Source organism: Musa acuminata, chromosome BXJ2-7 (genome assembly GCF_036884655.1).
Source record: "Musa acuminata AAA Group cultivar baxijiao chromosome BXJ2-7, Cavendish_Baxijiao_AAA, whole genome shotgun sequence".
Lineage (NCBI taxonomy): Eukaryota > Viridiplantae > Streptophyta > Magnoliopsida > Zingiberales > Musaceae > Musa > Musa acuminata.
In genome coordinates, this window is record NC_088344.1 from 34922720 (window position 1) to 35471153 (window position 548434).

The 548434-nt window shown below is 40.5% G+C and overlaps 74 protein-coding genes, 6 long non-coding RNA genes and 2 other non-coding genes across 161 annotated transcripts in view; 31 read left to right on the forward strand and 51 right to left on the reverse strand.

Moving 5' to 3' along the window:
• Nucleotides 1-1407: 1407 nt before the first annotated feature.
• On the reverse strand, nt 1408-8758 carry LOC135585139 (uncharacterized). Of its 20 annotated transcripts, none has more exons than XR_010488856.1 (10): nt 7956-8758; nt 7303-7431; nt 6611-6702; nt 5763-6463; nt 4913-4983; nt 4588-4677; nt 4433-4517; nt 4154-4254; nt 2355-2716; nt 1408-1644 (listed from the first exon to the last, which is right to left on the reverse strand). XR_010488856.1 is itself a non-coding variant. In XM_065118430.1 (8 exons), exons 1-7 carry the CDS (start codon nt 8325-8327, stop codon nt 4181-4183), a joined length of 1485 nt encoding a protein of 494 aa, XP_064974502.1. In that variant the 5' UTR covers nt 8328-8737; the 3' UTR covers nt 2169-2719; nt 4154-4180. The 20 variants fall into 20 exon arrangements, 9 of the variants coding, with proteins under 9 accessions (XP_064974502.1, XP_064974501.1, XP_064974500.1 ...); XR_010488855.1 differs by having other exon boundaries at nt 2355-2719; XR_010488854.1 differs by having other exon boundaries at nt 4149-4254.
• A 1149-nt stretch (nt 8759-9907) lies between these two features.
• Nucleotides 9908-11818, reverse strand: LOC135616240 (uncharacterized). Its single transcript, XR_010488304.1, has 2 exons — nt 10273-11818; nt 9908-10089 (listed from the first exon to the last, which is right to left on the reverse strand). It is a non-coding gene; the product is annotated as an uncharacterized LOC135616240 (long non-coding RNA).
• Nucleotides 11819-13152: 1334 nt separating this feature from the next.
• LOC135616420 (B3 domain-containing protein VP1-like) lies at nt 13153-15636 on the forward strand. Its single transcript, XM_065115614.1, has 6 exons — nt 13153-14715; nt 14796-14888; nt 15004-15101; nt 15175-15221; nt 15309-15385; nt 15472-15636. Exons 1-6 carry the CDS (start codon nt 13153-13155, stop codon nt 15634-15636), a joined length of 2043 nt encoding a protein of 680 aa, XP_064971686.1.
• A 166-nt stretch (nt 15637-15802) lies between these two features.
• LOC103992598 (protein PLASTID TRANSCRIPTIONALLY ACTIVE 10) lies at nt 15803-21707 on the reverse strand. The gene is made up of 12 exons (XM_009412377.3): nt 20893-21707; nt 19802-19861; nt 19678-19707; nt 19443-19516; nt 18885-18966; nt 18506-18579; nt 18353-18419; nt 17657-17749; nt 17328-17501; nt 17170-17220; nt 16720-16871; nt 15803-16332 (listed from the first exon to the last, which is right to left on the reverse strand). The coding sequence occupies exons 1-12, from the start codon at nt 21664-21666 to the stop codon at nt 15900-15902; spliced, it is 2064 nt and encodes a 687-aa protein (XP_009410652.2). The 5' UTR covers nt 21667-21707; the 3' UTR covers nt 15803-15899.
• A 1164-nt stretch (nt 21708-22871) lies between these two features.
• On the forward strand, nt 22872-28019 carry LOC135617802 (probable carboxylesterase 11). Its single transcript, XM_065118434.1, has 2 exons — nt 22872-23987; nt 27285-28019. The coding sequence occupies exons 1-2, from the start codon at nt 23179-23181 to the stop codon at nt 27820-27822; spliced, it is 1347 nt and encodes a 448-aa protein (XP_064974506.1). The 5' UTR covers nt 22872-23178; the 3' UTR covers nt 27823-28019.
• Nucleotides 28020-29087: 1068 nt separating this feature from the next.
• On the forward strand, nt 29088-30588 carry LOC135617804 (E3 ubiquitin-protein ligase AIRP2-like). Of its 2 annotated transcripts, XM_065118437.1 has the most exons (6): nt 29088-29328; nt 29491-29653; nt 29749-29815; nt 29933-30167; nt 30280-30403; nt 30486-30588. In XM_065118437.1, exons 1-6 carry the CDS (start codon nt 29243-29245, stop codon nt 30501-30503), a joined length of 693 nt encoding a protein of 230 aa, XP_064974509.1. In that variant the 5' UTR covers nt 29088-29242; the 3' UTR covers nt 30504-30588. The 2 variants fall into 2 exon arrangements, with proteins under 2 accessions (XP_064974509.1, XP_064974508.1); XM_065118436.1 differs by having other exon boundaries at nt 29092-29328; nt 30280-30588.
• A 2448-nt stretch (nt 30589-33036) lies between these two features.
• Nucleotides 33037-40403, forward strand: LOC135617803 (MA3 DOMAIN-CONTAINING TRANSLATION REGULATORY FACTOR 1-like). Its single transcript, XM_065118435.1, has 4 exons — nt 33037-33201; nt 33284-33542; nt 37962-38056; nt 38245-40403. The coding sequence occupies exons 2-4, from the start codon at nt 33311-33313 to the stop codon at nt 40018-40020; spliced, it is 2103 nt and encodes a 700-aa protein (XP_064974507.1). The 5' UTR covers nt 33037-33201; nt 33284-33310; the 3' UTR covers nt 40021-40403.
• A 3185-nt stretch (nt 40404-43588) lies between these two features.
• LOC135617808 (uncharacterized) lies at nt 43589-45520 on the reverse strand. Its single transcript, XR_010488860.1, has 2 exons — nt 45190-45520; nt 43589-43954 (listed from the first exon to the last, which is right to left on the reverse strand). It is a non-coding gene; the product is annotated as an uncharacterized LOC135617808 (long non-coding RNA).
• On the reverse strand, nt 44002-44074 carry TRNAA-AGC (transfer RNA alanine (anticodon AGC)). The gene has a single exon. It is a non-coding gene; the product is annotated as a tRNA-Ala (tRNA).
• A 704-nt stretch (nt 45521-46224) lies between the features above and the next one.
• On the reverse strand, nt 46225-49222 carry LOC135617807 (V-type proton ATPase subunit c1). Its single transcript, XM_065118440.1, has 3 exons — nt 48943-49222; nt 48544-48829; nt 46225-46554 (listed from the first exon to the last, which is right to left on the reverse strand). Exons 1-3 carry the CDS (start codon nt 49016-49018, stop codon nt 46422-46424), a joined length of 495 nt encoding a protein of 164 aa, XP_064974512.1. The 5' UTR covers nt 49019-49222; the 3' UTR covers nt 46225-46421.
• A 292-nt stretch (nt 49223-49514) lies between these two features.
• On the reverse strand, nt 49515-52329 carry LOC135617806 (BTB/POZ domain-containing protein At1g21780-like). Its single transcript, XM_065118439.1, has 4 exons — nt 52115-52329; nt 51873-52018; nt 50459-50574; nt 49515-50254 (listed from the first exon to the last, which is right to left on the reverse strand). The coding sequence occupies exons 1-4, from the start codon at nt 52246-52248 to the stop codon at nt 49649-49651; spliced, it is 1002 nt and encodes a 333-aa protein (XP_064974511.1). The 5' UTR covers nt 52249-52329; the 3' UTR covers nt 49515-49648.
• Nucleotides 52330-52804: 475 nt separating this feature from the next.
• On the reverse strand, nt 52805-58124 carry LOC135617805 (filament-like plant protein). Its single transcript, XM_065118438.1, has 4 exons — nt 57706-58124; nt 56200-56398; nt 53399-55278; nt 52805-53314 (listed from the first exon to the last, which is right to left on the reverse strand). The coding sequence occupies exons 1-4, from the start codon at nt 57769-57771 to the stop codon at nt 53024-53026; spliced, it is 2436 nt and encodes an 811-aa protein (XP_064974510.1). The 5' UTR covers nt 57772-58124; the 3' UTR covers nt 52805-53023.
• Nucleotides 58125-59245: 1121 nt separating this feature from the next.
• LOC103992607 (photosystem II 22 kDa protein 1, chloroplastic-like) lies at nt 59246-60628 on the forward strand. Its single transcript, XM_009412387.3, has 4 exons — nt 59246-59542; nt 59623-59742; nt 59818-60061; nt 60139-60628. Exons 1-4 carry the CDS (start codon nt 59336-59338, stop codon nt 60384-60386), a joined length of 819 nt encoding a protein of 272 aa, XP_009410662.1. The 5' UTR covers nt 59246-59335; the 3' UTR covers nt 60387-60628.
• A 1736-nt stretch (nt 60629-62364) lies between these two features.
• On the reverse strand, nt 62365-70086 carry LOC135585165 (probable ion channel POLLUX). Of its 2 annotated transcripts, XM_065118442.1 has the most exons (12): nt 69363-70086; nt 69199-69258; nt 68445-69053; nt 67808-67990; nt 67633-67692; nt 67343-67546; nt 66637-66885; nt 65470-65568; nt 65056-65250; nt 64731-64823; nt 64149-64412; nt 62365-62916 (listed from the first exon to the last, which is right to left on the reverse strand). In XM_065118442.1, the coding sequence occupies exons 1-12, from the start codon at nt 69894-69896 to the stop codon at nt 62698-62700; spliced, it is 2769 nt and encodes a 922-aa protein (XP_064974514.1). In that variant the 5' UTR covers nt 69897-70086; the 3' UTR covers nt 62365-62697. The 2 variants fall into 2 exon arrangements, with proteins under 2 accessions (XP_064974514.1, XP_064974516.1); XM_065118444.1 differs by lacking the exon at nt 62365-62916 and having other exon boundaries at nt 64155-64412; nt 64731-64807.
• Nucleotides 70087-72941: 2855 nt separating this feature from the next.
• On the forward strand, nt 72942-74960 carry LOC103992610 (subtilisin-like protease SBT3.17). Its single transcript, XM_009412391.3, has 3 exons — nt 72942-73224; nt 73347-73444; nt 74701-74960. Exons 1-3 carry the CDS (start codon nt 72998-73000, stop codon nt 74787-74789), a joined length of 414 nt encoding a protein of 137 aa, XP_009410666.2. The 5' UTR covers nt 72942-72997; the 3' UTR covers nt 74790-74960.
• A 143-nt stretch (nt 74961-75103) lies between these two features.
• LOC135617810 (DDB1- and CUL4-associated factor homolog 1-like) lies at nt 75104-87053 on the reverse strand. The gene is made up of 14 exons (XM_065118441.1): nt 86701-87053; nt 84559-84640; nt 84354-84470; nt 84076-84251; nt 83066-83987; nt 82875-82972; nt 82358-82778; nt 81646-82239; nt 81370-81549; nt 80738-81253; nt 80193-80303; nt 79851-79969; nt 78146-79754; nt 75104-76026 (listed from the first exon to the last, which is right to left on the reverse strand). The coding sequence occupies exons 1-14, from the start codon at nt 86913-86915 to the stop codon at nt 75325-75327; spliced, it is 5862 nt and encodes a 1953-aa protein (XP_064974513.1). The 5' UTR covers nt 86916-87053; the 3' UTR covers nt 75104-75324.
• Nucleotides 87054-90857: 3804 nt separating this feature from the next.
• LOC135617811 (NAC domain-containing protein 30-like) lies at nt 90858-92853 on the reverse strand. 2 transcript variants are annotated; one of them, XM_065118445.1, is made up of 4 exons: nt 92734-92853; nt 91901-92077; nt 91553-91824; nt 90858-91484 (listed from the first exon to the last, which is right to left on the reverse strand). In XM_065118445.1, the coding sequence occupies exons 1-4, from the start codon at nt 92759-92761 to the stop codon at nt 91086-91088; spliced, it is 876 nt and encodes a 291-aa protein (XP_064974517.1). In that variant the 5' UTR covers nt 92762-92853; the 3' UTR covers nt 90858-91085. The 2 variants fall into 2 exon arrangements, with proteins under 2 accessions (XP_064974517.1, XP_064974518.1); XM_065118446.1 differs by having other exon boundaries at nt 91901-92086; nt 92734-92848.
• Nucleotides 92854-95653: 2800 nt separating this feature from the next.
• LOC135587076 (probable alkaline/neutral invertase D) lies at nt 95654-99433 on the reverse strand. Of its 2 annotated transcripts, none has more exons than XM_065118447.1 (5): nt 99293-99433; nt 98724-99093; nt 97782-98213; nt 96298-96856; nt 95654-96030 (listed from the first exon to the last, which is right to left on the reverse strand). In XM_065118447.1, exons 2-5 carry the CDS (start codon nt 99078-99080, stop codon nt 95735-95737), a joined length of 1644 nt encoding a protein of 547 aa, XP_064974519.1. In that variant the 5' UTR covers nt 99081-99093; nt 99293-99433; the 3' UTR covers nt 95654-95734. The 2 variants fall into 2 exon arrangements, with proteins under 2 accessions (XP_064974519.1, XP_064974520.1); XM_065118448.1 differs by having other exon boundaries at nt 98724-99194; nt 99293-99432.
• A 1093-nt stretch (nt 99434-100526) lies between these two features.
• Nucleotides 100527-106588, reverse strand: LOC103992613 (uncharacterized). Of its 4 annotated transcripts, none has more exons than XR_010488861.1 (6): nt 104799-105702; nt 104122-104321; nt 103620-103721; nt 101840-101891; nt 101551-101731; nt 100527-100665 (listed from the first exon to the last, which is right to left on the reverse strand). XR_010488861.1 is itself a non-coding variant. In XM_065118450.1 (6 exons), the coding sequence occupies exons 1-5, from the start codon at nt 104956-104958 to the stop codon at nt 101619-101621; spliced, it is 627 nt and encodes a 208-aa protein (XP_064974522.1). In that variant the 5' UTR covers nt 104959-105702; the 3' UTR covers nt 100528-100665; nt 101611-101618. The 4 variants fall into 4 exon arrangements, 3 of the variants coding, with proteins under 3 accessions (XP_064974522.1, XP_064974521.1, XP_009410671.1); XM_065118450.1 differs by having other exon boundaries at nt 100528-100665; nt 101611-101731; XM_065118449.1 differs by lacking the exon at nt 100527-100665 and having other exon boundaries at nt 101387-101731.
• A 427-nt stretch (nt 106589-107015) lies between these two features.
• LOC135617813 (cystathionine beta-lyase, chloroplastic-like) lies at nt 107016-111836 on the forward strand. Its single transcript, XM_065118451.1, has 13 exons — nt 107016-107196; nt 107300-107489; nt 107564-107676; nt 108163-108233; nt 108338-108429; nt 108502-108589; nt 108679-108790; nt 109109-109205; nt 109316-109397; nt 110244-110361; nt 110874-110981; nt 111050-111152; nt 111393-111836. The coding sequence occupies exons 1-13, from the start codon at nt 107116-107118 to the stop codon at nt 111566-111568; spliced, it is 1431 nt and encodes a 476-aa protein (XP_064974523.1). The 5' UTR covers nt 107016-107115; the 3' UTR covers nt 111569-111836.
• A 3832-nt stretch (nt 111837-115668) lies between these two features.
• LOC135617814 (patellin-3-like) lies at nt 115669-118265 on the forward strand. Its single transcript, XM_065118452.1, has 4 exons — nt 115669-116873; nt 117243-117367; nt 117456-117597; nt 117701-118265. The coding sequence occupies exons 1-4, from the start codon at nt 115710-115712 to the stop codon at nt 117959-117961; spliced, it is 1692 nt and encodes a 563-aa protein (XP_064974524.1). The 5' UTR covers nt 115669-115709; the 3' UTR covers nt 117962-118265.
• A 4256-nt stretch (nt 118266-122521) lies between these two features.
• LOC135617815 (protein DETOXIFICATION 54-like) lies at nt 122522-124982 on the forward strand. Its single transcript, XM_065118454.1, has 2 exons — nt 122522-123708; nt 124075-124982. Exons 1-2 carry the CDS (start codon nt 122770-122772, stop codon nt 124621-124623), a joined length of 1488 nt encoding a protein of 495 aa, XP_064974526.1. The 5' UTR covers nt 122522-122769; the 3' UTR covers nt 124624-124982.
• A 1486-nt stretch (nt 124983-126468) lies between these two features.
• Nucleotides 126469-128685, forward strand: LOC135617818 (uncharacterized). Its single transcript, XR_010488862.1, has 3 exons — nt 126469-126689; nt 127998-128043; nt 128464-128685. It is a non-coding gene; the product is annotated as an uncharacterized LOC135617818 (long non-coding RNA).
• A 2884-nt stretch (nt 128686-131569) lies between these two features.
• Nucleotides 131570-133086, forward strand: LOC135617817 (NAC domain-containing protein 48-like). Its single transcript, XM_065118456.1, has 3 exons — nt 131570-131764; nt 131846-132120; nt 132434-133086. Exons 1-3 carry the CDS (start codon nt 131575-131577, stop codon nt 132911-132913), a joined length of 945 nt encoding a protein of 314 aa, XP_064974528.1. The 5' UTR covers nt 131570-131574; the 3' UTR covers nt 132914-133086.
• A 1003-nt stretch (nt 133087-134089) lies between these two features.
• On the forward strand, nt 134090-140203 carry LOC135617816 (probable methyltransferase PMT26). Its single transcript, XM_065118455.1, has 9 exons — nt 134090-134248; nt 135162-136171; nt 136252-136401; nt 137037-137307; nt 137377-137487; nt 137848-138022; nt 138118-138390; nt 139184-139378; nt 139712-140203. Exons 2-9 carry the CDS (start codon nt 135182-135184, stop codon nt 139938-139940), a joined length of 2394 nt encoding a protein of 797 aa, XP_064974527.1. The 5' UTR covers nt 134090-134248; nt 135162-135181; the 3' UTR covers nt 139941-140203.
• A 1391-nt stretch (nt 140204-141594) lies between these two features.
• On the reverse strand, nt 141595-153204 carry LOC135617819 (SNF2 domain-containing protein ENL1-like). Of its 2 annotated transcripts, XM_065118457.1 has the most exons (20): nt 152963-153168; nt 152185-152885; nt 150966-151096; nt 150806-150860; nt 150352-150588; nt 150192-150247; nt 150017-150107; nt 149560-149697; nt 149369-149446; nt 148206-148415; nt 148049-148120; nt 146643-146723; nt 146439-146557; nt 144742-144853; nt 144005-144073; nt 143777-143871; nt 143475-143603; nt 142200-142250; nt 141987-142128; nt 141595-141908 (listed from the first exon to the last, which is right to left on the reverse strand). In XM_065118457.1, the coding sequence occupies exons 1-20, from the start codon at nt 153150-153152 to the stop codon at nt 141738-141740; spliced, it is 2928 nt and encodes a 975-aa protein (XP_064974529.1). In that variant the 5' UTR covers nt 153153-153168; the 3' UTR covers nt 141595-141737. The 2 variants fall into 2 exon arrangements, 1 of the variants encoding a protein (XP_064974529.1); XR_010488863.1 differs by lacking the exons at nt 141595-141908; nt 141987-142128; nt 142200-142250 and having other exon boundaries at nt 143777-143899; nt 152963-153204.
• Nucleotides 153205-153688: 484 nt separating this feature from the next.
• LOC135617820 (F-box protein At5g39450-like) lies at nt 153689-158892 on the reverse strand. Of its 4 annotated transcripts, none has more exons than XM_065118458.1 (2): nt 156395-158892; nt 153689-154081 (listed from the first exon to the last, which is right to left on the reverse strand). In XM_065118458.1, the coding sequence occupies exons 1-2, from the start codon at nt 158226-158228 to the stop codon at nt 153999-154001; spliced, it is 1917 nt and encodes a 638-aa protein (XP_064974530.1). In that variant the 5' UTR covers nt 158229-158892; the 3' UTR covers nt 153689-153998. The 4 variants fall into 4 exon arrangements, with proteins under 4 accessions (XP_064974530.1, XP_064974531.1, XP_064974533.1 ...); XM_065118459.1 differs by lacking the exon at nt 153689-154081 and adding an exon at nt 154438-154869; XM_065118461.1 differs by lacking the exon at nt 153689-154081 and adding an exon at nt 154897-156048 and having other exon boundaries at nt 156395-158891.
• Nucleotides 158893-160693: 1801 nt separating this feature from the next.
• LOC135617822 (protein kinase STUNTED-like) lies at nt 160694-164510 on the reverse strand. 2 transcript variants are annotated; one of them, XM_065118463.1, is made up of 10 exons: nt 163891-164510; nt 163695-163816; nt 163503-163609; nt 162727-163350; nt 162397-162645; nt 162129-162295; nt 161964-162040; nt 161728-161875; nt 161432-161581; nt 160694-161184 (listed from the first exon to the last, which is right to left on the reverse strand). In XM_065118463.1, the coding sequence occupies exons 1-10, from the start codon at nt 164248-164250 to the stop codon at nt 160924-160926; spliced, it is 2265 nt and encodes a 754-aa protein (XP_064974535.1). In that variant the 5' UTR covers nt 164251-164510; the 3' UTR covers nt 160694-160923. The 2 variants fall into 2 exon arrangements, with proteins under 2 accessions (XP_064974535.1, XP_064974534.1); XM_065118462.1 differs by having other exon boundaries at nt 162727-163437; nt 163891-164390.
• Nucleotides 164511-168557: 4047 nt separating this feature from the next.
• Nucleotides 168558-169482, reverse strand: LOC103992624 (protein DMP3). The gene has a single exon (XM_009412410.3). The coding sequence runs from the start codon at nt 169356-169358 to the stop codon at nt 168702-168704; it is 657 nt and encodes a 218-aa protein (XP_009410685.2). The 5' UTR covers nt 169359-169482; the 3' UTR covers nt 168558-168701.
• On the forward strand, nt 169479-171693 carry LOC135617823 (pentatricopeptide repeat-containing protein At1g52640, mitochondrial-like). The gene has a single exon (XM_065118464.1). It carries the CDS (start codon nt 169653-169655, stop codon nt 171162-171164), a length of 1512 nt encoding a protein of 503 aa, XP_064974536.1. The 5' UTR covers nt 169479-169652; the 3' UTR covers nt 171165-171693.
• Nucleotides 171694-171830: 137 nt separating this feature from the next.
• LOC135617824 (U-box domain-containing protein 26-like) lies at nt 171831-174986 on the forward strand. The gene is made up of 3 exons (XM_065118466.1): nt 171831-172954; nt 173112-173560; nt 173734-174986. The coding sequence occupies exon 3, from the start codon at nt 173744-173746 to the stop codon at nt 174938-174940; it is 1197 nt and encodes a 398-aa protein (XP_064974538.1). The 5' UTR covers nt 171831-172954; nt 173112-173560; nt 173734-173743; the 3' UTR covers nt 174941-174986.
• Nucleotides 174987-180081: 5095 nt separating this feature from the next.
• On the forward strand, nt 180082-184509 carry LOC135616421 (uncharacterized). Its single transcript, XM_065115615.1, has 3 exons — nt 180082-180627; nt 182668-183954; nt 184036-184509. The coding sequence occupies exons 1-3, from the start codon at nt 180082-180084 to the stop codon at nt 184507-184509; spliced, it is 2307 nt and encodes a 768-aa protein (XP_064971687.1).
• Nucleotides 184510-193058: 8549 nt separating this feature from the next.
• Nucleotides 193059-199118, reverse strand: LOC135617826 (chitinase 2-like). Of its 4 annotated transcripts, none has more exons than XM_065118470.1 (6): nt 196968-197121; nt 195811-196271; nt 195259-195536; nt 194438-194767; nt 193935-194345; nt 193059-193816 (listed from the first exon to the last, which is right to left on the reverse strand). In XM_065118470.1, the coding sequence occupies exons 2-6, from the start codon at nt 195965-195967 to the stop codon at nt 193778-193780; spliced, it is 1215 nt and encodes a 404-aa protein (XP_064974542.1). In that variant the 5' UTR covers nt 195968-196271; nt 196968-197121; the 3' UTR covers nt 193059-193777. The 4 variants fall into 4 exon arrangements, with proteins under 4 accessions (XP_064974542.1, XP_064974540.1, XP_064974541.1 ...); XM_065118468.1 differs by having other exon boundaries at nt 195229-195536; XM_065118469.1 differs by having other exon boundaries at nt 193059-193823; nt 195229-195536.
• A 137-nt stretch (nt 199119-199255) lies between these two features.
• Nucleotides 199256-201912, reverse strand: LOC135617825 (pentatricopeptide repeat-containing protein At3g29230-like). The gene has a single exon (XM_065118467.1). The coding sequence runs from the start codon at nt 201904-201906 to the stop codon at nt 199894-199896; it is 2013 nt and encodes a 670-aa protein (XP_064974539.1). The 5' UTR covers nt 201907-201912; the 3' UTR covers nt 199256-199893.
• LOC103992630 (pentatricopeptide repeat-containing protein At3g21470-like) lies at nt 201912-203674 on the forward strand. The gene has a single exon (XM_009412416.3). The coding sequence runs from the start codon at nt 201915-201917 to the stop codon at nt 203550-203552; it is 1638 nt and encodes a 545-aa protein (XP_009410691.2). The 5' UTR covers nt 201912-201914; the 3' UTR covers nt 203553-203674.
• An 83-nt stretch (nt 203675-203757) lies between these two features.
• LOC103992631 (probable glucuronosyltransferase GUT1) lies at nt 203758-209186 on the forward strand. Its single transcript, XM_009412417.3, has 8 exons — nt 203758-204239; nt 204436-204582; nt 204864-204928; nt 205028-205097; nt 206997-207218; nt 207805-207948; nt 208525-208660; nt 208738-209186. Exons 1-8 carry the CDS (start codon nt 203871-203873, stop codon nt 208965-208967), a joined length of 1383 nt encoding a protein of 460 aa, XP_009410692.2. The 5' UTR covers nt 203758-203870; the 3' UTR covers nt 208968-209186.
• Nucleotides 209187-209914: 728 nt separating this feature from the next.
• On the forward strand, nt 209915-216292 carry LOC103992633 (transcription factor HEC2-like). Of its 6 annotated transcripts, none has more exons than XM_065115433.1 (6): nt 209915-210260; nt 210337-210476; nt 211728-211799; nt 214299-214371; nt 215015-215330; nt 215439-216292. In XM_065115433.1, the coding sequence occupies exons 5-6, from the start codon at nt 215066-215068 to the stop codon at nt 216011-216013; spliced, it is 840 nt and encodes a 279-aa protein (XP_064971505.1). In that variant the 5' UTR covers nt 209915-210260; nt 210337-210476; nt 211728-211799; nt 214299-214371; nt 215015-215065; the 3' UTR covers nt 216014-216292. The 6 variants fall into 6 exon arrangements, with proteins under 6 accessions (XP_064971505.1, XP_064971503.1, XP_018684508.2 ...); XM_065115431.1 differs by adding an exon at nt 213344-213618 and having other exon boundaries at nt 215015-216290; XM_018828963.2 differs by having other exon boundaries at nt 215015-216290.
• Nucleotides 216293-216778: 486 nt separating this feature from the next.
• On the reverse strand, nt 216779-220248 carry LOC135616242 (putative UDP-glucuronate:xylan alpha-glucuronosyltransferase 3). Of its 2 annotated transcripts, XM_065115434.1 has the most exons (5): nt 220177-220248; nt 219880-220009; nt 218964-219164; nt 218254-218897; nt 216779-218152 (listed from the first exon to the last, which is right to left on the reverse strand). In XM_065115434.1, exons 2-5 carry the CDS (start codon nt 219999-220001, stop codon nt 217152-217154), a joined length of 1968 nt encoding a protein of 655 aa, XP_064971506.1. In that variant the 5' UTR covers nt 220002-220009; nt 220177-220248; the 3' UTR covers nt 216779-217151. The 2 variants fall into 2 exon arrangements, with proteins under 2 accessions (XP_064971506.1, XP_064971507.1); XM_065115435.1 differs by lacking the exons at nt 219880-220009; nt 220177-220248 and adding an exon at nt 219265-219371.
• Nucleotides 220249-228985: 8737 nt separating this feature from the next.
• LOC135616422 (dirigent protein 1-like) lies at nt 228986-229516 on the forward strand. Its single transcript, XM_065115616.1, has one exon. It carries the CDS (start codon nt 228986-228988, stop codon nt 229514-229516), a length of 531 nt encoding a protein of 176 aa, XP_064971688.1.
• Nucleotides 229517-231427: 1911 nt separating this feature from the next.
• On the reverse strand, nt 231428-235118 carry LOC135617828 (LRR receptor-like serine/threonine-protein kinase RGI1). 2 transcript variants are annotated; one of them, XM_065118473.1, is made up of 3 exons: nt 234633-235118; nt 232096-234536; nt 231428-231983 (listed from the first exon to the last, which is right to left on the reverse strand). In XM_065118473.1, the coding sequence occupies exons 1-3, from the start codon at nt 234908-234910 to the stop codon at nt 231523-231525; spliced, it is 3180 nt and encodes a 1059-aa protein (XP_064974545.1). In that variant the 5' UTR covers nt 234911-235118; the 3' UTR covers nt 231428-231522. The 2 variants fall into 2 exon arrangements, with proteins under 2 accessions (XP_064974545.1, XP_064974544.1); XM_065118472.1 differs by having other exon boundaries at nt 232096-235117.
• A 1285-nt stretch (nt 235119-236403) lies between these two features.
• Nucleotides 236404-245966, forward strand: LOC103992636 (TOM1-like protein 5). Of its 2 annotated transcripts, none has more exons than XM_009412420.3 (10): nt 236404-236563; nt 237096-237203; nt 237326-237404; nt 237513-237611; nt 237716-237829; nt 239064-239218; nt 241611-241686; nt 241962-242047; nt 244498-244659; nt 245310-245966. In XM_009412420.3, the coding sequence occupies exons 1-10, from the start codon at nt 236547-236549 to the stop codon at nt 245683-245685; spliced, it is 1272 nt and encodes a 423-aa protein (XP_009410695.2). In that variant the 5' UTR covers nt 236404-236546; the 3' UTR covers nt 245686-245966. The 2 variants fall into 2 exon arrangements, with proteins under 2 accessions (XP_009410695.2, XP_018684874.2); XM_018829329.2 differs by lacking the exon at nt 236404-236563 and adding an exon at nt 236570-236712.
• A 3413-nt stretch (nt 245967-249379) lies between these two features.
• On the reverse strand, nt 249380-262740 carry LOC103992637 (phospholipase D delta). 5 transcript variants are annotated; one of them, XM_065118475.1, is made up of 21 exons: nt 262392-262740; nt 262274-262319; nt 260305-260404; nt 260063-260205; nt 258628-258787; nt 258270-258341; nt 258067-258166; nt 257543-257823; nt 257368-257429; nt 256931-256993; nt 256663-256832; nt 255592-256573; nt 255128-255244; nt 253865-254059; nt 252450-252713; nt 252308-252376; nt 251983-252130; nt 250990-251138; nt 250608-250778; nt 250267-250464; nt 249380-249861 (listed from the first exon to the last, which is right to left on the reverse strand). In XM_065118475.1, the coding sequence occupies exons 12-21, from the start codon at nt 256507-256509 to the stop codon at nt 249568-249570; spliced, it is 2523 nt and encodes an 840-aa protein (XP_064974547.1). In that variant the 5' UTR covers nt 256510-256573; nt 256663-256832; nt 256931-256993; nt 257368-257429; nt 257543-257823; nt 258067-258166; nt 258270-258341; nt 258628-258787; nt 260063-260205; nt 260305-260404; nt 262274-262319; nt 262392-262740; the 3' UTR covers nt 249380-249567. The 5 variants fall into 5 exon arrangements, with proteins under 5 accessions (XP_064974547.1, XP_064974548.1, XP_009410698.2 ...); XM_065118476.1 differs by lacking the exons at nt 257543-257823; nt 258067-258166; nt 258270-258341; ... (3 more) ...; nt 262274-262319; nt 262392-262740 and having other exon boundaries at nt 256963-256993; nt 257368-257517; XM_009412423.3 differs by lacking the exons at nt 257368-257429; nt 257543-257823; nt 258067-258166; ... (4 more) ...; nt 262274-262319; nt 262392-262740 and adding an exon at nt 257475-257500.
• A 415-nt stretch (nt 262741-263155) lies between these two features.
• On the reverse strand, nt 263156-265609 carry LOC135617829 (MICOS complex subunit MIC10-like). Its single transcript, XM_065118481.1, has 3 exons — nt 265363-265609; nt 264522-264664; nt 263156-263333 (listed from the first exon to the last, which is right to left on the reverse strand). The coding sequence occupies exons 1-3, from the start codon at nt 265535-265537 to the stop codon at nt 263322-263324; spliced, it is 330 nt and encodes a 109-aa protein (XP_064974553.1). The 5' UTR covers nt 265538-265609; the 3' UTR covers nt 263156-263321.
• Nucleotides 265610-266317: 708 nt separating this feature from the next.
• LOC135585846 (adenylate kinase, chloroplastic-like) lies at nt 266318-270666 on the reverse strand. The gene is made up of 7 exons (XM_065118479.1): nt 270280-270666; nt 269869-269967; nt 269174-269302; nt 268953-269087; nt 268139-268285; nt 267891-267965; nt 266318-266623 (listed from the first exon to the last, which is right to left on the reverse strand). Exons 1-7 carry the CDS (start codon nt 270649-270651, stop codon nt 266504-266506), a joined length of 1077 nt encoding a protein of 358 aa, XP_064974551.1. The 5' UTR covers nt 270652-270666; the 3' UTR covers nt 266318-266503.
• A 4484-nt stretch (nt 270667-275150) lies between these two features.
• Nucleotides 275151-284748, forward strand: LOC135586582 (bromodomain-containing protein C631.02-like). Of its 3 annotated transcripts, none has more exons than XM_065118483.1 (8): nt 275151-275288; nt 277419-278313; nt 278422-278514; nt 279214-279445; nt 281489-281585; nt 282140-282269; nt 283803-284165; nt 284342-284748. In XM_065118483.1, exons 2-8 carry the CDS (start codon nt 277459-277461, stop codon nt 284525-284527), a joined length of 1956 nt encoding a protein of 651 aa, XP_064974555.1. In that variant the 5' UTR covers nt 275151-275288; nt 277419-277458; the 3' UTR covers nt 284528-284748. The 3 variants fall into 3 exon arrangements, with proteins under 3 accessions (XP_064974555.1, XP_064974558.1, XP_064974556.1); XM_065118486.1 differs by having other exon boundaries at nt 284357-284748; XM_065118484.1 differs by having other exon boundaries at nt 278422-278499.
• Nucleotides 284749-285107: 359 nt separating this feature from the next.
• On the reverse strand, nt 285108-287922 carry LOC135617830 (serine/threonine-protein kinase-like protein CCR4). The gene has a single exon (XM_065118482.1). It carries the CDS (start codon nt 287561-287563, stop codon nt 285248-285250), a length of 2316 nt encoding a protein of 771 aa, XP_064974554.1. The 5' UTR covers nt 287564-287922; the 3' UTR covers nt 285108-285247.
• A 10178-nt stretch (nt 287923-298100) lies between these two features.
• On the forward strand, nt 298101-300874 carry LOC135617831 (glycosyltransferase BC10-like). Its single transcript, XM_065118487.1, has 3 exons — nt 298101-298245; nt 298595-299198; nt 299902-300874. The coding sequence occupies exons 2-3, from the start codon at nt 298665-298667 to the stop codon at nt 300541-300543; spliced, it is 1176 nt and encodes a 391-aa protein (XP_064974559.1). The 5' UTR covers nt 298101-298245; nt 298595-298664; the 3' UTR covers nt 300544-300874.
• A 627-nt stretch (nt 300875-301501) lies between these two features.
• TRNAS-AGA (transfer RNA serine (anticodon AGA)) lies at nt 301502-301583 on the reverse strand. Its single transcript has one exon. It is a non-coding gene; the product is annotated as a tRNA-Ser (tRNA).
• A 543-nt stretch (nt 301584-302126) lies between these two features.
• On the reverse strand, nt 302127-305129 carry LOC135617832 (uncharacterized). The gene is made up of 2 exons (XM_065118488.1): nt 303966-305129; nt 302127-302410 (listed from the first exon to the last, which is right to left on the reverse strand). The coding sequence occupies exons 1-2, from the start codon at nt 304740-304742 to the stop codon at nt 302279-302281; spliced, it is 909 nt and encodes a 302-aa protein (XP_064974560.1). The 5' UTR covers nt 304743-305129; the 3' UTR covers nt 302127-302278.
• A 1059-nt stretch (nt 305130-306188) lies between these two features.
• LOC103992644 (cytochrome c-like) lies at nt 306189-308329 on the reverse strand. The gene is made up of 3 exons (XM_009412433.3): nt 308121-308329; nt 307618-307751; nt 306189-306509 (listed from the first exon to the last, which is right to left on the reverse strand). The coding sequence occupies exons 1-3, from the start codon at nt 308230-308232 to the stop codon at nt 306417-306419; spliced, it is 339 nt and encodes a 112-aa protein (XP_009410708.2). The 5' UTR covers nt 308233-308329; the 3' UTR covers nt 306189-306416.
• Nucleotides 308330-309349: 1020 nt separating this feature from the next.
• Nucleotides 309350-312220, reverse strand: LOC135585222 (uncharacterized). The gene is made up of 2 exons (XM_065118490.1): nt 311971-312220; nt 309350-310922 (listed from the first exon to the last, which is right to left on the reverse strand). Exon 2 carries the CDS (start codon nt 310607-310609, stop codon nt 309428-309430), a length of 1182 nt encoding a protein of 393 aa, XP_064974562.1. The 5' UTR covers nt 310610-310922; nt 311971-312220; the 3' UTR covers nt 309350-309427.
• Nucleotides 312221-312948: 728 nt separating this feature from the next.
• On the reverse strand, nt 312949-321414 carry LOC103992646 (protein WVD2-like 7). 9 transcript variants are annotated; one of them, XM_018829307.2, is made up of 10 exons: nt 320905-321354; nt 318041-318184; nt 316949-317686; nt 316165-316503; nt 315657-315754; nt 315493-315591; nt 315235-315325; nt 313656-313745; nt 313356-313441; nt 312949-313252 (listed from the first exon to the last, which is right to left on the reverse strand). In XM_018829307.2, the coding sequence occupies exons 2-10, from the start codon at nt 318110-318112 to the stop codon at nt 313228-313230; spliced, it is 1638 nt and encodes a 545-aa protein (XP_018684852.2). In that variant the 5' UTR covers nt 318113-318184; nt 320905-321354; the 3' UTR covers nt 312949-313227. The 9 variants fall into 9 exon arrangements, with proteins under 9 accessions (XP_018684852.2, XP_018684851.2, XP_018684854.2 ...); XM_018829306.2 differs by having other exon boundaries at nt 312949-313255; XM_018829309.2 differs by having other exon boundaries at nt 315693-315754; nt 320905-321351.
• A 4783-nt stretch (nt 321415-326197) lies between these two features.
• LOC103992647 (inorganic pyrophosphatase TTM1) lies at nt 326198-335971 on the forward strand. 2 transcript variants are annotated; one of them, XM_009412441.3, is made up of 12 exons: nt 326198-326384; nt 326943-327304; nt 328909-329023; nt 329152-329347; nt 329589-329702; nt 329838-330011; nt 332322-332516; nt 333790-333912; nt 334017-334138; nt 334641-334758; nt 334919-335182; nt 335578-335971. In XM_009412441.3, exons 2-12 carry the CDS (start codon nt 326968-326970, stop codon nt 335785-335787), a joined length of 1968 nt encoding a protein of 655 aa, XP_009410716.2. In that variant the 5' UTR covers nt 326198-326384; nt 326943-326967; the 3' UTR covers nt 335788-335971. The 2 variants fall into 2 exon arrangements, with proteins under 2 accessions (XP_009410716.2, XP_064974565.1); XM_065118493.1 differs by lacking the exons at nt 334641-334758; nt 335578-335971 and having other exon boundaries at nt 334919-335105.
• A 2342-nt stretch (nt 335972-338313) lies between these two features.
• LOC103992648 (leucine--tRNA ligase, cytoplasmic) lies at nt 338314-344389 on the reverse strand. 2 transcript variants are annotated; one of them, XM_009412442.3, is made up of 3 exons: nt 344275-344389; nt 339813-343161; nt 338314-338676 (listed from the first exon to the last, which is right to left on the reverse strand). In XM_009412442.3, exon 2 carries the CDS (start codon nt 343155-343157, stop codon nt 339855-339857), a length of 3303 nt encoding a protein of 1100 aa, XP_009410717.2. In that variant the 5' UTR covers nt 343158-343161; nt 344275-344389; the 3' UTR covers nt 338314-338676; nt 339813-339854. The 2 variants fall into 2 exon arrangements, with proteins under 2 accessions (XP_009410717.2, XP_064974566.1); XM_065118494.1 differs by lacking the exon at nt 344275-344389 and adding an exon at nt 344101-344138.
• Nucleotides 344390-348241: 3852 nt separating this feature from the next.
• On the reverse strand, nt 348242-351038 carry LOC135616243 (ras-related protein RABA2a-like). The gene is made up of 2 exons (XM_065115436.1): nt 350757-351038; nt 348242-348834 (listed from the first exon to the last, which is right to left on the reverse strand). Exons 1-2 carry the CDS (start codon nt 350925-350927, stop codon nt 348340-348342), a joined length of 666 nt encoding a protein of 221 aa, XP_064971508.1. The 5' UTR covers nt 350928-351038; the 3' UTR covers nt 348242-348339.
• A 1567-nt stretch (nt 351039-352605) lies between these two features.
• LOC135616423 (uncharacterized) lies at nt 352606-352923 on the reverse strand. The gene has a single exon (XM_065115617.1). It carries the CDS (start codon nt 352921-352923, stop codon nt 352606-352608), a length of 318 nt encoding a protein of 105 aa, XP_064971689.1.
• A 572-nt stretch (nt 352924-353495) lies between these two features.
• Nucleotides 353496-356415, forward strand: LOC135616244 (uncharacterized). The gene is made up of 2 exons (XR_010488305.1): nt 353496-354396; nt 355871-356415. It is a non-coding gene; the product is annotated as an uncharacterized LOC135616244 (long non-coding RNA).
• A 1575-nt stretch (nt 356416-357990) lies between these two features.
• LOC103992652 (guanosine nucleotide diphosphate dissociation inhibitor 2) lies at nt 357991-365830 on the forward strand. Its single transcript, XM_065118497.1, has 13 exons — nt 357991-358210; nt 360169-360231; nt 360609-360692; nt 361243-361350; nt 361462-361634; nt 363273-363384; nt 364093-364173; nt 364251-364313; nt 364464-364565; nt 364859-364983; nt 365115-365325; nt 365402-365476; nt 365555-365830. The coding sequence occupies exons 1-13, from the start codon at nt 358124-358126 to the stop codon at nt 365603-365605; spliced, it is 1335 nt and encodes a 444-aa protein (XP_064974569.1). The 5' UTR covers nt 357991-358123; the 3' UTR covers nt 365606-365830.
• Nucleotides 365831-366186: 356 nt separating this feature from the next.
• LOC135617833 (MLO-like protein 1) lies at nt 366187-373236 on the reverse strand. Of its 2 annotated transcripts, none has more exons than XM_065118496.1 (14): nt 372935-373236; nt 372808-372865; nt 372482-372711; nt 370897-371013; nt 370741-370795; nt 370533-370624; nt 369374-369448; nt 369119-369207; nt 368924-368973; nt 367988-368028; nt 367188-367397; nt 366949-367016; nt 366806-366866; nt 366187-366728 (listed from the first exon to the last, which is right to left on the reverse strand). In XM_065118496.1, exons 1-14 carry the CDS (start codon nt 373073-373075, stop codon nt 366507-366509), a joined length of 1509 nt encoding a protein of 502 aa, XP_064974568.1. In that variant the 5' UTR covers nt 373076-373236; the 3' UTR covers nt 366187-366506. The 2 variants fall into 2 exon arrangements, with proteins under 2 accessions (XP_064974568.1, XP_064974567.1); XM_065118495.1 differs by having other exon boundaries at nt 370533-370630.
• A 2971-nt stretch (nt 373237-376207) lies between these two features.
• Nucleotides 376208-378109, reverse strand: LOC103992654 (NAC domain-containing protein 35-like). 2 transcript variants are annotated; one of them, XM_009412450.3, is made up of 3 exons: nt 377770-378109; nt 377430-377698; nt 376208-376941 (listed from the first exon to the last, which is right to left on the reverse strand). In XM_009412450.3, exons 1-3 carry the CDS (start codon nt 377963-377965, stop codon nt 376372-376374), a joined length of 1035 nt encoding a protein of 344 aa, XP_009410725.2. In that variant the 5' UTR covers nt 377966-378109; the 3' UTR covers nt 376208-376371. The 2 variants fall into 2 exon arrangements, with proteins under 2 accessions (XP_009410725.2, XP_009410724.2); XM_009412449.3 differs by having other exon boundaries at nt 376208-376953; nt 377770-378106.
• Nucleotides 378110-386493: 8384 nt separating this feature from the next.
• LOC103992655 (probable methyltransferase At1g29790) lies at nt 386494-388596 on the forward strand. Its single transcript, XM_009412451.3, has one exon. It carries the CDS (start codon nt 387174-387176, stop codon nt 388485-388487), a length of 1314 nt encoding a protein of 437 aa, XP_009410726.2. The 5' UTR covers nt 386494-387173; the 3' UTR covers nt 388488-388596.
• A 149-nt stretch (nt 388597-388745) lies between these two features.
• On the reverse strand, nt 388746-394136 carry LOC135585691 (2-C-methyl-D-erythritol 4-phosphate cytidylyltransferase, chloroplastic-like). Of its 2 annotated transcripts, none has more exons than XM_065118500.1 (12): nt 393708-394136; nt 393543-393619; nt 393378-393446; nt 392657-392706; nt 392471-392550; nt 392274-392356; nt 391690-391767; nt 390594-390662; nt 390006-390074; nt 389887-389933; nt 389320-389410; nt 388746-389087 (listed from the first exon to the last, which is right to left on the reverse strand). In XM_065118500.1, the coding sequence occupies exons 1-12, from the start codon at nt 393982-393984 to the stop codon at nt 389019-389021; spliced, it is 1059 nt and encodes a 352-aa protein (XP_064974572.1). In that variant the 5' UTR covers nt 393985-394136; the 3' UTR covers nt 388746-389018. The 2 variants fall into 2 exon arrangements, with proteins under 2 accessions (XP_064974572.1, XP_064974571.1); XM_065118499.1 differs by having other exon boundaries at nt 392651-392706.
• A 76-nt stretch (nt 394137-394212) lies between these two features.
• LOC135617834 (peroxidase 47-like) lies at nt 394213-395739 on the reverse strand. Its single transcript, XM_065118501.1, has 4 exons — nt 395364-395739; nt 395090-395278; nt 394859-395021; nt 394213-394782 (listed from the first exon to the last, which is right to left on the reverse strand). The coding sequence occupies exons 1-4, from the start codon at nt 395577-395579 to the stop codon at nt 394385-394387; spliced, it is 966 nt and encodes a 321-aa protein (XP_064974573.1). The 5' UTR covers nt 395580-395739; the 3' UTR covers nt 394213-394384.
• Nucleotides 395740-396372: 633 nt separating this feature from the next.
• Nucleotides 396373-402024, reverse strand: LOC103992658 (agamous-like MADS-box protein AGL11). Of its 4 annotated transcripts, none has more exons than XM_065118503.1 (8): nt 401896-402024; nt 401158-401354; nt 397946-398027; nt 397266-397330; nt 397083-397182; nt 396969-397010; nt 396850-396891; nt 396373-396752 (listed from the first exon to the last, which is right to left on the reverse strand). In XM_065118503.1, the coding sequence occupies exons 2-8, from the start codon at nt 401337-401339 to the stop codon at nt 396546-396548; spliced, it is 720 nt and encodes a 239-aa protein (XP_064974575.1). In that variant the 5' UTR covers nt 401340-401354; nt 401896-402024; the 3' UTR covers nt 396373-396545. The 4 variants fall into 4 exon arrangements, with proteins under 4 accessions (XP_064974575.1, XP_018684797.2, XP_018684795.2 ...); XM_018829252.2 differs by adding an exon at nt 401542-401633 and having other exon boundaries at nt 396969-397182; nt 401896-401991; XM_018829250.2 differs by having other exon boundaries at nt 396969-397182.
• A 2681-nt stretch (nt 402025-404705) lies between these two features.
• On the reverse strand, nt 404706-409984 carry LOC135617835 (uncharacterized). 6 transcript variants are annotated; one of them, XR_010488865.1, is made up of 3 exons: nt 409817-409984; nt 405303-407611; nt 404706-405074 (listed from the first exon to the last, which is right to left on the reverse strand). It is a non-coding gene; the product is annotated as an uncharacterized LOC135617835 (long non-coding RNA). The 6 variants fall into 6 exon arrangements; XR_010488867.1 differs by having other exon boundaries at nt 409807-409984; XR_010488866.1 differs by having other exon boundaries at nt 409699-409984.
• Nucleotides 409985-410505: 521 nt separating this feature from the next.
• LOC103993003 (protein ASYMMETRIC LEAVES 2-like) lies at nt 410506-412152 on the forward strand. The gene is made up of 3 exons (XM_009412934.3): nt 410506-410529; nt 410777-411470; nt 411749-412152. The coding sequence occupies exons 2-3, from the start codon at nt 410803-410805 to the stop codon at nt 411765-411767; spliced, it is 687 nt and encodes a 228-aa protein (XP_009411209.3). The 5' UTR covers nt 410506-410529; nt 410777-410802; the 3' UTR covers nt 411768-412152.
• Nucleotides 412153-413082: 930 nt separating this feature from the next.
• On the reverse strand, nt 413083-417076 carry LOC135617836 (ankyrin repeat-containing protein At5g02620-like). Its single transcript, XM_065118504.1, has 4 exons — nt 416539-417076; nt 415939-416449; nt 414611-415020; nt 413083-414159 (listed from the first exon to the last, which is right to left on the reverse strand). Exons 2-4 carry the CDS (start codon nt 416381-416383, stop codon nt 413296-413298), a joined length of 1719 nt encoding a protein of 572 aa, XP_064974576.1. The 5' UTR covers nt 416384-416449; nt 416539-417076; the 3' UTR covers nt 413083-413295.
• Nucleotides 417077-421358: 4282 nt separating this feature from the next.
• LOC103992662 (crocetin glucosyltransferase 2) lies at nt 421359-425344 on the reverse strand. Its single transcript, XM_009412457.3, has 2 exons — nt 424601-425344; nt 421359-422248 (listed from the first exon to the last, which is right to left on the reverse strand). The coding sequence occupies exons 1-2, from the start codon at nt 425303-425305 to the stop codon at nt 421487-421489; spliced, it is 1467 nt and encodes a 488-aa protein (XP_009410732.2). The 5' UTR covers nt 425306-425344; the 3' UTR covers nt 421359-421486.
• A 372-nt stretch (nt 425345-425716) lies between these two features.
• On the reverse strand, nt 425717-431408 carry LOC135617837 (formin-like protein 1). Its single transcript, XM_065118506.1, has 4 exons — nt 429479-431408; nt 429203-429402; nt 427463-427707; nt 425717-426818 (listed from the first exon to the last, which is right to left on the reverse strand). Exons 1-4 carry the CDS (start codon nt 430996-430998, stop codon nt 426000-426002), a joined length of 2784 nt encoding a protein of 927 aa, XP_064974578.1. The 5' UTR covers nt 430999-431408; the 3' UTR covers nt 425717-425999.
• Nucleotides 431409-435305: 3897 nt separating this feature from the next.
• Nucleotides 435306-440652, forward strand: LOC103992665 (ribonuclease 2). The gene is made up of 9 exons (XM_009412463.3): nt 435306-435566; nt 435827-435855; nt 438143-438216; nt 438330-438431; nt 438541-438544; nt 439584-439675; nt 440041-440202; nt 440287-440386; nt 440474-440652. Exons 1-9 carry the CDS (start codon nt 435376-435378, stop codon nt 440530-440532), a joined length of 813 nt encoding a protein of 270 aa, XP_009410738.2. The 5' UTR covers nt 435306-435375; the 3' UTR covers nt 440533-440652.
• On the reverse strand, nt 440601-445948 carry LOC103992664 (uncharacterized). 4 transcript variants are annotated; one of them, XM_065118508.1, is made up of 6 exons: nt 445694-445948; nt 444881-445592; nt 443473-444590; nt 441356-441473; nt 441105-441240; nt 440601-441001 (listed from the first exon to the last, which is right to left on the reverse strand). In XM_065118508.1, exons 2-4 carry the CDS (start codon nt 445245-445247, stop codon nt 441402-441404), a joined length of 1557 nt encoding a protein of 518 aa, XP_064974580.1. In that variant the 5' UTR covers nt 445248-445592; nt 445694-445948; the 3' UTR covers nt 440601-441001; nt 441105-441240; nt 441356-441401. The 4 variants fall into 4 exon arrangements, with proteins under 4 accessions (XP_064974580.1, XP_064974581.1, XP_009410736.2 ...); XM_065118509.1 differs by adding an exon at nt 441561-441631 and having other exon boundaries at nt 444881-445948; XM_009412461.3 differs by having other exon boundaries at nt 441105-441185; nt 444881-445947.
• Nucleotides 445949-446285: 337 nt separating this feature from the next.
• Nucleotides 446286-450840, reverse strand: LOC135617838 (large ribosomal subunit protein uL18-like). 2 transcript variants are annotated; one of them, XM_065118510.1, is made up of 9 exons: nt 450691-450840; nt 449272-449341; nt 449103-449194; nt 448881-449007; nt 448727-448806; nt 448529-448645; nt 447200-447334; nt 446657-446826; nt 446286-446563 (listed from the first exon to the last, which is right to left on the reverse strand). In XM_065118510.1, the coding sequence occupies exons 1-9, from the start codon at nt 450691-450693 to the stop codon at nt 446449-446451; spliced, it is 909 nt and encodes a 302-aa protein (XP_064974582.1). In that variant the 5' UTR covers nt 450694-450840; the 3' UTR covers nt 446286-446448. The 2 variants fall into 2 exon arrangements, with proteins under 2 accessions (XP_064974582.1, XP_064974583.1); XM_065118511.1 differs by lacking the exon at nt 450691-450840 and adding an exon at nt 450297-450321.
• Nucleotides 450841-451852: 1012 nt separating this feature from the next.
• On the reverse strand, nt 451853-465467 carry LOC103992667 (probable ion channel CASTOR). The gene is made up of 12 exons (XM_009412465.3): nt 464885-465467; nt 463794-463865; nt 462491-463096; nt 459280-459462; nt 459036-459095; nt 458764-458967; nt 457668-457916; nt 456734-456832; nt 454697-454891; nt 454475-454567; nt 454118-454384; nt 451853-452462 (listed from the first exon to the last, which is right to left on the reverse strand). Exons 1-12 carry the CDS (start codon nt 465356-465358, stop codon nt 452244-452246), a joined length of 2721 nt encoding a protein of 906 aa, XP_009410740.2. The 5' UTR covers nt 465359-465467; the 3' UTR covers nt 451853-452243.
• Nucleotides 465468-472465: 6998 nt separating this feature from the next.
• Nucleotides 472466-485242, forward strand: LOC103992669 (3beta-hydroxysteroid-dehydrogenase/decarboxylase). Its single transcript, XM_009412467.3, has 10 exons — nt 472466-472987; nt 473099-473269; nt 477174-477290; nt 477392-477471; nt 481143-481341; nt 482166-482283; nt 482510-482684; nt 483007-483163; nt 484532-484598; nt 484685-485242. The coding sequence occupies exons 1-10, from the start codon at nt 472514-472516 to the stop codon at nt 484831-484833; spliced, it is 1707 nt and encodes a 568-aa protein (XP_009410742.2). The 5' UTR covers nt 472466-472513; the 3' UTR covers nt 484834-485242.
• An 8918-nt stretch (nt 485243-494160) lies between these two features.
• Nucleotides 494161-500244, reverse strand: LOC135585263 (tryptophan--tRNA ligase, cytoplasmic-like). Its single transcript, XM_065118513.1, has 12 exons — nt 499933-500244; nt 499719-499838; nt 498706-498891; nt 498124-498175; nt 497885-497950; nt 497491-497577; nt 497221-497313; nt 496923-497003; nt 495957-496028; nt 495252-495320; nt 494844-494954; nt 494161-494482 (listed from the first exon to the last, which is right to left on the reverse strand). The coding sequence occupies exons 1-12, from the start codon at nt 500169-500171 to the stop codon at nt 494432-494434; spliced, it is 1227 nt and encodes a 408-aa protein (XP_064974585.1). The 5' UTR covers nt 500172-500244; the 3' UTR covers nt 494161-494431.
• Nucleotides 500245-500691: 447 nt separating this feature from the next.
• Nucleotides 500692-506900, reverse strand: LOC135617839 (peptidyl-prolyl cis-trans isomerase FKBP16-3, chloroplastic-like). Of its 3 annotated transcripts, none has more exons than XM_065118515.1 (7): nt 506787-506900; nt 505763-506043; nt 504554-504637; nt 503935-503984; nt 502112-502160; nt 501292-501366; nt 500692-501028 (listed from the first exon to the last, which is right to left on the reverse strand). In XM_065118515.1, the coding sequence occupies exons 1-7, from the start codon at nt 506842-506844 to the stop codon at nt 500915-500917; spliced, it is 711 nt and encodes a 236-aa protein (XP_064974587.1). In that variant the 5' UTR covers nt 506845-506900; the 3' UTR covers nt 500692-500914. The 3 variants fall into 3 exon arrangements, 2 of the variants coding, with proteins under 2 accessions (XP_064974587.1, XP_064974586.1); XM_065118514.1 differs by lacking the exon at nt 506787-506900 and adding an exon at nt 506563-506768; XR_010488870.1 differs by lacking the exons at nt 500692-501028; nt 506787-506900 and adding exons at nt 501530-501828; nt 506563-506775 and having other exon boundaries at nt 501307-501366.
• Nucleotides 506901-510691: 3791 nt separating this feature from the next.
• Nucleotides 510692-515250, reverse strand: LOC135617840 (uncharacterized). 2 transcript variants are annotated; one of them, XM_065118518.1, is made up of 8 exons: nt 515145-515250; nt 514582-514688; nt 513904-513957; nt 513749-513831; nt 513443-513551; nt 512822-512835; nt 511311-511412; nt 510692-511144 (listed from the first exon to the last, which is right to left on the reverse strand). In XM_065118518.1, exons 2-8 carry the CDS (start codon nt 514604-514606, stop codon nt 511010-511012), a joined length of 522 nt encoding a protein of 173 aa, XP_064974590.1. In that variant the 5' UTR covers nt 514607-514688; nt 515145-515250; the 3' UTR covers nt 510692-511009. The 2 variants fall into 2 exon arrangements, with proteins under 2 accessions (XP_064974590.1, XP_064974588.1); XM_065118516.1 differs by having other exon boundaries at nt 510765-511144; nt 513904-513947.
• A 5016-nt stretch (nt 515251-520266) lies between these two features.
• On the forward strand, nt 520267-526552 carry LOC135617841 (uncharacterized). 2 transcript variants are annotated; one of them, XM_065118520.1, is made up of 7 exons: nt 520298-520736; nt 522529-522600; nt 523347-523414; nt 524404-524551; nt 524638-524721; nt 525283-525369; nt 526202-526552. In XM_065118520.1, the coding sequence occupies exons 1-7, from the start codon at nt 520491-520493 to the stop codon at nt 526205-526207; spliced, it is 711 nt and encodes a 236-aa protein (XP_064974592.1). In that variant the 5' UTR covers nt 520298-520490; the 3' UTR covers nt 526208-526552. The 2 variants fall into 2 exon arrangements, with proteins under 2 accessions (XP_064974591.1, XP_064974592.1); XM_065118519.1 differs by lacking the exons at nt 525283-525369; nt 526202-526552 and having other exon boundaries at nt 520267-520736; nt 524638-525268.
• A 1195-nt stretch (nt 526553-527747) lies between these two features.
• Nucleotides 527748-532381, reverse strand: LOC135617843 (uncharacterized). Its single transcript, XM_065118523.1, has 4 exons — nt 531638-532381; nt 530798-530856; nt 529417-529598; nt 527748-528046 (listed from the first exon to the last, which is right to left on the reverse strand). The coding sequence occupies exons 1-4, from the start codon at nt 531834-531836 to the stop codon at nt 527971-527973; spliced, it is 516 nt and encodes a 171-aa protein (XP_064974595.1). The 5' UTR covers nt 531837-532381; the 3' UTR covers nt 527748-527970.
• A 148-nt stretch (nt 532382-532529) lies between these two features.
• On the reverse strand, nt 532530-537856 carry LOC135617842 (putative metallophosphoesterase At3g03305). Of its 2 annotated transcripts, XM_065118522.1 has the most exons (5): nt 537361-537856; nt 535502-535743; nt 533787-535112; nt 533538-533683; nt 532530-533223 (listed from the first exon to the last, which is right to left on the reverse strand). In XM_065118522.1, exons 1-5 carry the CDS (start codon nt 537656-537658, stop codon nt 533190-533192), a joined length of 2046 nt encoding a protein of 681 aa, XP_064974594.1. In that variant the 5' UTR covers nt 537659-537856; the 3' UTR covers nt 532530-533189. The 2 variants fall into 2 exon arrangements, with proteins under 2 accessions (XP_064974594.1, XP_064974593.1); XM_065118521.1 differs by having other exon boundaries at nt 533538-535112.
• Nucleotides 537857-537983: 127 nt separating this feature from the next.
• On the forward strand, nt 537984-540557 carry LOC135617844 (uncharacterized). The gene is made up of 3 exons (XR_010488871.1): nt 537984-538114; nt 538875-538993; nt 540362-540557. It is a non-coding gene; the product is annotated as an uncharacterized LOC135617844 (long non-coding RNA).
• A 3291-nt stretch (nt 540558-543848) lies between these two features.
• LOC135617845 (ABC transporter A family member 2-like) overlaps nt 543849-548434 on the reverse strand; it is a 7614-nt gene continuing 3028 nt past the window's right edge. The window contains exons 5-16 of one of the 2 annotated variants that reach the window (XM_065118525.1): nt 548342-548434; nt 548053-548253; nt 547802-547961; nt 547482-547705; nt 547262-547379; nt 547096-547172; nt 546895-546984; nt 546443-546586; nt 545118-545429; nt 544960-545040; nt 544678-544854; nt 543849-544243 (exon numbers count right to left, since the gene is read on the reverse strand). The exon at nt 548342-548434 is cut by the window's right edge and continues 3 nt beyond it. In XM_065118525.1, the coding sequence (XP_064974597.1) occupies nt 544001-544243; nt 544678-544854; nt 544960-545040; nt 545118-545429; nt 546443-546586; nt 546895-546984; nt 547096-547172; nt 547262-547379; nt 547482-547705; nt 547802-547961; nt 548053-548253; nt 548342-548434 (1920 nt within the window). In that variant the 3' untranslated portion in view covers nt 543849-544000. Of the gene's footprint in view, nt 544244-544677; nt 544855-544959; nt 545041-545117; nt 545430-546442; nt 546587-546894; nt 546985-547095; nt 547173-547261; nt 547380-547481; nt 547709-547801; nt 547962-548052; nt 548254-548341 lie in introns of both variants that reach the window. The other variant, XM_065118524.1, reaches the window with a different exon arrangement.

Genomic DNA, 548434 nt, shown 5'->3' on the forward strand with positions numbered 1-548434 from the left:
AAACATTGGTTTATCTATCATAGTTGGACCAATAGGGAATCCTTCGTTGAGTTCGCTGACTGGGCCTTGGATTTAGATGGGGTAGATTACGGGTGGTGCGATCCATTGAATTATGTGATTTAAGACTGAAGTGCCCCCTCTACCAATGGTTTAATAAGCCTCAAGGATGTTGACACTACATTAGGTTAGGGAATCTCGGTAGGTGATAGTGGCAATAGAGCTGGAGACTATGGTGGAGACTATGGTTGAGCTAGTGGCACCATTTGTTGGGCCAATTGGGGCACGAGCGAAGTGATTACTTGTATCATGCTTATTAATGTTTATATTTGCTAAGTAAAATTTAAGAATATCTTGATAAGAACGAATAAGTGGTTGTCCTTAGGGGTGAGAGACTAGGGTCATTAAATAGACGTTGATATCTCATCAGTTTCTGTATCAAGATAGCTGTATCAATATGTGAAAAGGGTGGTTACTCCCCTCTTAAGTGAAAGCATTATGGGTTAAGAGCAAAGTCTCTTCGCTCAAACAAGCATTCTAGCAACATCTAGTCTTCTTTCTAAAGCCAAACATATTACATAAATATGTCATTAATGTCCTGATCATATGACTATGACCTGTGTGCGTAAAATTGTCTGAAGTAAAATGTCGAGCTCTCTAGAAAGATTGATGTCACAAGAGGTTTCTCGATTCAATCTCTTTGACACCTAAATTACTAATACTACGAGGAAGATGAGAAGTAAAAAATGATCATTCTATAACTATACTAAAAATATTTTTTTTGTTTTTTTGTTTTTTTTTTTTGTGAGTAGATAGTCCTTGTCTCCGTAATGACATAACTTTCCACCTCCTTGTCTCCGTAAAGGGATAAAGGTAGATCCTTTGTGCGGTTATGTCAACGCCACTAACACAGCTGCCACGCATGGACTTGCAATTTTCCTTCGGACTCGGGTGATTGCCGAATTGAACTGCCATTGTTCCAGGCAGAGATGTCTTAAACTAAACTGGTTGTATGAGTTAATGATCTTCCCTGACAAGAACATATGGCCACAAATCTGTTATTGTTTCTAACTTCGCTCCTCTCCCCTCTCCACCCTCTTTTTGTTTTCCTTCATCAGTATGCCCACACACACACACACACACACACACACACACACACACACACACACACACACACACACACACACATATATATATATAAAAGCATGTAAGGTCCCTCATGAATGCTCATTCTACATAATATAATTCACATCATCTAATAACTAAGTTGGTGCATGTGCATGTGCATGTGCTGAGCATAAACCAGGCACATGCGTTCTTGAAGAAATGAGTTCAAGCAATGGCCAAGAAAGGATCCATACACACAACATTTAACTCAAGATGTGAAGAAATGTTTTTTTTCTGGTTTATAATTCACAATTTTTTCATATGAATTTTTATTTGAATTAGAATGTCAGCATCAATCATAGCTGGAAACAAAAGGCTATTAATCTAATGTGAGCCTGCAAAATCCATAAACAATAATCCAAAGCCCTCATAAGAGGAGCATATACATAAATAAAACACAAATGAAACTTAAAACAATTTTGCTTACCTGGTAAAGATCTTACTGGATCCTTGGGATCAAATCCTGCCTTCATCACTTGCCTTTAAAATAAAAAAAGAATACTTTGTAACTATGAGAAATGGAGACCAAGGGATATCATTATTTACATATAACTTCAACTCATAAATATATGTAAATAGACATCCTTTCTTGAAGATTATCATTAGAAATGGCATTATTTATACCTAGGAGAAATATATACTGATAAGAAACCTTTTGAGTAGTGTCATGACAGCAGTAAAATGCATTCTTAAACAACTGAATTGCATGTAAAAAATTGACATCAAACCTCTACTTGTATATTTTCTGCTAGGGTCGCAAGTGAAAAAAAATCCATAAACGAAAGATAGATTAGACTAATTAAGATCAAGTTAGTGTCTTTTTGTTCATCAAATATTACACAAAGAATATACCTATAAGACAAGTTATCGAGTTCAAGTTGATCCTGCCTCATAAAACAAACATTCACAGCAAGGGCAATAATGGAGGTTCTCTCTCTTTTCAATTCTCTCTTGGAAAGTTTGGTCAGCATAGACATGGTATTCTGTACACTTAGTATGCACCTTTATGGCAAAAAGGGAGAATGTTGACCAGCTTAATAGCTTTCAATTTGTCCAATATACAATTTAATGATGGCCATGAAACAAAAAGTAATTTATACACATTCAGACTGCAACTCGACAAATACAACAAGTTAGAGTAATTTAAACAGTTTCCTGGCACGATAAATACAGAAATTTAGGTGACTCACCAACTGAGCAAGTTGTCATCACACAAGATGCCTCAAGATCCACCATCCAAGTAGTTAGCCAACTAAGCAAAATGTTTGACTACGTGGCATGAGTATCTTGAGATCAGAATTCTTTATTATTCTCCAGATGACAACACACTAGTCTTTTGATCTTCAAAGAATGAGGGAATATTCTCATCAGAACAGAACAGTAAGATATGTTCATGTCAACTAGACAGCCCCTTTTTTCTTTTCTCTCTGAGGCTTTCGTTGAGCAATGACACCATAATTCGATGATGTAAGAGTGCTGTGGTTCTTAGGCGAACAAAAAATTTGAGAATATCACTCTGATGAAGACATTGACTGCCACAACATGCCAATGGCTGCTGCAGTATGAAAGAAATGGATTACAGTGCATAGTAACTACCAGTCACTATAGACATTACTTTAAATTCCAAAAGAATGCATACTGATGTTATTTAGCAGCTAGTGAATCACTACAAATAGCAGGTATTGCTCAAGAATCATTCTAAGCATATTTTTTTAAGCAACAAAAATCATAAAAATGAGGTCATGATAATCATATTAAGCACTTCATTCAAAGTTTCCATGGATATGATAAGTTTGTTGTCTTGGACCTATCATGATTCATTACAGGCATAGGTTACCCAAAAATATTGCATTTGGGGCAAGGACCACAAGATTAGAAATATAACCAACAACTGAAACCACATGTCCTGCCTGTTGACAGCCACAATGATCAGGATAGCAAGTCAGCAATATATGGTCAAGATTCTATCTTTTGTAGGTCCAAGGACAAGGGACCGGATCAGATTGCTAACTCTAATGAATACACCCCACCGAAACCTCAATTCCTATATCCAGATCACTAAGGAGGATTAAGCTTCCACACAACTTGAACCAATCCATCTGGCTAAGTCTTCCAGAGATGAACCCAAGGGGCCCTAAGTGATTGTTAGAGAAGCAATGGCAGGCTGATCACTCTTCACAACCTCACAACCAATGACATCAACACTGACAACACAATCAAGTCCATAAACCATCTCTAACTTGGAGTTCACCTGAAGAGAAACTGAGTTGAATCACAAGGCACCAAAAGCACCTCTAAAAGCTTGAGTTGATCACCTGGAAAGCAACGGGCAAAAGCCAGACACTGGACTCTCATAGTCAGCCTGTCATGATCTGGTTCGATAAGATAACTAATCTACTAACTTGATAGGCATGAATCACTAACTCAAAATGTCTAAATCCAGGTTAATAGTAGTACATCCATCGAGCTCTTACAAGCCAATTCAAATCATTATCGACTTCTGATGTGAGACTATACTTTAGGGTCCTATGCAAACAACACGACAAGAAGAGACTTTACACCTAAGAAAAACTAATAACGTAATTGCAAGTCAAAGGTGATGAAACTAAACTACCAAGCAATAAGGTAACATCTTTCATGAATGTATTACCATCAACAGTATCAACCAGAAACAACAGGATATCATATTAAACAAGACTTTTCAAGGAATCCTCCGATGTAATTAATGATTGTTAGTCTAGGTCTTTTGATAGAAACCACAAAACAAAACATGCAATTCGTCATGCTACTGGATTTGTATGGTTTTAGTTTGACCTGCCTTAAAGGCTGCAACAAACAAAGATAAAAACCTCAAACTAAAGAATGCTAAAAGACCTCAAAATAAACAAACAATCTGAAAGACACTTGGAACAGAGCCTAACTAATCAAGAATGCTTTAAAGAAGTCAAAGATCAACTTCCACATCAACATAATGAAATTCATACTTAACAGGCTCATCAGTTGAACATGGAAATGTTTAAACAAAATTTCTTAAACTGCCTGCTAATCTTGACTTGTGCTTCCGATCAGGATAGACTCTGGAAAAACATTCTGCGCAAAAAAAAAAAATAGTTTCATGAAGCTCTTAGTCAAAAACTGCAGCTAACATATATGAGAAAAATTATATATACCATCTGATTAGAGCTTTTATATGTCTTCTGTGGACATGTAGAATCCATCCTACATATTTGCTTCCTTATATGGAGAGATCCAATTCCAGATAACATACCTATGATGGAATTTCTAACTGGCTTTGTTCTGCTTCTCATATTCAAGTTACTATGTCCCCATGTGTACCTGACATATATCCTCAACTACAAAAATTAAATTTAGTAAGGGAATTAGTCTATGAGAAAAAAATTGTCAGTTAGGATGGCTAACTACCTTATCCCAGTGCTGCTGAGCACGCCTGCGTCTTCTAATATCCCGCATCTCAGTATCATCCATCTGCAGCTTCTTGATTCTGGATTCACACTATGATATCACAGTCAATTACTTCACCAAGGATGGTTACGTGAAATTGCGTAGGTGAATGGTTCTTATGCTAATTATTTATAAAGAATGTTGCCAGTCTAACATAAGAACCTTTTGTTACGAAAAGATAAAGAAAAATATGCTACTCCAAGGTGTCATTAGAGGAAAAAAACTTCAGTTAAACTTCCATAAAACAAATGTTAAATATCAAATAGTAAGTACAACAAAGTCTTACCTGATGTAAAAAATACAAAGAAATTGCAAGGGTAATGGTACAAAGGCCACCAACATCCGAAAGCAAAGCCACTGCATTCATCAGAAATTAACAAGTTATATTTGCTTTCAAAAATAAAAATGTGAGCATCTCATAATACTCAATAAACTTGGGGTTCAGACACAAATTAAACACCCAAAATAATGTGTTTGGTAGCATGTTCTAACCAGCAAAAGAAACCCAAACAGGCCCAACATCATCTAGTTGTTGAACCCAAACAGCAAAAGGAACCCAAACAGGCCCAATAAAAATGTGAGCATCTCATGGCACATCATGAGTACATATGTGTAAACTCTTACTAACCAATCTGATCAATGAACCTAAAACTTGTTGAATCCGACCTGAATTCTAACTTGCTTCTGGAAGAACAAGATAAAATAAATGAGGCTTTCCTATGAAAGGAGCTAAAAAAAAAAGATCGCTGATGGCAGGTAGGTCTGTAGTTTGTTAATTGGCATGGTAAAAGCTAACTGGCATAAGTTTTGAGCAAAACATTGGCACAATGTTCCATTTTCCTTATAAAATTCTTATAACTCCAATACGGAAGTTAGACCAAAGTTTATTCTTCACTTGATCCACAGTTTTCCCAAGTCATTTGGCCAGAAAATGGCTAACCTTTTGTCTTATGACAGCATTGCTGTAAATCAAACAGGCTTATAGAGAATAACATAAAATGTAAACCATAAAGTGCTATTGTAAATTTTGTAGTAACCAACTGAAAAGTAGAGCCCAACACTGTAGCCTTTAAGTGGACCATGTAGCAAGCAGAGTACAATTACAATGGAGGGCTAGTAAAAGCAGCATTTCTTACCAATCCCTAATATGTTTTCTTTGTCAATCTCCACAATGTAATCGGAGAGATAGCTGATGCATAATGTAGTATTTACTAGTCCATCTTTGGAACTTCGAAGAGAGGCTCGAAGCTTGTCAATCTCATAAAAAAATGAACCAGGAAGAAAATCATGAACCAAAGGCTGAATCAACCACAGATTATCTTTTAGATAGTCAAATTTCTGAGGGAACAAATGAATCTTCATGATATTGAGGTCTGGCCCTCGAAAAGTTACTGCCCTATTGTGCAAATAGCTCCCTGAATTTAGTGTGCCACTGACATAGCTCACATGTCTGTTATCATTATGGGCTTTGGCTGAAAGATTGAACTGAAAACCAACAGCAGCTGCAGGATCATCAGGAAGGTCAACAAACTGCCATGAAATATAGTGGTCACCAGTTGGAATCTGACAATTGTTGCATTTTAGCGATACAGTGGGTCCCCAGGTTGTGTTGTAACAAGAATAGTTTGCATAATTTGATAAAGGGAAAACTTTGCAGTCGATAAAACCTGGAGTCCCAATCACCAATTTATCGAGGCCTCGCATATGTGAACAACTCATGCTAGAAACTGTAGTTATATTAAATTCAAAACTGATGAATGATTTCAGATCCATAGCATTGCTTGGTCTGACTCTGTGAACCTCAATGCTTCTTCTTGTGATAAGTTGATAAAGCAACCTGCAATGATACAATGTGAGTAACCATATTCTCTTCTTTTCCCTTCTCTTTTTCTTCTGAAAAAGAGAAACTAGATTTTTTTTTCCTAGGGGAGATAAAGAAAGCACATGAACGACAATCAGAGCATAGATCCTGTTGATCACTCACGCAGATAAAAGACCGATGAACAAAATCCAGCTCACTACAGACAATGTCCCACCCAGCTCGGATTTTCTCTTTCTCACAACCTTGTTATCATCCTACAAGCAAAAAAGATATATTAGTTGAAGTCACTCCTCCGAACTACTGAAGTGTTCCTGTTTTCCAAGAAAATGTCCAGATTTAACTACCATGCATGTCAAGAATGTAGAATGGTGAACACACAAAAGTTCGATATTTTCTAGAATGGAGAGCAGAAGCTATAACAAACTAGTACAAATATGCAATGTATGCTTACGAACTTAGTAGAGTTATCGCATGGCGAGAGTACATTACTGGAATTGACATCCCTTTCAATGACTGAAGATGCTGGGCATTTAGTCGCCCTATAGGCACATTATGATCCATGATACGTGAACGAATGGTCTATGTATAGAGCACAACGGATCTTGCATTCAACTATTGTACATTACAAGGGATTCCTCCAGTCTATGATAGGTCAAGCTTCACTGACGCCCCCAAGATTCAATTTTTCTTTGATCTGCAAAACCTAATTACGGATAAAACCTCATTTATCCATTCGAATTTCACGAAAACAATCATTTTAAGTTTTGAATATAGGGAAGAAAAATGGATAAATTTCAAGAAATCGTTCGAGAGAACAAAAAGTATGAAGGGCGAAGGAACGGACTCCTACCGACCCGCGCCGTGTGGGCCGACGCAGATCCACCACCGCGCGCCGGAGCAAGTCCACACTCGACGGAGTCGAATGATAGCCCGGATCGCGCGTGGCACGACGACGAGGATGAGGCGGCGCCTCCGATCCCTTCCTGGAAGAGGAAGCAAAGAGCGAACTAAGCATCGCTTCCCCCATCTCAAACGGAAGATGGAACTGTAACGAAACCGTTATAACGAAAAAGTTACAACAGAGTAACGGCGTTACCATCCTACAGCGTTAGAATAAATCGTTACGATTTATTGACGGGACGTGAGGGTTAAAGTCAAAATCGATGTGGCATTGGAGATCCAAAGTCAAGTCAAACGATATAAGCAGAGGACCAACACGACCGCTTTGATGCGGGAGCGACAGCCTGATCCAGCGGTGCACCACAACCGCACCATCCACGTGCCCTTCTTTCGTACAATAATCACCAGAGAATTGGAATCTTAAAGAAGACATTTGAGGATTTCCTGTCTTCAGACCAACAGATTACCGCTCAACTGTTCCTTATGATTGAGACATGTGGGACGGATCCCTGTAGTCTGTGCGTAGTCAATCCTATACCCTGTCCGGTCTCTCACAGTAAAACAAAAGGTTGGCAGGGAAGGAGGAGAAGGAAGCAGGGAAACGAACCCGGTCATGGTTAGTGGCGAACAAGTCCAGCTGAGCAATCGACCACCTAATCCGAAACCACACGGTCCGCCCGCCGTCGATTCTCCCGAGCCGGACCGCGACGCAGAAGGCCAGCCAGACGAGCGTCACCACCAGCACCGCCCTCAGCAGCGCGTCCTCAGACCGCACCATCCGCTCCAGCGACTCCAGCGGCAGCACCGTGTCGAGGAAGGGCCGCCCGGCCGGTCCCGCCCTGGTCCCCACCGTCCAGTCGCCGTCTCCCGGCTCGAACAACCTGCAGCCGCCGCTCCGGTCCCTGTAGTACCCGGGGTTGCACGCGCACAGCGTGGAGTCGTAGGCGAAGGAATTCTCCGGGCAGCGGATCGGATCCATCGCTCCGAAAACCCTCCTCCGGGTCGTGCTCCTTCTGCAGCGAAGGAGACGGAGGAAGAAGCGTCCGCTTTATGGAGGAGGCAAAGAAGAGTCTGTAAGGAATAAGGCGGTGTGATGGCGGTCTCTTTCCGAGACGGTAAAGACGGTGGGGGGGGGAGGAAAGAAGGGAAGCCGAGGTGGGAGGGAATCGAGAGATCCTCCTCCGGGAGAGGAGTGGGGCCGAGCAGAGAGCTTGCAATGATAGCTAAGCATGCGCTGGGCGGCGCTGGACGACGATGAGTGGCTTCATGAGAACGAGCGAGCTGGCGTTGGTTGTGCCCCGGTTTCGTGGCGGGCGTGCGACATTCGATCCCTTATCCGCCAAACCATAATACTCCATGTGTTCCTGTGGACGTGAAGTCGAGGCAACCCCACCTAATCTATAAGACAGGCACCGCGAAAAAACAGGCCGACGCGACGGGCTTCCATTGGTCCAACGCAGCGGGACCCACCCCTATCCCAAGCATTCTACTCCCTTTGATCTCTTTGCTTCTTTCCTCTTTTTTCCTTTCTCGGGGAGCAAGGCTTTGATATGGAATATGTGAAATTGAAATAATAAGGAAATTATGATTTTTTTTAATATTTATTTATAAATTCTAATATTTAATACTAAATTAGGATTAACGTTTTAGAAAATGTTTAAATTTTTATCATAAAATTATTTCATATAACTTGTTTTAAAAAATTAAAAAAATTATTACATCAAATGATATATATGACATTGACACGTATAATATTATACTAATCAACTCGGATATCCCAATAAAGACATTCAACAAAAATTTTAAAGATTCATAATTTGTCATAAAAACATACATAGTAAAAGAAAGGATATATATATATATATATGTGTGTGTGCGCGCATGCGTGTGTGTGCATAAATATGAATAAAAGTAATATCAATATAAAGTTTTGAATGATTTAAGATTAATAGTTATCAGTAAAAGATCATTAATAATTTCATTTAAAAATCAATTAGAAACTTTTTTTTTACACAAAATCAATTAAGTATTCTTTGAGACCTAATTAATGCTCTAAAATTAAAAAGGTACAACACAACAAGAAAAACAAATTTAAACAATTAAATGGAATTATAGATTTTGGATAAAAAAAGGTCTTTTTTTATTAATAAAATAAGTAACTATAATTATCCCTTTATTAGTCTTCTTTTCTTGATTTGAGTATTGAAGTTTGAAAAAGGCAAATAAATAGCTCAGCAAATTGATGCCTTGATTCTTGCAAATCATTTGGCAGCTTAGTTTAGTGTTTTAAGACCTTACTTACAAGTTTAAAAGCAATTAGTCAAAGAATTAAAGTTAACCCATGGTTTAGAGCAAAGAAATAAAGGTTAGACAAGTGTGCTTTACAGGCTATAAATATTCCACCAATTACCTCGACTTCCATATGCTTCAGTGCTGTCCTAGTAATTTGAGAATCCACCGAAAGATGTAGCAATGATGGGAAAGGAATATGAAAAGAGATGTCCCGTAATTTCTATGTGCAAAAGATAATGAAGCACCAAACCATCAACTCATGCAATCTAGAAAAAGGAAGGTGATATCAACATAAATATACAAAACCAGGCTATCCAACAACCAAAGGAATTAGAATCTAGCTAGTGAGGATCGACAGCACCACTCTCAAGTCACAAGCTGCAGTCCCAAAAGCTAAAAAGCAGGCTTCAAACTCTAAAAAGATTGATTCCCTCTCCTCCATTTGTAATCTGTGCAACACTAAACCATGCATCAAAGATGAAGATATGGAAAAGAGAGAGAGAGAGAGAGAGAGAGAGAGAGAGAGTCTGAATTCATATCAGCAACTTCATAATAGTTATGTACATATATATGTCTCACAAAGTCACTCTTCTCTATATGTTGAGATATCGTAGGATATATGAAGTCTTAACCTGTTCTTTCTCCTCAGATCATGGACCGTAAGAAGAGGAAGAATCCACGATGCCTTGCATGAGCTCTACCTGCATGCTAAGGCACTTTATGTAGTCCGCAGTCTCCTCGAGCAAGGTGCAGTAGTCCATGCCTGCTCCTCCCGGCACCAGCTGTCGGAGGCCTTCCGCCCGGTTTCCGGCGGTGGTGCTTAGTCTTCTTGGAGCAACAGCTCGGCGTCGAGCCCGGTGGTGGAGCCTGCGAAGCACAGCCCGGCTCCAACCACGACCGGTGCCGGCCGAGTAGGCCATGGACGCATAGGCGGCGCGCTCTATTCTACGGCCTCGACAGGTGCGAGAGGAGGCGGGCGTCGTTCGGTGCACGAGGGAGAGGGCTCTCAGGAAGCGGAAGGCCAGCATGAGCTTGGAAGGGCCAAGGGTTGGATTAGGGTTAGGGTTGCCGCAGGCGGAGTTCTCGCTGTCCATGGCGGAATATATATAGGAAGAGAGGATAACAAGGACAGGAAATCCAAGGTGATTTATGGTATGGGTTGCTGTTCTTCCTACTCACAAGAAACCTCTACACCCCATGAACCAACAGATGCGAGTAATAGAGAAGTAGCAACAACAACAACAACAACAACAAGTACAGGTCGAAGAGGATTAGGAAGAGAAGAGGAAGGGATTAAGGGAGACGAGAAAGAGATTAGAGATACGAGGAGGAGGCTTTGGGACAAAGCATAAAACTCTATCTAGTTTAAGGAGGAGGTGTAATTGCGTGTGAAGCAAAGCCACATGGGTTTGACAACCGCGGAACCTAATCGACATGGGGCCTTGTGGCCGATGGGGGGGATGATCAGAACAATTATTTTCCTCATATTTGACAAGAGCTTGAAGATTCTTCGACTACATGGAATCATGTTCTACGCATAATATAAAGATAAATAGACATCGAACAGAAGAAGAGTAGCAGTTCACATGGATGTCAATACCATACAGTCATCGGATCAATAACATATCAACCTAATGCGTGTCTCATGTCCGTCGCTTTTGGGTTGGTCTCATGTCCAAGCTCGAACGATCAACATCTCCCTCCCTCTAACGATGATGGGGAACCACCAACTACTCCTGCGTTAGTTGACCGGTTCATGTCACGGGCGACAAAGGAGAAGGAACAGCATCTCGTGGCTCTCGGTGCGTCGTTAACTGCTCACGGAGAAGGATTTGTTTGGTTCCCATGGAATTTGGGATCATCTATCTATCTATCTATCTACCTATCTGTCTGTGAAGATTATCGGGAATTGGGATTTGGATGGATTTAGATTTGGCTGCCCGTGACGGCGACGCCGATGATCAGCAAAGAACATCGGTCTGCTTGCGAGAGTCATCTTTGGTGATTCCAAGGAAAAGAGTCAAATCCCTCAGCAGTAAAACCTGTCATGCATGTTGTAGAGATGCTACTGTTCACCGAGCGACTTGGATCAGAAGGGATCAGAATGGGAGAGAACGATATATATGTCTCGTATCGAAGGTCAGGAGTTGTCCCCGGACAGACTCAGCAGCTGCCAAGAACAACAGACAAGCAGTGATGAACGAACCATGTAAGCTGAAGCTTCAAAAGCTTGCACATCTGCCGTATGAGATGATCGGCTGACACGCAACTAGATCGGGCCCTGAAGCCGTATGAGATGATGCGTAGAACACACCCAAGGAGATCAACCTCTCCAACAGTTTGTGTTGCTGCTAATGATGTGTAGCACAGATCCAAGGAGAACATGTTCTCTTCATGAATCTGCAGCTCAGCAGACTTCCATTGAAGGAGAAGACGGTGAACACAGCGGTACGGTGAATGGAAGAGGAGACGTCCATCACGCTTTGAGATGCGCACTCGTGTTCTTACCTATATATATATATATCATGTGCTTTGCTCGTGCTATTAAGTGGGACGGTTGAAGTGAGACGACTTCAAACGAAGGGCACGAGCGAACGGGTTAAGATTATTTACTTGGGTCCGACTCATGTAATTAGCGGATCGATTTGGGTCAAAGCGTTCACTCTTGAGCTGAGTTTTCAATACAAAACTGGGTCGGGCCGGGTTACATTGGATCCGCCAAGAAATGAGTTCTTAACTCGGATCCGACCCGCAACCCTTCGGCTCCGTCATCACATAGAAAGCGGAAGCATCCAGAAGGGCGTACAAGGGCTAAGAGGGGATGTGCCGACGTCACGATGCATAGACACGTAGACGCGACGGATTCGGACCCGCCGTTCGGTTCGGCCAATGGAGACGGAAGGCTACGAAGACGACTACTGCCGTTGCTGCCGGCGACAGGAACACGTGTCAGATTATAGGAGACCGGATCTCCATCTTACATCGAGTGGGTTGACACGTAATATCGAGCGCCGCCTCGATCACACACGTCGGCAGTTGCTTCGGGTGGTCGCATGCAACCACCGGGAGAGAGAGGTGGCCGGCTGACGCACCGCGGCTCGGTGCCACTGAGCTCCCAACGCCTGGCCGACGTTGTGTGGGCGCACAATTCGGAGCTTCGGCTCTCTTCTCTACCATACCACTCTCATGTGAGCAAAGCATTTAGTTCTCAGTTATCTTCTCCTCTCCTTTTTAAAGGGGCAAGCAGAGGTGGAAGTAACAGGAACAAACAAGCGAAAGCGATGTTATGGTGCTCTTCGTCACTTTTGCGTAAGGAGTAGTATGAGAAGGGAGAGGAGAGTGGGAGGAAGGGTCGTTTTCTGCCTCCTCGGAGAAGGCAGCAATTGCTGTTGCTGTCGCTACAAATCGATCTCCGGGCCCATGCCCGTGCACTCCTCCTCCACCTCCGCCGTCGGCTTCTAAGTGCGGTTCGCTTCATCCTGGTGCATGTAAGTTCTCTTCAGAGTACGATTATGGAGCGTAAGAGTAAGCGAAAACAGAGAGAGGAGCTGCGGGTTCCGAAGGAGGTAGATAAAACCATGGCAGATCATGAGGTCGAAGAGGAGGAGAAGATGTTGGCAGGGTTTGATGCTGCAGGAGATCACCCAGGAGTGGATGAGATCGTGTTGGATATGGACGGAGAGGATCTCATCTTCGCCGAGGATACCTTTCCTTCCTTGCCTGACTTCTCGTGCCTCTCTTCACCATCGCCTTCCACCTTGCATGCCAAGAACACAGTCCTGTCTCCCTGTTCTTCCACATCTTCCACCTCCTCCTGTTGGTCCTTCTTACAGGTTCCTTACGGCGGCAGGGTCGCCGATGTGCAGCAGCAGCCGGCGGAAGCTGCATCGGTCGACGACATGATGATGCTCGCACCGCCAACGTTAGAATTCCTCGAGTCGAGCGAGTTCAGCTCCGACGGGCTCGACATCCTCGGTGACATCGACCTCCTCGATCTGTCGATTGATCCCTGGGAGCCGTGTTCGCTTTTCCATGCCGGCGAGTCCAGTACGGCTGTCGGTAACGGCGGTGAGGCCATCGTTGATCGTGCGATGCAGCCGTGTCAAGTTGCGGAAGAAGCGAGCTCCGAGGGCCACGGCGAAGGAGTGCAGCAGCGGCAGCAGTTGGAGGACACTTCCTCGGATGAACTGGCGAGGGTTTTCTTGGACTGGCTGAGGAGCAACAAGGACTCTATCTCGGCGGAGGACCTTCGGAGCATCAAGCTGAAGCGCGCCACCATCGAGTGCGCCGATCGCCGCCTGGGCCGAACTAAGCATGGCCGGATGCAGCTGCTGAAGCTGATACTGACCTGGGTGCAGAACAGCCATCTCCAGAGGAAGCGGCACCGGCCGACATCTTCCGACGATCACCAGCCACGGCCGTTCCCCAACAATTGCAACTGCAGCACAGCCGATCAGAACCCTGCGGCATGGAACTCCAACTCCACGGATCCTGCCGCCGGCTCTACGCATCCGTCGCTACTCGCTGCTTACGGCATCGCCAACGGGGAGATGGCGTATCCTGGTGCAACAGCACCTTATCCTTACCCCCACAGCTGCGGCACCAGTAGCATCGTCGTCAACAGCCAACCCTTCTCTCCGACGCTGGACTTCGTCGACCCTAATGCGGGGCCATGGTCATCGCAGTTAGCTTCAGCCTTGCCGTCCATGGTGCCGCCGCAGTATTCCGGAGGGTACGCCAACCAGTTTCTCGGTCATCCGATGTACCACCAAGGTCAACACCTACCCGGTTTGGCTTCGGCGACGAAGGAGGCGAGGAAGAAGAGGATGGCGCGCCAGCGGCGACTCGCTTCTCTCCATCACCACCGAAATCATCATAACCAGAACCATCTGCAGCATGCTCATCCTCATCTGGGATCCACTGAAGGTGCTGCAGGGAACTGGGCTTTCTGGACCAATTCCTCTTCGTCGTCGCACAAAAGGAACCACATGGCCGAGACGCAGACACCGCCTCCTGCGGCTCAACCGCAGCGGAGGTCTCCGCACGGTGCAGCTTCGACCTCAGAGAAACGTCAGGTCCTTCCTTGGTTCGCTAATGGCTGCTGACTATGACTTTCGAGATCGAAGTGGATCCGAACGTGTTGATGCTGGTGCAGGGATGGAAGGGCGAGAAGAACTTGAAGTTCCTGCTGCAGAAGGTGCTGAAGCAGAGCGACGTGGGTAGCCTCGGCCGGATCGTGCTGCCCAAAGTGAGCCAACCTGGACATGGTTTGAGTAGCAGTCGATTCTTCCATCCTTCCATGAATCTTTTACATGTCATCATGATCAGTCCAACACCTGTCTTCTTCTTTGGATCAACAGAAGGAAGCGGAGACCCACCTGCCGGAGCTGGGCGCAAGGGACGGGATCTCCATCCCGATGGAGGACATCGGGACCTCCCAGGTGTGGAACATGCGCTACAGGTAGGTGACAACCTCGCTTCATCTTCGCAATGCATGCTCGTCTCTTTTGCTGACATGTCTGCTAATGCTGCAGGTTCTGGCCGAACAACAAGAGCAGGATGTATCTCCTGGAAAACACAGGTGAAACTAAGTGCTTTCTCTTCTTCTTCTTCTTCTTCTTCTTCTTCTTCTTCTTCTTCTGCCACTACTAATACGAGGAGGATGTAGGAGATTTTGTCAGGTCAAACGGGCTGCAAGAAGGGGACTTCATCGTGATTTACTCCGACGTCAAGTGCGGCAAATACGTAAGGCATACGCACATTTGCTCTCCAGATCTTAAGGCCTGTGCTGCTGCAACCCACATCCTCACCCGGACATTGTTTTGTGACAGATGATTCGGGGAGTGAAGGTTCGACAGCCGGCGGAGGCAGCAGGAGCACCGAGCGGCATGAACGCTGAGAAGAAGGCACATCGAAGAAGGAACGGCTTGGAGAAGACGGGTGGTGCAGATAAAATGAGAGGAAACAGCATCATCCATGGGGATGTTTCACCCTAGAGAGAGAGAGAGAGATGCTCGGACAGGAGAACAGTGAACCCGATCACACTGTGTAAGCCTGAACGCGTTCTAATGTGGTCGACGCTCGAGTTATGTAGTAATAGATCTAAGGAATGACATCAGTTGTAGAAGTAGTAATCTCATCATCATGGAACAGACACACGTATGAAGAAAAAGAATGACTCGATCTGGAAAACCTCGAATATGTTTTACATTGTACGTAAGAAACGGATCGAAGGAAATCAATGTCTTGTGGATTACTACTAGTCATCGAACATGCCTTCATCCGACATGCTAGGTGATTCAGTTCCATTTACAACCGGCTTGTTCTCTGCAGAGGACGAATTAGAATCTTCAAGAATTCTTGGGTCGATGTCTAAATCATCATCGTCATCGTCCTTGTCTTCTTTCTCGTCTACTTGCTTGGGCGCTGCCTTCATTTGGGCTTCACGATGCATTCGCTGCTTGATGGCTTCTTCATACGACATCTCATACCAGACAGCACCTCTCCCGACGATGGATCGGTTGTGATCCTCCGTCATCCTCTCCTGCTTGCTCTTCTCTGAGTTCTTGGGCTCTCCCCAGTAGTCGTAACGGTACATTGGGGTCGTCGGGTCGTACCGGTCCTTTCCCCAGACCTCTTTGTCGTCGACGTATCTCCCAGGTTCCTCTATGGGAAGGCCAAGAGTTCTTCGGCTGCCAATGAGTCGCATATAGAACAAAAGATTAGCAGGTATCACAGAGCCAGAACTTGAAATGTAAACAACAAAGATCAATGCCTGTTGGAGCAAACTGGATAAAGGACTTCAAAAATGGACGGTACAAAGAAAAAAACACATTCGGCTGCCAATGAGTCGCATATAGAACAAAAGATTAGCAGGTATCGCAGAGCCAGAACTTGAAATGTAAACAACAAAGATCAATGCCTGTTGGAGCAAACTGGATAAAGGACTTCAAAAACGGAAGGTACAAAGAAAAAACACATAGGATTACGCAAACTCATTTGAAGAACTATGAATATTTATCTCACAATTTCAATGCAACTACTCTGTGGAATTTCAGATAAAAGTATTAAAAGTATACCAGCTAATATCTCTGATCAGAGCTTCTCTTTCCTCTAATGAACGTTGCCAGTGCATCAAATCGTACTCATCCATCTCCACATTCCGTCTCAACATGGGAATTTTATACTCTTCTTCTCGATGTTCTGCTTCCTTCTTTAATTTGTTGTTGAGCTGCAAGCAACAGATCAGCATGAATCTTCGTTTTACTTCCATGTATATTCAAAACATATTCCCAGGCACATAACAAGAAAAAGAGGAACTGTCATCGCCAGAGGACATAGGGCAGCAATTCATTTTGACCAAGATAAAAATTCATCATTCATTTTGGAATATATGAATGATCTTTAACTTGGGCAGTAATTTTCATTTTGACGAAGAAAATTTAACATCCGTCTACCTTCATAGTCTAGGCACATATTGATTCGCGAGTATAACAAAGTAAAAATGGATCTTAGGTTTACTAAATTACCTGACGCTCTGCACGAGCAGAATCCATATCAAGTTCTTTGATATCGGTGTTCTAACAAAAAAGTACATCAAACAGAATATATTTCAGTTTTATCACTTAATCCAAAAATAATCTTAAACAATATCCGCCACAATCAGCATAGACCGGTCATCACTCACCAAAATTGTCTTTGGTAGCAAAGCCCCCTTGAAGTGAGCTTGTGTATATTCAACACTATTTTCTTCATCAAAATGCTCGTTAACGGTTGACTCATATGTCGTGGTCTTAAATTTATCAGGATTTTCCTCTTCATAATCCAGAATCATTTGCTCAGCATTGTGCAGCTGCCATAACTGCACACTCGACCAAAGTATTAAATTGATTATAACTAGATTGGTAAAATAAATATATAGCTCTAAGCTAAGGAATCAGCAAACTAGGAATTAAAGAACAAGAAATAGAACCAAAGAAAATATTAATCCTTTCGGTGATGTCAATCTAGACATGCCTTGTCTACATATGGATGATCTGATAACAGTGATTGATCTTCCATTCTGATTGAAGGCCTTTTTCTAGGAATGGGTGGCCTTCCAGACTCCCGCTGTGAAAAAACCAAAGATAAAGTAAGAGAAAAAAAAATCTTCACATGAAGACCATGACTTACACAGATCTAAGATCCAAGTAATATCGGAACATAAATATATGTTTCTGATGCCAATCTATATATGAACAGAAGCTTTGATGAGAGAAACACTGCAATAGGAGATTCTCCTTCCTGCTTGATTATATGAAGACATCTAAGCCTAAGACAAAGCACAACAAATATCTAATGTGATTTATAATAAAATTAAGCAGATAAATCTATGACTAAAGCGTAGCACCTTAACAAGAAAAGCAAAGGGCTAATCAACAAGTATGAGAAATGTTTAATTAACAGAACAACAACTATACTGTTGCACAGACTCTGATATCTATTAACGGAACCAAACATAATATTCTGAAATGTTTACACTTACATAATTGTCATATTTCCACTTATATCATCTAGTTTATGTACAGGTTCACCAGAGAATGGGGTCATAATGCTGGTTTCAATAAGACAGCCAAGGAGAATGATGCATTGTTTTTGCATATCGTCATCTTCTCAAAGATACGAATCAGAAGGCGTTTGGCAAGAAAATATACAGGTAAAGGCCAAGCTTACCCAAAGTTGTTCAGGATTTGTATCCTCCTCCCTGTGAAAAATTGGCGGATAGTCAAATCTGTTGAATCTGCAAATATGGAAGCAAAGAAAAGTTAGAAACTAGTCAAAAACAAGTTTTAGTTACTTGCCTAGGGCATGATGTCTGGTACATACATAAGGTGATCAATGTTGGGATTGACAAAGCGCATTTCAATAGGAAAACGGAAACGGTATGGATCTCTTTTTGCCTGCAAAAGAGCGAAAACAATTATCTTATGGAAGAAATCATGAGAAACATTGACTACATTAATGCAAAAAGGAGTATCTGACTGCGGAGATAAAGTACTAACAATATAACAAAGGACCAGGTTTTCATAGTTATTGATGTTACAAGTGCACAGCATAATTTAATATGTGTATGCTTAAATTCAGCATGTTAAGTTAAATGGAATATGCAGGAAAAAAAAAAACACACACACACACACACACACACACACACACACAATCAGTAGTTCTCACACGTATCAGCACAAGCAAAGTAAAAAGTACTCACCAAAACTTCCACAAAGACATGCATACCAACTTTAATATGATGACGGATCCAATACCAATCATTTCCTTTTATAGGAACCCACCTAAAAGATCGTAAAGGACAGGTGAGCAAGCAATGACCAAAAAATGGACTAATCTAATCTTTACCAACAGAATAATAGAACAACAATAATAACAATTGCCACACATGATCTGGGGTCAACCACATGGGTATTTTCCCAACTTCAGACTCTGTTCAGAACAATATTGCCAGTAAATATTTACCGATAATCAAATGAATACGGGAGAATCCATTATAATTCTGTACCAGGACATCCTGAACTGTGACAGAAAATTATTTAGCTTGTATACACATGGTCTGAGGCATCTAATTCCTAGACATTTGTTGTCTTTACACACACACATAAATCTATAAATACACACACAGAGACAACCACAACAAGAGAGTTTCTCTCTAACAAAACTAGTCCACCTATCCATTTGCAAGGAACTACGGATAATTTGCATGAACATAGGTTTGAAAAAATATCTCAAATGTTCATAACAAAGAAACACTTGCCCATCATGGACGCATCCAATGTCAACAAAGGCTCCTTGGTGAAGGTGTAGAGTTGTCACTTTACCTCGACAAATCTGTGGAAGATTTACATGTATCAAATAACCGAAAGAGTGAAGCGACCGATCAAGATAAAAGGGACCAAGAGAATATTTTTGTCCATTGATTGAAACAAGAACTCAACAGCCCACGAGCATATAAGATGAATAACCTTTCGCTACTCGGTTCAGGGTTCTACCTGTCCTGGGTATATAAATGGGAGTTCAAGCTGCAAAAACAATGATTTTTTATCAAAACATCGGTCCTTGACTGAGACTTTTTCAAAGATACACTATAGGGCACAACAAAAATTGTAAATATACCATGTCATCTTTGTAGTCTTTGCCTCTTTTTCTCCTACCAGGATAATAATCTTGGTCAAACTGCCAACAAAATGAACAAAGTTGACTTGTCACATACATAAAAGAAGAATGTAAGTGATCATAACATCATAACAAGTTTTGTCGGAATCATATAGGTACTGTACAAATTTCTACAAGACATCAAAGCATTAGCAATGGTAAGTTCTTTATAAGAAAAGCAGTCTAGGTTGATGTGTACTGTATATCTTAAATATTTTAAATCCTTATACTTATTGTCCTGAAAATCCTTCGAAGTTTTAAAATATGCAAGGCCTATGTTCAGTTCAGGAAAAGGTTGCTCTATGCCACCTGAGCTCTGGATCTTTCCCAATTTTGGTCCATCAATGACTATCATGCCAGCAGACAGACATTGTAAACTGATGTGCATGGAATAATCATTTGATTAAGTTGCTCGGCGATTATTTTTCGTTCATGGATTTTAAAATTTGGAACTAGGGAATGCTTGGCAAGTCCATGTCATACGCTTATAATACTCTTAGGTATCAGCAAGTGGCTTGGTGTTTCAGTTTTGGACTTGGAGCATCTTGGTGCAAATTAAAGGCCTGTTTCAGAATTTTGGTCAAGATCATCCTATGAAGCAAATAATGGTGAAAAAAATCTGGAATTGCCTCTTGATTTGTTCGTATTCCCATGATCATTCTTTAAGAGATAGCTTCAAGAGATGAAGGTGACTTTTATCCCATAAAATGTGATATGTGCTATTGTCATGCATAGGTTATCTGCAAACACAAACTGAGATTACTCTAACAATCTCAGTGGCGATCCATTAACTCTCAGAAAAAGAATTACTAGTTATGATCAGGAAGCAATGTATGAAATGAAAACAGAGCTACCATTATCCCAAGTCAGAAATGTATATGTAATTTCTAAGTGAACTACTGCCAATCTCTATCTTAAACTCGAAAGACACCAATTACTACTTCCGGGCAGTTCCCTCTCAGTACCAATTTCACTCCCCAAAACATTTGCAAACGGGACAGTGAAACCAAACCAATATAAGATCATAGGAAGCCAAAGTTCCGACGCATTACCTTGTAAGACTCCTCTTCAAGCCGGTCCCTGTTTGCCGCCACCCACTCCTTGTACTGCCTCAGGAAGACCTTGTACCTCTCCAGGCACATCCCATCGGTGTCGGTGCTGACCTCCTCCCCCGGATCCACCCTCTCCGCCTGCAGCTTGTGCGCCTCCCTGATGAACTCCAACTCCGCCTGGTCGACCTCCCAGCCCGGTGGCGGCCAGTCCCTCGGCGGCACCATTCGCACGGCAAGCGGGCCCTCCCAGAGTGTCTCGAGGGGGTCGGGGATCTCCCCCTTGAAGGCGAACTGCTGGTCGAGGTACTCATCCTCGGAAAGGCCGCTCTCCTCCAACTTCTTGCGGCGGTAGGAAGGGGTGAGCATCCGGAAGGCCTCGATGGCCTCGGGGGACTGAAGGGGGACCTCCTCGCCCTCATTAAGACTCTTTCGGGCGAAGTCGGCCTCCGGGGTGAGGATCTCCTCCCAGGGGGCCCAGCCCCGCTCCACCCAGTTCCGCCGGCGGGCCTCCTCCTCGGTCTCCTTCTCCCGGGGGCGGAAGGACTCGAGGAATGCCTCGTCGTCGTCACCTACGGGGACCTCGTCGGCGGCGTATGGGGAGGCGGAGGAGCGGACCGGTGGGAGGAGGCGGAGGGCAGGGAATACAGGGAGAGGACAAGGGAAAGGGAAGGGGGCTAGGGTTATGGAACGCAGGAGATGGAGGGGGCGGTGGCGGAAGGGCGGAGGGAGAAGGAGTGGGTGGCGATGGTGGCTGTGGAGTTTGAAGCAGTGCATCGCTCTTCCGGGGATCGTTACAGTTGGGGGTTTTTGCGGGGGTTCAAAGGAGGCGCTTCGGATAAGGAGGTGTGTGGTCACCGAGAAGGTACGATTACCTACCCTCTTTATTTCTAAACCGAACCCACGGCCCGGCTTTTTTTACTTGATCTAAATGGACCCGCTTCTTGGCCGGGCCGGATTCAATTTTGACCTTAATTTTGACTTTTAATTAAATTCAAATATAATTTAGATCTCCAAACACACGAAAAGCCACAGCTGAGGCTTACATAGAGTAAGATTTGGTGTGTCCGTCACCCAATCTATTCATGTAGATTTATTTAGGTGATGCCTTCTTTAAAGTTGCGAAGTAATCGTCATAGGCTTTTAAGGAAAGGTCGTATGTCTTCACAAATACTTCTTATGCAATCATAACGCTACTTTAATTAAAGGTTTAATTATCACTAGAATAAAATTAAAATTAATTTATAATAAATAATAAATAATTATTTAAGAAAATTGATTGAAGCAGTTTAATATGATCACTATAAAGATGTTCACAAATGACTCATCACATCTGACACGATCGATCATACTTTTCTAAGCGCAAGTTTTGGATGTCTTCCATCTCAAACCTGTTTCTTCTTTGTCGCACGTCTTTGATCAAGTCATGCCAAAAGCTTCCCCCCACGTGGCTTTCACAGCACTACTCCTATATAATAACGTTTTATTATTATTTCATATATTGATTTATATTCCGAACAACAACTGTTCATAATTATTTTCTTGTTGTCGTGTCGTGGATGATGGGTCGGATGGTAATTTAATGGATGGCTCGGTATGCCAGCGGCATTTACATGTGAAACATCAAGATGTAGTGATATGACGTGGGAACCTCGAGATGGTGATTTTGGATCAGTCACCTCGATGCGATGTGAAGCTTCAACCAAACATTTTTGTGACTTGAAAGGAAAATGCCATCCAAATATACGGATTTTGATTTGTAATCTCATGCTCGTATTATTACAATTTTGAATCTGATTAATTATTTAAAAATATTTGAAATTATTCCTTTCTTTTTTCCGCAACAACGAAGTTGGTGGCATGATGAGTCATGAACTCTTCACGTATGCTCATCATCATCATCAACATCATCATCGGATACGTGACAGCCAATGCGTACGCGATACGACGCTCGAGGGAAAAGATGCCAACCGCACCGACCGTGTTCTCTCTCTCTCTCGCTCTCTCTCACACGCACACGGGCCACATCACATGAAACAGCGTCCGAACCCAACCCGTTTTGTTTCGCCTCTTCCCCCCTTCTGCTGCCGCTGCTGCTGCTGCTGTCTCCGAACGTGTCCCTCGTCTCCGGTAGATCCCGGAGCATGCCCCTCATTTCGCAGCCTCCAACTCCCCGACACAAGCCCGGGACAGATCGCTATACGCCAGATCTGAATCGGCCAAAGAAACAAGGTAAGATTTGATCGAGGAGACATTGAGAGAAAGAGAGAGGAGGAGGAGGGAAAGAAGATGCCGAGCGTGGCGGTGAAGGTGTACAGTTTGTTCTTCAAGCTGTTGCTGAAGCACAAGCTGCAGCACCGGTCGCAGATGGAGGACGCGGAAAGCCCCTTCGGTGTCACCTCCCGCCCGGAGGAGTCCACCGCCCCGGCTAACCCTTCATTCGGTCCCGATGGAGTCGCTACCAAGGACATCCACATCGACCCCCTCACCGCCCTCTCCATCCGCATCTTCCTCCCGGACCCCTCACTCCACCGCGAGGGTGCCAGGCCCCGTTGGTCCCCCGATCTCGACCGCCGCAACAGCTACGGCGGTTCCCCCGCCACCCCTTCGCACGACCACGGCCGCCGCAGCAGCTACGACGGAGCCGGATCCGCGCACGAGAATGGTAATGGCGCCGATGCCGCCGCCGCAGGGAACTACAGAGGATATCTGCCGTCCGTCGTGGACGCGCGTCGTCGGACGGACAGATCGAAGAAGCTTCCGATCATCATCCAGTTTCACGGAGGCGGCTTCGTCGCCGGGAGCAATACGTCGGCCGCGAATGATTTCTTCTGCCGGCGGATGGCGAAGCTTTGCGATGCAATGGTGATTGCGGTCGGGTATAGGCTGGCGCCCGAGAGCCGGTATCCGGCTGCATTTGACGATGGGCTTAAAGTGCTGAATTGGTTGGGGAAGCAGGCAAAACTGGTGGAATGTAAAATATCGATGGGGACTGCGAGGGGAGGAGGGATTGGAGAGGTGAGGAGGTCCCAGATCGTTGATACATTTGGGGCGTCCACTGTGGAGCCATGGCTGGCAGCTCACGGCGATCCTTCCAGGTAAATCTTCTTCTTAGGGTTTGTACTGGTACCAGTAAAATCTCTTTTCGTTAGCCATTTTGTGATGCTTACAAGATTAAACTATAGAATTACATCTTAAAAAGATAACGCCTGAAATCAATTGGTTTGCTTGGATATGTGTTTATCTACCCAAGTAGAAAGATGCTCAAATGGAATGATGGCCAGGGTTCTGGCTTTACTAACACTTGGCTGCAAGATTAAGAGAACTTAGGGTATCACGGTAGAGTACAATTCAACAGTTAAAAATGGGTTCCATTTGTTGTCGTGATGAGATTTGGCTGTGCCTACATCTGGATTACTTTGGTGGAGTTGCCTTTAGAGTCAATGTTGTGGCACGAAGCGGTAATGGGGCTTAGAACTTTTGAGAAAGCTGTTGGATGCACTGCTAGAAGTATGATAAATTCATTGATTTAGTAGTGATGTTCACTCCCTTTTGACTGATGTGTGTTTTGTATTAGCAGTGCTTGGTGCATGAGAATATTATATGTCATAATAGTGGTTGATGTACGGATCAGCACTTATATGTTGTCGTGAAGTTCACATCCGTTGGCTTTAATACTGGAATTATGGCATTGATTGCTGGAGCTGAGTGCGATAAGAAATAATGTTTATGAAGTTGAAATTATTGAACTTATGTCCAATAAAGTGTTAATTTAGCTAATAATTATTAGATATTAAGGAAATATGTGTTAACCATTAACAAGGATTAAGTTCAGGACTTGAGTTATAAATTGTGTGGAAATTGTAACTCGTGCCAGAGGTAGCAATCAAATGAGCAAGGTGAAATTAAGAACTTGTAAATGAAAGTAGTAGGAACAGGTACAAAGTTATATATCATTGCGTAAGATCTTTTTGCAGATATGCTAGGAAACGGAAGATGCAAACAAGATTGTTTGGTAAAAGGTTTTTCACTCATCTGTTTCTGAAACGTGAGTTGCACAAGAACTGATTTAAAAGAAATATTTGCTTTCATTAATTTTGAGAGGGGAGCACACGGTGGTTTTCTGTTTTGTTGCCAATTTTAACTTAGAAGGGAAAGTGACATGATTTAGTGAGTATTTAACTGTTAGACTGTCAACTGATTGGATGGGCATGATGGTTTCATATTTTTGCCACGAACATGCAACTTGTCGGCTACAGTTCTTCTTGGATGGGCATGATGACATTTTGAGAAAGATCAAAATTATTTTATGTTTCACATGAAGAAATAAATGGAGGAGAAATTGACCAATATGCAGAGTCATTTATCATTGTAAATATACGGCATTTACATCTCACAGTATAAAGAGGATATAAGAAGTAAAGTATGTGAAGGAATATTGATGCTGCACTAAAGTCCAAAAAGATGTTTGGCTGAAGTTATTAACCGTACTCATAGCACCGAGTAAAATGTCAGATACCAGATTTTAGACAAGCAAAGGGTTCTTGTTGAGGGCAAGAATGTAAAAAAATCAGATTCTTTTAACATTTGCTCACTGCAATTTTGTGTTTCCTTTAGACATCTCGAGAGTAAAGTGATTTTTTTAGGTATACTGCTTGCATTCTGTATCATGTTATTCATTATTTTGATTCACATGTCTATAGTTGAAATGAGCAGAGCTTCGAGGTAAATGCCTGACAAGTGTTTTCGTAATGGATCTTAAAAATGTGAATATTTGTCAATAGTCTTCTATCGATGTAATTGATTGAGTTTGTGTTCTGTCATTCATTCATTCACTTATTTATTTTTGTAGCTTGCCACTTTTAAGGAATGTTAGAGCATTAGAGGAACTGTTTGGTATCAGTCCTGAGTCAATGTTTGGTCAATCATTCTTGGTAAAACTGACACATACTCTGTGCTATCAGTCCTGTTGTGTTGATATTGGATCCATACTTGGTTACCTAAACAACATGTGATGCCAAAGAAAAGTGGCAAGTTGAAATAATCGAAAAAGATTAGAAAGCCTTTCGAGGGATGATGGAGATGACAGATTGAATTCTGCACAAAGCACTCATGCTCCTAATGATTAGAAAGAGATACCTTTTACCTTAGATATTTTCATATAATTATAGCTGAACTGCTTGACTTATACTTATTTGTTTTTTTCGGATGTTTGTGGTATTCCTTGAGCACCAAATTGGTGATATTATTTGATGTTGTGTAATCAATTCAAGTGAGAACCTAGGACAAGAATAAGAATTTCAACTTTCAATCATGCTTTTCTCGTTGGAGGAGATGGTTGACATGTGAGAACCTTTTTGTAAAATAATCATGTTGATGAATTTGCATAGTTCTTGACCTAACTTCTTGCTAGAGCACGTGCAGCTTTAAATTGGTCTCTGATGAAGGTCTGGGTATAAATTGGTAGTAGGAGTGAGAATTTGACTTCTTAAAAGAAGTATGAGTAGGTGGGCCTTCAAGTTTGAACTTTTTGTAGACCGATAAGGGGCATTAGGTAATTTTTCTCATCTTCCCATGAAAATGCCAAGGTTTTTAGTATCAATTCCTGTTCCAATCTTCGGTCAATCGGAGAATGTCAGTTTCCTTGGTTTTGTAGTTGTGCTAATTATTGACCATTTACGTACAAGTTTTGCCTGTTTAGATTATCTATATTAGATTGTTGTTTTTTAAATTAAAATCAGTTCAGTAGGATAGATGGAATAATATAAATATTATTATTAACATCATCAGTTTCATTTGAAACACTATCAATCTGTAACTGATCCAGAAACCAGAAGAAATTTCGAGTTGGATCCGACTGATCCAGTTTTCGCCTTATAAAGTTGATTCTTCTTCGGTATGCCCATGGTTTTCCGGGCTGGTTTTGTCGGCCATTGCAATTGGCACTGGCACCTTGTTCATGTTCATGCTAGTGCTGTGCCCTTGTATGTGCAGTGAGTCACTTGACTATGGATGTGATTGACACGGCATGGTGGTGCACATGCAACCTGCATCCATGTGCTGTGGTTGCTGCTGTCACCATTTGTTTTGAATTTGCTCTGGTAGCCATCCAATTGTTGCCATCTTAGGTTAGTAATTGAGTTCTGTTAAACAACTCTGGTCATCCCCGAATCCTTCACCTGCAGGTGGTGGGAACTTCATACGCCGCCCTATCTGCTTTTTAAGCCTGTGGGTGTTTAATTCTCCATTCTGTAGTCTAATTCTTCAGATATTTTAACACGTATCCAATATTTTGATCTGCCAGTATTGGCTCTAATAACAATAGCTGTTATGTTTGCAACTATAGCATTTGACTTAGTGGATCTTGTTTTCTGCTTGCTGCCATGTCGAAACAGGTGTGTTCTACTCGGTGTAAGCTGCGGGGCTAATATTGCAGATTATGTTGCTCGAAAAGCAGTTGACGCTGGAAAACTGACAGAGCCAGTCAAGGTTGTCGCCCAAGTTCTGATGTATCCGTTCTTCGTTGGAAGCGTCCCCACTCATTCGGAAATAAAGCTAGCAAATTCCTACTTCTACGACAAATCTTTGTGTCTACTGGCTTGGAAGTTGTTCTTACCCGAGGACGAGTTCAGTCTAGACCATCCAGCTGCAAACCCGCTCGTGCCAGACAGGGGACCTCCATTGAGATGCATGCCTCCGACGCTCACAGTGATTGCGGAGCATGACTGGATGAGGGACCGTGCAATCGCGTACTCCGAGGAGCTTCGCAAGGTAAACGTTGACGCACCAGTCCTGGAATACAAAGATGCAGTTCATGAGTTTGCCACACTCGACATGCTCCTCAAGACTCCTCAGGCACAGGCCTGTGCTGAAGACATTGCAATATGGGTGAAGAAGTATATATCGATCCGCGGACACGAGTTCTCGTATTAGATGTCAAAGCTTTTGGTGTGTTAGATATCGGGTTTGGGGGGGGAGAAGAGCATAGTTGTCACTGAGGCTGCACCTACAGTCGCATCAGGTTTGATGTGTTGAATTCTTTCATGTTCTTCATTCTTGTCTGGGTGGGTGTAATATGTCAAGAACAGGCTCAGTTAAATATAATGCTGTTCCCTCTTGTTTCTCTCTCATTCGCTTCTTGTCCTTCACGTGTTTTGTGGAACACTACCAATCATCGAATGGGTGGCATCAGCTGGCTCTGAGGATTGAGATAATTTGGACAGCTTATTTGTTTATTCATTCTATCAGCATGCGAGTTCGTCACTCTATTATTGTCTGTCTATGTTTGTTCTCCTTGAACGGGAGATTAATGTATGCTTCAATACCAAGAGTGCACGCCATTCCAATCGTCTTCCCCAGGTCAGTGATGACGCAGGGAGATCCCCATCAACGCAGTCAAACGAGGGAATCGTAGATGGAAGAACAAAACCGGATGGCATCTCCGACACCCTCACATGTTAAACAATGGCCTCTCTCTCTCTCTCTCTCTCTCTCTCTCCACCTATCGCGTCTGGAGATGAGATTGGATGAGGAAGAAGATGCATGAGTCAAGACTTGGGTTTGACTGCTCGATCCATTTAAATTGGATGATTCTTATAAGGATTTATAGATGACCAAGCTTTTAGAGGATGAGGCGAAAGAAAGGCTGGACATCATGTGGAACTCTAGTCCAAAACTCCATGAATGCCCTTCCTCCATGCGGTCGCTGTCCCTGTTGACGAAGAGGCTGGTGGAGATGTGGGTGCCGTCGTCGGCCCAGCCGCCCAAGAAGCAACCAGAAGGCTGCAGCCCCACTCTCTCTCTCTCTCTCTCTCTCTTATTATTATTATTATTTGTAGCTTAAGATAATATCAAGACGGGAGTGGGTTCCACAGCACCGACCAATCAACGAACGTTCAGTAGTTCTGGGAGGCGACGAGCAGCTGCTATTATCATCTTCGGAGATTTTATTTTAATGTTATTTAATCACCAAATATCGAAGATTTAAATATATTAAATCAAATATAATCTTTATTCACTTATTTTTCTTATAGTGATAATATCTCTCTCCTGATTTCAATATCTTAAAGAGTCTATTAAGTCCTCCATATTTTAATTTTTAATTTTTTAATATTTAAATTAATAATGATGAGAGAGAGAGAGAGAGAGAGAGACAGAGAGAGTGGGGCTGCCTTATCCCACTGCGGTGAGGTTGTCCCCTTTCTCTCATTGTACTTGAAGGTTCTGCTATATGATCAACGCATAAGATGGCAGCTCAGAGGATCCTAATCTCATCTGCCCCATTTCTTCCCCCACTAGTCCCCTCTCCTCCTCCTCCTCCTCCTCATCGTCGTCGTCTTCCGAGATTGAAGCCATGCTTCAGAGCCAGCTTACAAGGCCACCATCATTCAGAGGTTCCCTTAAAAACCTCGAAGCTGACATCAACCACGCCAACACCCTGTAATCTCCCTCCCTCTCATATCTTGTATATTTGTGTATGTTGTTTCTGTCCACATAGTGTTGGTGATCCATGCGGTGGTGGATGCTTCTATTTATGGTCTGAATTCTGTGATTTCGTCATCGGATGACATGGTCTTCATGTCCTGGTGCTTTGGATCACAGGGCAGATGCTATTCGGAGAACCTACGGTGGTGCCTGTCTTCAGATGAGGGTGTCTTGTAGCCCGTTGGCCCCCGTCTTTCTCTTCCTGATGCAGTGGTTGGACTGCACTTGCTCTTATAGCCTGCTTCGTTATTTAGGGCTTTTCCAGATACTTGTCCACAAGGTACTCTTTGAACCGTTTCAGGTGTCGATCATCGAAGAAGGAATGCAATGCTTTGGTAGCTGTAAGACTGACAACTTACTTGCTGCATTATGCAGGTTTATGTTGATGGTATGAGAACTATATCCACCTTTGAAAGACGGGCTAGCATTAGAGAGTTCTATGGTGCATAATCTGAACTTTATATTCTTTTGTGTGTGTTCCAAGGGTCTTAAATTGCCTAAGTTTGATATATATGTTTATTATCCTCACACAGTTATTGCCATTAAACAAAATTTGCAGCTATCATATATCCTTCTCTTCAACAACTCGAGAGCAACTTGGCGGAAAGAGAACAATCTAACGAGAAAGGCCGAGCTAAAGAGATGGTTGGCAGGAAAAGGATGGAAGAGTGGAAGAAGCTCGCTGATAGGGATTTGGACAGGGACGACGAGTGTGGAATTTGTCTGGAAGTTTGCACCAAAATGGTCCTGCCAAGCTGCAACCATGCTTTGTGCATAAAATGCTATCGCGACTGGTGATTGCTTCCCCCTGTGTCATGTTGTTATGTTGTCGTTCACTTTCAAATTCCATTTGGCAGTACATCTTGTTTTCCTTTTTACTGAATTTGACATTTTTTTTACTTTCAGGAATGTGAGATCTCAGTCTTGCCCCTTCTGTAGGGGAAGCCTCAAAAGAGTTCAATCAAGAGACCTATGGGTTCTTACAAATAGGGACGATGTCATTGACACTGTGGCTTTAGAGATGGACAATGTAAGGCGTTTCTATCGCTATATAGATAGTTTGCCGCTGATCATTCCCGACACCCTTTTCTTTGTCTATTATGACTATGTAGTATAATCAGGAGACTTGAGGAGAATGGTGTAAGATTGTTTGAAAGCCGACCATCCCTGGTGGAATGGGTCTGGTAAGAGAAAGTTCTTCCAATCTCACACTTACTCAAATTGTGCAGTAGATGACCATTGTAACTCTCCTCAGAATAATTGCATATGAAATTTGTTCTTCTGAAACCTGATGTACATGTGTATTGCCAGGGTTGGCAGGAAACTTGTGAGAGAAAATGTAAAAAAAAAAAAAAGAGAGAGGGAAGCTCACTATCTGCTAATTAACTTTGTGATCATGTCATTGTGCCTTAAAGTTAGCTGAACACCTTGTTTTTTCTTTGATTTCGGTTAAGTTATGCTTGATACTTATGATTATGTTTGATGATAAATGTTGAGAATGCGATAAACTGAATTTAGATTTCTCTGTAACTTTCTTTTGTATATATAAACCTTATTCACCAGCCGCTAGGCCTAGTTATATGTTTCAACAGAGATTGTTTTTGTCGGTATAACTTGTCGAGTTATAGTGTTTTGTATGACGTGTTAATATTTACTTTGAACTTGGGCAACATAAGTTTATATTTGTTGTTCAGGGTTCATATGTCTCTGTTACTTATGCAGCCTTAGGTCAAGGTGTCAAACTAAGAATATGAAGGTACATTTAAGTGTTCAATTGTAGGCCAAAACTAACTGAGAATAAGAATTACAATACCTGAAGCAATTTATAGGTAGAACAATTGGAAGATGTCAAATTTGAATGCCTGGATGTTGTTTGCAATATCATGAAGCTAGTTTGTTGATGTGAACTCTTAGCTGCTACCCGGTGACTTGAATAACTTACAAGAATTTGGAAGATGCCTCTGAAGTTGTTATTTGTCGAGGCCTTTGAAATAAAAAAGGAGTTACATGAGCATACACTGAATCAGGTGGTTATCCAACCCAGGAGGACTTGATGATAAATTATTGATTATTCTGATCAAAATCTTGCTGATGATTGTTCTCTGGTAACAATTCATATCTAACTCATAAGAATCATTATGCACATGTGTTTGGTTCTAGTAACAATGTATTTATTTGTTCATGTAATTGGCAATGCGAAGATAGTAGAAGTTTACAGTATTTAGCTCCCGAACCACGATAAGCATTTTCATGGATTGGTGCAAAAAACCGGTGGAATGAAGTTATTTTGATAAATCATCATCAGAAATATGGGCATAATTTTTCTGCAAGTGAGGTTACACTTGTGCTGCTTTTTTAGCCATTTCTCTCATGCTTTCTGTAAAAATGTTGCCTGTGAACATCAAAAGAACATGGCAAGGCATGAGTTGCTATCTTCTATCATAGACTTACAATTGCTCTGATATATGAGAATTACATATGTAACCTCTGTTGTCAATCAATAGTTAGAGCTGGCCCTGTGAATCAGTTCTTGCATTGTTTAATCATTTCTTTGTGTTATTCCTTTGTCTCTTGTTCATGGACAAAACTGTATACAGCATATAGAGAGTTTACAGTAGACTTGACAGTCTCAGTTTGATTGGCTTTTATGGCTGTTTCAGGTTTGTAAACACAGGTTATGTGCAGTCGTCATGTAGACGTAAAATTGTCTAGAAACAGACCATCCAAACAGGCATTGTTTTATCATTTCTCTTCTTTATGAAAAGACAATAGGTAAAAGATTTTGGACAGACATGAGGTGCAATTCATTATTTGTTGCTGGATGAACCTGTTTTCGGCGACTCTGTTTCTTTGGTGTGTGAAAAATTAAATGGATTGAGCTTAGTAATTTGGTTTTGATAGACCAAAACCATTTATCAATCACAAAAGTCGCAAGTGATGACTAGAAAGTATGGCTTGGTTGACCCACTCCTCTTTTCTGCATGGTTCCTCCTGCTTGTGTTCTTAGTTCATTGTGGCAGGAAGATGGCAGTAATGAAATCAGTTGCAGTATATGGATGTGTGAGGCTGTGAACATTCGTTTCTTCTTGAATGCTTTTGCACCTTAATACTTGCATAGGAAAACTGTATTAGAGATTAATACTTCAGTCAATTAGGTTTATAAGGAACATATAAATTTCAATTAGGTTTATAAGGACGAGAATTAAAATATAAATTTTAATTTGTCAAAAATTAAATTGATTAGTCTGAATTATCTGTTCCATTCATTGAGTTATGACGTGCGTGAATATTTCAGTTCGGATCCGGTGAACTTTTCGGACCTCTGATACGCATTCGTCGATCCGACAGGCCCATTGCGGATCACGCCAGTATAAATCCGCCACGTCGCTCTCTAATTGACCAAAACTATTTTCTTCGAACATTCGGACCTACCCGGGAATCGACGTTTCTTGTGACGGGCCCCACCGCAGGCTCACACGCGTGATTGTCTGCGGGTAGGGAATGCGAGAAGCGACCTAAAATGGGGCGTGTCAAGTTCTCAAAGATGGAGCGGAATGGGCCACGTGTTAACAGGATAGGGATCCGCTCGACCCGACCCCTCTCTCTCATGACGTGTACACCGAACCGAGAGCGTCTCTCCGTATATAAACAGCGCAACTGTTGCTCAATCCCCTCTCCCCCCTTCAACCCCCTTCTCCGAAACGCCGAATCGAATTCGCCGGATCGATCGAAGACCTCCCTCGAGATCCAATTCTTCTTAGGGCTTCCGATCTTCTTCGCCCCCTCGCCCCTCTTGGCTCGAGATCCCCGAGCCAAAAGCCGATCGAGGTTCTCTTTCGATCTCGTTACGTTCTGCAGGCAATTTTCTGGTTTCTTGGACGAGTTTTGCTGAGATGCGTTTGATTCGTAGGTTGGTGGCGCGATTGGGGGAGAGGAGATGGCGTCGCCGAAGAAGGAGGGGTTCTTGACGGAGGAGCAGAGGGAGGTGCTGAAGATAGCGGCGCAGAAGGCCGAGGTGCTGTCCTCGTCGCCCAAATCGCCCACCAAGCTGGTGCTCTCCGAGATCCATACTAAGGGCGGGGGCGGGGGTGGCGGGGGGAGGTCTCCGTCTTCTGGGGTGAGGCACGTGCGGCGCTCACATTCCGGGAAGCTAGTGCGAGTGAAGAAGGGTGAGTGATGCTTTGTCTTGGTTTTCTCTCTCTTTTTTCGCTGGTAATCTTCAGATTATGCTATGGGGCGTTTGGAGATGATCTGAAACATGAACTGATGGACGTCCGACTTTAATATATTTGTTATCCCTTAATTTTAAGGTGAGTGAGTGGGATAAAGATACTTAGGTTAGAAGGCATGACGAGTCGATTTTATGTTTTTGTGCACAGTATGGCGTCTTTATCTGTATTTTTATTTCATAATATACTCTGTGGCAATAACGTCAGATTACAAAATTAAAAATGAAGAGAATAGGTCAGAATTTAAAATACAAAACACTGCAGACAGACAACGTTGTACTGCTGATGATCTGGACTTTTCATTAATCTGCCGGTGTATGTATTTTGTGCTAGTTTGTGTGAAAAATTTTGTGTAATTGTTTTGGTCATATGTAGTTTTAGATATGCTGAGTTGCCTACGGATGCATAAGAGCTCAATTTTGGAAAGGCAATTTAAAGGAGGGGGGATAATTAACTGGGGCAGGATTGAGAATCTTCTTGTCCCCAATTTTTCTGGGATTGTAATAACTCTTTGTCAAGATAGCTACCAGGAGATGAGGATAGGTTGCTGAGGGATATCAGAATTTATTTATTTTTCATTGTTCTGTAGTAAAACCATCTCTCTGGATTTCTTTTTTTTTCATTGTTTTTTTCATCCCTTCAGTTGACCAAATTTCCGTTGCCTTTTAGAGAAGTCTCATATAAATAGAAAACAAGAGCGTCAGCGTATATTTCGTAGATTAGGTTAGTAATCCTTGGATCAATCTGCCAACACTGACTGCAAACCATCTTAAAATTTGCAGTTTTGGCTGGTTTGCATAGGTTTTTGTCATATATATATTTGATATGATAATCTTGAATGGGTTTTATAATGAAATTGGAACATTAAATGATCTATAAATGTCATTGTAGGTTACTTGATCATGTACAACTTGAACTTTGAACATGAGTGAAGTAATGTTATGAACATGCCAGATTTGGATTGAAGGTTGATGAAATTGTCAAAAATTGTAAAATGATGAGCATGAATAAATATATTTTGTGTTTTATAAGTCCTGATACATTATAGCAAGTAACGAGAAGCATATACAACTAAAAAAATTACAAGTTTGTTATGTTCGAAAAACTGCTTTTTAGTCCTCAATAATTCATTTGGGGCGTGTTAAATGAATCACGTTTAGAAAAAATATTGATTTAACAATTTACTTTGGTTGCATAATATATCAGACTTTTGGTACTTTGTTGGAGTTGCATCTAGCCTAATACAATGTTACTTTTTTGGTCATGCTTCATTGAATTATTTCATTCATAATGGGTTTCGTCAAAGAAAGAAGCCAGGGGGAAAACCAAGGCATGTGATGGACCCTTTACTTTAATAAACGATGCTGATGCATGCCTTCTTTAGGTCTTTTGGCAGACTAAGCTACTTTATCCATTCATGTACATTGAGGTTGGCAGTGGTTTGAGCCCATCATGCCCAAGTTTTAGTGAAACAACCTTCTATATTCACTATGGTTTGTGGTCTGCATTTATGGCCGGTATATCTCAAATTAAGTTTTGAATTGTAGTAATAAGATGTGTTCTTAGATAAAACAACCTTATGCATCTCACTTTAGGTGCAGTAAGAATTGTCTGTTTTTATGTGCAGTTGTTACATATAAATCTGTAAATTTGGGGAGTTTTGCCTTTTTAAGCACCCAAGGTCATCTTAGTACTTCTATTGGCCCTCATATCTAATTATTATATTATGCAAAATTTATCAGATCCTACCATTGATTACACCTTTAGTGGTCTGCCATACAACACATGATTGTTTTCTTCAATTTTTTTGACCAAAAGAAGCCTGTATATGATGCCCAGCTTGCAACTTTCTCCTTGATACCCTTGATACTTCCTTGAAACTAAATTTCTTTGTGGTTTGCACATCTGAGTTCCTTCGTGAAATTTAGTAATTTGTTATATGGAGTGGATTAAATCTTCAATTCTTGGCTAAGCTATCATAAACTGGTTCCAAAGATCATATTTTGCAGACAAAAAGAAAATTAATGTGTTGAGTAACCACGTTGTTGGTAGCATCAAGTTCATTTTTAATTATACAAGCATCACTGATTCTCATGAGGAAGTTCTGCAACCTTAGACACAAGGATTGCGTGTTTCGAAACTGCAGTCGTACTTACCTTTTTTGATTTCTCATAAAGCTGATGCAAACGGTTTGTCACATTGCAGGTTTTAGAGAATTGATTGTTAGCTTTTTAGAATTATAGCTGTTGCATTATTTTACCTTCAGATGGTAACCTTGCCATATGTTTGTGCAAAATCCTCAGACTATTGCTTTCATTCTTTTGGCTTTTACATTTCTGATCATGTGTAAAGCTTTAATAGTTCTAGACGTCAATTGTTACTGCTAAAGTTTTAGATGAAACTAATGAACAGGCAACAGTAAAACTACCTGTTGAGTTTAAAAAAGAAATCAAGTGACAATATATCATTTGAATTAAAAAATTCTATGAAGACAAATCCTATAATAAAGATCTGTCGAGGTATTTATTATGTGGTTATGCAAAGTTGATGAAAGTCACACCCTTTTAAAAATAAGCTAATTGGAGTTTGAAATTTGATAACATGTACATGATTATAGAAACATGATTCCTAAGTTGATTTGCTTCAGCTGCTGCTTAACAGATGCTAAAGAGAATTCTACCAGCCTATTAGTGAAGACATACTGTCATCATTCTTCTCCATCTTGTTTGAGAATGTTTGTCTATCGATGGGACTTTTACTTTTTGTTGGGACCTTTTCTTTGGGGTGTTTGAGTGGGTAAGGGTGGGCCAGATATCCACCATCGACATTGGCAAATGTAATTAAGGTAGCTGTATATTCTATGGCACCAGTGTTGGTGTTCAAACTGGGCAACTTGTATTTACATTTAAGTTGAGAGATCAAGAGAAAATACTTTTGACCATGATACCCCACTATTCTTATTAGTTATATAACTATCAGTCAGGTCTTAGTTGAGATCATCTAACAAAGTTGGATTATGTATGGAGAGATTAACATATTCCTTTCTTGTAAAAGACCATAGAGTCACTACTCACTATTTTAGCATAATTTGTGAAAGCTAGTACTGCAATAGAAATTTTGAAGAAAAAAATATTTTGCTAGCTTTTGCTTCATCAAGAAATGCCATATTGTCAATTGTTGTTTTTTTTTTGGGCAATAACATTACAGTTTACATTCTGAAGCATTCTGGTTCTAGGTATTCATTCTAATGTCATTATAGGCCACCACTTTTTATACTTTACCAATTACATTAGTTGGATTTCCTGTTATTTTTATATTTTGCTGTCTTTTTCAAGAAGGTTGTCTTCATCTCTCTCTGTTGACAAAACCAAAGGAAGAAGAATATCAATTAGAATATATGCACTAGCTTACTTGATAACTTTTTCAATGTTTAGATATATGACTGGCAAGTCGGTTTCTTACTATTGCTTATTTTGTTTTTGCTCTATGAATTGTTGTTAATTATTTTTAATGCTTTGTTACCCAATATTAACTTTTTGTATTGCTTTGAAATTCTAGATATCCCCCCTTTCAGCATTTTATATATAGTGTAGAGGTCTACATGTTATTTTTATACATAATTTTTAGATAAGAAAAGAGAACTTATTAACTGGATGCTAATGCCCATGGAAGGCTTTTTAGATGAATCTCTCATGCTATTCTAGTTGTTCTATTGTTCGTAGCTGGATGTTAATGTTTTTGGAGGGTTTTTCAGATGAATTATAATTTATAGGGTATTTTCTCATGCTACTCTAGTTTCTCTATTGTTACTTGATTCCTATAAGAATTTTATTTATTTTAGCTTTGTCTAAACATGGATGTTCTTGGATATCTCCACCATTCCTAGTTAGGGTTAAAATTGATGTGGAGATCATCCATGAATATCCAGAATTAGAATTGTCACGCTGTTAGATTTGAGTTATTGTTGAAGTAAAAATTATGGAGTGGCAGTATCGATTGCATTTGGTGGTTGTAGGTTGTTCTGCATCTGTTCATGGACTAGTTAGATTTTGTTGGAGACAATCAGCATTTACTAATACCGTAATTATGACATTATAGAAACAATTGATTTCAAAAAAAAAAAATTCATGGACTCAATTTGATTTGTTTTCTAAGTAGTTTAAAGGACAAGCAGTTCTTAGTCTTGTTTATACTTATTATATACATTCTCAATGTCTACTGCATCATGTTGCTACTATACTATTTAGTTTCAATATTTCAGCTAAAAGTATAAATTTATTAATATTGTTGTCATTGGTTCTTTATTATTGTCTTTTTCTTAACAAATCGGAATGTTCCTTCACCGGGTATGTGATTCAGATGGTGCTGGTGGCAAAGGAACATGGGGCAAGCTCTTGGATGCTGATCCTGATTCACGTGTTGACCCAAATGATCCTAATTATGATAGTGGAGAGGTATGAGACTCTCACATTCACTCTTTTATATCTGGAGACATACATATGACTTCATATGCATATATGAAGGTGCTTGTGTATTTTTGTACAGTAGTTATATCCTTCTTTTGTTATCATGTATGATTAGGGAAAGCTCAAGAAACAGACACTTGATGAGGATTACACATTCATTGTGTTTGCAATTTCAGGAACCATATCAGCTCGTGGGTGCCACTCTTTCTAACCCTATAGATGACTATAAGAAATCTGTGGCAACAATCATAGAGGAGTATTTCAGCACTGGTGCGGTAGAAGTGGCAGCCACGGATCTTGGAGATATTGGGTCTGATCAGTATCATCACTTCTTTGTTAAGAAACTTGTTTCCATGGCGATGGACCGGCATGACAAAGAGAAAGAGATGGCATCTGTTTTGCTATCCTCCCTGTATGCCGATGTAATTACTTCGGCCCAGATCAGCCAAGGGTTTCTCATGTTACTCGAGGCTGTTGACGATTTGGCGCTTGACATACTTGATGCTGTTGATGTGCTGGCTTTGTTTATAGCCCGTGCAGTTGTTGATGACATCCTACCTCCTGCCTTTCTCACAAAAGCGAAGAAAACACTTTCTGAATCCTCTAAAGGTCTTCAGGTTGTTCAAACTGCTGAAAAAAGTTATCTCTCGGCTCCCCACCATGCAGAGTTAGTTGAGCGTCGATGGGGTGGCACCACTCATTTCACTGTCGAAGAGGTCAAAAGGAAGATCTCAGATTTGTTGAGAGAATATATAGAGAATGGAGACACAGCAGAGGCCTGTAGGTGCATAAGGGAGCTGGGAGTTTCGTTCTTCCATCACGAGGTTGTGAAGCGGGCACTGGTGCAGGCAATGGAAAATCAAACATCAGAGCCTCTTATATTGAAGCTTTTAAAAGAAGCAGCAGAAGAACTTTTAATCAGTCCTAGCCAGATGACCAAGGGTTTCTCACGGCTTGCTGAGAGCCTCGATGACCTGTCTCTTGATATTCCTGCTGCAAAATCCTTATTCCAGATGATAGTTCCTAAAGCGATTTCTGGTGGATGGCTTGACCCTTCTTTTCTCCAATCAAAAGAGGCAGAGGACGAAGACAGAGATGAAGGTTATGAGAAATTGAGGAAGTACAAAGAAGAAGCTGTTACGATAATACGGGAATACTTTCTCTCTGATGACATACCAGAGCTTATTAGAAGTCTCGAAGATTTAGGTGCTCCGGAGTACAATCCTGTTTTTATTAAGAGACTAATAACCCTTGCGATGGACCGCAAGTACAGGGAGAAGGAGATGGCATCTGTTCTGTTATCTGCGCTTAGCATGGAAATATTCTCAAGAGATGACATTGTTGATGGGTTCATAATGCTGCTCGAGTCAGCTGAGGATGCGGCATTGGACATATTGGATGCCTCAAATGAGCTAGCACTATTCCTGGCCAGGGCCGTAATTGATGATGTCTTAGCACCGCTCAACTTGGAGGAGATCAACAGCAAGCTCCCGCGCAATTGCAGCGGGAGTAAAACTGTTCACATGGCTCGCTCGCTAGCATCTGCTCGGCATGCTGGTGAGAGACTTCTGAGATGCTGGGGCGGTGGCACTGGTTGGGCGGTGGAGGATGCAAAGGACAAGATAATAAAGCTTCTGGAGGAATATGAGAGCGGAGGCGATGTGGGAGAAGCGTGCCAGTGTATCCGTGATTTGGGAATGCCTTTCTTCAATCATGAAGTGGTAAAGAAGGCATTGGTTATGGCGATGGAGAAGAAGAACGAGAGGCTGTTGGGTTTGCTGCAGGTGTGTTTCGATGAATGGTTGATCACCATGAATCAAATGACAAAAGGGTTCTCAAGAGTAAGGGATGGGCTCGATGACTTAGCTCTTGATATTCCCAATGTGGAGGAGAAGTTCCAGCAGTACATGGAGCACGCGAGAAAGCACGGCTGGCTTCTGGCGTCCTTTTAGGTTATAGCAGCTATGCCTCACTTCATTTCGTCCCTTGTCGGCTGGAGCGTTTGTTCAACCCGTGGCGGCGGTTTGATTCTCGTTTTCCGGTTCATGCAGTTTTCGGTTCGTATTGCTGGAAATGTGGGATTGAAATCACGCGTGCCTCCTTTTGACTTCACTGGGATCGTTCCTCTTTAGTTGGGTTGGGTTGGGTTTTTTTTAATTATTATTATTATAAATTTGCTTTTGGTAGTATTTTTATTGGTGATAGATTTCAGATATCAGGATTAGTGAGACATATTCTTATGGTATTGCCATGAAGAAGACGAATGGGTCCTTCATTATGTATATGTTGGTCCCGGCTTCTCATCAACCGAAGGTGTCTCTGCCTTTTATGGTTCTCTTGGAATGGATGACATTTCCATTTCTAACTTTTCCTTTCTGCTGAAAAAAATTCGAACTTTTCGTTTTGCTGACTCCCACTGCTACTCGGAAGGATCGTCTGATACTTCATATCGAAGACGGCTGGCTCAGGTGGTGTATTACTGCCGTGTACACAATCGCTATCGACATCGTAAGAACCGATGTCTTGTTTCTATATATCTTAGATTAACCAATGACAAGCCAGGTATAATAGACGGGTAACGGAATTAACGGGTGTAAATGTTATCGATCTTGGTCGTGACCGACTTAGCTTCTTACCCCATAACAAACTTTATCGTTTCTTTCGTTCCCTCTCGCTCGCAGTTGCTTCTCTTCTCGCCTCTGGTGGCCGCGACAGCGAGGGGTATCCTCCGCGCGCGGTCTCCCCCTCACCCACCCCGGCCATCGCTGCCGGTTCCTCTACGTCCTATCTCTCTCATCTCAGTCCGAATCCGCCAAGGCCAAGCGCATCGAGACCTTCTCCGCCGGACAAACCGCAAGATCGACCTCGGCGAATGCGGCTCCATGATCTTGGATGCCCTCATCAAGATCAGGAACGAGACGGACCCCTCCGTCTCTTTCCGCCGGTCCTTACGCGTGGGCGGACATCGATGGCTACAACGGCGTCGCCCGCCTCACCAAGATCCTGTACTCGGCGGCAGTTGGTGATCGTTGATCCGGTCGTGGACATATTACAAGTGCGTGAAGCTGTGGATCAAGATGAAGCCCCGGTGCCCGGCAAAGGAAGGGGATCTCGAAGGATGGCGCGGAGCTGGTCGGGATGTACGAGTGCGAGACCTACCTCGGGCCCGCATGCCCTCCAGGTATTGCTCATTCTTTTATTTGATTTCTTTTCTAAAGAAATCTTTCGCTCTGCTTTGTTCGCTTTCAAGATTTATATGTGTTTTTCTTGAATAATTTTCATGTGATACCTGATTTTTTCCTTGGTGCTTAATTGACTGACCCATGGCAGTAATTTCTCAATGTTGAGCGGATTTCTTTCTTTCTCTTTCCTTCTTTTGCCCGATGAAGCCCCACCGGCCACCCGCGGAAGGAGATCTCCCAGGGCACGAAGGAACCGCGAGACCTACTGCAGAACCTTCTGTCCTAGCTATGGAACCGTGAGACGTACCTCGGCCCCGCCGCTCTCCACGCCTGCAAGTATTACTCCTTTCGCCTGATTTCTTTTCTAAAATTGTCTATCTCAGCTTTGATTGCTTTCAAATAGCTTAAAGATTCCTTATCTTGAAAGTCTTATGTAATTTCTGATTGTTTCTTCGTGCTTAATGACTTATCTATAATGAAGTGAATGTATCTTTTTAGTACGATGTTGTCTACATGTGTGATGTTGATATGTATATATATATATGTATATACATGTAGACATCATCTATATATATATACATATCTATATATATGTATATATGTATGTATATATATATATATATATATATATATATATATATATATATATATATATATATATATATATATATATATATATATATATATATATATATATATATATATACATACATACATATACATATATATTTATAGACAATGGCACAATGTTTATAATTCCAATAGGTTGAACATGAGCTGGTGTAGGAAGGATTTGGAATTGGTTTACAATTTGTGCTGTATGTGCTGAGTTGGGTAGTCATCGTCTTCTTTGCTTCCACATTACTGCGAGATTTGGATTAGTGTTTTTATGTATTATGTTTGCGATGTTTGTTCACAGACAATTGTCTTTGAGAAATATTTTGTTGTGCTTGATGTAGAACTTCATTTGATTGTTGATCAGTCAATTTTTTGTGCTAGTATTCTTTCTTGTGGTTTATTTATTTCTCTGTTTGTCTCAGCTTCTGCACATTGTAGATTTTTCTTCTTTTTTTTTTATAGAAGGAGGGTCATCCTCTGTATTATCCTCTTTTGATGAAGTGAATGAGTTGAATTACGTTGTTGTTAGAATGTCTCTTACGGAATCTTCGTGTATGATTTATTACTGATAGGAATCAGGAACGGACACCAACTGGTGGTATAAAATTTCTATCGGGAAGTTGCTCTTTTAAGAGTTACATTTCAACCAAGGATCATGTACTTGGACAAATTTTACTGAATATTTTGAGGACTAAATTTCCTTTATGCTTACAGTTCAAAATTAGGAAAGACAGGAAAGTATGTGTTTAGATAAGGAGTATATTATACAGATTTTTGTTTGCATATTCAATGCTGTTGAAGAATGATGAGATGATATAGATTTCTTGGGCAGTCTTTACACTCCTAGCTGAGGTATATTATAGATCATCGTTTGCAGTACTGATATGGTAGTGGCATGTGCCAATTGATTGAAGTTGGATTAGCATTAGACCTCGTAATGGGAAATCTCCTTATGTATGTATAATATATCCTTTTGGAAATCACAAATTATGTTGGCTTTTATTGGTTTGTATTTCTACAATCATATGATGAGTTGCTGAGTGAGCGATGATCAAAAGGTTGATGAACCCCATGTTGTTTGTATAATACTTGGGAGTTGAAGAAATTGGATATAAGCTTCATTAGGTCGAGGTGGATGAGTAGCAAATATATGCAAATGTCTTAGAAGCTAGTGAACATTGGATTTATCTTTTATTAACTGTCGTAAACAAACTAAATTGTATAGAATGTTGTTATTGAATTATTAAATGTCTTGGGAATGCTTTATAGTGTGTTGATCACCCTGATTTATTAAAATTTGTTTCATATCATGGTTTTCTCTGTTGTACAGGTAGGTAGGTATCTACGATTTTTTATTTTTTTATTTTTTTTATTTTTAAATGAGCTAATAACAATCACCAGCTCAGTTAAGGAGAATCTGCAAGATGGTGGATGCAAAGCCCGACGAAACAGGAGCACCTCCGGGATCGAACGAGGAGGAACCTGTTTAACCCATGCAAGTTTGATACAAATAATAAAAAATAGTAGTAATAACAACAACAACAACAATAATAATAATAATAATAATAATAATAATAATAATAATAATCAAATATCGTCTAGAGAGAGTGAGGAGAAGTTGCTTGTAGTAGTATTTAGAGTGAGTGAGACGAACGAGTTAATTGCATGAAACGCGAACCCACAACCTTTCCACATTCACACCGCATTGACCCCAAAGCAGTAAACGTTTTGAAGAGAAATAATTAAAGCTCAGGGAACGGAAACTATAAGGATTCGTACAAGGATAAAAAGCAACGTTAAATTATTGCGCAACTCTCTCTCGGCCAACCGACCAAAGTGAAATCCTCGGATTGTCTCTTCCTTCCTCATGCCTGCCAATGGTCACGCTCAAACCCAAATGCCCAACATCCCCTCTGCAAGCTGCAGACGCATCTCCCACGCCGCGGCTGTCGCCGGACCCGTCTCCTCCACTTAAGCTACACTGACGCGGCCTTGTCGGGGCAGCAGATAGCGGAGCTAGCTAGCAGAGCGGTGTCGCCTGTCTCCTCCCAATAGTCCGGCCATCGATGGGGTCCTCTACAACATACTGCAGCCCAAATAATATTCAAATCAAACAAAAAAACAAATTAAAAATGGAGATGCGGGGTATCGATCCCCGTACCTCTCGCATGCTAAGCGAGCGCTCTACCATCTGAGCTACATCCCCGTGATGATAAATAAGCATAACAGAACTAGAACATATAAAATGAAACAGGGAAAAAGCCGCCGACACACCACATAACCTTAAATCCAACTTATCCAGAAGTAAAAATCGACATCTGCAACGAGTTCCACAATCAAATGGTGACGGAAACTCGTCTTTAGTAAAACGACAAGTCTGAGCATGCATGTCTTCTTGCAGATAAATAATGCATGTCCGAGTATTTTTGAATGATTAATCAGACATGCATGCTCGCATCTATGAAACATAGATCAAAAGCACAATTGCGTCCATCACCGAGAGAGAGAGAGAGAGGCACCTTAGCAGTAAAATCAAATCCTAAAGAAAACAAATAACCAATGCGCAATCAAACTGGTATGAACTTTACCTTACACGAAGCGGGTACCGAAACATGCCCACAAAGAACAAAGCGGAAAAGATCGAAGTAGAAAACCCAAGGAAATCCCAAGAACAGGAAGCTTCGACCAAAAGGAGTTGTAGACGAGACGAGGAGATGAAGACCCAAAATATTCAAGAACAAACCCAAAGAAATCTCAAGAACAAGAAGCTCCAATCAAGAGGAACAGTAGGAAAAAGAGGTGACATAGAGAGGAGGAGAGAAGATCGCAGAAGAGAAAGATGAACCTAAAGAATCCCCACCATTCAGAAGAAGACTGAATCGAGAACGAACCTAAAGAAATCTCAACAGCAATGAACAGTAGAAACGGGGACGAGAGGAGAGGAAGGACGAGTGAAGAAGGGGAACCGGAAGAAACCCCAAAAGAAATCAGGTGAAGACTGAAGAAAACACTGAAAAATTCAACAAGAGACGTAAATAAATCTAAAAACCAGAAGCTTCGATCAAGAGAAACAGCGGAAAGAGGGAAGTAGAGGCGAGCTGAAGAAAACCGTGAAACAACTTGCAAGATTCGTGAAGAAACCCAAAACAAGTCACAAGAACATGAAGAAAACTGAAGAAAGCCCAGAAACAAGGATTCACGAGGAAACCTAAAGAAAATCCCATGACCAAGAGGGATAGGGATAGGAACAGAAAAGAAACCTGATACGACGAGAGAGAGATGAGGGGGAGAATGTGCGGCTCTGTCCGCCGATCTTCTTACCGTCGGAGTCGTCTGGACGATCCCAATCCTCCTCATCTGTTGAAGGAAAACCAACCCAAATAAACCGTGAGGAGGAGGCCAAGAGAGGAGGTGACGGGGAGCGGCGGAAGAACAGAAGGGGGGTGGGGGGGGCGCGTGGTTGGGGTGGGCAACCGACTACTTATACGAGAAGAGGCCAATGCCATCACTTCTTGGATGCCTTTGTAGTTTGTTACCCCAAGTACTAACTACTACTACTGCTACTACTAAAGCCATAAAAAAGAGGAAACAGAACAAAAGAAAATAAAGAGTCTAATTAATAGAACGAGAGAAAGAAAGCGAATGCTTAGATCCGAACCCCGATCTTGGACGATGTGGTGGCTCGAGAGAATTGCTTTAGGAGGAAGCATGGGAGAGTGCCGCTGAGCTCTCGCCAGGTTCTCGTTCCGTGTATCCAGATCCTGTTGACGGAAGAGCCATTTTGGGGGTCCAAGAAAACCCTCAAGATTCAAAGGGAAGCAAAAAAGAACCTAAAGAGAAGAGAAGATGAAACAAAAACACAAAAAAAAATCTGTCGTAAAAGGACAAAAAAAGAGGGAGAGACGTCCAACAGAACCCGAAGGAAACCCATCGATAAGCTTTGATCTAAATTGGCACCAGAAACAGGGAAATGACGAAAACAACAGAAACAAGAAAGATCTTTCGCTCGCAGGAGTTCTTGAGGCCGGAATCGAGAAGGGAAATCCCAAGCGATGAAGAGGAAAGGCAAAGAAAAAGTGAAAAGGAAGACGAAGAGCAACTATGGCGGCTTGAGAGTTTGGTAAAGAGGAGGGAGACGAGGAATCGTTTGGAAGAGAGAGCCCCGCACACCTCGTCATTCACTTCGTACCGTCCGATTTCGAGCTGCTATCATCTTCCATTCACCTCGGACCGCTACTGCATGAGACGCTCTGACGGCCGTCTGATTTGGAGGAAGCTACATACATGCCTGCAAAGTTTGTCATCAACACAGTCGAATTTTTACAGGGCGGTACAGAAGGAAACGAGACGGCAGAGTGGACCAAAATTATATGAAGGTTGCACGTCTATAATCATTCGTACAAATAAAAGTGCAGTGACAAATTATTGAGGATGTCGTGTGAGTTAACAAACAACAAGACTCTCATCCGAGGAGAGTCATTTGAATAAATTACATTATGATAACAAAAAAGTTGCAGAAATATACTACGGCGAGCACACTCGTCGTGTGTTTCTTACTCCGCTCGAGATTGACCAGCCCGAGAAGAAAGAATAATGCCAACGATAAGACCATAGAGCGCGAGAGCTTCCGCGAAGATGAGAATAAGAATCATACCTACGAAGAGCTTTGGCTGCTGAGCGTTGGCCCTACGACAGATATAATAAATAAACCCACAACACTATTATTATCTTGCAAAATAAATGCAGCTTAAATATCGGAAGTGGATCAATTAACTAAATAATGTGTCAGAATGATTGCTATGCACAACCCATCAAATACTTCATGTAAGCATATAAAATAGATGAGCCCGAAGTGCAGATCAAGTAGTGGTAATTTGCTAAACAAGTTTCATGAAGGAGTTGGGGGGATCTGTTATTCCCACAAAATCTTTACACTCCTACTTCATTGACAACACTAATGTCGTCGGATGTGGAGGGTTAATAGCATCAACCAGGCTCATGTCAGAATAAGCAAGCATATAAAAATTAGCTTCAAAAGTTCATCCCAATGTTATCAAGATAACAGGAGTTACTAAGACTATAAATGACTGCACTGACCTTAATTATAAATCGTTCATGACCAAAACCAAAAACAAGCTCACTGGATATTTCGGTTCAACATCATAACTCTTACACCATTACATCCATGATCATAATGCTAAATCATGACTAAACAACATGCTAATATAACATTGGATTTACTTGTAAAGTCCTAGGTGCTTCCCAGAAATAAGGTAGGCAGGGACAAAGATCAAATATATATAAACCGATGCCTCTAGAGTGAGTCCATGACCATAACGACAATGAGTTAACCTTGGAGATATTTACGATTCATGGACCATGCTCTTAAGTCCAAATTCATCTTCAAAGTTCATAGTGGATTAAGCTATAACATATTTGCATGCCATCAGACCAACAAATCAAAAAAGAATGTAAAAAATACAAACACATCATATCATGGAAGCATTAAACATATATCATACGTATAAGCATTTCTAGAATATAATAACATCAAAATAAATTGCTAAGATATGCAAAAGTTGAATGTCCAAACCTATTAACTGCCTCAACTATTAAAGGACTGAAATGACAAATAAATACCAGGAACTTTACATAAAATCAAGCTATGATGTTCGTAATCCAGTCCAGAGAACAGCAGCATATGATTTATTTATGCATGTAAGTTTGGTGCTTCTCACACCGGAAGAACAGCTTGTTGATGTACCTCAAAACTGCGCATGCCATAGGAGACGTGAAAGTTACATCTAATTATATGATCTCCAAAAAGAGCTTAAAGCCAATCAACCGATCCATTTCTTTCTATCACCCTGCTTCTAAGTTGCCCTAGCTACAGGACATAGAATCTGCCTATGGGGAGCTTTTACCTTTATTTATACACTTCTTTAGCATTAGCATTGGGCCGACTGAGTCATCACTTCATGCTGAATGAGGTGGGTGCTTAGCACATAGAAATGTTGCTGTATACTTTAAAAAGAAGGAACAATATTCAAGGTAACTAGATCTGGTAAAGACAAACATCAAAATTTTTCACATATTCATCAGCTTTTTTTTTTCCCTTGAGTTACCTTTTTATGATCTTACTTGTTCATAAAATTGTTATATTTTTTTCCGAACTATTTGATCGAACCACCGGAACTGAACTCCATACTACTAAAATTACCAAAACTGTTTAAGGTTAGACCGGTAACGAAACCAAATGTTACTTTGAGCCTTGGGTTAACGAAAACAATTGAGTTGAAAGATAAACAAAGGTGGATGACAAAATGGTGATAATGAGCTAAAAATGTAGACTCTATGCGACCGACATAACATCATGTCTTTCCAAGATAAATAAACAGTCTCGAAATATGGCCATTTTTTGTTCTTCTTTTCATTAAGATACATTCTGGCAAAATACCACTAGGAAAACCTCTAGTAAACACTATATTACAATTTCAATTATACAATCAAGCATTAGATATTTCAGATACATCTTGAGTAATTAATGGCGACGATATATCTACACATAATTGAGAAACAAATGCCCAATATGCAAATCTGACACACAAACACACAGAGATAAATATAGATCAATCATACATCTAAAGAGATTGGATAGGGGGATCGAATAGCTACCTTACTCCAGCATCGCCCACGATGCCGATCGCCATCCCAGCCGAAAGTCCTGCAAGGCCACAAGCCAACCCAGACGAGAGGTGCGCGTACCCGTCAAAGAGATAGTACGACTTGGCCTTGGGGTTGATCCCAGTACTGATGATCACCGCAATGATGAGACCATAGATCCCAAGCACTCCAGCCATGACGACGGGCACGATCGACTTCATCACCAGCTCCGGGCGCATCACACCCATGGACGCCACACCGACGCCACTCTTCGCCGTCCCGTACGCCGCCCCCATGCCTGTCAAGACCAAGAACCAACCGAAACCATTCCAAAAAGCCGAGCTGCTACATCAAAGAATCTGGACGACGAAATCGAAACACACGATGTTCGAGGGAATTGCGGGAAATTACAGGAGAAAACGAGGGCCGCGGCAGCGCCGAGGAACCCGAAGAAGGGGGCAGTTTCGTCGCCGCTGAACGTCGACATCTTTGCGGAGGATTTGGGAAACCCTAGTTTCGTGGAAGGAGGCGAGTTGGAGAAGGCGGAGGAGAGGAAAGAGACGAATGGCTGGCTTCTATCATTGCGGTGATCGGAAGAGGTCTTTCTTGGGTCGGCGATCGATAGAGGCTTGTGAGACAATACACCCTTCGATTTGGTCAAAATTACAATTTAGACCGTGAGACAGAGCACGATCATTCTTATGGGTCTTTTGGTCATTAAGCATTATACAGTTTCGCCTTCTTTGGCACGGAGGACACGTGAAACGCCTGTCACGATGATGAACGGCGTAGATCGCGTCTGATGTTAAGACCAGTTCGACCGCCGATCCTCTCCAACTATCAGTTTAACTGGAATCGTCCAATTCCATTACAATTTCGACACCTGCACTCATCACTCTCGACGAGTTCAATCCAACCACGATCGGTTCCTCAATCACATAATAATAATGATATTATTATTATTTAGTAATGCATACCGAGACTAGTATTAAAGGAAGACTTAAATTACCTCAGAATGAGCTTGAAGAAACAACAATATTCATAGCTTGATCATGAAAGAACATTCATACCTCCTAATAACAAAGCATTAAGTTACTTCAGAACAGTAAGTCCATGGTCATGCAGGCTTCCAAGCAGTAAGGGCTTCTTGGAACATCTCCAACGTCAACTCCCTATCAGCATGGCGGAAAAAGGCATTTAATTCGTCTTTCACATCATATATCTTGCCAAAATCAAACAAGTATGTCAGACATTCCTTTTTCAGCTTGTTAAGTTGATAGAGCCATGCCTCGTGAAGCCTCTCGAGGACATTGTTGGAGTTGATGTCCTCCAAGAGGCTCTCCTCACAGCAGTCTTTGAGGTCGACAATGTCGTACTTGTCCGCCGCACCGAGCAATGCAAGTCTATGCTTCCAGAACTGATCCTGTACTATTGTGCCATACATGTAACAAAGAAGTGCCAAGCAAGCCTCCAGCGACATGTCCTCTATAACGATCATCGATGACTCTTTCTCCCTGAGATTGTGCAGGAACATGCTCTCGAAAACAGGAGAGCTTGCGGCAAGAACTGCTTTGTGGGCCTTCAGGAGACCGTTTGAAGTTTTGATGGTAACATCAGCATGGATACCCTCCTCGAGCATTCGAGAGAGGCATCGGATAGTGTTTTTGCTTGAAAGTGACTGCGGCATCCGTCCGTTAGACCAGATTGAAGAAGGATCTCCACCCTAAATTCCACAAGCATATGAACATATTGGTTCAGAACTTTTTTTCTTTAAAAAAAAGAGTCTGGAGATTTAAATCAATTTTGTTGCATCTTTTTATCATTCCTTTGAATATAATATCATGTCACAAAAGATTATGGAACTAGTTCTATATGAAAACATGAACAGTTCACAAGCCTTAAAAGTCCCAACTTCTTAAGCCCTTACATGCAATGGAGCTATCTTCAAGTCCAGAAACTCCACATCAACTATGAAGCATCCAGGAGAATTAAAATCAGTGACCCATACAAAGTCTTCACTGGTACGGAGAAGCTTCTCATAAACTGCAGTTGAGCCATGACCAGTCAGATAGCTGCGGAACAAAAGTACAAGCAAATACACTAATTTTTCACATTTTAAGTTTTAGTACCACAAACCCTAGTGTTCTACCATGAACTCTCGGTCAACCTATCTAGACCCATTGTGATAAAACTCAACCAATTGGACAAGCTTATTCAGGTTTTGGATCATTTGCCACACAAGAATAAAAGCACATTTTGATTCAGAATAAAAGGTTTAGTCTTTAGTCTAACTGAGTTAGGATCAAATCTAAAACGAACTAGTTTTAGTTGACTACCACAATTCTATATTCAGGAATTCCATGTATTTTTCCCATTATTTTTCATGTCATGTGTGCTTGGAAATCAAAGACAAATTGTACTTTGAATTGTAATCCAAGTGATATTAGTTGTTAAATTAAAAGGTATTTTGCTTGTTGCAGGACTCATATTTAGAGCGAAATCATGGCTGGGTATGAATAAGACGGAACCCGATGCGTTAGTGTTATAGTGGATGTGATGTGGCTGCCGCTAGCATCTCATACAATCGACGTGTCATCATCTTAGTCGCTAGTATCATGCACTACCCAGCAATGATTTCTATGAACACATATCGAAGTGCGGATTTTTATGAACGGCATGGCTAACTGACAAACGATCTAGTGTCTGTTATAAGCGATTGCAACCATCAGGCACAGCCACCCTAAACAGATGGTGTAATGGCCCCCCAGGCTCGACTATAAAAGGGGCCGCGTAGGTACGCTAAAGACACTAACAAAATAACAGGCCCGCTAGACTAGTCCGATTTGTTTGGCTTGTCCGAAACCATCATTGACTTAACCGTCGCAGAGGCATTATCGGGAACATCCACCGAGTTAGCTTTGCAGGGTCGAAAGACCAGCTTGGCGTGTTTTTCCGAAGACCGGCTTGAAAAAAAGATCAGGTTGGATCCAAGTTGGCTTCCAGCTCAGGCAACCTAGAATTGACTTTAACAGGTAGTATAACTCTACTTGTTACTATAGAGTGTCCAATAAAGCTACAGAAGAATTTAATTTGGATAGCATTCGAACCCTAATATAGTTTCTCAAATTAAAAGGGATTTTTTACCGTCTCTTGGAATCTAATGAGATGAAAACCATAGCTGGAACCCAATCAATCCGGATTTCATTCAAACCACTTCTTCCGTAGTTCAAACAGTCTTAAAAGAACTTAAATCCTCATATCTGTGCACTGAAACAAGCAAGAAATCCGAAATAGGAGTAAAACAAGTCAGCATAAATGAAGGGCGAGGCGATGAGGGATACCAGGCGACACATAGGATCGGCGGCCAGGACAAGGGGAGAAGACCCGAACCACAAATCGAGCGACGGGGAGCTGCTCCTTTGAGACCCGGCAGGGTTCCGGGAAGAGCCGGATGTGCATGTACCGATTCTTCTCGACCGAGAGGTACCTAAGAACCCGAACAACGGCGGTAAAGATCCAACTTCTGGCCCGAAAAGGTCAGCAAAGAGGGAAGTCGGTGAGAAAGAAGAGGACGAGACGGCACCAGTTCCAGATGCCGAGCCTGAAGGCATCCGAGCGGCGGTAGGAGCAAGGGCCAAAGCTCTCGATCCTCCACTGCGCCAGCCTCGCGATCGTTTCCACCTTCGAATCGTTAGGGTTTCCCACTCCGGAGCTCATCGCTCTCTCGCTCGCAGGGAAGTAAACCAGACGAAGCAACAAAGGCGCTTTGCACCGGTGATAAGGAAAGGCAGCAGTATCTCTTTCGATACTTTTGGATCAAAAAGGCATGACACGTACACCGGTTCTTCAATCGGTGTCCCCTGTCACGCCGAGACAGGCACCAGGTCCCGCGCGACCGTCGAACTCGTGGGCCCACCAGTTGAAGGTACTCTAATGCCCCAATTACCAAATAAGAAATCGTGTTTGGTCCTCCGGCAGAAACACCAGATCGGAGAGGAAGGGTTTCCAATGGGCTTCTTCGACGCAGGAGAAGACGAGGAGGTTTCTCGGTGCCGTAGCGTGTATGCCTCCAGATTAATTGGGAAGGCCGTCGACCCACAAATCAAACTAACTTTAATTTGAATTTAGATTTAGGTTCAGAATCGAAAGAAAGAATAAGGAATCCGATGAACGAAACCACTAAAAGAAAATTGAAATCAACATTTAATAAACAAGAGAACTAAGCTATCCATTTCAAAAGACATAATAAAAAGCAAATCAAATCGACGAGATGTTGGGAGGAGCAAAAAGATATCCTCATTATAATGCCGCAGACTAAATAAATGCAAAGTTTGTGTTTTTGATGCTAAGGCCACATGCATTACCATGAGAAATGGCTTCAAGTGTGTCCTCCGTTTGTTGCTTAAGCTACAGATTCGGCGGCACCGATGAACACTCATCTGTTGATCAACGAGTAATAGTGCATCCATCGAACAAATGTTACCTTTCTTTGTCAGTGACATATGTACTTGGTTTGTATGAGATCATTGCTTCTGATGGGGGACGAAATCAGTCGGCAATCGGCCGAGGGCAAGCTTTGTGCGCCGTTGCAGAGAGCTGAAGAGCCACCTGGTTTTTCTGAAGAATCCACCTTGAGTTCCACTGTCTTTCCACTTGATTCTGGCGTCTCTGTTTGGACCAAGAAATCATCCAGAGTTGCTAACGTTTTCAACTGCAGGTTGAGAGAGGCAATGGTCTTCTGGCACTTTGCAAGCCTTCCGGCTGCCTGAGCAACCTCTTTTTCCTGTATAGGAATAAATCACACGATAGGGTCGTGTTCGAGATACAAAGATCTGTTGCCTAAGCTTGAGGCGTTAAATACATTTACCTGTCTAATATTCAGAGATGCAGTTGAGTTTGCAGATTGTTGAGTCTCGGATTGCTGCTTCGTGGAAAGTTCATCTTCCAGTGTGTGGCACCGAGCTGCAAATTCTGCAGTCAATCTCTTCTCCTTTTCGATTTGTTTTTCTAATATCTGCACCTTCTCCTGAAGGCTCCGAACTTCCATGTGTTCCAGTTCAAGTTGCACCACCAGTTCCATTTTCTTCGCTTCCAGAGACTCTATATCGGATTCAAATTCTGCAGATGGTCGTACTTGCTCTTCAGCTTCTGCTTCTGATAAATCCACCTTCTCCTGTAGCTTGTGAACTTCCAAATTTGCTGAATTAGTTTGATATTCCAGTTGTGTTCCCTTTTCGTCAACAGCATCCATGCTTGGACAACTGTCAAAACAAAACATCTCAATTTTATTTTCAGTTCGATCAAACTTCTCATGTAGCTTGGAAAGTTCCAAGTTTGCTGATTCAATCTGAGACTCCAGATCCTTTCTCTTTTCCTCTAAGGTGCCTAAATTCTGGTACCTATATGTGCATTCTGCAGACAACCGCTTCTCTTCAAATTCCACTTTTAAGAAGTCTGTATTATCTTGTAAATTTGTATGATCCCCATATGCAGATTCAAGCTCAGATTCCATTTCCTTCCTTTCGGCATCCACCTCCATATTCTGACACCTGCCAGTGAATTTTTTGCTTAATGGCTTCTCTTCATCAACTCTCTTCTCTAATAAGTTTAATCTATGCTTCAAATCCCCAATTTCTTTATGTGCCGTATCAAGCTCAAGTCCCATCTTCTTTCTCTTTGCCTCTGCTATTTCTAGTTCTATTTCAAGAGTGTGCTTTTCCCCATTAACCAAATTAAGTTGTCTATGCAGTTCAACCAACTCACCTTCAGCTACTACTAGCTGATTGCAAGAGGTCTTCAGCTGGCAGTTGGTTTGAGCTATAGACGTCTCCATGTTCCCCTTTTCAATTGTCATTTTCTCAATCTTTTCCTCCAATACAGCCATCTGCTGGCGCATGGTTTCAGGACTACTTCTAGGAGACCTCTGCCTGGGTATGGCAACATCTAAATCAGCTTCATGCTCAAAACTAGAACTTCCATAGTCAATCTCTGTTAATGCAGCAAGCCTTTCCATCTCAAGAAAGTCATCCATCAGGTCAATTTCTACAGGACTGGTAAGATTTCTAGCACTTGACTTTTCATTTTTGAACTGGTCAAGCTCAGCAATCAATGCTGATGCCCATGAGTCAGGAACACTTAGCTCATTTTCCAGACCAAACAATCTTTCCCCGCTATCTGATTGACTATCAGTGAGAGACTCTCCATACAAAGAGTTGCAAATGAACCTGTGATCATTAGACAATGATGGCTTTTGTATTCTAGCACGCAGACTACGGCACTCAGCTTCGAGCTTGGCCATCTTTTTTATGCCCTCCAAATGTTGCTTACTGGCTGTTTCTGCAGCTCTGATACTGAGATCCATCTCTAGTGTTCGCACATGGAGATCCTCGGTTAAAGCAGTTAATTTAACTTTGAGTGAAGCATTTTCTTTTTCGAGAGTCTCAACTTTAGAGCAAAGCTCATGGTTCAAAGAGTTGTAACTTTCAGTTTTAGCTTCCAGCTGGGTTTGAAGCTCAGTGAAGCGGGCTTCAAGTTCAGACTCGAGAGACTCCCATTCACATGTTTTCTTGAAGATGGCATCCTGGACTTTCTCTGCTTGTTCTTCTTTTGATTGCCGTAGCTGTCTAACACACTCCTTGAGGGCATCATCAAGGTGGCCAAGTTTTTCTTCAAGGGAAGTATTCTTCTGCATTGCAGTTTTGAGTTGCTGCCTCAGATATGTGCTTTCCTTTTCCGACTTTTCCCAGCCTGGCAAGAAAAATGGAAATTTCACCAATTTAGCAACAAAGTTATAAATGTCTTTGAATATAAAACTAGTGAAAGACAGATGCTGACTGCAGAAGAAAAACCAATCGAAGAGCTTAAAATTGATGGTAATTGAGTTTTTTTAACTCCAAGTTTGTAGCCTTCTAAATATCCCATCATGTCATCCTGGACAAGTTGATCATTCAAGATGAGTAAAATTTTCTTCTGATGCCAATGGTAGTTAGCAATCATTTATCATACATGGTGGGATACTATATCTGCTAGAATGTTATGATGGTGGAATAAACTAATGCACTAAAACATGAAATTCTGAAGCTTATGACAGAAGATTATTAATCATTTTAATGTTATCAAAATTTGATGATGAAGACATAGTTCAGCTGCAACAGTACAACAATAAAATAGTGCAACCTTCAAAAGGTACGGCATTAGGTCTGAACTACAAAAGAAAACTAAGTCATCATGTTTGACTACTTCGTGCAAGATGCAAAGTACTAATCTATGCACCACACTGCACAATTGTAGAAATTTGATTCAGAATTACAAAGTCAAAAGCCAGAGCCAGATTACTTCATAAGGAATCAATGTTGAGCGACTCAACTAGTCAGGATCCACTTAGCCATAAGTTCTTGGTAGATGATTTTTGTTTTACAATATACATCCTGCCCTAAAATTCCACACCAACAAGCATGGTCACTATATTTAAGCAGGATGGCAGAGCATGGAATGAGATGAAATAGTTCTCATCTGAGCATAATCCTAATTTATTATTTGCAATATCAAAAAGACTTGATTGCACCGGCTGAGTTCTTTTGCATTCCAGATGATTCGTGCCAATACATTCACAGACTTGGGTTGAATTGTCTATATGTTTGCTTGAAGTATTTGTATCAGGAAGCTTACCTAAAAGAGCTTCTTCAGCAACTTTTGCATGTTGCTTCACCAAATCTTCTTTAGAACGTATACTCACAAGAGCAGCAGCTAATTTCTCGGTGATGCCATTTGTAGTGTCACCTACTTCAACATCAACATCTTTTAATGAATCATCCGCTGATTGTGCATCGCTTGGAGAAGAATTAGCAGCAGAAGCCCTCGATACCTCCTGCAATCAGTATTTCAGCTGTTCATACAACACCACCCATATTTGTTTGCCGTAAAATACATGTCTAGCACATATTGGGATGTAAGGCCATAAGGTTCTCTTCAACTCCAGAGTATATACATACATATATAAAGATATAGATATACTCTGCAAGATACTGCTTAACCCAGATAAGGCATGCCAACCAATCAGTAATAAGCATTCAATTTGCTAATAAAAAAACAAAAAATGCCAAACAAGTTTCCTAATTTTTACCTGATAATTAGTGGATGAGGCTTAAGGAAAGTGTTTTCAATTTTTGGCTAAAATGTCCACTGGTTCATCTATTCCTTCCAAATGTTTTCAATCGATATGGAGTTAATAATTTACACTAAATTGTAGACATAAATACAGGCATAATAAACTCAAATGTGTCTGGGATCATTTTGACATGATACAATGTGAAAAATCGGTCCAAGGTTGTGTGACTTATTATAATCATTTACAGGACTCCGAGTAACCAAACAGTAGACACACTATCATTCAGGTTGTCGTGACGTTGCTTCATGCATGCACAAACTGTGATATATGGTAAAAATATATATCTTTGAACTGAGGTTCAAGCAATTTAGTGTGCTTCATCCAAGGATTGCCAATTTAGACATCACACTGATATTGCCCCTTTATGGCCTCGGTGATGCGGGCTCAAGTCATGGAAACAAGATCTCTGCTTGTGGGCCTGTAAGGTCACATACATCAACTCTCCACACCTTGAACTCAAAAGGGCCTCTTTCCATGGTAAATGGAGAGGCTGATCAGCTAGTGTTATAAGGATCTTTCTATTGTTTTGTTTTGTGAATTTCTGGAGATGATGTACTTGCTAATACAACACAATACTGAACACCATCCAATATGACTAGCTAATATGGCAATAACACATCATTAACCAAAACAACATGACATTCAATCAGACATTACTTCCTTGAACTCCAAGAATCCCACATTTGCATTTACAAGCAAAATGGGGGGTCCTAGTTCCAAGAATCCCACATTTGCATCTACATTACTTCCTTGAACTCCAGGAAGAACACAAGCAAAATGGGGGTCCTTGCTTGTTAATATACCACAAAGGGAGAGTTTAAGCATAAAGATAGGAAGCTTAGGAATGACATGAAAGAAGGACCAAATGATGAGAAATTCAAACAGATTTCTGCGATTTGAAAGTTGAAGAGTTCCAAGAGAGCTTTATTTAGCGACAAACTACAAAGAAACAAGAAACTGAGACTTCAAAACGAGAATATGAACACGAAAAGAGAAGGGAAACGGACCGGCTCATCCCAGTACGCTTGGGAAGAAGATAACGACCCCGAGATCTCCGTCTCCCTAGGGCTCATCTCCGAGGACTGCTGCAGCCAGCACAGCCAACTCTGGCAGTCCAAATCACCACGCCGACCTCAACCCCTTCGACTTCACACCCTTAAAAATAGAAATTAGACGACGACCCCGAGCCCCCACTCACACAAACAGAACCCCGCATTGTCCAGAACCACCCCACAGAGGCGAACACCATCAAAGAACGGAAATCTTGGCCGCCAGCGTAGCAAGAACGTCTCATCGAATCACCATCGGAAGAAAGAAAGCAGTAGAAGTGGGGAAGAACAGCCGGATGACCGATGGCTTCGATTTGCGGAGCCTCGATAAGGTTAAAAGGGCGCAGAGAGAGAGAGAGAGAGAGAACCGACCAAAATAAAAACGAGCCTTTTTCTCTTATTTGAAGCACTGAGGGAGCGAGAGCGAGAGAGACATGTCAGCGGAGATGCAGGGGAGATGATTAGATGTCATTTCTGGATCAGGATGCAGGTACGCTCACTAACATCCCCATCGGATTCCTCCACGAGAATAGCATGAGAAGAGGCGAGAGCGACGTCACATTGGGCGTTTCCTCTGTTCCCTGTCGTGGCCTGGAGCGCAGATGGCGGAGAGGAAAGGAATTTTGAATTCAAGATGGAGAGTTCTTTTCTCTCGGAAAAGGTGGGATCTCCTCCAAATTTCCTGTTTTAGTTCCGCGCATCCAATTCCGATCGTGTCCGTCGGATGCTCTCCGGACGGCAAGGTGATAGATGAGTTGAGTTGGGCCGGATCTCCTCCAAATATCTTCTTTTCGTTCCGCGAACCCAGTTCAATCTCGTCCGTCAGATGCTACCCTGATCGGTGATAGAGGAGCGTGATCGAAGAGGTCAGTTGGATCTCCTCCAAATTTCGCGCTTTAGTTCCGCGCATCCAATTGCGATCGCGTCCGTCAGATGATTTACGTACGTCATGAGATCCGTGCTTTAAAAAACGAAGGCCGCCTTGGTTTGCGTGCGGGATCCGATCCCAAGTCGGCGGATCAAATTGAGGACGGACGGTGGAGGCTCACGGGATCGACATTTATCGGTCCCATCGATCGATATGATTTGATACCTTAAGATATTTTATAATTTATAAAAGAAAAAGAAAATAATTAATTGAAATTTTACGTAAGCAGCGAAGAATATACACGTGTCAAAACATTATTGCGAAGAGGAACACACGTACACGAAGGATGACGGAAAGAGATCAGCCGGCCGCTGGGACGAGGCAGACATGACTGGCTCAGAAACAGTCCCTCTTCGTATGAGAACAGAGGTTGAAGGCGACCTCCTTCCACCGGATGATAACGACGCTCCACCGTCGTGCTATGGTTCGGTGCAGGCGTGGAGGAGTTCGGATTCACAGATCCCAAGCACTCAACACCCACCTCTCTTCTACAATAGCAGCAATGCGACATTATCTCCATGCCCATCGACACGCAGACGTGGTCTCTCCACCGCCATGAGAGCTCCTGAAACCCTATCCAGGCGCCCATCTCGCCTTCTCATTTAATCCACACACACACCACGCGGTCACAGGCGAAGAGAAGAGTACCGCCACAAAGCCATGGCTCAATCCATGCTCGTCTCCAGCATCGGCGGCAAAGAGGCTGCATTGCTGCAGTCCCAGACTCACCGGCTCCGCCCCACGCCGTTCTCCCACCTCCTCCTTCCTCGAGTCCCTCACGGACGACAGCTTCCGCCGCCCGCTGCTTCCTTCTTCCCGACTCTCGCCATATTCAAGCCCAAAACCAAGGCTCCGGCCAAGAAGCAGGTCGTCAGCTTCGCGCTCTTGTTCTGCGGGACTACTCCGTGCACGAGTTCCCGGTTGACCGTGTGCGCTGCGTTGTACAGGTAGCGAAGCCGAAGCCGAAGCGGAAGGTGGAAGATGGCATCTTCGGCACGTCAGGGGGGATCGGCTTCACCAAGCAGAACGAGCTCTTCGTCGGCCGTGTCGCCATGATCGGGTTCGCGGTGAGTACGCATGCCATCGACTGCTTACACCACGACCGAAGCTTGAAGACGATCTGAGAGCGGCTCAAATTGCAGGCATCTATACTGGGAGAAGCGATCACAGGGAAAGGAATCCTAGCGCAGCTCAACTTGGAGACGGGAATACCGATCTATGAGGCGGAGCCGCTCCTGCTCTTCTTCATCCTCTTCACTCTTCTCGGAGCAATAGGCGCTCTCGGCGACCGCGGAAGCTTCGTCGACGATCCGCCCACGGGCCTGGAGGGGGCCGTCATCCCTCCGGGCAAGGGGTTCAGATCTGCTCTGGGACTGAAGGAAGGAGGTAATTGAACCCAACTGCCGATTTGATTTGACCCATGGAAGGCGATCGTGACGCCGTGTGTTGTACTTGAATGAAAGGTCCCCTCTTCGGATTCACCAAGGCGAACGAGCTCTTCGTGGGGAGATTGGCTCAGCTGGGGATCGCATTCTCCATTATCGGCGAGATCGTCACAGGAAAGGGAGCGCTGGCGCAGCTCAACATCGAAACCGGTGTGCCCATCAGCGACATCGAGCCACTGGTCCTGTTCAACGTTGTGTTCTTCTTCTTTGCAGCACTGAATCCAGGGACCGGGAAGTTCGTCACTGACGTAGAAGAAGAAGAGTGAGAGTGTTGTGATGGTTCATGTATCAGGGCAACCTCCATGTCCATTCTGTAGCTAAGTTTTGCATGTACCTTGTATAACAGGTGCATAGAAACCCTAAACCTTCTTATTTCTTTTCCTTTTGCCTTCTCCATGGAGGAAGAACAGTTGTTTGGGCAAGTGACAGCACTACATATGCTGATGACATGAATTGGATGGTAAAGGTATAACTACATATCACTTAAAAAAGTGCAGTAAATTTTACATCTGTAGCTCATAAACATCTGTGGTTTATCTGAATGCTTGTTACTACATGTAACATCTATATACAACATATGTGAAATGAAATCGTAAAATCCGAAAGATGTGAAGAAATATATGTTGAGGATTGAGGAGCAAGAAAACGATAAAAACAGAATAAAGATATTTTCAAGTGCACATACTCTATCTTGTTTCATGAATTATGATCCTATTTATAGGACCTAATGGTAACTACCCTATAATTTCTAAATCATGGATCACTACTTAGAACATGCTCTATAACTACGTAGATAAGTATTATGAATCAATTCTCAACAATATAAAACACATATGGGGAATATGAAAATGATTATGCACTTATATAGACATTAGAATCAGCAATACAAATCCTATAAAAATTGCCAATGGACCAGACATAGTAAACCCATGTTGTTGAGCTTATTAGAATCAACATATAATTCAAAGTATTTGTAAAGAATTTACCAACAAATTGATCCAAGCTTACATAAAGAAGCAGATGATATAAGCAATCTTCCCTAGACAGCTTAAGAAAAATCTGATGGCATTACAAAAATGACATTTATGAAGACTGGTAACTCGAGATAATTAAGCATTGATGATGAATAAAAGGATAAGAGCATTGCCGATGGTGTGGCTGAATAACATTACAAAAGTATAAAATTAGAATCATTTCTTATAGTGGGTCAATGCAAGGATTAAAATTTCGTATCGTACCGGTGTTTCGAGCTTGGCTCGATACAATACGATACCGTGTATTGAGCGGTATGCTAGGGCATACCAAGCGGTACACTTAATTTAGGTTAAAATCATCTGAAAATACCTAAAAAAATAAAAAAAACATACATCTAATTAAAGAAATAAATAGAATACATGCCTCTTGATTAAAAATTTTTTCCTCTTAATTTTTTTAAATTAACCTAATCTCGATTCAATTCACAAATCATTGTTTTGTAGAATTTAAGAGAGTGCAAATATGAAAAAAAAAAGTTTGAAATAATTTAAGAGAGTACGAGAGTGAAATGAAGTGAAATAGGAGAAAAGAAGAGTTTAAAAACCTATGAGAAAAGGCTCCAACGATCAATTTGACTAGAGCATTATTACATACCGATAACGTTCAATTTCGACCGTTATCAAACTGTGTCGGACGATAACGATCAAAATTTTGATCGTTATCGCTCGATATAACCCAATATCGTACGATATGATGCGATGTTAAGCGTTTTGCTCAATAACGAACAATCCACGTACCGATATACTATCGGACCGATATATAACGCTCATACCGAGCGATATTATTTAAAACTATATACCTTAGGTCTACGTATCTCTCACCGAATTCATTTTTTCTCCCCATGAGTACAATATAACAGTGGCTACTCTAAATATATCAGTTGCATCATTTTACATATTGAAAATTGATATAAGCAAAATTTAAAATTTAGCATCATGTAAGGAAAAGTAAAGAAACATCTCGTTCGTATGTAATACAAACCGATAAAACCTGTACATCAACCTGACTTGTCATGATCATGTGGCTCCTAAGGCACATGTCTGTAATGTCTAATACATTAAGAATGTAAGCACATCATCATAAACCAAAATAAGTTGGATATGGAAGAGGGAATGAAATCAATCACTACAATTGTCAGGAATTATGCTCGACATCATCAAAATTTCAGCTTACAGTGCAGCTATTGCCCTTTGTCATACTAACATAGTATGAAACTATTACTCCCGTCTGGAGAAGGCTAAAATTATTATCATATCTTGCAGTAAAGTTGAAAAAAAAATTATGTACATACTTCCAAGTTTATTGATCACTAATCAGATAGAAAGATACAACAATTAGCTCAAAGGTAAGCTGGTGCAAAATCATATTCATGGGTACAAGCATCAGGATGATGTAGCACAGACTCAGAAGTTAAAAGAGGCATGATTCTTAATGTATCAATCATGGTACCAAAATTCTCTCTCTTCTGTCAGCATGGTGGACTGTGACAATCATATAAGTGGAACTAGAGTGATGCAACTGACCACAAACTGCTTCGAGATATCAATCACCATTGGAGATGACAACAAAAACATCATCAAGAGACCACTTTCTAACCTCCGACTTGTTTTCCGGATTAATTATTGCTTGGTCTGTGTTGGCAAGGCGATATCCAATTACAATCTCCTTCCTTTGACGAGCCCTAACCATTATATCATAAAAGCACAATTCTTCTTGTTCATACAAATAATATTCAGCAGACTTGATGCACATTTCATTGCCCTGTAATATATACAAGTAAAAGTTTCAGTTGTATGGATGTCTTATGATTCATAATCTTGTCTAATAAAGTTGGTATTTTTGCTTCTAATGAATCTTATTGGTCTATTTACTCTTCTTGGATAGAAATAGGTTGAGTTTCCACCTATGCTAAAAAAGAAAAGAAAAGAAAAGAAAGTATAAATGACCTTCCATAGCCTTATCGTCTAGTGAGCTATTGCAAAAGGAGAAAAGCCCCATTATTGATAGTAAAGACTGAAAAATACTGCCATGTGATAGACAATGGTAAAGATGAGCACTGAGAAGATGAGCACTGAGATGTTCAACAAAATAAAGTTTTGGCTTTAACATGCATGATAAATGCTTTAAAATTAAACATAAATAATCGTGTAAAATCGTTCATTGACCTAATAATAAAAGGTATGACAATTCTGAAAATTACTGGTTTTATTTGCAATGGTATCTTGCAAGTTATTACTACATATCTAGAAGCTAACTGGAAAGATCCTGTCTTCAGGGTGCAACATGAATCGTTCTCTTGTGGTTCTATGAGGTATATATGGGTGCCCCAAGATAACATCAAATTATTAGTCTAAACAAGTTGCATAGGCATCATCCATAAACATAATATGCATAGTTAGACATGACAAATGCAATGGCTCAAAGGCAACTGCTGTTCCTTGCTGTTGCACCACTAATTTGCCGAAATATCAAGAGCATCATGACTAATGTGTGTACTTATAGTGTTGGACACCCTAATTAATTTAGCTCTCCTTTGTGGTTATTAATCCAACTAATTGGGCTCCATGGATTAGAAAAAGAAACATGAGAGGGTATTTTATACTCCTTTAGGCAGGTTTTCTTTTCCTGATTATGCGGATTAAACCATTTCATCTGGTTAACCTTTTAAACTCTACAACATTTTATGGGTCAAACCTCTAGCCACAAATTCCACTAAACCCTGAACCAAACAAAACCTTGGACATACTAGAACACTTGTGGCAGGTGAAATCAGATGTAGATAAGAATCCATAGTGAATATTATATATTCGCCATGTATTCACTAACTAAATTACTTGAAACATATCTGCCAAAAGTATTCCATACGAATACACCATGTCTAGGCAAATTATACGAAGCAGTAATTACTAACCAGCTTTAAAGAAAAAAGCTTGACATGCAGTTATATTGATGCTAAATAAGTTGTGCAACTGTGAAATAGCCAATAGAAGTACCTCCTCGGCAAACAGTTCCTCAAGAACACGATTGATTTGCTTGTCTTCAGCTACCATAGCTAATGCCATACTCACTAGTTCATTTGACAAGACATAATCACTAATCCTTGACACTGACACAAGATTTCTAGTCCTTGAATCCAATATCTCACTGATGATTATTGATTTGTCTGAAGCTTGCTGCATCTCACGGATCCAGGAGCTATGCGAGAAACCAGCATAGCGCAAAGGAGATTTTGCTTCCTTAGATGGAAGGCGCTTGGACTACAAAATAAAAAGATCAATAAACTGTTTGCACAGTGCAAAGCATGAGAAAGCACAAGAGATTATGGAATTACTGTCATCTTTATTATCAATTGGTATATATCTGTTCCTAATAGTGAAAGGCAAGTCAAGAATGAAGGAAGAACAAACACATCATAGAAACAGAAAACTGAATCTAAATTGTTCATCTGTGTCACTGTTCCAATTAAACATGAGACAGTTTAGAGGTTAATATATTATAACATTGCAGTTGAAAGTCAACAACAAATGGCTTTAATTCGAAATCAAATAGAGTTCCTACGACCAACCACCAAGTACCTGGATATCACGAATAAGGAGAAGGGTAGCCAGAGATCGTGAATCAGAATGCACAACAGAATCTTCCAGAGACTCGTCTGCAAGAATTAAGATCTGTTGGCTCAAAGTTAGCATTCAAATCATTTGCAAGATGGTATACAGAAAACCATCCGTTTGAAAATACATTACTTAATGACAAATAAATATTCTTGACAACAAAAATGGGATGCATGACAGAAGACATGACACTAGAAATTTTTTCTAGCCCCTCAAATGATGAATGTTTAATTGTAGAATGACGAGAAAAAACATGGGAGTTTATTGCTACAAAATTTTGCATACTCACTGAATCAAATGTTTCAAGAGGCAAGCTTTCCAAATGCCTCCGGATCACAGCATTTCCCTCTTTATGCACAAGTCTTATATTTGTTAATCCTGACAGATCAAGTCCACCGTCTGTTAGCTTTTTCTCCCTCTCCTTCTCAGGAACCTCATTAAACATCCACAGTTCAGACCCAGGGGCAAGAAAAGCCTCTAACACCTGGTAGTAAAAATAATTGCATCAAGTTTCTAATTAGATCACACATTGTCAAAACAGAAGTTAACTAATTAGCTTTTATGAAGCAACACAGCGAAAAAAAGATGGCGACTTATAGATTACACACGAATCCAGAGTTAGAGGCACTTCAAAGATAAATCAAGTCTGCAGTAAATCTACACTTTGAATTCATATCACGTTATACATTAGAAATCATATTACCATTATCATATCATCAATATCACGTCGCCAGCCGCAGAACAATATCTTTTCTGGATACTTAGGAGGGCTGGGAACATTAGGCAGGAAACCCCTCCGCACCTGAGGCAAGGAAGATTTTGGGTCAGAAGCATGTCAAATGTTAAAAAGTTCATGCATTGATGACATTACAAATTATCAAACCAACCAGGTCCAAACTATCTCATGATCCTCGTGGGAAACAAATACTGACAATCAATCCAGTGTATCAATCAATTTTTCATTTTTTTCACAATTTTTAATTCATGACATGAGAGTGCTTACTCAGCCTGAAAGCTTAACCAAGACTAGGTAACTAATCACATATGTCACTTTACAAGTTTAAAAATTCAAGGCATGCGCCATCTAGTTATTACAAGCAATGTGATTATAAAAGAAGAAACAGTTAAAGCAAATGCACCAAGAGTTATCATTGTTTTATCTTTTGTTTGCAAATTTCATTCATGAGATTTATACAAGTATACCAGATGAAGTCTGTTGGTGTATATATCACTATATTGTTTGTTGAATCATGATGACATTTCTAGTCAATTAAAGTCGTGTGAGGATTAAGTCAAAATTAGAGTTATGAAGACAAATTTAGGATGGTAAAGATTTGAGAGGAAGTACAATAAAGATCAAATAATTATATATACTTATATAGTACAACTTTCTTAATATAAATCCAACAGCCATCACCAAAACCAGTTCCTATAGAAATGAAAATTGATCTCTTAGCATTACCAGAAGGGATCGAATAAACATATTCGCACACATAAGAAACAGAATCATAGCAATCTCAAGAAAACAATAGAAAATTATATATGATAGTTTGACAAAGTTAAAAAACAAAAGAGAAGGGAGGAGAGAAAAACAGAACACAAACAAAAATGATCAAATAGTCCTTGATTAGTATAAACTTGATCTTATATATGATTCCAGTTTTAGTATGCATGGAAACCTGCACTATATATAGTATTCTATCTCATGTATGAGCAATATGATTACAGATGCAACACATATATATAACAACATCTCAATTCAGGGCTTCACTGGAAAATAGTCAAAGTGAAGTATAATCAGAACCACCAAGAAACGAGTTCTAGAATTTCAAGATACCAATCCCATGTTAAATAGAGTTTGATAGATCACCTCCGGTGGAGGACCTGGTGAATAAGTATCATCATCCTCAGCAAGAACAAGGATTTCATCACCTTCTTTTATAACATAGCTATCATCAGGATTGATTACGATTTGTCCACCATTTGCAGCAACCTTAACTCCGCATGGTACCGCATCAGCGAATGAGATCAGTACATCCTCAAAACACATACCATCCAACTGAGGCCATCTTTTTATATAAAACTCAGCATTTTCAAATCCTAATATATCTTCCCATATCTGCAAAATGTGAGAAGCACAACAAGTACCCAAAGATTTGCAGTTAGGTATGAAAAAAGCTTTTCAATTACCAACACTGTACTCAAGGTTCATCAGCCGGTTTATATTGTGACAAAGGATAACCTCATAAAGAATGAAGTGTACAAGAGATCTAAAGCATAGAAGTTTGGACATTATAGAAGCAGTATATATCTAACATATACAGCACAAAAATCAATCACCTACACATGCGAATCTCTTTAACAAGGTGTCTTTTATCTGATAGTTTTAATCGTCTTTAGCCGCAGTCTTTCCAAAAGCTTCAATTCAGAAATGAACTAAATAATAATATCAAAACTATGCCAAGAGGATAAGAAACAAACCAAGTGGATTAATATGTATGCAGATGGCTACTATATAATTCGGTGTGGGTCCAATACCCGCATTGATGGAAAGAAGGGAAAAGAAGGAACTTTACCTGAGCTAAGCCTGGTTGGAGTGCACATTGTATCATTAAGCGCCCTATCACATCATGAGCAACCACCGTCTCAATCAGCTCCCCACCGACAAGTTTTACCAAAGGTTCATTGTCAAGATCACTCAACTCTACAACAACATGACCCTTTAAACCTTCTTTTACTCCAGTAAGACTAAGCACCACTCGCAAGGCACGTGCATCGCTCTAAGCAAAATTAACACAAATCGAAGATTGAGATCTAACTCAGAAAGAAGAGTTAAGGATTCTTAGTTGGCAAAAGAATAACTAACTTGGTCGGCATTCTCATCAGCTGCCAAAACAATGATAGCACGTGCCTTTGAAACTGACACCTGTCAGCAGTTATTTAAGAGAAACATTTTCAAAATGCTATAATGGGAATTTTTTGATAGAACACATATGGTGAAGTACAAATCTTAAATAGCTCATGAGTTCACCAGGAAATGCCTTTTTCAAGTCAGCCAATATGAGAGGGCTTCCACTCCTACAAATAACAGAGGTGCCCATGAAGTCAAATTCAAGCTTTGCGATGTCCATTTCCATTTCCTCCTTGTCTCTTTCAGCTAGAACCACAATGACACCACCACCAATGCTCTTATTTGCAATTGCCAGCTGCTTGAGAAGGGATCCCTGTTATACAATGGTCAGAAAGTAACAGTTACTTGACCCGTAACAAAAATGGTAGTTCATAACAGTAGGCCAAACAAAAATTTACCATGTTGGGTACAGTCAGTCTGATGCAGAGCCCAAGATTTTGCATCTTGAGATGCTTTTATTGACCACACAAAATACAAAGTATAGTAGTTCGGTGGAGTATAGAGGGAATTGAAGTCTGGTGTAACAATAAAACAAGGCAAGGCACACAAACGCACGGTCTAAACTGTAAATTAATTCCTTCCCAAAGAAAAATCCGGTCGGAAGAGTAGACAGCATGTTTGAATTGGACATTCAATGTTTTTAAATATGTTGGGAGGGGTATGTGCCTACTGTATTGTTTCAATCATATATTTCCTTTTAAGGAAAAATAAAAAAACAAAAGAACTTACATAAGATCTTAATGCTAGACATTGTTAGAAAGCTTTACCAATTTGTCACTCCATCCGAGGATTAGTATGTGATCACTCTCGATCACTTCACTCTTTCCCTTGCGCCAAGAATCCACCTTCTCTGAGATGGCATCTGATACGAGCCCGAGCATCATGGCAAATATTAACATTCCCCCTGAACTGATTGACACTGAAACGATTCTTGGCCCTGAGCCAACTTGGTCCGCATGGTTTCCAGAGTCTGCCACAAAGGTCCACGAAAGCCAAAGAGCTTCAGAAAGGCTAGCATCACTGACTGCATACAGTGCCAACCCACCAATTCCAATAAGGAGTACCGTCGAGAAAAGGAGCGCAAGTAGTTTAGCATAAGGATGCACAGAGAAGAAGACATCCACTCTATATGCAATCCTCTTCTTCAGGGGAACCTCTTCATCGTTGCAATTCAAAGACTCAGGGCGTGCCTTTATTTGGGGAATATGGTCAAGGAATTTAAGCACCAAGAATGGCGTTGCTAGTGACAGAAAAACAATATACAGAGCAATACTCCTATTGCCAAGGCTATTTCTGCCGAACTGCAAAACCGCAACTTTTTCATGTCCATTAACACCATCAAAGTTGCAAAACCTATTTAGGTTGTTAATCTCTTCCTGTCAAAGTAAACCAAAAGAACAAAAATGAATTCAACAAATTGCACTAGAAATTAGAACGTAGCAGAACAAACATCCTTCTGTAATATTTCGATAGTTCGGATAAAACAGTAGAGAAAACACGAAATGAAACGGTGGGTAATACCTCGAGCTCTATAATTCTCTTTTGCTGAGAGATGGCTAAAAGGGCACACGCGACAATGAACTGCAAGAATTTAAGGAAGTGGAATCAGAATCGAGAAGCTAAATTGAATCTTTGCTAGAATATTCCTTGGGAATCAAGAAAGCGCGATGAAACGAGAAACTTACGAGTGAAAGAATCAAAGAATTGTTGTCAAACCGGGAGTTCCTTTTAGGAGGAGATCTCGAAGTGGAAGGGAATGGGCCTTGCTTTCTTTCTTCAAGAACCAGAGGCCGCTCCTCCACTACCTTCTCCTCCTCGTCCGAAAGAGCCGCAGAACTCCGATCGGTCGAGCTCTGCAGCGGCAGCGGCACGTCCAGCTTTTTTGGCCCGGAGGAGGACGCCCGGCCGGTGGCGCGGGGCCGCGCCGCGTAGGGCCCGAGGAAGGAGGGGTAGCACCAGTCCCGGTCGAAGACGCCGCCATTTGCCGGGGCGTCGGAGGGGTTATCGACGGCGACCGTGAGCCTCCGCGGGGACGGGAGGGGGCCGGTGGCAGCTCGCCGGACGGCAGCGGCTCCTCCGGAGGCCACGGTTGCAGTGATGGTCCGCGACCTCTTGAGCTGGGGCGGCGTCCCGCCGTTGCTAAGTTTTGGGACGGAGTTAGGATTAGGGTTAGGGTTAGGTCCCGAGCCGGAGCTGGAGTCGCCATCGTTCCTCGGCATCGTCGGGTCTGTCTCTCTGATTCCTTGCGTAGTTAGCTTCGGATTACTTGTAGACGATCTTCTGGACCTCGATCTCGACCAAGAAATTGCCCAAAAAGCATCGGCGTAGATCTCCGTTCGCTTTTATCCTTATTCTACTACCACTGTAGAGAGAGACAGAGGAGAGAGAGAGAGCGGCCGCTGAGCTCCGTTTTGGCTGGGTGGACTGAGGATGGCGACAGGGAGGTGACGGGATTCAATCAGGAAACGGCCCTGATTGGAGATGCAGCTTGGCTGTTAGAATCAAACAGCGAACAGTGTCGTCAACCTTGGGCCCCCCAGGTTATACGTGATTCGTTCTTTTGATGGAAACCTGTAGACGACGGGTTTGGGGATTTCCCTGTTTCGTAATCGAGATTGGACAGTCAGGCCTCCCGCTCTCCACCATACGCGAGACTGTCTGCGTCCACCGTTGCTTATTCTAACCCGCTGATGCGGGTCCCGCTAGATGAGCGGAGGGTTTTCCTGTACGATGTCGCTGTCTTAACTTACATCAGACTCGTCAACCAGTCACCCGAAACATTGATTGTGGGCCCTCGACGCGAACGACCAATAAGGAGATAGGTACTAAAGTAGGTAACTCAGTAACAGGTAGAAGAAGAATCTTTTGTTATTGCGGGCGTGTCGGTAGGGGAAGTGGGCCCGCATACGTCGTTGTTTTGTTTGCGGACGCCGCCACTGCTGGTAGGACGCACGCGTGAGTGTTGACAGATCGCCAATGGTTACTTGCCACGTAAGAGAGATCCGATAGATGGCCCCCACACGGTTCGATACACCCCTAACGTTTGTGGCAACATAAAGGAAATTTTTCATGCATTTCATATAATTACGTAATATTTCATTCATAATCATTTATATCATAAGATTAAAGGGATGAGTTAGCATCCATTTTTAAGCAATTACATGGGGCGTCTCTAAGATAAGTATGTTTGTATCATTTTCGAGACGATCTAAGTATCAAAGGAATCAATTGTTTTACTTCTCGTAGCTCTTTTTCACTTTCGTTGTCGCTTCTCATTATCATACTCATATTTTTCTTTTCACGATCATCATATTCTTATTCCTTGATAATCTCTGTAACTCATCCTTCATTAATCATCGACTAATATGTTAAATTAAATAAAAAAATATTTTAAATTATAAAAAAAATCTATGTATTCACTCTTTAGATTTTGTTGCTACGTATGTTACACGACGCGATGTGCAAGCGATCCCTATTTGAAAGTTATACTAACAAATAAATATCGTTATCCCGATCGATAGAGTCAACAAGTATACATGTCAAATTAGATTCTATGAGTCTATAAAACTCTTAAAAATTTAGATTTTATGATGTTTTTATCGTGAATCCATATGTTTTTCTAATTTATAATAATTCTAAGAAATTTTAACTCTAATTTAACAGAAGTGAAAGAGGGAGATGAGACAAACGTGTGCGAATGAAGAGAGAAGTGTGTTAGTAGTACGAACGAAAAGGGTTGAGTGTCAAAATAAGAAAACAAGTAGGAAAGAGAAGGATGAATAAAAAATAATAATAATAAAAAGAAGAAATAAGAGAATAGAAGGAAAGACAGAATAATATTGAGATGCACTAACGTAGCATTAGTTGTGTATTGAGGTACGCATGAATACAACCTAATCGATCCATGTCATGACACAAAGTTCATGCAAGTAAATTCGTATAAAGAATCACGTATCTTGATTTATAAAGAAAATATTTATTGTGAAAGATTCTCAACGTTGTAGCAAATCTCAATCATGATTTTTGAGTGTCGCAATACTATAAATTATGGTCGAGAAGGATGGATTGCTCAAGCAAAATAGAAATGCAAATTAATGAAGAGGGTACCGATCCCAATGGGAACAATGCTTCCGAAAGAGAAGATGACGATGACAACAATGATAGAGTATCATATTTCGAATTGAGGCTCAGAGTTCGATCCCTACATTCCTTCGTCAACCTTAAAAAGGTATACTTTTTTGTATCAATAAATTTATCGTTATTGTTTAAGCTAATTTAGATTCACGATAACTTTTTGTTTCTTTATATCGATATTGTTAGTCTTTCGATTAATATAAAAATTTTAATTTTTTTAAATAATGCATAAGGATTTAAAGTCACATTAATTTGAAAGATTTTTCATGAAATGATTCGGTGATAAATATAGAAATATATATTTTTATTTTATCGATACCATCGAAAAACTTATTCCACTTGTGGTTCGAGGAATTGATATTCTTAATTATTCAAGAAATTTCAATCTTGATCGGAAAATAATGGAATCCATTTTTTTCTAATTAATAATGATTAATATTAACGTTAATGGCATATATTTTTCTTCTTTTTGTTGATAATTTATAATCTTGAATCGAAGCTTCGCTAACAACACTTTATTTTGCTTGTTTTCTCGGAAATAGGAACGCGAGCGATCAGCACATCGCTAACGTAAGCGAAGAGAACAAATCTGATCACTCTACTCGATTAGGTCGGCGAAGAGATTGTGTGCCGAGGCAATCCTCGGCACATCCTTAAGTCATCTTCTTCCTTCAACAACTCCATCGTTTCAAGAAATCGATGGTGTGCGCCCTAAAAGCCCGGAATTAGATGAGTTCAGGAACTCCATCATTTGTTGTAATTGTTGGAAGATGATTTATGAGTGTAAAAATATATATGTATATTTTTAGAGTAATGGAGATGATAGATTCCCACAAAAATAGTTTCTCGCACGTGTATATATATATCAAATCATTCGGATCCAATCAGTAAGCGTATAAACGAGTCCGCATCCGAACCGTTCGAACCGACGCGGTCGAACCGGCCCGGTCGAACCGAGTCAAAAACCACATACTGCGCTTCCATCATTCGGATCCAATCAGTAAGCGTATAAACGAGTCCGCATCCGAACCGTTCGAACCGACGCGGTCGAACCGACCCGGTCGAACCGAGTCAAAAACCACGTTCTGCGCTTCCGACCGGATTCCCTCTTTAAACCTTGACTTCATCTCATATCGGGTTCTCTGTTGTCGAGGAAGTGAGAGAGAGAGAGAGAGGGATCGATTGAATGAAGGGGTCAATGCGGTCGTCGATTTCGTTCCTCGCCATCGCTTCCCTTGTTCTCGTTCTGTTCTCCACGGTCTCGATCGTATCGCCGATGGCGGAGGCGGCCACGAAGCTCCAGGAGGAGCCGCAGAAGGAGGAGGCGGCCGTCAACATCGTCTACGTCGCGAAGCCGGAGGGCGAGGAACCAGAGGCCTTTCATATCCGAACCCTGGCTGCTGTTCTCGGCAGGTCGATCCCGATCCGTGTGCCTTTCTAGGAGTAGGGTTTCGGGTCTGGCGGCGAAGATCAAGTTTTCTAGGTTTAGGGTTTCGGATGTTGTGGTTTGGGACTGATCTTGTTGCATTTTGCAGCGAGGAGGCCGCCAAGGATTCCCTGATTTATCATTACAAGCATGCGGCGAGTGGGTTCTCGGCTAAGCTGACCCGGTCGCAGGTCGAGGAACTGTCGAGTGAGTTCCCTTTTCCCTTGTATTCTTAGTTCTAAGCTATATCGATCAGATCGGACACTTTGCAAGAGTGAGTTCCCTTTTCCCTTCTATTCTCGGTCCTAAGCTATATTGATGAGTTCTGACACTTTGCAAGAGCATAAAGGTTGGATTTTTATTGTGCTCTTCGTTTTAGTTCTAAGCTAATCGGTGAACTTGGCGATCAAATCATCCGTTCTTTCCGGATCAGGGGAGAATTCCTTTCGATTACATGTCGGTGTGAAAAATATCCTTGTACAAGTTGAGCTGATTTGCGTTTGATGCCTTCGTGTTCATCACGTCCTTTGGTGTGGGATACCAAAACATGTTCACGATGTTGATTTTGACCCTGGAAATCTCTGCACTCTTGTCTCTCTTTCTTGAACTGCTTGGTAGACAATGCGTAGGATTAGAACAAACCAAAAATTCATCGACAAATAGACCTTGAGACAAAGTCTTATGCTTGTCGTGCAAACTTGCCTTTACATATGAAATGACTACTTGTCCAATGTCTTTGAATTGTCTAATTGGCGTGGTGAAGTTTCCAACAGTTTGACTAAGTCATGCATTAATTTTTTATTTGTATTTTTCATCACCTTTGTCTATGATTATCTTTTATTTTCTATCAACACCACATTGTATGATCTCAGCTGAAGTTATCTTAGTTTTCTGCTCCCTCCACATTGTTCTAGCTGGAGTTTATAATCAAATCAGGATAATCCATATCTCTTGGGTTAACTCTGTATCATCTGTCAATTGGGCTCTATTATATGGCTGTAAAGTTTGACTTCCATTAAGTCGATGATGGGTACATATTTGATGTCCTATAGGGGAGTTTAATATCTCTGTGTTTGTCAGCTTGAGCCCTATTTTGAAGCTGTTGTAGTAAGATAGTTTGACTTTCAATAAGTTGAGGTTAGGTTGAGTGATGCTCTTATAAATTATAGGATTTGTTTGAATGGATTTTTGCCGGTGTCACGGTTGCTTCTTCCTCGAGAGATCTATAAGAAAAGATCTCTTTTGGTTGCCTAAAAACAAGATTGGTGGCATCAATATTATATCAAAAACAAAAGAATTATCATATCTTGGTGGTTCCTGGATGAAAGGTTTTCGGATTGACGAGTGTGCCGTATGCATGATCTTCTTAACCTGAGATTATGTTAAGAGTATACAATCTTAACAAGTTTTTTTATCCTTTCCAAGCTGAAGCTAATCATCCTCCAATTGAAACGATCTTGCAGAGCAACCGGGTGTTCTTCGGGTTGTGCCGAGCAAGACCGTGAGCCTCCATGGATCCAGGGTCAGCGCTGTTACTAACTTGGGCATGTAGTTCCCAGACTGACTGTCTTCTCCCCTGGTGTGCGTTGCTGGTGAATGTTATGTGGCAGAATAAATAAGCGAAGCAATGTATCTATCTATCTTAGCTGCTTTCCAATGTGTTGAATCTTTCTTGTATTAGATTGCTTTTCGATCGTTATATCCTACTTGGGTTTGGTAATCAGCATTGCTTTCCTGCACTGCCACTACGTTTCCTGGATCTGCGTTCTGGCATGCGCTTGGATTAGTTTAGCAACAGGAAGTGTACAACAACGGGATCTCATCGAATACTCCAAAATGTAATGAAGGAAAGAAAAGAAAAACAAATGAAGAAAAACTTAATAGGCACTTATTTTTCTTTTAATATGATTGACAGAACAAAATGTAATGACCCTTTTCGTTGCACTCGCTGTTTACATTTCTTGAGTTGCTGATTCTTGCAAATTCTACCTTCCTCCAAGAAAATTCTAGATGATAATAATAGTTACATAGCCTCGTAGCCAAGCGGCGTTATCGGATGGCATGGCATGGCATGGCACAATAGAGATTTAGAATGTAAAATCCCCTTCCTCCCCGCTGCTCAAAGACTCCACCAGCTCACCCTCATCAGAGTCACCCTCCTCATCACCCTCGGCCATGATCTCCAACAGCCCTCGCCCCCCCTCAAAGTCTGCGCCCCCGAGGTTGAAGTCCCCGTCTTCGTCCAATTCATCTCCGCTGTCTACATCTTCATCGTCCTCATCATTGCTCATGTCATCCGAGTCGCTGTCTCCGTCACCATCCAACTCTGCCTCCAAGATCGCATCCACATCCGCCTCGGACTCCTCGTTTTCCTCGTCGTCCTCATCAGTCTCACCGCCATCGTCCGGGTCCGAGTCATCATCGGTTGGCCGTTTTCGACCGACCTCGTAGAGCCTGGCGGAGGAGAACATCTCATCGTGGTCATCCATGGCGATGATGCCCACAAAGGAGTCGGTGGGATCAACGGCCAAGTCTAGGACGCAACGATCAACCTGAACCGTCGCGATATCGGCATAGTTCACGGCATCAATCGTGCGGAAGGCAGGGAATAGCGGATGTCGAACGCGACGGGTGTTGACAGCCGACATCACGTCCTCAAGGTTGCGCCTCAGAATTGCATATATGACATCCCCACCACCATTGAACGTGATTACCGTCTGGTCCAGCGAAGGCACCGTCCTCAAAAGCTTGAACTTGCGAAGATCCCACACCTCAGAATTGATTATAATCTACACCCAATAAAACATAATGTCAACAGGTATAAAGAGCAAATTAAACATTTAGCATCTTATGTCAGAGCTTTAAACAGGGAAGAAAACAATGGAAATTGAAGAGAATCCTGAAAGAGCAGATCAGAGATCTTAAAGTGAAGCAGGCGCATGCCGCGGAAGTGCATAAACCAATCGTGATCGAGAGAGATGCACCTAATGCTCAACCTCAAATATACAAAGTTATTGCACGGATGGAAAAGATTAACAAATACAACAACAAGGTGGTATACCAAAAGAATGTGATGCAGACGCAATATAAACAGCAATTACAGAGTTTCAAACTTATGCCACCAATATAAGCTCAGAAAACTACAACAAAGCAGCTTGAGAATAGGCAACTAAATAGTCGCAGACAATTTTCGGTCAACTGATTTATAATTATCAACATTATGTCTTATATGGTTAAAGCATTACAAGAACTATTAGGCAGATTGCATTAGGAATCATGATATAGATGGGCCAAAGAATTGCAATCAAGTTTATTCAGTTAAAACCCTAATCTAGATAATTAGAGCACTACAAAACAAGTTTCAGGCTGTCAGAAATCTAGCAATAATGAGCAGGATTAACATATTAAGTCAGACACCAATTCAATCGAAAGGCTTAAGTTAATAGATTGTGGGCTAGACTCGGAAATATATCATCCGACTCTCTCGATATTTATCAATATGAAACTATTCTCTCAGTCATCTTTTTCAATCTCTCACACACATGAATATCTTCTAACACAGGCAATTCTATGAGAATCCCTGCGCTCCGACAAATAAGTTCCCCTGAATGAATGAGGTCGATGCAGTCCTTAAAATGGATAACTTGTCAGCTTCTGCGCCCTATACGAGATAGGAAAGACAAATGTCCTATTTAGCCCATGATTAAGTCTATACCTCCTAAGAGTAGCCAAACATAGAAGTCCTGTCGACTACCACCTGTCCATATGTTGCCCTATGACTGTCACAAACTTTGCCTACCAGAAATCTACTTGAATTATCTGCTCTTTTCAACCCTGAATGATTAATGGGTCACATCCACCTAAATACTTTAAGAAACCGGAAAAGTTCTTTGTTTGCAAAGAACTAACCTATGCATTTCATGAAAAAATAATTTCCTTCTTGTCCAATACCCTCTACTTAAAACTTTGTTCAATCCAAGAAGAATGAGTTTAAACCCTAACTGTCATCTGGGGGCTTCTACCACCATCTACAACATCTTGAGGCCTAAAGTATCAGATCTTTTAAGCTTAAACTCAAACGATGTGATCCAAAATTGTTTTAGTGGACTCCGGTGGCTGACCTTTTTTGGCACATCCAAAAGTCTCCCTCTTTGTGATGAATCTATAAAAATCACAGACAAAGGTTGTGTAGATTGTTAAACATAAAAGAGGATGCTACATCGCATGAAGCTTTCAGCTAATCTAAAATCTGGGGAGGATCAATATCACAAACTTACCCCAAAAGAACGGTTTCCTGATTCAAACCATGTATATATTAATTAACTATCCCACCAAGGAAAAAAATATGAATCCTAGGGAAATTGTTTAGAATTTCCTTTGTTTTTCTCATTAACTTCCACCTTAAAATTTTGATTTCACAAGGGAAAGAAAAGGAGATTCTTTTGTCAGTTCCTATTTTATGGATCAAGTCAATGCATATACATTTATAACATCCTAATCAAATCCTAAAAAATTAGAGGATGCGCAATATGAAAAGCAATATAAATCACACTTCTTGTTACAATTTTCTTCAATGTCCGGTCTTAAGTCTAATTAGAACAGCATAAGAGATTTGGAAGAACTGCATGACAAGATCCATAAATGACGTGGACTAAAAAAGTATATGATCACCGTAAATATTTTACTAGGCTTCGGAGAAAATGTCAACGGAGAACTTCCAGAAACAACTATAATTTTCTTTTGAAGCTCCATAATTTGTTATGCCAAATTGTTTTATGTTATTTATGAAATTGTGAGCGCACTAAAATTGACCAAGATGACACAATATAGATCCAGAAGTACACACCAACATAAAATAAATAGTGATAAATAATATGCAAAATAAAAGGTTAGAAGTGCAGTTTCTACCTCATTTCCAGCAGGATGAAACCCACCACCGCCATAATCTGTGAATTGATCGAAACGATGAACAGCACTTGAACTCCTCCTATCCCACAGGATTCCGTTCCATAATAGCAGTGTGTCCAATGGACTAAAGTGTATCAGGGATTGTGCATGTCCTCGAACAATGCCTGGATGGTTACTTGAGCTGTCAGGAAGTCTAAGCTCTACATTGTATGTTTGGACATCATAAAGGAGAACCTCACGACGAGAAGTGTCTGATGACAAGGCAGCAAAGTTGGTCCCTGAATGGCTAAAACGGGCAGCCTTACATCCTTCAAATGAATGCAAGGGCCCGGTTGAAATGGAGGAAGCATCCCATAACTTAACATCATACAAACCCGAAGAAAGAACAAATTGATTTCCACCACAAGAGGCTGATTGAACCAGTGTAACAGGAGTCTGGTGGCATGTCTGACTCTCTAAAACATTTCCACTGTTTGAATCAAACATTTTTAGCTCACCAGAATGACTTCCAGTTGCAATATGAGAAGAATCCCCGAGATAAGTAATGCATGTCAATAAAGCAGCATCATCTCGGCAGGTACGAAATGGCCTGAACCGACTATATACAAATTGACGATCTCTACGATGGGCATGGATTCCTCCATACTGTTTCATGAACTCCCTGGTACTGACCCGTGCAGTTACATTTGCAGGTGCATTCAGGCTCCGGCTAGGTTCTGGGCACACGTGTGGATGCAAAAGAGAAAGTGGCGGCAAGGTGGTAATAGGTGCTGGACACTGACGATGTTGATTCTTCAAATATTGCACAACTAATGAATCAAGAGTCATCCTCTCGGTATTTCCTGGCTGTTGGTCAGCTGGCAGACCAGATTGGGCTACAGGTGCTGTCGACGCTCCATAACTGTTAGGGTGGCGGATATCATCTATATTATTCCCAGACAAGCTGCCGCATGCTCCTCTGCTGAAACGATCCCGTGGTGTGGTGTTGGCATGAGGAGATAGACAATTTGGATTTGAAAGATGATTTCTCTGTCCAGAAGTTGACATCTGATTGGTTGCAGAATGTGAAGCAAGGTCTGACGTCAGAAGGCGCTTTGCTGGTGTTGCAGAAAAGAGATCCTTCAATTCATTTAACTTCCTTTTCACAGGTAATAAATTTGGTGTTTTCGATGGCGGCTCAATATCTGCAGTAGACTTGCAAGCAGATGGAGGAGTTGTTTCCAAGCCCTCGTGAGCTGTATGACCATTTACAACAGAAGATTTAACAACTGAAGAAGAATGTGATGGAAGATGACTTTTCCCCTGTGAGAAACTTGAAGAGAAGGTCAGTGTTTTCTTTTTGGAAGTCATCACAGTTGATTCAGGCTTTAGACCAGTGTCTTCATCTCGCGGAGACATCTTCATATCTGAACTAAACCCACAAGAAGCACGGCCTGATGGCCACTGGAGTTGCACAGATGAAGTATCTTGCACTGAAGTTTGGTGTAAGGGAGGAGATGATACTCCTAAAGATGGCAAAGGTGTCAAGTCAGCCTCTTTTTGTAGCAAGGCAGCTGTAGCCGTCAAGCCAGATCTCTGAAGATGTTCATGAATTAATAACAACAGCTCCCTGAGTGGTAAGTGCATGTGAAACCACATAAGAAGATAGCATTAAACTTCAAAATTTGTGAAAAAACTTGGTATGTGCAGAGCAAACAAAAAAAACCTGGAATGATAAGTAATACGAGTTGCTGCAGCTATTGCAGCTCTCTCAATACGTCTCAATGTAGGAGCTGCAGCATCAGTGGCTGCCAAGGTGCTTGCACGGCCAGAATTTGTTACAATCTACAAAACAAACTGATCACGTTACAGAAACTGTAACAGTTCAATGAAGGACCAGTGGGTCAGAAAAAAAAAAAAAAACTTAACAAATACTATCCACATGCATAGAAGCCAACACAACCATCTCGATCTAAGAATGCTAGCATAGTAGTAGCATGTTACCATCAGAACCGAACAACATTCATACTACATGCAGAAATAACAAGGTTTGCTCAACGTTACTTACTGCAATCAACTCGATGGCAACTTGTATTAGTTCAGCTTGCCAGCGTCCTTGTTCTGTTCCGCCTGCCTGGCAACCTGAATCTCGAATAAGTTCTGACAGCTTCTTACCCACCTGAATACAAATTCAGAGAGAGGTTTAGGTTGGGTGACTATCTTGTAAATTCTGAAAATTGCAATCAATCTAGGGAAAAAAGACACTGATCACAGATTAAACAAGAAATTGGACCATAAGTAGCTTGGTAGTTGCATTAAGGATTACATTCCCAATAGCCGAGTAAATATATTAGATTACTGCATATACACCTCTTCAAGAGTGTATCTGCATATACAAATAAAACAGGTGCACATGCTAAGAAAAACTCCCTTTTCATATACACCTTAAACAAGTGTCTATCCTAAAATCTACCCTTCCAAAGGGGCATAACTTCAAGTTCTGCAGCATTAGATGCTTCAGAAAGGCATCCAATGCAATTTTGGCATTATAAGCATTCAAACAGCTCTTATATTACCAGTAATGCAAAATATGCAAAGTCAATATCTGCACACCTGAAGTTTTGTAAGTATATGTGCTATGGTTTCATCTCTAGCCAGACCAAGCAAAACACGACATGCTAGAGCTCGAATGCAGTCCAGGGCTGCAGGAGGTGTAATCATCCGAGGGTGAAGAAGATGCAATAGAACTTTTATACCATTGTTGGCACGAACAGCCTCTCTTGCCTGATGATATCCTTGCTCCAACTGAGCTGCAAGACCAGCACACCCAAATCCAGGTCCTAAAGATATTCTGCGATCTCCAACCACTCCTGATGGAGTCAAAGGAACTGTTGTGTTACTCCTCTCCAAATTAGGTTCACTATTGATCTCCCTAGACTCATTTTGAGTGGGCAATGGAATACGATCAGAAATATGCCTTTCAGAGAACCTTTCTCTGCTTTCTGAGTGACCACTTGATGATTGGACCGAAGCAGGCTGCTGACCTTGTGCAGATAAAGAGGATTTGTTGCTGATAGAAGGAGGCGGACATACAAGATTTACTAAAACATTTAACGCTGGGTGGATTACCTGACACACAAGTACGCAAAGAAAAATAGAAATAAATAACCTAAAAAAAAAAGTATGCATTATAACTAGGAGAAAAGCCATTACTGGAATTGAAATCTTACTAAGTTCAACCATACCTCAGGATCAACAAATCCAGCACCATTAGCTGCATCTAAAATAACTGCCATGCCGACGCGATTATTGCTTAAAGTAGCATTTATAATCAATTTACGACTATGGGGTATGAAAGTGACTATATGGAGGACACCTAATGCATATTGGGCCAAATCATGCAGATACCGCTCAACAGGAGGAGCCTGCACAAATAGAGAAGTTTCCACTATTAGAGCAAAATAACTAAATATCTAAAAACTCGCCCCACAAAATAAACAACAGGCAAGAATTGCTTCTACCTGACACAGCTCCAACATTGTTATATGACCATTAGAGGCCAAAAACCTATCAACTGGAGACCAACGAACTCTAACAAATGCAGGTCCTATCTTCCTATCACGCTGTATCTGAAGGAACACTGCATCCATAGACTCATTGCTGATATCGAGCGGTTTATATGCAGCTCTTGCACTTGAAGTATTACGTGCTACAGTTCGACTACTTTTATTTGGACGAAGAGATTCTACAAGCAAAAGGAGATGGGCCCTGAAATACTGGCGTAATGCAACACAAGTATGATAAGCGATCTGCTTTTCAGATGCAGTCAGTATTTCTGATCGATCATTTCTAAGAGCTGCATCAGGCATGCCTAATGTTCCAGAATTTCCACCTGATCTAACTGATGCAGCACCATGCAAGAGATTTAACATTTTCTGTAGGCCATCATGTGCATCAAACGAGTCCAGAACTGCTCTGAACACAAAAGCAGCAGCAAAAAAGATAGCAGCATTTTTCCGAGCTTGGTCTTGGGGGCACACAAGAAGCTGAAGTGCCAGCTCAATCACCTTACTCACCACATCAGATGGAAGCGCACACACACGTTCCATAATACCCTGCAGACATGTTGCCCGCGAGATTTTATTAAGCAAGTGCAGATGGTACATTGAAATATGAACAGTAACAAAAAAAAAAGGCCAAAAACCTTGGCAAATTTACATGCTGTGTTATTACCTGAAGAGAACCAATGGTGAATAAGCATGACGAAAGACCAAAGAAGGTTTGTGGGACCCTACGAACAGAAAGAAGTTTCTGTATGCCACCACGATCAACAAATACAGCGGCAAACTTACGATGAGCAGCTAGGGCACATATCAGTTTGAGCACTTCTGGCAGCAATGACAGATTATCAAGTACTTCTTCCTTGAAACTCTGTTGCAACAATGCAAGGCAGACATCAACACCTTTTTCGTGCAGAATTGGTCCAAAAGCTTCAACGTATTCTCCCAAAATTTGAAGACACTGAATGCAGTATTTTTCTCTGAGCCTTGCAAGAGGCTCTTTATCCAAAATGCTGAAGTCTTCTGGCATTTCATCCCCTTCAACTTCCATAGCCTTGGTTTCCGTCAAATTTTCATTGACTTCATTCGCAGTCCTAGACCAGCAAAAATTCCAATATTAGCTAACAAACAAATGGATAACAAAAATTAGAAAGACCCTTCCATTTGGTGGATGGTCGCAGTCGAGTTACCGAGAAATCTCTGTTGCAATAGCAGCATCAACAACAGAACTTGCAGCTTTAGAAGCAGCTAAAATGACCTCTTCTTCAATCTTTGTATTATTCCAGGCCTATAAAATAAAACATTTAAAAGATCAGGACACTAGAACAGTTAAAAGAAAAGCAAAATAATGATCATATGAGCTTTGTATTCCAGTAGTTACCTCTAAAGCAGCAGTCTTCACAAGTTCAGCTGCCGCATCTCCAGCCGCTTTAATTGCTTCTGCAGGTGCATCAGCAGCTCTTGCTTCAGCTTCAGCAGCTCCTATTGCTTTCTTTACCATTTCAGATATATCTCTTGAGCCAATATAACAATCCAATAAACGGTCATCATTATCCTCTCCAATGACCAAACCTTCCCGATCAAGCTTGACTGAGTTGTTCGTAGTGTCAGTCACTTTTCTAGTGTCTTCATTCTTTAGTAAGTTTCTGTCCCTGGAAACCCTACCACTTCCTCCAAGTCTTAATCCAGAACTAGGGGATGTCAAAACCCTGTCACTGTCCGAGTTTCCTTCACTGATCCTTCCTTTGGTTCTACTTCTCTGTAATCCCCTGATAACCCTTCGCCTCGACGAGTCATCCCTCGTACTTTCATCAGGATCCTCATCTCGAGTCGATCTTGCAGCAAGAAGTCTTTCACCATATCTCAACTTCCCATCAAGCAAATTCCTATCTTGCCATTCATTACTAGCAAGATCAGCATTTCCCTCGACCATCTCATATGCACCATCAACTGCCGTAGATGAATCAGTTATCTCAGGTTTCAATGAGTCCCCCCAATACTCATCTGAACAAACTTGCCTAGTTACTCTATCACAATCCCGATGAACACATGAATCGTCTGATGACCCTTCATCTCCAGCCTTTAAACCTTCCAAACGAGGAGCATCTGAAACCTCGCGTGATCTTAATTTGTTTTCATCCCGACCCCTGAGATAGCTAGCAACTGAAGCATGCTTGACCTCTGCCGGGTACGTGCAATTTTTCTGACCAACATTGGCATCCCCAAGGATCCGTGTACGCAGATAACGCATGAGCTTTGCAGATAAGCCTGATGTCAAGATGTCTTCAACAACTGGACCAGGACTGATACAATCATCGAAAACCTTGTAAAACATTATGCAATAGAAGAGCAAAAAGAACATGCTGAACAGGCTAAAGAAAATTTTAATACCTAGCCAATGCTAAAGCAAGAAGTCCTGTAGCATAAGTTGTCAGCATTTCTGATTCTGTTGGCTTATCCTCACCAAATACATGTTTCCATATACAATCATCATTAGAATCTATATTTTCCTCCATTAACCAGGTTTTGATGTTGTCCAGCACATCATCGTCAAAAACATGCGGATACTTGAGAATTTTCACAGGCAAAATACCACAGGACAATAGAAGTCAGCAGAATCAACACATATACTAAAAGTAGCATAACTACCATAATGGAATTTAGCTTACCATCCAACTTGAGGAACAGCTAAGAATCAGTCTTGCAGCAGCTGCACGAACACCAGTTGAGTATCTGCTTTCTGATAAAAATTTTGATGAAATTGCCTCATAAAATTCATCATTTTCCTGGGGAAAAAACGCATAATATAATCAACCATGTGAATGTAAAATCTTAGGATTTAAATCCAACTCTAAGTAGAAGACTACAGCGTACCTGCAGTAGGTTAGCTAACCTTCCAATAGTATGAGAAGCCCGGACATTGTTAAAAGGTGAACTCACAGATTCCTGCAGGTATCTGAAGAATATTGAAGAAAAGGAACCAAAATGAGGCAACAAGAGAAATAACATGAAAGTTTTGCACTATAGTAAGAATCTTAAACAAGCAAGACATCAACCTATATGCACCAATTTACATAATTCTCTCTGCAAAATGAACTACACAAACCAACTAATTACAATAGACAAACTAAAAGAAAGAGCAAACAAAAGAACAGGACAATGAACCAGATTATGTAAAATGTAACATGTCATCCCCATTTTGGTCAATTCAGAAAGAGCAACAAGACACAATTGTAGCATGTATAGATATGTACAAATATGCTTTATGGATTTGAGTGTTGGACACTTGAATAACATATTCATAAAGTTTGTGCTGCTAAGATAGAATATTGAGGTTGACATGTGAAATTATAAGAAAAGAAAAAAAATATTTTCACTCGCAACCAATTAAGTGTAGCTTCGATATAGGATACAATGAAGAAAAACTATTTAAGATTGTATGAACATTTGTTAAGGAGATCTATATATGTTCTAGTTAGAATGAAATAATTATTATAAGCGGTAGGAGAAGAGGTAGAGAAAGGCCTAAAGAGACATCACTAAAAACTATAAACAAATATTCAAATAAAAAAAATTTAACTAAGGATACGGCCTTTTACAGAATAGCAAAAGATCCATGTAGTGACTAGCGAACCCCAACTAGTCACAACATTACAACTTTGTTGTTGCTGTTGTATTGTTGGTCCAAAGATTAACTAGTGACAAATACTTTTCTTTGGCTCATGTGACAGATAAAAGTTTATAATAGTATAGAAGATATATCAAAATAATTCAGAATTAATAAATTATGATCCGCTCGAAATGTTGCCATGGAGAGAGTAAAGAACGAAACGATATCAATGATATCATAATAAATGACTTAACAAGACCAATTATTACTGTGTCAACTGACACATGTCTGACACAATTTGAAGCTAGTGTGGAAGTCTTACAGCTAGAATTTTACTAGTAAACATCTAGGAACATCATACCTGACACATGTAGACACATGCTAGAATGTTACTAGCAAACATCATACCGTGCAGGAAATCTTACAGATCTCTTGCTGCTGTGGCTGGTAGAAACTTTTTGAACAGCAGTAGTCATGGCAAACTTCCAGCTAATTGCTTCAAAAGAGCTATACTATAAATTACAAGTCAATACAAACACCTCTTCAAAACAAAACTCAGTTACATTACTATTTAGTGCCTTCACTTTCTAAATTACGAGTCAATCCAAACACCTCCATAAAAAAGAACTCAGTTACATTACTATTTGGTGCCTTCACTTTCTAAATTACGAGTCAATACAAACACCTCATTAAAACAGAACTCAGTTACATTACTATTTAGTGCCTTCACTTTCTAGTGAGCAAGGGGAATTTTCATGTAGACACGCTGCAGCACAAGTTCTAAATTCTACGCTCTTTAATTCACAATAGCAGATATTTAATTTGATGGCCTGGAATGTCTCCCTCCATAACAATCCAGCTTAAACTTACAGGAATCTACATGCTAGGATTAAAGAGAGAAGAATTCTTCTATTGTTATCTTGACCACAACTAAATATATTGAATTTTGTCTTCACATAATTAAGATGCATGAGTTGCTAATTACACGTATCAATTAAATGCGAACGTAGGCAATTACAGATCCCGCTTCAGCGTGGATGCAATTGCATTGACGGAATTCAAGATACAAATGAAAGAAAAGGCACATATCATAGTCTCGAAAGCTCAAATTCGATGTCCTAAACGTAGCTTCAAAGCTCTGTACCAAGCGATGGGCCAAAAAAAAAAGGACCCACCCAAAAACTCACTCTTGTGCAACAAAAAAAAAGTACGAATAGCAATTTCTGGAGAGGATTGGATGTAAAAAGATGGGGAAAAAGCCATGTAAAAATGTGGTTAAATCCCACCATTTCCCTCCTAACTATTCAACCCAACGCCCGAGATGTTCCGAGCCCGGACCCACCCCATGAACCGAAACCCTAGGATCTCCAATTACAAGATAGAAGATAACGAAATATGGCACAAACCTTGATTCCTGAGCCTCGAGGATCGACGCGAGGGCGTGGAGGAGCCTAGGGTTAGGGTTCTCCTGGGTGTCGACGATCTTGCCGATCAGCTTCTGCGCCCTGGCGACCAGCGCCTCGTCATCCCCTTCCCCATTCACCTTCGCCTCCTCTGATCCGGCCGCCGACGACGTCCCCGGCGCCATCTCGTCCGCCGACGCCCCCGGCACCGCCTCCATCGGTGTCCCTGCCTCCACTACGGTTTCCCCTCCCTCGTCGATCGCGTCTCCTGATCGTTTCGCAAAACAGATTCCAAGAGACGGCGAACAACACGGAAGATTATAGCGGCACAAACCGAGAAAGAGAGAGAGAGAGAAGGAGACGTCGCCCAGGGCCTCTGCGTTGCTTAAACCTACCGTGCCGGTTATGGTGTTCCGCTGGATGCGTTTAAGCGCCGCTTCGCCGTTTCGAGCTCACGACACCTTCCCGACGCACCGATTCCAAGGCAACTTTTCCGTCTCTACCCACCTCGTCATTGGAGGGGATGGTGGCCCTGCATCGGGTCCCACCGAAAGCCCGGTAAGGCGTGACGGGTGATATGCCTCGACGCTGTTCCCGCGGAGTACCGCAACGGCGAATGGGAGGCGAGGTGAAGTCCGGAAGCATCTTCGGGCTCCGTTTGTAGCGTGCGGGCGCGTCCAACGATTTGAGTGAGCAACCAATTAGAAGCCTATTGGGCTTTGATGTGTTTGGGTCCGACCCATTCGCGTTGAGCCCAAGCGTGGTCCAATGTCCCCCAGAATAAACGTGCTCCATCGTTGTTACTATTCGTTCGTACTATTTCAGCACGATGGTCAAAGCAGCACGAACCGGTAGGGTAAAAAGTAGGGTTTAACGATTTTGATTGAGAAAAATAATAAGTGTTTGAAATAATAAATTAATATTTATAGAGACTAAAATATACATCTAGATTTATCTCGAAAGACTATGGATATTAATTATTGTTAAATAACTATGATAACTATCATATTTATTATTGTGAATATTAATTAATTTTATCAAAATTTATATACCTTATATTTTACCTCGATGGAATATCAATAAATCTCGGATCAAATACTAATAGATTATTTTTTGATTTATTAATTAAATTATTTATTATTTTAAATCAAATTCTCACGTGTACACCATGCCAAGTGGAGGGTACACATGTCAACTCATTCTTGGCTTATCTATCTCACATATCTTCCTTGTGATCAAAGGAGCATTATACACGGTGATGAAATCCATCAAAATGTAGAATGAGAAATTTTGAAAATTTGTAACGTCCAAGTTAAATCCAATTTCGTTTGTATCCATGTGCACATGAATGATGAGATGACCGTAAATGTGTCTTTATAACTCTCCTAAGAGCTAAGATGGATCCACTCATGTCCCAAAGTAGATGAGTAAAACTAGTAAAAAAACGTTTGATCTTGATTATAATACAAAATGTAACTTTTTATATTAGGTAAAAGGAAAATTATCCTATGGATATTCCTTCGGGAATAATCCCCCATCATCCCTTTTGGATTGATGTCCAAATCATGGGATAGGTCTTGCACCTATGTGTACAACCATGTGTCAAGTTGTCATTAGTCTAGAAGATTTCCTCTATCATTTGCAATCCCCTCCCTCTTAAAAGGTATGTTTCGGGAGCTCCATTGAAGATATTTAGAAATGCACTTATCGGGTAATTCGGCACGTAGACTACATAGAAGCAAAGGTGACCCTAGCTACTTGATTGACCCTAATGGGTTGGGAGTTGGCTAAGGAGGTCGGGAGCTTACCGAGCAGGTTGGGTTGGGAATTGGTCGACATGGTCGCCTTGGGCACTCGTTGAGAAAGTCAAGAGCTACCCCACCTAGTTGCCTAGGGGCTTGTTGAGGTGGATATCTCGGGCACTTACTAAGGGGGTCGTCTCACAAGTTGTGCCTTATGCAATTATTAGATACTCACCCCGATGGGGTAACATCAGACATTGCTTGGATCCTCACCCTAAGGTGGGCATGTTGGGTGCTGTTGAGATGCTTACCTTGAGAGTAGTCCATCGAGTATTTCTTAGATGCTCACCCTGAGGTGCACATTATATGCTATTGAGATGCTCACCTCAAGAGAGTTGCATCAAACATTTTTTGAATGCTCACTCAAGAGAAGCATGTCAGGTGTCATTGGGATGCTCATCCCGAGAGAGATGTATCAGACATTTCTTAGATACTCATCCTAAGGAAGTGCACTAGATGTCATTGAGATTATCACACTAAAAGAGGGGCATTGAGCATTTATTGGACGCTCAATCCGTGAGGGGTGCATCAAAATTTTCTTGGACGCTTATCCTAAGGGGAATGTCAAGTGCCATTGATATACTTATCCTAAGAGGGGCACATCAAGCCAACTACCAAAGGAACCGAAAGTGACTTCCGATGAGCATATCATTCTCGAGTCGAACCTCACAATATTATAGGAAAGGTGTGACACATCAAGGTGTTTGACATGCCGTATAAAAACATCTAAGCATGGAAGTTCACGATGTGCTCGATTGAGTTTGTACCATCGTCAAATGCCTTCAAGCTTGATTGTCGAAAGCTAATGAAGCTAGGCTCTTTTTGGATATTCTAAGTGAATCAGCATTGACTCGAGATGAGGTTGGCCAAATCCTCACTCTTGAGCAAGTGAAACTCTTGGTGCATATCTTCCGAGCATTAGTCTATCTGTTGCACCTAAAGATTCTCTTATGTGAAAGCAATCGATTGTGCCTCAGACTCCAATAAGGTGGACTGTGAGCGATAAGATTTGCTAAACTCCATGGTTTGGGATCGAAGCGCCCCTATCTATTGGGTGCTAGACAAGCCTTGGTCGCTCCTATAAGATTGATATCACGTTGGGTTAGAGGATCATGATGGGCGTTAGTAGTATCGTAGGCTACGGAGGTGCTGGAGCCACTTGTTGAGTGATAGGATTAGGGCGATGGTCTATATCATCCCTATTAACAACTGCACTTATTGAGTTAGGTTCAAGAAGACTTTGACTTTGACAAGCATATGAGTGGAGTCCTTACTAGATGATATAGGCTTGGATCATTGAATAAATGTCAATACTATATCGAAGTCTATGTTGAGATTTGGGAACATCAACTCCTATCCCCCGTGCATGAAATGTGTTGTGGGTCAGGGGTAGAGTGTCATCGATTAAGCGCTTGTTGAGTGGGTTGGTGGATTGACAAGGTTTATATGATATGAGTCCTCCTTCTGGCACCAAAATATTATGGGATAATTTGATGATGCCTATATTAGCCCGATATGATTCAGATCTGTATGTGCAAAAAGAATAAGATGGTCATCAAGATACCTCTAAAACTCTCTCGAGGGCTGACGTAAATTTTTCGATCCGATCTTTTAACTCTAAGTTAGTCTCAGATGAGTGAAAATAGTAAAAAATGACTAACCTGTCCAAAAGATAACTTTGTACAAAAGAATAACCCATAATATATTTGGTTTGTTTTGGACTGAAGTCCACATAGTCAGACCATTACGCGGGTCTTATCATCTTCTTACCAACTACGGCTATGTGTTAAGCTATCATTAGCCGAGAAGATTTCCCTATCAAGATGAATCTTAAGCACATTCTCTTAGACATTAATCCGAGATTACGTTACTTACTCACCATGCAGAGAGAGAGAGAGAGAGAGAGAGAGAGAGAGAACCTGCGTTTGCAGAATGGCAATAAGAATCGTGAACTGGGATAGCAGCTCAGTGGTTTCCCACAAGAGAGAGAGAGAGAGAGAGAGAGAGAGAACCTGCGTTTGCAGAATGGCAATAAGAATCGTGAACTGGGATAGCAGCTCAGTGGTTTCCCACAAGAGAGAGAGAGAGAGAGAGATCCTGTTCTCGAAGAATGGCAAGAGGAATCATGGACTGAGACAGCAACTCAGTGGTTTCCCACGAGAAAACGGAAGCTGCTTCTTCAGCCTGTCAGCATCAGACCACCCATCGATCACGACCGACTCTGATGACAGATTCGTCGATTATGATCATGATGTCGTACCGACAACTTCAAGTAATCCTTTCGCAGATGCTAATGGCAGCGGCGAAGCGATGGCCGAGAGAGATCAACCTATAACCAGCAACACAACCTCATCGTCCTTGCCCAAGATCTTGGAGATCAGCAGCTTTCAGACGTCGAAAGAGAAGACATAGTTATACAGCTTTCAGAGGTCGATGCAACACTTACAAGATATACGAACACTAAACCTATTACATCAGACTCAGAGATCAGCACCTGCTCACTACTTTCCTATCACCCCGGGATTGATTGCATAGTAGAAGAGAGAGAGTTAATGATCGTTAAAGAGCTCGTGTACCATCTCAGCATCATGAGCTATCAAAGAACGAAAGAAAATGTTCTGCTTGACTTTGACCAGCGCCCGCATCATAATCTGCGATCGCCATGTCGGAAGAAGTTGACTCGTTGATCTGCGATGAGAGCAACTTGTCCAAAACCTTCCAATCTATCAGCTGGCCGTCGCAGTTGCTTCTTCTCTTGTTAGCACCGTGCTCGTCACCATGTTGGACCGTCCATTCCTTCGTGGATAAGCTTGGACTGTCCATCTGCGGAATGTCAAACGCATGTTCTATGCCCCTCACGTAAGAATCCATGAGGAAGGCAGGCCTGGAAAAGTTCACCGGAGAGCGAGGTCCATCGATGGTGTAGCATGGCCTCGGACTAGGGCTTGGCTTTTGGAACGCTCTACAGACGACCCATCCTTCTTCCTGCACCTCAAGTTCAGTACGGCATGCATGCGAGGGTTGGGCTGAGTTCTTACACGGAGTTGACTTGCCTGAGGAGGTCCGTGTTGACTCGTCTGAAGACGGTACTCATGCATGATCCAATCGGTCTTCCTCCCGTTCGGGGCTCGTCCCTCGTAGAACACCAGAGTCTTCCTCATCCCTATGATTCGAGAGCTGGAAAGAACGGGCTTGTCGCGCCCCGTTGCTTTCCAGAATCCGGCAGCGGTGGCTCTGTTGGTGCGAGTTCCGCTGGGGTACTTCCTGTCCTTGAAGCTGAAGAAGTACCATTCGGTTTGCTCTTCATGGCCATACTTGCACCGATCTATCCACCAAGAACAGCAAGCATTAGTAGTACAGAGTAGATCGATGGTAAGAATCTTACCGTAACGACGACTAGCCTTGGAGATCCCATGGCTCCATTCGATAGAGATCGACATCCCGAATGACGTCCGGATCGATCTTCTGGCAGGCCACCTTTCTTGCAAGATAGTATCCGACGAGCTCTGCCTCCGTGGGGTGGAATCTGAAACCAGGTGGCACACAAGAATATTCCACCACCTCCATTGCCGATTCAGCTGTAAACCCTAACACGCACCCACGAGTCGTTCATGCATAGAGGAAGAAGATGGAAGAGAAGACACTACATACATATATCAGCTATCATGTAATGCAGCTTATTGTGATGTTTGATAGCGATCTTCTTCTTCTTCTCTTTGGAGCAAACGATGTCAACAACAACAACAACAACAACAACAACAACAACAACAACAACTGCTACTACGACAGAAAGCAGACGATAAAATTGACTTTTTTGAGGATGAAGCATGCCTGCCCTGTGTTGCTTTGAGTGCACTACATGGTTGGGTAGCTTTCAGCATCCACCACGCCCCCACAAACAAACAATCTTAAAGGCCGAAGGCACTAACGACGGCTGAAACTTTACAGTGACAATCCGCCGCAAAATCGACCGTTTACCCACTCACGGATGCTACACTTCTTCTCGCTACACACACGCATGCATGTAAAGCTTGTGAATGAGGAGAAAAGGATGAAGGGAATAAAACCATAGCATTCATCCATCGAATGCTATACGCATCTAAGAATAGAACCACTAGCTAGCCAGTTTGTACTTGCATATATATATATATATATATGCCTTCCATTGCACTCATGCATGCTACTTGACCTAGCAATAGAGGAGAGAGAATGAATCTATCTTCAGTCTTCTTACCCATGGAGGAGTTCATCTGGCAATTCATTATCGAGTTGCTTCCAGAGAGAGAGAGAGAGAGAGAGAGAGAGAGAGAGAGAGAGGAGAATAGAGTAAGAAGGTAGAGGCAGCAGAGGGTTTTATACAGGTGGGAAGGAGCTGGAAGGACATAAATAAATGAAGGAATTACTGTAGAGAGAGAGAGAGAGAGAGAGAGTAGTCATCGATTGCGCGTGGGGTGGGCAAAGGGGAACGGAAAGCATGGAAAGGGATAGAGGAAGTCGATTTGGGCGGCGGGGAGTGACAATAAGAAATCCTCACTCCACCACCACCACCACCACCACCACCACCAGCAACTCCAGCTCCCCCTCTCCCCTTGTGTTGGTAGCCTCCTTTACCGCCCTTGTATTGTGCTGCAAGACTTTCTTCTTGGAATAGACGTTAGATTCTGAATGCCACTTCTTCCTGTCCAAGAAATATCATGTGGTGGTCTTCCTCTCGCACCACAAACTAAGCCAATCATCTGTGTTCATTTCCGAGAAAGAAGCTTCCATTAACAAGAACTAAAGATTGTATACAATTCGGTAGTCTTGTAATGAAGAAGTATGACATCATGAATGGTATTTGCCATCTATCTCTATAAATCCAAGACTTGGAACGCAAGAAATACCATGACGACAAAGAAAAGCTAAACCCTTGTCGTTCAAGATGAAAGCACAGAAGACTTATGTGGGGAATGTGTCCCAAGAACAGCCATCTGAGTACCAAATGGCAGCTAGTTTAATCTGTGTATATTATTCCGGTGGCCTGCACTGCTTTTGATGGTGCTTGCTAGTACCATATTAGAACCAACAAAGGGAATCACAAGTGGAAATGCGTGCTCTATCCTTCTTAACTCGAGTTAGTCTCACATCCATCGTTCTTCAACAGTACCTGGTGGCCATTTGGTTACTTGATGAAGGGGTTTCTCATGCTCTACCTATGTATAATTCATTGTATACCACACCTTCACCTTGTTCGGGAGGAAGGATGATCCAGGAAGCTGACCCATCGTTATGCTCCGAGATCTTCACCATTGGTAGCTTCGGAAACATGGATTTCTCCTTCTCCCCTTAATTCTGGAATTGAAGGGTCTCACCTTATTCTTTTCGAAGTGACATCACGTCTGTAGCGTATGCAGCTTGTCCTCATGTTTAGAGAGAGTCGGATTAAGATGCTAATGGTTCATGAAAGAAGGATCTTTTTCTTTTGTGGCTAAGTGGATGATGACCAGAACTGCTGGATGCTAAGAAGAGATCAGTGAGGGAGACACAAGCAAGTAGTATATTGGGCATGAGGATGCCTTTCCGTGGCCGAGGCGTGACAAAAGTGATTCGTTCCAAGTTAATAGAGCCGATTTCCTGTGACACGCTTGCGCTTGTTCTTGGACAAAGCAACCTCCTTGGACTTGGACACCCACGGGCGGCCAGTCTCCCTCTTTATGTGTCTCGTCATACTTTGCTTGCTTGTAATGCCTTTCTAACATAACTATATTATGTCTTGCCTCTCTCTCTCTTTCTCTCTCTCTCTCTCTCTCTCTCTCTCTCTCTATCTACCTGTGTGTGTGAGAACACAAGCTTTCTCTTTGGCATGAGGGATCTTATAATCTTGCATGGTTAACACAGTTAGGCAAGGCCATGCTTATTGCTTGCATCACTTGGAGACTGAAATGAAGACTACATGAAGACTTTTGTTGAAGATATAAGACTCAGTAGTCCAAAGACTTTGTTGTGGAGAAACTAATCACAGAGGTCTCTCTCTCTCTGTGTCTTAGAACACAAAGCTCTCAGTCTTGAGACTTGACTAGCAAGCAGATAAGGACATGTCTCCTCCCACAAGTGGTAGCCTTTCACTTTGGCATGAGGTACGATTGAACTCTACTTTGGCTCATGAGCTAAAAGCCTTGAAGGGTAAGGATAATTAGACAAAGCCGTGTGAGTTGCTTGTGATGTGGTTGGATTTGAAGCATCATTTAAATACTAGTTGGTGGTGGAGTTGAGACTGAAGTGAAGAGTACCAACTGTTCCAACAACATGAAAACCACTTAATGAGTCCAAAGAATATGTTATTGAGAAGCTAATCACAGAGGACTCCTACTTCTTCTCTTCTCTTGGCTTGGCTACTGTTGCAAGACAAAGGAGTGAGACCAAGCTAATAATCTAACCCACTTTCCAAGTACCAAAAAAGCTTAACCCAATACTCCCCATGGGCTTATTATTTTGATCTGATGACCTGAACATGGTGGTCCTCCTTCTGTTTGTCATCATTGGAAATGGATGACTAGTTGGGACCAGTGTGGCACTGCTATTTTTTGGTATGTGTCTGACATGTGGCAGCCTTCATCATTGGGTGCAATGTATGAAGATTGCCTTCAGAAAAATAATCCAGCCTGTTGCTGCCAATGTTGATCAGACATGCTGTTCTCAGAGAGAGAGAGAGAGACAGAGAGAGATCTAATAACCAGTTGCAGAAGTTATGGTGCATGATTTAACTAGCTTTTCTTTTCCTGCAATTTTGTGGAAAAAGGAGCCATTGTAGTTCATGTTCTGATCCTCTACCTGTAACCTGAAATCTGTAATCCATCAATGTATGATCACCATCATGTTTGCTTGTGACTTTTCTCTGTTGTTGCTCCATTGTTTTGCACTCTCATGTTTATAGCATGCCTCACATAAATAGTGTTGGCATGTATAGCATGGAAGAAAATTGACATTCTAAATCAAAATTGAAGTGCTCTCTTTCCTTCACAAATCTACTTTGGTAGCCTTACTTCGCTTGGTTAGGAAAAATAATGATTCATGTCAACTCCATTTACTGGTAACCATAATATTTTGTGTCAGCAATTTCTTGGGGAAGTAGAGCTCTTTATGATAGTATTTTCAAGACAACATATGAGCTGATATGAACCGAGCAGGTGATAACCGAATGCTGCAGAAAAGAATGAGAAATGTTCTTACAACATGATTCTTTTCTGTCAAGATTCTTAACAAGTCCATGAGTTTGATCTCTTGATTAGAGGCTTCATCGCCTTGTCCTCTTCAAGAGAGACCATCCCCAGATGTGATGGATCTTCCAGCATCATCTTAGCCACCAAATAACCTGCAATTGACCATGTCTGGAACTTCCTTGCCTGTTTTCCTATGTACCTCCCCAGCTTGCCATCGTAGTATTCCGGCCAGCCGTCTTTCAAGAGCCGGTTCTCCGCAAGCTCAATCGCTCGTCGGGCAATCTGCGGTCGACCAGTCTTGATACAGGCTGCAGTGAGCAGCCAAAGAAGCACTGCAGTGACAGCAAAAGAAAGGAGGAAGAGTTGTATCGTGGTTAGAGACCTTTGTGCATGTCGATAGTCAACATCTAGAATAATTACACGCTAACAAGGTGGAAAAGAAAGAAAGCACAGTGATAGTGAGCACAAAGTAGCATCGATATCTTAAATAACCTGAAGCGGCAAAGTTTATGTAATGAAATCTCTAAGGCATCAGATTCTTTTGATTTATCATCCCCATAAATAAAAAAAAAGCGTCAAAAGGCCCCAAGTTGACTAACCTGGCCAAGATCCTCCATTGTGGTAGCTCCATCTTGTATTCTTAGGATCACAACCGGTGACGATTCGCCACTCATGGTTCTCGATGGCAGGATATGTTATTTTTAAAGGCATTTCTCCAACCAGTTCCTCCCAACGCTCTTCGATGAGATCCATAATAGCCATAGACTGCTCCGGGGTAGCAAGAGATGACAAAATGGCGACAAGGTTTCCCAATGCGAACCAGCGGAAGTCCATCCTTGCTGGACTGACATTCCCAATAAAATAACCTCCTCGCGTAGGCATGAAATCAAACACCCAATCTGGAATTGAGTCTGGGATCACATTGAACTTGTTGACTGCTGTGTGAGAATACTCCTCTGTTTTATAGCGATATATGTCATTTAATTGCTGAAAATCAAGCCAAAAGTAACTTCTCATGTGGTAACTTAGTGCATGCAATCGTTTCACGATTCTTTCTACAAATTCCTTCCCTTCCGCATCATGTTTAAGCATTGGCAGAGCACACCTCAAAGCCATAAAGAAAAGTGCCTGAATTTCGATAGGATAACCATATATACCCTGAAAATAAAGTACGTGACAGAACACATATAAGTGAATCAGAACAAATAGGAATATGTTTGCGAATAATATATACAAATTCATATAAAGTTTAAACATGTGGGACGTCGTGACCAAGTCCAAAACCATATGGTATGTTTAGAAAAGTACCAAATAAATGCTTGTTTGGGTGCATAACAACTTACGAGTCCAAAAAAATCTTTGCTCAAACCCCTTAAGTTCATGCCAGGCCCTAAATATATGGCAAAAACCCTTTCTTAATAAACCAGATGACATGACAAGACAGTGGTTGCTCCATCTGATATGTGCTCCCGGATTGTCCTACGAACAGGCCTTGCCTGCTAGGACCACTAGTTTTCACAAAGTTGTTTTCTTAGGTTAGTGCTGATAAAATATGTCATGATTCCAGACTGTAAAAAATACAGGTTTTAGGCCAAAAAGACCTTCGAGTTCTTAATGATGGACAATGACTCACCATTTCCGAGGGGTCTTAGAAAGTAACTTGGTCATGCTATCATGTGTTTATGATCAAGTGCTGATGTGGCCCTGTTAACCGTCATGCTTATGACCAGCTAGAAGAATTAAGTGGGGTATGTTATGGTCTTTAGTTCATACAAAACTACTTTTTTAGCCAAAATCAGTTGCATGTTACATTTGTTCCTATTGATAAAATGAAAATCCTATAGTAAAGTCCAGTAAGGAGATATTCCTGTTTTAACTTCAAGAAGAAAACTTTGGTGTGAACAGGAAAAATAATAGAGATCTTAGCAGTCAAAAGCAGAAAAGGACAGCAAAGGATCTGAAGGAAACAAAAAAACGGAACATTTTAGGAGAAGGATAAAAGGTTCAGAATAGTAAAATAGTGATCGAAGCATACGATATCTGAACAGATGACTGCATTGAAGAAAAATGCTTATGGTCTTACCATTCGTCGATCAATCATTGAACAACCATCAGCACATAGGAGCGTCGGAAATGTGTCAAAACCTTCTGATAGGCATAAAGCTAATATAAGCCGCATTCCCTTTTGGCATTCATGTGTTTCTGCAAGAGATAAGTCTCCAGTTGACTTTGCATAGGCACGGAGAAGTATAATCCACCAGAACCCAGAGTCAACAGGTGCAACTCTTCCAATTGCGCTTTCACCAAAATCTGCAATCAGTGTATCCGTTTTTCGACCAGGATCATGGAGCACTTTGAAGCTCGCTGGCATGACACCTTCACCAAGTGTGAAACGGTCTATCTTCTTTTCCCACCCTTGAAGATGGAGGGTTTTCAGGAGAAAGTTTTTAACTATCTCCGGTTCCCCATTCATTAAAAACGCGAGTGCACTCGGTACAAAATCACGAACAAACACCTATATAGAAGTAAATCAGTGATCAGCTTGCGACACCAGTAGTGATCTTATCAAGCGTGCATATTGAAATATTTTCCCCTTGCTATATTGCCATAAACACATCCATCAGAGCGAGCCATCAGAAGATAGGATGAAGCAGCAAAGTGAGCAGCTGCACGGTGCATCACATCATTAAGAAAATTTACATAACTAAAAAGGTGGGTAGCAGTGTTATCTCCGTGGCATCATAATAGGTTGAATGCACTGAAAGATCAAAAGTAAGTGCTTGGATTTGCAGAGTGACCCTTCAGGCATGCATGATAAATCACAACACCATTAAATCTATAGAAAAACATGGCAATCCAACCAGCAAAACACTAGAGAAAGGAGGAGGGTGCATTCTAGTATAATGTCATCGAGCATAATCCAAATGGTTTTGGATATCTACAGTACGTTACTAATGAAACACCAAACACAGCAGAATTAACTGAAGAAAAAGATCCACTCATACAATACAAACTTTATAACTACCTGATCATAGTTGAGGATCTCCTCCGACCCGTGATCATTGGCAGCGATCGTCCCCACCGGCTGCCCTCTGAAGTGCACCAACGATCTCCGGAGCGAATCCCATGCCTCGGCAACCATCGGATGCGGCTCGAAGGAGTTCCGAGCTGTCGAAGGCGTGTCAAATCCAGACCTATACCCTGCGGGCGAATATATACTGTCATAGCCCTCGAGGGCTCTGACATTGATCGAGAGCTCGCTCAAGGACCTCTCATCGAACGATCTCTGCCGCTCAATGTTGAGCTTCGGCTTGTTGAGGAGCCGTGATAGGCTAAGGTCGTCGATCTCCACCGAAGAGCTTGCCTCCTTGGGCCCGTCCATACTCAAGACCGATCTGCATCAGTTCCCAAAAAACATACAACTTTCACGAATCTAACCCAGCCCACTATCCAAAGAACAAGAACCAGTCGTTCCTAGTACAAGATCCAGTCCTTCCTAGTACAAGATCAGAAAATCCAGAGGAGTAAAATCCAAAAAAAAAAAAAACAGAAAAAGAACAGACAAATTTCTCCGAGAAGTAGAGAGGGACAGACCTCGAAAGGAGGAAGAGGCGACTCTCTGTCTCTCTCGACAGATCGGTCGGAAGAGATGGAGATCAGAGGCGGCCACAGGGCTTGAGGGGGAAAGAAGAGGGGAAAAAGCGAGCGATTTGCCAAGGGCTGATATTTAAGAGCCGACAACGGGATCACAAGCTTGCGCCGTTAACCTGAAGTAGCCGGTAACATCACACGGAGACTCACCGCCGGCGCCAGTGTTGCATATTCTGGCACACATAACGGAGGTAGATCTACCAACGGCAGAAGTGCATGTAAGGCTTCCCATGTCTAAGTTCTCGGGTAGGTTGTCGCCTTCATTCGTACGGCCAGATAGGGGTATAAAAGGAATCAATTCTTTACGTACTCACCCACCGACGAACCCGCCATGTTATCGGTGACTGACATGGCCCCTGCATGGCGGGTCTCCTCCTCCTCCACCGGTGCAGTAGGTAAGTTAGAATGGCAGGACGATTGGTGTGCAAGGGACGGGCGAGTCGACGGCTCACCAGTCCTCACCGTTCATTCGGTGTAATCCGCACTCAAAGCCCCCAAAAAGAAGGGCAGGAAAAAAAAAAGGGCGGACAGCTTGGAACAGCTTATGATGGGTTGCAGGTGGCGGACGAAGGGAAGGTTTCAGTGAGTTGGGTTTGTTTATCCCGGCAGGCACAACCGAGTCTTTGACTGAACGCCGGCTGCACGCGTTTGTTGCATGCCACAGTATACATCCAAGGGAAGGCAGAGTGGATACATGACAGCAGTGTCGAGCACAGTGATCCCATAGACTCAGACTGGACCATCTGGTTTGAACTAGTCCATGGACGGACTTGTAAATGCTGGCCCAACCATATCCAAGTTTTGCGATCCTTGCGCTGTTAAACACAGGTACAAAGCAGTATTGTATATCAAACTGGTAAGTTAATGAAAGCAGATAAAGGAAGGAGAATTCATTCCATCCATTTTTAAGAGTTAAGAGTTACCAAAGATGGCCATGGATGCTGAATGTCTACCATGGTGAGTCTTCATATTAGAATGGCAGGCAGGGGCACTTACTCTCTGTGCCCAGTAAGTGTTGTACTCCTGTGGAAGCAAGTCAAGAATCAGAAACCAGGTCATCTTTGGAATCTTGTGCCTTCTTATGATCACTTGTCATATGACAATATTCCTGAGCATCCAGATGACCTAACCTCTAGATTTGATGATAAAACTGTGTGCAGATCTTGTACACTTTTCTAAGATCTCTTGACACCTGACAGTGTGCTCCAGCACTCAGATAGCCTCCAGATATACTGTTCAGTGTATTTCTTGTGCAATTAATGATGAAACTTGTGGACTTACTGGTCTTTCCTTCACCATCCACTGGTGTTATCCATCTGCAGACCACAGAATGGGAGAGAGGATTAGATGCAAAAATCAACAACAAGATGGGTTTCAAATTATAACCACTAGAAAATTATACACTGCAACCACTAGGAAATTATGTAGAATCATATGGGTAGTAAAATAGAACTTGATAAGAGAAAAGATGATGACAGAGCAAATAAGCACATTGCACTGCACTAACATGAACTTGTAACAGGGTATATGATGTATGAGACTCATAAGAAATGAGGATGCTGCAGACAGCTTCAGCTACAAGTTTTGGCTCAGCTTTGAATGTGGTGTTTGAAGTCATAAAAATCTGACTGAATTTTAATGAAACTCAGCTTGTCTGTCTGAATTTTAATGATTGACTGCTGACATATCCCAGTGCTAAAAGGCTGAACATGGCAATGGATTTTAATCCTGGTGAATAAATCCAAGGCAACTATTCCAGAGTGGTCATTGGTTCACAAGTATGTTTGGTCTCACAATACCTACATCATAGTTTGCATCGGCAGCTTCTTCCACATTTATGTGGTCCCTCTTGACAATAACAGCTTTGATAAAAAGCCAGACTGTCCTAAAAATCTAAAAAACAAGTTAGCTGCCAGATAACATGATAGTTGCTGATAACATTGTCAAGCCACTCAATCTGAAACAACTTTTAAGACTGCTGCACAGTGAGCATAGTCCCAATAAAACTCTTCAACTCGCTAAAAAAACACTCCACACTACAAACAAAAGAATAGAAGCTGTTTAAAGAAGAGGTATCACAGGAAAACATGATGAACTGTATGAAAAATTTACATGACATGCAAAAATGCAAAGTGAGCTACTAGCCAGATTAGAATTGTACACAAATATCCAAGACAAATTACTGTGCTGAAATGAAGTACATCTTTTGACACTTTCTAGATAAAACTTGCTAGAGAATTCCATCAGATGCATATATTGACCAGAGCATTCAAGAACCTCCGTGGCGGTAAAGAAGTACTGAACGGTAGACAGTAGCAAGATGGAGGAAAACAATCAGCAAAATGATGAGATCGTCCAGAAAACCAACAAATCCAAATACTCCTGTACCAAGAGTGTCAATACTAATTGTTAAAACATGATACGAGATCAGTAACTACAAAAACACTGCAAGTACAAATATCCACAAGAATCATGGAGATGTGGTATTACCTTCTGGGATAATGTCCACGGGACTCAGCACATATATTGCAGTTAGAGCCATCTGGGAAATTTAAATTTCAATATACTTTAGTAAATGTGCAAAATAAATCAAAATGGGTATCCTAGAAACTAGAAAGTACCTAAGCGAGCATGGGTACTGCACATAGGCTTACAATATGCGTTGCATTAACATGTTGTCAACTGCTTTATAATTGGTTTACAATTTTGCAGAAATCAAATTCTAAGCCTCATTGCATAATCTTTTAAAAATTCTTTGCAGGGACTATCTGATTCTGCTTCTGGACACGTAGACCTATTCCATGGTCATAAAAATTTTGGTGTCCACTAAACAATTTGATGTACACCTAAACAGTAGCACATTCTGTCCAAATAACTCCGAGAATAGGAATGCATATCCAGATTATGCCACTAATGCATATGCTTCCTTTTCCTCATTGTTATCAATTCTTTGTCATGAATATTTTTATTGTTGTGATAAAACAGGTCGGCCATGTTAATATTACATTAATACCTTAAACATCTATCCTCTCTTGTTGTTGATCACATCAATTGGTCACTTATCACTATAACTTCAAATTACCTAATTATACTTTGATCTTGATAAAATTTTCTATTTTGATACCTGATAACATACATTCATGAACAAAGACTTTTTTCAATATTCAGTATGATGTGTGTTTCCGGGCACTTGTGTGACAGCACACACTTATGTGCTGTGTGGTAAATTGATTGACCGCCTATCATGGCTACTTCTTAGAACATTATCATGACAATGACCAGATAACAATATTTCATAATCTGTTCACAATAATTATTCAAATATTTGGAAGTCCTTTCTCATAAACATTTAAAAACTAAAGATTATCATCATTCATCGCTATGGAAAAAAGTTCTGGGCCCCACATTAGATTTGTTTAGCAGAATTAAATCTCAATACTGCTAAACATTGTTGGCATTTCAGTGACTAGATGGGCTAGCAAGTCCATAACTACCAAGGATATATTTTTTTTACCTTTGTTGCATTTTAACACATCAAGAAAAAGAGGATTGCAAACCTTAGAGGTAGGTTAAATCCCTAAAAGATTCTAGCCTAAATATTATATTGAATACATTACAGAATTATATGATATATTCATAGAGTTGATTCCAGGATAACTTGGCTCTGGCGATCTTAATGTGACCTTAAAGGATTTTGAGTATTTTAACAAATTAAAAACAATGTGGATGCAACTACTTCCATTCTACCTTGCTCTTTGGTAAAAACTTCTGAACAAAAGCAAAAGTTATTTTGTATTCAAGTCCAGACAAGCATCATTCAAGTACTTTTGTTACATAAGAATCCCAACCTAAGATCGAGCTTATGATAATCATATATAAGAGTAGCAATAAACCTATATATGTTACTAGATCAACAATTACCAATCAAAATAACAAAATTTGTCTGGAAATGTTGATATGCCACTGAGGAATCAAAGTTCCATAGACATCAAGAACTTTTCACTTAAATAAAACAAAAAGAAAAAGACAGGATCTAGCTTTTGTTGCATATGGTAAAAAAGGTAAATGTATGATGTAACAATTTAAGAAGAAACAAATAGATTAGGTAGAAACACAAAATCTTGACCATGATAATGCAAGAAATATATTTATTGAAGTTTGAAAATGAATATCTAAGATTGCTCCCTTGTACTAATTACGAATTAAATTATATATTGAAAACATATAACAACCTTATATGCACATTTCGTCTGAGTTATCTGTTACTTACAGCAAGAATCACTCGTACTCTGAGGACGAAGGGCAGTGACCTTTGTGGATCCATCATTTCTCTTAACAGTCTTCGGATGAAGAATGGAAGGTCCCTCAACCTCTGTGATGCCAAAATAGTTAATCCTTTAACAAATTGGCTTTCGATTTAGGTATCAGTTCAATATCAAAGGATTGATATTTGACTACATATTTCTGTCTGACATGCCTCTCAATATTACATATAGTAGATGTATTGGAAAGTTCTCTTCCTAACTAGAATTTCTTTTGTTGCATTTGACAATTTTTATTCTTTACAAAAATAAAATAAAATGAAACAAAAAATTCAGTTTAGTATTTTTTAAATGAATATTCTGCATTGTTATTGTTAAATACTCATCTAGTCACGTCATCTAGATGAACATTTGCTTTTTCGTTTGAGATGGGAAAATTTTGATAGGCAGGGAATGGTTTTCTTATCCTTTGAAGAAATGAACAAGATAGATATGTGATGGGAAATTCACCTGTATAAGGCTGGATGAGCCTCCACCAAAATTTCGGTTGTATTTCTCAATGTTTTCAAGAACTCGACTAGCTTCTGGGTCCTGGCGCTCTTGTACAGCAGCATCAGTAGGTATTAACAAAGTTATGAAACGACGGCAAATGGGACACTTGCATGGTTGAAGGGCAGATCCATGATGCCACACACGCAGAATACAATGGCCTGAGAATACAAAATTGATAGTCTCAAAACATATTATAACTAATTAATCAACAAACATACTGAGACAATAATGACCTCCTGACTCTACAATTAAAACTTGACTTAGGACCAATAATACCTACCATCTCTGGGATATTTGAGGTAAATGATAATGCTAATCTTCAAAGCTATAAGCTAGATGCATAATCTAAGCAAATTTAAAATCACTTCTGAGATCAAGAATCTAAACATATGTCCACTAATTGCCATTGGAAAATGTCTTTTATTCTACCTCACTAATTCATGTAGGAGATCTCTCTGGGAAACCATAATAGATTAAGCGATAGAGCAACTAGCATGCTCATTACAGAAGCATGTATAGAACTCAAAAATCACCAACACTTTATGAGAAAGCATAAAGAAAGAATGAACAGCGAGAACAATCTGCACAGGCTGTGAATGACAACATATGACCTCTCAAAGTGTAGAAGAACTAACCAGTGTCAAGCAAAAGTCTTGAAGATACTGAAGATGAGCATTTTACGAGATTATTATGTGTCCCTAGCCAACAAATAAAGTTGGCATTGTGAAAAAGCTCCAAAACGTCACAAAAGAAAGGTAAAAAATGAAGAAGAAAATGTACATTATAGTGTGACATGATAATAAATAGGTTTTAATACACTACTGCTACATGACTGAGCCATCGTGAGATGTTTTTTTATCTAATATAAAAATGTTGCTCAGCTGGTTTTGGGAGCAATGATTAGGAAACAAAAATGTTGTGATTCAAAAGAGGAAACAAAAACTATAAGAGTTACATGAAAGATCTACTTTTGAGTCCTCATCTTTCATGGATCAACATAATAGCCATATAAACTTTCATACTGTATGTAATCTAGGAATGATGTTATTTTAATTGATGAGAGTTTAGTTGAGATTTAAGTCTTAACTTGATCGATGGAGATAAATGATAGAAACCAAGAGTTTTAGGTTTAATAAGACTATGATCAAATATTTGGTATATTATTTAAGCAAGGCCAAGAAAAGAATCCAGAGTACAGTTGAAATGTTATGTGCATAAGAAAGCATTCAACTATCATAAATAAACTTGCATTACTTGCTCGAAGAAAACATCACAAATCTTGATGGCAGATTCCATTATTCAATTAGTCAACCTTCCAAATATTCTTGTATACAAATTAATGTTATGGAAGATAAAATGTTCTTCTTTATTAAACTAAACCTGACAACCATTCAGAATCCAAATTCACTCCATATTTAATAACAACTAGCCATTCAAAATGCGTTTCAAAATTATGAGATATTATCAGATCAGTTACCATGGATTCCCATGAAAATTCTTCATCCAACTGACTAAAATTACAAAAATGGTGGCATGCGACTCAACCTAAAACAATGAATAAATTGGCTCTACCACCTCAGGCCAGCGAAGAATCTCCACTTTGTGGGAAAGCTCGTCTTGTTGCAACCATACACGATTAACGACGAAGAAATAGAAATTAAAGATTCAAAACTAAACAAAAGGGACATCAAGAACAAAAAAATTAGGGTTCAAGATCTTATGAGATATTGTCAGATCAGATACCACGAATTCCCATAAAAATTCTTCAACCATCAGACTGGAATGACAAAAAGCGCTGGTCAAGAATGCGAAAGCTAGTCTTGTTGCAATCGAACACAATTAACAAATGAAGAAAACGAAACTAAAGACTCAAAACCAAACAAGAAGGACGTCAAAAACAAGAAATTAAGGTTCAAGATTTTACGAGAAATTGCCAGATTAGACACCACGAGTTCCCACAAAGATTCTTCATCCGACTAAAACTACAAGAACGATGGGAATCAACGAAATCGATGAAAAAATTGGATCCACCACCTCAGGTTAGCGAAGAATGGCCAACATGCGGGAAAGCTCAGAAAACGAAACTAAAGGTTCGAAACTAAACAAGAAGGCCGTCAAGAACAAGAAATTAGGGTTCAAGATTGTAGAGAGAGAGGGAGGGGGTGGGTTGGGGTTAAGAGCCGTGACCGCAGAACCAGTGGGAGCAATTGGCTTGGCATGGGAGGGTGAAGCTGTCGTGGCAGATCGAGCAGAAGTCCTCCTCCGGCGGAGATTCCATTCCTTCTTTTACTTTCTCGGGCCGAGGAACGTGATTAGATGAATCAAGAAGCAGAAGAAGCGCAAAGATCAAATGACGGCATCCTCGTAACTTCGCCGGAGCCCCGCGGGCTGCACGCCTCCTGCTTGTCTTAATGCGCGCTTAAGCATCCACGGAGGCTCACATGCCAATTATCTTTTTAATAGGATTATTATATTTTTAAAATAAAATTATAATATTTTCAATGCAAAGAGTTCGTATATTTTATCGAAAATTTATCTAAGAATTATTTAGGATAAAATCCTAAAATCCCAAGAATTATTGTGTTTCCAATAATACTAAAATAATTATATTATAGTATTTTTTATGTTATATCATAATATTTTTTATTCTGAAAATATTATAATATAGTGTACAAATATATAGTATTTATATATATATATATATATATATATATATATATATATATATATATATATATACTATCACTATTTTGGATATTGGATGTAAAACTTAGCTTAGAGAGGGGTAAATATGGGAACCAATTTATGAGTAGGGATATGTCTGTCATTTTGACAAACCCTTTACGGACCCCTCCTCTGTCTCCTTCGTCGTCTTTCTCCGCTGTAGGAACCGTCAAAACCCTAACCAGGACCGAGAGGGTGCTATAAACCCTGTCAAGTTTTCTTCGTTCCATGGCGACCACCTCCGCCTACGCCGCGTCTTCCTCCGTCGTTCGCATTCTTTGCTCCAATCCCGCCCGCGATCCCCCTTCCGTAAGAAGACAGCCGGAAACATCTCTCTTCTCCCTACCCATCTCATAAAGCTCATTTTTCTCTGATTACCTATTCTAATGCTTAGATGCTGCTTCGATTGTAGGGCTTTAAGGGTTGCTGGGGTTTTAGCGGGAGTTTACGGTTCTCCTCGAAGAGGAGCACAGCGCCGCTGGCGATGATGTCACGGAGATCGGACACGAGTCTGGGTGATGGGGATAGGGAGAAGGACACGAGCACCTCGGCTGTGGCGGAGGGTTTTGCTGATCGCTTGGATGATTTATCTTCGGAGTCGGGTTTGTTCAGCCTTCTTGATCATTTTTCTTGTTTTATACATGAATTAACTGAGTTTGGAAGCTCATTTTTACAGAATTGGTGGAGAGGGAACCGAGCGTCGCCACGATATTGACTGGCTTTGGAAATTCGTTTGATCCCTATGGAGCTATGAGTACACCATTGTACCAAACATCCACATTTAAGCAGGTAAAAGTTCCTTTTTTTTCTTCCATTTCACTTCAAAGAAAATGACTCTATTGTCTAAAGAAGCTTTTAAATCTAGGCCATTTAATTGTATTTGATAGTTGCTTAGGGTGAAAAAGAAACAAAAAATAGCAGGCCTTGTGAAGCAAACCCAGGCTTTCAAGCTTTTTTCTGATAGATGCGTGTAATCAATTGGGGAAGGAGGATGATAATGGCATGATATTGAAGAGCAAAGCTTTTTCTAACTTTTTATTTTCTTTTTGCTCCCCTTTCTCAAAGAGAAATGAGTTGTTGAAGAGCTTCCTCTCCTTTTTCTATGAATATGTGTTGGTTCTGGAAAAATACATTGATAGAGTTTAAATTGAATGTGGAGCCGTAGAAGAAGTTTAGTTTAATTTTCCCTTTTGAGCCAGTCATTTCTTGCTTATCCTGAAATACTTGGTGATATGCTTGTTGAGTTGCAAGTTCTTGCCTTTCCATGTTCTTCAGCCTTCAGCAACTACTTATGGCCCCTATGACTATACCAGAAGCGGTAATCCTACTCGAGATGTGCTGCAAAGGTTTGTTATCTGATGCTGGTATGCACAGCTTAGATATAGCAAGTATAATTTGGAAATCATTTCTCATTTTTTATTGATAAATATATTGTTGTCTAAATAATCAGTCTTATGGCTAAGCTTGAGAAGGCTGATCAGGCATTTTGCTTCACTAGTGGCATGGCTGCTCTTGCTACTGTTACACATCTTGTTGAAGCTGGTGTGAATCTACCTCTAAATATCCTGACATTTGCCACTGGACGTAATTGAATGGCCAAGCTTTTATATCTAGGTCAAGAAATCGTTGCTGGAGATGACATATATGGCGGCTCTGACCGGTTGCTATCACGAGTGGTTCCAAAGAGTGGGGTTATCGTGAAGTTAGTTTGGTGTCCTTCCCTTCTCAACAGATATTTTTTTTACCACAGTTGTCAAATGCTAACAACATTATATATTTTTGACATTGCAGACGAGTTAACACATCTGACATCAATGAGGTGGCATCTGCAATTGGCCCTTCGACAAAGCTTGTGTGGGTAGAGAGCCCAACAAATCCTCGCCAACAGATAACCGACATACGAGTACGCAAATGGCTATAGTGGTTTGTTAGACACTATACTGCTTCCTTTTTCGAGAAATTCTTGTGCCTAGGAAGGTGTTCTGCATAAGTCAAGGGTGTTTTTTGTGACCTCTCTCATCTGATTATGAAGCATAGTAGGATTTGCACTGTGATGCCCCCAGTTTGTCATTATTTAGACTTTGGCATTTGATCATTCTTTTGAAAGACTAAGATGCCTCCCCTGGATCTTATATCATGCTGTTTGTTGGTCACTGTTTTTAAATAATCTGTTCTCTTGATATCATGAGATGCCTTTGCTAATATTTTCATTTAATGGCAGAAAATCTCCGAGATAGCTCATTCCTTTGGTGCGTTAGTTATGGTGGACAATAGTATCTTGTCTCCAGTGCTATCTCAGCCATTACAACTTGGAGCAGGTATTCTTATGGACTGTTATTGTAGAATAGTATTTTACAGGTTCTGGCATCTTCAGTGTCTTAGTTAAATGATAGGTTTCTGATTTACTGGCAATTTCTTCCCCTTGCAGATATTGTGATGCACTCAGCTACTAAATTTATCTCTGGTCATAGTGATCTTATGGCAGGCATCCTTGCTGTAAAGGGTGACAGGTGGGAGATTTTTGTTATTGATGTTATTTATAGCTCACAATCTCATTTACATTTCACATATTTTGTTGACATACATCATATATCCTGGTAAACATCAAAATAAGTATTTTTGAGTTGCAGCCAACCATCCCTAGAGTGGATGAACATCCAATCAGTCATTCAGTTTTAAACTCTGACATGTTATGGCATCCAACAGAAAATATACATATATATATGTATATATATGTATATATATATGTATATGTATATGTATATGTATATATATATATATATGTATATGTATATATATGTATGTATATGTATATGTATATGTATATGTATATGTGTGTATATATATATATGTATATGTATGTATATATATATATGTATATGTATGTATATGTATATGATTGTCTATCAGAATACTGCTTTATGGAGAACAAGAAAATTTAAAAAGAAGTGGCTGCAAGATATGATGTCTGATGTTTATCGGAATTGGAAGGGTCTTATGGATAAAAGTTGTGCAAGGAACTCAGCGCTTTACTCATTGGACTTTTGTTTTGGTAGCTTTTGCAAGAGTATAGAGGACTCTTTTTTAGTTTCTACAAGTATCATTCTGAAGTTAAATATTAGCAACCAGTTGATAAACTTTTTTTATGCAAGAATATTGTATCATGACATCCTACTGGGCCTTGGCCTACTTGCGCCACGAATCATGGGACTTTAAATTTACTATCTTTTTCTAACTGCCATACTAATAATTCTATCAGCGAATTCGATTGTGTTTCCTGTCACTATGAAATTATTACCATGTCCTGTTACTGAAGCAACATATAATACCTATTTTCTTTTGTATGGCATCACCAGCTTGGCCAAAGAGATTGCATTCCTCCAAAATGCGGAAGGCTCTGGATTGGCACCATTTGATTGTTGGCTTTGCTTGCGAGGTATCAAGACCATGGCTCTGCGTGTAGAGAAACAACAGGTGCAACCATTTGTTTTGTCCCTGTATAATTGCCTTTAAGTTCCTGTCTGTACGGAGTTAAAGTGGGAGACAAATTTGCCAACCATGAAAGAAGTAAAAGCAATAGGGTTTTGTGGACTTTGTTTATACCTAGATGCAAAGTAAATCGGGTAATTCATAAAATGACATTTATTTTGCATTCTGTATTTATATTTCTACACCCTGTTAATAAGAAAACATGGATTTATGAGACATTTTCAACTGGGCATGACTTATGCTTTTTGCAGTTTAATCATGAGTGTTAATTATGCATGCAAAAGCAGACGTTTGTTTTTTGAAGTTAAATACTTATCATGGTAAACATGAACCAGGATTTGGTTTCTCTAAATGAAACATTAACGTTGTTTTAAGTTTGTTATGTTTTCAAATTTCAATGATTATTGATGTGGAATAATTACCTTTGCATCATTTCAATATTGTATGCATTGAGTTGTGCTTGTTGGCCATCTCACTTATTATTATTTTGCCGATAGGCTAATGCACAGAAGCTTGCTGAATTCCTATCATCCCACCCGAGGGTGAAGCAAGTGAACTATGCCGGACTTCCTGGCCATCCTGGGCGCTCGTTGCATTATTCTCAGGTAAGGTAAAGGTGTATAGTAAAATAAGGATCTCAGGAAGATCATTTGTTTTTTGATTTACTTTGCAGGCAAAAGGTGCTGGTTCTGTACTTAGCTTCTTGACAGGATCACTAGCTCTCTCAGAGCATATTGTGCAAAGCACCAAGTACTTCAGTGTAACTGTTAGTTTTGGTAATTCTCCTCCCTTTTCGGTAGCCTTTCATACGATGAGAAAACAAAAATCTATTCCTAGATGTTTTTTGTAGCATTAGCTGGTCACCATGCTGCAATTTGACATAGTTATGTTATTAATGAATTGAAGCTCAACAGAGGCTTCACTGACCATTTTGACGAAAGCATCCATGTAGATAGCATTTTTTTCTTGTTAGCTACTCTTTATGTGCATTCACAATGTATTTTCATTTGATCCAGGGAGCGTGAAGTCCTTGATAAGCTTGCCATGCTTCATGTCCCATGCAAGTATACCGGCTTCAGTTCGTGAGGCTAGGGGTCTGACCGATGACCTTGTTCGTATCTCTGTTGGCATTGAGGACATTGAGGATCTTATGGCAGATTTAGACTATGCCATTAGATCCGGGCCAGGTTAAAGTCGATGCTGTTGTTCATCCACTTGTGCTTTCTTGTGAATCAAATCCCTGCTTAGCTGTAAGTTGTATGGGTAAAACTACTTCCATTCCATTTGGACAACCAGTAGTTCGTCCCCTTCTAGGAAAAGTTATTTATGAATCTTTGGGAGGTATTGACTATATGGAAATAAGATAGAGGGAGAGGATGCAGAAACCTTGTATCCTTGTTTGGCACATTTTGATGCTGCTGTTGATGGATTTTGATTGGTATGTGATGCATAATTTATCACCCTTCTATGGTCATGTGTTCCTCTCAGTCTTATGATTACTGTTTGTGAGGTTTCTTAGTTTGTCATGGCTGCCAGCAAAAGCATTCTCAATGAGAAAAGACTAATCATCAAATTACAAAACCTTAGTTGCTCTTTACAAGACTGCTAACTCTGCCTTTGATTTCTGGTTCATTTTTCATTGTCATCCATATGAAACTTGTTCCATGCTCCTGTCTCTTGAAACAGGCACATCCACCATGTATCAGACTTGCATGTGGTTGGATCTTGTTGAGGTTGATCTATGAAAAAAAAATGTGATATATCATTGGCTGTGTTCTGTTTGCCTGCAGGGAAGATCTTGTAAAAAGGCTTTTGAGGAAAGGATGTGAGAGATTTTGGTCATCAAGTTTTTTTATCTTTCCTATATGATAAAAAAAATTCATATATGGATCATCATTTTGTCTATTAAAAAAATTCTTTGAACATGATTTACTTGATGATCATTTCTTGAGAAAAACCATTTACAAGCACTACATGTTCCAAATTGAGATATTTCCTGAAGCAAAAGTGTGGCCAACCCATCAAATCTACTTTTGCTTTATCAGCTTATCTGAAACCCATCTTTGTCAGTGCAACTCCTTCAAGCATGTTCATTGAGATGATTAGGCACACCCACATTTGCTTGAAGAATTGAGGTTCTACAATCTTATCAGCTTGATTCTTCTGCCAAGAATAAAGGGAAAAAGAAAGATCATTCTAATAAGTCCACCAACACCAATGGAATGATTGCTGAGTAGTGATAGTTCATGTTGGCCTACCTAACATTCCATCCACTTAATATGAAGAAAGAGTGCAGGAATGGAAGTCCTTATAACCAAACAAATGAATGGCAAAACAGTGAGGATGATCTCCAACACAGAGATCAAGAACATTATTTAATCTCTCTCTCTCTCTCTCTCTCTCTCTCTCTCTCTCTTCTAGTGAGGAATCTTCTACCTTGTACAAGTGCATGAGATAGACAATATGGAATCAAATGTTTTGGGCAATGAATTGCCTCATCATGGAAAGTTATTTTGCCCTGGTATATTCCATGCTCCATGACATTGAAATGGAGGAAGGGAAGAGGGTGGAGCTCAGCATGTTAGATTCTAATGAAATTTGCAGAGTTGGGACAGCTCAAGATGGATTTGATATTATTTCCATCAACATCACTGTCATAATTGTTGTGCCCTACACAACAGTGTGGACATAACAAAGTATGAATGCAACTAAATTAGTTGTGAGATGTATAGCACATCCAATAACTCTTTTATCTATGAATTGAATCTATAATAACAAAAAACATCCTTTTTGTTAAATGTTGATGAGGAGTGCATAAACTTTTGATTAATTGATTCCTTATTTTATTGTGAATGTCAAATTCAACTGTTGGAGTTGCATGGAAAATGAATAAGTAAAATAATAGTTATTTTAAGAAAAAATTGAGCCTCATCAAATTATAATTTTCCCTTTATTTTGATAAGATTAATCAGATTCCCTTGAAAGTTTGCTAAATCAAAATTAGAATTTCTAAAGAAAATGGATTTTACATGAAATTTAATTTAATTTTGTTTCCTTTCTGCACTTATTTTTTTGTAATGCATTTTATATAATTTTCTTTTCTTTTGAGAAGTAATTAACATAAAGCTAAAAAGGGTATCTTCAAAGGACACTAAATGAGAAGTAAAACAAAAAACTAAAGAGGATGTTCATCAAGAAATCAGATTTTTAGTTTATGTTCCCATCTAAATTTCCTCCAAAATCTCATGATATTTGTGAACAAAACCAAAGGTTTCTTAAATTAACTCACATGAAGTATGAATATGGAAGTAGACTTAATGAAGGGATAAAAGAATCATTAAGAAGTACTTAGACAATAATGATAGTATTCATCTATGAATCTTGAAGTAATGGGAGAAGGAAAGGACATACAAATTAATTGAGTGCTTAGGCAATCATTTTCCTACAATTATGTAGTTATTTGCCTACCCAATTGACCTCTTCATCTTAATAAGCTATAAGTTAAAAGTTGCACAACATTACCTACCATTGTTATATAAGTGTATATATTATATATACACATATAATAAGTGATTTTCCACTTCTCTCTCTAAATTAAAATTTAGCATATGCATCCATACAAAACTTAAAAACTTACAAATATGTAACGTGGTTAATCTTCATCAATTAATTATCATTTGGATATTAATATTATAGAAATTAATTATGATTACAATAATATTAGAGTATTAGTATATTCTTAACATAGATTAAATAATATTAATTATAATTAGTTGTAATTGACCTGAGTTTTCTAGAGAGGAGATATATCTAAACACTCTTTGATATCTAAGAACAATGGTTGTGAATCTTTTGGATTGCATTCTAAATTAGTCTCTAAAATCTCAACGTAGTCTTCCAAATTAATAGATTTTCTCCCTTTGTTGCTTTATTGACGTGAACTTCCTATATTAGGATTGAGTAAAATGAGATCATTGGCCAAAAAAAAAAAGTTTTATGCTAATAAATAGTATAAAAGGAAATCTTGGATGGACCATATCCACTTGCTTGTGCTAAGGAAGGAGATGAAATTGTCATTGTCTCAAGTCAAGTTCCATTGAGGATTATCTTCCACTTGTATACGAGTTGATACTTAGTAATTTATTTTATTTTTTGATATCGAATAATATAGGAGGTTCGATATATATCGATATATCATTCTATAGATTACTAGAATCACGATCGATAAGTAAAGACGATGCAACTAATCATAAGGCTGCCTTATTGCGACCTAAATATACTGAGATTTGTAACTTTACAATCATGTTTGTGGCTTGTGATAACTATACAACTAAATGTAACTATCAACACTAAAACATAGGTCAGACATAAATTAGATGAGAAAGAGACATTTGAGGGGGGGGGGGGGGGGGGGGGGGCACACAACCAGCTAAGCAAATGGTACTGCCACTCCAAATGAGCCATCTTGCTCCCATCTCCTAGAATTGATCTGACTCATTTGCCCTTCATCTCCAAAAATTGACAGATGAAGAAGACACATTTCTTAGGAAACCAGAAACCAAGTTACAAGCTTATGGACAAAGAAAAGGAGGAAATGGCTGAGCAAAAATAGCAAGTCAAGGAGGGCAGCTTGTTGATGTTGATGGGTTGTTCTTTTGTCTTGTAGCTTGCAAGAATTCCAAGGCCATGGCAAAACAATGGGCTGGATTTATAGGAATATTCTACATCTCAATGTCTCTAATGTACACACATACAATAAAATAATAAATACTAAGAGTATTTATTATTTATTGTATCACTTGACTTGTTCTTTGTGAAGAGCATCAAATGTGTACCATTGCAAGACATACTAACTTCTCACTAGAATAGTTGGTGGGCAACACAACACATTGCCATAATTATTTTGACAATTAGTCATTTGATTTGGTCTTTGAAAATATTTAATTTTTTTTAATATGTTGTTTCAATGAAAAAGTATGGATATGTTTTTTTTTTTAGAAATTTTAATTTATTTAATAGAAACTAAATGTATTGTATCAATTTCTATGTTTAATGATTGTTTCACAAAATAGTTATAAAATACAATAATAACAATATAATTATTGATTAATTTGATTATGGATTAAAATTCGAGAATTGACAATATATTTTGGATCAGCAAAATTATGTTTTACAGAATTGTTTTTCTTCATTTATCCATGAACTGTTTTTTTACTTATTTTATTGTATTTATTTATTTATTTATTCATTTATTTATCTATATATGTGTTGGCTTTCTCTGCCTCCGGCCACTATTGCTTGTCTCCTACCGAAGTCGCGCTTGCTCGTTGGCTATGGCGGAGGAAGCCCAGAGCAAGGCAACCGAGGTGGCTCCTATGAAGGTGGAGGAAGCGGCGGTGACCGAGGCGACACCTCCGGCGCCAGCTCCTGAGCCGGCTGAGGAGGAGGCGGAGCCGAAGAAGACGGCCGAGGAGACGAAGCCCGAGGCGGAGGAAGCGGGGCCTCCCGCCGAGGCCATCGTTGCACCGTCCGTCTCCTTCAAGGAGGAGAGCAACGTCGTCGCCGACCTCGTCGACCCTGAGAAGAAAGCGCTTGATGAGCTCAAACAGCTCGTCCAAGCCGCCCTCGCCAACAACGAGTTCGCCCCTCCGCCACCTCCGGTCAAGGAGGAGGAGCCCAAGCCGGAGGAGCCTGCGGCTGCGGCCCCTGCTCCGGAGGAGCCCGAGACGGAGCCTGAGGAGCCCCCGAAGCCAGCTGAGACGGACTCACCCGCTCCTCCGCCGGAGGTGGAGCCTCCGAAGCCAACGGCCGAGAAGGAGGAACCTTTACCAGCTGCAGCCGAGGACGACGGCGGCAAGACAGGTGAAGCCGTGGAGGAAACCGTCGCCCCCATCACCACCGCTCCTGCGGCGGCCACGGAGGAGGTCACTCCGGCGGCAGGAGACGAGCCTCCAGCTGAGACTCCTGCTCCACCACCAGCGGAACCGCCGGAGGAGGTGTTCATCTGGGGCGTCCCCCTCCTTGGCGATGAGAGGAGCGACACCATCCTTCTCAAATTCCTCCGCGCCCGGGACTTCAAGGTGAAGGACGCCTTGTCGATGCTCAAGAACGCTGTCATCTGGCGGAAGCAGTTCGGGATCGAGGCCCTCCTCCAGGAGGACCTCGGCCTGCCGGAGCTGGAGAAGGCCGTGTTCATGCACGCCGTCGACAGGGAGGGCCACCCCGTGTGCTACAACGTGTATGGGGAGTTCCAAAACAAGGAACTTTACGACAAGGCCTTCGGCGACGAGGAGAAGAGGCAGAGGTTCCTCAAGTGGAGGATCCAATACCTGGAGAAGGGCATCAGAGAGCTCTTGGACTTCACTCCTGGTGGCGTCTCATCCATGGTTCAGGTGACCGATCTCAAGAACACGCCGCGGCTTGGGAAGCATCGCCAGGCTACGAGGCAGGCAGTCACCCTGTTGCAGGACAACTACCCTGAGTTCATCGCCAAGAAGGTAAAATCTAGTCCTCTTTTTACTGTTCCTGTTCAATTTCATCTGAATTGTATCTTTCGGATTTCGAAGAACTGCATCTTGTCGGAAGAGATTAAATTTCTTATCAGTTTTGAGTAACAAAAGCATGAATAATAAAATGTTGGATTTGCTCAAAACATAGGATGCTTGGAAGATTGCATACATATTACCAAAACTGAAAATTGTAGTCCAATCCCTTTGCATCCATTTGGTGGTTTGCTTATATGATTGATTCCCCTGTTAGAACTCTTAGATTGACCTTTGGTTGAATTTGAGATCCTGTACATATAATTCACTATGTTATGTGCCAATTGATGCAAAATATAACCTGTAGCATCTGTGTGATTCTAGGTGTTCATCAATGTTCCATGGTGGTACTTGGCTTTTAGTCGGATGATGAGTCCCTTCTTCACGCAGAGGACCAAGAGCAAATTCGTCTTCGCCGGGCCATCCAAATCGGCAGAGACCCTATTTAAGTGCGTGAGGATCACAGAAGTTTCTTTGATAATATAATTTCTGTGTAATTTCATGATTTCCTTACGTGTGTTTGTGTTCTCGGTACAGGTACATAGCACCCGAGCAAGTTCCAGTTGCATTCGGAGGACTAAGCAATGAGAGTGATCCAGAATTCACCACTGCGGATGCTGTTACCGAAGTTACCATCAAGGCCTCATCGAAGCAATCGATAGAAATACCAGCTACTGAGGTTGTGTTTAGTTTTGAACTGCTCATTGGTGCTCGGAAGAATTAATCTTGCTTTAGAGTTTTTAGTGATAGCTTTGTTTCGGATCATTTTGCTATCTTCGTAGGCAACCCTCCTGGTGTGGGAACTCCGAGTCTCAGGGTGGGAAGTGAGCTATGGCGCCGAGTTCATGCCAAGCGCGGAGGACGGGTACACAGTGATCGTGCAGAAGACTAGGAAGTTGGTTGCCACTGATGAGCCTGTAATCAAGACCTCTTTCAAGATCGGCGAGCCGGGAAAGGTGGTTCTTAACATCGAAAACCCAACATCCAAGAAGAAGAAGCTCCTTTACCGATCCAAGGCGAAGAGCTCTGCCAAACCCACATGAGCGGCTTGCTGCGTACCGTCATTCATCTCCATTGATATAAATGAAAGAAATAAAAGGAAGAGCTCAGTCTTAACCTTTGTTGTTGGTGTGTGATTGGTTTGTTTATTGGAGTCAAAATTATATTTGTCTACTTGTGAGTTGCTGCTGTAGTTTCATAAGACATGGTTGAGGTGTTAGAAAGGTGATAAAGAGGACTTATGCTTCTTGTTATCATTGTAAATGCTTTGTACATTGTCTTATATGCACTTTCTTGTCATATGGGTTGCCTTGTTAGTAACTTTTCTTACAAGAAGAATCTTCCTCATGTCCCCTTTCTCTTTCTTTACATCTTAGCTTGTCATGTTCTCATAGCTGCAGCTGCAGGAGAATGAATGTCTCTTGGCTTGCTACTGTAAGAAACCAAAACTGTGCATATCATTCATTCTTCCCTCACTCTATTCTGCTTCACATACAATTCCTTGTGCCAAATTGAATGCCTGCTGAAGGGAATGATCCCTTCAGAATGACTACAAGGGTACACTGCAGCCCATGTTTACATTGTCTTGATGTGCATGTGAGTGATGATGAGCATAAACAAGGCATGGGAAGCCTCATTTACCAGATGATGGCATCAGTCAGCTCCTTGTTCTGTGGCATGATTGTTTGCTCGAGTAAACAGATCTGTCCAAAGATTATAGTTCTTCTCTGCTCCTTTTGTGTTTTCAACATTGACTCTGCAGGCCAGCCATGTGCAGACCAGCCACAGCTTTTATTGTTTACAATGGACTCATGCAGTCTTGTGTTCTCCTGTCTGCAAACCACCCATCTCCTTCATTCTACCTTGTCTGAATTGGCAGGGACTGATTCACTCCTGAGTGTTCTACAGCATGCATAACCAGGACAAATTCTCAAGCATCCTGAGTGTTTATTGCTCAGTTTCCTGATGCAAACTAATTGCAAGTAATTATTGTAAGTCTGCATGGATATTGTCTGGAAGATTTCAAGCTTGGGGTTGGACATGGCACAACCTGTACCACATCTGTGTTTGGCTGTATCAGGACCCCACCCTGCCCACTTGCTTTGGCAATGTCACAAAGTGGTGGTTTGCAAGGAGAGTTTGAGCCAGCCATGAATGAAGTGGAACATTGGAGGAAGCCATTCTTTTATGACATGCAGCCACTGTAACACCCAGGAGATTTTGTTTCTCTGCTTGTTCTCTATACCATCATCCACAGAGCAGTAGCCAAGATGTTCCTCTGCTTGTTTCTTTGTCATCAGCATCCATGGAGCACCATCCAAGTTTTGTTGCTGGAGCAGACAAGCATCAGCCTGCAGTGTAGCAGATGAGAATTGCTGAAAGAGAACTGATGCTTGTTGATGTCCTCGACAAACTTTGAATCTGAAACAAATATCTGGACTGCTTTGAAGAGGGAGTTCATGATCTGACCCCAATAGAGCAAACAAGAAGAGAAAAGAAGAGCAAGTTGGTGACAGACAGGAAGTTGGAAGATGCAGAAAATACATAGAAAAATGATGATTCGATGTTATGAGGTTGGAAGAAGCATAAACTGTCCTGTCAAGTGCTGGTATTGGCTATTGCATCTCAGTTGAATGTTAAGCTTTATTCCTCATCCCCCCCAGCATCATTTGGTCCATAGTCCAAAGCATGTCAATTCTATGTGCTTTGCATGATTACTTCCCCTTCATTGTCTTCCATCATCCATCTCCCTTTTGGTGCTGTGGTCATACGTTGAGGAGGCCATGAGGACCACCTTGCTCATCTCACACCAAGAAGAAAGAGAAGAGATAATGATGCAAGAAGAAGAAAGCATTGGACCAACCCACTTTGAAAGGGGCCTTTTTCCCATGTGCCAGAGGGAGTACACATCTTTAATGGACCGCGAAATCGAACACATTACACACACTGAGAGGATTCTGAAACCGATTCAAGAATCCAAGAATTGGTGGGTTTGCTTTGGTCGCCAGAGATGCTGTGTTGTGCTGATTAGCTTGTAATACAAGTCTACAGAGCATGCTAACATATCCATCATTCTTCATTCTCCACAGAGAGAGAGAGAGAGAGAGCAGGAGGAAGATGGCTGAAATGGCTCATAACGGGCCGTCGTCAGATAGCCGGGCCTGAAACCTCTTCACCCGCTCGCCTGCCGCGATGTCCTCAAGATAGTGGCGAAACAGAGAAATGAATCATGGAGCTGTTGGGCTTGCAGGACAGGATTGCTGGGGTTGAACTCATGTCCAATTACATCCCCGTACCGAGCTCGTTGACTGTGGGGAGCTCGAGGGAAGGGCGACGGAGTCTTTCCATCGAACACCTTACCTGCTAACGCATTTCACATGGAGTTTGTGCAGCCATACCGTGTGCTACATATCTCCCAACAAACACAAGGCATGCTCTGGTGCTTTTTCTATCATCACAGACCTGAACTTTTGTCGAACACTTGGCTGACATTATTTTGACCGGGAGCTTCGACGAAGCTCGGAGGAGACGATGGAGCGAGTTCACGTGAACGATGAGACGTGGACGAACAGGGAAGCGACGTACCGATGCATCGAAACCGAGCTTTGAGTTGCGTGCAGGTCGACGTCGTCGTGGCATTACACCGACGTCTCATTGCTGACGTGGCCGACCGAGATCTACCCAAAGATTCTCTTCGGAAGCGGTGGCCTGTGAAGATGGGGGATCTCCTGCCACTCGCCGGACGCGGTCTAGGCTTTGTCTTCGTGTCCATGCAACCCTAATCTCGTGAGGAAGGAAACCATTGAGTGCTCAACGGAAGAATCTACACTGATTTCTGCGACGTAAGATGACCCTCACCGTCTCAGATAGAGGCTTTTCATCTAAATAGAAAAAGAAAATATCGTCGTGAGATGAGATTTGTGATGTTTTGATCGATTAGATTTAAGTCTACATGATTATCAAAAGATTAAATGCTAAAATTGATTTGGGGGTATATTTAAAGATTAAAATTTAATGAGTTTCCCGATCCCTTGGATGTTCAAGTAAGTAGTTAACGAAAAAAAATATTTTTTATAAATAAATATGTCTGAATAATATTTTATAATGAATTAATTGAAAAAAATATTCTATGATACAAAAAAAAAATATTCCTTAAACATCTATGGACTGCTTTATCATGTGTCAAGCGATGACTATGATAGAATATTTCACCTACAAACATCCTTAAAAGATTTCAACAAAAATATAGTAAAAAGGTTGTACTCATAGCCACAGCTAATTATTGATGGGTGGGTCTCATGATCTCATCAATGGGTGATCATGCAATTGTTGCCCGTCTTCTTAGATTATCTCCGCAATTAAAGCAAACAAAAGTATCTTTTCGGGCCATATTCTTCTTAGATTAAGATCAGCAAGCGATGAGCTGATTAATCATTCTAATTAGGTAGATCCACTACGAGTGACATGGTCCATTAAGAACCACTTCTGACCAACATTATATTGCTCCAATAATTAGCACCATTAAGTGACTTCAAAGAACCTTTTGCTGCTTAAAAGAATCGAGTGCAAGGACAAGAGAAAGGCATAAACTTACATGTTGTGCAACGTAAGCATCACTCGAAAGTCCAGCAATTGGCTCGCTTGCTAGGGAATGTGCACTCCTATTTGTCTCTCACTTCCTTAATGGTTTTATGTCTATTTTATTTCCCACTTTGATGTTGCCATTCTGCACTTTGAAGTCACCAGCAACAACTTTGGTTGCATTGGAATCAGTTCAGACTGCTAAACCTGAGCTCAACATATTTCTTCGATAAACCTCCAAGAACTGATGATGATGTATATGCAGTCATATATAGACTTGGTTTGATTCAGTAAGGTTGAGATAAAAAGTCATGTGCTTGTGGAAGCCTTGATGGAACTTTCATGATACAAGAAAAGTCAGCTCAAAGTTGGCCATGCTTTATCCACAAGAACATAAAATGATCCGACGAAATCGATCGTGTGAAGGTGGATGAGTAGAACACACACTTCATTGAGTGCAGCGGATAGCAACGACGGGGGTCAATCACACAGTCTTTTTCCTGCATGCTCGTCCAACTCGCTGCAGCGTGATATGAGTGATGGACTTGAATTGTTTGAGGTAGATGAGAAGAACAACCGAGACGACTGTGCTCGAGATAGGACCGCTCAGCTTGCGGTGGGGTCTTTTTCTCGTGCCTTTCTCATTACGTGTAAGCTGCTATGGAATGAGACCTCTTGAGCTTGCTTAAGCTTCGATCATGTTATGATCTTGGAGTGTGAAGGTTATGTAAGTTTAGATCATGTTTATGTTGTCTTCTACAGCCTTTGTCGAGTGCAACAGCACCTTCTTGTCGTCGGTCGTCAGTCATTATGGCTGACACGGGAAGAACAGAGGAGTCATCCTTCCTCCTTGCTTTTGGAAACCCTAATGACAGGTTACCATGCACGATGGATGATAACACCTCCGTCTTCCTACCGACGCAACCCTGAAAAACGTCGACGTGAGTGATGATGGACTTCGCCCTCTCCCACGCTGCCACGCCGTCAGACTTCAGTCTTCTCCCACACCGTCTTGTCGCACGTGAGACACACAGTCGCTCATGCTCGTGCGCAAACATACATCGCTTTCCCCCACGCCGCCACACGCAGGCTGGTGCGGAATAGACCATGCAGAGCTCGGTCAGGTCGCGTCATCTCCGTCGCTTTATGGAATGCAACACCGGTTAAGATCACCGCTGAAGCAGTTCGCGTCTTTTTAAAGCGGCGGGTGGACGGAGGCGATCGTGTCACCTCTGCGCTCGTGGCGACAGCTCTTCTTTGGAAGCGTGCGATGGCGGAGGGAAGAGACAGCGAGGCGGCCGCGGTGGGTGGGGGCGGCGGAGGGACGGCAAGGCTGGTGGCTGGGGAGCTACGAGAGCTGTGGAGCATGGCGGCGCCGATCACCGCCTTGAACTGCCTGGTTTACCTGCGGGCGATGGTGTCGGTGGTGTGCCTGGGGCGGCTCGGTCCTCTGGAGCTGGCCGGCGGTGCGCTCTCCATCGGGTTCACTAACATCACCGGCTACTCCGTGCTCTTCGGCCTAGCCTCCGGCCTCGAACCGCTCTGTTCCCAGGCCTACGGTTCTCGCAACTGGGAGCTCATCTCCCTTTCTCTCCAGCGCACCATCCTGCTCCTGCTGCTGGTCGCCGTTCCCATCGCCGTTCTCTGGGTCAACCTAGGCCCCATCCTCGTCGCCCTGGGGCAGGACCCCGCCATCACCGCTGTCGCCGCCACCTACTGCCTCCACTCCCTCCCGGATCTCCTCACCAACGCCCTTCTCCAGCCCCTCCGCGTCTTCCTGCGCTCCCAGGGCATTACCCGACCTATGGCCACCTGTTCCGCCGCCGCCGTCCTCCTCCACATTCCTCTCAACGTCCTCCTCGTCTTCGTCCTCCGCCTCGGCGTCCCCGGCGTGGCGCTCGCCGCCGTCGTCACCAACCTCAACATGGCCCTCTTCCTGCTCGGCTACCTCCGCGTGTCGCGCGCCTGCGAGCTCACCTGGCGGGGCTGGTCCCGGGCGGCCCTCCGCGGGCTCTCCCCGGTGCTCCGCCTCGCGCTCCCCAGTTGTGTCGGCGTCTGTCTCGAGTGGTGGTGGTACGAGATCATGACCGTGCTCGCCGGCTACCTCCCCGACCCCACCGCCGCTGTCGGCGCTACCGCCGTCCTCATCCAGACCACCAGCCTCATGTACACCGTCCCCATGGCTCTCGCCGCTTGCGTCTCCACCAGGGTGAGCTCACCTCGTCCTCCCCTGTCTCTCTCGGTCGGCTATTTGTTCGCCCACCGTCGCAGGTGTCTTCTCTTCGACGGTGTTGCGCCGGAGCATCGGACGCAGGGGTTATTCGCCGGTTGAGTCTCTCGTGTCGGCCTCTCCGTTTGCCATATCGGGCAACTTTTCGTTGGCTTTCTAGAAAGCGCTATAAGAGAGAGTTACTACAGTGTTTGTACCAATCAAAAGTCGCCACGCAGGGTTCTGACACTGTTCCATTGGTCATCTTCGAAGCTTGTACATTAAGATGCGTGTTGTTGTCGTGTTGCCATGTTTGCAGCTCTGCTGTCTGCATACCAAGGCCTGATGTTGTGATGATCCATGCAGGTGGGCAATGAGCTGGGCGCCGGGAGGCCGAACCGGGCGAAGATGGCGGCGCTGGTGGCTCTCGGCTGCGCGGTGGTGATCGGCGTCATCCACGTCGTGTGGACCACCATATTCCGGGAGCAGTGGGCGAGGCTGTTCACGGCGGACGCTTCGGTCCTGCGCCTAGCGGCAGCGGCGCTGCCGCTCCTGGGGCTGTGCGAGCTGGGCAACTGCCCGCAGACCACCGGGTGCGGCGTGCTACGGGGGACCGCGAGGCCGGCCGTGGGGGCCCGGATCAACCTGCTGTCTTTCTACCTGGTGGGCGCGCCGGTGGCGGTCGGGTTGGCGTTCCAGCTCCGGGTCGGCTTCGGCGGGCTGTGGTACGGCCTCCTGACGGCGCAGGCGGTGTGCGTGGTGCTGGTGCTGGCCGTGGTGCTCCTGCGCACCGACTGGCAGGTGGAGGCGCTGCGTGCGAAGAAGCTAACCAACTTGGAGTTCCCGGTTATAGCCGAGGAGGGGATGGGGCTAATGATCACCGACAGTGATGATGATGAAGCCGTTCAAGTATAGAGTGGACCATCAATCTCGGGCTCAAGAGCATGACCTTCTTTGATCAACTTGCTTGGCGGTTGTGGTTGGTAAAGGATGGGGGAGGGAAGCTCACAAAGAAGCTTTTGGGTGATAAGGATGACTACTGTTGCTTTTGGGTTGGTTCTGGTGTAAAGGTTCTTTCTTCTCCCTCGTCTCACTGTGGTGTTGGAGATGTCCATATCTTGGGAGGGCCAAGCACAGGTGCGTGTGGATAGATCGAGAGAGCTTGTCAGGCTAAGGTTCTGAATCGAATGATGCCTTCAAAGTGGCTGGTGGCATATTGCGTTATCATCTTCTAAAGGTGGAATCCTGATAATGGAGGGCATCATCATCACCCATCCTTTTTCTTTTGCACACAGCCATATGCCTACTCTTTTTTCCTCCTCTAAAACAAAACTTCATGATCATGCCTGCTCTGCCTGCCACTCATCTGCAGTAAAAATGCCGGATTCAGTAGTACAGATGCCAACTGCGACATTCTTAGGATCGGGAACCATATCTACTGAGAAGATCATTGCACTCCATGACAGATGACACCATCTCTCTCTCTCTCTCTTCTCTCTCTCTCCTTGTGCAGAATAACCAGCTTTGGTAAAGGTGGTGTATCATTACAAGCATACGGGTAATGCTTCTTCACACACAGTTCCCTGTCCCGTGGGTTCAAAAGGGAGCATGCAGACAATGGAAGTACCCATTCCTAGGGTTGAATGGGGGCTTCATGTGGTTCCTGCAGCCTTTTGTTGTGGGACTGGAAGTCGAGTGCCACCTTCTGTTCCCCTGCTCCTGCATTGACGAATACAAAAATGACCATGCATGTCATTCACCGTATCCCCACGAAGGTAACCCAATTAATTCTGTAGCCACAGAACGCCAATATATATCCACGAGCCTAAACTCGATTCGAACCGGAATCGATCTTGTTGTGGGAAACAGCCTGGAGCCGTGGCCTCGAGGTTGACGCGGCTCGGTTCGGGTCCGGACGACGGGGATCTCCTTGGGGCGTTCCTCGAGCCCGCTGAGGTGGTCGGGTGCGACGTCCGATCGGGACGGTGTAGCCATCTCCTCCCAACAGGAACTCTTCGCCTGCGTGTCCCGCAGGGACCTTCGGCTTCGCACCTGCACAAAGGTCGGGCCGGGGTGCTCGGCCCGACCCCTCCGACGATCAAGTTAGAGGATGTGGAGGGAGTTTAAGAAGAAGAAGTGTTTTTGTGTATGTGCTCCCCCCCTCCTCCTGATAAACGAGAGGGTATTTATAGGGAAGCTTACTGCTTCCTGAGCTGCCCACTTGTAGAGGGCAGGTTGGTAGCGTCTGACATGGGCGTTGGCGTGGCGTGAAGAACTGAGCCTGAGTAGGCGTTAATGCGTCTCGGTCGATGTTCCGGTTCATTTGACCGAGTACAATCGCGTCGATCGAGGCGTGACGAGGCGTGAGACGTCGATTGACGTCAGCTGAGTCTTATCATAATTATTATCCTCATGAGATCTCATCATAAATCAAATCATATTAATAGTTCCAAACCGAAACGAAAGTGGTTCATTTCTGGTTTGTAGAATCTAAAATCGAATTAGGTTATTTCGATTTGATTCGAAATCGGTCTAAGAACCGGAAAATAATCTAAAGATGATCTTAATTCCTTCTAATAGCGTGATGTGATAAGCAATCACAATATTGTTTATGCCATATTGGCATTAAAGAGCACTATTTTAATTTATGGATATATTTCTTAAAAAAATTCTAATTCTCTTTTGTTTTATTTTCATAGTGCTTCTCTTATTTTCTATAAACTTGAGCTTGGATTATAGGGCATATGATGAATTCTTCCCCACGACCACGGAGAGGGTGATCTCCTTGTCATGAGGGATATTTATGTAAGTTTTGAAATACGCACGCTTGTTCGAATGCTCTTCTAACGCCCCGCCTCCCCCATCCCGCTCCCGATCTCGAGAAGTCCGCCAACGCCGCCCCGGGGCCGGCGACAGGGAAACGATGACCGGCACGGCAGATTCCTCATGGCCTCGAGGAAGTGGATCGCCACCTTTCGTAGGTAATTCTTGTGTTCGTCTCTTGCCCTGGGGGGAGGTGGGTGGGTTCAGGTGTTCGCTTGTTTGTCCGATCGGAGCGGATTTCCTCTGGTTTGGTTTCTTGCGAATTGCGATTGCTTGACATTGTTGCAGACTCGATTCTTGATATCGTTATGGATCTTTAGTTTGGATAAGATGATTACGTTAGAACATTGCAGATTCTAAACTTTGGGTTGATTTCTTTAGGGAATCGACCTCCTTGGAACTCTACAGGGGTTCTTCCCTCCAAGTTGCTGCCCAAAGACTGTAGAAAAGATTCATCTATTGCTTATGAAAAGAGGAGGAACATGCTTCTAAACCCTAACTCATACTCCTTATTCTTCTCTAAAAAACAACCTCCTAATCCTAGCCGACCTCTTCACTTCTTTAATAGGGGTCGATTTAGGTAGGTTTTACATGAATGTCCATCTCAATTAGGATTCTCCTAGCTAGAGTCCTAACAGATTAGCATGGAGCCCTAGGTGAGATGAGAAATGATTTTATGGTGAACAAAACGGTTTCTTAAATCAAGATTAGCAGTGAACCCATTGCGAGATGAGAGACCTACTTGGTCAGAGTCTGGGGACCTTCGTTTCCACAACCTCAGACTACGGTCAGCAACCACGATTTGTTGTCTATCAAGACGATGTTCTTTCATGAGTTTGGTCATCAAGGAGAGAGGCATTCATGAGTTTTGTCTGTCGTGTGAGTTACTTCAGTGAACTAGGGTGTGTGGTTCTTGATAAGAAGGAACCGAAGGATTAGGTTATATTTTTGTTATGTAACCTAATCCAAGTGCTTTCAAATGCATTGTTGCTGGTTGATCCTTTTGGCAAGCATTGTTACTGAGTCCACCTACAGAGCCATTATTAGATTTCACAGTTTCTTTTTTCATTTTCGTCTTAGATTAGTTATGCAACATTGTCAATTGATTTCTTTATTCCTCAATAATCTTTTCAATTGGGTGGTGAAAATTACAGCAGAAGACATGTTCGTCAGAAACTTCTCTTTTGCGCTCCTCCTACCACACACCAGCCACCAGTGCACTAAAAAGCATGACTTTGATTAGTTTACATGACCAGATAAAGAGATATTTGTTTCCTGTGGCACTATGCCCAGGTTGATGCTACCATCAATCCGGTTTTTTTCATGTGTTGTTAGGAGTGCTTTTACAGTCCTAGAAGTGGATGAGTGCATGTTGCTCTGCCTAGTTGATACATAAACATGTGTCCGACATTTTGAGTATGTTCTGTCTGCAATTTTAATTACATGAATTATCATTTTCTCGGCAGGCCAAAACAAATCTTGAAGAGTGCCGACTGCAGTCGGTGGTCAATGGTATGTGTAACACTCCCATCCTTTTCATTGACTTGGGTTTTCATCATATATTAGTAGATATCACCATCTTTCTGTTGACTTATCTGGCTACTGAAGTCATTTTATAGGAATAGCTCTCTTTGTTGATTGGTAGGTCTGCATTTTGACTTATGTATCCATTTCTGATTTTATTTTCTACTTGTTATGAAGCTTATCTTCTGCACAGTTTGTTGTCTATCAAGACGATGTTCTTTTTTCTAATGAAGAAAAATTAATTTGCTTTTTTGTTTTTTATTATTTCACTTGATTTTAATGTTTCATTTCAAATCCTATCAAGCAATTTCAAAGACATAAAGGAAATCACACATGTATTAGATACTGGTTAAGAAGTGAATTAGTGGGAGTTGTAGGTGCTAATGATTGTCTTTTGTCATAATGAAGTGGTGGGAAAGCGCTAACATTCTTGACTCCATGGAGAACCTATTTTGACCTCTACTGAGAAGACAAAGGATGTTAAGCAAATTGTAAAAATTGGTTCTAGAAATCCAACAAGTTCATGCATAACCCTTTTGCATATGATTATACAATTGAATTTGTTGCTAAGGTTGTTTATATCAAAACTTGAGAATAAATGAAGAATTGTTATGGTTTTTATAATCAAGATATTTTCTTGCCTTTCAGTTGATGTTGTTGTGTTATCGTTCGCTTTAGGCAAGGAATGTTAGGATTATCTGAACCCCTCTCTCTACTTCTGACACATGCCCAAATGAAGAAAACAGTAAGCTCAGAAGTTCTAGCTCCATTCCTTTACCATTTATATGCTTTACATCTATTCGAGTATATTATTATGATTTTTTTTTCAGAAAAAAATGGTGACGAAATTGAAACTATTGTTCCTGCTTCTACATATGCTCTTGTCAAAATCCATATGCATCTTGTGTTTAATGGGTTAGGGCAACAGATTCCTTAATGCATAAATATTGTTTTGCATGATGATTCTTTTAAGTGCTTATTAACTCTTTTAATGATTACATTTTGGATAATAATTTGTAGTTGTTGGCAAATCTGCAATGCATACAGTTAATAGCATTGGTCATGATTAGGCACTTTGGACTTGTTGAAAAATATATTTTCGATGATATTTATAGCTGTCGGCAAATTTGCACCACATATTGTGCGGAGTGTTAGTCATGGTTAGGAATTTTGGACTTGTTAAAAATCTCTCCTTTCTTTTAGGCTTTCTTTAGAGCGCTAGGCATTGCTTAGAGCATTGGTTGCCCACTATAGAACTCTGCTTGAGCCTTTAGATCAGGTTGATATCTGTAATGCAAGAAGCAGATGAGAGTCCAAAATATTCTGTCGTTTCTGAAACCCAAAGAGACCAATTACCAACCTCCCTAGCAAATGGGATTATGTTTTTGAATCCTACAACACATGGAAACTAGGTCCACTCTTGTGGTGATCACCCACATATCCAGCACTGGTCCATGCATGTTGTGAAGACATTAGTCATGCACCAGAGCTGAAACATTGGTTGAAGAAGAGCCACACAAGTGGTCCATGCATGTTGTGAAGACATTAGTCATGCACAACAGCTGAAACACTAGATGAAGAACCACAGAAGTGCCAGTGGGTAGAATCTGTTGCTAAGAACCCAACTCCAGTCCCCAACTACAGCAAGTTTCCTAACCGTAAGCATACCACTGATGGAATCAGATTCCAGTTAAATCAAAACTTTGCATATCAAAGTCCTTTGATATGCCACAGAGTTCTAGTGCGACAAATTATCACCTTGGATACCTCTGCTTTGTACAGTTCAACATGTTGTAGATATCCCTTGGTTTCTGAAAAAACCAATCATTTAGTCAAACTAAAGAAATCGTAGTCATCGACTGGGGTCACAACCATGTGCTCTGTACTTGTTCTCTTTTAATCTTTCCATTTTTTCGGAAATGAATCAACCATACAAGACTCTCACCTCCACAAGAACATGAAATTAATTGAGACAATACCCGACCAAAGACCTCTTCAAAGGAGAACAAGCGGGCACTGCTATGTTGGAACTGCTGCTCGCTATTGCGATGCCCAAATCCTGTTACACATGCATGCAAACAACAGTGGTCTTAATCAATGAGATATCTATTTTGATACTTGCTCTTTGCAGTAGTTGATTTATGAAGAATGAATTAGTAATTAAGACAATTGCTTTGTGCAGTAGTTTGTTCATCTCATCCAAGTTACATGAAACAGATCAATGCATTAGAAATTTGGTATCTTGTATGCAGACAATCTAAGCTCCACTCGTGCTGTTGACTCTGCAGTAAGTTCCTTCCCATTAGAGATTACAATTTCTCTTACATTAAAGTGCATCTTTAATTATTTTATCCGAAATGTTGATCTTGGTTCAAATACTTTATACAACATGCAGAGGAAATCTATATTGACAGGATACTAGTAAGAACAGATAAATAGAAATATATTAAGTTGCATCACCTAATGGATTGGGTTGAAATTTTGGTGCTAGGGACTTTAGGTATTTGGGATCATGTTCAACAATGTCCTTGTCTCATGGACTTTGAATGAAGAGGAGGATCAAGGTCAAATGGCTTCTGAGTTTATCCTATCTCGAGTCATGTGTTTTGACAGCACTCGTTGGCGACAACTCTCGTAAAGCTCCCTTGTCCAAATGACGGAACTTTTTCTATAGGAGCAGTCAGTAGCTTTGTGATGTGTAGATGATGCCTTTTGCACCTCGTCCAAAGAACACCAACGATGGTGTCCTACTTCCTAGTCTATATGTGATGATATATGCCATGCACGCGTTGTCGTGGGTCCATTCGCATATGCATATATTAACCATACGAACGACATGGTCATCACTTCATTGCATGACCTTCCTGTCTCTTTGGTCTACGTCGTTTGTTTTCTGTCAAGATATAAATTCAAGTAAAGTATTAATCATTATGTCATGAACTTTATTTATATTTTATTCTGATTCTGCTTCCAATTTTTAGGAATAATATGATTCTAGTTTCAATTTGATTCGAAATCATCGAACCCAATCTCTTTCAATTCCGGTTCGGTTCGAACCGACCCTGCTTATATTCCTCATCGTTCAGACTCGCTCAAGACTTCCACTTCAACGTCACGTGCCAAACATTCCTCCGAATCCCCATCCTTTGGTCATATATTCTAATGTCTCCAATCGAATGGTCATCTCCCATACCTCATCTCTTTCGCGCCCACCCATCATCCATCATCCATCCTTATCCGCCCACGTCCCAAACGCACAGCCAACGCCGCCCTCTTTTCCCGAATCGCTACGTGTCGATCTGCCAGCGGTCGGACCGCGGGACGCCGGTACGGCTCGGACCGGGTCGCGACAAAACCGGTGACGCAAGCCGTGACAGAATCCCGCCGCAATCCTCGCCAGGTACGTTTTGGGATGGCCTATGCGCGACACGTGTCGACCCGGCCCGGACCGGTCTGCCACCGCGTTGTCTTGCTTTCCCGAACTTTAAAGCTCCGTCGCGCCTATTAATCAGCTCCACGATGATTGCTGATCGAAGCGAACCGGCGATGAACGGCGGCGGTCTGCAGCTGCCGCCCGGGTTCCGCTTCCATCCCACGGACGAGGAGCTCGTGATGCACTACCTCCGCCGCAAGTCCGCCGGCCTCCCCGTCGCCGTCCCCATCGTCGCCGAGCTCGACCTTTACAAGTACGACCCCTGGCAACTCCCAGGTAGAGCTTCTGATCTCGACCGCGTGTGATGCCTGCGTGGTCTGGGTCGGATGGTGATCAACCTGTGATCTGTCGTGACAGGGATGGCGTCGTACGGGGAGAAAGAGTGGTACTTCTTCTCGCCGAGGGAACGGAAGTACCCGAACGGGTCGAGGCCGAACCGGGCGGCACGATCAGGATACTGGAAGGCGACCGGGGCGGACAAGCCGGTCGGGGCCCCCAAGCCGGTGGCCATCAAGAAGGCCCTCGTCTTCTACTCTGGCAAGGCCCCCAGGGGACACAAGACCAACTGGATCATGCACGAGTACCGCCTCGCGGACGTCGACCGCTCGCCCCACAGGAAGAACTCGCTCCGGGTACGTAGACACCGTTTCTGCCGCCTGTCACCGTAAGAATCCATTATCGTCTCTCTGAGGTGTCTCCCTTTGGTACCAAGAGCCGAAGCCCGCGGGCGTGGGTGACCACCCTGCTGCAACTTGCCCAACGTTGGCTTCGCAGGTTGCTGTCAGGGTGAGGGAGGCGTTGGATGCTTGTACCATTTAACGCGATTATAATGAACGGTAGTGAGTGAGAGTGGTCACAGGAAATGACTCTAAAGAAGAAAACAAGTATGAGCGGGTTGACGGAAACAAAACGATATTAACATTTGGGACGTGTTGTGGTCTGCAGCTGGACGACTGGGTGCTGTGCCGTATCTACAATAAGAAAGGAAGCAACGGCTCGGACAAGTTCGGGACCCGGGACCGGAAGCCGGCCGGGTCCAGGTGCCTCCGGCCGCCAGAGGATAGGAAGCCGGCGCTCGGTCCGCACGCGCCGCTGCCGCTTCCGGCTGGGATCGCCCCTGGGCCGCTGCTGCCGGCCGAGCTCGCGGACAGCTTCGCGCCGTCGGACTCGATGCCGAGGCTGCACGCCGACTCGAGCTGGTCGGAGCACGTGCGGTCGCCAGAGTTCACGTCCGAGAGGGAGGTCCAGAGCCAGCCACGGTGGCGCCGCACCGAGTGGGACCGGGCCTTCGCTCCCGCCGCCAACTCGGCCTTCCCTCACCCCGAGCCGGGTCTGCTCTCGTCCGAGTTCGGCGACTCGTTCCAGGACATCCTCGTGTACCTGGAGAACCCCTTTGAGCCGTACGCGCACTACGTTAGCACGTAGCGCCAACCGAGTGGACTCGGGTCCCGGCTGTGGAATCGGCTGGAAGAGGATTGCGGCCGTCGCCTCGGTCTGAGTTGACTCGTAGATCCATAAATTGTCATCAATGCGTGTATATGTAGATTGGTTCTTTACGGGTGGGTATACACTACAATGGCAAAATATTCACTCTCCAACCCTCCAAAGTTTACAGATCTAATCATTTGAAGCCCCTGCTGTCATCTGAAGACAACCCACAATCCCAGGCGTTCCCTTTCCAGCACAAACGTACAACGCTGGTATCATCGTCCATAGCTACTGTCTCTCTCTCTCTCTCTCACATTGCCGGCATCATCCATTCCTACGAGCTGGCATTGACAGTGAACTAAAGCCTCTCTCTCTCTCTCTCCTGTCTCTTCTACAACGCATACACAACGTTAGTATCATTCATTCCTGCAAGCTGGCATCGACAGTGAAGAGAAGGCCTCTCACTCTCTCTCTCTCTCTCTCTCTCTCTCTCTCTCTCTCTGTGCGCGTGATCATCAGGTTGCCAAAAGATCATACGATCACACCGCACGTTACGGGGTAAAACAATATAGAAAAAGCTTCAAGTGGAGTGCTCACGGATAAGATCTCCGGTTGACGGACGCCAACCAGTGTCGGCGACCACCACCGCCCCGGCACCCGTGGGGCACGTGCGTTCGGTGGCCTCCCCACAGCCCACCGACACCACCGCATTTACTCTATTATCCTCGTGCCTTCGCCGATACTACATCGATGCCGTCGCTTCTGGAGTTGTCGTTGAGTCCGTGGACGGGATGGGCATTATTGTCATTTCAGTTATGGATCACAAGTGGACATTTGCCCGTTGGAATTGCCGTCGTGTCTCCACTCTCGCTTCTCGACATCTTGTGCTCCCTCGCATGTATGTAACTTAAACCATACCTACCGTAAAAGACAGTTTAGCTCGTTTATATCTGCATCTTTGTTTCTTTATTCTCCGATTGTTAAATTGGATCGCAGGAACATATGCGACAGAGTCCCGACAGAAACCGGGCTCGGATCAAAACTACCTGACTTGTGATTGGACAATGAGTGGCCCACAACAGCACGAGTCGTCAGCCCCAAGGTATCTTCAAGCATTAAGGCAGGTACGAATTTGCGTAGTTATAAAACGTATCGTTTCTCTTTATCGAAATAAGAAATAATGCGCCGTTCCCCAACACACCTTCTCTCGGACTCTATAAACTGCCCTCGCTCGACTCGGAGCGAGATCCAAACCTTCATGGCGTCGTCATTCTCTGGCCTTCGATCCTGCTCCGCTTAGATCCGAAGTGGGTCGCAGCCCGAGAGGGAGAGGTACGAATCCATGCTTCCTGTTGTTTGGTCTTCGGGATTCCACATTCGTGCTTCGTTTTCGTGTCAATTTGCCCGCTGTATTGGTTCTTTTTGCTGCTTTTGATACTTACTGTACGTGAGCCCTATCGTAGATCTTTTAGCTCTGGTGAGCTTCCCCTTCTGTGCTTCTTGCTTAATGACGGGAAAGTTTTTAGCTTGGCGATGTTTTCTCTTTTGATCTGGTCAGTGCTGCTTGATTTCAGTAGAACTGATACAATTTAGTTGACGGCTCCGATTTCATGGTTTCGTTTCGGTCTATGGTCAATACTTGGTTCAATAGTGTAGATATGCTCGATTTTACCCTTCTCGCATCTTGTATATTCTGTTCTCTGGTTTGGATTTCGTTCTGTGCTTTCTGGTGATTGATTCTGGAACTGATTTTATCTCAAATTGTCATCGAGGCTTTGTCATTTGCCTTTTCCGAGATGGTGAGTGAGAAAGTTGGAATCTTTTTTTTCCTAAAGTTGGTCACTCTCATTATCGTGTTATATAGATACTTCATTCGTCAAGTCCATCTTCCAGTAACTAAGAATTTTTTCCCCAATGCATGTAGAAATATTAGACTCACCTCACCCACGCAATTCTTGATCAGTTTGTTGTTTTGGTATGTTTGTGGTCGTTTAGCTTCACTTAGCATTTGATAGATCTCCTTGTAATGGACAGTTCATTGAAATATCAAGCTTTATGACCGATCTGTATCATGTCCTCGATAACAGGAAGTTTCTCATCCATGTTTCCTATCCTTTGCTAGATTTTAGCGTCATTGTGTACTTGATGAACGTGATTGTTCAGGTTGTCGTCGAAGAGTGATAGAGAGCTCATCTATGTTTCTTAACTTTGTTGCCATCTCATAATTTCAAGTAAATAATTGCAGGGTAAATCACACAGTCAGACATGGCATTTGGGAGAAGTTCACGTACAGACACAAGGAGGACATCGTCGTCGTACTGTTCGACAATGACTCTTGTCGTATTTGTTGCCCTCTGTTTGGTTGGGGCATGGATGATGACATCCTCAGCCATGGCTCCAGCAGAGGTGCCTTCACCCGCCACCAAATCCGACATGAGTGATAAGGTTTCTCGGACTAGTTCTAACCCATACAAAGATGGTTCAGATGATACGAGTGAAGATTCAGTTAGCGATGATAGCAGCAGTGGTGAAACCAACATGCCTAATAAATCAGATTCTGAGTCAGATAAAACATCTGAGAAGTTGGAAGAGAAAACTGAAGAGGAAAATCCTACCAAGGGAAGTGATGATATTAATAATGACTCAGATGATTCATCGAATACTCAGAATGATGGTGATGCAAATGGGAACAAAGGTGGGGAGACAATTGAGGAAGCTGGAGATGCCAAAGAGGGAAATGACACAGGTGATGAGGAAGGTGGTCAAGAACAGAAGCCCAAGCCAGAGCAAGATGAGAAATCCGATGGTGATAAAACTGAGGATGGGAAAACTGACAGTGTTATAGAGGAAAAAGTGGATCAAAGCTCTGATGAAGACAAAGATGGCAGCCAGTCAAGGGACAAGGGTAACAATGAGGTTTTTCCTTCTGGGGCCCAGACGGAGCTTTTGAATGAGATCAGTACACAGAATGGAGCATGGTCTACGCAAGCTGTAGAATCAAAGAATGAGAAGGAGGTCCAAGCTTCTTCTTCATCCAAGGGTCAAACTATAGAATACAGCTGGAAACTGTGTAATGTCCAAGATGGAGCAGATTATATCCCTTGTCTTGACAATGAAGCAGCTATTAAGAAGCTTCGCAGTACCAAACACTATGAACACAGAGAGAGGCACTGTCCTGATAATGCTCTAACATGCCTCGTTCCTCTTCCTGATGGATACAAACGACCGATTAAGTGGCCCAAGAGCAGGGAAAAGGTACTTGCTTTGTCTGTGTTTGCATTTGATTCTTTATATTGTAAGGCTTAATGAATTTCCATCTTTTATAATCACCGCAGATATGGTACAACAATGTCCCCCATGCTAAGCTTGCTGCAGTAAAAGGACACCAAAATTGGGTGAAAGTTTCAGGAGAGTATCTCACGTTTCCAGGTGGTGGAACCCAGTTTAAACATGGTGCACTTCACTACATTGATTTCATCCAAGAGGTTCACTACTGATCTTTTTACATGAATGCTACTTGCACTCTTTTTGACTTGAGCATTTGTTAGTATCTTCTTGGGTGATCAGGGTTGCTCATTTGTGATCTGGGTGACCTCAGTCACCCAAACAACTTCTCAATTATAGGGGTAATGTTGCATGCATTGACACTCTCACATCGGTGGGAGGCTTGTGCACTAAGTTCGTCCTTTATTTTGTTTGTTAGTCCCTTATTGACCATGCTCTCTACGTATTCGAGGATTTTTGGTTCTTGATTGGGTCTTCTTTGTGCTTCTTTTACTTATATGTTATCTTCTACTGTTCCTGTTGTGTTCATGCTTGTGAATTTTGGTAAAAGAAGCCTTCCAGCTATGGATCAATTTAAATGTATAAGTTTTAGATTGTGGACAAATTGCATCACAATTTTGTATGGCATGACCTATTTGGTTCTGTATATGCAAAATTGTTTAGGTGAAATTAAGTAGGTCTCTTTGTTACAGCCATAATGGCTGTTCTTTATTTTCCGAAGTTATTGCATCTTGTATTTCTAGTTTCTTATGAATGGAGTGTTTTTAATTTTATAGCATGTATATGTTAACTACACTTGGTAAGCATTTTTTTTTCATTTCACTTGTAATTGCAGTCATTGCCCAACATTGCATGGGGAAAACGTAGCCGTGTCATCTTGGATGTCGGATGCGGAGTGGCAAGCTTTGGTGGATTTCTATTTGACAGAGATGTGCTGGCCATGTCATTTGCACCCAAAGATGAGCATGAGGCCCAAGTGCAGTTTGCTCTTGAGAGAGGAATTCCAGCAATATCAGCAGTCATGGGAACCAAAAGGCTTCCGTTCCCGAGCAAGGTCTTCGATGTTGTTCACTGTGCCCGCTGTAGAGTACCGTGGCACATAGAAGGTAGTTTGTCTTCACACACACTGCTGCTATTTTCTTTATAAAATCGACTTTTGAACTTATAACATGCAGGTGGTATGCTTTTGTTGGAGTTGAACCGGTTGCTGCGCCCTGGTGGTTACTTTGTCTGGTCTGCCACTCCAGTGTACCAAGACCTTCCGGAAGATGCTGAAATTTGGAAAGGTAGAAGTTACAAATCATTTTTTCCCCTTATTTAGCTATGTTGCAATAGATTTGTTGAAACAGTAACGGTGAAGTTTTTGGACAATGTGCCTTTATACTTTGTTTTTTTTTAGTATTCACAATCTTAATTTCACCTAGGAGCAAATCATTTTAGTCTAATTTTCAGTCATTTGACTATAAAGTATAATATCAAAAGCTTGAAACTACATCCTTCGAGGACAACTTAAATCAATGGTTGACATGAATACATGCATAGTCTTCACCTGCTATTTATGAAATGTATTCTTGTAGAAACATATGCTCAAGTTTATATAACTTCTGAAAATTGTAACCAGTTATTGTTTTGAAAACTCATTCCAGCTATGTCTGCCTTGACGAAATCTATGTGCTGGGAGATGGTGACAAGGAAAAATGACACACTAAACCAAGTAGGGTTGGCTGTTTACAGAAAGCCTTCTGACAATAAGTGCTATGAAAAAAGAGCAAAAGAGAACCCTCCTCTGTGTCAAGAGTCTGATAATCCGGATGCAGCTTGGTATGTTTATTATCTTCAGAAGTGGATCAAATGACAGTCCATTTGGTAATTGTTAGCATTTGTATTAAATTTGATGCCTACTTATATGCATTCAGGAATGTACCTTTGCAAGCATGCATGCACAAATTGCCAGTGGATCCGACTAGTCGTGGCACAGTGTGGCCAGAACAGTGGCCACAAAGGCTTGAGAAGACACCTTACTGGCTGAGTGGATCACAGACTGGGGTTTATGGAAAACCTGCACCTGAAGACTTTCAAGCAGACTATGAGCATTGGAAACAGATAGTTGGCAAAACTTATGTCAATGGGATGGGAATCAACTGGTCTACTGTGAGGAATGTCATGGACATGAGATCTGTCTATGGAGGGTAAGCAAATAGAATGATCATTCTAGTTTTGTGCAAAAATGTACTGTAAAATAATAAATTTTGGGTAATTAGAGTTTAGTGCTAATTTTTGAGCGATTAGAGCGTTGTGCTCTTCTTTCGCAAAATTAAGGCTGCGTTCTCTTGGTCACTGTGACTTGCTAGGGTATTTGTGATGAACATAACCCCTCTATCCGAATTTATTGTTCCACCGTCCTCTAGGATTAACCTGGATCAATTAGAGTTTGCCGTGTTGTTACCTTATGCATGCTAGTTGTTTAGATTGTACTTCTTTTATATTGATCAACTAGTCATTTAGATCTTTTTTCCTCTTTTAGTCGGTTCTTACCTAATATAAAGTTAACCTATTCAACAATTTATTGCCATAGTTAGAAGCCTGTTTGATACAGAACTCTTGGCTCTGATATTAAACTTATAGGATATTCTTCCTTGACAAGGGGCTTCTTACTTTGAGGAAAGATAGAATCTTCGAACTCATAATAGTATCTCTCATTCCATGCTAAATCGAGTAAATCAATGCTCATCGTTTGTCTGGTTTTTTTCTTACAACCGTGATGCTTTATGTTGATTGGAAATTTTGATGCTGAATCCAATAACTACCCATGTCGTGTATCTTAATGCTTTATTGTTTGTCTTGTGAAAGACATTTTTCAATTGTTTCCTGATACAATTCGGACCCTTTTTTTGTTATTATTTATGAGACAGTATCATGCCCTTTTTTACCGACCTTATTAATCTTTCAGCTTCTATACATTTTTCTGGTTGTTATTTGCAGTTTCGCTGCAGCATTGCGGGACATGAAAGTCTGGGTAATGAATATTGTCTCGATTGATTCACCTGACACACTTCCTATTATTTACGAACGTGGACTGTTTGGGATGTATCATGACTGGTGTGAATCATTTAGCACGTATCCAAGAACATATGATCTTCTCCATGCGGACCATCTATTCTCCAAACTTAAGAAAAGGTTATTTCCTGACACTTCTTATTTCAAATAAAAGTTTATAATTCATGAATTATGCTTCATAGTATTATCAAGCATTCAGTGCTTAATGTAACATGAACTAATGATTCTGTGTCTATCAAGCATACCTTTGCTCCTCTGTCTATGATTCATAGCAAAAATGAAAGATGATAAATCTAGACTTTGTGTTTTCTAATAATTTGACTGCTGTTCGTCTATGTTGCTTAATTGTTATCGATAGAGGGGGGTGAACTGTTGCGTAGTCATGAGACTCAGAATCTACGATACTTGCTTTTGTTGATTAATATTAATTGTTTCTGTGGCATTACGCCGTAGGTGCCGATTGCTGCCAGTAATTGCTGAGGTGGACCGGGTACTGAGACCTGAAGGGAAGCTGATTGTTAGGGACGACGCCGATGTGATTAGCGAGATAGAGAACATGGCAAAGTCTCTCCACTGGGAGATCACACTGACTTACTCAAAGGATAACGAAGGATTGCTGTGTGTTCAAAAGACAATGTGGCGGCCGCAAGATACTGAAACCAGCATGTCATCGTTGTCCTAACGCCTCCTTGCAGGTGGATGTAATGAATTTTGCTGGTTCTGCTTCTTCATCTTTAACTTTTGCTGCTTGTCACACCCAAACTCGCATCAAAGAAGAGGAGCTCTCAAATCAGAGTTTTAACTGTAAAACTATGAATTCTTTCCACCAATCAAATATTTATCCATTCTTACTAAGGGATAAATAATCTAATATTGTTGCGATTAGCTTAATGCCAGCCCCCATGTTTCCCATAATATGATAAGCAGCTTTGGCGTTTTTGATCTGATCTTGTTGAGGATACATACATGTGCATGTAGTCCCAATTGTTTTGTGGTTTTTGTGACTTGCAGAATATCAATATGTGCTGTCATCGAATATAGAACTTGTGGAAAACCTATCATGAATTAGTCCAGGTTTTGATTGTGATATTGTGGAAGTGATCACATCAATGTGGCAATGTAATGTTAGGCAAAGGTATTAGCTGGCTTGATGGTGAAAGCTTCTGTACCTCATTTAAGTTCTTGTCTGGTTGTAACGTGACCTTCTATGGTTTAAGGGTATGCGTTCTCTGTAGACTGTTCGTTGGAGTGGTTCAGCCCCAAAGTGTCATGCAAAAGTTGTGCACTTTAGGAGTTACAAGAATATTCATATAAATATTTGGTTGGAGAGAGAGTTTAAGGAATATTTATATAAATATTTGATAGGAGAGATAGTTCATAACCAATCCGAATTGTCTCATGGATATTTGAAAATATTTCTACGAATATTCTACAAGGGATGTTGTTTATAATCGACTTGTACTGTCTCCTAGATTATCAAAAAAAAATTTATGAATATTTTATAAAAAAAAGAATTATCGACCCAAGTTACCTCCTGAAATATTCTATAAGGGAGGTTGTTAGTAACCGACTTGAACAGTCTCCTAGACTATCGAAAATATTTTTATAAATATTTTATAGAAAAAAGACGACTTGAACAGTCTCCTAGACTATCAAAAATATTTTTATAAATATTTTATAGAAAAAAGAATTATCGACCCGAGTTATCTCCTGAACTCAAAGAAATATTCCATAAGAGAGATTGTTTGGTAACTTAATTGAACCTTTTTCGCATGAGCCTTACATGGTTGACTTATTATATATTAGGAACATACCTCTTTGATGCCCTAGATAATACACCTATAAACAATAGAAATTAAAAGAGATAAATGCCAAGCTTTGATTTGGTTTCAACTATTAGCTTTGATTTGGTTTCAACTATCCATATCAAAGTCTCGAGATATTTCGATAGTATAACATAAGTGTGATATTCAACCAGACAAACACACTGTGATCCCAAAGCAATTTTTATCTTCAACAGAAAAAGGTAAAACATATATATTAAAAGCCATTTGTACAACCTTTCCACCAAAAAGATCCACCAAAGAGGATTAAGAATCCAATATGAAATTGAAGGGAAAAGGAAAAAGAAAAAGAAAAAGAAAAAGACACATAACCGCAAAAAAAAGACCCTCGAATCTGATCATGTTCTTATCAGAAAAGCATATCATATTCATACATGTCAGCCATACAGAAAGTACACCTCTAATGTCAAATAATAACATTTCACTAACTATATTTGACGAGGATAACATGAGGCCAAACATCCAACTTTCAATCCGTGACACAAGATCTGATTAAAGAAAGAGCCACCAAGCAAATTGGCCTTATAAAGTGATGCAGTACATCACTTAAATATGGTACATAATCAAAACCTTTTGGCAATAAAGTGATGCAGTACATCACTTAAATATTTCATAAAATTATGAGGAAAACACAATCACATCAAAATGACTTTGTTCAACTCCTCCGTGACATCATCTATGCTAATTACTTCTGGTTCCTTCCTTCGTATTGAAGAGGCATTGTTAACTGTCTGAAGCCGTTGTCTGAGTTCAGAAATCTGTTTCCGGATCTTATCCCCACTATCTGGTAGTTTCGCGACCAATGCCTATGACCCAATTTTTTAACCAGATTATGAGTAACTAGTCATATATTGCTACCCCGAATTACCAAAAATTACTTGTACCTTGTCTCCTAGAGTTTGAGAGAGGCGTTTAATTTTTGACTCTATATCTTCTGGACTGGCCGTTGATGAATTTGTCAAAATTTTAGGAGTGTATCTCCTAGAAATGAACTCCTTATCGTTTGGATTGAACGCATGCTCAGCCCTGTAAACAAAGAAATACTTTAGCATGTCTGTAAGACATGTTCTCCATAACTTTGTAGTTGAGCATAATACCCATTGGACCAGCCAGACTGTGAATTTCTCACGATTTTGTTCCCCATAACACTGCACACAGTAACAGGTTAATACAGTCAACCTTAGAAGAAAAAGTACTGATGAATTCCACAACTACATTCTCAAATATGTTCAATGCTAAGGGTCATCATAACTGCATTAAACAAATAAGGCACGTATCATGAAGATGAAATATTATGTATAACTAGCGTCTCTGTACTGCAAATTATAGCAGACCAATCATCAAAAATGGATTTAATGAAATATGAAAAGGGAAAAAAAATATTTCTGTTTCCGTTTGTAGAAACATCTATTATCCCCATTCATGTCTAGATATTTTATGAAATATGAAAAAATAGTCGATTATATATTTAGAAGTTGTCATTTGACATTCCCTTACATAGGATGGTAGATTTGTGCCTGATGGTATTGATGACTTTGTGCAATGGCCCAGTACATCATGTTTGGAAGAATCTTAAAATCAACAGCTTAGGAACATCATCAATTTCCATCTGTCAGCTATTTGGTCCTTGATATGCATATATGTCATATTAAAAATTATGACAAAGAACAAGGGCATCATAAATGGCATCATAAATTATGACAGAATGCAACAGGTCGTGGACCATATGGTTATTGATTTTTATTACAATATTGTTTCTCACCACTCAACTTGTTGAGCTTGAATCACTGATCCAGAAATACTAAACCAAAATGTTTAGGACCAAGTTAAGCAATTTTTATAAACCAATCTAATTCTTTTCTCATTTTTTATGCATGACTAAACTGGTGTGTTATAATTTTCTACATAATACTAGTTTAAAATATAAGATTACCAACAAAAATATACTTCTTGAACTCCGGTCACAAATATGAGATAGCGACTCATTTCAAACTAAATCTATGTTAAACAATGAGATAATACACTTTCCTATAACATTAAAAGGAACTTTGTATGTCATAATTTTCAAAAATATAATTATTTGTAATTATAGTTATCCTTATTCATAAGTGATCAGAAGCGCCACCAATCAGCAAGGACAAAGCTAAGCACATTAAAATATATCATCATGAAAATGAATTAATAATGAATAACCATAGGAAAGTGAGCTCAAGCATGGCACAGATATGAAATGGCATTGTAACGATATCAGAAAAAATATCAGTATATTAAAAGTTTTATGCCAAGAAAACTCAAGCATGGAACAAATATGCATGAAATTGTATAACAAGACAAAGTAAGCTAGTGCTATGACAAGTAAGGTGAATACTGACCTTTGTATTTTGTCATTCTCATGAACAGTTGGCACCACTGCAGTCTTAGAGAATAACAAACTATGGTGACTAACACCAGCAATACCTAGTCTCTGTAGAAACTCTATATGCTTCATCAAATAGGCATTCCTGACAAATGTGAAACATGAGAACTATTAAATTGCGACCAATCCATGTGTCTGTAAAATTTTAAAAACCAAAATTTGAAGATTTATCAAAATATGATCACTAGTTGATGACAGCATAAATCCTTATGTTGCTGATCATGCTCGTCAAACTGTGAAGCTGAAAAGAATCAGTACATATTATGTTGCTGATCATGCTCCTCTTGTAGCTGTTTTTGAGTGAGTGAAACATCAAATCCTTGTTCTGGGAGTCTAAAAAGCTCTTGAATATCCTATATACCATATACAGTAATCAACATGCTGTTACAAAATGAAAGAAGTATTCATTTATAGAGGGACTGCAGTACGACATTTTAATAGTTTCATATCAAAAGAAAAAAAATTAACAAAATTTTCTGAAAATACCTTCTGGCTGAAATATCGAGTCTGTTCTTTGTGCTCTGTAGCCGTCTTAAATAAGCCACCCTTGAAGACCTGCAATATTTATTGACTTTAATAAAGTACAAAATCAGCAACAAGACTAACAAATTATTTGTCAGCATAGGTTTGGCACTTTTGAACTTATATCTCAAACAAAAAGTGGCTGAAAACAGGCATCATCAGAACCATTTTGATCGAGTTATTACTACAAATTTGAATATAACAATACAGTTAGAACTCTTCAGACACAACAGTGGGTTGCATAAAAATTTTATATGAATAAGACAATGAAAAGAAAATTGAAAGAAGATAAAGTAGTGAAAAAGGTAACTGTTATGATCGATAAACTAATCTTGAAACCAAGGTTCGCAATACCGTACTGTACCGATATTTCGACCTGGGCTCGGTATCGGTACGGTACGATATATCGAGTTGTACATCCAGGTGTGCCAAGTACTGTAGCACTACTACAGTGCTGCAGTGCACGCGGACTGGTAACAGGCGGTCCGCGTACAGACAACCTGTCGGACCGGTACGTACCGCCCATACCGGGCGGTATAGTTTGGTACGGAAGACCCTGCTTGAAACATAACGAAACAATTTGTTATAATCACTGAAAATTGTATGGGATATTATCCAAGAAACAAGAGTGATCATAAGACAAAGAATAGCTAATTAACACATTCAAAACAGTAAAAGGAAACAAGATTCCAAGGTCTGACCTGCATTTTATAAATCTTCTCTTCAATTGTTCCACAAGTCATCAATCTATAGACAAGGACATCATTCTTTTGCCCTATTCGATATGCACGGTCAACACTTTGATTATCCATACTGCACAATAGCCAAAGAAAGCCAAAACTTAAACAAAAAAACCAAGAAAAAAAAATCAAATAATTGCTACCTTCCACCCACTCTGATAGAAACGAGGGAAAAAATTAATATTCATTGGGAAAAAATTGAAGTAAAATAAAATGCATATTAGAAATCCCATAAAAAACATTGACATGGCACATGGTGGCTACAGGCAGCTTAAACAGTAGCACAATGAAAATTTCACTAAGAATTTTTTTCCTCCTTTCATGAAGCCAATGTAAGAACCGGAACTAATAATTCACAAATGTAAGAAATTTTTGTGGTTAATCTAACCGATACATATATAACTAGCAAAATTCCCAAGAACCTATACATGAAAAATATTTCTATTCTAAGATATTAGTTACATAGTTCAATTAATAACAACTCCGTAACATGTAAAAACAAAATAAAAAAGTGGAAAATTTGCACAGAGAACATCTAGCTCGCAAATGGAACAACAAACAACCATGTTTAAAGGCTATCTTATGAATATTTGGCAGAACTAAAAACATTAACAACAGATGACTAACACTTGCAAGGCAAAAAACCAGTTTTACAGTATTTGTTTATTGTTTCAGAATGGTACATGAATTCATGCATAATGAATCTCCCCTTTTCATGATAAAGTTTTAAGTGAAACACACTAGAAAAGAACACAACACACATCAGTTCTACGAATACAAACACATTCCAGAACTTCACAACTACATAACTCTACATGGCTGTTAAAGGGCAATAAGAAGTATTCACAAGAACCTCTCTACAATTTTTATTATTGTGAAGTTGAACAAACCTAATAAAAACAAAAATCTCCGAAGACTTCATTTATATGTCACTCTATCTTTCTGAATTATTTGATTTTATTCAACCCAAGAAAACCTTGCAAGAGTATAATTATTTGCTATTCCTCAGAACTAATGATATCCCAATGGCAGCATTATAATAGCCAATTAACCCTTCACATAAAGGTTCCAGAGGGACGCTCTCACAAGGCATGACACATAGTGGCAATATGCAAAAGCATATATGCACAAATTCCATTTTTTCCTTCTTTTTTTATGTTTGCAAATGGTAAGAGATGATGACAGGATTAATCTCAAGACCTTGCAAATTGACATCTTCCAAATCATGCATTTAAATTACAACTTATTTATAGCATTTAAAATAAGGATGTTAATCACATAATCCATTTAAGAAAACAAATGCATATTATACTTTATTATGAATTCAGAAAACTTAGCTACAACATCATCATGCAACATTTGGAACTTGACCACTATGAATTATTTAAATATGAAACAAGAAACTAACTAAAAAGACCAGTATGCTAAAGGTCGCCAGTGCACAAGACATTCCGCTAATGTGTGGTTTGAGGAGGGATAACCTACATAGCCTTACATCACAAAGGACAACCTTACCATGATACCAAAGCTCACCCATTAAGTTACAAAGGGTCATCACACTCATAAGTTCAAATAAAAAACAAATATACGATGACAAGATCAACAATTGATATGTTTACGCAAAGAACTATTATCCAAATATAAGCTGTCCGACTGACCTTGGATTCCATGCTGGATCAACAACAATAACACGATCTGCTTTAGTAAGTGTAAGACCAAGTCCACCAACTTGTGATGTCAATAAAAAAATTGGAGCTCCTGGACCTTCTTGAAAATCCTAAAAACAAGAAACAGTACTAGTGACATAATGCAGAAAAGAAACCATGAAAGATGATACATTTGTTCAAAAAAGATGAATCAACCTTGACTATTCTCTCTCTCTCATGAATTTTTGTAGTACCATCAATTCGCAAAAACTTGTAACCCTCACATGTAATTGCTTCCTGCATAGAACAAAACTAATAAAAGAAGTGCTGTAACGAATTGCAGGTAAAATTACAATCTAAAGTCCACTGTTCGACAAGAGCTTTCCAACATTTGGATTATGATACATATTCTTATGCTGTGGGAAATTCTTCTCCCTGCTATTAAATGGGAGAGAAGCTACATCATGACAGACTAAAATTACTAACTTAGAAGACCCTCTATGCCTGTCAACTATAACCAAAACAAGAAAAATCTAAAACAAATTCAAATCAAATGCTATTAGAAATTTTTTATTGGACAAATTTGACATCAATAGTTCTATATTTTGCCTATGCCACCTAAAAACACCAAACCTATAAAAGCCTTATAAAAAGTCACTTTGACCCAAGGTTTAAAATCTCATATGGTGCTGATACTGGAGGATGACCATACATAAATGGTATCAGTGTGAATCAGCATACTGACTCATTCTGGGTTAGTACCAGACTGTAGAGAAAGAAGAAAAGAGGGGAGGAGGAATGATAAGACAGGGAGGAGGAACACGAGGGATAGAGAGAGAGAGAGAGAGAGAGAGAGAGTCTGGACGAGGAAGAGTGACAAAAAAGATAGTTGTCATAGCTATCAATTTTTCTAAAAAAAAATCAAAGTTATACCGTTTGGTAGGCTTACCATCTGGTAAACCCAGTACAATTAGGATATCAGGCAGTGCAAAACATCCCAGACAAAATCATTCAATTTGCGTCTAATTGTCTGTCGAATTGATAAATAGATAAGACATAGTACTAACAGCTATCCTTACCTATCATTAGCTAAAAACCACCCAGAAATTGACTCATACAATAAGAAGCTAGTGAAGATCTTAACAAACTGCTAAAAAGCAGCAACACTCTACAAAATAGATGATTAAACATCCAACAATATGACATACACAACGATGTTCAATCTGGATAGTAAGGTTCCACAAATTGACATTTAATAGGTGCTACTGAAGCTAATCACAACCAAACTTCCAAATCTGGACCTACTGATGGCATGAAACAGTATTTACTAGTCTGACCAACATTGGAACATAAAGCTCGATATCAATACCATACATTCAGTCAGTTTTTCTATTATTTCATAAAATGGTACCGAGCGAATGATACATGTTGGTATACTGTCTGATGCACCAGTATCATATCATAGACAGATTAAGGAATAGGTAAGGGACTGAGATTTAAATCCTTAGTGCAACAACTAAAACCATCCTTACCAAGAATCTAATAGGCCTGGAAAAGTAGCCTAATCATACAGAGCATCAATCTCAACAAGCAAAAATTAGTAGCAGATTATGAAAAACAACCTGAATAAGATTCAACATTTTACGAGTCTGTGAGAAGATGAGTACTACATGTCCCTCTTGAACTAAATTTTCCTGCAAGGTAAGAAATAAGGATATGATAATCTAAAAGCATGCTTGGTGTGCCATAATATACTAACAATAATGACAATGTTCTAACCAGTAAAGACATTATGAAAGATATCTTGCATGACATGTTATGATCTATTTGTAAAATACTATCTTGGTCAGTCATATTTGCCAAACTCATAGCCATAGCTTCAACAATGCTGACTTCTTCACGGTTTAACATTGAATCCATCCCTTCAAGTACACCTTCAGCACCTTTCTTGGTCAAAAGCAATGGATGATCACATATTTTCTTCAATATCTATTTCCAAAGACAACAATACTTGGTCAGATTTTAAAAAAGATATTGCAGCAATAAAACAAATATCAAAGAATAAAAAAAAGTCCCAAGTATTCACCTAGCATCACTTCTATGCATTTACTATTTTAAATACAAGAAAGAAAATCCAAACATGTAGCATATAAAGTAATGGGAAAAGGCAAACCACAAGAGATCACTTTCTACAGAAAAGTGGCTGAGAGAATTTATTATTAGGTTATGAGAACTCTCATCTTAGTGGCAAACTGGCAATGGCAAAGGACCAATCAGCAAGTTTGAATTAATTCAATTTCACTCTGTTAAGACCTAGCATCTACTCTTGCACACTCTTTACAAGTTGCTTTGTTTCCTTATGTTCAACCCACAAGATTTCCACTTTGAAGGTGGACATATACTCCATATCGAGGTGGTTCCTGCATGAAGATACAGTAATACACTATATACTCCATATCTAGCGAGAACAAGGTTAAAAGAAATTGAATGGAAGCCAGGCACCAAAGCTTCAAATAAACTATAGTCTACAGATATCAATGCATATTACGAACAAGTGCTAATTAGTATTTAGTTCCATTGACATTTAAGATATTGAATGTTTGCTTTTTGCTTTTTGCTTTTTAGAAAATATCAAATAAAGAAGTTGTTTTTAATACAATTCATAGTCATTCTTCCATGGGTTCAGGAAAAGAACACCAGAAGAACTGTAAAAAAAAAAACCCCATATGGAGAAGATAACTGAACACCCAAAATTTTCTGAAGGATGATTCTTTCAATAAAAATTTTGTAACGATAAAGGGAAAAAGGATAGGTCAAAAATTGTGCAGAACATACATGTAAAAGAAAAAGAAGCTCGAGAACATTAATTTAATTGAACAGCAGAAAATAAGTTTTCTAGCAAAACATTAGCTTAGACTAGACACAAAAGTGGTGATAGTTACTGTCAAAGCAGCTAAGGGTGAACCCTCCATTGACGCATGAACCAGCTCACTATTCAAAAAAGCTTCATAAAGTTGCCTCTGCATCCACAAGAACATTTTTTTGGGGTTGTGGGGGGGGCGGGTGGGGGGCTAGGTAAAGTTAGGGAAAAAAAAAACTAAAAACAAAGAGATGAAGAAAATAATAGAAGTACCTGACAAGCTGTTAGTTTTAACCAAACAATTATCTCACTTTTCTTGGAGAGCTTTACACTGTTAGCTCCATCATCTACACAAAATACTTCACTCTTCAAGCGACGGAGAAAGTAAGGCTTTATTCGCTCTCTTAGCTCCTATACATGAGAAAAATCATATATATCGTAGTCACAGAATCCTAAACAAAACAGCATGTAATAAAAGTCATAATGAGGCTCATGTTCACAATGAAAATATTTCAGGTGTTTATGTGTTTATACAAAAGCAATATCAGTATGATAGAGCTTAATTTTAAAACACAATTTGTGTAAGATCATCTAAACCAGAACAGAAAATGTTTTTGACTCGGGTGTCTGAAAGTTACAGGTTGAGTATTCTCCGGAAATGATTCTCCGAGAATGAAATAGATTACTAAAGATAAGATGGAGATCCCATTCCCAACGTGGAAAATCCTACCTTAGCTACAGTGGAACCAATATGTTTTTCCCTGTCAGAAGCGTTTTTGTCATTTCCACGAAGGATAGGGTTTTCATATCTTATTTTGAACCTAAAGAAAACAAACAGCAGTCAGATTTTATCAATGCTACAAAGAAAAAAGAAAAGTCATTAAGCAGTAAGTATAGTTCATTACGTATCCTTGTCACCCAAGATATCTGGGCAGCAAAAATTGAATAATGCCCATAGTTCCTATCAAAAAGCAAAATTCAGCTATCAGGAAGCCCGTAACTCAAGATATTAAAAAAGAACTTTGAAAACAGACGAGCATAAGGAGTAAACCAAATAAGTATTACCTTTAGATTGTTCTGAATTGGGGTTCCACTAATTATGATGCGATGAGAACTTTGTATGTCAGATATGCTCTTCGATCTTTGTGTCTTAGGATTCTTTATGATATGTCCCTCATCAAGCACAGTGTAATCCCACAAGTTGTCTTCCTCGCTTTCATCTCGGTCAATAAACCAATCACCTCTTATAGCTTTTGAGTTATTTCGTACGATGTCATATGTCGTGAGAAGTACACCACCTTCCTGCAAAACGCAGAAGAGTCATCAAATTTTAACCAAGGGTCTATGATAGGCCTAAAGAGATTTCTGCAGGACCTAGAATACATTCCTATATTTGTAGATCATGAATATGACATCTATAGATAAGCAAGGATGATCATTCGAGCAAATATTCCAAATAAAGAATAAAGATAAGAATTTCAGTGCAAATTTAGAAGAAAATTATAATTTATATCAATACCTTAAGCACATGTTCAAGTTCGTAGCGGCGGCTTGTTGCATTAGTTCCAGAGTAGCTACATTAGAAGAAATTTAAACAAACAAGGGGAAAAGAATGTACTGAGTATTAACAATATGTGTAAAACCAAATGTTAAAAGAAACCATATATACAGTTTCTCACTCCCTAATCTTCTCGCTAAGACCAACAACAGATAGTTCCTTCATCCAATGAGCAAGAAGTGTCTTTGGAGCAACGATCAATGCCCTCTTTATTAAGCGAGAGTGAAATAGTCCAGCCAAGAAAGCAGAAACCTGAACAATGTTTCAAATCATAACCTGAGCATTTCACAAGGCTTTATAATGCATTTTAAATAAAAATGCATAATATATCACATTTGCACATCTAAGTCAAACTTTAATCGTTCAAAGTTCGGTCTACTTTGAAGACCTTTAATTATGTGTCTATACACATATAGCTCCAACTTGAACAATCATATAGCGGTAAAAAGATGCAGTTAATGATTTCAATATCAAAGAATAGGGAAATGATGGATATAAATTTAAAAAAGTATACGAAGATAAAAAGGTAGCACCAAAAGAATGCTTCAACATGGAAAAGAACGTGGACTAAACTCCACACAGCCGACCAGCATAGCTATACCTATTCCGGAGAACCTGAAATGCTCCATAACGATTGTCATATGCCTATGGTCCAGAAAGCTATTTAAATCCCCTTAAATAGCATAAAAAGAATGTTTGATCCTAATATATACATAAAACTACAGCAAATAATTTTAATGCAGAAGGGACGCCAAGCGCTTGAGGATCTTGCCAACCCGAGGTCCGAAGTGGGTCAATGCACAGCCTGACACTGCATTTAAGCCAGAAAATCTTTTGAAAATAGAACGCATGCCCACAGTTTAACACAGATAGTGGTCATCCTTAGGTCTAATCATAAGAACATCAATCATGTCCTGTTTCGGACATAGCAATAAGAAAATAATTAACAAAAGACATCTGAACTGTGTGATTTCTTAAAGAATCAATTATTTAAATTAACTCACAAACGATAGTTGCTCATTTCAAGAAAATGTCAATCTCCTACTCATGGCAACTCCAGCAATAAGCAAGTTGAATGCAAGACCTAGACGACTAGCAGCTAAGAACAAGTCAAGCAATAAGGTATGATCCTATGAAGGCCAAGTATGACATTGAGCACACATCACCTGCAAAGGCACAAATCATAAGACAGAAGTACAACAACAAAGCCGTAAAGTCTCAACAATTATAAGACAAAGGTAGCATGACAAATTGAACAAGTGTGGAAAACAAGGAAATGTAAACCTTTCTCAAGAAGCTCATAGAAGTAGAACCAAGAAAATGAAGATCCAACATTTCACCTGCATAGTCTTGCCAAGCCCCATGTCATCCCCAAGAATCCCACCTGTGTCACCACAGTGAAGCGTCCACAGCCATTTCAAACCGTCCCGTTGATGCGGGTATAACATCTTGAAAACCCTCTCGGGAAGCCTGTACGTCCTCGACTTACCGCTGCCACTGCCAGCCATAGTGAAGTCATCCCCATCTTTACCATCACGACCCGAATCCTCCACATCGTCATCACTCCAAAAGTCACCCGATTCACCCTCGTTCTCTTCCCCCTTCGGCGCCTGCTTCTTTCCACCGCTTCCTAAAACCACACAGTCGTCCTCCTCTTCCTCTCTCCCTTCCACATCATCATCCAAAGAAAAAACTCTCGCCGCTTTATCTTTAACCTCTTTTCCCTTCTCGATAACCTCTTTCTCGACACCGGGGCTGGAATGAACCGATGAAGGCGACAACGAGGAGGTGGCGCTCTCATACTCCACGGACGGCTCCGGCTCGCGGACCATCGGCTTCGACCTCGGCTTCGGCTTCTCCACGGAGAGGCAATCCAGCCGGGAAGTGAGATCATCAAGGATATCGCGAATACTCTCGCCGTCATCGTTCTCCCCGGGAGGCGAATCCAACCATTTCCCATCCGGGCTCTCGGCGTCTACAGAGGAGGAGATCTTGCAAAGCCGCCGCCGGCCTTCGATCTTGATCTTACGAACCCTAATTTCTGATCAAGATCCCCAAAAGAAATGACCATCCGCGGAAGATGCCATCGGAAGACGTGGGATTGCGAGAAATCGTTACCTGAGCGAGGGCGAGAGCGCGAGAGGTCGTGGACGAGGCGCGCGTTGCGCTCGTTGAGGCTAAGGGGTTTCCTCTCCTCCGCCATTAGAACAAGAAGAGGGGCTTCTGTTCTCCCCTTTCGCGCTGCAATCGATTTCTTGGCCTCCGAGGAGGAGACGTTGGCGTTTAAAGAGCGACGAGGGGAGCGCATATAAGTAGTTTTATGGGGTATCGACGGCGTCGAGACATCGGTTTGCCGCTCGCTGCAAATTCAAAGTTCCAATCCGTTCCTCCTTATTAATTATCTTAAAATCCGATATTAGCAAAAGACTTTGAGGATTAATATCATAGCTTAATATACATATCTTAATATACAATGAAATTGTGGTATCATATGTTATCCTCTCCATGAGAACAATAAGAATGAACAAGATTATTAATTACATATTATCTTCTATAATTAATTATCTTTAATATCTCGATTCATATATTTTTAATAAATTATATTAAAATTTATATATTTATAAAAATAAAATATTAAAATTTAATTAAAAATAATTTATATAAAATTAAAAATTAAAAAAATTAAAAGTATATTAAGATCCCAATATAATTTTTGAAAGGATAGAGACCGAAACGTAAAAAGAGATGTAAAAGAACTATTACGGTATTACTGAAAGATTTCTGTTCAATCCAAAACCATAAATATATATTGATCCCAAGACATGAAAACACATTTGCAGGAGATGAATGTAAGATGATCCATTCCTTAGCATTTCCAGAAAAAACTTCACTGGTGATCACAAGTCATGCTCCCTTCAGCTGGAGCTGAAGAAGTTGCTTTCTTTAACCATAGCTAGCCAGTGAAAACTGGACATCCACAGAAGCAGCAGTGCCAACAAAAAGCTCTGCTAGAATGATACTGAACACTAGTTGCAGTTTCATCCTCCACATTGATTCCGGAGAAGGGAGCCACCTACAGCTACACTGAACACTTACTGCAATATGGTGGATCAGTGCAGGATCACTGGCAAGAACCAAATCATTTTCCGAGAAATCAAGGTTTTATCAAATAATTTACGGAACAGAATCTGTATCCAGAAGCAGAATCATTGTCATTCCTTGCTTCACAGCAGAAACCTGAACAAGATGATAGCAGTTAGCCTTTTCCTGACTTCTCATGTGTTCTACTCGGTACTGTATCAACGACATACCGAAATGTGCTGCCACAGGAAGAACACTAAATGACTCATGAACTGCGAAATCATGTAGGAGAACAGACTGAAATAAAAGTGCTACCAACATAATGTCACATGACTGAAAGAGTTTTTCCAGTTGAACAGAATATTTAAGCACTGATCAAAGAAGGCTACTTGTATCCGTTACCTTGTCATCTTGTCCATGCATATCTATGCTATGTACGGTGCCTCTCAAAAACAATTACAAGGTTATGAAATCAACACCAGCAACAAAATGGTGGACAATGTCGGACTTCATTTCTAGCATGAAAGATGATCTGATTTTATTCTCGTCCTGCACCCTTAAACCTTGTTGTAGCTCAGGCAACATTGGCATAAGCTGTGAAGTTTCGAGCAGCCGACAAAAAAAGGTTTGTAATAACACTACATTCTATAACTCCAAACATGGTATTTAGTAACAACGCTAAGCATAGCAGCGCAATATAACACATTCTGGCTAAACTAGCTCCGTGAGATGTTGGTTGCTACCGAAACTGGATCTCATGTATGTGAAAGTTGATACTTCCCAAAACATTCAAGCTTCTTTTATTTAAGCTTCCTCCATACGACTTTCCTGCATCCAACTTATAGATAGTTTCTGTCAGACTTAAGTTCTTTATATGGTCTTCGTGCTCTATGCATCCTTGGCTCTGTTATTCTCCCAAACACATCCAACCCTTGACTCCGCAGCTGCAGCCGTAGATGCTTATGCATGTCAGTTCCATGACAATTAGGACAATAACATCAATACGAATATTCACCTAAACCCACAACAGAAAAACAAGCTATGTTACTTCTCACAGTTATAACTCTTTACAAGAAGTTTCAATCTAATTTCTGGACTCCTAGTACGATATTTCTACCTGATCACACTAGCTATTAATTGACCCTCATAACTCCGAAGTTTTGATCCAAAGCTCTTACGTCTTCTATTGTCCAAACCTGGAGGTCTTGCTGGATTAGTTATTGGAGTTCACGTTGGAAATTCTCTTTCAGAGAGTACAGAATTCTTCTCATAATATGTTTCTCCTTCTACTTGTTGCTTCTCATGTGTATGAAATATTATTCATGTGCAAATATTACCAGCTTCCCCACTTGTTGTACCATGAGATTCTCCCGGCGTCACCAGATGCTCGCACTAAGTCATCTCAAAGAAGTATCGAACTGTTAAGTGTAACTTTTACAAACAGATCAATAAAGAGTGCAGACACTTCAAGCTGTGAGGCTGCTTCTTAGGTTTCAAACAATACTACTTTCTTTGTCATTTTTCTCATCGATACTGCATCTTTAGAATTTCATCAGACTATCCTTCCACAAGGATAACAAGCTAATCTCACAACATGGTAGTTAGACTCTTTCAAGCATCATCATAATTCTAAAACAGGTATCAGCGGTATCATCTATATATACCGATGACAGCATCCTATGCTGAAATTGTTAAGTAGACTTGCTTTCACAAGGAAATTTACAGATTTCCATTTAGGCCTCTTCTTATGCCTCATTTTGTTTGCCGTCGTTCTCAACTTCTGCCTATTTAATTCCCACATCTTCCAAAGTGTCCATGACTTGTCGTTCTGTCACAAGCATACCAAGCTATTTCCGCCACATGCCACTTTGACTCTTTCAGGCCTCATAATACTCAGAACAATGTCCATCATCCATATACTGATTAATTCTTGAGAATACTCACAAGTCTTTCGCTTTCAAGGATTTCACTTGTGTAACACAGGATGATATCTCATATAAACTTTTGGATTTTACATGGTTTATCACACAAAGATTTCATGAAAAATTTATCGAACAGCTATCTCCGGTGCTTTCTTCTCCAAAAAAAGTCCAGTCATCCAGTAGCATGTTTTATTTTTTTTTCTGTAGCCACATGGCCGAACAAAATGCTATAAATCAAAAGACCACATAAATCAGGCAGGACATCAAGTAGCATATTGAAAACCTAGTAAAGCTTTCTATGGTTCAGAATCATGGAGTGGCTTAGAGACCAATGAAAACATGGTCAAATAGGATAATAAACTACACTATTTTTTAGAGTGCAATAAGCTAATACACTCAAAATTAAGTGATTATAGCTGCAAACAGATTCAAAGGAAACTCGAGATCATAAAAACTTTGGTAGCTGCCGAGCATCTCGTAATCTCAATCAAATACAGGGATAGGCACAATAAACAGGACTAATCATAGTTTGGAGAGGATGAATGACCTGAGTTGATAGGGAAGCCTGTGAAAACGTTAGAGTAAGACTTTGTAAGATAGACAAAGTTTGCGATTGGTGGCAGCACCGGCACTCTTTCTCCTTTCTTTAGCAGCTCCTGCAAGTCCACCCTCTGCAAGGTCAAGATGGACTGGGACTCCTTCCACACAAATGCCAACAGTCCATTCTGTAACACAAACAGTGAGCCAGGCTTGGATCCTGGGTATCGGAAACCGTAACCATTCGCGATCCCCTCCCCTGAGTGACTAGCTTTCACTTCCACCTGAAGAGATTCACCGTCGGTCTCCCATGGGAATGGCTCTGATGTGGTCTCATCCATTTTCACAATGAACATTGCGGAGCCATTGGGATGGAGGACATAGTGGGTTCCTTCCAGTATCTTGGTGGCAATGAGAAGGGGGTGGCCGTTGACCTCCTCATAAGAAAGCAACAAGAAGAACAAGGCCTTCCCTGATTTGCCCTCGGAGGGCTGTCCCGGTGGCCAGCCAAAGGTGCCGCCCCACAGGCCTGCGTGCTCCTGGCACGCCATTGGGGCCTGCAATGGGAGCTTGTACAGCGCAAACCTGCTGTCGTGCATGTTTGGCCACGCCCTGTACGTGGTTACCCTCATGTGGGTTGCTCTTAAGCTCAGCCCGATCACGTCGCCTGACCTCAAGAACTCGTGGAGCTGCGCGTGCTTGTTCTTGCCGCCGCCCACAGGATTCCCGTTTCTTGAAATCGAACAGGGAACGTTAGGAGAGGTAGACCTGCCCATGAATTGTTTCAAGTACCCGGCCACGGAGGAGAAGGCTCTTCTTTTGTCAGTGGCAGTTCTCGTCCGGTGGTCGACGGCGTTGCTGCTTGCAGCGTTCCGATGCTCCGTCAAGCTCAATGCTAACTCTGCCGCCATCCGATCGATCCACCCTCCGCTAAGTTTGAGCATTTCGATGAGCTCCAACCTTCGATTAGCCAAGAGATTGGCATCATCGCAGAAGGAAGAACGTTCAAAGAGAGGAGCAGCGGCCAGATCCCGGGGGACCTTGAGGCGGATTCTGGCCGCCACCAGTTCTAGAAGCCGGCGGCGGTCGCTGAACGGCAATCGGGTGAAGGATGGGGAAGAAGAAGGCGGAGGCGGCGCGACCGAGGAACGGGAGGCGACAGTGGTGCGGGACCGGGAATATTTTCTTGCCAAATCTGGATCCTTCGATCCAGAAACGGAAGAGAAGCTCCGGGCGGGGGGCAAATGGAGCGGTCTTGGAGGAAAGGCGGAATCTTGGGGACGGGAATCGGCCTCCAGGAAGAGGACGTTGCAAGAGGAGTCGATGGATCGAACGGAGCCCGGGTGGAGGCAGTCCTCGCCGCAGTCTCGGCCATGGAGGAAGAAGCGAGAGGGCGAGCCATTGGCGTCGGCGAGGATCTCGAAAACCGGCGCCCAGAGGAGAGGCCCGGCGTCTAGGCCCAGATACCCGAGCTCCTGGGGGATGACGCGGACGCCGACGACGGAGAGGAAGCCCCACACGACGCAGACGACGTTGCCGAGCTCCGGATTCTGGTGCACCCATATGCCGAGGAGCGGCGCAACGGCTGCGAGGAAGCGGCAGAGGGCGCCGTAGGAGCGGACGCCCCTGCGCCACCGGGGAAGGAGGTGGGGCGGGGGGCCGAGGCGAAGGCACTGCGCGAGCCAGGCCTTCTCGGAGGCCGCGACGGCGACGTGGAGGCCACGGCAGCATAGGCCGAGCGCGCAGAGGTCGCGGGGGCGGAGGCGGGCGGAGATGAGCGCCAGTACGTCGTCCGGCAGCCCCAGGAAAAGAACGGAGCCACAATTCTCCGCCTCGCCGGACATAACTCCCAAGACACCAAAGCTGACTCCTTTCTTCTCTCTTCTCTATCGGAAACTACAACAGAGGCCACGGAAGAGCCCAAGGTGGCTCTTTTCTTCCCTTATCTCACCGTGGAGCCATAAAGACAGCACCTTTCTCCGCTCGTCCCGATAAAAAACCAGAGAAGAAGCACGCGAAGGTGACTCCTCTCCTCTCTTGTCGATCGAAGCCAAGGAAGAGCCCAAGACGGCACCTTTCTTCGCTTGTCTCGATAACAAATCAAAGCAGACGCTCACAAGAGGAGCTCTCTACATCAAGCAGTGCCTAATAATGAATCCATGGGTGTGAACATTTCGGGCGGACGCTTGCGGACTAATCTCTGAGGTTATTCTCTGATGTCCAGTAGAGGAGTGGCGTTGGCGTGGGGGAACGACTCACAAAGTAAAACTTCAAGCGTCAGACAGTGACGGACACTGTAGCGGTAAAGAGGCCGAAGAATAAAAGAGCTATTAGTGACTGAGCGGCGTGGAATGGCAGTTAACTGCAAAATCTAAATGATCTTTTTGCTCTGCTTTCTCGATGCAGTGGCGAGTCATATCAATGACACGGAGCTCCTCCTTCACACTTGCTGGAGATGGTTTGCAGCCCAGATTCCAAGTGTGCGTCCACACGAGTGCCATTTGCATCGTCTATCTCAATCCGCCCATCTTTTCAGCTCCCCACTACGGTCCATTTCCAGCTAACACAGAAGAATTGGCACACCGGAATCGGATGCACAGGTCAACAATGATGATGAAACTGAGGTAACATGAAATCGCGCATATCAACTGTTCAACTGCCGAAAAAAAGGGAGATTCTTGTCAGCTGGAACATGGTGAGGGAGGTGAGAGAGAGGAGGAAGAGACCTCGAAGTCCAAGAAACTAATGGGCTGTTGATCACTTCCTTTTCGGACAACAATTATTGCCGCCGTCTCCGACATACGGGGCTCGACTATTTGGATAAGCTTGACCTTGTACCACCATGAACTGCGGTTGCTTCATCTTCCCCGTTCCTGAAATGGCTCCGAAATGGCATCCATTTAAACGTAGTTATTGCATTGACTACTGTACACAAATAACTTGATGCTCTTTCTTCTTCTTCTTCTTCTTCTTCTTCTTCTTCTTCTTCTTCAGGTGGAGATATTTATTGCCTGCCGATTCAATTACATGCCTTTCCGGCCCATGAAGAGGCCTCGCCGAAGAAATGGGGAAACTACGGTAGCATATTCCAAAAGAGAGAGGAAAAGCTTTCCTTACACGTCTACGACTCGGTAGTCTCACTAAACCATGGAATGATAGAGAAAACTCAGCTGTTGTGACGTGATTAAAAGACACCACAATACAGTCTATGTACGTTTCCCAACAACTGACTGCTCTTTGATGGTGACGCGAGAGATGCAAACTTGCGCACCATCTGTTTGACGTTATTCATCTCGGGATCTCGTTTTCTTTTGATTTCTGCTTCATGTGGTGGGCTAGGTTACAGTGGGCCGAACAAGCAAGCGCCGAGTATCTCGTGGCCGTGTGGTTTGCCTTTGAGAGAGAGTGTGAAGCTGATGGCTTTGGACTGAGCTTTCTCTGCAGTTGGGGAAGAGTTATCGGCACCGATGGCCATTCAAGAGACTGATGGGGTGCCAAAGTGTTGCTGTCTCGACGCCCTCAGTTAGAAGTTGGCACAGCTCGATGTTGACCCGAAGGTGTAAAGTCGTTCGATAACCCTCGTGATGGGTGAGCGATACGATCGCTACGGGGAATAAGGTGGTCTTTGTGCATCCGATATGGGCTCCGGTCTCCTCGGGGATCTTGCACAAAAGTCAATGTCAAATGGAGGATTTCTCAATTTGACCATTCCGACGATTAAATTAGCTCTTCGTAAAGTAAGGGAATAAAAGGATGGCTAGTTCCCTTTGTTGTTCATTTATGTGGATGACTAGTTCGTACGATCCCTTATGGTCTATTGTCCACAGAGACTAACAAAAGGGGAGGGGCCGCTTGTCAACCTCGGTGACCAATAAGATCGACACGAGTGACTACCTATATAGGTTGTCATCCATAGAGGCCGATAGGAGGGGGGTGCCGATCTGTTCAGCTGCCCGGGGACCACTGCCCCCTGTGGCCGCTAGGGTCGACCCGTAGCCAACAGACCGTCACCCTGCTGCCAGACAAGGTGATGACTTGTCCTTCATCCACCACATCAGCTACACGATTGACCAGCTGGCAGGCTTTGATCAGTGCCAGAATATCACAAACTAACAACAGTCGAGCATCAATCTAATTCATGTAGTCTCTTTTGTCTGGTCTTGATGCAAAGTTCTCTGTGTCTCATTCCAGTTAAAGCATTTCAATTGTGCTTGATCACTAAGAGTTGTGGCAAGTTCAGTGCTGATAGACATGCCAACTAAACACAAGATCTTAGAAAGTGGTGTTCACATCCTTGTTAGATACTACATAAAACAATCAAACTCTGTTATTAGTTCCTCCATCTCTGTTCGAGAACAATGGAGAGGTTGTCGACATTTCTTGAAAGAAAAGAAGATGACTCTCGAGGGACTTGGAATCGAAGATGCAATGAGGCACCAACAAGTATTTTTCTGTATGATTTTGTAATCACATAAAACCCAAGGAGATTAGAGAAATAAAACCCTATACAGATTACGTCGGCGATGCACTCAGAACCAATTAGTCGAAGCTTGATGAATGGCTACATCTCCACTGCAAGTAGTTCTCCGCAGAGGCGCTCGAGGTTAGAGAATCGGATGTGTGATCGGTGCTGCTGATCGAGTTCAAGTCGTCCTTCACATCCAGTAATGCAAGATTGAGATGGGATTGGATGTCCGATTCTTGGTTTGGCATTTCATCATCTAACATGTCAGCCCGAGCGTTAACTTCTGACCGTGCCCATTCAACAGTATCATTGTCTCCTTGGAGTAGCTTCAAAACCTGTGGTTGAAGATGGTTCATGACAAAAGGTAAAAAGGCAAAGGCGGTCGGAATGTTAGGGAGCTTCAATATCCTATTCGGAATTGGCTTCAAGTCCATGACTAAAACCCTCTACTCTTTCTCCATGTAGGTTTACGAAGATGACTAGTTGCAGTACCTCTCGAAGCCCCCAGTTTTGTGCTACTTGAGACGGTATGATAGAACTTATCAAGAAGATTTGTATATTGAGCAGAAAATAAGATCTTACAAGGGTTATATGAGGTCGTGCATGATGAAGCCTCCTTGCACAAAGTGAAGCAGCTAGGATCATCCTTTCTACTTGATCACTACTAAATTCATTCTTTAAACCTGGATCAATCAGCTGCTTTGTGTCTCCATCTTGTAAGATTGGCTTAGCCTGCAATTACATGGGGTATAAGAATAAGAAAAAGGGTGTTGAACTAGTGTCGCAAAAGATCAACTAATCCTACAATGTAAATGCACATTCAAAATTTTTAAACCTCATTCATTTATTTAGGAAAGCAAAACCGATGGAGAACTTACCCACATGAGGAGGCTCTCCTGGCCCTTGGGACAACCAGAACTGATGGGCTTCCTTCCTGAAAGGAGCTCGAGAAGCACAACGCCAAAGGCATAGACATCGACCTTCTCATTAACTTTCCCATACAAAATGTATTCAGGAGCTAAGTACCTGTCATCGGGTGTGCTATCTTAGAAAAATGTTTTGATCTAACATTCAGAAAATAAATTTGTCTTCTTTCTACAGAAAGAACACCGACCCGAAAGTCCCTGCAACATCGCTGCAAATCAGTTGAGATGATGCTGATGCCCATTTCGCCAATCCAAAGTCAGACAACTGAAACTCGCAAAAGGCGAAAAATGTCGTGTGCATACACAAAATACTAAATACTATATAAGAAATGCATTGTGAAAAAATACAACACCTGTGGCTCAAAATCGTCGGAGAGAAGGATGTTTGAGGACTTCACATCCCTGTGAATCACGGGCTCAGTAGTACCACCCCCATGTAAATAATCAAGTGCCTCCGCAACACCTATTGCCACCTTATATCTTTCAGCCCAACCAAGAACATGCTTGTTCACTTCCTCACCTAACAAAAAGAAAACGGAAAAAGGAATAAGACATGTGATTTAGAGAAAGTGAAGCAAATCAAGGACGAAAATAAGCAATTAATGGGTGTCAAATGCATACCATGGAGGATTTCTTCTAAGCTACCTCGTGATAGATAGTCATAGACCAACATTAGACTATTATTCTGGAAGCAAAATCCAAGCAATGCAATAATGTTTTTGTGATGCAAGGTGGTGATAATCTCAATCTCTGAAACAAAGTCTTTCACTGCATCTTCAGATGGCTTCAATATTTTCACAGCCAATTCCTTGCCATCGGAAAGGCAGCCCTTATAAACACTGCTACTCCCGCCCTTTCCAATCAAATTCTCTGCATTGCAAATTCGATTAACATTAGAAATGTTCATGAATTGACGATAAATTATATGCATGACAAATTTTAGGAAACAACCATGCAGAAAGTTGGACGTTGCTTGCTCGAGTTCCTCGTAGCTGAATAATCTGCAAACAGATGAAAACTTCTTTCGAAAAGATTCCAACTCCTCGGGCAGCCTCCCTTCTGCATCACTGGGAAGAAAAGGGGTTGGTGGCAGATCGGCCCCAACTGGCACAATGGCTCCGCTCTCTTGGTCTAGGTTGAGTGTCGTATTTCCTTCCGACTTCTTGGACTTGCGATCAGGATGCACAGACGAGTATCGGCTCGGTAGCCACTTTGCCCATTGAACCACAGAGGCCTTGTGCTTCTCCGAGTAGAGGCTCTTCCTGTTGGTTAAGACCAGCCTTCTAAGAGAAGGCCAACCAGGTCTGGCTTCAGGTAAATCCTTGACGACAGTAAGTGCAGTGCTGCTCGTGGGAGCTTCAGTTTTCTCCACTGGGACCAAGTCCAATGATTCTTCCTCCTTCAGCTCGTTCAGGGAAGAAGGATCGGATTCAGGTGCACAGATTGAACAATTGCTTCTTGGTGAGCCATTGCTGGCAGATAAGCCATTCGCGGCGTGGGAAATGATACAACCATTCAGCTCAGCTTCTGGTGGAAACGAAGGATCGGAGGCTGTATCGTTCAGCTTCTTCGGGCCTACAATGGGGAACAAGCAGAACAAATCGTTGTTCTCGTCAACCTCAGTTGGATCATTACTTGACTTCTTCTGAGATCTGTTGTTATCTGTTAACAGTACTAAGCTCTAAGAACATAACACAGAACCTAATGGACGCCGGCAACACACCAACCTGCAGCTTCTCTCTGGAAGACGATCTTCCCGTCGCTCAATGCCACCACCGAACAGTCGTTTGGTAGCTTCTTGGCGCAGTGCTTAGCTATGGAGACCCAAGAAGACCTAACAGAGGACAAAAAGAGTCTCAAAGAGAGTTTTTGGGCACGAGGAGAAGCAAGCAAAGAACTCAAACTAGGCACAGACTCACCCGATGGCGCGGCTGTTCTTGGTGACCCCGAGGATGAGCAGTGACGCAGCGAAGGCTTTGGCCTCTTTTACCAGAACCTTGCGTATGGACGAGCCCTTGCAAATTTTCAGCTTTAGGTCGATCTGCCAAAGCAATCGATGAGGAGCAGAATGCAAATGGGGGGAAAGGTCGGATTATGAGGTCGAGGGGAAGCGACCTGCTTTAGGTTGCAGAAGCCCTCGTAGACGGCGAGCATAGCGTCGAGTTCCTTGGCGACAGAGAGCACGGCGACGGGCTGGCCACCAGGATCCTTGGCCGCTGCGGCACTACCACCGCCGGAGGATGATAGGACGTGAAGGGCGACGACAAGGTCCCCGGAGGCGGCGGCCTTGACCAGCGCCCAAGTGAGAAGTTCTCGGCTCTGCGAGTCCATTCTAACGCCAACCACAACAGTCTTCCCTCCTCCTCCTCCTCCTCCTCTCTCCGCTGCCTTCTCCTCCTGCTCCTCCTCCACAAAGGTCTCATCTTTCTCGCTCCTCTTCTTCTTCTCAGCAGCTTCTTCTTTCGCCATCTTCATGCCTTGTGTCTTCTGCCGCTGCGGCCTCCGGTGATCTCTATCCGCCTCCTCCTCTCCTTCTTCCCAGTGTGGAGTGGGGGGAACCAGAATGAGATGGCAAACCTTCAATTCCCCATCACCTGCAGTCTTCCATGCAATTCTCTCGCTGTGTTCGTGGCTTGTCCTTCTCCGTTCAAGCAGGCGGTGAACACACAAAAGGCTAGAAAATGGCAGGATTTAATTGCAGCTTCTTTTTGTTGCCATAATGGAAATTATTCATATAATCTCCTTCCCACAAATATTTTATGCAAAGAAAAATTCAAATAAATTCACATGGAAGTGCTGAAAATTATATATATATATATAATATATATGATTAAATCAATTCAAGACATTTTTCACTCTCATGATAGAATAATTATGAAAATAAATTATATTATTAAAAGCTTAATAGATAAGAGTTTATAGCATTATTGGGTTTGTTATTAGGAGGCGTTTTCTTTTCTACTAAGCTTTATGTTGTAATGGTAACCACTAAGAAGTGAAAGGGATATAAGTAACGTAAGATTTGCTTGTGTTACAAGTCATTAAGTTAGTCAACCCTTTCTATCTTCTAATGGGTAATTGACATGGTCAAATGATAAAGTATATTTAAACTTAATATACTTTTTTATTTATTTATTAGGAGAATCCAAGTAAACTTTTACAAATCCTATTTTCATTTGGAAAATATAAGAGCAAAATAATAAATCTATTGATATTAATATAATAATGTGCCATAAAATTAAGAATACACCCACCATAATTACTTCTAAAGCAATAATCACAAACAATATATATAACCCAACATGCATATATACATTTTGATTGGCATCACTGCTAATAGAGATTAGCTTAAGGTTGAAGGTGAGAGGTAGCTCTCAAACTATTGCATGTGAACTTATGTTTCTTGATTACTTTTTCCTCTCCCATCTTTTATTAATTCTTGGTCAATATTTTATTTCATTACTAACCTTCCATTCAGTTGGAAGTAGGAATATGTCTTTATCATTTGCTTTATGATCTATTTAAAGAATTGCAAATCCCAATAACAAATGAAGTTTAGATGTTAACCTAAAAAAAAAAAATCTTCTTATCCATACTAATATTTTTAAATTGTAAGATTTTATTAGTAAGGTCAAAATTTAGAATAAAATTAAATAATTCATGATGATTACAATAGTTAGGTTCTTCATTAGCTACATTAACAACTTACACATTATGAAAAATATATAAATGAGGAAGGTGGAATTCTTTGAATAAGCACATGAATCAGTCTTCCATGGGATTGCTTGCAAAGACTACTAAGTCCCAACCATCCATCAATAGCTAACAGTACCCACTCAAATGTTGACTGCACATGACAAATAGAGGGATTCATGATGATGGTAGAAAGATTTTAGCTTGTAGATAAATGTCTGTGGCAAAATGAGACAACAGTGAAGACATCAGATAAAATGTTATCCATGTGTAAGCTTCAAGTATTATTATTATTTTTCTTGGAGGTCAGACAGAGTGATGTCTTCATCAAGGTGAGTAGGTAGTGGAGGCTTGATGCATTAGGTCCTAAGAGAATTAAACAAGTGTCTCATCAATGGCACCACATGGGGTCCTGCTCTTTAAAAAGCTGCAAGAAGCATCTGCTGAAATGCTTGTCATGTGGATCCTAACTTTTAACCTGGTTTTGATGGCTTGTTGCAAGGATTGAAGCACTGTGTGTGTGTCAATTTTGTTCCTGTGATTGCACATTGCTCATGTTTTGAGAACAGAAATGGTCAGAGATGATGACTTGTTGCAAGGATTGAAGCACTGTGTGTGTCAATTTTGTTCCTGTGATTGCACATTGCTCATGTTTTGAGAACAGAAATGGTCAGAGAGATGATGAACATTTAGGTATGAGGAGAAAGACTTGCATGAAAATTATACTGTTTTTTTTTTTGAAGTTAGAAATGTGTGGAGTGTTTGTTCTTATTGGTTTGGACATGAATACTGTAGTGAGAATGATAACCTGGGAACATGTTACTGCTGGGAATATGATCAGGGAGATGAAAGAAGAGAGCAGCTCATCAAAAGAGAGACAGCTTGGAGACAGTATCTGATATATCAATTGCAGATAACTCAGTCTGAAATTTCTATCAGTTTTATTTGACTGTGAAACCTCACTTTCAAGACACATTTTCTACAGTAGAACAAATCCTTTTGAGGTATTCCTTGCATTGCTCTTAGATAGAGAGAGATGGAGAGACCACTTTGAGATGGTGGTTTGGCAAGATAGAGAGAGAGAGAGAGAGAGAGAGAGAGAGAGAGAGAGAGAGAGAGAGAGATTTAAAGCTTGATCAACATTCAAAAGAAACTGGAATGAAAATGCTAATCATTGCTCATCAATGCACCTGCAACCAAAGTGGAAGTTGTCTGTGGAGCATATCATCATGCCAAAAGCTGAGTTCTTGATGGAAGATGACAAAAGGTTTTGGAATAACACAAGAAGAACAAATCTTTTGATTAAAATTTTGAATATATGTTTAGTAGTTGAAAAATATACTAATATATTTATAAGTATTAACATCTCCTCTCATATGCAATCTTATTTTCTAAGTATGTTTAATTAAAAACTAATAAAATAAAGAGGGAAGAATATAAAATTTATACTCATTACATGTTCGGATATCATAAAAAAACTTAGTTGGACTGTATATATTTCAATATATCTCATTATATATATATATATATATATGTATATATATATATATGTATATATATATATGTATATATATATATATATATGTATATATATATATATGTATATATATATATATGTATGTATGTATATATATATGTATGTATATATATATGTATGTATATATATATGTATGTATATATATATGTATGTATATATATATATATATATGTATGTATATATATATATATATATGTATATATATATAACACATTACATCATTATTTTGGTTAAATCGGCTAAAGAAAATTTGATTGTGTCCATCTGTTTCAAAAAAAAAAAAAATCGATCATTTTCCTATCCACATAAAATCAAATGTAAATATCATGACAAAATTGGCTAAGAAATTAATTTTCCTACTATCTATCCATTAAATAATTATAAAATTACAAAAATTTGATGCATGTGAAAAGTAATTATATTTAAAATAAAAAAAATATTAAACTTATTAGTGTATAATTTGATTATCCGATTTAGATATAGATTTAGACATAATCCTTTCATATTTGTTACGATTCAATTTTGATCGAACTCATCCGATTTGGAGGAGATTGAACCCTATCAACTTCGAAGAGGTTGAACCTTATTGAACTAAGTTGAGGGCATTCCTAACAAATATCTTTTCGATGCTAAAATTAGTTTTAGGTTTAGAGGATTTGACTAATAACTTGAAGAACAAAAAGGTATCTTTGGACTGTTGCTCCAGTGATCGACAACAATTACAAGTGATAATTATTGAGATATCGATCGATTACATATCAATTATGTGTCGATCACATATTAGTAGATGATATTGAGGTGACAACCATATAACATTGATGTATTACCATGTAATGTTAATATAGTAGTCACTTAATATCAAAACCAAAAAGACTTCCTTGCTCATGTTTTCTTCTTTTCCTCCATCCTGAAAGATCTAAAGAGAGAACACAAACATACTCAACCTACAAAGAGAAGCAATAACAAAGAGGGAAAGTGAGACCGAGCAAGAAAATTCCAAGTTTTCCTCTCTCAAATTCTAAGTCTCCTAAGTAGATAGATGCAACTTTCTCTCTTATTGCAATTGCGTGTAAGTAGGAATTCATCAAGTTGTAATTTTGCTACTTATTGCTAAATTGCAATAATTAGGATTATACTTGTTGGATCAGAAACACCTCCACACATTATTCTAACTCTACACGTCATTTCTATTCTCATTCCCATCAAAAACCAATAAAAGAATAAAATATATTTTCAAAAATAAAATATTTTTTTGAAAATTATAATCCATTTTTAGATTTTTCCATAAACCGATAAACTAGTCTTGTTTTAGGGTTTTTACATCATGTTATAATATTTTCAGTAATATCAAAAAAATATAATTGATTCATCCTATGATCAGTTTATAGAAAAAAAAATATGAGTAAATTATTAGATAATTCTAATAATTGAGATATTTATCGAGAAAAATGAATAAAATAATTGGAATTATTGATCTAATAATAGTCCATCATGTGGCATTTCTTTGCATGGAATCATGTGGTGGTGGTTGGCACTTGAAAGAACCAATGCATACTCCCAATCTATCCACGTTTGATACGTCAAGCATCAAAACAATGAATGGGATTCAACTCCAATCGTCTGAGGAGAGAAATGGATTCGTCCTCGAAACACCATATCAAAGATCAAAGAACAGAAATTACACCAATCCGATCCATCAGCTTCCGTTCGTGACGGGGTATCCGATTCCATGCCTTCGAGTGGGGAAGACCACGAACAACAGGCTGGAGATGACTCCCACTCCCAGCGGCAGGACGCTCAGCGCCTCCTCCGTCTCCCGGCTCGGCCGCGGGTAGAGGCAGCTCACCGCGTTCCGGTCCCGGAGAGCCACCGACGCGAACACCAGCACCGACAGCACCGCGTGCACCCAGTCCACCGCCCGCACCCTGTACTTGGACAGGTCGGGAAGGGCCGCGGAGGGGGAGGCGACGTAGTCGTAGTTGAAGAGCCACATGCCGCGTCGGGTGGCGAAGCCGTAGTAGACCCGCCCGTCGGCGGCGCTCCGGATGCTGTCGGTGAAGCAGGCGAGGAAGCAGGAAGCGGCCAGGAGGAGGAGGAGCGCCTGCGTCATCAGCCGGGTGGCCGTGTCGCAGGAGCCGTTGTTGGTGAACACCGGGGTGAGGAGCTGGAAAGCGAGGAGGGTGCCGGTGGGGAGGAGGTTGGCCAGGTGAGCTGTGCTCGCCAGCGCCTGCGATATGGTTTGTTGAGACGAGGAAGCTGGTGGTGGAGGTGGCGCTGCCTCTTCCTCATGCCTTGGAGCCTTGCTTTCTGCTGGTGGTTCCTTGGATCTTTTAGATGTGGCTCTCAGCGACATCGCGATCCGAGAGCGAGAGAGGGAGAGAGAGAGAGAGAGAGAGAAGGAGAGAGAGAGGGGTTTCCCGGTCTTCAACGCTCGTGGTTTCTTCTAGGCCTTATCGGTCTGCGGCAGGTTTCGGTGGTAGATTAGTATTGGGTGTGATGTTGGACCGGGTTGCCTTGAAAGCGAAGATATTGACTTGGTCAACTATAGCGGTTTGGGTTAACGGGTCCGGGTTTAACCCGACACCCAAACGTTGGTGGAAACGAATCCACCAAGGATTTAAAGCCTATCGAGTTGCCCGAGCCTTCCATGGCCGTCGGAGGAATCGCTTGGCGACCCAAATGCCGCGCCGTCCTCCACCTGAGCTGCCGCCGGTCTACCTTCTCCACCTCGGACGCCCTCGTCGACGACATTTGCCGTATCCTCAGCGACCACCGTGCGCCCCACCACGACCTCGCCGCGGCGCTCCGCCCCTTCGCCCCCGCCCTCACCCCTGGCGTCGCCGAGGGGGTTCTTATACGTTGCCGCCACCTCCCTTCCCCCGCCCACCGCTTCTTCCTCTGGTCCGCCGCCATCCCTGGCTTCCACCACTCCCCAGCCGCCCACCTCGCTCTCGTTCATGCCCTCGGCGCCGTCCGCCAGTTCCCCCTCCTCTGGTCCCTGCTTTCCGAGCTCCGCGACGCTGGTCGTGGCAGCGACGTTGCCCGACCCGAGACATTCTGGCTCCTATTCCGCTTTTACGCGCGCGCCCGCCTCCCCGACGACGCCATCCGTGCTTTCAGAAGGATGCCCGACTTCGGCATCCAGCCGGGCCTCGAGGACTTCCATCATCTCCTCTCCTCGCTCTGTCGAAACGGTCTCGTTGCGGCCGCTCAGTCATTCTTCGATCAGTCAAAGTCCCTCTTTAATGTGAATCACAAGACGTTTAGCATTTTGATCAACGGCTGGGGCGATGGTGGGGGTCCGAAAGAAGCCCTTAGGCTGTTCGACGAAATGCTTCAGAGAAGATGCTTGGTGGATGTGGCCGCTTACAACTCCCTGATCTTAGCCCTCTGCCAAGGAGGTGAGCTTGGTGAGGCGCACGTCCAGTTGCAGGAGATGCAAAAGACTCACAGGCTCAAGCCAGATGCGGGCACCTATGCTGCTTTCGTCCGAGCTGCATGCAAGGCCAATGATGTGCATGCCGCCATAGGGGTGCTCGACAGAATTCGAAGGTATAACCTTGTGCCGAATGTTTTCACCTACAACTGCATCATTCGGCTTTTCTGTGGAAATGAGATGGTGGACGAAGCTTATGAGTTGCTAGATGAAATGATCGAGCGAGGTGCGAAGCCTGATGCTTGGAGCTATAACTCGATACTGGCAATTCATTGTAGGTTGCATGAGGTCAATAAGTCGCTAAGATTGCTAGCAAGGATGGACAAGGATGCCTGCTCACCTGACCGACACACCTATAATATGTTGTTGAAGATGTTAATTGGTGTCGGAAGAATAGACCGAGCAATGGAAGTTTGGGATGGGATGCAGAGGAGAGGGTTTTACCCTGCGGCCTCATCATATGCGGTAATGATCCATGGATTGTGTAAGAAGAAGGGGAAGGTTGAGGAAGCATTCCGGTACTTTGAGATGATGGTTGATGAGGGAATTCCTCCATATCTTAGTACTTGCGAGATGCTAAGGGATAAATTGTTTGAGATCGGATTGAGAGAACAAGTTGGGGTGCTTGCAGATAAGATGAGACGAAGCACTTCCTGCACGATACAGGAGCTCGTGATTGCAATGGAGGGAAGGAAACGAATTGGCCATACTCGAGAAGAATAAGGGTCAATTCTTTGGTCATCGTTCCAAGGCTTGTTCTGAAAGGTCACTCATTGCAGTCAAAGTAGCTGTTTCAGTGAAAGTCAAACCTTTTTGTGGCTGATCAGTTTTCTATTGGAGACCCATATTGATTGGCAATTTGAGGTGCTCCTTATCAAGAAGATCAGAAGAAGATGAAAGTTCCATGCGGCAGAGGCTTTTCTGTGTATGTAATAACTCATATTGTCGGATTGATTGATGGAGATTTAGTTATAATCAGATGGACACCCTGATGGTGTGGTTTCAAAGGAAGCTAAACAATTTTTTGCGGTGTTTTCTTTTCCCTCTAAACTAATGGAGGATGACTTTGTAGCGGAGTAGCAGTGTGCCATAAGGGTTTCAACAAATTGACAATTCATTGACATCAAGAAGAGAAGAAATTTATTTATTCATTTTAATAAAGCGGGCAGTATATTACATGTCTGGATTGATCTTTGTGCATGAATGAATTTGAGGAATCTTGGTTTTTCTTATTGTAGTATGCAAATATCAAGGAGAGCACAAGTAGCCGGGAAGCTCTTGGCACTGAGTTGACAATCTATCAATTGCAGGGATGTAAGAAGCTTTGGATTTGGCTTACAAGAAACCCTTGGTGGTGCTTGAACTGCAAAGTCTACATGCTTGTTTTGCTCCTGCAAAGAAGGCTGTTGAATGTTGCTTCTGTCTGAAGTATCATCTATCCAATCACTTTGAACTAAGAGTATCATCAAATGAACAGAACCAGAGCCCAGAGAATGCTATAACCAGAAATATGTAAAGCAACATGGATCACTCTAGGAGTGTCATGTTCATGGTAATGAAGCTGCTGTGGTGCACTTATCCTGTTCCAAATTCCTGTTTTCCCATCAGCATGGTCAAAGTCTTATTATTATGATTGAGGGGCGGGCTACACTTGCAGGTATCTCTGATAACTACACTTTTGGGTGCTAATGTTTGATTGCTAGTCTTTGTAGTAAATCCCACATACATATTCCAGTGTCCAATGTGACTGACCAAAGATGGACATCAAAGAAAGATCTGCACGAGTGAAAGCAAAAGCCTGCTGTACACATTGCTTTGACGAGGGCCAACCATTCTGTCATCTCGTAGCCATTGTCCTCTTCCGTGTGAGAAATGGGTGGCCTGGGAAGGGAGAACACTTTGCAAGTTGTTTCTATCCTGCTTTATCCTAATTCCACAGCTGTAGCCCGCTCACAGTTCCTTTACTCATCAGCACAGGGTTGAAGGAATTCCAATAATAAGTTGCATGATTGGTGGGAGGAGAGATTCATGGCTATCAAGATACTTTTGGGCACAGTCTTGTCTGCCATATGGAAGAGCATAATGATGGTAACTCTCCTCAAACCCACCACTTCATGCTTTTGGATGGGTTAGCAGATGCAGTGGATTCATCATGAACTTATCATGACAGGGCCAATATCAATTTACCTATCCTCTATGATTTTAGTACAATCTGATCACACTCCAAAATCGTGTGATCAGATTATGCCAGAGTACAACTTGAGAGCCAGCAGAATCCATGAAATTAGACTCAGTTGCAGCACCAATGACTTCCTTCCTCTTCCTGATCCTCACAATCACATCCAATCCAACAATGAGATCCTGAAGAATCCTCCTAGCTAACCTTTTCCATGGGGCAAGGCTTAATTGGTCTGATATTATATTGAGCTATCAAGAGCATCAAGACCTTGCAGAATAATCATTCAATAGGTCTCACCATTTTCTGGCCACAACATTCAACATCCAACACAAAGGTTTGTCCATTGTGCAACCTTATTAATTACCACACTATCATATTCTTTTACTTCTTCAGACAGTATTTTTCTTTGACAGCTTTCAAGTTTATGCTATGGTAGCTGTGCCAAAGTAATTATATGTTTGTCGGTTCACTGTATGGTGTTCCACACGCAGGTTGTCAGTCTCAAGAACACCGTGCCTACTGTGATTCTTCTCAAAGGAGCAGATAAGTCCAAAACCCCTTTGAATTAGTCCAACTTTGACTGGGCTAATTCAGATTGATCGTCCAATTATTTTGTCCAACACCTCAATTGATTACGCTGCGCAGGATAATGACAAGCAATTGCCACCCCCAGTCTTTGTTGCATCTGTAGTTGCTATCCGATTCTTCCCCACCAGGACAAAACTCCTCGTCTCCTCTTATTTGTTCCTGTGGTTGTCTTCTTTGCATCCCTCATCCAAACCCTGTTCAAGCAGCTGTACACTGCTATCAGGATTTCCCTTCCCTTCCAAGCTGTGTCCTACCGAGGCATCGCTGCTGAGTTAAAGAGTGCAACCTGGGATCTGATTCAGAAACAACTTGACAGCTTTTATCCTATCAGAGCTGCTCCCTCCACCAGAGTGTAAGTCCTCTGTACTTGATCTTGATATCAACCTCATCTTTTGCTTTCCTCGTTCATTTTCTGTCAGCCTTATAGAACAGTGCATGAAAACTTCATCTCTGTCCAAGTAAGAACATTCTAATTGCAGAAACATGCACTTGTTGCTGCTTGTTCTGATGCTGTGATTGCTACAGGAGTACCAGGATGAGCATCCCTGAACTGTTCAGGTGTCCGATTAGCCTAGACTTGTTTGCCGATCCAGTCACTCTCAGCACGGGGCAGACATACGACCGAGCTAGCATCGAGAAATGGCTCGGCTATGGGAATTCAACATGCCCGGTGACAATGCAGAGGCTTCACGACAAGTCGCTCGTTCCCAACCACACCCTCCGGCATTTGATCGAACAGTGGTTTCTCACTGCCTCTATCCACGGTGACGGTTCAGTGTTGATGGATCCAATCAACAGCATGGATATCTCGCTGTCTGAGCTCAAACGAAACCTCCGATTGCCGACCTCTACCCTCACGACAAAGCTCGAGACACTCAGAATAATCAAGGTACTGTCGTCGGAGTCGAGCGTAAGGCAGGCCAGCCTAGTTCAGGCAGGCTTCTTCCAGTTGCTGCTCCATGTGCTGTTCCAAGCTCCGGTCGCCCACAATGCCGAAGTCACAGAGCTAGCTCTTGATGGCGTTCTGAATCTGTTGCCTTCGGCGGATTTGGAGTCGCTAAACATGCTGAGGAAGGAGAGCAGCTTGACTCAGCTAGTGTTCCTCTTGGACCAAAGCAATGTTAAGATCAAGACCGCCTTGTGCTGCTTGTTGGAGACGATCGCTGCGTGTTCTGCGACGCAGGAGCTGTGCCTCATGTTAGGACGGCGGCAGCGGGTTCTGCAAATCCTGGTCTCGCTCCTGCAGCACAAATCGGACGCCGCGGCTTCCGAAGCCGCCGTGAGAGCAGTCTGCAGCCTGTGCTCATCGGAAGCCAACAGAGCCACTGCGATCAGAGAAGGCGCTGTGGACGGCCTCATCGCTTACCTCTCGGACACGGGATGTGCTCCGAGGTCGAGGAACCGAAGCGCCGCGCGCGCGTTGGCCACACTGGAGCTTCTTCTGGGCCTCGAGATCGGCAAAAGGAAGATGAACAAGAACCCAGACGCAATCGCGACCCTGGTGAAGATGGTGTTCCGAGTTCCCTCCGACCAACGAGGCAGTGAGCACGCTGTCGGGTCGCTGCTGCTGGTGTGCTGCGACTCCGGGACGGTGCGGAGAGAAGCCATCGACGCCGGGGTTTTGACGAAGCTACTGCTGCTGCTGCAGAGCCAGAGCAGCGCCCAGGCCAAGACGAAGGCCAGAGCTCTGTTGAAGCTGCTTATACCTGTAATCAAAAAACAAGTCCTGTGATCTCTGTGCATACTTCTTGTGAAATGGAATCACGAGTTCTCCTGCAGTCGATGAAGCCTCTGCCTCCATCTTGGCCACTCCAAGCAGAGATTTGTCTTCACGTTGTCTAATTTGTTCGTTGATGAGATACTCCAAGAACGCTTGGAGTAATTGTCGCACCAGCCCAATTGGTACATGCGGCCCAATTTGGCTTCGTGTGGGCTACGCACGTATCCTAAAGCGCTGATGAGATCCTTTCACGGATCTCAAAGCCTATTTCTCCACTACTCAAATTCAAACGAACGCGAGCCTGCGCGGGATTCGTGAGGAGGATATAAATTTAGAGGCGGCGACGAAGGAAGATGCCGAAGGGCTTCGGTGCAGCACGCGGGCCGATGGCGATCGTCCGCCTCAAGAAGCACTGGCATCGTTGATCCGGAGTGTAAGCAACCTTCTCCGCCCGTCATCATCTATTCTAATTGCTGAATCCCAACTTCTTTCTTCTTCTTCTGGATCCAAATACACTGTCCATCTAGGGTTTATATGGTCTTTTCCCAACTCAAGATTCCGGATTCGCATTTAGATCCATCATCTATTCTAATTGCTGTAGCACTGCCTGTCTAGGGTTTTATGGTGTTTACCCAACTCAAGATTGAAGAATCGAATTCAGGTTCATCTGTGACTAGGTCTCATGGTTTGTAAAGCTGGTCGTCCAATTCGATCATTTTCTTGGGAAGAAAGCAACGCGAATCGATTGCCGTCGGTACCTCGTCCTGTGTAGATAGGGTTTTACCAAGTTTACCCAACCCAAGAATCAAGAACTGCCTTCAGGTTTACTCGGGATACGATTCCACACTCGGATTTGATTTTTTTTTTGTTTTTGTTTTGTGTATCGCATTAATACCTCTTGTATTAAGTTCTTCTTAATTTTTGATGCAGAAATCAGGATTTGGATGTGGTTTACTCAGATATCTTAAAAGGATTTCTAGAGTGTTCAAGAGGTTTGAGCTTGCCTTTTGACACTGTCTGTCAATCAATCAAAAATATGCATGGTGGTAAGCTTGCCCTTTTCTATGCTAGTTTGAGATGGTAATTTTTGTTCTTGTTTAAGAAATGCAACCCTTTAAACTATGTAGAGGTAATCTTCTGTGGTATAATCTTCCCATGGCTCATATGGGATGTAATCTTTTGTTTCGTATCGGACGATCGACATATTCATGAACAAAAAAAATTCGAATGACAGTCTAATGGCGTAAGAAATGTTTGTGCATGATCGTGTCTTATTTTATACAATTCCAAGAAACTTTAAGAAATGCCACAAGTCTTTGAGAAAGGATAGGAATTGTATACTTTAAGATTATTCTGTTGTATACTTTAAGTTCATTCACAGGTTCTGCCTATTATATAACATCTTTTGTTGTTTACAAGATAATTCAACTTCATGCTACCTCATTTGTCATGTTAAATATGCAATTTTCAGTTTGATTTAGTGATCGTTAACTTGTCTAAATTAAATTTCTGCATATCTTTACTAATCCTAATGTTAATAAATTTTTTTATAAAGAAATATGGTGCAAGTAATATCCTTCATTTCAATCTTATTCCGTGAGGCATAGAGGTTGTTGTTATGGTTTAGCAGTTCTCCGATAAGATGGATGATGACCGATAGATTTTGGACAAAGTAGAGCTTTGGAAAATTATCAATCTAGAAAGTCAATGTCCATAAGCAATCAGCATGATTAAGCGACTGATGCATGAAAATACATTTTACGGTGAATCCTAGTAAAAGCTCTGAAAAGGGTACTTTACTTACTAAGAGATGTTTTCAAAGTTGAATTGTTCTAGGATTTCCAGAGTCTATCTTTCTTGGCAGCACAAATGTGATGAGAGTTTCTGATGGCTAATATGTCTTCTTGCAGCAACTTTGCTGTTGTGTTCATTGTATTCAACAGCTAAGAATAAGTCTTCTCATGCTTGCATAAGATCTTTCTCCATCGCAGTTATTATTTGATTAGGCAATGTTTTACTGATACATCATGGCAGAGAGGATTCAATTTTTTAGTTAAACAAATAGATTTATTCCACAAACTTGGGAGTTGTTTATATTGATATCTGTCAGACAAGCACGAGACTGAGAACTTCTTTTGAGCTCTGTTGAAGCTCCATTGAAGTTGGTACTGTTACGGTCAGTAACTGTTCAGCCGTGGCCTTGGGGCGTCACGGCTTGGTCCGGGTCCGGAAGGCGGTGGTCAACGGGTGGGGGAGCCCCTCGAGTCTGCTGGATCTCCAGAGGCGGTGATCTCCAAAGGCGTCGCACCTGCACAAAGGTCGGGTCGGGGTGCTCGACCCGACCCCTCCGACGATCAAGTCAATGAAAGATGTGGAGGGGGTGAAGGAGGAGGGAAAGCCTCCCTGTGTTCAGTGTGTCCTCCTCTTTGCTTAGGGCTCAGGGGTATTTATAGAGGAGATTAGATGTTACCTGACGCAGCTGTCTGCAGGGCAGGACTGTACCTTTGGTGGCGTCTGACATTGCCACTGGGGTTGCGTGGGAGGCTGAGCTGCTGCAGGGTATGGTGAGCCTCAGGCAGCGTGTCGCTCAGGGGGATGCTGTCATGGCGTGTCACGTCGCCACTTTTATCCCTATCATATGCCCCCCCAAAAGGAGCCATGCGTCGGTCGTGATGGGGGAGGGGGTCCGAGGCATGGTTGCGTCTCGTGGTGCCGACGCAGTCTGAGGCGACCTGTGGTCCAGTGTGTCTCGGGCATTATGCGACCGAGGAGGAAGGCCCAGGCGGGCTGGCCGCGCTGGGGCGCCTCGGGCATTACGTGACCGAGGAGGAAGGCCCAGGCGGGCTGGCCGCGCAGGGGCGCCTCTGGCATTACGCGACCGAGGAGGAGGACCCCGGCAGGCTGGCCGCGCTGGGGCGCCTCGGGCATTACGCGACCGAGGAGGAAGACCCCGGCGGGCTGGCCGCACAGGGGCGCCTCGGGCATTATGCGACCTCGGAGGAGGACCCCGGCGGGCTGGCCGCGCTGGGGCGCCTCGGGCATTACGCGACCTCGGAGGAGGACCCCGACGGGCTGACCGCGCTGAGGTAGGCTCGGCGCAGGCAGGCTGCGACCGAGGGGCGAGACCCAAGTGGGTAAGCCGCCCTCAGACTCGGCAGTGAATATGGCCGAGGAGCTCGGCGCAGGCAGGTTGGCCGCGCAAGCGTTTCTCGGGGGGTATGGAGCCGAGGGACATGACGCAGGCGGGCTGGCGGCGCTGGTCTGTCTCGGGAACATGGAGCCAAGGAGCACGACGCAGGTGGCTGGCGGCGCAGGTGTGGTCTCGGGCATTACGCGACCGAGGAGCACGACGTAGGCGGGCAGATCGCGCAGGCGTGGTCGCGAGGGCCATGCGACCGAGTAGCACGACGCAGGCGGGCAGGACGCGAGGACGTGGACTCGGGCACCATGCGACCGAGGTATACGACAGAGGCGGACAGGCAGCGCCGAGGTAGATCTCGGCAGCGATTGACTGAGGTGCTTGGCGCAGGCAAGCTGCGACCGAGGGACACCGCTCAGGCGCGCAAGCCGCGCTGAGGTAGGCTCGGCGCAAGCAGGCTGCGACTGAGGGGCGAGACTCTAGTCGGTAAGCCGCCCTTAGATAGACTCGGCAGTGAATATGGCCGAGTAGCTCGGCGCAGGCAGGCTGGCCGCGCATGCGTGTCTCGGGGGGTATGGAGCCGAGGGACACGACGCAGGCGGGCTGGCGGCGCTGGTCTGTCTCGGGAACATGGAGCCAAGGAGCACGACGCAGGCGACTGACGGCGCAGGTGTGGTCTCGGGCATTACGCGACCGAGGAGCACGACGCAGGCGGGCAGACCGTGCAGGCGTGGTCACAAGGGCCATGCAACCGAGTAGCACGACGCAGGTGGGCAGGACGCGAGGACGTGGACTCAGGCACCATGCGGCCGAGGTACACGATAGAGGCGGACAGGCCGCGCCGAGGTAGATCTCGGCAATGAGTGACCGAGGTGCCCGGCGCAGGCAAGCTACGACCGAGGGACACCACTCAGGCGGGCAGGCCGCGCTTGATATGGCAAAAAATGGTAAACCCTACTCCCGGCAACGCCCCCCGCACATGGACAGGCGCGGCGCCCCAGGGAGAGCAACGAGGGCAACGGTCTGCGTCCGGACGTCAGCCTCACTGAGCCCACAGCCCCTCAGTCAACCCAACACAGTAGGACGAGACAGAAGTAGGTAGCGGTTGAAGCTCGCCCATACCCTGCGATTCCCCGATCCCACACGCAACTTCCTCGGCGATGTCGGACGTCATCAGAGGTACGGCCCCGACCGACGGGATGGCGCGCCCGATAATGCCGAGTTCCCCTATAAACGTCCTGGAGCCAGAGGGAAGAGGGCAGACGGGACGCCCGGAACAATCGCCATTTCATCTCTCTAACTTGATCGTCGGAGGGGTTGGGTCGAACCGACCCGACCTTTGTGCAGGTATCAAGCCGAGGTCTCCCGTTCGGGACACGCAGGCAAGGAGTCCCCACCCGGAGGAAGTCGCTGCATCGCCCCGAGTCCGAGGCCGCACCCGACCACCCCGGTGGAGACGAGCATCGCCCCAGGGAGATCCCCGCCATTCGGACCCCCGAACGAGCCGAGACGACCTCCCGAGTCACGGCTAAGAAAAAAAGGTGTTTACACTAACATAATGGCGCTAGAAGGAGGGCCGGTCCGAATGTCAAGCGATCAACAGGCTCACTCCGACGAACCCCCAGCCGTCCGGTCGCACACGACCGACGCAACGGAAGAACATCCCCAACAGGAGGGGGTTCGGGGCGAGCCCCCCGCTGCGATCTCGGAGCGCTATTGACGATTGTTCAACGATCCGGGTCTATCGCCACCCATCGCCAATCCCGGTGGCCCGTCACCCGTGCCACCCGAAGCCTTCTACGACCTCACGCACCAGGTCCGGGCTCTTACGGGAGTGATGCAGACCATCATCCCGCTGGTCTCTCCCCCGACGTCTTCACACTCAACCCTACCTCCACCGCGGCAACGGCCCGCCGCTCGAAACCCCGCACCGCTCCCCGAGTCTCCCGCTTCGCCTCCGAACCAATCGACCCAGCCCGCGAGCCGAGGAGCGAAGGAACCAGCGGCGCACCCGATGCCCGTGGCCCCACTTTCAGACTCGGCGGAGGGCCTGTGGGCCCAGCTACGCCTCGTAGGCCGCCGGTTGGACGAGGTGCAGCGTGAGGTTCGCCGGACTAGGGGAGACCCGGGGGCCGAGCAACACCAGGGGTCCCCCTTCACCCCCGAGATTCAAGAGGAAGCAATCTTGCCGCATTTTCGGCTCCCGTCATTGGATGCCTATGACGGTGCCACCGATCCGGCGGACCACGTAGCTGCTTTCCGCGCCCAAATGGCACTATACGGGACATCCGATGCCCTGATGTGCAGGGCGTTCCCGACAACCCTGCGGGGCCCAGCCCGAGCGTGGTACAGCAATCTGAAGACCGCGACCATCGCCTCTTTCGACCAACTGGCCAGAGACTTTGAGCTTAACTTCCTGGCTCACGCCAAACCGAAGCCGTCGGTGGCGATGCTCCTCGGGCTCAACCAGAGGGAGGATGAGCCCCTCTCTCACTTTGTGAACCGCTTCACCACACAAATCCGCGGGCTGTCTGACGCTCACCCTTCTTTGATGATGCAGGCATTCATGATGGGCCTGCGCCCTACCCGATTCTTTTGGTCTCTGGTGGAGCGACCCCCCACTTCGGTTCCCGAAATGTTGCAGCGTGCGAACCAGTACATCGCTGCTGAGGCATGGATGGTCGGGAGGCGCGACGAGCGCAAGAGGGTTAAGCCAGAGCAGTCCCAACAACAACAGCCCGCTACCTCCCGGCGTAGGGTCGGCGGCCTCAACGATGCGGCACCTAGGTCCCCTCCCCCGGGCCTGAACTCCTCTCGGACCGAAATATTTCTCCACATTAAGGAGAAAGGCCTTCTCAAAGACCCCTACCCGATGAGGAGCCCGCGCGAACTCGCGGACCGCTCTAAATACTGCCGTTTCCACCGACAGCCCGGTCACGACACCGAGGAGTGTCGAGAATTAAAAAGGCAAATTGAGGAGCTCATTCGCCGAGGGCACCTCGGCTCATACCTCCGACCAGACAAGGAGCTCTCGCCACGCCCGGAAGGCCCCATCGAGCGGCACATAGATGTCATAACCGGCGGACCAGCGTCCGGAGGGAGTTCCATGGCGGGCGGAAGGGCATACGCCAGGGCCTCCCGGGCTGAAGCCACCAAACAGGAAAAGGGCCCCGAAGTCACCTTCCCGACCGGGGGACCTGAACCAGCCGAACATGATGACGCGTTGGTAATATCAGCCAGAATCGCCAACGCGCAAGTGAGAAGGATCCTGGTCGACACTGGAAGCTCGGCCGATATACTTTACTGGGACGCCTTCCAAAAGCTCGGTCTGGTAAAGGAGAACATGAAGCCGGTATGCTCCACACTCACGGGGTTCACCGGCGCCTCGATCTCGTCACTAGGGGTCATCACCCTGCCCCTAACTTTGGGAGTCTTCCCGAAGGCAAAAATAGTGATGACCTCCTTTCTGGTGGTCGACCTCCCCACGGCATACAACGCCATCCTCGGACGGCCAACCCTCAACAAGACCCGAGCCGTCATCTCAACTTACTACCAAACCATCAAGTTCCCGACCCATGATGGTGTTGGGGAAGTGGCGGGGAACTCCTGGGAGTCCAGGCGCTGCTACTTGACCGCTGTGTCACTAAACAAGAGAGCGAGGATCCAATCCCCGCTGGAAGACCCCCGGGAGGGAAAAAAATCGACCCCCCGCCCCGAGCCGAAGGAATCCACTATTGACTTGCCACTAATCGAAGGAAGGCCCGACCAAACAGTCAAAGTCGGGTCGGGACTGCCCGAACAAGAGCAACAGCAGCTCGTCGGCCTTCTGCGAGCCAACGCCGACATCTTCGCTTGGACGCCGACTGACCTAGTCAGAGTCCACCCGGAAGTCGCGCTGCACCACTTGAACATCTCGTCCGACGCCCGCCCGGTAAAACAGAGACCCAGGCGGCAGGCCCCGGATCGGCAACTGGCCATCCGAGAAGAGGTAAATCGACTTCTGGCGGCCGGTTTCATAGAAGAGGCGAGGTACCCACAGTGGCTCTCCAATGTAGTCCTTGTCAAAAAGCCTAATGGAAGCTGGCGGATGTGCATTGACTACACCAGTCTCAACAATGCTTGCCCAAAAAATTGCTACCCCCTACCAAAGATCGACCAGCTAGTTGACGCCACGGCCGGCCACGCCCGTCTTTCGTTTATGGACGCATTCTCCGGTGACAACCAGGTCAGGATGGCACCCGAAGACCAAGAACACACAGCCTTCCTCACCGAGCAAGGGATGTATTTTTACAAAGTCATGTCGTTCGGGTTGAAAAATGCCGGGGCGACCTACCAGAGGACGGTGAACAGGATATTCGCCCACCAGATTGGACGAAACATGGAGATATATGTCGACGACATGATCGTAAAGAGCCGAACGGCGGAGGCCCATCCTTCCGACCTAGCTGAAACATTCGACACCCTGCGAAAGTTCGGCCTGCGCCTCAACCCCGCCAAGTGCGCCTTCGGCGTGACCTCGGGAAAATTCCTCGGATTCATCATACATGAGAGAGGGATTGACGCCAACCCGGAAAAGATACAGGCCATCATTGACATGCAGCCTCCTCGGACGATCAGAGACCTGCAGCGCCTTAACGGGAGGCTAGTCGCGTTATCACGTTTTCTTTCCCGATCGGGAGATCGCTGCCTCCCCTTCTTCCAAGCCCTGAAGGATCCGAAGAACTTCCGATGGACGACGGAATGCGAGAGGGCCTTCGAGCGGATGAAGCAACACCTGGCCAACCTCCCCCGACTCGCTTCAGTCTCCCCTGGGGAGAAATTGAGTCTCTACCTCGTCGCCTCCCAGCACGCGGCCAGTTCGGTTCTGGTCAAAGAAAACTCCGGCGACCAACTGCCGGTCTACTATGTCAGCCACATGCTGAGCGGGCCAGAAGAACGTTACCCGCCAATCGAAAAGCTGGCGCTGGCGCTCGTTTTGTCGGCGCGAAAGCTCCGCCCTTATTTCCAGGCCCACCCGATAGAGGTAATAACTGACCAGCCGCTCCGGCTTGTTCTGTCTAAATTCGACGTTGCAGGGCGTCTCCTCAAATGGGCAGTGGAGCTCGGCGAGCACGACATACAGTATATACCACGGACCGCCATCAAAGCCCAGGCCGTGGCAGACTTCATTGCAGAGCTCACCCCGAGCACCGGCGAGGAACTCGAGCCATCGCGTGAGACGTGGACCCTCCACGTAGATGGGTCGGCCAACGCAAAAGGCGCCGGTGCAGGGCTGGTGCTGGTGACACCTGACGGCCGCTCGATCGAGCGCTCCTTCCGCTTCGGGTTCAGGGCCACCAACAACGAGGCAGAATACGAGGCTCTCCTGGCGGGGCTCCAGTTGGCACTGGAAATGCGAGTGACCGACATACGCGTCATCACCGACTCACAGCTGGTGGCTAGGCAGCTCGACGGCGGATACGAAGCCCGGGACCCGACTATGGCGAAATATCTGGCACAGGTAAAAAGCCTTGCCACCAAGTTCGCCCATTTTGAATTGTCGAATGTTCCCAGGAGCGAGAACCAGCGAGCCGACACCCTGGCAAAATGGGCGTCCGGCTCGGCCCCCTGGGCTCAACCCGAGACCGAAGTGCTCCCCCACCGAGCCATAGAGGTCGTCGCCACGGTCACGGGCGGCGCGCCGGCCACTTGGGTACAGGAGATGCTACGCTTCAAGCGGGATGGGGCCCTACCCGACAATGAAACCACGGCTCGACGCTTGCGTTGGACGCAGGCATGGTACATCGAAGAGGAAGGACGGCTGTACAAGCGGGCCTTCTCGCGCCCCTTGTTACGCTGCCTAGAGCCGAACGAAGCTCGGACCATTCTGTCCGACATGCATGAAGGGGCCTGCGGCGAACACATAGGCGAACGAGCCCTGGCGCACAAGATACTCCGACAGGGGTACTACTGGCCGACCATGCGCCAGGACGCGAAAGCTTTCGTGCGGCGGTGCAGCTCGTGCCAGGAGCACGCCCGTACCGCCCGACGGCTGGCGGTCCTGTTCACCCCTGTCGACTGTGCCTGGCCATTCGCGCAATGGGGACTGGACATACTTGGGCCTCTCCCGCCCGCCTTCGGCCAGCGGAAGTACATCATCGTGGGAGTGGACTACTTTACCAGGTGGGTCGAAGCCGAGCCTCTAGCGACCATTACGGAGTCACAAGTGGAAAGGTTCGTGTGGAGAAACCTCATAACTCGGTTCGGCCTGCCCCAGTCCATCGTCACCGACAATGGACCTCAGTTCGCCGACAGGAGATTCCAAGAGTTTTGCGCCAAGCACAAAATTCAGCTGAGGTTCAGCTCGGTGGCTTACCCCCAGGCGAATGGGCTAGCTGAGGTAACCAACCGGTCCATCGTCGACGGCCTCAAGAGAAGGGTATCCGCTGCCCGATCGGCTTAGATCGACGAGCTCCCGAGCGTCCTATGCGCGATGCGCACTACCCCCAAGACCCCGACCGGGGAGTCTCTGCTAGTCACAAGTGCCCAGCAAGCCAATCACGTGAGTGATGGCACGTGTGACTTGATACAGAATCTTTTTGCTTATTATATTTTGGCGTATATCACTTTATAACTATTGCCTCACGTTCGGGACCGAGGCCGTGTTACCATCCGAAGTAGCCATCCCGACTCCGCGGACGGCAGACTACAGCGAAGAGGCCTCGGGAGAAGGGCTCCGATCCAACCTGGACCTACTCGAGGAAGGACGGGCCAACGCACACCAGAAAGCTCTTTCTTACAAAAGAGCCGTAGCGAGGGTCTACAACCGGAGAGTACGACCCCGATCAATAAAATTAGAGGACCTGGTCCTGCGCAAAATCGAGGTCAGCCGCCCAACCCAAGCAAGGGGAAAGCTGACCCCGAAGTGGGAAGGACCCTATCGGGTCATCGGAGTTTCCCGACCGGGGACGTTCCGACTCGCAACAATGGATGGCGACCCCGTGCCCTGGACTTGGAACGTACAGAACCTTAGGAAATACTTCGTCTGAAGATGTAGGCACTACGCAAACACAGAAAACGAAAAAGAAGATCATTTTATTAAAAAGGAAGGGATACAGAAGCCAAAACCCATACAGAAACCCCTCGCACCCTCGACCCCGACATACAAAAACGACCCTCACTACTCTCCTGGAGTCTTCGGGCGATCGTCGAATGGCACGTCCTCCGGCATGTCCACCTCCAGATCCACGGGGTGAGAGGCGAACGGGTCCTTTTCCACCTCGGAACCAGGAGGACATGAGCAGAAGCGACCCAGGGCGATCCTGTATCCATACTCGTAGGATACTCGTCCCATTCGGGTCAGCCCGAGCTCGAAGTTCTCGGACCTCTTGTAGGCTTCAATCGCCTCCTTGTCCTTCGACGGACGAAGGCGAACCTCCTCAGCCAGCGCATCGGAGGCAGCGCGGGCTTCGGCCTCGGCCTTCTCCGCCCTCTTGGTGAGACCAAGCGCCTCCGACTTCAACAGGCGGAGCTCGGCCCGATCCAAACGGAGGAACTCCTGGAGCTCCTTAACTGAATCGCCCGACTGCTCGAGCTCTGCTCTTAGGCGCGCCACCTCTTCCTCGGAATCGGTCGCGCGTTTTTCCGCGGCCGCTACCGCCTCGGGGCCCGACCTAGCCCGAACCTCCTCTAGCTGGCGGCACAACTCGGAGTTGCGCTCGCTGAGGTCCCAGATTGCCTGGCCGGCGTCGCGCACTCGGTCCATTAGCGTCGTCGAATAGTGGAGGCCCTGCCACAGGAAAATAAGGGTCAGCGCGCAGTCGCGGGGATGCCCGGAGTTAGCAAAACGCTTACCAGTGTTAGAAACCTCCCCGCCTTGTTAAGCATGGTCTCCGAAGGCAGGGTGTATAGGTCCCGAGCCAGGTCGGGGTGGAGCACGCCTCGAAGAAAGGCAGCCGAGGGATCTCCCCCGGCCCATACCTTGTCCCCTCGGGACAGCCCCTTCCATCGGGCAACCAGCGGGTCGGAAGCCTCCCCCGGCGGAAGCTCGCCCATCACCGCTGACCATAGGGGCTCGTCGGCCCCTGTGCGTAGCCCGCACAGATCATCCACCGTGGGCAGGCTCGACCTCTTTCCGGCCGTCCCCTGGCTAGGCCCTTCAACTAGGGAAGGCCCCTCGTCCCGAGTGGTCCGCTTGGCGCCCACGATTGTTGAAGGAGTGGTCCCCGCCTTGGTCTTCCCGGGACTCGTCGTCTTTGCCTTTTTTGACGGACGTCCCTCTAGGATCTCTAATGGGGCACCCGCCGAACCGGGCAACAGGTCGGCTGAGGAACGCGGAGAGGAAGCAGCGGACTGGCGCGGGGAAGAAGCCGACGAGGAGCGACCACCACGGAGGGACAGGAGCTTCATTCCTACAAAGGAGACAAGCAAACCATCACAAACTGTGGAAATAAACAAGGCATAGAGAACACCCTCTACAAACATACCCCTGAAAGCCGGGCTAAGACCCGCCTCGGCTAGCCACTCCTCGGTCATAGCTCGGATGGCCTGAGAACCGGGAAGGATTGCCCGAAGCCTCTTCAAGTCCCGACGCTCCTCGTCGTTCAAGTCCGGGACTGCGTTATCTATCACCCTCACCGCCCACCGAACTCCGAAGCCCCAATCCCTCGGCCAGCTAACGTAAAAAAACCTCCCTTTCCACCCTTTGTTATTCGAAGGGGCTCCCCCGACGCGAAAGCCAGCCCGGGCTGACACGAAATAGCCCCCCGGCCCCTTGAGAAGGCGAAAACAAGAGAGAAAGAGGTTTCGGGTAGGGGTGATGTTAGCATGGTAACATTCCCCCAAGAACGCTACCAGGTACCGCCATGAGTTAGGCGCCACCTGAGAAGGCGAAATCCGCCATAGAGATAGGCAGGAGACGATGATGGGGTGAAGGGGAAGGCGCAACCCAGCCTCTAGGGCATCTTGGGTCAGCGCGAAACCTCGAGGCACCGGGTCGTACGACCGTTGCCCCGGGTCATGTGCGACCAGAACAAACTCCTCCGGGATGTGATAACGCCCCCGGAGCTTCTCCAGCAACGACCCGCTCACCGCCGAGTCGAGGTCGTGCGGCCACATTAGAGCCTCAAGGGCTCGCGCCGCCTCCTCGTCCAGGGAGGGCGGAGGCGTGCGCTCCCGGACTCTATCAGGGGACGGAGATGAAGAAACAGGCGAGAGGGGCATCCTTACCGGCTTTGGGACGAACAAGAGCAACTGGGGAGTGACGGCGTAGGAAAGGAGAGGATGTGATGACAGAAAGGGCGACGAGGTCCAAGACTCAGCGACCAGAATCGTGAAACGGGCCGAGTGCGCCGTTTATATAGGAGAAGCCCCGCCAGGAGAGACGTCTCTTCGTCTCCCCATAGCGGCCAACAGCTCATCCGCACACTCGCTTGTCACACCAGGGAAGGCCAACGAACACCCCATCATAAATGCGGACCCAAGGTCGCTGCGGGGAACAGCACGGAGAACGGCCGCTTGTCCCCGAGACCACCTCCTCAGCGCGGCCAGCCCACCCGAGACGTGCTCCTCGGCCGCATGTCCCCGAGACCACCTCCTCGGCGCGGCCAGCCCGCCCGAGACGTGCTCCTCGGCCGCATGTCCCCGAGACCACCTCCTCGGCGCGGCCAGCCCGCCCGAGACGTGCTCCTCGGCCGCATGTCCCCGAGACCACCTCCTCGGCGCGACCAGCCCGCCCGAGACGTGCTCCTCGGCCGCATGACCCCGAGACCACCTCCTCGGCGTGGCCAGCCCGCCCGAGACGTGCTCCTCGGCCGCATGTCCCCGAGACCACCTCCTCGGCGCGGCCAGCCCGCCCGAGGCGTGCTCCTCGGCCGCGTGTCCCCGAGACCACCTCCTCGGCGCGGCCAGCCCGCCCGAGACGTGCTCCTCGGCCGCATGTCCCCGAGACCACCTCCTCGGCGCGGCCAGCCCGCCCGAGACGTGCTCCTCGGTCGCATGTCCCCGAGACCACCTCCTCGGCGCGGCCAGCCCGCCCGAGACGTGCTCCTCGGCCGCATGACCCTGAGACCACCTCCTCGGCGCGGCCAGCCCGCCCGAGACGTGCTCCTCGGCCGCATGTCCCCGAGACCACCTCCTCGGCGCGGCCAGCCCGCCCGAGACGTGCTCCTCGGCCGCATGACTCCGAGACCACCTCCTCGGCGCGGCCAGCCCGCCCGAGACGTGCTCCTCGGCCACATGTCCCCGAGACCACCTCCTCGGCGCGGCCAGCCCGCCCGAGACGTGCTCCTCGGCCACATGTCCCCGAGACCACCTCCTCGGCGCGGCCAGCCCACCCGAGACGTGCTCCTCGGCCGCATGTCCCCGAGACCACCTCCTCGGCGCGGCCAGTCCGCCCGAGACGTGCTCCTCGGCCGCATGTCCCCCAGACCACCTCCTCGGCGCGGCCAGCCCGCCCGAGACGGGCTCCTCGGCCGCATGTCCCCGAGACCACCTCCTCGGCGCGGCCAGCCCGCCCGAGGCGTGCTCCTCGGCCGCGTGTCCCCGAGACCACCTCCTCGGCGCGGCCAGCCCGCCCGAGACGTGCTCCTCGGCCGCATGTCCCCGAGACCACCTCCTCGGCGCGGCCAGCTCGCCCGAGACGTTCTACTCGGCCGCATGCTCCCGAGACCACATCCTCGGTGCGGCCAGCCCGCCCGAGACGTGCTCCTCGGCCATGTGTTCCCGAGACGTGTCCTTCAGCCGCATGCTCCCAAGACCACATCCTCGGCGCGGCTAGCACGCCCGAGACACATTCCCCGACCTCATGCCGCACTAAGCACCTACGCAGCGTGGCCTACTTGCCCCGGACCTGTGCCTCAATCGTGAACCACGAAGAACACCGCCGCTTACCGATCAAAGCCACGCCTCGAATCCCCACCGTCCGGTGCCGAGCCATGGCTTCCTTTGAGGGGGGGGATATGATATGGCAAAAAATGGTAAACCCCACTCCCGGCAACGCCCCCCGCACATGGACAGGCGCGGCGCCCCAGGGAGAGCAACGAGGGCAACGGTCTGCGTCCGGACGTCAGCCTCACTGAGCCCACAGCCCCTCAGTCAACCCAACACAGTAGGACGAGACAGAAGTAGGTAGCGGTTGAAGCTCGCCCATACCCTGCGATTCCCCGATCCCACACGCAACTTCCTCGGCGATGTCGGACGTCATCAGAGGTACGGCCCCGACCGACGGGATGGCGCGCCCGATAATGCCGAGTTCCCCTATAAACGTCCTGGAGCCAGAGGGAAGAGGGCAGACGGGACGCCCGGAACAATCGCCATTTCATCTCTCTAACTTGATCGTCAGAGGGGTTGGGTCGAACCGACCCGACCTTTGTGCAGGTATCAAGCCGAGGTCTCCCGTTCGGGACACGCAGGCAAGGAGTCCCCACCCGGAGGAAGTCGCTGCATCGCCCCGAGTCCGAGGCCGCACCCGACCACCCCGGTGGAGACGAGCATCGCCCCAGGGAGATCCCCGTCATTCGGACCCCCGAACGAGCCGAGACGACCTCCCGGGTCACGGCTAAGAAAAAAAGGTGTTTACACTAACAGCGCTGAGGTGGGATTTCGGCCGAGAGTCGCCGAGGTGCTCGGTGCAGGCAGACTGCGACCGAGCGGGCGCTGCTCAGGCGCGCAAGCCGCGCTGAGGTACGCTCAGCGTAGGCAAGCTGCGACCGAGGGGCGAGACCCTAGTGGGTAAGCCGCCCTGAGATAGGCTCGGCAGCGAATATGGCCGAGTAGCTCGGCGCAGACAGGCTGGCCGCGCATGCGTGTCTCGGGGGGTATGGAGCCGAGGGACACGACGCAGGCGGGCTGGCGGCGCTGGTCTGTCTCGGGAACATGGAGCCAAGGAGCACGACGCAGGCGACTGACGGCGCAGGTGTGGTCTCGGGCATTACGCGACCGAGGAGCACGACACAGGCGGGCAGACCGCGCAGGCGTGGTCGCAAGGGCCATGCGACCGAGTAGCACGACGCAGGCGGGCAGGACGCGAGGACGTGGACTCGGGCACCATGCGGCCGAGGTACACGATAGAGGCGGACAGGCCGCGCCGAGGTAGATCTCGGCAATGAGTGACTGAGGTGCCCGACGCAGGCAAGCTGCGACCGAGGGACACCACTCAGGCGGGCAGGCCGCGCTGAGGTGGGATTTCGGCAGAGAGTCGCAAAGGTGCTCGGTGTAGGCGGATAGACCGCGCATGGGGCTGAGGCGCCGAGGCAGCGTGCGGGCTGCGCATGAGGCCGAGGGGCTGAGGCAGCGTGTTGGCTGCACACGGGGCCGAGGGGCCGAGGCGCGCGGGCTGGCTGCGCGCGTGGGGCCGAGCCTCGCGCGTGGGGCCGAGGGGCCAAGGTGCGCGAGGCAGCGTGCTACTTGCTGCGCATGAGGCCGAGTGGCCGAGGCGCGCGGGCTGGCTGCGCGCGTGGGGCCGAGGTGCGCGAGGCCGAGGAGCCGAGGCAGGAAGGCAGTGTGTTGCTTTCTGCGCGTGAGGCCGAGGTGCCGAGGCGCGCGGGCTGGCTGCGCGCGTGGGGCCGAGGGGCCGAGGTGCGCGAGGCCGAGGCATGGTGCTGGCTGCGCATGAGGCTGAGGCAGCAGTGGCTGGAGGCAGCAAGGCAGCGTGCTGCGCGTGAGGTCGAGTGGCCGAGGCAGCGTGCTGGCTGCTGGGCAAGGGGCCGAAGGGTCGAAGCTCTCGGGGCCGTCGCGGGCGTTTTGGCCGCGAGGTCGAGGCGTGGGCGGGCCGAGCCGCGCGCGTGGCCGAGGAGCCGAGACGCGCGGGCTGGCCGCGCGTGTGAATCCGACGCGGGCGGGCTGCCGCGCGCGTGGGGCCGAGGCGCTCGGGCTGGCTGCGCGCGTGGGGCCGAGGTGCGCGAGGCCGAGGAGCCGAGGCAGGAAGGCAGCGTGTTGCTTGCTGCGCGTGGGGCTGAGGCGCGCGCGTGGGGCCGAGGCGCTCGGGGCCGAGGTGCCGAGGCGCGCGGGCTGGCTGCGCGCGTGGGGCCGAGGGGCCGAGAACAGTCCCAGAAGTCGCTGCTGCTGGTGCAGGTCGGCTGCAATGGCGCAACCAAGGAGAAGACTAACGTACCATCATTCCGGGCCCTCCTTCTAGCGTCAAAATGTTACGGTCAGTAACTGTTCAGCCGTGGCCTTGGGGCCGTCACGGCTTGGTCCAGGTCCGGAAGGCGGTGGTCAACGGGTGGGGGAGCCCCTCGAGTCTGCTGGATCTCCAGAGGCGGTGATCTCCAAAGGCGTCGCACCTGCACAAAGGTCGGGTCGGGGTGCTCGACCCGACCCCTCCGACGATCAAGTCAATGAAAGATGTGGAGGGGGTGAAGGAGGAGGGAAAGCCTCCCTGTGTTCAGTGTGTCCTCCCCTTTGCTTAAGGCTCAGGGGTATTTATAGAGGAGATTAGATGTTACCTGACGCAGCTGTCTGCAGGGCAGGACTGTACCTTTGGTGGCGTCTGACATTGCCACTGGGGTTGCGTGGGAGGCTGAGCTGCTGCAGGGTATGGTGAGCCTCAGGCAACGTATCGCTCAGGAGGATACTGTCATGGCGTGTCACGTCGCCATTTTTATCCCTATCAAGTACTAAGGCCAAACATGATCTGGCTATTTAGGTCTTGGGAAGAGAGAGAGGGAAGACCACTTTTCCATCGTAGAAAATTGGAGACGTAGGATATAACATTAGATTAGGTTTGGGTGTTGTGCATGTGGATATGTACTATATATATGACAGATTGAACATTGGATATTACAAAAAGTCATTCCTGTATGTCAACGAGGAACTGTTGACATACAGGAACTACATTGATGATTACTCTGCTCCCAGCTGGAACTGTTGGTGATCGACCTCTTCTTCTTGAGGGCTACAAGAAGAAGGAACAGGAAGGGGCGAGAGAGAACCATGTAGTGGGAGGACACCAACTCCACTCACATAATATTTTGACCCACGGAGAAGATACTGCCAGCCGGCGGAACAAGTGATGATAAGGTTGCATCATTTGCTTTAGTTTAAGGTCTTTTCTTTCAGCGTGAATCAGGGGATCGGGGTTGGCCCCCAGAACTGGTCAGAGGCACGGCATCAAAGATTGTATCTTTCCACCGTTTTTTTTTGACCGGTGGTTGGAGGAGTCAAACTCACACAACTGTGACGGCATCCATGCCGATTTCTCTTCCGAAAAAATAAATGTCAGTTGGCTCGAAAAAGCAATCTCACGTTTGCCGCAGCTGCAACGTTCTTAGTTACTTCTCAGCGTTTGGATTGTTACAAATTTTTTAATTATATTGATATTTTTATAATTATAATAGTAAAATATCTAGATTTATTTATCATGATAATATCAGTTTTATCGATAAAAATATAAAAATAAAAAAAATAAAAAAAATAATTTTAATGTTTAATGACGAACGATAATGTAGTTGGCATCAATATTGGTGCAATTTCCTGATCGCCTTTGATGACGATAATGTCTGCTTTCATCGTGACACAACTTGTCTTTACGAAAAGCATGTCATTAGTCTTATCATTGTCCACCCTGTGTTCCTTTATATCTGACACGAACATAATTGTCAAGCAAAAATTACATTACTCAATAGGTCAACAGTGAAGAGGGCACCATCTTTAATGTAGACATCGTGACGGTCACTACCATCAAGTAACTATATCGGCGTTGACAGCGATGATGAGGTTAACAATATGCCATCAAACACAACCAAGCAACGTCGCCGTCTGCCATCACTCACGTCGTCTCTTAAATGTCACTATATACATTTTTTAAAATATAAAAACCAAAACGATAAATGTAACTAAGTACAATTAGCCCGAGTTGGTAACTTCAGCACCGCGATGCTGAGCTAATTGTGAATGCAAAGGTTTCCGCTCTTCTCGCTGAGCTGCATACTGGTAGTGTCCCATCAGATACATTCACCCAACCAAAGATGTCAAATTCAATTCAGATATCATATCACCAAGAAGACAAAAGTGTCGACTTAAATGTTCTACAATAGACGTCATTTATTATCAAGTAGCAGTTCAGGACACAAACCAGGACTATAATTATTGGCCCCCTCCCTTTGCCAAGCGTTGCATCATTAAACATCGAATAAGTACATAAAATAGATGTAGCATGCGACTTCCCATTAACATCCACTCTGAAATAAATGCTGCTGCAGGCAGACAACCGTCCCCCACGAAGTTTGAATGTCAGCTTTTGGTGCAAAGAGGTAATACACCATGAGAAGCCGAAAGAGAATAGAGGCGGCTTTCGTGGAAGAGAAGGATGATAGACTGCCTGATAGGAACAGTAGCTGTGTTGTCTATAACCATGAGAAGCTCTGAGTGACACTCACTTTTGGTAAATCTGGTGAACACCGAAATAGATACCACGAAATAAATTGCAGTGTTTCAACTTCCACCAGATTCCAGAGAGAGACTAGTAAGAAATAAGTTGTACTTTGGTCGAAGAACTAAAACAAATCAGGGAAGCGCTGCAAAATTTACTGATGAGCATCTCTTCTAAGGCAGAACTCACAAGTAGTGTGAATCCATTTTCTTTTCTTGACATCGTCCTTTCAGTAAATATTGGCCCATAGCTATAACAAACACTTGGCTTTTGATGCTCGAAACCCATATAGACAAAAGGGGCCACAGGAATTTAGCTGGAGAGTGTTCTTGCAAGTGATGATAAATACTCAGAAAGAGGATCATTCAAGTGGGGGCACAAATTCACCAAAATCTCCAATCTGATCGATAATTCCAGAACCAAAAAACTTTAATTACAACTACTTAAAAAAAACCTAAAAATATTAATTATAGAAAAACAATTGCATCAGAAAAAGAAAATAGAAAGAAAAAATATACCTGCATGCCCGGTGACCAATGTTGGCTTGTTGTATCAGGTCCTGTATGAGGAAGACCACGCATACCACCATAAACATCATTATCAAAGTAAGGGATTGGATCAAGGATGTGATTCAGATTCTCCAAATCAGGCCAATGACCAGATGGGTTTGGGGCAAATGGAGTACTTGGCTCGACAGACACATAGGGATTTCCATCCCCAATAAGATCATTCAGCTCAACATACTGTTTACTATCAAGTTCTTGTAGCGTAGGACACAAGGCAGTTTCATTGAGAATGTTTTCAATTAGATCGATATTGCCAGAAATCAATTCCCCAGTAGAGAGATCGTCTAATTCATTATATACTCCTTCAGGGTCCATAGCTGCAGCTTCATTAACATTCATGCTAGGAATGGTTAAATCAGGCATCTGCAAAGGAGACCACCAAAGACGCATCACATACAACATAACTAATCATGCATTTGCATCAAAAGTTCAGAAGAGATGTGAACCATGAGTACCTTGCCATTAGCATTCTCTACGAGTGGAGAGCTATTAAGAAACTCTGCCAACTCCTCCAGCGATATTCCATCAACATCAAGAAGATCATGATCGGAAAGTAACTCAACAGCACTGGAAGCTATAGGCTGTTTGCTAACTGGATCCGCCTGTATAGCTTGGTTATCTAATGGTTCTGCACTCAGGCAAGAAGATACACAAGGAAGAGGAAAGGAACTCTCAATAGCCGTGTCATCCTCCCAGTCCTCTTCGTTAAATGGCGCACCATATTGCTCCCCAATTCTAGGACCCAGACCACTCTTTTGGAATACTTTGCAGAGTAAGTAAGCGTCCTGTATTGTATAACAAGGAAAGTCTAGTAAGTAAATTGTAAAATAATTAAGTACAACAACAAGATCAATAGCTTTTGCAAAAGAAAAGGTCAAATTGAATGCAGCATCCTTGCAGTGATATCAAACAAGAAGTAATTGTAAGAAAAGAAAAACATCCCCATAAATTAGCGTAGCTATGGTGACTTCCAATTGAACAGCATACTGTTTGACAGTGGCTCCTGCAACCTACTTCATGGAATGCAGACTCATGACAGGCTAAGCAGTCCCGGTGGATGGTTATGCCCTACGGTCTATAGGTGCCAAGCCAAAAGAATAGGTGCCCAGGTGATTAACAGGAAGAAGGAACAATAAAGCACGTAAAAATACAACTAAGCAACCAATACAATAAAGACACTGTATGCATAAAATACTATCCCCCGAGGACATTTTAGAAATGCAGTAACAAAGATCATACATAACACCTTTAAATAAGTATCGGAAGCAAGCTTAACCTGTGCGAATCCAGCATCAACCAATTCCCTGCTCTCTAGTCGGTACTCATACATCACCCAGTTAGTCCTTGTCCCCTTTGGTGGTTTCCCCTCGTGAAAAACTAGAGTCCTTCTCATACCAACCGTACAAGAGTTGTGAATGACAGATTTGTCTTTTCCAGTAGCCTTCCAATAACCACCATCAGTTGCTCGATTTGATCGAGAGCCATTTGAATATTTTTTATCACGATGGCAAAAGAAGTACCACTCAAGATCCCTTGTGCGCAACCGAGATTTTTCTGCGCAAGGCAGAAAGGCTGATAAGAATCAATGCCAACAAAAGGATACAACAAAGAAGAACTTCATGGAATAGTTATCTATGTTGGAGGGTGGTGGCTCCCTCGTGATCATTGCACTTGCCAAGAAACAATCCATAATATATTATTTTATCCATGTAGCACTATTTTATACACTGGCAAAATTCTAGGTATTTTGAAGTTTACAAGCAACCGAGAGTAAGATGACATCTTTACCATCCAAAAAGGATCAGATACGAAAGTGACATAAGATTACCTGGGAGTTCCCAAGGGGCGAATTTGTATAGCTCAACTTCAGAAATAGCCTCAGACCGGAAAGGCTTTCCCATTACTTTCCTCTTCAAGTAGTACCAAACAAGCTCAACATCAGTGGGGTGAAAACGGAAGCCCGGTGGGAGGTTGGTCTTAGCCATCACGATCTCTTGTCTATAATACTATAATGAGACTTAAAATTTGATATAGCCAAACAGCAATAACAGTATAACTGTGCTTCTCAAAAGTATCCTCAGCAGCGAAAACCTTTGTTGGCTCAGAAATGGAAACCTTTGGATTAAGTTCAGCTCCGAGCCAAAATCTCTGAATTATCAAGTCCAGTGCCGAAATAATGCTTTACGACAACAAAACAACAGACTACGGCATATGAACCGAAAGTCGCACCAAATAAAACTAGGATAGTCCGTTCTGATGTCAAAAGACATTTGATATGCAAGCAGAACCCTGTCAGCAGCAATTACATGTTACAAACCAGATTATTTACTGAATAAGCATCAAGTGATAAAAATGGAAAAGGCAAAAACTCAGGCTAAAGTAAATACGGCGGCGGCAGCAGCAGCATCATCATCATCAGGTGATGAAACCAAAACCAGAGACACAAAATCTTACAATATGAGATAAACATGATTGATGCTCCAAAGAAACAAGATGCTCAAACAGGAGAAGGGACCAAAATCTATATATAGAAAAGGGCTTCCAGAGATTACAAAGAATATAAGTCAATAAATAGGCATATAGATCTACACCCGAATTTTCAGAGTCGGTCTGATCTGACTCGGAAAAACATCACAAGGATCATAAACTCTGCATATGCATACAGACCTACGCTACTAGTGATCGGAACAAGTACATAGCAGATCCGTTGACTTCGATCAACCGGATCGGTTGACCGAACGACTCAGCACAACCCACCTCAATCAACAGATCTACAGAGAACCAAAACTCTAGCATGGAAAAACACAAGATCTAATCGAAGCAAAATACGCCGATCATCTCAGACACGGACCGATGCAGCGGACAAACAAAGAACTCAAGCTCGATACCAACTCATCCAAAAAGAACACAGATCGAAGACGGAAGATCGATCGTCGAAACAAAGATGCGATTACGAGATCGAAGGTTTAGGGATGGCAAACGTACGCCTGGGGAGCTCTATCAAAGCGTAGATCAGTGCGCCGCCCTTGACCCTGTGGGTAACGAAGAAGGAAAGGGGGGGAGGGGAGGAAGCGAGGTTTATATAGGCACGTGATCGACTCGTGCCGTTAGTCGTGTCGCGTATCGTACATTGCTTCCCACGCACTCCTCCTCTTCCCATTGGCCAAACAGAAAACCACTGATTCGAATCAAATTCGGATCAGGATTTGACCCGAATCCCCGATTGCATTGTACTTACGATGAGCTTCCGACGCACTCCTCCTCTTCCCATTGGCCAATTAGAATCCGTACCGAGTCCATGAATCAGATGTGACCTGATGATTAGAGTCGAATTCGGACAAGAGTTTGACCCGAAGCCACGATTGGCACTCCTCTGCTTCCCATTGGCCAATTAGAAATCGTAACAGGTCTCGCTAAGGATAAGAGTCGGATTTGACCCGAAGCAATCATGATTGCATCGTGGTGGTCGCGTACACTTGGAGACATCAGAGCCGAGCATCACAATTGGTGCTGTTGTCGATCAAGAAGGCTTGAGACTTCCTCTCGTAGTAGTACCCGTTGGACGAGGAAGCATCCGCCGAGAACACCATCACCCCGTTCACCTCGAATCCCTTGCACTCGAGCAGCCGTAGGGCGTCGAAGAACGAGTCGCCCTGAATCCCTCTGCCGTTCACCTCGTAACTGGGCAGCAGCTTCGTCGCGTCGAACTGCTTCGCCCGCAGCGCAAATGCCTCCTGGTATCCGCTCGGCCGGCTCACACGCTCGGTGTAGAACTGGTAGTTCACGTAGTCGATGACGCCGCCGTACCGCCGGAAGAGCTCGGCGTAGCGCCAGGCGATGTCGTGGTAGGGCGCGATGGTGGCCACGGTGATCACGCCCTGCTCCTTGAGCTGGGTGAGCAGCTCCCCGATGCAGAAGGTAAAGGTTGTGTCATTCTTCGGGAACACCTCGTAGTCGATGTCGATGCCGTCGAGGTGGTACTCGGCCGCGAGTGACTTGAGAGAGGCGAAGGCGTTGGAGATCCACGACGAGGGGTCGGTCGGGTTGTACCACCGGAGGACCTTATCGCCGAGGCACCAACCGGAGAGGCTCGCGAGGAACTTGGCGTTGGGGTGGTCGGCTTTCATGGCTCGGACAGCAGTTGGGGTGAGGGTGGAGGCCCAGTAGGGGGAGAAGACGCCGTTCTGAGGGGCGCCGGAGGGGTCGGCGTCGATGGCAAAACTCAGAATGAAGTGGAAGTCGATGTTGGGATCGACCGGTACGTCGGAGAGCCTCACCGGATTCCCGGTGGCTCCTATATATTCCATCATCACCTTCCCATCTGCGAAGATTAGTTTACACAGCATCAAATCATTGATCATCCAGACAAGATGAAGCTGCAAGTAAAACAGCGGTGGATCACGATGTGTCGAGCATGCAAGGATCAAAGAAAGGTTTAAATTTCTCATCTATGCGCAAACAAATCTTACTGCGAGCCGAGGGAGAAGAAGAGAATTTACCGCAGGATTGGCAACCGAAGAGGAGAACTGCTGCTAGAGAAAGTTGCAGGAGCTTGATGCTGACCATGGCTTCAACCTTGAGCACGGCGAGAACCAGATAGTAAGAGTTATATACTATTATTTCTGTCTGCAGCCGGCTTCGTTGAGCTTCACCTGTGCTCATCAAATATATGGCAGGACATATGATATTATTTCTTCCAGTGTCTTGTGCTTTGATGGAGCTGAGGATGCGAGGCAGGTTCTTTTAACCCTTTCCTCCAGAGAGTCCTCTGAGACTTGCCTCTTGTTTTGATAGCTTTGGAACTATATGGCCTGCATATAGTCTCAAAGTTCTAGTTGAATAGTAATTATGTGCACTACTGTTCGTCTGTTCTTTCTACATAGAAGACTGCTTTTCTGGAACATCAATATTTGAGAATTAATAATGCTAATAAACCACTACAACATGAAGTACAGTTTGATGTAAATTATTGGCAACTGTTTGGGCCCGAACAAACAGAACTAATAATATGGAAAAAAAAGGAGGTTAAATCGGCTGTTGGAGCATAGAAAACAACATAATCCAAGAAAATGGATTAGGATGAACAAAGGGAATTGAAATTTGATGTATACTGTTGATCTGAAAGGAAGTGAAAATGAGATACCTTTGATCATTGTATTATCAAAGACTCTGCAGTTTGCATTCATAAAAGCAAAGCTGTGAACATCCATATATCAAATTCAAAATTTTGAGACTGCATTTATGGCCTAATGTTTGGTACCATATCTGATTCAGGAAACAAGTAGGAGATTTATGACAAATATTGATTGTTCTACAAAAGGATTAATGCCCTCAGCTGAGAAGCTCTAAAGAACTTGGCTACAATAGATTTCATTTTTTCTATGGTATTAAGGGAAAATTTGGATCTAGAATTTAGAAAGAACGGTGCAGAACTATACATAAATTACCTGAAAGTTAAGATTATATAAATAGAAACACTTCTTCTGAAAGTTTCAGATACCAAACACATACTGATAAACATCCAGTGCGGCAGGTAATCCAAATGACTGCTTGAGGTTGCACATCAATCACAAAGAACTAACTCCTTGACTTGAGCAGAGAATAAGCAGCTGACAGGCAGGTGCATGGTTGATCTTTGTATCAGCACAGTTAAACAGATCGGCCTATGCAAACCACCATACACCCCACCAAGATGAGAAGGAAACACCAGATCATTCAACAATGAGTAACCACTGCAGATATGATTGCTTAGACTTCTTAATACCATGGTGTTAGAAATCTGATGAATATGCATCCGATTATATTGTTGATGGACACTCTGTTTTGCCTATATATAAATGCTGTTTGTCAATTTCGGCACGAAGCTTCTCATGCACAAACAGATGATACTTTCTCCTCGGCATGTCAACAGCTACAAGTCTGCATTAGCATACAACAAGCCAAGTTGGCCTCTGAAAGGCGTGTAGCCTAATTGTCTCATTAGCTCTGTTAATCCATCCAAGGCATCATAGATCTCCTTCCTCCTCTTGTGCCTTGTATCCTTGACCAGGAACTCATGGACCTCTCCACCCACTTGGATTGAACTACAACCAGGCACTTTTTTGATTCCCTCCTTTCGCATCATTGCTCGAACATTCACAACACTGTCCCACTTTCCTTCTACTGCACCGGAGTTTGAAACCAGAACCTGATAGCAAGAACTCAGTGGCTCTAAATCAACAATTTTTTGACTGACAAACTCTACCAACTCTTGAGCTCCATGAGAAACGCAAGAACTGAGCAAAGTTGCCCATAAAACAGCATTGGGCTCCATGGGCATGTTCTGAATAAATTTGAGTGCTTTTTCCAACTTCCCTGCACGGCCAAGGAGGTCTACCATGCATCCATAATGCTCCATTCTTGGCCGAATGCCATGTTTTTCCACCATTTGTTTATATATGATCTGACCTTCTTCAACAAAGCCTCCATGTGTGCATGCAGATAAAACAGCAATGAAGATAACATCATCAACTTCCATTCCTTCCATGCTCATTCTCTTGAAAAGGGCCAAAGCATCTCTACATTGCCCATTGTAAGCTAAGCCTGAGATCATCGTTGTCCATGTTATGATGCATTTTCTTGGCATCTGTTTAAACACAGACTCGGAATACTTTATGTCCCCACACTTTGCAAACATATCAATAAGAGCATTTCCCAGTGCAATTGTTAGGTGAATGTTGTTCTTCTTTATGTAGGAGTGGATCCAATTTCCATGCTCAAGACTTCCCAAATGAGCACAGGCTGAGATGACACTGGTGAGGGTAGCCTCATCTGGTGGAAACCTCCTCTCTAGCAACATCAATTGAAACATGCTCAGTGCCTCGTTAAATCGACAGTTCTCATTGTATCCCGCTATCATTGCATTCCATGAAACCACATTTTTCACCGGCATTTCATCGAAGACCTTCCTTGCACATTCTAAATCACCAATTTTGGTATAAGCCGATATCATAGTTGTCCAAGAAACCACATCTTTGTCTTCCATCTGATCAAAAATCGATTTTGCAGCCGAAACATCACCGCTCATCACATATCCTGAGATCAAGGTATTCCACGAAATAGTGTTCCTCGTTGGCATCTGGTCAAACACCGATCGAGCTGAGGCCATGTCTCCAATCCGAGAAAGACCCGTGATAACTGAATTCCAAGAAACAACATTCCTCTCAGGCATCAACTCAAAAATAGCCATAGCCCGTGCCATGTCCCTACGTTCCATGTACGCCCCAATGATCGAATTCCATGAAACCACATCCCTTTCAGACATATCATCAAATAATTGACGGGCCAAGTCAATATCCTTGGTACATCTTGCGTAAGTACCTAAGAGGGCATTCTGAACAAAGATATAGCACCCAAATCCAAATCTTAGAATTTGGCAATGAACTCCTTTACTCCACTTCAAAGACTCCAAGGATTCACAGGCTTTCAGGAGGAAAGAGAAGGTGAAGTTGTTCGGTGGAATTCCCAAAGCCCTCATCTTGTTGCAAGCGGAGAAGGCTTCATTCTGGCATCCTTTCTCGACAAAGCATTTTATCATGGTATTATGCACAACGACATTCCGGCTTCGAGCATTCTGGAAGATCCGCATGGCATAGTTTAGGGAGTGGAAAGCTGAAGAGAGATCCATGAGCTTGGCAAGGATAAAATTGTTTTCTCCCAGAGAATGTACAATAATCTGGAGATGAATCTGCTTCAGCTCCCTCAAACTTTTGACCTTCTGGATTATTTGGAGCATCTTCTGCTCCATCTTCCCCGGATATGAAGCTTGCATGACAGTTATTATAGTTGAGAAGGGTACCTGGGTAAACTGGAGAATGTGTGCACCTGCTGCTCTATATAAGCTCGAGAAGACGGTAAGAGTAGCTTTACCATAATGCCCTAACATTGGTTGTAATGCCGCCAGGCCACGTCTACGTGAGGCAGCTCCATGTCTCTCTTCTATCCAAAGCAACACAGGATCCACTGCTGTGGACTCAGCTGTTTAGAGATTACCTCTCTCATGGCTTTCCAAAGGAAGCTCTCCTCATATACACCCGAAATCTACCAAACAGAGCCCATCAACGTATCCTGCCTTTGGTCCTCAAGGCATGCACCTCACTCTCTTTCGTCGCGCTTGGACAATCTCTGCATGCGGAGTCGGTGAAGTATGGGATAGACCATGAGCTCCTGGTCGGGACCTCCTTGGTTTCCATGTACTGTAAATGCCATCGAACGACAGACGCTAGAAGGATGTTTGAGGAAATGCCGGAGAAGAATGCGGTGACCTTTAATGCGATGATCAGCGGATACTCCATGGTTGGTGAGATGGGCTCAGCTTTGGACCTCCTCGATCGGATTCCCGGAAAGACTCCGGTGACCTGGGTTGTGTTGATTGAAGGTTTCGCGAGAATCGGTGATACCGTTGCCGCGAGGCGCTTGTTCGACCAGATCACGGACCAGCTGAGGACGGTCCCGGCATGGACTGTTATGGTCCATGGCTATGTTATTAACGGTGAGACGGATGCAGCGAGGACGTTGTTCGACCAAATGCCGTGCAGGAATGCCTTCGTGTGGTCATCGATGATCACAGGGTACTTCAAGAAGGGCGACGCTGCGGAGGCCCAGAGACTGTTCGATCAAATTCCCGTGCGGAACTTGGTGAATTGGAATGCGCTGATCGCGGGTTACACCCAGATTGGATGCTGCGAGAAGGCATTGGAAGCGTTCAGGCGGATGCGGAGGGATGGTTTCGAACCTGATGAGTTCACAATGGCTAGCTTGCTGTCAGCTTGCGGGCAGCTGGGTTCTCTGCAACATGGTAGAGAGATCCACGAGCTGATCAATGGGCGGAGAATCAAGATGAATTATTTCGTGCTGAATGGGCTGGTTGATATGTACGCAAAGTGCGGGGATGTCGAGCGAGCAAGGAGCATATTCAATGGGATGACCAAAAGGAACGCCTCGTGCTGGAACTCCATGATTTCGGGCCTCGCTAGCCATGGTCAAAGCAGAGAAGCTCTCCGGCTTTTCGCGGCAATGGAGGAGTCGGAAGAGAAGCCCGACGCGATCACATTCCTCGTTCTTCTTTCCGCTTGCACGCACGCAGGATTTGTGAAGGAAGGGCTAGAGATCTTCGCGAAGATGGACAAGTACGGATTGGCCGCGGGAGTAGAGCACTACGGGTGTTTGATCGATCTGTTGGGGCGAGCGGGAAGGGTAGCGGAAGCTTATGACGTGATCCAGAAGATGCCGATGGCGCCGAACGAGGTGGTGTGGGGGGCATTGCTCGGAGCTTGCAAGCTGCATCTGGAGACCGAGGTGGCCGATAAGGTGATCCGCCATGTGGGTCGCTTGAACTCGGTTGCCGGATGCGATGCGCAGTACGTGATTCTATCGAACATTTATGCTGCTTCAGAGAAATGGCAAGAAGCGGAGAAGATAAGGAGGGCAATGCAGGAGCACGGAATCCAGAAGTTGCCTGGTTGCAGTTCTGTTGTTGGCGGGGAAGACAATAGGGGTTGGAAACCTATTTTCTTAGGTTTACCAAATTAATTAATTAGCTTACCATTAATTACGTCTTATGTCACTGTAATGAGATCATGAAAACCGATGCGATTAATCATTAAGTTCTTATAATTAGGCCAAAAAAGGCATTTATCGGTTAAGTATTAAAGTATCTTAATTTTCTCAGTTATATTTGCGGTTCTTTTATTCTTCGCAGATAGAGGTCTGTACCGATTTGAATTCGAGCTCTAATCGGTGGGAGTTGAGCTCGAGCTCGAGTTGGTGTTCGATCGAGTTCTGAATCGATTAGTTTGTTGAGCTCCACTTAACCACTTCGATTCGCTCCACTCCGCTCGATCTGCCCCAATGGGAAGCATCAGCCGCGGCCGCAACCTCGGGCCGGGCGCCGGCGCCGGAGCACTACAGGTGCCGTGCGGACGGGTCCACCAGATCGGCGCGCTCGCCCTCATCGCCGCCACGTTTCTCCTCACCCGCGCCTTCGACCGTCTCTCCTGCGGCGTCTCCTATGGCGGTCTGGCCTCCGTGACTTCCTCCGCGGCCCTCTTCGATCGGGCCGGCTCCCTCTTCTGGCCCGACCGGGGTTACGGCTCCCGCCTCGACCTCAAGATCTACGTCTACGAGGAGAAGGAGATCGATGGCCTTCGCGAGCTGATGCGCGGGAGGGACGGCCGGATCTCCCCCGACGCCTGCGTCAAGGGCCAGTGGGGAACGCAAGTCTGCCGTTTAACCCTCTCTCATATATCAAGATTCGAATTAATCTTTCCTCGCATTCTTTGTCACTAACAGGATAATATGTTGCTATCTGAAATCTCTGATACCAATTTCCTAAAAGGAGAAGCCCTAAATGTATGCCCATATGCTTCTGATTGTTCGAGTTTGAAGTTGATTTGGTTTGATTGATGTTATATAGGTCAAGATCCACCAACTGCTTCTCAAGTCAAGATTCCGGACAATTCACAAGCAGGAAGCCGATTTCTTCTTTGTTCCGTCGTATGTCAAATGTGTGAGAATGATGGGTGGTTTGAACGATAAAGAAATCAACAAGACATATGTAAAGGTAGATTAATTTTGATTATCTTTCTTTCTTTCTACGATTTCGAGTGCAATTACAGTTTCAGAATCTTGTACTTGCATACCGTTTTTGTTCATTGGTTGTCAAGAGAGGGGATTTTGTTTATACTTATTCCTTGTTCTTATTTGGAGTCCATGCAATTTTGGTTTATTTGTGTAAGTTGCGTTCAACTTAGGTAGTAGATCCATTGGTTTATCTAAAGATTTATGTTTTTCCGTAGACTTCTTTATGATGAAATTGCTCATTGCTTTGTGTTTGATGTTAAGATTCTCAGTCAAATGCCATATTTTCGATACTCAGGAGGCCGCGATCACATATTTGTCTTTCCTAGGTATTATATTTTCTGCTTTTATTTCAAATACAGCTAAGCGTCTCTTTATTTTAACATACTGTGTTGTGCTTAATCACAATTGTTTCACAAGAAGTGCAGTGGGGCTGGTGCTCACCTGTTTCGCTCTTGGGCAACATTCTTGAATAGGTCAATAATTCTGACTCCAGAGGTATTATTTCTTGTCCTATGTGGGTTTCATATGCATAAACAAATAGAAGAAAAAAGATGATGAGATGAATAGTTTTTTAATATCTTTTGTCCATGTTAGTTGTCAAAAAGATTGTTACTACTATTGGTGGTATATAGTGATTATCTTAATCTCATTCACAAGTCTTCCTACATGTTTCAGATTTATAATTTTTGTTGCTGAAGTGTCGTGGTTAAATTTTTATTAAGCACCTTCCCTCGAAAGCAAACCATTTATTTGATTGCGGAGGTGGTTTAATTGCTTACATTAGTTCATTTGGTTCGAATCTATAGTAGTTAAGACAAGGTTGGATTGGAATGTCTGGTAAGGGTTTCAAAAAGTAGCAGATTGCAAATAACACTAAGATAAGACAAGTTGTCTTAAATGCCAGTGAATACCTGTTAGTGTGTTTGTAAGAAGGGCTGAAGGGGTGACTTAGTTCAAATTCATGGCATCATCAGGTGGAGAATAAAAACTACATGTATGGGACCTAAACAAAGGAGTAAGATTGATGCATTCAACATGAATGGTTTGGACCTTAAAAACTTTGTTGCTTCCAGTGACGTTGTTAGTGTTGTTTAAAATTAATCACCAAAAACTATTGGGAGTACGCAAACACGATTAAACTAGCTCTTTCAAATGGACAACTAAGCTTCCTTATTTCTCTTTTGTGTTTGATGGAAAATAGGGGTTTGGAACCACTGAACCAGATAACTAGTAAGCACTTCAAGATCTATCATGGTATCTTTATTAATCCCTACATCGTAAGAATAATTTCTGTTTCTTGTAAGTGAGATAAAAAGTTCGATTCGGAGGGGTTTATTTTGTTTGTGGAACGAAAAGATAGGAAGAACTGCTTAAACTTTTGCCTTTGATATTTAATCTCTTTTCTTAAATGGGTAGAGAATTTGAGAGAAGATCCCAATGCTAGGAAATGAAACCAGGCTATAGAAGAACAACTTTCTACATATTTTCATATTTTTTAGTTCAAGAAAATGATTTATATACTCAATTTACTTTTCTATCCTTCAGAAATTTATGTTTTTTCCTCCACCAGTGTGCTTCCTTTTTTCTCAACCATTGTCTTGGTGTAATTACATTAGCATAGTTGACTGGATGATATGCAGGTTTTGGTAAAAATCTTAAACTGGCCATATTTTTAAATTCATATGTAAATTAAGCTTTTTTACATTTGTGTCTATATCCTTCATCAAGGCTAAAAGAGATGTATGTCAGAAAGTCTGCAATTCCTCATCTAAAATCTAAGTTAGTGTTTGATTTTCAGAATGACAAGCAAGATGTTTCCTTTTTTTATCGATAATATCTTATTCAATGCTTTTCTTTCCTTTTTATACTTATCCTTTTCTTCTTCTCTTATCTCTTTTTCTCGTTTTCTCGTTTTCTCCTCTTCTTTTTGTTTCTTCTCTTCTCTTTAATGTTAAATATCACCTCATAGCAACCCCATTAGCTGTGAGCCAAACAATATCAGATTAAGGTCGCTATGTGTATCAGCGTGATTCTAGTGTTTTATGTTTGTGTTGGAATTTTTAGTTATTGTTCCTTAGCTTAGAGAAATCGTGCTACATTGTTATTTTAGGACTGCAAGCTCATTGTGATGCTCCTGATGTGAACTAAAAAAATAAAGTATAAGTAGCTTATGTTTCTAGTGAAGTCTTTTCTGATTATTGCTTGGTTCTAAGGTTTCCCCACTATCTTTTTATGGTGATTCTACTAAAAATATTAGTCATTTGTGTTGCATGTTGTAGAATATTAATTTTGGTGTATCTTAGTTTTACATTCATCTATTTTAGTATTCATATTTCATTATTTTATTGACCGTGCATATGTAATTGTTGAAACGATGGTTATCTTTTTTTTTAGGGTGATCGCACCGATAAGCGTGACATTAGTGCTTTTAATACTTGGAAGGATATTATCATTCCTGGAAATGTTGATGATGGAATGACCAAATTTTATGGCTCCAATGTGGTCCAACCTATTCCATTATCAAAGAGGAAGCACTTGGCGAACTTTTTAGGACGTGCCCAGGGTAAGGTTGGTCGCCTTCGATTGGTGGAACTTGCTAAACAATATCCTGATAAGGTTAGTCTATTATTATGATATATTTAATTTTCATACATAAATTTTGTTTTCCTAACTTGAAATCCCATGCTACTTATTAGGTTGACTGATACTCATTTTACACATATAAGCACAAGTCACCGTGAGCTACATGTGACCTTAAAGCTGGTAATACATGGAAATCATCCATAAACAAAAGCCTTATTCTTGGAAGAAGGGATTTCAAGTTTTCTAGCCATATATATTTGGATATATGCACAATATAGATTATGATACAAGATGTTCTGCTCAAGGATAGGCTGGAATACACTAAATTTTTCTCTTGGGTAGAAGCCATAAACATTATCGCACAAGTTGAACTCTGATAGATCAGAAAAGCTTTTGGTATGTTGGGCTTTTGGAAATATAGAAACTTGAGGTGTCTGGTGCTTATGTTTTTATGAAGATTTTGTTCTTCTATCTGCAAACAAAAGAGGCAAGATAAGAGCAAAGAAGATACTTTAACTAAAGTAAATGGGAAATGTGCTATTGAATTAAAGAGTGTTTTGATTTCATTCTCAGTATTATTTGATTTCCTGAACATCAAGCATATTGATTTCATTTGCAGCTGGAATCTCCAGAATTGCAACTCACAGGGCCTAACAAGTTGGGAAGGACTGACTACTTCAATCACTTGAAGAATGCTAAGTTTTGCTTAGCTCCACGTGGCGAGTCATCATGGACACTTCGCTTTTACGAGTCATTCTTTGTGGTCTCTCTCTCTCTCTCTCTCTCTCTCTCTCTTTCTCTTCTCTCTGTGTGTTGTGTGTGTGTGTGTGTGCAATCATGCAGAGATGCAAACAGAAAAACATGCAGATGATTACACACTCACATAGGCACAATCATGTATGAACACAAGCACATGCATGATACCAATGTTTCTGTAAGTTCAGCCTAGTGGTTGCTGTTAAGACTCACAAAACACAAGCTTGTACATGATAGACATCAAATTGTTATTCCACAACATACTTGTCACTGCACACTTTTTCTGGTATTAAGATCTTTTAACTAAAGATTGGTACTCTTTTATCCAAGTATTACCAAATTTGTGTTCATACATCATACAAATGATTATCATTGTTTAGAGTGATAAATGTAACATAAAGTCATTCATGATATCCAAATAACTAGAGGATAGTAACAATCTTGCCACTTCTATTGTTGGTTCGGATCAACTTATTAAATCTTAAGAGGCGTGCACTTTTAAACCTTGCATTTATATTATCGTAACAGAGGTTTGTGGATACATATTTCTGCTGAGTCTCTAATTCGATGAGCTGTTATACAGGAATGTGTCCCTGTCATCTTATCAGATCAAGTTGAGCTGCCTTTCCAAAATGTGATCGACTATACTCAGATATCCATCAAGTGGCCATCTACTCGGATTAGCACACAACTCTTGGAATACCTAGAGACGATACCAGGTTAACTTTTCTTGGGTGCTTTCTTTCTGCTGACTCTTCAACTGCGTCTGATCATCCTGAATGTTTCACACTGCCAGATGAAGTGATTGAAGCCATGATAGCTCGTGGGAGACAGGTGAGATGCCTATGGGTATATGCCCCAGAAACCGAGCCATGCTCCGCCATGGTAGGTATCATGTGGGAGCTTCAAAGAAAGTTGAGGCGTTTTCACCAGTCCGGAGAAACATTTTGGCTTCACAATGGCTCTGTCGTTAACAGAGACCTTGTTGAGTTCCATGATTGGAGGCCACCTGTTCCCCTGCCTTGATCATCACATATTAGCTCTGGAGATTTTGTTTGGAGTTGCTTCATTTCTATATTTCCATCATTTTTGCTCGAATATATGTATATGGACATTTACACCAAACCTGGAACTGTTTTATATGGTTCCACTCTACCATTACTTTCACAAGAGAGTCTCTCTCTTTTTTGGATGATGTGATCTTGAAGCTCAACTTTTGAGCATATTATATTTTTCTTGCCTCAATATTCAAGATTATATATCATAAATCATGCCATCTGTGTACCGAATCAGCCAATACTTTTGACTAAACCCTACAATTGGTCATAACTGTTCTGGTATTAATACCTTGGCTAGCTAGTGGCTACACTGGACATCCAACACTTAGCTCAAGTTATCGCTGCAGGGTAGAAATGCAATCAAATGAAGTAATCGGATGCAGCCATTACATTATGAACGTAGTGTATGCCCTAATAGTAAAGTAGGGCATGCTTATAACAAGGAATTGGACCCAACAATTGGCAACCTAATAAATATATATATATAATTTTACTATTTATTGTCTCTCAATTATCAATTTTTTTTTTCTGATTTTTTATTTCATCCATCAAAATCCTATATACGTTTAAGTCACTCATTGCCACTCGATCATCCAGCATCGCTTGACGTGACGCCACGATTCATATGCAACGTCAAATACCACTCGCCTCGATTCATCTGTTCAGTGACGATGCTATTTCGTCGTCCAATGTCGCTTGATGCCCCCTCTATATCGGTGGATGATGATGTAACTTCGTCGTTCCACGTCTCTTGATAATGAAATATATATATACATATATATATATATATACATATATATATATATATATTTAATTTATAAAAATATTATATATAAATATAATTTATAAAAATATATTGAAGAATATTAAAAATTCTTAAAAATAAATGCAGAAATAATCAATACCCCAAAAGACCGTATGACCGTCCCTTCCTCTACTCGACTCTTCGTTTTCCGCGTGAAATTTTGAGCCTGTTGCGGAAATCGGCGTCGACGATCGTACGTTGATTCTTCGGGTTCGAAGCTCTCCCACGGTAGAAGTTCGTTTCTTGCTGCCCTCTGGAATTGGATTGGGATCATGAACCGGTAGTTTCGTCGCCTGCCATTCGTTCTTGGATGGAAGTGGCTGATCCGCTTCGATCATCGAGGTCGATTTTGATCTGCGCTGGACGACAGGATGGTCGATTTCGATCTAGGGTTTCAGCTCATCGGAAATGGTGGGCGGCGCTGCGCGAGGACCAACCTTCGGCAGTTTGGCAGGGGTTGGTTGATTTAAACAAGTCTCGAACGATCAACTTTATGTGGTATCTAACCTCTCTTCCCTTCTTCGATGTGCAGGGTGAAAAACATGTAGTCAGATAACATTCTGGAATGGCGATGTTTCCTTCTTCACATGTCATACTTCTGTTTGGGTTCTTCTGGCAGGCGCTGCTGAAGACCAGAGTTGAGTTGTCCATAAAATGAAGCAGCTTGTTAGGGTAAACCATTCATTCCTTTTTAACTCATTCATTCTGTATGTTGTTTGGGGTTGAGTGTTTCCAGTAAATCCACAATGTTATTATTGATCAACGTTTACAAATATGAAAATCAACTTTTTCCCTTGGGAAAAAAGATCGTGGCTAACTAATTGCTTTGATCTTTCAGATATATTCCCTTATTTGATGTTACAGAAGTGAGCTCTCACTTTTACAAATGATTCATTTGATTAAAAAAAGATAATTGTTAAATATTCTTATGGGAAACTTGATGCTGCATCCAATGCCATTTGTCAATCATCATCTCTAAATATTATAGTTATGTTGTAATTTTAGATGTGAGCTCTACTAGAATCAAAAATATTCTGTCAACCACTGCTATCTTACATTTGCTGCTGCCATGAAGTTACCAGTTTTTTAGGAGAAAGTGTGTGTTATATCATCTCACTGTTATTAATATTGTTGATACTATTACTACTGTTATTATAAGACAAAACATCGCAACCATGTACAAAAGAACTCCTTCCAGCTTATTGAAGTAAAAGTCAAGAAGTAATTACTAGAGCAAGAAAACATAGGAACGACAGTCAGCACCTCATCTGTGAATACTACAGACTAGTGTACTCAGCTCTCTCCAGTTTTGAGGTCTGGGAAACGTCAATGTATCCAACCTTATATTTAAGAGCAGAAAAATATTTCTACAATTCAAATCCTGATCACCTTAATTACAAAGGAGCAATCTTATCATGACATCAAAGTCTACCTCTAATAAGGTCATTAGAAATCCTTTTATAGTATTGAATACATAGCTGGGAAGTAGGATCAAGTGGCCTAACTGTTACGGTCCAAAACCTGAGAGGAATCAGTCCATTGAATGCCATGAGATTGACTAGTTGAAGTCTAATGATGTGTCCTTGGACCAGCTCGGTCCATAGTCCTCTGAGGTAAAATACATACATGTATGTCATGTGATTTTTTGTCATATACACCATAACCAAAATTAAAGCTACTAATAATGACATAGAAGCAATCACATTATAATAATCAAATAAATCTAAATGATCACAGTACCACAGTACCTTCATAAGCCTCAGAGCACCCTTATCCAAGGAAGTCACCAGTCTCAATTTTTTATGGTCTCTCTTGTGCAATAAGTCTTTTAGAAATACCTTTTCAGAGAAGATAAGTAGTTTCAGAACCATCTGTAGCTCATAAATTATACTGACACTAATAAAATATTCCTGTCATCACCAGCTTCTACTGAAGACACAGCTGAGTTGCTCTGTGCCCCATCAGAGGATCCCTCTGGACTTTATGAAGCACATTGTATGTTCTCTCTCTTCCCCCACCCCCCACCCCCCCCCCTCCTCCTCCTCTTTTCTCTTTACAATTCAGCTTGGAGTCAAATGAAGGTAATATAAATTACATTGGTCCATAAGTAATTCAAATAACTTATAATATTCAAGGCTATTTCTCCATCACATGGATTGCCATAGTTAAACCCAGGAGTCTTTCATACTTCAAATAACTTAGGAAAATGTTATTAATACTTCCAAGCCAGCAAGTTTCTAGCTACCATAAACACTTGTTGATTTCCTCTGAAATAGACTTCTAGGACACAACCTACCTCATGTCCAAGAAGATCTCAAGTAACTTTCTGTAGTACCTCTACCTTAGCATTGACTTCTTGCATCTCACTGTTTTTCCTCGAGTTGTTTCAGCACATCCTTATCCTTAACTGAGTTGTGTATGGGTCTCCCTCCTCCATCAATTCTTGCCATTAATATGTCAGTGGCTGATATTGTAGATGTCATCGTGTTTCCATACATGTTTATTAACATTAAAAATAATGTTGAATTTGTTACGATTAGAATATTAGAATATTGGTTTGGAGTTTAAGTTTGGTTAAATATTAAGTTATAAATAATTGAGACTCTTTAGAGTTTAGCTCTATAAGAAAAGGTAGAACCTTCTTTCATATGTGTGGCCAAATTATATGAATAAGCAACAGTAGAGGGGGATACAGAGCTCTTCATCTTCTTTAGTTGATAAAGTTTTTCTGTATTCGTTGCTCAGTTCTTTTATATTATTGGTATTTGGATTTCTCTCTTCTCTTTTGTTATTCGATCCATATTATTAATAATATACATATGTGTGAGTCGTTTATACTCAGTTATAGTATAAAAAACGTTTGGTTATAAGTGTACAACAATACTAGCATTGCATATTAGTACACCAGCATAACTCTATAGGTAGAAAGCAAGTGACACTGTTAAAAACTTGGGTAAATGAATGTTCTGCACGAACTTGAAGTACCAGGAATTAGTCAAGTTCTACCAGTACATGCACATCTCAAGTGCATGCAAGTATGTCTATGTGGCATTCTCGTGGCATCCATGTATTGTTTAATACATGTACTTTAATGCCAAAGCATCAATGACTTATAGATGACAGCCTAATACTCGGTGCCATTTAGGGGGATAGGCTGGGCTCTGGCAATGGAGCGTGCAGCATGGGTTATTTATCCACAGAAACTTTCAGAGAATGATGCAGTCTTGTACTAAAAGATTGAAAAGGTTGGGAGGATACCAGCCATCTTTGCATCATTTATCATATAGAAGACATTTATGTAATTCTCAGCCCTGAAACAAAATAAAACAAATGAAAACTTTTACTATGTATCAGCATAAGAAAATGATGGCCTTCTTTGCATTGACTTCTTTCGAGGCATATATATTCTACTGGTGAGGAACTTTGCTGATTTACGTAATAATCATAGCATTTGGTGTGCAGCTTAACTTGATGTCTGTAATTTATTCAGCAACAACTAAATTCCTTTTCTTTTTCCCTTCTGGTCTTGATACATTTAGGTACAAGAAAGTGAAAATACAAGAGAGAGCAAGCAACTAGAAACTTTACTCGTTCTAAGGATTCTTATTTTCTTTCTTTCAACCATCAATGACACCATCCTGTTCTCCTCTTCAATTTGGTGAGTTGATAGCTACATGCATCAAATTTCATGTCCTTTGGAAGCTCGAAGGGAGCATTAAATTCAAAGCCGGTGTGTGTTCCTCCCCCTCTCCGAATACTGTCAGAAGCTTGCTTTGTACTTCTCTTTTCCACTCACGTGCAGAAAGTGAATGCGGTGAGATTTTGTCCAATTCATCTTGGAACTTGTCTTTCCTTTACTAGGCTCTAATAAAGTGAACGACTTGAGGCAGCCCCTCTTTGTCCACATATTTCTCTCTTTCATTTGATTCTGTTCCTCTTTCGACCATGCTCTTCAGTGCTGATGATACTGAAACGATCATGTGACATGTGAGAGTACACCATGCTGAACAACCACCAAAACAACATATGGTGGCTTTTCTTTCAGGAACTCATACTCTGTAAACATCCATGTAGATTACGGATGGACCAGTTTATAGAAATCCATAGTCACATTGACAGTAGATATGAGATGTCAATATCATCAGAGATTATTGCATGATATTATTCTATCTGCCACAAGTTTTGGAAACCTTATCAAACCTAAGCTTCATTTTATCTAGGTATTCAACAACAACGAATACTATATGCTACTTACCTGGTTTCTACAGTACTACTTAGTTGGAATTCTGTCTGATTCATATTAAGAAATTAGAATAGCAGTCTGACTCTGTTGTCTCTTCTGCATTGTATAGATTTAATCATTTCTGTCACAATGGCTTTCTTAAATTGCATGTCAACAGTAATCTATATATGCTACTCTTCCTTCCCTGCCATTTTACACTACTGTCTCCATTCAAATCAATTCCTGACTTTAACTGTACTTTCCATGTGCAGTAAAAATCCTATTGATGGTTGATTAAATGAGGGACTTTTTCTTTGGCAGAATTACTGCATTCAATCGACTCAGGTACTTCTCAACACTTACTACTTCTCTTCATTGACATCTAGTAAAACATAAATAGCTACTCCTGTGATGAATGAGATTCTATTTTTGTCTCAAGCTTTCTCTAAAAGGAAAAAAGAAAGAATGATAGCTTTAAGGAGAAAATGTTGTTACAAAGAAAAAGGTGTATGTAGCAGTGCGGCTCAGATTTTGCACTGTAGAATGTAGGATCGGACCAACTTGTCCTTCAAAAACAATTATATCTGCTCCCAAGAGATCACTCACTATCTTGTAGCCCTCCATATCTCTCATTAGTTATTGTAGCCAGTTTACATCATATCAATGTTGGTCTCAAGTTTCATGTAGTAAAAAATGGAGGGTTACCTCAGATCATTCACAGTCGGTATAAAAATTGTACAGATCTTACGAATAATTTTTTTTTTTTTTTTTTTTGTAGAGCTCAATGATCTTTATGTAACTGATTTTAAATAGTTGAAAATTGTTCCATCTATCCATCTTTAGCATTTACAATTGCATATTGCTTGGAGTTGATGAGTGTTGTATCTCTAATTTTGTTAGGACAAAGTTGATGACGCAGTATCCACTATTTATAGCATATCGAACATTTTGTTGTGATCTGAACCAGTGAATTAACCATTCGTTGCAGCCTTCACTACTTGGAAGCACTCTTAGCAGTTGCTTGGCATTTGAGCTCCCAATGGATCTTCGCCCACTAGCCTTCCTTTGGACTTTAGGGAAGAGAGAGAGAGAGAAAGAGTGTGTGTGTGTGTGGGCTCAAAAAGCCTGCAATCATCCTTCACGAGGAGCAGCAGCGCTATCATGGGATCATTTGGTGGCTTCCTTATTCTTCTCCACAACGCCATTATTCTATTGCCCTCACCATATCTCAACTCAGAAACCAAATGTAAAAGCATGTCACACATCCTATGTGACTGTCAAAAGAGTTCCACCTCTGTCTCACTGTAATAAAAGCCTCCCCTTATCTTCCACCCAATTCTCCCAATTACTTCTTGGATTCATCGGCTTATATATACTCTTCTTCTTTGCCATCACTCTTGGATCCACCGCAGTGTCCTCCATCTCTCTTCCTTGGCACTCCATGGATAACATCAGCAACTACTCCGGTAGCAGCTCTTGGGATCTCGAGATGATGCGCATGGCGACTCAGTTCCAACCCCACATCAATTCTCCATGCTTCGCTTACGCGCGCACGGAGGCGGAAGGGAAGCAGGAAGAGGAAGAAGAAGAAGCTCTGGGCGCCGTGAAGGAGATGATGTACCGGATTGCCGCCATGCAGCCGGTGGACGTCGACCCCGCCACCATCAGGAAGCCCAGGCGCCGCAACGTGCGCATCAGCGACGACCCGCAGAGCGTGGCCGCCCGGCACCGGCGCGAGCGGATCAGCGAGCGCTTCCGCATCCTGCAGCGCCTCGTCCCCGGCGGCACCAAGATGGACACCGCCACCATGCTCGACGAGGCCATTCGCTACGTCAAGTTCCTCAAGCGGCAGGTGCAGCAGCTGCAGCCCACAACGGCCGAGGCTCGCGCTTCCTCCTCGTCGCCCTCCTCCTCCGCCATGGGACCTCCTCCGGGATTAGGATTTGGCGCCCATGTCCAGGGCGGCCACCGCCCCATGCACTACTAAGCTGCAAGCGGCCAGTAAGCAGCAATGGGTGGAGATGATCTCTATATAGCCAAGTCATAAGGTGCAACGAGGATAGTGTACAAGCTACGCATTAAAGATGTAATGCTTGGGGTGCAATAGGAAGGTGCACACAGGGCTCCCATTGTGTTCTTGCCTCATTCTTGTGTTCAGTCACCTAAATATGATTGCTCATGTCCAGGAAGAAAGATCAGAAGAAAAGAACAAGACTTACATCTAATTAACAGCTCAAGTGATGAGTCTCTCCACCACAAACATTTTAAGATATGCATTGAGAGTTCATTTTCTTTGTTTGGGAAATGATACTATTCTCTATCAAGACTCACACATCAAAATCACACCATTGCATAATATATTCCTAATTTTAAGGCCCTCTTCCAACAATAGTTTAAATGATATCTTGGGATTAGCTTAAGCATTTAGGTTGTAGAATTTTATGATGGTACCTCTAAATTTTTCTATGAGATAATAGGAAAATTAATTTCTAAGGGGGATAATACAGTTTTTATATCAATTATTTTATCCTTGTATCATACTGTACAACAGAGGAGGTGATGTATGTTTCTTGTGTCAGTGGTAGAAGATAGATAGATAGATAGATAGATAGATAGATCTACATTCTTTGACATGTGACTGGCACATGGCCTCACAAACATCTCTTCAATGTGTGTTCATGGGACCAAATATTATATGAATGAGATGGCATTCAGCTTTTTGCTTGCCAACTTGAGGAAATATACACCCATGTCGTCACAGTCAAGAATTTACTCGCATGTTGATACTGTTCTTTAGCTTATTACATGATTACTGCTCCAAATTCTATCATCCTCCATGCACACACTACGACGCATCAAATGATCACTCAAATCTTCCATGCAGAATGGAGAAATCTTGTGAAATTTATGGCAGGAATTAGAACAAAATATGAGTCTGAGATTTGCTTGGTGAATTCTTGCTGATGGCACAGAGTGTGAGCTACGCAAGCGCTCTTCCATGGCCGTCCTAAATCGAGCAGTCTCAGTAGAATGCAAGATGAAGCAAGAACATGTGTCGGATCGTCTTCCTCTGTTTCTACCCTGATCGCATCGAGAGTCACGGAGGAGAAGGAAGACAGATGTTGCTATGAGCTAGGCGGAGCTGCAGCAGAATCATGGGGCGAGTTGGCCTCACCCCAATGCAGCAGCATGCTCTCCCAAGAGCAGAACTCCTCGGCGCAAACACCCAATCTTGGATCGGTGATGTTCTGCTTCCAGTGCCCGTCGGGGTACTTCGCCTTCTCCGCCTGCCTCCGGATGTGCTCCAAGTACGCCTTCGTCTTCGTCGGCAGAAGACAGAACCCCCGAAGGTTTTCCGGCAATGCGTCGTGCACTCTCCACCACGTCGCATGGGCCGCGTCGCTGGCGAAATCCCGGTACGACTGCAGGTTCCAGTTGCAATCGTAGTCCCGGAAGCACAGCCACGGCTTCAGCCCCAGGTAGTGCAGCACGTACAGAGCCGGTGGATCCGCCCCCATCAAGCCGTTCTTCTTCGCCTTCCTCCTCTCCGTGTCGCCGACCCAGAAGTGCTTCAGGAAGTTCGTGTTCCTCGGCACGCGGTGCCACCACGTGAAGATCTCGTTCAGGTAGCCCTGGTCGCCGCCGTTGTAGGAGGTGATCTCGTCCACGTGATCCATCAGCAGCCGGAACGTGCAGTCGGAGGGCTCCACCACCATGACGCCGGAGTTGAAGAGGGTGGCGTTGTTCCCCACCGCGCTCACCTCCGGCATCGCGAAGAGGAAGTCGATGTTCCTCAGCACCAGCAGGTCGGCGTCGATGAACACCACGTTGTCGTAGTCGGTGAGCTGCCACAGCCGGAACTTGCTGTAGTTCCACTCGTTGTAGGCGTCGCGCTTGGCCTTGGGGTTGCGGATCCTCTCGATGGTTCTCAGCTTCCACCCTGCAGCTTCCAGGCCGCCTCGATCGCGTCGGCTGATCGTTTCATCCACGAGGATGACGAGATCCCTCGCAGATTCCGACGAGCGAAGGCTTTGGGCTGCGGCGATCGCTCCGCACACGTAGTGCTCTGCCGAGTGCAGTATCGTAGCATATGCTTCTCGTTTCCCGGCCTCCGTGTAGATCCGCACTGCGAGCACGCAGCGGAGAGCAACTCGTGAATCGTCCCGAGAGTTCGTTAATGGCCGTGCATCCACAAAGCTCTCAGAGTCATGTAGTCGAACGACTGACCTTTCACTTCATATGGGATTGCAAGTTCGCATGACCCAACCGGAAGCCGAAGCTTCTCCTCCAGTGTCGCCGGATCAGGCTTGTACAGCCAAAGACTCCCTTCGTGCCTCACGAGATCTCTGCAGGTGAAGAGGTTGGGAAGAGGGAGGCAATCGGTGAGAAGAAGGACACGGAGTGCCGCAGAGGCAGCAGCCAGTTTGGCTGCTGCAAGCTGCAGGTGCAACCTGGCGACATCCCTGGACCAGCGCCCTGACCTGTCACAGGGCAGCTTGACGGCGACAAGATGGAAACTTTCTGACCCTCTCTTGACGCGAGGCTGAGGAAGAGAGGGACAAGCGGGCGCTACTCCACTCTCCTCTTCCTCGTCGATCCACTCGGGGTAGAGAAGCTCCCAGGTGAGGTTTGTGTCAGCGTGATCCAGATGCACCGAGGAAAGCTCTGCATGTGGCGGCAGTGTTTGCTGCCAAGATCTGACCTCGGACAAGTTGAAATTTAGCAAGCCAATTCTGAGATTTCCATCTCCGGCACAGTCGATATCCTCGAGAGTGCTTGATACTTGGCCCCAATCAACATCCAAACGCGAGATATATCGAGGATCTGCGAGCGTCGTTTGCCAAATCCGTGCAACGTCTCCAAACCGAGACCTGTTTGAAGAAATGAAGGTGTCACCAAAGCATGAGGCAACTCAATTATACCAGAGAAAACTGTACCCTGAACTTGAGTGCAGCGGTTGATCTTTGCGAGTTATGGGGGAGAAGGCAAGCGTTAGAACCATGCAACAGGCGAGGACGAACAGAGCAAGCTTCAAAGACGAAAGCTTGCGACCGGAGCTGCTCTCTGGAAATAGGAACTTGCGCTCGTCTCCTCCGACAACTTTCAGCTTTTGGGCTTTTGTTTTGCCTGTGTCATCCCTGAAACAAGAAGAGAACACATGAGAGTGTTCAGAAAAGGCTTCACCGAGAAAGGAGAATTGAAATCCATATGCCAATATGCAGAAGACAGAGTTTGCACGATGAAATTGTTGAAACGGCAACGAGGAGAAAGCTTGAAATCTTTCAACTTTAAAGCTTCCATAAGATCTGAAAGCCGAGCCAATGGTTTAAGATGTTGGCTCTGATATCAGCCCTCGAATCTGGAATCATATATGTTAGTTTGGCGAGTCTCACTATAAGAAAATCTAATTATTTGTTTTAGTTCTTGTTTAGTAGTTTCAGATGTTTTATGACAATATCTTCCTAAGATATTTATAATAGTCTTTTTTTATAATAATATTTTGCTCCTCATTCGTTCGGATATAGGTCAATTGATCAAACCATGTAAATCTGATGTTCTTATCTCTTTTTATTTTTTTACTTTATTGTTTTTTATTGGGTTGTCAAAATTATCCTTTGACAAATTTTCTGAAGCTAGCTCTAATAATATAACCCCTAGTCAAACACAGTTTCTTACATAAAGAAGTCACAGCTTTGAATCCCCATGAGAAGATGTTGCTCTCTCCATCTCTTCCATAGCACATAAATCATTAGTGAGCCATGATGAACTTAGAACAGTCACACTTCTCAAGACAAAGTGGAATCCAACTTGTGAAGATACAAAGAGAGAGAGAGAGAGAGTAGAACTACTTACTCTGTGGATGCCAACCGATGCCGGGAGTCGGTGGAAATGGGAGACGAAGAAAGAGGGCCTTTCATGGGTGTTGAAGTTGGCAACACAGGTTTCATCTGGCATCCATGGGGGAGAAACATCATTCTCTCATCTGTGGATACACAGACACACACAGAGTTGAATCAAAATTACATAGATGCATCTGTATACCAAACTGAATTCATGGAGGAAATGATCCAATTATTATGTTTAATCCAATGGAAGAATGAGCAATTACAATGTCCAACAGGAAATCTGATGGCAGAAAGAGAGACATACCGAGAAGCAGAATCAACCCGAAGAAATTATCCTGAAGTCAGTCCTGCTCAAATGCTCAAGTTTCAAGGAAGAAGAAGAAGAAGAAGAAGAAGAGAGAGAGAGAGAGAGATATTGGTGGGGGGATTATGATTCCTTTATTGCTGTTCTTTTACCCTGCCCACGAAGGCAGGGGAATGCCTTTCACCTTCACCAAGATTTTGGAGGTTGGCTTCATGGCAATTATGAACATGGTGATCATTCAGGAAATAGAGTATGTTTGAGCCATGTAAAGTGACACACATTTTAGCTAGTTTTGTAAGGTGTAATAAGATGGACTGTATTTGGAGGTGAAATTGGCCTTTTGATTTGCTTTCTCTTTTGAGTTTTTGATGAGCAAAGCTTAGGTTATTATACACTTCTTTCTTATTATATAATATTTATTTTTTTAAAATTATATGACGATTTCATACCTCACTAATTTATCGATTTACGGATAATCATTTTCTACTATGATATCATTCATTTATTATGATCCGACTTGATCAAGTAGCTAACTCATTAATCTTGATATTGTTGAATTTATGATCTTAAGATGATATATATGATATATATATATATATATATATATATATGATTATTTATCTTATATTCTTTGTTTAGATCGATATTTACAATATGAAGTGATATCCACACACTGACACTTCCTTGAATGATTAAAATACTCATTACATCCGAAAGGTGCCATCATTAAATTAATACAAAGAATTATTAGTGCAGTGAAATGATTCTAATTTTAGTGGCCAATTAGTTTTCTTTTCTTTTCTTGTAACTTTTACATATTATAATAAATTATTTTTTTATTTTTTTGCCTTTTGAATTTTGGATTGTAGTCATTCTAGTCTTAATCTAATATCCACCTTAACTTTTTTTTTTATCTTTAATTGGTTCGATTGGATTTATTACTTTAAAGATACCATTCTTCCTTAAATTCGACGAAAATAATTTTGAGAATAAAGTTTTCTCTATTATTTACTCAAAGCTCTCTACTTACTCTCATCTCATGTTTCTCGTAGGCTTCTTTCTCGTACCCTTAAAATATATGATCGATGAAAATATTAAGAAAAATATATTATGGTTAAGTCTTAGAAAGAGAAAAAAAAAGTATTTTAAAAATATACTCATGAAATATTAAATAAGTGATCAGATGCATAAAACTCTTATCTAACGACGGCTCAATGTATATAATCTTATTTTTTATAAATAATCTTCATAGTAAAAAAATGGTCATCTTTTTCCAAAGCAAAAAGATAATGACTTCCCAAGAATCATTTTAATATGATAAATAAGATTGCTTAAAACTTGCCCACCACTATCTAAATTTCATTGCTTTTTCCCATTGAAGCATAGGAGATGAACAGAAAGTGCACTTCAACATTCTGAAACCTGCCATTTGATGACACCAATTGACAAAAAGAGAGAGTTAGTGTGGCTTGCCCACAAGTCTCTGAGCACCTCTCTTTTGGATCACAACAAGTGTTCTTTCTTTGTTTCTAGGAAAGAGTAAGTATGGCAGGAGGGTTGCCTTAGCTGCAATGAAAGCAATTAATAGCTGTTCTTCTTTTCATTGCATCAGAACTTGGCAATTGATCACTCACTATAAATAAATGTGGCCAGTTGTCCATTTCAGAGTACATAACTGGAGAGATGCATCTGCCTATGGAGAACTGATGCAATCAATTGCACATGTTACAGGAGATGGCTTTCAGTTCCACAGAGCCCACTCTTATTCCATTGTACATAAAACAACAATGTCAAATCAGCAGTGCATCATCTTGGCATTGGTTTCTGGTACTTGATTGAACAGTTGATATGACACCTTCAGGTAATCAGTTGGAATTGATTACATGTGAAAGGCAGAAAAATTACTGATGGATTGATGATTATAAGAAGTATTAAAGTTAGATTTGGCTTTTTATTTCATTAGCAGATTCGAGATCATTTTCATCGAGTGGATAATTTGACCTATGAAACTAAGGTGGGAGAAGTAATGCATATGATAATATCCTTAGTTATCACTAAAGTTATAAAATAGTGATATGACATATTATGGTCCCACCCCCGCGGTAATAGTTAGCAACTACGTCAGTGCCAACACGAAGTCTCAGGACTGATATGGTGCACCACGTCGACATGTCACCTCGGGCTCGGATGCGACAATCGCTTGTTCTCGCATTGTTCGAGGTCGTATAAGATGGTATCGTATAGTATAGGGTCGCTTTAGAAAGTTTGGAATGACACTGTGCGGCGTCGATCTGTGTAGGTCGATCGATGCATGCATGAAAGGTATGAACCGACCGCTCGAGAAGTCGGTGGCCATTAATAGACCATGTACGATCGACCTTCGTTTGCATATATAAAAATTAACCTCCTGACTAGCGTCAGGGGGTCAAACTTTGAACACTCAAACTCTCTCTAACACCACTCAATACTGACTTCGGCTTCTAAGGGGTCGAGTCGAGAAATCTCCCTTCTGACTTCGGCTTGTGTGTAGAAACTTGGCAAGGAAGGAGCAGCAACCTGGCGGGAGAGGAAGAGAAACCCCTTACTCTACTTTAGATTGATTATGGAGATGAATCCTGGACTAGACTTGACATCGACCACCTTAGTTTGAGCAACTTTACATACTCGGGATCAGACTAAGCCGTGTTAACCCATCGACCCAAAGTTACCCGACAAGTAAGAAGTAATAGTTTCAAATCAAATTTTTTTGTAGTTCTCAAATCTTTGTCATCATGTTAGTCATACGTTTTATATATTTTTAGCAATTCATATGATATCATCAAGGCTTGTATTAAGAACGGTTTACTAGAGAATCTAAGTGAATGCATCATGAGGTCTTTTCTAGTTCTCATTTAGCGAGTAATTATTTCACCGTGGATGATTTCGTCAAAACATCGAATGCTATTCGAACGTGGAGAGTTGCGCGAACAATCGAACATCAATATCATCATATGCTGACCAGTTATAAGCATGATTAGGTGTCTAAATTGATGTCAGATAAACATCAATTGTAGCACTTGTGTTGTTTCCCCTTTATCAAGGAAGAATAGAGGTATCCATAAACAAAAGGGAATCACAGGTGAGTGTTAATCCTCACAGCAAACAAAATGTAGCCATGTTTCTGAAGAGGCATGCCAAGTTGAAATGGACTGAGGGTTCTCCCCTTTCTCGTTTCAGATGATGTCAATGTCATGTCCTCGTAGGGAGAGGTGACTATTCATTGCCCTCTCCATGGAGACTTTTCCTTCTATCTCACGCACAAATGTTCAACCCTTTCCCACGGCATGCAGAGACATACAAATGGGGATAGATTGATGCAGTGGTAATTTGCTGCTTGGCAATGAATCCCTCATGCGGTGTAAACTTCTAAATCAGTTCCAAGATGATGAAAGCTTACCGTCACACAAGCATTGACTGTAGGAGTCAACAAAAGATCATTGATTCTTCTTCCAAAGTTAGCCAACCAAATGAGAAGGCCGGCCACAAAATATGGGAACAGCGACAGTCAGACAAGAAGAACTCTGAAGATTGAACACATCCACACTGTGAAGGTTTTATAGTATATTTTTATGAATCAGATAAGAAAACGATTAAAATAAGATAAAAATAATCTTAATAAGTGTAAGAGTTTTCAAGTCCAATGTATTATTAGATGTCATGTCAAGAATTCAATACTAATATTGTCAAGTGATGACTTTACGTCCAATCCCATATATGAATAACACCTTTCTACTAAATCACTTTTGTGATGACTGCTTCCATTATTTCATGTTCACAAACATTTCCCTATGCCAAGTAAAAATATCATGTCGTTCTTTACAGTGATGAACGGTTGCCACCGTGCTCTTTACACACCGTGCTTCCCTGCACCATATCATGCTGTGATGATACCATGGGATGCACGGTAAGTCGATGCAGCCGTGCCTCAAATTTGCAGGAAGCTATCACCATCTGCACTGCACAATGAATGGGCCACGGACACCAGAGAGAGAGAGAGAGAGAGAGAGAGGGAGAGAGAAGCAGCAGCAGCAAAAATAGGAGACACAGCTGATGGCACATATAGTTTTCGATCATGTGAGACACAACACAGCCACAGATGGGATCTATTTGGCCCTTACGTTGCTTAGCCAATCAATATCGATTCATGGTAGAAGGAAGGAAGACGAGCAAATTTACGCATAGTACTACAGCTTTGTTGCACTCTAAACCATTAGTAGGTGTAAAAGAGACTTTTGCATGCAGCTTTCCCAATTGTCCTTTCGAGAACGAAGCAAGTGAACAGTGAAAGGAGGAGAAGATTTCACTCGTAGTAAACAAAACAATGATCATCATCAATATTATTGTTATTATTAAGCATTAAGTTCGTGATTGCGAGTTCTTCCAACGTAGTTTTATGAGATTGTCTCCAAATCAAGGCTTCCAAGTCCTCTAAACATATATAATAATGATCTGCATGCTATGCAAGTGTTGGATTTCTTTTATAGACTTTGTGAACTCTAGCAGTCCATATAGTAAACGTAGTGTGTTGCATTCAAAGATGTGATCTAAGATTGTTCTCAAGAAACAAATACATAAACGATGAGTCGATAATTATAACAAATTCGCTCACATGTTTTCCTTGAAACCGATATTCTTTGTAGATCTCAAAAGGCACATCTGAGGGTAAAGGTGACTCGTTCATCATTCCTTTAATCAAACTCAAGGAGTTGGAGGATCACTACATCATCAACTTCTTTGTCTGATTCGCCTCAAAGATTGACTAGTTAAGGATGAATTAGCTCTCAAGAATGTGAAGCTTTTCCTATCACATCATGTGCTTATCTCACCAACCAACCTTCCAACATCATATCATTTCCTATCTCAGCAGCCTACCTCCATTCCACGGGTGATGGCTTGGAGAAATAGAACGAGTCGTGTGGAAGGACACCTTCAAAGCGAAGTGTGATCTTTCCAAGACTTTGGTAATGTTCGGGAGATCAAAATATATGTATTAGTTGAGGTGTCATTGTCCTATTTGTCATTCACGTCACGGTGCGTGGCTCCCACACGACTTTACCAAAGTCTTGGATATATATATATATATATATATATATAGAGAGAGAGAGAGAGAGAGAGAGAGAGAGAGAGAGAGAGAGGTGTGGATCCATTCAACAAGCTTCGTTTACCCATGCAACAAGTCGAAATATGTTATAGGGTCGGCTTGACCCACTTTGATTGATTACCGTAATCTTGTACCAACAATGCCGGTTTATTAGCGGAACTGTCTTCTACGCAAAGCCCACGATGATGCCACCAAATACCATATTGGCATCACCTCTTCCTCTTGTCAAGTTCGTATCTCTGGCAATCAAGTTGGAGTTACACGTTGATCTGACGTTGTGTTACGAGCAGCGAAGACTAGTCGATGCATGACATCGACCTGTCTTTGCCAAGCAAAACGATGTCACTGCGCTGAATGCTACTACAGAACCCATGACAACGTTGAGTTCCTTCTTGTCATCGCTTGAATAGTCAAAAGTCATCGCGCGCCCGTCTGTGTGGCTTCGTCAACATCTACTCCTCTTTTGGACTTCTATTCTATTTTGTCAAATCTAAGTGATATCCACAGGTCAAACGAAAGAAAGATATTGTGGTCTGTGATGGCTATTACATGAAAACTACACCACGGGAGATGAATCTCTCGGTCAAGCACACCATCTTTGAAGCTTGAAGGCCAAGGAAAAGGATAGATAGTTGACGAACACAACGCATATGCTTTAGATGGGAGATAGAGTAATAACGTAGATCACACTTACTCCATGATCATGTAAATATCTTTAAATTATTATGAGTAATTATGACATCATCATATTTGATTTTGATTAGAGTCTCTTTTAAAAAAAAAAACACTAATAATACCCGAGTCAATCTTTTTATTGAATCGAGCGACCTGAATCAAACTTGACCGATTCAAGGGTTAGTTTGGTCCGATTGAGTTTCGACGCTAATTTATTCTAAATCTTCTTTGAGCAAATGACAAAGGAGATTATACGAGGGTTACACTGAACGAGTATAGCCCAGTGTAAGTGTAACGATCAAACACTCCTCTCATATTCTAACCTCTACTCTCCATGAATGATGGTAGCATCCTCTTCTTTCTAGCGTTAGCTTCAACAGTAACATCATCGAGCGACGACAACCCCACAATAATGTATTAATCGATGACATCACGTCATCAAGCATCGAGCTGATCCTCTCTTCTCTGACTTGTTGAATGCAACACCAACTTCACTAGTAGCAGCATCGAGCCATCGACGTTACCAAGCGACAACCTCACCTCCTTTGCTCTTCTTTGGCATTACCTTATCTTGGTAGTCACTGTAAATTTGTGTTAGCATTAATCGAGTTAACTATGCTGCTATAGTTTGTAAGTTTTTGTATCAGATCGTGAAAGATGATCAATTGCTCAATGAAAAGAAACAACTAATTCAAATAAATTTCGGATGGCCAAAGCATAAAGTCAGTGATCCATGATAATTACTTAAACTTTAGCCATAACACTTGTCAAATGTCATATCAAAGGATCGATCAAACAAGGTGTTAGGTAGCATCAATTGCTCAAAAGAATCAAGAAGTCAGTCTATCATTCTCCTTCCTCTTTCTCTGAGCTACAAATAATTGACATCATTATATAGGCTGAAAGTGACATTGTTCTCAGCAATTCTGCATGTTATTAGTTTCTTCAAACTTGACTAATATTATTAGTTGATGCAACTTGACCAACATAACGAGTATATCTAATTGTGCTTGACATTATTAGTTTCTTAACCTTGATCGACACCTTCAGTTTTAAATTGTCAAATAGTAAACTAATTTTGATCAACATTATTAGATCATTAACTTTAAGGTTGTATTAACAAAACTACATTCATGTGATGAGTCGAAAGTCATCGAGAGACAAATTGGGGTTTGTACCTCCACAGGGTGGTTCAAGCTTCGTGTAAGGCATACGGTATGAGCATGTACTGTTCGGTATATGCTTTAAGAAATATACTAAGTTTCTTAGAAAGCCTTTCTTGTTCTTTTATATGTTATAAAAACCTAACTTTCATATACATTTATACATGTTTTAAAAGTGTTTTGATGACTGAAAATTAGCCATTGATGTAATTTATTGATGAAATGATTCTTAAGAAAGATTTACTTTTAATTTTATATAAATTATTTATTTTGGTTATTTGTCTAATATTTCTACATTGAACCTATAATTAAGTATAACTCGAGTATAAATCATTAAACTATTTGCAAACATATCCAACTTCTTTAAAACTATTATAACACAATTGTGCAATATCACTTTTTTATTTTTTAAATTTTAAGATTATTGATTATCAAAATAGACATTGATTATCGAAATATAAGATTTGTACATTGAATCGATCATATGATCGAGTGTAACTCGAGTATAAATCATTCAATATGATCGAGTATAGCTCGAGTATAAATCATTAAATTATTCTTAAACATATCCAAACTTTTACAAAACCGTCATGATCTTAATATGTTTAGTATCATCTTTTTTTTATTTTAGGGTGTTAAATTATCTAAATAGAGGATGTGTAGGATTGAATATATGATGGAATGTAATGTAAGTATAACCTAAGTGTAATGCAAGTGTAATATATATATATATATATTTTTTTTCAAACTTATCGAAACTTCCTTATAACAATTATAACATAATTGTTTAGTAATCATTTTATCTAATTTATTTTTATTTTAAAAATCATTTTTTAAAAAAATATATTGTAGTTCTTGATAGCACTATCACTTGGTCTAAGGGTACCATCACCCTAGGTCAGTCGTGCACAAGGTTTAGTGATACTACTTTCATTAGATATTGTTACACTAAAGGTTTGAAGTGAAATTGTGATCGCTTACCCTCGAAGTTACAATAAACATAATCGATTAAAGCTTATCATAAACTACTATGACATGATTGTAAGTTGATTAGTTAGATTTTTCTCTAAATGCTAGGTTAGACTAGGACGAATATTAGGTGATAATGCTGGAGATTGCAATGATGGTGACCACAACCAATTCGTAGATGACATTATTGTATTGGTCAAATGGGGGTGGCACGATGTAATTTGGAGAAAAGAAAGAAAATATAGACATAAAAAATTAAATATTTAGGTTTTTATTATACTGATTTATTCTGATTCAAGTCAAACAAATCAAATTAACCCAAAAAATCAGAGATAAATGGATATGAACTATTATTTTATTTTATAAAAAATATTTGATCATGGTATGAAAAAAGATGCTCCTAATAAAAATTAAATATAGGGATATCAACTGATAAAACTTTATTATTGAGGGATTTTCTAGGTAAATTACCCAATTATCGTACCATCATTTTCGCATGGATGAACAATACCTCAACCAAAATAATAATATTCTTTCAAGTGCTAATTTCTTGAAAGCAAAAGTACAATGCAAGATTTATTACATGGCTACCTAACCAAGTTAAGACTATGATTTATAGACACGTGATGAAGAATTCCTACTTGTTGGAAAAGTCAAATTTTGGTTTGACTGGTTACTTTGAGTAAGACATTTAAAATAAAGAAAATTCATAATTTGTATTTCAGATGCAAAATCCTCATATGTCACTTTACAATAATAATAATAATAATAATTGGTCAACAATTGACATATATTTCTCCTAAATAAGGCACTATATAATGAGCCTACAAGCCATCACCCGCTTCCATCCCCACTGACTACAATGGCTCTCTCAGCTCAGGCCACCTTCCCCGTCTTCCTGCTATTGCTCCTCTCAGCAGCCATCGCCTTCGTGGACGGCTCCTCCGTGGATCCCTCCGGCGAGAAGTTCACCCACGTGCACTTCTACTTCCACGAGACGAGGAGCGGCCCCAACACGACGGTGGCCAACTACAAGAATTTGACGTCCACGCCCTCCTTCGCCTACATCGGCGTGTTCGACAACTACCTGAGGGAGGGGACCGACCCGAGCTCGACGCTGCTGGGCAGGGCGCAGGGGGTGGGCGTCTTCGCGATGCCCGACGGCCGGAGCGGCCTGCTCACCGCCACCGAATTCGTGTTCACGGCCGGGAAGTACAACGGGAGCACGCTCACCATGATGGGCATGTACGCGGCCGCCGGCGAGGTGGATCGCTCCATCATCGGAGGCAGCGGCCGGTTCCGGATGGCGAGGGGATACTCCCTCAGCAAGGTCATCAGCATCGATGACTTGCGGTTGGTGGCCAAGTTTGACCTTTACGTCAAGCATTATTGAGTTGGCTGTGCTACCAAGTCTTCGATGACCGACTCCACACAGAGTCAAGATCAAGATTTCTTGGAATATATGTATGGAGTAACGATTGATGTGCGTGTGTTTCCAATAAACAGCAACCCTTCTATCTTATCTGTCATTTTCAACTGGTGTCAGAAATGAACATTTTTATGTCAATCTGTACGACTGTGGATTTTGTTCATGAATTCATGGAATTAAACTCATCACCAAACTGTCTGATTTGTTCTTCTTTTAGTTCTGGTGCTGAGCTGTTAGAGAATAGAGTGCAAGAGTTCATGATTTGATAGTCTCTTTCTTAGTTGATCATCATGCATACTCACCAAAGGGTGATCATATTATTTTGACTTTGATATAGATTTTGTTGTCCTTTGACTTTGATAATAAACTAGAAACTGCATCTTTGAAGCATTGGAGTTGTTCTTCCAGTAGCGTGCCAGCCACAGGAAGTAAACCTTGCTAAATGCACAAGAACATCTCCTCAAAAGCTTTTCAGGGACTTAAAAGAGTCATGCCATGGACTGCATTCTCAGTAGCCAGCTCTTGTTTTCTGATTTTTCACAACCTCTCAAACTGCAATCTATTGTTGTTCTTCATTGTCAGTGTTGGATGTAGCATGATATGGCCAGTAGTTCATGGTGAGAATTGGGTTCTGCTTCAAGAACTATGGAATTATGAAATCTGTTTCTGGACACCTAGTTAGAAGATTTATAGAAATTCTGTAAACCATCACATCGAATTTTCTGGCATACAATTTAGAACTTCTAATCGTATGCACTTGCTAGAAGATTTATACAAGTTCTAAGACATCCTTGTTGTATACCTTGAAGAAAATCAAACCTTGGAGCTTGGCTATTGTGATGACCTTTCATAGGGTGCTCTTTGATTGTTGAACAAGTCTCTGCACCATCTCAATTGTTATTCTGGTGACATGTGATGGTTGAATTCATATTTTCTGCAAGGTTGCTGATTGCAAGTTGGATGCTGGGAGGCATACACCCCACTGCAAAGTATATTTCTTTGTTATGTTTGATATCCTGGTCAGTATTTGTAGAAAACTTCATAGTCGTATGAACCACATCTAATACCTGAAACAGAGATGTTTCTCCTGCAGTGAATTGTTGTTCTTTGTGAATCTGAAGAACCAAGCTGACCTCCAAGAAATGTTTGCACCCACACCCAAGCACTTGTGTGGGTGCAAACATACTAACTGATGTGGATTGAGCAAGATGGCATGCTAGGCCTGTGTGCCTAATCCATGTATGAGCCTTGATGGTGTGAGGCCATGAATGTCACCTTAAGCTCAAATGATCATTCAAGTTGTGCCCAACCTTGCAGCAGGCGTTGCTATGTGCTGCAACCTATCATCTCAGATGGCTGTCCATGCTTCAACTTAGTCACTTTGGTAAGGTGGCAGGCAAGGTGGTGGCTTGCTCAGGGCAGCCAACTGTAAAGGCTGTGGGGGTGCTGCTTCACTGGACTGGACCACAGAAGGTGACCACCAGTTTACCGAACATAGCACATGAAACCACATGAGCTCAGTTTCAGTCATGCAATGTTCTTCGGCAATGTGGAGTGGAAGGTGTCCACAAGTCCTCTCTCTCAAGGTCCTTCCTCACTTCGCACCCAAGACAACCAGAATTTAATGGGCCAAGCACCATCATCCATCCCCTGCTGTTCCATCTCTGTGGACACTGCCAGGTGCTGGTGCAGTTGTTAGGCAGCAGACCCTGCAGCTGAGAATTCTTTTGTCAGGAAGAAGTGTTGAGTACTGCATTCTGATGTGCAGATGTAAGCAGTACATGATCTAAAGTGGCAAATTTGGAAGACTTGAACTCAAATTGCATGATCGTGTGGCTTAATGTTACGAGATCTTTAGCACGGATTACCAAAAAATAAAACCACAAGAAAAAGAATCAATAAATTACAAAGCCAAGTTCATGAAACATCTTGAGATGATGCAGTTGAATGAAGCCACCCGTGATCCACGACTACAGGGAAGATGACGTCGAAGATGATGAGCTTATCATGGGCACTGAGGCTCGGGAGAAGCTACTGCATGCTGCGGCATTGGCACAGTTTTCAAAGCCTTTCTCCGGGTGATCACCGGCTTCCTGTAGATGTCGGCTCACTATCCTGATCTCCCTGAGCAAAGCTGCGACGTCCCTCATGGAAGGCCGCTCCTCTGGCGCCTGATTCACGCACAGCAGCGCCACGCCGAGCACCTGGACCATCTCCTGCACCTCCACGTCCGTTTGATTCCTCAAACTTCCGTCCAGGACGGCGGCCGCCGGAGAATTAGCTGCCCTGAGTTCTCTCCGCACCCAGTCCACGATATGCGCTCCCTGGATCCTCGCATCGCTCGGTTGCAGGCCGGTTAAGATCTCCAGGAGAACAACGCCGTAGCTATACACGTCGCTCTTCTCGGTGATCCTTGGGCTGTAGCTGTACTCTGTGTCACAACCATGGAATCGCAATCGAGCTCAACGTCTAAGAACAAGATATAAGGGCTTAAATCTTTGCTTTGCGATTGAAGATTTGGGAGTCGGAATCGTCTTCCCTACCCGGAGCGATGTAGCCGTAAGAGCCAGCGACGACGCCGCAGGGCATCGTCCTCCCGGAACGATCGACAGGCTTCGCGAGTCCGAAATCCGCAAGATAGGGTTCGAATTCGAGGCCGACTAAGATATTCCGAGCTTTGATGTCGCGGTGAATGATGGGAGGATTGCAGTCGTGGTGGAGGTAAGCCAAGCCCTGAGCTGCACCGAGTGCGATCTTGTACCTCGACTCCCACGCCACCGTCATCTTAGTGCTTCCGTGAAGCAAATCGTCCAAACTCCCGTTGCTGATATGATCGAATATGAGCAGACGAGTGTCGTCGTGTCTGTTCACGCAGCAACCCAGAAGCCTCACTATGTTCTTGTGCTTGATGGAGCCATGAATCTTCACCTCGGTGGTGAAACAATCCCTCTCCTGAAGCTGCTCGTTCTTCTTCTCCGCCCGCAGCTTCTTCACGGCGATGGTGAGGCCAGCTCCGGTCTCAACTCTGTAGACTACTCCTGAAGAACCTCTTCCGATGACGTTAGTCTCCGACAGCCCCTGCACTACGTCATCGACCGAGAAAGACACCTTTTGGAAGACTGTGAAGTCCCATTGCCAGTCTCCATGGCCTTCCTTCCTTCTCCTCTCGGCTAGTTTGCGAGTCCACATCAGTAGCCAAACTATCATTATTGCCAGGCCAACTGTTAGTGCAATCCCACAGCTCAGGATGGCTCGTCTTGAAGGATTGCTTCTCGTCTTGAGCTGCAGGAGGCAGTCACTTCGGTTGGCACACAGCTGCTGGTTGCCGGCGAAGGAAGCAGCCGGCAGCTGCCGGAAGAACGTCGTTTCAGGGAGATACCCCGAGAAATTGTTGTAAGAGACATCGAGAAATACGAGGTTGTCGAGCCCGCCGAGCACATCCAACGATCCCGTCAGCATGTTGTGCGAGACATCGAGGCTGGTCAGCTTCGACAGATTCGAGAGTCCTCGAGGAAGAGGACCGGAGAGATAGTTCCAGCTCAGGTTGAGCACTATATCTAACCCTTGCAGGTAACCGATCTCCTCCGGGATCGGACCGGCGATCCTGTTGCTGCTCATGTCGAGGAACTCCAAGTCACCGCAAAGGCCCAAGGTCTTCGGGATCGAACCACTTAGGTAGTTCCCACCCAGCATGAGCTTGCTCAGAGTTCTGAGCTTGCCCAGCACCTCAGGAACCGGTCCGGCGATCCTGTTCCTCGACAAATCGATCACATTAAGCTGCCGAAGGTGCTCGAGCGAGGAAGGGATGGTACCTTGAATCCGATTCTCATGCAGATCGATCATTTCCAGTCGAGTGCAGTTTCCGAGCTCGGACGGTATCTCACCGGAGATCATATTCTCGGACAGTTCGAGGAAGCTCAGATTGCGCAGGTGCCCGATTTCCGCTGGCAATCTGCCTGAGAACCTGTTGAATCCGAGCCTCAGCCGGACCAATTTGGTGCAGTTTCCGATATCCGGAGGTAGATCACCGAAGAAGCCGTTAGAGATGAGCATGAGCTCCGTCAAGCTCTTGATCCTGAACAGAGAAACCGGCAGGAAACCGGTGAGGAAGTTGTAGGAAAGATCCAAAGATTCGAGCTTTCCACAGCCACCTAGTTCGGAGGGTACATTTCCATGGAGCTGATTCTGCCATGCGAAGAACTGAGTCAGCTCTTTCAGCTGTCCGATTCCTGTTGGCAATTCACCGGAGAACCTGTTATTATCTAGCTCTAACTGTGACAGTCTCGAAAGGTTCCCCACGAAACCTGGGATTCTTCCTGAGATGTTGTTGTAAGACAGCAGAAACACCTCCAGAGACGTCAGCTTGGCGAACGAGGCTGGAACTTCACCCGTCAGATAATTCAAGGACAGATCCATGACCGTCAAACCAGTGCAGTTGCCGATTGATTCCGGCACATCACCAGTGAATCTGTTCTTCCAAAGAAAGATCACTTTGAGATTCTTCAGCAGGCCCAACTCGGATGGAATCCCCTGGCTAAGCTGGTTCTCGTAGAGGAACAGATACTCCATGGCCGAACAGTTGGCTATTTCTGGTGGTATGGATCCTGACAGATTGGAGGTATATATAGAGAGAGTTCTTAGATTTCTCAATTCCCCGATGCCGGATGGAATGCGGCCAGAGACTGCGGTGTCTGCGAGTCCCAGAAGAACTAGTCCTTTGCAGTTCGAAATGCTCGGTGGGATCTCTCCGGATATACCGGAGTTTCCTCCTGCACGGAAGATTTCCAGAGAAGAAAGCCGTCCGATCTCTGCTGGAATCGTCCCGGTGAGCTGGTTGTCGACAAGCTCGAGCACTCTGAGCTCCGAGCAGTTGCAGATCTCCCGCGGTATCGGACCCTTCAGTAAATTGGAACTGAGGTAGAGAGACCGCAACGACGAAAGGTTTCCCATCCCCGGTGGGATCTTCCCGCTGAGGGCATTGAATCTGAGGTCCAGCGTGAGCAGAGAAGTCAGATTAGCAATCATCCGTGGGATCTCTCCGGTGATGTTTGTGTCATACAGGACGAGATTGGCGAGGGACCTGAAGGAAAGAATCTGGGAGGGAAAAGTGGTGTGGAGGCTGATGGATCTGATGCAAATCTCTGAAACCAGACCGCTGCTGGAGCAAGAAACGAAAGCCCATCTGCATGGATTGCTGTGGGTTGGATCCCACGAGGAAAACAGAGCGGAGGAGAGAGAAGAGTCGAAGGACGACAGCCACGCGAGGAGGGCGGTGCCTTCATGGTTCAGGCCAGAAACAGGAAGAAGCAGGAGCGCCACCGATAAGAATGAGATGGCCCGGAAAATTGCAGTCGGCATGCTGAAACAAAGCAGTCTCTCCCTCCTGCTTCAGCTACTGCTCAAGCATTTATAGGTCGGAACCAGAGTTATTGGACATGGTGGTGAAGAGCAATCTCAACAGTGAAGAATTCATTCTTGATATTGTGGTCCATGTCTTTCTATGGTCCTCAAAAATCTCTGGTGGGAAGAACCGAGATGAAGGAAGCACATGAAAGAATCTGGCCGCTACTTTTGTGTCGTCGGAAGATCTGTCTACTACTTGCACTCCAGACTTGTAATGGAGGATGAAATGGAAGTATCGAAATTGTCTGCTACTCTTTGGATACTTATGATGCAGGGAATAAGTCCCGTGTTGGGTGATGGTGCCATTTCCCGTTGCATGGTCTTCACAGTGAAGGTGGACGGATGCAATCTGTTCTTCTTTGGAGTTGTGGAAGCAAGTCACCCTCCCTGAACTGTCATAGTGTCCTTCACCATCACCATTTTTGTTTCTTCCAGCGAAACAAGTGTTCTCATAGCTAAAGACAGCCAAATCACTCTAAAGAACTAGTCCATATGGCACTGAGATCTTGATCATGCCATTATCCTCAAGCTCAATGCTCTCACTGAACAAGGAGGACCACATGAAAAGTTGCAGTAGGTAGGGACTCCTTTTTACAGCGAAGGGATACTTTTGGGATCCTCATAAAGGTGCAATGAACAGAATGAGCTTGGTAGATTGCCATCTTTCCACCTCAGTGTAATGTGAGTTGGTCTGGATTGTGGAGTGATCCTAAAAAGAAAAAGCAGCAGATGCTGAATTGAGTCCAAATGGATTACACCACCATTTTAGATCATTAAAATCCATGCTAGATCATTAGCAAGCTACAGGATTCATAAGAAGTCAGTATCAGCTTACAGTCATCAGTACAAGAATCACTAGATCCACTCAAGTATCGTAGCTCAGGAGAGAGAGATTATTCATGAGCAAGTCCACATGCATCAAACCCATGAAATTGCCTCTAAATAATGAAATTACTAGTATAAATCGATTGCAATATTTGCAGATATCGATTGCAATCATCTCCGCGCAGAAGCTGCCAACTAAAACCACCATAAATAATAATAATGATAAAAAAAATACAAGCTACATCGAACTTTGAGGCTCCCCGGCCCCACAGGACGGCGCTGTCCAACTGGGGGCGGGCCCCACCCTGGCCGCCAATCCATGTGCTCGCCACCACCGATGTCGGGCCCGAAAGGAGGAGCCCGCCAACTAAAACTCCGAATCACCTGTCCCTTTACACGCACCAATCAGGTTGCAGATATCTTTCCATTGGTCGTAATCCGTGGGTCCGGTTTAGCCATGGTGAATCGGAACTCGTCTTTCCCTGTTTGGTACCTCGGAGCCTCGCGCCCCTCCATCGGGCGGGTCGGATGGATGCCCCGCCCGTGAATCAGACGGCCAGGGAAGGAGGACCACCGTTGGGCCGGTCCCTCGCCTTCTCCAAGAACACCGTCTTATAGCTGTCGTCGCGTTCCTAAGTCTCCCTCGTCTCTTCCTCACGCCGTGAGCTCCCTCTCACAGTCGCTTGGTGCCGAAATCCCCCCAATCATCGATCGGAAACAAAAGAGCCTTGGGAACTAACTGAGATCGCGCATCACTGGCGTGGAAATGCGTGGATTCTTGGGGTTATTTCTGGCCTTCGCTCTGATACTTTCGAGGGTTTCTGTTTTCTCTGTTGACGATCTTTGCCCGCTGCAAATTTCTTATGTGGTTGCGATCTTGTTCTCCTGTATGACCTGCCATTTTCGAGGTCTTGCATTTCGAGTTGATTTAGGTTCGTTGATGGTTGGGCATCTTTTGGTTGCTTCGGAGTTTAATCTTCGACTTCTTCCTCAGAGTTCCGTTCTTTTCCCTCTTTTGTTCTTGTGATTGCTCTCTAAATTGCCTAATTTTGTTACGAAACGTCCAGTTTCTGTTATCGTCTCCGGAACTTGCAGTGGAAAGAAAGTTGTTCTCTGTTTTCGTTGTCTCGTATAGAAAAGATTGGGGTTTCTCTTGTCAGATTGTTTCGCTCTTTTCTGTCCTAAATTTCTAATGGTAGCCAATCTCTTGCTTTTAGGGCTTCCTGCTTCCGGATGGAGACAGGAAGTTGTGGGTCTTATCTTGAGAATTAATTGATGTCCATTTGGCGTTCCCCTTATGGTTTGTTTCTCGCAGGGGGCCAATGGCCGCCGAGATGGTAATTTTGGCCACAAGTGAGAGATTGAAGGAGATGGATTGGACGAGAAACATCGAGATCTGTGAGCTTGTTACACGTGATCCAGGGTAATATGCCATTGTGGTTGCTGCTTGTGTTTTCCCTATCCATTTGCTCGTGTATTTTAACAGTACCTTCTCTTCAGTCTTGCATTATGACTCAACATTACTACTTATGAATCGTTCATCAGGCAATCCAAGTGTGTCATCAAATCCATAAAAAAGCAGCTGAAGAATAAAAATGTCAATACTCAATTTTTCTCTGTTATGGTGCGTCTTCGTGTTTGATTCATATCTAATTTTCATCCAAATATTGCATCAAACTATGAAAGATGATCAACAATTTTCTACTTTTCTGGTCCTGAATTGCCATTGCAGTTGCTAGAAATGCTAATAAATAACTGTGGAGATCATATTCACAAACAAGTGATGGATAATAAACTGCTACCGATCTTAGTGAAGATTGTGAAGAAAAAGGTCGTATCTTAATCTTTTAGAAATGTTGATATCTCCTAACAAATGCTGATTATACTTTCGATTTCTGTTTTTTTAATCTTAAGCATGATGTTTTATGACTGCAGACAGATTTGCCTGTTGGAGAAAGAATATTTCTTCTTCTTGATGCTGCCCAGACAGCTCTTGGTGGAGTTTCTGGAAGATACCCACAGTACTATACTGCATACTACGACCTGGTGGTAGGTATTCACTTAGTCCTACAGAAGCTTATAATTTGACCTTGTTCCCAAGTACAAGTATAGTCTCCTGAGTGTTTTTTCCCAAAGAAAAGAAAATTATATTAGAAAGCTAAGCAGAACGAATACAACCCAGCATGTTCACATCACAGCGAACCAAAAAAACCCTAATTGGGAGGTAAACTTCCTTCCCAGAAAACATTAGAAGCAGTTTCTCGGGCCAAATTTGCCAACCAATTAGCTGACCTTTTCCCCTCCCTTAATACATGTGAGATTTTAAATTCCAAGGAGGTTTTTAGAAGATAGCAACTATCTTGAATCAAACTACAGATTCTCCAAGGGAGGGCAGCATCAGGAAATCAACCAAGAGCAATCTTTCTTTACTATAACAGACTTACCCTTAGTATCGCTTCTTCCTGTTTTTTTTTTGTCTTTCATTTGATGATAGAAGATTCATTTCAATTGTTTGATTACTCTGAATTAATTTCTCATATGATCTAGGAACAAGCTTGCTATGCATATTAATTTAAATGTGATAGTTTGAGTAATGTGCATTTGAAATCATAAGTAGCATCTTGTTTCTTTTTTCTTGTTTTGTTTTGTAATTTGTCTTTCACATTCATTTTATTATTTTAATATGTTTTATGCATGATCTTGTTGTACTGAGACTTGCCGAGTTCTGGTGTATATATAAAATTTGTGATAAAGGCAAGGTTCAGCCGTCTCATGTTTGATAGGCTGTGGCATCCAAAGTTAAAGAAAAAAAAGGGCATACCTGGTGCCACGATGCTCCCACCAATGTGGGGGTTGGAGGACCAGCCCTTACCTCTAAACATAGAGAATCAGTTTCCATTGTGGCATCCAAAGTTGATTTACTAAATTTGTACTAGACATGCATGTCTTCTTCAGTGGCATAATCTACTTTGGTACTTCCATCTATGCCTCAGCCATGTTTCTTAGTCCACTAAATAGACCATTCATGGCTTGAATGACAATCAAATTTCTGTATCTTGAATAGGAGGAAGACAGATGAACTGACTATAGTTGGATATCTTGTTGTCTTGATGTGGTAGTTGCTTCATTGATAAGTATTCTACTTCTTAAATTAACCTTTTGTCCAGCAGGATCATTGGAGATAGTTTCTTTAACTTTTTCTCTTTCTGTTATCTAGTCCTCTAGAGTACAGTTTCCTCAACGCCCACATGTTTCTTTAACTTTTTCTCTTTCTGTTATCTAGTCCTCTGGAGTACAGTTTCCTCAACACCCACATGTTATGCTACATGAAGAATCTACTCCTCAGAATCAAGCAAAGTGTTCTCCTCAAGAATCTCATTTTCATAATTGTGAAAATATTGAAAAGCAAGTGACCACTCAGTTGGTGCCTGACTCTAGGTACAGTGCGCTGGTAATTTTTTCTTTTGTCATAGTTATCTTAGTATTTTTCTAACAGATAGAGAATAAAATGTTCCATTGCTTGCATGGATTGAAGCGGATAATCTAAAGATTTCATAGGTTATCCTGCCTGAGGTATTAGAAATATTCACATGCTACTTACCTCGGTCTAACATCAAACCATGGAAGCAAGGTTTCAAATTTGTCAAGAACCGGGACCTGATTATGTGGTTGTTGTATACAGTTTATTGCTTGCTTTTTTATTGATACAAGCTTTGGAAACAGGAGCTATTTAAGCACTATCTCCAAGATCCCTAACTAAATGATTCTAACTTTTAAGACTTTCTAAACTCTGGATGGATGCACATCCATAGACTTTTCACTCTACTTGGCTCTCTCACTAAGATAGAGCATCCAAAAAAACAAAAAAGATAGAGCATACAACATCGCCCTGTGGTTTGATATTATGTCAGCTGCTTGATGCCAGAGACTATAGGTTGAGTGTTAATTGATTATCGATACATATCATATTTTCTAATATCTTGTAACAGGAGTCTTTAATATGTCTTGAATGTCCTAATGCCCTGGTTGGTCAAAATTAACCATAGGAACTTCGAAACTACATCCTACCTGGAAAAATATATTTCCACTTTGAAGTGTTGGCTATACACATATGCCTACCTGTAGGACTACTCGTCTATGACAGTATAAGGGTATGGATGTCAAAATACATGGCCAGTGATCTCATTATAACACTCCACTAGTGAGGATGTCTGATCCTCCAATAAAATAAACATAAACATGATAATAAAAAAAACAATTTATTGCATACTTTAGTAAAGGCATTATGAAAGCAGCAATGGAAGACTTTACAAAGTAAATGTTGTTATGCTGGTTGAATTTCAAATTCATCATGCAAAATTTATGTTTGTTTTAAAGTGTATGTGTACCATACTGTGCTAAAATAAAGGCTCTGCTTTGGGAAGGGTGTGTCAGCATGTGTTCCATCATGCTTAACTTGTACCAGTTAGCATTGGACCCATGTTACACTGTGCTGGTTGGCATCCAAAAAGAAATAATTGGTTTTGAAGTCATGCTTGACACCATTGCTGGACGAGAAAGAAAATGCAGGTGCATGGTGTCTACTTTAAACAAAGTAATATATATCATACAATGTTGTTGTACTTGAAATGTCAACATTTGCAATGCAGTGGTTGCTAGATTTAACTGCCAATACACTGTTGAATAATTCAGTTCAATGATAATCCATCCAAGGATTGCCTTTTCGGGCATATGAACCGTTTCAGCAATCTATCGGACTGGTATGTATTGGTTTGTATCGATGTACTGACACATGGTACGCCAGTATGTGTCAGTGTAGAGGGAGAAGAGGAAGGGGTGTAGAGAAAGGAAAAAGGAAGCAGTGGAGGAAGAGGAAGAAGAAGAAAGAAGAGGAGGAGAAGAGCAGCAGTAGCAGCGAGCAACACTAGTGTCGAAGCGGTAGTGGCAACAGTGAGGAAGCATTGAAGCAGCAGCGGCAGCAGCAAGGAGTGTCGAAGCGGTGGCGATGAGGCAGTGACATCTTATGCGAAAAGAGGGCTCGTGTATAGGCAGACATCTTATGCAAGAACAGGGCTCACGTTCGTGAGCCCCTTTTTTTTTCCTTTTTTAATACTGAGTTGGATAGGTCCCCAACACTTTCTTGAATCTTTTATTATTGTAATTGGACCACCCGAAACGGAGGTGGTCTGTGTATCGGTCCACGCCTGGACCGATACGTATCACCTGTACTGTACCATTTCGGGTGGTACAATAGTCCTTGACTCTATCCAATAAAATGAAGTATCTTGGATCATACCTTTTCTGAAGTGATGTCTTGCGTTTGACATTATAGTATGACCTTATGTAATATGAAAACGTCAGTATATGAGAGTTGACATCACATTCATCATTTAGCCAACGTAACATTTATCATTTAACCAACATTACATTCATCATGTAAGCAAATCTAGCAATCACAAATGACTAAAACAGAATAGGATTATATCGTAACCATTTGTCACTAAATTGTTCAAACTATTGCTAAATTGGAATCTAATGTTTATTGTAAATAGTTGAGGTAATAATAGTGTGTTGGAAAATGAATAATTGCATCTAATTCAAGTGATTAAGCATGAGATTTTTCTGTGTATACAGAGGAAGCATGACACGTATGTAATATGTGCCAGCTATTTTTTTGTCCAGATCCTTAAAGAGCTTATTTCTTCCACTGAAATAATTACAAAATGCCTAGTTTCTTGTTCTGCTGAATCTTGTTATTTGCACAAAGGTGTATAATCCTCATCCAAGTTACTTTGAGTGTCTCTTATTTGTCATGCTTTTCTTTTTCCAGTATAATACATAGAGCCTCCAGCATCTTGGAAGTCTTACGGGATGTGCTGAATACTTTAGATCCGAAGATTCCACAGGTATTGATTAGATTACCTTTGTCTGTTTTTTCATTATCTATACACTATGAATATGTTCACATTTCCTAATATAACAGTCAAACTGGTTAAAGTAAGTACTTTGTTCAAAGTTAATATTCATAACAGTAATTTTTCCACTAGGAGTATTATTTTTCCATCATGTTCAGCAGACTAGAATTTAGGAGTTAACTGATTTGTTGCTTTGTGAAAAATGAGGACCAAATTTGCTTTTGCATCTTGAAGATAGACATTTATAAGTACAGATATTGTTGCAGGGAGCAACTGATGAATTTACCTTAGATCTAGTGGAACAATGTTCATTTCAGAAGCAGCGAATCATGCACCTAGTGATGACCTCACGGTGAGACGTTCTAATCTTGTCACCCTATGTGCATCAATGCTTTACTTAGGCCTCCTCTGATTTCATTTAGCTGTAAGTTGGGTCTTTTTATTGCATTACATCTTGTAGTGAATTCTCAACCTCTTTCTTTATGCAGGATTTTAGACATATTTGATATGCAAGGTCCAGCAAAGCAATATGTTTTCTTCCATATTAGTTTCTCATGCATTCATTTCGTTAGATTTGGCTTGGAAGGAATTCTTCCAGGTTGCACTGGTGGATAACTCCTAGGACTAAATTTTGCCTTTTGGAATTTCATTTGTATAGGTTTTGCCTGATTTTAAGCAAAGTTTGTAATTTCGTATCGTACCAACGTATCGAGCTTTGCTCGATATCGCTCGGTATGTATAATATAAAAAATATAAAAATCAATATAGAAAAATAAAAAATATAATAAAAAATAAAAAAAGGCGTATGCTGCCTCCTTTTCTTCTCCTTATCTACGGCGTTTGGCAAAGACGTTGAAGGCCATAAACATCTCCGGCCTTCGGCGAAGGCATCTCCAGCCTTCGGTGAAGAACACGACGAAGAAGTCGAGCCATCGTCTCTCTGTTACCCCTGGATCGGGAACGGGAACGTCGAGGGAGGGCGGCGTTGGATCGGGAAGCGTCAAGGTTCTCCCGATTCTCCCTCTTCTTCGAGCGCCTTCTCCCTCTTCTCCCTTGACGATTCTTCTTCCCTCGCTGTAGCCAGGCCACAACTAGGCTGATATTGTCCAGTAGCGGGTGGCGATGGTCGAAATCGACCATTACCGATCAATTTCGGGCGATCATGATCGAAATATCAACTGTTACAGCCCAATACGGGCGGTATCATTTGAAATTAAAATCCTTGATTTCAGGTGAAATGTTCTTGATTGTTAGACTGATGGGTTACTCCTAAGAAAGAATTTTGCCTTCTGGAATTTCATTTGTACAGGCTCTACCTGATTTCAGGTGAAATTATTTAAGCCGAACCACTATATATTGTTGTCTTCAATTAGCATTGACTGAAAACTAGTCATTTATCAGATTCACTGGTAGAGACCTGGTTCAGGCCCAAAGCTTATGTTAGTCAAAAGGGTTGTGTTTATACTCTTCTTGAATCTTGACTTTGAGGAAGGAGGTGATCTTTATTTTCAACTCCTGTCTGTTAAAGGCACAACAAGATGAGGAGATTGAAGAGATTAAGAAGTCACACTTTCCTCCCTTTCCTTTAAAAATTTCTCTTTTTTGTCCTTTTACTTATTTTGTTCATTTGTTGTGGTATTTCACCCAGTGTTGGATGCCTGAAGTCTCAATTGACTCTAATGTATCATATAAATCTGCGAGCTGGGCATTCTTTGCTCATAAACTAACCTGATGACAAGATTGCTGTCTGCTTAAAGTAGCAATATTAGAATATATTTCATAAATCATCTTCTGATAAAGCAGCCATCAGTATGTTATTTATCATTACACCTGTTTGTTATTAGAAAGTTCCATCTAATTTTTCTCTGTGAACATCATTCTTATTATGTGTGTAAATGAGTAAAAGCTTAGAATTAATAGTTTATGTCAGTGGTCTAGACCAGCTAGAGGATGGGAAATGTTAGACACAATGTTCCATGGATTAGATATCGTTCTTAAAGGAGTATTCTAGCTTGTTAACAAATTCATATTTGCACTTCATCCAATGAATAGTGAATAGTTGCTTGAAATTTTCTTTGCACAAAAGAACCATCTTTTAAGGCTTGGATGGGAGTAAATAATGCAAGATCTTATAAAGAATGCATTTTGCTTTGTGTCAATGGAAAGATCTGAGAGACAATGTTTATTGATATTGAATATTGTAACTCACATGTAGTCTGATCTGGATGATGGAGTTTACTTGCAAGTTAATAGCATATGAAATTGAACTAAAGTATGTGATCCGCAAATAGATCTATCCAGTAACTTAAATCTTGGTTTAAGATATTTAATCATTGTGAAGTGGTGTCAGGTGTCAGTAAATATTCATCATGCGATGTTGTCATTGGTGCCCACTGCCCACTATAATTAAGATTACATTTTCACGAATGCATAATCTTAACTTCAAAATTATTAAATTTTGATCTTCTCTTTACTTAAACGTTAAATAACATAATCATATTTTTAATGCATTCAAGACTTACTACCATAAATAACTTGTTTTGCAACAGGGGAAGATTTTATCAATCACAATTGTTGATTTAAAAAAATATCAGTTGGATCTTACCATCTAAAACATTGTTTGCTCCATGACACAAGCTATTTGTTATGACCCCATGGAGCCAATCCAAGTTTAGGATCAGAATCCTTTATGGCCTTTTATCCACTGGGTGAAACTCATAATCTTGTTTTGGATCTTTCTTCTATGTAAAAATTTATTTGGTGCTACCACAAATTTAAGCTTCATGTTCTTGATACCTTCAGGGATGAGAAACTGGTTACTCAAGCCATTGAGTTGAATGAGCAGCTACATCAGGTGCTAACCCACCATGATAGCCTCCTTTCAGTTTGTGATACAGCTACTCCAACTTCTTGCGTCAATGAGGAAGGAGAAGAGGAAGAAGATGCAGAAAGTCTTTATCGAAGGTAACACCATTCAACTTCATGTTTTTTGTGTCTAAGATTGTGGCAACAACTTGTTATTATAAAGTACCTTGGGAATGATTAGTTCTATCATGCTGTATGTGCATGTTTAAACTGCTGACATACTGAGGTTCATAATTATGCTGAACCAAGTTCTTCAACCAGCTTAAGAATGAATCATCTTTTAGTGTAGAGCATAATCCTGTCATTCTATTGTCATGATTTGAAATGGTTGTAGAAATTTGCAACTTCTGCACATATATCTAAGTCTAAATCTATGACCTTGTGCAAATTGTCTTCGACACTGGGGGTTCCTAGGTGATAGAGATCATACCTTGCTTACTAATACAAAACCGGCAACCAAATTTTAGCAATCTATACCTCTCAAGTCTTGGCCAGTTTGTGTCTCCCGAACACTTTTATCCTCGCTATTGCTGCAGAATTGAATCATTATGAAATAAGACCAAATTAATTTCTCAAATGACAAAACCATGTGACAGGTCATTGGTCTTGTTACATCTCTTGAAAATGCAAATGTTCTTTTCGCAATTTAATAATATCTTGTGGAGGTGTAGTAGGTGATCCAGTAATATAACCAAGGTTTATGCTTTGACCTCATCTTATTATGCTGTTCTTCCTTGGAAATTTTACAGAATACGGAAAGGAAAAGCATGTGCCAAAGATCATTCAGAAAGTTCTGTAATTTATTTCAGACCCATTCCTGAGGAAAATATGAGCAGACCAATAATTAGACCGCTGCGCATACAGCCATCTAATTCAGATAGTAGACCAAGTCCGACATGCAGGCAGTCATCTGATCCAGGGATTAAACAGCATCCACCAGCCCATTTATCACCTCAGTTGAACAAAAACATGGAGGGCGACAAATTTCTTGATAATAAAAGGATGGATGATTCGGATCTGGAAGGTCACATCAGGGACCTATCGCTGCACAGCCGCAATGCTAGTAGCTCTGGGAGTTGCAGCACTGACTGTAGTGAACGAGATGTATTTGGTTTTCGGGATTGATGACAGATAGGAACTTCTGTGGAGAGGCCATCTGCTTCAACGTTCTAACGCCAGATCTATCTGTGCTGACCATTTATTGCAATTCATCTGAGCTTGCTTGTTTTGGAAATGATGGTGTTTTGTATATAAGATGGCAAGAGAAACAATGGTTATGGTCGAAAGTTACCAATTAACTCTTGAGCATTCCAGAGGGTTGTTGCAGGCTTTGTTGTAGTGTGTAAACCAAACTCAAACCTTCATGATGTTTAGAATAGATCATCAGAGTTGCATGTTGATTTGTAGATGAATCTGATCTTGCAGGTGATTTAAACATCAGTTTTGATGCTCAAGCAACATTTTCGATGCTAAAGCTTTATGTCAAGGTTACAGCAAGGTACTTTTATTTGAGTGCAGATTGGTCATAAACTTGATGTCAGGAGTTGAGTGAGCTCGGTAAGAGATTTTGCAAAAAACTGTCGGGTGTACCCGATAAAGTCTATTCAATATTTCAATGTTTAAGTCAGTAAAAGATTTATGGGATTCGGTCAAATATCGTGCTCAGTAAAAACTTTCATGTTAGAGGATGTATAATGAGGTCGAAGATATTGTATTTCGGGGTTGTGGTTAAACGTGTAAAATGGGTATACCTAAAAGAAAACACTGAGTTAAATAAATCGTTTCATAAAAAGTCATTTTGGTAAACAATATAAATTATAAATATAGATTAAATTAGCTTTGAATGCAACAAAGAATTCTAAGGTAGTTTACTACGGTTAAGTCTTTATTAGTGTTTACATGAAATTACGAATTAACCCTAGACATCGCTACAAAGGTTTATCCAATCATATGCAACCCGAGTTACTCTTGAATGTTGTGTCTGGTTGAGATTTTGGTACCGCTCTATGAAACTAGAAAATCCTTTGCGGAAGCCTACTGTAAACCTTTATATATTATGTAAAATATGAACAAAATTAAAATATTTGAATATATATAAGTATTACATCGAGCACCTTATCTACAATTTTATTAGTAACATTCTCTCCCACGTATTGTTTCGATGTCCTCATCAAAGCCTTTGCGGAAGCTGCATCCAATTGCTTTTGTAAAATCTTCAATCTTCTGCTCTAGTTGTAATGTGCCTCTTGGCTCCCAATTAATATTGTTGAGTAATCGAACTTTGATTCAACCATGATGCTTCAACTCATCAATAATTTTGATTCTAGTGTGAGGTTGGTCAAGTAATGCTGATATTTGTTGGTTCCTACAAATCCTTTAGATTAAGGAAATGACCTTCCTTGTTATGTGTGAATCTCTTAAACGTCTCGCATTGTTTGAACTGGGTGAATGCCTGTTGGAGCTTTAATAAGTATCGTCTTGCAAACTTTAAAGTTTTGAAGTCTTTCCTTCGCAAAATTTGTCCATCGATTCCTCTTCCATTTAATTGTCACATCCAAGTAGATTCATATCACTTTCACTTTTGATTGATATTCTATTAAGAAATAAAATGGACAATTTACTCTTAGTGATACCGATCACCATTGGTAAAAATTTAACAACTATTATCTTCCTCTTTCTTTAAAGGGTCATTGAACATTTACAGAGCTCTTATGCTAAATAAATAAGAAAATTGAGGTAGTCGATTTTATCCATTCTCTTAAGGGTTAAAAAAAATAAATATTATTTAACTTCGCCCATCTCTTCGAGGGTTGTACTTCATCCATCGAGGTAGTTACTAATGTTCGCCTACTCTTAACTCACAATTCTAAAGCACTTGAAGTATTTACCCTCCTTGCTTTGAGTTAGCTATTATAATTCATCTTCTTACTATCATCGAACTTCTAAAATGCAAGAAATTTTACCCCAAAAGAGTAAAAGTTTACCTTGACTTAGAACAAACTCCAACAGTTTTGATCATCTTTAGGATTGCATCATCTTTTTCATGATTTTTGTTGTCTACTTCTATGGTACAACACCGCGTATTGCCTACTCCATTTCTTGGTCAAGCCCTCCTACATTGACCCAAAGTCACTCACTTTCGACTATTTCGATGAGAAGCTCATTAACATTAGTCTTACGAAGTTCCTAAGTCTCTGTTCTTTAACCTTGTTTGAGTACTTGGTGTTTGCCTCTATATTCTCCACCTCCTCAACCCCTTTCATAATTAAGCGCTCTCCTTCCATGAGAGCAAGGGATTGATGACTCTATGGAAGTCCCGCCTCTACGGTGTTATGTCGTTGTTATGCTTATAACCCTACTATATGTCGCCTCGCATTCATGTCTCTTTCTTCGTGATTAGTAGATTAGCCTCTACGACACTATGACACTTATCTGAATCTACCTTCATTCTAACCGATGCTTGGTTTTGGGTAGTTAGACTCCTTTAGACCTGTCATCGCTTCCTCACCCCTTTCAACTACTTGCTTCAACAGTTTTGTATTCTTTGAGTAGTTATCCTTAGTCGATAGAAAGACATACTACAACTCTCATACATGGCCTCTACCATCATGTTGTGGGGCTCGCATCAATTGTATTCTCTTTTGCTTCCTTAGTTGTAACGTTCATTTACTCAGCCTTGTTCTCTGACTTATCGAGCTTCCTTAATTGAATATGACTTCTAAAGTAGTCCAACTCTCCATCCATTCCGATCATACTTCTGTATGATCAAGTCCCTCCTATAGGACTTACTAGAACTTGCACTTTGAAATCTCTTTTGGTGGTACATAGCCCTAATATGTTGATTATCAAGGCTTTTATTCGATGTAAAATTCAATGCACGCATGAAAAACTCACTTCTGCCATACCATAGTATTCTCTCTTTGAATCTATAGCCTTTCTTATTGTCATATTATTCAACGAAGTGGAGCTCCAAGTAGCTCCTGATCATACCTCTGTATGATCAAGTCCCTCGTAGGACTTCTCTAGTGTGTATCATATTATCTTGAACTATTCCACCATGATCTGCTACACCATAGTACCTCTTGGTGACATCTGTATTACATCCTGATTTTTGTGAGATGAACTCAGACTACAATCTCTTCATATATGACAATTGTCAACACATCATAATGCCTCCACCACCTTCGATTGTGTTTGCTTTTTTGGTAATCAACCTTCGTCCACTCGTTCTCAGGTCATACCCGGACAAAACACCATTCTAAGATAGCTCATCACCTTGTAACTCTCAAAGTCCACTAACTTCATTGAAATTGGCACATCATTATATGGATCCTAGGTCTCTACCCCCTAGTATAATCTTCACTGTGCATCAATCCTTCATAGTAACTTGAATGGTATCACTACGATATATTATTCAAGAGTATCCACCTGCACGTCCTCTTATCCGGCCTTTTGACCTTAACTCTATCTCTGTAAGTTAAGTTACTTAATTTTTCTATAAAATATTTTGTCGAGATAAATATGCCTCGAAGCTTCCTTCCACTTTGACACCATATAAAATAAGTTCACTCCAGAACGAATGAGAGACCTATGATACCACATGAACTTTGTTCACTGATTATTTTTTGCATAAATAACTCTGCAGGATTGCTGGTTACTATTTCATTAAAACGACGATGAGATATTAATTACGTGACGATAAAATATCGTTCACACGATGCTGAGGTATCAATCAGTGAGGTATAGACATTTTCCCAGCCAGCAGCGTCACACGGTCATCCTGACGTGCTAATAATGCACATGCAACTGGGCATTCATATAGCGTCGTTATCTAAGATTAAGTAAGTATACTGCTTCCTCCACCGGTAAAGATACACATATTTCCAGGTCAAAGTATGAGCTGGTGTGGTAAAAGGCAAGCTTCTAAATGCTAAGTACACCACTTAATTAAGTCTTGGTGATTGATACATGTTAGCGATTTGACTCCCCCTCCCATCCATGCAACAGCTACGTCGTTAGCACATCAGGAAGAGTGGAGTGTGCTCCCAGAATCTTACCGCCCACATCAGGGAAGTTCTCATGCCCCGGCAAGGGACCGACTCTCCCATCTCGCTCCACCTTCACCGGGTACCGCATCAGGTGGCCGTTCATCTCCTTGATCTCAGGGGACGCATAGGACTGCCAATTGAATTCTGCTACTTTATTCACATGTCTGACGCATTCCATGGTCTGCGGTTCACGGAAGAGGTCATCCAGCATGCCCAAGTGCTCCGCCCATAGCGACATTCGATATCCATAAACCTGTCAAGACGATCAAATATATTATTACACAAGAGTTTTATTGCAAGCTAGGGGTATCCAAATGCTATTGTATCTTAAAAGTCGATGGCAGTATCACTTATCAAGCAGGCAAAATATGTCAAACTTGAATGTTTGTTGAAGGCATGCTTGCAGCAACCTAGTATTCTTCCACCTGTTGACCTTGGTTGCCATATATGTCAACTTTCTCGTTAATATTCGACTCGACTTAAACAAATCATGCATGATAAAAGAGCAGTACGATCTTTTCCTTCCCTTTCCGATACACAACTACTTGATTACCTCGGATTTTAGATCATACATGGGGATAAGAGATCACAACAACACAAAAGCACTAAAAACTCTTTTTTGAAAGGACAGTACATAGAAATAATGGATACTACCGACCTGTCCACGAGGATGGGTGTGCTTTTCGGCCCACCGGTAATGTGGCTGATAGGCACCCATTGCAATTTCTGTGTCCCTTGAACCCTCCATAGATCTTTGGTTAATGTTTGCAGATCCAATGACTACATATTCATCATCAACAATCATCCCTTTTGAATGCACGTATATCATAAATCTGCGGAATTTTTGAGACAAGCGCTGCGACAATAGAAATATGACTTCTTAGTTCAGTTAAAAAAGAAGTATATAATCATTTTTCTACGCTATAGCAGTCTTAAATAGGTACGGAAGCCTCAGCCAAAACGAGACGCACACCAATTAACTGTTACTCTTGCACGTACCTGTGTGGAATTTTCTGGAGATTGGTTAGCTGGTAATTTTTCCTTTAGAACAGGTTCACACTTGCCAAGACAATAAAAGTTCAAATAATCTTGAGGATGATGACTTTCAGAAAGTCCTTCCTCTTTGAGGGCATCTCCAACAACTTTATACATCATAGACATTGTTTGCCCCTGTCAAAGTGAAATTTGAGAATCCATGGCCAATTGCACAGAGAAAAATATCATCACTTATAATGGAGAAGATAACTAAGACAAGCTCTAATCCTTGCCGGAAAATGATAACTCATGCTATAGCTGAATCATATATCGAGTTTGTGAAAAAGAAAACGAAGAAAATTCGTGAAAACATGATAGGTGGAAGAATTTATAAGAACGAACCAACCTGCCAGAAGAGTATTTCTTGAACAGCAGCACTAGTAGGAATTCCTTCAGGCCACAATGGTACCACAACATACACTGCAAATCTTTCTTTTGCCTTGATTTTGCTGACAATTTTCAGAGCTAACTCCATAGGTATCAGATTATCAGCACCTGCTTCAAATGTAAAACCAGAAATGACATGATTTCCTCATATTTTCCATCACTAAATGTTTGCACACTGAATTTGGACCATCAGAAGAGATTGTCATAATAGCAAGATAGAAGCCTAGTACAACCATCAATTAGTAAATTTAACATTTTACCATATTGGTGAATATGCAAGTCAATCTTGCATGAAATAGTATAATATATAAATAACGGTCAAAATTCTTGCATAAAAGGCAGTCTGAGTTTCAGAAGTATCTTAAATGTATATCTCCAAGAAAGAAACTCTACTACCACTACTTAAAATTCTTAATTAAAAAAGTTAAAATACATCTAAGGAGCTTCTCATATAAAAAAAATGGTTATGGTAGATAGTAATCCAAGTATCCAACCATAAAGAGTTTGATGTGCTAAAACAGTAATCTGACTTGATGATAAAATTCTCTCATAATTCCTTTGCAAGCCATTTGCTTTTGGGAGCCATGAGCATGGTAGTATGATCACAGAATGTCCCTAGACTTTGTTAGTACCCAATGTCGTTAAAGGTTTTATTATCACTTTCCATCCAGTTTCAACTGCTAGGCAGATCAGCATGTGATGGTCGAGAAAAACAATGGATAATGAAAAATATTGTAGTTAACATGGAATTTTCATTGTTGAAATGTGGTTCAAAGCACTAACATCAAGATAATTCTTTTTTGGTAAGTCTAACATCAAGATATGTATGATCCAAATAAAATCATCATCCTACAGCCATCATTTCTCTCTTCTACATGCTTTATTTTGTCTCCCTCAAGAAGTCACATAACACATGCTCGCTTAATATCACACAAACACAGATGGTACATACCTGCATTTTTGTATGATGGCCAATGGTAAGAAGATCCAACAAAATACTGATTCTCTATATATATAAAGTGCTGTGCTGATCTTATTGCCTTCACATATGCACTGTGTATGCTCTTATCTATCTTCAAGTTCTTTGCACAGACAAGATTCTGCAAAAGGAAATACTATTTTAGCATGATTGATCTGCATGAACAAAAAGAAATGCAATCAAAATCAAGAAGAGTTTGTTGTGAATGAGAACAGAGCAACTTTTAGCAGAGGTGACAGGCAACAAGTTATTACAAGTAATCGAATTTTAGAAAATCACGAGGGTCCTACATTCTAACCTTTCCCTCTGCTTCGTGTACGTGTTTTGGGAATCCTTTTACTGATCCTGAATCAATTGATCGAAAAATCTGGAAGCAGGTTACAGTTACATCAATATCAAGCCAGAACTAAACCGAAAAACAAGCTTATATTGTAGCTGACCTGCACATGCCAATTTTCAAGATCCTTTTCATCAGAAGTCTCAGTGTCAGATTTGTAGGCAGAAGGGGAGAGAATCCATGAGATTCGTTCAATCTTAATCAAGGCATCATCATGCCAATGTGTGACCTTTCTAAGCTTGAAATCTCTCCATTTTGTAGCTTTCCTCCATCGTTGTTCAAAATTTGTCAGGATGTCGTGTGCAGCAGGACCCTCAATTTTGCAATGTAAATCATGCCATGGCTGCCTTGGGCCTTGGTTGGTACCCTATTTATTTATTCAACATAACATAGAAGCTCAATTGCATACAGGTGAATAAGAAACAACTAAATTTTGTCAACTTAATGAAGGATTAGAAGAAATTCATATTGCAACGATCCATATTGCAAGTACTTCTCAAAACAAGAAGTTAAATATTTTGGAAAGTCATGAAAGAAGACAATTTGATCCTAAATTTATCAAAGTTGAAAATAACAAAGAGATGACAAACATATGTGGATGATATTAGTGAAGTTGTGGCTTATTGCAGTTCAAGATTGGACTTCTTTTAGAGATAATATTTCAATGGGACCCAAGCAAACAAAAAGCCATGATAATATTCCAATATGAACCTAACAAATATAAACCCACTTTTTCAACAAGCATCTTAAGAACATTATAAAAAAAGGTGGCATTCCTTGCATCGACACAAATTACTGTTGCATATTTATCCTGTAAACTTTAATCTTAATTCCATGGAAAACCGATAAATAACCAATATGCAGGTGACATGCTAATATGAAACAAAACAACAGGAAACAACATTAGAATGAAATGTTGAGACGATAATTTGTCGAAAGCAATGTTTTTAATTTCATATCATTCCGCCCGTACCAGGTAGTATGTACCGGTGCACTAGCGGACCAGCACATGGACCGCTCGCTACCAGTAATACTTTTGGGAGAAGGAAAAGAAATGAATGAACTAAGGGCAATGTTAGTGCAAAGAAAACCTAGAGTTATCCTGATTAATTAAGCATCTTTTGTGAAAGAAACTTTGCTTTTCTTTTGAGAAAAAGAGTTTAGTACAATTATTATTGCCTGCCATCTTTCAAAATGTCATCATCTAGATTACTTATTTTTAAAGCATCATTTACATTTGATAATACCTACATAAAGAACTATTGAAATTATGATATAGCACATCAGTTATGTCAACCAAATATGAAGCTTGTCATATTTGCAATTCTATGTAGAAAGCTAATTGAAATATGTAGAATCAAATTACATTTGTGCAGCAGATTTTCTCTGTTTCTATGTTAAGTTCTTGTATAAGCACAAAAACAAATAAGTTCTGTTAATATCACACAACTAAAAACTATGGAGTTGGATTCCATAACGGATAGAACCATTTTGCAATTACTGACATTCAGTACTTACAGGGAACGTAGGGTTGTGGAAGTCTTTTCCAAAAACAGTATCCAGATCACGGAAGAGCCTGTGTTCAGGTGTGTCATATCTTCCATCACATAAATCAAGTCCACCAATAAAGGCTGATATTTTCCGATTGTTTCCACCTGCTTGAGTGTCAACAATGACACACTTTTGATGGTGTGTAAATAGAGTTCCTACAACCTGACATAAGAAGATCATGTCAATAGCTTCATAATCAGTTATGTAGTCCATAAGTTGAAAAAGCAAAAGGCGACATCTTTTTTACCATCAATCAAGCAAAAACAGACCAAACATTCAGATTAAAAAAATGGATCGCTGCAAGTTTTCTGACAGGTGGTAGAATTTTGCATGCTGATAGACAAGTATCAATTTATAAAAATTGCATTCTCCTATATGTTTTTAGTTTATGAGAAAATTCATTTTTCTCTTCCAACTAATAATTATTTTGCTTGGTATATAAAATACGAGATATCCTCCTAAAATTCATGCAACTTTTTTTCAATTATGATCCTGCAAATGCTTCCTTGAAGAGCCAAACATGCATGAAGTTCATGCAACTGAATACCGTCAGAAGGTACAAAGAATTTTTCTCTAAACCGACAACAGGAAGCAACAACAAAATGCGAAATGAAATTCAACATTTAACTTGCCCTATCAAAACTTTTGAAGTGTATAACAGATTATTCCTCCTCATTAAATACATTGTAAGATTGTGTGTTTATCTCTTATTATACCTAAAAACTCAGATGCATTCGGTTGAACATTCTAAGGATCCATATAGCTTATTAACTGCATATATATGACAGCTGGTAGCATTACATAGGGCTCCCACCATGAGCCTCCGCATCTACTGCCAAGTGCCAACTTTGCTCTTTTATGAATAACTGGAGTTAAGTGTTTCAAGAGATCATGGATATTGTTGCTGCTAGAGAAGTAGGTAAATATGCATCTTACTTTTTGTATCTAACAGAATCTGATATGTCTGCAAAGTTGAATCATTTGGTTGCAGCAATGACAAAAATGTAATTTATATATTGTATTTGAATATCATAAAACAAAGAGAAAAATTCAAAAAAAATTGCATGTTAAGACTAGAGGAATAGGATGAAGGGAAGCAACAATTAGACTTGCAAAAGAAAAAACATGATTATCTACGATGATATTTGATCAACCTATTAGAAGTAGAAAGAACTTTCTATGCTAATGGGGTTTCATAGGAAGCAAACAATAAAAAAAAAAAAGCCTCACCTGCTGCTTGAATATGCTGAGCTTGTTGCTGGCATAACGAGGGGCCAGGACACAATGTACACTTGAATGCTTAAAAAACTTGCGAGTTTCTTCATCGTGTGTATGCATGACACCATCCTGCATTCAACTTTGGGACTTATTAAGTCACATCAAATTCCGTTTGGAGGATTTTAAAGGTTGAAAGTATTGCAAGCTGAGCTGCTTTGTAGATTGAGGTCCTAGGCACAAAAACTAAATTTGACATGTCTTGTTTTATCTATGACGTGCGTACAGCAAATAGCAAGAACAATAACAAAATGTTATGATCAGAGACCAAAAAACACATATTTTCTCTTTCTTCTCACTATCAGATAAGTGGATTATGAAAAGCTTATGATTCAGGAAACCACTCTGGTAATTATTATATCCGTAAAATAAAAGTCTAAACCACAAAATGAAAAGACATCAAACTAGAAATTAGTTACCGTTTTCAAAAGAAACTTGTCATGTGATGTTTTGTCATCCCAAATCAACATCACCACACGAACTCCTTCCTGTGTCTTGTACTTCAAAAGCTCCCCAAGTGATAATTCCCCGCCATTTGGCACTGGCTTTGTTGGTTCCCTTATAAGCTTCACTCGGTGATAGACTGACCATCCAATTATGTAGATAAGGTGATGAGCTTCCACGATTGCATGGCAGATGTCCTCCCAACATTTGTTTTGCTCATAAGTCTTCCCCTCATCTAGTGCAATATTAGGCAGCATGTTATCTGGAACATGGGCATCCTGGTAAAGGGTAACACTTCCTTGATTATGAAGAGGGAAGTATGCATTAGGCACACCAGAATAATTTGGACCAGCACCAACTCCATCTTTATACAAAGGATTTTGCTCTATATTTCTGAATTGCAAGGAAAAATGCAGTTCTGGATATGGTTTCGTTGAGTTCCCACTAGGATCAACCACTGGAAACCAACCACTGACTGTTTCTCCCGAGAGTATTTTATCTACTGGAATCACAGCTACTCCAATAAGTTGTGCTCCAAAAACATCATTGTCTTTCACTTGAAACTCAATCTTTGATGCAGGGTGGGCGACTGGCACACGGAAGTGTTCTTCCCATTTTGGATTTTCACTGTTTGGAATTACTCGAGTTTGAGCTATTGTTGCTCCGGATACACAAACAGAAACATAGGGATCACTGGTTATGATTTTGCTCACGCCTCTGTGATTATCAGGTTTCCCACAGGGTACACCACAAGCTCCATACACAGTGAAACATTTTCTCATCCTCTCTGTCATTAAATCCATGTTTGGAAGTGATCTGGCTTCTAAAATCCAGATGTCCAAGTCCCCATGCAAGAACTTGGTGATCCCAGGTGCAGAAGATCCTTTTCCCATTCGGTCCAAATCATCAATTCAATCACTAGTCATTGAGAGTGATTTCACGGTAAGCCACCACCACCTGCACATACTTCACTTTTTTACTGAAAACGAACCACAAGATGGATGAATAAACCATAGTCGTGTATATGTTGATGCTTTACCAAGTACCTTGTAGTTTTCAATCCTCAAATGCAGCAGGTTTTAAGAACCAGGCATGCATATGAAGAATTATCTTCTCCTTTGCAACCTTCGTAAAACCAAAACTAAATGAATGAATGTGTGAACCGAAGTTTATCTTCTTAGCCTTTGTTACCAGTCCACGCTCCGCTGACTCAAATCTGATCAATGCAAATAAAAATCTTCACACATTAAGCATCCACAGGAACAGGGCTTGAAAATTATGTTAAACAATTTTTAAAAAGTTGTCTTTTCATACAAGGACAAAAATCAATGTAGAGGTGACCCAACTTTGCATGACCAGCAACGCCAATGCCAGCAGCTGAGAGAAACAGCATTGCCCAAATACAAAGAAAGGAAGGTCAGTATATCATTCAAGATCCAAGTTGGTGCAACGAACCAATTTACATTGATGAGAAACAACATTGCTCAAATACAAAGTGCATTACGATAATTCAGAACAACTGAGACCATAAGGAATCATCCACCGTTCATTCCGTTTAAAACCAACTTCAAAAATTGTGACATTAACCAAAGAAAATTACGGAAAGATGAACCATTAACAACTAAATAAGATGAAATTGGTCACAAACTGAACGGAAAATGAAGCATAAATAGATTTCAAGAAGGAAACTGTAAAGAACATCGAGGGATCAAAGCATATAAAGCTCAACAACATCACAATTGAACGTGAACCTGCTTGGTCAGTAAGAAGGTTGTATTTTTCCCGGCTTGGCAGCTTATGGTGTCGCCAAGATCTGCACGTTTCGTAAGTAAATCAGCATGGCGCGGGGAGAGAATACCTGAGTAATCGACACCGGAGCTGGCCAGCAAAGAATTTGAGAGAGAGAGAGAGAGACTAAATAAAGACCGGTGTTTCACGACGGTGACGAGGCCGCTTTGCCATTGGTGGAGCGGTTACTTCGGCTACAAGGGAGGCGGGAATCCCCATCGCTCAAATCGATCCCTTATGCATAGGACCACGTACTTACCCGGTCACGTCGGACCAGCTCACCTACCTGCAACACGCCCTCGTGGGCCCCACTGCTCCTCCAATCAAACGAAAGGTAGGATGCGGGCAAAGCAGATATTCTCGCCGTCGCGAGCGGCCCACGAAAAGGTTCTCTTCCCAACCAAATCGCAGAACAGTTCCTGAGGAACACCGCGATCATGAAATGCTTGATTTTAATTCTAATTCTTAATTTATAAAAATAATTTTAAGTTAAGTTGTTAATAAACATCATGATAATGAAAGTTAGGATGTATCTCTCCAACACTCGACGAGAATTGGATTCTCTATCTCTTATCTCCTAAGGATTGGTATTTATTCACCGATTGAGACATGACAAGAATTGGAGAGAATCAGGACATCGGTGAAGATAAGTTCGGACCCACCAGTATCAAGCACTTCCATCTGAAGGTGTAATCTGCATGTATCACGCTTAATGATGCGTCCGACACTTGACGACGCCTTTAAGATTCACGCACTAACATCCTATGCACGAACCGAACCACGTGAAGACGAACACACTGGTTAGACTCTTATCTCATTTTATTGGCTATTATTAGAGATTAAAGTAACATTTGTTTCATGGTACCTCCGCAGCCATTTGCATTGGTGGCAGATCGACAATCTTCTCGACTACCTTGATGATAACTTTTGGGAGCCTCTGCTTACATATAAAAGCAATAGTTAGCTACCACAAAAGGTACCGGCAATATGATAGGAAATCGTTATTATCCACTTGGACACAACAAATATGCACCGTCAGGGAGAAAATTCGAGTAGGATAGCAGTGATTCTGTGTCGCAAGGATTTAGGACAAAGAGAAAAATTACAAATCGGATCAAGTCACAATTTCCATTTAAGTACAAAAATAGAGAAGCAGCGCGAATCAATTAAGATGCTTCCATTACAAGAATTAGTACATGTCGGAGCTTAAAGTAGAGCATTACCTCAGGCAGTTCTTTGTTTGGCACTTGTTCTTGGTACAATTGTGAGCCTGTAGAGTTCGAACCAAGCATCTACCACTGAGTAACACCATGATCCACTGTTTCTTCAGTATGCTGCTCGGCTGCTGATTTGCCATGGTGTTGGCAGATATATAACACAATCCTACAAGAAAATTTTCATCCAAATAAAAGGCCCTAAGAACTATAGGTATGCAATAGAATTAAAATTGGGCAACACAATCCTATGTACTCAGTTCTAAAAGCTGCACTGTGGAGGTGTAATAAGAAAGAAAAAGAAGCAACAAAAGGTATGGGTATATGGATTATAGATCCTGTACATAATCCTAACCAGCACAGCAGGACACTGTTATACAGAACTTGAGAATACAAGTGTGTATATAGGATAGTGGGAAGCATGCTGAATACAAGTGTGTATACAAACTAGAGAGTACATGCTGAAGATTCATATCAGATATGCAGCTTCTAAGTGAATAGACCACCTGAATTATATATTTATCAAATTAACTTGAAAGGGCATTAAACATCAACTGGTAATAGAGCTTCGGGGAGTTGAAAAGAAAATACCCTAACCATCATAACAATGCCAAACTTGATTGAAGTGAATCCTGGTCCATAATACTAGACCACATCAAAAGCACAAAAAATTCTTCTCACTAGCCTGGAACTCTCTTCTAAGTGAGAATACATGCTGAAGATTCGTATCAGATATGCGGCTTCTAGGTGAGCAAACCACCTGAATTAATATATTTATGGAAGCAATTTGAAAGGACATTAAACACCAAGAATTAATAGAGCTTAGAGGAGTTGGAAAAAAAATATCCTAACCATAATAACAATGCCAAACTTGATTAATCTGAAGCCCTCTCCATAATACTAGCCTGCAACTTTCTCTCAAGGACATGCACCCTGCCTGCAAATCTGGATGCAAAGGCTCTCTAATCTCTCATGTCACACTACGTTGGAAATTTCTCAGCAACATACATGAGTGTCAAAGCAAGTGACCTGCACAACATGCCACAAGATGTGCCATAAAGACCTGTTTCTCTGAAGGCAGAGAAGCCCTTGCTTGCCATTCTTGTCCAGATAGTAGTACTCTTCTAAACCCTTTTACCTCAAATTTTCTCCTATTTCAATCACAGTTTCTATGAAGTAATTGATGTGCAGACGCAGCTAAACTAGCACATAATCCATAAGGAATTATCAAGTTTAAGCAACAAATAATAATAAGTTGTTGTCAATTTGAGGATTTAGACTAGTATGGAATGATACTCCTAGAAAAGTGATCAAGGTTTAAGAATTAAGAGATACACATAAGCTACATATAAGTTACACAATTCACTTATAAAATCATCTTTCCATATGCAGCTATATATGCTCTTCCAGTAACAGATGTATCAAGTTTTCAAGTCTCATTTACCTTATCCAAGGTTGTCATAACCACATATGCAGCCACATGAACAGCATTTCGTATGCAACCCATGTACTTTCATCTTCTGTAATCATGACAGAATCTTCATGTTCAGAAGTGACCATCATAATTACTCCAAAAAAGATACCTAACTACAAGAACAACAATAACAAACCATAATGTCCAACTATTTGGGTCGGCAACATTATTCTTTTGCTGACATTGAGCTTAGAAGACCACAAAAATTATACCTAGCTGCTCTTGCTTTATAATTCTTTCCACTATACTATTTTTTTCAAAGCTCAATCACGAACTACAGCATCTGGTTCCAGTCCTGCTGTCTTCATGTAGCTGATACAGAATGCATGGTCATTACGTGAGTGGTACAGAATGCATGGCCCATATATGAGCTAATAAATAACTATTTCTTCTTTCTGGATAACTAAATATGCATCTATAACTTGTGAATTTTCTATCTCAGACTCTTTCATCATCAAAATCATCAGTGAAAAGATGGAATGAACACCTCATGAAGTTAATGAAGAGCCACATTGAGGTTTGCAAGGTTAGTTTTCCTGTTAGTATCAATGAAGAATCCAAGTGACTTTTCATTTTCATACTGTGAATTTTTTGGCTAGACATGATGATTAACCTGGATGCCCCAATGAACATGTTTTTGCTAGGTAGACTTACATTAAAGACAAATAAAAGAGGAAGTTACAATTGTCTGTATTGGGACTGTGATAAAAGGAGAAGCGAGGTTAAAGAATTAGTAGACTAACATATCACTTCTTCACAGTCTGTACCATTGGATGTTTATAGGAGTTACAGTCATCCTGGTTGGACATCAGTAGAATCAGTGTCTGTCGTACTGAAGCGTACTGGCCGTACCGGGCGATACGTACCGGTCCGCCAGGTACTCGGTACGCAGACCACCATGTACTGCTATAGTGCTACAGTATCGGTACACCAGGGTGTGCCGCTCGGTACGCCCTGGTGTACCGTCCGGTACACCGGTACCATACCGTACCGAGCCCGGGTCGAAATTCCGGTACGGTACGGTATGACGGACCTTGAGTAGAATAACATCAAGACTGCCCTTCTTTTTTCCTTCTTCTCTGAATGAAACAAAAAATTAATTAATTAAGTTTCTACGAATGAAACTAATTAATTAAACAAAGCAGAAAGGCTACACTTAGGATATGAATATTTTTGTAGGGAGCAATAGAGAAAAGCAGAATTCTGATGCGATTATGATAAAAGATACCATTTGATGTACTCGCAAGGATGTCTTCTAAAGGACACGCTAATAGCGAAATTTTCACAACAAATTAAAAGATATGGACTAAAAAACTCAACAACACATCTGACTTGAGATATGTGATCTCAATAAATAGAAAACTTAAGAATCCTGTGATAAAACATCCATCTTACTGGAGTTCTTGCCAAAAATCACCCATACACAGCATGGTGAACCAACATCAAAATATACCACAATCACCCCATAGACGCCGTCACTGCCATCACAACAGATATATCATCTCAGCAATCACCAAGAAAAAGAAGGCCAGCCTCAATTCTCGGCATGTAGGAACTATAAACTCATCAAAACTAACACTCTTTCGATCTCGTCAGTATCGGCTAAAGAATTAATCAAAAGAACAAAGAAAACCATAATGAAACATCCACTGAACAAGAGCTCTTGTTCCAAAGCCCCCATAAACACCATGGTGAATCATCAAAGTCTACACGTAAAACATTGGTTTAGTGGTGGTGCACCAAATCTGCTTACCAAAGGTTAAAGGTTTGAAGCCTCATCTGATATATTTTATACCTTAAATATTTAATCTGATAGTGATATACCAGATTCACTTACTCGAAACCTCATCCGATATATCTTGAAAGTACTAGCTAGCTTAGCTGATAAGGACTTTTACAGCTTATCACAAAGTCTTAGTGCTCAATTTTCGCCTTCGTAACTTATCCTTTGCAAAAAAAAAAAAAAAAAAATCATCGTCATCATCAAAGCCCAGACTATCCTGCAATCACCACGTACGCACCATCAACAACAGTCACAACGAAAACAACATCTCAGCAATCATCAATAAAGAGAATGGTCGCCTTAAGATCCTTAATCTCAAGTAATCTAAAACGAGGCATGCGATATTTTCAGTAGAACCTACGGAATCCAACAAAGAAATCCATGAACACGAAACCCACCTTACGAGCGCTCTTGCTCAAGATCTCCCGTCAAGATCATTTCGAACTGCAAGATCCTCGAATTGTAAACAAATCGCACAAAGGGACCTGCGTTAATTGGTCAGAGAGGGAGACGAACCTGGACTGCGTCGAGGGCCGAGGCTTTGAAATCGAGAACCCAGGTGATTGGACCAACGAGGGCGGAAACAAAGATCGAGGCGCCGATGACGGAGGGGACGCCTCCACCACCCTTATGAAACCGCAGCTCCTCCGCCACCACCTCTACAATCGAGGAAGCGACGGAGGAAGAAGTATAGACCATAGCCAGGTCATGGCTCGAACAAGAGGATGCGTCGAGAGGAATCGGGCTTTATACTTGGGGTCCTGCTTCCAAACGGGTTCGGATCCTCCTCGCTTGTAACCGCCACGCGGATCAGGAACCGAAAATCTAACGATCCAGAAGAGTTCTATTTCCCGGCGAACCTATTTCTAACGGTCCAGATTTAAGCTTGCTACCGAGATATAGCATATTTTCTAAAGAAACCCCCGCTCTTTTGAACGCCGCCAACAAGAAATGGGAGCGGCACTTAATATTCAAATTTTCATTTAAAATCAGCCGTTAATATATAAGTTCAGATAACAAACCTGAATCAAATTGAAATTATTGGGCAGGATCCTAATTTTGGACCCCAAAACACCCTTAGGTGGATCGGGTAACAAACTTTAATGTAAGATCCTATCAACACTAAGGGATCGGAGCTCGACCGTGTGCCGTTGATGGCTCAAGTAGTAACCAGAGACTTGGAGCCTATCGAATTTACTATGCTGAACAACCAAGGGTTTCTGATCACAGTACTGGAGGATTTCTTCTTTGTTTTCTTTGGGTGCACTCATCAGAGGAACTTCTCTAAAACACATTATATATTGAAAGTAAATAGTTTAAAGGGGCTTGTTTTATTTCGTATCAAAGATCAAACCAAAAGCAACAACCAAAGCCACAAGAAAGCCTTAACGCAAGACAAAAGGTCTTTCCAGGTAACATCGAAGAATTCCTCAACCATAGTGTTCTTTACTTCTCCTCCTGTCAAGAAAAATAAATTAAGTACCAGAGCATTAGCAAGCTAGATAGAAAAATGTATCAATAGTTTACACACTGCAGAAAGATTCAGATAATGATGTTGATCAAATGACAGGCAAGAGCATACAAGCAAACATTTTGTATGGTTAAAATTTATGACTACATTGTGGAGGTTGCTACCTTGTGAATGACCAAGCGAACAACATAATAAATGCATCATAACATGCCAGGAACTTATTCAACAGAACACCAGTAGGTCCTTGTTAGCATGGTCATGACAATTTATAACATGGTCACACATTATATTCGGATTTCAAGCAGGCTGGCCATCGAGCAGTGGGGAATACTGTGATACACCGATTTAGCCTAAGGCTAGATAGACCTACTGTTATTAACTTGGGCTTAATAACTTTTTGGTTCACATGGTTCAAATCTACGAGTCAATGGATCAGTTTTCTCATGAGACCAACTTGTGATGATTCTTGTTTGATCATAGCCCACTTCTAACTAAGACCAAGCTGATTTAGACCTCTTTTAGGATATTTTCGTTGATTCTAGTATATTCTAGTGAGTTTTGATTGACTCAACAGACCTAGTAGTTTTTGGTCAATTCTGAATGATACAAATTAACATACACCAAACTTGATCAAACTCAGCAAGACCAATTTCAACCAACTCTACTCTAACAGTTTATTTAGTTGTACCAATAATCTGATCTCAATCTCAATTTTTCATCGTCAATCCCCAATTGATTATATGATCTACCAAATCTTGAAAACTGATTCCAATCACAGTTCCAGTGTTAAACCCAAATTTATGTGATCTACCAAAAGGTAAGAGTACTTGATGTGGGTACATATGACTGGACTGTAAAAGTGGGGAAGAAATAAAGTTCACATCGCCATCTGTAAGTCATAAGAAAGCTCTTATCATGTAAGAATTATGTTTTAATAATATAAACTTAGTTCCTTTCTGCAACATGAAGTGTAGCTTCATGGTAACCATATGCAACTAATAGAAGATAGGGTTACACCAAAAAAGCAAATGTTCACTATTCAACTAATGGGTGGTACCATCCTTCATCCATAAAATTAACCAGAGATATCAAGAAAATAACTAACTAAAGTAGGTTATGGCAGATTCAGCCACAGGCTAATATTACAAATGCACAAGGAATAAAATACAACATACTTGAGAAAGAGAAGGGAAAGGCGAAATCCTCTGTGGCCGCTTTGGTGAAGAACCATTGAGAATGTAAGAACATTCAGTATATGCAGCTCCAATTCCAACACCAGCACCAAAAGCTACAGATGCCCATCGTGTAGTTCGACTCCCTAAGGTGGTAATATTGCAAGAAAGAAAACATCATTAAGCAAAAATATCAGACGAATTAAAGAAAGTCAAACAATTAACCAGAATATGTAATATACTCAATAGTTGTTAGCACCTAACTTAATTTCTCTTATTTAGTTATTTCCCTTAGAATTACTAGTTAGCTTGCTGATATGAATGCTGACAAAATATTTCGTTTAATTTTCTACAGAATTCTTAAACCTTCTAAGAATTTGTAAACAGTTGAACACTTCTCCTATCACATAGCATAGCCGAATTTTCCCAATGAGAAATAAATGATCAAAAGAAGTAGCCCTCGCCCATCAAATTCCAATCAATGCTGCAAATGTCACAAGAAACCACAATATTTTGTTATGGAACCCCTATCCATCATAATCACGTGTATTATAGAAATATCAAAGGAAGGTTCTATTCAACAAATCCTAATCTCAAATGAACGCATACACGAAAGACCTGAACAAATGGATGAACCAAGAGATTCTAAAACAGAACCAAGAAAGGATCTGGCCAATAAATTCAGTGCCAAAGTATAGATTAAGAGAACACAGGTCAACTGAAAGCAATAACATTTAACCAAATCTAACATCTGCATCCAAAAGATGATCAAAGCACCACTTTAAACCAAAAAGATCATATAGGGCTCAGCGACAGGGAGAGAGATCGAGGTGCGAAGGCTCACGGAAGAAGAGAAGGGCGGCCGAGGCACCAGCGACGGAGGAGTAGACGAGGCGGCGGATGGAGAGGTCGAGGCAGGCGTCCAACTTCGGATCCAAGTCGTAGCGCCGAAGCGAAGGTGCATCCTTCTTCTCACTGACGCTGACACTGCCGCCTCCTCCTGCGGCCTCTTCAGCCATCGCTGATGCCAGAGCAAAGAAAAGGGGGAAGGTAGGGTTTACAGATCGGTGAGGATCAAAATAAGGAGACGAGAAAGCAAAGAGGTATCGGGTGGGATCAATACAATCCGAATCCGAATCCAATATGGAAATAAGAGGTCCGGAACATGGATACCATCGTAGAAATCGGGTAAGATCAACATACGACCCGAGTCCGAGCTCAAGAAAGAACGAAAGGTTCCGAATGTGGATCCAATAGAAGGGAAGAACAAAAAGTGTAGAGATCGGGTTGGGACAAAGTGAGACCAGAGAGAGCTCCAAGGCTTTTCTTATCGGGTCGGATCCAACATGAGGAGAGCGAAGAGAAGCAATGAACAGCTTTTGTCATTTAACTCTCCTCATCAATATTAGTTGTCCTCAAAGCCGAGTCGACAAATCTTGCTGAAGCCGGCCTCCGCCACCGTTCCTGCTCCATAGATACATAGCCAACAACAAAAGATATGACAGTCAAACGTTTACAAGTAGATAGACTAGTAAACAAATCCAAGAAAACCAATCAATAGCTCACCGGTAAGACACATGATCGACACTTCAACGGCACATGAACAAAATACATCGACACATCACTGTCATGTGAATAATATAGCATTGACATTCAGATGACGCGAAGAAGCTGATCCGATCGGAGGAAGCTGGTCTCCACCGCTGTTCCTACTCCCTCGATACAAGGTCGACAAAAGATTTCACAGTCAATGTTTACGAAAAGATAACATTAGTAAGAGGATGCCTCAACAGAAAGACTTGTTTGCTTCAAAGATGCCAATGCACATGAATGATCTCATTGTGTTTCAATTCAAAAAGATATCGGATGAGTCGAAAAATACAAAAGAATTCTGCAAAAGCTTTCTTTTAGAGGATACACGAGTTTAATACAGACTTACAACAGTAAACAGTAATGCCTCTTTCCTCAACTGTTTGTTTGCATATCTAATGGGTTACACCAGCAGCCATGGATGCAGAACTACTTGTTGGTTTCTTATCGATCACTGAAGACAATGCCTTGTCTATTTCAGCAAACACATCTTCCTTGACAACACTTCCATTTATCTGCAGTAACACCCAAAACCTGATGTCAAGTATGCTGCATTCATCAAACACAATAGCAACCAATTGATGCCACATATCGTGCTTAGGCACAGTAAAGATCTATCTAAATTGACTTGCTCTGAGTTTGAAAAGTAATTCACATCCACCAAAATATATGACAAAGCAGCATATCTTGCACTTCAATTGGGAACACTGGCAACCGAAAGAGTTAAGATAATGCCATTTATGGCCTCCAAAATTATGCAAAAGGTCAGTGTAAAAAGGCAAGATAAACAATTACATAAATGCAAGTGTTTAAAGTGACTATGAAAAAACCGGTTTCAAAAAACATTAAAGTAGCCCCAAGGCCCCCAACAAGCGGTTCTACAATTTTGTTCAATAAATTTAAACTGAGCTCAAGCAGAAGCTCAAGGCAGTAAATACATCTTAATAGGGTAACATGAGGCACTGGCCCTGCTAATTTACTGAAGCAGATTGGTTTACATATTAAATCCACTTTTGCCATGGAAGTCATGTTTCAGAGTTGCATGAATCGCAATCATTATTCTCCAGCCTAGCCAGAATGGAGACCACATACATCTAGAACTGAGGTAGTTTAAGACAATATACACATCCGATCATTAAGATGCCTTGGTGCAGCAACATATCAGTTATCACTGTGCTTAAAGCACCTCCAGACATGTCGAAGGGGTAATCCCATATATTTGGCCACTTTTCAATTATTGACACATCTCACACCAAATATAGCAAGATATGGAGCCTTGGGCAACCAATTTCAGAGACCTTTTAATACACCAACTAGGAATAATAGACCAGAGAATAGGTAGTGTATTTATTAAACCAGCCATGGATACCATGCTTCCTGCATAAAATGTTTCTTGAAATTAGAAATTTCACTTATTAACTACCCTTTTGCTTTTTCTCTTTTCAAAAGGTGGCGTGACTATATTAGTTTATCATCTATTTGATCAATAAAGCAAATAAATATAGTGTAAGAGACAGGAATCAATTTGAACATCATGTCTAAATTGTTTGATTGTATTACAATCATCCCTTTAGAATTGGTTGCCCAGTTGAATGTATGACTTGCTTTATTTCAACAGCAACAGATAATAAATCGTAACTGATTAGAGTTGGCTCCATACAAATTACAGATAATAAATCGTAACTGAGTAAGAGAGCAAAGCAGGAGGGCATGTGCATACAAATTCAAGTGTCCACTGTGCCTACTTGATTGAATAAATGATGAATCAAGAAAGTGAAATACCCTGACTGTAATGTCTTCATACGTTGCAAGTACAGCTTCAACATTCTGGTGATGAGTCTGCAATCTCAACTTTACCTATATTTACAAAAAGGATTATAAAAAATGCTATGGATTAGAGATCCGTCCCAAAATTGAATTATTTGACAACTGAAATCACATGAACTAATGTAAGTACTGATGAGAGATGAAAATTTTGAACTTCAGAAGAAGCTCCAGGAATCCAACCAAAGATATTCTCAGTAAAATACCTTCTCTTCAGTATCATCAAAACGCTGTGTAAGCCTTGCAGCAATTTCTTCATTCTCAGGTGGAGAGTACTTTAGGTGGTATATTTTTCCAGTAACAGGATCAAGCCTTCTGCCAACCACTCGCTCGACAAGGTCTTCTTCAGAAACCTGTGTTAAGTAGATGTTATGCATTTTATCCCTCTGATTGACCAATGAAACTTAAAGTTATAATAAGAAAACTGTATTAGGGGCTGATAGAAAAGATGAGACACTCAGATATATTTCTCATTTGAAAGGATACGTTTGGAATTTTCTTTTTCTTACTCTCTCCTGAATCCAAACTGCAGGAGTGAATATCAAAACGCAGGTCAGCAAAAGTATTTCATATAAACCTTGGAATTTTTTCGTATGACATAACCAAAGTGAATAAGGCTCCATCAATCTCACATCATTTATGTAAACAATCTTGAAATTTTTGAGCATTACCTAATCTAAACAAACTTAAAATGAAGAAATTTTAGATGGATAGAACCTCATGTTAGAATGTCCTTGAAAACCAGGTTCAATTCAGAAGCAACCTAGGCAAGACAAAGAAAATTAACTCTCATGCAACCCTAACAATCCTCGGTATTTTAATCTTTAATCAAAAGAAACATGAATATGGAGCATTCGAAACTTCATGGGATAACAATAGAACACTCTTTCCTAGGAATGAGGATTCTTTGTTTTTTGGTGCTCTGTTGCAGGTAAGATGTCAACAAGGAGGGATATACAGTAGAAATCTATATGCAGTTAACAAAGTAAAAAATATACATCAGTAAGGAGGAATTCTCACTTCCAAAAGAATAAAAATGTCAGGCCGGATTCCAAGATCTTCTAAAGCTTTTGCTTGTGAGAAACTTCTTGGGTATCCATCTAAAAGCCAACCATTTTCTTGAGCATCTGGTTGGAGAAGGCGTTCTTTCACCATCTGTTATCAACAATACCACAACAGTGGCCTTAAGAGTCACATTACTAGAAAAAAAATGGCACAGGATCCAGTGACCAGTTGCATACCATGACAACAATTTCATCAGGGACTAACATCCCTTTCTCCATGTACTCTTTGGCAAGCTTCCCCTTTTCAGTCCCAGATGCAATTTCTGCCCTAAGCAAATCCCCTGCAGCTATATGAACCAACCCATACTGCATATGCAAGCATTACCTGCATCAATCTACTTCTCTTTGCATGCAGTTCAAAAGCATAGGACTAGACTCATCATTGGAGAAAGGGGCCACGAAGTATTTAATAAAATCTAGTTCAAGAGTATTCTAAAAAAAAAAAGAAATAGTGTTTAAGAAGATTGCTTAATTTTAGCGAAAGTTATAATCAAAGCAATTGAAAGATGACCTTTAGAAACAAATGAACAAATGAATTTTAAACAGCATAACATCTATATTGCAAAATAGAAATAACGATAACTGAAGAAAAGTAATCAAAACAGACATGGACTCAAAAAAAACTACACAGGCAACAGTTCTTAAAACAATATGCTACGCAATGCCATGAATGAGACGTCATAATCTACTTATAACAACAAATATCTGTAAGATGGACGCTGCCAGCCTTTAATTTGTCATACGTGTTGCATGATTCCAGCGTATGTTTCTACTACTATGCATTCGAGCGGATACTTACTAACTTCTGCGTAGACAAGTAGTAAGCTGTAAAGAGAAATCAGCGGTACTGAAAGCTAGAATCTTGCACCTACCTTCTTCTTGATGAGCTCGCATTGTGTTCCCTTCCCAGATGCAGGAGCTCCGGATATCATAACCTTCAAGGGCTCCTCAGTTTTCACGGCCGCTACAATCTGAACACAAATTTAACAAAATATAGGAGAGCATATTATCAGGAAAAGAAATATCTTCGATCGACCCCAAAACAAATCATATGAAGATCCTATCTTTTTCCCTCAGAGACGACGCATATGGATCCGGAGTAGAATAATTATCCCTAATTTTTAATTAGATACCCCATCTTTTTTGTCCCTGACAAATCATGCACATCCAACGGAGTAAAAATGAAATCGAAATTTGGTGCCAAATCCTAAAGAACGCACTGTTGACGTCAAAACCAATCCGAAACATTCAGGATCAAACAAATTCAAATCTCGAGTACAGACCGTGGCTGACTGCTCCGCGACGGCTGACGGATTCCGCAGTGGCCGTGAGGAAAAACGGCGACCCTTGTTGATTCGGCAACGGAGAGCTGTTCTCGATGTCTCCAAGGACTGGGAGAAGATGACGGCTCTGACCGAATTGGGCGTGGGAGGTGAGAGAGCCGGGGGAGGACCGGGCTTTGCAGCTTGTGTAGCCGTCACGGAGGGGAGTGCCAAAGAAGCCATGGTCTCTCCGCCCTCCTCTTCGGCGCACAGGAGACGAATCGGGGGGATGCCGACGGTGAAGTGCTGCTCACCATAAATTGCTGCCCGGACTTCACCGTGACGAATCTCACCGTACAATTTGAACAGGAGATTTGTGCAAAATATTGACATCTTTGATGAAAATATTGATGGTGTTGATTCTTTCCCATCAATGCCGCAATAACGCAGTTGATATGATTGAAATTAGTTTATTGGACAGAGTAATAGATTTCATGTTCGAAGTCACGCATGAACACCATATATATTATTTCATATAATAAAAATATTTTTTTAAAAAAAAATATTTATCTGATTAAGTTGCCGAATCTATTTATCTGACAACTTAGTCAGATAAATATTTTTAAAAATGTTTTTAAAAAATAATTGATGAAATAATTATTAATTGAATTGTCTCATCAATTAATAAGATCATAGATTTATTTTTATAAAAAATAAAATAGAGTGAATTTTTAAAAAAAATCAATAATTACCTAATAACTATCATAATTATGAGATGAACCATGATGGTTATTAGTTATCAATTATTTTTTAATTATTTATTTTTTTATAAATAGACATGATGTTTACAAATGGCTTCTTCCTAATGTCATAATGCACTAACTAGAATGCGTAAATTAGTTGACTATAATTTCAACTGAATGGATTAAAAATTAATTATCTCTTTAAACTCAGTAGTCAAAAGAGATAATTAATTTACCTTTTTTGTTATTTCGTTGGGCTTATCTATCCAATCAATTATCTACTTTAGTAGTTTGATATCTCATTTTGGATATAGAGGTTCAATAGAGTTGATGTAGTCCTTTTAAAGTAATGAAACTTTCTTTCCTCAACTTACAATACACATATCTTGAATATATATATATATATATATATATATATATATATATATATATATATATATATATATATATATATATTACAACTAATGCGAAAGACATGAGAGACCCTGATTTGATCCTGAGGGATGTCTCAAGAGTAAAACTTATTTAAGTTCATAATGTACTATGCCCTTGACAACACCACTCATTCTGTTATAACGAGGAGATAGGTTCCATCTCGAACAACCTCGATGACTCGATTTGGCTCTTTCCAGTTTCTCACTAGCTTATCTAAGGATCTAGTTGAGTCGTTAACTTTAGCTTTCTAAAGCACTAGGTTCCTAGTCCAACTCTCCGAGGGCGAATACCTCGGTTATGCAGTTTGGCTACAGCTTTCTTGTATCTCAGCTCCCTTATATGTGTTTTTGCTCTGACTTAGTCGATTAGGTCAAATCTAACTCGAAGTCCTTTTTCAGAGATTTTCTCATTAAAATTCTCAACCTAATGTGTTGGAAAGACTATCTCGAATGACAAGACAACCTCAATGCTAAAGGCTAAGCTGAATGATAATTCTCTCGACCCGATTTTAGGTGTCATCCGGGAGGCCCACAAGATACTTGGTAGCTTATCTATCCAAGTATCTTTTGCTCTAATGACCTGCTTCTTTAACATTTTGAGAATGGTTCGGTTGGTGACCTTGACGAGATCATTAGTATGAAGATGAGCTACTGAGCTAAACCTTAGTTGAACTCCATAGGATTGACAAAACTCTTTGAATTTCATATTATTGAATTAAATTTTATTATTAGTGATGATAATTATCAGAATTCTAAAATAGGTGATGATGTTCTTCCATACGAATCCCTCAACTTATTTCTTAGTGATCGATGCCAATAGCTTAGCCTCCACCCATTTTATAAGATAGTCAACTCCAATGATAAGAAATCTCTGTTTGCTTGAGGCTGGTGGAAATGGTCCATAGATGTTCATACTACATTGGGTGAAGGGTCATCTGCAATTGATCGAACTTAAAAAGATTATCGATTAATATTGTTTCTGTGCAAACTTTTAGCACCTATTACATCTTTGGGCATAGCCTATTGCATCCTTGTGTAGCATCGACCATTAGAACTATTGTCGAAGTACTTTGAAGGCGATGGTTCATCCACTAATGTGCTCCTCACAAATACTCTTATGCACCTCGACAAACACCCTTTTGGCCTATTATGATATTAGACATTTGAGGAATGATTGACTAAAAGACCTATGATATAGGCGATCATTAGTTATGCAATATCATGCTTGATGATGTTTGACTCTTCGGGCCGATGTAAGGTTTCTCGGGAGCATTCTTTTTTTATAACGTAGGATCTTGTCCATCAAGCTCAGCTCTTCCTCGACTATAGTCACATTATGCTTCTTAATAGTTCAGATTGGCAACGTCTCAACCAATGGCTGGCCATCCTTTAAGGCCTAGGTCAATGCTAATCTAGTAAATGCATCGGTATAGGCGTTCTCTTCATGGGGGACCTATACCATATTAAGTTGGGAGAAGCTATGAGTTAATTTATATACCTTGATGGGGAACTTTATCATGGTTGTATCTCGAGCTTCATAGTTTTCTTTCACTTAGTTCACTATTATGTATAAGTCGTTGAATACCATCAAGTCCTAGACTTAAAGCCCCTGAACAAGTCAAAGCCTCAGGAGAAGTGACTCGAACTTAGATTTATTGTTAGAGATTTTGAACCTAACCCAAAAAGCTTGCTTGTACACTTGTTTGTTTGAGCCTTTCAAGATGAGCCTGATATTGCCTTTATTCAAGGTGGCGAGACTATCCACAAATAGCATGCATGCGGGGTGGGGTGTGATTGTTGACCTCAAGCGATGGAGTTAATTATGAGATGAAGTATGCCAACACTCGGTCCTTTATAGCAATCCTCGAAATATATCAGTTGTCGAACTCCTTCAGCTCTATTGACTACCTTAGTAGATGACCCAATATATTGAACCGAGAGAGAACTTATATGTGTGTTTGGTCGGTGATCATGTGCACAATATGTGCTTGAAAATAGGGGTAGAGCTTTCTTGTTACCAAGACTAACAAAAAAATATGAACCTCTTGATAGGGGGTATTGTTCTTCGGGTCCGCTCAAAATATGACTGATATAGTAGATAGACTTCTAAGCACCCAAGACATCCCATACTAACACCAAGTTAATAGCTAGGTTGATGGCAATGAGGTAGGCTTAGAGTTTCACTTGAGATAGAGGAGGTGAGCTGTGACAACTAAGCGAGGTGGTCCTTCAACCTTTCGAAAGCCTCCTGACACTCCTTAGTCTATAGGAAAACTTTTAGGTTCTTTAATACCCGAAAGAAAGGTAGACACATATCACTAGATTGGGATAAGAATCAACTGACTGCTACTATCCGACTCGTTAACTATTAGACTTCTCTAATCGATTGAGGTGGGCACATCTCTGATGACTCGGTAGCAATATATACCTTAGTCAGTGATAAAGGAAGTGTGTTCCTGATCCCCCGGTGTCATTCTGATTTAGTTATACATCGAGAATACATAAGTGACAGTGAGGAGTTCATGACCTGAGGTAGCATCAACCAACTGATCAATCCAAGAAAGGGATAGTTGTCCTTCGAGCATGCCTTGTTGAGATCAGTATAGTCAATACACATTCTCCAATTTTCATTAGACTTTTTTAGAAGTACAATAGTGGTGAGCCATTTGGGGTACTATAACTTGGGAATAAATTCTACTCCTAATAGCTTGCCTATCTCATCATTAATTATTTGTTAATAGTCATGAGCAAACTTGCGAGGCTATTGCTTCACCGGTTGTACCTCAAGAGAAATGTTCATTTGATATTGAGCTACATTATGGTTGATTCCTGACATGTCTCTAAGTAATCATTGAGGACGAGAGACTCGATTATTGAATAGATATCTCATCCCTAGGGATAAGAGACTCGAGTCATTGAATAGACATTAGTATCGCATCGATTTTTACATCAAGATGGATGCATCTATATGTGGAAAGGGTGCCTGTTGCACCCCTTAGGTGAAAGTATTACGGGTCGAGGGCAAAGCCTGCTCTCTTAAGCATTCGTTGAGATGATCGATGGTTGGACGTTTCTATGACATCAGGCCCTCCTTGTAATGCCAAAATATTACAGGAAGAAGTTGTTGAGTAGCTCAACGTGGTATGGACTCATATATATAGGGTTATTCGAGGCACCTGTGAGGTAAAAATGTCAAGCTCTAAGGTGCCACCTACACGAAGATTAAAGTCGATATATGTTTCCTAACCTGATCTTTCTTGACACCCAAGTTTGTAAACCCCAAGACATATGAGTGTGGATGCGAGTGGTCAAGAAGGTGATCATCTCTCTATCCTATATTTGATTGTATAGGATACGACAAGGGAAGGATAGTCAAAACTATTTGCCTTGGACCCTTGTGTATGTAGATAGACCAGTGAAATGTGACCTTCATCGTCTTCTTCTACCTTAGATTAGATACCACGTGATGATCACAGATAATGATTAAGTGAGGTGTACTCACAATCAAATATTACTAAAATACTCATTTGTCTAAATGTCCATAATATTTAAGTCGTAACAAGTAATATTTCGAGCCAATCAAAAGAATTCAATCATACGTAGTTTTACAGAATTGAAAACGAATTCACTTGAACAGAAAATAAACCGATTTTTATTTGCCGGTTCGGTCAGGTTTATAATAAAATTTATCTCCAGACCGGTTCGCTCAGGTCGCCCAATTCGTTTCAATATTCCCCTTTTCCGCTTTGAAGCCCTAAGTCGCGCGGACTAGCGATTATTTCGTGGCCGCCGTCGGGATCTCGTGCCGTCGATATACCGCCGCCGCACGCCGCACGCCGCCTCCGTCCTTCAGGTAAAGATTCCACTTTACCTATCTTTCTCTATCTCTTTCTTTCCCTCGCACGGATGAGTGGTCCGGCGGACACGCGGTTATTGGCTCCTCTCTTGTCCGCCTGGCCCCGGCTTTTAGCCGCCCAACAAGTCGGAGCAGCTCCTGAGAGTGCCACAACCGTCAACGGGGAAGGTCCTCGGTTCCTTAATCGACAACCTTTCTTTCGTCGAGTCTCTTAACCTAGAGTTTCTGTTCGTTTTAAAAGAATCCGAATAACGAACACCCCTGTGGGTATTTGTGTTCAAAGAACTCATGAAAGATTTCTCATGCTAGTAAGAAAACGTCGCTTTTGTGGGCTGGTGTTCCTACCCAGTAAATAGTTCCGCAGCTCCAGCAACAAATCTTATAACATGCCGCAATTCAAATGTCCCAAAGATTTAAGCTATAAATACATATTAGTATCGTCTTTCATGATGAAAACAGCACGAATATCATTCTGCTGTGGAATTGGTTCACGGAGAACTAAGTCTTGTATAGCAAAAGAAAATTCTTGGTGTTATCCTTTACTTTCAAGAACTTCAAGAGTAAATTCTTCTTATATTTCTTCCACTATTCTATGTTAATTTTGGAATTATGTTGACTTTTATGACCATTTCTTTAGTATCAAATCTAGGCAGTGTTTTTCTAACTTATTAATCTTGTTATTATCTCATTTGTTGGTAATAATAATGTTATGTTCATGTATTGGGCATTGCAACAACCGTTTCAAGATGCTTGCATTGTTCATCATAAGTATTTTCTTCTTACAGAATATTGGTTAGAAAAAAATTTAACATAGTAGGAACACAAAGTGAGTGAAAGAATCATATTGATTTCTTCAAAGTATATCATGTTTTTTTTAAAGTATCTTCGTGGTAGGTCTATTGCTTTTTCACTACCTTGAATGTTGCATGTATAAACAAGGCCAGCATGCTGGCCATCAATTAAATGTTTTAGCTGGGGAAAGTTTTTTTTCTTAGATACTACTCTCATTTTGTGCTCAATCCATTTTTTTCACTCAGCAACCATTAATTGTTTAAAGCCTAATGTGGCAGCTCTGTGGAAAGCATTCTCTGGCTATGGCGAGACAAATTTGTTGTTTAATACATTTGATTGGATGTGGCTACTTGTCTGTTACATTAAAGGAAAGAATTTCCTCTGTTTGTCCATCAATTATGTGAACATTTTGGAATTTGGCCACAAGTTGTTGGAATGATTTGTGGATTAGTCGTATTGACAATGCAAAAACATATAGTCATTTTCTCTATGATGTTTTAAACAATTGCTATTATCTGTGCATAAAAGTACAACTTGTAACTTTATGTGATCAATCTTACTATTGGGGCAATAGGATGGATTCTATTTGAACAAAATGCATGCATATCAAGGAATTCATGTAACGACCATGTTTACCAATGCCATTATTTAGTCAACCACGCTTTTCCATGCTAGTAATTATGTGGTATAGGTATATTATAATGGATGCCCTTCATACATATGTATCTGTGTATATATATGTGTGGTTGTGTGTGCATGTAAATATATAATTCTGTGTGTTTACGTATCTGTATACAATCATTAGGTTTTGTTTCTATGTGCTTTTGGTCCATTAGATAAAGCTCAGTATCCTGATCTCCCATCCAACTGTTACATAATTGATTCTGAATAGAAAGTATTAGTGCGACTATATTAGAGAGTGTCGTAGACACCGATAAGGGAAGTTTGCTAGAGTATCTGTACGTTAAAGAACATTCAGTCTAGATTCCATGTTGCCAAATCAGTTAGTAAAAAATGATTCCTTCAGGTTGCTGGTTTAACAATCTGACTATGATGGAAATTCAGTGAGTGAATTGTGGCTTTTTAACTATTGAACTGAGGATGAAATACTTAATGGTTAAATGCTTGTTCGATGTCACCATTTTGGTGGGCTTCATTGTTGGATGCTGTGCTTCTAAAAAAAGAATCTTTTGTATGTATTCCTTTTATGCTCTTGAAGAATGCTGTCATGACTCATGAGCGTGCTGCCACTACACCAGAAACTCTTTGTATTCACTTTCTTTCATTGTCTATTTATGGTACTTTATAACTCTCTTGTTCTTGTTTTTTGAGAAGGTTTGATTGTCATGGGGTCATCATATATAGATGCTGGGTTATGGAGAAGTGCATACTGAAAATCAAGCTTAAAGTTCCGGGAACTGGAATATGCACCAATAATCCTCCAGACAGAGACAATGCTGTTCTTCTGTTTGAGGACAATGCAGCCACTGACATAACATCATCATCTGAAGAATATACTCCTCTAAGTAATTGGAAAGACATGAAAAGGAAGCGTGGTCACAAAGCATACCACAAGAAAGGGAAGAAGGTTAAATTGGTCAAAGATCCATCACCTGACCTTGTTTCTGTAAATAAAGAAGATAACTTGGAACAAGTTGATGATGATCAGCTTGGATCTGAAATTGATCCTGAACCACCCAATGGGTCTAATACACCTAGTGTAATGTCAAATATTGATACTGAGATGCCCAATGATAGACCATCTGAAAAAGCAGGGCACAGTCGTGTTAAAGTGAAACTTAAGTCTTCCAGAATATCTGAACCCCACAGAAGTAGTTCGGATGCACAAACACCAAGTGAAACAGAAAAGAGCAACCCACAAGTTACACTAAATATTATCGAAGCAGCTTCTGGAAAGGAGGAGAGTACTTATTCAGATGGACAGACATCAGAGATGCACAATGCTGTTTCGGAGAAATTGCCAAGAAAAGCAGGGAGCATTAGGATTAAATCTTCAAGAGGTTTAGGTATTTCAAGTGAAATCATGCAAGACAGGAATCTTGGTAAACTTGTTATTCCTCCACAGATGCTGAGCAAGAAGAATTCAGTTGTTGCAGATCCTGCAAGAATGCAGGACTTACCAGTGCCCAGGAACTCAAGACAAAAGGAAAGAACACAGCCCTACAATGATGCTCGTCATAATGAGAAAGAGTTGAGTGCTGCCCTGGTGGTAAGTCGGACTATTGTTTAAATGATCAGTATGTCAGCACAATCCTGTCTTCTTAGTTTGCTACCTGGTGATATTGGAAGAAAATTCTCTTAATTTTTTACGGTTCAGGTGATAAAGAAAGTGATGAAAATGGATGCGGCGGTTCCCTTCAACACCCCAGTTGATCCTGTAGCTTTGGGAATACCTGTGAGTATCACACAAGTAATAACCAGCACACAGTTATTTAGTATATATAAGGCAGTTCAAAATCATTCATTTATCTTATGTCTGTTGTCTTATGGATACTTCAAGAATTAAGATCATACTTAGCAGTTCAAAATCATTCCCCCTTCCTTACCCAAGGAATGCTCACATATCAACTTGGCCAGATTTTTTTATTATCCATGAGCATGCAAGTTCATAAATAAATCTGATTAACCTCTTTTGACAATGTTTCTCTCATAAGTTCTCTTTTAGTGCTTGATTGGAAATTTTAACATGCTAGACTTAGCTTTTAACTTATAATTGCATGCTAGATTTACATCTAGGGTTTTATTGGGAGAGATATATGTAGGACTCACCGACTCCAAACAGTTTGGACATTACGTCTTGTTGTATCTGTATCCATGTAGAACACGAACCACACATTTAATCCAAGTTCAATAATTATTATATTTGAGTAAGAGTGTAAGACATATTTTGTACCTACCATCATGTTTGAACTAATCCATACCCAAGAAAATAACCTAATGGATTCATGCATGTCCATTTTATTAGGTCCGATTTGGGTCATGTAAGTCCATTGACACTGCTGGATCCTTAAACGTATCATTCATGGTAGAATGTATTTGGTGTTTGCAATGAAACATATCTGTACTCATACAATGTGTTTTTTACCAACATTTGGATCATCATTTCCAGGATTATTTTGACATTATTGACACTCCTATGGACTTCGGCACTATAGCTCACAACCTAGAACATGGTCTTAAATACATGAATTCAGAAGATGTTTTCAAGGATGTGCAGTATATCTGGGACAATTGTTTTAAATACAACAATAAGGGTGATTATGTTGTGGACCTTATGAAACGGGTGAAAAAGAATTTCACAAAGTATTGGCTGGCCGCTGGGTTGTATTCTGATACAGCAGGTATTGGTCTTTTTTTTTCTGGCTACAATTTTTTCTTTTTTTGATTTCTCATCTTGGATAGTAGAAGTGACAGACAGCTGTATTTCCAGACTAAGTTGAATCAATTTCATGGGCTCCAGAAAACCATTAGGTTAACAATTGGTTGTGCCTGACTTTTGTTTCACTTATGTTATCCTATCTTATTGAACTCCTTTATTGCTACAGAAGATTGACTGTGCCTGCATCCTTCAGAAAGAAAAATTTTTGGTTAAATGTTTGTGCATAGTTTGTGACCAGCTATAGTTTTTAAAGCTTTCAGTGCACATCACTTTTTATGTTCAATTTCCTAATTCAGAAAAAGAAATTGTGGTAAGTTCAGGGATGGGCAAACCAGTTTAAATATTTTTGTCAAGACAAAGTTTTAAATACTTGTTGGACAATGGTTTTGACAGCTTTTTGGGCTGGTATGATACCAAATATACTGGGTGGTATACCTGTACCACCTGGTATCATTTGATAAAAATTAATTAAAGAAGGAAAATGAGCTGTATGCTTAGTGGTGTGGTACCAGTAACTTGGTTGGGCCCGTGGATGCTTGTCAGGTGTACTGTTCATGGTTGAAGAAGCTCTGAATCCTAAAGGATGGATTAAATGAAAACTCTGGAAATGTTTACAGCCGATGAAGTAATTGATGTTTGTACTGTTTCAAATAGAACAAGTGTGTTCGAGTGTCACTGTGTCAGACACAAGAGATACAAGATACCAGTGTTTTCACAAGCATATAATGTGCTGATAACACCATAGAGGATTCATAAATGTTCTTTCAATGATTTATTTGACATATAAATATGTTTTTTGCATGCACAAAATTAACTTCAATAGCTACATATAAATTTTAATACATCCAAAACATGAAATCCTGAAATCTGAACATGAGGTTTTAGTATGTTGAAGTTGGAGGCATACTTTTTAGAGTCATAGTGGAGCACTGGAGCTCAAAGTTCATTGCAAATGTAGCTAGTATTAGAGATGAAGGGTTTGCGTCAGTCTGATTTCTTTGTAGGTTGTACTTTATTCTATTTTATAAGTTCAAAGTTAAGATGCAAAAGAGGTACAAAAAGCATTCATAGGCTGGCGTAAGAATATGAAAGATCATTATACTGATCACCCAAATTTTATTTTCCATGATTTGATGTTTTAAACTATATTAGTGTTGTAAGATTTTCTGGTAGTAATTAATGCACAACGTATTCTGATAATCTAATCATTCACATTTTTGATGTGTTAATGATAAGTTTGTCACTTGTTTAGTTAGTTTTACATGAATAGTATGTGATTTTCACTACATGTTCAAAATCGGTAAGCATATATAGAAAAGAAGTCTTAAGTTCAAAGGGGAACCGTAAATATCTGGTAGGTAATTCTGTCTACCAGAATGCAAGTTTAAGATAAATTTGGATAGTGAAATCATCAACAACAGGGCAATAGTAGTTATGTAATGGAGGCAAAAAATAATTGTTGAATGGTGATGATGCGATTAACTTTAGTCTGAATAATGCTGGCTTCTTGATACTAGAACTCCTCCTTAATGTTCTATTTAAGCTTTTGTTGAATGGTTCCTTTGATTGTTCAATTAAGCAATTTCTTTTTTCTCGCTTCTCATGAGGCCCAGCTGATAGCAGTTTATTCAGGCCATACCTTTGGTTGAGAATTCCTTGGTTCATGTGCTTATGTAATATTCATGGCTTATTTCTGTTCTTCTATTCAATCTTATTTTTGTTGCAGATGTGACTTGTTGGATTACTAACTTTGGTCACATATGTTTAGTTCGTTTATGATTTTCCCGTTATGTTTATGTTGGTAAATTCTATTACGTGCAGTATAGTAGTTCTCTAGTTCCTAGATTTGAGATCATTTCATGTGTAAAACATTTATGGTTGACAATGAACTGCTGAATTTTTATCACGGGGATATTTATCCCTTTTTCTGCATCAATGTATGACTATTTTTTCTTGGAAGTCATACCATTCATTTGAATATTAAAAGATGTGAACATCTCTATAGGTGTCTCTGAGAGCACTCAAATTGAGGATGCTTCACAATCAGGTCAGGATAAGCTGTATCCCAAAAGCAAGTCAAAGCATAAACGCCGACGTTATGGGTAAGTCATTTTTAAACAAGAGAAACTAAGTTCTCTATTATCTCTTTATTTGCTGTTATGCTTTTAGTCTGATTTCAAGTTGAGATATCGGCTGTTCAATCAATCTGATGGTAGGAGAAGCTCCGTAGACGAATGAAAGATCAGTTTCTTGTGGGTGGTCTGGTCTGTTGTTGTGAGAGATGAAGTGGAAGGTGAGAAGAAAAAGATATTTTATTAGGTAAATACATGCAAAATAAGGTTAGAATACTATAATAAGTTGAAGAATGAGGAGAGGAAGAAATGGAAAAGGAACATTTTAGTGTTGGCATTTCCTTGCTCTGAAAAATGCATATTGTGATTTATCTGCTTCATCTTTGCAACTACCTTGTTGCATATATTGGATTACAAGCATATTTTTTCTTTAATGACGATCAATGAATGCAGTAAACATATTAATGTGTTTTTTTATTATTGAGGACCAGATGGATATTGCATATAGTTCTTTAGGTCATTTATAAATCCTTTGATCTTGTCTATCAACATATTTGAACTAAGTTTGGTGTATTATATCACAGAATCGATCAGCACAAAAGCGATTGTCTCTGTGCTGTTTGTGTTGTTAGGCGTCGCAGAAAGGAACGAGAAGCTGTTCAAAGTCAAGCTTATGCAAGTGATCCTAATATATCTGGAGAGTTAAAGCTAGAGGTGGGTAGCAAGATTGCTAATGCTATGTTATCCCTATTACTCTGCATGGTATTTGGTTATATACAGTTTTATTCGACATGTGAATGAAGTTTTATTTTGAAGTTTGCAACATTCTGTAGTTAATTCTAAGTGCTGAAACACCTGATTGTATAATCAAACTTTAGATTGGCTTCACCTTTACATTGTGTTGGATTATATTGATAATATTTGTAGAAAGTTGGAAGTCATCAATGGTTCTGGCCTTCACAAGAACATGTACGAGAGTTAAAAGAGATATTAGCTTGTCGTTTTGACCATCCTCCCATAATAACCATAGGAAACTTTATAAGAAAGAATCTCACCACAGTTGAAAGAGGATATAGTCCACTGAGGATTTCACATCAACACATTATTCAAACAATAGCCAGTGATAAGCATCTTACAGATTTGAAAGGCTGGTCATCAAATCAAAAGTTTAGTCCATACGAAGTTAAATAGGATCAAATTAGTTTGGATGTGATATGGTCGAGTGGCAGTCTAGTCAACGCTGCATGGTGCTTATCTTTCATTTTCATGAGTTTTAATCATGTCAGACTTTATTCTTGTGTGTTCTTTTCTTGCATATGTATTCTATATTGACATGTCCTGGTCTATTTTCCATGCTGATAAGTTCAAGTCGGGGTGCTCATTGGGCAGAATCGATGTTTTTTTGATTGATTGCATTGTGTTATTATCTTGCACAGAATGAAACTTGATGGTGTCACCTTCTTAATCACTTAGTTGGTAATTCTAAATGTTACGAAGGTTTTGTATGCTATATGGTATCAGTTCATGAAGGTCTTGTATACTATATGGTATCAGTTCATTTTTAGAAGGCCCTTTCTAGTTTTAAACATGTCAACTCACATTGGTTTGCATGGTTGCAGTAGCCTTTTAGCTTCTTATAATGGTTTTTGGTCTGTCTTTGTAGGAAATTATGAATCCTAATATATTGGGTATAATCGGGACAAACAAACCTGTCTCACAACTTTAAGTTCGAAACTCTTGAAGGATATCTCATGCTGAAAATGTAGGCGATAAAATTCTTATGTTTATTCATAATTTCATTTGCCTTACCTGAGTTGTGATTTAGATTTTGATTTTTGAACTGAAGAATCATGATTTGCATTCCTGTCGATAGTTGCATCCCACAACTGTTCTATTCCGATGTCTGATTGTCTATCCTTTTGTGTAAAAAAACTTAACATACAATGTTTTGAACTCTGATGTGTGACACAGTTCTCTGTAGATGCTTAATAGCCATTCTTCTTATGAGCACTTAATTTCAAATCATTGGTCTACATCAAAGGACCAAGTTGAACCTAACATACATTGCTGTTATGTACCAAGTCTTTTTTGCTCACACTACTCGCACTATTCAATGGATCTTGAGGTTATCTCCCCCTTTATTTTCATTCTAAATTCTAGTCTTTTTTTTTTCCTGTTCTCACAGCTTCTATACATTAATTCAAATTTCCATTTAGTAAACTTGTTTGAATTGATTTTGCATTGCAGGAAAGCTCTCCTTTAGATAACCCTTGCAGTGAGGATGCTACCTCTAGTTTGGGCCATTCCCCAGAGACTGATCCAAATGCCGATGCAGATGAAGCTGATGATGAAGAAAAGTTCGAGACTTCTGAGCAACTAGACTCTGTGCAGCTGGAGAAGCAGGAAATGGACACTGAAAACGAGTTTGACCATGATAAAAATGGTGGGAATAATCAATCTTGCCACCAGTCTCTTGAGAATGGAACTGAGGACTCTAAATCACAGTTGAAAGGACGGTACACAGAAGCAACACAACCTGAAGAGCAGAAAGTTATCCAGAGCAAGGAAACATCTGCACATCATTATTTGCAGATGACAGAAAAACAAGAGGTAATTTTTTATTGCGTTTGCTTGATATTTAAATGCATCATCATAAATGATTGATGTTGAGTGTTTGTTCCTCGGTGATGAGTCGTAAGTCTTCTATCAGTGAAGGCAGTAGTGGTGATGCGTGCTTGCTTTTGATGATTGATGCCTCCTTTTTCATATTGATGATTTGACTGCAGGAATCACCTGAACAGGATCAGCTGAATAAGATGCAAGAGAACCATCTGGTTCTACGGCTATGCAATAGCCTCTTCCCAAGCAACCTTAAGTCTGTCTGGAACGGCCCCCATTCTTTGAGTCGGCATAATGTTTCTTTTCGAAACGGCCCCATTCATTCTGCCGTTGAAGCATTCATGAAACAATAATTCGTGTGTTCCTTTCTTTTCCTCTCCAATTCAAGAGCATGTCCTGTGAACCGATAACTGTCCTAGTGTATGTATCACAGGTATGCATGCTGGGATATTATTAGTAGATCTAATAGAAGAGTCCTAAAACTGTATATAATGACTCAGATTTCCTTGTAAATTTTCATGACAAAAGGATCTGTCAACGATGTAGTAAAGCTGAGTTTGATGTGTTAGAATAAGGATATTCCTGGCGTTATTTGGTATTAATCTGCAGAATATACTGCTGTTGGTGTTTGCTCATCAACTGCTCCAGTAGACTTGGAGAAGACAATGGTGCTCGTGCAACGTGATTCATCAAGACTGTTCGACTGGGTAAGAAATACATGAAAACAATCGTCTCCCCATAAACTCGATCATTATCTAGTAGTGTTGATGGATATAGATCTACTGTTACTGACATTTGTGGGCTGCATTACTATAATATTTATTTATGGTATTGCTGCAGCTAATTCAATCATAATCATAATCAATCGGTACCTGTGGTGTAGTTCTGATCCCTATACTTTATTTGTTGCATTATGGAGTTTGATGCTGTGGATGAGGGGAGATGCTGATGAATCATATAATCAATCCGAGCAAGCCCGGATAACACGAAGGTTGATGCAGAATGTTAAATCATCCAAAGGTTGATGCTTGGTTTGTGTATATATTTATATATATATATACGGATGCACTTCATCACATAGAATTGTGCGCACGTGATAGCTGCCTGCGTGCCTGGCTTGGGTCGGCCCGATCCGGTCGCTTCTCCTCGCCGCAAGTCGCGACAGCCCGCTGCAGGGCCCCGACAACCTGCCCCATGGTGGGCCGATCGCACCCCACCGCCCGCACGCACTCCGCCGCCACGTACCCCACGTACGCCACCGCCGCCACCTCCTCCGCCGACGCCGGCGCCACCCTTCGGTCCATCACCCGCCCGATGTCTTCCGCCTCGATCCACGGCACCGCCATCTCCACCACGTTCCGCGGCGTCGCGCTGCCTTCCCCCTCCTCCTCCGTCCCCTCCGCCTCCTGGCTCCGGTGTATGGCCTTGCAACCCGTCACCAGCTCCAGCAGCACCACCCCGAAGCTGTACACGTCGCTCTTCTCCGTGAGCCGCCGCAGCCGGTAGTACTCCGGGTCCATGTAGCCCACCGTGCCGGCGGCGACGCTTTCCTCGTCGTCCGGGCTCGTCACCGATAGCCCGAAGTCCGCTACCTTCGCCGTCCACTCCTCGTCGAGCAGGATGTTGGAGGACTTGATGTCGCGGTGGATGATGGCCGGCACCGCGTACGCGTGCAGGTACTCAATTCCCCTCGCCGCGTCGAGCGCCAACCGCAGCCGCGCCGGCCACGAGCTCAGCGGCGACGGCGGGGCGATCGGCTTCCGGTGGAGATTGTCGTGCAGGGTGCCGTTGGCCATGTGCTCGTACACCAGCACTCGCTCTCCGCGCTCCCGGCAGAAGCCCAGCAGGCGGACCAAGTTCTTGTGGTTGATGCGCGAGAGCAGGGCCAGCTCGGAGCTGAAGGCGCGCTCACGCTGTTCCGCGTCGCGCAGGCGCTGCTGCTCGTTCCGCCGCGACATGGACGTCGCCGCGGCTGCCGGCACTTCTGCGCGCTTGATTGCGACGTCGCATCCTCCCGGCAGCGTCGCGCGGTAGACCGCACCGAAGCTGCCGGAGCCAATCTTGTGCGCCTCCGAGAAGTTGTCGGTGACCTTGAGGAGGAATTGGATCGAGACCTCTTCGATGTTGGCGCCGTCTAACAGACCACCGAGAGTAGGCTCCACCTGCGATGATGGTGCCGCCAGCGGAGGCCGCCTGCGTCGGCCATTGCTCCGGTTCTTGAATGCAAGACACACCAACAAGGTGCATAACCCCAGGCCAAATCCGACTGATCCAAGAACCATCAGCAACACCCTCCCCCTGTTGCTGCTGCTGCTTGCCTGTTGAGACGATGGTGGATTGCTGGGAGGATTGGGGCTGAGTTGGAGCTTGCAGGATTGGCAGATCCCTTCGTCATCGGAAGGACACATGGTGCCGGAATCCGGCAGCACACCGCAGCCGCAGTTCGCGATGGGCGAGCAGGTCCCCGGCAGGACGCGGTCGTAGACGGTGTGGTTCTTCCGGAACAATTCGTTTCCCCAGCACACCAGCGAGTAATCGATCAACTTAACGCCGCAGATAGCGTCGCCCTTCGCCTGAATCAAGATGAATTGCTCGCTGGCGAGGTGGTCCGGCGGTTGAGAGCCCTTCCCCCAGCAGAGGACTGTTCCATTGAACCGCAGCACGCAGGTCTTGTTCTCCCCCATCGCCATGGAGACGATGTCGAGTGGGGTCGGATCCCATTCCGGCGCACCCGCACCCCAGCAGCTCAGTTTACCGCTGTCGGAGACTCCGCACACGTGCCGTGTCCCTGCGGCCACCATGCTGAAGTTCCCGGTCGGCTCCTTCCCGACAACCGCCGCGTCCTTCCCAAAGCATCGGATGGCGCCGCAGCCCAGCAGGCCGCAGACGAAGTCCCGCCCCACGGCGATCTCGGAGAAGCTCATCCCGGCGGGGATGGCTAGCTCGGTCCACCTCCAGCACTGCGGCCGGTGCGCGCCGCCAATTAAGCCGCAGACGTGCTTGTCGCCGGAGGCCAGCGCCGTGAGCGCCGGCCCTCGGTAGACTCTCTTCCCGTACCTCTCGGATCCATGGCCAGGGAACTCCCACCACCTCATGGTGGCGTAGGAGCCGTCGGGAGGGACGGTGAGGCCGCAGAGGAAGCCGTCGCCGGCGGCCACCGCGGAGTAGGTCATGCGACGGGCGGGGTACGTCCACTGGCGCCGGCTGGAGGCGCTAGTGCAGTTGAGCTCGTACCGCCGGTCCGCGATCAGCGACGGCACCAACGCGCAGACCAAGGTGACGTCGGAGAAGTGGGCGATGGCGACGGTGGAGAACGCGGAGGATAGCACGGATGGATAGGTGGAGAGGCAAAGGATGTACAGGAAGATCAGGAGTAGCCAAGGCGACATTGGGATGGTGGGGTGTTGGTGATGGTGGTGGAGATTCTCATCCTAACTGGAAAGGATGAGGAAGGGAGAGACACGGAGGGAGGAAGTTTTGTAGCAGCCGAAGCTTCTTCTGTTCGAGAAGGGAAGAGAGAGAGAGAGAGAGAGAGGCTGCGGACGCGGTTTTGCAGACTGCAATGAGGAAGGAATGATACCTTTGCGCACCCAACGTGGATTTGGCGCACCCTTCGTCGTACACGTACACACACAAAGCACCGCTCCCCGCCCCACATCCCATTCGAACCTCTACTGTCGAGTCCATCGGCGGTGTCAGAATCACCGGACGGATTCGAGATTCTAGGAAGGCTTCCCCCGGCAGAAAGGGTCAGAATCTGAGTGCCAAGACTGTTCCACCAGAGATTGCAGGTTGTGCAGTGACTGTGAACATCAAAGGACATGAAATTTGGCTTCTATCGTCCCATCAACAGTGACATCTGAAGATTAATCGTGAACCTTAATTTACTTTACTCTCCAAAAGCCTGCAGACTGTTGAGATCAGATTGAGGTCGTTGACTAAATCTTATTGTTCTCATTATTTAGGTTGCAGTTCGATCTCTCAGAAACCGTTCCTTCTCTGTGGTCGAAAGGCTCAGCTCAGCTGCTTCTCCAACATGTTGGTCTCTATGGCCGCAGCAGTTTGGGTTACCTTTGTCGAGCTTTTGCTATCACAGGTGTGAGCTAAAGAAACCTCCATTCTTCTAATTAGTTGTGCGCAGCGCGAGGTCATGGCGAGGAAGAACATGATGTCGCAGGACTGTTCTTAATTGCTCGGTATGCATCTGCTGCAGTGACTTCCTGTTTGATAAGGTTGATTATATTTGCATCAACTAAGACTGTGGTTTGGTTATTTGATTTCGAAAGGAAAAGTGGTCTCTTTCCGTTGACAGAGAATGGGAAAGCGTACATTTGATAGGTTCTAATGTTTAATGCTATGTTTTATTAACATTAGTTGCTTTGAGTCAACGACATGGATTATTTTTATTTTGTGATCGAGATTTCTACATGACATTTTGGTTGTCTGAATCATGGCAGTGGTTCGGAGCCAACTCGGAGCTATTTTCACGCTTGACATAGGTTGATATATTGGGAGCGTAGATGATTCAGGTTGAGACCCTATAAAACTATGTTAGGGCGTGCTCGATAATGTCTTTACGATGCTTAAGTTAGTAGGACGTGCTCGATAATGTCTTTACGATGCTTAAGTTAGTATAGATTTAAAGAGTTAATCAAATACATAGTTCAAAAGATGTAATTGATCATAGAGAGATCTCTTGTGAACATATCAAGGGGATTTTTTATAATACGGTATACGATTATTAAATTAAGGTTATAGTTAATACACCGAATAATTATTCATACTGTTCAACCATTAATAGGATCATAAACAGTAATGGCTCGTCGAGAACACTTTTTCTATATTGTCGACCTTATGGAGTCGAATCGATCCTCTTGTTGGTGCCCTATAGGTTTGGATCTTATATAACATGTCGGTCGAAGTGGAGATGATGTACGAATGAAACATAATATATTCTGTGATTGAGATTTCTACGTGATATATTTTGGTTATTTGAATCGTGGCATCAAGAGTCTAGATGATTCAGATTGAAACCCTATAAAACTCTATAAGGGAATGCTCGATAATGTCTTCGTGATGCTTAAGTTAGTATGAATTTGAAGAGTTGGATCAAATGTATAGTTCAAAAATGTAATTGATCATAGAGAGGTTCCTTGTGAATATATCTAGGGAATCTTTTATAGTACGACATACGATTGTTGGATTGAGGTCGTATTTAATACAGGGAACAATTATTCGCATTATTCAACCAACTATAGGATCATAAGTAGTAACGACATATTGAGAAATCTTTTCTCGTATGATCGACCCTATGGAGTCGAATCGATCCCTTTGTTGGTGCTCCGTAGGTTTGGACCTTATACGACATATTGATAGAATGAGTAAGATTATCAACCAAGTGAAGATGATATATTGAGGAAATATGATATATATATATATATATATATATATATATATATATATATATATATATATATATATATATATATATATATATATATATATATATTATCGGACCACGATAATATTTTTATTAAAATCAAGAATATTAAATTTTTTATTTATAATTTATAACAAAATATTTTAGGATCTTTCATGACCTCAAAAATCATTACAATAAATTATCTCACCTTATCTAACCATAATATCCACATCGGACTTAACGAGACATACGTGTCTATATAATAAGATGGTTTATGATCGATGATGTTAAAGAAAATATATCTTTTAACCCTCCAATTACGAGAAAGTTAAGGTGAAAAAAGAAGAACAAAATTGCGATAGATATGTCACCAATGTCAGCGTCATGCCTTTGGTTTCATACTCACCTAATTCCACCAAACATTATCTTTTTGGATGTGGAGATCCTCTCTCCGACATGGTTAAGTAAAAAGCTGAAGCGATTCACACCTCAAAGGAGACGGCGACTTCGCAATTATGCATGTGAACGACGACTCCCCGTCCAACACAATGACTCCAAGCACAGGTCAAATCCGAGCCAGAAAGAGAAACATTAGCATTGTATTCACAGCTTTAGATTAGCTCAATCTTGTTATTATTCGTTTGGTCAACTCAGATCTCGATGCAACTTGATTCATTTATCCATTTGCTTCAAGAGAAAAAAAAATTCAAAATGTTTCATAGCATGAAATTTACTCACATGATGTCGAAATCATGACACATGGATGACGGTCCATCACATCCACACTTGGTAAAACATGTTACCATCAACATGACTAACATATCATTGCCTCTACGTCATGATGATCGCCAACCCCATTAGATTCACATGTCATGTGGGGTTGAAGTGTATGTGGTCGATAACATTACATCTATCAAAGTTGACTCGGCAAGTTGTTACTTTGGTAACTATACAATATCACTTATGATCATATGATATATACGTAATCTTTCATAACATTTAACCACGATATCAAATAGCACTATAACAAAATTCACTATGGTACACTTTGAATCATTAGACTTATTGCGATATAATGACACGTACATACGTAGATTTAGCTGAGCAATAAATTAATTTAAGCATCGAAAGGATTTTATCGGATATATGATCTCTCTATATCACTCTCTCATGAGACCAACAAGAAAAAAAAAAGGATCTCGATTGACTTCAAATCCATAAAATATCCAAAATCGAAGTTAACAGGTGTCTTCCGTGTGAACCCTACGGAGCCAAAGGAAGAATGGGATTCCAAAAGTCTTAAGAGTCAAAGGGGCAACCTTTTCATTGGTGTGTTATCACGGACATTGGAAATGAGGCAGCTCTACTTTTGGGACCAAGAATTGGCATGGAAAAGGAACGACCTCTCGAGGTTTCCACCAGTCTTAACAGTCTTCGAATCGATCTCTCTGTTCATACCGAAGCAAACATTAATACACGTCCATATCAGCGTTTTGAAGATCCTATCATCGTTCTTTTTAGATCATTTATGTATATATATATATATGTAGATACGTACAATTCCTAATTCTCAGCTGCAAAATAACATGAAGCAATAGCATCAATACATTACTAGACGGAAATGTTGGTGTGATGATGTTAGTAGCGATTAGACATGGATCAACCTGGAATTGCAGGGACCCACATATAAAGAACCCATATACATAACTCAAATCTTTGTAGAATATGAGAATACCTCAAATATCTATAAATTGAGGATAGTTGTTTTGGGTATCAATCTATTTCAATCATTTGGGTTAACATCGATATACCATGTGTCGTTATTTCAAAGAGAAAGAAAGAAAAGAAAACTAAGAATGAGTGACGAATGAAGAAGGAAAGAAAGAAGACAACGAAGAACAAAGGAAAGAGTAGAGAAAAAAATGAGGAAGGAGGAGAAAAAGATATCTCTATGGGCGACTGTGCATGGTGGCGATGTGCAATGAAGCACATGACTTGTTACTTTTCTTTTTCTACATACATACGAATTGGATCGGTAGATACTACTCGTTTCATATTTATCTTTATAAGTCTTTTACTCCTCATCGAAAAAAAAATTAGACCATATAAGTTTGAGTCTAAGCTTCGATAGCATGATAAAATAATTTATTTTACTTATAGAAGTAAGACTATACACATTAAATTTTTCTAAACATATATTTATTAGTATGAGTTTTGTGATCAAAACAATCATCAATTCTATAAAGAGGTGTTAGAAAAGCTAAAGAAATTATGCATCTTAACAAATGAGCTTTAAGTTGTTAGAAAAGAATCCAATATAGCTTCAACATTTCCCATCACGATATAAATATTTTTAATTAGACAATGGAAAAAGAGGGACAGAAGAAAGACTTGATTTAATTGAATGTCCAATAACTAAAAAAAAAAAGTTTAGAAAGAATTCAATATGACTATAAGCTTTAAATACATTTAAATTGAGAAGGTGTGAAGAGAGAAAAAAATTGGAAAAGAGGAAGAAATTATGTATGACTTTGATTTGAAAAAAATATTATGGTGAACTAATTTTTTTCCTTTTTGTGTATCAAAATGAGTTCTTCATCGTAATATCAATTTATTATCAAAAATAAATATTAACTAGAGTAGCATAAATAGTATGAGAAAAACCATAAAATCATAGCCCATTTCAAATCTTCACTATTACTAATAATGATAATAGATTTATAATGAGCATTCTCTAAATAACTAGATGATCATAATAATATTAATAATATAAATCTTGATTTAACAGTAATATATCATCAACAGCTTAGATAGATTTTATCAAATAAAAAAATTAGATCTCACATATCAAAAAAACATCTCAGATAAGATAAATTGTATATCGACACCGTTATAATTGTAGAGCTTGTTACAATCAACGTCTCCCCTTTCTTTTTTTATTTTTATATTATAAATCAGATTTGAACATAATGTCTAAATCATCTCCGAGCCCAATTATGAGATGGACCCAACACTTTTTGAAATATGCTTCTCCAATGGATGAATGGAAATGTCAACGTTGAAAGGTATATCACACATCACGTATACTCCAATACCAAATGCTAATCACGCATTCATACTTCACGTCTCACCTAATAGTCAATACGGTGGTCCACGCAATTAATTGACAGCACATACCTTCAAAGACAAGCAAAGAGTTTGATTTATTTTGAGATAAATTTTTTGATAGATAATCGTAAAAATTCTAAATTCGAATCTTATTTTTATAATTTATTTTTAAATTATAAAAAATGATATGTTGTTTTTCAGAATTCCTTCTCACTAAATGTTATTTAGGACAGTAACTCCCAATCACCAAAGAGAACAACAATAATAAAAATATCATGCATTTCATATATATATATATATATATATATTAGCCTAATCTTATGGTGAATTCAATTCCAATGGCAGTAATATTCATCTCCAACAACCCACCACACTCTCACTCACAATCTTCTCATCATTGCTCATCCCTTTGCTTCCACCACCACCACCACCACCACAACCAGCACTGCAATTTCCACATCTGTGACTTGTATATGTAACCTCAGTGGAGTGAGCTCAAACGCCACCACCAAGTCAAGCTCCATGGATTTCTCAGACCCTACTGCCTTGTCTCCCCCACCAAAAGAAGGTCCAGAGCCTGAACAAAGAGTTCGACAAAAGGGAGCTGATCCAAAGCCTCATGGCCACTTGTCATGGCAGCAGGAGGAGTGTGGGCAGAGGTTCGGAGAGATACTTAACAGGACCTGCTCCTCTTCCTCCCAAAGGTTCAGGGCTGAAGTCATCAGGGGTAGTAGCTCCACCACCCTCGAGGCAGGGATCAGGAGGGCCTTCTCCATGAGGAAGTCATCCTCGGCTAGAGAAGGCTACTGGAGAATCCATGACACTGGCGATGGGGATCAGTTAATGGAGCAGCAACAGCAGATGAGGTGTTCCAGGAAGAAAGGCAAGTTGCTACGGGCTTGCAAGAGGTTCTTTGGATTCTAATGGTGTCATCCTTTCAGAATAATTCATCTGTCTTCTATTGATCTCTGGCACAATGTTGTTAGAAAATATTTATCTGTAAGAGAGAGATCGAAAATGAGAAATTTCTATACTTATAAAAATAATAGGTTAAATATTTCATTTTCATAAGTATAGAAATTTTAATGTCGTACTCATAGTTAAAGGATTTCTAACAAATATGACTCGTCCTCGTAGAGTTTTTTTTTTATTATTTTGCTTCTTGTGATCTCGAGGAGGCTTTGAAAATTTTTAGTTGTTTGTGGAAATTTGTAAACGTACCGTGTGTTTTAACTTCGTCAATCATATTAGCTTTACAAAATGAAAAGAAAAGGTTATTCTTATATTACATGTAAACTTAACAGTGGACTAAACTTGATTGACATCCATGCATGCGTTATTTATTAAATATAATTGATGAGCGCAAATATAATTATTCTATTGATAGACAAAGACATAAATAAGAAATAGAAGAACGATAAGGTTAAACACATGAAGTGAAAATATGAGTTATTTATTAAATTTTTTATACAAATAATTATATATACTTCCAATGTTATGACCTATTATTCCTGAATAATGCTTTCGAAACTAACTAATTTATGGAGCTTCTGAACTTTGAAATATGTTTGAGGTAATTTATCAAAAAAAAAGTCTTTACTATTTATTGTAGTCCTTTATGTCGTGGCCCAATAATCGGCATGGCTTGTTTCGGTCCCGATCGTGTAAAAGTGTTCATGTGGTCACTCGGAGGATTGAATGGAGAGAAACGGAGGATCGACATTGGTGTCTCTTGGTCAACTTGAAATGGAGCTAAGGTCATCTCTGACGTCGAGTTCCTGCATAACAGGTCAATGCCGGGAAGGGGGATTCCTGACTTAGACCCCTTCGAAGCCTAAGTCAGTTTAAAGATACAATCGATTGTGTTACTTTTATATGCATGTGTTATGTCGATTCAAAAGTGTCACATTTGTTTCGAGATAGTTATCGACTGTCGTCATGAGGTGACACTAAAATACCTTTTATTACTATTGGTTTTTTATAGGATGATGCTCCCTCATGATTATTTTTTGTTAAAAATATCTTTTTTTTTATTTTGCCAAAAAGATCCCCACTGCTAAATCTTACTAAAACTAAGATAGAATTTATTGTTGATGTACCAATTTTTTTTATGAATAGTGTATTTCAATTTATTTTTGAATGTAATGAATCAACTTCCATCGAACGACCTTAAACTTTCACAATTCCAATAGAACGTGATTTAAAGATTTTAGTGATTGTTTTATAACTTTAGGATAATTAGTTACGAATTTGATATATTCTTTAATAGGTTCTATGAAATGAGTGTAATCCAATTCATTTAGTAGTATAATTCAATCCAATTTCGATCAGGTCATCTTGAACTTTCACAATTATATTAAAGCATTATTGTAACAAAGAGTATACTAGGTTTTTTAATTATATGATGAATTTATGATAGATAAATGTCTAATTCCTTTATAGATAGTAACCAAAAATGAGGGAAGGAGATGAAGACGAAGGAGTAGGAGAGCAAAGAGGACACAACGGAGGCAGAGAATGACCAAGGAGAGGGGGAGGTGGAGGAAGTGAGTGATTAAGGGTAAGGAGGGAGAGAAGGTGAAGGAAGGAGATGAGGTGGAGTAGAAGTAGGAGTAGCAAAGCATGGAGGTGGAGTAGAAGAGCGAGTACGAAATGATAAAATATCGCGTAGAAGGGGAAACCTAAGAGAAGAAACCTATATATATATATATATATATATATATATATATATATATATATATATATATATATCATTTTAACAAGATCTTAAGTTAAACTCCAGAATTAAAGAAAGATTGATTAATATCTTAAGCATGAAGAAGGACATATTCAAAAAGAAAAATGGGAAAATCATAAGAAAGTAAACCTAATCTTGCACCAAAATCCTCGGAACAAAGAAAGATCAATGGATATTGATAGGGCACATTTTGGCTCTAGATGAATCATCGACAACACCATACATCATCAGCCACTAACGCAATGCTACATGTCATCAAAACCACGGGGTGCATGTCACGTCAAGTTCGGTACCAATACACGGTGCGACTTGACCACCCCGAGAGTTCGGGGCAGTGTCGTCTACTCTTGGGGCAGAGCCGTCTGATGCCACTCAAGCACCCCCAAAGACGTCATCTCGTGAAAGAAGTCGTCCCACCCCTAGGAAAGTCAGTGGCCACGCCGATCTGAGGCCAAAACCAACCTTCGCACATAGGTATAAAAGCCCCTGGCTGACGCCCGGCTAGGGGGGAGAAAAAATGGAATATGGAATACTCGATTAACTTGCTCATCGAAGGGGCCAAAGTCGGAAAGCTCCCGACGAAGGCCATTTTGTAGGAAGTCGGACACCCCCGAGAGACGAGCATCTCAATCCGGGGATTGTTACCCAGTACACAAGGACGCACTGCCATTCATCCCGGAGTCGGAGAGACGCATCCCACCGCAAACGATGCTCGGAACGGCAAATTGAGAAACTTGGATCAACATCCTCAGATAAGGGTCCAGCCGCCTCCGCCAGCCCGACACTTGTCTGAGTTGCTCCCAAACGGCCACTCCCGACCGATGGACACCTCGACCTAGGAGACACCTTCCGTCGCGCAAAGGAGAGCAACAAGCCAGTCCAGATCCCAACCAACGTCGGCCAATATTCCTTCCCGAGAGCATGGCCACCTTATCGTCCTACTCACCCAGCAATAAGCTCCCGACATCGATTCGCAGACCTAACCATACTGACTCATCAGCCTTGGTACTTTTGTTCACTATCAGATATCATAACCACATAGGAGAGGTGGGCACATTTAAGAGGAAAAGGGAAAAATCATAAGAAAGCAAAGCTACATACACAATTGTGGCTAAATCTCATGTCAAATCCTCGAACCAAAGAAAGATCTTGAGAACAAAAGGCATGGAAAAGACACTAACATCAAACTGAATTGAGTAACTTCTTGAGTATGTCACTCAACATAGCACCGTTGAATTATTTATAGAGGAGCTATGCCATCAACATAATCAGTGGTCACACGCCAAGGTAGTTCACAGTCGTCAATATGCAAATCACATGACATTTTGGAATCTCCCTTTCAAGTGATCATTAGCTATCGATATACAAATCACGTTTTACGATTTCCTTATATAATTCTTTAACAATTAGATTGTATGATGTTTGCACTAAAATATTTATAAGGATGTAGAAATATACATCTTTGATATGGTATATTTTGGTATTACCCATGTGGACCCATACAAGCAGATATGACGATGCAGACGTAGAACCTCAAATACGATATGGTACGCAGCACACACGTGGTGGGCAGCCGCTTGCCTTCTCCTCCGTACGAATGATATCATCACGGTACAATTATCCCGGAAAGCTCAGGGCGACGCCATGCGGCACCGATCCGCGCAGGTCGGTCAATGCTCATACAGAAGCTAAAGTCGGCCATAGTTAATTGACCTCATACGATCAACTCATCCTCACAGGTATAAAAGCTAACCCTCCTTAATCAGAAGGGGGAGACTTCAAACACTCAACTCTATCTCATTTCACCTAAAGTTAACTTAAACTTCGGAGGAGTCGAGTCAGGAATCCCCCTCCCGACCTCGACCTGTGTATAGGAATCCAGCAACGGAGAAGTAGGCCGCTCATCAAGAGAGAAGACCACACTCGAGGGACGAGGCTCGAACCCGACTTGACTCGATGCTCGCCCTCACTACCCGAGCATCCACGTGGGCAACCTTATACATCCGGGACTGAACTGAGCCGTGTTGATACCTTGGCCACGACACAAAGGTTCACTAACAATATCAAAAATACGCACGTGTATAAGTTGAAATGAATGATATGGTAGTTTATATATTCAACACTGTCTCGTTCAAAGAAAACAAATTATTTTATAACTTAAATATTAATCATTTAGATAATATATATATATATATATTATAAATATTATATATATATAAAGTAAACCGAGTAAAGTCCATGGAACCATTGATGAGAGAAGATGGTTCCTGGAATGACCGGCAGCCATCGGAGGCACGACGACGTCCGATCAACGATTCCACCTTCAAACACACGTAAAAGAAATAGAACGTAAAGCCTTTACTTGTATTACGTTTGGTTTGACGTTCTTTCTCCGTTTACTGTTCGCTCCCTCGAAGCGACAACGCGTCACGTGTCCGCGTCATCCGCGCTCGAATTAGTCTTTCTCTGAGCAGAGTTCCGATTTCCACCCACGATAATACCCACCGCCCTTATCTTCGGGTCCTACGGGCTCCAACCAATGAAACAATCCGCGCGAGTCGTGGGTACGTACGAAGCGCGTCTCGACTCTTGGTGGGCGCCGACCGTTTGGCTTCGTCAGTATGTTAAAAGGACTCGGGTCCGACAAGCCGGCGGAGAGACTTTGGGGCGATCGGGAGCGACGAAGTCAAGAGACGAGGTCGGAATCCCTTATAAGTTCCTGCCGCGGTCTCCGATTGGATCCTCGCTCGTTGGGCTCGATCGATCTGAGAGCTCCGGGGGAGATTGCGTGGATTATTCTGGAGGTAAGGCTTCCTTACTCCCTGTTTCTTGATTCAACCTCTTTCCGCGGGGTTTGTGGCTTTCCGGGGAGGTTCTTTGGTTTTCGCCTGGAAATCGACGGAAAATTTTGATTTTGTTGGAGATTGGGGTCGGTTTGGAGTAGGTTTTGGTGTTGAGTTAGGGTTCTGGCTGATGTTTGCTAGCGCTTCTGCTTCGGCACCTTGTTGTTACCTCTGATTCATTCTATTTGCCGCATTCTTCTTGTGAGATCTTGTCGTAGTGTCCGATTTTTGTTGCTTGTTTGGAGACTTGGTTTCTTGGATCAAGACTTCATCTTCCAACTGACCCCAAAAGAGCTCCCTTTTCTGACAGGCAACTCTGCAACTTCGATCGTTGCTGGACTAGTCGTTCATTATATTTGATCTGGTGAGAAGGGGCAAACATGTGGAACGAGATGAAATTGAAATCCAAGGCAGATCATGAGGAGGTGGACTACTTCTCCTGGTCACCACAGAAAGACCGGTCGATCGGACGACTGGTGAGGTTCGTCTCGTTTCTGGTCGTATTCACGGGGGGCATTGTCTTGGGCTTGTCGGTGAGCGCACACTACTCTCGCTACTTCAACTCCCAGACCGAGCTATTCTTCCCGAGGACGATGTACGAAGCGAATTGTGACAAGGAGGGTTCGAGCTTCAAGAGCTTCGCGCAGCCGACCAATTTGATTCACAGTATGACGGATGATGAGCTCAATTGGAGGGCGTCAATGGTACCGAAGATGGATGAGTATCCATTTCAGAGGGTGCCAAAGGTGGCCTTTTTGTTCATGACAAGGGGCCCTTTGCCTTTTGTGCCGCTGTGGGACAGGTTCTTCAAAGGCCACAAAGGGCTGTATTCCATTTACGTGCATACGCTTCCAGATTACAAGCTCAATGTCTCAGGGACTTCTGCTTTCTATGGCCGGCAGATCCCGAGCGAGGTGAGAGATGCTTAAACTCTGCTCATTCTCACAATTCTTCCTTATCGGTCATTGTGTTAGGAATAGGGAATACTTGATAAGATAGCAGCCTTGATCTTTGTTATTACAGCGGTTTCTAGGTCATGAGATCATCACATTGAAATTGCTGGTCTTTGTCTGGCACACATATTAAATCCAATTCCAATGGTGTTAAAGTTTTAATGTGTTATGGTGCAAATTATTTTTTCTTATGCTATATACGGTTGGTTTGCCTGACAAAAATATTAGTGCTTTTGGTGCTGTGGAGTAATTTAATTTTAGAGCCAACCGCATGGCTGCCAATTGTGATAGCTTGCTCTTTGCAAGAAGATTAATGCCATCATCTTGATGTTCTTCAAGAGAAGCACTTTGGGAATTGAGTATCAATACACCATGTTAAAAAGGTAGATATGGGCAAGATGGATAAACTAATTACCACTGTAGGCAGATTGATTTGCTTATATTTACTCGAACAGATCCTCTTGTATGTGTCAAATGATTAAGGAAGGGGAAAAAAAATTGGAAGGAATGAGCTTAGGGTACATACAAAATAATAGCATAACAGCAACTTGAGAATTGTGTAAACCAATCATGAAGTTGTGGTCAACTTGAAACATCTTTTCGGCAAGGCATTTCTTTTACTCATTTGCATCTAATATCCTTGTGCTTTGTCATCTATTTGCAGGAGGTATCGTGGGGGTCAATAACATTGGTAGATGCTGAGAAGCGTCTCTTGGCCAATGCTTTGTTGGATTTCTCGAATGAGCGCTTTGTTCTGCTCTCTGAAAGCTGCATTCCAGTGTATAATTTCCCAACGGTCTACGAGTACCTCATAAATTCTGCCCACAGCTTTGTCGAGTCGTACGATGAGAACACCCGACAAGGTCGCGGTCGCTATAGCTGGCGCATGGCCCCCAAGATCATGCTGTATCAGTGGAGGAAAGGCTCTGAGTGGTTCGAGCTCAACCGTGAATTGGCGACAAATATAGTTGCAGAACACAAGTATTATCCGCTCTTCCGAAAATATTGCAAGCCCTCTTGCTACCCTGACGAGCACTACATACCGACATATTTGAACATGTTCCATGGGGCTTTGAATGCGAATCGGAGTCTGACTTGGGTCGATTGGTCCAGGGGAGGATCACACCCAGCTAGATACGGTGCTCCAAATATCACAGTGGAATTCATCCAGTCCATCAGAAACAATGGGACCTTCTGTTTGTACAACTCAGTGCCAACTTCCATATGCTTCCTCTTTGCAAGGAAGTTTGCTCCTAGTGCTTTGGCTCCCTTACTCAACCTTACCTCCACGGTAATGGGATTCTGAGATCATACCGGTCTTATTCCCCTCGATCTTCAGAGATAATCACCGGTACCGTGAGGCGACTTCTCCTCTAGTTAGTGAGATGGCTTATGGAGTATCCTTAGCGGCGGATGGTTCACGATCCAGGATGAGCTTAATTCCAACTCCTTCAATTGTTTACAGGACATCATGAGAAGCTAGCTAGGGGCCTCCAGTGTCATATTCAACCTCACTGAGGTTCGGTATAATGCATTTTTCAATTGATTTGTTTAGACATTGAATTCTGTGAATACCAACTCATCATTCACTTTATCATTGTAAATAAAAGAAAGCAAGCGGGATTCAAACTCCACAATTTTGGTGTAACTACTAGTTTAGGAGTGGTTGATTGCTGTCAGAGTATCCATTTCAATGCATCTTTACAGAACCGGATGAGATTAGGTTAACATTCAGATGGTGTTTATACTAACTGCTTAATAATAGGATGTTCAATACTAATTGTGTAGCAATGTCAAACTTGGCTACATTAATGTAGTTGTAGAACCAATCTACAAGCTTCAGCCAGGATACATACAGGTAAGCACAAACATGCTTCCTGTTGATTCTTTGGCTAAGATAGAGATACACTTCAAGCATCTCCTAACTCATGTATAGCACATGGTGACAACCAAAGATTCTGTTGTTTAGTGATGAATCATTTTATTATGCAAGATTAATTTAATCTTTGGGGAATCAGAGGAGCTTCTTGATGAAGACACATGATGACATCAAGATTCACATAACTCATCATACGCCTCCACCCCATGCTATGATAGCTTGAGCATGCCTAGTTCAAGAAGGACTCGGTCCTTAATCCTTCATGACAAGGATATGTAGGTCAAAAATCGATGAAGAAAAAGGACCCTTCATACTATCCAACCAAAGTATTATGATAAGCACAACTATGGCAAATCAATTAGGAGACCCAAGCGACAATAAAACTCGTAGTCGGCAGGATTCGAACCTGCGCGGGCAGAGCCCACATGATTTCTAGTCATGCCCGATAACCACTCCGGCACGACCACTTGGGTGAATACGTGCCCACTTTTATTCTATTTATAGAGAGAATAATTGCTCATCTCTACTTGACTGGGTCGAATTGGTTTCGGATGAAGAGATTGTTGAGATGACCCTCTTTCTCATCTACTAGAAAGGATGAGTCTTATAATTGGATTCCGTAGAAGGTTACATGGAATCAGCCAAATCATCTATCTTTAGTGGCGCACTGAATTCCTACCATCTCATCACAGATACATAGCAGACAAAAAATACCATACCATGCTCGTACAACTAATATCTAAGCTGTAAAGATAACGACCGGAAAGAGTTCTCTGTAGATGAGAAAGAAATAGGAGCAGCTAAGCATCACTATATCTCATTTTTGTGAAGATGCAATTAACTAGCAAAATTCTGGTATATACTCAGCCTACTTCCAGTCTGTATAAATACTATGGCTTAGACTAAACATCAATAACTTAGTTACTGACCTCGAACAGATGCCGCCATGAGCATATGGAAGATGATGATTACTGTAGAAGGGAGAAAACAAGCTACATGAGATCCATGGAAACACAGAACATGAGCTTATATTACATGATTATGTTTTTAGTGGTAACTGATAGTTTCCACGCTTCCATGAATACTATACTATATCTGTATGGATAACAGTAAGGGGAACAACTAATTTGGAACACTGCCGTCGGTGGAACAGTGATGCACCTCACCGAACACCCACCACGGTCCATTGGGTCGAGCCACTGGTAGGTAGTGAAGCTCTTATGATCGGAACGCGCCTCACAACTGAGAAAGCTTCGTTGAGACGGGCTGCATTGATTTTGACCTGGGATGCCCTCTGCAACACAAGGATTGTCAGGAAGAGGAGACTCCTATTTTCATTAATAACATTTACTTTCCTATAAATGACCCTATTCCAGCTTCACTTAGCAATTGCTATCTTCTGGCATAGCATGCCGTTCTATATATATGCCAGACAAGTAGCAGTAGCAACCAAAAACCACAAAGCAAGCTAGTCATTTCAGAGGAGAAAAGTATTTAATGGAGAGCAAGTTGTAAAGCAGGAACTCCTTACCTACCCAAAGATAATGTTGAGCCAAGAATCCAATGGATTTAGCACAAGGCCATGCATCATTTTATTAATGATTTAAGAACATGTGTTTAGGCTTTAGAACATGAATTATCCCAAACATCAAATACTGCAAGTAATTTAGCAGGTTGACTTTTGTTTACATAAGATGATTCAAAACAAAACTAGAGTCGACAAGCAATAGATCTGTTAAATGGAGTGAATGCCAAATGTTGGCCTATATCCCTAGCTAGAAAGATAGAGCAACCAGAGGCTTGTTGCAGAAAAGCTAAAAAGCAGGAAAAATATAAGAAAATGTAGGATTCGACATCAAGGTGCCAAAAGAAGTATATTCTGCTCATCCTTCCAATAGATGAAAAGTTTCCATCAATATGCATAAATGCCACACATCTCAGTAGTGTTGGGATCACCAAGAACTCTCCATCGTCAACCATCTTTCATCTTTGTTCATTCTCTACTTGGAACCAGATGGTCAATTAACAAATGACTGCTACAGAATTTTGCATTTTGAATGCTAACTACAGATAGCAAGTGACCAGTCTGATGTAAGAATGCTACTAGACCATAGTTGACTACCTTTGAGTGCAGTTAAGACAGATGAAATAAATACCGCTTACATGCTTCGAAATGTCACGTACATGCTAGTTCACTATCTTCGAGGGAAGTTAAAAAAGAAACTAAAAGAAAAAAAAATACAAGCACCCAAAATTTTCTGTTTGATTGAGGGGAATGTACTAATGGTAATAATAGACAAGGAAACCAAAGAAGAAAAAAAACCATCCCGGCCTGGCCTTTAAAGATGAAAATGTTTCACTCCATTTAAGGTGCATAATCATCAGAATATTACCTCACAATCTAGGTTTATACACTCTCACTCAGCAGATAATATTAATTGAAAAACAAAAGTCGTATGCCGTTTATTATAATTCAGAATAGATGCACATAAATAATTAAGTTACAAAATATCCAATGCTAGCAAGTAATAATTTTAAAAATGTTAAAGCAACTAAAGAGGACAGGTGAACTCTAAAACACGAAAAGTGGCACAAACAAATAGCCATCATCAAATTATAAAGGTTCAGACAAGTGATATATTACGGAGAATCATAAAATCAAAGCAATTAACTTCCAGGAATGACAGCATTGCATCAAACAGTCAAGAATGTGCCTTCATGTGCTTATTGACCACAGAGTAAATGATGATGATGAAGAAAATTGGTGGTTTGAGCCCCAAATTTTCTCCCTGAAAAAAGTTAATATTCAAGAGGAAACATGAGGCAACGTTAACAAAGCAAGACTTTACCTTTTCATCCAGGCTGACCTTCAGAGGAATCCTTCTAGTCTTGGGTTTCATCCTATACAATCGCTTTCGAAGCATCAGAATCCCCAAGATTGCTGCAGCGATGGAGATGGACCAAACTGGCTTCACCCTGAAAGCACAGAATTTTAGAAGCTCAAAAGGGAGCTTCCACCAGACCAACCGTCTCTTCTCCCCTCCCTCAGTCAAAGCTTTCTCCGAGCCATTGTTCTTTTCGCTCATTTCCAATGCAAAACCGTAGCACTCACCAGTCTTCACAGGTTCACCTGGCTCCTCGTCGCCAGGATTCTCATGTTCCATCTCTCTCCCCTCGGCCCCCCCAGTCCCCTGAAGACCCACTCCTTTCTCATCGTCGTTATTATCAGCTTTCTCTCCGATCTCCAAACATCCGGCATCACCAAGTTCCCCCTTTTCCCCGTCAAGACGCGATATTTGCCCGTCCGTCGACTCATCCGACCGAAACCCGCCCAAATCATTGTGAGGCAATTCCATTCCGGAATAACCCACCTCCTTCCTCGGCCGGTCGTGAAACGAGAAGACGGATTCCTGATCGACCAAGCTAGCGTAATCAGAACCGGCGCGTGCTTCCTCCATCTCCTTCTCGTGGGTATTTCCGTCGAAGGCAGCTACTTTCCGGTACGGGTTCTGAGAATCAAGGGAAAAATAGTCGTACTTGATGGCGCCGTCCAAGGGCTCGAAACCCTCTCCAGCCTCGGGGGCGAGAAGGATCTCCCAGTCGCGGAAGTCGGTGTGCCCTTCCATGGCGGCGAAACTGAACGTGCGGTGGAGAGAGCGAAGGAGGAGATGAGAAGCCCTTAAACTAAGCGCGCGATCAAGTGAGGGGTCGAGAAGGGCAACAGAGAAGGGCAAACATGGCCGTCATCTTCTTCTCGCGCTTCCTTTCTTCGTCCTGTTGAGCCGGTGAGAAGAAAGAGATAAAAAGGGGCATCCAAACAGAAGCGGTCCCTCGCAGGAGAGCCACTCATCACGGGTCAGCACGCATCTCGATGATTCCGACCGGACAAGCAGGGAGTAGTACTAGCGATCATGAGATCCATGTCAATGAACGGCTCTGATGTGAGGACCGCTATATTCTGGGGTTCAGGTCTCGACCAAGCGACACCTGCAATTGGCGGCAACTGCGGGTCCCGCCTAAATTGCCAAATGTATTGGCGGCCATTAATGACACCCAACTCCTTTATATATAGGAGATTGCTGCAAAGAGGACTAAAGTTGGCGGTCCAAAAGTCCAGTGTAGCTCAACAGTATACTTGATGTGTTGGTGTCCACTGCTGGCTTTCGGCATCACCAAGATTCATCCACTGGTGCATATTCCAACCAAACTCTCACTGAGACACCACCTCCTAAGTCGATAGCCGCACGGAACTGGTCGGCGTGCAAGAGACGAAAGCTACGCCATTGGATCGGGTTTAATCTGCGGCGCCACCAAAACCGAGTTATTTAACGTGGAGAATCATCATTTGACTGTTACTTTCAGCTTAGTTTTTACACCTTGATGTTGTCGGCAGTCGGGTACCTCCGGCTATTTGGCGATTAGTTCACCTTTGTGTAACATCACGTTGTAAAAGAAATCGAACAAACAAACAGTAGATGGTGAGAATGACAAAAAAACAAACACAAGCAGTTCATCAAAGATCTGATACGTTGTACCATCAATCTTTAGATATTACTCTTATCATGGCCCAGCCAGGTAGCTCAGATTCAAACCGGGCTCGACGCACGAAAAAGCAGTGTGCGGGAATCAAAAGAAGGAACCAGAACCTACAAATTGACAGGAAAATTGCAAACCAATTGAGATAACCTCACATAATTAGTAAAAGCAGAAAAACACAAATAGGAAACATATGATCACCCTTGGAGTCAAAAGTCACAAGTCAAATACTAATTTCGCATCTGGTATTCCAACCTATATCATCGACATCACCAAGAAAATAGCAAAAGAACCAAGTAACAACCCATATGGTGTGGTTGTTGGTCAATGTAAGAGCACCAAACACTCTTAAATACTTGTGTTTGATGTAAGCCTGATATTTCCATCAAGAGTATCTGCCCCAAATTAAGACATTCAGTCTTGACACCTAAACATTAGAAAGAACATGTGGAACAAATCATCATGTGTTGCAATCCTTTAGCAAAGATAACTGTCCCATAAGAAACCAGAACCATCACAATTATCATACCCAATCGTACCACATGAAGAAATATATAGCATAATGTACTTACCGTCACATAATAATCTCCAGTTTATATTTAAAGAAAATTTAGCTGTCAGCTATTGCAGACAAAATTAAACATATGGGCAATTGATTGAAGAATTTGCAAAGAATGTTTTGTAGCTCAAATGCTTGTCATAAGCATGGCAACAAATGGTCTTATTGGTGAACAAAAATTGTTTTAGCCATGATAACGGAACACTCAAGCCGTCGACTGTTTGAGATAGGCGATAAGATCAGCACGCTCTTGTGGCTTCTTCAAACCAGGAAATACCATCTTAGTACCAGGAATATACTGCATAAACAAGTAAAATACCTTTTAGGAAAAGAACATATGAGACATCATAGTGGTAGCATAACATGGAAATGTTGATTCATCTAAATACAAGTGTAACAATCCTTCTTAGTCACTATTAGGTGTCCCATTTTGCAAATCAAGAACCATAACTTGTACATGAATTATGCTTAGGGATTGTAGTAATCCCTAAAACTATTTTATTATATGACACATCATTACAGCACCCCAGTTGTTATGAATCATCTAAGAATACATATTGGAAATTCAAATTAAAGACACTAGAATGGAAATGCATTATGTTTTGACATCCATGAACAAATGTTGGCTGATATTTGACAATAACCATTTTGATAATAGTTTCCAAAACCTACCATTATGAGTACAAACAGCCCCCAAAGACAGTATTTCCTGTGTGCAATTCAGAACTTATAATACAAGAATGAGAATACATGATCCGACTAAACATATTGAAACAAATATTTAATTGTTCAAAGATAATGTATTTTACAATTAATGATATACAAAAGAATTTAAACATTAGGTTAAAAATATTTTTAAAACAAATGTTATATTAATTACAGAGTTTATTTAAATTAACAACATACAAAAGTGTGTTTTTTACAAACTGTTGATCTATTCTCCTTTTCTTTTCCCCCTCTACTCCTGCTACTTCATCTTTTTCAGAATATTAATTTAAAATTTAGTTTATTTTAACCTCTGAAAGAACACCAATTACTACTACTGTCTTTAGAGAAACCAACAACACTTGACAGCTGGTCTTCAATGAAGTTCAATGAATATTTTATCAAGGAAAAAATAAGTTGGAGATAGAAACGCTCAATATACCAGCATAATTACATTTAATTTTCCCCTTTTCTCGATCCCAAAAACAAGCATTTTATGAATTTTAGCATTAGAAGACAAACTCAAATCATAAGTGTAAGTATCAGATGCAACCTTAATCAAAATCATTGTAAAAAAATGCTGATACTGACACCTTAGTCAACGAGTAGAACATGTGGAGAATGGTCTTGGGTGGCAGAACGAATGCTATCAAGGTATAAATGTTACATAGCTAGCTACAAGAAGAGCCAAAAATCCATACCTTCTTAGGGTTAAGCAAGTAATCATACAAAGTTGACTCCTCCCATACAACAGCCTTATTCTTGTTTGCGGCAGAGTAAGAATAACCCGATGCCGTACCAGATTGTCTTCCAAAAAGGCCGTTCAAATTAGGTCCTGTGTGCAAAAAAAAGACGATCGTCTCAAGATTAAGTAAGACTAAGCTTATTCACAGACACAGACTAGAGAGAAAAGTCGACAAAGAAAAAGACGGATTTGGTATCAAACAACGCTCAACAAGAGGTTCTCCAGAACAAGAAAGATTCCCAAAAGATCTAATCAAAGCAACATCAATAAAACAAGCCTAAACCCTAGATATCATTCATAATTAAAACCCAGATCTACGATAGCCAGGCACCGATCCATCAAAGGAAACAACGGTAGATCGACCAGCGACCACGCGAACGACAACTCGTCAAGGATTCTAGAAAACAATCTATCTAGAAGAAAGACAGGGGAAAAGGATCAAAGAGAGGTCTGATCTACCTTGCTTGTGGCCGGCGCCCTGGTCGACGGTGTGGCACTGCGCGCACTTGGTCTTGAAGATCTTCTCCCCGGCCTTAAGATCGCCCGGCGGAGCTTCCGCGAACGACGCCATCGAACGCCGTCCAAACGAGATCTCTCGATCTAACCTAGGGTTAGGGTCTCTCTATTCCCCCCCTTTTGCTTCCGAGCAATTTCCAACAGGCAAAGCCGAATTCTCCGCTTGCGGACGACTATTTATAGTGACCCGCGGGCAACGAGTTGTCGAAACTAACCATGAATTAACGGAGATAATGTAACTAACTAAAGGGTATAATAGTCATAAAATATATTTCGAGAACTTTGACCAGGCGCCACGTGTACGGAAGCGTGGTGCCGAAGGCCACGGTAATCTCATGAACCAAAGCATGTGGTCGAGAGGCACAAAAGCCCTCTTCATTCACTTAAATTACGGCTCAGTCCACAAATTCTTTTTCCTTAATTAAGTACGTTATGATATTTCAATTAGGGTTAAACGTTCAAATTAGACAATCTTCGATTCGAACTCGACGTCTTCATGCTCACAGTAATGGCCATCGGAGCAAAATTAGACGATATATTCTGCCATAAAGCATATTTGGAGTAAATCGTAATGAAGTTTATGAACGTAGTTTTGCGTCTGATTCTGTCATTTTTGGCTTATTAAACATAAAACATACTGACTGATGAGTCGAGACACCGTAACACCAATTTTGAGCTTAGATTGGAGAAGATACTGATGAGATGAGATACTTCAAAGAACATTGATAATAAGAAATTGGCTCCATACAATTCGGAAACTAAAGGCAAAGATGAGAAATGAATGTGTAATGAACAATGCAAAATTGCCTCAACAAACTAAGAACCAAACCTAAAAATATCACAACTCGAACAAAGGATTACTACCTCAAACTGAAATGGAATCCTTCACTTGAAGTAAACGAAGAGACAAACTCATGAACAGGAAATTACCATTCCAGAATGATATATGAAATCTTCTGTCATCAGATGAGTCAAGGGGTTGGAAAAGTCTTCAGTTTCTGGTGCATTCTCAGCATATGCCATCGCCATAAGCCCTACTAGTTTCACAATCCAATCAAAGCCTGCATAAAGCTCACATGATGTTTTTTCACCATTATGATACTATGCAAGAAGACCCTATGAAGGTCCGTCCCCATCAACACATCACCACTGATCAAAATTTTAAACAATCATTACCATAAAACTAATTTCATTAATTTCAAAATGAAACCACAAATGTAAAGGGAGTAGCTGCACTTGGGAGTTTCTTCCTAGTATCTAGGGACTTCTCTAAGCGGCAGCATGGGCTTTGCAGGTGTTGGAGAAGAACCTGAGGGTGAACCAACTTGAAGAGCGCCTTGAAAGGACATACTGGTCCCATCAAAGCCATCCAAAGCAGGGGGATCATCCCTGATCATCGTGCGAAAAGATATGGAGCCTCGCTTTGTAGAGGCATCAGAGTTTCTCCTGGTGTCGTGGCAGTTCTGGCTTACTATAAGTGAAGCACTGTCATAGTAATAATCATCATAGGGTACCTCTTCCATCTCTCTTTCCTCTAGGTCTCTCAGGGCCACTGAATCTTCCGCTGGGAAGTAGACCAGTATAACGATGCCAATCACAGCGCAAAACAACATGACCAGAAAGGCTAAGAAAACAATCACCTCATAAGCCAAGTTGCCCGGATGAGGTAGGACAGAGAGACCAAGGAGGAGCACCCTCACTGGAAGAGAAAAAATAATTGAGGATACCAGCCAATAGAGCCTTCGGAGTAACCGTTTGTTGATTGCTGAAGACAATATATGCAGTCCAACGTATACGGCATAGCTGATCAGAGCAGCATGAAAAAGCCCAAGAAGAATAGTGCTAAACAGAGGGTAAGTGCAGACACACTCATCTCCAATCAAGACACTAGCTCTTGTGAAGTAGTTGAACTTCTTTGCTCTCCCATCACTCCTGTCCTCGTTGAAGCCCTTGGGTCCAACAAAAACCAGGATAACTTGCATGATGAAGATCGGTAGGCAGAAAAGGAACACATAACCAATGGTCTTCTTGTTCCATCCTTGGCTTAGAGTACCCGACTCCCTCCTCTGCAAAGAGGCACGTAAGAGGAACACAAGTGTGAGGAAGACTGTAGGTTCTGAGAAACCAAGGTTGAAGATGATGTAGAGCTTGCACATATTCTTCTGCCATGTTATGCTGGAAAAAAGCCACCCTTTTAAAAAACTTAATCTAGCTAGTTCACTCGAGCTCCACAAAATTGCTACTAGGGCCAGAAAAATGCGTATAACCCAGGGCCCATTAAAGTAACCAAGCCGGTGAAAATCTCGTCGCTGGATCCGCACCCGCAATAAGGCAACTTGGTATATGCATCGTATAGCAAGGATATCAAACAGAATGACAAGAGAAATGGTCACCACACCAAATGCATCGGCACTGAATCTGGTCAGGGGCATCACACGAAACACAAATTCCACGCATACTCTCCCCTAGCATCGATACTTAAGAGCCCACAAGTACAACAAAAGTTGATACCTTTTGGTGCTGCTGATGCACTGCACTCCTCGAGACAGTAACAACCAATCTGAGGTCTATTATAGAAAAGCCTGAGCTTTTGCAAAAACCTCATCAATGGTGTATGACTTGGGCCAGAGAAGATCTTTCATTGCACAACAAGAAACCACACCAACAACTGTAACTTGAACATATGAACCAGTCAGGGGAGTCCAGTCAGCCAATCCATAACATGCACCTTCAGATTCATGGTACCTAAGCAAAGTTTAAGCTTTTGGGTAAGCAGATACTCCAAAAATCTAATATAATCACAACAAAAACATAAATAGAAAATTGAGCATTTATCCTGATAGGACCAATCCTATCAATAACAATCAAATAATGGCTCACGCACTAGCAAGAACTCTAAACACTCAAAAAGCTGACTGGAGGTCATGCAGATTTAGGTGCATGATCACATAAGCATTGATCAACCAGACGAAAATCCGGGAGCGAATCATGACATGAAAGCAGCATGCATATGCTCAGTGAAACGAACAGAATCTCAGTGTCAAATAATTCTATATGCACAAAACGAAGCTACCGTTTCTCCGACAAAGTAGAATCATAGAGGTCTAGCATGATAGCTAAATGAACAATCGCAACCCTAATTGCCTAATCTCAAGGTAACAAGATAGCTATAGCTCTCCGTGTTCGAAGATATCAAGCTGTTAACCCAAACGTACGTGGAATCTCATCACAAGTATCAGAAAGTTGATTCATTTGACGATAATAAGGATGAAGCTACAGCCTGCAATCACCTATAGCATTAAACTCCTTCCGCATCAGGAAAGTAAACAACATTACCTCGATTAAAAGAAGGAACTCCTGACATTTATGTTTTGCTTAACTCGCTCAAACACACAAAAACTTCTAAGATGGGGCAACGTACTGAGATAGCTTTCATTTCAAGAGCACTAACGAAATAGAACACTTGGGAACCTCCTAACTCAACCACCTACATTTAAGAAGCTCAATAGATCATAAAGCTACAGCAGAAACTTCATTAACAGCTTCAGAACTAGTTATGATCCAAGACTTTGGCTCATTTCTCAACCTATAGAAGCGAAAAATAGAACCCTCACAACGTAGGCAAGACACAAAGCTCGTCGCTCGCGAAGAAAGAAACAACGTAATCTAGCGAAAAAGAAAAAGGGTTCATCTGCAACAGTTAACCCGAACGATTTATCTAAATCGAACCGCTAAAAGTCAATGAGTACTGGAAGAACACTAAGAGACAAAAAAGAGATGAAAAAGGACGAACCTTGGCCGAGATCAGAGGAACATGAAACGATCCACGGGGGGAAGGGGAAGAACCCTAAACCTCGAGCTCTCCGGGACGCAAAGACTGGGCCAAATCTAACGACGCAGGGTTCGAAAGAGAGCTTGCGGGAAGGAGAAGCCCGATCTGGCGAGCGGCAGAAGGGATTACGGAGGGGCGAGTGCCAAAGCCCAGAAGGGAGGACGAAGAGGAGGAGAAAGAGTTGGAGCGACAGCGAGTCTGAGGTGGCAAGAGATGAGAGAGAGATGGGTTTGTTGGCCGCGGGTCGCGGACAGGCTGTTTCCAGCTGTCAGGCGGCTCGGTGTCCGCAAGTGGTGGTTCGGTTGGAACGCCGAACCGAGGTGGCACGGTGGTGCTGCTGCTCTTGTCGTGTGGCTGTGGGGACAACGTACCGCCCCGGGCGCTCGGGCCGTCGTTTGTCAGATGACCATTTCCTTCCCCTCGATCATAGAATATACGATCGAATTTATTTGTAGAAAATATATGACATAGAGCTAAAACATATAATTTATTTTTATTCATTTAAAAAAAAAAGAAATCCTGAAGGACCAACCGTTTTTAATCATAGAAGTCTATTCTTTCAAACCCCTCTAATTTTGTAAAATGATTATTTTTTTAATTAGTTTAAAGGCAACCAATTATAAGAACAAAGTGCGCAAACAAACAAATATTAAGTATGCCATCTTTGACAAGGATGACACTAACATCGACCAACCAGGGAACGTTGCATGGTTCCACCGTCAGTCGCGACAACCAATCTGTTCCTATGATTGCGCTTTTTGTATTGCCAATGGAGTTCAAAATAGTCATCGTTGCGTGTACACTAACATTATTCTTTATTTATTGATCTTTCCACATGATGCTGAGATCTATTTGGCTTCCATAATATATATACATATATATATATTCCCGACTAAACTTGAAATGCATAATTATCAGACCACCTGCAACTTTACAACGTACCGAAACTTAACCAGCACGAGAAGTATATTTCACCATATATGTGATCTCACGAAACATATGGCTTTGCGAATATCTAGATACAGAAATCGACAAGGGTGAGAGGTTCGGATTAGGCAAATTTACAATGACCAAACGATGTATATGGTACATACTGATAGATCCAAATCACACTCACAAGAGACAGCAGAGGTGACGAGATCCGTACCGCGAGCGGCAAGTGAAGGAAAGCAGCTGAAGCAAGCGAGGTGCCAGTATACGCGTTCAAGTTGCGAGGACTCATCGCCAGTGCGGTGTCTCTCTCCTGCTGTTGTTAAACATAGGTTAAAGCATTTTGATTCGATACACATGAGCAGGAAAATTTAAGATCAAAGGAGTTGGGTCGGTGCGGTAGGAAGATGATGCACCTTGTCTTCCTCCCATCCAGTGATGGATCATCAAGCTTTGATTTGCTCCCACCACGAGAAACATCAGCTCCTCGGCCTGCAAGTGCCTGCATTTTTCAGGAGTAAAGAGTGAGTACAGGGAGATACCAGTAGTGCAAACATGGTGTGAAAAGCAAGGATCTGTTCATCTGATTCAAGTAAGATATGAAATAACATCAGTCCAAGAGCCGAATTATACATGGATCTATTAATCTTAGCAACACAATAACAAGGACTGAAAGAGCATTTATATAGATATTGCTGGATTATGCAAGTGATGACCTGCTTAGTATCCATCGGCATATTCCCAGACTTAGAAGGGCCAGTTGTCTTTATAGTACCTCTTTGGAACTCCCTCATTCTAGCATTTCCCTGCTTGGACATTTCAGTGAGATTCATTATGAACAATTTTCAGAGTCAGTAAAAGAAAGTGCACGTTCTGCTATTATTATAACATGCTCACACTTCTTTTCACGGCATATGACAGTGCTGTGCCAGTTGGCATAGATAAAATTGGCCTAACCATGTGTTGCCATGGCTGGCATACTAAGCACAGCACAGCAATCTAGGTTTACAAAGAATGTGATTCTATTAGTTCTAGACATGCTTTTCATGCATCAAAAGCTTTTCTTAACTTCATGTTTGAAGTCATAATTGATGAATTGTTTTAAGTGAAAAAAAATAATTTTAAATAGTTAATGTGTTGCTTATACCAATGGGAGACCACAATAATATCAATTGCAGCATGTAGGTTCCGTAATGAGAAACACATGGACACATATAAACAATGACAATAAGAAGAAGAAACAACCATAGATTCCCAACTATTTTCTACTTCTGTGATTCCTGGAAAAACATGATGAAATAGTCTCTACTTCTAGATGCATTTATCAAACACTTGAATATATAAAATGTTAGTATATGCAAAAAATCAGTAGACTCTGTCAACCGGATTTACAGCAAAAATTAAATCTCCATAATAAGAACTAGAATATGTGAATTTTTGCCTGCAATTGTAATCCGTGCAGTCATTTTCAGTCTTTGGCAAGAACAAGTCACTTAAAGGCAGCAGTCAGAACAAAAAGGCCAAGATTCCCACATGAAAAATAACAAAAAATCTAATAGAAGGTTCAGATGCACCTAGACCAAGTAAAACTATGTGACAGTGACAGGCAGACCTTATAATTCGCGATCTTGAATAAAGATAGTGGAAGTCGACAGATACAGTTTCCCAATGAATTGAAGTCAAACTAAAACCAACAGTGAAGAAGTTTTTATGGTATTCACAAACAAGCAAGCTGATCATGGCAAAGCTCTATCTTTTCATTTCTTGGAAGCTAGAAATAATTCTAAAATAGAGCGATGAGAAAATCATATTTAGCACTCACTTTATTGATATGGTAGACACCATGCCTAATCCCAAAAAGAAAACACTTTGAGCTAGAAGTTGACTGAACTACAAAAAGGAGAAAAAACAAAAGAACCCTTTTCATATGTGCTTCTTGTATCTTCGAGCATATACTTTCAATAAATATGCAACTTTCAACAACCTCATGGTGTCCTCTGTAACATGGCCAGAGAGGAAAGTGCTATTTATAATTTTGTCTACAACTATGATATTTAAAGAATATATGTAAGAGGAGTTAAAGTTCCTTCTCTCTGCTCATGTATGATAAAACCTTCAAAATGATTTGACAAAATAAATGTGTCATAAAATTAGTAATTTTGTTCAAACTGTAAGGAGAATATAAAATAATATCCATGTAACACTCGTATGGCGATTAACTTGTTCCAAATACATGAAAGTGATGCAAGCTGAAAAACGAGAAGAACGATTAAAAAATAATCCAATTTTCTTTACCTCTTTTCGTTTCATTCCTTCGGCAGTTGCAATATGGGGCTCAGTTCCAACATTACATATGGACTTGTTCCTAGCAGGAAGCTCACTAGACCTGGATATTCAGATCAAAGGAGGTTTCAGATTCTAAAGAGTCCAATTAACTAGTGAAATTGAAATTCAAAGACATTCAGATGAAGTTGTATGTTTATAAGAGGCAATCTTATATGCCAAAAAGGTAACTCAGCAAGACAAAATATAAACTCTCTTAACAACTATCACCTGGACTTGGGTGGCCCAAGAACATGTGCCTCAATTTTCTTTAAGTTTGCATAGTGGCTGTCCACTGCTAAAGGCTTCTTCTTTACTTCTTTTAAGTTTCTAAAGTGAAAGCAAAATAATAAGGAACAATATTCTTGTCATATAAAGAGCAGAAGCCATCTTACTTGAAAGATGTCAACAATATCCTTTTTTTAATCAACCTTTTAGTTTCAGGTCCTCTTCTACTTGTCATTCCACTAGATGAAGCTGTTTTCTTCATGTCCTGTGAAAATTGCAGAATAAGCATAGGCAGACCAGGAATCAATTGGAAAAAAAAAGTTAGGTTAAAGAAAAATCAGATACAAACATGACAAAATCAGTCCAAATACTGCTCAGACAGAAAATATGTGGACTAATGGCTAATGTTATTTATGCTCATGGAATAGTGGCTAATGAAAATTTGTTCTCTCTCCTCTCTCTCTCTCCAAGACCTGTAGTTCAGCATTATGTTGCCTGAGATTCTTTAAAGAATTCATCAATTTGACCATGAAAAAAAGCCCAAACTTAATTAGGAAAACATCATATTGGAAGATCACCATACCTAGTAGTTATAAGTGTTGAGCACTGAATAAGACTATTTTAATAAGCACCACATTTAGTAGTCATTAGCACTAAGCACTTGACAAATTTCACCTGCACACTTGATCCGCCCTTTGCTTGAATTTGTGATGATGCTAGCATGTTTGAGCTTCCAGAGTCCAGCTTTGTTGAATTTCCTCTATTTCTTGTTCTTCTTTCCATTACAAGAGTAAATGGACCCAATGTGGTGCTAATAGAGCGTGCTTTTGTAAGCGATTGATTTAGATCAACCAAGGTGGACATAGCATTGCTTTTGACTCTACTAGCTATGGTCTTGCTCAAAGTCTGACTGGCCGTCTTTTGTGATGGAGTTTTTAGTCCCTTTGATGAGTGAACCCCATTCGACTTAGTTTCTTGTTTCATATTTAAACCATTTCTAACTGCGGCAGGATCCTGAACATGAAAAAAATGAAGGAATCCGATCATATAAAATACAGAGAAGTTTAAGCACTATTATTTGAACAAATTGTCTGTTATTTATTAGTTTGACATTTACCTTTAATATTCAAATGCTATCCATTAATCAAAACAAGGGTAGAAAATTATAACCAGAACATCATAAGCCAACAACAACAATTAATATTTAGATGAATCTGTCCAACACAATCCACGTTAGACTCAGAAATGCTCCAACAAAATTTCTAGTGTCCGGTAACAAGTACAAAGTACTCAACAAATCCAAGATACAATGCAAAATATGTACTTAGGATTCAATCAAAAGCTTCTTGGCATTTCTAGAGTTTCTTGTGCTAATTATTGAAGAGAAAATACCCAGTTTTATTAATGCAGACAAAAAAGGCCAAAGAAAAGAAATGCAGGAGAGTCTCCACTGACGTACCTTAGAAAGTGATTTATGGTGCAAAGGTTTTCTAATTGACTGCAATTGTTCAGACTTAATTTTCTTAGTATCCGGTGCAACTCTTCTAGGCTCAATGTTTGATTCAAGGCTCTTAGGCTTCAGCAAGATCTCTTTATTGTCAAGTTTGCTGCTAGAATTTGATTTAGTCTCCTTCAAATCTCCTGTAAGGGGCAATGAGGACTCTGTTTCCATTGGTTGTACCAGCATAGTAGTGTCTAAAGTGTTTTTATCTTGCTCAGTGTTCTCTGGAATTCCTCTTGAGGAATCAGGATTTGGCAATGTGGAGTCTGGATTAAAGCACCTTTCTTGAGGAGGTTCATTGCAGTTAATTTCCTGCTCAAGGGTTACTCCAGGTTTAGTCTCTTCTGGGATAGAATGAACATTGTTTGATGCCCCATCTCTGAATCTTTCATGCTGTGAAGCTGCTCCATCTTCTTCACCGCTTTGGCTAGACATACTACCATCACCACCATAATCCAATGTGAGCTCCGTATGTTGATTCTGTCGAACATTCTGTTGAGCTTTCATAGCTCGAATTCTTCTATAGCGCTCCTCAAAATATGCCTTCTTCTTGGCAACTAGACCATTGAACTTCTCCAGTTCCTCTTGACATCTATTGTGAGTAAAAACTGACCGCCTCTCCCATGACAATGACTCAATTGGAAATCTTCCAAAAGAAATGGAACCATGATCAAGCATTTGAGAAACTGGGATTTCCTGAAAGGACCAGTCAACCACAATTATCTTATAATGTTATCTGTAACTCTCTACGGAATGGAAGCACATATTTTTTCTAATAGAGTAGAGAAAACATCATCAACAAGATTACAGCATTCTTTTTGTTGATCCTTTCTAGAAACATTTATCATAAATATTATCATATCATCCGAAGATTTATTTTGTTAAGCATTGTTGGCTTTTGTTATGGTTCGAATGAATCAGATAACACTGAGAACCAAATGGATAAAGACAAAGAGCTAATACACGACATGCTGGAGTAGACCAAGGCCACTAGAACAGGAACTAAAGGAAAAACTAATAACAGAGAAACTAGATAACAGAGAAAATTACTTGAGATGTATCTCCATCAGACAATTCCCCCTGTGACCATCCTTGATAAGCTTGATCAACATCGGTTGCCATTTAATTATTTTAAGTGGAAAAAAGTTGCAAAACTAATCATGGAAGCAAAACTGCCGCTTTCTGAGTGTCATTCTACATAATGGTCAAGAAAGTCAGCGCAATCAGTCATGGAGCATATAAGAACAATAAATTTTAAGAAAGCTGCAGCATCAGAATAATAAAACTAAATAAGCTGGAAATCGTTAACGAAAATAACAATATGAAATAATGCAGTTCTTGTTAGCTTTTTAAGAAATTGTATAATTGCATATATATATATACAACGTTAGACCCCTTTACTTCTAATGTCAGGAATCTAATAATGCCACTCCCACGTCCCTGAGCAGGTATGTACAACTAGTCAGAAGTCCAAACGCCATTTCCACTAGGAGCAACACATTTAACTAAGAGCATGAAGAGTCTTATGAGAATGGTCGTTTTGAAGCCACCATTCCTTGTCTTTGACGGCACAGTGTCTCCCCTAGTGGAACTTCAGTTAAATCTTGCAGAAACTGCACAATTCACCCACTATCAGGGTTGGATGAACCCAGTCCGTGGGCTGAAGGCTGTGGGCTCATATCTGCGATCAAAGATAACCTTTAGAGGTCTGTTCGTGTGCCACCGGCATTTCGAAATGAAATTATGTATCAGGGAACTTTTTTGATTCAAGAATAGGACAAGATCTTCCCCAGAACAATGTTCGAAGAAGACCACCAACTCCAAGATAAATTTATATATCGCGACTTAAAAGAGAAAAATTATTGTGGAGGATATCAATTCCCTGAATGGTTACTCCTCCCTATCGAGAAGAAAGCACCAAAAAGAGCACTATATATAATCAAAAACGCAAAATAAATCATAACTTCGAACTTTCACTCCCGATCAAGGGATCCGAGGGAATAAAAAAGACAGGAGACAAAGGGACAGTTGTGACTATGACAAGTCTCTGACCGCATTAATCTCTTGTTGTACGCTCTTAGTTCTCGACGAAAGCCAACAACAAGAAGCCAGTAAGTACGAGTGCGATGATTGTACGGTATGTTAATTCCGGAACCCATTGACATATTACGATGGTGATAATTTTTTGGATGAGATGTAGAGCCAGATAAGAAACGGATTCGGGATAGTTATAAGGTCGGATCAGATACTATGCTTGCGATAGGTCCACAGAGCAAGTATCAACGGATATCGAACGCCCATGTTCTCTGATCCAATTTGGATCGGGTAAATGGGTTGTCGGATCTGTCAACCCCTTGGGACCGCCCGTGTTCGGTTGTTTCACTTTCTTTCTTGCCGTGACCGTCTTTTGATCTCTTCCTGTTCATTCCCTAGTGTGGTTTTTTGTTCTTATGTGGAGTGATGTAGGCAGACGGGGTCATGCGTGGCATCGAAGGGCATTGTTTGGAGTTGTTGCTCAGATTAAAGCATCGCTTAGCTGGCCGCAGGCCCACCTTGTCACCACCTTATCTCTCTGCGGCACAGTGCCTCATTTACTACGACGCCTAGACGATACGGATCCCGAAAGATGTGTAAGCCGAACAGAGAACTCGCTATAATAATGGATAAGAACGACAACAGAAAACAGCTATAATAGACAGTAACAGCTTATCTACCCAATGTAAAGGTCTCGCATTCATGGTGTAGCATAGCAGTACAAATCTGTTGCCATGCAAAATTAGCATCGCCAAACCTTTTGCTTTATTTCCAACCTCGTGATGTCCGTGCCTCTACGGGTGGAAGTTTCTTGTTCGATCGACTTCCATTCAACTAAGATTAGTAGCTCGACTCCATGTGCGTTCGTCCAGTCAACTAAAATTACATATCACCTTGATTTCTAAAAGGAAAAAAGGTGTTTAGTCCACGTCTTTTGACGATTGGCGTCGTCCTTGTGGTTGTGGTTCGTGCCGTGCTGAATTCAAATACTAGTGGGCACCACATAGCGAGATAAAGAAAAGGGTGTAATTGCAAATACCCATTTAGTGGGCACCAAAATGGTCTAATGCAAATATTTGTATACAATCAAATATGAAGCAAATATTTTCCCTCTTAACACGCTTTTACCCTCTTTCTCGTTCGCCCGACATGTCTAAAGCCCCACATATCAATAACTCATCATTAATCTACCTCGCTTTCATCATACCTTTCTCGGTGCATCGAACCAAGCGAAAAGGCTTACACCCAAAGTTTCACAGGCTTCTACTTCCGGTGTCTCCCCTCTTCACCTTCACTCTAAAGACACACGATAAAGAAGAGGAAAAGAGAGGGGGAAAGCCATGGGGTCAATTCTCCGTCCCTATCCGTCGAATTTACGACGGACGGCTACGGAGCCGCCAAATCACCACCCCGGCACTAGTTGTTGGGGTTTAGCCATCAAGCGCCCAAGCAGAGTCCATCAGCCCAAGCCGTTCCGGCGCGCAGGGGATAACGCATCACACCGCGTTTCCCCGCTACGAAAACGTTTCGCCCGAGGAAGACGACAAAGCAGCTTACGTCGTTTCCCAGAGAACAACGAGTTACCATCGCTGACGAGCTCACGGGATCGAGCCCGTCTACCAGATCGGAACATCCGCTTAGGAGTATCAGATAAATCGAATTCTTGAGTTCTATTCCTACCTCGATTCAGATGCATTTCCCCTCAACGATGGCCCTCCGTCGTCTTTCCCACTACTATCTAAATCGTCCTCCAACCAGTTCAATTCTTTGGAGATAAGAGCAAGAAACCAGATAGTTTGATCCAAGACCAGAGGAAGAAATATGTGCAATTCCAACTGCAACTAAAAACAAGAATGATGAGAGATCCGGAGATCGCGTACCTTCTTGGAGAAAGAGATGTGATCCGACGAAGAGCACTTGCATCCGGCATCCGAGCCAAGGGAGGAGAAAGAAGAACTTAAAACCTCGAAGTCAGTCTTCAAGCAGAGAGAAAGAGAGAGGGAGAGGGAGGGGGGAGACCCAAGTGGAATGGGGAGAGCTGTGTGATCTCAGCGATGGACTTGAGAGAGAGCTGTTGATATATAGATGGGGGAGACGGAGATCAAAGGCGGGAGGAAGGAGAGACGGTAGAGATCTGACCGTCGATGCAGCGGATCTCGAGGGGTGGGTCGCGCTGCGTCGTCGGATCCCAGGGGGGTACTTACTCGCGTTGCTTGTGAACAGGCGCATCGGGGACCACATTTCTTTGACCCGAGATGCCCGAGACCTCACCCTGGTTGAACCCATGTGCCCTGTGACTTATTTATTGTGTTGTACTCTGCAACATCCTCTGCAATCCACTGCTTTGTTCTGGATCTTAAAAAGCATGAAAAATCAGAAGTAATTTCTTCATTAATTATGACAAGAGAATTATAGTCTTCCCCACCTATGTGAAAGATAAAATTATGTGTCCCAGACAGGCAAAGCACCCTATGATTGAGAAATTGATTGTTACTTACCTTAGTTGGGATTCAGGACAGTACATTGATTTGAGCTCAAGTTATGAAATGGATGAATTGACATGGAAGCTTACTTGGCTTGAAATCTTCATGTTTGGCCAATGCAGCAATCTTCTCATCAACAACTGTCGTTTCCTGTCATGGCCCATCACAACAGCAACCTTTTAAGCCACCACCATGATTGGTAGGATTCACCTGAATGTATACTGTTTTGCAACCAGGCAGAATGACTGGAAACATGAAATTACATATCCAACTCATGTTCTAAATATAAAACATCTTGAGTTAAGAATAACCTACCTGAGCTTTTGGAACTTGTTGCTGCAAGGGAAATATATTTCTCAGGTAAGACATCTAATTACTGTAGAAAACCAGTTTAACCACCAACTTTGGTAAACATGACATCAGTTCATTTGTGGCTCATAAGTTGGATATGGAAGATGATGCACATTCTATTCTTAATGAGTGATTTTGACCAAGTTCCAAATGCACACTCAATCATGCAATTCCCAAAAACATACAGTTAATATCCATGCTTAATCTAATCATAGCAAGAGGAGGATTTTTCAAATGCTTGAAGTTACAGTGTGGAACATAAGACAATCTTGAATAATATGCTTCATTTGAGATGTAAGAATCTTGCTACATTGAAAAATGAATGAGGAACCTATAGATGAGGATTTGAGACTGCATTAAACAACTTGATCGATTAGAAGTACAACTAATAAAACAAGTAATCACATGATAATCCAGAGTGAGAGCACTTGCATTTTAGATTTATAGACAGCAGTACAGTCTTTAAATCAATGCTTGCCTCTGTTTGAGAGAGGAACATCTCAAGTAATTAATATCTGAGATGCTATTAATTTTATTATCCACATAAAAATATCAGCATCTACTGGAATATTGTAAAAGATTCATAACCCACTTAAACTATGGAGTGGTTGGATTGTGTCCTATTCTCAGATATAAACAAAGCAGTGACTTCATCTATCATCTTCTTGTTTGCTACTTCCCAAGTCTGGGGTGCAAACATTGGTCATAGCAGTATCAATTGGGCATCTAGATCCACATACAGATCATAATTCCTTAAGTTCATGGAATATTGTCATCATCTTTTCTAAAATAGGGCATGGTCACCATAGGTCCTACAAACATTGTCCATTTGCTTTTTCTTTTTTACAGCACTAGAATCAGTGTATGAGGGAGTAACTATTGTTGTATCCCCACCATAAAGACTCTCAGATCAGCCACTAAACAGTGCCCAGCTGCTTTCTCTAAAAAAAGAAGATCAATCTACTCAATCACAATGAGGCAGTAGTCATTTTCCTTGCACTGCTTGTGAATCTGCAACACACGACTCCTGAAGAACACAGTAGACGATGCATCAGTCATCAGTATGCAGATGAATAATACTAACAAATGTATTAATTTGGCTCCATGTGGACATCTCCACGTAGTATAATGCCTCTGTTGACTATCCAAATCAAGCTCGACATGCATGCGTCTAAAATTTTCAGCAAAAGATGGTCTAAGAATATTTTTCAATCACATTCTCCAGAGACACCATTTGAAGAAGCTGGGAACCAAGAATTCATCTCAGCCTTGTTTCTCTCCTACCATCAGATCCTAAAAGTAAATCCACATTTCTAGATCTCAGGTGCCAATATGTACGTTCGACACACTCATATCCCCCACTGGGAACGGACGAAATCCATTGCCCAAGTCAGCCCAAGCCAAACTGGGCGCTTTCCTGACCCCCCGCAAGTCCTCATCGTTGTCCCCGCCCTTCCTCTGCTCCTGGGCCTGCAAATTCACCAACCTCATCTCTCACCGGCATTCCATCAAACACCGTCCTCGTGAAACTTCACCCAAGAAATCCAAACATACAAATCGAAGTGCAATTCGGCGCGCATATATAAAAAGCATGATTTCACCCATCCTAACCCAAATTACCCGTCTAGCTCGCAAGCTCGCAGAACAGAGGAGTACTCACTTTTCTTTTCTAGAAAAAAAATCGCGTTTTTGCAGATCCAGCCAGGGAGGGCAGGCACAGATTGGAGGAGGTCCCGAACTAGAGGTACGTTCTTGCTCCAGCCTTCGGGCATGCAACGGGCGTTGGCGAGAAGATTGGCAGCGGAGTAGGAGGAGATGAGCCTGGGAAAGAGAAAATATGTGGTTTTCGAAGCCGAGGAAGACGTCGAGAGCGTGAAGATTAGGCTGTGGACACATTGAGGAACAGGAAACGGAGGCGGAGAGAGTAGAAACCGGCGAAGGCCTCTGCCACAGGGTTCCAGGAGCCTCTCTCAGCGGGAGGGCACAGCCGTCCTTTCCACTCCTCTCGTGCACAATTAGATAGTTTTTCTCTTAAATAAAGATAACATTAAAATAATTATGCATTAATTCAGAAGAATCACACTTCATGCAATCGTTGCTTTTGGTGAGCCGAACCAGTTCTTCTATGAACCGGCGTAATTGTCCGGTTCGGTTCATCTTCTAAGAACCGTTCCTCACCTTCCACGATCAAATTGAAACATATAATTTGACTTTGGTATCAAAGTTGAATAAAGGAGTGTTTGACCTCAATCAAAATACTGTTGAACGTTGACCAACTCGCTTGTCATGTTACCATCAAATCATAATGAAAGATGTTCATCTAATCGGCCCGATATAGAAAAATATCCTATGATCGTCGATTGAGATGTCTAAAGTAATAAAAAAGGATCCTGCTCAATAAATCATTATTGATCTATACTATTGACATCATTTTAGGCCCATTTTATATATGTGATCCCAGAAATCATTATGTTTAGGATTGTTAGTAGTTAGAAGGAAACATACCATATTTTTTAGTTTAATCATGACGATGTGTTCATCGCATCCGTTGCTCACAATAATTGGTCCAACCTAAATTGTCAACGTATTCTTTAAGTCTTATGCATTAATCACAAGATTCGAAAGGTTAACGGGCCAATCATATATCATCATATTATCATGACCTTAGTTGGAATTGCCTAAGGCGTGAGGTACCCTTGCGGCCAAGACGCGAACTTAGCTTACGTTGCCTAAATCACGCTTCGCCCTTATGATATTGCTCCGCAAAGATCAGCTCACTTGCAACCTCTCGCAGGTCCCGAAGGACCTGTAAAAGAGAAAGTTGATTAGTTCGAAAGAACGAGCGACGGACAAGTCCCGACGTCTCTTGAAAAGAGGGGAAGCTTTACAAACAATTCATCGAGCACCTTGCGCACACAAGAGAAAAGAGGGAGAGGGGAAAAACAAGGGCTTTAGAAGGTTGAACAAACAGCTGCAAGCCCACAAACAACTGCTCACCGAGTCCCGGGCGCGACAACAAGTTCCCGTCAATGCAACGTACGAACTTGCGAATGAGTGTTCAACGTTCAGTACTATACCGAAGCCCCATCCAGCCCTGTGCCACCCGAGGGGTTCCAAGGGACTGAGATGACTGACGTTTTGGTGAGCGGAGGCAGATTCCAGAAATCAGCCCGCGACACACGAAAACGGAGCTGTTTTGGGATTGTTTTGCTCGGTTCGGTGAGCAGTCGTTTTGTAACGCTACAACTTATTCGAACTTATATTTTTACAAGCAAAATGACTCAAAACCAAGGCAAAACAGGCTGTCAATTAACTGTACATGTAAATGATAGCGACGAACGATTCATTGAACGAAGTTGTTACGGGTGCACGACGAACGTTCGTGATAACATGGTGACAATATGTCTCTCAATTCGATTGCTATTTGTTGAACATACATAATCATCTTGGCCTTGGGTGATTGACCTATCGATCATATCGTCATATATTACTATGTGTTTGCTTTTGAATCAAGTGATGTTAGACTAATAGACCCCAAAAAGAACTATATAAAATTACATCGAAGACACTTCTCGTGAAGTTCTTCCTATGCCTAAGATAACTTAAAATATGATATAAACATGGATAATTGAGAAATGACAGTATGTCTACCATGGTAGTCGGTTGATGTTGATATATCGTCTTCCATGTGATATGATAATTATGACAAAGCCCCACCTAATATGGTTGAAATTTCCAGTCAAATCAACATCGATAAGCTGCGGCTTTAATGATAGACGATGGTCAGGTTGACTTGACTTCTCGGCTGGCGTGTATCGCGTGCAGTCCGAGGAACAAAATGAAAGGAGGTCAATTTCATATTATAATTGGCATTACGTTTTTTGGACGAAAGATATTTTGGGAGTTAGTCACCTTTGTGCGAGTCCAAACCGGACCGCGTCTTTCCGGTTTGATCCGACCCAACTCCTATTCTCGAGCCACCTTACCCACCAATGATTCCTCCCACGAACTTTCTCGGCTCTCACAAATCCAACTTAAGGGTCCCACAATCCAGCTCGATGCTAGCGCCACGTGGGGCGCGAAACTTCTTGGTATGGAGATTGGGACAATAAATGCACCAGTGTATATTTTGATCACTTATCCCGTTAGTTCGGAGTATTTGAAGAATCGGACCCACCGTCCGTGCTTCTACGTCTACAAAGCGGGGTCCCATCTTGCTATGCAATCGTTACGCATACCCCATTAAGCGGGTAAGTGGGTGGGTACGAAAACTAACTTTTTGACCAAGAAGGGCACTTTAAAGGGCCACCATGGGTTCGTAACGCCAGCGATTGAGAGGGTTCGGAATCTCCTCGCGATCCCCCCGCTCTCTACGGCTGTGCCGATCCCACCCGACCGCCGCCTCCGCCTACGCCCGCCCCTAAAATATCCTGCCCACCGCCTTCGCCTCGTCGCTTGCGCCGCTTCTAGGGAACGGTGTAGAGTAACTTCTCCGGGTTCCGGTGGCGATCCTCATATCAGCGGCTGTAAGATGATTACTCGTGTTTGATCAATTATCTGTTCCTGATTTTTTTGGACAATGGGGGAGAATTTTCGCAGCAGTCGAATCGTCCGTTAAATTAGGTTACGAAGGTCTTTTGTTGGTTTTATCGCTTATATGATTTCCGTGCGATAATCATTGGCGGCGGTCTCTGATTCGAGAGACGTGTTCGTTCTATTCGGTGGATTCTCGCGTGCTCAAACCTTTTATTTGTCTGTGCGCCCCTCGGTCTTATGGATTTGATGGGCGATGTGTGTGTATATTTCTATGTCTATTTTCCCCTTTTAACGGTTTGTAGTTCTTGTATTTCGAATAGATAATTGCATAGACAGAGAAATGTTTTTTTTTGGGTAATATTTCATTCATGTGTGGAATCAACCGTGGCCTTTATACGATCAGATTGCCATCTATTAATGGCTTTTACTGAGATTGGTATATAGTAGTGGTGGGTTATGGAATGCTGTTCATATTCTATAATTAGTTTTCCATACGGCTGTTTCATTACATTTTACTTATGTTGATGCTTGGTTTATTTTCATTGCAGAAATATTCCACATTTGTTTCTGTAAATGGCTGATGGCGATGCTTCCATTGATTCACCTCGCAGAAGGCAAGGTCTCTTACGGGACCAAGTTCAGTTGGTAAAGAGAAAGGACTCTGGTCGCTATGAAATCGTTCCGATTCAAGAGCCATTATCTTTCGAAAAAGGTTTCTATATTGTAATTCGTGCGTGCCAGTTGTTGGCCCAGAAAAATGATGGAATCATTTTTGTGGGCATAGCTGGCCCTTCTGGGGCTGGAAAGACTGTTTTCACAGAGAAGGTTCTCAATTTCATGCCAAACATTGCTATCATATCCATGGACAACTACAATGACTCAAGTCGTATCATTGATGGAAATTTTGATGGTGACTCCTGCTCTCTAAGAAATCTTATTTCTTTGGATCATTTTGCATTTGCTATATTACATTTTTTTTTCCTATATACCAGTTGAACATATTGAATTCTCTTGATGATATTGACCGCCTTATTTTTGGATATCTATTGCTTAATTCTTTAAACATGGAAATTTGATTGATTGTCGTCGATTATTTACTGATGCATTCTTATTGATTTTTGATCCAATTTTGCAAATTAGACACTCATGTAGCTATTTTCTAGGCACAGGCTTGATTAGAAGAATGGAAGTTTCATAATTTGCTGTCTTTTACTTTAAAATTATTGTAAATCATGATTATATAAGATGTTCTATTCTGATGCTTTGACCTAAATTTTTGTGGCTATTCTTTAAGTAAAGCATATATTCCATGTTGATCGCTTTAGAACTTCTCTAATATGCTGTACCTTTTGAATAGGGAATTTAACTGTCATATCATGTTTATTATGTTTTTATTAGGGACTAGATGTGGACATTAGTGAGTTCTACTCAGTGGCAGTTTGACTCTGATGCTTCTTTTGGCAGACACATATTACAAAAGTAATGTAGTTGTAGGGGTTAAAACATCTTTGTAAGTATGGGAAAAAGTGTTGCTCATTTAGGAGGAAGTTGTGCAGCTCCTTCTTAGTTTATTGGACATTGAGAAAAAGAGTTCAGTACACCATGGTAATTAAATGCAAGGAACGCAATAGACTTGAGAGTGCAGTCTCAGTTTCCTTTGATGCTCGAGCTAGGCAGGATATTTAAAAGGAGTTAACAAGCATAGGTGTTTTTTTTTTAACAATACGAAAAATGGTGCAACCTATGTACTTTTGAGGGTAGGAACAGATTTAAAAAAAAAAGTTTTTCACTTCTATTCAGTTAAGTGTTCCTTGCACTGAATGCTTAAGCAACAAAATGCTTGCTGATGTTCATCTTTTTATGTATCTTGATCTTTAAGAGGTTGAAAGCTGTATAGTCTTTAACTGGTAACATTTGGCAAAATCTGGTTGCTTAAGAAGTTCTGAAGTAGTCTGTTGAAGTTTATATTATCAAGAACTTGTAAAAAAAATGAATTTGAATTCTAATTTTGTCTAATTGGACATGATGTCGATGGACAACTAAGGTGGTGGAAATTGGAACTTGCACACAGGTTATGGGGATAATATCTGCTGTTTAAATGTGGTTTTATTTTGGTTTCTGATGTCAAATCTATTTACTTATTGATATATTGCATACAAGATGGGAGTTGTACATTACGAATGCCCCATCTGTTGCCTGTAGACCTTGAATATTACATGCTATCATCTGAATTCGGTACTTATGGCTAGTTTATTGAGTTTTTTTTAACTGAACACTCATTCAGTTTTGTACATAATTTCTTGTGTGTTAATTAATTAGTGATTTATTCTTCTTGTTTTATCAGTTCATGGGAGACTTTTATGCATTATTTATTTGTTTAATAACCTGACGTTAACCGTATGTGAAGACATTTAAAATATCCTTAAAATTGATATTCATTTTGCACCTGTTAGGTTTATCAAATAATTTATATTTAAGTAATAAAAAATTCTAATACATGTAATTTTTGAGCAGACCCGCGGCTCACAGATTATGACACTTTACTGGAAAACATTCATGGACTAAAAGAGGGGAAATCTGTTCAGGTGCCAATGTATGATTTCAAGTTGAGCAGTCGCATTGGATACAGGTAACCTTTTTAGACAGTCAGTTGCTCCTTTTTATTAAATCATCATAGTGAATCTTTTAGTACATCCGGGCTGTCAGATATCTCTTCTTGGGATAAATGTATGTGGCCTTTGATTGTCTTCCTGACAGGACCGTTGATGTCCCTAGCTCTCGAATTGTCATTCTCGAAGGCATCTATGCTCTGAGTGAGAAGTTGCGCCCTTTGCTTGATCTGCGTGTTTCTGTGACTGGTGGTGTACATTTTGATCTTGTTAAAAGGGTTCTGAGGGACATACAGCGTGCTGGACAAGAACCCGAAGAAATAATTCATCAAATTTCAGAAACGGTTATTTATCTTCATTTTTGTTTTCATTAATATAAAATTTAAATTATAGCTGATGCTTCTGCTGGAACGAAGTAGCTATGACACTGATAGAATTGCATGTTCTTGAATCCCTTATTCTTGGAGCATTAATTTCAATGTAATTCCTAGTTTATTGCTAAATCTTTATTGTTTCTGTTCTATCTTTAATTAAGTATTGAAGTTACCCATATGTAGTATCTTGATTACTTTATAATTTATGCAGGTTTATCCAATGTACAAGGCATTCATTGAGCCAGACTTGCGAACAGCGCATATAAAAATCTCCAACAAGTTCAATCCTTTCACAGGCTTCCAGAACCCAACTTATATTTTAAAGGTTATTTTTTATTTTTGTTTTGTTGCAAATTTGGTTGCTAATGTCACAAATGAATTAATAAACTGTGCTTTATACTGATGTATCTTTTTATTTTTTCTTGTAGCACTAAGTGCTTTCTGGTTTCTATTATTGTAGTCATCAAGGACTGTTTCGGTGGACCAGATCAAGGCTGTGCTTTCCAAAGAACACAATGAAGGTACAGAGGAAACATACGACATGTATCTATTGCCACCAGGCGAAGATCCTGAAGCATGCCAATCTTATCTCAGAATGAGAAACAGGGATGGGAAGTACAATCTTATGTTTGAGGTTTGTTGTTTAATTGATATATTATTTCCTATGCTGAGTTTAAATTTGAGACCTGAAATAATGTCATTGTTTTAGAATATCTATAAATTTAAATTTGCTTTTGATCATGGATATCAAAATTCTGTGTTTTTTAGGTGGACTTGAATTTTTTGTGCATTTTTACTAATTCTGACTAACCTAGATATTCGAGCTGTTTGTGTCTCTTTTGTTCAACTTTGTAAGCTTCTAGAACTGTCGACCCTAAGATGGTCTCAAGTTGTAGTTGCAATAGTTGTTAGATAAACTTGGTCCTGCTTCACCAAATGGAGTTCAGCTTGGAGATAGGTGCAATAGCTTCATCAAGAAGTGAATGGATCACATGGATCACACTCTTCCACTTTTCCTTTCTAACCTCTATTTTAATTAATTAGGTAACCATGAAAATTACATCTCTGTGATCATCCATGAGGTCATATATGGGCTCTCAGCTTCATGTAAAACTTGGTGCATTCATGGTTGGGTTCTTGGTCTCCTACGGATAACAACTAACGGTGTAATGCTGCAATTATGGGAATCTCATATGAATAATACTTTATGCATGCACTTGAGATACACATATATCATGGAAATCTTGTGGTTACTTTTGTGATTTACTACAAATTAAAATTATATTTCAACAGAATTGAGTGTGTGCATCTCTAGTTACTTTTCATAGGATGCAATTTCCCTCCTGTTTTAGAGGACTGACTGTTCTAGTTGTAGGCTGCAATTGCAGCATATTACATTATATAAGATGTGGATTTCTATCATTTCTTCGCACGAAAATAAACACTTGCAACTAATGTGGGAAGAGATTGTATGCTTGATTTTGAAATATAGAGTCCACAAATGCTTGGCAGCATTTGAAGCCTGATACTAGTATGTGCCGTTGGTCTTGAAAATTAGTTATTGACTGTAGTTCAATCTGATATGCAACCAACAAAACTCACTTGTATTTTTGCATGAGTTTTATCTGATGTACTGTAGGCATGTAATGTAATTTTGTGCTGTAACAATTTTTTCTTTTGAAAAATATTGTAAATTGATCGAAACTTTCACCAAAATATGTATCCCATTGATGAGATGACAAATTTATCAATCAGTTTATGATCCTGTAAGATTGGCATCTTCTGTGAGCTGCTCACAGTCAACCTGTTTTGTCCTCCACATAGCTGGAAAGATTGTATCTTGAGGATTGTGGTGGAATTTTAATGCACAAGAATGAAGTTGAATTATCATTTACTCTAATTTCCTAGGGGCACATGAGCTATGTTAATTATTGGGTGAATAATTTTTGTAATTCTTTCATCTAGGTTGAATTTAAATCATATAAATTCCATAATTTTCTTCAGAGTAACATTGTTGGTGTTGCTGGCTATCATGCTTATAACTGCACCAAAGGCCATCCTTCAGTCCAGTTTAGATCAATTTTGTTTTTCAAGTTTGACAAACTGCACAGACCACATATGTTCCAGATCCCTGTTCCCAAGATTTTCTCCTCTTAATTGATTGAACTAATAAGCATTTAGTTTGAAATACTCTTGTGAGTTGTGACAATCCATATCAGTGTTCTTTATAATCTGAGTAACTATTTATTATTTTGTTTGTTTTGACATAAAAATTGTTTGATAAGCCTGCCCTACTGATGTGCATTGAGAAAGATCTGCTGATGACTCTAGATAACACACATGGTTTAAGATGGTGAGAAAATATGCTGATTGCCCCAAGGTTCGGTGATACCACCTGCAATCCAGCAGGTTTAGTATGCCATACATGCCTTTTGAGCCAATATTCTTAAAAATGGCAGCTTTCAGGTTTGTATTCTTGTTGATCATGCTTATCTCATCTCTTGATATTTGAAGGGTAACACTCCGTAAAGGTTACTGCAAGACATTAAGATTATCTTGATCCCCTTTGTCATGCCTTATACTTCATATTACACCTTTTTGTTCAGTGTGTTTGGTTCTTTTTGAAGTTTTATTAATAGCAGCTCCTAATTTCTAGGAGAAGCCACCGTGAATCATGTAAATTCATGTTATCTAGAAATAATTACTTATTGCTTTTTTATTCAATCAACATGTATTCGGCATTCCCATGTGCTGATGCCCGATGGGATATCATCTGGATTCTGGCCTTGATGAATGACTTTGTATATAGCAGTGTCACATTTTAGGAAATCTATACATTTCACATGCCTGTTATTTGTATGTGTTTTGATTGATCACTAGACCTTTTCACTGTATCCATTCTGATAAAATCAGTTAATTAATTTGATTCTTGGACCTTTTTCAGGAATGGGTAACGGACAGTCCCTTCATTATATCACCAAGAATCACTTTTGAAGTAAGTGTGCGACTTCTTGGTGGGTTAATGGCACTAGGCTATACCATTGCAGCCATTCTGAAAAGAAGCAGCCATGTGTTCTCTGACGACAGGGTGATCGTGAAAATTGATTGGTTAGAACAACTTAAACGTACTTACATACAGGTAACTAGATCTTGCATTTATTGTGAATTATGCTATATTTTTTGAGCCACTTAAAATCATGCTCATGCATAACTTGTTTTTGTGTATATAAGATGCATTGACTATGATATAAATGGAAGATGCATTAATATGTTCTAGTAATTGGTATTTACCAAATCTACCATTCTGTAGTTTAGTTTACTGACCATGATGTAACTTTTACTAATTCGCTATTCAATAATTTCTTGATGTGATCTTATAGTAGGAACCTCTGTGTGTCAAACTGTAATGTATTCTTCAGTTTCAATATTAAGTGATGACATCATTATAGAACGAGCCTATATTAATCTAAGTATTAATGCAAATTTCAGCAATATTTGATGAAAACAAATCTCTGTTAATTGGACTTGGTGAAAATAATGGACTCTTGTAATTTCATGGAACTTTTGGCAGATGCCATAATCAGCCAAGTGTCACATCATGTCTTTAAGAACATATCCAATCATTTTTATAAGTAAAATAATAAATTATTGTAATCCTTTGTTCTAGATGATGAAGTGGACAAATATATCCTAGTCAGCTTGAGAAGAAATTAAGACAGCTTGAAATATTACCTGTGGATGCCTAAAATTTTTTGATCATGTGAAGGAAATTAGTGAGATATTTCATCATTTGAAGGAAACCTTTTTAAATATATGTGACATTTAAAGCAGTATCCTGCAATAGTATAAGTCTTGCAATATTTATTTTAAAAAATGTAGTTTATGTTTAAATTGAACTTCTTTTCATTTATGACATTCATTGTATAATTGTTTTGTGGGTTAAGCTCCAGTTCTTGGAGAAATTGTTGCTCGGTCTTTTGTTATAACTTGATTGCTTTTTAAAAGTATTTTACATATAATATTTATAGAGAATTGCAGAGCATGTCTTATATTTTCTGTTGCATTATAGCAAAGGAATTCTATACCCTGTGATGTCTCATGCAAGAATTTGGTGCTTCATATGAATTTTAGCCATTTTTCATGATCCACCAATCCGAAGTATTGCAGAGCATGTCTTATGTTTTTCATGACCATTTTTCATGGTCAGGTTGATCTTTCTGAAGAAAAGAAGACTTACCTTGTTTATATGTTGTTATTAATATCATTTATATTTTCTAATTTACATAGCCTTTCTACTAGCATTTTGGCCCAATTACATTACCTATCGACTAATATTTTTTAGCTTAACATCCATTTTGTTTGTCATAAACTAGTTATTCTTTCAATTAAAACTTTGTTATATTTATGTGAAGGTGCAAGGAAAAGAGCGTCTGTTAGTTGCGCAAGTAGCAGAGCAACTGGGTTTGGAAGGCGCTTACATTCCACGTACTTACATAGAGCAGATTCAATTAGAAAAGCTTGTGAATGAAGTCATGGTATTATTTCTTTCAGTAAAGTTCATTCTGGATTAAGTTTCAATGATATTTTAGTTTTTTTTTAATTCTAGTTATGCACATATTGGTTTTTTCTTAATGTGCAGGCATTGCCAGATGATTTGAGGACAAAGCTCAGTATAGATGATGATCTGGTTTCCAGTCCAAGAGAAGCACTTTCGCGGGCATCTGCTGATAGGGTTGCTATGAGAACTAAACATCTTAAAAGGTTCATTTCAATTTTAGTTAACTTGATTAAAGCATTACCTAGCTTCGAATACAAGTAACTTGATCAAAGCACTACCTTACTTCAGATGTACACTTGAAAATAATTCTGAATTCATTTGTTCTGTAGAATTATACTTAAGTAACTTCCAGATCAAATATTTCTTGATATAGTCTAGACCTATGATCTAATAACATGGACTTTGAATACTTAAGTGCATGTTGGTAATAGTCTCATCTGGCCCTGTATATTAATATCTCTTACAATGTCTGGGATTAATCATGCATTTAGTCTTGCCAAAATTATTGTATGGTCTGGTCATTGTGGACATAGTACAAGAAACATCTTGATAGAATGATGCTGCAGAAGAGATCTGACCAAATTAAAATTCCGTTAGATATTTCTTCCGTATCTGGTGCCACTAGTCATGATGGTTTCTATGATTGTGTCTAAATTCTCGTAGTTGTAATGCTTGTCATTATTTTAACATTTGTGATGTTTTCAGTGGAATGTCCCACTCCTTTTCAACGCAAAGGGACAAGAATATTGCCAAACTCACTAGACTTGCAGTCAACAGTAGAAGGTTTGATAGACAAACTCCAGATTCACCTGCAATCAACCAGGTCCGCTTGTCCTTGATCAGGCATCTAGGAGAGATTCAAAATTCCAACTTTACTGATACAAGTTAAATTTGGATTATTTTGCAACGGTTTATACTTAATACTGCAAATTATTTAATGATGTATTATGCTTCTTGTATTTTTACCAATCAATCCTATGCAGGATGCTGCCGTTAACCAACTCTCAGAGCAGTTATCAACTTTAAATGAAAGGATGGATGATTTGAGCTCACAAATTGAAGATTTTAATACAATAGTTAGTTCACAAAGTAATTCCATGAGCCAACAGAACCTGGCCCTCCAAACTGAAGCTTGTAATGGCTCTGGCCCAACATCGGTGTTTGTGTCTAACCTGGGCAATGGTACCCTTTTGCCCAACTCATCATCTTACACCCAACTGAATAAGGATTCTCCCCTCATGGAGGAGGTAAGGACAAGTTTGATCAGTTTTTGCTTCAGAAATGAATTGCCGTAGCCGCATTCTGGTATTTGATAATAATCCTCTTTTAGGCTATGTTACAAGTATTGTACTTAATTCCAAGATTACCCAAATCTTGACATTTGATGGTGTTTGTTAACCCATTTTGGACACCCTTAGATAAAATGGAATTGCTTTGTCTTGAAGAGAACAACTGAATCCTACACATTCACCAATCCTGTGTTTGCAATGGGGCATATGGTTGCAGAATTACAGTAACCATAATAGTAACCGAATTTATGGGGTAGAGACTTGAAGTAATCATGCTGTGTTAAAATTTTTGTTTGTTGATTGGATATGCTATCAATATTTGACCTGATGTTGTCATTTCTTGCCATTTGCAGCTAATGCTCATCACCCGAGGACAACGTCAAATTATGCATCAGTTGGATAACCTCTCTAACTTAGTTCATGACCGTTTGGCTGTACTAACCCTGCAAGGCAGAACTGATAATGGAAATAGATTGCTTGATATGAAGATTGGGACTCCCGTTCTCATACTGGCAATCGGTGGCATTGGCATTTTCCTGTTCAAAAATCTGAACAGGAATTAAATTGGAGCCTCAAGCACCACTTCAGTCTCACCAGATACTCTTGAGAATTTCCCATTGAAGTCTTAATTCATTACTTTTATAAGGTATAATATCTCAGCTTGAAGGTCCAGAGTGAACAAACAGATGATAAAATTTTGTAGGAGTTAATTTTCTTTTATGAAGAGCTTCAACTACAATTTGTACATTTCGGATGTAGAAGTATATTTTCCTCTCTCACTCACATATATATATATATATATATATATATATATATATATATATATATATATATATATATATATATATATATATATATATATATGACTGATGGTTAAGAAAGTCTGCAGGGACAATTACTGCTATACATTTGATAAAGGATCCTATGCTGACTACTGTTCCTTTTCTCTTCCATGCATATTCTTGAGCACCATATTAGTTTCCTGAGCATATTCTTGAGCACCGTAGTAGTTTCCTGAGCTGAGAATGGAGCTTACTGCTGTTAAATTTTTAATAAATGCACTGGTAATCAGCTTCTATGGATTGAATGATTTTTCACAACCTATGATTCTTCATCGGTTGTATTGGGATCTCACATCGGACCATAATGTTTACAGATTTCTTGTTTCCTGCAAGTCTAGTGATGTTGTGTAACACAGTCTTAGTCTTTAGTTTCAATCATGACAAAGGATGTTATATTTTTTGTTGATATTATTAAATATAATAAAAAATAGATAATCTTAAAATTAATATATTTTAATTATTAAATAAAATGATTATGTTTTTTTTTTTTTTTTGTATGTAGTGTTTTTGATACATATACATATTTGTATCATTTAACCAAAAGAAAAATATAAACATAACATGCACACCTAATGTTATGTCATTGTTTATATCTATATTGCCATGGGCTTTTGTGTTTAATTTTTTATCAAATCACTTGAATGAGGTATTAATATCTATACCTATAAAATATGGTTTATATTGAATAATTACTTAGTAAGTATTAGCATTTATGATTTTATTCATTTGAGCATGCATTATGTCATGTATATTATATTTTAAAATTATTATTATAAAATAATTAATAATCAACACTTTATTTTATAACTTTAGTAAGTGTAATTCTATAACACAATATATATGTAAAATAAGTGTATAATTTAATATTAAAATAATTTAAAATATTTATATATACATGTAGAAAATATAACAAATTTATGAATTTTTACATCTTATATCATAGCATATATATGTACTCTCATATATATGTGCATTCTCATATCTTACGTCATAATAAATAATTTCATATTGTACATCATAACGTGTCATATATGCACACTTATACTTCACGTTATGAAATATAGATGCACTATTACATTACATGTCATAATATATATGTGCACTCTTATATTACATGTCATAATATGTATATGCTCTCCACATAGAATACAATGTGTACTCTTACATCATAGTAAAATATACATGCATTTCACATAATAATATATCTATGCATGTGCATTTCTACATCGCACATCATCATATATGCATGTATATAAGATATTTTTTTATCATAATCATTATATTTTTATATAATAATATTTTTTAAAAAATATTTCAATCTTAAAAATCGAAAACATAAACATGTAATTTATCATATTCGTAAATCATAGACATCACAAATTATGAAGTGAGGGTAACGTATACATATTATTTATACTTTTATTGACATATTAGTTGTAATTCAATATATGTGACTCAAACATTAAATATTATTTTTAAATTATTATAAATATCTATTTAAATCTTAATATCAAATATTTGTTTAGTGTGTTTTAATTTTATTTGATTTATTTATAATATTTTTAATTAGATTTTTCTCATGATGATTGAAACAATATAACAAGTAAAATATATTATAATGGGCACCAAAGTATAAATAATTTTTTAAGAGAATTTAAATACTTTTTAAATTAGAGCGTTGTTTGAGAAAAAAATATTAAAAATCTTTCTAATAAAGGATATCGTCGTATGATTGATCGATGATTATTAACGATTCCGATTTCATACAGGAAAGTTGCAACCTCCTCTAATCCAAACTGATCACGAATTGTTGGGATTAGACCACCCTTAACGGGATCGCGACCCATTGTACCAACCATCATAACACACCTGTGTCGCCCAAGTCATAAGGGGGCATGATAACTTGATGTCATCGTCATCTTTCTCCAGCTTATCACCAAGAATCTGTTCAGAGTTCCAAACTCGATGGAACATTCATACATATATAATGATACACATTTATCACTCTAAAAAAAATCCATTACATATACAGACTTCTTTCTTTTTAAAATGTATGCCATATATAATGGATTTAGTAAGGAGAGAGAGTTAATCTCCCTAAAAAACGTTCCGATTTTTGTAGTGAAGGCTAACATAATCATCGGATCACATAATAATGATAATATCAGTCGGTTACCGCGTAAAAACATAGGTTATGTTCTGCATCACAAGCATTTGAATGCAAGAAACTTTACAACTCATAAATCGGATAATAACACAAAAAGGATTTTATTTGGATCCATAACACAATTATATTTAAAAAAAAAAACTCCGAACTTATAAAAGCTTAATTGTTAGCCCTAAATACACACCCACTGCAGTAAGCTCTAATTTACAAGAGCCAATCTTTAACCAATACTTACGCTGCCAACACAAAAACATACCCCAAAGCTCCATAGTTGCAAAGATCAAAACAAATCCATTGTGCATTTTAATAGATCCAGAGAACATGGATATGGCTGGTCGGGTGTAGGGATAAATAGGTGAAGCCAGCATGCAGGAACCAAATTTCACGCAGGTATTACCAACAATCCATCCAATTCTGGATTGATGAAAATTCTTTTTCATGCACTGATAAAAAAGACATAAGCAGAGAATTAACATAGGACTACAATTCAGGAAGTTAAATTACAATCTTTAGAACTAGATGCAGGTAGAGATGCATCACCATAATAGCTTTCTTTTGCATTCTTTATTGGCACAATGCATCATCATACAGTGATTGAGTAGAGTGAATCAAGGACTGGAGGAACTACTCTATTAATGATACCAGCAGAGTTTCCTAGCGCCTAAGGTTCATTAGAGCTGATGTTTTTAAGTCTGTTCAAAATGTTAGTGCGGTACAATTTGATTATATGCATAGAAATGTAAACAAGATAGCACTTAATATGACTAATTTTGGTTGGCAGCTCGTGTTATTTCCAAAATCGAAAAACTAATTTTGGAAGTTTATACCTCTTAGTATGACTAATTTATCCGAGTACAAATATTTCCAAAATCGTGAAACTAACATTTTATATTTTTAGTCACAGTGTCTGCTAAAGTTGGCTTGAATCTAGGTAATATTTTGAGAATGGTGTACTTCAAAATCAAGTGTCATTAATAATGTTCTAGAAAGTAATTGTAATGAATGGTACAGGTACCGGCCATAAAGTAGTCATTCATAATGAGACATTCACACAATAGCCTATCATCTAAAAGCAAAAAGCATCTAGAATTAAAAGAGGTTCAATTAAGCTTTGGCCATATTCAGAGTTTTATCAAGTATGACAAAATGTTTATAATCATTTAAGAACCTACTGAAGTGATACTCGATAAGAGATGGATACTGATTAGAAATACCAATGTAGCATTTCTATAAATGTAACAGTAAACAATAACAGGAATAAGAAAAAGTTACGAAATATAATCCAAATATGCAGTATATTTAGCTTGTACAAATCAGAAACAGCAGAGCGTAATTGGGCATATGCTTCCACATTTGTGGTTAAGTAATCATAACAAGTGTTGCTGAAATGTAGATGATATTCATACCATAAGACAGCATCTATAATGTACTTTTACAATAAAAGATACACATAAAAATTCAGCAACCATGTTATTAATATGAGAAAACAAACAATATCAGTAGTCATAACATGAAAGCTCCAGACTATAAAAGCCATGAATTTCAATCTGGAAAACAAATACAGAAATGATATGCAAACCTCTAGCAGTCTTTCGTAGCAAAAATTTCCCGGAATGCTTCTTTAGGAGACAATGTGAAGTTCCGCCGTAGAATACTCCAACTTGCTCATATATATGGCAATAGGGTTGCCAGGTGAAGGGGGATTCTGAGTCAGCAATGATACATGTGGACCTGCTTTGCTTCGTGCAACCTCGTCTGATGCAGACAGGATTTCAACCTGTTCAAGACCCAGTTGCCTCTTTATCAAGTCAGAATTCTCCTGAAGAACCTGTATTTCACCAAAAGGCAGTTTCAATTCCAGGGCCTGTGGACCAACAGACAATGCTTCATCCTTCTTGAACTTTAGAAAAGGCATGCAGAGTTTCTGGATCTGCTTAAAGTTTGCAGCCTGTCCAACAGCACTCTGTTTTAATGCTTCCAGTATTTCCTGATCAGGTGCAAATGCACGTCGATCTCCATCAAACTTGCTTTGAAGTATCCTCAAGCATTCTTCTTTCCAACCATCAAATTGCTCGTTTACATATATAAGGCCTATTGTCAATTTGTTTTCTTCTGCTATAGGAACTGCAATCCCTTTTTTAGCCTTCTTAGGACCGGATGCTTGCTTCTGGAGCAACTTCCTCATTAACACTATTGAATCCTGCAAATACTTGTTAGCAATCTTAAGGGTAAGATCAGGAGCATCATACAGGGGCCAACCAGCATTTACTACAAAGCCATCCTTTTTCAGAATATTCGTCCAAACATGCTCAGAATAGTGTGGACAAATTGGAGTAATGAGCCTAGTCTGAACATCCATGAACCGCCATAACAGGTCATGGTTCATACCTCCTGCTCCACAAGAGAACCTGTATTCATCTCTGGCAGCCTGAAGGTCGTAAAAACCTGACTTCAAAGCATCCCTGAACATGAAATCATTGTAGTGTTGTTCAGTTGACTTGACTGCAATATTTATTTCATTGGCAAATACAAAATCAGCATAAGTAGTAGGGGGTTCAACTCGCAAAGTTGACTCAGCAGCCAACACTTCTTCCATCCAGGCAATTTCCTTAGTGAGCCTCAAAATTGCAGCATTCGCTGTTTCAAAAACAAAATTTGCATCATCCATTCCATCACCAGCATCTGCAAGGGAAAATCTAGTGGCATCAGAGGAGAATTCCTCTATGGCCTGACGAAGGGTCCTGAAATTTCCAGTTGATTTTGACATCTTCTCAGAATTCAGCATAAGGTGACCATTGCACCGGAAACCACGAGGCCAATGATGTTCCGGCAAAAGTGCTGTATGGTTATAAATGCAAAAAGTGAGGTGGTTTTGTATAAGATCTTTACCAGATACACGTAAATCAAATGGGTACCAATACTCAAATTCTAGCTTCATCTTGTTAAGAAGAGACACAGGGATGTCAGTTTTTGGAAGCGGACCACCACAAAAGACATAATCCCAGACATCATCAGTCATTTGCTCAGGCTTCACAGAAGAATGATCAGAGCCATACATATCAGGACCTTGCAAAAGATGAGCAATGGTATAGAAGGCCATGTAGAGAGTTGAATCAGAAAGTGATTCAACTAGGAATTGCTCGTCCCAGGGAAGACGGGTACCAAGTCCAAAAGACCGTGAACATGCCCACTGATTCAGCCAGCTTAGTGTATGCTCAAAACCATTTCTTGTTTCTTTACAGTAGAGATTCATGTGGGCTAAACAATCCTCTGCCTCCTTCTTCCACTCAGCCTCACCATAAGTAATGTACCACTGATCCGTTAGAGCCACAACACACTCATCACCCGACCTAGACATAACTTTCTTTTCGGGCTCGCTGTACATCACTCCATCTCCTGTTTCTAAAAGTTTGTTCCTTATCAATGGCTTTGCTTCCTGAACTTTCACTCCTTTAAAATCCCCTACCAGCATTGTACCATCAGTAAATCCTTTCAAGTAGGTTAGCTTTTTTGCCTCTGCAAGCTTCTCTTTGTCGTTCTGACTCTTGATCTTAAGATCAACACACACCTTCTCTGCAGATTTGTCTCCAAATTCTGGAATATTAATGATTGGTATAACCTCAAATGGAAGAACCCACTCATCTTTGACTCCAAACTTTGATCTCAGAGCAGGTTTCAGTTTCAAATCATTCAATGCCATGTAATCATCCGGTGAATCACTGGGCACACTGGTGACAATGCCCGTACCCTTATCTGTCAAAATTGTAAGCATCGGAAGTGAGTAAATGACTTCATTAAAGGCGAGAGGAGACCTCAAGGGTAAACCAATAAGATCATGACCAGACAGCTCGAGCAGACAAGTTGGCTTCTCCGGAATCCGTGACAGATTCTGATATGCAAGGTTCAAAGCAGCTCGGTATGTTACAATAAAAACATCGGTTTCATTGATCTCAAAGGCACCATACTCACCATCTGGCAGTACCCATGCATTTGTTTGCCCATACATCGTCTCAGGTCTTAATGTTGCAGCTGCTAAGTATACTCTTCTACCTTCCAAAACTTTCAACTTTGTTCTGAAAGGAGGGAGTACTTCCATCTTGATCAGAACATAATCCTGCGGTTGAACACCCTCACCCGAAGCTCGGTCATGATCTGCACATGGTTGGCCATCCAATGGAGAGTATATTGTGTATCTCATATCCTTCACAATCTTTCCCATGTCTTTTAGCTTCTTCATCTGCCATCTAACAAAGGAATCATAAAATGGGTTCATGTCTGTAGTTATGAAAGAACGCCTCCAATCACAGCCCAATCCAAAATCCTTAAGATCTTCTTTTGCTAGAGGTGGAAAATAGCTTAGCCAGTGACATGGATCTTGGAATTTAGCAATCTCATCATCTGAAAGACCAAAACTCCTCATAATATCCCACTGAGACTTGTATCCACCAGATTTTGCAGCAGCCTTAGACCTCTTGCTTTTGAATTTATCAGGGGCAACCACGTTACCCTCTTCAGATTTGTTCTCATCAGGACCTTCCGTTTTAGAATCCTCCTCTACAGAAGGAAACACAGGAGGATTCCCATATAATTCAACCTCTCGTGCAAGCTTGTCAGCAGATGCCTTGATAGGCATTCCAGTGCAATGGAAAGCAAAAGGCAAGAGTACATTACAACCACGTAGCCTGTGGTAAGCAGCACCAAATTCAAGCTTGGAAACAGTAAAGGCATGTCCCAGATGCAGCAGGCCATTCATGTAAGGGTATGGGAAGTTCCCAAAGAACTTCTCACCCTTCTTGGGAGGCTTACTTCCAGCATCAGCCTCAAAAATCTTGTGGGCTTCCCATCTTTTTTGGACCTCTGACTGTATCTTAAGCAGTTGGTCTCTCCTGGCATAGCTCCTACCTTCCTCAGCATTCGAAGTCATTTCTCTAAATACAATGGTGTGAGTTTAGACAAATTAGCATGTGGAGATACATAATAATTATCACTCTAAAGGTCTTTCTCAACTCAATGTAAAACACAGGACCTTTCTGAGAGAAACAAGAAACAAAGCGCCACAGAGAAAAAAACCACAAAATGTGAAAGATCAAGACGACTAAGGCTATATAAATCTCTTCCAACTTTGTTCACACTTTCTAGTTTCTACCAAGAACATCCAATTTAAAACTCCAATAAGCAGCTCAGTTACAAGAGGAAAGGTAACAGAATGAAAGTGAACCGCTTTGTTTAAGAAACCTAACCTATTAAAGACACAAGATCATAATAACTACAACTCCAATAACAGTGCAAAAAAAAAAAAAGCTATTGTTAGGGTCTACTTCTGATCTCCAACAAACAAAAAAGATCTAAACTATAGTGAAGAAAAGATTTTTCTTCAGACAACTTTTGTTTCATCAAGCAATGCTCAATTGCAATATCTCCACAGACGGATAACAAGTACAAGCAAACGATAAGTTTGGGTTGTTTCTCATCATCTTAAAGAATATAAGTTCTAATCACCGGGTTGCAAAATCAGAGTTCAGGAAATGGCAGCAATAACATCAACAAAGTAAATTGGATGAAACCAACCTCAAAGAAATGGATGGTCAATAAAAATTCGTCCACTCAATTATTGCTAGTTTCATTTGGCTGTTAGGCCGCAGTGCTATTCTATCTCATTTATAAGCAAAACGGCAACACAAACCAAGAATGATCCGGAAACTGTGTTTGCTCACCAAATATGCGTATGAGTCGATCCAATCCACAATTGGAAACAACACTTAAAACCAACACGAACTCAGACAGGTTTTCCACACAAACAACACCGTAGTCATAAAAGTACATAATATCATCACATATATTGCAACCGATTGCACAACAGCACGTACTTGCTTTCCCTTCTCACCACCAACAGCTAGAAGAAGAGCAGAACGACAAAATAAGCAGGAAGATCTAACATCACAGCATAAATCAAAGTCAAAAAAACATCTCATTTATGCTACGCGAGGCAACCGACTAACGCGAAGAGAATCCAAAGACAGAGAGGAGAACAATTTTCGCACCGAGAATGAATCCGATTCGAGAATCTGAGCAAAGCGACGGGTCTCCGGAGGATTCCCCAGCGGAGGTGAGACGGCGCCAGGAGAGAGACGAGTGGGGTGGCGTTTTGACTTAGGGTTTGCGGAGGGGATATGACGAGCGTTTCCGGCCCAGCGAACGGAGAGCGGTTGGACCGGAGCTTGACTCGGCTTATCGAACCGAACCGAACCGTTTAATATCAAGTCTCAGACCGGGTCGATCTGGGGCTTTCGGTCGATCCAAACCGAATCTTAAATCTTAAATCTTAAATCCAAACCGAATCTTAAATCTTAAATCCAAACTGAAAGCCCGCAATTGAATCTTAAATCTGTTCTCTTCGACAAGACAGTAACCAATAATGTTATCTGATGAGGTCAGATTTGATCGTGACATCGAGTCGCTGCCGTGGAATGAAAATAAGGTATGAAAATAAGCTAAATTGACTTCATTTCCCAACCATAATAAAGTAGAAAGAGAAACATCTAATCTCACAATGGTTAAAATATCATTCTTCTTTATCGGATCGGGACGTAATAGATGGACATGATAGATGATGTATAATTTAGATTATTTTACGACCTTCTTGTTGCTGTAGATGATGTTCTCTCGTCGATGAGACAGAATCGAACGAGTTAACAATGAATCGTAGTAAAAACTCACAAGATATTAACAATATATATAATGATTTATTATTAGATTACGTAGTCATCTATTTAATTGAATAAGATATATTAAAATTTTGGTTGAATTTTGACAAGGATTATCGATAAATAAAAAGAATGTTATGGGTTTAGAATGATTTTAATGGAAAAAACTTTTTTTAATTATTTATAATAGATCATTTGTTCTTCGTTGTAAATTGATAGGATTATATGCATAACAGAAATTATAAAATATCTGTGAGAGAAAATGAATGAGGTCAATTGTGCGATCCACACGGTAGGCACCGTGAAGTTACTCCTCAAATTACTACACAATCCTCCTTTCCACGTATACTATATGATCAAAAAAAGGGTTGACTCTTCTTATTATACATACGCCCTCTAATTGAGGTTATCAGCTAAGAAAAAAAGGGAGAGAGGAGTATAGGAGGTAGCAGCCAAAAAAGGTCTAGTCTATGATCATTTGGTTCCCTCTTATTTATAAAGGTCTTGTGTTAACATAACTCTAATGGATTCTGCTTTTTGGATCTCCATCTAATACTCAAGCCTCTTGGATTATTGAATCTTATTGACTCTTATTGGATCTCATTCATAAGATTCATTAATTCAAAAACATACTGGATATCTAATAAAAGTGGGACTTTAGTGGATATCGCATATTCGTATATCTATTTATCGCAATACATATCATACATGTGTGACTCTCTAGACCCAATATTGAGCTGGCTGTGAGTCATACTTATTAGAACTCCTTCTGACTTAATGGATTATTATCTTTATAATAATTCACTCAACTTATCGATTACGAACGTACTAGTCCACTACGTTGTAATCCCCAAATGATACAGGAGAATCCAATTCATTAGACTTGTCTATCATCAATTACTATATATATAGTCTCCCTCATCCATCTAATATCCTAAAGATCATAGACCGGGCATGATGCTATCAAGCATATATAGTTTCTACTCAAGTATTGCTCTACTTGGATTCTCCCGAATAATTCTTTATTTCTTAATCCGAATAACCTTGGCTAGGGATTTGCTTGAGTAAGAACACATATAATATTTTTCTCATGACACAAATAATGGATGATCTTTTATTGATACTCAATTATCCTCATAAGGTTGACTGCATTTTCTTGATAATCGATTATGCTAGAATTGAAACTTTCAAACATATAAGTTCGATATTAAAGAGTGAAGTACTCATATAAGACATTCTTGGTGTCTCAAGTCTAAGAACCATATACATAATTGGAACGATAAAATTATTGTCTAATAATGAGGTATCATCAACCATCCAATATTCCATGAGTGAATCAATCAATGAACTCATTCTACAATAAGCACATATACTATATCCCTAGTATCCCAATACAAGTAGCTATAAGACTAGTTGCTTCCATCATATGGACGAGTATACAACACACTAGTTTATCCAATTATCTCGATGTCCCTCTTGAGTAACCTATGATCGAGATTATTTAGGATTTATATTTAAAGGTGAATTGGTCTTATTATCATGATCTCATCATGATTTGATTCATATTGCACAGATTCATGAACATCATAATATATACAATAAGCAACACAAAATAATAAATAATAATAATAATAATAAGAGTACGTATCATATCACAGGTGTATCATTCACGTAATTGGCTTACAGGACATCTATGACTAGCACCAACACATAGGATAGACAATGGATTATTGTATTGCGATGGATGATGATAATTTGGATGGTTCGCTATTTGATGGATGATGATGCAATCTATGCCACGGAGAAGCCGTGCAGAAGAATTAATCGTTAGGAACTAGGCTACAACAGGATTCTGGTTAAGATCAATTTTAACCAAATCTTACATAAAATTTGATTTTGACCTTATCTTAATTTTGACTTAGTCAAAATTTAGTTTGAACCTCAAATCAATCATATGGATTTTGACTTGATCAACCCTAATTGTGACATAAGTTAGAAATTTAAATTTTGACCATGGTCAATCCTAATTTATGACTGAATTTGTTATTATAACTATAGCCTGATTTAGACTTAATTTGGTTATAATTGAAGTTTTTGACTAATTTTGATCTTGATCAACTTTTTTTTAATTAAACCCTAATTTTGATCTTATTTATCTCTAATCTTGATTAGCTTAATTGGGTTGATGTTTGGCATAAATCTATAAGACCAATTTCGATAAGTCAATCATGAGTTTGTTCAATTAAATATGGTTAATTAACCTAATTTAGGATTCTATATAGTATTAAAAAAATATAAATTATAAATTTATTTTATATTTTTCTGATATAAAATATTAGTAAATCAAGAATCAAAAGTTTATCTAATTATTTTAGTAAGTTATGAAAAATGAAGATTTTAAAAAGTGATGTAATAAAAGAAGAGTTAAAATTATAAAAGAGTCAATTATCAATTGATCTTTAAAAAAAGTAAAGAATAATATTGAATAATAAAGTTAGATTTATAGTTAAATATTTTACTCATAAAAAATATATCAAAGATATTTTTTTAGTTTTAAAATGGACTTATTAAAAATCATCATGATATTAGTAACTTATTATGATTTTAAGTTATATTATATAGATTAAAAATACATTTTATGAATGAAGATGTAGATGAGAAAATTTATATTGAATAATCTAAAAGATAAGCAAATATAAAAGAAAATATTAATTTATAAAATTAAAAATTTTAATTATGAATTTAAACAAACTTTTGGTATATAAATTTATATAATATTATTACTTTATTCATATTTAAAGAAAATACTATTGATCAATATTTATATTTGAAAGTCAGTGAGAATAAGTGTATTATATTGAAAGTCATTAGTATTAAGATATTTATGAATATATTTCAAAGATTGTTAAGAGCATCTCAATATGAATAAATCATTGAAAGATTTAATATATAATTTTTATTTAATTAATAATACACCTATTACTATAGATAAAAATTTTAATCAAAGTCAATGCCCTAATATTTTATATATAATTAAAAATCTATTATATGCTTAAGTATATACTAAATTAGATATCAATTTTGTAATAAAAAATATTGGTAAATATAAAATTACCCATAAATGAAACATTAGATCACAATAACACATTTACACATCAGAAGAAATATATTCTGAATGACATCAAGAGATAGATATGTATTCTAAATTTAATATATTATTATTTACTTTCAGATTTTGATATTAATTTTTTTTTTTTGCATAACTATAATATGATTATAGTTTTATGCTTACATTGACATCTCTACAACTCACGAGAAATTAGAAGATAAAGAGAGACTCTTTAGCATCATTCTTGGATTTGTCTATTAGATTTGATTTTTGAGTCATAAGATGTAGCGCATCTATGTGGAGCAACATCGAGATTGTGAATTGTTAACATCAGACCCTGAAACCACAATCGTGTTACCCTCTTTGATGCTTTCAATAGGTCGTGGCCTGAGGTTTGTAGAAGAGGACAAGGGCTTCTTACTGATGATTCGATATATCTCTGTAAGAATGATCTGAAAGGCCTTCTCCACATTTATGGCCTCGAGGGCAGAGGTCTCGAGGAAGGAGATGCCTTCCTTCTCAGCAAAGCTTTGTGCATCCTCTGAAGTGATCGCACGAAGGTGCTTGAGATCAGTTTTGTTACCGATAAGCATGATGACGATGTTGGAGTCTGCATGATCACGTAGCTCCTTGAGCCACTGATTGGCATTCTCAAAGGACTTGGGTTTGGTTACATCGTAGACGAGGAGTGCCCCAAGGGCACCACGATAGTAAGCACTAGTAATTGCTCGATATCGTTCTTGGCCTGCTGTGTCCCATATTTGTGCTTTCACCATCCTGCCTTCCACCTGAGAAAGACACGAATACAGATATGTTGCTAATAGTATTAAATTTCACATGCAAATACAACAAAACTGCTAATAGTAATTATGAAACCTTCAACATGCAAACACAACAAAGCAGCTTGGTACTTGCTCAAGACCAATTCAGTTGCTAATTGTATTAATTTTTACTTATTTGATGAAATAAACTGCGCATGCAAAGTCCAGTGAGGGCATTTGGAAGGTGTAGGCGGCAAGAGAGCAGGAGTATTTGGAGAAAAAATATATCTACAATGGGCATATCTAGCAGTTCAAGAAGATACACACAACCGAGCCACAATAAACACCTCCATGAATATAACCGAACAAATGTTAGAATTAGAAAAGCTTTTCTTAGCATTTAGATATTAGATTCAAAGAAGACTCATATGTTCACTATGGCCTTAAATAAAGCAAGTGCACAAGATGGTGAATTTGTGTCATATTTCCTAGTGGATTCTCTTCAACAATTAATTATATGTGATGCTCATGAATTTTCTTTTTGCTGGTTAATGTTATAAATTAAAAAGAAATTTTTGCTGTCTTGAACATAGCATATTCTGAGGGAAAAAGAAAGCAATATGCTTACACACAGATACATGCCCTGCAGAAAAAGAAATTACAAGCTTTATGCCGACAGTTCCATTTTCCAAATTTAAGTACAAAAAGCTAGATGAAGAAACAAGAATTTGATAAACTGTCTAATCAGTTCCGCAACCTCCATTACATGCAACAGTATTCTCAGTATGCATATGGGTCAAACATCTAACATGTTTACAGAATAAGAAAGATAATGTAAATCAAATTTCATTTTTTTATTGTGATTCAGCTTGATATAGATACATAAAACTTAAACCATCATGGCTCAGAGTTTAGTATGCATATATGGACCAATATCGATTTGATTCCTTATTATCTCTAGCATTGTTATTCTTGATGTTTCTCCTGGATCTCATCCCCCAAACACATACCATCGAAGAATGTCACTTGTATCTGTAGATTTTGAATGACCACTACACCTTTTAATTCATTTCTTGATACAGTTGTATTTTCTAGGTAGATAATCTGAACTCCGATCAGTGAGTTCCATGGCAAGCATCATCACTTAGGATCACATTCCAGAACTTAAGTTGGTTCCTTCAGTAGTTGGGAACAAGACAAAAATCCAGGACATTTCTAGAATCACACTATACATTTCAGCCAAACACTCATGGAAGGTAAAGGTTCTTTTGGTCTTGGGTCTGAACAAACTAATAGGCAACATTCAGTACATAAAGTATGTGCAACAACAGAATGACTCTGCGTAAGCAACACAATAATTGGCCAAGAAAAAAAGGAGAAGTAATGCATTTATATTGTGGACACAGCCCCAGCCACTTGTTTGGACATCTTAGTTTGTAAGGCCTCAGAAGAGTTGCTAGAGATAAATTCCATAGCAATTATTCTTTGAAGGCAACATCCCGAAGGAAGCAAAACACTGAACCAAGTATTATGTTTGTTGACAAAAAAGGTAAATTTCATGTTTGAGACATACCATCCTGTGGCCTTTTGGTTTACAAAAATCTAGGGCTCATGTTTCGTTACTCAATTATGATGCCACTAATCTTATCCATGAAGCTCCATTCGATAAGAAAGAAAGAAGACAGGATAGTCAGGTAACAAATCAAACGAAAAAACTTCAAATTCAATCACATCTACTAGAGATACCTATCGAAAAACGAGTTTCTGGATTCAAGAATCAGTAAAATCATATAAAGAACCAATCTTTATATCGACATTGGTATGGAAACTCGATTAGGCTCGAAGAAACGCATAGGAATTAAACGAGAGAAGCACGAAATGCTGCGAGAGATCAAATAGGAACCGCATTGAGAAGCTGGTAGACGAAATTGGGGGGGGAGGGATCCGACCTGGAGGGTGCGAGTGGCGAATTCGACGCCGATGGTGGACTTGGAGTCGAGGGAGAAGTGGTTGCGAGTGAAGCGGTAGAGGAGGTTGGATTTGCCGACGCCGGAGTCGCCAATCAACACCACCTTGAACAGGTAATCGAACTCATCCTCCGATTCCCCTCGCGTCGCCATCGCTCTCCCGTCTCTCCTCCTCCGTATCGCTCCTCCTCGTCGTCAAGGTCGCGAGACTCGGATCGGTTCGGGTCGGATGAGAGAGGCCTCGTGTTCGAAATCGTATCCCCCCATTGCCATCTTCCTCCGATAAATACATCGCCGACATTGGCATCAACGAGTTCGCATGGGAGCTCCAAAAATATCCGTCCCCACTCGCTGCCTTCGAAGCATACGTCTTACACGCGTGGTGATTGGATTGTCCATTGGGACCCATGCGGGTCCCGAACTACTCCGCCAGTCATGTCTCGGATATCAGTGCGGTTAAGTTTAGAAGTTTAGGAAGTGCATGTGGCTATTTTTGTCTTTTTATTGTTTGTTTGTTGCCATCAGTTTGAGGATATATATTTTTTGCATCAATTTGCTGTTAAGAGTTCAATGAACAAATAGATAAGTTTGTTACTGAGCTGTAATTTGTTTGGAAAACACTGAATTATTTGATTTCCATTAAATTAGTATGGCAAAATAATAAGATGAAGATACTAATTAATTTAATTGGTAAAAATTTTGATAATATTTTGAATTCAAATCTTATCTTCATCATTTATTTTTATTAAAAATTAGTTTGTTAATAAGTAAGATGAATATCTTAAAAAAAAATTATATAGGTGATGTAGAGGAGAATGTTTGCTAAATAAAAATATTTTGAAATGTATTCTTATATATTTACATGACAACTATGATTAAATGTTGAGTTTAAATTGATCAAAATCTATTTATGTATTATTTATTATGCTATAAGGATATAATACAAAGTCTTACATGAAATGATTGAGAAAATGAGGATGAAATTGGCAATCTCCCATACAAATTTATTTGTAAGACAAAGAATTTATTTCTTTCCTATCATAAATAAATAAGAAAAGTGTTGAGAGATAAGTTGGCAGATTATGAGCACATAAGATATAAATGAGTGTGCAAATTTTTTTCAGATTAATGATCTCAAAATTAGGGCAAAATAAAGAAAAAAAGAAAGTCTCACTAATTTTTTAATATCATTCTTTCATGAGGTTATTTTTCAAATTAAACTTGAATGGAAGCAAAACAAGGCATCAAAGTACAAAAATTTTACACATTAGAAAAGAGGAGAGAGAGAGAGAGAGAGAGAGAGATAATAATGCAACATAATTAATAGTACTGTAATGGTAAATGCTTCTTTCATTTAAATATAGCAGAGCTGATAAAAGAAACACCACAAACAAGGAAATATTGTTTAGCTGTATACATTGACACCAAGAATTTATATGGTTCACAACCACACAAGAATGCAAGTATTATGTATTATTTGAATTAAAGGAGTAAATTGAAAGAAAAAAAATGATAAGAGTGAGATTGATGAGTGAGTTGAGTAGAAAAAAGATCACTGTTCTAAGTTTCCAACTAAACATTCATTAAAAGAACTCAATTTTTTGTTTTTTCATTCCATGATTTCCATATCCAAATAGCCAAAGAGCAAAGAGAGAGAGAGAGAGAGAGAGAGAGAGAGAGAAACTATTGATAAGAATACTGAAGAAAATAGCACAGAAAAAAAAATAGTAAAGAGAAAAAAAAGGGGGAAAAGGTGACTTTTTTGAACATGGAAAGCTTTAGTAGACTGCCACTGTCTTAGTTCACGATTCCACGGCCCTCAGCTGGGGTCTCAGGCCGCCGCTCCGCCTGCTTCGGCTGCTGCACCGCCACCGGTCCCGGGAGCCCTCGGCCGCGGCGTGGGCGCCTCCAGCCTACCGTCGATGCAAGGGGCGCATCTCCGCTCGAACCACCCCTCCAGGTCGTAGTGACCGTACCCCATGATGGTCCGGCCGGAGCACAGCCGCCCCACGATCCCCGCGATCACCCCCAGCACCATGATCACCGCCAGCACGGCGATCACCGGCCCAACGGACCCGCCGTGGGATCTGTAGCTCTCCACGTACAGCGGCGGCGGAGGCGGCTGCGACTGCTGGAATGGGAGCGACATCCGAAGAAAAAGAACCCTGAAAACTCGATCTTTCGCAGCCACGTAGTGTAATGGCACAAAAAGAACGGATCTTTGGATTGGCAAACCACAAAAAAATGGTATCTTGATGCAAATAGGCCGAATCAGTCTTTGAACAGATTCCCGGCGCAAACAAGGCCTGGTAAAGGCGACAAAACGAATTCTGGATTTTGAGGAAGATTGAAAAGAAACCTGTTGGCAAAACGAGATCTTTTTTCCTTTTTGGCTTCTTTGGAGCTCAAACTGAGCTCCTCGAACTCCAAAGAACTACCGTAACCCCACTGCAAGCCTCGGCAAATCAATCCCTAAGATCCTTCAATGGAGATTCGGTAGCAATATCCGGATTTCAGAGGCAAAGAAGAGGGGAAATGAGCGGCTTTTGGCGAAAAGGTGGGGTTTCTGCAAGCTTGCCTGCAAGAGAAGAAGGCTTTAGCCGTGATCCAGGACTGGCTGGAGCTCGACCCAGATGGACTACGCGCTCGACGCGTGTCCTATCCGACGGCAAGGGATTGTCCTAATGGTCGGTGTCACCATGCGTCGTACTAACTCTGCAGAGCTGAACGTTATAGTGGACACTTTCCCTTCTTTACTGCCACGGAGCACAGCCCCAACCCCAGCCATTGTTCTCCATCAGCGAGATTCCTGAGAGCTCTCTAAAGATCATCTCGACAACTTCGCTACAGGGGAAGGCTTCCTTTGGCGCAAGGTTTGGTGTGGCTTTCCGAGTGCTGTATATATAGCCTGAGAACCATGGCATGCTTCAAAAGAGTCGATGTTCAACGGATCGATCTGGCTAGGGAACGTAAGAAGGAGGACGGACTAGGATGGGGTGTGTAAGGATCAGAGATTCGTCGACTGAAAGGTGGGGACGAATTAACCCAGTCAAAGATTTACTGAAGAACCAAAGGAAGAATGTGCACAGAAGGAAAACATACAAAGGAAACAAGAAAGAAACTCGATGATGTTGACGAGACGCAAGCAGACTCCATGGTCGGTGGAAAGTAAGTAGAAGAAATCTAGAACTGGAACTGTTTGACATGTCCTTTTACGTAGCACATGCCTGAAAGGATCCTGCTTTGTCCTGCGGATGTTGTTGTTTCATCAATGAAGCATGCTCGATGAGTCATTGGGACCCCATTCCATGCTGGATAGAATGGACTGGACATGCAATTTATCTGATAAAGAAGGAAGAATTAGAGTGGAGTTTGGATGAGAAGTGATTGTGAACTAAATTGATTGGTGGATGCACACCAGTCTCTGAATCTTAGGGAAGAAACACAACTTAGAGGGCAACATACCAGCTCTGGTGGTCTTCCTCCATCCTCATTGACACCAAAGAGGTTACTTAGTATTAGTTCCCTTAAAATCTCTCCCTGCTTAGTCTATGACCTTCAGTTCAACCTCTTCATGCAATCACACCTTCCTGTCTATTGTTAAGTCTCAGCGCTGCATTAGGTATAAACCCTTTTAAGACCTCTACTCCTTTCTATAGTTACCTTTAATTAATTTATCCTTTAAAAGATTTGTGAAATTTAAGTCATTGCATATGGTTGTTAGTGAGAAATGTGTAGGAGTTGATTGTTCTTCCTTTTCTTGTCCATTTAAATATGTTATTGACTGGTGTACTCAACATCAAACTGATTCTTGGAGAACAAAAATCTGCATCTGCACCTAAAAAAAAAAAAATCTGAGATACTTTTATAGTCAGATCAATTCTGGAATTTTTCCATGTTAAAGGTGAGTTCGAAATCTTATCACATCATGTTGTGATTTCCATATTGCCATGAAGTTCAGAACACTTTTACCTTTTTGGCATTCACAAGTACTGATTGTGCACTGATATTATACATGCGAAGATATATATAATACACACAAACACGAAGACACACTAAAGACTACTATGTATTTAGATGGCAATCTGATAAATTGATTCTATCTCTCAGAAATGTATGTTTCTGTGACCCTCCGATTAAGAACTCGTAAAATGCCACAGATAATGGATGCCCATTTGAGAATTATTTGGCTAATTTACAATTGTCTTTTCTTCCTCAACCATTATCCTCCAATTAAGAGTTTGTTATATGCTACAGTTTTTTTGCTCTTGTCATGTGCAATTGTCTTTTTTCCCTCAACCCTTTATTAGTGTTTATCTGAAATGCCTTCACATTCCAAAGTCTCCCAACTGTTGCCACTCTGTCACTGTTAAACAACTCTGATAAATCTTCTCTTCTTTGATAAAACTCTGACAAATCTTAGTGACACACAACTTCTTGGATTCCTATTATTTAACATAATACAGTTGTTTACATTTCCGAGTCAGCTAATTTTGTGTTTTACATTTTCTTCTACCTGATCTTGCAAAGTTCCCAAATTTTCAAGATATGAAAAGCTGACATTGTTCCCCAAAGCTTAAATTCTAACTGAGAATAGATTGTACATCTTTTTGTCCTTGAATAATGATTAGGAAGAAAAATATAAGCCACAAGTTCTTGTAAGACCAATAGGTCTCTCCAACGATAAAATTAAGCAAAAGATTATGGAAATCGACTGTGTATTTACATGTTTATTGCTTGTTAATTTTTAATAACCAAGTATATAGCAACTAATAAACACAGATCTTTCTCATGAGTTACAGTCATTCATGAATTCACAGGCTTGTTGTTAAGGATCAGGACAAATCATGCATATAGTATCACAAATATTGTATGCTGTTGTAAAATCAAAATGAAAGCCATGTGTATCACTGTAAAGACCATGAAACAATTGGATTTAGTAACAGGAAAAGGCTCCTTCTTTCACAGTTGAGAAAAGAATAACTTCTTTCCTGCACAAAAAAGACCAAGAAAACAAGTGGAAGATTTGATATGCAGCCTATCTTTCTTTTTTCTTGGTGCTGAAAGAGGAGATAAACTTATGACACAAATGGCAGGCAGCAGCACAATGCAGATCACCAAGTACCATTAATGCATGCAACGAAACAGGGGCTTCCATACTTTCCGGCCTTGGCCTGCGGCGAGTAGAGCTCCAGGGAGATGTCTTCTGACAAGTTGCGACTCCGGTGGCTCTTGTGATCTCCCTTGAAGCTTCCAAGCTTGATCGGTGGTGGTCGCATGATCTTGAAGCTGTTATTTCTGCTGAACCAATGAGTGGCACTTGAAGGGGATGAATTTCAAGCACTGGTGTCTCCTCCTTGATCTCCTGATTGCTTTGTAGATGCATGTGATCAGTCCTTCCATTGTCGACAATGGTTGGAAGCTTCAGGCTCTGGTGCATGTGTAGGCAATGAACCTTCTGCAATGGCTTTCTCAGACAAGTGAAGACCTTGACGAGTTTATTCTTCTTAGTAATTCTTAATTATTATGGACAAGTCATAGATCTTGTCTCAGATTGTAATTTGTGTTTCTCTGTAAATTATGTATGAGGCTAATCAAGATTTGTGATGATGACAAAGTTGACATTTGTGATTTCTTACAAGACCGTTACAGTATGGTTTGTCATCTCAGTATTGCCAGCTGATGATTGTTGTACAATGATTCTAGGTGTGTGAGAAGAACAGAGACATCCTACCACACTGTGACACTTTCCACATAATTATGCCCTCAGAAATCCCCTCAAGCACATTTTGATGTCTGCAACAGGAAGAAGTCATAGTGCTGATAGCATGCCTCTGTCATGCACTTCACCAATCTCAGCCTCTCTCTCCTCAACAATTAGTGGTCCTGACTTGACCTGCATCAGGGAAGGCAAACTGTGTCATGGAGATGTCAAGGGGATCAACCAGAAGTCTTCTGGTCCTGACTTGACCTGCATCAGGGAAGGCAAACTGTGTCATGGAGATGTCAAGGGGATCAACCAGAAGTCTTCTTTGTTGACATCATGAACATAGCATTCAAGCAAGATTGGACTGTATCATGAGTTTGTATGATGAATGAAGTATTTACTGAACTCATATAATTATATTTTTGAAGGGAAAAGAATCATTTGACTATTAGTGTCAGAATTCTATGAAGTGGTGCCAATTTAATCCAATATAAAAAATGAAAGAAGAATTGAATTAATTTATTTTTAACAAATTAATGAGTTGATTATCCCATCAATTCGGATTGTGATAGATTTGAATCATCTTGAAAGATAGCATATATATTTTTATATGAAAAGGTATACTCTATTATGGTCTAAAATAAGTTCATAAGAATTTGACGAGTATAATATCTAGATTTAAATATTTTTAAATTAATAATTTAGATATAACAAATTAATAAGTCAATTATCCCGTTAGGTTATAACGGAATAAGTCTGCATAAATCATTTTGAATGACAATATACATATTTTTATATGAAAAGGTGTACTCTCACATAGATAGAAGTTGATTTTTTTAGATATAGAATTATTATGAATTAAATTAAATATAATAATGAATGATACATAGTAGGGCATGATTCAACCATGAAAACTTATTTTCAATATATATGCCACACCATCCAAAATTATTGTCAAGTTCAAATTTTGGAGGGTAAATCAATATTTTATTTTACAGAGATCATATTTACCTCAATATATTTTAGGTTGTATTAACTACATCAGAATTTAAGTTATTATTAAATGATATGTTAAAAGACTTAAAAAGGCCCAGCCCAACCCATTTGCCTAATGGGCTCTTGGAATCCGTTTCCCTGTCACCTCTCTTTAGGCCAATCCGTTTCCCCATTCCCATCCTTTTAAACGCCGCTTCCTTCGCTTCCTTCCTTTTTCCTGTCTCCTTACTCGTCTCCAAAATGACCTATTTACCCTTGGAACATAGGGATATATCATATATTCTCTTCAAATATTAAGATCTATACTCACATCAGTCACTACCAATAATTAATATAAAAAATTAATTTTAATGTAAGATAATTAAATGAATGAACTATTTTTTTATTTTTTTTTATCATATTTATATCAATTAGAGTTTCAACTAAAGAGATAATACGGAAATATATGGCGCGGATATATGCGTAATTTAGCCCAAAAGGGACCCGTAATAAAGATGGAAGAGTCTCTTCCTTCGTGGAGGAGTCGTCATTCCTGCTCTCGGAGCAAAGCAGGCATCTTGTGTTCTGTCGCCTCCCCTTCGTCTTCTCCGTTTAGTCTCTAGCAGAGAGATCTCCTTGCCGTGTGTGTCGCTCTCTCGTTCTCGCCATGGATGAGGAGTACGACGTGATCGTCCTCGGGACCGGGCTCAAGGAGTGCATCCTCAGCGGCCTCCTCTCCGTCGATGGCCTCAAGGTCCCGCCCCTCTCTTGATCTGATTTCTTTTCTTTAGGGTTTCAATCTGTTGTTTGGATTCGGCCATGGTCACGCTCGTCCGCCGGCTAGGACCCCTTTTCAACGACCAAGATTCGTTCATGGGTTCCCTGTTTTCTTGGTGTTGGTCTAGGTGTCGTGTTCTGGAATTGTTTGTTTCTCGCAGATAGTTGGTGGCACTTTCTGCTTGTTCCGGTGTTGTTTCGTTGAGTCGCTGAATTCACCTTGGAAGATCGGATCTTGATGTTAAGCCGCTGAAGTTACCTTCACAGATCGGATCTTGATGTTACGTCGCTGAATTTACCTCGAATGATTGGATCTTGATATGTTCTGCCAAGCGGGGCTCTTCTCTGCTTCATCTGGACTTCATGTTGCTTCTTTGACTTCATTTTGAAGCGGGATTCTAGACCATACTTGGGGTCAACATGTCCTTTAGATGCAAGGGTTTAGAAATGCGTTGTTGGATCGATCTGGCGAGAAATTTATAGCAAAAGCTGTGGAAGTACGATGTTCTTTATGGCTGCTTCTGACAAGTGCTTGATCACTTGAGTTGATTTCAACCCGAAGTTGATTGTTATGCATTATAAATGCAATTATGATTGTATCGATCCTTCTGTTTGGTACAGCTTCAACAATGGCAGTCATCGTTAAGCTTGAGAAGTAGGAACAGAACTGCTCGTCGTGTTGTTTCAATTAATATGTTCCTTTAGTTTGGTGCTTGTTTGATTTTTATGTAGACTTCATAAAACTTACATTTTATCGCAACTTGTTTTCATTTGAACTTACAGTCAACTCAATTGTTACCCCCACTGAAAAGATTCCATGGCTTCACCAACAATTAGGCATTTGCAGTTTCTATTTAGTTTCCATTTTTTAATTTATTTTTGAAGCTACTGCAGCAGATTTGCTGTATTCTTAAATATGAATTAACATCTTACCCTTGCTTGGTCTTAAATTGTTAACCAAGCTGTCTTATTATTTTCTTAGTATATTGAATTGTTTCTGGGTCCATTTTTATTGTTTTTGTTGTTTATAGAATATAAATTTGCTGAACTTCCAAACATATTGACAAAAAGGTTGTTGAACTTTTTTTTTGACATTTTCTGCAAACTTGTCGATACTGATAAATAAATATTTATTTGATCATGATCCAGCATCATAACTTGGCTATATATATATATATATATATATATATATATATATATGCAAAGGCATGAAAAAGTTTGTTGATTATTATTTCTAATTCATTGTATGATCAAAAAAGTTCTTGACTTCACAATATATCACTTCCAACTTCATGCTGCAGAGTCAAAATTAGTATCCATTGTTTTAGGTTCTGCCTCAAAGGAAGTATGCTTTTATTTCAAGTTCCAGTTACTACTCTTTAATTCAATCAAATACTTGCAAACTTCTAATTCCTTTTGCTGGTTGCATTTCATATCATGAATGATGAACTTTTGATGCCAGTATGCAAATAGGTGTAAATGCTTTCTTGGTTTCTGTGGAATCTTTTACTCCAAATCTGGTGATCTTTTGCTATTATAAGATCGCAGCTGTATAGCATCCTTTTCCTTGTCAAAGTATGATATAGGTACAGAAAGTTTGTCATGAGGAAATTATTAGTTCTAACTTTGTTCTTAATATTTTGCTATTTTGTTGGCTCTTAACTGATGTAAGATATACTTTTTGCCCTCATCTTCCAGTAAGAAGAGCAGCTTTCCTAGTGTTTAAGATAAAAAAAGGAGGATATATGTTGTTATTGAACTTCTATTTACTGGATTTATATCATACTATTAAGGCATGCTGGTTACTTTTGTATGGGGAAAAACATGTAGATATTCTGCTGAGAAATCACGAGAATTATCTTAAATGTGCATATTCTTCTTCTTAGCAGTTTCTTTTTTAATTTGCTAAAACATATTTACTTGCATGTGTTACAGGTTCTACACATGGATAGAAATGATTACTATGGAGGAGAGTCAACCTCACTCAATCTTGTCCAGGCATGCAACTATTCTGGATCTCATTGGATGTTATTGATCATAAACATGTGCAATGATTGGACCTGCCTAGATGTCAATGTCAAACACTCTGATATTACATAACTATGCTAGATCGAATTTTTTAATTGATAAAAAGAGAAGCCATTTCACCCTAAGATGAAAAAGGATGGTGGTTCTCCAGTGCTTTTAAAGAAGAAAAGGGATTGCTATGAGTCAGTAGTTGTTTGTACTGAGATCATTAAGAAAAGGAGATTGGATTACGTAATTATTCTCTACAATATTGTTTTCATCTAGAGTTACACTTGAAGTGACAATCAATTGATTATTAATTATCTTACATTTTTCTGAACTTCCTATACTGTTCCTTTCTTTGGCAGCTCTGGAAAAGGTTCAGAGGTAGTGATAAGCCTCCAGCACATCTGGGATCTAGTAGAGATTACAATGTTGATATGATTCCAAAGGTTTGTTCCTTTGTTTCATTTCTCTAAGCATGATTATCACATAGATTAACATTGTCTTACATGCTCTTTGGTAAAATATTACATCAAAATGAGGTGTTAGAGTAGATTTGGATTTGGTTGGGGGAGGGTGTGGGAATTGGTCTCGGTTTTGATTGGATTGGGGGCTAGGTGAGGGAATTGTGTTTGGATTGGGTTTGGTGATTTGGGTTGCTTGGGCTACTTCAAGTGGGTGCCTGGGATGTCTAGAGCCTCAATTGTGGGTAGCTCCACCAGGGCTAGCCGAAGGTGCCTCCCTCAGGGCCATATGAGGTGCTTGGGCCTTGCCTTACGTCCCTCACTTGTTTGAACACCTAGGAGAAGTGCTGGAGTGCCTCTTGATGTCACTGTTTGGTTCAGTCTTTAAACTCTACAGTTTTTTCTCACAGTTAGTGGAAATAATCAATTGAAGCAATGAAATCAATTTTGGGGCTTATACTATGTTTTTTCATGTCTGCATGTTCTGTTGTGAATTGTGATTTTGAAAGTAACATATTAATCATTCTGTTGCTAGTTTATGATGGCCAATGGTATTTTGGTTCGCACACTTATACATACTGATGTCACAAAATATCTATCTTTCAAAGCTGTGGATGGTAGCTACGTCTTCAATAAAGGAAAGGTATTATTGATCTTTGTTCTTTTTCTGTCATCATTAAGTTGTTATTTGTCACACTTGCTGGCTTCTCAAAATGCTTACATATAATATCTGCTCCTTTTTCTATTGGTATAGATCCACAAGGTTCCTGCCACTGACATGGAGGCATTGAGATCTCCTTTAATGGGCTTGTTTGAGAAGCGTCGAGCTCGAAAATTCTTCATCTATGTCCAAGACTATGATGAAAATGACCCTAAGACGCATGAAGGTTTGGACCTTACAAGAGTGACAACAAAAGAACTTATCTCGTGGGTATCCTTTAATCATTGATTGCATTTATTAGTACAATCGCAGGAAGTTCTTGTCTTTGCATAAATAGGATTAATTGATGCAGTTCTGGTAAATGAAAGTTTATCTGCAGCTTCACATGCTGTTTTATTCTTCAACATCCTTTATGTTTTACCTTCCTATATAAGGTATAATTGTTTTATCAGAAGAGTTGTAATTATAAGACACCTCTAGCGAACAAGTAGAAATGTAAGAGGTTTTCTGTTTGTTTCGGATAAGTCTTTGATATTGACAAAGATCTTTTTTAAACAATGCATATACATGCCAGAAAAAAGAAGCAAAGAGTAATGTATATAACCTATTATGCTCTCAAATGATTTGGCAAAGGGCAAATTAAACTCATATGGAGAGTAATTCTTTAGGATAAATTTTCTTCTAAATGAATGATAGATTGTACAGTATCAGACACCATAAGTGGGAGTGTTTTTTGTGAGGAAAGAAGCTTGCTAGTAATGGAGAAGAAGATAACATTTAACATTATAAAATCATAAGCTTCTTAGGCTTTGCTCATAACTTGATGGATCACTTTTACTAAAGAAGGAATTGGATGTTGGGTTTTGCCATACAGCAAATAGAATATCTTCTTTTTCTCGATTTGATACTAAGAGTTTTGTTTAATCAGAGGGGGTTTGTCCCTTTAGTGACTTTGGGAGGTAAACACTCTGAAGTTGGTTGTCCGCTATTTAGATTCTTAGCAATATCTTTTTCTACGTAATGTTAGACTATGAAGATGACTTTTAATATGAAAAGAAATACAAGAAAAATTTATGTGGTTACTACTAATGACTAAATCTTCCTCCAGGAGTTAATTTTGTGTAGTTGTCAATTTCTTGGCAAGGACAGTTTGTACTGTCTACGTGATAGTAGTTAAATCCATGGTTTGCAGTACCGGTCCGTACCACTCGTACCCGGGCGGTACGTACCGGTCCGACAGACTTTCGGTACACTGATCATATGTTACCGTTCCGGTACTGTGGCAGTACTGTAGAACTGCTACAGTGCTCGGCACGCCTGAATATACCGCTCGGTACACCTGGGTGTACCGAGCGGTATACCGTACCGTACCGGTACCGAGCCCAGATCGAAACTCCGGTACGGTACGGTATTGCGAACCTTGGTTAAATCTGTTACCATTCACTTAATCCTTTCAGTAACTGCTATTTTGTTTATCATTGTGAAATTTCTGTTACATTTTAGTTGATCAGTGGTTTCCTTGCATGTTGAATTTTTCATATTTTTTCCCAGTTCGTCAGAAAGGATGATAAATAACAATAATATTTTTTTAATAATTCTATATACTTGCAACTTGGGTCTAGGATTTAAAATTCTCCTTGGTTTGGGACATTTTTTTAATTTTTCAGAACCTTAAATTAAAATGAGATTCTCTATCTTGCAGCAATAAATTGAGATTTGCTATATCGATTATGGTTTTTGATTGTTGAAAATTTTTTCTTCATTGCTTTTTGACAGAGAATTATCACTTGTATACTGTTGATCTGTTTCATTAGAAATCATCAGTTCACTTAACCATTTCTGTCATAACAATGTACCTAGTTCCTTGCGCTAGCAACTAAATGTGACGTTTCTTTGTTGGCCAGAAAATATGGTTTGGATGACAACACAATTGATTTCATTGGACACGCCTTGGCCCTTCATAGAGATGATCGATATCTGTATGAACCTGCACTTGATACTGTGAAAAGGATGAAGGTACTTATTGCCAAGTCCATGATACAAAGTTATTTAGGATTCAATTACTATCATATCATCGTTCCTGTCAATTTCTGTTGAACAATGGGTTCATTACTTATTTGTTTTTCAAACATTTAGAAAAAAATACTGAATGTATTAGTAAAAGAAGTACACCATATTTGTCAAAATCTTTGTGCTACCAATCTTGATTCCTTTCATTATTCGGATTCAAACACAAACCAGTCAACAGAAAGTGGCATTATCTTAACTCACAGATGAGACTGCTAAGTGGGTTGGAAAATGTACAAGCATCACCAACAATTAACAATAGCTATATACATAATTTTGGTAAGAGAGTTGAATACTCCAAGTAGCTTAAACAATGTAAATCCTGTTCTGATTCTTTGTTTACTTGAAAACAGTCCTTCTTATGGTACTACACAGATATGCATAAAAATTGCTCTGTAGCTGTTACTATGTGCTTATTTAGATTTTTTCCTTGTCAATTTCATTTGCACTCAGTGATTTGTCCTTCTTGTCTGGTGTCTGTATGTCTATTAGTTTGTTTTGTAGTTATCTGCTTTATATTCAAATTAATGCACATCTGCATATTTCGTGTTGTTTTTCTAAGTGAGAACTGCTGATAATTCTTAATGAGACTGACTTGATTTGTTGCTCGTTGTGGTGTGTTGCTGGTACTAATGTTGGTATCGCTACATGTAATAGCTCTATTCAGAATCCTTAGCTCGTTTTCAAGGAGGCTCACCGTACATATATCCTTTATATGGACTAGGAGAGTTACCACAGGTTTGTCATTCAATTTCACAATCTGCATTATGAGAAAATATTCTTCTGATTTTCTTGTGTTCTCACTGGACTTACAGGCTTTTGCTCGCCTTAGTGCTGTTTATGGTGGGACATACATGTTGAACAAGCCAGAATGCAAGGTATCTGTTGGTGTCACTTTATGCTTATCATTGCTTCACATATTATGGAGGCAAAAAGCACCAGATTGTCATCTTTATTGCTACAGTACCCATGCTCTGGTTAATTTAGTTTTTGCATTGTCATAGCTAATATATTTTTGACCAATCCAGGTTGAATTTGATATGGAAGGAAAAGCTTGTGGTGTGACATCAGAAGGGGAAACAGCTCGATGCAAGAAAGTTGTATGTGATCCTTCCTACTTACCAAACAAGGTAAAGCATCTTCAGTTTACATTTAAATGAAGTTAGTTTAATAGTAGGTGGTAGATCCACTGGGATAGCGGTGGTATAGTTGCAAGGTACAAACAAGGTAAATCATCTTCAGTTTATATTGAAATGTAGTTTAATAGTTGGTGGTAGGAGGATAATTGTGGTATAGTTGCAAAGTACCTGCTTTGGTGAATAATTGCTACTGAGACTGCTGTAACGGACTAGTGTGATGTCAAATTTGCTAATATAAGATTCAAAGTTGTTAAACATATTGCTAAGCGGCTTTTGATTGATAGGTTAGGAAGGTGGGAAAGGTTGCAAGGGCAATCGCCATTATGAGCCATCCGATCCCAAATACAGATGAGTCTCATTCAGTGCAGGTTATATTGCCACAGAAGCAACTTGGACGCAAGTCTGACATGTGAGCCTTCCCAGAGCAAATCATTTCTCTTTTCATATGCAATCAAATTCTTTCTGCGATACATCTTCCTTTTTATTATTTAATTTTTCAGTTCATTATATTTCATGATTCCATTTCTTTTGGTTTGACAGGTATCTATTCTGTTGTTCTTACTCTCATAATGTTGCCCCCAAAGGGAAGTTTATTGCCTTTGTCTCCACAGAAGCTGAGACTGATAGGCCAGAGGTGGAGCTGAAGCCCGGGATTGACCTACTTGGACCAGTAGATGAGTTATTTTTTGAGACTTATGATCGATATGAACCTGTAAATGAACCTTCACTGGATCATTGCTTCATCTCAGCCGTAAGTGCCCATGATATTTCTTTGTTACATTTTTTTAATTTAAATTGGTGACCGTTTAACAAGTCTAATAATGCAGAGTTATGATGCAACAACCCACTTTGAATCAACTGTCACCGACGTCCTTTCAATGTATACGATGATCACTGGAAAGGTACCCCTTTTGCAAGGTTCTATTGATTCAATTTCTATTGAATTTGAACAAGTTCTTACGCCTTTCATTTCGCCACAGACTGTTGATCTCAGCGTGGATCTGAGTGCCGCTAGTGCTGCTGAGGAATGAGGGCCGCAACTTGTGCATGATAATTTTTCTTGATCGAGCTCTCACTATGTTATTTCACAAGACAATTTGACGACCTGTGGCACTCAAAAAAAGAAAAAACAAGCGAAGCTGGGTTGGTTGTTTCATTTTATCATGGGGACTTACAAATGCTTTTCTAAATAGTGATATGTTGAATCATTTGAAGTACTTAACAATGGACCTTTGCTATCATCTCATATTGATTCATGCTCCTGTGGTGCTCTGATTCCATGCCCTTTTGAGAACATATTCTTCTCGTCTCCAGTTACTATGGTATATGCCAAACATTCTTTTTTCCTATCTGAAATTTGAGGAACAAGCTGATAAAATTATCAAGTTCGGCATGTATTTGAGCAACTTCTTGGATGGTGATGGATCATAGAAAGTCGTTTCAAAATAAGTCTTCCAAGACTCTTCAAACATGTGTACGTGTATGTATATATATGTATGTGTGCATGATGTACGCAAACTCTAGCGTCAAGATTATCAAACTCGAAGAAATACAGGAGAAGAAAAAGTCAATGCAGTCTTTGCTGCATTTACAAGCATGGCATAAGATGCAATTGGAAGAAAAAGGGATGTTGGTACTGATACTAATAGAACAGCTCCAACTGGAATATTCACATAGGTATATCTCCTGTACTTGCATTTATAAGCATCTTCTTTGGTTCTTTGACAAAAAGAGTTGGGCAACAACTCGAGGCATCCTCCGATCACCTCCATCACAAAAGTGATTCTCATGTATAACTTTCTCAAACTTGGAAATCTAACTCATGATATATATGACTTCTCTCATATGTTGTGTCATGACAAATTTACAAGAGTACAAGTATGATATCTGGGCATGTAACTCCAGGCAGTTGCTAGCTAGAGAGGGAACGGTTCAGGACACATTTGCACTGGTGGTCGCAGATCTTCCCTCTTCCAAGTCGGATTCTGTCTGTTGAACCAGCTTCTGCAGCTCGATCTTCCTCGAAGGTTCATCCTGTGCTTGGCTCGATCTGACGTGTCCGTTGCCCTTTCGCCTCTTTACCTTTTGAGCCCAGTCCATTAGCCCCTCTTGCACATGCTCATCAAATATAGCTTTCTTGAAGTAACTCCCCATCTTTGTTACAAAGAAAAAGATCAGCGCCGGCATCATTCGAGGCGATTAAAGTAACAGCTAACTGGTGGTGTTGTTACCTGGGTGACGATAGCATAGAGTGGCAGAGTGCTGTAGCTGCAGAGGAGCTGAATCACAAATCTACAAGGGACGGAAAGATGTGGTTTAGAACAATAACACAGCCAGTATATTCAAAGCAAGAAGGTGAGAAGCTGCAAGCTACCCGATCACAAGCCTGGGGACGATAAAACTAATTTGATCCATGATGCAGGAATCAAAGCCAAATGTGGTCTGCACAGAAAGAGGAATCCATTAGTTTCTTTCTTTCTAATTATTGTAGAGAGAAGTACAGAAGCCAAATGCTAAACCACAGTGCAAATTCATAGAGGATTTGATCATCTATGATGAGAAGTATGATACTGATTTGCTTAAAGAAAAGTGAATCGTTTCTAAGCTGCTTACTAATATCCAGAAGAAAAATGCGATCTCAAAGGCATTCTGAAACAGGATAAAGTGAATCAAGTTAAGGACAATTCGGGGCCGGCGGAACCAGAAGTGATCATCCGAGGGCTTAACCACCAAATCGCCTTGAATTGCAGAATGTTTTTCAGCAACCTCATGAGCCAACTGAGTGATGATATGCTCCAATTTAGTTCCAACAGCAAGCAGAAGCTGCAAAAGTCAAGCAAACAACGCAAGATTAATAAGTTGCTTAGCAATATTTGGTGAGAACACCAAAATGCAACCTCTAATCATGGTGGGCAGCTCTCAATTATAAAGCATTATCAAGAAAACCTCATAACGGCTCTCAAAGCCAATTGTCAGATCAGATTATACATGTGATTTCCTCAGAACAAATAAGAAATGAAAATCAGATCAAACCTGAAGTTGTGCTAAAAAATATAGTTTATACATGCTGCCTAGAAATAGTAGACGACTCTGTGCTTCTAGTGATTACTATTATTTCCAGTTCCAATCGACGCATGAGATGTTCGTCGAAAAGGGCATTGTGTGTGGTGCTCTACAGGCACATGATCCTGAACGTTCCTTAATTAATGATTTCAATGTCTCAAGTTCTATCAAGGCAACTCGTACTATTAAAACATGCTTTTAAATATCATACCATACAGCACCAACCAACATGGTTCTCCTAGTGGCATCTAAAACCTTGTTCTGAAGAATATCCAAACTCCACATATTCAGAGTAAAACTAATCACATGGAGCATACCACATCTATAAGCTATTGTAAAAGAATACTTACAATCAAAGGAATAAATGATATCCAAAAATATGTGTGCCAACCTGCACAGGCAAAACAGATGCATAAGATGCCATTTATGTGCATTAATTAGAAGTCAAATCGTTTTCATGAACATAATAGGCAAAAGACAAATCGGCAGTTGAATTGAAATCCCCTTTGAGCAGCACTACATAAATATCTTTGACTTCCTAGCCTAGAGCAATAAAGGCAACAGGGTGTCCTCGGTTTGCAAAACAACAAAATACCTACTATTAGGCTTCCTACATGGAATCTATCTTATAATAGACTTGACTTGATCAGCAAATGCAGACAACTAATCATTTGATATTCTTTGGAAGGTCAAAGAGTAGATGAAATTGTACTTCCAATGAATTTGATCCATTCAATCATAACGAGCATCAAATCATTTCTCTCTTTAGCTACAATAAGACAAAGACAAATTTATGCTCAAAAAAATGCAACAAATGCTTGATATCTCTTGCACAAGACTTCTGAAAAGTAGAAAGTCAAAAAATTACATACGGAATTAGACAGATCAAAATGCAGTAAGAAAACCCATTTGTTTTATCTGGAAATTGAAAAAACATGTTATCTATTTCTTATGGTTAAGCTGATTCAGACAGCGATTCCGTTAGTCCTATATATCATCACATGCTTATTTAACAGAACAAAAATGTTCATGTTGGAAAAGAAAAAGAATATGTAAACAAGACAATATCATTTTGGCACAAAGAAAGCCAACCTCTTTCTTTTATCTATACCAAATAACATTGATTAATTAGAGAGGACCTGAAGTTTATAATTGTAAGAAACAAAAATTATATGAATTTGTATGATCTTGAATTCAATTTACAAGTTTAATAAAGCGGGAAACAAGAAGGAACTATGTACTGCAATGGCCAGCAGAAAGAAAGGTATGAGATGGTGGTAACTTACCATTGACATTCAGCAACAAGAAAATGAAGACAAACACCCACAGATACCAACTGAAATGAAAGGAAAAACATAAGAACCAGGATGATAAAAATTCTTGAACAGCATCAGATTGTCATTTAAAATGCTAATGATTTAATTCAATCTAATCAGCATTACAGGTTTAAGCAAGAACAAGTATTCTATAATTATAATTACCTTATACCAACAACTTTCTTGAAATCAGCTTCAAGTGTCCGGATCATGTACTTGTGGAAGTTAAATTTTGGATTTCCTTGGCAATGAGTCTAAGAGCAGAAGGATTTCAAGTTTAAGTAAAAGATATACAAGACTTCAAAATTAGCTTTGCATGTACTTGAAAAGTTTCAGTTAGCAATCCAACTTAATGTGAATTTAAGGACCATAAAAAAAAAGGATAGATAATATATTTTGGCATTCAAGACAATTTCTTACCATGATGAAGCCAAGTCTCATTGTGGTGTAATCTGATTTAGTCACAGATCCATAGAACTGTTTGACAAAAGAATGCTGAAAGCAAAACAAAATATATTAGTAAGGTAATTCTCAAGTCTCTTGTCCAGTTAATTGGAACAAATCTTATGATTAACAAATACATCAAGAACAACTTCATCCAAGCAATATTGTAGTTGTAAGCTGGATCTTTGACAAGAATAAATTAGCTTATATGCATAAATAGAATTTAATATCAGAAAACAAAAAATTGCTGCTGAAATTTGGGGCATTGGACCTGACTAAATAGCATCATTCTGAATTGTAACTTTTGTAAATTTTCCTGAAAATTGATGATAACTACATGTAAAAATGTACCAAAAAACTAAATCTCTATACAGAAAGAGATCTTGGTATTTCTAAATTTAGTGATGATTCATGAAAAGATAAATAAATTGAAAACTTTGGTGAACACCAGCTTTAAGTTGTTGTAGTTTATTCTGAGAGTATGACACTCACTTGTTCTAGAAGATACTTCTAAAATTTCAAAGCCTCATAAAGGAATGAAAGACGGATTCAATGTGCAAGGAGATTTATAAGGATGATGGAGTGAGGAAGGTTAACATGGAAGTACTGTTCAAAGATGATACGAAAATTTAACTGCTAGTATACATGTAGAACTGTGACAAAAGTGTCGGAGACTTGAAAACAAGAAAAGATGCGTTAATTATGTCTTAAAGACAATTTGATGGCTTGCCTGTTCTTGTTTGGTGAGTGTATGAGTGTAACTCAAAGATGGATAAACTTTTCATCAGTCTCATAAATTTCTACGAAATATGTATTGCTCCTGTGAACAGGGAATATAATAGAATGTACAAAGCCAGAGGTTCGGTGAAGGTAGTTGGGTCAATGATACATTTTATTATGACATACATAATTTGATACCTCAAACAGGCATTCAAGCTGAGTACTTAAAATCGTAGACAAGACTGTTTCACATTTGTTAATATGCAACATTCGCGTTCCAAATTCATTTTTTTCTTATTTGACCAAGGAGAAATAATAAAGTTAGTCCAAATTTAGGAAAATATTTTAAGCATGATGAACCAGTATCAAGACAGTTATGATGAGTCAACACTTGTATATATCATGTATTACTTACCAACCAACTTGTGAACACTGAATCTGCACCAATGCCATTGAAGCGGTCTCTGATAAATTGAAACTGATTTACATGGGTGACCTGTTTAGGAGCTGCACCTAGTAGCTTACTAATGTCAGCAACTAAAGTTTGGTCTCAGATACCTATCCAAGATCACAAGGTAAAATACTTCAATAATCCAACACTGAGCTAAAAAGTCCAACCATACCATCTCCCGTGATTTCTTTCTGGATTGAATCCTCCCACTGTTTCCACTGACGTATCTGATAAACAAACAGAAGGCTTAATACTTAGCATACTTCAATTTAAATCTTCATAGCATATCCATAAAATAACTGACAAGTAAACTGATGAAAGAATATACCTTTGCTCCTCCTAAAAGCATAGTTAGGGCGCTAAAAGCAACATGAGTGACCGCGAGGACGAAAATAAAGATATGCAATTGATGAATTGCCTCAAGAGACAAGAGTGGGACTTTTCCCTGAAAAAGAAAGAAGAGATCAGGAAAAACGTGCTACTGCAAAATAGTTCATAATTGAAGAGTCACTTTGAAGGTGGAGAAGGATAATATGAAGTAAGATATGTCATGCAATTTGTGATTATAGAATAATCTGAATGGTAGGCTATGTCAGCCACCACCAAAGTATGTTCAGTATCTGGTTATATGTACCAGTGAAGAACCTAAAAGGTTTTCGTTTATTCTTTTTGGCATAGTACAATTACTATCTTTAAAAGGGAGAGTGGTGCATATACTTCTATTGAGTTATCCATGCATCCAATTCACTACCATACAACACTAGTGGAGTTCTTTTTCATCAATAAGAATGTTTCATAACTGTTACAGATAAAATGGGTGCATATAATCTTCACCTGAATATGAAGGTGAGTGTTCTTTCTTAGTTTCTTTTCTCTAGACCCTCTATTCATGAACCAAGGGCTAAGAATTACAATTTCTTTTGCCATTCACATACTCAAAATTTCTTAGTATAGGTTTCATGAAAAACACACAAAAAGCTTTATTGTACATCATATACCTGTATGTAACTTGCCTCAGGTTGCTTCTAGCATTTGTTTTTTTTAGAGAAAGCACATCAAACGATAGGATCACGTGTTCCACAAAGTCTTAAGCTTCGACAGTGGCAGCATTTAAGCTGTAAATCCCAACAATATGAGGCTGGTCCATTGAGGCAAATATTACCACATTATAACTTCTATAGCCTTTCTTGCTTTTCCTAACCAAAACATTTTGTTTTAATTTTCTTTTACATGTCATGAGACTTGTAGTCTGAAATGATTTGCTGTACAAACATATCTTTTCTGAATACGACCAAAGCACTACAAATTGAGTTACTCATTTTACTCTAACATCTGCTATCTTAAAATTTGACAAATGCATGCACAGATTACCCTAACTTTATATCAACATTAGGTTCCGTTCAATATCGTTTCTCCAACTTATTATATATGTTGTCCCCAGATTCAACACAAGCATAACCAAGCATCTTGTGGTACATAAAAGTTGCCTGCCAAACATCATACTATGAGCCATCCCCAACATTCCTTCATCCTGATCACAGATCTAAAGATACCATAACGTCATTTTCTCACAACGAAATATATTAACCATCTCTTTAAACCATATCTTCATGTCTTTTCATGTCACTATTTATGAAATTACCATTACTGATGCAAAAAGAACCGACTTTCACAATTGACTTCACAAACTATGATTTTGCACAAAAACAACATTAGGAGACACTGAAACTAGCTTAAGTTTAATACCAAGAACCTTGATCAATCTTTCGAGAAATAACAAAGCCCCCATTGCGGGGCTTTTGTGAATTTGTTCAAGAACTCATTAAATTTTATTTATCCCATATCTGAAATATAATTATGCAGAGCAGCGAAACAGTATGCATAGGAATAAACGTGGATTGCTTCAAACAAACCTTGCTCAAGCAATGAGCGGCGGCGCCAGAACCACCTCCTGCGAGCAGCCGCCGACCGACGCCTCCAAAATGGCCAGCAGAAAAGGCGGTCTGGAAGTGGGCCTTGGTGATCCTTTCTTCTTTCTTGCAGGGGAGCATGTGAAGGCTCCATCCTTCGGGGATGCAGATCCCTTGAATGACTCCTTGGAACACCGTCAGCAGCAGCGAAATGAACCCCAAAAGCATTAATTCTGCTCATGTAACCCCCAAGATCCCAGCTTTCATAAACGACAACCCATAAATCGACAAAAGAGGGAGAAACGAAGGGAGATGGAGGCGAGAGGCACCTTCTTTCACCTTCTGGAGAGCGTCGAAGAGCGGCTTCTGGTTTTTCCTCTTGAGAACCTGAGAGATCAGCAAATTAAGCAATGCACGGAGTTCAAGAAGCGGTCAGAGTCGAGAGAAAGGAAGGACCTTTCCGAGGCGATGGAGGAGGCGCTCGGCGACGAGGGAGATGACAACGATGAGGGAGCAAACGGCGGCCACAATCCACGTGGGAGTGAACTCCAGCTTCATCTCGACCCCCGCAGCTGCTGCTGCACCTTCCTCCGCCATTCCCACGCTTCCTGAGTCTCCTCACTCGATCGAAGCAAGTTGGACGAGAGGATCCAAAGCTGTTTCCAGAGATGATCTTGACAAGAGACCAAAATTTAGGAAGCCAAACGCTACCGAATCAGCGACGGAGCGAGAAGTGACGTTGGGGTGTCTTATTTGGTTGGGAAAAGAACTCGCCTTTTATTTTCTCGCCGAAAAGCAGCGAAAATTATCGCAAATTATATTTATATATATATATATATATATATATATATATATATATATAAATATAATTTTCTCCTTCCTTACAGATAGGGTGACTTTTTAAGAAAATATTTATATTCTGCATATTTTTCAAAAGATACTTTTTTTTCAAATAATATCCCCAATTCAAAAAATATTCAAAATATCACTGAAAATTTTTCCTATCAAATTTTTTTTACCCTTTCTTTTATCATTTTTAAATGTTATAGTATTTTTATTTAACTCATTTATGATATTTTTAATAATATTTGTAATAATTTGTTGATATATTGAAAACATAATAAATATTATAAATGATATTATATCACACCTATTTTATTGTTATTACTTATCATTATAATGTTATATTTTTATACATATAATTAGTTTAGTTGAGGTTAAAAGTTTGTTTAGATTATTTATAGTATTTTTAGGAATAATTTAAATATTTCTTAAATTCAAAGCACTAAGTCAAAAAAATAAAATAGAAGGTGACTTATATAAATATAATTTAACGAATAAAAATATCGATTTAATTGTGCAATAATTCGTTTGAGAGACACACCCACTTCTCTAGAACGTTGGTTCGGCGCACCCAGCTGTATCCTGCGCCTACGCACCTAAAGCGTACGCACGACGCGTGATGTGGGTCCCCCCACCGGGAACGTAATCGTCGGCCGTGTATACCGATGGGTAACACGTGAAGGACACGACGAGTCCTGTTTCGATCGAAAGAGTGGATCCCGTGACCGTCGCTGTTTGATTTGAGTAAGCGTACGAAGACAAGACGTGAGGAGACGCGACGCGGGTTCGTTCCGTGAGCGTACGGGGGTGATGACACCTTCACGCCGACCATGACGTCCGAGTGGGTCCCGCCGGGCGGGGGGGGCCCCCTCAATCCACGGCGCGGGGTTTCCCGTGCCCGAAACGATACCCGTTACAATGAGTACACGCTACTCGACGCAACGTAACGTGTCGTATATGTCGTCCTTGATCGTTATAACGAGTATACGCTACGCTACGCCACGCACAGTGACGTCACCCGCATCTTGAGACTGCTAATAGCTGAAAAGGGCGAAAATTTTAGTGGTCAGATATGGTTTTAGTGATCATCAACGCCATTCGTGGATCTCAAAGCAATGGCGACCTCCGCGATGGCTGATGTGCCAAACACCAACATAATTGATTCCCGACCAAATTCAATGAGATACGGTAATCCAAATGCAACTCATCCAACCATCTTTTCTTTTGATTGACTAGCCAAATTATCTAAGTCGATCACAGAGATGAAACAATATTTTAAGTTTCACCACCACAATTGGCATCATAATGTTGCCAATCGAATCGAACCTAATGTTGAACCTCAAATAAACAGACATGCCAAGCCATCAACATATCCTCTTGGGCTTAGGCCTGTTCTTGTCCCATCTCGGGCCAATCTTTAGAGATTTGGTATGTTTCGGTTCAATGTCTCGACATACAAAATAAGATGAGAAAAAATCATTTATGATGATATGAAGATAAATTAAGGAGACATACGATATGAAATAAAAGATATAGAAAAAAACCTCAAAATATTTTACTAAAAACTGTAAATAAATTTTTTTATTAACTTTTTACGTACTTCAATAGCGATAAAAGAAGGAAGTATATGGAGATCCAGAAGAAGATTGAGTTTGCTAATAAAGGACATTTGGATCATGCAGGAAGATCTGATCCTGGGAATTGAAGTTTCAGACAGGGGATCTGACACTCTCAGATTGAGTCTGACCTGGCAGGAAGTGCCAGGTGGGAACCTGAGTTGGTCCAACCACCTGGCCTTGTTGCCTTGTGCTGACACAACCCATGCAGCCCCCCACCCCCCTTGACAATGGAGAAGTTCCAAACTGCAGTCAGTGAAAGACCTGTCAGAGATCAGTGTACATAATATACTTGTGAGTTGGATGTTTCAAGAATGCATGACCCTCAGCCCTGGCATTCCTCATCTTTCGTCTCCTAGCATCATTACTTCCTATCTTTTTTTGTGATCAGGAATGATAGAGTCTCGGACTATAAGTTCCTAGAAACAAGCTCTTCAGGTATGTCTTCTGTTCTTCAAATATAGATAAATTCCAACAACAAGTATACAGCATATGATACAATTCATGTTTCCAAAATCTATAAAAACATCAAAGCACAATGAGTTCTATCCTTCGGCATTTCTTTCTCCTGCTTCTAATGTCAGGCAAGCAAAGTCTCAACAAAATAATTTCCTACTTCATCCCCTCTAGTTTTGTTTCATTATTGTTCTTTCTCGTGGATATAATATATGTGTAGCTCTATATAAAAGAATGGACCATCCCATCTGGTCTCCAAAATGTCTCGTGATTGACACTCTAATGTGAAATGCTTTCCAGCAGAAGATAATGATAAGCTCTAAATATGCAGATGTATTTCTAAGACAGCTTAAGGAAAGTTTTAAGAACAAATGATAGGTATGAACAAACCAAACCATCACAAAATCCTATACTCAATCCCTGAAAGAAAGAGGTTCCAAACTGAGAATAATATACAGTAGTATATATGAACTAGCATTGCGTTAGGGTTTAGACACCTGCAGCTACCTGAATTAAGCTGCATGCATTGTCTCATCCCCACAACTTTGGCTACCACCACTTAGCATGTCAGTAGGTCGCGTCCATTTTCTGAAACCAAGAAGACAATGCTGCAATCACATGCCTGCAGTTGCATGTCCCGCTCTGAGGACAACTCTCTGCAAGTCTTGTACCAACCATGGCATCATTATTTCATGGGCAAAACACAAACATTGGTGATCTAGATTTGAGCTCATTCATCGAATCCCATCTTACTCTTCTTCCTCCGGAAGCTGTGACAGACAGACATTATGGAAGATCCAAAAGAAGAAGAAACTTAAAACACACCACATAGCTTTATGAGCTTACAAAGGTTTGGTTCAGTTACATGTCTAACCTCCTACAGTAAGGTCTCACCCACAATAGTACATGCTACAGTTTCACATATATTGGTATAGAAATCGATCTATAATGCGAATAATTTTGGCCTGTCACGAATGATCACTCGAAGTCGGTGTATTCCCTACCAGTCTCTTGAAGGGCACTCCACTCCCAAAGCTTGTCTGAGGCGGTTGTCAGTGACATAGGCAAAGCATTGAAGGGAAGCTGGAGTTGGGTTTGGGAAGGCGGATGGAGGAACTGGCTGGGGTTGTTCATGCGATTCTGGTTGAAACCTACTAACCTGTTGAGTTCATCGATCATCTGAGTGGCCATGGACGGACTGGTGCGAGGAAGGAGTGAGCATGTCGGGGTTACACCACTCATGTTGTTGGATTGGAGGAACGAAGTTCCATCTTCTTCGGTGGACGTGGTTGAGCTCAGTGAAGCCACCGAAGCTGTCGTGGAACCATGGACGGTAGGTTTAGGTTGTAAGGAGGATGACGGCAGACTAGTGCTGCTTCCATCTCGAACTTCTTGCGAGTCTCCTCCAATCTGATGATGAGAAGTGTTGTGCTTCCTGTTCATTCCAGTCCCTCGAGACGATGACGGCTTCGAACCAAGAGTGCCGGGGAGTCGGGGACGGTCTTCAACTCCGGGCCTTTTGTAGACGCGGCAGATTGAGATCTCGACCTGCAAAAAAATCTGATCTTTTATCCTTCAGTTCCTTTCTTCTGTAAAAGAACAATGGTTGGAGAACACAAGACAGTTCACGACAAATCGTAGAAGGAAAAGATAGTAGCATATAACCTTATTGCATACTTGTGATATTGGTGAGAAGAATGAAGGAAACAGAAGGCTAGTCCACATGAGGAGGAATTATTAGGTTTGATATGAGTGCAGGAGATTGTTGTTCTCCTTCTTTCTTATGCAGGAGAACTGAACAGGACAAGAATTACTGCATAGTCCGCATTCAATTTGCTTTCTTTGATCAACAAGAAGTGGTAGTTTAAGGGGGAAGCATGAAGAACGAGAGAGAGAGAGAGAGAGAGTAGCAGTTGACAATTGATGGAAGCAGTGGCACGAAGGAAACCCTAATTCAGTTGTGTTGCAGCAAACATGAAGCAAAGCCATGCGTGAATGTTCCGGAGAGCAGTGACCTCTGTTCTTCCCCTAATTACCTTGCGGTACTGATCCGTCTCGCTCTGCGGCAACCGGTACTCGTTCATGATCCAACTGGTTCGGAGGCCTTTGGGAGCTTTGCCGGAGTAGAAGACGAGGGTCTTCTTCAGCCCGATCGACCGGTTGTTCTCGTTCCGGATCACACGGTCGGCTCCCGTGGCCTTCCAGTAGCCCGAGGCGGTCACGCGGTTGGGCCGATCACCGTTCCTGTACTTCCGATCTCTAGGAACATAGAAGAACCACTCCTTCTCCCCGATCGCCGCGTACGCTGTGTCCAGAATCCATCAGCGAGCTGCAGTTCGAGACACAGCCATGCAGATCAGGTCGGAGGTCTCAAACCTGGAAGCTCCCAGGGATCGTAGCGGTAGAGATCGAGGAACGTTATGAGCTCCACATTGAAGCGTTTGCCTTCCACCTTCCGGCGGAGATAGAACTCGATCAGCTCCTCCTCGGTCGGGTGGAAGCGGAATCCAGGCATGAGAAGGTCGTGCTCGTGACCGTCGCCTGCGCCCATGGCCGATGCAACGATTACCATGCACCGGTGACCCTGTTGTGATACATGCCTTGATCTCCCCCGTCGTCTCTATCCTCTATCCTATAAATACGTGGTTACAAGTGAATCGTACCCTCGCCGCGGTGCAAGTGGGAGGAAGACGATAACAACAGGCAGAACTCTCACAACACAAATGGATAGTATAACAGTGTTACTGATTGTGGAGTGGGAAAACTGCTGCCTGGTTAATGTCACGCCCACTGTTATGCCTTACTGGTCTTCGAGATCACCAGTCTTGTCTCTGTCTCTCTTCACAGGACTCGTGAGAGAAGTAACCCTTTCGCAGCTGCATGTACGCACCATTCTTCATTGGACTTTTACAGATTCATTCTCTTTACTACTATGAATTTTTTTAGGGCGAATTATCGAGAAAAGCTTCTCTTTTTAGGATTCTATGAGAAAGCATCCATCCTTTTCAAATTCGAAATAATTATATATTATCTCATATAATTAACGACACTTAGCATATCGATTCTTATACTTTAAAAAATAATATTAGGGTCCCTACACTTATCAAAGTGAAACATTTAATCATAATTCTTCTCATGTCATTAACTTAGTCGATGAAAATAATCGCATGTGGTGTCATGTAAAAAAAAACGAATAAAAAGGATAATTATATCTACTTCTCGCCTTGATCGATTTATCTCCCTCTTCTCTTTCCGATCTACTTGCTCACTGCTCACCCACCGAATTTGCTCGATCGCCACTTCTCTTGAATCGCTCGACTGCCGCCACACCTGCAACATTCGTTATCGTTATACCTACATGGCTTGCCATTGTCACTCCTACACTGCTCAACTGTCGCCTCTCCTGCACTGCTCAATCCTGTCACATTAAACCCACTCAATCATCATCGCTCCTGCATCACTCGACTGCCACCGCTCCTACATCGCTTGATCGTCGTCGCTCTTGCACCACCTAGTCACTGCCCTTCCTGCATTGCTAGCCACAGTCACACTAGACCCGCTTGATTGTTGTCGCTCCTACACTACTCGACCCCCACATCGGCACTGCTCTCCCGTCGCCTCATCATCCCCACCTTGGCCGATGGTAGTCGCTCGGTCACTACATCTTCACTTCTGTCATAGTGCTCTCATTATTCACTAAGGTCGATAACCTCTTGAACCTCGTTGGGTACAATACCGACGAGAATCAAGGATCAGAGTACAGTGGCCCCAAGCAACAATATCAATTCTAGCACATCCATGAAAAAGAGTGAGGATTAGGCGTAAAGACAAAAATTCTATTATTGAATTATCTAATAATGAAACCTTTCGTGTTTAAATATTTTTTATTTTGAGTCACTATATTGAATGCATATCTGTTCAATCATAATATGTGTTACAATTCTCTTTGATTCACAGTATTCGGTTGTATACAGACTAACTTAACAATCAATCAGCCATCTTTTTTTTCCTCTCTAAAGTGGTATAATTATGTTGTTTTCAAGAAAACACTATAACATAATATTTTTATACAAATTTTATAAAAATAATATTATAATATTTTCAGCGATACTAAAAAAACACTATAACTACATTATAATATTTTTTTAGTATTGCTAAAAATACTAAATACAGTGTGAACATATTGTAATTGGACCAATGGACTCTTCTATAACCAAAGAAAAAGAAAAGAAAAAGTCGTTTCGGATTATTTCGGATATTATTAGAAAAAAAATTTAAAAGAGAGATTTTTCTTTTAAGAATTCGCTCAATTCTTTTCTACTATCTTTTGCCTCTTAACAATCTATCCAAACCTTTTGTTCTTATCAAACCGGATTTTTTTTTAAATATAGAAAAATTAAGTCCTAATTTTTCTCCCTTTATTTGATCTCATGACGTGGGTGTGAGCATGAATGATGAAATAATACAAGAAAAAAGACTAAGAAACAAAATTCACTGAGGTCTCAAATAACCCTTTTTGCATTAAATGGGTCCAACAAGTTGATAGAAGATGACCACAAGGCATTGCTTTCCCTTGAATGTTCTTCTTACCTTCTTCTACTGCCACCACACATGCATCCATCACTTGATGGCTAAGCATCTTGAAATTTTTAGAGGATCTGCAGCTGCAAATGTGGTCTACAACAAGCCATGGGGGTATCCCAACTCATATCATATGTTCTCATCATGAGAACTCTATCCTTGGAGTAGGAACTCTAGTGATGATATAGGAGATGATGTCTTTTCTAGGTCACAGCATGCTGGCTTGGGCCTTTCGATGAAGGAAATGGGAAGAAGCAACAAGAATTCCACAAATCTTCTCCACAAACATAGAATGGATAGTCATCATAATTCACAAGATTTTCCAATGAAAAGGACTTGGTGTGCATTTGGGAGAAGAAGATATTGAAAGGAGTCATTTGCATTCCAAGACTTTGGCAATCCGTAAGTCAAAGTTCCTTGTGATCATAGATCTTTTATCTGGCAATGCTCCAAAGACTTGAGTCTTGTGACTGCACATAAGGAATTAAAGTAATTTGGTCTCATTATCATGCAATATCTATCATGTGGAATAAAAATGAGTTTTCATCACTTCCTCTGAGTGTTTGCTCTCTATCAAATCCAAAGACTTGCTTTAAAGCTTAAAGTTCACTGAAAGAATAAAGTGGCAGATTTAGACTACAAAAAACCTTGAATATGCCTATGATTTAGTAGTAAGAGATGAAGATAATAAGCAGTCAAAACATTAGGCAGTGATTCGGTTCTTCTCATTTTCCCAATGGCTCAGCTCCTCGACATTAATTGACATTCATGTCGGCCACATGACCGAAAATAATCAAAGCATGCAGACAAAGATACCATTCTTGTGCAGCATGATTTCAAGAACCCATGTCATGGGACCATGATGATGATGATGATGATGATGATGATAATAATAATAATGCAAATTCATCTTCTTTTCTTTTAGTATCCTCAACCTTATATTGTTGGAAAAATGCAGATGCTGTAATAATTACATAATGCCAAGTCAAACCCCACTTTTGTCAACAAGCATACTTGTCTTGTATCCTTTCTCTCTCTCTCTCTCTCTCTCTCTCTCTCTCTCTCTCTCTCTCTCTCTCTGTGTTCATTTTGATTGTCCAACTTCTCTCTTCTTTCCTATTCAAGACACAAAAATAATAAGAAAATAAACCAAGTGAAGGCAGGCTTTTTTATTAGGAAAAAAGTGGCCAAAGCACAACAGATGTGTGGGTTTCTTTCATCATATTGTGGAGATTAATCAAGGGATGTGCACACTGGATTAAGATAATACAATCTCATTGAATTGTAACACAAACAGCCATAAATGGTGCTTCATACTATCACAAGCAACACAATTTAGAGTGATAGTGGTGCTAATGTTAGAAGATTCTCGCAAAAGATTTTACAACTCTTGGAGCATTGAGATGAAGACCAATGATAGTGAGATTGTGGCCTGAAATGTTTGGTAGCTTGGAGCTTTCGTATTAGGTGGTTCGATCCATAATGTATGCAAAGCTAGCTTTACAGACCACAAATCAATATGGCCCTACAACTTTTGTGAAGTTTGAACATACTTCACTAAGGATCATAAAGCTTCATTGCTTGTAGTTGGTATCAGTCAATTTGACTCCAAAAAAGGAACAAGATCTTGTAGGGATTGTTTTTGCTCCAACATCATCGACCGAAAATGACTGAAAGACTTTTTTCTTTGGGTACCAAAGATTCATATGGACACCAGTCAATTTGACCTAGATCAAAGTAAGCATATAGGACATAGGAGAAGTCAGCACCTATAGGAAGAGGCAATTGATCACAAAACTAATCTATGGCCTGTATGTAACACAAAGACAGCTTCTTTCAAATTACATTGGATTCCATGCAATACGAGATCACTTTTCCTATGCCACTTGTGTACAACCTTTGCAGTCATCAAGTTTGCTGCATGATTTATGGCAGAGCAATGAACAGATGGAAGTGGTGGTGAATGACAGACGTTGAAGAAGCTAATTTAGTGACTTCGGTGGCTTCGGCGCGTGCACCATATCAGTGTCATTAAGTGGGTAAAGAGGAAGAGGGAGACAAAAGATGAAGGATTGAGAGGTCACCACCATTGAATGCTCTCGAGAAGCAGTGGTCCTCTCAAGGTCCATGCATCTCTCTTTTGTGCAGAGGTGACCACCGCAAAAGCCTCGCCTCTTCTCTTCCTTCCTAGAGGGAGAGAATAATTCGTGGAGAGGAAGGCAATGTCAAGCAACAGTAGACTTATGACACACTTCCTTTTATTCTTCCGTTGGTTTGGTGTCATTCATCTTTCAGATTCATGCAGTGGACAGAAACATAAATGAAGAGAAATGCAAGATGGATTCAATGCGGATTAGCATCGTCCCATTGATTGAAATGTGGCCATTTTCGATAGGAATGATCTTTTCCTATTCATGTACTGTAATATCTACATCAGAATCGATTGAACTGCTCGTACATATTTGGTGCATTTTTAGCTTAATAAACAGAAGAGGAAGATTTCAGCAAAAGGCAGCTCAACAGGTTATGTATATAGAACAACTACATGCACATAAGGCAAGCTTTTAAGATCCTCTCATGATTAAAATGTAATCATTTTTTGGTCAAATGTTAGCTGCTGTAGAAAAGAACAATGAATCCACTGTATAATTACTCATATGTAACCTCTGTAGATATACATATATATGTATGTATGTATGTATGTATAGTCTTTACTTGGACTCATGATGCAATTAATAAGAACTACTAAAAGCTTATCTAAGAATCTGTCCTAGGTGAAGGACAAGTTAGATCTCTCCACCCAAAGTCCTGATTTCTTTAGCTTTTCAAGTGGTGTCACCATCACTATTGGTAGAAATTTCTATGCACATGCTATTGATCAGATTTTAACTAGTTGGATATTGCCATGGTGGCCTTAGGAAGGCATTTTTGTACAAGCAATTCATGAACAGTACAAGAAACACCATGTGTAAATAGTTGCATCAACACTCATACAGAGGCTAAAAGAAAGAACAAATTAAGGATCCTCAATTAGAGCAACACAAAGTTATGTTACCATGTTATATTTGTGTCTTGCTTCTCTCTCTCTCTCTCTTTCACAAACTATAAGCAAGCAGTCTTTGGAGGGTAAGTGCAGAAGATGAGGACTTTGGATCAGTAGTGCCTTCTACAGTATAAGTTCTCATTTCTATCCCATCATTTTGTCCATTGCATTCATTGTAGTTGAAATCTGTTGAACTGTCTACTCAGAAAGAAGAAAAGAAAAAAGCATACATCTCATGACCACTTGCTCCAAAGAAAACAATAGCTACTATAGCTATGTCATTTCATTTTAACTTGTCATTCAGATAAAACAAGTGATGGATGTAGATGTCAAACAAGATTAGGAAAGCGACTCCCAAATGCCAGGGTTCAGAGGATGAACAACCCATCCTAAGTTCTGTAGCCAAAGATTTAACACTATTAAGTTACTTCCTTCAGACATAGCTTTTCTTTCTTTCACTTGCTGTATCTCAGTTCAACAGTCTGCTGATGGAGCATTGCAATAAGAAACAAAAGATCATCTATGTGAAGAACACTCATGTGAAGGTGTAGAGTGCACTGAACCTGAGAGTGATATGACAAACCCTAGCTGAGAGACTACCATCTTCTCTAAGATATTTAAGATGGCATAGTCCTGTGAGTGCTCAGCCACTGGAAATAATGGACCAAAACCCCACGCGTTTTGTGCTGAGTGAGAAGCCAAGCCAAGCAATCAATAGACTGACAGGTCAATGACACATACTCCGCTGGAGTCTTGTGCCTCCAGGAGCCATATACATGTTTCCTCACTGTCTTCTTCACATACATATGGATCATTTATTTGTTTTCGTGTGCTTGGACTTCACACAAACATCCAACCCTCTTCTCTCTCCCCCCCCTCCCTCTCGCTCTCAGTTCATGCCTGTGTGCTTGCACTGGTCCAGCATCCACAAGATAACATCATTTACCATGCATGTTATGCACTTAGCTGGTGATCGATGCACACCTTCTCTTTTTTTTCTTCGTTCAGAATCATGACAGACTTGTATCAAGTGGTATCACTATAATTGCACCAAAAATTCTCTTTCGAGTTAATAGTGTTGAATAATGCAGTGAATGGCTCAAAACTTGGGTCGTACACCGATAGCTATCATCAATTAATTGGATTCTTTCGCTCGCTATTAGGTTGTTTTCGACATGACATGTTCATATAGTGTGTTCCGAGAACGCGTTCGGACTTCGTGGACGGCACGCCATTAGGACCGTTGTATACTTTTATCAAGATGGTTGTCGATCGGTGTTGGTGAAAGATTTTTATGGTTTACAGTGTTGGCAATCACATTGATTTGTTTTCCTTCTTGTCAGTTCATGTACATATGCATGCAGTCCCTGATAAGAACAAGGAGCAATACTCATTAAATATCTCCAGTGTGCAGTTCTTCACTTTGCAGCCTACAGAATGTAACCCTAAAAGTCTTTTCTACATGTAATCTCACATTTACATGCAGATACACGTATGTGTTGACGTACGCTTGGTTGTGAGCTTATCAATGCATTGTCTGAAGTGGTAGTACAACACCACAAGGTCTGCAATCAATAATCTGACCTCATGAGAAGAGAGAGAGAGAGAGAGAGAGAGATTTGAAAGCAAGTAGTAGGACTACTTGGAGGCATTCAATGCCTGCGGTGGGATGGTTTGCTTCGCGCTGTCTGCATTACCACCCAGGTGACCGTGGCAGTAGCAACAGCAGCAGAAGCAGCGGCGGCAGTTATAGCCGGCGGTCGGGTTGGTGCGGCTGCCGCCCATCGTAATGGTTCAGAGAGACAGAGAGAGAGAGAGAGAGCAGGGGGTGGGGGGGGTTTGGGTCTCTGGTCTCGCAAGCTGGACGTTGACTACAGCACCACCCAAACAGAACCTTGACACCGTTGACCGTCTTTGACTCGCAGAAATGAGTTGTTGGTCAACTCTTCCTATTAAGACCGTCCGACCCATAAATAATAAGGCCCGGCCCGGCCCTGTCCGGTCCGGCTCAATATGAATGACTCAATGTGTGTTGCATGCATCATAAAACTTAGTTGAGTGATGTTTGCATCTAATTCTACAAAATTCTAATGAAATCTTAGATTCTGATAATATATTTATAAGAAGGATATCTTAATTAGTTTAGAACAGTAAAATATTACGATCAATCGTACCTTCACCACTGATCTTAATGAGAAGTAATAACAAATCAAAAAAAAAAAATCAATGATATAAGATTATTTTTTACAAAGTGTAAACAGTAAATGCATGATTCAATTTCAGAACCTTATGATATGAAATTACTAGTGTTAGTGTAAACAACTTTAGCTGTGGTCTCGGGGCGACGCGGCTCGGTTCGAGTCCGGATGACGCGGCTTGGTTAGTGTTAGTGTAAACACCGGATGAGAGGGTTCCTCGGGACTGCTGAGGTCGCCGGCTCGGTCGGTTCGGTCGTGAAGGTGGGTCGTCGTTTCCTCCGGGAAGGGGCTCCTCGTCTGGTGCGTCCGATGAGAGTCGCCTCGTCTTCGTTCCTGCACACGGGTCGAGGTGCTTGACCCGACCCCTCCGACGATCAAGTTAGTTGAGGGTCGCAGGGAGTTTGTTCGTGTTTACGTGTTGTCCTCCCCCCCTTTAGAATGCGAGGGTATTTATAGGGAAGCTTACTGTTTCCTGATGTGCCTGCTTGTAGGGGGCAGGTTCGTACTCCTGGTAGCGTCTGACACTGGTGTTGGCGTGGTGTGAAGGACCGAGCCTGAGCAAGATGTTTAATATGCCTCGGTTGACGTTCCGATCCGTTTGACCATGCGGTGTCAGGTCAACCGAGGCGTCATCTGGGGCAGTTGACGTCAACCCGAGTCTTATCGTCGTTATTACCCTCGTCAACTAGCATTAAGTAAAAAAAATATTTCAAAAAGAACTAAGAATTTGCCAAAAAAACATATGTTCATGTTTTTTCTAATAATAAATATTATTATTATAGTAACAAAATTTACCATAATATAAAATTTAATTATTCAAGAAAAAATAATCCTAAATTCATGATATACTTTCTCGCAGTTTGTTGACTTCTTGATTAAGAAGTTAGCGTGATTAGAATACTATATTATCTCTTGAAGGATTGTTCTGTAGACTTCCAAATATGCATATTTTGATTCTCAAAAAAGATACATGATCATGGAGGAAGCCAATGCAAAATTGTTTTGCATATTAAACATGCTTTTAGATTCTAAATTACTACCTGAGTCTAATGATCAGATGAGTCAGAGATCTGATTTCTTGGCCAGATCCCACAATATAATTAATTGGGACATTTGAATAGTTTATCCTAATAGATTATATCACATGCGATATTATTTTATAATTGTAGTGCCTCCAAATTCAAGATCCTGTTTAATATGGTGTCATTAATCTAAAACCATGTACATATAATACGCCATCTACCTAAGACGTTCGATGACAACTCCATAATGTACATTAACAAATAGTACGTAGGTCAGAGCCTTTTCCTTCCCCAGTAGTGCCCTCCGCCCACCTCCGAGCCGGATTTGGCGTCTCCTCCGAGACGCGAATCAGGAAAGAGCTCGTTTCCATTGGCTACAGAGGCTTGCTCGGCCAATGGGACGGCAACCTTCGCTGATCGATGGCTCGGACGACACAGATGAGCCACACAGTAGACACCCGCGAGAACAGAGCGAGCTTGGCCGTCAGTCGTCGCTCACCGACCCGCCTCGAACGGGGCAACCGCCGCGGTGCGGTGTGCGAGGAGGGGGAGAAGGAATAGAAAATGGGGATGCGGGCGTCTTAGACCCGCCTCTGCCGCCCCATTGCTTCCGTCTCAAACAGCTGGCCCTGGGAAAAAGGCGAAGTAGAGGGAAAGCCGCGGCATGGGAAGCTTCACGCTCATCCTTCTCCTACACCTATTGAGCTCGAGTCAGTAACCATGTGCTCGACGCCACCGTCCCTATAAGATCTCGTCCTCCCCCTCTTCCTTCCTTGGAACCAACCAATGCGTGCTCTCTCCCTCTCCTGATCGAGAATTTCTTGAGCTGTTCATCTGTTCTTGTTCTTTGGGACGATGTGTAGGTAGAGATAAGATATCGGTCTGATAGCAGACTTTGTTTGCATCTTCTTCCATCTTCGGCACCGAGAGGAGGAGATGGGTAGCATGGATGACTACCCGAGGAAGCCGAGCCAGAGCCAGAGTCCGACGCGGTCGAAGCTCAAGATCCTGCTGGTGCTGGTGTTGACCAACCTCCTCTCCATCTACTTGTTCTCCGGCTCCTCCGGCCGCATCAATTGGCTGCCGCCGGCTACCCACCTCTGGGACTCCGGCGCGCTGCTCCGCGAGCTGAACGAGACCCAGGGTCTGCTCTCGGCCAGCCAGGCCGAGGTAATGCTGCTCAGCAGGCGGCTGTCCACCACCAACACCCTGCTCGAGACCCTCCTCACCGACGTCGGCAAGGCCCGGCGCGACGAGGCGGCGGAACAGGACCTGGAGGGGTGGGCGCACCAGCTCACTGGGGAGCTCAAGCTGGCGGTGGGGCCGCACAAGCTACCCCTAGGCTATACCCCCAACCTCGGCTCCGACGAGCTCTACCCGACGCTCGGCACGGCTTGCCGACGCTACCAGGAGGAGCTGACCCAGTACATGAGCTACGAGGTGGGCGGGGAGTGCCCGTCCGACGAGGCATTCGCGCAGCGGCTGATGCTGAAGGGGTGCGAGCCGCTCCCCCGACGCCGGTGCCACCCGAAGTCCCCGGTGGGCTACGTCGAGCCCACTCCGTTCCCGGAGAGCCTCTGGTCCATCCCGCCCGACGCCAGCATCACCTGGGACGCGTACACCTGCAAGAACTACGCGTGCTTGGTCCACCGCAAGATGGAGAAGGGGACCTACGACTGCAAGGACTGCTTCGACCTGAGCGGGCGGGAGAAGGACCGGTGGCTGTACGACAACGGGGAGCTGGACTACGGGATCGACGAGGTCCTGGAGGCGAAGCACGGCAGCGTCCGCATCGGGCTCGACATCGGCGGCGGCACGGGGTCGTTCGCGGCCAGGATGAGGGAGCGCAACGTGACCATCGTGACGAGCTCCATGAACTTCGACGGGCCCTTCAACAACTTCATCGCCTCGCGGGGGCTGCTGCCGCTGCACATCAGCGTCGCCCATCGCCTTCCCTTCTTCGACAACACCCTCGACATCGTCCACTCCATGCACGTCCTCAGCAACTGGATCCCGGACTCCATGCTGGAGTTCGCGCTCTTCGACATCCACCGGGTGCTGCGCCCCGGCGGTCTCTTCTGGCTCGACCACTTCTTCTGCCTCGGCACGCAGCTCAACGCCACCTACGTGCCCATGTTCCAACGCATCGGCTTCAAGAAGCTCCGATGGAGCGCCGGCCGCAAGCTGGACCGCGGTCTCGATAAGAACGAGTGGTACCTCTCTGCTCTGCTGGAGAAGCCCACGACATAGACCAGAGTCGACGAGCTGATGCCACAGTGCTACCATGTGTTGCTTTCGACTGACATCCTTCATCTTGTTCTTGCATTGCTCCTCTTCATACATACATTACGTCTTCCTTTTGTTCCCCCTCGTCCGCATTCCTATCTCCATTCCTCTTAAATCTTGGTGACAAAAATGACATCCAGTTAGATCATAAGATTCCAAAAGATTTATGCACCAGAATAAATCTACGAACGATGAAACAAACAAGATCTTGCTCAAAGAATCTAGTCTAAATCTGTTTTCCAAAGGACATAATATTACTGTAAGTTCTGTGAACTTGAATAATATGACAACCATGACTGTAACTTATGTGATGAAACCACTGGAAACATACAATGGCTTGACAATTGATTTCTTTGAATGTTCAATTAAACTATGTGACCAACTGAATCGATCTATACTGAACAACAGACACAAATGATCTACAACAAAATTCCAAAAAAATCAACTTTGTGATGTTGTTGAGAGAGAGAGAGAGAGAGAGAGAAGAACAGGGACTTAAGAAGCTACTGCTATTTCCATATTCAGTATCCTCTCTGCCAACAAAAGATCATCTGGGGTTGTAACCTGCATCAAATACACGAAAAAGCACAGGCTTATAAGACCATTTGCACATCTGAAGTGGAATCAGAAGCCGTCACAAGCCACAATTTGCTTAAAAAATACGATGTCAGAGAGCTGCCTTCATTGCCGGTTCAGATTAAGACACCTTATATTGAGAGTTGTATGTCTGCACTGGCCCAGTGTAGTAGCAGACTATTTTGTATCACAAACAAGCAAAGAGAACAAAGTAAGCTACCTTGATGTTTGTATATGAACCTTCTGTTATAAAGACCGGATGCTTAAGGTGTTCCACGATGGAGACATCATCAGTGACTTCAAGACCATCCCTGTTTTGAAGTTACAAATTGCAAACAAAGGTCTATCAGTATCTGATTTATAGATACTCTTTTATTTATAGATACTCTTTTAGTGATTGCCAGCACTCACTAGCAATTCTTATAGAAAGACATCATGCATGCCAAATGCAATATTGATCTTGTACAGCTTGACATCGACCCTGGTTCTATGACTATTCCGAACTAGGTTATTTCAAATATGCAAAACTAGGTAATATGACACAGATCAAGTGAAGAACTTGTGAGCCAACATGGATATTTAAGTTCTTTGGTAAATATCTTATAAGAAAACACATGTTCGGAAGAGTTAAAGATATGTAAAAAAATTGTTGTTACTTTAATGCACTAAACACAGAAGAACATCAAATTCTAGTTACAAGAGCAGGCATGAAAACACTTGTCTATTCCTCATTTTTTCATTTTATCAACCAGTTAATAGAAGTCCATCGGTACTACGATACTGGTACCTGTTCACAACCTCAAAGCCGCTTCTGAGCAATTCAGGCTTGATAACCTACAAAAGCAACAAAGATCTTCAGGAACAATCCAACTCGTATGTTAATATTTTGAACATTAACCAAGCTACCTGCGGAGTTTGCATTTCCCATAGGGTTTTTCTATTGAGTGTTTTCACCACAAAGGAATCCTTGTTTGCCTGAAAATCACACTTATGAAAATAAGGACCACAAAAAACTTATTCTGAAATAAGACTAGTTTCATGCCATGCACTCACCAACCTTAAAATGAAAAAGAAAACATTTTTTCGGCAGCATATCATGTGATCATAGTTTCTGATACAGTCACATGTTGAGAGAAAAGTAAAATACATAAATAATGATATATGACAAGACAGCAGGGCCTGCAATCTCTACCTATTGCATCAGCACCACAAAACTTCAAGTCTTCACAGTTCTACAATCACAAATGTCTGCTGATTCAAAGGAGAATCTGGCGACATATACCACTATACTTTTTATGAATGTATTGCTCGATTTTGGCAATATATGTCTCAATTGCCATATGTTTGTAATATTATTAACACATAATTATCAATGCATTATACCCTTACATCAAAAAGTAATGAAGCCTCAAACCAATATAAAAATTTCTGTACTCAGAAGGAACTTGAACAATCTTGCCTATAATCATCTATTGAGTACAAGCTTTATGGTACCTCTTTTATGGTAGCTTTTACAGGAACTCCAAGAACAGCTGCACCTACCACCCAAGCATCTTGTACAACCTAGCAATTAGCAAAATACATCTTTAACTATGGCATTAGGCATAGACTTCTGTGGAAGAAAAAGCTGCAAGAGAATATTCAGTCAAAGACACCACAGTTTTAGCAAGTTACGTTGATGATGGCAAATAAGACCCAAAACATAAACTCCAGATGGTTATTTAAAATGGAATACTCCATGGCTTAACCAAGCAGAATGAATCACAAAAATTTAAGATGCTCATTCAACCATGTAAATATTGAAGAAAAATCATGTTACAGCATTACCCTCCAAATATGTCCTCTGTATGACTTGTGAAGTAGTAGAAGCTATAATTATGGCTTTTAGTTTGCAAATTCACTAAATAGAAGAAAATTTTTCTGCAGATAATATTCCAAATACATACTTACATACCCTTTGGATTCATTTCAAGCATATACTCATTTCCTATTAGCCTTTGAGTTAAAGAGAAAGGTCATCACTCATGTCAATCAATGAAATTTTAGGAAATATGGCAGGCCCCTCTCATTATCAATTACCCAGAACTCTTATTCCACACTATAATCCTGTTTGTCAACACGTAGATCAATGGTATCACAAGAAATGTACATCATGAAATAATATTCCACGTGGTCACGAGATCCAAGACAATTTCAATGAAACCTGGCTAAAATATTATATGGTTATAGTACTCATTCGAAGCGAGAAACCCTTTATTCGCACCATTCATGTGTCCTGTTTCTTTTTCTAGGCATACCCCTCTATTCCCTATTAGAAGTCCTTCATCCATGACAACGAACATGTCTTCAAACACTGCTAGCAACAGCTTTGACTTCTTATCGACCGCTGCCCCTGATCACTATCTGGGAGGAAGGGAGATTACATGAATGGAAGAAGCACGGAACAGTGGATTTCTGTACCACTTTTCAAACTGTAATAGTAACAGAAAAGGGTACTAGGATATTAAATTGGTTAGCAAGGCATACAAACAAAACATGTAATGACTAATGTATCTTAGCATCCCAGATTGTACAGAAAAGATATGAAAACCTTCTTGATATCTCCAGATGAAACAAGTGGCCTAGCTGAATCATGTATGCAGACAAGTTCTGAGCTTCCGTCAATTTCCTGTGAATTGCCAGAATCACTCTATAAATGAACATAAAACATAACACCTACAAAAACAAGCTGTTGATCATAGCAGATGGCTGACTATGTTTTAACTTTTAAAGTAATTATTTGACAAAGAATAATTAAACAAGGTGCAGCTTTCCAATTTAATGAAATTATAGTTATGAAGGAGAATGGCAGGACATGAAGAATCACTTTCTGATCTGAATGTTATAGTGGCTGGTAAAAAAGAACTGCAGTAAGATGATAAGAGAAGAAAAAAATAATCTCTGATCTAAAAGGAGATGCCGTTATTTCAAATCTAGAAGGAGGCCTTCATTGGAAGTATAAAGATGAGATACGTAGCTACACACTGTATTTTAGCAGTCTAAAAGGAGACCTTCATTGGAAGTATAAAGATGAGATACATAGCTAAACACTGTATTTTAGCAGTATAATGACAATAAAGAGATAGAAACTGCTTTCTGTGCTTCTAAAACCAAAAGACAGAACTAAGTGTATACCTGAAAACCACTGAAAACAGAATCTTGTCTCTCCTTCCCTGGAAGTGCAAACTTAAGGTCTACGTTTAATTTTTCGCTAGCATCTGAAATAAAGAATAGCATTAATTTCCATTGCTCCCCAAAATGGGCATCAGAGTAGCTTATATGAAGCTCAAAAGGTTTCAAAGTTTAAGAAGGGTGCCATGAGACTTTCAAACCTTCAAATACATCTTTGTATGATGGATCACACACTACAATTATTTCCTTAACTTCGGTCATCTGGGAGAAAGTATAGAAACTGAGAAAGAAAAAAGGCCACAGCTTGCTCATGTACCAGTAGGTAAGTGTAGAATTTGTATTAAAAACTACAAAGAAATGTAATGAACATAGTGTGGAACCTGTACAGTGCAATTGGTTGTCCTAAGAGGGGAAGGTATTGCTTTGGCATGCTTGCCTGTGGAATAAACAGAAAAGGGAAAAGATATCTATGTGACAACCAAATCAAAGAATATAAATTACTTTGGATTCTATTCAAAGCATCACTTTAAGTAATACAACAACAACAACATGGAATCTACAACTTTATGATCAGCACCTAATCATGAAGCCTATTACAGGACCAACGACAGATTTCCTCATTAAGGCTACTTGGAAAGTTTAGAAAATGTGTGAAATGCAATATGATGGTGAAATCACCTCTGGCACATGAATAAAAATAAATTTAATTGAATGATCTGATTGATCCTGTTATTTCTGGAATTCTTTTCTTCACCATGAATATGTTGCTGGAACCATCTAGATCATTTTATTAATGTGCAACATTCTATTTATTGCATTAAAAAATTCACTCGCATTATATACTTGTCAATATTGATGAGGCTTACACCAGTCTATCAGTCAATGACACGATCAGGTACACAAAATTGACAAGTCTATTTCATGACCATGATCAGAATAGCAGCAGCATATAGTTCATAGAAAGTTGAATGCAATGGTAATACATAAGTAGATGGCTAGTTTTCAGATAAATCATAAATTTATAACCGACTACTGATATCTGGACATCCTTTGTGATGTTAATAAAGTTGAGAGAAAAAAAAAAAGGTGAAAAGAAGGAAAATTTACTCCCATCCGCTTCCCCTGTCCTCCTGCCAAAAGAACCACTGAGACGCTCCTCTCTTTCACAGCTTCATTCTACCAGAAACAATTGCTTGAATCAAAACTCTAACACTAAACTGGGAAAAAGAACCAGATACCAAGAATTACTCCTTTTCAAGTTGGTAAACAGACTTGGCTTCTTCCATCGCCCTCTGCAATGCAATTAATCCGGCTTCGATTCCGGTCCTTGTTGAACCCGGCCTCTACGCCTGAAGAAAACGTGAGAAAGAAACGAAAGAAAGGATCTTTTCACCAAACCTTCACTCAGAGAACAAGCTTGGACAAAAGAGGGCTCGCCTGCAACACGACGGCGGGCAGACCGAGGGGGCATCGAAATCGACGGAAACGGAGGCGGTGGATTGGGTTTCGGGGATGAAGGGAGGCTGGCGAAGCGGCGGCAGAGCGGGATGTCGAATCGAAGCGCCATCTTGCTAGGGTTCCTGCGGCTCCGGATTGGCTCAAAGAATCGGGGGGAGACGCGGAAGCCCGAGCTTGAGCGAGCGAGCGAGCGAGCGAGAGAGGATGAGTCGAGGAGGAAGAACACTGTTGGGTGAGTGCATTCGGACGGTCTCATCTCCCAAACGAATCCCAGCCGTCCGTTGGCATCATTTGTCGTGACTGTTGACTGCTTGACCAGCTCTCGGCGTGGACGAGTACAAAATTATTTCGACACCGTCCAAGTTATACTCAAAACACTTTCGTACCCTTCGAATTGCCAACCAGTGTGGTAGGACCGGACAATAAAGAAGAGACATTAGCCACAAAAAGGCGGGTAATGGAACGGGTATCGGTTTAAAGTATCTGAAAGAACAGTGAGAATTAGATCGACTTCATGAACTCAACATCCACATAGTTACAGCTCAAGAGCTTTCGGAAATGCAAGAGTGATCGCTGCAACAAGTTATAGATAGCGTGTATGATGCATAAACGTACACATAAGTAGCTCGATGCAGGAGGCTAATTTCCTGCATTGATCAGTTGACCCTGCGGCAGTCCCGGCGGACCTCTCCCCGACCGCCCTCCTTGACGTCGAGCAACCCCATCTTGAGGATGGCCTGCTGGAAGTCGAGGAAGAACATGGCGTCGTTCATGGCGTAGGCGTTGACGACGGGCCGCGTGCGGGGGTCGGCGAAGAGGGCCTGGTCGGAGGAGAGCAGGCCCAGCCCCCGCCGCAATGCGTTGAAGTAGCCGCTGTCGAAGGTGTAGCTGCTGCGGTCGAACGGCACTCGGGATCCGTCCCCGGCGGCGCATGCCCTCCACAGCGTCCTGGCCATGTCGGTGTCCAGCGTCGGGTCCACGCCGTTGGCGGAGTCGAAATTGCTCAGCCTGTTCTTGAACGATGCGCAGCTTGCAGCCCCCAGCGTGTGTGCCCCTCCAACACCCCCACATCATAAATTCTCAGATACTGACTGAGAATTATTATTATTATTATTATTATTACTGCATACCTGACAAAGCCACCAGCTCCTGTGCATCAAATCCATGCTGACCAAACATCTTGACGAGGACTGTGACGTTGAGGGTGGGTGCAGGAAGGTTGACGGTGTCTTCTATTTTGGACCTCCAGCCGTCCTTTCTGCCCTTTGGTATCTCATAAAATGGACCTCCGGCCTAAGAACCAAACGAGGTGTCAATGGCAGAGATCTTGGATGCAGGAGAAGACATGATGGTTATATTACCCAAAAGACGGCATCTCGAGCGGCCATCGCGACGATGTCGGCGCATGAAACAACTCCCGGACACTGATCCTCGATCAGCTGCTTGGCTCGATCGATGACCTCGTAACCACGTAAGCTCAGGTTTGCAGGAGAGTCCTTCTCCGCGGTGTTGTCCTCTGTGGAATCGATGAGAACCGACGCATCGCATCCCTTCATGCGTGCAGCCAGAAAAGCAAGTCAGGCTAATAAAGTGTGTTACGTTAGGTTATCGATCGAAGAGCAGTCTGTAAGAAACCTGGACGAAGCAATCATGGAAGTGCAACCTCAGAAGCGCCGCAGCAAGTGTGGGATCTCTGCGCAGGGCTTGATACACTGTGCTCCTCACCATCTGATCCATGAAGGGGCAGCTCATCATGTAGTAATCCATGCTCAAGGCATCTGCACCAAGCTTAGCTCCACACCCGAGCAACGCAATCAGCAAGAGCAACTTCGCCACATAAGAAGCCACCATCTTCTCTGATCCGGATTTCTAGCCACGAGAGGAGGAGGAGAACAGCAAGGAGCTACTGCAACTTCTGTGAACGAATGATCTGGGTGCGTCTATATATCTGCAACTTCTCCCCCAAGAGATCAATGCCGATATTGGGGATGAAGAAACCATACTCCACCAGAGGTCAACAGTGGTGCCACACTTCATCGGGCAGCCAACTTTGTGCGCACTCCACTTGTTTGATCTCGACATGATCCAAGTAGAGTACCAGTAGCAGCGGTAGTGGGCACCAGCAAGACCACCAGAACTACATGACGCATTCTAGAATGGAGCACATCTGATCTACGGGAAGCTTTTGGGATGAAGAACTTTAATAAAGAAAGGGTGCAGAGGGTTGAGTCGGTCCAAAAGTCAACACAAGTGGGGCAGCTGCTGCAGCTGGTTCCCATGTTCCCAATGCTCTTTTTCTCTCACCTTCTTTCTCGTCGTCCTCTAAGGTATTGGAGTCACTCTTGTGAGCACCACAGGGGCCATGGCGATGCGTAATGATGACCAAACAGCAACTTGGAAGGCATGCCCACATATGAGTTCTGAACTCAGAGTTGCACTGTAGTCTTCACACTAAGCATGACATGCTTTATTACATCACACGAGAGGAGAATATATACCAGCAGACTTCGTTGCATGCTGTATAACCACAGCATGATGTAGCTTCTGAATGATGAGGAGATTTGGCATCGACCTTTTCGACCAGGAAAAAGGGAAACAGTATTCAGCTCATGCATCTTAGCATACTAAATCACCAGAACAACGATTAAAGAGTGAAACGATGGGGTAGTAGCCACTGGTTCGATACCTTTTATTGGCACAGTACAAATAGAGAAGCGTCTACGTACATTACAGAGTCAAGTAACAGCTCTCACACAGTCCTCTTAGGATTAAGCACGCGCAGGGTTACTAGCTACAGTCGTCACGAACCAGACATGCTCATATCATGTTCTTTGCAGCAGAACTGTCCTTCATTTCGTAACCAAGATGGAGGGCTGTCTGATCTTGATGGTGAGAGTAGTGGGATGCTGCCTCCAACATGTTGTTGACATGGTAATAGTTCCTCGAATCATAAGTTGGAAGAGCATCGAATTCGGCTCCGGTCGACACGATAACTTCTTGCTGCGCCCGCTCATTCTCCGCTACCTGAGAATTCCCAAAGTAAAAGATAGAAGACTGAATGGTACTCTGAAACTTAGGAAGAAGTGAGGGGGAGTTTCTAGGGTTCTTCTGCCGATGTTACCTTGGCTCTGAGGTAGATGTTGTCATTTTGAAGCTCAACTTCCTGCATTCCAGTGGGAGAAGCAATTAACAAGAGATCGAACGATTGGAATAACCGATAAGATCGCAAGAGCCTTTTACCCTTTTCTGCATGTACTCGATCTCTGCAAACAGCAGCTCATGCTGGGAAGAAAACTTGAACTCGTTAGGACAATAGAGAAGCTGCACTGAATGTTTGGCAGACGGATGGTTTACCTTCTTTGATCTGATCCTTGTGATGCCTCTTTCGAGTCTGTTCTCCAGCTGCTTGAGCTCTTTCACGCTCAGAGAGCTCAGGGATTCACCCATCAAGTGCCTGAGGGTAAACATTTTATAGTCCATTTAGCCGCAAGCTTGAGATTGTAAGGCAGATATGAGGGTTTGAGTCAGACGACTCACTTGTTTGCATTTTGTAGAATCTGTATCTGGTGGCGCAGCTTTGCTGCTTCTTGCTGGTAGTATTGCTGCAATCACAGTCAAATTAAAGGGAAAGCAATGATGATTTCACTTGTGGTGACTCCACTGATGCAGTTAACAAAGATGAGGTATTCTTCTTCTTTTTTCCTTTCACTTTATCTTTTTGTTTTGCTTTTCTCTTTACTTCTCTGCTGGGGATTTCTGTACCTTTCTGAAGCTATTGAAATGCATGAGCTTCTTCTTCTTTCTTAGGAAAAAAAGAGAGAGAAAAAAATGTGGATGATCTACAGCTATCTTGTTTGCTGTGTTTTATGAGAGCTACTACAGTTAACATGATATATAAACACTAACAAGTTATAGTCTATTTGACTTTAAATACAATTGAAATATCCTCAACTCTTCATTTATTACCAAAGATATTTGAGTCTCTTTATTATAAAGGAGAAAAGAGAATGAAACTCAAATATATATATATATATATATATTTTATTCTCACATATTCTCACATATTTGGTTCGATTCTAAATAGGATAACATGTCTGATCAAATGTAAATAGGTCAATTCAGACAAGTAGTACATATTGCTAAAAGCATACATATGTTCATGGGATATTGTCCTAAAAGAACTGATTGATAACTGAGGTGAAGTTGGAACTACATACCTGTGAATTGGTGTCTATAGTGCAGCTTGAATTGGAAGTGTTGGCATATGCTTTCTTGTACCTCTCGATGGTCGATTTAATGCTAAGCAGCAGCAGCAGCAGCAGTTCAAAGATGGAGAGAGTTAGAATCTGATAATAAAGCTTCAGCATGATAGTATGAAACCATGAAATAGTAGGTGTTCAACATGAGAGAGAGTTTGGAAAGAGCTAAAAACCAACAACTTGCATTGTTGTCAAACCATGTTTTTTGATGTGCAAACTGACTCCTTTAATCACAAGACATGCAATCATAATCTTTTTCTAACATTTCAATGTGAGGCAATTTCAAGATATTATAATCTGTCATGACTGAAGCTCTAAAATGGATAAAAGTGAATGGTGGAATTTTTGAGAGAGAGTTTCTAACACTTGCATGTGGAATTTTGCTTTCCTTTTGATCTTTCTAATATAATCAGCTGCTTGTACTCCTTTGGTTCATCTTTAATAAAATCTTCTATTTATTTATTTATTTTTCTTAAATATTGAGACTAAAGATATAACACCTTTAAAACAAGGATGATAGAATGCCTCCAAAATGGCATGATGCTAAATAAATATATAATAAAGTCTTTATGTACCTAATAAGAGTGTAAAAGCAATAATAGGCTCCAAGTAATAAACTCGGATATTTCAAGTAAGAAGTAATTTCCGCGAGCCATCTACTATTATATTCATATAACCCAAAGATTTGTGTTTTCGAGCATGATTCTTCATTCTAAAAATCCACAAAAAGAAACAAATACCACAAATATGTGTTCTATTCAATGGAATTACAAATGGTGCTAATCCATCAAATCAATTCTATGGCAAAAAATGAGTTCCTTTTACATATTGCCATTCCATAAATCCATACAAATATGTGCATGCACATCCCCACATCCAAGTTTAATCAGAATGCTACTTGCTAATGCAAATGTATGATGGGCTATGATATTGAGAAATCACAAACTGTGTAAAATGAAACATTGTAGTCATGTGTAATAACAAATCAAATGTCCTCCATAAGGTAAAAACTTTATATTTTGTGTTCTTCAATTCCATTTACCTTTTAGAACATAGTGCAGATCGAGCAAGTCAGGATCATAATTAAAATTATCCTTTAAAAATATAAATATATGGGATTGGATTGGATTAGATCTGCTAGAACGAATTGGCTCGGAGACGATCATCCGAAAAGAATCATGAGGCATTACTAGAGATCAAATAAGCAAACAAGAGTGAACATGATATTGAGGTCATGAAATAAATGAATGTTTAGATAGTGTGATGTGAAGATAGCATTAATGATTTTTTTATATAGCATGAACGATAACAAAAATAAATTATTCTATAAGAACTGTGAAAATTGATATGCTTTGCTTGGAAATGATTAAATAGATGTGCTAGCATTATTAGTAACACATCTAACATCGCATCCGAATGCTTCATAAACTACTAAACAAGCAATCTCCCGTGCTTGGTCGATTGAAATTACGAAACACTTTCAGTTTGCAAAGCATATGCATTGCATCTAACATACCTAGATTAGACGTAACTTATTACTGTAATTAGTTTGCAACATGAGTTGTCTTCATAAAAATGAATAGATACGCGTTTATATAAAATCATGTGGTTCATACAAATTAGTAGACCCTAAATTCGCGTCGAGTCGTTGCTTAAGCATCAAATTTTAGGTATACATAACTTTATTAGATCAAGCGAATCCATAGATAGGATTTTTATTACAAGATAAAAAAAATTATATATTTTTTAATTATTAGTAACATTAACAAATTCTTTGTAGAGTCTATAGTTTCCCTACCAAAAAATCGACATAGTTTAAAGACCATTTTTCACAATATTTTACATGCTCTTCTTGATATAAGACCAAATTTATTTGCAACATAAGTTGGTATTATTTTCTTCACTTTGTCAATCAACCAACTTCCAAATCTTAAAATGATTCCATAAAGTTTGATCCCAACCAAAGGTATTCCACATGATGGATGGCTTCCTAAACAACACAGTGTCATGTATAAATGCTGGTTTGCAGGGAGGGAGATAGATAGCCGGCAGTTAAGTCGCATCAAAGGGCAGAATCTTTGAGTTGCTGACAAAGCATACATGGGAAGAAGACAAGACATGCTGGGCACTGAAGCTAGAGGTGGCTTCTTGTTGTGGAAGTACAGAAAATTATGGTGTCCCTCTGGACCTGCCCAGATTCATGCTAAAAAATAAATTAGATGATGAAATTTCCAGCTCAGTGAGAAGAAAGCTTTTTTGCTCATCATGTTGGAGACAAGGATGAGAGAAAGCCTCGGAGGAAGTTTCAGGCAAACCTGATGTCAGGTGATCGAAAATAAAATAAAAAGGAGATCTTGGAACTGAGGCGAATGGATTGAACTAGTGTTCATAATGAAGCAAACATCTTAAAAGTAATAATAGTAATCATCATCATCATCATCATCATGCACACATGTCCCACTGGTGGCAAGCTAACTTCAAACAGGAAGGAGATCTTGAGGTTGGCAGCAATTTAACATCAAATAGGAATCAGGCAGGGAAAGGCCGTAGTTCCCATCCTACTGTCAGATGATGTTTAAAGGGAGTTCTTGGTCTCTCTCTCTCTCTCTCTCTCTCTCTCTCTCTCTCTATGTATATATATATGAACAGGTGATGTAAAGATAAGTTCCCCCTGGCAGAAACTAACACAAGAAAGAGGAGGCAAAGAGGCAGGAAAGGGAAGAAGAAAACCCTAAATCCGCCACACCCTAAGAAATGCCCTTTTTTGTTGGGCAAAAGATCATACCATGGCTCATCAGCAGGTCACCACTGGATTTTGTTGAAGACGGATATGCTGCTGCATGCAGAATGAGGATGGAGGTAGGACAACGTCAACTGGCAGGTTGAAAATGGAACGGGCATGTAGGTCAACAAGGATGACTTTTCTATCAGGAGAATAATGAAAGAGTTGAGAGTTCATACTAGAAATTCTATATCATCGTGAAAAAGGAAGGGAGAAAAAGAGGGTGTATGCTTAGTTTGTCCCCTTGAATGATCCCTGTCAAATGATGTTGTGAATGAAGTTGTGTGCATGTACTGCCATCCATGAACGAGGTAGAAGGAAGACGAGAAAGCTGCGTACTTGCGTAATGGTGGAGAAAGAGGGGTGGGTGGGTTAACCGGAAAGAGACCTGTTGTTGGAGTACTCGTAGAGGCGGCCACGACTGGAGAAGACGATGAGCGCGATCTCGGCGTCGCAGAGGACGGACAATTCATAGGCTTTCTTGAGCAACCCGTTCCGGCGCTTGCAGAAGGTGACCTGGCGGCTCGTGTTGTTCTCGATCCGCTTGATCTCGATCTTTCCTCTCCCCATGTTTCCCTTCCTCTCCTTGCATCAACAAGAACCAACAGGGATGCATCAGCGAGGGTTACTCGATCTTTCTCTTAAGCTCAGATTAAACCCCACAATGTTAGGGTTAGAAGACAGCACACCGAGAAGAACAAGGGAAACCCTGCAGAGATTTGTTTCCGAGAAGAGTGCATAGATGTTCTGAGGTTCAAGAACACACGGCTACCTAATCCGTGTTGTAACAACAACTGCGGTCTGAGCTTCGCTTTCTCTTACTGAGAGTCCAGCTTCTTCCGTCGAATAACCAAGCATGCGCAACTCCACCACGGAAAAGCCAGAAAGAAACAGATGTAGGGCAGAAGAAATGGGAAGAAACCATCAGAAAGTTCCCTTCTTTGCCTCAAAACAACGAGAGATTCGTAGCACAAGAAGCTGTTTTGCAAATCCAAGAACCGAAGAGCGCAGGCGACTTCAGATATCTCGCGGATCTACTTCAGACAAAGGAGGAAGGAAGTCCAAGAAGACAGACCTGCAAGAAATAATCGGAAAAAGAAGGCAAGAAATCGGATTGTAGCATTACCACAGGCTGAGATCACCGGCAACGACGGGAAAAGACTCGCGAGTTCCGAGGCAACGAAGGGGGAAGGAAGGGGAGAGCTTGAGCTGGTGAGAACAATGGGAGAAGGAAATGGGCACTGCATGCGGTTGGCATCGGATCTTGTGGCTTTCCTCTTAAAGAAGCGGGCTCTCTGTTACCTTATCCCTGCGGATCTCCTTTATCACCGACCGCGCGGGGGTCTCCGCCCCCGCCCTGGGCGTAGAAGCCAAAAATGGAGCACGTTAGCCGCGGAAGAGGGCGATGGAGCGGATGCTTGTGACATCATCCCCGCCTCCTGTGACCTTTCGCACGTGACTTCGGTAAGAAGCGGGCTCTCCGTTAACTTATCCCCTCGGATCGCTTTTACCACCAACTGCGTGGTGGGTCTCCGCCGTGCTGTGACTGTCGAAAACAGCAGACCCATGGCGGGAACACGTTACGCCCGGACGAGGGCGACGGAGTGGATGCTTGTCAGATGGACCCCGCCTCCTCACACCTTTTGCACGTGACCTAGTTCATGTGCTCAAATCTAATTCCAAGACCATTATATAGTAGCATGTTTTAATATGCTATTATCAGTAATCTTAATATATATATAAATTAATGAAATTAATTATCTATCCTCTTAATGTTTTTTTTACAAGAATGGGTTCACAAAAACCACCAATCAATTGGGAAAATAATTACTTATAATGCTTGTTAAATATATAAAAGGATATTTGTATTAGAACAAAGAGCTCATGACATTTTACTTTTACTTTAAGATCCACAAATTACAGCATATTTGTGTGACTAAAACTATTTTGGACATGCATCTGATTTTTTTAAAAGAAAACTATAACAATATCTTTACATTATTATTATTTTTTGTTTACATTACTGGATGACACATATTGTAAAATACAATATAATAGTGTACAGTGAGTTTATAATTGAGTCCTAAGTACAGTATGAGCTGTGTTGAAACATTGAGGTATATTGGAGTATTCTTGCATCATATTCTAACCATGCAATCTGAATATTCTTCAATTACCAAATACTATCCAAATATTTTTATACAATCTCTATGATCATACATAATTTCATATATAATCTTGTGAAGCAGGAAATGTCATCTCTAAAATTCATTGACTGTCATAATAACATTAGAAATATTATGCATATACTTCCAAAGTTCATGTAAATATTCATATAAAAGGGGGGTGGGGAGGGGAGAAGGATGGATGATACAAAGAAGAAGTATGTGAAGAAGAATCCAATAACATCAACCATGAACAAGCATCAAGTCATTGCCCAACTACATGACAACAATTATGTGCAGTGGTTCTTCCATCCCTATCAAGAACAGGACCACACCACCCATTTACCCATTTTGATGGACCACACACCCATTGCATTGGATGATGAGTAGGTGAACTGATATGTTGGGGGTATGGGAATAAATCCACATGTTCCAACCATCCCAAACATAGTAGCATTTCCTATTTTTGGATGATGATCTATCTATGAACAATTTGGGGGACCAAAAGATTTGATCTCTCATGCAATGAAGCTTTTTTACACCAACCCAAAACTTGTAAACATGGATTTAGGGATTATGATATCATTCATTGACTCTGCAGTCTAGATGTCATTATACATATTATATATATATCTTGATGTTGATCAAAGTCATAATACATAAAACATAATTGGTCTTGACTTATTACTTTAAATTCTTTACTAACTAAGTTAGTTGTTGATTAATATATATATGATTCCCCCACCATTAGCATTTAATGGAGATTGATGTAATCTACATTTCTAAACTCTTATGCTTACATGAATTAAAATCTTATGTTACAAAATCAAGAATCCATACCAAATTATCAGTATAAACCTTGATTAAGGTTTCACATGATATTTATCTTTTCTGTCAAATAAAAAGATATAATTTTATCATCCTCATATTAAGTAAGCACCATGGGTTTAAATAAGATCTATGAAAAATGACTCATAAAAATAATACAATCAAATATTTTTTCCAAGTATAAACAAGTATAATACAAGTATTTGAGAACATATATATTTATAGGCAATTTTTTACCCCCAAGTCATGTGTAGATCAACCAAATTACTCCTTTCATGTTCCATGATACCATCTCTTTCTATTTAGGTTTGTGTGGGGGAGAAGCCCACAGACTATAAGTGGAAGTTAACCTTTGGGTGATGCAAGTCTCTTTTGTACAAGAGATCAAAAGGATCGAACCATGTGAAATGTTGTTTGGTTATGGTAAAGATCCAACTGTGTGAAATATTCTTTACTTGGTTACCACATTAGAAATATACCTTCCCATTTTCCAATTGACATTTGAGAGGCAAGTGATATTATTATAGATTTTTCTTCTTCTTTGTTTTTTTTTTTTCTCCAACAACTCTGTCCTTTAAAAATAATTTTGTATTGTTTTTTTTTTCTCTCTCTCCCTTCAATTCAAATAAGTCTGCACTTGGTTTATGTTGCATAATTTTGCCTCATTTAATTCATATTTCATGCTAACATTGCCACTGTTGAAGAAATCAGCTACATCAAGCTTCTGCATTTGAAAAAAATTTAAGCATCTTGACCAAAATGTGGTACATTGGGCATGATTTATTTGAAACAAACCTTCATTCTGGTACATGGCAAATTTCACATATGTTCTGTTTTGTCATGTATTCAATCAAGCTACTGAACATGAGGTAAATATGAAGATGTCACAAGTCAAAAACATAGGAACCTCTTGCAGGCACAAGGCACAAGATCAAGTCAAAAATACAGGAAAGGAATTATACTTTCTTAACAGCAATCCATAAAAAAAATCAAGGTACAGGAACAGGAAGGATCTTGTGAATGAGAAATTCTCAATACAACATTTGATACAATAATAAGTTAGCAGGGTTTTCCGGTTCTTCCGTTTTCTTAGTCTGCCGACCATCTTTGGTTACATAAGTACAAGTGAAATGCTTCAATAGTAGCATGTTAGGTGATACCATCTACCTCTCATTTACATCATGACATGGATGGATCAGGTACATTGCTTCAGTATCCATCATGTGTCTACTTCAAAATGGCACAATCCTCTCTTATCGCACCTTTAATTAGAATCATCTAGCGATGACACTGGCTTAGGTTTCTACGGCACCTGCACATATCCAACCTGATTAAACTGGATTAGAGTACCTACCATTCAGGTTTTTGACGAGTGTGAATTGAAAAATAGGTATCCGAGTTGGATTTGAATTTGGAAACAGGTTGGTGAAGTTTATATCTCAGCTCCAACTTGGATACCTATTTTTCCATCTCAACTCATCGCAAACCTATTTAACGAATATTCTGATCATGCTTAAGCAGGTCGGGTAGGAGCAGGTACCTGAAAAGATATGGTCTGGTGCCATCCCTGAGAAAGAAAGATCAGATAGAAGAAGTGCAACACCAACAGGTTTAACATCCAACTCAGAACTCCCAACTCCATCCAGCATAGCAGGGGTTCATGTGTAGCACAATCAATGGAATATATATTGGTAACAGCTGAAGCCATCCACCACCTGCAGGCAGTGAAAAGCTTGTTGTTGCAAGTCGACCTCAAGTTTCCAGGTTTACCAGTGCAGCAAATGCATCAGGCATGGGGCCATGGAGACCACAAAACCCAAAGAATGGCAAAAAGGCAGTTGTGATCATAAAAAGGATATTAATTGAAAGGGTAGTAGTGCCACTGGGACATGGACAGAGCCTCCCAAGCTGGAGAATGAAGACAGTGTGTTAGATTCCATGTGAGGTTACCATGGAAAATTTTCAGAGTACTGCCCTCCAATACAAGCAGCTTGACAAGTGCAGTCTGACTGTGCATTGATGAGGGATCTAAGAACACATGACAAAACCAGAAGAATTGTTATACGCTCTCCGCATATAAATCTGCAAAATTTAATGGATTACTGACCTGAAGAATGGTGATGGTGATCTCACCCGCTGACCTTATCCAACAGAATCAACCGGGTCTCAGGTGTTTGAAGAACTGGATCACAGATTTCGAGATTCACAGCGAGGAAAGAAAAACCATGAATTTTAAGTTTCATGGAGTTCAAGGTTCTTTAGTCACAAAGTCTTGGACATGCATAGTGAGCAGAGAGGTATAGTCGTTCCCCACATCATCCAAGCTAAAACCATACAGCATAGAGTTATTTGAGGTGCATCTTTGTAAAATGATACAATGTTGAACTAAAATTAACCATGTACCATGGAGCCACTTTAATTATTTACTAAAATTAGGAAATTTTTTAAGGAGCAATAATTTATGTTACGCTTAAAGAACACTGTCCCAAAATACTTAATCCCTAGTTAATATAAAAGATTCATCCAACCTCATAAACCAACCAAATTCTCCTTCTGTATCAGATACGGAGATAAAGTAGATGTTAGATTTCCTCTTAGGATAAACTGTATAATCATAGTTTCTTAAAATCCTTCTTATCTTTTTTTGTATTAATAAAGAGATAGCTTAATACTAAAATTAATTAACCTAAAGTTTGCATAAATCCACTGTTCCTTGATTGTCGAATAAGGATTTGGTGAACACCTCCAAGGCAGTGCCTTTATAATGCAGAAGGCCACTTGCCTTTTTATTGAGCTGAGTGATATCATAGTTCAATAGAAAAAAAAGTACTTATCAGACTCCAGATTCATATGATCTTCCATATGAAGGTCAGAGAAAGACTCTGTGCATTATCAGAAGTTCACAAGGAGAGAGGCACCATATTAGGTGATTGATATGAAATATTCTTATAAACTCCAAACCTAAATGGAGAAACCTAAAGAGTGAAGAAGTTCATGGAGATCAATGTTTCCCTTTACTCCTGAGCAATCATAACAGCACAAATGCAGGAGACCCTATCATAAGATTTCCTTCTAAATTTCAGCTGCGATATTTCCCTAAAAACTTCTTCTATAATATGCACTTTGAACCGGTTTCCTCCATTTCTTTAGATCTTGTGACCTCTTAAGTGTTTTGCCTTGGGGTTCAAGCAATTTCCTGGTTTTGGTTGGAAGGCTTTTGGAGCACCCTATAGATGTTGACAACTTGCTCCCTCCACCCTCAATTTGCAAAAAGAAGTTGGAACTCTATTGATGCACAGTGATACTATTTTTTGTTGAATGGTCCATAGCCATGGATGGAATCTCCCACAGTGGCAGGGCAGTGGGTTCTCAGTCCTGGAACAATCGATATGCCCCTTTTTCAGCTTCTTTTCTCCATCTCTTAGAACTCATCCACTTGTCCCAGCACATGATATAGTCAAAAAATTCTATCAGCAGAATTAGAATGGAGCATTAAAAGAGTGTCTTTCATGCTACCTACAAAAGGAACTTGCATGTGGAATCCAACAGTTCTCCTACATGAACACACAAAAAATCATATGATGTGCTGTCAAAAATATGGCATCCATGTCTCATAGACATGAACATCATGCAGCAGAAGAGAATTCTGAAATCAATCTATTGTGAGATAACTGTGTTACATGTGCATCATGTACTCCTCCATTCGTGCATCAAAGACGGTATATGTTGACAGTGTGTACAACATTTCTGGGTGACCCAAGTAAACACTTTAGGTTAATCTCAGTTTTTCACCATGGTTTTGATGATTTGCCAAAGCTTTGAGCAGGTCCATGGATCTAAACCAGTAGCCTGCAAATGAGTGATAGGCTAATCAATTGTCCATATATTAATCAAAGTTATGAATCACTCGAAGTGCTCAAATACTGGGATTAACTAAAAGATGCACCAACAAAGTTTGTTCCCTGAAACTGGACATAGGAATTATAGCTACAATTTTATTATAAAAGATATGTAACAAAGGAAATGAACTTCTCCAAATAACTACTTTCCAGGCAAGTTTCACTCTGTTAAGTAGGTTCAACATGCACCATACAAAGCAGCCTGACGGAATATCAGTTCCATTAATTTCCTTTGATTTCCCGTAGAAGAGCATAAACGTCACAAAATAAGGGAAAACATAGACAGGTAGGAAAAAATGGATGACTTCAGCAACAATTAGGAAGTAAATTTCTTCAGACCCAGCACACCTATTAGTCAGTACAAGCATAAGATAAACTAACAAAGCATAGAAAATGCAGGAAAGAAACAGAAAGTCAAAGTTTTGTGCATCTGGTTCCAGGTAGATGCTTATACATGGCTCTATATATTACCCCATGTTCTATATCCAAATTTAGGGAAACCTTAAAAAGTTCTCTTATGGATGCATAAAAGATGATCATGCATGACAAACATATGAGGTGTCCTTGAGATCAACTTTTCGATATAACTGCAGGTCACATTGCATCCATTTGCCAAGAACTTTCATGTATTCATAAAATATCTCGCATGCATCAAGGACACAAATGTAACCAACACATTATAGTTGATCCAAGCCTTCTAAGACACCCATATTTCGAAATCCTGATATTAGAGTCTGTTTGCACCATGCATCTGATAAAGTCATAATGGAGTTCACTCACTCTTTTGACATATTAAACATATCTGTAAAGTCATGTCACCTATCAATCATAACAACAGCAACAACAAACAAACCATGATGCATCTAGAAATTATAAATTATCCAAAACCCGGGTAGCATATTACATTGAACTTTTTAGCATTTCGTAGAAGATGTAGAACATAATGGTGAGAAAATGATAAAACACAGAAACAGTTCTCTACTCTTCCGACTTTGACCCAATACTGGTACTGATTCAGGCAAATTGGGCCAGATTTATAAATCTAGTCAACCTTGAGTCAGACCAAATGCAAGTCAGTTCAAATGCGGAAAAAATGAAAACTAGTAACCAACCCACTTAACTTGGTTATCTCAGTTCCACTTGCCTAAATCTTAATGCTGATAAAAAATACAAATGGCTAATTAAGGTCTTGTTTGTTCTTTGTAGCTATAATAAAAAAATAATGAACAACTGAAAAAGAACACACATTTAAAGATATAATATTGACAAGTAAATACTTGAAAGAAAGTTCAAACAAAAAGTAGAGAAAACAAACGAAATTTCATGATGTTTATACTTGGTATATGGAAACTAATCTGATTTCAAATCCCAGATATATTAATCTATACTATTTGAGCACCTTTATTATTGACTAATGAAATGATATATAAATTTGTTTTTTTTTTGTTTTCAGTGAAAATGATGTCAGACAAAAAGTAAACAAATATATTACCAAGTAACAATCCTCGAAGTAACATATGCCAAAGAATATTATTTGCCTTTTCAAGTACTTTATCTAAAACAAAATAAGCCGACAAAAGCATCCTCTTTTCATTGCATCATTTCCCCGTTCCTCTCTTCACCTATGTTTACTCTTCTTTCTTTTTCTAGAACCCTTAAGCCTCCTAAATATCTTCCCTTTTCTACATCCACACTCTCCCTTCAATTTTGTCCTGTTTTACACACCTACGACTCGGGAAGAGAGTGATTTCCTCTAACATGCAGACAAAACGCACCATTTACTGCACTACGACATCCTTAACACATTCCTTCTGCATATGCCACATTGACAAAACCAATCTATAGATTACCAACCGAACAATCCAGCGTCGAAAGAAACGAAAAACTATGCAGTAATTAAGCATAGTAGAGATGTGGCACAAAGGGGGCACTGATTATCAGCATCCGAACAAATCCACCGCGACACGATACAATCAGATAAAATAGAGGAGAAATCATCAATCGCAATCGTCGAAGAAGAAAAGATCGGATCTTTACTTGTTTCCGAACCCATATTACGGAAGCATTCCAAGAGACTGATTAGGACAAGAACAAGACCAACAATCCCGTACCAAAAAAGGGAATAAGAATCGGACGACCAGAGACCGAGTAAAACCTGGGGGCCTCAGAACGGATCGAAGGCGTCGAACTCCTCGACGTCGTCGTCGGTCCACTTTCCTGTAGTGGTGAAAGAAGGCAAAGTTGCTCGTCGTGCCTTCCCAAGATCCCCATTCGACGACGAATCCGAGCCCTCCGCCGCCACCTCATTCCCACCCTCGTTGGATCTCCTCGTTGACGCGATGAACGACTAGAATACCATACCCATTTGATGTCGGTGAAACCCACCGGTGGGGGCCACGGGAGTGAGCCGGTAAATATCGAAACGAAAAAATTAGGCCATCCATATATAGTAAAATACGTGTAATTTCCCATTGGGATAAATATTGGGTTGAAAGATTTGGGTTATTAAATGTGAGTCATCATTAGGTTGTAGCAGTGTGGGGGGGGACGTAAGAGTAGCAGTGACCACCATGGCATTAAATGCACAACCTTCCTTCGAGATTGTATTGTTCTTTATTATCGTATTAATATATAATGACATAAGTACATCTCTTGATGATAGTAGAAAGGTCTGAATCAAGACATTCTCGTGCCTCTTATTCCAATCCTTCTCTGTCTCATATCTCACGTAATTAAACCTCTCTCTCTCTCTCTCTCTCTCTCTCTCCTCACCGTCGATTTGTGAGTATATATCTTGCTGCTGCTTTGTTCCCACATGCTTCTCCTGCCTTCTGCATCCGCAGCGTGAGACAAATCTGAGAAAGGAAGGTATGCTTCGTTACATCGCGTGCATGATCTCCTCCTTCCAGACTATTACATGAGTCATCCAAGATCTGTCGACAAGAGAAGAAGAAAAAGAAGAAGAAGAAGAAACCAAAGAACACAAAAGTTCTTTTGGTGTTGTCGTGCAGCTCGTTCTAGCAGTCTTGTCCTTCCCTGATTGCGCTTCTATGTGTGTCTTCTGCTGCATCTAAAAGTACTGAAAAGATCCGATCGTTTCATTTCCTTTTGTTAGAGCTTGGAAGAAGAGATCGATCGGAGATGGTTTCAGTAGCGGCGTCGTCTTCACCGTCGACTGCAAGCTCGCCATGCGCGGCCTGCAAGTTCCTGCGGCGTAAGTGTCAGCCGGACTGCGTGTTCGCGCCCTACTTCCCGCCGGACCAGCCGCAGAAGTTCGTGCAGGTGCACCGCGTGTTCGGCGCCAGCAACGTCACGAAGCTGCTCAACGAGGTGAACCCCTACCAGCGCGAGGACGCCGTCAACTCCCTCGCCTACGAGGCCGACATGCGTCTCCGCGACCCCGTCTACGGCTGCGCCGGCGTCATCTCCGTCCTCCAGCACCAGCTCCGCCAGCTCCAGCTGGACCTCGCCTTCGCCATGTCCGAGCTCTCCAAGTACCAGTCCGCCGCAGCCGCCGCCGTCGGGCATAGATTCACGGATGTCAACCTCCCGATCGGGGCGGCGGGGATAGGGTTCGGACTCGAACACTTCCTCCCGGTTACTACTCGGGACGCAAACCACCATCGACATACGGTGGTGAGGAACTGCGACGCAGATACTTCGGTAGCGAAGCTGGGCGCAAGTGGTGGATACGTCGCAGGGCGTGCAGCGGCTTGGACTGCGTCCGCCTCGAGTCTCATGCCGCTTAATGGGCAGTCCACAAAGCCAAGCACGGCCGGCGTCGATGAGAGGCCGGCCATTGCGCCTCTGTAAGACTCCTTCTCGGTATACACCATTCTTGCTTCGATTACTACACCAATATTTGCTACAAAATCATCAAAACTAGAAACTCGTTCGCTAGCCTTTACCTATTCTAGCAGTGATCTTTCCATACTGTGTGTGTGCATATATATATATATATATATATATATATATATATATATATATATATATATATATATATATACGAGAGAGAGAGATCTTGTGACTGCATCCAGGTACGTGGTGCCTTCGTTGCTGAATGCTCTCCTCTTTCATGGGACTGCAGGTTAAGATTTGGAGAGTAGCTGACCGCAGAAGAAGAAAACAAGCTACAAAGAAGAGACTTGTGATCAATGTAATCCCAGTTCCTGGCTTTCTGTTTCTGTCTTGGCACTGTTCTTTTGCTGAAGTCGATCGATGGATCGATGGATGGGATCATGTCCTTGAATCCCTGGAGCTTGATATGCAGCAGTCCTTCCGGTTTCTGTCATTCCTGTAGACTCTTTACAGCAACTCACAAGCCTTGCTATTGAGCTTTGAGTTCTTGTTGTTCTATGGTCATCCTTTCCGCAAAGAAAGAGAGAAGAGAAGCCAGACTACTCTTTTGTCAGCCTTTGGTGGCATCAATCTTAGTCTTTATCATGTTTTTTCCTTCAGGAATTAAATGGACCGCTTTACATGTTGATATAGGTGTGTTTAGTTGCATTTCATCATGTAAAACTGCAGCCTTTATCTACTAAATCCATTGGCTTGTGAGTCTGGACATTTGCTGTTGGAACCACAGAAGGTTAAGATATATAGCCTGGCAAAGCTGCAAAACATTTATGTAGAAAGCCTCTGATATTGATTGTATACTGCAACCAGTGGATCCTACTTTTGTAGCTGACCATCTTAGTGCAGTATTCTGTACAAGAAATTGGTGCAAACATTTGGTATTTATGGTCAAAACTCTCTCTCTCTCTCTCTCTCTCTCTCTCTCTCTCTCTCTCGCAGGCACAGGAGTTTGGATTTGTTGTAACATGGGAGGTTGTGGAGGCAAAAGGCATGTTGCAGAGGATTGCAGAATGCAAGTCATCAGAGCCAATCGCCTTCTCGGTGAGCCATTAATGAAAGGGACCATCAAACATAACTCAAAATGCTAGAGAGAGAGAGAGAGTGTGTGTGTGTGTGTGTTTGTATTCAGCATTGAAACCATCAAAGCACAAAGGAAGAGAGCATTGCATCTCTCCCTTTCTGGTTCTCTGCAGGCTCAAGACGCAGTAAAAACCGCAACATGCCAATGGCAATGATGGCGTTCCTCAGCGGCGATGGCCCCGTCCTTAAATGCGTTCCTCTGCTCACATCTCCTCCTCTCTTCCTCCACCCCCTCCGTATTCATGGATAAGTCCGTCTTCGACCTCATCTCTCTGTCTCCGTGCGCCCCATCAATAATGTCGACAATGCATGCACGGCTGGCTAATGCTCTGTGGACTTGATGTAGGATTAGTGCTAGTGAAGCAGATTTACGAAGCCAATCGATCCAACAACGACCAGAGAGAAATCGGGGCCGTGTGTGCAGTGAAGAGAATTTCTCACTCTGCTAATGATCTGTAACATCACCATCTCACAACAATGGCAGCGTAGGGGAGACATAGTTCATGCATAAGAATCAAGTATAACAATGGTGTATCTTCATCTCTACAGCAACATGGCCAAAAAATACACAAGTCGAGCATGCATAAGATCAATTCACCAACCATGGTTCGTGTCTTGAGCTTAGAGATGAGCTACTTCACTGTTGAGATGTAGCCCTTTCAAGTGCAGCAACTGTAAGTTTTGCACAGCATATGGCTCCTAAAGAGCATACATCTTCTTGTACTCACTGTTCAGTAACTCGGAGTCGGAGACCACCGACAAAGACCATGACCGTGACCTGCTCCCGGAGTTCCTCCTGATGTTCCTCAAGTTATTGGCTTCAATCCGGTGAACAATCACACAGTAGCACATCGATCCTAAAGTGGTCAGCATGATGGTGGTCCCGATGGCCATCGTTGCCCATGCAAGCCACCACTCGTGCCGGCCCACAACAACATATGTTAGGGAGATGAAGGACACGGAGATGAAGAGGCAAGCCAGCCACATCAGCTTGTTCATCACAAAAACCATCCTCCTCTTGGCTTTCTGCTCGACCACGATCAAGGAAGTCTGGACTACCACCACCGCCAGCGAGATGAACAAAGCCAGAGAGTCGAAGACCAAAAAGATGATGAATGCTGCGTTCCTTGCGATGTAGGCTTGTCCGGGGCTATATCCATCCTGAGGGAGGTCAACGTACTGCCCGGGCAATTGGAATATGGCTGCAAAGGCGACGGTGGCTATGAGCACGGCCACCACGGTGTTGGAATTGATGGCATTGTTGAGACCTCCGATGTGGAGCTTCTGAAGTCGCTTCTTGATCTTCTGGACCTTCATTTCTGTTTGTCGGGTTTGTTTGAGTTGGGATTGAACATCATGTTTTATGTCACTGACTGTTTTCTTCAGTTGCTTGGCAGCAGTCATCGAATTTGCAGGTTCTTTCGCGACAACTGCACCAAATTCTCTTAGAATGGAAGCGATCTCTTCATTTGCAAATTTTTCCGCAATGCTGAGGGCAGTTTCTCCTGCTTTATTCACTGCATTGATATCGATTCCTCCCACCGATAACAAAGCCTGCAAAATCTGCAATGCCAAAAGTTGGAAAAGACATCAATCAACAGGAACGATACAGATGATGCATGCATTCCTATGATCAAGAAAGACTATGCCAAACCATGATGTGCTTCAGGCAGGAGCTACTTTATGCTAAAGGATAATAGAAGATAAAACTACAACTTATATGGCTTCTTAGGATGATTCTGCAAACAACAGATGACAAATACAATGATGGCAAACAGGAAGTCACCGATAAACTTTACAAAGCAGCACACACCAAAGTTCATGTCGGAGAGGTGACTTGAGGCATGACTTATAAGAGCGACTTCCGATAGAGCAAAAAGGATATTTGAAACAATTCAGCTCATATTTGGCAAATAATGAGATCTAGCATTTGAATTATAGAAGTTGCTGAACCAGAAGATTATAGTTTAGTCGACAGAGCAAAGAAGTTGTCTTTTAAGAAATTTTGACTTGCCTTTGGATTGCCCTTCCTAGTAGCAATATGCAATGGTCTGTTCCCCTTACTATCTTCCAGATTGATGATTGATACATCAGGTTTCAGCAATTCCAGCACCATCTCCACATTTTGGCCCTTCACAGCCATGTGAAATGCTGTTTGCCCCTTCTTATCGGTCCTTAAACCAATGCTGGGATCCTGATCTAATAGGGATTTCACCACTTCGACATGGCCCATTCTTGCTGCCGAATGTAGAACAGTTTTACCATTATTCCTTGCAATTTTAGCAAGGCTTGCATCCGTTTCTAGCAGTAGATTGACTATTTCGATGTGACCTTGAGTTGCAGCAGTATCCAAGGCTGTAGAATTTAATGAGTTTGTAGTCATAGCCAATGCAGGGAAAGAATGCAAGAGATCCTTCAGCACTTCTGCATATCCCGAGATAAAAAGCAAAGGCAAATTAGTTCTCTGTTAACTGAACCAGACATTTCATTAGAGAAGAACAAGATCTAACCAGCAATCTAACACAAGATCGAACACAAATGAATGAATCAATCAGATGGAGAAAAAAAAAAGTTTTTGTTCTGCTTACAGGACATGAATTAACAAGTAAACCCTTCTCTGTTTTTGTTCCATTCTTTCAAGGAATTCCTCATCGATATTTCTTATGAACGCCATGACTAACTGAGTCTTATGAATGATCACATCCCAGTAAAGAATTTAACTTCTTACTAAGTTTGGGATTGGCTATATAGATCTTTTTGCCACCATTGACCTCCATAGAAAAACTGTGTCTTTAGTTAAATCAAGACTCATCGAATCCTTATTTATAATTTCTAATAAATTCTTTTCATGTCTCCCTCGATCTCTCCTAATACTGACTGTTTCATCACTTCAAAACCACACCTAATTGTTCAGCTGCGAGCGGACCACTGGAAATAAGATAAAGGAGCCTTCTGATATTAAGCTACATTTCCATTGCTACTTCCTCCTAATTATCGAACTTGAAACTCGTGATTACTTACTGAAAAAAAATAATGCTTTTGGTCAAACAAGTCTATGCATTAATTCATGACATATCATTAATCCATGACCTACTAATCTCAAGAAGCTGAAAGGCATAGAAATCTAGTTTAACTGAAACAACACGAGTTTAGGTGGCACAAAATTCTTCTCTGGAAGTACAATTCATGATGAAGCGAAGAATCAACACCATCTAAACGCACTTTTCCTATCAAAGAATGCACAAAGTAGTCATCTAAATTCCTGTTCTAATCAATAGGCTACATAAGAACAACAACACCGGTAACAAAAAACATGTTCAGCAGTGATCGAAAGCTGCTCACCGAGGTGGCCCTGCTTAGCGGCAATATGGAATGCATCGTAGCTGTTATGGGCCTTGATGGCTGCCGATTGAACGTCGGAAACTTTCAGTATCTCTGGAACAGCCGCCACATGACCCATTTCTGCAGCAACATACAAGGCTGTCTCCCCATCCTGGTTCTGCTTGCAGACCAAGTCCTTCAACTCGCTCTCGCTGCTGCACTCTGAGACTATCTTGCGTATGTGCACCGCGTTGCCAGCCCTGGCGGCGAGATGGAGCTCTGTATCCCCTCGCTTGCCAGGGCTCTCTTTGTTCTTCCTTTCCTTGAAGCTTTGCTGTCCGCCTCCCAGTCGAAAGCTCCTTTGCTTATCCATCCGAAAGCTCTTCTGCTTCTCCATCACCCCCAGCCGAAAGCTCTGCAGCTTCTCCAAGGCGGCTCCCATTCGAGAGCCTTGCTGTTTCTCCATTTCTCCTGCTCAAGCTATAAATTCCGCTCTCCAGAAAAAAAGAAGTGACCCTCCCTCCTCGTTCTTCTATTTCTCGGCCGACAACATCACTGACATTGAGAATTCTTCTCCAAAAAGAATCGAAATCCAGATGTCGGAACAAGGAAAGAACTCACCAGATCACTCGGCTCATACAAAGATATCAGAAAATTTTCCTCGACCTTCCCGAATCAGGACCTGAAATCGGCGTCTTTTACGGCAACAGATTCCGGGAACCCCTCATTCGATCACAGAAAGGGGAAAAACTCTTGTTTTGGATCAAACCAGATAAAAAACGCATCCTTTCTTCCGAACGCAGGACTTCGAAGAGAAGCCCCAGAAGAAGGCACCTCTTCACCGCTTATCTAGCGAGTTCCAATCTCAGGAAAGCAGCCACCCACCACCACAAAAACACCCGACACACTCAACAAGCTAAGCTGAGCATCTTCGGGCAAGGAGAGACCTTTATGTATGCAATTCGTAGAACCAACCCAATCGGAGCCAAAAATCCAATCTTTTTCCGGATTTCTAGCAGAAAAAGCACGCTGTCCTCCTCTAAGCAGCCAGAAAGCTGAAGCAGGAGGTGCGAGGAAGACTCGCGGTGGGGCATCCAAAACTTCTCATTGCTTTATTCCAGAAGCTCCGGGACCACGGAGATGCCTTCCGATCCATCCTTGGCTCCTTGCGTTCAACGAGCAAAACGATTGCTTTGTGCCTAATAATTACGCGCGACGGCCGCGAGGTTCGTGCCCCCACTCGGGTAAAGTGGAATTTGAGCCTGTGCGTGGATAGACAAGAGTTCAGACGATGGCGGCCGTGGCCGTCAACATCAGGGAGTGCGAAGATGGATTGGGTGTGGGTGGGAACCTTGCGGACGCAACACTCCAAAGCACGCAGCGGGAAAGACGAAGGCACATGGTTGCTCGGTACGATATGCGGGTGGCCCTCACAGTGTTAGCACATTGCCAAATCTATTTTAACCCCACCCAATTGGGCACCCGGTCAACATTCTTACCTTCTTGATATGACCAATTTCCCCTTCTTAATCATCCCCTAATTATCGTATTTTCCCTACCATTTATGAACATAAAGATGCTTACAAGCATTCATCTTGACCGGTCAAACATGTTCATTGTTACTATTTCTTGTCATATAAATATTAAATCTTAACCTTTTTATGTTAATTAGAGGGTCTATTCTCTAATAACAACACATTTCTTAAAGTGGTGAATTTTAGGCATGTGTTTGGCACGTGAGGGAGAGGCAGGCAGACCAAACCCATTAGTGCCACTGAAAGATGTTTAGCTCCTTCATTAGACATATATATTTTATATATAGAAGCAAATTGGGTGCTAAATGGCCTCTTTCCTTCTTTGATACATGATTGTTTAATCAGCCTAAAAATATAATTTGAGCTCATGGTTTTCATATGACTCACCTACAACTTTGTTATCAAAGTATATTATGTTTTCATCCAAGCATTAAATGATATATATATATATATATATATACATATATATTATATGATATTCAAAGCAAAATGAAACAAAAAAGTGTTCTTACCTATACTCCAACAACTGTGCATTCAATTCACTAGAAGGACTAGGGTTTGACTATTATACCAGTGAGAACATGGTTTAGAACAAATAAGTGAAACTTGTTCTTTATTATTTTTGCCTATCAAAAACTTCAAAGTTAAAAAAAAATAAAAATTAATTTAAAACATTGTTGTAGTGATAATATATCTGACTCACCTGTAAAGTTTTATCTTATATTGGACACATTAGCATAAAGAAAAGGTATTAATTCTTTTTATTGTATTATCATGTTGAAACTTCTAATCTCCATCAACAACTCATCTATAAATTTCAATGATCATGACATGATCTATTACTACTCATGGTTTGGAGTCATCAATCCCATCACCCAACCTATTCAACTTGAGGAGGCATTTGGGAGCCAAAGCTTGCAGCTCTTGTCTCACAGTTAAAGAGCTTTGCAACCATCACAATCTGCAGTCCATCATCATCCACGACAGCGTGCATGAAACGCAATATTTTGACCCAGTAGAACTGATGATGCCATGAGCATCTTGTTTTCTTGTTCTAACTTGCAGAAACCTACAACGAGAAAAGGAGGCTGAGGAATCAAATTTGACCAGTTGTGGTGTCATAAACGTTTCTCATATTTGCTTAATATTTAAGCATATAGATTTCACATCTCTTTCAATGCTGCCATTAATTTGTCTATTCCAAAGCTTGACTGTTTCTTTCACAATTTCTTTCCCTAGAAAAAAAAATGATAATTTTATATATAACAAATAAAAATGTATAAATCATAAAGTCCCCAATGCCACTTAGCTTTGATGGCTAAAAGTTTACCTAACCTTTTAGGTTTAAGGATGTGGCAAAGCATTATTATTACCCACATTATTATACTCTCTTCTTTATCTAACTGAAAGATTGAACTCTTAGATGATGTACAGCATTTTCCATACTTGGAACTCTATATGTTGGAAGTAGGAGAAATCATTAAAGATAATAGAAATGATTAAATCATGTTGCAGCTATTGGATTAAGCTTTTAGATATAGATGAATTGATACTGTTAACAAGTTGCCAACTATGATGGAAAGAAAAAGCAAATATGCATAAAATGCTTGGAAAACACTGAACTGTATGTATATATATGCTCATGTTTGGGTGATGACATCCATATTTTATGTGGGTCACTATGTTCCACCACAATGCATGTGACCGACACATACATGCATGCTTTATGTTAGTGGACGTAATGGGGACAATATTTTATAGGTGCACAAGATACTGACAAGGAATCATTCATGTCATGCATTGATTAGGTTAAAGGTTGGTGAGATCACAAGGTTCATTGCATGCTTCGTTTCTCTATTCCACCAAGCAATCTGAGTAGTTAATTCTATTATATTTTGACGCTCAATGTGTCCTGCACTTTGGCACGTAGCTTAATGATGTAAGAGTATTCAAAGTCGGATACTCGATGAATAGTTATTGTGCGAACTTGTGAAGAGTATTTAACGTCCGACACCAACCAGTAGTTCCTTACGGATTTATAATTCTTCGTTCAACCTTCTATTTTTATTTTTTTCTTTTTTACATTCTAGGGGTTCGTTGAATTACTTGTAAAGCTTTCTTCTTTACGAGACGTCATGACAATTAACGTAAGAGTACCTCGGGACTTAGACAATTCTAACTAAATTTATGATATTATGGATTAAAAATAAAATACACATTATTAGTTGATAAATCGATAATGATGCATGGATGATTAAACATATATGATTATTATTATCAATATTGAAGCCTAATATGCTCGTTCAACTCTAATACCAACCACGATAATAGATTCATGAATCTTTGAACTTTAAATATAGAAAACTATAATCTAGAATACACTCGAAACAAATTTTATAGATCGATTTGCCATCGTAAAGTCAAGAATATGAAAGTCCTACAAAAGTTGAGAGGTTGACAAAAATTGGAACAATAACAAAGCCTCGTAAAATGCTTCTTTTCCACAATGTGATGCTTAATTCTCCATCATATGCCTCCCTCCTTTGCTCTTCTTCTCATGAACCCGAAGAAGATAGACAGATGAAGACGTATTCCATTATTTGATTCCAATACATCCGAGGAGAAAGAATGCTACCACGGTTGAACTGTTGTAATGTGATTCCTTCCAATGGCTTTGTCCTGTTAGTCATGGCAGGCTATACAAATGGACAATCTAGCTTTAAATCATCATTTAGTCCATTCCTTTGGTCAATACTGACATGACATTGATAATTGTAGCTGATGATATGCTTTCCGAGAAGAGGAATGAATCATTAAGTATCTTATTTATTCACAAGAATATAAACTATTAATGAGATGTTTTTTTCTATCTCAATTGTCGATAATAATAATAATAATAATTTTCATTTTGATTGCTGATTTTATTGGTTACTAATAATTAGGGTTATGGAATGAATGGTGTCCGTCCACGAAAACGTGAAGCATATGGCTCGAGTACGTATAGGGCGTGGAAGTCCAAACCTAACTCGAGTCAAAGGAGCGTCACATCGATGTGTACGTCCAAGTCAAAAGTGGAAGCTATCTCCTTAATGGTCAAACCCAAAGACCAGTGTTTTGTCCCTCCCTTTGACCAACCCTTTCCAATCTATTCCATGTGGGACACGTGACACACGCTGACTTTATGTTGACAATTTCTCTTAAATATATATACACATATTTCCTATCAATTTTATGTGGAAAAGGATATCTTTTTCAATACAATTATTTGGATTGCCAGTTAAATATAAAAATTATGATATTGATATTATGATATAAAATCTCTTTTGACTTGCTTGAATTAGATTATGATATCTATTTTGACAAAAAAGACACACATAATATTCCATCAAAGGCCCATAAATTCGAGTAGGCTTCTATACACTTTGCCAAAGTTTGGGCTTTTGAAATCTTCACATAGATAATTTACATAATAAATAATCGTATTAAATTGTCAATGCCGTATTTTTATGTTAGCAGCATTCATAAGGATAATACAATATCTAATGAAAATATTAAATCCCAAAAAAATATTTGTTTTAATTTGATGAATCTAGTAATTTATTGGAGGGGATCCCAGCTCAATGTAGGTATGAACGTTGGGATCGTCATACCGGATCCTATCCAACACCATTTTTATTTCGGATCTTCCAAATACGCGGTCACATCCAACCGCATCGTCTTCGTCTTCGTCTTCCAAATCAGCATCTCACGACTCAGCAACTCTTGTTGTCGATGTTCTTGCGGGATTTGATTGTTTTGGTGGCTCTCCAGTGCTTCTTCAATGCATATTGCGATTGGCTATAGATGCTTGTCGAAATGCCTGCATGTCTTGATATGTTTTAGTTTCTCTTTGAGCGGTCTTCGCTCTGTCATCCAAATGCAAATCGTGTTCTTTATTGGTAAAAGGATAAAGAGTTGACGATGAAGAGATACATGTGAAGCAGTATCTTATCAGCTGCTGATGAACACAATGAGAAGAACAGGGCAAGGAACCTTCATGTAGCCACCAGCTGCTGATGAACACAATCATTCTCTGCTTTGGAGCAGTACTTGGCGATGAGTTCCACGATATTCTTGTCGGAGCTCCCGTTCTGGCCCACCGCCGCCTTGGCCAGCGCCCTCCACCTGGCCGCATTGCTCCGCATCTCGCTGCTCCTGCCGCCTTCCATCACCTCCCTCACGCACCTCTCCACCTCCACCCGCCTCACCAGTCCCTCCCCGTCCTCCCTCACCCTCACGCCCACCCCCCACACCTCCTCCACGTACATGGCGTTCGTCGGCTGGTCCGTCCACTGCGGCATCGCCACCATCGGCACCCCCAGGCCGAGGCCCTCCACCGTCGAGTTCCACCCGCAGTGCGTCAGGAAGCATCCGGTGGCCGGGTGCGCCAGGACCTCCAGCTGCGGGCTCCAGGGTACCACCAGCCCTCTGTCGCGGCACCCCTCCACGAAGCCTGGGGGGAATTTGTCGGTCTCCGACGATCTCACCACCCACAGAAAGTGCTTGCCGGTGGCGGAGAGGCCTTGGGCGAGTTCCTCCATCTGCTCCTGGCAGATCGCGGCCATGCTGCCGAAGGAGACGTAGACGACGGAGGCGGGCGGCTTGGAGTCGAGCCAGCTCATGCAGGCGGCCACGCTGGGTTCGAACAAGTGGAAGCCGTAGTGGGAGTCGGAGGGTAAGCGGCCGTCCAAGTGCCTCGAGGGGACGGTGGGGCCGATAGTCTTGGCCCCACTTTCCACCTTCAAGTACTCCGATTCCTACGGACAGCATCCAATGACAAACAACAAAGTGTGAGATCATCAGCAGTACATTTTAGATCTTCAAAGATCCATGGAGTGCTTTCTTCCTCACCATATTACCATATTGGTGGTGGTGATAGAGAGTTAAAAAGAAATTAAGGGAAGAAACAAGAGAGATATTTAATTTTTTTTATTTATTTTTCTCTTGATAAAACTCATATATTTATATGGTCATATATCAGAGTTGCATTATATTCATATATTTTTAATATATGTAACATATCTAATTTTTAGCATGGTGTAATTTATTCATTCTTAATATATTCTAAAGATTATAATAGTTTTTCCCATGTGATCATGAAAGAGATTTAATTCCTTTCTTTTAATTAAGTTTAATTCTCTTAACACTCTCCTTAAACTTAATTTATTTTTATTACACATTTCAGGTAAAAATGTCTATAACTTATCATTGGATTTGATATAGTCCAATAAAACTTTCTTCTTCTTGATTTGATCTTACCAATAATTAACTTTGTTCAAGAGCTTTCTTAGTCATATAAGATGACATACACACGATTGATTCCATTATAGATAACGTCATAATGGATTATTTCTTCAAATATCAAATGAAAATAATGTCGCCCATGTAAAAAAGAAAATTAATTATACTTTTTCGATCTTTTAGAACTCTATCAGAATCATTATCGAAATAATCAATAAGTCAAAAATCATTAGAAAACACATATAGTAGACTATGAGTTATGATACTAGCATAAAATTTTTTTAATGGTTTTCATGTGCGTCGACTTTGGTTCATCTATAAATCCTTACTAATCCAGTTTTATATAAAATATTCAATCTCAATGCGAGTTAGGTATCTTAAGCTTCCTACTAAGTTTTTGAAATAAGTTGAATCAATTATATCACCAACAAGACATCATCTTGTTTTGAAAGTTTGATGTCATATTCAATTGATATACCAATTGGTTTACAATCTTTCATCCTAAATTTTTTAAGAATTTCTTTTATATATATATATATATATTTATGAAATCAAGATATATTTTTAATTTATTAAGCTCTAGTTGTTTACATTAATTCATATAAAGTTTTCTAATTTTTTTTTTAGTTGAATCTTGTATTTTGATGATAAAATCACTTTATATATGTTTATGATTTAATTTGTGTTTTGAGTGATGTAGGATGCTTCGATCAGGATGAGACAATTAAAACAGGAAAATCATGTTGTGCCGGAGGAACATATCAGAAGATTGTATGTCGGACCGGTGGATCGGTCAACGTATTGACAGAAGACTTTGGACCGTGGACTCGGGCATCGGGCCAATAAGAGCGGGTATTGCGCCAAGGATATCGGAGTTGCAGAGTCAACTGACCGATTAGGCAATAGGTCGTTGCAGAGGAGTTTTTTATCTTTCTTCCGAGGAAACTCTTGGCTCATCGTAAACATAACATCATCTTGAGGCTCTTCATAACTTCTCTCTACTACCTCCCATATGTCATGTGATCTAAACAAGACTTTTATCAATATGCTCTAAATTCCATAATTATCTTTTATAAGGCTAGACACTTAAAGTTGCATGCTATTAGTCATTTTGACTTGGTTTGAGATTACTTTGATAAGGAAAACAAAAAATAAAATAGAGAGTTAGAGATGAAAGTTTGAAGGATGAAATAAGAGGTAAACTAAAATTTTTATTTCTTGTAAATAAGTCTCTACATTTTTTTAAAATTTTTTTATGATGAAACTCATCTATTTAAAGGGTCATAAATAAGAGTTACAAAATTTAATTATTAAGGTTATATTTATATGCAATCTATTTAATTTACTAGTAATTTATTATTTTTGATAAGAAAAAAATATCGTTGACGCTCTTGGTCAAACCGATGTGCTCCAAACCCATATGCATAGAGTTATTTGAAATACCTCCAAGATGAAAACGTCAAAACTTATATGAAGATCGAGATCATAAGAGATTTCTCAATCCGATTCCTTTAACGCTAACTTAAATAACCCAAGTCTTTGAATACGGATGAGTAATAAAAACAAAAAAAATACTTTCCTCATTACGTTAAAGATATATTTTTATATATGATTACAAGGGTAAAATATTTCATAAAATATTTTACTAACGATTGAATATTTTGTGAAATATTTTTTAGACCCTTGTGCGGATGGGTCGGGTGAAAAGTGATTTGGACTCCATATTTCACGTTTCGTCTGTTTTAATTAAGTTTAATTCTTGGATGTGATGGCACAAATGTTTGGCCGACGAAGACGACATCGAGTGCAACATCTCAGCAAGAAAGAAGAAAAGGGAGGAGAGAGAGAGAGAGAGAGAGAGAGAGTACCTGAGGTTCTAGTTCGTAGAAGGTGTTGACGAGGACCTCGTCCGCCTTCTCCAGGTTCTTGAACTGATTCAGCACCAGCTGCAGGTAAGCGGGGTAGATGCTGTCCCGATCCGGCAAGAAGGACGGCAGGTCGCGGGGGCGCAGCCGCGGGAGACCCGGCAGGTCCAGCTCCGCCGCCTGCACCGGCACATGGAGCCGCCCCTCCCAGACGTGGAAGTAGAGGGCGTTGACAGCGCACGACTGCGTGAAGAACGCGGCGGTGGCGAGGCCAAGGCGCCGCCCGACGTCGCCCGCCCAGGGGAGGAAGGCGTCGAACACCAGGAGGCGGACCGGCCGGCCGGCGGCGGCCTCGGAGCGGAGCAGGCTTTCTAGGGTCTCCGAGCCGACCCGCTCGAGACGGTCTAGGTAGTCGGGGATGGAGCTGACCTCGGCGTAGCCGGCGCGGTCGCAGCCGTCGGAGATGGCAGCGAGGTGGACGGGGCCGGGCTGGGGCTGGGTGGTGTTGAGGATGAAGCGGGTGGTGGCGAGGGTGGCGCTGGCGCCGTGAGCGGCGCAGCGCTTGCCGAACTGGAGCATGGGGTTGATGTGGCCTTGGCTTGGGTACGGAAGCAGGAGGATGAGGTCTGAGGTAGCCATCATTAACGAGGTGACGCAGCGTGAGCGACTTGCAGTGCACGGCCTAAATACCAACAGTGAGGACGTCATGGATGACCTATCAGTCCTTTGGATTCGTTTCGCTCTCCGTCATCTTCTTCTCACCGCTGCACCCGTAACTTGTAGTACATATGCTGACCATGCGTTAGCCGTCGAAGGGTATGTTGCCGTAATAGAACATGATGGAGATTGTGGTCTATGTTGGCTTTAACACCACAACCTCACATTTGATCTCATCATCACTCGATCATTCCCGAAAATAATATCTCCGTCCCATCTATCGTTCTCTGTTCGTTTATGGAATTCTCAGTTGATTTGATTCTCAAGTCAGTCTCAAATATGGAATATTAATTTTTGTCCCAAAAAAATATGGCTTTTGGCTCAAAGAACATAATCTACCATACCTTCAGACATCCAAATCTGATAATTATAGAGATCTGGTCATCCAATCTCAAAAGAATGTGATTTCTTAACTGTACCTTTATCCCATAGATTCAGTGATCTGTGAACATAGATTTGTCCGAACCAAGTGAGAGGAAGCTAACCTTAGTTTCCACTACCTAGACTTTCTTTGTGTATGTCTATATAGGAGCAAATTAACAGTTAGACAAAAAAAGGCAATTACATTAATATTCTACTAATACAAAAAAATATATATCGAATGATCTGGAACTAATTTCATTTCTTGGGGAATTCCAGCTGATAACTCCCACCTCGAGTGTGGAAATTGTAGGCGTCGATCGCTCTACGATGACAATGAGATCTCATCCTCGTCAGAGCCTTCTGGTCTCAATGCATGAAACCTCGGGAACACAGGTGGTAGGGTTGGGTTCACCGGCACCGGAAACTGCTGTGCCAAACTGATGATGGTGCGTTCGTTTATCCTTCCGACCTCCTTGCAGACACGATCAAGCACGGCCAGAAAATCTCTGACCACCATGAAAATCCTGAAGGGATGTGCTTCTTCCTTGGCGGAGTTACCATGGAAATACTCGGTTATCTCCTTCACCAGAGACAGTGCCACACTCTCTTGAGCCTGCACTTTTATAATGTCATCCTCTGCCCTCGTTAGAAACCGGTCCATGGCGTCATGGAATCTCTGGCTGTCGTCCTTAGAGTCAGATGCTTTATTCAATCTCAACACCTCATTGATCTTCCCGATCCCTCCAGCGAGCTTAGAGACGTAGCTGCTGAGTATGTCAGAATCCATTGCAGCTGCCTTCTTAACATTGCTGAGTTCACCTCCTAAGCCGGCGACGACTCGGAGACCAAGCTTTCTGCACTCGAGGCCATCTTGTAGAGTGTTGGTTTGAGTTTTGGCAGCCGAATTATCGGTGGCAGAAAGACGGGAACCTTCTGCTCTAATAATCTCCTGGACGACAAAGTGCAGAAGTGTAGTCTTGCCATCAGTGCCTTTGACATCGACTAGCTTAAGCAACGTGTCAAGCTTGAAAGCATGTGCATCGCCTCGATTTGTACCGACATTCATTCGGTTCCCAGTCTTCAGTACAGCCTCTAGAAGCTTGATGAACAACCTGCTGCTCCTCAGCTCTTCACAGGCAGCCTGCTAATTGCAAATCTAGTTAAAAGGCCAGAAGATGACTTTATTATATAAAACACAAGAAGTTAATTAACATTCTGCATCAGTAACTATGATATTTGTTTTAGCTGTTAGCTTATAAAGCGATAATAATGTAGTGCTTATGGAATTTATAATATGGCAGGTGTGACGAAACTAAATGAAAGATCAGAAATGAGTTTTTTCCTCTGTTACAGGCAGATGAAATAGACAGTGAAGTGAAGAACAAGCTCCAAGTAAATGGAAGCCGGTTTACATTGAAAATAAACCTAAATGGCGATACAAGCTGGGAAGTCATGCATATTTCAGTTGCAAAACACTGATCTAGTTATTAATCAAGCAGGCCATATTTTGTTACTAGTTATTCTACAAAGCAAACTACATAGATTTGTATGGAATTTTCAGTTATATTTTTCCAAGCAACTCCTGGACTTAAAGACATTTAAAGAGTCAAACAAGATATAGGTTTCAAGATTTTATTATTGGAAGTATATGTCATACGGAATAATAGCTTCCTTAGATTTAATCCCATGTTTCATCAATCATGTTAACGAATTGTATCATATGAACATCTAGCAGCAGCTACTTTACTGGAGGAAAGAAACAACCATGAGATTTTAGTAGCTTACCTCCAGAGTTTCAAAGGACTTCTTAAGAAAATTGACCTCTGAATCAAAATTGGCAATGTAAAGCATTGCGTCAAGTCTTTTAAATGCAAATGGTACATCCAGCAATGCTTTAAGAAACTTCTCCGCTGGGCCAAGCTTGAATGGGGAATCATCTTTGTATTCTTTCAATTTGTGCTCTTCTTCTTTGCTAGGAGCCATCTTTAGTAAGGTCTCCAGCAGTTCAGTTCCTAAGCTATCAGCATTACCTGCTTTCAGCAATTACGATTATAAACAAAATGAAAAAGGTGTTAAAACATGGGATAACAAACAAGCAACACACAACACCCTGAAATTCTGATTGAGAGCTGTTGCCAATTAATGGGGTCAAAAAGACTCCAAGGAAGATGCTAATGACAAAGTTAATTCTCTGACCTTTTGTATCAGGATACAAATGCACTTATTCTTGCTAGATGACCAAATGAAAGGAAACAAAGTTGAAACACGGATGGTTCAAATCTTCAAGTTGCTTGCATTGAGTTCACCCAAAGTAAGAGTGCATCAGATATAAAATGCACCAAGTATCTCAGAGAACAATGATTTAGAACAGGAAAACATGCATAATTTTATGTTCGATCATAAGACTACTTGTAACCGGAGGTTTTAACATCTTTATCTTATGTTGAACTAATTGTCATCTCTCTCTGTATCTACCTATTCAGCAACCAAGGTATCTGCATAGGCATGGTTGAGCCCAAGGTTCGCTGTATCATGGCATACTGTGCGGTATAAACGGTATGTATTGATCCGATAGGCAGTACATATTAGTTTATTAGTATATTCTATCATACCATGTGTTAGTATATTGGTATGGTTTGGTATGTACCGTACCAATGGCCAGTCGATACACTAGTACAGACCGGTAAAATGACCTATGGTTGAGCCCAAGCCAAATCTACATACAGAAAATGATTTATTACTCTTAAGAACACAGAGATGTTATTTATATGAGTTTCAGCACATAGTGAAACTTGCTCCACGGATTAATTCTGAGGCTTTTATTGACATGAAAGGATGTTATCCTAAAAAGTTTCTTTGATCACAGATTAAGATGAGCTTTTGGTCATGGATTCTACACAGAGATTCTTGTCTCATTAGTCTTTATATATGATTGGGTGAGATCCTCTTAGCATCAAAAGATGGATCTTTCTGCTTAAAGCTGTTACTTCATCCGATACTTTGAAGAAATTAGTATGCCTGATAATGGCAACACACTAAAAGTGTCGATATGATTGACCACAACAGGAAAAAATAGGCATCCATGCTACATCAATGTAAGAACTTAAAATGTAAATGTAGTTTTTCTTTTAGAAGGCACTGATTCACTCTTTTAAGAAATGGTGGACAGCTTTGTCAGCATACTTAATGTACATCTACTGCAACTAATCAAAATCAAAGTTAACTAAATTTATGTTCTTTTCCTGAAATAGGGATGCACAGGCATCAACAAGTGATGCTTTCTCAATACAAATATGGTACAGTTGTGAACACTATGACATCTGAATGGATCGTTCTTGAGAACATTGGCCGAGACACTAACGAGGAACAAGAACTTGATAGAATACTACATATGCTGACAATCATACTTGCACAGTAAGGACCAATTCAGGCAAAAAAAAAGGGGAATATTAGCATCAGAAGTCATATGCTGCTGAAGAACAACAGATGTAGAGACCAAATTTAAATTAAGGTTAAATATTTCACCTTCCAGTAGCGCTTCACAGACTTCCTCCTTGGTCACATTCAATGCCCTCAGTAGAATAGCAATGTTTTGCGACTTCTTTGGATCGAGCACCTTGTTCTCTTGAGTCGGCAATGGAAGGACCTGCCACTTGGTGGTCTCCTTAGGTTTTGCATTTGTTGCCTTGGAAATAAACAGAGTCTCGATCATTTCCTCGTTCACCCTGCAGATTCATCAATTCTACAACTCAGTGAAAAGGAAAAAGATGGAACATGGAATAACTCTGTTCAGAATCTCACTGGAAGGAGCTGGATTTCAACTGATCCCACACCATTGCTCGGTTTGAGCTCGCCTGAACCTTATCCCAGTGTAAAGGCTTCAACTTTGGCCGAGGCGTATCCTCTGTCTTCTCCATTTCATCCGAATTCTCCCTCGGATATGTGGTGTAGTCCACCGCCGAGGAAGTCTTCACTCCAACTGGTAGGTGTTTTCCCTGTGGCTTTCGAACCTGGCTCTCCCAGTATCCAACTGGTGGTGGTGGTGGGGGTGGAGGCGGTGGCGGCGGAGGCTGTCTCTGTGGTATTCCTGGCTGCTTGCTGACAACAAATGGATTGCCAGAGAAGTGCCCAGCTGTCATGGACGGCCTCAGACTTTGTCCCGCCAGATCAGAAATTTCCACCTTTCTTTCAGATTCTTTCTGCGCCGGGGAAGAAGGTGGCGAAGGCGACGGGGGTTTCCGCTTAGGAGGTGACGGTGTTAGAGGCCGAAGGGGAGGCGGCGGGGGAGGTGGTGGAGGCGGTGGTGGAGACGCGAATACAAGACTTTCCGCCCGACTCCTTTCAGATCTGGACTTCAAAGATCTGCCGCTCGAATGGCCGGGGCTGGATCCGGCGCGACACGATGAAGCCACCGGCGATGACGGAGGGGATGAGGCCACGATCGACGACGGGTACGACGGCGTGCTCAGCGTCGAATTCCGAGACCCACATTTTTCTACTGCCGCCGGATACGTCCGCCGGGAGCTCGACAACCGCTCGCCCGCCAGCCTTCCAGAGCTTCCCTTCTCCGTCGACGACAACCGCGGCGAATAGAACTCCTCCGACGACGAGCCCCCCATCTCCCCTTTTTCATGCCCATGCCGGAACTGACGCGGCAGCGGGGGGAGCGGCAGGAGCTCCGGCGACCCCAGCTTCGGGTCGAGCGATCCGCTTAACGGGTCCGCAGCGAGGTGGCCACCATCTTCGCCGTAGACGCCGCGGCGGGCGTCAACGAGGGTCCCGGGGTAGAGGAATTCGGATGACGCAGCTGCGGAAGGGGACAGCTTGGGGTCGCCGCCGTCGGAAGCGGCGGAGTCGGCGGGGAAGAGGCGGTCGGAGTCGGAGCGGGCGTCGTCCTTGTCGGAGTAATGCCCGCGGAGAAGACGCCGGCGACGTCGGCGAAGGAAGAGCACGGCGGCGGCGGCAAGGAGACCAAGGGCGAGGAGGGGGAGGAGGACGGCGGCGACGACCGCAGAGCTATGGCGGGGGGGAGGGGCGGAGCGGGAGCCTGGAAAGGTGAGGGAGGATATGTTGGCGGGGAAGGTGGGATGCCCGGAGGCGGGCGTGGGTGGCGGCGGCGGCGGGGGCGGGGTGGAGGGGTAGAACGGGAAGAAGGGGGTGGCCGAGGAGGGGTATTTTGGGAAGCCGGAAGGTGACTCCGCCGGAGGAGTGGAAGGAAGCGGGAAAAAAGGAACGTGGAGTGCTCTTCTGCTGTGCATGGGAACGGGCGGTGATGTTGCTGCTGGCGTTGCTGATGATGAAGTGGATGGCACTGATGGCATTGTGGTGAGAGAATTGGGAGAAAGAGAAGGAAGAAGAAGTGAAGCAAAAGCAAGGAAGAATCGTGGGAAGTAAGAAGACAGGAGGAGTGCTTTGTGTATGACTTTTGCCTCAAATGCAATGTCTTTGTTTACAGTAGAGAGCAAAAACGAGTGACAGGTGTGTGTGAAAGAAGACAGAAAGAGAAGAGAAGAAGAAGATGAGAAGCTCAGTCAAGAGAGATAGGTAGAGAGAGAGAGAGGAAATGGACAAGGAATAAAATTAGCTGCTGCAGCAGCAGCAGCAATGGAGATGGAAGAGTGGTGTAGAAAGCCCGGCTGGACTCTGAGAAGGGGAGAAGAGTGGAAAAGCTTAGAATGTCTGGTTCAGATGATGCAGAAACAACACACACAGACAAACCATAGTTGGCTTGCATATTGCCATGCTTTTCACATAGGAAAAGTTAAATGCCTTACAATTGTAGGTGAGAAGTCACAGCTGCAGAGAGAGAGAGAGAGAGAGAGAGAGGCAAGACTGAGGTGGTCGAATCTCTCTCTGTCTCTGTGCATAATTCATGTGGTCTGCCATGGTCATCTCCTCCATCTTTTCTAATGCAACTCTCTCTTAAACCATGTTCAAATGCTGTCATTTATAACAAGCCAAATAGAGCCTCATCATCCATCACATCCTCTTTATGCATACCATTGCATCCAACCTTGTAACAACTCCACTTGATCAACACATCATAGGAACACTTAGATATCCACTTAAATCTTCCACAAAGAGCTTTCATAGAACTCTCTTCTTGATAGGTTGATGCAATGCATGTCACCAACCTGTTACATATACATATTCTCATGGTAATTAGTCTTTACTTTGCATGACTTCTTTGTGGTTTAAGCTATGAGAACAATCCACAATTTAGTCTCAATAATCTGTTGTAGCACATCACCTGATTGGTGAGATGAGCCAATCAAGTAGACCTCAAATGACACTGACACCTCTATAAAGGTTCAGTTGGGGGTTTCTTTGTAGGTTTCAGGTTGGTAGCAAATCCCTGTCACAAAGAACACAATCAATGGAGGATTCAAGGAAATGTATAATTGCCCACAAATAATTGCAGTTTCATATATAAAGAGGATCCCATCTGCTCCACAACATAGTAGAATTTTAAGAAGATTGATAAAGTTCTTCATGCCATGCATAGAGACTCTTAAGCTCTTTTAAGAAGATGATATCACTTGTAGCAAAAGACTTGACTCTGATTACAGATTTCATGTGCCATCCATCATGCATGAGAATACTAAATAGTAGCAAAGTTTGACCTGAGTGTAGACCATTGCCGACACCCTGAAAACATTATCATCACCACTCATAGCTGTTCTTCTGGAAAATGCATTTGAAAATGGCTGTCCTTTGTTTAATCTATTAACATACTTGGTTATATATGATGCATCCTTCCAGAACACAGATGCTATTAGGTCAGGTATTTTTGTCTGCTATTAGATCAAATTTGTACCCCTACTCGTGAACCCCATGCATTTTTTCCCATCTAAATTGTTTCCTAGCTTTGATGGCACATAAGATTAGTAAGATTGTTGTCAATCTGCTGCAATACAAAGCAAATTTCAGATTGGACTTTGAACTGTTCATCTTCTATTTAGTCTTTTTGCACTTCAAGCAATTTCCAATGCAATATCATCTTGTTATATGATCTGTCATTAAGCTGTATGTACTCGTCAGAATGATGCCCATGCAGTTGTCAACATGATTAAGATAAATCCATTCCACTTTATACTACTCACAACCTTACTTGTTCCCTGACAGATACTTCAGCTTGGTGGACCTAAATCATTGAGGATCCTTGAGAACACACACACATGGGGTGTATATATAACAAATGTCAAGAATGAGTCACTCTGAATGATAGAAAAAGGAACTGACAGACAACATAAGCTGACTCAGTAATAACTATTGGAGGCAAGGAGGAGGAGGAGGAGGAAGAGGAGCAATGCATTCATGCTTCAGAGAGTATAAACTATTGCAGAAACACAAACAGTGTTGAGAACATTCCACATGGACAGTTTGTTCAGGTTTTCTTATTAATGGTTCCATACAAACAACAACTGAGCATGCAGATGCAGTCTTCCAACCACTGAGCACTTCACTGTCATGACATGAAATGAGGGTTTGCACAGGAGCAAAGAGCAAAGAGTTTGGTACTCATCATCAACCTTAACAATGTATTTAAGTTCTAAGTGCTGCTCACAGAACTTTGCTTGTTCTCCAAAGAGTAGAAGGATTCTTATGGCCGACACAAAGGCTAAAGGAGATCACTTTTTCTGTGATCTGCTACCTTTGGTCTTTTATCACATCCTTTTTTGCAGGATCACAAGAATAAGATTTCTGGGCCACTGAGCATGAAGCATCTGCAAGGAAACAAATCTCTTCAGATGCATTGATGCTCACAAACTATGAATAAATGGCAACTTTTTCTAATGGGCAGTGTACAGTAATTGCAGCACTGTGACATGTGGATTATGACAACAGTACAAAGGAACTGCTCTTCCTTTTTCCTCCTCTTTCTTTCTTGGAGGAGAACAACAAAGTCCTTCATCATTAGTTTTGCAGTCCAACCTTGATCTGATTATGTGTGGATCCATTTGTTTTGGAGTTGCTGCTGCTGGTGATGAATGTTGGTGAACTGATGGTGCTGTGGCCGAGGATTCAATACGATTTGGTCTAAGGGTCGATATCGAGAGTTCTCGATTGATTGGAAGAAATGTTGGAGCTAGCTGGATCGAAGGTCGAGACATCGTCTTCTGCGAGGGTGTCTCTTGGTTGGTAGGTAGAAGTGTTGAAGCCGACTGTATCAGGAGGTCGAGACAATGATGTCATCTCTTGTCAAGGTATCTCTCGGTCGAGATGGCGGAGACTCCGGGGGGTGGTCGAGCTCCTGCACAAAGGCCTTCGTCGGGGGGTTTTCGATTTTGGCCCCTCGTAGATTAAGTTAATGGTTGCTTTTGCCTCTCCTTTTTTCTATCTCCTAGATAGATGTCGGTCATGGGCTTTTATACGGTTGCGCGAGGATCGATCATACGTGAATTTAGCATGGCGACTGATCCTCGAGCGACGAGATGGTATCGTTGTTCGACCATTGCCTGGTATGTACGGAACGGTGTCATACGATGTTATCCTAAGCTTTCCGAGACAGGACTTACCGCGGGGGTGTCTCCCTATACGGGTCTCGGCTCGACGTGAGGGAGCGCCCCTCATACTGACTTGGCGTGGGTGTGATGTAATGTGGATCATGACGTGGTTGGAATCCAAAATATGTCTTATTAATGGAGATGATTTAGAGCTAGCTAGAAAAAAAAAAGATTACATTTTTTGGATGCAAGCACACCCTGTTCTTTATTAGGTAGGATAAGGTTATATGCTCTGCTGCATGCAGGAACTGGTTCTTATCATCTTACACCTGTTTGATTCATTTCATCTCCACAGGATTCTTGCCGGTCTTGTTGTTCTATGATGGCCCCAAACTTCAAAACTACAAGTTGACTTCCCTTATTAAAGCTTGTAAATATATTAGATAATTTTCAGGTGATTTAAGTTTTATGGATTATCGTTCATCCAATAAAAATATATTTATAATGGTATGAAAGCATATCATAAGTTCAGATGAGGTTATTGATCATCTAATCAAAATCTTTATTAGATATTTAGTGTTATATATTAGATAGTAATTGGGGGAAAATATACTATTTCCGACAACCTACCTACCTTGGGAAGAAGCTGCGTCATGAGTGGAGCCCACCGGGACCCTGCTGTTTCTTCCGATATAAAAGTAGGTATGGAACGGGTATCTGATCGCATCTTTGCTTTCGATTGTTATGGTGCAGGGCGGACGGTCATAGTCTACTCGTACTGGGAAGAAGACACTGAGTGATAACTGGGGCCCATCTGTCTCGTCGGCTTCGTCCAATCACAAAGCAGGTACATCAGCAACAAAACTTAAGAAAGTATGTCTCCGAGGTAACACGCGTTGCCACGGAAAGAAGCCGCGTCATAACCGGGCCCATCGGACTTCGTCCAATCATAAAGCAGGTATATTTTCGGAGAAACTAAAATGCGTCTTTATTCTCGGGGCACTTTCTATTCGATTGTTTGGTACAGTAGATAGTCGTCATCTACCTCTCTTCGTACGCGGCTTTCGTTTGGGCCCCGCGCCTTCTTCTAATCACGAAGCAGGTATGTTAGGTAACACACAACTATACCGCAAGTCTATTGGAGCTTTCTTCTGTTCTGATCTATTATAACTAATTCCCGTATTAGGGGAAGCCCAATCAGCCGTCGAACCATTGGGAGAAAGACGAGAGACAGAGAGAGAGAGAGAGGCGATGGCGTGTGTGTTGAGGCTTCTCGGTCTCCTCTTCGTCCTCGTCTGCTCGCTTTCGCTTCCCCTCCCTTCTTTCCGCAGTGTCGTGGCAACGGGGCAACGGGAGTTCGATTACTTCGTGCTGGCGCTGCTGTGGCCGGGCACCATCTGCCAGGCCACCCACCATTGCTGCTCCTCCAACGCCTGCTGCAGGTGATCCATTCGGTTATCCCTCTTTGAGAATTGATCGGCCGATTTGGCCTTTCTTTCCAATTCTTGGTTTGAGAGTTCGATCGATCATGCTATGATCCTTGATTGTTTGTGTTTTCGCCGCCATCTTGATCTGTTGGGGTTTCTTGATCTTGTTGCCGTCCAGATTAGATTATTTCTTTATGTCGAATTCTTTATTCTGTTTCATGTTTGAAAGACGGGAAGAATATTGCGCTGATTGCATCTTTATCTTGATTTTGCAGATCAAACCCTTTGCCCGAGTTTACGATCCGTAAGTATTTGCTTCTCTTGGTGACTTTCGTTCATTAGTCTTCCTTCTTGATTTCTTGAGTGTTTCTTCTTTTGGTAATCGAACGAAGGGTTTAGCCTTTGTTCACTCATCAACCTCCAAATTATTTCTGATGGTGTCTGGTGCATGACGAGGATGAGCTAATACTATCATGTAGGAAGCTGTCACGAATTGCTTTCGGTCATTAATTGAGAAATGTTGCAAGAATGAAATGAAATCTGCTCGATGACTTCTAATGCAGCTGGAAGAGGCCAATGAGTGTTTAAATTTCCACTATCTTTATACCTTTTTTCCCCTCTTGTCTGTTTGTAGGACAATTTGAAGTAGATCTTTGTTCTGAAGGGGGCTTAATGAGGTGAATATGGTGAAAATACTACTGTCTTACTTGTGCAGTCATTCAAGATTAGATGCTCGGTAGATGATGTAATATGTGAAGTTCCTTATAACCATGAATCTCTCTTTAGGGATGCATGATTGTTCCTCAATTTAGGATGTAGGATCTGTCCATCCCATGGAGTAATGAACTTAGCCAGAATACCCAACAAATGTTCATTGCTCCTGCACGTCAGCTTGACTCTCTTCAAAACAAATAGACCCATCTTGGAGACCGAGGGTTATTCTGGTCATCTCCTCTGATGAATTTAAAGTATACCTGGTTTATAGAAAAGGACTTTTACATGTATCCATTGAAGTTAGAGTTTACTGGATCTGTGGAGGAAAATCAAAGTACACATGATCAGATATAATGACATAATGGACTTTGAATTATTGGGGGTGGAAGATTTTGTTGCTTCTAATGTTATTAGAACCAGATGGCATGAAAGGATTAATATAGTTTATATTAAACCTGGGAATAAAAAGATTGTTTCTAAAGTTCTAATAGTCAAAAAATCAAGTTATCATCCTTGGTTTTCCTGCTCGCAATGTATTCTGGATTCCTTGATACATCAGGATGTTTGACCATGTCAATCTCCTGTACTTCACCTAGCCTCTGCTATCTTTGTTGGACAGAGGTTGTTGCGCACTTTTTCCAAGTGCCATTGTTAAGGTTAATGAGCATACGAGGCAAGCTGATAGAGCCTGGTGATTTATGTTGCCCCACTGACATCTATCTGGTTCATGGTGAACCTCTGGTAACAACTATATTTTGGACATCAGAAACCACTTGAATTTTTTATCATCCACAACTTGCAGTTTATTGTGACTGAAAATATATTCTGTTGCATATATTGACCTTTCCTACACCCTAGTTGGATGGAACCTCATGCACTAAGCCTCCGTTTTCTTTGTGGAAGATGTTAGCCAAACCATTGTAGATTGCTGATGGGGTTTCTTAGGACAAAGTTTCTGTTATTATGAATTTATGTTGTTTTGCTTCAAATTTTTGGAGCTTATTGCTAAAATGAGATATCCTTAGGAAAGAAGTTAGGTCCGAGTTTTGGATGGAATCTCAATGGCTTTGGCTGAATTATTTATAAGTTACCATTATTGATGGTAGAAGCATTGTGAATATCTATTCCATGGGAGGGCTGGTGACTAAATTAGATGTTGTTTTATTATTAAAATTGAGATGCAAATTATAAAGATTTCCTTTTTGTTCATGAGGCTGGCATTGTATATCTACTACTAAATGGTAGTTTAGTTTAATTGAGAAGATAAGGAGGGAGAAGGAAAATGCATGGCTTGTGATCAGTAGGATGGAGATAATAATTAGAGTTGATCAGGCAAAATTTTTATTTAAATATTTCTGACCAGTCAATCATGATAACCTACTCTCTTCAGTATAGACTGCCCAAGTATGTTCATAGGGTGTATCAGGATATGGTCATTACAACAATTATACTAGTCTTCTTTCATAATCTCTTTGTCCTATGCACGAATATTGCAATGCCCTATTACAATTATGTGGTCAAATAACTTTGATATTTATGACCAAAAACTGATCATTTCTTTATTTAACATCACAATTATCAGTTTTTAAATGATTTTTAATATTGTAATGATTGTCATGCCTTAGATGACTAAGATATTGATTAATCCATTCCTGATCAGAAAAAGAGACCCAACCTTGCAGTTATCATTTCAATTGTGAAATATGGTTCTTATCGTATTCTTCCGCATATTTCATATGCACAAAAAGATACAGAAACACAACTTTTGCTTCGACTTATGAAGCAACACAAGGAATTGTTATATTGTATTATTATTATGAAGTAATTTTGCATTTCATGTAATTTGGACTAGTTTGTTATTTTAAACCCTATGACAGACGGACTGTGGACTGACTATAATGATGGGAGCTGGCCGGCATGTTGCAGCCACTCTGATTTTGATATAAAAAAGGTGCTTAGATTCACTGATTGTTGATATTCTGTATTTTAGAGCCAGTATTTCTCTTCCTCTATTTGGATTTAGCTGTATGTATCATAGTTTATCTTTTTGTTCCGATAACACAGATTACCTCGTTGTTACCAACTCTTGAGAAGTATTGGCCATCCTTATACTGCAGTTCTTCATCTCTTTGCTTCGGTGGAAAGGGATTGTTTTGGGCACATGAGGTAGGAGCTATTTTCTGGAATTTGTAATTGATTCTTGCTAATTTTTACAATGTATAACCTATATCCCTTTTTTTTCTGCATGTGCTTATTCATGTTTGGATCTGGACAGTGGGGTAAGATCCTTACTTTCTTTCTTCTTTAACCTTTGTTATCATAGACCAACTTCCTTACTAGGGAAGAAAATAATACAAATATTGTTGCATATATATATATATATATATATATATATATATATATTTCGAATACATGCAATTTAAACCAAATTGTCAGAGAGTTATATGCTCTTTCCTATCTCTGGATGGTATTACTTTAAAACTACACAAAAAAACGGAGGTACTGGGAAACAAAAATAATATACGGAAAACTGCAATTATGAGGTGGGATTAAAAAAGATTAATTTTCAAGAGAAGTTTCTCGGTGGCGATATAAAGATTTGGATAGCCCATTAAAATTGCAGCTTGGCCAAAATGTACATTTGGGTTGGGTCAATGTGCTGGGTAAATGAGGCCAAGCTGTACAAAAACTTTGGATCCTAACCACTTCCAGTTGGTTCCAAGTCAAGCATCCCATACTAGTATTAAGCTAGGACCGATATTGGCTTAATACATGTGTTGCAAGAGTGGTCCAGAGGCTTTGACCAATGGAAGGTCAGGAGAAGATAAATTTACTTAGTTTATCTCAAGCAGAGAGGTTGTTTTTATGGCTAAACCTATGCCTCTATAATACATTATAGAAGTTATGTAAAGAACAGTTAGTATCTAAATTAAAATGGAATAAATTTCATAAGATCACTCTAGTCCAAGGTCATTATTCGTTGTTTTGCTTGCAGCCATTAATTTCTACAATGAGGGCACAATTGCCAATCCTTTTAGAGAAATCAAGAGCTAACTTCTGCAATTCTAGGGTCAGATCTTCAGATTCACTAGGTTCTAATGCTTGAAACTGCATGTGAAGAAAGCTAAAAGAAACTAGGGTGGAAAAGGGCAGTCGAGAAATGCGAATTTGGAGAGGATCAATGTACATAACCTTACCATAAATGAAAACATGATTTGGCTTTTCTATATGATCTAACATTATAATTTGTGGTTGACAAAATGGTTTTTGTATATTATCTACAATTCTTTCATTCTTCCATATGCATTTGGTTTGCAGAGAAACATGGGACTTGTTCCTACCCCATAATACAGGATGAATACAGCTACTTCTCCACAGCTCTTGGTTTGTACTTCAAAAACAACATGACGGTAAGTATGTGGGATCTTGTAAAAACACAACTGCATCATGAGATCGAAATGTTTTTTTTTTTACTTACATTTTATATAAAATTAAACAAATTTGTGTACTGGATTTTTTTTTTCTTCCATTTGTTTCTTTTTTTTTACATATATCAGAAGTCATAATTATGTTACTTATTCTCCTTTTTCATTATTTTCAAAATATGCTGTCTAAAGTTGAAATAACAAAATTATCTTTATTTTGGTAAATCACACTTTGGCCTGCACCTAGTTTGGCAAACATCCCGCTCGTCACAAGCCCTTTCTTAAGGAACTTTTACTTGAAATATATGCTATGGAAATTTGTTTAGTAAGTGGTACGTTTGCTTTGGCAGGAGGTTCTTAATAATGCTGGTATTCTGGCAACCAACGGAGAAAAATATCCATTAGGGGATGTTGTAGCCACCATTAAAAGGGCCTTTGGAGCAACACCATTGCTGGTCTGCAAGCATGGTTCACTGGAAGAACTCAGATTGTGCTTTTACAAGGATTATAAGGTACGTACGCATGGCAAACCGTGTTTACCTACCTACCACATATATATTTAGATAAATTGTCTTCTTTGTTGATACCTTTTTCAGCCTAGGGACTGTGTGACCGGGTCTGACATCTTGAATGGCATGCCACACTCGAGGAACTCCTGCCCTCGATACATAACCTTACCAACATATACTCCTCTTGGTGTGCCAACAATTTCTTCTTATATCAGCTTTGTACGATCGACCATAGGCCATATCTAACTCGTTTGCCCTTTGATTCAATTCGCAGGGCTTGCTGATAGCAGTAAAATGACGTTGGAAGAATTTGACGCACTCACTGTGGCTTAGAGGGTATGTATGTATATTTTTCACATAGGAAGAAAGTTGGAACTATAATGCGATATGAAAGGCGCATATGATATAAAATGTTCAAATACTGATAATATTGAAAGACTCATTTTGCTTGAAGTATTCGAAGTCCCCACTCTGCAACGGCAAAAAAAAATATGGAGAGGCTGTTGTGGCACAACCCAGCAGCATGCCATGCACCTTTAAACTTTCTGCATGTTGTTTTGGAGGATGAGTAGGCACACACAATGGTTGTATAGCCCTCGAAATAATGAACGTACAAACCCGCTAGAAGCCAGTAAAGCATTCCAAATGAATGCAAAAACACCGGTCATTCCAAGTAAAGCATTCCATTTCAGCGGATCTTATCTTTTTAGGGCAAGGAGATGAATGCAAAAACACCGGTCATTTGTCAGAAGGATTCCAAATGACCAAATTCCCATCCCCCACGTAGATGATTATCTTCGACCTGAATACAAATAACGAGATGTTACGGGGAATACCCGAAGAGTATGTAGTCTAGAGATTTAACCAATTTAAATGACAAATGGACTCAGCGCAAAGCAAATCACCTGCATACCGAAATTGACAGTACATGAACACCGTCATCGTTGAATTTAAATGACAGACGGACTCAGCGCAAAGCAAATCACCTGCATAACAAAATTGACAGTCCGTGAATGCCGCTCGCTGCTTGCCAAAATTGACCTGCAAAATAAATCTATAGCTGTAGGAAGAAAGGAACCAAGAAAGAAAAGAATCTCTATCGAGTATGAGAAAGGGCATGATGATGTAACAATGTCAAATCGAAGTAGTCATTTACCACTTTGTAACCCAACATCTAAATTTTGATTTTTAACACTGGAAGATCAACACTTGGAGTAAATCCACTTCGTCCAGGTTTTAAAGCAGTGCCTAGAGAGATGCTCAGGCAAATCAGCCTGCATGACAAGCATAAACCAAAAATAAGATAAACATGAAAACAATGAAATGCAAAATTCAAACAAAGATCAACAATAACATAAGACCTCTTTTGATGATTGGTCAAAATTAACATCAAAACTGTGAACCTTCAAAGGATGGATCTGCGTATACAAAACTATAAAACAAAAGTAACTTGCAATGGACCAAATATATTGATAGCTCGAATCAAATTATATATATCGACAGCAAATAACACACACCATAATTGCTCTGTTGATCTGTTTATACTGTATTCTATACCAAATAGGTAATATTGCATTGAATAATCCAAGCAAAAAAATATTTAACAATTATCAATTATTTAAAAATTATTTGATCAAGGTATCGAAATGGTCATGATGGAAAACTATTTCACAATTATCAATTATTTAGCTATTTCACATGACACCAAAATGAAAAAGAACATAATATGGGCTTCTGAGTAATCAGACAAGAAAAAATTATGCAATAACCATGACATCTTGAGCAGAATACGTAATATTATAATTGTTGGTGATTCACCAGATATTGCATGTGAAATAAGAGGATAAAACACAATAAGAGTTTTGGTATGATCAAGGCAGTAGAATGATTGTGATGCAAAAATAAGGAAGCATGAGAAGATACCACTCTTAACCCAAATTAGACACCCCAATTATGTCTGGCTGCATGTTTTCCTAGGCTGGCCAGAATGGCATTGTAATCAGCCTTGTAAAGTATTATACCATGGGTCAACCCTAGCGATAGGCCAACTTGCCAAAACATGGGATCCGGATGACCTTCCAGTGCTAGGTCAGCAGGCAATCAACTTCAAAATTTGCCAGGACAGCAGCTGCACTGATTTGGAAGGTTCTACAGATAGGATTCAACTTCAAAAAAGGAATCCTGCACATGATAGAAAAGTGTGCAACCCTGTTGGACATTGGATTAGACCGGAAGGCTGAATAAAGCAAGGAAAGCAACTCTGCCTTTGAAAGGAGGGGAAGATAGAACAAGAAACCAATCTTTATCAAACAAGACCCTATTGGCAGAGAAACACGAGTCAGCAGCTGTTGTGCGAAAGCTGGAACAAGAGGCCCCCGAGGTTTCATGTCTCTCATCTCCGTGGAATTCTACAAATGGGACTATAGGCACAACTCAGGGTTTGATCAAATTAAAAGAAAGGATGGAATCAGAAGCTCTATTCTGTGTTCCAAGATAAATTGTATCTTTTCATGCGTTTAACATAATCTCTCTCCATCTCCTGCATCAGTTTCTCCATTTCTATGATAAGCCACATGCCACATGCCACTCTCCACCTAACATCCAGTTTGCTAATCAGGAATTTCAACCCACAAACTAGTTTTCATTTCATCAAGGATGATCAACAATCGCCCCTCATCAGCCTCAAAGATTAGGCAAGAATCAAGGAAAATACAATTGAATGTGTGTATCTAACATGGGATAGGTGGAAAACAACATCAGGCATAGACAAACAACCACAATGATTCCAGGATGGTTCCAAATGTTTGAGGGTTCTATAAAATGCGACTACAATTTATTAAAATAAGGTTCAAAAGAAAGTTATTCAAAAGCATTGCCCACTAATTCATGAGGGGAAAACACAAAGAAAAAATAACAAACCAGAAACACATGACTTCAGATATGCTTTCAGATCTACTTTTCCCGTAAGGTATGGCATCATAAGGCAAACTGAACATAATACTGACTGTTAAGAGTAACTAAATAAAATTTCTGAAGCCTCAAATGAAAATTTTACATGTTATGATTTTGTCAAGTCATGAGAGTTTGAACCAACTTCACTATAATCTGATAACGCACAATTTGAATTCCACTAACTATAAATTTGAAAACTGTCCGGAAACCATGAAGGACTAAACAGTGTTAGCAGCAAACTGTCTAATATATCATTGTGGATTGAAGATAACATTGATAAAGCCTACTCTATTTAAATGAAAGAAAGTTAAATATACATACAATATTCCATGCACAAGAAAAGCCATCTGTTGAAAGAAACCAACTCCTTCCTGCCTGCAAACCTTGCCATGCGTTGGTTTGTTCAATCTCAATCTCATCCGAACTGTTATAATCACGATGATACTTTTTCCTCCTTTTCTTCCTGTCCCTCCTACACTTTTTTTTACCACCACTTACCCAACCTTCAACATCACTATCAAGATTAGATTCTCTAATTCCATCAGCTTGTATCAAAGAATAGTCATCAGCCTTCTGAAAATGTATTCCATTAGTTTTAAATAGAATTTCCCATGATTGTGCTGTCATGCATTCTCTCGCCAACAAATAGTGAAGAACCCAAGACAGCTGCCCAACCACTTTTATAGCCACCTGCTGCTTCATATTTACACATTCTTTTATAAGAGCCCAATGGTCTGCGTCACTAAGGGTCACTTTGGATTTCAAAATTGTGTCTACCTTTCCCTTCTCTTCCTCATGTTCTTCATCAGCCAAAAGACGTAGAAGCTGCCTGCCCTTACCAATAACAGCATTTAATAAGAGAAGTTCATCAAGAGATATTTGGTCATCGCATGTTGCCAAAAGATTCTCGAACCAACAAGATGGGTATCCAAAATCCTGGCACTGACCACTCAAACGAATGCATTTTCTGATGGATTTCAAGAACAATAGGAGCCTATCTTCATCAAGCAGAATGAGAAGATTTTGTGAAAGTGAGGAGAAATTCTCCTCCAGTATAAACTCTTCAATTGCTGCCCATATATCTTCTAAATCTTCTTTGTACATCAATCCTACAAACTGTTCTACAAAATATTTGGAATCAAGCTTCAGGATCTCACCATCTTTAACTGACTCTGCAAGTTCACTGGAGGACCAAAAATGAGGAACATACTCAAGAAAATTCTCTATGGTCTGCAGAATATCCAGATCCTGGAAGTAATGAGGCTTTGTGGCAACAACCGCAGGTGATTGCCCATGCTTTCCCTTCCACTCAAGCTCCTCCCAGCAAACATCCCGATTTGCAAAAGCATACAGGGACAGTGCCCTAGCTCCTTTTTGATGACCTGATTCACCGACGCCAGCGAAATTATCAAACCAGAGGAAGATGCGCCTCGGGTTTCCTGTGCATTGTAAAACCGCATACAAGAGTAAATCAGACAAGAGTAAATCAGACACCAATATCAGATTTATCATAACTGCTATCAAATATAAGCCAATGAGATAAAAGTCAGTGCAGTACCAGATTGTTATTTTAATCAGACAAAATATCCCAAAGTCAATATTTTGTGCCTATGAGAATACCACCGTAGTCCATTTATTACATGAATGCACTATATAACCCGAACAAGAAGTGAATTTTATGACAAAGATGAAACAAAATGTGAGATCACCAGATACAGGTAACAATTACCTTGAAAGAACTTCTCCAGCAAGTAGCACCGCTTCGCGAGGATACGCCCAGCCTTCTGTGGCCGCTTCTCAAAGATCATCTGCAGAAGCCGAGGAGCCACATCCAGCTTGGACCGCTCGGATCTGAGGAGCTCCATGAATAGGTGGAGCTGGTCCCTTGCGGCGATGGAGTGGATAGAGGAGACGGTGTTGCAGAGCCAGAGGCGGGCCTCGTACCGGCCGCAGGAGGAGATAACTGACCAAAGAACCGACTCGATGTTCCGGAGGAGAGAGAGCGTCGCCTCCACGGCGTCTCTGTTACCCCCACCAACGCCATCGTCACCGTCCGATGGTGGCGGCGGTGGCTTCTGCAAGAACAATCGAAGCATCGCCAGATCAGGAACTCCGATTTCTTGAACCCAACAAAGAAAGAAGTTCTTGGCGTGCCCTAACGGAGAAGTGGGGGTATGAAGGGGAACGAAGACCTCAAGTTTCAAGTAGAATCTTTTGGAGGGAGGTAGAAATAAGGGAAAAAAGGAACTCCGCGAAGGCGGATGGCGGCGGAGGCTCCTGCAAGAACCTTCGATTTCTTGAACCCTACGAAGAAGTTTTTGCCGTACCCTAATGGAGGAAGGGGGACCTAAACCTCAAGTTTCAAGTAGAATCTGTTGGACGGAGGTAACAAGAAGAGAGGAACGGAGCTCCGAGGTGGCGGATGGCAGCGGCGGTGGATTCTGCAAATCGAAGCATCACCAGATCAGGAACTCCAATTTCTTGAACCCAATGAAGAAATTCGCGGCGCGGAGGAAAGGGGGAACAGAAGGGAGACCAAAACCTCAAGTTTCAAGTAGAGTCTTCTCGAGGGAGGCAGAAAGAAGGGAGAAAACGAAATTCGGGATGGCGGATGGCAGCAGCGGTGGCTTCTGAAAGAACAATCGAAGCATCGCCAGATCAGGAACCCAACCAAAACTATGCTCACGCCGTGGAGGAAGGGGGAGATAAGTATTCAACGGAGATATAAAGAACGGAGGAAAGAAAGGGAAGGGGAAGGGGAAGGGGAAGGCGGGGGGAGAGGAGGGAGGCGGTGCTCATGTGCCTCCGACGCGTCAATAAACCAGAAAAAGAATTTCTTGTCCGAATCGCATATCTGCAATCACAGCCGTCTAAACACGTCTAGATGCGCGCATCAGATTCATGATGATCATAATTAACTGTTGGTTAGATCCCGATGGGAACTGACCGTACGACGACCCGAGTCGAATCCCCTCAATCGCAGCGTTCGTATGCCATGAGATCAACCCAGCAGCTGTTGGAGTATCTGCAAGGATACGATACCGAAACCAAGAAGCAGCATAAAATGGAACCAGCGATCATCCCACAGCACAGAAAATAGTTTTCAAGGTTGACAATTTCCGACAACAACATACTAAACCAAATTAGAGTCCGATTGTCAATTGTACGTTCGGGGGAATGTGGATTAAACCAACAAAACTTCGCTCAACACCAGAGAGTCGTATGCAACAAGACGAGTATGGATGACCGCAGCTACGATACAAAGATAGCACTTCAATAAAAAAAAAAAAATGTTCACTAGTCATCTTCCTCGTCATCGTCAGAATCAGCACCGGCAGATGCATTAAGGGCGTTCAATCGTTCAATAAGTTTAGCCTTCCTTTCCTCGTAAGTGAGCTTCTTCAGGTTATATCTGCAAAAGCAACCCAAATTGATCAGGATGAAGTTGTGTGTGTCCAAACAACGATGATATTTTGTTAACCGAATGTGACTAGTTAGTGTCTACCGCTTATGCTCCTTTGGTGGTGGTTTTGTGGATTTCACTGCTGTTGGATCTGCACGAATGGCAGCATGAACTTTCTTGTACATCTCTTCCATGTCATCAGGATCAATTCCTTTCTTGATATATTCACTGAAGTGTGCCTGGTACTTTTCTGGCTCATCCTCCGTTAATGTCTAAGAGAGGAAGGAATAAAAGGTCAAGATAAGCAACAATCACCAATGATAAAACATCCACTGAGAATCTGTAATATGCTTCGAAGCAACACATTTAAAAATTTTAGAAATGCAGAGAGAATAAACAAGGACCAGTAGATATGTTTCCAAGAATGAACCATATCTCCTGAACGAACGAAGAGAGAGAGAGAGTGTTTGTGTGTACACATGGATGCCTGGGCATGTGTGACACGCATCGATACATATACATAACTTAGTAATATGTTTGTTTGTCTATATGTGTATGCATGTAGTGAGTTGATAGTATTAGCATGAGTATCACATTAATTTAAATTCACAGGCAAAAGTAACAGGGCAGCGAAAAGTATCCAACCTTCATGTATGAAGCAACATGACCACCAAAGATGTATTTCCTGTGAACCTCTGCATCAAGTTGTTTCTCATCCTTCTTAAAACCTGCAAACCTCTTGTCACTATGAGGGATATCAAGTCCACCATCCAATGCTCCCTACATTCACAAATACAATGAATCCATAAGATATTAGTATCACCTATCAATCACTAACAGTAGAAAATTACTATAAAAGAAAAAGAAGAGGAACCAAAAGTCACATACTTTTGGAAACTTATTGGCACTGTGAATAAATCCCAAGCCAAATAAAGATGAAGACACAAAAATAATTGACAACATATGTCATGCATTTGCTTCCAATTTGTCATGCTAAGAATTGAATGAAAATGAATAGGAAGCAAGAACATATCATGGAACATCATATGCATTGAAGAGGCCAAAGCAAAAGCAAGGTAAGACTTATTCTTGATGGACATAAAAGAAGAAGCACATAATGATATTTTTCATACAATGAAAACAAAGTGGAAATAGTTCCAATTGTACATATGCTGGCCATGGTACCAAGAAAATTATGGTAACACAAGTAGGTGAAATACAAATCCCAAATAGGTTATAAGTAACTGATTTGAACATGCACAGGACTGCAGTGCAGATTTTAATCACATTGCAGCAACAAGACAGACTTCAAATTCACCTATGTGATCAGTTATCATATAAAGTCACCCAGTTTTGCAACGGTGCCCAATCAATATCAGCATCATTGCTACCAAGGATTATGCTTCAGTGTATATCAGCCACATTGGACAAGAAATTCATGCTGATGAAGAAAAGTGACCAATTCATGGGTATCTATATTTAAGTACTTGCAAGAAATTTATCAAGAAACTATCAACAAAACCTAGGGAGTACAAAAAGGAGGCTGCAAGGAAGGGTTTAAGAATCCCAAAAAAAAAACCATGGCTAAGAAGGGGCAGCAGCAGCAACTCCTCTTAACCAGACAAGAGGCCCAAGGGGTTCAAGGCTTCAACTTATGGAAACCATGGCCTTAATATTTAGGTTTTGAAACCTTCAATAGAGTCTTGGCTCACAACTAAAACATTGACCATGACCACAGCTTCACAGATGTAAAACAAGAGAGGAGAGTCAAGTCACACAACAGAATTGTATCAAACAAAACAGATAGATGGACATAATGTCACATGCAGCACTCAAGTCTATGAACAATTGAGTTATCAAAGCAAAGAAGCATCCTATGGTAGGAAAAAAAACAGAAGTTTAGAAGCTTAAAAGCACGTTAAAATTTACAAAATACTAAAGCTAAAAGAACTTAACATTGAAAAAGCAATATACCTTAAGAGCACCAAATACTCGGTTGCCTGTTGTTGTCCTCAGAAGGCCAACATCAAGTAGAGCATGAAATGGCCTTCTGCTCTCACCAGGTTCAACAGAAAAGTCCTCTCCAGTGGCCTGACAAAGACATACAAGTTATGCAGAAGATGTCCATCAAAAGTGGCAAAACGATATCACCATAAAATACAGAAGTAGTACCTCTACATTTCCCTGGTATTCTTCATCCATTTCAAGCATCTTCAGAACGCGTCGTGCCAAGAGAAGTCCAGTGCAATAGGCTAACCAGCAGCAAAAATGATTTTTCACCAATAAAGTACATTCTTAAACAAGAAACAAGCCAGTAGAGAATTACCTGCAGCATAATTAGTAAGACCAGCTTCAAGCCCATAGTGGGGGAGTTCATGAGCATATGCAGATGCAAGAACCAGATCACCAGCAATGCTTGCAGATATTATTTGTGCAGCAATATCTTTGTTAGTCTAGCCACATATCTTATTAAGCATCAAACAAAAATTGCCACTGATAAGTTTAAGAAAAGGCAAAAAGAAATATTAGCAACAACTTCCTAGGATACAAATCGAACAACAAATCGGTATTTAGGTGTGTTGTATTTGTTCTTGTCCTGGTTAATAAGCCTGATCCTTGCACGATAATCAGTTTTCCCCACTGCACACTCGAGAAATATATATTAACTAACCAACAGCAGTCTGATAAGCAAAAAATATAGGAATATAAAATAATACCTCTTCTTCTCTTGTACTTAACTTGATAACGCTTGAAGTAAGCCTTGGTCTTCTGACTTTTGACGAAGGCCTGAAAAATTAAAAATATTGTTGTACTCAGTTAACAGATTTAAAGCCCTTCACTAACAAACAAAACATTAAATAATTCAACCAGAATTATGTAAAAACCAGTAAAACTATTTAAAACTATAAAGAGAATATCAAACAACCTAGAAGTCCAAGTAACAGAAGATGAGGAATAAAAATATAGAAAACCTAGTGAAATCAAAAGGTAAATGAAAGAATATATTGAGACAACAAGACATGAAGTTAGGGGTTAAATCCTACAATATAACCTCTTGCATCTTGCAGTATAAGAAAACTGCTCGCAATCTTTTTTTTTTTTCACCAACAAGATAAATAAGTAAAACTATGAAGCTACCATAAACTTGGATTTGCCTTCTATGACAAAAAAAATTAGCAATGATAACAGCAGTTCATCATCGAATAGGCAAAAAAAAGAAACAGAACAATTTACTGTGGTAGCTGTGGTGCGGAGTTTCAAAAGCTTATGGCTCACAGGTCAAAAAAGAGCCAATAGTGGTATAGTAAGCTTTGTATAAACATAACAACCATGATTCCTACAAACTAATTATGGTGATACACATAGCAGAGAACACCACAAGTTTTTACTAGAATCACGAGAAATAATTTTTCGATGCCTAACAACCGAATAGAATACAGTATATAAAAAGTAGCCATATGAGATATTAAAAAGAAAATTCATAGCAAATTTGAACTGAACTTCACTATTCATAAACAATTTTTAGTATATCCATCACCTACGAAAGTCACCCAGCGCTTTACTGGTATAACCAGAACAGGAATCATAAATAATCAAAATCAACCATATCTTGTGAAGAAAGGGCCAAAGATTAAAACAGCAATCGCTTGCATCCATCCAAATACAAATGCAGAGACAAAACATGCCATACAGAGGACCATAGAGGCTCACTTGTAAGAGAAAATAGACTACGGAACTGTACCATAGTAAATGAACAACATAGACCAAGCTCTTCCCCCAAAAAGTTTCGAGACTTATAATCCAAGAAAGCGCATTACGATCAGTAAAGCTAAGAGATGGGAGCGACAGAGATAGCCATCCAGCAGCCTGACGCACAAAGTAGACGCAATTGCACAAGCAAATACAAATGGCCAATGAACTACTGAAAGCCCTACAACCGATCGCGATGTGGGGACTGCTAACGCATCGAAGAAAAATAGCCAAATAGTTCCCGTTCGAGATCTCCAATGTTCGGAACAAAGTCACGGATCTAGGGAGAAATAGCGACGAAGGTAGATCGAAAGGATTGAGATCGATTCTAGGTGAGTAGATCCATGACCGTAGACAAAGTGGAAGAAGAGTTGAGGCCATCTCACCATCCCAACCGCACTCCTCCCTCGCTGCTGCGGGTGTGCTCGCGGCGTCGAAGCGGAGCGAAGGGTTTATAGGGAGGTCGCCTTTTGGGTTCATTAGCAACCCTAGAAGCTACCCGCGTCTAGCGGATCCCAAGATCCGACGCCCGAGATCGTTCGGCCTGGTCCTCCGGAGCCGTCGCTGATCACAAAGAGAAAAGGATCGATGCGGGTTCGGGTCTTCGATATTAAATATATAAAAAAATCTGAGTTAAATATATAAAAATTCTGAGTTAAATATTTAAAAAAGAACTTTGATAGATCAAAATTCACTGTCAATTACCCAACTAATGAAGCATGTAAATAGAAATCCAACCAAGTTTTTTTAGTCCTTTCATCAATGAACCTCTTACTGACAAGTACAAAAATTTTGAAGTAGTGTTATCTCAAGATCTCTTGGTAGCTTCATAATAGAATGAAATATCATCAACATACATCATTTGCACCAGAAATCACCTTATCACCTAACAAGAACTTGGAAGCCTTGTAATGATGTTGCTAATCCAAAGGGGAAGACATAAAAACATAAATCCATTCGCATACTTACACGCACTCTTTTGATGTGTCAATGCATTTAAACTCGATTCAGATGATGAATCCTCTATAATAGTTTGCTACCAGAAAAATAAAACATCTAATATAAAAATGCTCCATGCTACTATTGTATGCAAGATAATACATTTACATCTCCCTAAACAAACACTGAAAATTGCAGAGGTTACAAATAATAGTTTTGCACCAATTACACCCATGGAGATGAGGACCAAAAAAGCATCTCATACTGCTCAACAAAGTTTCACACGAGTAAAATAATAGATGACAAATTACAGAACATCTAATATAAAGGGAGAGTACCAACAGTTAAACAGCTAAAGATTTGAGTTTGTGCTCCACTGAATCTGCTAATATTTAAATCCTTTGCCCTTCGTGCACTTGAAGGAAATTGAGGCACAGAAACTGACAATAATAACTCTACGAGAATTGAATATATAAAATAATGGACATGAGAAACAAGGCAATTAGCTCGAAATAAGGGTCAGATGAGAAACAGGAAAAGTTGCTGTAAACTGGAAAGTATTTCATAACCGTCTTTGCCAAATACTTAGATAACTATAAGAACCAAAGCTGTGCTGCACTATTGTCTATTGAATTTATAAAAGTTAGCCTGTAAATGTTCTCAACCTTTTCTTTCTTATTTTAGTATATACATATAATTTTCCTGATAAATATGTGAAATTAAAGAATATTTGCAAATGCAGAATCAATTTACAAAATTAAAGCATCCATTATGACCTTTTTTTGCTACAAAAAAGATCTGTGTTGAAACTGCAGAATTTGTATTGCCAGGATTTCCTAATTTATCAGCTAGCTGACTCTTAAAGCTTCTTTAGACATTCATTTGTCATAATGTCATGCCACCTTGGTTCATTGATTCTGCTTTCACCATCTTAGTTAGGGATGACAACTTATTTTCTCCATGGTGAAAGTCATTTTGATGCATTGTGCGCCAAACAATCTCATTCCTTCTCAGCTAAAACAACAAAAACATCTTCAGCTGACCACTTATGTCGCACATTTTTATCTGGTGGATTAATGATTGCTCGTTCTGAATTTGCAAGGCGATAACCAATGACAATCTCTTTCCTCTGTCGGGCCCGTAGAATTATTTCAAAGAAATTCATTTCTTCCTCTTCACGAACATAAAGATCAGCAGAACGAATTTGCATTTCATTACCCTGATACAGAATTAATTAATTGCTCAAACCATAGTTAAACCAATGCAAGAATTAACAACTTAACAATCACAATTAATGAAAAGTTAAGCTTCTCGAAAATTTGAAATTACCTATTCAGGTGATATAACTTCATGAAGCATTACAAAAACTGATCAAAGTAAAATGATACTTTAGAACATAATTCGTCTTACTGATCTGTATCGATGTACTAACCAACTATCAGTACGATACATACCGAGCGTACTAACACATGGTACATGGGGGGTATATCGATATACCACCTATACTAATCCCTTGTCAGACTAGTATGTACCGCTTGTACCGAGCGGTATGCCGTGATATAATGAACCTTACTTCGGAATATATCTCTAGCCATCATGTGAGCTTAAGCATTTTTAGTCTTCCCAATTATATTCAAGCTTATCTATATGCACAGATATGCTAATGTATGTGTGCATGTGTCAACACAAAAAGAACTAGGAATGCACCAACAAGAGATCATAATGTCCCGACTCCCAACCATTTGGAATTAGCTACATGGATCTATACCCAACCTTGAGCTCTGTAAATAAGGGAATATCCTTTTGTTAAATAAACAACAATCATATTTTTTATAGTTATATAGTTTCCCCTTGTCTATTTAGAGCATCTATCCATTTCATTTAAACATGTGTATATTGTTATAAACAATTTTCTCCATTTTGTAGCCTATCAAGGCAATACCTAATTGTTTGCAAATAAGAAATTGATTTTTTTTTCATAATCCCATGAATCAACCTCAACATTATCATAATGGCTAAACAAATTTTTTGTCATCTATCTTATAAAATCTCAACGCCACATCTCAACCTTAATCACTCTGCTTTTACTTAACAAACAATATCTACATCAATCATAAATCCAAATTACCCAAAACTTCTACTTCAAAGAATTTTTACCATCCATATGAACTACACCCACTTCTCTTTGAATTACTAATATCGCATTTCATTAATTCAGTCTTATTTTCCACCTAGTCTAAACCTTCAGTTTTAAATGTTTATATTTATGACTCAAGAACATAAATATAACAGATGAGCTTAAGTAAGCAAAATAAGAACAAATAGCTCCATCAAAACAATTAGTTTGATGGCCTATAAATTAACAACGATTTCACGTACGAGCTAGACAACATTTAATCAAGAGCACTGATGAGTTACAAGATTATGACCTTGTGTGGTTTGAGTATTAATATCAACAAAATAAAATGACTTGAAATGAGAATAAGGTAAAAATACTAACTTATGCTATCGTTTGGATATTGCTATCTGACCAAAATAGCCCTATGCTAGCTACATACTTTTTTCAAGCAGCTAGTAAAGTGTGAATAAAAATCTAGTGATCCTACCTTTTAAACTGAATAGATTATTTCTTTAACTGTACTTTCTGGTTATGTAATAGTAACTCTGGTAAGTGGTGAGTGTTTCAGAACTTCTGCTGATATAATTCCTTATTTAATAACACTTATACAAATGGAGCTTATTTCAGGACCAGATTGAGGATACTCAATTGCAGACAACTTTAACAGAACCAATTTTGCTTATAAGCTGAGATCTTCACAAAAAGAAACCAATAGTGTCTCACTTCTAGAACTTAAAAGTTCAAAATAATTGTACCTCTTCAGCAAAAAGTTCTTCCAGCACATCATTTATTTGGCGGTCTTCTGCGACCATTGCCAGTGCCATGCTCACCAGTTCATTTGACAAAACATAATCACTTATCTTCGACACGGACAGTAGATTCTTGGTCCTAGGATCAAGGATTTCACTAATAATGACAGATTTATTCGATGCTTGCTGCATATCACCAATCCAAGTACCATGAGAGAAGCTTCCTCTTGAAACATGAGAGACTATGGCTTCTTTATAAGGAAGCCGCTTTGCCTAGAGATAACAATGCAAAGATAAGAAGGCTAATGACTGAAAACTACAGACAATTCCTGCCAAAAACTAAATGAAATTTCAATCCTCAACCTGAATATCTCTGATTAAAAGTAATGTTGCAAGAGATCTTGAATCAGCTTGTATTGCTGAGTCTTCTACTGATTCATCAGCCAAAATCAAGATCTGTAGAATATGTCAAAATTGAGATTGATGCAATAGTTTAGCTTTCATCAATGTAAGATCCTTCGTGCTCTAAATATAATCTCATAAAGCACAAAAAAGAAAACAAGTTAACATTTCAATTTAACTTACAGAATCAAATGATTCCAGCGGAAGGCTCTCTAAGTGACGTCGAATGACAGCGTTTCCTTCACGGTTAACCAGAGATATATTCTCCAATCGATTGAAATCCAGACCACCATCTATAAGCTTTTTCTCCCTCTCATTCTCAGGAACATCATTGAACATCCACAACTCTGATCCGAGTGCTAGAAAAGCATCCAACACCTGTAGGTATTTTCAAAACTATATTAACACCAAAATTTGCTGCAAGTAAGACCTTCTGGAGCCTGCCAAAATCTCTAGTTGACAAAGAACATTGTATACACTGAGCTCTGTCTCGACAAGACTAAGAATGACATAAAGTAAATATTATTCTTCAAAATAAATTACCAATAATAATAATAGAACACAGTAGCTAAATGCAAGACTATTTTACTTGTGATATAACCAAAGCTAGTATGTCAACTACGGATAACCTAGCAATGAAAACAATTAAAACTGCAGTTTAATCATAATTGGAGATTTAACTGCTAAAGAGTAAATAGAATAATGATTGAAAAAGTTAAGACAAAACTATGCGCAAAAGGGTCACCAGAACAAACTAGCTAGGTGATCAAGCTAATGGTTGTAATTTTGTTTCAAACAGCATTTTGAGTGTTGCTAGTAATGACACAATTTATTATATTGAAAAGAAAACAATATATGGAAATAGATATTATAACATAAAATATGGAAAAAAAACTATCTCTCAGCAAAACCACGTTCTAGTTTTAAACTTAAACCACAAATGGAATCAAAGGTCTACCAGCAAATGATATTCACCCCAGAAATCTGTGAAGAAGTCCTCAAAAGCTAGAAAAAGAATACACATCTGCAAACTAATGCATACATTTGTACAAAGTAGTACTTAAATAATGCATACATATACATAAAAGCACATCACATCTAGAAACAGAGGAATTAGCAAGCTGTACAGAGTCGGGGCAAGTTCAAATAGTTCTTAGTTCTACCAAAATTCTTGTGGTAGCTGCGACTTGACTATGTCTATAGAAGATAATGAACAAGGTAATCAAAAGAAAAAGGTCAATTTTTTGTTTCTGTCGCTGATATTTGAAACCTGTATGGAATACCAGCCATTTTATGAACAATTATATTTATGAATCCCCTTTACTTCAAACGTGACATAGAAAGTCATGTATCTATACATCAGAAGCTACATCAATGTAGGCAAAAAGATTACAAAAAGCACATCTAGGACAGGAAAGCATGAAAAAGGTCTGCAACCAGCATAAAATGATCTTTAATAAGAAAGGACTGTTTCCAGCGACATCTGCATTAATTTGTTATATTGGACTAATGATACGATGAGGGTCAGTTCAAATATATCCAAATTAGCAGCAGTCAGCAAATTTAAGAAAATAATTTCATAACTACCAAAAACTTCTAACGATAGGGTGATTAGCTCACAGAGAAATATGAAAGGAGGATTAAAAACATAATTTGGAGCAGAAGGTCAGTTGGATTTATTTTCCACACATAATATGTTTTCTCCTTAAGATAAATAAGTAAAGAAAATATGAAATCTGATATGCAACACAATGTAGAAGCTTATTTAAATGGATGTAGTGAGAATCCGATATGCAACACAACATAGAAGAGCTTATTCAAACAAACACGATCAACTAAGTGCAAATATCTGTAACAGTGCATGACACTAACTGAAAAAATGTTTGACCATAAGAAAACAAATTTTCTAGAGGAATCTGCAAAATACAATAGATATGTTAAATCCCTTGTAGAAATTCTAGAAATAGCCATCTAGTTAAACAATATTACTTCAGCCAGAGTTGACAGTTAAAAGTTGAAACGATGTGAATACTTACTCTGTTCCATAACTGCCAATATTATCTTGTTTGGAAAATCAAATAAGTACACTTTTATTCTGTGATTGCTACACAAGGTTCCCTCAAAAGTCAAAATTCTAAAATAAACTACCTGAGGTACCTATAAACCACATGCTTGTCCACATAATGGTTGAAATATCATTTTTGATTCCTTGTAATTTACCATAATCATGTCTTCTATATCTCGCCGCCAACCACAAAACAGTATTCTTTCCGGAGACTTTGGCACAATGAAGTCTTTGGGTAGATATCCTCTCCGAACCTGCATGAGTAATAGAAAAAGAAAAGATTATGGCTCCGAAGAATAAACTTACCACTATCATATCATCTATATTTTGTCACCAGCCACATGGTAGTATCTTCTGTGGCTTTTTATAAGACCAGATAATGTCTATGTACACTGCCTCTTTGATCAGAATTTATGAGAGTTCTTATTGTGTTTCCTTCAAGGCAGTTAAACTTTCTGCTGTGTTAAACTGACATATGAGATTCCTGAACACCTTTATCTAGACAAGTCTACTGAATCCTTTTTCTGTCTTATTTGAGTTAACTGTACATCTCATGCTGCAACATTTTGTAGAACAGTGTACTAGATCTTACAAAGAATTAAAAAATATTAAAAGGTTATTTTTATTTTTTTTTGCTGTTTGCAACTTTATATGCCCGCTAAAAAATTTTCAGTTAGTCTGATAAAAACATGATGTTCCTTTCTTTTTTCTCTGTAAGTATAGTAATTTGCCTTCGGTCGCAATACGCCACAAAAAGAATGCACTACAAAATCTCATCATTGTATATACTCAGCTATAGATAAGATACGCATCAACTAGTGAGAAACAACATGGAAACTCAACTGCTTGCACAAGTTTAGCTCTAAACAATGCTGAAGAAGAAAAACACTGTTGTGAATTAATAGATGAATATGGGAAATGAAGCAGAACAAGGCGCTTGGACAATTTGCCTTGAGGAAAATACACTGTAACTTCCTGTTGTGACATGGCCACATCTGTAGAAATCTTCTAAATCATAAAAGCTGTCCAGTGAAAAATTTTATAAGCATTCCAAACAAATAATAGATATAAACAAGAGAAGGAATTCACCATAGGTAGTTCTGCTGGGGTATAGGTGTCATCATCCTCTGCAATTACAAGGACTTCATCACCCTCCTGCAGAATGTATGAATCATCGGGGTTCAATATGATTTTTCCACCACAAGATGCCATTTTTATTCCACAGGGTATAGCATCAGGAAAACTGATAAGTACATCTTCAAATTGCATCCCATCCAACTGAGGCCATCTTTTGATGTAAAACTCGCAATTTTCAAACCCAAGGATATCTTCCCAGATCTGTCCAAACCCGATAAACTCTAAGCACAAGGATTAATCGCAAGTTCACAACTGAAACATCAAAAAAGGAAAGTGATAGGAATAAACTATCACTTTATACCACTCGACATAAATTTTTTTAGCAATACCATGCTCCTGGAGAATGGAAGGGATAGAACAGGATCCAAAAATGAAGGTAGGTGGAGTCCTATATGTACAGCAAACTAGGGTCCATGTCAGCACAAAGGTTTACTTTGAAAAGAAGAAAAAAGAATATGTTTTGTTATATCTCTTGGAAAAATTGCAGAGAGAAAATAAAGGACCATACCCAGTGCACGAGGCTCCCGCTAATGCGGGGTCTGGGGATGGAAATTTCTAACTGTCTATAGTCTATACTAGAGCACATAATATCCAGCATCAAGCACAACACATATGTACAAGGGTAAAGACAAGATTTAAATTCAGGCAGAGCAAATTGCTAAAAATACTAGTTGAAGGATCACATGATCTTGATTTAAAGCAGCAGTCATAGCCTATACTGATTAAAACGATCACTACAAAGTAACTGGAGAAGGATGCATTGCATGACAGTTAAATAAGACTTGACAGTTCTAGCTAAACAGCAAGAATAGGTATCCAGAATAATATCTATTTGTGTCAGTATGATTGGAATGAAATTGAAAATGAAAGCATTGTGAACATAATTTATAGCATCATACAACTCTTAAAAAGACAATGATAAACATCCATTTCAGTTGGATTAATGCTCAAGCATGAGCATCAGAGGTTCCCGTAAGTAACAAAAAACTAAATGAAAAAAATCAAGCCACGAAGGAAAACAAAAAGAAAAGCATGATTCACAACTAACCTGTGCAAGACCAGGCTGGCGAGCACATTGAATCATTAAGCGGCCAATTACATCATGAGCAACAACAGTTTCAACAAGGTCTCCACCAACAAGTTTAACAAGGACTTCATTATCTAGATCACTGAGTTCAACCACTATATGACCTCTTAACCCTTCTTTGACTCCAGTTAAGCTTAATACCGTCCGTAATGCTCGTGCATCACTCTGCAGTTAAAGACATTCAATAATTTGTCCTATAAAGTATGACAACTCTAACAACTGATAAATGTTACCTGATCAGCATTCCCATCTTCAGCTAGGACTACAACTGCACGGGCCTTAGAAACAGAAACCTGCAAACAGATTTAAAAGAAAGCAAGCAAGTAAATATAGCAGAATAACAGAAAGCAATAGTCACCAACTAGCCATGTCCAAGTAACTATTACAAAACATGACAAAGAAAAGTAACTCAAGAGAAGATAAAGTTTGATGACTAAGATCCTCTAGGAAAGATGTATTGTGAGAATTCAAGTGGACCTTTTTCAAGTCAGCAAGAATCAAAGGACTCCCACTTCTGCAAATGACTGATGTTCCCTTAAAGTCAAATTCCATTTTTGCAATATCTAGTTCCATTTCCTCTTTGTCCCTCTCAGCCATCACTACCACGGTGCCACCACCCAAACTCTTGTTGGCTATAGCCAGTTGATTCAATAGGGAACCCTGTAGCCAAAACTAAATTGTTTCACTAATGGAATAGCAAAAATTGCAGATATATACATATAATACACAAAAAGTTAGTAGTATTTGCTGCCCAAATACAAGAAAAATAAGACAGCACAATATCCCTGCCTTATTAAGCTTGAAACCTCTGATGTCAATAATGACATTAGGACCATGATTCTTGATGGGTAAGTTTCAACTCGTCTACAACAACCACATGGGCAAAATCTCAACATAGAATTAATTCAGAAATGTCTTATGTAAATTATGAAGTAGGTGGTTCACTATATTAATCACATGAATAACTTCAGCTGAGGTTACATCAATAGGACGACTAGATTAAAAAATTTGAATTACATTTGGAGAATAGTTTACTTCCTGATAAAGGAAAGGGTGGCTCTCATCAATAAGGAAACAAATAATAACGCAAAAAGTTTTACATTAGCAGGAAGGCATAATCCACATCTAAAGACATAAGTTCTACCTTCTAGATAAATGAGTAACTTTTACGAGTGTACCGCATGATTCCTAATGACTGTTGATCAATGAATAAAATAGAAGCTGTCACAACAGTCCAATTGAATTTCTGTATGACTACAGTATCACTCGCACATACATTTTTTTTGGAGTGTCTAATGGTAGTATAATTGCAATTCAGTGGTCCAATTAGTCCCACAATATGATCACCACCTACCTCAAAATAGCAATCTTTGAAGTGCTCCTTATTCAAAGTTTAGCTCATATGGTTTTCAGGCTCGAGTTATGACATATATGGTATCAGAGTGACCATCGCTCGTGGCTTGTGAGCCACATAGAGATATACTATACACCCCAATGAATCTCTAATCCAATAGAGATGAACACCAGGTATAACGGCAGCAGCATGGCGAGCCACATTGCCTTCAAACCCCACTTCACCTACATGAATTGTGGTGGTCCATGTGATAGTGTGCCTAAAATTCTGGATTCAGTGAGATAAAGAAAATGACCAAAAAAATAGAGGCAACTAAACTCCATGAAGAACCAAATGGAATGTGTCATCGTTTTCTACAAAATATGAAGGCTCTTCTGCAAGAATACTAAATTCTTCTATGCATTGGGAGGTTTAAAAATTTTGAACAAGGATATTAGCTAGGTTGTAAAAGAAGATGATGGGGGTCAATCAAAATCAAATCTAAGAAGCTGAAAAACTTGATCCAATTTAAAGCCAATAATCCAACAGTTTAATTCATATATGATCTGATTAATAATCATACCTCTAACAAGGAAACCCAGTCTAACCTGACTAAATCCCAACATACATCGGACCAGATCGCTACCATAAAATCAAGATATAAAACTATTTGTGCATACAATTTTATATTGTTATTATAGTATAAATACAAATATAAACATTAAATTAAAGCAATGATTAAAATTTCATACCATACCGAAGTTTCGAGATTCGCTCGGTACGGTACGATACTATATACCGAGTGGTACATTTCGATATACCGCTCAATATATATATATATATATATATATATATATATATATATATATATAGTAAAAAAAAAAAAAAGGCTGACTTCCTTGTCACCCTTTTTGGCGCGTGGGACGAAGAATCCTCACGTGTATATATATATATATATATATATATATGTGTATGTGTATATGTATATGTATGTATATATGTATATGCATATGTATATGTATATATGTATATATATGTGTATATATATATGTATATATGTATATGTACATACATATATACATATACATATATGTATACATATATACGAAGGCGACGTCGCCTTCGTTTTTCTGCCCGTGTGGGGTTTCTTCTCCCAATGTGCCCTTTTTTTTACTTATATATATATACATATATATGTATATATATATATATATATATACATACACACACACACACATACATATATATATGTATGTATGTATATATATATATGTATATATAAGTAAAAAAAAAGGCGCATTGGGAGAAGAAACCCCACACGGGCAGAAAAACCAAGGCGATGTCGCCTCTTTATATATATACATATATGTATATATATATGTAAAAGTGAAAAAAAACGTTTTCTGCGACGTCGCCTCTCTTTTCCCCACGACGCCGACGATTCTTCTCCCTGCGCAAATGAGGAGAAGTCGCCGACAGACGAGGGCGGAGAGTAGCGCCAATCTCTAGGTTCTCCTCTTCTTCTCCCTTTTCTTTCTTCTCTCGGTTAATACCACCCTTCTCCCTCTTCTTTCTTCTTCCTCAGTCACCGCTCGATTTAGGATGGTAACAGAGTGGAAACAGTCCCAATCGACGGTATCACCCGGTAGCGGCCGGTCTACTGACAGACCGGTACACACGGTCCGGTACGAGGGGTATTATTCGAAATTAAAATCCTTGGGTTAAAGTTCCATCTATATTTTATATTACCAAGAATATATTCTGAGTATGTAATGATAGAATCGTTGGATTAGAATCATAACCCTTACCTAGAATACATCTAATTGGCTCTCGAGCCAGCATCAGAGTAGGCATCATAAAACCAATTCAAATGGCTGTTTTACGAATTATGTTTCTGATTCCTAGCAAGCATGATAAATTGGCTATTTACTTGATAATGTCATCCATGATAGCGATAATGACAGTTTTGCTACCAGATTATTCTAAAAGGGTTGATAATCAACCATATAGAAATTACTTAAAGCTGAATTTACTAAAGTCAACTAAATGAACAAGATGTCTATCAGAAAATGACTCCAAGGACTTTGCGTGTCACCAAAGCCTTGGATAAAAAAACCTGAGCAAATACTGACACTAATGTTTTGAAATTAAAAACGCATAAATATGTTAATCTGTATTCTCATTCAAGGCTAGACTGAGGTCACTGTTACCCACCTTCAAACACACAAAACCAAACAATTTTCACAACCAAATGAGACTGATGGCTGAGATTTAGAGAATTACACATGCCAATTAGCAAGAAAATAAAGGATATGTAAAATTCAATGAAAATATAAGGAGTGGGATGCAGTTTACCAACTTGTCACTCCAACCAAGTACCAGCGTATGATTTTCCTCTATCACTTCACTTCGGCCTTTTCTCAATGAGTCAAACTTCTCTGAGATAGCATCAGAGACGAGCCCAAGCATCATGGCAAATATAAGCATTCCACCAAAACTTATAGAAAGTGAAACTAACTTGGGACCAAAGCCAACTGAATTGGCATGATTCCCTGAATCAGCTATGTAAGTCCACGACAACCACAGACAATCTACCAAGGTATCATCTGTCACTCCATAAAGTGACAATCCACCAAGGCCTATCAACAGCAAAGTTGCAAGAAGTAGAACCAATGGCTTAGCGTAGGGATAGACTGATAAAAATACATCAACACGGTATGCTAACTGCTTGCTGAGAGAAACTGCTTCAGAATCCGTTGATCTTCTTAATTTTGACACATAATCAATGTACTTGAAAGCAATAAATGGAATGGAGAGTATTGCAACTGAAGCAAACAGTGCAGAACTTTTATGGCTTCTACTTAGTATCTTATCACTCTCTTCTGGTATAATATTTGCTAGAACCAATGGAGCAGACACACCACATGCTCGAACTCTAGAATCAAGAATAAACAGCTGATCCTGAAAAATAAAATGAATTAAAACTATAAAAACAAAGAAACCATATTACATAATGGATGGATAAACAATACATCTACGATTGTACTGGACCATTAGAAACTCTTATTTATATTCTATATGAAAACTAAGCCTAAAGAAAAGGCGTATCCAGTGCATGAGACTATCATCAATCCAAGGTTTGAGGAGGGTCAATGGACACAGACTTCCTTCTAAATATAGAGATTAGAGAGTTTGTTTATGTGACCTGAATCCTGATCTCTACCTCTAAATATAGTGTTGCAAAGATGAAATATGAAATGTTTGAAATAACCAAAAATTAAGTATTAACTAAGCATAAATCAACAAAACCATGTAAGATTATTTAAACATGTTAACAAATCTTACAAACGTGCTGATAAAGCTAGGTCAGTTAACACTTACTACAATTCAAGTCATGAGAGATAGATGAAGACCAATGATAGACTTACTAAAAAAAATTTAAAAAATTGTGTTCCTCAAGTAAATAAAAATATTTTTATTAAAGGAGCTGAATGGAAGCAAGGATCCACACAGCGGCAAAAAGTTGAAGATGAATGCAGAAAGATCCTATGCTAATATAAACAAATTACGACATAAATCCTCCATGCCATGTATATGCAAGTTACAATGGCAACCAACTAAATTCCATAAACAAATATGAATGTTCATGCTTGCTAACCTGTAAAAGTAAAACTTCATCGTATAGTAAAAAGTTCTTGCGAATAAGGGAGCATAAGATTGTGATAACAACCTGCAAGCACCAATTTGAATGTTAAACAACAAGTATACAATTTGCAAATGCTACGGCAAATAAGCCATTGCACTCAGTCTGTACTTTTGGATTCAGTGTCCAATAGATGGATTTCTTAAACAACAAGATAAGCAAATTTGTATATATCTATTTCAAATACTAATAAAAGGTTATGTAATTTTCAGTCAATTTGTATGTTAGGAGTTATGGTTAACGACAATATACTAGACCAATCGCCCATGAAATTCTGTTCCCGTGCTCACATGTTAATTTAATAATTCCGTTCCCCCATTACCTCCTTCCAACAACATCCTCCCAACAGAAAGGGAAAAGAAAGAAGATGGCATGTGTAGGTGGTGGAGGAAGCTTTTCTCAAGCAGTAACTCAGTCCAAGGTTAACTGCCGAAGTAATACCAGGTTTTAGCTTTTGTCCAATCCCACTGCATTTGAAATAAAGTAGTCTTTGCATAATTCTTCCTTATTACCTTTCTGCTTTTGTTTTAAGTTCCCTCCACAATAGGATAATCGGCGAATATAGACAACAGTTGGGACTTTTCACATCGATGCCAGCTGAACACCAGTTGGTGAGAACACTAGCCTATTTAATTCGTTTTAGCTATAAATAATGCCATGGTTTCTTGGTGATTCATTGAGTATTTGTTCTGTCTACTGATGATGAGCAGAGGAAGCCAAGAAAATACAACAGTAGGTTGCCTGTCACACCATGACAAGAAGCTTTCATCTTCCTTTCGGCATGACACGGCTTCTGTTAAAAGTCCCTGTATTCAAAAGAGAAAATTCAAGAAGGCCTTGAGGTGAGACTGTATCCTCTCATGGTATCCACTAAATTTGTGTCCTTTTCATATCAAGTCATCTTAACAAAAGATGTGACGGGGAAATTAATTTTACCAAATCCCAAAAAACCAACGAAAAGAAACAGCTTACCAATTAACTATTTATTGCCTAATTATTACAGTATATTTAAAGATATCGACAAGTAACCAAGGAAATCAACCAACCGCGACGAAAACCGACAAGGACCAGCGGCTCTTGATCCGACCACCGGGAGAACCCGCGCCGCTATCAGTAATCGCCGCCGTTCTGAGACCCGGAGCGGCTTTCCGCCCCTCCACTCTCGCCGCGTCTTTCGCCCTCGGCGCATCGAAGCAGACCTTCCGGCGGATCCCGGCGTACCTGGAGTCCCCGCGTACGACAAAGGATTGCAGCGGCGACGGCGACGACGACGAAGGGGCGGACGAAGAACCAGACGACGAGGGGAAACTTCTCGTGGTCATCGGCGGCCTGGATCGACCGAGATAGGGTTTGGGGTTCCTTCGGGTGGACGGAAATAGCGGGGGCCGCCTAGGGTTTGCGGGTTTGGACGAGGAGGATGAGGAGGAGGCGGCGGTGTGGAGAAAGGGGGCGGCGGACGGGAAGAACCAGTCGCGGTGGACGAGCGGCGGGGGTGGCGCCGCCTCCCCGTCGACGGACATCTTCGTAACCGACCCTATCGGAGGGGCATTATCGGAGTTTGCGCTACATATGTTTCTGTGTACTGTAATTGTCTGATATAAGCAGACCAATGGACTGATAACAGTAATAAAGCGTGTTTTAGTTACTCAAATTATTAATATTTTTTATTTGATAATAATAATAATCAACATTGATGATTAGTATTTTAAATTAATAGTAAAAAATCATTCTAAAATAATTTTTATTTTAAGAATATTCTCTATTCTTTTATCTCACATGAGATTTAGTTTTCTTTTGTAAATACTAAATGAGATTGGATTAGGATTTGCAAATAATTTTGACACTAACAATGTTTAATAATGGGATAAGCTTAAGTTTTATTCAGATAACTGACATGGTTTTAATTATTAGTATGATAAATTCCAACATGAACCCTAATTAAGCATCACACCAATAGGAGCAGCTGCACTGGTGGATGTTCTCCGGGGGACAATAGCCACCTCCATGATCGTAATTGTTGCTACAGAATTTGTTGCACCGCTCAGGTGAGCATTCGGCCCTCGAGAACATGTCTTTCCTGCATGTCTTCTTCTTCTTCTCTCCCTCTAGTCCTGATTTCCATTAATTTAAATTATAAGTCTTAAGTGACAGTAAATCCAACGATGAAAAGCATAGTATAAGATCGAGATAAAAAGATAAAGATTATTTATCTACGATCAATTATACTTGTTCGATCGACCATTATCGATATACATGCAATGTTACGAAAATAAATTCTAAATAAAATATTTTGATTCGATCGATAGGAGAGACAAGCAAAAAGCAAAATATCAATTAGTGAGTTAGAATAATTAATATAAAATTATAAAAGAATATCGAAGAAAAAAATGATAAGGTCAATTCATAGTAGACATATTTTTCGTAGATAATATAAAATTATCTATAAAATAAATCTCAAGTTATAAAAAAAACGCAACCGTTATTGCTTTCAATAATCGATGACAAAAAAATTTGATAATATAAATGTTTAAAAAATAAATAAATAAAAAAAGTGTGTCGATATATTATCATAGCATGAAATTTCACGTTAATATAATATGTAACAACAATAAGTAACATAAATATATCAAAACGGAAAACAAATGACAAAAATATAAAAATTAGTATTGTGAATTCTCCGTCTTGTAGAGATTTGATCATATAATCGTAGAGAAACGATAAATGATAAAACAAGAAATAAAGAACATCATAATATATATATGTGACGAAGTTAAAGATGATAAGAGGAACGAGGAGAAGAGAACCGTCGGTGATATTAAGAAGCAGGAGAGCGATGAACAAAAACACCCAAATCGACTTCATTTTCTTTTCCTCAGATCGAGAATTTAGAGAGATCCTAATTCTTTTTGGTGCTCACAACACTCTATCGTGTAAATTTATAGAGATCCATACTCGAGCCTTAGCGTTTATTTCCTTAAAAACGTAACAATTAAATAGCGCATTTATGAGAAGATATTATTACTTCATTGTTTTCCATAACAAAGTAAAGGAATACGGAAGGTTTTATATATCGACAAATTCATATATCAAACATTCTTATTATTTTTATATATCAACAAAGATATTTGTTTTATTATATTTGTTATATTCATTGTGTTATGTCAAATACTAATCCAAGACACAATTTGGAGATATTATTCCATGTTTATCTACTCAATCGATTACATCCCATACAAAGAAACTCCAATGAAATTAAAATACCAAAAAAAAGAGTCACATATCCCAAGTCGTTGCCTCTCTCTCTCTCTCTCTTGTCAAGATATAAATCAAGTCAATTTGATTGCATAAAAATAATTTTGACATTAACAATGTTTAATAACAGGGTAGCTTAAGTTTCATTATTAATACACTACACTCCAACATGAACCCTAATTAAGCATCACACCAATAGAAGCAGCTGCATTCGTAACTGTGTGCATACGTCCCTTGAGAACGTGTCTTTCCTGCATGTCTTATTCTTCTCTCTCTTCTCTTGTCCTGACTTCCATTAAATTAAATTATAAATCATAATAAATATTTTTTTTCTTCTTATTTTTAATAATTTAAATTAAAAATAAATCTTATGTGATAGCAAATCCAACAATGTAAATTATTTATCTGCGATTAATTATAGTGCACCATTATCAATATAATTGAATGTCGAGAAAACAAATAACAAATTATATTTCAATCATCAATGTGTCTCAATAGAAATACACTATAATGATGACACATTAAATACACCTCCACGCATTCATATTTGCTTTCTTGTTTGACAAAAATATATAAAAAAACTATATTTTGAAGTAAATATTAATTTCATGGTAAAACATTTAATTTTACTCTTGAGACCAAATTATGATAGTCGAAATTTATACAAGACTAAGCATATCAAATATAAAAATTATTTAATTATATAAATATTTAAAAGATAAATAAATACTATTAAATATCACAGAAATTAATAGAGATCCGATGGGGTATATAAAGAGCTCCAAACATACTCGAGCCTTAGCTTTTATTTCCTTAAAAGAGTAATAATTATTCTAAAATTGCTTCGTTGTTTCCCATAACAAAAGAAAACAATATGGAAGATTGTAAAAGAGATAATTATTCTGCTTATTTATGAGAAGAAAATTGCTTCATTGTTTAGGAAAACAAAACAAAAGAATGTTGTAGAAGTGGCTTCATTCATATATTGTTTGTTGATCAAAATGCTTGAATATTATATTTTTGAAAAGTTATTAATTTTTTATATATCACCAAAGATATTTTGTTTTATTATATTTGTTATATTCATCGTGTCACATCCCATACTAATGGAAAAAGTAATTTGGATATATTATTCCATTCATATGTCCGAAACTATCTTAATTCTTAAATGCCTATCTACCTCGCGTATAAAGAAAAGACTTCATTCCTATAATGTTTGTCGATCAAAATGCTTGAATATTATATTTTCGAAAAATTTCTTAATTTTTAATATATCACCAAACATATTTATTTTATTATATTTGTTATATTAATTATGTTATATCCCATACTAATATAAAATATAATTTAGATATATTATTCTATTAATTTGTCCGAAACCATTTTAATGCAAAAATTCTCTGTCCGGAGTTATGTTTTAAGTGAATCTTTCGCTCTTAAAATGCAAAAATTCTTATTATATGTCGTTCAGGCATTAATTCTTTGCACGGAGTTACGCTTTGAGTGAATGCTTAGCTGAATCATTGGACCATGTCCCTGACTTGGGTAAGGCCTATTAGGAAACATGGGACGACATCACATGAGCAATAAAAGAACAAAAGAATAAAATTATCAAATTTTCACAAAAAATAGTTTCTTATCATCGTGTGAAAATTAGTGCGTAAAAACCCATAAAATTGAAAAATCACGTATATTAAGGGATATATGTTACCTAAAGATATCGTATATCTCTGAAATCATACAAATCCATAAGAGGGGATAAAAGAAGGTCAACTATCATCCTCTCTAGTAGTAATCCACGTGACAGGAGCTATGAAAACGCTTCTCAAATCATTACACAAATATTCTTTTCATGTGCACCACGAGATCAAGAAGGTGCCAACCATTATTGCTTTCCACATACCCCAAATAGGGGTTGCTGGCTGAGGAGGAAAGGGGGAGAGAAGAATAATAAGTGATAGCAAAAAAGTGTTAGCATATAGCTCTTTTGTTCCCTCCTATTCATATAAGTCATTTATCAACTTAATCTTAATGAGTCCTGCCCTATTAGGTATTTGATTTCCATCCAAATATCCAAACCTCTTAGATCAGTGGATCTCTACCCAATAATCTTTTATTAGCTCTTATTGGATCTTATTTATAAGATTCGATAATTCATAGGTTTATTGAATATCCAATAAGATAGGAGCTCAAACGGATATCTTATATCCGAACCTCTACTTGTCGTAACACCTACGATATGTGTATGACCCTCTAAGCCCAATATTAAGCTGACCTTGAGTTATACATATTAGAATTCCTTCTCGCTCGATGAATTATTATTTCCATAATAATTTACTCGACTCATCGAGTACGAATATACTAGGCCACTACGTCGTAGTTCCTAAACAATACAAGAGAATCCAATCCATTAGACCTATTTGTTCTCAGTTGTCATATATCTATAATCCTTCATTCATGTAATATCTTAGAGATTGTAGACTAGGCATGGTGCTGTTAAGCCCATAAGATCTACTTAAATCTCGCTCTAATAGGATTCTCCTGAAGAACTTTTTTCTCTCTCAATCTGAATAATCATAGCTAAAGATTTGCCTAAGCAAGAACATATAGGATATTTCTCTCATGACATAGAAAGTGACCGAGTCTTTATCGACACTTAATAGCTCTCATAACGTTGGTTGATACTCTCGATGACCGATTATACTAAATCTAAAATTTATAGGCCTATAAGTCTGAAATCAAAGATTGTAGTACTCATACAAGACATCCTTAGTGTCTCAAGTTTAAGGACTATATATACTACTGGGATGATGGAATCATTATTTGAAAATGAGGTATCATAAACAATCCCGCATTTTGTGAGCGGATCGATTAGTGAACTCATTCTATAATTAGTATATGTACTATATCTCTAGTATCTCCACACGAGCAACTATGAGACCAGCCGCCTCTATTGTATAGATGTATATACAATATACCAATCTATTCAATTATCTCGATGTCCCTCTCTTGTGACCGAGATTATTTAGGGTCTATATTTAAAGGCAAATCGATTTTATTATCATATCTTATCATGATCTGATTCTCATTGCACATATCAATGAACATTATAATATATGTAACATGTAATATGAAGTAAAAAAATTATTAAATAAATAATATGCACTATGCCCGGTATATAGTCTATAAGATATTAGATTGATGAGAGACTATAGATATATGACAATTGAGGACAAACATGTTCAATGGATTGGATTCCTCTGTATCATCTCAAGATTACAACATAGTGATATTGGGTAAAGATCCGCTAATCTAAAAAGCTTAGGTAATTGGATGAATATTCAGTACCCAATAGTGTAGGATCCATCAGGGTTAAGTTGATATGAGACATCTATAAATATGAAGGAACCAAAGGATCATAGGCTAGACTCCTTTTAACTATCATATTCTATTATCTTCCCCTCTCCTCCTCAACCAACAGCTCCTGTTTGGGGTGTGTGAACAGTAAGAAGGGTCGCCCCCTTCTTGATTGTGTGAATAGTAAGAAGGGTTGCCCCCTTCTTGATTGCATGGTGCGTATAATGAGAAGATTTGAGCAGTAATTTGAGGAGCATCTGGTGGAGGAGGATAGTTGCAGTAATTTGAGGAGCGTCTGGTGGAGGAGGATAGTTAACCTCCTTCATCTTCTCTCGTAGATTTATAAGTTTTCAGGAATATACGATCTCCCTAGGTAACACATCTTTCTTATATACGTAGTTTTCAATTTCGCGGGTTTTTGCAATCTAATCTTCTCACGACGATAAGAGACTTTTTTTTGTGAAAATATGAGATTTTTTGTTTCTATTTTTCTGCTATGCATGTGATGTCGTCTCAAGTTTCCCAATAGATGCATTATCTATTAGGGCAGGAGTATGCATGAAATGGATAAGGGATGTGGATTAATGTTAGGTGCTTGAAGAGTCGGGTCACACTGTCCAAAATTAATGCTCTTTGCAATTAAGTGTGCGACCCCTTCCGAGATCATTGTCGAGGGCGACGGATCATTGGTGATCGACGATATGATCGAGGGGAAGTTAAGAGAATGTGTCTAATTACCATATACCGATGGTCGACTTTTGTGACTTCTCTGGGGATCATGTTACGGTTAGCGACTGCATGAGAGGACAATGCAAGCTCTTATGTGTGTACCGATTCTAAGTGATGGCTTATGATTAGGAGATTCAGCAAAGCAATGCTCGTGCCATTGCTTACCAGCAAAGGCTGGTAGACCATTTCTGTGAGTTGCTTATATCCTTGCTTATGTGGCTTCTTCAACCTAGGTGGCAGGGTGAGTTGGCAGCGTTGCTATTTTTTCTATCACCTATGAAATCAAGATAGTAAAAAACTAGAAGAATGACCTACCAAAAAGGCTGTGGTAAAAGATGCTTCATTTCTATAATATTTTTTTAACAAATGCTTGAATATTATATTTTTGAAAACGTTCTTAATTTTTTATATATCACGAAAGATATTTGTTTTATTATATTAGTTATATTCATCTAATCAAAGATGCAATTTGATATGCTTCAAATTGTTTAGGGTTGGAATATTCTCCAGCCCTGAAATATTAACCATCCTAAGCATCTCTTGTATGTTAGAACATAATGAGAATATCTGATAAAGGAATGCGACAAGTGGACAACTTGATGATACATCATGTTGTGACAGATCTCTCGGTCGCCACACATTAGACTAACACAATGGGAAGAGATGACAAAAGAGTATGATAAGTGAACAACATGATGACATATCATAGTATGACAGATCCCTCGGTCTGACATGTTGGGCTAACAAATTGTCCAACGTCAACATCAATGCAACACCATTCGATAGACTCTCACTCATCTCAACACTTAAAGGACCTCCTCATTTAGTTAACATGAGCTAATGCTAGACAACCATAACACACGACTTAATAATATTTGATTATTTTACATAATTATACCACATATCAACACTCCATCTAGCTCTGATGATTATCTAAATTCTGTATAAAAGGTTGTGAGTCCCCTAATCTATTTGCACTAATCTAAATATCAACATACTCGATACATTTATCGAATCGATCGATTGTAAACTTATGGCAAACTCGGATATTAAATTTGGATCGGTTCGTATCAGACCCCATATGCCTTCTTCCGTTCTATCGTTATAGAGTACGAAGAAACAAAAACCAAATCAAGATAAAGAAATATTATCACTACTTAAGTGTTACAGAGGAATAAAACGAAATCTGGAAGCCCAAAAACTACCGTTACATAATCCGATCCGTTGCCTCTCTCTCTCTCTCTGATTCTAGAAGTGTACAAAAGGAAAACGAAATCAAGAAATAAAATATTACCGTTACTTTCCAAGCCGTTGCCTCTCTCTCTCTCGTCTTCGGCATGGCGATCGTCGACTCCGGGTCGCCTCCGATCGGTCCGGATCCGACGGCCTGCACGGTAATGTTTGGCAAGTCCACATACCTCGGCCGATCCCTCGTCTCCGCCCTCATCAAATCCGGCGGCTGGGCCGTCCGGGTCGCTGACACCCTCCCTCCTCCCTCTCTCGGCCCGATCCAGTCAGACCTGCCCGCCTACTTCCACGTCGATGTCGCCGACCGCTCCAGCCTCCGCTCCGCTGTCGCTGGATCCGCTGTTGTCTTCCTCGTCGACCCCCTCCCGCCGTTCCCCTCGCCGCTGGTGGGCGGGGACTTCCCTCGCCTCCACGCTCTCGCCGTCGTCGGCGCCAAGAACGTCGTCGCCGCATGCCGGGAGGCCGGCGTCCTGCGGCTTGTGTACACCGGGTCGGCTGACGTGGTCTTCGACGGGAAGAACGACATCCGCGACGCCGACGAGTCTTTGCCCTACCCTCATAGGGTTTGTCCCTTTGATCCTTTGGAATTTTCTTGATTTCTTTACTATGTAGGGTTTTGGTGGATCTTTTCTGCGATATTCTACCGTTTAGTGGGGTTTGCTGTTCTTGTGCAGTATGAGGATCCCCTGAATGAACTGAGGATGCAAGTGGAGGTATTGGTGTTGAGTGCTAACGGAAGGGATGGCCTGTTGACTTGTGCTTTGCGGTCGGGCAATATTTTTGGGCCAGGGGATCCACATCTAGTGCCTTTTCTGGTGCAGGAAGCTAGATCCAAAAGAGCTAAGGTTTGGATAGTCCGGATTGTTAATTACTTCTCTCAGATTGTAGATTTTTATTTGGTATGAAGATTTTTTGGAATAATTTTTTTAGAATTGAACTGCTAGATTAATATTGTAGGAAAGAAATATGAATTATGTATATCATCACTGGACTGTAGTTGTGCCTCCTTTTATATAACTAATTAAATTGGACATATGTTTCTTTCTTCCTCGATCATGTTTGATCTAACTGAAACAGGCAAATCTTATACCCTCTTGGTAAAAAATTGGCTTTTATAATCTCTCATGTACAGCTGTTCTTATTTTGCATGAAAACTTGGTTTGAGGTAGAATTACACAAAAGTAGTGGGATATGTACCCAATATACATTGATTGAGTGAACACTGATGGAATAGGGCAGCCAGCTGAAACAATCTAGCTACTGAACTCAATTGAAAGGGACTGACCCAAATTTGAATCATGAGTCTATGTTAAAATAAAATATTATACAGAGTATTAATGGTGATTGAAATGCAAACGTTGAACTTTTTTGCAAAACCCACCAACCAGGATCAGGAATAAAATTTTGCATCCTTCCGCATCCTTCAATAAAGGTTTGTTCTTTGAAATGTACTCATCTTTAGATCCACATTCTTTTTTGCCTTTGTTTGTGATTAACTTGATGCTGATAATGGAATTCACAATTTATTTTGATGTCCTATTTGGTAACTCAAGAATGATATGTTCTCTGCTGTCTTATTAATGCTTGGAATTTCCTCTCAGGATGGTTGCTGTGCCATGCAGCACCAACTGGTTACAACTGGACTGCTTTATTTATAACCCAAGACAACACTTCAGATGTTAATGGAAATATATTTTTCAACATATTTCTTATTCCAGCTCAAAATATCTTACAAAATTTCTTATTCCATATTGGTGTTAGTCTAAGAATGTCAAAGGATCAGCATATTGAAGCTTTTCCTGATCCTAGTGCAAGTTTAAATTTAAGTAACCAAACAAGAATGAGCCTGGTTTATAGTGTTCTTTTATATGTGTTAGTTTTTGGTCTAACTTACTGCCATTAACTGAGCTTGAATTGTGACCAAATTCGAGTCTACTGGTTGGCTTCAATTCAGATTTGAGTCAGTTATAGACTTCTTGCTATAAGTTTTTTCACTTGGTTGACAGCTTATCAAACTAAGAAGTGGATCTGCAATTGCTTTAACTCCATCTTTCAACATTCCTTGTAAGTTGACCTCAAGTTTCATTCTAGCAATTTGCTCCATCAAGCGTAGGATGCTCCTTTATATTTTGCTAAGATCTTTAATCTTGTGATTCCTGTCCTACAAAGCAAAACATATGCTAGTAGCTTACAGCTCAATCATTAAACACTTGAGAGTTCATGCCTTCATTGGCAACCATAAGCCATAACAATTTAGGTACCAAAGGTAAAGAAATTATAGGTTTCTATTTGATGCCTAAAATATATGAAAATGGTTGATAAAGTCTATAGACCGGCCACTAAAGCCTAAATTTAAAAGCTAAATCATAGGCAAAATTAACTTATTGATGCTAAATCAAGGTTCGCATTACCAGTTCGTACTAGTGTATCGACCAATCGTCGGTATGGTACGTACCAATGTGTATCGATATACCATATGTCGAGACACTTGGGTGTATCAATGGTATAGTAAACTTACCAAAAATAGCTCCAAAAATATCTAAAAAAATGGATTATGATTTTTAAATTAGAAATAAATATATATTTAGTATAATTTTAGCAAAATAATCTAAATTAGGAAAGAATATTGATATATCTTTTCTGGGCTTTGTGGAGTAAATTTACGATACGTTCCAGACCTTCATTTCGTTAATACTGAATTATATATAAACAAATGATTTGAATTGTTAAATTATTTTTTAAACAACTTAAAGTTTAAGATTCAAATGAATCAAGTAATCAATCGATAGATATACTTGATTCTACCACAAAAAAGAATGATAGGACTTCACGAGCGGTGGATCGGGATCCTTGATCCTATATATCTGTATATCAATTTGATATGTTTGTTAGACTCAATTTTGAAAATGATCCTACAACATAGTATACTGATACATCGTATGCCATTGGTGCATCGATGTGGTGATGGTCGTAGTCTGATCGTAGTGAACTACATGTGTCCGAGGCAGCTCCTAAGGTAAGGACGATTGTGGCATGTATTGATGTGAAGCATGAAGAATATCAGAATTCTACTTTCGTCATTGATCTGTTGTTTCGTATCATAAGATCAACCATTGTACTATTGCTCGGAGAAGTATGACTAACTATTACTGTGCTGTTGTTGATCGTAAGATTCTCCATAATATGACGATTATGAATACGATGAGCTTCGCTCTATGTCTATGTCGTGTAGGCTTGATCACATCTGCTCAAAATCATCTACTACTTTCTCCTTCCCTTTCTATGTATAAACTTGACCAATACCTCATCTAGCTTCATGATCTGAATCTTAGGTGGCATGTGTAAAATATTTCTCTTTGGTCCATGCACCACCCTCAAATTATGTAGATGGGACCATTGACTCCCCGATATCATCGCCATCATCGGTCGAGGCACTGCTGTTCACATCGTTGTCATGTCTCTGGATCGAGCAGGTTGTTGAATGTGATCGATAAGGTGTCTCATCGCTTGACTTGGTTCTTTCCAACGGTGCTGCTGATGTTACTGTTTTCCTCTTTGTCTTTGCCTTTGCACGTTGGGCGAATGATTGTAGCGGAGGAAAGGGTTTAAAAACCCTTACCTATAGTTTAAATGATCAAATTGATTGTTTGAAATAGGGTTGTCAGAGCCCTTGATATGTAATGGTTGAAATCCGACCGTTATCGACCGATATACGTCAGTAACAGTCAGATTTCGACCAATACCGACCAGTGCAGACCCCATATCACTCAATACAAGGTGGTCATGTAACAGGTTCAGTTTTATGGTCTCAGTGCATCGCTTGATCACCAGTACCATTGCAGCCTTTGATCACATCTCTAATAGTAAATTTGAATAGCATTTTGACATCTAATCATGATGGTTGCTAGCTATTTGGCAGACAGATGCAGTTGAATTTGATGCATGAGATGGGCTGAAACAAATTGATCAGGATTTTGCCTTTTAAAACCTGGCATATTTTCTTTTAAAAGTTGCAATAATATGGTGATTATGACAAGCAATATTTAACATATATTTCTTGATCATACATGTGCTATATATAATTCATTCAACCTTTCCATATGGCAGAGATGTGGTTTGCTGAACTAGGGTGCATTCACTGATCTTGGGTGGATGTGCTTGTTAGTGGCACTTTGCGTCAACCTACCGTCTAATCTTAGGATACTTGTTGCTGTAAGTTTGGTAACACGATCTATTCTTTGAATGGTAAGCAAGTGGCAGAAAACACTATTATAGATAATAAACTATGAGGTTGACTTGTGATAGGGCTGTGAATGGCAGTCATAAATAGGTGAATATTTGAGGAGAACAGGAACTTCCATTGTTTGACAAAAAAGTCCATATTTCCTGAGTTCAAATATCTGATAAATCTATTGAAAATGATTAATTGACATAGTCAAGCGAACAAAGTGCCCAAAGAGGTCTATTTAGAGGCGGATCACAAAGATATACATATGATAAAGATGGTCAGGAGACATATAAATGCTTTGTTGTCTTTAAGAAAAGGTTTTGGAAAATTTTGTAAGTTAAGGTTAGAGCTTTTCAGTTTGGTCCTATTTTTAATTTCAATTGACAGTATTCTTCAAGATTCCTATTTCTGTTACATTTGAAACTTCGACCAGGCCAATAAATCTATTTTTTTTAGTTTCATATAGCAGCAAATATTATGAATACAGTTGCAACTCAGTAATCATCTATTTTCTGTTGCAGTTTGTCATTGGAAGTGGTAAAAACATGTGTGATTTAGTTTATGTGGAAAATGTGGTGCATGCCAACGTTTCTGCAGAACATGCTCTTAGTGTGGCTCCAGCTTCTGTTGCTGGAAAGGTATTATTCTCATACTGTAGCATGGTATTTGTCACATGCTGTTTTCTTACATAATTGCTCCTAAAGCTGACATACTATTTTTTGTCACTACTTTATTGCAGCCATTTTTTATTACAAATGACAAACCGGTGAAGCTTTGGGAGTTCATTTCAAACATATTAGAGAATTTGGGATATCGAAGGTAACTTTAGAGGATAGTTGTAAATTTTACTTGTGTTTATTGCATTTCTTTAGACAGTGAAGTGCATAATTTTTAAATGGTTTTGGTTAAGCATGATTGTGCATAGATTCACTCAAAGTCTCAAATATGCATGTTTGGCCCCTTGTTCCCTAATCATATTACTAACAAATCACAATATTTCTTTGTTGTCTTCTATATGATAGTTCATCGTTCAAAGTTCAAACTATTGATAGAGATTCTGTGAATTTTTCTCATCATTCTCATTGTTTTTAATGTTTGAATATTAACTAGTTCTCTGCTGTAGTTGATTGTTTTTCTCATGGCTTTACAGTTTCTAGGATTGTGAATCCATGTTAAAGATGAAGCTTTTAAACTATATGTGATCATCATCCTTCTTGTTTATATATTGAAAATAATTGCTGATTTATTGCCTTATAATTTTCACTTTAATGAGTATAGACTTACCAATATAAAGTTTTAATGGGTCGTTGATGCTCTTCATTTAGAACTGCTTTTATTGGCTACTTAAGGTATTCCAATATTTTGAAATGATTGAGGACTTCTTTCCCAATTGCAAAAGAAAGGGTGAAAAGATAAACATCTAGGGTTGTGAATCCATGTTAAAGATGAAGCTTTTAAACTATATGTGATCATCATCCTTCTTGTTTATACATTGAAAATAATTGCTGATTTATTGCCCTATATTTTTCACTTTAATGAGTATAGACTTACCAATATAAAGTTTTAATGGGTCGTTGATGCTCTTCATTTAGAACTGTTTTTATTGGCTACTTAAAGTGTTCCAATATTTTGAAATGATTGAGGACTTCTTTCCCAATTGCAAAAGAAAGGGTGAAAAGATAAACATTTATGATTCTTTTTTATCTAGGTCTTTAGGTTGCATCTGGGAATACAATTGCATTTTTAATATGTAACTGGAAAAAAGGATTTAAGTGAATGTGCAGTTGTGGAATGCTTTGAATACTTGGTAAACAATAGATAAAAACTATTTTTTAAATATGCATTGGGTAAAAGTTGTTTAGTAAAATTGTATTTGAAAAGTCCATTACATATTTTATAACAAATATACTCTTCTAATATTTTTAAAATTTATTCAAAAGTGAATAATATATTTCATTTAAATTAAAAATAAATAAATAAAATGAATCTATGTAATATTATATATTTTTTAAAATATATACCAAATAAATAGAATCATATAAATAAATATAAAATAACCTTTGAAAATAAATAAATGAAATTTCACCTTATAGAAAATATAAATCATGTTGGTTCTCACCAAATCATTTTGACAATCTTGTAATTTTAGATAATTTTATAGGATACTTTGGAAACCTGAAAAATTACATTAACATTCTCCAAATGCTGAAATGCTAATGCTACTCTGAGGTAGCATCTATATTTGAACATTTCCAATGAAGCATCTAGGTTAGATACGATTTGAAAAAAATTACTTAACACCGATTTACATTTGTGATGTGCATTGAGGGCTCAATCCACATTTCAAATGTGTTCCTAAATGCACCCTTAGACCTTGTCAACTCTTGGTTTTGATGAATAATTTACTCAAGAAAATCTTGTTTGAAGTTTCAATAAATTGCAATTGGTGCATAATAATGATCTCAATGAGACTTATATGTAATGTAAGTTGTGGTAGAAAAAATTTAAATGCATATTAATACTGCCTCATCAAATGGAAAGTACATTAATATGATATATCACTTCTAGTAACAGGAAACAATAGGTGCATATACATTTGTCCATTGTTGTACTTTTGGATAAACATGATGCTTTAACTAGCATCATAGGTTGCAGCAACACACAAGCAAAAAATCTCTTTCAGGTTAGAGGAAAGGGAGGTTACAGTACAAAGAAAGAGAAGAGATACTTCCTCTCAAGTATCCGAATACTGGTCCGGTGGGATGAACCAGTTGGTATATATCCATTCGAACAAGGTCCTATATGGATCTCTACAATCAGTATTTCATTTCTTTATCTTTTTTGTATCAGTACAAGCCAGTATATCACCTGATATATCATCATTATTCTCATCAGACTAGTTACCGAAATTGGTATCAAATTGAAATTTAAAACCTTGCTTCCTCTTAATATTGTTTCATTATCTTTCTTTTGTCTATGTACATTCTTCTCTCTTCACTGTCATTCACTGACCTCAGCTCTCTCCATCTGTTGATCATTAATGATCCACATCCAAAACCAACACAATTTGTAGATACAAAGCGATCTACCTTAGAGGTGAATAAAAAAAATGAAAACAAGTCATTCATTTTTTCCCTTGTTGACTTCATTTCCAACTCCACATTTATCTCAAGCATAAATTGATGAGTGTCATCAGCAAAGATTCTGACAAACTTATACAACCTTTTAATCCTACTTCTAGTGAGAATTAATATGCAATTTTGATATAATATTTAGATTCTGACAACCAAGTTCTTTGAGGATAAAGCTTGGGATGATGTTAAGGTTGCTTCATTGCGACCTATGTCACCATGGTTCTGGTTAGGGAAACAACTACTTTGCTTACATTGACTTCTCTAGACCCTGATGGGAGCCATATGCACTGGGTTCAGCTTCTTTTCAAATGACCGTCCTATGCTTTGGGACTTCTTCTCTGCCACGACTTTCATTATATGATTTGTGGCCTTTAGTAAGGTACATTGAACACACCGGTGGCACAAAATGGACTCATTCAACCAGGTTATCATGGCTTGGATGTTTAAGAAGATTATAATATCATTAGGGTTATTATATATGTTCGATCACATGTTGGTAGGACACTATGAGTTTGCAATTAAATTAATGGTTTAGATTTAGATTTTTCTTAATGTTTATGGTCAATGTGCCATTATACATTGAACACACCGGTGGCACAAAATGGACTCATTCAACCAGGTTATCATGGCTTGGATGTTTAAGAAGATTATAATATCATTAGGGTTATTATATATGTTCGATCACATGTTGGTAGGACACTATGAGTTTGCAATTAAATTAATGGTTTAGATTTAGATTTTTCTTAATGTTTATGGTCAATGTGCCATTATACATTAGTCAAGAAGTAATTTTCAAGAGACAAAACTTGATCCTGCAGAGGATTTTTGTTTTTGTTTTTTGTTCTTTTCTTATATATTATTTTTTTATTATACAATTTTCCTTTGTATCTCAATCTCCTTGGTTATTTCATTGATACTTGATATTGATACTTTATATGCTGCCTAAATTTCAAACAACTCATATTGTTTAACTGGTATAGCAGACTTATCCAGATCTCATGTCCACTCTTTTGGGTCATGTCAGTTGTCTAATATATTTCTGAATTTGAAATATAACATTTTGTTGAACACATAAATTATTTGATAGAATATTGTGAATACCAAGTGAGACAAGCAAAGCTTTTGGTTTTGAAGGTTCCTATGAATCCATCTTGTAGAATTTTGCATTCTCTTCATATCCTGTCAAATATGGAATGTTTTCATTTTTGAATTATGAAATCTTTTCAAAGGTAATTTGTAAAGCTTCCACTTGATCTAGATATTTCTATTTTCTGCTCAAATAATTCTTTTAATTTTAATTTCTTAAGTTGAATTTCATTCTCTTTCAAGGAGTTGATGATGTATGAAAAATTTCAGGCCTAGTATACATCTTCCTATCAACCTTGCTATGATAGTTATCTTGCTTGCGAAGCTGGCCGGTGACAAGTTGAGAGTTTGTAGATTGTCCAATTCAGTTTTTTCACCTTCCACTGTTTATTCCCTCTCATGCTCAAGGACTTTTGATTGTTCTAAAGCTAAGACACTACTTGGTTACTCACCAATTGTGTCATTTCAGGTAATTGCCTATATTGTTGCTATCTTAAACATTGATGTTGTGATTTATTTCCATTGGCATAGTTCACTGATGTACATAGAAATTAGCTATCAGTGAAACTAACCCTCCTGCTATAAGAATTGCTGTAAATAAAGAGAAAAACGAAGAAATTCTGGAAGAATTTATGTAAATATGTTTAATTTTTATTTCTGGAATCAGACTTTTTAAAATAAAATGCAAATTAGGTGCTCAGAGGAAGGAAGGAATTTCTTGGCTGGGTAACAGCACTGAAACTATACAGGTGCTGAAAGATGGGTCACATTTTCATTTTCCTTCTATCTTTCAAAATTTTAGAAGTAAAAGCTCTGTTCGAAATCTTTCATATTCTTTAAAAGAGTCAAACAAAGTAAACATTACTAAATATGTTTTTACCTCCATTTCCTAGCAGTAATTACATTTATAGCTCAAAATGGAACTAATGTCCTAAGTTTTTGCTGTTAGCTGTAGAAGCTATCATGGTCGTTTAACAAGCTTGACAATCCTGACATAACATCCCATTTGCTGTTTCTACATCATTGTTGTTGATATCATTACTCATTATGCAAGAAAGGTTTTGGAGCTTAGGACAGTGTGCAGACAAGTTTACTGGAATTTGCTCGAAGTGTAACCACAGGGAACTTATGATACTAGTAATAGTAATAATGAACTATCAAAACATCAAATGGAAACCTGGATTTCAAAAATATGCAAAGAGTAATTATGTCTTACCTTTGTCTATTATATATTGCATGAAACCTGTTCCACTCATCTTGTGTGACTGCAGTTCTTATTCTGAATGGTGACAGGAAGGCATTGAGTTAACTGTGGAATCATTCTCACAATTGGCAAAAGGCTCAGGCCATGCACTAGAGCGAGATTGGACCATCACATCAAAGGCGGATAGAATGTTAGGCAGTGGAGTAGGTTGTTTCAGCAACTTCATCTAACTTTTTCATTTTAAATTTGCCTTGTATAGTTTAGGCCAAGATAGGAGCATACAGTCATGTATGCTTGGATCTAACAGTAATCCATTTCTCTTATGCTTTGTGTAATGATTTATCACCCTCTTTTAGTTGCATTGCTGCTTCTTTTGATTTATTTCTGCTTATATACTTTCAATATTGAAATTTGGAACTCATATTTTATGCAGTTGCTGACATACTTCTGTGGAGAGATGAAAAGAAAACTTTTGCTTTGGTACTTTCATCATTTGTGCTCTTCTATTGGTTCTTCCTTTCTGGAAGAACTTTTGTTACATCTGGTGCTAAAATCCTGATGGTGATTTGTCTCTCGCTTTTTATCCAAGGAATTCTACCTACAAAAATGTAAGTATCATACTGTATTGCATGACACTGAGCACTACAGTTATTTAATATTACATTTCATTTTTTAACTAAATATGAGGTATATAATTTTGTGATGGTAAACTTAGTGTACCAAGTATCAGAGTGTTGTGTTTAACTTCGAACATGAGCAATATTATTTCTACTTTACTGCCAAGTACTAGTAAATAATGTATTCAAAAGCATGATTACTTGTGTTCAAAAGATTGAGGTTGGATTGCAAACTCAAGTAAGATTGAGGTTAACCATTTTCTCTTTTTCGTTCGTTGACATTCACATCCTCATTCAAGATCATTTCTTACAGGTTTGGTTCAAATATCGAGAAGATACCTCCCTCTTGCTTTGAAATCTCAGAATCAACCATGAGAGATGCTTTTTTTGCTCTGGCATCTTTATGGAACGAAGGCATTTCAACAATGAAGTTACTAGCCCAAGGTGATGACTGGAGTATCTTCTTCAAGGTTAGACACATTACTGAGATCCTTTGACATGTTCCTGGAATGAGCTACTTTCACATGCAAGATTGTACGTAAATATATATTGGTTTTACACAAGTATAGATATATTTTACAAAAACACAGCTCTTCAAGGGCACTATAAGATCAACTGTCCTAGGTGTAGCATGACTCCAAGTATGCATGGTAGCCATGCAATTTGAAGTTCTCAAACATCCAAATTAAATCAAGCTCCTTGTTCTTCCAGCTTGTGACCTGTCTGAGTTCATGAAACAAACCTTTAAAATGTTTCAATTTTTATCAGTAGCTTTTTGGTTTCTCAGATCTACATATGTGCATATGAGCTTCATTTCTACAGATGCAACCTACAACCTTGGTGCCTGTGTTGCCAAACATATTGAGCATACTCTATTCTTGATGTTCTTTAAGTCTGACCTTTTTTCAAGTGCTGGTTGAAGACTCATACCACTCCCTGGCCATGCTGGTACACATCCCCATATGCAGGACGTGAGAAAGAGGGGGAGAGAAGAGGGGAGGAGAGGAGGAAGTGGATAAGATGGTCCGACATTGCTGTGGTTGCGCCATGTCAGAAGCATCTTCCCTGAGAACCTTTTTCTTAATTTTTTTACCATCTAAAGACCTGTTTTTGACATCTGTAAACAGTTGTCAACAATTGTTCTCAGCTATCCAATAAAAAAAAAATAAAGAACCCCATTTTGACTAGGGCGAAATCGCCTCCAGTCACTTACCACCCTGATCTAAATCTTCTTTGTTTGCTCTGTTGCTGGCACCTGCCTCATCTGTCTATTTTCATCTGCTCTTCTGCAACAACATAATCCAAATATATAGGAGGAAAATGCTGATAAAAAAAATAAAAAAAATAACGAACCCCATTTTGACCGGGGCCAAATCGCCTCCACTCACCTACCATTCTGATCTATCTTCTTAGTTTGCTCTGTTGCTGGCACCTGCTTCATCTGCCTATTTTCATCTGCTTTTCAACCACATAATCCAAATATATAGGAGGCAAATGCTGATCATGATGATTTGCAATCATACATTATGACTCCAATGACCATTTTTTTTGGAACAGTGATAAATAACACTTGAAATTTCTTGACTCACATGTGCAACCCATAAAAAATGTTGAACTTTTTTAACCCGCCTCCATGATTTAAACACCAATTTGTTAGCTACTTAACTCTGTGCACCATCACAGCAACTTAACTGATCATCATTCTAGTTAACTCACACTTGTATTTTCTATTGTATCAGTTGGTAATTTCTTGTTAAACAAACAGTTGAGAATGAGTTTTTGGTGTAAATTTCACTTGATGCAGATCTTGTGACTTAATAACTACTTAATTGATGCAGGCAGCAGGTTGTCTCTATTTAGTCAAGTTGTTGCTGCATATTCCTATCTCAGTATTGGTTGGCCTTGGTAAAGAACCAACTCAACACTTCCACTATAATCTTGGTACAGTAAATTTTCTTTCATGCTAATGTTTGTCTTCCCATCCATTGCAGGATTGGCATCTCTGTTTACTGTCTTCATTGTATATGAACAATGTGAGGAGGAAGTTGACGATCTAAAAAAAGCAGCTGTTGTTGGACTTGAAAAATTAAAGGAACCATTGATTGCCAGACTTCCAAAGTTCTTGATAAATAATTCCTGATAAAGAAAACAGTGGTCAGGATAAGAATCAGGCCTTCAATAAATTATGTTAAGGCTTGATGTTTTCCTCATCCTAAGCAATCAGCTCTTGTTTCTTCGGAGTCACAACAAATACCGTACCAAAAGATGTGACTTGCTGTTTAACAAGGTATTATGGATTTAGAAGTCATTTTCTCTTCACATCATGTATGTCGAGTTTACACGCTCAGTTAGCTTCCATATGTTGCCATCTGTCAGTCAAAATGAGAGAGAGTGTTCATCTTTATATGGGTGTGATGGAAGAGTAGTCGCTTGAGATCTCATCTATGTAAAACTTGATTGATCTTAACACTGTCTACAGATTGCTTCGAGTGATCAGAGTTAAAATACGAGTACATGAAATGAAAGCATGATGTTTTTCTTGATTCTAATGTCCTCTGCCTTTAGGAAACATGTGTCATCATAGGCTTTAATACATGTCTTTATGTACCAAGTGCTTGTGTGCTTTTCTCATGATGCTCGAGTTTAATAAGGCAAGACGAAGTCTCTGCTTGCTTTGGTATCAATGTAATCGCAGCCACAAACAGAAAGTCGTTTTGTTGCGACTTGTTATCTTATCTACTATTACCAACGGGTCCTCGTCACCTTTCACCTGTTTGCGCGGCTGTGAACAATAGTCTAAGAGACATAATTGGAGCTTGTCTTTTCTTTATCATCCACGTGGACAAAACAAGAAAATTGAGGTAGGTATAGGCTTGTCTCCTCCGTTCCGAGGCCAGGTATAAAAGTTAATCCTCAGCATTATGCTAGAGGATACTCTTTTTCGTAAAGAAGCCTAAACCCCCAAAAGGATCTCAGACTAACTTGAGTGTCGAAGGGATTATGTCAGAAAACTTTTCCTGATATTAGTCTTGGTGCAAGTGCCACCTTGGAGTCACTCAAGAACCACTTGGGAACTACCTCAAAACTACTTAAGAACCACTTCGGAACCATACAAGATTGCCATCGAGGTCACGTCGAATGCTCTTACGCCCTTAGACTCAGACCATGTCGGGTCAACTCCGACATCAATGATGAATTCCCCTAACATTTTGGCACTAGAGAGAGGGCTTTGATGTCATATAAATGTCCATCCATCAATCCTCTCAATGAACATTCCAACAAAGAGGTCATGCCTCCGACCAACAGTACTTTTACTTAAGGGGGACAATCTTTGTCCTTCCCTCACGTTGACCACTTCAATATAAACGTCGATGTGGTACTGACATCTATTCAATGACTTAAGCATCTCGCCCTTGAGAATAAATTCAAACAACTTGCTCATCCTCATCGAGGTGTTCCTAAACCTCACTTATCAAGTGTAGGCACTTGCAGGCATGCATTAGGAATGAGTCGGCACCAAGGGGGGTGGGGGGGTGTGAATTAGTGCAGCGGTAAAAACGTTGGCTCTGAAAATTTTGTTTCGTACGATAAAACCGATTTCAGAAGATGTTTACTTGAAAGTGTATTTGTAAACGTATTGAAAGCAATAAGCAAGTAAGGAGGTTTGCAGTAAGATAAATTGCACAAAAGAAAAGGCAAACCAGATTTTTATAGTGGTTCGGTCATCGTGACCTACATCCACTCCGCCGATTCCTCTTCCATCGAGGCCATCGGCATCTACTATCGGTCTTCCTTCAATAGGCGAAAACCAACTACCTTTTACAGCTCTTTCTCCTTTTACCAAGTTTAGGAGATAATCCTTACACCCCCACTTATGCCCAGGAACGGTACCACTACCGTTCCTGGGCGGTACTACCGCCGTTAGATCTGCCACTGAGCGGTACCATCGCCCAGAATTCCTAGGGTGTTGTTCCCCAAGTGGTGCCACCGCCGGCCATAGCGGTGCCACCGTTGGCTAGGCTTTCAGCATCCTAGTTGGGCCTTGAATCCGACCCAGACCAGCTCAACTTCGGGCCTAATTGGCCCCTTACAGAGTTGATGGGATTATCTCCCAATTCCAACTCTAATTATGTGCTAACTACGATTCCTAAGACATATTTTAAGTAAAATAAGTCCGGTTTCTTTCGGCGAGCTTCCGGCAAACTTCCGACGATCTCTCGGCAATGTTCCGGTGGACTCTCGGCAAGCTCCTGGACTTCACGACGATCTTCTTGGTGAGTTCTGACAAACCTTTTTGGCAAGCTCCAGGATTTCTCAGTCAATTCCTGCAGAACTTCCGATAAACGTCCGGACTTTCGACGAACTCTCGAACTCCCAACGAAATCGCGTTTTTAACTCCGAGACTTCATTTTGCTTTATGCCTTGCTATCGTAGTTAATCCTGCACATATAAAAACATACTTCGATCTAGACAATTATTACTAAGCATGAATCATGTTGTCCGACATGTCATTGGTCCATCGATGCTTCGTCCAATTCTTTGGCGCATCGTCCTCTCTTGCGGCCTATTGCCCAATCGGCCAGTTGACCTCCGCAACTCCGATATCCTTGGCACAATATCCGCTCTTCTTGGCCCGATGCCCGAATCCATGGCCTGAAGCCTTCTGTCGATACGTCGACCGATCCTCCGACCTGACGTCCAATCTTCTGACACGTTTTTCCTCCGACCTAACATGATTCTTCCTGCTTTAAGTATCTCTCCCTGATCGAAGCATCCTGCGTCACTTAAAATGTAGATCAAATCATAAATACTATCAATTGGTTTCATCATCAAAATCTGAGATTCAACAGCATGATGTAGGCTATTGCCCCACTCTTGCTGCTAACTTAACAAGCAACACCACTATCTTAGCTATAATCGACACCTCAACCACCATTGCCACCGGCACCTATCAAAAACCTCCTAACCGATATGGTTCTAGCTTTTTAGGATCCCCCGAGCCTTCTAGGGCCCCAACTAAAGGAGCACCCAACTCCCCAACGGTGGAGGTCAGTGCATCATCGCACCACTACCTTCCCCTGCCCGAGTCCAAGACTTAATCGACGGATTCGATGGATGACTCCCTAAGGATCAAACTGTGCGAAATAGACTAATGCCTAGATGAGATACGATGGGAATTCCAATAGTCCAAGGGGGAGAACCCAATCAATCCCACCTGGGGTTGCTCCCCATTCACCTAGAGCATTTGAGAAGAATTAATTTTAACTAACTTCTGCCTTCTATTATTGGAAGTCTTTGATGGCAGTGCCAACCCAATTGAGCACACTACTGCCTTCTGTGCCCAAATGTCTCTCAACAACACTTCAGACGCTTTGATGTGCTATGCATTCTTGATGATGTTGAGGGTCTCGGTGTGGGAGTGGTACACTTGTCTAAAGACACTCTAAGTTGGCTCATTCACTCAGCTTGTAAAGGAGTTTAAACTTTACTTCCTTAGTAATGTGCGCCCAAGGTCATCGACAATGATGCTGCTTGGGCTCAAGCAAGGGGAGGAAAAGACACTCCCTAATTTCGTCGCTTGGTTCACCAACGAGCTCCGAGATATGCAGGAGGCTCATTCGTCACTCGTGATTTAAGCCTTCATAATAGGGCTTAGGCCCTTTTGCCTTTTCTGATCATTAGTGGAGAGGCCACTGATGAGCATACCCCAAGTCTTCTAGAGAGCCAATCAATATATAACTGTTGAGGCGATGGTCTCAAGCAAGTATGAGGAGACGTACAAAAGACTGCGATAAGAGCGACCACTATTGACTCTAGCCCCAAGACCACCTCGACGAGAAAAGCAAGAATGACCTGAGCCACATCATCGGAGACCCATGCTAATCCCCCTTGACATGAAGAGAACACAAGTCTTCTTACAAATAAAGGAAAAAGGGTTCTTAAATGATCCTCAACCAACAAGGATACCATTGGAAAGGAGGGACAAATCCAAATATTTCCATTTCCACTGTGACTATGACCACGACACAGAAGACTATCATAATTTGAAGGAATAAATCGAGAAGCTCATTTGTTGGGGGCACCTCGAGAGATTCATCCGGATGTCTTGGGAACCCTCTCCTTGACCATAGGGCTGAGTAGAAAGATAGATCGACGTCATCGTCGGTGGACCTACCTCAAGAGGTAACAACACCTCGAGCCGCAAAACATATGCCCAAGCCACCATCATAAAGCATTCGAGGAAGGAAATAATCTTCATGGAAGAAGAGACGGAGTACCTCGACCCAAACCATGATGGCATCCTAGTAGTTTCAGTAAAGATGACTAACGCTCGAGTGAAGAGAGTCATAATCATCACAGGTAGCTCCACCGATATAATTTACTTTGATACTTTTCAAAGATTGGGGCTCTCCGCTAATGATGTTATTCCCATGACTCCATTGATGGGGTTCATAGGTGACTCATCTACTCCCTCATGACCATGAGCCTACACGTTACGTTCGGCAATAAACCTTACTCTAAGACGGTAATGACCAAATTTACGGTGGTCAACATCCCCTCAGCGTACAATACAATCATAGGTCGACTCACACTCAACAGGTTGAGGGCTGCGGTATCAACCTATCATATGGTGATGAAGTTCCTAATAAGAATCGATGTTAAGGAGTTGAGGAGTGATCCGAAGGAGTCCCGCTAGTGTTATCTGATGGTTGTCTCCTTGCTGAAGAAGGCCTGGCCCGAGGCACCATTGTTGGACCCTTAAGATTTCACAAAGCCCCTCTCACATCCAAAGCCAGTGGAGTTGATGATCGAGGAACCTATAGACAAGGCCCGTCTTAATCAGGTCGTTAAAGTCAAGGTGACACTCCCGGAGGAGAAGCGAGTGCAAGTTGTCAATTTCCTCAAAGAAAATGCCAAGGTGTTAGCTTGGTCACTAAGAGATATACTAGGAATAGACCTCGATATAGCTCAATACCACCTGAACATCTCTCCCAAAGTCCGATCTATAAAGTAAAAACCTTGCAAGTTTGCCCCAAGTGTCAGCAAGCGATTAGTAACGAAATGGGCATGAGTAGAGTTTCTTGCCGAAGTACAGTAACTCCAATGGCTTGCCAATGTTGTATTGGTTAAAAAATCTAAAAGAAAGATAAATCCGTTATGACAGGGCACGGGGCTAAAGGCGCTAGAGGCATGTGAGTCGTGAAACCTGACCCACGCCAAGATAAATCTACTACAGTAGAGATGCAAGGCCAAATGTACTCGAGGTGTATGAGTCAGGAAACTTGGCCTGCCGTTAAAATAAATCTGTTACGGTGGAGGCAAAGGGCCAAACATGCTTGAGGCATGTGAGTCGAGAATCCCGACTATACAGATAAATTTGCTATGATGAAGGTGTAGGGCCAAACATGTGAGAGGAATGTGAGTTGAGAAACTTGACCCATGCCAAGATACACTCGCTATGGTGGAGACTCAGGGCCAAATGTGACCGAGGCATGTGAGTTAGGAAACTTGACCCACGCCAAGATAAATATGTTATAGTAGAGGAGCGGGGCCAAAGGTGCCCGAGTCATGTGAGTAAGGAAACTTGACTCGCACCAAGATAAATATACTACGGTGGAGACATAAGGCTAAACGTGCTCGAAGCTTGTAAGTCAAGAAACACGACCTACACCAAGATAAATCAGTTATAATGAAGAGGGCCAAACACGCCCAAGGCATGTGAGTTGGGAAACTCGACCCGCACCATAATAAATCCACTATGGTGGAGACATGGGGCCAAACGTGCTCGAGGAGTGTGAATCGGGAAACCAGAATTACGCTAGGATAAATTTGCTATGACGGAGGCGTAGGGCCAAATGCGTTCGAGGCATGTGAGTTAAGAAACCCGATCGACATTAAGACAAATCAGCTACGGTAGAGACACAAGGCCAAACGTGCCTAAGGCATATGAGTTGATGAACCTAACCCGCACCAAGATAAATCTGCTATGGTGGAGTCATGGAGCTAAACATGCCCAAGGTTTGTTAGTCGGGAAACCCGACCTACGCCAAGATAAATTTGCTATAATGCAAGAACGGGGCCAAACATGCCTAAGGCATGGCATGTGAATTAGGAAACTCGACTCACGCTAAGATAAATCCGCTATGGCAGAGCTGCACGACTAAATACGCATGAAGCGTGTGAGTCAGGAAAACCAACCTGTGCCAAAATAAATCTGCTTCAACGAAGGCATACGGCCAAACGCGCTTAAGCTATGTGAGTCGAGAAACCCAACCTGTGCTAAGATAAATTCACTATAACGGAGGTGCCAGGTCAAATGTGCTTGAGACGTGTGAGTCACGAAACTTGACTTGCGCTAAAATAAATCTACTATGGCGGAGTCGTAGGGCCAAACACACCTAAAGTGTGTGAATCAGGAAACCCGACCCATGCTAAGAGATATCTGCTATGGTGGAAGTGCAGAGCCAAATGGTCCCGAGGCATATGAGTCAGAAAATCTGACCCGCATTAAGATAAATCAGTTACGACGGAGGCGCGGGGCCAAATGTGCCCAAGGCGTGTGAGTCGAGAAACCTGACCTATACCAAGATAAATTTGCTAAAACGAAGGCGCAGGACCAGACGTGCTGGAGACATGTGAGTTAAGAAACCCAAACCTCGCCAAAATAAATTCGCTATGGCAGAGATACGGGGCCAAACGTGACTAAGGCATGTGAGTTAGGAAACTCGACTCACGCCAAAATAAATACACTATAGTGGAGAAGCGGGGCCAAAGGTACTCAAGGTGCGTGAGTCAAGAAACTCAACTTGTATCAAGATAAATCTGCTACAACAGAGACATAGGGCCAAACGTGCCCGAGGCATGTGAGTCGAGAAAATCGACACCATGATAAATCCATTACAATGAAGGCATGGGACCAAACATACTCGAGGAGTGTGAATCGGGAAACTTGACCTGTGCCTAGATAAATTTGCTACAATGGAGGTGTAGGGCTAAATACATCCGAGATATATGAGTCAGGAAATCCGACCTGTGCCAAGACAAATCAACTACGGCAGAGGCGCAAGGCCAAATGCGCCAAAGGCATATAAGTTGGGGAACCTAACTCGCACTAAGATAAATCTACTATAGCGAAGTCACGGAGCCAAATGTGCCCGAGGTGTGTTAATCGGGAAACTCGACCTACGCTAAGATAAATCTACTACGATAGATGCACAGGGCCAAACATGCCCAAAGGGTGTGAGTTGGGAAACCACAACCGCGCCAAGATAAATATGCTCCGACAAAGGTGTAGGGCTAAACACGCCTGAGGCATGTGAATCGGGAAACTCAAGTCGTGCCAAGATAAATCCACTATAACATAAGTGTTGAGCCAAATACGCTCAAGGTGTGTGAATTGAAAAACTCGACCTGCGCCAAGATAAATATGATATGGTAGAGGCACGGGGTCAAATGATCCCCAGATGTGTGAGTCAAAAAATCTAACCTATACTCAAATAAATTCGTTACAATGGAGATGCTAGGGTCAAACGTGCTAGAGGCATAGGGCGAAAGATGTCCCAAGCATATGAGTCGAGAAACCCAACCCGCACCAAGATAGTTCTGCTATGGTGGAGGCGCACAACCAAACGTGGCCAAGGCATGTGAGTCAAAAAACCTAAACATGCTCGAGGCATGTGAGTCAGGAAACCTAACCAATACTGAGATGAATCTGCTATGGCGAAGGTGTAAGGCTTCGTGTTCTCAAGGTGTATGAGTCAAGAAACTCGATCCGCACCAAGATAAATCACTTACGGCGGAGGCGTAAGGCCAAATGTGCCAAATGTGTGTGAGTCGAGAAACCTGACCCCCCATTAAGATAAATCTGTTATAGTGGAGGCACAGGCCAAACATACCTGAGGCATATGAGTTGGGAAACCCAACCAACGCTAAGATAAATCCACTATGATGAAGGCACATGGCCAAACATGCACGAGTCATGTGAGTTAAGAAAACTGACCCGTGCTACGATAAATCCGCTTTAGCAAATGCACAGGGCCAAATATACTTGAGATATGTGAGTCGTGAAACTCTACTTGCACTAAGGAAAATTCACTATGATAAAGGTGCCTAGCCAAATGTGCTTGAGACATGTGAGTCAGGAAACCCAACTCATGCTAAAATAAATCCACTATGGTCGAGACACAAGACCAAATGCACCTAAAGCGTGTAAGTCGGGAGACTCGACCCATGATAAGAGATATCCGCTATGGTGAAAGTGCAGAGACAAATAGGCACATGGCATGTGAGTCAAAAACCTAACATTGCATCAAGATCAATCAGTTATGGTGGAGGCGCAGGGCTAAACATGCCCAAGGCATGTGAGTCGAAAAACCTAATTGTACTAAGATAAATCCACTATAACAAAGACGTGAGGCCAAACATGCTCGAGGCATGTGAGTCGGGAAACCCGACCCTCGCCAAGATAAATCCGCTATTGTGGAGGTGCAAGGCCAAACTCGCCTAAAGCATATCAATCGAAAATCCTGACCTGAACCAAGATAAATTTGTTACAGCGGAGGCATTGGGCCAAACACGCCTAAAATGTGTGAGTTGGAAAACCCGACCCGACCCATACCAAGATAAATTAGTTACAACGGAGGCACTAGGCCAAACATACATACGATGTATAAGTCAGGAAACCCAACCTCGCATTAAGATAAATCTGTCACAATAGAAGCGTGGGCCAGACATGCCCAAGGCATGAGTCAAAAAACTCGACCTACGCTAAGATAAATTTGTTATGATGAAGATGTAGTACCAAATATGTCTAAGATGTGTGAGTCAAGAAACCCAACCCATGCCATGATAAATCAATTAGGTAGAGGCAAAGTGCCACATGCACCTAAGGCATATAGGTCAAAAAACCTGACCCATACGGAGATAAATTTGCTACGACCGAAATGTAAGGCGAAATGCGCCCGAGACATATGAGCAAGGAAACTTGACCCCCACCAAGATAAATATGTTATAACAAAGATACAAGACCAAACGTGCATAAGATATGAGTCGAAAAACCCAACCTGTACCAAGATAAATCAACTATGACAGGAGTAAACATGCCCAAAACATATGAATTGAAAAACCTAACCCGTACCAAAATAAATCCGATGTGATAAAGGCACAAGGTCAAACGCCCCTAAAGTGTGAGTCGAGAAACCCAATCTACACTAAAAATAAATCCGCTACAATAAAAGCGTAAAGTCAAACATGCTCGAAGTGTGTAATTCGAAAAACCCGACCCACATCAAAATAAATCCGCTACGACGAAAACGTGATACTAAATACGCTCGATGTGTATGAGTCAAGAAACTCGACCCACACCAAGATAAATCCGTTATGCTTAAGATACAAGGACAAACATGCCCGAGGCATATATGTTGAGAAACTCGACTTGCGTCAAGATAAATCTGCTACGACGAAGGCGCAAGACCAAAATTTTCTTCTCAGAACTTTAATAGCAAACACCTTAGCTCAAAATATGAAAATAATGAATCCAATGCTTCAGCACAAATGCATGTTGCGCATGTTACCAAGAAAACAGCTTCCTCAGGAAAACCTCTGGGAACTGCTCATTGCAACCTCGCTGTTTCTTGAATGGATAATAAAAAGAATCCTGCCAAAAAAAATAATATATAATATTCTTGTTCTTTACTGCTGGAATCAATTTGGGTCGAGATCCGCATGCAGAAAGCTTTTCAGCCGAACATCTGGGGAAGGGGCCTCACGGCCATAAAAGCATCCACCACCTGACCAGGGAAGACAGATTTGTTAAGTGTAAACATAGTAGAGAGGCAAAAAACAGGCATGGCAGCACGCATGCATGGCATGGGCTACATGGTCTGTACTAATGATACTTAACGATCTTCTATTTCGATCCATTGTCTTGTTCTTGGTTCTTGATCATTAGTGCTTGTAACCAGGTAATCACTTTTTCATCTTATGGAAGACCATTAGTGCAACCAAATAATGAGTTTCTGTATGCCTAAATTATACTGTCCAGTGTCTTTGTCCATGAAAACTTTAGACCAATTAATCAAAGAGTTTATTACTAGATGATATGGCAGCTCTCTGAAGGTGAACAGGTTACAGAAGATCTCAGTTGCTTACCTCATCGGTGACCAGTGCGCGAGCTTTCCGGTGTCTCTCCACCAGTTCAGACAGGACCTCCACAAGGCGCTTTTTGACTTCACCGGTCAACATTCGTCCAGCTCCATACTCCTGAAAATTTTTTATGGAATTGGCTGCTGCATTTACTAGACTAATTGAATAGCTTACCATGAGCAATGTACATGCTGTCATGGTTTTACTTATCCCATCCCCGTGTACCATCAAGTCGCAGGCAAACTGACATGGCAAGGGTGTAAGCCTTCCATGCCTGTGGAGGACATGCTTAAATTTGACATGCCAGTAGTACCCGGTCCACACGTCAAGCATCACTAGGCGTGCAGCCTGAGCAATCTATGCTTCTCAAAAGAAATCGGTGTTCAGGATGAAATCGAGAATTTATACAAGTACCTTCTTTATGTGATCAAGCTCAGCATCATCTTCAAGAAAGAAACCAAGGTACTTGACAGGAATATCAACCTGTTGAAGATCCAAAGCAGTAGTAGTAAATTTTGATAAAAGTGCAAACATCAAATGATTTGCTTAACAATCACAGTGCATTCATCTACAGCCTAGACTTGATAGCAACTTCAACAAAACCCCATGATCAAGGATTCACTAGAAACCAACATAATTTCTGCAGAGTGCTATAACTATATATAATAACTGCAATGAGATTATAATACCACATATCACTATTAAAGACATGCTTCAAATTCATCGAGAATTGAGATAATGAGTCTAATCTACCTATTTCACTCCACTTTTATGAGTCATCCTGACAACGTTTCTTATAGAATTTAAATGCTCCAGTAAATTGTATCTTCATAAGTTCAATTTGGTGCTTTTCTCGGATTTGTCCCATCCAACATTTCCAGCTATATCTGATGTTTGCATATGTTGCTGCCTTTACCTTACCTAATCTGAGTATTTGTATACGTGAAGTTCTTAGAAAATCCATCATTCCAAATAGTCTATGAAACTATGGAATATCCATTCAGGAATCTATTTTTGCATTAAAATCTGCTCCTTCAGTAGTAATACTGCAAATGTTGTTTGAAAAAAAACAAAGTCTGCAGCTTTCTTAGTGAACCAATATGACAGAAGAAAGCATACCTCTAGATTTGCTCCATATTTTCTGTGGTTCTCTATTGAATCTTGGCCTCCAGAGAAAGCATACCTGTTTACCTGCAAATGTAGCAAATTTTATGACACAATGTTGTAGCCTCATCTTTCATTCTGAACATTTAAAACAACTAAAGTTTGGTAATTTTGTGCTCATTGTAGGAAATAAATTGTGTTCAGTCAGATCAATTTTCCATTATTATAGATATAATTAACCTAATACAACCTTACAATGCACCTATGTTATTTTACCATACCCACTAGCAGGCTAGGCCTCCAAGCAATTAGAATGATCTGTAGTAAGAGCACCCACTTCTGGTTTCACTTTCATGTGATGCACCTAACTTTTAGTCCACATTCAGAATCATTGAATATGGCAAGTGTTGATTGAGTAAACAAGAATGATCCATTCATATCAAAATAGGAAAAAAAATCCATGCTAAGAGCTCAAAAATGACAACTACTAATCGACTTTATAAGCAAGATTGGCCAATCATATAAATCATAAATAACAAAGAAACAACCAGATAGCATGAAGTTCATAATTGTTGTTCGAGATCTTCAAAGCAACTTGATTAAAAATTCAATGAAAAACTCATCAGTGGAAGTTCTTGCTTTGCTCTGTCTGCAGTTAGTGATGAAAAGGAATAACAGAAGCAACAAAACTCAAGGAACAAGAACAATCCAACTTCTCTGACACAGTTATGGTGGAGCAACAAAGTCTAAATTATGAGCTAAATATTTTATTCCAGAAATCCATACTAGATATATTGTACTATAGTGGTGAAAAGAACCAGTACTATCTTAAAGTATGTAACTGCAAAACTCTAAATGAAGAAACACCCAGCCACAACCAGGGTGGAAGTACAAAATAAAATACATTCAAGTGAAAAATAGAAGAGGAACAGAAGAAGCATCCAATGAAATAAAGCAAATGGATGGAATAGGAACAAAAACCTTATTTTTAATGTCCTTGGATGAATCTGTCACATATATAGCAGAATTTGGATCACTGGCAGACATCTTTCCTGTCTCCCCCTTAAGCATGCAGAGCCAGTACACATTAATAAAAAAGCCATAAATAATCCAACATGGGTGTTTCAAAGCTAAATTCATCAAGATGAATGTCACTCCATAAAATATGTCAATGGAAACAATGGGAATAAACAAAAGGAAACGATGCTCTATCCTTTCATTGGTAACAATCAGATTATAGATTAGTTCCAATTGATGATTAATAAATTCTCATAGGTACCTGGAGAGCAGGGAAGAATGATGACTCAATTAATGCAGGTTTTTGGTAACCTATCCTAGGAGCAACATCTCGTGTCATTCTGAAGTAAGGATCCTGAAAGATGGACCAAAAAACCACTAGCGTTAGGGAAAGTTGGTAAGTTACCAATAAAAAGTAGATTACACTATAGAACATATGCAGTTTTGCACAAAGGGAAAAAGTAAAAACATAACACCAGAACTATTGTGTCAAGATTTCACTTGTAAAAACTAGTAACAGAAAGCAAAACACCTGGTCAATGGCACATGGTATCAAACAACGAAGATCGTCTTTGCCTGAGAAGAGATGTGGAAATGAACTAGGGAATGATGGGACAGCCTGTAGACAATAAATTATGCTCAGGTATGATAAAAATCTCTAGTATTTTTTTATTACCAATGCAAAAATATGACAACTAGCCGTGTCTTTTTCATTTGTCGAGTAACAGTGAGTCCAGCAGTATTCATTTGCATAAAAATGATGTAATTATTAACTATGCCATGCCAAGAACAAACATTGAACCCCTTTCTAGGAAAGAATTGTCATGTTAACTTACTAAAAGGGTCAAACACACTCAGCTATGAAGCAAGTTTCATATTGACCTGAAGAAAAGTTAGGCCATGAGAAAAAGGCGTTGAAGTAGAACCTGAACAGGAGGGAAGCTGATTTTACCAATATGATCCTCATTTGTAAAGCCAAATATTCCTACAACCTGCATTTCAGAAGCACAATATTACAAGAGTAAGTATTTGAATGGCACTCTCTTAGAACATAAAATAAATTTTATAAGTCAAGCATGTCTGAAAAAATATGCAACCCCCCCTTGAAACATAAAATAACTGTTATAAGTCATGCTTGTCTGAAAAAATATGCATTTGGAGTCACCTTATTGAATGTGACACATTTCGCAACTTTGACCATATTCTCATAGAAAGCACTGCAAAAAAATCTTGACATTAGAACTCTACAACATAGCAAATGATCAGCATTACTTGAAATCTAAAGCAACAACATCAAACTGTTAGTACCAACTATTTGAGGTTAAAAGCAATATTATTTGATCGTTGGCATCAGATCCATCCTACTATTTCAAACTAAGGGTTTGTTGTTCCTCTACCTTTCCTAGACCATGAATTGAAACTTATTCACCTTGTCATGAAAGTTCACTTACATATTGTATATGCAACCCTAGTATGCAGTTATGCACTTCAAATTGTTCTGAGGTAAACTACAATGCATAAACACTTGAGAGGCCCAACTTGACTCGGAAAAGAATGAATTAATTTTTGAAATAATGAATCTTAATGTTGAATGGTTTTATCAGTGAACACAAGGTATACAATTAAAACCTACATTTAACAGAAGGTAGGAGATATATGAATGATAATGGAATACAAGCAATCATTTACATAGTGGAAACTATATCATGCTAGTGCAAAGATGCAACTAATAAATAAAAAGCCTTACCCGCCAACATAACTGAAATCTGAGAAAATAAAAGTTCTAGTTATGTCAAATCCACATGCAATTATGTCTTTCGCATTCTCACGAGCAAGCCTTTTACTCTCTTCCACCGTAAGGTTCTTCCACATGCACTTCTCATCATCAGTTAGCTGTATAACAAGAGGAACCTTGAAAGCGTCCTGCAAGTATCTATTGATAGTAGTAGCTTCAGACAAATAACCAAACCACAAGCTTGACTCAACCAAATTTAACATAACAAAAAACATAAAGTACATAATCTCATGTGTAAAGATGCATATGAATTACAAAACTCATATTAATTGGATGGTTTCTTCAAAATTTCACTGATGAAAGGTCACATCAACGATTTCACCAAATACTGGACCAACTTGCTTCCTGGCTGGTAAACAAAGACAAATCATATTAATGGAACGTGTTTCTTCACAATTGCATTGATGAAAAATCACATCAATTTTTTGACCAAATTCTGGACCAAGTAAGCTCCCTAGCCAGCATATAGAGAGAATGGATATGTAATCACAAGCATGTGAAGGACAAATGTTCTGATATAACCAGCAAACCAATAGAATTAAGAAAATGTGGCCTTAGCCGTGACGAAAGACACATGGATGGAGATTTCTTTATGACTAAAGATCAGCCTAAGAAAAAAATTAGCAAGACCTTAGAGAACAAAATATTTCTGTAAAAAAAGGCCACCTCAAAGATTTTTCTCACATTAATCCCATTCCAGCTAGAAGAAATCAGATTTTCTTTTTTTAATTACTGCAAATTCTGCTTAATCTAGTGATTTAACCAGACTGTTCAATATAATTAGAACCAGGAAATATCTAGCACGCAACAGAAATACTTAGATTTCGATACGTAATACCCTAAGAGCACACAAAGTGAAATCAGAATCACTGGAACCTGAAGCTAGTGAAGCAAGTATTTTTATAATACGTAATTAACATAGAAATGCATCAACGAATATAAAGCTTACCGACAGGGATACCTACTTGGTGAACATGAAGGGCACCAAATGCCCCATATGCAACGCCTCGGAGGATGGCCCTCTCCCCGTGTACAGGAAGAACTTCTCGCCCCTCTCATAGACATCAAGAATCTCATTGAAGTCCCTATAAACAATCACCCAAGAACCAAGCTCCCATTCACCAAAAACACCGGAAGACCGAAAGAGGATAGAAATTGAGAGGGCAAAAGTAGTCGGACCTGTGGGCGAAGAAGACACCACGGCGAAGGAAGACGTGGGCGGGGCGACCGGTGAGCCGCTCGACGCGCCGCACGAGCGATTCATCGAGCCGCTGGCAGCCGAATTTCTCGATCAGCTTGTCGTAGTCGATCTTCCCCCCGTCCTTCGCCGTCACCTCCCAAGGGTTCACCACCTGCTCGTCGTCGCCCTCCCGATCGCCGCCTCCGGCGGAGCCGGCTTTCGTTGGCTCTTCCGCCATGGCAGAAGGCGACCGAGAGCTTGGACGGGGGGCCGTGCTTAGGGTTCTAGAAGCAATGCCGCAAGATTGGGTTTTAGAGACCGGTTCGGACCATAAATAATGATATCTGAAGTCAGCTTTGCCATTTAGCGTTTGGGACCCGCACATAACGTCCAATCACAAGGCAGCGAAGAACCGAGTGAATGCAGTATGGGTTAAAAAAATTATTGAGAAAAGAAAGGACCGAGGTTTCTCCGAACCGGTCCAACATTACGCATAAATCGCCGGTTTGATTAAGAGTGACACTAGATCGAACCCGGTTGAGATTTGAGCCCGACTCGCCCAATGAACGGATCAGGTCAATGGGCCGGGTCCAATGAACACGAATGATGATTATGACCTCTCTGTGAATGCAATGTGCAACAGAATGAGAGACCAAAACAGATTCTTATTCTCTCCATATGAGGTAAAATTAATCCAAACTTAAATTCAACCTAAAATCAATATTTGTTGACCTCGATTAGAATCATATAACCAGCACTAAAATTTCTAACACAACATCCACTGATGAAGAGGTTTCTTTGCATACAGAAGAATAGATCAACACTCAACCTCAACTGCACAATAAAAGGGTAGCATATAGGGACATGGAGACAAAGAATGAACTGTTTCTTTCACATCATATTTTCCTTTTGAATACAGATAAAAATGTGAAGTTCTCTGTGACTCATTGTCGATCCGTCGAACAGACTCCAAGCTGACGTTTACTCGTCATCAAGACCTGGAACATACTCCAAACTAACATCAAATATTACAGGACTGTTTGGGGCTACCCTTGGCCTCCCTGGTGCTGAAGTAAGGCCCTTGGGGAATGATAACTGTTGAAAGAACACATAAACTTAGATGCATTCAGATGAAAATTTGATCATTATTGAAAGTACTACATAATGGAGTCCTGAAATTTTATGACAACAGACCAAGTAATGTGCTATAGATGGGCACAGTTGCATATGATTTTTAAATGGACAGAATCTAGCTGGAAGTCTGACAAATTATGATTACATGTTTATCCACTGGTATATGAAAAAAGAAAGTCTCGAAGATGTTACAATATTGATTTCAATGCATCAAGACCACTTACGGAGCCTGGTATATACAGTCGACGTTTTCCTCCAACTTTCATGCCCAAAATTCCTTCATCAAGTCCCTTGACCACCTATTTTTGGCAAAACAAAAGGGGAAAAAGAACATGAAGAAACATGGAAAACTTGCAAGGTGAATATTTCCATGAGAGATTCAAATATTCAGGCGGTATGCTTTCAAGCAAAGCAAATTTCTTCATGATGACAAAACAGTCCAGTATAGTGAGAATTCCTCACACTGCATGACGCTATGCTTCAATATCTTAGCAAATTCTTGTTCTCTTTTATGACCGTCTTCACAGATTCACAAATAACTTCTAGTCCGCCCAAAATAAGCACAGTAGGCTGAAAAGACTCGAGCGCAAAATGATACATAACAGATGGTAGAGAACGGGAAAGATACATAACAGATCATGAAGGACCATCAGGAGTTGGATGTGCTCCATATTTACAGAGTCCTTGATACAATTACTTCATTCTAACTGGTTGATATAGTGTGAGTAGGCATACTCCATGTTGTAACGGAATGGGCCCTCCTGGATTACACATTTATATTTGACTTTCATGAAAAGAAAAACAAAAATTACTTCAAGAAAGTAGTTGAAAATAATAATGTAAAAGAATCCATGATGGCCTATATGTGTGAATAAGCAACAACTAAAATTATGGAGTGTGTAAGCCAGCATGTGATGTACACCAAGAAACATCAACAACAAACAAAGTTCTGACTGATTCAGATCTCTTATAGGAAAAACCATATATGATTAGATCTTACCAACATTAGGCGCAAAGACTGGAAGTATGATAAGATTGTTATACCTGACCAGCTCCCACACGAAAAATATAAGGTAGGCCTTTTTCCAATGAGCTGGAACAAAAAGGAAGAGCAGAATCAGAATCCTTCTAAAGAATTGTCTAGGATACAATTTCAGAATGAGCATTATGATTCATGTTACTTAAAGCTAGTCAGCAGAATATGCAACCCAGATAGAAATGTTAGATAAATGCTTCTAAGATTGTACTGATAGGCCATGCAAAATAAAAGAAATGAAGTTCAATGTATATCAATCAGATAATTGCTTTGCTGATACTCAATATCTAGGTCAAATTTGGAATAAATATAAGCCTATGGAGTTTCCTCGGTAGTGAATTTTCATTGTGACATGCAGTGACTTACTGTCTAAAACAATAAGATATAAACAAGACATATTGCAAACTAGACTGCAGTGGCACAGAAAACATGGGATGAAATGAGAAGCGAGGCGAAAAAGAGAGCAATCCAGAAATGGATTACACCTTCTGTATTTTCATACAATACAACTGTTACTTGTTAAAAATTGTTTCTATGTTGGTTGTATTGGCAACATCTGTTGAAAATCCAGAAAAGAATCTAGCTCTGATTGGATAAAAATCCAGATCCAGTTGGATAATTGTCAATCCTACTCCCATAACTTCTTTTTTGTGCTATTTTAATCATCTTGGCTGCCTCATGGTGGATTTCATTACAAAATATGTGGCTGCAGGGGAAGAGGTGGTTCAGTTATCTAGAACGGGAGGCACCTTCCTGAGGATCTGATCTGAAATTAAGTTAAGATTAGGCCAACTTTATTGTCAATAGTAAGTTAAGAATCAACGGCCTTACTGTTAGTGATAGAATTCTTTTGAAGGACTTTTTGTTTTCACTAATGTGATTATACTGCACATCAACATAATAAATCCTTATTGACCTGTCACAGTTGTTTGCTGAATGTTTCTTCTACATTGACTTCCTCTTCAATATATTGTGCAACTTGTCGTCCCCATCAAGTTTGTATCTTTAAGCTTCTCACATCCTAAGTGTAACACCCCCAATTAGTTTCACATCAGAAGTCGGTAAAGACTAAGATTGACTTATAAGGGTCTGATGAGTATATTACAATAACTTTAGCTTAAGCATTTTGATCAGTAGTTTGGACCAAACAGAGTTATAGGCCAGTTAGCCCATCAGATTCAAGTCGTGACATTTGGTATCAGAGCCAACCTAGTATTTGGGCATGGTGAGAGGTTGGGCCTTGACAAGGATGTCAAGTTAATTGAGTGGGCGAGATTGTAACACCCTCAATTAGTCTCACATCAAAAGTGAACAAAGACTTAGATTGGCTTATAAGGGTCTGATAAATATACTATGATAACTTCAGTTTAAGCATTTTGGTTAGTGGTTTGGGCCAAACAGAGTTATAGGTCAGTTAGCCCATCAGACTTAGGTCATGACACTAAGCATTTGTCTTTGGTGTCAAGGAGATAACATCAGAACTATAGTTTGGATTAAGCGAGTATTTGAAATAAATTATTGAATTTTACAAATTTTTCTATGGAATAGCTAAGTCAAAGCAAATGGAAACATATTGTTATAAATGCTGCAGACAGCAATCAGGGATCTAGAAAGACAGAAAAGGACTAGATGCATGCCTTGAGCCAACAAGAGAAGGAGGAATCAACTTTCTCCCAGATAGTCATGAATTATAAATATAAAATGAAGGCTCCCAGAATAACAGTAAACAAGGAACTTTAAAAAGGACAAAATCATAAACAAAATCTTTCCATTTCATTTTTAAGGCCTCATCAAGCATAAATATCATTAATGATCTCGGTAGAGTGTTTACCTGTCAAATATTTGCCCTGATGGAACCATGGCAACATAATTTGCAGCCACCTATATGGTAAGACATGAAATACCCAAGTTATGGCATAGATATTTAGTACCATAGATAAAATTAGAGAGCAAATTAAGAAATAAGATACTACACAAGAACATGCACACAAAGTAACAGAACACTGCTACTGAGATGCAGTTTCCCAAATTCCCATGCAACAACTCATCAAGGAGAATCAGTTCAGCAATATTGGATATGAAAAGCAGTTCCTCAAATGTAGATTAGACAACAGATGCAAGAAAAATAAGAAAAAATTGCATTAAAGCAGAGCAAAGATACTTTAGAATTTAAATTCTTCGAAATTTCTAAAAATGAGCTTATTTGCACTTACATGCATTACCAACAGATATCTTGCAGTGCTAATGATTGATGGGACCCACGTGCATTAGGCCACCATTTTCATTTATCATGATTATAATTTAATGCATTTTAAAAAAATTGTTCCTCTCACTGAATTATTAAAGTGGCAGTCCACTGATCCACTTTTTCTAGTAATAAGCCAAGTATTCAATGGCATCCAAAGTTAAAAAAAATTAAAAAATATATTAAACCTCAATCGGGAACTCACCTGAAAACCAATGGGTGGGCTCGGACCTTCTCCAATTTTAATATCCTTATATTGCAGACCAGATTCTGTAGTTACCATAGGTATCTGCATGAAAATATAATATGTTTATCACCTATTCATAAATAAGAAAGTTTTATCTAGTATCTCTAGATTTTAACACTGATATTACAGCAGTAGTGTCTTACCATAGTCCAACAGTTGAATATAGCTTAGAGTTCAAGCAGGTTGCAACAGCAAAATTGTAGACATGATAGAAACTAGACAGATGAATTGTAGAGGGAGCACAACTATCTTCAACAGCTATAACAAGTTACAAAGAGTAACAACTGGTAGAAGGATGAAAAACCACTGTGATGGGAATATACTAATCCACACTCATGAATAGTAAGGAAATTCATTGTAACTATTTCCTTCAATTATGGGTTGTGCTTCTTCAAAAATTTAGATCTTCCACTTGCTTGTTATGGATAATGACATTTTTATGAATAATGAAATGTGGCTAAATTGTAAGAAATTGTTTATGAGATGGTTCTTATTGCTTTTACATCGGAAATGAATCTGCAAAATCATGTCTATCCTTGTCAGCTAAGAAAGAAAACCATGTAGACTAGGTTCACGATAACATGATTAGTTTTCATGAAAGACTTGTTGGTCGAAAAAGGGCATCCGTGCAGTAATTGGTCACCATCTCAATCCAAAAATTTTAGTAGATAAATTATGGGCCAATGCCAGTATATTAACTGTACTCTCAGATAGTATGGGTTAATAACAGGTAACATTATCCACTCTTACATGTCCTATCAATCTCCCCCTACATGTGAGAGTCCTACCTGCATACCATATAACCACACCCTTCAAGAATGAAGTGATGTCCATAACAATAAGTTCTTTAAAGCACATGGAACAAAGATAAATAAGAAGCCCACATCAGAATGTTTCAGACCACCCAAATACCAGATGAATTATTTCATAAACCAGAAAATTTTAGTGCATCTACTCAAAATCAAAAAAGAAATTATTGAGTTTACACATCTTTTTGTTAGTCTTCTTGATCTGCATAAAATTTGTCATCTTCAGAAATGACATCATTTCTGACCTTGATATCACCAGTCAAAATCTTGACTATTTAAAGAAGAGCACTAAAGAAAATTTACATCAAAATCTGGATAGGCAAGAAATTGTGTTCAGGGTTATGCAACCTCACCATACATTTTCAAGCTCCTTTTCACATTCCTCGTTACATAATCTTGGCTTTTCCTCTGGGGGCAATCCAGCTCCATGGGAACCAACAATGGGTAACCCAAAAACAGACGTAACCAACACCATTCCAATCGCAGTCCGTCGACCACATAGTGTGAAATCGTCATATATTCTCTTACTTAATGTTTTGGGTCCACTCACTGAGGCCGAGCAATGAACACACAAAATTGGGATCCTCTCAGTGGACAAGATACGAGGATTACACCATGCTTTCTTGACAAAGCTTGGACCTACACAAGTATCACATACTACTCAGGAAACTTTTGCAGAAGCTATGATATGAAAACACTTTCTGACTATTGAGCAAGATAGCACCATATGCCAACAAGCCAAAGCATGCAAGTAATCTTAATATGAATGGCATAAGAGCTATTTAATTGATCAGTTTCTACATCGCAGTAAGTCGTATGCTCCTCTACTGAAATTCCTTTCCAATTGCTTGAAAGCTAAAAAAACGATACCACAACAAAAACATGAACATGGCTTCTTTTACTACAATTCATTCTCATGGCTGATATCCAATTTACAAACATTTGATGTCTCTATAACACAGGAAATAGATCGAAAAATCCCACAAACTCATCCAACATAGGTCATAATGAATCTCGCTAAAGGATGAGAGAATAACAAAACCGAAGGCTAAGCAGCAAGCCACTTCCGAAAAGATCACCAAAATCTGAAACTACCAGTGAAGAACTCTATGAATAGTTCTCAAGCGGCTCTCGTCAACCAAAAACAGAACAAAGTACCGATTTTGTGGTGACCATTTACGAAATCAGGCTTCAATCTCTGCTGTTTTTGGCAAGAACTCATTCCTTTGTAGTCGCTAAACTACTGCATTTTGTTGCCCCAAACAAAAATGTGTGCAAGAATTTCTATGGCACGCCAAAATTAAACAGATAGTATCTCTGCATGTGTGCGAGAGAGATAGAGAGAGAGAGAGAGAGAAGGGGAGAAGGGATTGGATGGTGACCTGAGGGAAGAAGAAGCGCGGAGGAAGAAGCCATGGCTGTGAAGTGAAGGACGTGCATTGGGTTTGGAACGGATAAAGGATTGCGTGGAGAATCGATTGGAGACGAGGGCTCGATCTGTCCCGCAAGTCACCCTCGAGCCCGATAACCCACTTACTCGATCCAAATTCAATCCGATAACGTGTATTTCGGATCTTCAACCATTTTATTGTTTCAGTGTCCCGCAAGCCACCCTCGAGCCCAATAGCCCACTTACTCGATCCAAATCCGATCCGATAACGTGTAGGAGCTTCAACCATTTTATTGTTTCAGTTAATAATATAAAAAATATTATATATACCTCATAATTATACGGCTAATATCTCGGTATCATATGATTGATACCTTATGTTGGATGAGCCATGTTTTATCACCTTTTAGGTGATGATGATGATGGACTCTACAAAAGTTAGTACATAAGATGTGACTCAACCAACTATACTAAATGTTTCATAGATTGAATATAATAGTTTCAAGCATTAATCATAATCTTAACCAAATAATTAAATCTTATATTATTAAAAGCCCTCGTATCTAGTTTTAGTATTTCGTTTCTTACACTTAAAAAAATTATATTGATATCCCTACAATTACGAAGGTGAAATATCTAAATTTATTTATCATAATACCATTAATTTTATCAACGAAAATATGAAATAAAAGATAAAAAGATAATTTTTAATATTTTAGTTGATGATGACAAATGATGTCATAATTGAAGATTGCAAGCGTCTATCGTAGATAGGAAAACGATAATGAAAGGTAAATGTTGTTATACATTTACATCAATGGTGACGTGATTATCGAGTGTCCCTTCAATTGTTTTGTATCTATGACATTAATGTAGTTGTCGAGCTACGTTGCTCGACATCTGTATCGATGATCCTTTCGTCACTCAACAACCGTGTCAATATTGATGCAGATATAGAGTGATCCTTACATCTCGTCGTCGCTCTTCTTATCTATAACAACCCCCTAATTGTTCCATCATTCGTCACCATCGACACTATCCATCACTATCAACTGAAACATTAAAAATATTTTTTTATCTTTTATTTTTTATATATTTATTGATAAAATTGATAAAATTAGGATAAATGAACATAGATGTTTTACTTTCGTAATCATACGAATATCAATGTAACTTAAAAAAAATATAAGGATTAGGATACTAAAGATAGCTAATTACATCAGATAATTTATAATTAGCTTTGTAAACTTTTAGGAAATGGTCTCCGTCAATTATACTCTTTATATTTGAAACTTATCCAATTCCTTCAAATTCTTTATTAATTTAAACATTAGAAAAATTTTCTTATTTTTTCATATACATCTGTAATTCTTTTTACAGTATCCTTAGTAGAATTCACTCACATCAAATTTATGATATTCTTTTAAACTTAGAACTAAGGTTAACTCCCAACCTCCTCAAGTATCACACAATCAAATTCTATTTAACCATCGTTAACAGTTAATAAGAAGAAAAGAAATTCGAAAAAAAATGTGTCCCCGATACTGATGATAATTAAAATATCATACGGTGTACCATAGTCGTGATGTTTGACTTCGAGATTGGTGCCTCAAATATCGTGCTTAGGACTTTTTGGTGTGAAGACCAGAATTATATACCATTGACTGTATTATATTCGTCCATATATATATATAGTTTTTGACCGAAGGTACAAGTAAATGCGCGTCTCGGACCTCAATTAAATGCAGCAAACGTGTTCATCATCGCCATGTTTTCCTGCACGAACTGTGTGGAGAAAATTCCCATGTCAGACAGAAGTTTGAAATCATTTTCTTGGCAAGTTTGGTAGGACATACTCCATAAACTTTAATCTGTTTTAAGGAATAATAACTATTATAAGTGATATATAATTTCTTATATTTAGTAAATATTTATTTCATCGTCGTATGAACATGAAGAATCATTCGAATCACTATTATTTTATTAAAATTCTTAAATGATAGAAAATAAATATGAGTAAAATATTTTTTTTATTAGAGTATTTTTACCATCGTTATAAGAATAAATCTTATGAAAAAAAAAGACTTCTCTTATTTATATAGAGAGACTAATAAAATTAAAATTTCAAGTTTTTTGATAATAAAAGAATCTTATCGTTGTACCAAAAAAAACATTCGTTTACTCGATCTTCGTCGCTACTATTATTTAAAATAATGTACTTAGAAAATTCTTGAAGATGCATCAGCATCAGCATCAGCCACCGAGGTAGGTGCCGGGAAGGCACCCCCAAAACCAAATTCCTACAAGTTTGCACTCCTTCCATGACCAAGACTGTGTGTACGTTCCATGCAGCAACTTTGGTTCGAGTTTGCCTTCAAAGTTCCACACCTCGGAGTCAAAGATCTCCTTCACCTGCCACCATCTGCTTCTTCGCCTCCGATCAAACATGTGACACATGTTTGACCGCTGCTAATCTTTTTTGTCAACAAGAAAACCTCACAATTGTCAAGGGTTTGATTCAGACGAGACTTTCTTTGCAGTAGGTAGCTTCTCTATATAAACTCCTCGCATGCAGCCGAATCCTTGCAAGCATTACAAGCTAGCCTTTTGTTGAAGGATCGAGGGATGGGTTGTCGGAGGAGTTGCGTGCTGGTGATGGCGCTGCTCGTCTCGGCCGTCGTCGCGAGCAACGTCGGCGGAGTCGACGCGGCGAGGCCGGTGCCGGACTGCTTCGACGGCGGCGAGAGCTACTTGGCGTACCCGAGCACGCAGGAGAAGGCGAGAGCGACGGTGGCGACGTGGATGGCGAGGCTGCCGTCAGGGCCGAGCCCGAAGGGACCCGGCCATTAGTGACGGCGGAGCAGCTCGATCACGTTACGCCCTGTAAAATGATGCAGGCTTAAGGAAGGAAATTACATGAAATGTAAAGAAGCCTTCTTTTTTGTTTTCTTTTTTTTCTTCTCTTGATAAAAGGATGAGGTAATTTTTCCCATCCGAAGAAGAAACACTCCGTTTACTCCCAAGTATTCGGATATTTAATATTTTGTATTTTTTCTGATACGGAGTTCAATGGTAAGGTTGTTAATACTTTCTTAAAATAAAGAGGTCAAGCTCGTCCTCGCAATGGGAACCTCATGCATTTAATACTATATATATATATATATATATATATATATATATATATATATATATATATATATATATATATATATATATATATCCACCAGCTAAATCATCAAATCAGACTAAACCACTTGAAACAGTATGAACGAGGCACAATTTCAAAGAGAGGATTTGATCACGAATTATGTCAGGGTGTAAAAGGGAGAGAGGGAGAACAACGACAAAAAGATCGATACACACGGCAAAACCAATGATGCTGAGCATCCATGAATTCAGTCTTCTAAATTCGATTAATCTTGTTTATAGCAAAATTATAGGGTATCTTCTGGTATGGTTCTCACGACAAAAATCAACAGTTATGTCAAAATCAACATGATATGAAGCCTCGAAATCGACATGACACACGTGTGTGATGTAACACTTTGGATTCATCTCATTGCCCATGTCGCTCGGGGTCGTACGAGACAACATTGTGCGATGTGAAATCAAGTAAGTTGATCCACATCGTATGGGATATATGAGTCGATCACCCAAAGCATTGACAGTCATTAACAAGAGGTATAGAAGCCAACCCCTAGCCAGGGGATGAGACCTCCAACACTCGAGACACTCTCAACTCCATATAAGCTTCCAAGGGATCGAGAGCTCCCTCCCCCACAACTTCGACTTATGTGTGTAGAAACTTAGACACGGAAAAACCGAATCGACTCTCAGCTCCTCCTTGGGTCAACCCAACTGATGACGCTCTGACCCTACTTAGCATCGACCATCTTGCCTCAAGAATCTGTGTGAATGATCTTGTGTTCTCGAGATCAAATCGAGCCGTGAAGTTGTGCAACAATCAACACCAGCAATACTTCCCTCTCATGGAACAAACATTTACGATTGACAAATTGCCTTAATATTCAGTCAAAACAATTATGTTATCAAATTTGAATTGATTTTTTGTTTGTACGCTATCTGAACACCGAAAACCCACTACCAGTTTGGAGGACTCAGCTTTTTAGATTAAGCTTGTTTCCTTCTGAGGCTCTGCAGACTTTTTCTCATCCTTCTGTCCTTTTCTCATCAATAAGTTACAAATGGAATAAATCAACTTTTGGATTTTTTCGTTTCTTGGAGCTGTAAAATTGCATCAAAGCCAAAATCATTTCCCGGTTGGAATGTTGATTCAAGCTCTTCATAGCTCTGCTTAACTCTAAGATCTTTGGTTACCTTGAAGCTCTCCTGTAACATGTATTCAGTAAAAGCATGATGTATGACTACAATTGGGAACAACTGAAGAGAAGAAAGAGCTCACTGTTCTTTGTAAATTACTGGTACTAACATGGACACCATTAAAAATACTTACAATGATGTAACACATTATAGCAGCATGTTAATACAAAAGTACCTTTTCAATATATTCAGCAACTGTAGCATTGATGATTTTTTTGATAGAGTGATTGTTAACTTTTGATGGCCCAATGATGTGCATGAGAATATCTTTTGGTATCTGCAGTTAAAGAGTACAATATTGAAAATCACCACCATTCATATGATAATGTAAATAACTGCACTAAATTCAGATATCAGGAAAAAAAAATATCGGATGTCAGGTACTAGCATTGCTTTAATGAAGCCAATAGAAGAAATCTACTAAAACAGCACATTCACCCGTTTCTAAAACAATTTTCAGCTTCTAGCTACGTAAATGTACATTGGGCAATCTAAAACTCGGTAAAAAGTTCAGAAACAAATTTGCCAGAGAACCTCAGGAAATTCACAAAATATGTGGTTTCCAGTAAAAATAACAGCTCAACTAAAATCAATTGGACATGAAGACAGGAAGACCATCGAAATTATTGAGTCACTTTGACAAAGTCTGCAGGGTGTCGTATCTACATAGCTAAATCTTATTTCAAAATAAGAGGAAAGGCGAATTACCAAAAGGAAACTTCTTCATGCTTTAGTCTATGCTTTGTTTTTGCTTTCTCTATTATTCATGGAACTAGTAAAATTTCAGGTGCTAAAAATAACAAGAATTCAGATGGTCCAGTAAAAGCACATTTCCTATGTGAAGTCCCAGGGTCTCTTTGGGTCTTTAGTTTTACCAAACAAGGTCTGTTATACCTGGCCATATGATTAAAATTATAACCAGTCAGATCTGTAGTCGGCAAATTACCAGACCTGCAAGGTTTTATTCATTCCTATCTGTTGATGTAGCCTCCTTCAATTGTAATTCCTAAAACCTACATTTTTGCCCATAATCAAATTTTGTAGTCTTAATAAGTCCATATAATTATAATTCCAGACTTGGTTGCCTGTGTGACTCAAACACGTTAATGCAAGTTTGAACTTCAAGACTAGGCAATGTGGGGGAACGGTAAAAGATCCATCAACATCGCTATCTAACACCTTGTTGATTCTTACCCAGATTATCAACCAGTATAGGGAAGTTTTACACTTCACCAGAGAATTGGATGTAAAAACTACAAGTCAGAAGCAACAATCTGTCAGTATACATATTATAAACAGAAGCATCCTGATGCTTTCACAAAGTGCTGCATTATGGGCACAAAAGCTTTCCATTTGACTTGCAAAAGCCAGTCAAAACCACACACTAGATGTCTGGACACTTTTTGAGTAAGACTACTTTGATAAAATTTAGATCTTTCTAATCAAAATTAGTATCACAGCATTGAATTTATGAAGAGGATCTGTTTTCCAATTGAGAATTGACGAGGTCTACTAACAAAAGATTGAGAAAATCAGATGGCTTATAGATTTCTGAAGCCATTTTAAATCAATCACCAACATTCCAAGTGACATTCTAATGTCCAGAAGAGAACATTTTACAGGGTAACTACTTGACTAATGCAACTTGCATAACAATAAAAAGATGACATAAGCAGTAAAACTTACATCAGGAGTCTTCCCTGATACATCCAAGAATTTTTCCACCAGTCATGAACAATGGGAACCAACAAGAATACAAGTCAGTTTATTCTGTGAAGGACATCTTGATCAACATTTAATAGTGCAGAGAAAGCAACAAAAAAGATAGCAATCTGTAAGATGATTCCAAATGCCATGTTCTTCAAGTAATGAAAGTTACTGAAGTTCTAAAAGTTATAGACGATAATAACTGAGTGTAAAAATGGAAAAGATATAAAAGTTGATATCATCCTGTCCCACAAACCAAGGATCACACATGAATGCAATGTAAATGAGATCAGCCAATCCGTATTGAAGTATCCAGTAGTGGCAGAATGACTGAAAAAGGAGTTAGTTTGGCATAATAAGGTGGTATGATGGTTATTTAAAAACTGGTGACAGTTCTCTGAATCAAGCACAATGAAGGGAAAAAGAGGTAAGCAGCTGATCTACCGAACCACAATAATTGCAAAAAAAAAGCCTTTTGTGACATGCCATTCAACAAACCATGTAGCTTGAAACTGTGGAGATATGCTTGTCATGAATAAATATGCTAGTGTGAATGTATTGTAAATATTCAACAAATTCAAAATGTGATATCAGATTCACCTCCTTTCACTCTCCGAAAACCAGGAATTGGTTGTGCAGCAGCAACTAATTTGGAAAACACATCATCAAAGATGGCCTGAGTTCTAGTGCCAGATACATCAACCCTAATCTGCATCCAAGGTTATGTCACAATTTTAAGTTTGTATGCTCTCAAGAATTATGCCAAAGCTTCAAGGAAATACATAGTCAATAGTAAATGTCAAATAACTTGCAATTGACAATCTTCAAGATCAATCCATAATTATTGGAAAATTTATTATCAAACATTCAAACATGAAATAAACAAAACATATTAGTGATTTTTACCTTTATCTCTCTATCATCTGAGTTGTTAACAGTAACAGTGAAGTCCTCAAAAGGAGACATGGAATTACCAAGACTCTCAGGATCTGCATTTCAAATATGGAGAATAGGTTATTACAAATATGCTGACTGGTAAAAGAAGTAGCATAGACTTCTACCTGAAGATATTGCTTCAATTGCATCAATACTTTTGTAGCCATCCCTGTATAGATCTGGAATTTTTTAATAAGGGTGTAACTCTGGCTATGTCATCGGTTGCAGTTAGAAACAAAAAGGATGCACAGAGAGGCAACTGTGATATTTGCATGTGTTTTTTCTTTAAGATAAAAGAAGTTGATGGAACTAGAGCACAAGTAATTAGGAGGGGAAAGCAGGACAGGTGGAGAAGCAGGATACAACATAACTATTCTATTGCCACTATGACTCTGACGTAGTTATTAACTCTGAAGAACAAAGGTATTTTTTTAATATGAGAAAGAAAGTGGATGTGAAGCAGAACTTAGTACATGTAGATTCCAACATTGTTGTTAACGGAAATATACAGGAATTTTACGAAGTTCAAAAGTACATGGAAAGATATTCTATAAAACCTAATAGAGATTTCTCATCAAAATATATTCTATGGTCCTACGGAAACTCATTTTCAGAACTAGATCCCAATTGGATAGAACTTTGTCTTAGGGGAGTATTAGCAAAAATATAAAAAAACAAAACAAAACAAAACAAAACAAAACAAAACAAAACAAAGGCAATAGAAAGAGAAAAGACAGAAGAATTATACAAAAACAACATGCTTCTTCTGGAACAGCATGAACTAACTCATAAAGTATTGGTACCTTCTAAAATTTTCTCGAGTGACATTTTGCATATGAATTGATGACTGCATTCTCTGAGAGAATGGTAATCCAGCACACAGGTTTATTCTTTTCTTTCGAATCATTATCTGTAGAGAGATACAATCACAGAACAATGTTAAGGAATCTAGCATCTCATTTATTTGTCGAGGATAAAGGATATACATATAGTGACCCTTCCATATACCGTGTCCAAGAATTAAAATGCAGATAATTATAGGTTAACCAATGATGCAAAGAGTCCAAATAATCACGCCTATGAAATTGCTTACACAAGTAGCATCCTTTAGTGAATTATTTCATAAGCACACCAATGAAACTGCTCAAAGGGGAACAATTGCTTAATCTCTCTCCTCCACAGGACTTAAAAGGAGGAATTGCAATACACGAGCCAAACCGAAACTGATTTCATCCCTCATGCCAGACTTTGCGAGGAACAAAAGGAACAAACTAATGTGCCAGAAAAGAAACAGATCAAAGTACTTGTTGATGATCTAAGAATTAGTTATCACAAAATAGATTTGAGTTCTGGCAGCTTTTGTTACCTCCGGACTCAGTCCATTGCATAAAGGTCTAATGGCTAACTCCATTTCGTTCCCCCCTCTCCTCTGGAGATGAAACCCAAAACCCTATCGGAAACCCTAACTCTGGCCTTTCTAGATTTTCCTCTCGGTGTTCCGCCGGAACCGTTTAAAGAGTACCACGTGGCACTCTGTGATGACAAAAGGCTTTCTCGTAATTAATTACAATAAAGAGGACATTTCCGTCAACTGCCTCAGCCGATGGACGCCAACGAGCGCTCCCGCCGTTCAAAGAAAATTAGGGTACTTTTACGGTTGAGTCGTTATCGAAATCGTCCGAGGGGAATTCCGGCGTTGGTGACCTCGAATACGGTCAGCACGAGGCTTGCGCTTCAACGAAATCAATCTCTATTTCAGCAAGTAATTCTTTTTATTTCTTGAATTCTAGAAATATCTTGTTTTGATAAGAGGATTTAGATGAGTTTGATTTCTTTTTTGTCCGAAAACACTAGTCTTTAGTAGCACTAAGTTTCCTGTTTCCTTAGCTTGTATGTAAAAGAGAAATCTTGGTCTCGTGATAATGGGGATATAAATGGTTTGTTCTGTCATCGATCTTCCAAATTAATGTCACCAGATTTTTGTTAGAATATCTCACTTGTTTCCATTCTCTCTTCCATTTTGTTATTGTGAAGAATCCAATTGGTTGGTTTCACTTCTTGATGGAGTCTGATCTGGTTCAGCATGGAGAACTGTCGATTCAATTTGTATTGGAATAAGCTGTGCATGGATGTTGGCAAAGTGATGGAGATGAAATCATATAATTGATGTATGCAGCGAGTGCACGAATATTTACTCTCCTTCCTGATTTGCTCCTAGTAATTTCTCTGCACTGACCATCAGAGCTAAGGTCAGTTTGGTGGTTGCTCCATGAACTTGGTACACTAATAATTGCACTGTGGTCGACCTCAAAATGAGACATTCGGCTTCTTTATGGACCAACAGAAGAACAACCTACCAAAAAATGTGGGGCTTTCACATTTCAGTGATCTAACTTTTAGGTGTGCACCGTTGCCATAGTGGCCCTTGTTTCAAGCCCTTTTAGTTTTCATTAGCAAAGGTGTAGAGAAGAAACTATTAAATTAAAAAGATTGTGATCATATTTCATAATAGTGATTACTATAAAGTTCTTATCGTGATATGTGTATATAGTGTATTTTTTACGATCTTGTTACTTGGAAAAGGGCTCAAGCATTTGCTATTGTTATACCATCAATACCAACATGAAGCTTTATACCTATTCAAGGTCACCTCCTTGGATCCTTTTACTCCATTATAGAATTCTTTTCCTTCATCTGGTTTAGAAATTTGACCTTAAGTCCATACCAATTAACATTACCTTTATAAATGTTCGTAAAGTTTGATCTGTTACATTTTACATTGAACTTTTCATATTCTTCATTGCTGAAATTGTCGTAACTTGTGAATAAAACTCGGAAAACATGAGGTGAAAAGTCAGTTTATGATGACTTAGACCACTAAGAGCTTGAAGCAGCTTTTGCTCCTGGAAGTGAATTTGGATCCAGTGCTGTGTAGATGTTAAAAATTTAGATCATGAAACCACCAGCTCAAACTCTCCTTAGTCATGCACAAGGATTCATGTGCATACCATTTTCCAAAATGCTTTGTTTGTATTTTTCTTCTAACTAGCTAGTACCCTGCTCTTACCGATCTCAATGATGTATCAAAGCAAAATCTATCTTGAGTTTGGAAACCACTTTTTATGATGTCGCTTTCTGAAAGAATGATGGATAATAGCTAGTTCTTGATGTTTGTACAGGTTTTCTTGTTCATAAAATATGTTCTTGTCCTGCATGTCTTTGCAGAGGCCTCACATGCTCTCACACCCACCAATGGAAGACATTGATTCCATAGCCAATGAGAGAAGTAAAATCTGTGGAAGTCAGTTCACAGATATATTACATGCAGGGCATAAGCAAGAAGGGCTAATGTTTTCCTAAAATCTTACAGTTTCAATGTATTCCCTATGCTTTGATATGTTCTACCATCAAGTGGCGGATCTTGGATTAGAATAATTGTTTTCACAAAGCTTTCAAACACTAGATTTTATCTTTAGGGAATGCTACATCTGGACTATCTTTATAGTTTCTTTCTTCTAAGTTCAACTCTTTTTTGTCTTCTCCAGGTGTAACTATGGTCAACAACCTCAGAGGACAGAGGTCACATCTCTCCTACAAATTTAAGATGTAAGTGTTTGTGTTACTTTGATTAGAACAATTTAAAATACCAGCTAACTAGAAAAAGATGATTTATTGCATAACATTATAATTTGGATGTAACCTTACCATGATATCAAGGTATCCATTCACTAAAAAAATAGAACAAAGACAATTGAAGATATCCAAATATTTTAGTTCTACCTTAAGTTATCTCTAGATTGCAAGATATTTAACAAATATAATTATTAGAGTTGATACTTGAGTGCTTCATATTCTTTATTTTAGTAGGTTAGGAATGGGTAAGGAAATGATTGTTTTGGTGTATGGTCTTTTTTAGTTCTTAAATTGCTTTGATGGTGGCGGGGCTCAAATGGTGTATCCTTATCACGAATAATTGCAATGTGGTGGGGTCTCACATGAGACCTTCGGCTTCTTGATGGACCACCAAAAGTCCAGCCGACCAATTAAATGTGGGGTTTTCAAAGCTCCAGTGGTTGAACTTTTGGGGATGCAATGTTGCCATAGTGGCCATTCGTTCCCCCTCAAGCTCTTTGGATTTTCTTGAACAATGGAATGGACGGAGGAGTTGACATCAAACTAAATGGATTTCATTTGATGTAACTAGAGACATTATGTCATACAAATATCAAAGAATCATATAACTGATCCCAAATAATTGAGACACAAAATTCATCGAACATTTTCCTTTTCTTCATTTTCTTGAAATAGGTGCAATTTATGTTTTTATTGTCTGTAGACTAAATGTCATAAACAGTTCTAATGTTCTTTTTTTGTCACCACCTTCCGTCTTAGAATTTATTTCTTTTCATGCTGTTTGTCAACAAGGTTTCAACTTCTTTCTCTAATATGGATTAGGTGGTGACAGTGGTGTACTCTCTATTTCTAATAGTTTCAGAAGTTGAAAGTTTCTACTTCTATTTCTTGTACAGTACTTTTCAAACAAAGACAAGGTTGCCAAACATGACTAATTGCTAGTGTTTATAAGTTTTCACTTTAAAATTCAAAGTAATTATCAACCACAGTAATGTCAAATACCACCTCTTTTTGCTTCTCCATTCCATAGCAAATGTGTTGTTGTGGAATTGTGTCATGTATCTAAAAATCCACTCTACATCAATTCATGTAAATTATCTATGATCAATTATGTTTTATTTTTTTTTGACTCAATGTGGTTGTGGGCTCCATTTCTAGGACCAGTGGGTGATTCCACCCTGCACAATAAATAGCCACTGTGAAGGTAACACATCCCTTTCATGACCCTTGGAAAGCTTGTGAACACTGATTTTTCTCTGCCTAATAAGCTCACAAACAGTATATTTATTTTATGAGACTCCTATGATATCTCATTAGCCCCACCACCTTCTATCTTATCCACCTTGTCCCCCCTTCTGTTGCTATACTGCCCATAGTATACTAATTTGGTCCTCCACTTACCCAAGTTTCCCTCTTCCCCACATCTACCTTTATTCATCACACCAACAACTATCTCATCAGAAAATTAAAAAGTTAGTACACAATAAGTCACTTCCTTTATTAAGGGAGAGTTCTGAACAGCAACTGTGAAATGGAGCTCTAAATTTAAGACTTTCCTCCAACAAATTCTGACAGATCCCAGTTTTTCTGACTCACATAATTTTCTTCCTTACCAACTGTGCCATATTCCATCCTCATAGTTTATTACCCACCAGGCAATTAGCACCAAATGGTATTATTATATTTGGATTAATAAAAAAAGCCAGCTTAATCTTAAGTGTCCTCTCAATGATTCCTAATCATGTGAATGCTGATACATTTTCTTTTGGATAATGCAGTTTGAAGGCCTAATGTTGCTTTCTTCAGAGTTGGAGAAAGAAAGAGAACATGACTGACAGTTGACTTGAATATGAGTTGTCTCCAAATGACCCGACTCAGATAAGATTTCAAACCTGCCATATATTGTCTTCAGATTGCTCTCTGGATGACCTTGGAAACTGAGCATGGGTGTGACAATCAAGTCAGGTAAGTTTTTATGTGGAGGTAGGATTGGATCATTTGGATGCATGTTAATTAATGATGGCTTACTATTAGCTGACATATTTTGGCAATCATGTTCTCCATCCATTACATAAACTATGCTAATCCTCTAACAATACCCTTCTTCAACAAAAAGGCAGAAAAAGAGGAGAATGACAACCTTGGAATTGACTGAGCCACACGCAGTGTACCACCCACCCACTCCTCCAATGAGAGAGGAGAGAGGAGAGAGGCTAAGAGCTCTTGGTGATTCCGAATTCCGTCTCACAGATTGATGTCATTATGGCAGCATCTCCCACTTCCCATCCCAGTGAAGGCTAAGTCCCTGCTGTTACTACATAATAACTTTCTTCTCCTTATAAATTTACATAGCTACCGTTAGACATGCATTAAAGGCCACACACCAAACCATATTCTTTCCTAACAATTTATAATTTAAATAACAGGAAAAAGAAATTAAGAGGATAATGTTTCCCAACAATCCTATGTTATTCCTGTAAAGAAAAATATTAAAATTTAATAAAAAGAAAATATTAGTCTTAATTGGTTTTTGTTGGAGTGATTTTCCCATTAGATTTTACATATATAATGTTTCTGTTAAAAAATAAGAAATTGGGATTAATAAATTATTAAATATAAAAGATTTGATTTTTTTTTTTATATGTGATATTAGCACCTCTCTTTATCTTTCAAAACATGGGTTGTTTGAAGTAGATTCCTAACAAATACTAAAATAAACAATATTATAGTTTTTTTACTGCTAGATTTAAATCTTAATTTGGAGACAAAAGGATACAATTGTAGTGCTATTTCTCACCAACATAATAATGTTCAAATTTTTAATATCTTAATTTAAAATATTTCAATGAATCATTATGTCTTGGAAAATCTTGCTAGCAAAAAAGTTCTTTTTAGGTAAGTAAGGGTAATACGGTCACATCAGATCAGTGAGCGGAGGGGTAATTTAGGTATTTTGGTTTTTTTTTGTTTTTCCTATTGTCCCCTTTATTAAAAAGATCATCTTTTTATCTCGTATTTTGTTTGCTTTCTCCTCTGTTCTTGAAACAGAGCAAGCATTGTAGAAGAACCAGAAGGAGAGATGGTAGGGCATTTCATGGTCTGCGTCGACGGGATCATCGCCTCGGCGGCGTGCTTCGAGCCCGTGAATCCCGGCGGTTCTCCTCAGGCGGACGGCGGGGCGGTGGAGGAGGGGTGCTCGGTAAGCAGGACGGCCATCGCCGGTCACAAGAAGAAGGGAGGTGAGATGATCGAGTGCAGAATATGCCAGGAGGAAGGGGACGAGTGCGACATGGAAACCCCTTGCGCTTGTAATGGAACCCTCAAGGTCTTCCCCTTCTCCCCCTCTCTCTTCCCTCCTACCATTCCTAAGGGACATTTGCTTCTCTCGTTCTCGCAAATCTTATTTCCCCCTAAACATTGTTTTCTGAAACCATTTAATTAAAAATTCTTTAAGTTTTCTTCTGAGCTAACGATGAAGTAATATTTCTGTTCAAAAGAGTTTCCTTTCTTTCCTCTCCTCTTTTTGAGTTTTTATTTTTTGTTTTTGTTTGTAGTAATCTTTTTCCTCTACACATGCAAAGGATGCTTGGCTTTTTTGTTGTAACTGTAAAATCTCAAAACTTGTTTGGAATGTTACATCTCCTTATGCTTCATGTCCTACTCGCATATGATATTTTTATGAAAGTTTTGACATCCGTTTTAGTGCTGATATTGATTGCAATGTATGAGATCTTTATCTTTTTCCTAATTTTGTAGTTATCATTTAAAACGAAATCTGTAGATGTCTGACGCTTTTAATTGAGGTAAAGGGCGACATAAGGTTTCCATTTAATTTTTTTTTCCAAAATGTTTACGGAGGTAATAACTTTGGTTCTTGTGAAACTTATTTGTATTTGTATTTTTTTATACATGTAGAGGGTGTGTACCATTTTTTGTATGGAGGGGGTAAATCTGAAAGACATGATTTTTATTTTCTTCTTCCCTTTTAATGCTTTTAGAGGTTGTATCTACGCATGCATCATACTGTGCTTGCACTAAATAGCTTTATGTATATTGGCGTTCGACATCTCTTCGGACAAGCAGAGGTTTTGGGCGATTGCAACCCATGGCACTGCTATCAATGTTATCGTTTTTCATATGTATTGAATATGCTTGTCTTTGGAATTCAGTTTTATGTTGGTGTTCATATATTTTAGACAACAGAAAGCTGTAAGGTCCCCAAGGCTGCACATATCTTTTCCCACCAGAACTCTGTTGAGGGAAACACCACTAGCCCAGTCGAACAGGGTTCTGGAGGATGATTGACTAAATGTTGCAGAACCCTATAGCATTACCTGAGGAAAAAAAATTACAAAATGGTTGTTGAAAGTAAATTTACTAGGACTGGAACATGATGCACCAAGTATCCTAGAAAAAGTTACTAGGACTGGAACATGATGCACCAAGTATCCTAGAAAAAGTTACGAAAGGCTGACACACAAAAGAAGTTCATACATCATGCAAGGAGAGTTGTCTGTTGTGCGGTAGCCATGTTACAGAAATTTTAGAGCAAAGTGGCTTAAAAGAAACAATTGAAGGAAATGCCAAAGAACGTTAATAATTTATGACCTTGATTTTACTTAGATGGACCAAGGTCAGTTATTTGTGTTACTAGAAAAATGAGCTACTTTTAGTTTGATAGTTATCTGTTTACTAACTTGTAAAGCAGCTCTCTCTAATAAAAGGTTATGTTAGTCATTATTGTTCACTGTGTGCGTTGATTTCATATGAACTGTTTAACATTCTAATGTATTTGTCAGATTAAGTGGGTTGTCAGGTTCCTTTGCAGTCCGCCAACTCTCAGTAATTTCTTTTGATGAAACAAACTCTCAGTATAGTGATATCATGCCTTCTTTTAACCGAGACAGTTGGAGTTCTATCTCTCCTGTATCTTATTCTTCTTTATCTACCTGTGAATGGAGCTTTTGTTTCAGTAGGCAGTCAATTTTTTTATTGTTGTTCAATCTTGTGAGCTTCTGGAAAGTAGGATTTGTAAATATTCTTTTGTTTCACATCATGGTCAAGTATGATTACAATGACAATTGTTGGTTGACTTGTTATTTGGTTTTTTCTTGCAGTTTGCCCACAGGAAATGTATTCAGAAATGGTGCAATAAGAAAGGGAATATCACTTGTGAAATCTGCAACCAGGTTGGGCTTAAAGATGCTGATCTCCATCCTCCTCTTCTCTCTCTCTCTCTCTCTCTCTCTCTCTCTCTCTCTCTCCCCCTCCCCTTTTTCAGAGAAAAAAAAAAGAGAACTTAGATGTAGCTAAGTTTCCTACAGTTGTCTATTTCCAACAGACTTGTGCAAGTTCAGGCTATGCTGATTATCTTCACAGCAAGGCCAACCTGGACCTGCTTCCCTCTTTCAATTTCAATCTAACAAATCACACTTTTGGGTTGCTGCAAACACCTCTCTGCAACTCTATCCTGCGTCAAACAATTTCTTTTCACTGCAAACCACAGAATGGAGGAACCATCGTTTGCCATTCCTACTTTGAGATTTCATTGAATACCCAAAATGGTATTCTTTCAAGAAAGGTATATGCTTTAGCTAGGCTGATGACAGAGTCAGACCACATATAACTATTTCTGTATACGAGCCACCCAAATAACAATAAGGCAAATGACTGTTACTGTAAGCATGCATACTTTAGGATAGTGATTCATATGTGACTAGTACCTGATGATCATGATGACATCCTCTTTTGGTTAAATACATATTTATGAGTGGTCATAAAGGTTCATCTTGTTTAGAAGGCACAAAGTAGTGGTATTTGTCTTGTTAAGTGGTTGCCTTGATAAGTGGTACTTGTCTTGCTTACTTTATATTATCATATTATTTGTCTCTTTTTTGGCTGTTAAAGCATTTACTGGAATGCTTTGCTGTTACAGGTTTTTGCCCCAAATTATTCTGTTCCCCCAAGCAGACCCAGTCCCGATGTAATTGCTATTGACATCAGGTACTTCTTGACAATGATCTCATTTTTTTTATTTTTTTGTCAGAGTATTACGCCATGCAAAATCAGATGAATTTTTTGAAGTCACAGAATCAGTGTGAAGAAATGTGTGGTTAGGTGGCTTCAGCACCTACTATGAATTATTTTGTCTATAGCAAATAACTGATATTATGTTGGAACAGATAACTTGTAGTTTTTGCCCACAAAAAGGATTTACAAAGTTTTCTTGCCAAGACTTCTATATGCAGTTAACCAGGCAGAAGCATATACAAGAGGTTTCATGACAAGATTTGTCACAAACTAAAAGCAAGAGCATTTTCCTGAATAAGAAGATCTGGCTATTAAACCTTCTATATGGTGTTGATTGTCACTGATCTTTTACTTTCTCATGGAGCAACATGATCCCAATGATTAGTGACAATTTACATCAAAGTTTCTGCCTAGTTTTGATAGCTCCACTCTGTAGTTTTATATAAATTTTAGTTGAATTATATTCTGTTGTAGGTAAATGAATTTTTACTTGCAACATGCTGTGTTGGGCTACCGTGGTCTTTGCCTGTTAGACTATTTCAATTCTGACAGAAGTGTGTTGTCTATTGGTGACAGTGCCTCCACTTCTTTTGTTCTGTTCTTTTTAATTTTTATTGTTGGATTTAGCATGAAGATATCTGGTGAATATTGTAAAAACTTAAGGGCATCATGACCACATCTAGGACAAGAGAGAAGATTCTTAAGTTCCCAAACAAGTTGTTAGACATTATAATCGGATTTGGGTGGCTGCAGTTTTGTCAATAAAATACATTATACCTCCATCTTACATAAATCCAAGCACCATATTATGTGATCAGAAAGCCCACTGCTTGAGTTGAAGAATTACAGCCTTATTATTTGAATGCACTTGTTTGGCAATCAACTTTACATGATAATGAGATATTATTTCCTTTCCATGATTCTTCAATCATGAGCCTAATCTTTTACTTGTTTTTTGTCAGGCAAAGTTGGGGTTCACGGTTTGATCTTCGTGATTCCCATTTTCTCGCCATAACTGCTGCAGAGCAGGAGTTACTAAATGCAGAATATGAGGATTATGCAGCTGCAAGTGCCAGTGGAATTGCCTGTTGCCGCACTGTTGCTTTAATTGTATGCTTTATTGTTGTATTACAAAAAGTATATTTTACTTGTAGCTACGAAGCATGGAAGTTAAAATGGTTTGTGGTCTTTTACAGTTGATGCTTTTGTTGCTTGTTCGACAAATTTTTAATTCGTCGAGGGAAGTTGGACTGATGCAGGACATATCGGCATTGTTCAATGTAAGAACTTTTTTCTATCTTTTGAAATATCAATGTTATGTTATAGAACTTACTGCCAACGTGTCTCTTAACATGAAGAATCACATTGCTCACTTCCTTTTTTCCCCCCAACTAGAATAATTTCTAGTAGGATGAAATCCTACATAGACAACAGTCTAAGTCCATCCTGTACATATTCCTTATGGAAACTGAAAAAATAATTTATATATTTTATTTCCTCAAAGTAGAGTTGCAGTGAAGTTGCCTTGCAGTGTTATTTTAGGTGTTTGGAATGGTAGTTCTTCTGTTCATGTGCACTAGGAAATAGGTTATGGTTCTATTTTTATTTCCTACGAGTGCCGGCTACTGAACAAGAGCAAGATGCTATAAATAATAAGTCAGAAGATGATCATTTGAGATTGAATTCTCTGACCTTGCAAAATCTGGTGCCATTGAGGTAATGATCTGTGTTGGTGCAAGTTATGTCATGAATGCTATTCAAATGTTTATTATGGTTTCGTATCCCATTGCTGTTATATTTTTTTCTTGAGAAATCTAAAATCTTTAGTCATTTACTTGCAGGTATCTCTCCAGTTCGTTGGCTTTTTCCTACCGTGCTATGTGATCGCACGTTCCTGCTACTTTATACAAAGCCGTAGGAGGCGGCAGGTATGCTTTAAATATGTTAAAGTTCTTGGAAAATTTGGTGTGTCGAGACATATGGGTCGAAGTATGTCCACTCTTATGCCATATCAAGGGTGTGGGTCAACATGTATTTAGCAATGTGATAGGTTTGCAATGTATGACATAGGATCTCACCCATACCGTACTGGCTGGCATATACCCTTTTGCACTGGAACTAGCATCGTACTAGCACATCAAAGATGACTGATGCTTTTATGTTATTATTATTTGCTAAAACACTGGATTTTCTGGATAAATGCATACCTCTCAGTATATTGATAAGCCTTATGGTGTAAATTTTAAAGCAATGGAATTTTTTCTGTAAGTATGTACACCTGAGAATACCTATGTATTCCTCAATTTAGATTTTGAATTAGTACCATCCAGGCTCCAATTTATCACATATTCACAAGTAAAGCCCCATTCATTTGACTTGTCTGATACTTAAATGACATGGATTAAGTTCTTGCTTCATTTAATGCAAGCCAGGTTATTGACCAAATTGCTGTTGTTTTTGCATGGAGGAAAATTGAAACTTGGCAATGTTAATACTTGAGTAGAAGAGCATTCCTGCAAATTCAAATAACGCAGATGGTACTAGTGGTGTGCAATCACTAAACTAATGACATGTTAATTGTGGAAAATTACTTTGAGGAAATGACATCTAAACAAGGTTAATCATCCAGATTTATAAAGTGGAGGTGGTGTAAAATGGTTTAGACTGCAACTCTTGTGGAATCTGGATTTATTGATAGTGTTGCTCTTATCTACTGGTTTTTCGTGAGAGTTAACGTGCCACCTTATTATTTCTTTGCAGGTCTAGGAGTTTGTGGTGAATCAACTTGTTTCATGCAACATGCATCAAAAGGAGATCTCTCATTGTTTTCGGAGCTATGAAGCTCATCTCCTTTTTTTTCTCCACCTTGATTGCCAGGTTATGAAATCATCAAAAAAATTGATGGTCTGGGAGCGGGAAAGAATGTGATTTGTGTTCCAATGTGAATGCATTCGTTGTGTTAAGATATCGAACAACAAATCCCTTGGGAAAATGTAAATATGAAACTCTCATGTCTTTTGGTTGTGCATTTTTGTCCTGCCACATCCCAGAAGTGGGTTTGCTCTACAATTTTCTTGAAATGCAGTATCCTCCAATATCTGTTATGCTCAATGTGAAACCTTTATGTGGCAACCTGATCCAATCTCACAATATTAGCACATTTTGTAATATTGCTGGGGGGTTTAACATTTTCTACTCACAAGCACTATCTTTTTTACTATTTGGATTAAATGACGCTCTCTTGATCTCTAGGTGTGTGTTTTGATCTTCGCTTAAAAGATGCTCATAAATCAGATTCGATATTCAAGTTTTCCAAAGTGATTGCCTCTTTCTTGCTTAAGATTTGAAGGAACAACTTGCTCTATGGATTAGTGTGAGATGAAATTGAAGATTATACTCTAGATTGATGGCTCAAAGTCACATTCAATAATTTATTTTCATCTAACTCAATAAAAGATGAGGATTTAAATTTCATACAATAAATTTGTGAAAATATCAGTTTGTTGATATTTTCACAAATTGATTGGATGAAATTTAAATCCTCTTTGCCACTAACCTATAGAAAGAAAAACTTGCTCTCTAAGTCTAACTCACTTAATAAAGAGATGAGGATTTAAATTTCATCCAATAAATTTGTGAAAATATCAGTTAAGTTAAAGAACTTGACTAAAGATGAGGGTTCAAATAAATTTAGATCTTGACTACATAGAGGAAGGTTTTGCGATTGAAGTCCATCTTTGTCACTACCTATAGAAAGAAAAACTTGCTCTCTAAATCCATATTATCTAAATTAAGAGTCGCTTTCTCCATAACCTAATACATAATTTATTTGCTAAATACACAAATGCTCAGGTTTAAATGAAAGTGACGGCTTTATTTATAGGTCATGAAAGCCATGACTTTGGCCCTACTGATTGATAGTAATTCCCATGTAATTCTTTCCCTGCTTCTCCAGTTAAGCTTCCATTATTCTAAAATTTAGAATGCACATCAAGCACGGGCAAGAGTACACAAAAAAATCTTGTAATATTATTTTAAAATTTAGAACACATGCATCCATTATTCTAAAATTTAGAACTAAATTTATTAACAAACTATGGCTTAAGCCAGCAAGATTATCCAACAAAAATAAAAAATAAAAATATCAAAATTTGGTTTAGCAGTCCAATCAAAATAGATTAAATTAAAAAGAGCATCCTGCTATGGTGCTGCTTGAGTCATTCTAGAATTAGAACTGCAACCAAGAAGCATAATTTGCTGAACCTCAGTATACAAATGATAACTCATAGGATGCGTACGATACTCATGAATACTGAATAAAAAGCATTGCAGATTTGGAAGATGTTGATTACTACAAAAACAAAACAAAAAAAATTACTGATGTAGTTACCAGTGTCATTCTTACTTTTATAGTGGAAATATGCAATAAATCTTATGTAATTATTGAAACTCAAAGAGCTGGTGAGTGAAGCATGTAAACAAGTCGTATGTCCTTTGTCAATGCCAAAACTCTATGATGTATGGAACCTTCAGCTTACAGTTACGCCAGGCTTCACTTTTTCTTTTAAAAATTGCTGAATGTGTTCACGTTTCCAGTTGTCGATTCTGTTAATGCACAGGAGAAATAAACATAAGTAATACATGCATCGCATAAAAAGCAAAGCAGACTTTGTTTCTGCATAAAATTGACAGATTAATATTTATCACCGCTATGTACAGATGATAATTTAGAGATCCTCAAATGGCTATATATACACCTACAAGAAAATACTCAGTGTAGGGCGTATGCCAACATCGTAGAGTCAGTTTAAAGTCTGCCAAAGATTAGCTGAATTGCTTAGGAAACTCCAAGCATCATACTTTTCATCTAGCCAAAAAAATCAGCAATAACCTGGAGTTCTGGATGTACTCATGAAACCACTAAAGTGGATTTGGATATAAGGATTTAGGTTCCAATAGTTTTGGGAGTAATGGAAAACTGTAAGGCTCCCAATAAGGCAAGTAAAAATATGAAATAAGAACCAAATTGCACTTTCGGATTGATTGCCAGTTAGTCAATGATGATACATTTCCTGTCAGATAAATGGGAACTGTCTATATTAAAAGGAATAAGAAGCAGAAAAACAATTTACACCAATTATAATAGCTTACTTGACAGTAGGGGAGAACACACAACCGCAAAAATATTAGTAGAAAGCATATTCAGTAACTCTTGTCTGCCCTTCTAGTCTAGCCTTTCCTGGTGCCATTAATGATTATGATCACAGTCACACTAAGAAACCACAAATTAAATTCTCTTCCTCTTTTGTAGTACAACAACAAGAATGACTGCGTTAATACCATCATAATAGACACAAGGTCCCTCCAACTTAAATCAAGACTAGTCATCTTTGAGATGATCCCTCTTCAGAAGGCTAAATTACACAGACTTTAAGTACATATAGTCTTCAGATTGGTGAAGTTCGACAAGGTAAAATTAAGTGGAATGTGGAATATAGAGTGCAAAATCTAGGGCAGGAAAGTAAAAAAAACCATGGGTCAGATCTGCGCTATAGGTACCAGCCAGAGTTTACTGTGTCAAGGCTGATGAGGCATGGGACACGCATGTCATGCCAACATATAGCTCAGCACAGAGTCAGTGATGGTGCATGGTAGGGCACATGCACAACATCAGTGCCGGTACATAGTACATTCCAATGGTTGGGCATCATGGAGAGAGCAACTGACACTTTAATTATTGCAAGAAAGCATATGAAAGAAATGATGGAAATTGTACAAATGCAAGAGCAAACTACGGCTTTGAATCCTCTCATGTTCATTAGTAAAAAAATCTCAGAATAACTTAAAATGGTGAAATTACCATATGCCAATATTATATAATGTAGTAAGATCTCAATATTATTATGCAACAGATGATCTCTCAAAAAGAGTTCAAGAGGCACAAAAAAAATTAAAGAAGCATTCTTAGAACTGACCTTATGGTTTCCTTTTCATTACCCTCACTGTCCAGCATGATAAGTTTCGGTGGGGATGCATAAGCATATTTGAATTTGACATATGAGAATTCATCTTTCTCTTCTTCTATAAATGCTGCAACTTCAGGATAGAACATCAACTTCCTCATGCATACCTCTAAAATTGCACCCGAGAACGTAACCTGCAGTTGTTTCGAAGTTAGCCACACTTCAATTAATTGAAGGAGAATTTGCTATTTTTCCAGCGATCCATCATGTTTTGCTGATTTTAGGAGAAAAAATATGCATGACTACTATTAGATTTGCAAATTCTAATTTTATTCACAAATTATACTTAATTTTCTACAATAATCTCGTGCCTATATCACAAATTTTTATTCACAAATTCCCAATCAAGACTGTTCAGTCTTGATAAAATGCTACATAGCACAGAGAAGAATGATTCTGAACTTTCTAGATTTGCTTTAAAGCTCTTATTTAAACATCAAATGGGGTGAAATTCATTGTGTAATAGTGGCATATTAAACTTATTAGATAAGTATAAGTATTAAAGCCTTGTAAAAAAGTTCTAAAAGAAACAATTCACTACTTTAGACAATAGTGAATGGCACTAAGAGGAAAACAATAGTTGTTCAAAGTTCCCTTCATATAGCAGACAACAATTTGCCCAATCTCAGGGTACATCTACAGTTCTACTAACTGGGTTTAACCCCTCTTCCTCCTCTAGAAGAGGTTCCATGTTCAAATCTTGCTATGATGTCAACTTTTCTATTCTTCTTAAAAAGGCTTCTCAGGTTACACCAAGATGATTCTATATGTACCACCAAACAAACAAAAAACTTCTATTTTCTCAAAAAACGTAATGCAAGATTTGCAATAATTCAACTCATTCAAGGAATTTATTACAGAGAGCATAGTCAGTATCAGATTACCAGACTTGTTACAGCATAGTAATATCATCAAACAAGTCCTTGCCTGTGAGACAGTATGAATTACATGGAGGCATATCTAGTAAGGAGAACATCAGGTAACATCCTGCCAAGTGACCTTTGATGCCACTGCATCTAAATTGTCATGATATATATGGAATATATCTTAATCATTCAATATTAAGCATCTAGAGACCACTCCGTTGGAGCTACAAGCTTCCTCATCAATTTGATACCACTTTATACTATGCAACCTAACATGAAGCTTAGCTCACTAGGTTAGAGCGAAAAGATTGGTTCCATTGAATGTGAATCATCTGAGGAACGTTAAACGATCAAAAGGGAAAATAGGCAAGAAATGCAAACAAAAAATAAAGTGCATATTCAATTAATGGCACAAGCCTCACATTTGTCAGGTTTGAGGAGCAAGATGATTAATCTGTACCATGTACCTTACTTAAGGAATCGTCGGAATCCTCTGAGCAACATTTACGACAATCTGATACCAATTCTGCAGTCAAAATTTAATGAAACACTTAGCAAATCATCTTTCTAAAGCATCTGACTTCATAGGATTTGTTTTACTGATATTTTAATGCATATCAGTCATCATGTATTACATGTCACTAGCTACAATTTTGTGAATTGAGATAGTACCAACCAAGGATTGAAATATCGTACCGTACCAGAGTTTCGACGTTCGCTTGGTATGGTACGATACTGTATACCGAGCGGTATACGTATATATATATATATATATATATATATATATTCCATTCCGTCCGGTAATGAGCGGTTCATGTACCGATCAGCTGATGGACCGGTACAGCCCATACCGAATGGTATTATTCGAAATTATATACCTTGTGCATGTTTGGTATGTGTTTTAATTTACTAAAAGAGGAGGGTTGAGTTAGACAACTCATAATCAACAAAACACTTTCTTAGATTTTATGACCATGGATCTCTAAATCCAACCGTCCCACGTCCTCAGCCAAAAAATAAACAATGTAATAATCACCAAAAGGCAAACCAATTCTAACTGTCAAAACAATCTAATCTACAGGTGATACATGTAAAAAAGAAAGAAATCAGAATGATAGAAAACATGCACTTCAAGATCGCAGCAGAACCTAGGGTTTGTTCTGATCTATGTTTTCGACATCAAGAACCGACTAAAAGGAAGAAGGGGATCGAAAGATGCACGCGAATCCGCAGCGCGGGTACGAATCGGGAGCGAGAGAGAGAGAGAGAGAAGAGGTAAGGGCCTAATCGAGACGAGGAGGATGTACCTTTATCCTTGACGTACTCGCCGAGGGTGTTACAATCGGAGCAGAGGGCGAGGCCCGTGAACCCCAAGTCCTCGCACTCCTTGGCCCCGAGGCGCTCTCCAAGTCCAAGGATGGCGCCGGCGACCGAAAGGACGAGGAGACAACGCAGGGTTGCGGAGTGTGGAATCATCTGTCGCCCGCTAGGCTCGCTCCTGAGCATCTTTCCCCAGCGTCTCAGATGACGGTTATGACGGGTATAAAAGACAACCTGAAACCTTCATAATCCGATATATTATATATAACGTATCGTCATTTGCTTTCATAACATATTATCAACGTTTATAACGTACGTTGTATTAAAAAGTCGAACTTAAGTCATATAACGTACCGTCATTTGCTTTCATAACAGACTACATACAGTGATGGGAAGAGGAAGCAAGGAACAGAGACGAGCGAAGGAGTAAAGAAGCAGCAGGATGGGAGATCAGTGCAAAGGTAACCCTATTTTTGTAGGAATGATTGATGAACTTTGCAGTGAAACTGATGAACAAAAATAACAGGTAATCTTGTTGATTTCCTAGTGAAAAGGAATAGTTTACCGAAGAGATGTCAGTGCATGTAGTTTCAATATGATATCTTCAAACTTGAACAAGTTGAAACTGAGTCAAAAGAACTTCACAGAACTAATTATCTAGTTTGCAGATCAAAGCATTTGTCTAGAGTAGTTGAGCTGTGTGGCTGAATGCTTGAGAAGAATTTAGACATCAAATGCTATGATTCAGAATTCTGTGAGTTTGCTGTGGTTGACTACCATCTGCATCAGCACAAGTATCACCTGGCACTAAATTTGACCACAAGAAGACTTTTTTATATGTACCACATACTGTTCAAGTTCCACAAAAACTTGTCATCATATGGAAAGCAAGATTTACTTCATATCAAAAATGAAGTACATGGGCAAAAATTAGATCAACAATATTTAAGTCCTATAGTAAATTGCTCATCCCTCAACACAAAATCAATGAAGGAAAGAAATAGTACATTGCTATTAGATCAAACTTGGAAGACTCAGAAAGGACTTATATTCAATGTTGTATATTATCAGTGACAAAAGATGCCATAGCCTACAGTGTCATCCTATCAACACTTGTTGAAATATATCGGACTGTTTTGTGATGTTGATGGAAAAAAGACCTTTGTTTTCTGCAATAACAAAACATAGAGAGATCCTTTGGGATATGGTGTAGTTCCATCCTGAACAGTCTACCAGAACAACAGCTCAATACAAGAACAAAGGTTCATTCAGCAAGATATGAGAATAGAGTCGAAATATCAGACCCATTTTTCTGCTCTCTCATGTCATCTTCCTTGTTTCTAATATCTCTAATCTTGAATTTGGCATGCTACAAATATAATACTCCATCTATCGAAGAAAACTGAGAAAAACAGCTTCACCTTTCCCCTTCTGCCAAGATGCTGACCAAATTTCATCAAGGCGACCAAGTCTTGTACACGGCATACATCAACAGCACTGGAATCATGAAGCAATAAATAGGGGAATTAAGAAACGGGTTCATGTCATACGCCCTGACCAAGGCTCTGCAATTCTGCAATTAAATTAAAAGCAACAGTGAGTGGAAGTCGTTCACATAGTCAACTGATCACTATATTTTAGCTATAGGACCGTTGTAAGTACAAGAAATTCAAGTTCCACAAAAAATAAAAGGTCCTACAACTTGTCTCTGTGTTGGAGGCAGAGGTCAAAACACAATTATATTATTAGTTTCATATAAACACTTTTTTTCTTTACGAAATCCTAGTTCAACAATTTGCAGCCAGATGGGCCTGGACCAACAAACCGCACTTAGAGAACAAGTTAGTCTTCAAGAATTGGAACAAATAAAGAATAAGGCAACTTTACCTTCCAGTGCTTCCACAAAATGACTGCAGTAACAAGAAAAAGAAACTTTCTAATCCAGCGTCGACGCCATATGCAATTTGAATCACAAGAACTGGCATTCTTTGTCTGCCCATAGTTATGTTCCAAAGAATCATCCTCCTTTTTCCCTGAGAGCAAGAGATGGTACTTTCGATATGTTGTTCGTTCTGCAGCCATTGCTCCAATAACTAAAATAGTTGGTAAAACAACAAAGCAAAGATGAGGTAATACCACGACCATGACATCAGGTACCCCTAGATACTGGAGCATAGTGTTTTTGTTAAAATTTGGGACAAACCAACCTTGATAAGTCATATAAGCCACAATGCCTCTTTCAGTGAAAACATGTCCAAAGAACCAAGGGAAGAATAACAAGTAAAGCAAATACATAAGGATACCAAACCATACTACAGTCATCCTAGGGAGTTCCATCAAAGCCAAAAATGCGCCATCAACTAAATGTTCCCTCAGACTCCTTCCAGCAAAATTAGGTCTGACATACTCATATGAGTAATTCTTCTTCCAGCACAGAAGTAAAACTTGTGGAACAAGAAGTAATGAGGTCAGAAACAAGAGGGCAGACCAAAAAGCAGGCCAGTAAATGGAGGCCCACTGGCAACCCATTACGAAAAACTCTCTCCATGTCCAACTAACTTGTGCAGTGAGGCCATTAATAGAGAATGGCCTTGAGTCACTGTAACTAGTTTTGCCAAAAATGTCTATTGCTTCTATTTGCAGCCGATAGCGGCTAGGAGATGGGTCTTCAAATGCTCTCCAGTTCCATGGAGCAACATACAGGTCTCCTCTAGATCCATTCCCTTCAATCTTTCTCATGGAAGAATCTAGTACCACAGTAGGAGTTTCAGGCCGTGTATCATATACCTTTACTGAAACTAACACAATCTCAGTTCTTGAAAATATCAGGGTTCTTATCAGCTCGTAAGATGAGCCTCTCTTCGGCTGACATTTGAAATCATGGACAGATGAAATTCTTTGCATGAACCTTGAGTCCAAAGGAAAAGTAGGTAATATAATAGTCTCCTTGGACCCTAATCTGAAATCTAAATCAACATATGATACATGACCAGAATCAATAGCCAATATTCTCATAGCTCTACTCCATCTCCAGTCGCCCATCTCCCATTCCCAAAATTCTTTGCTGGAATTAGTACTTGAACAACTCTGTTCATCCATGTTAGTTGGAAATCCTTGATGAATGTTGAACTGATAATACTTTGTCGGATGATTTGATTGATGATGTCGTTTTAAGTTCTTGCCAAACTTCGTATGAAGATGCCCACAGAGATAAGCCGACAAGGAGTGCTTAAGGAACACATCTTTAAGACCTTGTCCATCATCTGTTAATGCTGAAAAAGACAAAGGGAAGTGCCCAAAGGCAATTTTTGTTATTGTTGATTCAGCATCCCATTGTGAAAGCTCCAAGTCTATGTTTGCAAGTAATTGGTTTGTTGGATGCCCAAACAAGTTTGTTGGGCCACGAAGACCAGTTTCCATTGTACCATCAAAGCCAACAAAAAGATGCTTCCATCCACCATTCTGCATATGAATTGAAATTTCTTTATTTAGAGTTTAGGGGGAAACATCCATATAAATATGTAGGTAAGATGTTATCAAATTTTATGCTGTCTGAATGGATAAAGGTACAAAACCAACATGTTTAAATATCTAGATGATTGATATCTTGCAAATATATGGATATTCACTATGTTCCATGTTTTCAATAGACTAATTAGTTAAATTTGTGAGAATAATATCTCCTATGTTGTGCAGATGGGAGACAACAGAGCTAAGCCATCAACGGAACATGAGGAATCTCAAGAAACCAGTGGATTCATCAATCTGCATATGCTCATGACAAAAGTAAACAGGAAAAGAGTGACTCAAAGGTGATGATGAATGCTGATAATGATGATTAGTCAACAAACCTGCAATGTGATGCTTTGGACGTTGCCATCACGTCTTAATCTTGCATTTATACTGTACTTTTGATAGTAGTCATAAGCACCACCAGCCTTTGGTACCCCAAAGCAATCATGATTCCCTCTGAGGTCATAAAAGATTTCCTTGTTAAGTCCACTTCTTTGAATGACATTGTCAAGAACATTCTGGTACTCTATCCATTCTACCTCATCTTGTTTCATGGTTAATAAATCTTTGCTTTTTCCATCTGGGATATACATAGATACAAATATGCTCTAGTTAGATATAGCAACTATATTTTAAATGTTAAAATCCTAATTTGTTTACTTAAAAAAATGCAGGAGTTCCTACTCACTCTTTCTTATATTTTCAATTTGTTTTAGGTTTCTAACATGACACTGTAATCAAGTCACAATAATACAACAAGAAAATAGAACAGAATATGGGTACCAAAACATCAACTCTCATATCATTTACTTAAATTTTCAAATCACCATGCTAAAGAAAATGTTTTTGCATGCAGATGAATTGATATTCTAAAACCTTCAAGAGATGTCAGGTTAACATCGACAAAACCCCAAAATCGAACTGAACCAAACTATTCAATACAGTTCGACACATGTTTTTCAGAAATTGGGTTTCTTTCCATCTTGAATATAAAGGAACTGAGTTATTAATTCTCTACTGCTGGATCTATAAAATCCAGCTCGTCCTTATTAAATCCTTGCCTCCCATCCTACATCTCCCCAAGCACCATGAGCTTTCTCTCATTGTGTTCCCTCTCCCCACTCTTTCCCCTTTCTTTCCCATCGACAATCTTGCCAATCTCCAGAAATCCTTTGTCCTGTGTTGAGGTTTCAACCAACCATCTTCTCTTCATCTTCTACAGAAGAAGATGGGCACATGTAAATTAATCAGTGAAGAACTTATTGGTAATTTTGATACATGAGGGATATATTATGGCTTTGTAGCAGATATATTATGTCTTCTTCTTGTTAATTTTCTTTTCTTTCTTCAATTTTCCCACTCACTCATTTCTGCACTTCATGATATCCGATACCAAGGATGACAGGTTTTGACAATGCCATCTTGGGCTAACTGGTGCATACATGTGCAATATGTGCCCTTGTAGAGTATCAGCAATGCCCCACTGGACCAGGTGAAAGAACTTCTGTTTTCTTTATTATTCCTAGAAGTTTCTTCCAATAAATTAATCTCAAAAGAAAGTTCCACCATTAAGCAATTTAACTGACTGACTGAAAATGGTCCAACAAAGTAATGCAAATGAGCCTCGATTGTCAACATATACCGATCAACAGACTGAGCTCAGTTTTACTGGAGTCCTGACCACTAGAAAAATCAGAGCCAAAGGAACTAGTCCTGTGTCATGTCCTTGCTTCTTAGCTCTTGCTGCATTTAATGTTTTTTCCAATATCCCATTCGTTGTCAACCGCAACAATTTGACATTTTTGAGGGGTTAAATATGCAATACTTTTCAGGAACCATGATGTTGAGAAAGGAGCATTCACCAATTTCACTAATATGTTGAAGAAAGAAAACACTTAGTCTGATCTATATATCGTGCCATAAAGATTACCCCAAAGGGAGATAGCACGTTCATATAAGCAAATATAGGCAAAAAGGACCCGATAAGCATGAATTCATGATGAACCACAAATCAGAGGAAAGGTAACTCCGATGGCTATTCACAATCATCAGGGTCAAGAAAGAGAGAGCAAATTTCACCCAGAACGAAACGGAACAACCATCAAAATGACATTTTTTCCCCAAACTGGAAGCAGAGAACAAATTCAGGAAAGATCCAAAGAGCATACGAAACAGATCATTTGAAAGAAGAAGTCACCGGTGAGGTCGCCGGTGATGAGGACGAGGGACGGATTAATCATAGCAAGGGCGGGGCCGACGTAGCGCCGGAGGTCGTAGGCCCTCTCCGGATGGTGGACGCTGAAGTGGAGGTCGGAGAGCTGCACCACCCACACCACCGATTTGGGCTCCCCTTCCACCTCGATCACGTTCCCCCCGGGCTTCCTCGTCCGGCCCTCGGCCTCGGACTCGGGGGAGGATCGAGAGACCGGAAGAACCAATATTGCTACGAAAACCATGGCGAGGAGGTGGAGGAACCACCGTTTAGCCACGTCCATGGCGTGGAAGGATGTGCGAAGAAGACGAAGATGGCCAGCAACAGAAGTGGGTTAGACCAAAGAGAAGATTTTGGACAGAATGAGATCCACAATTGAAGCAATGGAAGCCTTCCCACGTTGACATGGTGGGAAATGGAGAAGGGGGCAAGCAGGAGGCTTCGCTACAGTGGCGGCATGTCTCAGATCAACCTAATGGATTGTGATGATGCAATCTCTGCCGTTACATCTGTATTTGAGACGGCAGTGTATACGTTTACAAGTGCGTGCCGACCGGCACTTTCCGGTCCGGGTATGAACCGGTACGCGGGCCCGACCTTTTTCAGACGGTCCGGTCCGGTCCGGTCATCCAAGAAATTAAGCGCGTCTCCGCTGCTCGCGGTCCAGCCCCAATCGCGAGCGGAGCGTCGTCCGCTCCCCTTCTCTTCCGCAGCTGCCGACGACGACGACGACTACCGGGTAATATCCTATTCTCTTCTTCTTCTTCTTCATCCTTCCTCCTCCTCCTTCTTCCTCTTCCTCCTCGTTCTTCACCGCGGCCTCTTCTTCCTTCCACTTCCTCCTCCACCTCTTCCTATGTATGACCTTCTTCTCTTCTTGAAGAACTTCATAAGTCAATTTCAGATGTGACTAAGTTTTGCATCAATGATTATTTTCTTGTTGCTTATAATGGTCAAATCTAGAAGCCTGCAACGTCATTACTAATATATGCATTTTCTTTAGCCTATTGTATGACATCCTTTTGGAGACTTTTTATCTTAGAAAACCTTGTCATATTCAAATTGAAGAAACAATAGTTTGGAGATTGCACAAGGGAAAAAAGTTAGTGTGGGAAGAACGTCTTAAAAGACACACTTGGAAAAGTTCTGGTATCTCTAAATGCGAATCAATTAAGGGATGCCTAAATGCCAAGTCAAGATAAATGCTGTGCTTCAATGTCTAAGAGGAGCAGTTACATTTAGATAAATGGCCAATGATGTGATGTCATTGGCAAGTTTGATTGACTCCTTCCAAACCTTAATATGCTTCAGCTTAAGAAGGTCATCAGCTCACTGACAAGAAAACAAAAGACGACCTATTCCTTTATATTCTGTTCTCTTTTAGAATTGTGGCTCTTCTTCACGCTCCCTGTTTACCTTTACCCTATCAACAAAATAATTAGAATCATACAAATAATTGAGATGTATGTACTAACTAAAATGTTCCTTTTCTTGGTCAGGGAAAGCTGCAGTCATGGTCAAATCAAATGTTGCTGCTGAAGTTGTATATGATCCTTCAAATTCTCATTCTTATATATCTCATTCCAGATTGTATGCTAGTGAAGAGTGGAACTTCATGGTATAACATGATTCTCTTGTTCTGAATACTGAAAAAGAATGTTAAATGCTAATTTAGATGCCCTTTTAAGAAATTTATGATTGTAAGAGATATTTGTTCTTGAATATTCTTATGCTTCATGAGTTAATCCTGTGAGAGTACAGATCTGGTAAACCTAGAGGAAAAAGAATGTAGTTGGTTGTAGTTGGTACTTACAGACAAATTCTACCAATATTTGCAGTTTCTCTTCATATTTCTGTTTGTGTTCTCGTGTACCCGGTAATCCATGGGCATGATTGGTTGACAAATTGATGTTCCATGAATTTGAACATTTAACTGGCAAAATCAGATGTTGCTAAATATTGTAACTGGCAAGCTTTCAGATGGCATAACTTGTAGTACAGATTTTTTGTTTCAGTTATCTTGGACTTGTTAGATGGATCCTTTGAAACTTTACTATTCATACCTTATGATCCAAGATCAGAAATAAGTCTGAAGGCGCTGCTATAATTTCGTAATATTTTTTATGTAGTCTGATTTTGGTTTACTTAAATTAAGTGTATTTCTTATATTAGATATGCTAAATGAGATTTAAATAATATTTGAGTTTTGGTGCTTCAAATTGATCGGAAGTTCTATTTTGAGTAGAACAGTACTACCATAGGTTCTTATAGCCATCAAAGGCAAAAGGACCTTACTAAAAGGAGGATGTTGTTTCAGATAAAATAGAGGAATTGAAGAATTATGCATGATTATTGCATAAGTATAATTGTTGTGGTTGGTCTCCACTTATTATATTATCTTTTTTTATGATATTTTTATGAAGAACATCTTAATCTCTCTTCGTAAGTGATGGAAAAGTTTAAAGAAGCAATAGTGACACTACAGACTTCTTCATTGTATAAGTTGACTTTTATTCATCTCTTGGATCAAATTTTAATTGTGTTCTAGGTCGACCATCTAGGACTTCTATGTGGTTCTATATAATTTAGTAATTACAGTGCTTGCTAAGGTTGATAGGCATTGTTTTATTATAGATAAGTTGGGGTTCATATTACATGTAGGAAGTATTGTTATTGAAGCTAGAATTAGTGAAACAAGGGGAATCATAAATTGATGTGAAAATTGTGATTTCCTTCAAGAAAATTACACAATTTTTGGTGGATTTTATGTATGATCTTATTATCTTCTTGAAGAACTTTATAATTCAATTTTAGATGAGACTAAAATTTGCATCGATGGTTCTTTTCTTGTTGCTTATAATGGTCAAATGTAGAAGCTGGCAACATCATTACTAGTATATGCAGTTTCTTGTATTAATCATGTTCACTTATAATATCCCAGTAATTAACTTGCTCTTTTACTTACTTAACTTGCTTTCTTCTGCAGTCACGAAACCTTGCAGATATTTATAGGAAGCCAATATCTAAAGAATATATTGATCATTCTGACAGTGAGAATGAGGAGATGGGCATTAGGAAAATATTGAAAGACCGATGAATACTTGGGTATGGAGCTTTATAATTCCAAAAATTGTATCATATAGTTTATATCTTAGATTTTTTATGAAATCATGTGTTAGTAAGACACCAACCTTTCTTGAGTATTTTGCATGTATAGATATAGTATGTATGAAAATCGAGGAACTCATTTATTTGGAGCACCTCAGGAGGTTCATCCAAAGGAACCGGGAACCTTCGCCGCAACCTCAACGGTCTATGAAGAGGTAAAATCAATGTCATCATCAACGGATCTATCTCGAGAAGAGATAGCTCCTCGGGTCGCAAAGCATATACCTAAGCTACCATTAAAAAGTGTCCAAAGTTTGAAGATGACTCAGAAATAACTTTCAAGGAAGAGGAGACAGAGTACCTCGATGATGCCCTAGTGGTTTCCATAAAAATGATTTAACTCTCGAGTGAAGAGGGTTATGATCGACACAAGTAGTTTTGTTGACATTCTCTATTTTAACGATTTTTTAAAAACTTGGGCTCTCGGCTAATAATCTCACCCTTATGACTTTTTAATGACAAGGTTCATTAGCGACTCCATCTCCTCGCTCGAGACCATGAGCCTACATGTCATGTTTGGAGATGAGCCTTACATCAAAATGATGATGACCAAATTTATGGTGGTTGATATCCCCTTGGCATACAATATAATCATAAGTTGTCTCATACTTAATAGGCTGAGGGTAGTGGTGTTGATCTACCACATGGTGATGAAATTCTCAATAAGGACCGGCATCGAAAAATTGAGAAGCAACTTAAGGGAGTAATGCTAGTGCTATCTGATGACGGTTTCTCTATCGAAGAGGATCCAACCTGAGGCATCACTAATAATGGACCCTCAAAATTCTGCTAAGTCCTTGGACAAAGCATGGAGAAAGTCCTGAACAAAGTTCATCCCAATGGAGTCGCTTATTGAGGCACCCCTGGACAAAGCCCATCCCAATTAGGTCATCAAGATCGAGGCGACTTTCTAAGGAAAAGCGAGTGCAACTCATAGATTTTTGTGGGGAGAATACTGAGGTGTTTATATGGTCACGAAGAGACATATCGGGAATCACCTCAAACGTGTCCCAACACCACCTGAACATATCCTTCAAGGCTTGACCATTGAAGCAAAAGCCTGCAAGTTTGCTCTTATCGCTAATAGGTGATTAGTGATGAAGTAGATAAGCTGTTATGAGCGAGGTTTATTGTCGAGGTGCAGTATCCCTCCTCCCCCCCTCCCCCCAAATGGCTAGTTAATATTGTACTAGTTAAAAAGTCTTAATGGAAATTGAAGGATATATGTTGATTATACCAATCTTAACAAGATATGTCTGAAGGATAACTACCCTCTCCTAAGATCGATCAACTTGTTAACGCTATTTAAGGTTATGAGCTCCACACATTTATAGATGCATTCTCGGGACATCATCATATAAGGATGACACCATATGATTGAGAATACACCTCTTTTATCATTGATCAAGACATATATTATTATCGTATCATGTTATTTGGGTTAAAAAATATAGACGTAACATATCGATGAACAAAATATTTAAATATCAGAGAAACACTAGGATCTATGTAGATGATATGATTATCAAAAGCAAATGAGCGGATTCATATTTGATAGATTTTGTCGAGACAATTCAAATTTTAATGAGGTCCAAAATACGTCTTAACCCATCGAAATGAGGTTCTAATGTTCAATTGGTCTGTCATTTTCTTTTTGCCTTTGTTTGTTTCTGGAATATAATGATGGTCATTCCTCTCCTGCTTCTTGATCACACATGTGCTACTGCTACCGCTAGTAATCGTGCCACTCTTTGCCCTCCTTCCCCTTCTCCTTGCTCTCGTCTCCTCCTTCGTCACTCAACCCATCCTAAATGAGGTGTGGTGTGCTGTGACAGGATTTTTAAATTCCTTTATCCGCTTTTACCTTGAAACTGAGCTGCGGCTGACTTTTAAATCCCATCGAAGGAAGGATGAGGTCTTCGTCTTTTCTTTTCCCCGTTCTTGATGTTGCGTAATATTTTGATGCTATTAACCTTTTCCTGCTTTGTCTCGGTCAATGACTTACCCGTCTGTCATTCTTCGCGCTTGCCTGCGTCTTTGAATTCCGTTTCAAACTGTTATTATTATCCCTCGTCATGTATGTGGCACTTGCGAAGCGCGCATGCTTTTGTCGACTGTATTTATAGATTAATTCTGTAATTAATTATATTTAATATTTTAATATTTATATTTTAAAAAATTACATTGACATTCTTATACTTATGAAAACGAAACATTTAATCTCGTCTCTTCTCACATTATTGATTTTACTGACGGAAGATACCACACATATTGTTACATGCAAAAATAACGTTAAAAAAAAATTAAAAATAATTTCGATATCATCACAATCAAATAGCCATTGACCTTGCACGAAACCGGAGGCGTTGGTTAAGATAGCAAAATAGGACAAATGGGATGGTGTAAGAGAGGAGGATCTTTACTAGCATCAGTTGGGTAGGTCCTATGGGGATAGCGGAGCCAAAGAGGAGGATAACAAAGCAAAGCATGAGAAATAAGACAATGTAGGAGATGAGGATCATCACCACACTGTCGTTGGGTGACAATTTAGGAGGATAGCAAAACCTAAGGAGTCGACAAAGTCGGGAGAGCATAGCAAAGCTTTATAAGAAGTTATCATTATATGAAATTAATATATTTGAATGATAAGATATTTTTATCCTTAGCATCATTTTTGAACGCGACAACACATGCCATATGAATCAATAACGTAAGAAAATTAGAATTAAATATTTTATTTTTATAAATATAAAGATAATTATATATTATTAAAAAATATAAAAAATATTAAATATAATTTAAGTATAGAAGTAATATGTAATTAATCCCGATTTTCTCAATTGTCTTTCTCGCTTTTTGTAAGCCAAGTTTTCCGACAAGGAATTCGCTTCCCTCAACCGCTCAGCGTGTGGGTGTTGCGGCATGTGCACTTGACCCAAAGTGCCTTAAAAGATTAGAAAATGAGCGAGGCCATCGACTTCAACTACACGGCCATCACATCACTCCATCGTTGGATCTCACAAGCGTGCGGTGCTCCCGGGGAAGACGAGTGCGAAGTAACGCGAAGAATGCTTGGATATAAACAGATGGAATATCTTTTGATCCTATTATAGTTTCACTAGACTGTCTGAAGGCCGATCACCGAGCCCCGGTGCTCCATTTCTCATTGTGTTCCTCTATACAATTCAAGACAGATGACGATTCACGAGTTTCATGCGAGAGAAAGAGATGGGATAAGAAAAGAAAACACAACGTGCCAAGCTAATAATACCTTCATCTAATTTCCACACACGAAAGGTTGGGTATTAGAAATATCAAAAAGCCAAAAGAATATATAGTACTAGTGTTACTTACACATACTCTGAACTAAGCAAATACTAGCTAGCCCATGCATGCACAAAATGTGAATACAGTACCAATCACACCAAAATCTACAAAGAGACTCCTGGATGACCATTTAACTAATAAGATTTGAATCTATGACAAATCCCAGAGGAGCACCACGAATACTTCCTCTGCGGGAAGGGGCCCGATTCACCGTCGATTGGACGTTGGGTGGTATGTCGGTCTCAGACGAATGACCAGAAATGCAGAGGGTTCCGGTATCATCCTGTTCCCAGTAGACTTCCACCATCAGTCCTCTCGGGTGCTCCGATGATTCTGTTCCTGGAATCCCAACAAACCTAGCTCCTTTCGGGATCTGCATAGTCGCCAGCAGTGAGCAATGCTCCAATTCTAGATCTCTAAGTTTCAGAAGACTAAATGGATTTACCAATATGAAAAAATCAGCAACAATACAAGGATGAGATACTTATTTAATAATCTAATCCAGTTGTAGAACCTTCAATTCTTATCTTTCCATCTTGTCAATCAAACAAACAAATCCAGTCCATATAAATCTTTAAACATATACCCTACCCATAGGGAACTTTACTGATCGTTCCTATCAATTAGTCTGGAACCTATCCTTCTTAATTCTAGCAGGCGTATGCAGAATTTCAACTGTTATTCTGGCTTCTCTGTATCGCTCAATGACATGACGAATCTAATAAGAGACTAATTACTAAACTAAACCATGCAGCAGAAACACAGTTCCATAACAAAATCCTTAAATGCTTAAGTAGAATTCCACACCTGAATCGAAGGTCCGGATGACAAGTTCAGAGTAACCAGATTCTCCTCCATGGAAGAGCTTTCCAGCTCAGCTTGTTTTGCTATGTTTAGAAACACTTCCTCGAGGGTTGTTAGACCAAGTTGTATGTCTGAAATCCCAAATTCTTCTTCTCTATCTTGGAGCTCTGCAAAAAAATTCTGCCACCAGAAAGGGAGCCAGATAAGGGCCATTGTATAGATCAGAAAATGCATCCAGCCAGCCAAGGTTGCAAATAAATTCAGAATATGGGAGCATTAAGTTACCGTTAGAAGCCCCTCTTTTTGGTGGGGGATGACAAAAGTTAAAAATGTCTTGTTCTCTTCTTTAGGATCCACATTTAATCGCTGTTGATTCCATTCCTATGTCAGGCTATCTCCAGAAAACCAGAAAAGAATCTTAATTTATATTGTATTGCACTTACATCTTTGAAGAACTGCTTCACAGGCTCAAGGTGAGGATTGCTTGTGGGTGCACTACCATAAACGTTGGGAGTTTGACCGGGTGCATTGCTAGGGAAACTCACATTTGCAACATAACCAGTCCCAAATCTTGATTTAAGTCGTATAGAGGTTCCTATACACCGCAATTTTCCCTTAGCCATGATGGCTATCCGGTCACTTAAAATGTCAGCTTCCTCCATGGAATGGGTTGTCAAAACAATAGCTCGTCCTCTTTTAGCATCTTCTATTATGTCCCAGACATGCCTTCGAGTGATTGGATCCATGCCAGTAGTCTGCAACATAAGCCAACATAACAAAATTTCAATTGAAAGACTTGGTGACAAAACATATGTACAGCACTCTGAAGCGAGCCATGGTTTTTCCCACCAAGGGCAAATGGACAGTCTCAATTGTCAATCTACTAAAGGATGTTAATTTTATGTGAATAAATAAAATCTATTATGTGGATGATGCATTCCAATAAATTTACACCTAGTTAGTACTTAGATTTGTCAACATACTATGGTACTATTTATCCAGTTGATTAATATGCCTGGAACTGCAAGTAAAAGTTCAAAAAATAAAGAGATAACTGAATGAGCATTTTCATATGCCTTAAGACTCATTAAATCTATTATTTTGAAATAGTTTGTTTAGCAAAGGGTCAAAAAAATTATCAACAACACAAATATCAAACATTGAGTCGTTTTTAAAGAAAATGGGATAGCATAAGAGATTGCTCACAGATTACCTTATGACAGAAAATGAGACAGCTATTTCTGTACCTGTGCTTCTTATGAATTTTGTTTATGCTCATAAATTATCTAAACTGTCCAAAGAAAATAGATATAACAAATATATAAAGCACAAATTTCTGTCTACATGTTATATCTTGTTCTACTTGTAAGACTAGCTGTGTTTCACTGTTTTGGCATGGGTATGGTGTATCGTGTCTAGTTCCGTGTCCATGCTTCTCATAGGTGGTTGGGACTCCCTAGCTCATGTACCTTTAATTTGCTTATTGATCACATTTGTCTCTAATCACTTCAGCAAAGTAGAATGTTTACAGTAATCTAAAGCAAGAGAGCGACAGAGAGACAAAAACAAGAAAATTGTAGATTCTTTTGGTCCTAATATTGTGTTTGTTATTTAACAGAAGGATTCCAGAATTAGTTTCTGCAAATTTCACAGCTTTGAACAAGCAACCTTCGTGATTCCATGCAAATATGCATTCCTACGCAAGTGTTTATAGATTTCTTCAAGAAACTACGGTAGCATATATTTATGGCTAACTTTCATCACATACTGGCTCATCCAAGAAAACCATTTTTGGATCCCCAATGAGGGCTATTGCAACACTGAGACGACGCTTCATCCCTCCACTATAGTTTCCAGATCTAACTCGAGCAGCAGTAGTAAGTTTTACCTCTTCTAATGACTTTTCAGCTACCTGCACCACCATATAGCATATTATGAGAAGAAGATACGTTGTTAACTTAGAGGAATAAACCAACCTGGTTAAAAATGCTATACAAATCATATAAACCATTTCCAGTTAATATAAGGTTTTTTAACTGATAAATGCTCATTAAAATTGTCAATTTTAAACGTAGACAAGGGATCTTCTTTGGTGAGAAGTAAGAGACACTTTGCCTGCCAAAAAAAATTTGATCTTAAAAGTTAATGTTCATCAATGCAGATTATAGACATTATATAGACAAAGAAGGACCAAATGCTAGGAGGGTCTTCAGCACCCACCGATTTTATTGTTGATGGAGGCAAACCTTTGATACTAGCAAATAAATGCAGGTGTTCTTGAGCTGATAATTCATCCCATAAGATATCAAACTGGCAAATAGAGAACCACAGACCAGACTTTAATTAGTTTCCCTTTCTAAACAGTCAAAAGTAGGTATTCGCTATCTTATCAACCTATTATCGGGATGAAATGAAGCATACCTGGGGACAAACTCCTATCATCCTTCGAATATTTGACATACCCACTGAGCTCCGAACTGAATATCCATGAATTAATGCTGTAAGAAGATAAAATGACTTAGCAACATGGCATTACTTCTGTTCACACATAATGGAAGGATAGATTAATAACGCAAGATTATGCTACCATCTCCTGCTGTAACCGGTGTAACACCAGTAAGGCAATTAATCACAGTGGTTTTCCCAGCTCCGTTAGGTCCAAGAAGGCAAAACAGCTGGTCTTTTGCAAGGTTTACCCATATTCCCTAAGTTTCAATACAGCATTATGAAATGTTCAAGCAATACATGCTTGGCATCAATAAGTTCTGGCACAAACTGACAAGTGAAATGGTAAAAAGAGGAAATACCTTGACAGCATGATATGGTGAAGATCTCTGGCACTTGCAACAACCAATTTTTGTAGTTCCAGGATATGTTTTTGTTAGACCACGTATTTGAACTGCAACATTTGGATCAACTTCATTATTAGCAGCTTGCTGCTTTACACTAGTTTCCTCTGCTAGGACATCCTCATCACTTGGAGTAGCATCATCCAATGGTGGAATTGAACCAGAACAGCTACAGAGACTACCTTCTGATGTACAGAGAATGAATCTTTTAGAATCCTCTGAATTCATACTACATATGGAGCAATAATAAATTTGAAAAATAGAAAAATTGGTCATACCTTCCACCTTGTTTCCATCATTCCCAGTCCAGTATGAGGGATTCAGAAAATAAAACATTGATTTTCTCACACCATTTGAGTTTGGAATAATATTGTCAAAGTAAATTGCCAAAATGAACCACACAAAGAATGTTGATATGAGCCATTTATAGATATCTTCCTGTTAAATATATATGATTATCGTCAAACCTAACCATCATAAAGAAGATAAACAGTGTAAACTTTACGCTCAGAATGAACTCATATCATACAATAGTTATAGTGCAGTCAGGTTCATATGTAGTGCATTCTCCACGCCTGCCCCAACTAATTCCTTCATCTTCAGAAGTAGCTGTCTCATTGCCTAGCAAGTCAAGAGCTTTGGCAAGAAGGTTGGGGGGAAATAGAGACCATATAACTCGATAGAGTTTTGTGAAGTTGCTATCATATGGAAACCCGAATACTGTAACAAGCTGTGGTGACAAGATATGTTAATTCAATTTTCAATCTCCACGGTAAGATGCATTATCAAGCTTGCGATTATCAATATGAAAACTTCACCTGAGTCAGAAAACCGATTATGAATATTGAGAACCCAACTGTAGTTGCTGATGATGATTTACTGACGAAGGCTGATATCATAAAAGCAAAACT

Excerpts from the sequence above, each read along its gene's own strand:
- LOC135585139 (XM_065118424.1), bottom strand. The coding sequence starts at position 8,327 with ATGGATCCGATCCGCTGCCCGGAGAATTCCTTCGCCTACGACTCCACG. Across the intron at positions 4,984-5,762 it reads AGAAAACATATTAGGGATTG|TGGCTTTGCTTTCGGATGTT; the intron begins GTAAGAAATGCT and ends TGATGAATGCAG. Across the intron at positions 4,518-4,587 it reads CTCAGCAGCACTGGGATAAG|TTGAGGATATATGTCAGGTA; the intron begins GTAGTTAGCCAT and ends TAATTTTTGTAG.
- LOC135616420 (XM_065115614.1), top strand. The coding sequence starts at position 13,153 with ATGGAGCGTAAGAGTAAGCGAAAACAGAGAGAGGAGCTGCGGGTTCCG. Across the intron at positions 14,716-14,795 it reads CGACCTCAGAGAAACGTCAG|GGATGGAAGGGCGAGAAGAA; the intron begins GTCCTTCCTTGG and ends ATGCTGGTGCAG. Across the intron at positions 15,102-15,174 it reads GTGTGGAACATGCGCTACAG|GTTCTGGCCGAACAACAAGA; the intron begins GTAGGTGACAAC and ends CTAATGCTGCAG.
- LOC103992598 (XM_009412377.3), bottom strand. The coding sequence starts at position 21,666 with ATGCACTGCTTCAAACTCCACAGCCACCATCGCCACCCACTCCTTCTC. Across the intron at positions 19,862-20,892 it reads TTGAAGAGGAGTCTTACAAG|TTTGACCAAGATTATTATCC; the intron begins GTAATGCGTCGG and ends TTTTGTTGGCAG. Across the intron at positions 19,517-19,677 it reads CATTTATATACCCAGGACAG|ATTTGTCGAGGTAAAGTGAC; the intron begins GTAGAACCCTGA and ends AATCTTCCACAG.
- LOC135617802 (XM_065118434.1), top strand. The coding sequence starts at position 23,179 with ATGCCGAGCGTGGCGGTGAAGGTGTACAGTTTGTTCTTCAAGCTGTTG. Across the intron at positions 23,988-27,284 it reads GCTCACGGCGATCCTTCCAG|GTGTGTTCTACTCGGTGTAA; the intron begins GTAAATCTTCTT and ends ATGTCGAAACAG.
- LOC135617804 (XM_065118436.1), top strand. The coding sequence starts at position 29,243 with ATGCTTCAGAGCCAGCTTACAAGGCCACCATCATTCAGAGGTTCCCTT. Across the intron at positions 29,654-29,748 it reads TCCAGATACTTGTCCACAAG|GTTTATGTTGATGGTATGAG; the intron begins GTACTCTTTGAA and ends TGCATTATGCAG. Across the intron at positions 29,816-29,932 it reads TAGCATTAGAGAGTTCTATG|CTATCATATATCCTTCTCTT; the intron begins GTGCATAATCTG and ends CAAAATTTGCAG.
- LOC135617803 (XM_065118435.1), top strand. The coding sequence starts at position 33,311 with ATGGCGTCGCCGAAGAAGGAGGGGTTCTTGACGGAGGAGCAGAGGGAG. Across the intron at positions 33,543-37,961 it reads GCTAGTGCGAGTGAAGAAGG|ATGGTGCTGGTGGCAAAGGA; the intron begins GTGAGTGATGCT and ends TATGTGATTCAG. Across the intron at positions 38,057-38,244 it reads CTAATTATGATAGTGGAGAG|GAACCATATCAGCTCGTGGG; the intron begins GTATGAGACTCT and ends TTGCAATTTCAG.
- LOC135617807 (XM_065118440.1), bottom strand. The coding sequence starts at position 49,018 with ATGTCGACGTTCAGCGGCGACGAAACTGCCCCCTTCTTCGGGTTCCTC. Across the intron at positions 48,830-48,942 it reads CGCGGCCCTCGTTTTCTCCT|GCATGGGGGCGGCGTACGGG; the intron begins GTAATTTCCCGC and ends TGGTCTTGACAG. Across the intron at positions 46,555-48,543 it reads GTGGGCGATGCTGGAGTAAG|GGCCAACGCTCAGCAGCCAA; the intron begins GTAGCTATTCGA and ends TATCTGTCGTAG.
- LOC135617806 (XM_065118439.1), bottom strand. The coding sequence starts at position 52,248 with ATGAGCTCCGGAGTGGGAAACCCTAACGATTCGAAGGTGGAAACGATC. Across the intron at positions 50,575-51,872 it reads CCGATCCTATGTGTCGCCTG|TTTATGAGAAGCTTCTCCGT; the intron begins GTATCCCTCATC and ends GCTCAACTGCAG. Across the intron at positions 50,255-50,458 it reads TGAAGATAGCTCCATTGCAT|GGTGGAGATCCTTCTTCAAT; the intron begins GTAAGGGCTTAA and ends TGTGGAATTTAG.
- LOC135617805 (XM_065118438.1), bottom strand. The coding sequence starts at position 57,771 with ATGAGCCCTAGGGAGACGGAGATCTCGGGGTCGTTATCTTCTTCCCAA. Across the intron at positions 55,279-56,199 it reads TGCTGAAGAAGCTCTTTTAG|GCTGGGAAAAGTCGGAAAAG; the intron begins GTAAGCTTCCTG and ends TTTTCTTGCCAG. Across the intron at positions 53,315-53,398 it reads CATCTCTGAATATTAGACAG|GAAAAAGAGGTTGCTCAGGC; the intron begins GTAAATGTATTT and ends ATTCCTATACAG.
- LOC103992607 (XM_009412387.3), top strand. The coding sequence starts at position 59,336 with ATGGCTCAATCCATGCTCGTCTCCAGCATCGGCGGCAAAGAGGCTGCA. Across the intron at positions 59,543-59,622 it reads AGGCTCCGGCCAAGAAGCAG|GTAGCGAAGCCGAAGCCGAA; the intron begins GTCGTCAGCTTC and ends TGCGTTGTACAG. Across the intron at positions 59,743-59,817 it reads TCGCCATGATCGGGTTCGCG|GCATCTATACTGGGAGAAGC; the intron begins GTGAGTACGCAT and ends CTCAAATTGCAG.
- LOC135585165 (XM_065118442.1), bottom strand. The coding sequence starts at position 69,896 with ATGCCGAGGAACGATGGCGACTCCAGCTCCGGCTCGGGACCTAACCCT. Across the intron at positions 69,054-69,198 it reads AGAGAATTATAGAGCTCGAG|GAAGAGATTAACAACCTAAA; the intron begins GTATTACCCACC and ends TTACTTTGACAG. Across the intron at positions 67,991-68,444 it reads TCGGATGGAGTGACAAATTG|GGATCCCTTCTCAAGCAGCT; the intron begins GTAAAGCTTTCT and ends ATTGTATAACAG.
- LOC103992610 (XM_009412391.3), top strand. The coding sequence starts at position 72,998 with ATGAAGGGGTCAATGCGGTCGTCGATTTCGTTCCTCGCCATCGCTTCC. Across the intron at positions 73,225-73,346 it reads CTGGCTGCTGTTCTCGGCAG|CGAGGAGGCCGCCAAGGATT; the intron begins GTCGATCCCGAT and ends TGCATTTTGCAG. Across the intron at positions 73,445-74,700 it reads GCAGGTCGAGGAACTGTCGA|AGCAACCGGGTGTTCTTCGG; the intron begins GTGAGTTCCCTT and ends ACGATCTTGCAG.
- LOC135617810 (XM_065118441.1), bottom strand. The coding sequence starts at position 86,915 with ATGGAGGCGGTGCCGGGGGCGTCGGCGGACGAGATGGCGCCGGGGACG. Across the intron at positions 82,779-82,874 it reads ATTGCAACAGAGATTTCTCG|GACTGCGAATGAAGTCAATG; the intron begins GTAACTCGACTG and ends TTGCTGGTCTAG. Across the intron at positions 82,240-82,357 it reads TCACCATTGGTTCTCTTCAG|GGTATTATGGAACGTGTGTG; the intron begins GTAATAACACAG and ends ACATGTCTGCAG.
- LOC135617811 (XM_065118446.1), bottom strand. The coding sequence starts at position 92,761 with ATGAATTGCCAGATGAACTCCTCCATGG. Across the intron at positions 92,087-92,733 it reads CCAGATGAACTCCTCCATGG|GGTTTACAGCTGAATCGGCA; the intron begins GTAAGAAGACTG and ends GGTGCGTGTTAG. Across the intron at positions 91,825-91,900 it reads GGAGCCATGGGATCTCCAAG|ATCGGTGCAAGTATGGCCAT; the intron begins GCTAGTCGTCGT and ends CTTGGTGGATAG.
- LOC135587076 (XM_065118447.1), bottom strand. The coding sequence starts at position 99,080 with ATGGACGGGCCCAAGGAGGCAAGCTCTTCGGTGGAGATCGACGACCTT. Across the intron at positions 98,214-98,723 it reads AGATCCTCAACTATGATCAG|GTGTTTGTTCGTGATTTTGT; the intron begins GTAGTTATAAAG and ends ACTTCTATATAG. Across the intron at positions 96,031-96,297 it reads CAATGGAGGATCTTGGCCAG|TGCTTCTTTGGCTGCTCACT; the intron begins GTTAGTCAACTT and ends CTGTCACTGCAG.
- LOC103992613 (XM_065118450.1), bottom strand. The coding sequence starts at position 104,958 with ATGTCACACTATAATGTACATTTTCTTCTTCATTTTTTACCTTTCTTT. Across the intron at positions 103,722-104,121 it reads GCTCATCCAGCCTTATACAG|AGGTTGAGGGACCTTCCATT; the intron begins GTGAATTTCCCA and ends TTGGCATCACAG. Across the intron at positions 101,892-103,619 it reads GAGTACGAGTGATTCTTGCT|ATGGCTCTAACTGCAATATA; the intron begins GTAAGTAACAGA and ends TAAATTTCCCAG.
- LOC135617813 (XM_065118451.1), top strand. The coding sequence starts at position 107,116 with ATGGCGACCACCTCCGCCTACGCCGCGTCTTCCTCCGTCGTTCGCATT. Across the intron at positions 107,490-107,563 it reads TGATTTATCTTCGGAGTCGG|AATTGGTGGAGAGGGAACCG; the intron begins GTTTGTTCAGCC and ends TCATTTTTACAG. Across the intron at positions 108,590-108,678 it reads AAGAGTGGGGTTATCGTGAA|ACGAGTTAACACATCTGACA; the intron begins GTTAGTTTGGTG and ends TTGACATTGCAG.
- LOC135617814 (XM_065118452.1), top strand. The coding sequence starts at position 115,710 with ATGGCGGAGGAAGCCCAGAGCAAGGCAACCGAGGTGGCTCCTATGAAG. Across the intron at positions 116,874-117,242 it reads CTGAGTTCATCGCCAAGAAG|GTGTTCATCAATGTTCCATG; the intron begins GTAAAATCTAGT and ends GTGTGATTCTAG. Across the intron at positions 117,598-117,700 it reads TAGAAATACCAGCTACTGAG|GCAACCCTCCTGGTGTGGGA; the intron begins GTTGTGTTTAGT and ends CTATCTTCGTAG.
- LOC135617815 (XM_065118454.1), top strand. The coding sequence starts at position 122,770 with ATGGCGGAGGGAAGAGACAGCGAGGCGGCCGCGGTGGGTGGGGGCGGC. Across the intron at positions 123,709-124,074 it reads CCGCTTGCGTCTCCACCAGG|GTGGGCAATGAGCTGGGCGC; the intron begins GTGAGCTCACCT and ends TGATCCATGCAG.
- LOC135617817 (XM_065118456.1), top strand. The coding sequence starts at position 131,575 with ATGATTGCTGATCGAAGCGAACCGGCGATGAACGGCGGCGGTCTGCAG. Across the intron at positions 131,765-131,845 it reads CGACCCCTGGCAACTCCCAG|GGATGGCGTCGTACGGGGAG; the intron begins GTAGAGCTTCTG and ends CTGTCGTGACAG. Across the intron at positions 132,121-132,433 it reads ACAGGAAGAACTCGCTCCGG|CTGGACGACTGGGTGCTGTG; the intron begins GTACGTAGACAC and ends TGTGGTCTGCAG.
- LOC135617816 (XM_065118455.1), top strand. The coding sequence starts at position 135,182 with ATGGCATTTGGGAGAAGTTCACGTACAGACACAAGGAGGACATCGTCG. Across the intron at positions 136,172-136,251 it reads GGCCCAAGAGCAGGGAAAAG|ATATGGTACAACAATGTCCC; the intron begins GTACTTGCTTTG and ends TAATCACCGCAG. Across the intron at positions 136,402-137,036 it reads ACATTGATTTCATCCAAGAG|TCATTGCCCAACATTGCATG; the intron begins GTTCACTACTGA and ends TTGTAATTGCAG.
- LOC135617819 (XM_065118457.1), bottom strand. The coding sequence starts at position 153,152 with ATGCGCTCCCCTCGTCGCTCTTTAAACGCCAACGTCTCCTCCTCGGAG. Across the intron at positions 148,121-148,205 it reads CTTTCATAATGTCTTTACTG|GAAAATTTAGTTCAAGAGGG; the intron begins GTTAGAACATTG and ends CTTACCTTGCAG. Across the intron at positions 146,724-148,048 it reads AAATGTTGAATCTTATTCAG|GAAGCAATTACATGTGAGGG; the intron begins GTTGTTTTTCAT and ends TGTTCTATGCAG.
- LOC135617820 (XM_065118458.1), bottom strand. The coding sequence starts at position 158,228 with ATGTCCGGCGAGGCGGAGAATTGTGGCTCCGTTCTTTTCCTGGGGCTG. Across the intron at positions 154,082-156,394 it reads AGGCTTCCCTATCAACTCAG|GTTTCTGCTGTGAAGCAAGG; the intron begins GTCATTCATCCT and ends CATCTTGTTCAG.
- LOC135617822 (XM_065118462.1), bottom strand. The coding sequence starts at position 164,250 with ATGAAGATGGCGAAAGAAGAAGCTGCTGAGAAGAAGAAGAGGAGCGAG. Across the intron at positions 163,438-163,502 it reads CTTCCAGAGAGAAGCTGCAG|ATAACAACAGATCTCAGAAG; the intron begins GTTGGTGTGTTG and ends TACTGTTAACAG. Across the intron at positions 161,876-161,963 it reads GATGTTGCAGGGACTTTCGG|GTACTTAGCTCCTGAATACA; the intron begins GTCGGTGTTCTT and ends ACCCGATGACAG.
- LOC103992624 (XM_009412410.3), bottom strand. The coding sequence starts at position 169,358 with ATGTCGCTGAGAGCCACATCTAAAAGATCCAAGGAACCACCAGCAGAA.
- LOC135617823 (XM_065118464.1), top strand. The coding sequence starts at position 169,653 with ATGGCCGTCGGAGGAATCGCTTGGCGACCCAAATGCCGCGCCGTCCTC.
- LOC135617824 (XM_065118466.1), top strand. The coding sequence starts at position 173,744 with ATGAGCATCCCTGAACTGTTCAGGTGTCCGATTAGCCTAGACTTGTTT.
- LOC135616421 (XM_065115615.1), top strand. The coding sequence starts at position 180,082 with ATGCCCGTGGCCCCACTTTCAGACTCGGCGGAGGGCCTGTGGGCCCAG. Across the intron at positions 180,628-182,667 it reads ACCCTTCTTTGATGATGCAG|CCTCCTCGGACGATCAGAGA; the intron begins GCATTCATGATG and ends ATTGACATGCAG. Across the intron at positions 183,955-184,035 it reads TGTCCGACATGCATGAAGGG|GACGCGAAAGCTTTCGTGCG; the intron begins GCCTGCGGCGAA and ends ACCATGCGCCAG.
- LOC135617826 (XM_065118468.1), bottom strand. The coding sequence starts at position 195,967 with ATGGCTAAGACCAACCTCCCACCGGGCTTCCGTTTTCACCCCACTGAT. Across the intron at positions 194,768-195,228 it reads CTTCCGATACTTATTTAAAG|GACGCTTACTTACTCTGCAA; the intron begins GTGTTATGTATG and ends TATACAATACAG. Across the intron at positions 194,346-194,437 it reads TAGAGAATGCTAATGGCAAG|ATGCCTGATTTAACCATTCC; the intron begins GTACTCATGGTT and ends TCTCCTTTGCAG.
- LOC135617825 (XM_065118467.1), bottom strand. The coding sequence starts at position 201,906 with ATGTTAGGGCATTATGGTAAAGCTACTCTTACCGTCTTCTCGAGCTTA.
- LOC103992630 (XM_009412416.3), top strand. The coding sequence starts at position 201,915 with ATGCCGCCAGGCCACGTCTACGTGAGGCAGCTCCATGTCTCTCTTCTA.
- LOC103992631 (XM_009412417.3), top strand. The coding sequence starts at position 203,871 with ATGGGAAGCATCAGCCGCGGCCGCAACCTCGGGCCGGGCGCCGGCGCC. Across the intron at positions 204,240-204,435 it reads AGGGCCAGTGGGGAACGCAA|GTCAAGATCCACCAACTGCT; the intron begins GTCTGCCGTTTA and ends GATGTTATATAG. Across the intron at positions 204,583-204,863 it reads TCAACAAGACATATGTAAAG|ATTCTCAGTCAAATGCCATA; the intron begins GTAGATTAATTT and ends TTTGATGTTAAG.
- LOC103992633 (XM_065115431.1), top strand. The coding sequence starts at position 215,066 with ATGGATCTTCGCCCACTAGCCTTCCTTTGGACTTTAGGGAAGAGAGAG.
- LOC135616242 (XM_065115434.1), bottom strand. The coding sequence starts at position 220,001 with ATGATGTTTCTCCCCCATGGATGCCAGATGAAACCTGTGTTGCCAACT. Across the intron at positions 218,898-218,963 it reads CCGCTGCACTCAAGTTCAGG|GTCTCGGTTTGGAGACGTTG; the intron begins GTACAGTTTTCT and ends TTCTTCAAACAG. Across the intron at positions 218,153-218,253 it reads AATCCCATATGAAGTGAAAG|TGCGGATCTACACGGAGGCC; the intron begins GTCAGTCGTTCG and ends GCGTGCTCGCAG.
- LOC135616422 (XM_065115616.1), top strand. The coding sequence starts at position 228,986 with ATGGCTCTCTCAGCTCAGGCCACCTTCCCCGTCTTCCTGCTATTGCTC.
- LOC135617828 (XM_065118472.1), bottom strand. The coding sequence starts at position 234,910 with ATGCCGACTGCAATTTTCCGGGCCATCTCATTCTTATCGGTGGCGCTC. Across the intron at positions 231,984-232,095 it reads TTACGGCTACATCGCTCCGG|AGTACAGCTACAGCCCAAGG; the intron begins GTAGGGAAGACG and ends GTTGTGACACAG.
- LOC103992636 (XM_009412420.3), top strand. Across the intron at positions 239,219-241,610 it reads CAGTTGGTGCCTGACTCTAG|TATAATACATAGAGCCTCCA; the intron begins GTACAGTGCGCT and ends TTCTTTTTCCAG. Across the intron at positions 241,687-241,961 it reads TAGATCCGAAGATTCCACAG|GGAGCAACTGATGAATTTAC; the intron begins GTATTGATTAGA and ends ATATTGTTGCAG.
- LOC103992637 (XM_065118475.1), bottom strand. The coding sequence starts at position 256,509 with ATGGGAAAAGGATCTTCTGCACCTGGGATCACCAAGTTCTTGCATGGG. Across the intron at positions 254,060-255,127 it reads TCAGCATATTCAAGCAGCAG|GTTGTAGGAACTCTATTTAC; the intron begins GTGAGGCTTTTT and ends TTCTTATGTCAG. Across the intron at positions 252,131-252,307 it reads TACACGAAGCAGAGGGAAAG|AATCTTGTCTGTGCAAAGAA; the intron begins GTTAGAATGTAG and ends TTCCTTTTGCAG.
- LOC135617829 (XM_065118481.1), bottom strand. The coding sequence starts at position 265,537 with ATGGCTGAAGAGGCCGCAGGAGGAGGCGGCAGTGTCAGCGTCAGTGAG. Across the intron at positions 264,665-265,362 it reads GGCCGCCCTTCTCTTCTTCC|GGAGTCGAACTACACGATGG; the intron begins GTGAGCCTTCGC and ends TTACCACCTTAG.
- LOC135585846 (XM_065118479.1), bottom strand. The coding sequence starts at position 270,651 with ATGTCAATATTTTGCACAAATCTCCTGTTCAAATTGTACGGTGAGATT. Across the intron at positions 269,303-269,868 it reads GCGAGCTCATCAAGAAGAAG|TATGGGTTGGTTCATATAGC; the intron begins GTAGGTGCAAGA and ends TTGCATATGCAG. Across the intron at positions 269,088-269,173 it reads CTGATGAAATTGTTGTCATG|ATGGTGAAAGAACGCCTTCT; the intron begins GTATGCAACTGG and ends TGTTGATAACAG.
- LOC135586582 (XM_065118483.1), top strand. The coding sequence starts at position 277,459 with ATGGAGAAGTGCATACTGAAAATCAAGCTTAAAGTTCCGGGAACTGGA. Across the intron at positions 278,314-278,421 it reads AGTTGAGTGCTGCCCTGGTG|GTGATAAAGAAAGTGATGAA; the intron begins GTAAGTCGGACT and ends TTTACGGTTCAG. Across the intron at positions 279,446-281,488 it reads GTTGTATTCTGATACAGCAG|GTGTCTCTGAGAGCACTCAA; the intron begins GTATTGGTCTTT and ends ACATCTCTATAG.
- LOC135617830 (XM_065118482.1), bottom strand. The coding sequence starts at position 287,563 with ATGTCGCCTTGGCTACTCCTGATCTTCCTGTACATCCTTTGCCTCTCC.
- LOC135617831 (XM_065118487.1), top strand. The coding sequence starts at position 298,665 with ATGTGGAACGAGATGAAATTGAAATCCAAGGCAGATCATGAGGAGGTG. Across the intron at positions 299,199-299,901 it reads GCCGGCAGATCCCGAGCGAG|GAGGTATCGTGGGGGTCAAT; the intron begins GTGAGAGATGCT and ends ATCTATTTGCAG.
- LOC135617832 (XM_065118488.1), bottom strand. The coding sequence starts at position 304,742 with ATGGAAGGGCACACCGACTTCCGCGACTGGGAGATCCTTCTCGCCCCC. Across the intron at positions 302,411-303,965 it reads AGGTCAGCCTGGATGAAAAG|AGGGCATCCCAGGTCAAAAT; the intron begins GTAAAGTCTTGC and ends CTTGTGTTGCAG.
- LOC103992644 (XM_009412433.3), bottom strand. The coding sequence starts at position 308,232 with ATGGCGTCGTTCGCGGAAGCTCCGCCGGGCGATCTTAAGGCCGGGGAG. Across the intron at positions 307,752-308,120 it reads GGGCGCCGGCCACAAGCAAG|GACCTAATTTGAACGGCCTT; the intron begins GTAGATCAGACC and ends TTTTGCACACAG. Across the intron at positions 306,510-307,617 it reads ACTTGCTTAACCCTAAGAAG|TATATTCCTGGTACTAAGAT; the intron begins GTATGGATTTTT and ends TTGTTTATGCAG.
- LOC135585222 (XM_065118490.1), bottom strand. The coding sequence starts at position 310,609 with ATGCCCCTGACCAGATTCAGTGCCGATGCATTTGGTGTGGTGACCATT.
- LOC103992646 (XM_018829306.2), bottom strand. The coding sequence starts at position 318,112 with ATGGCAACCGATGTTGATCAAGCTTATCAAGGATGGTCACAGGGGGAA. Across the intron at positions 317,687-318,040 it reads CTGATGGAGATACATCTCAA|GAAATCCCAGTTTCTCAAAT; the intron begins GTAATTTTCTCT and ends TGGTCCTTTCAG. Across the intron at positions 313,442-313,655 it reads TGCCGATGGATACTAAGCAG|GCACTTGCAGGCCGAGGAGC; the intron begins GTCATCACTTGC and ends TGAAAAATGCAG.
- LOC103992647 (XM_009412441.3), top strand. The coding sequence starts at position 326,968 with ATGGCTGATGGCGATGCTTCCATTGATTCACCTCGCAGAAGGCAAGGT. Across the intron at positions 329,348-329,588 it reads TTCATCAAATTTCAGAAACG|GTTTATCCAATGTACAAGGC; the intron begins GTTATTTATCTT and ends TAATTTATGCAG. Across the intron at positions 334,759-334,918 it reads ATTCACCTGCAATCAACCAG|GATGCTGCCGTTAACCAACT; the intron begins GTCCGCTTGTCC and ends AATCCTATGCAG.
- LOC103992648 (XM_009412442.3), bottom strand. The coding sequence starts at position 343,157 with ATGACTTCGAATGCTGAGGAAGGTAGGAGCTATGCCAGGAGAGACCAA.
- LOC135616243 (XM_065115436.1), bottom strand. The coding sequence starts at position 350,927 with ATGGCGACGCGAGGGGAATCGGAGGATGAGTTCGATTACCTGTTCAAG. Across the intron at positions 348,835-350,756 it reads TCGCCACTCGCACCCTCCAG|GTGGAAGGCAGGATGGTGAA; the intron begins GTCGGATCCCTC and ends TGTCTTTCTCAG.
- LOC135616423 (XM_065115617.1), bottom strand. The coding sequence starts at position 352,923 with ATGTCGCTCCCATTCCAGCAGTCGCAGCCGCCTCCGCCGCCGCTGTAC.
- LOC103992652 (XM_065118497.1), top strand. The coding sequence starts at position 358,124 with ATGGATGAGGAGTACGACGTGATCGTCCTCGGGACCGGGCTCAAGGAG. Across the intron at positions 364,566-364,858 it reads CTTCCTACTTACCAAACAAG|GTTAGGAAGGTGGGAAAGGT; the intron begins GTAAAGCATCTT and ends TTTGATTGATAG. Across the intron at positions 365,477-365,554 it reads ATACGATGATCACTGGAAAG|ACTGTTGATCTCAGCGTGGA; the intron begins GTACCCCTTTTG and ends ATTTCGCCACAG.
- LOC135617833 (XM_065118495.1), bottom strand. The coding sequence starts at position 373,075 with ATGGCGGAGGAAGGTGCAGCAGCAGCTGCGGGGGTCGAGATGAAGCTG. Across the intron at positions 372,866-372,934 it reads TCCTCCATCGCCTCGGAAAG|GTTCTCAAGAGGAAAAACCA; the intron begins GTCCTTCCTTTC and ends CTGATCTCTCAG. Across the intron at positions 368,029-368,923 it reads CTTGTTGCTGAATGTCAATG|GTTGGCACACATATTTTTGG; the intron begins GTAAGTTACCAC and ends TTGCCTGTGCAG.
- LOC103992654 (XM_009412449.3), bottom strand. The coding sequence starts at position 377,965 with ATGGTAATCGTTGCATCGGCCATGGGCGCAGGCGACGGTCACGAGCAC. Across the intron at positions 377,699-377,769 it reads CGATCCCTGGGAGCTTCCAG|CGTACGCGGCGATCGGGGAG; the intron begins GTTTGAGACCTC and ends TTCTGGACACAG. Across the intron at positions 376,954-377,429 it reads AGACGGATCAGTACCGCAAG|ATTTTTTTGCAGGTCGAGAT; the intron begins GTAATTAGGGGA and ends ATAAAAGATCAG.
- LOC103992655 (XM_009412451.3), top strand. The coding sequence starts at position 387,174 with ATGGGTAGCATGGATGACTACCCGAGGAAGCCGAGCCAGAGCCAGAGT.
- LOC135585691 (XM_065118499.1), bottom strand. The coding sequence starts at position 393,984 with ATGAGACCGTCCGAATGCACTCACCCAACAGTGTTCTTCCTCCTCGAC. Across the intron at positions 392,707-393,377 it reads GACAGGGGAAGCGGATGGGA|GCAAGCATGCCAAAGCAATA; the intron begins GTAAATTTTCCT and ends TTTATTCCACAG. Across the intron at positions 390,075-390,593 it reads TAAAAGCTACCATAAAAGAG|GCAAACAAGGATTCCTTTGT; the intron begins GTACCATAAAGC and ends TGTGATTTTCAG.
- LOC135617834 (XM_065118501.1), bottom strand. The coding sequence starts at position 395,579 with ATGGTGGCTTCTTATGTGGCGAAGTTGCTCTTGCTGATTGCGTTGCTC. Across the intron at positions 395,279-395,363 it reads TCCATGATTGCTTCGTCCAG|GGATGCGATGCGTCGGTTCT; the intron begins GTTTCTTACAGA and ends GCACGCATGAAG. Across the intron at positions 395,022-395,089 it reads CTCGAGATGCCGTCTTTTGG|GCCGGAGGTCCATTTTATGA; the intron begins GTAATATAACCA and ends TTTGGTTCTTAG.
- LOC103992658 (XM_018829250.2), bottom strand. The coding sequence starts at position 401,339 with ATGGGGAGAGGAAAGATCGAGATCAAGCGGATCGAGAACAACACGAGC. Across the intron at positions 397,183-397,265 it reads ATTCTACAAAATGCAAACAA|GCACTTGATGGGTGAATCCC; the intron begins GTGAGTCGTCTG and ends GTTTACCCTCAG. Across the intron at positions 396,892-396,968 it reads TCGAGTACATGCAGAAAAGG|GAAGTTGAGCTTCAAAATGA; the intron begins GTAAAAGGCTCT and ends ACTGGAATGCAG.
- LOC103993003 (XM_009412934.3), top strand. The coding sequence starts at position 410,803 with ATGGTTTCAGTAGCGGCGTCGTCTTCACCGTCGACTGCAAGCTCGCCA.
- LOC135617836 (XM_065118504.1), bottom strand. The coding sequence starts at position 416,383 with ATGGAGAAACAGCAAGGCTCTCGAATGGGAGCCGCCTTGGAGAAGCTG. Across the intron at positions 415,021-415,938 it reads CGCTAAGCAGGGCCACCTCG|AAGTGCTGAAGGATCTCTTG; the intron begins GTGAGCAGCTTT and ends CGGGATATGCAG. Across the intron at positions 414,160-414,610 it reads CTAGGAAGGGCAATCCAAAG|ATTTTGCAGGCTTTGTTATC; the intron begins GCAAGTCAAAAT and ends TTGGCATTGCAG.
- LOC103992662 (XM_009412457.3), bottom strand. The coding sequence starts at position 425,305 with ATGACGTCCTCACTGTTGGTATTTAGGCCGTGCACTGCAAGTCGCTCA. Across the intron at positions 422,249-424,600 it reads TCTACGAACTAGAACCTCAG|GAATCGGAGTACTTGAAGGT; the intron begins GTACTCTCTCTC and ends TGCTGTCCGTAG.
- LOC135617837 (XM_065118506.1), bottom strand. The coding sequence starts at position 430,998 with ATGCCATCAGTGCCATCCACTTCATCATCAGCAACGCCAGCAGCAACA. Across the intron at positions 427,708-429,202 it reads CTGTGAAGCGCTACTGGAAG|GTAATGCTGATAGCTTAGGA; the intron begins GTGAAATATTTA and ends TGCTGAAAGCAG. Across the intron at positions 426,819-427,462 it reads AGTCCTTTGAAACTCTGGAG|GCTGCCTGTGAAGAGCTGAG; the intron begins GTAAGCTACTAA and ends TGCAATTAGCAG.
- LOC103992665 (XM_009412463.3), top strand. The coding sequence starts at position 435,376 with ATGGCGTGTGTGTTGAGGCTTCTCGGTCTCCTCTTCGTCCTCGTCTGC. Across the intron at positions 438,217-438,329 it reads CTGATTTTGATATAAAAAAG|ATTACCTCGTTGTTACCAAC; the intron begins GTGCTTAGATTC and ends CCGATAACACAG. Across the intron at positions 440,387-440,473 it reads ACCAACATATACTCCTCTTG|GGCTTGCTGATAGCAGTAAA; the intron begins GTGTGCCAACAA and ends TTCAATTCGCAG.
- LOC103992664 (XM_065118508.1), bottom strand. The coding sequence starts at position 445,247 with ATGCTTCGATTGTTCTTGCAGAAGCCACCGCCGCCACCATCGGACGGT. Across the intron at positions 444,591-444,880 it reads GCTGGAGAAGTTCTTTCAAG|GAAACCCGAGGCGCATCTTC; the intron begins GTAATTGTTACC and ends TACAATGCACAG. Across the intron at positions 441,474-443,472 it reads TTTCTTGTGCATGGAATATT|GCTGATTTGCCTGAGCATCT; the intron begins GTATGTATATTT and ends CTTGTCATGCAG.
- LOC135617838 (XM_065118510.1), bottom strand. Across the intron at positions 447,335-448,528 it reads GAGTATTTGGTGCTCTTAAG|GGAGCATTGGATGGTGGACT; the intron begins GTATATTGCTTT and ends TTGTGAATGTAG. Across the intron at positions 446,564-446,656 it reads CCACCAAAGGAGCATAAGCG|ATATAACCTGAAGAAGCTCA; the intron begins GTAGACACTAAC and ends TTGCTTTTGCAG.
- LOC103992667 (XM_009412465.3), bottom strand. The coding sequence starts at position 465,358 with ATGTCCGTCGACGGGGAGGCGGCGCCACCCCCGCCGCTCGTCCACCGC. Across the intron at positions 456,833-457,667 it reads CCCCAGCAGAACTACCTATG|GTTCGGAGAGGATATCTACC; the intron begins GTGAATTCCTTC and ends TTACTCATGCAG. Across the intron at positions 452,463-454,117 it reads AAGAACTTTTTGCTGAAGAG|GGTAATGAAATGCAAATTCG; the intron begins GTACAATTATTT and ends ATTCTGTATCAG.
- LOC103992669 (XM_009412467.3), top strand. The coding sequence starts at position 472,514 with ATGGCGATCGTCGACTCCGGGTCGCCTCCGATCGGTCCGGATCCGACG. Across the intron at positions 472,988-473,098 it reads CTTTGCCCTACCCTCATAGG|TATGAGGATCCCCTGAATGA; the intron begins GTTTGTCCCTTT and ends GTTCTTGTGCAG. Across the intron at positions 477,472-481,142 it reads GAGAATTTGGGATATCGAAG|GCCTAGTATACATCTTCCTA; the intron begins GTAACTTTAGAG and ends GAAAAATTTCAG.
- LOC135585263 (XM_065118513.1), bottom strand. The coding sequence starts at position 500,171 with ATGGCGGAAGAGCCAACGAAAGCCGGCTCCGCCGGAGGCGGCGATCGG. Across the intron at positions 497,578-497,884 it reads TCAGCTTCCCTCCTGTTCAG|GCTGTCCCATCATTCCCTAG; the intron begins GTTCTACTTCAA and ends TATTGTCTACAG. Across the intron at positions 494,483-494,843 it reads GCGCACTGGTCACCGATGAG|GTGGTGGATGCTTTTATGGC; the intron begins GTAAGCAACTGA and ends TTCCCTGGTCAG.
- LOC135617839 (XM_065118514.1), bottom strand. The coding sequence starts at position 506,626 with ATGAGTTCTTGCCAAAAACAGCAGAGATTGAAGCCTGATTTCGTAAAT. Across the intron at positions 503,985-504,553 it reads GCCCACCCATTGGTTTTCAG|GTGGCTGCAAATTATGTTGC; the intron begins GTGAGTTCCCGA and ends CTTACCATATAG. Across the intron at positions 501,367-502,111 it reads TTCGTGTGGGAGCTGGTCAG|GTGGTCAAGGGACTTGATGA; the intron begins GTATAACAATCT and ends TGCCAAAAATAG.
- LOC135617840 (XM_065118516.1), bottom strand. The coding sequence starts at position 515,189 with ATGGAGTTAGCCATTAGACCTTTATGCAATGGACTGAGTCCGGAG. Across the intron at positions 513,948-514,581 it reads ACTCGAGAAAATTTTAGAAG|GGATGGCTACAAAAGTATTG; the intron begins GTACCAATACTT and ends AGATCTATACAG. Across the intron at positions 513,832-513,903 it reads AATTGAAGCAATATCTTCAG|ATCCTGAGAGTCTTGGTAAT; the intron begins GTAGAAGTCTAT and ends TTTGAAATGCAG.
- LOC135617841 (XM_065118519.1), top strand. The coding sequence starts at position 520,491 with ATGGTAGGGCATTTCATGGTCTGCGTCGACGGGATCATCGCCTCGGCG. Across the intron at positions 520,737-522,528 it reads CTTGTAATGGAACCCTCAAG|TTTGCCCACAGGAAATGTAT; the intron begins GTCTTCCCCTTC and ends TTTTTCTTGCAG. Across the intron at positions 522,601-523,346 it reads CTTGTGAAATCTGCAACCAG|GTTTTTGCCCCAAATTATTC; the intron begins GTTGGGCTTAAA and ends TTGCTGTTACAG.
- LOC135617843 (XM_065118523.1), bottom strand. The coding sequence starts at position 531,836 with ATGCTCAGGAGCGAGCCTAGCGGGCGACAGATGATTCCACACTCCGCA. Across the intron at positions 530,857-531,637 it reads CGAGTACGTCAAGGATAAAG|AATTGGTATCAGATTGTCGT; the intron begins GTACATCCTCCT and ends TTTTGACTGCAG. Across the intron at positions 528,047-529,416 it reads AATGAAAAGGAAACCATAAG|AATCGACAACTGGAAACGTG; the intron begins GTCAGTTCTAAG and ends GTGCATTAACAG.
- LOC135617842 (XM_065118521.1), bottom strand. The coding sequence starts at position 537,658 with ATGGACGTGGCTAAACGGTGGTTCCTCCACCTCCTCGCCATGGTTTTC. Across the intron at positions 535,113-535,501 it reads TCCAAAGCATCACATTGCAG|AATGGTGGATGGAAGCATCT; the intron begins GTTTGTTGACTA and ends ATTCATATGCAG. Across the intron at positions 533,224-533,537 it reads TTTTGTGGAAGCACTGGAAG|AATTGCAGAGCCTTGGTCAG; the intron begins GTAAAGTTGCCT and ends ATTTAATTGCAG.